The sequence below is a fragment of the Crocodylus siamensis genome, chromosome 4 (genome assembly GCF_052110815.1).
Source record: "Crocodylus siamensis isolate JL-2025a chromosome 4, ASM5211081v1, whole genome shotgun sequence".
Classification (NCBI taxonomy): domain Eukaryota; kingdom Metazoa; phylum Chordata; order Crocodylia; family Crocodylidae; genus Crocodylus; species Crocodylus siamensis.
This window is the reverse complement of record NC_143398.1, coordinates 163,453,124-164,010,223: the sequence shown is the minus strand read 5'-3', so window position 1 is coordinate 164,010,223 and position 557,100 is coordinate 163,453,124. Positions and strand designations below refer to the sequence as shown.

The 557,100-nt window shown below is 47.6% G+C and overlaps 15 protein-coding genes and 3 long non-coding RNA genes across 25 annotated transcripts; 11 read left to right on the top strand and 7 right to left on the bottom strand.

The window, feature by feature from the left end:
- Positions 1–55,773: 55,773 nt before the first annotated feature.
- On the bottom strand, positions 55,774–100,193 carry WNT9B (Wnt family member 9B). The gene is made up of 4 exons (XM_090044748.1): positions 100,021–100,193; positions 75,609–75,865; positions 72,465–72,730; positions 55,774–71,464 (listed from the first exon to the last, which is right to left on the bottom strand). Exons 1-4 carry the CDS (start codon positions 100,092–100,094, stop codon positions 70,988–70,990), a joined length of 1,074 nt encoding a protein of 357 aa, XP_089900874.1. The 5' UTR covers positions 100,095–100,193; the 3' UTR covers positions 55,774–70,987.
- A 28,839-nt stretch (positions 100,194–129,032) lies between these two features.
- WNT3 (Wnt family member 3) lies at positions 129,033–199,858 on the top strand. 2 transcript variants are annotated; one of them, XM_090044746.1, is made up of 5 exons: positions 129,033–129,249; positions 181,521–181,762; positions 192,602–192,867; positions 195,156–195,644; positions 196,849–199,858. In XM_090044746.1, the coding sequence occupies exons 1-4, from the start codon at positions 129,170–129,172 to the stop codon at positions 195,633–195,635; spliced, it is 1,068 nt and encodes a 355-aa protein (XP_089900872.1). In that variant the 5' UTR covers positions 129,033–129,169; the 3' UTR covers positions 195,636–195,644; positions 196,849–199,858. The 2 variants fall into 2 exon arrangements, with proteins under 2 accessions (XP_089900872.1, XP_089900873.1); XM_090044747.1 differs by lacking the exon at positions 129,033–129,249 and adding an exon at positions 129,400–129,419.
- A 1,770-nt stretch (positions 199,859–201,628) lies between these two features.
- Positions 201,629–318,799, bottom strand: NSF (N-ethylmaleimide sensitive factor, vesicle fusing ATPase). 2 transcript variants are annotated; one of them, XM_090044743.1, is made up of 22 exons: positions 318,729–318,784; positions 294,743–294,828; positions 294,341–294,381; positions 282,038–282,137; positions 281,273–281,312; positions 273,396–273,562; positions 272,024–272,131; positions 270,591–270,666; positions 266,299–266,454; positions 252,945–253,144; positions 246,585–246,750; positions 244,209–244,283; positions 238,750–238,937; positions 226,432–226,527; positions 224,919–225,075; positions 224,141–224,274; positions 222,963–223,029; positions 219,898–219,977; positions 209,132–209,266; positions 208,259–208,372; positions 203,905–203,960; positions 201,629–203,291 (listed from the first exon to the last, which is right to left on the bottom strand). In XM_090044743.1, the coding sequence occupies exons 6-22, from the start codon at positions 273,516–273,518 to the stop codon at positions 203,276–203,278; spliced, it is 1,947 nt and encodes a 648-aa protein (XP_089900869.1). In that variant the 5' UTR covers positions 273,519–273,562; positions 281,273–281,312; positions 282,038–282,137; positions 294,341–294,381; positions 294,743–294,828; positions 318,729–318,784; the 3' UTR covers positions 201,629–203,275. The 2 variants fall into 2 exon arrangements, with proteins under 2 accessions (XP_089900869.1, XP_089900870.1); XM_090044744.1 differs by lacking the exon at positions 294,341–294,381 and having other exon boundaries at positions 318,729–318,799.
- Positions 318,800–318,917: 118 nt separating this feature from the next.
- Positions 318,918–338,950, top strand: LOC149867091 (ADP-ribosylation factor 2). Of its 3 annotated transcripts, none has more exons than XM_090044741.1 (5): positions 318,918–319,162; positions 331,652–331,810; positions 334,123–334,233; positions 336,263–336,387; positions 337,349–338,950. In XM_090044741.1, the coding sequence occupies exons 2-5, from the start codon at positions 331,663–331,665 to the stop codon at positions 337,508–337,510; spliced, it is 546 nt and encodes a 181-aa protein (XP_089900867.1). In that variant the 5' UTR covers positions 318,918–319,162; positions 331,652–331,662; the 3' UTR covers positions 337,511–338,950. The 3 variants fall into 3 exon arrangements, with proteins under 3 accessions (XP_089900867.1, XP_089900866.1, XP_089900868.1); XM_090044740.1 differs by lacking the exon at positions 318,918–319,162 and adding an exon at positions 329,057–329,190; XM_090044742.1 differs by lacking the exon at positions 318,918–319,162 and adding an exon at positions 329,149–329,176.
- On the bottom strand, positions 319,180–328,943 carry LOC149867092 (uncharacterized). Its single transcript, XR_016441982.1, has 3 exons — positions 328,562–328,943; positions 327,796–327,903; positions 319,180–324,366 (listed from the first exon to the last, which is right to left on the bottom strand). It is a non-coding gene; the product is annotated as an uncharacterized LOC149867092 (long non-coding RNA).
- A 209-nt stretch (positions 338,951–339,159) lies between the features above and the next one.
- MEIOC (meiosis specific with coiled-coil domain) lies at positions 339,160–375,379 on the top strand. The gene is made up of 8 exons (XM_090044739.1): positions 339,160–348,162; positions 349,028–349,156; positions 353,159–353,316; positions 355,599–355,703; positions 358,203–360,063; positions 362,482–362,616; positions 365,162–365,342; positions 373,717–375,379. Exons 1-8 carry the CDS (start codon positions 348,157–348,159, stop codon positions 373,944–373,946), a joined length of 2,805 nt encoding a protein of 934 aa, XP_089900865.1. The 5' UTR covers positions 339,160–348,156; the 3' UTR covers positions 373,947–375,379.
- Positions 375,380–377,369: 1,990 nt separating this feature from the next.
- Positions 377,370–390,794, bottom strand: CCDC43 (coiled-coil domain containing 43). The gene is made up of 5 exons (XM_090044738.1): positions 390,533–390,794; positions 386,828–386,915; positions 381,466–381,601; positions 380,359–380,417; positions 377,370–378,968 (listed from the first exon to the last, which is right to left on the bottom strand). The coding sequence occupies exons 1-5, from the start codon at positions 390,773–390,775 to the stop codon at positions 378,781–378,783; spliced, it is 714 nt and encodes a 237-aa protein (XP_089900864.1). The 5' UTR covers positions 390,776–390,794; the 3' UTR covers positions 377,370–378,780.
- A 1,966-nt stretch (positions 390,795–392,760) lies between these two features.
- Positions 392,761–408,983, bottom strand: LOC149867088 (serine/threonine-protein kinase 17A-like). The gene is made up of 7 exons (XM_090044737.1): positions 408,598–408,983; positions 402,118–402,330; positions 396,951–397,095; positions 396,378–396,504; positions 395,974–396,022; positions 394,951–395,130; positions 392,761–394,573 (listed from the first exon to the last, which is right to left on the bottom strand). Exons 1-7 carry the CDS (start codon positions 408,690–408,692, stop codon positions 394,312–394,314), a joined length of 1,071 nt encoding a protein of 356 aa, XP_089900863.1. The 5' UTR covers positions 408,693–408,983; the 3' UTR covers positions 392,761–394,311.
- A 14,095-nt stretch (positions 408,984–423,078) lies between these two features.
- LOC149867087 (uncharacterized) lies at positions 423,079–428,773 on the top strand. Its single transcript, XR_016441611.1, has 3 exons — positions 423,079–423,296; positions 426,920–427,334; positions 427,577–428,773. It is a non-coding gene; the product is annotated as an uncharacterized LOC149867087 (long non-coding RNA).
- Positions 428,774–428,971: 198 nt separating this feature from the next.
- On the top strand, positions 428,972–437,141 carry NAGLU (N-acetyl-alpha-glucosaminidase). Its single transcript, XM_090044736.1, has 6 exons — positions 428,972–429,388; positions 432,148–432,295; positions 432,688–432,834; positions 433,199–433,284; positions 433,627–433,883; positions 434,342–437,141. The coding sequence occupies exons 1-6, from the start codon at positions 428,988–428,990 to the stop codon at positions 435,556–435,558; spliced, it is 2,256 nt and encodes a 751-aa protein (XP_089900862.1). The 5' UTR covers positions 428,972–428,987; the 3' UTR covers positions 435,559–437,141.
- Positions 437,142–438,536: 1,395 nt separating this feature from the next.
- HSD17B1 (hydroxysteroid 17-beta dehydrogenase 1) lies at positions 438,537–443,824 on the top strand. Its single transcript, XM_090041218.1, has 6 exons — positions 438,537–439,618; positions 440,304–440,465; positions 440,939–441,118; positions 441,518–441,611; positions 442,892–443,075; positions 443,551–443,824. Exons 1-6 carry the CDS (start codon positions 439,522–439,524, stop codon positions 443,719–443,721), a joined length of 888 nt encoding a protein of 295 aa, XP_089897344.1. The 5' UTR covers positions 438,537–439,521; the 3' UTR covers positions 443,722–443,824.
- A 12,787-nt stretch (positions 443,825–456,611) lies between these two features.
- Positions 456,612–460,295, top strand: LOC149867084 (uncharacterized). Its single transcript, XR_016441610.1, has 4 exons — positions 456,612–456,635; positions 457,219–457,366; positions 458,586–458,763; positions 460,026–460,295. It is a non-coding gene; the product is annotated as an uncharacterized LOC149867084 (long non-coding RNA).
- Positions 460,296–460,490: 195 nt separating this feature from the next.
- COASY (Coenzyme A synthase) lies at positions 460,491–472,444 on the top strand. Of its 2 annotated transcripts, none has more exons than XM_090044734.1 (10): positions 460,491–460,610; positions 461,492–462,160; positions 463,185–463,399; positions 465,059–465,190; positions 465,841–466,030; positions 467,318–467,382; positions 468,532–468,616; positions 469,225–469,322; positions 469,417–469,559; positions 471,796–472,444. In XM_090044734.1, exons 2-10 carry the CDS (start codon positions 461,497–461,499, stop codon positions 472,079–472,081), a joined length of 1,878 nt encoding a protein of 625 aa, XP_089900860.1. In that variant the 5' UTR covers positions 460,491–460,610; positions 461,492–461,496; the 3' UTR covers positions 472,082–472,444. The 2 variants fall into 2 exon arrangements, with proteins under 2 accessions (XP_089900860.1, XP_089900861.1); XM_090044735.1 differs by having other exon boundaries at positions 469,417–469,563; positions 471,796–471,986.
- Positions 472,445–477,251: 4,807 nt separating this feature from the next.
- On the top strand, positions 477,252–480,242 carry LOC149867082 (coenzyme Q-binding protein COQ10 homolog B, mitochondrial-like). The gene is made up of 5 exons (XM_090044733.1): positions 477,252–477,639; positions 477,875–478,033; positions 478,352–478,541; positions 479,339–479,440; positions 479,726–480,242. Exons 1-5 carry the CDS (start codon positions 477,578–477,580, stop codon positions 479,891–479,893), a joined length of 681 nt encoding a protein of 226 aa, XP_089900859.1. The 5' UTR covers positions 477,252–477,577; the 3' UTR covers positions 479,894–480,242.
- A 6,414-nt stretch (positions 480,243–486,656) lies between these two features.
- LOC149867081 (uncharacterized) lies at positions 486,657–497,003 on the bottom strand. 2 transcript variants are annotated; one of them, XM_090044731.1, is made up of 5 exons: positions 496,341–497,003; positions 496,071–496,177; positions 494,768–494,842; positions 489,899–490,135; positions 486,657–489,520 (listed from the first exon to the last, which is right to left on the bottom strand). In XM_090044731.1, the coding sequence occupies exons 2-5, from the start codon at positions 496,102–496,104 to the stop codon at positions 488,028–488,030; spliced, it is 1,839 nt and encodes a 612-aa protein (XP_089900857.1). In that variant the 5' UTR covers positions 496,105–496,177; positions 496,341–497,003; the 3' UTR covers positions 486,657–488,027. The 2 variants fall into 2 exon arrangements, with proteins under 2 accessions (XP_089900857.1, XP_089900858.1); XM_090044732.1 differs by having other exon boundaries at positions 496,761–497,003.
- Positions 497,004–503,697: 6,694 nt separating this feature from the next.
- On the top strand, positions 503,698–531,085 carry SMARCD2 (SWI/SNF related BAF chromatin remodeling complex subunit D2). The gene is made up of 13 exons (XM_090044730.1): positions 503,698–503,973; positions 518,007–518,191; positions 523,024–523,066; positions 523,867–523,989; positions 524,171–524,290; positions 525,064–525,159; positions 525,834–525,935; positions 526,404–526,565; positions 527,022–527,119; positions 527,638–527,773; positions 528,348–528,470; positions 528,823–528,924; positions 530,727–531,085. Exons 1-13 carry the CDS (start codon positions 503,809–503,811, stop codon positions 530,778–530,780), a joined length of 1,509 nt encoding a protein of 502 aa, XP_089900856.1. The 5' UTR covers positions 503,698–503,808; the 3' UTR covers positions 530,781–531,085.
- A 1,801-nt stretch (positions 531,086–532,886) lies between these two features.
- Positions 532,887–543,367, bottom strand: PSMC5 (proteasome 26S subunit, ATPase 5). The gene is made up of 12 exons (XM_090044728.1): positions 543,176–543,367; positions 541,551–541,622; positions 539,845–539,914; positions 539,322–539,419; positions 538,327–538,383; positions 537,868–538,098; positions 536,517–536,643; positions 535,651–535,841; positions 535,226–535,324; positions 534,799–534,909; positions 534,332–534,418; positions 532,887–533,033 (listed from the first exon to the last, which is right to left on the bottom strand). The coding sequence occupies exons 1-12, from the start codon at positions 543,212–543,214 to the stop codon at positions 532,980–532,982; spliced, it is 1,236 nt and encodes a 411-aa protein (XP_089900854.1). The 5' UTR covers positions 543,215–543,367; the 3' UTR covers positions 532,887–532,979.
- Positions 543,368–543,511: 144 nt separating this feature from the next.
- On the top strand, positions 543,512–556,883 carry FTSJ3 (FtsJ RNA 2'-O-methyltransferase 3). 2 transcript variants are annotated; one of them, XM_090044727.1, is made up of 22 exons: positions 543,512–543,719; positions 544,953–545,109; positions 545,444–545,549; positions 546,461–546,507; positions 546,789–546,868; positions 547,210–547,309; positions 547,850–548,044; positions 548,158–548,273; positions 549,465–549,569; positions 549,822–549,922; positions 550,014–550,094; positions 550,205–550,342; positions 551,001–551,136; positions 551,444–551,646; positions 552,164–552,281; positions 552,768–552,861; positions 553,281–553,443; positions 554,352–554,428; positions 554,564–554,666; positions 555,058–555,241; positions 555,324–555,418; positions 556,461–556,883. In XM_090044727.1, exons 2-22 carry the CDS (start codon positions 545,043–545,045, stop codon positions 556,648–556,650), a joined length of 2,499 nt encoding a protein of 832 aa, XP_089900853.1. In that variant the 5' UTR covers positions 543,512–543,719; positions 544,953–545,042; the 3' UTR covers positions 556,651–556,883. The 2 variants fall into 2 exon arrangements, 1 of the variants encoding a protein (XP_089900853.1); XR_016441980.1 differs by lacking the exon at positions 554,564–554,666 and having other exon boundaries at positions 556,461–556,506.
- Positions 556,884–557,100: the final 217 nt, after the last annotated feature.

The window sequence follows — 557,100 nt, the reverse complement described above, 5'->3', positions numbered from 1 at the left end:
AAAAGTACTGAGTGATTTGAGGGGCTCGATCTGAGTCATTTGGAAGGGGTGGAATTTCAGAAGTGCTCAGCAGTGTCTGAAAACCAGGTCCCTAAACTGTCTCCATATAATACCCCCAAAACTGAGTCCAGTTGAATATCTAGTTTCTTTGGAAATTTTATGGCTAGGAATATTCAGGAACCCTTTCTCATTCCACTCAATAAATAAGACTTATAAGGAGTAGTGTCGGAAAATTGATCCAGATAACCCAGGGCTGCTTTGGTCCTGACAAAGCAACAAGATTTCATGATGATATTAACTGGAAATTCAGGAAAACATGAAGATTATCTATCTAGCTATCTCTAGGTATCTCTATTTATAGATATAGATCTATATATATCTCACTGGCAGGAAACAGAAAGATTAAGGACCTGGTATCACACTGACCTTTTATTAATCTGCTGATGTCCACCAGCAGAGCTGGGGGCTTGTGGCATTCACTCCTGTGCCTTGCTACCTGAGTCTAACATCCTAAGCCCTCGAGAAGTAAGAATGTGAGGGATTGGTTTTATTTCTGAGGTCTAAAACGATGACCACAGAAGGTGGGGAAGGGGCTTTTTGGTGGAGAGACAAAGAGGAAGGATATTATCCGTAAGTAACAATCTTGATCTTTTGTTCTTCCATAGAAAACTAAAAACCTGCTGCAAATGTTATAGCCTCAGTGTTATGATCCTCATTTCACAAAATAGGAAACTGAGGCAAGGTGGGGGAGAGAGTCCTAGGTGGTCTCCTCCATTCCAGATAGCTCCTGTTATACTATCTCTCCCTGCCATCATACACGCTAGACTGGAAGGTCCATGAACTGTGGCATGTTTGTTATTAAAACACCCTGACACAAAGAGGCCCTGGGAGCCGTGCACACACAGAGGACATGAGTGCTTTTTCTGTCAATCTGGCCTGGACCAGGGATAGCACCTGTCTGGCAGTAACAGCCTGCCAAGATCCCCTTTCCAAATAGGCCCGAGGGCAGAAAATTCCTTCTGTGGATCAAGGTTGATAAACATCTATGATTTTTTAAATAAGATTTTATTTTATTTATATCCAATGTTTTCTATTAAAATTGGATTTTTATCTTGTAATTTAAGTGACAGGAAGTTTTACTTGAAAATAAACTTTTAAACTATGAAATCCAAATGTATTACAAAATGTAGTAAAGCCTAAACTTCCAATAATCTTTTACAATGTTTAAATAAAAATTAAATATGCTGACTCCATGGACCTCTTTCAAAATGCTTAAGTTGCAGGCTGCTTGCTTTTCTATACAAAGAGTCAAAGAGAAAATATTTAACTTCTGAGGTCCAGCTAAATATGGGACAATAGGTCACATACTCTGTTCAGGGTTTGATTCTGCTAGGAACCCAAAAGTTTGGTAGAGACTGGCAAAGTCATTAAAGGCATTGGGGCTTCCAGGAGACACCATCATGAATCTCATCAGTACTTTCTTGAAGCTCGCCTGGATGGTCTTATACTTCTACTTCATAGCTTCTCCCTATCTGGGTACTCAAATTTCTATACCTATTTATGTATCCAAAATATTTAAGGCTGTTTTATTTAATGTATGCTGTATTCACGTTTAAATTTCCATTACCATCCTAAAGGAGCTGTTTGAGATGGATCCTGAGCAAAAATGTAATCATCTGCTAAATAATCACTATGTCGTTCACCATTTTCTGCATTACTCAAAATGTAAGATAAATAAGAACATGCAATATTAAACTATATAATTGCTCTAATAAACATATCATTTTGGCATACCTCCCTAAGTACCAGAAAGTAGTAGTAGATTTCTGCAAAGTCTATGTATGCCTACATGTTGCAGTGCCTTTGTCTACCACCCCCGCAAATCCTGCAGTCCTTGTTCCGTATGCACTTGATCATTCTTCAGACAAATTCCCAGAGTAAGAGCAAAGGACTAAGTAAAACCCCAGTATGGTCCCGCAACAGTAGGGACATGGATGTTCAGTTCAACCTGTTAACACTGTCTCAAAGGATTCATTGTAAACAGAAACTCCCTGAGGCCCAGATGTTGCTTAGGAAAGTATGGATATGGGTGACTTTCAGGCTGTATTTTGAGTTCTTGAATGTGGCTAGAGCAGTGATTCTCAACCAGAGTGCCATGGCACCTGGGGGTGTCTTGAAATCCTTTCATGGGTCCCACAGGGTGACAAGCAACGTCAGCACTGCTAGGTGTGCAAACATGAATCATAAACCCAGAGATGGCAAATAAGAATCCATAGTGTTAAAAAAAATCCTTGCTGTGGTCTGAGTTCTTCTTTTATTTTTCTGGAGTCAAAAATGAGTAAAAACTAAGAGCTGAGATTTTCCAAGGAGGCCTTGAGACTATTTGGATGCCTTGAGAATAAAAAGGTTGAAAAGCACAGAAGTAGTGTGTCAAGGTGCCCAACAGCGTCCTAGCATTGCTCTGAATTTGTACCTGTCTTAGTGAATAGGTAAGATACCAGGAGGTGGCACTCAAGAACCCCTGTGGGTTATATGACACTACTGTGCTTGGCAAGGGACTTCCTTTGCATTGACAGTTGCCACCCAACATGTTGAGGTCTGCTGAAAATCCAGGCCTTGTTGTGGATTCAGTGGCATTCATCGAAACCTGGCTCTACAAGTATAACTTTGCTAGCTTATCACAATGTAGTAGGGGTATTTTGACTCCATTATCTTGAAAACTAGACCTACAGGCCCCAGTCAAGATTAGCACCTTAGTTATTCTAGACACTGTATATGTACCTAATAGAGACTCTAAATAGACAGGGCAGCAAGTGACTTACCTGAGGTCACTCAGCAAGTCAGTAGCACCTGCTTTCCCCCTCTGATTTCTGGGCCTGACTGTACCCGCAGCAGTGCACACACCTTCCAGGACACAGCTCCAGCCATCTGTTCCTTGCCAGATCTGAATTTTTCAAGATGTAATTTTTGTCCACTCTGGATAGTAGCAATGAATTACTGCCTGTGCTTTGCTTCCATCAGTTATCTCAGTATTGCTATCAGGATGATGGTAGTCACGCATTCACTGCCTGCTCTGATCAGAGCCCTGTCAGAACCGTCTGTCTCAGTGCTCTGAGGCTCCAGAACAGACGTCCAGGGTTATTCACACCACCTATCACAGCTGAAGGCAAAATGCTTCTGCCGATTTACACAACTAAGCACCCAGCTCCCTAGTGTCCTGCTCATCTGCTGTCTTCCTCCCTACAATGCTGCCTCTACTGTTTTCCAGCCTAGGGACAGAAGTTACACATAAACCGGATAAGTGATCAGAAACTGGTTTAAACCTGTAACAGAACAGAAGTTCAGTGCACATAAACCAGTTTCAAAATGGCTGAAATTAGTTTAAGATAAACCTGCTTGAATGTAGTATCAGACTTAACTGATTTGGGTCAAACCAGTTTATGTCTGTCCCAAACCCCTTCCTGGTTCAAGTTAAATCACAATCCCCCAGCATGCTTTCCAGCCCTGGTCTGGTCTGGGATGTGCTGTGCTGTCTGCTCCAGCAGAGAAGGGTTTGGGGGATGGGGAGGCAGGGACTGCCCCCCCTTCCCCCAAGGCAAACTCTGGTTGGGCCTGGGACCAGGGAGGGGGATTAAACTTCCCTTCCCCTGAGTACAGAGCTGTCCTGTCCTGCTAAAAACTTACTGCTTGCTGTGACTGTGGACTACAAATCCCAGAGGCACCTGGAAGCAGAAAATGAGGAACAACACTGCAGAGTCCTGTTGTTGTAATTCTGGACTGAAAATCCTAGAGACCTCAGGGACAGCAAGAAGAGGAAGCAAACACACAGCCCATGCTGGCTAGGTGCCAGAGAGCTTTGTTCTAGCGCCCCCTGGCTTCTGGGCTGATCCACTGCAGGTATGTGGCTGCATTTCCTGAATCAAAACCAAATGTGTGTTCAGTTGCTTCTCAATTTAATCTCTGAAGTTTCGACTAACCTGCAAAGACTGAAGTGATTCAGCCTCAGGCTTTCTGACTCTCTGTACTTAGCCCTAGTGTTAAACTGTTACATGGCAAAATTTAGAACTTCTTTGCACCAAAAGGCAAACAATGATATCCCCTTTTGGTCAGTTTCTACTAGTATTTACATAAGAACATTATTGAATTGCAGTTTTAAGCCAGACTTATGGTTGCCCATACAGCCTTAATTTTGCCTTCTTGTGCCTTTATCTTGTGCCATGAATGGGGCAGCAGAAAAGTGGGGGAAAGTATGTGGCCGCATAATTAAGGACCATATCTTAATCAACAGGCAGAACAAATATTTTTAATGTATTTTTCCATTTTTTTTAGTTAAAGGGGACAACTAATCCTTTTGTCTGGCGTGGTAATAACCTCCCCACCAGCAGTAGTGGGTTGTGAATTCTCAGCCTTCAGCACAGCCTGCTACCACCCAAGCTACAGGACTAGTATTTGCTAGTAATGTCATCCCAGGAGCTCCAGGCTGGAGTGTTAGAGGTGATAGAGAGGCACCCCGCTTGGCTGGCTCTCTCCCTCTTCCTTCTGGGAACTGGGGAAGCCCAAGTTCAGTGGAATTATATTTGAGGCTCAGCTGGTAAGATCCTGGCCCAGCTCTCTCTATCTCTGTTTTTCCCCTACAATAGAAATTGGAGAAGTTCCAGCTCTGGCAATCTCTTGCAAGTAGAAGTGGGAAAAAGACAAATAGGGCAGGTTGCAGGGGCCAGAAGAGGGCATGAAGGAGGTGGCCCAGCCCCACTGCTGTCTTCTGTGAGACACTAAGGTTGGGGTATGTGCCCTGGGGACACATGCTGAATCTGTGAGGTGGAAGCCCAGTCATCCTCCAGGTATTTTCAGCACAGTGATAGTGGAAATGGCCTCAGGAGGTTGGTGGGTTCTGGCAGGCTCCCAGCACTGGCCTGAGAAATGCAGGAAAAGGAAAATGGTGTTTTTGAAAACAATTTATATTTCAGCAAACATTAAACAGAATTTCATGGGATCAAGGAAAGGTCTGTGGGCAGCTTGTGGGCTTCCTTCCACTTAGCCCTTTACCACAGAGAAAAATAGGCAACCCTCACATGAGCACTGCTACCAGCTCACCATATAGGGATGCTTCACCTTTACCTTGCTCTTTTTTATTTGCAGATTTCCAAGTGCTTCGAAAAAAATCATGGAGGGGGGAGGGGTCAAATCCCTACCTGATATGTGGGAAACCTGAAGCACAGGGAAGACACCGGAGTTAAAGGCCTTGCTGTGAGCAGAACCAGCTCTCTTGAATCTTAGCCCTCTCTGCTGGTCTATGCTGCTCTCCACAGCTTGTTATCAAAGTGCTATATGGATGTCAAGGATTAGATAACAGCATTTTGGCACAATCTCCAGAGGATAAAGGAGCCAAATTACACCACCACACATGGAGCTCAGGGAATAATGGTGCCTTGGGGAGTTTCCAAGCAAGAAATGCATTAAAAAGAAAAAACCCAGAGTCAGAACTGATTAAGGAGCTCAAATTTTGGCTCTGAGCTTGCTTCAAGGCATAACAAAGACCCAAAACCTTCTTATTGCTATAAAGTGAATTCATAATTATGCCAGGTCAAAAGTTCAAAACTTGGAGACTGCTGCATATAAAAATGGTCACTTCTTGCCATTAGCAACTTTCAGAGACCATCTGAGATTGGGACATTTTCTGTACTGAAAAGATCTCTCTGGATAAGTGATTGCATGATACCCTGCGATAAAAAGCCTGACTTTAAGCCAGGTCTATTTTGACTGGGCTGCACTATGTTTTTGGTCTCGTTAGACAGTCTACGTGGTACTGGTGTGTCACTCACAGGAATCACACAGCACTGGGGATACTGACAGGACACTGTCATAAATCTCTCTTAACCTGGGAGTTGCCTGAATGGAGCAGTTCCATGGACCATCTAGTCCAGTACCCCAACTATGGAATTGGCCAGGCCTGGACGCCCCAAAGAAAGATACAAGAAACCCTGAGGAAGACACAGCCTAACCGCTAGGATTTAGATGCTGACTTGAGACCTGAAGCATGAGGACATATTCCAAAACTGGTATTCACATTAACTATTCCAACAGGATATTCTTGTTATCCATACAAATCTTCAGTGCTTTCTTGAATCTTGTTAAGCCCTTGGACTCCACGGTATTTTAAGGCAGTGAATCACACAGTCTAATTTCACACTTTGTGAAAAAAGTGCTTCATTGGTTTGGAATTTCTCATTGTTCAGTTTAATTGAATATCCTCCTAATCATGTGTTAGGAGACAGGGAGAACAGCAGCCCATGTTCATTGGCTGTTTTATGTGCTTTTATCATTTTATTAGTCTTCCAGCCTTCTGAATCGCTCTTCCTATGGAAGCTTTTCCAGGCCCCTGATCATTTTCATCAGCCTTCACTAACCCCTTTTAATCCTGCAAAATCCTCTTTGAGATGCAGTAAGCAGTTCAGCAAATGGTGTCCAGATGAGACTGTACCGTGGACTTATGCAATGCCATTTGAATATTTTCCACTATTTTCCATCCACTCTTCATGCACCCTAATATCTTACTAGTTTTTGTGACCATAACAGAATGATGAACAGGATGAGCAGAAGTTTCATCTAGCTGTTCGCTGTGATACCCGCTCCCTTTTCCTGCAGCTTGGAATGGAGGAGGGGTTGAGAGTGCAGAGATTAAGCAAGACAGCGCAGAAAGCCTTGAATTTTTCCCGTAATACTCAGCCATTTAATGACTAGTTTGATGACAAGCATGAAATCAAATAGACAAAGGAAATTCTCTGGTGTCTAGGAAGTCAGAGGATAATTAGGCTTTGCCTGGGAGACAGTCTGAGATATTACATTAGAGCCTGACAGAGATTCTGCTTAGCCTGTGTGGTTGTTTTAAGGCTGTGACTGCTTTGGTTGCCCTTGGAATCTGACTTGGCCGATTTTTTTCTGGTCAGACATTGCACAGATACCAGTTCTGTCCCTAACAGGTAGGTCCTGAGGTCCTCATTCAGATTCTACTATTGCCCTACCACAGCTGAACCCCAAGGGGAGTCCATGAGAGCTGTGGTCATTCTGCATCTTTACACATATTTAGGTGCCCACTTATAGATTTAGTCGCATGACTTCAAGCCTGCAAGACTGGGTTGAAAATATTGGCCTGAAAAAAAAAAGACTGAATTGGAGACTAAGAATCAGACACAAAAAAAGACTCCTCCAGAAGTTGAATGTGTCTGAGGAGCTTGAGGCTTCCCTAAAGTGGGAAGGTGGTAGATGGTGCACTACGAAAATTTACAACACGTTAGGTACTCTGAGCTAACTCTTCATAGGGACGCTGTAGTACACAAAAGTGTGAGACAAGTTAGCTTATTCTTCTTTGAAAAAAGTCTCTCATAACGGCAAACTTGGAACACATCAAAAATAGTGCAGAGTAGCTACTGGCTCTGTATTCTTAGGCAGTTGTAGATATATGCAGCAGGTATGGTATGATTAATTTAGCATTACAATAGGATTGACAAAAGGGACTTGGGAAACATCACTGGGACAGCAGGAAAGGGACAGGCCATGGTCATGAGTATTTGGACTTAGAGTGTTAAAAAACCTGTCCCAAACTGAATGCATTAAATAGGAGACTAAAGTAGGGGTGTCACACATATGGTCCACAGGCCTAATCTGTGGAGCACCATTATCCAGCTCCCAGTGTTGGCACTGGGTATGAGTGGACCCATGTCACCCATCTGGCCTACAGGGCCGGATAAGTTTGACACCCCTGGACTAAAGAATTCAAAGAGGAATGACAGGGCTCAGACAGAAGTGCAGCTCCCCACTGTAACTCATAGCATTATTCAGGAAGTGCCATAAATTACAGCAATCCCCAGACCCAACAGGACTGTTTGGTCCTGGGGGTTGGGAGATCCATCTGCAATTAGTAGTGATTGCAAGTCTACAGCTGCCCTCCCCTTCCCCCACTCCCAACCCTGGCACTGTCTTCAGAATGGGAGGGGGGAAGTGAGCATGGGGAGCTCAGTCTGGGGCTTTTTCAGCTGGCACTGGAGGTTGGGGCGGGTGGATTGCAGCCCCCGCCCTACCTCAAGGGAGCTCCACTTTACCTGCTCCACCTTCAGTGCTGGCTGAAAAAACCCCAGATGGACCTCCCTCTGCTCTCTTGCCCTTCTCCCATTCTGAAGACACCACCCAGAGCAGAGCTGGGTTGTGTCAGCCAAGCCCTGCCTCCACCATGCAGACACAAGTTAATGAAAGCACTCCATGTTGGAGCACCTTCATTTGAACCCTCATGTAATGAAGGTTCAGATTGTTGTGGGATCAGGCCCTTTTAAACTGGTCTGCAGCTGTGCTTTTCTTTAAGGGCATGGCTGTAGAGTGCTTTCAAGGGGCCGATCACATGACAAACATAACTTCTGTCTGTGCCTACAGAGTCAAGGACTGGTGGTATCTTCCAGGATGAAAGAGGAAGGCTGAGCTCTCAGTCATCACTCAGCCATCTGGCAGATCTATGCACATTGCGTATGCCCATCATTTTTTCCCCCCCAGAGTTCAGATCACAATAAACAGTTTGAGGCTTCACCTTTGCCATGGAATTGTAATGGGAAAAAGGGTTTACATTTCAAAATTCTCAGAGGCCAGGAAAGCCCCTTCCTATTTTAATTTGTGGAGAAAGAGGGTAAAGCTTGACAGGGTGGCTACAAGCCACCCCTAGCCCCAAGCTGATTGTTGCACCCTCTTCACCTGTACAGAGGAAGCCCAGTGAGGGTGAACTCTGTTCAGGAATGCTGCTCTTGAGTCTGTTAAGGCTACACTGTGCCTGACAGTGTGAGATTTGCAGAGATTCTCTGTGTCTTATGCATAGCCCGAAGCTATTCAGGATCTCAAAGCCCAAAACATACACACACAAAAGTTTAGCTTTTAATGGATGTTAAATGTTTGTAGAGACCTTTGACCTGCATTAATGCTGCAGATGACCACTCCAAGAGTTCTGTAATCAGTGACCACACATTAGGCTCAGCTGCTCACTTCAGTGAACCATAGCTGAGCAAGGCCTCAGCTGTTTTAGCAAAATCATTACTGCCCCAGTCAGTAGTTTTAAGGGGATTTTACAAGGACTGTCCTGCTTGGGGGGTGCAGCACAACTCTATTCCTTAGAGCACCAGGGAGCTCTCCAACCTGTCAAATGAGCTGTGCCTCACATTTTAGGCTGACATTCTGCCCAACAGCCAAAATGCTCAGGGAAACTATGCTGGATGGAGAGAAGAGTTTGTAAAAATGCCCTTGAACTGTAGGGGAAAGCAAAGGGAAATAGCTTGTGTCTTTAAATGCCCAAAGGAACTTAATAGATTTCAGCCCAGATCTTTGTCAACAGCTGAACCTGAGCCCAAAAGGGAAAGAGCACAGTCCAGCAGTTGTCGCCGTAGCTGGGAGTCTGGGCCCCTGGGTTCCACCACTGGCTCAGCCGCTGCTTTGGAGCATGTATCCCTTAATGACTTCACCTAAAAACTAAGGGCCCAAATTTCCACATTCTCAGAACCCACAGTCTGGGCCAACGTTTTCCTACAAGTTTAGCACCTAGTGAACTGAGCTCTGGAAGATCAGATCACCTACTTAGGCACCTGCATTGAGCTTTGAGCCATTCAGACTGTACAACTAACCACAAGAGTTTATTATCAGAGTTCTTTTTTTCAGCCTGGCAATCCATGGAGTCTGCTGTAGTTGACACATGGCAGTAAGATTCCTCTTCCAAAATGGCATTAGTATCAGTAACTATCACAACAAAAATGATGCTGTTTTCTTCATGCTAAGATCACAAAGCACTTTACAAAGGAAGACAGTATCATTATCCTAGATTTTAGTCAGAAACTGAGGCCCACAGTTAAAGTGGTGTAGTGGTTTGCCCAAAGAACATCCAGGTCCCAATACACTGTATTATCTAGATCAGAACTTCTCAAACTTTTTAGACTCAAGGCACCCCACTATAGATTGGATACACCACTTGAAAAATGTCAGCCCTTAGTTTTCATTCAATTTTCATTTCGATTCAGACAGTAGAGCAATTCACCTGTTGCAAAGCACTCGGGAAGATCACAGCAGATCAGAATGTTTTAACACTATGGATTCCTATTTGAAATCTCTTGAGTTTATTTTGTGAATCCTATTAGCATACCTACCTGTGCTAACACTGCATGGCACCCAGCATCATCCCTAAAAGGATCTCAAGGCACCCTTATTGAGAATCATTCACCAAAATGCCTCCACTGATACTGGCTAGGCTGGATCTCTCTGAGAATTGATGGAAATCCAGTTTCCAGGACTGTCAGTCTGATACCTTCCATTACAGTTATGCAAAGATTATTTTAGGAAAAGGAAGTGATGCGTGGCCAGAAATAGGGAAAATATTAGAAACAGAAAAAGCCACTGCTCCTTTCTTGAGGCATAAGCCTGAGTAAGTGCAACGTTCTGACCGGGTCCGCTTCATGCAACCCCCACTAAGATAACCGAGTAAAAGGGATAGAGCATACCCATGGCTCTTGTCAATGGTAAATAAGAAGACTGATTTGCACCTGCTTTCCTGGGATCTGCCCAGGAGGTTGGCAAGAAGATTGTGCTGAGTCTCCCAGCCCTGGCCCAGGGGTCTTTTTGTCTGCAGAGAAGACAGAGGATATGAACAGGCATATACAAACACATGGGTGTAAGTTCTCTAAGTGACAGGGAGGACTTGAACCTGAATCTCCCATATTGTGGGTGAAAGCCCTAGCTGTTGAAGAAAAGGTGGGGTGGGGACATTTGTTTTTCCTCAGGCTGCATTTCAGCAGGACCAATTCCTCCTCAGTTGAAAAAAAAGAACAAAACTCCCTAAGCGCCTAACTCAAACAGAGTTAAAGGCTGTGAATTCCAGATAGAGATGGGTCTCTTCCCACAGCCTACAGCTGGGGTACTTAAGACAGGGGTAGGATTTAAGCCCCTTTCCTCTCTTGGGCATTGCCTGTCATCTAGTGTAAGCATCTCCCCTCTCTACTTGCTCCTGTACGTTGCTAGCTCTTCCCATGTGTTGCATGGGAAACCTGGGCATCTAACCTGGGGCTGGGAACTTCATGAAGTGAGACGGTGCCTATGAAAATGCTGAGCAGTGCTCAACACTGCAGCACTCAGGTCCTTCATGTTACAGGTGCCCTGGGTGTCATGGGCCAGATTTACCAGAAAGCTCAAGAACAGATTTTCAAATGCCTGGCACCTGCAACTAGAGCTGGAGCTGGAGCTTTCAAGATGGTTCAGCTTCCATTTAAACATCTTAAAGGATCCCATTCACAATACCTAATATGAAAATGTGGCCCTAAGTAGTTCACTGGATGTTATACAAGGGGTGCATCTACACCTGCATTAATGTGCATTTGCTGCTGCACGTTACATATAGTAAGTACCTCTAATATGAGGTACTACACAAATGCACATTAGGCTTCCCTAATGCACAGCAGAAAAAGTGCATGCCTTTTTAGTGATGCTTTATGAGCAGTAGTGTGTTTCTCCTGCTTATTAGCATATTCATGAATGCCATCTGCCCCCGGAGGCAGGGAGGGCATGGTGAGCTCCTGTAGGCGGCAGCAGTGTCAGTGGTGGGAGCATGGTGGTGGCGAGCAGGGAGCTCCCGCAGGCAGCCACGGTGGTGTTGGCAGGGGGTGGCAAGCACCAACCAGTGATCGGCGACCACCCACAGATGCCACAGGCAGCGTCAGCAAGGGGAGGGGGGTGGTGAGTGGTGGGGGTGCACTGCCAAGCTCAGTGGGTGCATGTGCACCCACATACACCCCCTACACATTGCTTATATGAGCAACAAATAATTTTATTAGAATTGTAGACAGTTTCATTCTGCAAGGTCTCAATGTGGGCTGATTTGTCTTTTTTTCCCCAAAACTATCCATAGCATTTATCACTTTCATTTTAGAACTGGAATTCTAAATCAAACAAAGTTTATTTAGGAAAAAAATCTATTCTAATGAGATCTTATCCAGCAACTAGACTTACCAGAACTGAACAATCCAAATTAGGACTGATGGTAGGAGAGCAAAACGTACAACTGAATTAGATACAGGAAACAAAAGCTGGAAAAATTGTCTGTTGAAAAAGAAAACATGAGAAATACTGACATTTTGTCCAAAAATGCATTGTTAAAAATTTGCTTTCTCTTGTGAGAACAGAGCACAGGAGCGCAGACTACTTACTAACACAATCATCACCTGCAAATGTGCTTCAACCTTGAGTCAGAGGCACTCTCTTTAAAGATGCCAAAGCCCATTCAGATCCCCCAGACTATTAAATCTTTTGCCACTCTTGGGTCAGCTGATGAGTGTCCATTAGAACGAGTTATAATGGCATTTTTTGTGATAAGGAGATTTGCTCTTTAGCTCTTTAATATGATGGAGACCATCAGTTCATGTCATAAGCTTGTATCCAGTAAACTACTTTTGTTCATTACTGATCAGGACTGAATTTGAATTGGCAACCCCAATAATTCTGAATGCCGTTACCAAGCCCTTGAGTTTCTTACTGAGATTAATATACAGGACAATATTCACATGCAAGTGTTGAGAATCCCCTACTACTGCAGCATGTACATTTAATCTCATTGTTGCTAGAGATTTGATCTCTGCACACGAGGCATCATAAAGGCAGCCTATGCTCAGACAAAACAGGCTAGTAAAGGCATTGATGATCAGACGTAAAGTGCACCACTGCATCACAGTAACGAACTCCTACACTTGCATGCTTTAACCTGGCACTATTAGTAAGACTGAGCACTAGAGAAAGGCCCAAGAACAATGTTCAGAAACAAACATGGACCCCAGCTCTCCGGAGTTCAAAGAGGTTCACAGGTAGAGTTTTGTTATAGACCACTTGTTAATAAAAGCAGTGCATATTTTTTAAAAAGAAAGGAAAATGTTTGTCAAGGCATAAGACCCTCTTAAATTAACACTCAAGAATGGAGCAAGCCATGTTAAAAGAATAAGTTGTCAGTGCAGCGAAGGGTGAAATGCAATAGGAAACTGACTTGATAAAGGGATAATCCTGGTAAATGAATAACATTTTCCATGCACCGCTGCAAAATACATAATGCATAATTCATAAAAGCAGCCCTTGTAATGAATCTTTTCTCTAGGACTGGAAAACAGGGAATAAAGTTTCACAAGGGTAAAATTTTCATTAGAGCCTAAGTGACACTGGCACCTGAATGACTTACCACTCTTGAAAATGTTGCCCCTCATTAACAATGGCTAGGTAGTGAGGAGCTAGAAGAGGCGAAATGGGGAATCAGGCCTCCTACATTTCTTTCTAAGGGACAACTTTGTCTAGTTGTTAAAACAGAGACATTGGATCCAAGATTCCTGGGATCTCTTCCTAGCTGTAAAAACCTGGTCTAGTGGTTAGCACAGAGGACTGACTGGATGTTAGGACTCTGAGACCATGTCCAGATGAGCACAGCCGTTTGGTTCCCTGGGCACAAGTAGCAGCGGCATACCTTCAGCCGCAGCTACTTGTCACTAGGGAATGCCTGTGCCATGTGTGCTTTGGCACATGGCACGTTACTGCAGGGATGGTAGGGGAGGCTGGAGCCAGCATCGTGCTGGCCCCAGCAGCCTTGCCTTTGGGCCTTCCGGGGCTGCAGTGGGCTTTTTTTACTCCCTGCAGGAAAAAAAAGCAGAGCAGCGCATGCATGGGCAGAATACCCTCGCAGCGTGGAGAACATTTGGCTGTGCGGTATATGGTGCTGCTGACGTGTTTGCGGCATCCATCTGGATGCGCCCTAAGGTTCTGCTCCTGGCTCTAAAAAAGTTGTGCTTTCTGGTTACTGAAGAGAACAGGGCACTACTCCTGGATATCAGACTCTGGGCTAATAACTTCACCTGTCTGTGATGCCTTTTTTTCTTATCTGGTCAGTGGAGACTTCCTACTTCCGTTCCTAGAGGTGCTGCAAAAACTGTAATAATCACAGCTGTGAGCTCTCTACATGGTAGGTATCCCATAAAGAGGACAAATCCTACACCCAAGAAACTTTTGATAGAGACACCAAATGTGACCAAGGCCTGCCCTCAAAGTATTTTAAAAGAGCAACTGTTGGATAGGATGGGAGGGATGAAGAAAATCTTTTATAAACCCACATTTATGGTACTAAGCATATAATAGAGATATGACAAGTTTAGATGGCTCTAGCTTCTCTAGGTCAGTTTGCCAGCCATCCTAACTGGCAAGTTTTGTTGAATGGGGTAAGTTATGAGAGAGAGGGGGCTCCATCTTGTGAGGCCCCAGGAGGTGGTAGGGTTAGAGGTTTATGCTTTTGAGTGACCTGCCTCTTAACAGCTCCTCTCCTGGCTGCTACGTTGGTGGCGGAAGCAGCCAGAGCACTTCTGAGGTCAGATAGTGGAATTTTAGCTGGAGGCGCTTTGTGTCTCAAGAGACGCCGCTAGTTTGTTCGGCTGAGAGATCTAAAGTGGGGGCCGCTGCAGCAGAAACAGCACTTGCTTGGGCCAAGGACTGCGCCAGCACATTCACTCAGGCCCCCCGCCTCTCGCTTAATCTTTAATGCAGTTCCAACTGCCCTAGGCTGGACATCTCAGCGAGGCAGGCTTGATAGGAGTGATGATTAGCTTCCCCACCCTTCTGTGTTATGCTGGGTATTGGGAAATATATAGCTAATGGTCGACCCTTCATCTATCCCAGCAACATCCCTCAGGGCAGCAGGGGTCATTAGAAGTGGCTGTGAGGGGAGAGAGGGAGGCAGGGGCATGTGATACATCTCATTCTCCCGCTCAAAGGAACATGAAAGACATGCAGGCATGGCAGATCTAACCTGCCTGCTCTTGCTGGATCCCTCCTCCCTGGTCTCTGGTTTGGCGGCTAGGAGGACTCCAGCACACCTCTGAAAGAAGCAACTAGGCAGGGGTGAAATGCAACAGTCTCTTGCCTGCAGTTCCTTTAGGTCACACCTGTAATTTCTTCTTTCTGTTGCAACCTCCCTTAAAGAGATGATGTGTGGACTCCAACTGGCCAGAGTTCTACCCTGAGTCCAAATCCTGCCAGCTGGCCCACTCGCCCCTACTTACCCTGATCCCCACTCACTTGCCAAGCTTTCCCCAACATTACAACTTCTACAGGCTGCCCAGGCCTAAACATATCTTGCTGTATGCACAATCCTGACCACCCTGGTGACTGGCACCCCCAGAACTAAATACAGGCACAGCAATAGGAAATACAAATATTCCAATAGACAGTCCCAACCCACGTGATCCACATATTTGGGTGCAAACCTTATTAACCCTCAGGAAATTCAAGATCAAACTTCATTCCAGCCAGTATGGAAGGACTTGCCAGGGGACACCAACAGCAGAGGCAGGAGTTAACATGCTCACTCCCTACACCCGCATACACTTAATTCTGGCCCCCAGGTACAGGCAGTGCCCATCTGCAAGAAATTATGCATGGCTCAATTACTTCACAAGAATCAGATATTATGAATGACTAACCAACTGTGCCCGTTGCTCTTCTGTGTCCTGTTGCATCCCACAAAATTGCCTTCAATGCATTCTCACTGCTTTTTGCACTGTCAGAGTGTAGCTATAGGGAACAGATCATGGACTTGTTGCAGCAGGTTGTCAACACTACCATTTAGTTTTTGAGGGGTACAGTTGGACCCAAATGGACCAGGGAATTCTCATGTCAGCACAAAGTTGCCTATTCAAGTAGAGAAGCTCAGTGGCCTCTTCTTTCCATAGGAACAGCTAGCTGTCTGGGAGCTTGTGTGACCTGCATTATGGGGGTTATTTAGGGGGTAAGGCAAAGTCCTAGTCCAGATGGAATCCCTAGATCTAGGTCAGTAACATCTGGCCACTCTGAGGTAGATAAATGGTCAAGTTGATGCCAGGCATAGCTGTCTGGTGCTCACCTACACAGATGTTTAGCTTGACATCAGTGAGGAGGGAATTCAGCAGTTCCTTTCATGGTTCTGATGACTGGTCACTAGGATGCTCTGCAACATCTGTTTGGAAGGGCAGAGTGGCTTTCGCATTTGCTAAATATAGGTTATGGCATCATATTTGAGGAGGCAAAAGTCATGTCATGGGACAGGAGTGTGTTCCAAGCACTGAAACTCTGGTTCTTGGTTTTTAAAGACTTCAATGTAGTTACAGTTGACGTTCTGAAAGGGCATGAAGCAGCACTGGCAAACATAAACCTGAATTAAACAAAGTGCTTTTTCTGTTTCTATATGACTAATTCAGGTGCCAAAAATGCTCCAAGATATGCAACTCCATTTCTGGCCTTTGTAGAAGAGATGGAATTTGTGGATGCACCTGGAAATGACTTCCTCAGTTAAGAGCTCCATGTAAACAAATACACAAAGTGTCACAAGAAAGACCTATTTTAAGTCTAAGTCTTCAGTGTATCTGAGAAGAGGTCACTTGCAGAAGAGTCACTTCTGCAAGGATTGCAATTGACATTTCACTTCCTGTTGAGATTACCCAGTTCACTTCCTGTTGAGATTACCATTTCCTGTTTAATTACCCGGACATCTGCTGGGAGGAACAGTCAGACAGGACGGACCATTCCAGGAGGTTCCTGGCTGAGATACAGGACCTCCACTTAATTCAGGAGGTGCACAGTCCCACCAGAGGAAATGCCCTGTTGGACCTGGTCCTGGCCCCAGGCGATGACCTGGTAAGGGACCTCTAGGTTCTTGACCACCTGGGTGATAGCGATCATTGCTTGCTGGAATTCACCATCCAGCGCAGGGTGTCAAGGGCCATCAGCAAGGTAGTAGCCTTAGACTTTAGGAGGGCCAACTTCAACAAGTTGAGGAGACTAGTGGGAGAGGCGCTGGGGTCCTTGAGGGCAGGGGAACTCAGAGTCCAGGACGAGTGGTCGTTCCTTAAGAAAAGGATACTCAGGGCCCAAGGGGAGTCCATCCCAACAAGAAGGAAGGGGGGCAAGAGTGCCCAAAAGCCCCCCTGGGTCACCAAGGGCATCCGGGAAAGCTGGATTGCCAAAAAGGCGGTGTACACCTGGTGGAAGGGGGGTGATATCTCCAAAGAGGAGTGTATTTCCTCTGCTCGGGCCTGTAGGGGGGCTGTCAGGAAAGCTAAGGAGGACATAAAGCTCAGATTAGCGTCCAAGATCAAGGATAATAAAAAGTCCTTTTTCAAATATACAGGGAGGATGAAGAAGGCACCGGGTAATGTGGGGCCCCTCAAAATACACTGGGCAATCTGGTGATTGCGCCAGAGGAGAAAGCGGACCTCTTTAACCAATTCTTCCCCTCCATTTTCTTGTGCAGGGACCGGGACTTCCCCGCTGTGATGCAAGACAGACTCAAGGGGAATGCCTCCAGACCTCAGGTTGGGGAGGACCAAGTTAGAGAGCTTCTGGAGGGGCTGAACGTGTTCAAGTCAGCAGGTCCAGATGCTCTCCACCCCAGGGTGTTGAGGGAGCTGGGGTTATTGCAGGGCCCTTGGCATGGCTTTACGAGCACTCGTGGTGCTCGGGCCAGATGATTGGAAGATAGCTAATGTGGTCCCCATCTTCAAAAAAGGGAAGAGAGAGGACCTGGCCAACTATAGGCACGTCAGTCTTATCTCAATCCTAGGGAAACTCTTTGAGAAGATCCTCAAGGAGCACATCTGTGATGGGCCGGCTTCAGGGATGATGCTCAAGGGCAACCATCACCGTTTCATTAGGGGCAGGTCATGTCAGACCAACCTGATTGCCTTTTATGATCAGGTCACAAAGGCAATGGATGCAGGTGTCACCATGGATGTAGTCTTTCTAGACTTCAGCAAGGCCTTTGACACCATCTCCCACCCCATCCTCATTAAAAAACTACGCGACTGTGGCATTGATGCCTACACAGTTAGATGGATTGCAGATTGGCTCAAGGGTCATATTCAGAGGATGGTGGTGGACAGGTCATATTCGACCCGGGGGGAAGTGGGCAGCGGAGTCCCCCAGGGCTCAGTCCTTGGGCCTGCGCTGTTCAATTTCTTCATCAGCAATTTGGACAATGGGGTGAAAAGCAACCTGTTTAAATTCGCTGATGATACCAAAATTTGGGGTGAGGTGAGCACGCTAGTAGGGAGGGAAAGATTGCAGCAAGATCTGGATAGGTTACAGGAGTGGGCTAACATAAACAGGATGCGTTTCAATACTGACAAGTGCAGGGTGCTGCACTTGGGCAGTAGAAACCAGCAGCACACTTATAGAATAGGAAACTCCCTTCTAGAGAGCACGGAGGCAGAAAGGGATCTCGGAGTCATTATTGACTCCAAGATGAACATGGACCGACAATGCGAGGTCATGGTTGGCAGGGCTAACCGGAACTTGTCGTGCATCCACAGGTGCATCTCAGGTAGAGCCAAGGAGGTGATCCTCCCCCTCTACATGACACTGGTCAGGCCACAGCTGGAGTACTGCATCCAGTTCTGTGCGACCCACTTCCGGAGGGATGTGGACAACATTGAAAGGGTCCAGAAGAGGGCCACCTGCATGATCCGGGGACAACAGGGCAGACCCTACAATGAAAGATTGCGGGACCTAAACCTGTTCAGCCTTCACAAGTGAAGGCTGAGGGGGGACCTGGTGACTGTCTATAAACTCACTAGGGGGGACCAGAAGGGTTTAGGGGAGACACTGTTTCATAACAAGGAATAATGGACACAAGTTATTGGAGAGTAGGTTTAGATTAGACATCCGCAAGAACTACTTCACAGTTAGGGCGGCTAGGAGCTGGAACCAACTCCCAAGGGAAGTGGTGCTGGCTCCTATCCTGGGGGTCTCTAAGAAGAGGCTTGATGCCTACCTGGCTGGACTCATTTGAGTCCACTTTTTCTCCCGCCCAGGTAGGGGGTCGGACTTGAAGATCTACAAGGTCCCTTCCGACCCTTCTTCTATGATTCTATGATTCTGTGAGATGAATGTGCATGGGGATGTTGTCAAATGCTGTAGCTTCCCCAGTGGCAAAACTAGGGGTGAGCAAATGGGGCCCTAGCTGCCAATTTAGAGGAGACACCAGAATGGCAGCCCCCCAAGGAGTCTTTGCTTTGGCAGTAGCAGCTGAGTACAGGGCACCACACTTCTGCAGCAGCTTGGGACAGGCAGATAGCGATGTGGCACCAGCAGCTGCCAAAATCTATAAGCCCTGAGGCAAGTAAAACTGACCACCCTGCCCCACCTTCCCTGCAGAGTTTTGTCCGGGTCAAAATGTATTAGTTACAACCTCCAAGCTTCTTCATGTCGCAAGACTGGACAAAAAAAGCATGTCTATGTGGCTGCACTGGACCCAGAAAAGGTAGGACTGCTTCTTTGTCATTTGCAGTTCCCTCCTCTAACAGGAGAATAATAACAAGATACAAATTGAGATTTTTTGATGCCTTGAAATACTTTTAGGCACAAGGAAAATATTATCTGAGAAGTCTATCTTCAGTACACCACATCAACATGAAACTCATACTACAGGTCAGCATACAACCAACCAGGCTTCTTCAGTTACCCAAATTGCACAAGTTTGGCACACTTGCTGACTGACTTGTTAGAGATTATATAGTTGTACGTAGCAAAAATAATGAAGCCAGAACACATATGTAGTTACAGTCAGAGTTGGAACGTAATCAGACAGTCAGTACCTGCCACAGCAATAAATGCAGAAGCAGCTGTAACAATAGAAATAGCAGAACATGTGAACAATGTACAAAAATGAAGGTTAAACCAAGAAAGAGCATCACTGTATGAAGAAGGGCAAGAAATGTCTGTACTCTGCTAAAAACTCAAACAAAAAGTCAGCATAGGATGGCACAAGTACTCATTATAAGCAAATGCTTTTTGCAGAAACTTTTATGCAGTGCCAAGAGCAACGAGCACGTCAGAGGAGCAGTTTATCTGACCAACTGTGCTAGAGTTGTGAAGAGCAGAGGAAAGGAGGGGTTTGTATAAATAACATTTCAAGTGTCACCAACTCCTTCAGCTCAAATAACATTCAATGTCAAAATGACAGCAATTCTGTTGCTCTCCCCCCCAATGAGCTGTTAATCTCACTAAAAAAACTTGTATAAAATAAGCTACCAATCTGCTGAAAGTAACTGCAAGGTTACAATCTAGTAACCCATCAGTGGGGACTATGGTGCATCCACCCAAAGCCAAGGGGTGCAAACCTGTGTTAAGATTGTCTTCAATGGTGTTAGCAAAAGTTATGATTTGCATATTGTCAAACCAAAGTCCGCCTACACACAGCTTGAGTGTAGATGCAGTAGCACATTTCTATGCCAAGGGCCTGCCAGTGTCTTCCAAAAGCCTCCCTTGGTGCTTGTGTTAGATCTACCTTCTACTCCCTCCTTCTAGCCAATACACATAGCATGCTTCAGCACTTCAGCCCTATCTTATCACACTCTTCTTGATACCTGTCACATACATATAGTGCAGGGGCGGGCAAAATGTGGCCCGTGGGCCAGATGCAGCCTGCCAGGCCATTCAATCCGGACCGTGGGGCCTCTAAAAAATTTAGAAAATTAATATTTATCTGCCCCTGGCTTCCTGTCATGCAGCCCTCAATGTCTTGCCAAAACTCAGTAAGCTGCTCTCTGCCCAAAATAATTGCCCGCCCCTGATATAGTGCATGTTCAGAACGGGTGGTGAGAATACCAAGAGAATGCCCTCCTAAATGTGTGGCCTGACACTAACAACCTCCTGTTTACATGATGTAAAAGGGCAGAAAGACCACCCATTTAGTCATGGACCAGCACCAGTATGACATTGTGCTTTCCAGTAAGCTAGCTGATGAAAAATATCCACTAGGCTGGATCTGAAAGCCAGAAAAAAGATCAGATTCTTTAAGAACCTTTACCTCAAGCCACAGGACCACAATTCTCAGTGCCTCTTTTCTTTGAGAAGCTGAACTACACCTGCCTGGTCACCCATACCCCATGTCATTCCCCATTTGTATTTGTGCATTCAATGGTTCCTTCCCACATGCAGTACTTTGTCCATCGTTGAATAATTCCATCCTATTTTTAAAGACTTTTACTAATTTAATCAAGGTAATTTCAGATCCCAAATGTATCCTTTAAAGGTCCTGCAATGTCACCCAGGTGCCCTCTGGGAATTTTCTGAGTGCACTCAGTGTCATCCACCCATTAATATAGACCCATGACAGACAGACATGTGGGGAACCATACTTGATACCGCCTCCCAGTTTGATATATGTCACTCATGACTATTCCTTGAGCATGATTATCTAAACAAGTGTATATCCACCAGTTATACACTCACCTTATACAATAATAGTTTCATCTAAACAATATTGCCTTAGCTTACCTACCTGAGCACAATCATAGAATCATAGAATCAATGAGTCGGAAGGGACCTAGACAGATCATCTACTCTGACCCCCTGCCATGGGCAGGAAGGAGCACTGAGCGTGGCAGGGGTCATAAGACCCCAGCCAGGTGCCTATCTAGTCTCTTCTTGAAGATTTCCAGGGAAGGTGAGAGACAACTAAGAGCCTTATTATGTTGATGTACATATATCCTATATATTGCTCCATTCTCTCCATCTACAAAGACCAATATCCTGCCAGATAATCAAATGTGATTGATTAGGTATGATTTGCTTTTGACACATCTTTTTTCTGTTGTTGTTACTTATCACCACATTATCCTCTACATAGTTTTTCTCAACCTTTTTAGGCTCTTGGCACCCCTGGATCGATTCAAGGCACCCCTCAGAGAATGTTAGCTCTTAGTTTTCACTTGTTTTTCAAATATATAAAGTAATACAGCAATTCAGGTACAAAGAACTTAGAAAGACCAAAGCAATTGGTCTTTCTAATGACTGGAGTTACTGTGCAGTAATGACCCTGAATGGCTTTTAAGTGACACTGACTGCACAGTAGCTCGTTACTACTGCTCAGTAGTGTCGTGTCACACTTTGTGCCATGTGACACTACTGCGCAGTAGTAACAAGCTACTGTGTAGTCAGCATCTTGTGTAGGTATGGCAGCCGATATCTTTCTGGATTCTGCCCCTCTTTACCTTCTTTAGGAAAAAAAAATAGATTTTTGTGCTAATTTTCTGGCTGGTGTCCTACAGAAAGGAGAAGTGTTTCAGCTGAGGTACCATTGCATAATTTGGTTATTACTGTTTTTCATTTCTTTCAACCTCTTTAAAGGACCCTGGCTTGTAACAGAGCTGGATGATTTCTCCATAGGTACCATAGTACCTCAGAGTTTCTATGGCCCTGTTGACTCCTACGTTCTCCTTCTCTATTCTAGCACAGGTGTGTCAAACATAAGCCCAGTAGGGCAGATCTGTTTCATTTAGCCTCCTAGTAATCCAGCAGGTAGTCAGGGGTCATGGTCTGCTGCAAAATTCAGGGTCCCTAGACCCTGAAGGGCATGGACATCAGTGGCAGCCCCCCAGCTCTGTGCTGCCACCAAAACACAGCCCTGTGCCTCTGTCTGCCCCTGACCTGCACTGCAACCTGAACACAGCCCCACTGCAGTTGCTGCTGATTGCACAAATATAGTCTGTGACCCAAAGTGAGTTTGAAAGCCCTGATCTAGCATATGACCTCTCTGGAGAGCAATTCTTGGACAATATATACAGCCAGATGTTCTCTTCTTCATGTTCCTGCAACAGCACAGCCCAGAAGGATATATTGGAAGGGTCTGTGTGCAGAATAAACTGTTCTGAAAAGCTAAGGGATCACAACACTGGCTGTACAATGCACTCCTGATACTCTGGAAAGCCTTCTGATATCTGGATAATATATCCACTGCACTTTGTGAGGTGCTGAAGTTTTAATGAGCTCCACAAGGGGTACTATTAACTCAGAAAACAGAAGCACTGATTTCCTAAACTGAGGAAGAAGAACACCTGCTTCTAAGCTGTGAAAACAGGGCAGTTAACCAGGGTCTGTGCCTTATCTATTGGGGCTTGACACTTCTTTCGCCCAACTGATATCCCTGTTGAATACATAAACCGGGATGTCTGTTGGGTCCCTCATGGAGGGGTGGAGTGACCGCTTCCCAGCGGTTGTCCTGGCAACCAGCACCTGTTACTCTAGCTGCCCTGGTAATTGGCAGCTGGGCCTCCCCCTTCTTGCCATTCGGGGTCTCTACAAATGGGAGATCAGATTTTAGAAAGCTATCATGTGGTTGTCTCAGAAATGCAACTAGGTGTTATTAATTGCAAGTGAATGGACATGCCTATGGGATAGCAAGAGAGCAGTGGGAATTTAGATCTCTGTGCTTTAGTGGTTTCTATTGGCTACTGCTAAACATCTCCAGGTTTTCTGTATCACCCTTTGGAGGTATGTGCCCATCCCCATTCTCTGCATATAGAATCACAGAAATTAAGGTCTAGAAAGGATCTCAAAAGATCAGAGTCCAACCCCTCTGCTCTGAGCAGGAATAGTGCTGAGATCAAATGATCCCAGCAAGGTGTCTGTCCAGTCTCCTCTTAAAGACTTCCAAGGTTGGGGACTGCACCACCTCCTTGGGAAGTCTATTCCAGATTCTGGTCACCCTTACTGTAAAGAAGTTCTTCCTTACATTCAACCTGAAACCATCCTGTGACAGGAGTATTGCTACTGGAGCCTTTCTGTTGGCGACTTCGCCGTCCTGTTACGGGCCAACCACCTGCTTACTCATCTGCCACACCTTGATCTTAATTGATTGATGTAATTAGCAGGAGGCTGCCCACTTTATGTGCCCCGGTGCCAGGGGGTGCTATCTGCGGCTCCTTTTCCTCCCCTACACCACAGCCCAAGCCTCACAGATGGTACTGACGTGGTTTTGACCTGGGCCCTGTTGCGACTTGGCCCTCTCCTTTACCTCCTTGGGGCTTCTCGCTGCCCCCCCTTGCTCTGGGGCTTCTCGCTCCTCACTGCCGCCCTTGCTCTGGGGCTGGGGTCAATACACCCCAAATGCTGTGCCCTCTCTGGTGCCAGGGTCCCCACACTACCGTGGAGCTCCTATAAGGCTTCCTCCAACCCCTAATAGCCTCACGTGGTCCTCCAGTGCAAAACAGCGAACAGAAAAAACACAAAGCCCCTGGGCTATAACATAAAAAGCTAGACCGTCCAGCCAAACAACATTCAATCCCTACCAGGAAAACACTCCAACCCGCAGCAGCAAGCAGGGGCTGCTCATGCAGTCAGGGTTCTCCCCTCTGTCTGCACTGGCCAAGCTCCTCCTCCTTGGCTGCCAGAGGGGAACTGCCCTCCTGGCCTCCTGCCTGGGCTTGTATGGGCCAGGCCCTGCCCCTTCCTGTCAGCTGGCTCCCCAGCGGTTGTCCTGGCAACCAGCACCTGTTACTCTAGCTGCCCTGCTAATTGGCAACTGGGCCTCCCCCTTCTTGCCACTCGGGGTCTCTCCAAGCTATTTTCTGCTTTCAGGCGCAGGGCACCTGAGTGCTCTGCGACATATCCTCTAACAGTTTATGGCCATTGCTCCTTGTCCTCCCCTGGGGCACCCTAGTGAACAGGTTTTTTTCCCAGCTCCCGATACTCACCCCTTACATACTTACAGATGACCACCAAGTCCCGCCTGTCTTCTCTTTCCCAGGCTGAACAGTCCCTGATCCCTTAGTCTTTCCTCATAAGGTTTGTCCTCCAGGCCTTTAATCATTCTTGTGGCCTTTCTCTGGACCCTTTCAATATTCTCTATATCTTCTTTGAAGTGCAGTGCTCAGAACTGGACACTGTACTCCAGCTGCGGCCTCACCAGTGCCAAGTAGAAAGGAAGTATCACTTCCTTAGCCCTGCTTGCAATGCATCGGCCGCTAATGCATCCCAGTATGCTATTAGCTCTGCTGACTACAGCATTGTACTGGTGGCTCGTGTTCATCTTGTGATCAACCATAACCCCAAGGTCCCTTCAGCTATCATGCTGGCCAAAACTTCTCCTCCTAATCTATATTCATGTCACTGGTTACTTCTCCCCAGATGAAGCACTCTGCATTTTTCCTTATTAACTGCATCCGGTTCTGCTCCACCCACCTTTCCAGCTTGTCCAGGTCTGCTTGGATCCGCATCCTATCCCCTGTCGTGACCACTTTTCCCTATAATTTAGTATCATCTGCAAACTTGGCCAGCGTGCTTTCTACCTGCTCATCTAAATCATTGATAAAGATATTGAACAGTGCAGGGCCAAGAACCAAACCCCATGGGACACCACTGTCCATCTCCCGCCAAGATGATACAGCCCCGTCCACTAACACTCTCTGGATCTGACCCCTTAGCCAGTTCCCATCCCACCTGACTGTGGATTCTGCCAGCCCACAATCCACCAGTTTTTTTTATAAAAGCGTCAAAGGAGCCCATATCAAAGGCCTTTTAAAATCCAAATATAGGACATCAACCGTGTCTCCCACATCTGAATATATGACATCAACCGCACCTCCCACAACCGTAACATCACAATATAGTGGTGGTTCTCAATCTTTTTAGACTCAAGGCACCCATAGATAGACTTGATATACCCCCACAGAAAATGCCAGTTCTTGGTTTTCATTCTTTTTTGGCTACAGAAAAATAATATAGCAGTTTTCCTGTTGCAAAGAACTCAGAAAGACAACAACTATGGATCTCTATTTGAAATGTCTGGGTTTATCTTATGAATCATGCTTGTGGACCTAACAATACTAATATGGTATGGCACCATGCCACACCATATTAGTATTGTTAGGTCCACAAGCATGAATTAGTGGTGTTAGTTTCCACAAGCATGTCCACAAGGATTTCAGGGCACCCCAGGGAATCACTGGGATACAGCACCTAAACACATAAATCGGAATTACTCTTAGGTGTCTCCAAAGTTCCTTCATTGACTCTATGGAGTCATTTTGAATACTCAGGCAGGTGCTCAGAAGTTAGATGTCACAATCCTAAAATCAGTTGCATGCTGAGACAATTATTTTTATGAAACTTCAGGCCATGCCAGAAAACCAGTCCACAGCTATGAGCAATTTTTGACTGCCAGTCCCTCTCAGGCAGAGGCTGAAGCACATGAACTTCAATACACTCAATTGGTGTCTTCTCCTTCTCCCCCACTCCCAAGATACTGCTACATAAAAACACTTCTTTCTGTCTTAAGGAGATCCTTCTTTGCAATACAGGCATCACTAACCTTTCATGCCCTGCTTGCATTTTAGCTAATAGAAATTCACTTTCAGTTTGGCAACATTTTTGCAACTCATAAATGTCCACCAGATCTAAAACCATAACATCACAATTTTCTTTTCCAGTGTATCCAGCACAGACAGCTGAACCAGCCACCTCCTGGTTTTTACCACATCAGTTATAAGATTTCATCTTTGAAATTATGAACTTTCTCACCTGTGGCCAGACAATATTTTGAAAGAATGCTCCTTTTCAAGGACGCTGTATTTGCCACAGGATCTGCCAATCACAACCCTCTGCTGATATCATGAGATGCTAGTATCCTTTCTTTGGGAAACTTTTAGCTGCTCTGATGTCCTTTCTGCATCTCATCTGCGCTGTACAGCATACAAAGCAGACAGTTTTACATTCTGAAGATGATGGAAAGAAAAGAAACAGCCACTTCATTAGACACTTTCCCATAAGTAATGTATGTCTTGCTTTCCTGCTTAGGACAGTGTTTGCAATTAGACACCTATAGAGGCACTGTGGATTTACGGGTGTGTGTAGACAAAATGGGGGTTTACCTCACCCTAAATTGAAGCAGTGGTTTTTTAAAAACACTACTTCAATTTGGGGCGAAGTAAACTCCTCTGTCGTGTACACCCATGTTTTACCTGCCTCTCCGACAGTGGGGAGGGGAGGGTGAGCTGCTGGCAGGCAGAGCTGTCCCTGAGCTGGGGTGGGGTGGGGTGGGGAGGGGAAGCTGGTGCTTCCCTCCGCAGCAGTAACAGCCCCCACATCAGGCAGCACCCACCCACAGGCACCCAACTGGGGCGGTCCTGGGGGACACTGCAGCTGCAGAGGGAAGGACTGGGTCCCTGTACAACTCATGCAGGCAGGCAGGCTCCAGGGGAAAAAAAAAAGATCAGGCTCACTGCTTTTATTTTTTTTCTTTGGTGCCTGTCTTCCCAGGCTGCTGCCAGGCTGCCTTCATGGGCTTCCTGCACAGCCCCTGAGCTGCATGGAGCCTAGTGCTTCACTCTGCAGATATAGGGCAGCAAACTAAAACTCCTTAGAGGTGTTTCAGTTTGCTGCACCCCAAAGTCATGTAAGGTGCATTACACTGCCGAATGTGCTACAGTGGCTGGAATTAATGCACAATACGCTGCTGACATGTGCAAACACCAACACCATTAAAGTGGTGCAAAAGCATTTGACCCACTTTACAGTGTCATGCATATATGCCCCTCGTTTCATCACATTTCCCGTATTTCCAAGACCCCACCTGACAAGAACATCAGAAATAATGTGAAGGAAATACACCTCAGAAACATCCAGCTATGTCCAAGTGTGTCCTCACTACCTTTTTAGACATATCAGAAGAGACACCTGAGGCTCTAATGGCAACTAAAACAAAAAAAACCACTGACAAGGTTGGCAATTACCGCAAATCCCTAAAGACCTTATGAGTGAAGGAGTGTCATAGCTAGCAGATGTGTTCACTCAGAAGGCAGGATAACTTTGTATAGACTAACTAAATCAGAGATGAATATCATAAGCTTTTTTTAAGCAGAGGGCTTGCTTCATCAGATGCTGTGAAGGTACTGTAGGAAGCAAAGCTTCTACCCTGGCTTCTGCCTAACTTCAGACTAACACAGCTAACTACCTCTGTCAGATCTGCTCGCTGTCATACACCAAATAGGTAAGACCCCAAAAAGCTGGTGTGAGGAAGTTATCATTGCTATCCTCCTTGGACGTGAAAATCTGCCTGAGGTAGCTATTGACCTATATCACTCCTAACCACAATATAAAAGCCCATCAAGAGGACCTTCCAAGCTCAGCTCACCCCCTGGCTCAAAGGCACCCTGTCAAGAAACAGACCTGGTCAGAATTTCTGCCAAAGGAAACAAGAGAGTATAGCAGCATTGCTTGATGTCTCTTGTAGGAGGAGGTATGTTCTGCTGCTCCAGGTTTCCAGGGTCATCAAGCGCCTCCTCACCTTCACATCTTGATTTCTCCCTTCTAAGTGGTGGCAAGCACTATGAATACCTTGCTAGGCCAGCTGGAAAAGTAAGGGTCTGCCAAAAGGATCTGTATTGGCTTCATTACTCTTCAACTTTTATATGAACAACATGCTGCACACAGGGTCCTGAGGAATTGTGTTTATGATGACGTGGTCCTTGAAGCCCCAGGCAACACCCTCATCAATGTCAGCATCATTCTCCTGTCTCAGGATCTGAAGGTGGGGAGGCACTTGATGACTCTGGAAAGCTGGAGCAGCAGAACTTACCTCGTCCTACAAAAGACATCAAGCAATGCTGCTATAGTCTCTTGTTTCCTTTGGTAGCCTGCTTCAGCGTGGCTTGTAAAAGCTAGGATTTGAATGCAGAAATTCTGACCAGGTCTAGGGCCAGCCTGTTTCTTGACTTGAGCTTGGAAAGCCCTCTTGATGGACTTTTTTACTGTGGATATGAATGATATTGGGCAACAGCTGATGGCTACCTCAGGCAGATTTCCACTTCCAATAAGGATAGGAAGCCCTCCTAGTGAGGAGGACTTTAAACTAGGTTTGCCAGGGGATGGAGAACAATGCCCTGAAGTAAGTGGGGAAGCTGGAGACCTGGAGGAAGATCAAGCAGGAGGGGGCAACAGGAAGGTGCTTTCATATTTCCTGAAAAATTAGGGCAATCAACTAGTTACCTCAGGTACCTGCACACAAATGAATGGAGGCTGGGAAACAAGCAGGAAGAATTCTAAGTCCTTGCACAGTGACAAAACTATGACGTGACTGGAGCAACAGAGACTTGGTGAGATAGCTTGCATGACTGGAGCACTGTCATGGGTGGGTATTAACTCTTCAGGAAGGACAGGAAGGGAAGGAGAAGAGGATGAGTTACACTTTATGTAAAAGAGCCATATGATTGCTCAGAGCTCCGGTATGAAACAGGAGATAGGCCTGGGTTGAGGTCAGAGGGGAGAGCAACAAGGGCAATGTCACGGTGGAGGTCTGCTGTAGACCACCAGACCAGGAAGAGGTGGTGGATGAGGCTTTCTTCAAACAGCTAGCAGAAGTTTCCTGATCACAGGCCCTTGTTCTCATGGGGGACTTCTATCACCCTGACATTTGCTAGCAGGGCAACATAGCAGTGCGCGGGCAATGCAGAAAGTTTTTGGAGAGTGTTGGGAACAACTTCCTGGTGCAGGTGCTGGCGTGGCCAAATAGGGGCCATGCTCTTCTTGAGCAGCTGCTCATGAACAGGGAAGAATTGGTGAGGAATGTAATAGTGTATGTCAACTTGGGCAGCTGCAACCACAAGATGATCTGAGTTCAGGATCCTGAGGAAAGGAAGGATGGAGATCAGCAGAGTAAGGACTTTGGACTTCAGAAAAGCAGACTTTGACTTACTCAGGAAACTCGTGGGCAGGATCCCCTGGGAAGCCAGATTAAGGGGGACAGGAGTCTAGGAGAGCTTTACAGAAGCCTTACTGAGAGTGCAGGAACAAACCATCCCGATATGCAGGAAGGCAAGCATATATGGCAGAAGAGCAGCCCAGCGGTGGTGACATGTAGGGGGTGCACAGGGGTGCATGTGCACCCCCTGGGAGTGCTGGTGCACCCTGTGACAGGCTGCACTCCCTGCTTAGGCAACAGGCAGGGGGGCAGGCAGGAGCACCCGTGCCCCCCCTGCAAGCACTGGCCAGGGAGTGGAAGCATCAGATGAAGCACCACAGCCACTTCCGGGAATGCCACAGCTGTTTTCCAGTCAGCGCACTTGGCCATGGGGGGACCTCCCCCCCGGTTGCTGACTAGCCACTGTGGGGGACACATGCCCCCCTGACTAAGGTGGCACCAGCTGCCCATGCTTAGCAGGGAACTCTTTAGTACTAAATAACAAAAAGAAAGCTTATAAAAAGTGGAAACTTGGACAGATAACTGGGCAAAAACATAACAGCATTGCTCAGGCATGCAGGGATTAAGTCAGGAAGGCCAAAGTGCAATTGGAGTTGCAGCTAGTAAGGGATGTAAAGGATAACAAGGGAAGGGTTTCTACAAGTATGTCTGTAGCAAGAAGAGGATCAGGAAAAGTGTAAGTTCCTTACTGAATTCTGTGACAGAGGATGCAGAAAAGGCTGACGTGCAAAATGCCTTTTTTGCCTCAGTCTTCATCAGTAAGGTAAACTCCCAGACTACTGCACTGGGCAGTACAGTTTGGGGAGGGGGTGAGCAGCCCTCAGTCATGAAAGAGCACGTCAGGGACTGCTTAGAAAAGCTGGACATGTACAAGTCCATGAGGATGGATGAGATGCACCATGGGGTGCTGAGTTGGCTGATGTGATTGCAGATCCATTGGCCATCATTGAACACTCATGATGATCAGGAGAGGTCCTGGATGATTGGAAAAGGGCAGACATAGTGCCCATCTTTAGAAAGACAAAAAGGAGGATCCAGGAAACTACATGAAGTTCAACAAGAACAAGTACAAAGTCCTGCACTTAGGCGGGACAATTCTATGTACCGGTACAGGATGGGGGCTGACAGGCTGGGCAGCAGCTCTGCAGGAAAGGACCTGGGGGTTACAGTGGAAAATAAGCTGACTGAATATAAGCCAACAACATGCCCTTGTTACAAAGAAGGCTAACGGCATACTGGGCTGCATCAGTAGGAGTGTTGCCAGTAGGTCAAGGGAAGTGATTATTCCCCTCTATTCAGCAATGGTGAGGCCACATCTGAGTACTGTATCCAGTTTTGGGTGCCTGCTACAGAAAGGATGTGGACAAATTGGAGAGAGTCCAGCAGAGGGCAACAAAAATGGTGAGGGGGCTAGGGGACATTACTTATGAGGAGAGGCTGAGGGGACTGGACTTATTTAGTCTAGGGAGAGTAGAATGAGAGAGGATTTAATAGCAGCCTTCAACTGCCTGAAGGGGCATTCCAAGGAGGATGGAGCGAGACTGTTCTCAGTGGTGGCAGCTGACAGAACAAGGAGCAATGGTCTCAAGTTGCAGCAAGGGAAGTTTAGGTTAGATATTAGGAAGAATTTTCTCACTAGGAGGGTAGTAAAACACTGGAACAGGTTACCCAGAGAGGTTTTGGAGACTCTATCCTTGGAGATTTTTAAGACCCGGATAGATAAAGCTGTGGCTGAGATGATTTAGTTGGGGAGTTGGACTAGATGACCTCCTGAGGTTCCTTCCAACCCTCATTTTTTATGATCCTATGATTCTGTTTCCACTACTGGGAAGAATGTCCCTACAATGATGCCCCTCAAAAGCTGTGACAGCTCTTCACCTCTGCAACAAAGCTGCCAAATGCTACTGGATATCAGTTTGTGTGAACAGAAAGTGAAACACAAGACCAACCATAAGTACCCTAGCATGACCTCAGACCAGAGTTTGATCTTTAAAAGCCACTGAAAAAAATCCCACAAGGTCACAGCCAGGATCAGCCTCCTACAAAAGTTAGCAGGGATATCAAGAGGGTGGGGGATGCAATTCTAATATACACTGAACAACAGCACAAGTTGTAGTCTACTCACACTTATGCTCCTGTTTTGCCTGATAGGATCCAAGTGCTTAGATCTGCAACTCAGTGCTGCAGTGTGCATCAGAACTGAGATTCTTAATCAATGCCTATGGATTAGTTACCAACTCTGTCCTCTGTAGCACTACTGAACATTTGAAGAGAGGCACAAATGTGTTACATCTATGCTAGTGTGAAGGCTATTTCTAGTCCACCAATAAAATTAGACCTATAGAATCCACCCAACTCTCAGCGGACATCCTGCAAACCAAGGGTGGGCAAAATGTGGCCCGCAGGCCAGATGCAGCCTGCCAGGCCATTCTATCTGGCCCACGGGGCCCCTAAAAAATTCAGAAAATTAATATTTATCTGCCCCTGGCTGCCTGGCATGCAGCCGTCAATGGCTTGCCAAACCTCAGTAAGCGGCCCTCTGCCCAAAATAATTGCCCACACCTGCTCCAAACCCTTCTAGGATCAGGCATGTGCTCTCAAAGCACATGCCTGATCCTGTGTCACAGTAGAGGGCAGCAAGGTGGAACTTGGGTGAAAAATTGAGGACTATGGACCATAGTATATGCCACTTACGTCCTTGGTGCTTTGCTGGCAGCAATTCTTCAGCACTAGGAACTAAAGTGGGGTGTGCCATACTTTATACTGAGCTCACTACTATTGTCAGTTGCTGTAGTTCAGGTGGGCATCTGAGTGATCTGGACCCAGGTCTGACAGAGGCACCTCCCTGAGTCCAATGCTGAGCTCCAAGGAGTAGTAGTTTTGACATGCTCTGTACCTAGCGTTCCCCTGGCTGGTTGTAGGGGCTTGTCTATTGCATAACAAGGTGATCTGGACCACCCTTGGCAGGGGCCTTCACTGTTCGGCAAACTTAGATGCTTAGCTCTGTCCATAAGGGTCTTCCCACTGGAGTAAGGTGTCTCAATTTTGGGGACTGCTATGCCATGCCCATGTGGAGATGTCTTAGTTGCTGGATAGAATCTGGCCCCTTTTATCTGCATATTTCTTAATATGAGTGGGCTCAGCTCCTGTTTCTTGCATCTAGCTGCTTCCATATCCATAGCTGGATTTTTGTAAGAAATAAACTTTAACCCAATCATACGCTATAGATATAATGCAGAAATTATTATTACAATTATGGTTGTCTTTACTGGCTGTCCTAAAGTGTTGTTTAGCCTTGTTTTGTCACAGTTTTATGTGTTCTACCCCATGCAGTGGTTGCAGTTCACTGATGGATAAAGAGATCCCTACTTACAACCCTTGGAGATCTTTCTGGATAAAAGTGTATCAACCTGTAAATTGGTACTCATATTTCAGGTTGCAGCCTCTCCTCAACTTTTCTCTCCTCTTCTCTTTGGATCATGTGAACAGAGAAGTGACTTCTGCCCCTTCTCGCTGCTCCATCCCTCCCTCCCCACATCCCTGCCCTTTGTCAATCCTGAGGAACCCAATAAAGATTTCTGCAGGAATCTGCAGCAATACATTCCTTCTGCACCATCGTTTGTACTCTGGGCAAAGCTCTCTTCTTATGTAACTCTTCTGACAGAGTATGTAACCACAAGTATTTTAAGCTGAGATGAAGAAAGCAGTGGTCGGTAATCCAAACTGACAGCAACACGATTAATTGGTGGGGAGTGGAGGCTGCACAGAGCAGATTGCTCAGACATCTAAGAAATATCACAGTGTTTGAGAGACAACGGGATGGCTCTTGGCATTAAGGGGGGGCTATGAAGCCTCTCACCTTGAAAACATGGGGTCAGCCATCAAATTGTTTGAAGAAATGGGGTGAGACAGGACCACCTGGTTCTGAAGTACAAACCTTTCCCCTCAGTCTGGGGACTTTTAGAGCCTGCTCTACACTCTGCAGTTCAGACCTGTCTCTATCCATCATAAAGGGAAGAGCACAATTCCTAAAGAGGTCAGAACCAGGATTTTGAGTATTTAAAACCCACAACTGAGACCACATATTCATAAGAATTCATCCCCAACTTGCACTGCTATGCCATGCCCATGTGGAGATGTGCTTTCTTGAAAATTCTGGCTTTATGGGCCATTTGGAGACCTACCTGCAAAGGACTGGATTGTTCTCAGGCCAGTTTATATTCCCTATTGCAGATGCCATTGTTCACGTGTACAAAGAGAGGGGCAACAGCGTGCAACATTTCTTTCTTCCTTTCAGTTCCTTCTTGCCATTCCTTCCTCCACACTTGCCATTCTCTTAGAGGAAGCATTTCCTGGAAGCGGAGTTCTCTGTGATCCTAACTATAATCAGATAATAGCACCCTGTTCTGAAGAGCTATTGTAATATCCTTGTTGACACATTTATTTGAGCAAAATTAAGCATGAATCTCAGCAGCAGGTGACATATTTAACATTTTCGGGTTGCCCCCTACGTCTATGAATTCCCACTCCCTGCTCCCCAATATTAACCAATTCATTTATTGCTTGGAAGCCAAAGTCTTTTCTTCTAGGTTTTGGCGGGCTGCTTTTCCCTGACTTGGCATTGTACTAAATCCCTTATATAGTTTGCCCATGATTTGATACTGGGACACAGTCTTACTTGAGACATCACAAGACTGCCTTGTAGTTGCTTCTTCTGGTAGTGTGGTATTCATTAGTTTTTCATATGCCTGGTTTCTTTTTGGTTTTTTTCATTTTTTTGTTCATTTGTTTGTTTTTTGGCGGGGGTGGTGGTGTCTGTAACCTGGTGTATGTATTTCACTGACTTCTGCATCCATGTTTGTCTTGTGGCCAGAATGAATGTGTGTGTGGTTGTAATACATATTGATTCACTGCTATGTTGTATGAACAAGGATTTATCATTCAGCACTGTAGTTTGCTTCCAAGCACCTGATTTGTTGTAAGGAAACAGTCTGATCCTGTTATAACAGGATCAAAGTCCTGGGTATACCACTGGGAGCTCTATAGCTTTTAGTTGCAGTACGTTATAGCCTTACAGCCTTATCCAGTCTCTCTTCCTTTTTTTGGCCTAGTACCCTTTCCTGTGCCACTGGTTGTAGTAATACCAGAGCTATTGGCATAAAAGTAGGCATGTGTCTTGAACATCTTGCCATATATTTTCTTTGCTCTTTGTAGCTTTTTTAAATACAATCTTGACAATTTTATCTATTCCTTTTTATCTCTACATCCTGTGATGTGGAGATGCTGAAGCACTTCAAGGTCTTTCCTCTCAGCTTTCCATGCCAAAGAGTGGACCAGATAATGCTTAATATGTGGTGTGGTGGCCAAAGTATTGTGCTGGGAAGTCTGTGAGATGCAGGTTCAGACATCCTCTGGGTGAGAGGGGCCTACAAACCTGGGTCTTCATTTTCATGGATGAATGGCCTTATCACTCAGCTACTGGGCTAAAACATTGGGGGTTCTCCTCCTAAGTCTACCCCAGTAGTTATGGGTTTCTGGGTGGGTTATATTTTTGTGACTTAGATGAAGGTACACATCTAGAGAGTGAGTGTGCATACATACCCATATGCATGCCCAGTCAGTAGGTAGTTTGTTTGTACGTGTCAGAAGTCCCACAGACATGGTTAGAAAACTACTACTTTGTGCATCTAAGTGGAACAGAATTCCACCTTCACATATTTTAACCTGGGCCTTGCAGCTGCAAATAACACCTAGCAAAATGGCTACACGTGCATTAGCAATTGTCTCTGAGCCTGATGCCCTACCTATCCACCCACAACTGAGGATTAATGGAGTATAAATAACCAGATTAGTGAGAGGTTATGTATGAACCAAGTAGCTTTTCCCTTATTTGTAGTAGCTCCTAACCATCCCCTCCAAAAATCACAGTCCCAGTGTGCTAGAAGCTGTATACTCACTGAGCAAGAGACAGTTCCTGCCATTGCTTAAATGGAATCAGAATTGTAGTGATGCAGAAACATGAAAGGATATGCTCAAGGTCATGCAACAGATCAATGACAGAGCCAGGACTGAAGACCTAGCTCTCCCAATTCACACCTCAGTTCTTCCACCACTGAACCACTCTGCCTTCTGGAACTACTCATATCACTGATTAATGTACATGATTGTAACCATCATAAAAATTTTAAAAAGCCTTTGATCTGGTGTCCCATGACCTCCTCATGGAAAAATTGGCCAACTGTGGCCTTGGCTACACCACAGTCCAATGGCTGGGAAATTGGCTCCAAGGTTAGACCCAGAGAATAGTGGTTGATGGCAGCAAATCGTTATGGTGCTCCATGACCAGTAGCATCCCCCAAGGCGCTGTCCTTGCACTGGTTCTCTTTAACATCTTTATCAACGATGTAGACATTGGTGTCAGAAGCACACTGGCTAAGGTCACCAATGACACTAAACTTTGGGGCACCTGAGGACAGGCTAGTGATCCAGGCTGACTTGGATAAACTTGGTAAGTGGGCAGACACAAACCTGATGACATTCAATACCGATAAATGTAAGGTACTCCACCTCGGGGGAAAAAAACCTGCAGCATACTTACAGGCTCAGCAGTGCTACGCTGGCTAGCACCACTGCCAAAAGAGGCTTGGGAGTCATGATGACCACAAGATGAACATGAGCCACCAATGCAATGTTGCAGCTGGTAAAGCAAACAAAACCCTGGCTTGCATCTATAGATGCTTCTCAAGTAAATTTCAGGATGTCATCCTTCCATTGTACTCGGCCTTGGTGAGGCCACAGCTGGAGTACTGCGTCCAGTTCTGGGCTCTGTAATTCAAGAAGAATGTCGAGAAGCTGGAGAGAGTGCAGAGGAGATCCACGCGCATGATCAGAGGGCAGGAGAACAGGCCTTATGATGAGAGGCTGAGAGCCACGGGACTCTTCAGTTTGGAAGAGTGCAGGCTGAGAGGGGACCTGGTGGCTGCTTATAAGTACATAAGGGGTGTATATCAGGACCTGACAGAACATCTGTTCACCAGAGCACCCCAAGTAAAAACAATGGCCAACAGTCATAAACCCTTCCAAGACTGTTTCATGCTGGACATAAGAAAAACTGTCTTTACAGTCTGAGCCCCCAAGACCTGGAACAGACTCCCTCCAGAAGTAGTGCAGGCACCTACTCTGGATTCATTCAAGAAGCGCTTGGATGCTTATCTTGCTGGGATCCTTTGACCCTAGCTGACTTCCTGCCCCTGGGGCAGGGGCTGGACTTGATGATCTTTGAGGTCCCTTCCAGCCCTTACATCTAGGAAATCTATGAAATCAGCTGAAGCTCATTCTTGGCTTTTGACTGCTGGATGACCCCTCAACTAAGCTGCCAGCAAGCATGGGGAAAAGCAGTGAGATGGGAGAGTCACTGGGTCCCTGAGACCCTGATTTATTGAAACAATGTAAGACTTAGGTTGAAGGAGAGTATCCTTACGGAGTTCCTTCTCCAAAACAAAGGTGTGGGGACCTCAGTGACAGGTCATTCTACTGTACCCTACCACCAGGGTCGGCAAGGGAGCATGGTTTTTGGGGAAGTCAGTCTCAGCTTTAGAGAGGCAAAGCAAGTTTGCTTTGCAGGGTCTGTCTGTGCCCAGCAGCCTCTACAAAGGATCTCCCCTTGTGTTCACTACAGTCAAGTCCAATTTATTTTCTCCAGAAAGGGCACTACATCCCTAAACACCAAGACCTGCACAGTGGTTAAAGCCAACTGCTATTGCCCTCCTTGAGTTTTGCAGAATTATGTAGGGGGTCACACCTTGGAGAAGTGGTTTATGGATTCATAAATTATAAAGCCAGAAGGGATCATTTTGATTATCTAGATTGACCTCCTGATAATATAGGCATTTATATTTCACATAGAGATGTCTTCAAAATCATAACTTTTACCTGAGCAAAAATGGGTTTCCAAAACAAGCATCCAATCTCAATTTAAAGACTTCATGTATTAGAGATTCCCCTACAGCTCTAGAGAAGTCATTGTAACAGTTAATTTCCCACTCTATTAAAGTGTTTATTTATCCTCCGCCTAGCTTCAGATTCCAGCCAATGGCTCTGGTTATGTGGTTTTCTGATAGATAAAGGAATCCTTTAATGCCAGAGATCATCTTCCCATGTGAGTACTGACAAAGTGTGACCGACTCTTCTCTTAACCATCTCCTCCTTAATCTACATAGATCAAGCTTCTTACCTATAAGACAGGTTTTCCAGATCTGAAATCATTATTGTAGCTCTTTTCTAAGTCCTTTTCAGTTTGTCAACCTCCTTTATGAACTAGGCACATCAGAACTGGACACAACATTTCAATAATGAGCTCCTAGCATTGCTGTGACCGACATCACCCCCAACTGTGGTCTCCTGCATAGTCCACACCCCTAGGGTGCTGGCCTCTCCTTTGTGTCCTACAAACAGCTAGATGGGAACAGATACAGCTATTCCTGCCTCCGAACAAGAATATTGCACTGGGAGTTCATGTTCACTCGTTTGTCTGCTAAGACCTCTTAGCCATCATCAGAGGATGACCCCTATTACAGAACAGTCCTTGATCCTGTTCAGGAAACCTGAATTATTTGATCCTACATGTATGACCTTACATCTGGCTATATTAAAACACATGATATTGAAAGAAACTTACTATGTGAATCACACTTACTGGTGGATCCTTATAATTATTTATGGCCTCATCAATTTTTTTAGTCAACTACAAATTTAATCAGTTTCGATTTAATATTTTCCTGCAGCTCACTGATAGACATTGAATATTCTTTTGCTAACATCACACCGCACAAGGCACTCCAATTACTTTGAGATCCATCAGCGGTGTCTAATCCATGTAACATGAGATGCACTCATTCTGAACAGAACTCATTTTTCTCATCAGAAAATCTTATAATACTAAGTCAAATGAATTATTTGGGGGTCTAGAAAGCCTGGCACATGGTTCAGAACTAAAGCATTTTAACTTTTTTAGTTCATCCAAGATAAGGTTCAAAGGCAACTTGATCACAGTATACATGGAAGGAAAGATTTCTAATAGCAGATGGGTCTTTTTCTTAGTTGACAAAGACACATTGTAACCTAGTATCTTAAAGATGAAGCTAAACTAATTCAGACTAGAAACACAGTTAAACATTTTAAGCCAGAGAAATTAATCATTAGAGTAATAGTACTAGAAGTGTAGTGAATTCTCTATTGCTGGAAGACTAGAGGCTAAATTCTAGTTCACCCGCTAGCTGTTGGCAAAGTCCTGGCTTGCATGATCAGGGTTACAGAGGCATTCAGCTTTGCTTGTGGAGTTGTGTGGTTCTTCTATCATTTCAGTGAGGACCTAGTATGCAGCCTGTGCATCCCTAGAAGTAAATTCCACTTTGCACTGCAGAAACACCCAGCTCACTTATTCTTTTCAATGGATAGCACTCAGATGCTCCCAGAAAATTATCCTCAGTTACACTGGAGATGCATGGCTCTTCCTTCATCTCCCAAATTTTAACCAGTGGCTAGGTGCCTCTGATCACCACATGATAGCATAAAGGTCCTCATTCAATAGCATAGTGGTTAGAGCACCTGCCCAAAACCTGGAGACCTGGCTTCTCTCAGAGGTGAGAAAAAATCTGGCCTCCTGAGTTCTGCCCCTGGACCCTGTCCCCAATGTCACATTGCTTCAGAAAGCTGGTTGCCTCTCTCCAATACACCTCTGAAATTCTTAGCCTAGGAGCCAAGAGGGGGAGGCTAACACCTCAAGAACAAATCTAATACGATGTGCCACTGTCTGTCTTGAAGAAATCTCACCCAGCCCTGGGCTACCAGCCAGAGATGAAGCATCATGTTCAAACCTGACCCAGCTTTTTTCCACAGCCTGAGCAAGAGGAAACATGAGAAGTAAAGCTGGCAGCTCTGTTTTCTAATGTGCGTCACCCCCTGCCTTCAGCAATTCCTTGATCCCTTTGGCAGTAGGGGTGGGAGAGGAGTGCTTGACCCCCTACAACACCTGCATGGGTTGTAGCATTTGGTGCCTCTGGGCAAAAAAAGCAAATCTGAGAATTGCACAGCACAGAGAAGTGGAAAAGAGTTTAAGGCAAGTTTTTGAATAAGAACACAGGTTTTAGTTAACCCTAGGGTTTAAGGGGTTTCCCCCCCATTTTCTTTTCAAAATCAGGGCATGACAGTTGCAAAGCTAAGCCCCAGAAAGCTGGAGTAATGCGAGTTGCTCATATTTATTTATCCATCTCCTGTGCTACTGGGCTTGTCCAGGCAACTGGGCAGGAATTTATTGGCAAACAAGTTTTGCTCTCTGTTCATCCCCTTGCTTCCTGGTTCCTCTGTTAGTCCTCAGACCCCATAGCTGGACAAAAACTTCCTTCTTCCAGAAACACTCTTGCTGCTCTTCTGAATAGGGGGGTAACCCTATTGGCTTTCAAGAATTTGCAGAGGGAGTGAATAAGAAAGGACCTTAGCCAGTAATGTGAAAATAAGTGAGAGAGAAACAAAGAGAGGCTCTCTGAGTCTGACTTGTGAGTGGACTGATATAGACACAGTGCAAGGATGGAGTCCTTTCTGCTTCTCCTAGACTTCGAGACTGTCAGAGGGTTTTTCAGCCCTGGGTATAAATTGGAGAGTGTGCAGAGGCTGCTCTAATTTACATCCTCATTGCAACTATCCTTAAGCAGTTGTGCAGGAGTCAAAGTAGCTGGAGGGCAGGGCACTGCAGATGCATCTATGCCCTGCATCATTGCCATCTCCTACTCTTCTCCATCCCAGGCTATGGCTCCAAAGGACTTCTGTATTAGATGTTACTGGGGCACTGCAGGATTCCCTAAGTCTTTCTTACTCAAGGGGAAGACAACACAACATTGGGTAGAGAACCAGCAGAAAGGAACTATGTTAAAGCTTAGAATTTGCACCAAAAAGGAAAGGTGAGAGATGGAAACAGAGAGGAAAAGATAAGAGGTGATGGGTGAGATACAGAGAGACAGAAAAAGAGTAGAGCCCAGAAGAAGCAGAGATATGGTACGGAAGCAACTATAATCCATATGTTTATATATCAGAGACTCAGGACTGAGCCAGGTAGGCTCTACAATGCCTCTCCAGAGCATTGGGCAATGCAGAATTTGTTGGTAGGAATTTACTCTACGAAAATTGTCCTCTATGGGCCGATTCAGTAGCATCCAGCACGCTGCCATCCCACTAGCACAGAGAATTTAAGTCACCTACCCTTTCAAGAGCCAAAAGAGGAGTCCTGAGAAACTCCCAAGGACAAACACCTGTAAGAGCATGAGCAACAAGACGAGTGGAGTCCTGAGCCAGGTATTATGAGAAGGAGATGGAATGTAGTAGCTTTGTTAGGTAATGCTTTGGAAGGGGCTCAGGCATCTGCAATACCTCCAGGTAGTAAGTGGTCTATCAGGGTAGGACGCTATTGAAACATGAGAGCATACTGAAGCTCACATGCCTCTGTGAATGAGGCTGCACCTGGGACTAACACAAAATGTGTTCACATGAGAGGCATGCTAAGCTGGACCTAGGACCTAATATTAGGCTATCAGACAGATGCATGATCTGGGAGTTACATACAGAGATGGGCTACCTCAAACAAATAAAATCTGTATTGAGTGAGGTCAGACAGGCAAAGGCTTTCTTCAAGCACCAAGAGTGAGGAAAAGCATTTAAAAGGGGAAAGATGATTTTATATGTGGAGCACAATGGGCGTGTCTACACAAGATGCTTACTGCGCAGTAGTCTAATACATTGCACAGTAGTGTGCCAGTCAAAAATCATGCTAATACGCTACTGCACAGTGTTATGAAGCTACTGCATAATTAGCATCACAAAAAAACCGTGCACTGGCACTACTGTGCAGTAACTGGAGTTACTGTGCATTTAGTTAGTAATTCATTAAGCAAGTATTAAACTAAATGCACATTAACAAACATGTAGACATGGCCAGTATATGAAACTAGGAGTCCAAGCTGTCACTGAAGTCCTTTGTGATCTGGAGAAGGTCACTACTTAAATGCCCTCTGCCTTCTGGCAGGTCACTGGGAGGTAACAATGATGATGTACTTCCATTAGGACACCCTAGAGAAGGAAACAGAGTCCTGGATTACAGAAAATATCTGACCTGGCTTCTGCAGCCATAATCAAGAGTATGGGTTCAGCTTTTGGAAGAGAAAGAAATGACCATTCATGCTTAACAACTAACAGTGCCTTGGTCCCCCTGTTTTATCTGTTAATTAGGGTGTTTTTGATGTTTTGGGCACTGTGCCTGGTAGCTATGTGACAGGGTTGTTCCTGAAGTTTTTAAGAACAGATTAGACAAACTTGTCTAGGATGGTTTAGACAGGGATGACCCTGCCTTGAGTGGAGGTTGGATGAGGCGGCCTTTTGAGGTCTCTTTTACCCCCATTTTTCTGAGTCTATGAATAGATGCAAGGCCCCGTAGGTGGCAAGAGAACGCAGGCTGCAGTCCTGTGCTCAGTTAGGGTGCCTGTCCACATCCAGGATGCCTGCTCCGGCACATACTAATTAGAATGTGTCAGAGCCGACTCGTTTAAGTGTTCTAATTAGAACATTCCAGCAGCCTCCATTTAAAAATGGTGGTGGGGACACTTTAACTAAAGCTCATTGAACAAGCTTTAGTTAAAGCACCCCGCCACTGTTTTGAAGCACAGGACACTGACTACATGAGATGCTGCATGAATTTTAATTAAAGTAGCTCCTGAGGTGCTCTTATTAAACCCGCACCCGGAGAGCACATGTATAGACACCCTTAGGGAGCATTCTAGGCCTAATGCCTAGAAAGAAAAGGTTGAATCATTGGTACACTACCAGTGTAGTAGATCCTGTATGCATTGATCCCACTTGTGTCTGCTTCCATCTAACTGCTGCCTCTGATGAAACTGTTTTCCCATCAGCTTCATCAGTGATGGCTTGCCTGGATTCTGCACCATGTGTTGGTGACTGCATACTTGCATAAAAAGCTACTAGCCTTTTTCTCCAAGAAGGGCTTACTAACACAGCAAGTATTTGTCTAGGACTCAATTCTTTTGTTCAGTAAATGAGTTATGCACAATAATAAAGCAGTTCCTCTACCTCCTATGGGTGCCAGTTTCACATTTCATACAGCAAAAGCACTTTTGCCACCTGTTGGCCTCTTCATCAGTGAAGCCACTTAATGCCTTAATAACCACTTACTCTTTTTCTGCCTGGGTCTGATAACTTAACAAGCCTGGCTGACCCCACACTCCTGGCCCTTCAAGGGGAAGGCCACTGTACTATGTCCTCCCTCTTGCCTGTACTCCCATAGACTTCTGCCCAGCTCCACAACAAGTTCTATAGTCCTTTACCAAAAAAACCCTCCCTTCCTTCTTTCAAACTTCACTATTCCGATTCCCAACCTGCATTCTCTCTAGCTCTCTTTTCGGTCGGTTGATCTCCAAGTTGTCCCTCTGCCGACACATCTGGAGCTCACCTGGAATACTCCTGACAAGCATATGAAGACATCTTGCACAAATGCACTCCTAAGAGTGTCAGTGCTGGGATCTGCTTCAGGGAAGATAAGAGCAATAGAGGGGATGGGACAGCAGGGTGAAGCAGCCCCCTAGCTCCATTCTGGAAATCCTTGTTGGCAGCACCTGGAAATCATACCCTGCTTGCCCCCCCCCACATCCTTACAGTAGTGCAGTTCTACCTTCTTAATGAGCACTGCCTTAACAACCTTGTCCTCTGCTCCAACCCCTTTACAAGTGTCCAAGTCACTCCAACTCATCCTTCTGATTTACTTTTGCACTGTCAGGTAATGAAAGGCTCTTTCTCTTCTGCAAGAAGCTTACAGCATATTCCTAATCTATGGGATTCTAGTGTTATCAATAGCTCCTTAGCATCCAGACTAGATCCACACAGGGGATGTAGGAATCACGGTAGGAAGCATTGTAGCATACTATTTAGGGTTGAATCTTATGTCACTTGATATGCCCAAATGATAGATTTCTGCCTCATAACAGTCATTTTTGACATTTACACTTAGTCTGCAATCCTATTCTGTGTGCAGGGTAGATGCATATGCCTCTGCACAGCTACTAAATATGTATAATAGGCTGCACTCTGCCTGGGCAGGCAAGCAGTTCTGTATGCATGGACCTGAGCTTTAATCCTGAAATTGTGGTCTGACAAGAGAGGAGGCGAGTCCTCTATTTGAGCCCAATAATGGAGCAGTTAAGATACTTGCTGTGCAAGCAGGAAAACCAGGTTTTAGCCGCTTCTCATTTCCTGGGAGAGTGCCCTAAGCATTCAGGTATTGGGCTAAAACAAGGAAGGGCCCTCCTTGTCTGGCATCTAACCCCTACTTGTCAGGGGGTTTTGTGGGGTAGAATTCTGTGACTCATGCTTGCCCAGATTATGTGTATACTCAGCCATATACCTGACACCCAGAGCTCAGACATGTTCACTGCTCAGTAGCCATGTGGACACTTATACACCCACACTGCACAAAGAGTAAGACTGCACACTGTGTATGAGTATCAAAATTGGCAGTTACGTTACTGGTAAATTGCCATTTGGATGTATTGAGTGAAATGGGATTCTGCCCTTAACACCTAGTGAGATTCACAGCATCCAAGTAAGGAGCCCAGGCTCCCAGTGTTGTGCATGGAGAGCTAGGTGCCTCAGCGAAGGATCCCCAAAAATCCAGCATGCTGAGCAGGAAGGCACTTAAACAAGCCAATCTCCAAAACCTGGGAACTTACTCCGCAACTGAGGTAGGTACTTTTCTCTATTTGAATTCACAGCTGTGAACTGTCTCCTGGAGTTAGGTTTTTCAACTCTTTCTTTCAATGACCTCTGGTCCCAAAACCAAAGCATCAGTCCTGTCTTCCAAACCAAGGGAGGGGCAATGATAGTGGTCCCCTTTACTCCACTACCCCAGGGGTTAAAACACTATTTTATGATGGGATAGGTCTATGCTCTATTACTTTTTCTGCCTGACAAGACTTGAACCACATCTCCCATTGCAGGGCCCTAACCACCAGGCTATAGGGCACTGGGGGAGGGATGGAGGAGAACAAGTGTAATTGGCACCTATAAAACTTAACCTTCCCCACAAGACAAGCATTTAATTTGGGATATGTGCCTGACAGCCGGTAGTACTGATAAGAGAATCAAGAATAAGAAAACATCCATGAATGAGTTTCTTCTATAACTAGGCAACACTGGAAGTGATTGGATTTATGGCCATGAAAACTATTACAGAACAATGCACAAAGAGGAAAAGCAAATGGTTTATCCTCAGCTTCACTGAGCTATGTTTGCAAAGAGAAATAATGCCTATACATAGCAAGTTGGTGGAGGGGTGAAGATGAATTGAAGAACTGAACTCATCAATTCAATAGAAACCTCTCTGACTTGTAAGACCTTCTTATTTATGTAAGAATTGTAAGAATATCTTTACATATTATTTCTATATGCAAAGATAACATGTTAGTTAGTGCACTCAATCATAGAGTAGACCAAAACAGGTTGTAGTTCCATGTCTGTTCTCCTAATCTCTCCCATCATTTCTATCATATAATCCTTATAAAAAAAATCTCTCACCTGAACAGGAACTTGAAGGATGAGATTTGGAATAAGTTTTATGTAGGACACTGCTGGAATGGATGTGCTAACCTGTTGTAAGTCTAACAGGGAACAGATTTTTATGTCCTGGCGAGTGGTATAAAGGTAGCCAGTCCGGGGAAAGGGATTAGGGGTGAATACAGGGGCAGTGTAGTGGTGCAGTTGCACTCCTCTTTGATTCCTGTACCACCCCAAGTTTAAAACCAACAGCCTGGAAGTGGCAGCAGCATTTCTATTCAGACAGTAATGAGGGAGTCACTTGACTTTATGGCTCATTAAAACCTACCTGATTCCTTCTGAACCTTTCATGCCACAGGTGTTAATGCCCCTCTCTCCTTTTTAATGCTGTTGATGTTCCATTAATCAAATTATTCTTTCTCCTGCAATTTAGCAGACTGTTAACTGCTCCTGGTAATGTAGCTCCTATTTCACAGCTCTGCAGACTATAACTCTAGCTAAAAGCGTTATCTCAGATGTGGAAACATTAACGTGGGGGAACATTAATTCAGGCATGGAAATAACTTTCAGTGAAGTACTGTCTGTATTGTCAAGATGCTCAAGAAGACTGGATTTTGGTTTATGTATCTGACAGAGATGTACATGAATTCTGATGACTACAGAAGTAATGAAACACCATCTTTTGATTATTTTTGCCTAGTGTGTTTAATTTCTTTTATACATGATAGATGATATACCAAGTTAATGCACAGTACAATTAAGATATACTTGCTTTTTGTGTTGATTGTAACCTGAAGGTAGTCTTGGAACATGTCAACATTTCAGGCATGCATTTTCTCCTCAGTCAGCATCTACTTCGATGGCTTGGTGATGTGCAGAGAATGGATGATGGCTGTATACTCAAGGATCTCTTGTATGGAAAACTCTTTACAGAAAGAGGACCATTCAGGTGTCCTCATCTCCAATTCAGACATGTTTGCAAGAGAGATACAAGGGCAGTGAACATCAAGCCAAATGACTGGGAGAGGACTGCTGAGGATCAAAGCACTTCAAAACAGTCTATCCAGTGTGGAATGAAGGCTTTTGAGGAAAGAAGAGCCCAACATGCAGGGGAAAGAAGAAGCTGCAGAACCAAATTGAGGATTGCTCAATATAAACTTCACATGTGGTAGGAGTGGAAGGGACTGTCATTCAAGAATTGGGCTCTACAGCCATACTCGCAGATGTTCGCTGAGCTGATTCTCACTCAGTGCAATTCTATTGTCTCGCAAACCAGAAAGATGCCCAGCTGAACTGAATAATTATCTCTAGACCCCTAGCATATTAATAAAGCTTCTAGTTTCTTTGTAATTGGAGAAAAATGTATTGTTTTATATGTGATGATGCACCATACCATCTGCACACACTTCCCCGCCCCCTTTCCAAAATCCTCAATTTGCCCATGTTAACAATGATCCAATCAAGAAAGTGTCCACTAATGTGATGTCTTGGTCTGCATGTGGAGTGCTTGTATAGGTGCAAACCAATATTGTGAGCTAAACTGGGAGCAGAATAATTTTATAGGGGGAAGCAAAAAGTTAGATAAAACCAATGGAAGGCACAGTGCTGCAGAGATTGTCTACAGAAAGGTATTGACTTCCTGAAAAATGTTGCGAATAAGCTGAAAAAGGAAATAAGTGATCCTAAACCAAACAAACAAAAACTTCACAAGCTGGAAAGGGAGACTGGCTGCCTATAAGGAGTGAAATTACAGGATTCTGTCAAAGCAGAACCTTCACAAAATGCACGTAGTCAGGGGTTATATGCATTTGAAATGGTAGCTACGGAGGAACCAAGATTAGAGCTGTAGCTTCAGGAGGCACAGGCAGCTATACAAAGCTGTGCAACGGATAAGCCGAGACTGTAAAGTGGAGTGACTGGAGCTCCTGTAACCATTAGATTAGTCAATCACAGCAAGTTCTAGTAACAAGGCAAGTAAGGCACCTTCTCTTCAGAAACTGGCCAAAGGGACAGTGACAAACAATCCCGATTCACGTCCTCTGTGCTACGATCACAAGCATGATACTTGGCCCTGGAACCAAAGTGAAGAAAAAGTTCCTTTACTAGTTACAGCTCCAGTAGTTACAAAATCAACTCAAGGTGAATCCCAAGATACTAGTACAGTAGATATTCCAAGGAAGAGTCACATGGAACTGAGCTTTTACATTTTTCCAAATATTAGAAAGGGATAATGCTGCTCCATGTGACATGGGGAAGATTATGTAGGCAGGCGAGTCAGCATCATCTTTTGCAGCCACACCTACAGTAACTTAAAATGGGGGAGGGCATGACAGTTCATGCACATTGAAGGATATGCATGGGAAGGCTTAAAGGAAACTTTGACAGCTGCTTTCTTGAATAATCCCAAAGAAAAAAAAAGGCCTGAGGAAAAGCAACCATCCTTCAGGGACCGTAGATGGTATGCAAAGTGTCCTGTCCTGTGAAATCAGTGTAAGTGTACAAAGCAATTAGAGCCATGGAGGGGGAAGAGATCATCTAAAAATTGTGCCTCCCCATTAAGATCCACTGCCTCAGAAAATAAAAATTGAGAGTTAAAGTTGAACATGAATTTGAAATTGGTTAGATGAAAAACATGCAATGTTGACTAAAGATCTCAACAAGACATGTTAATCAAAAACACATTTAAAGTTGTAAAATCAAGGCAGCAGCAAGCTGATTGCTCTGTGTGGGATTATCAGAATAGTTAATACAAATTGAATTAAATTAATAAAACATTAGGTATTAATATATAAATATGCTCACCTACTAGGTAAGTATTTTGTTAACACCTTTGTGGATGCTTGAATGCCAGCACTGACTGATATTTTTTTTACAGTGGCACCTTAATGTAAAACAAAAAATTCAAGCCAAAAGTTTTATAAAGTGGTTTCTTTTGCACTGGGAGTTTTGGTGGTTGTTTTACATTGCTACAGTAACTTCCTTCAGCTTTTATTCATCCTTAAGACTCTGTTTCTTTTTCAACACTCAAAAATTATTTTTTCATTTCATGAAAGATCTAAGTTAGCAGTTGCCAACCCCATTGGAATAAATATGAGGAAAGCAGAAAGTTTGTTTCTCTTACACATTCAAGCAAGTTTTTAAAGTAAAGACTGTCCTCATTTCAGGTGAATTTCTCCATTTAAAGGTTATTTTTTTTATTTTGGGGGCCGAAAAAGTTAAACGCCATAATCACCTTACTTGGCATCTATAAATGCAATTGTTGGCACCATAAGTTTTGAGTTTTACACATGTATTGTAGAACATACTTATAGCATTCTGTTACATAGATGCTTGTATTTTATATCTCATGTGTCATATGTCGTGCACTTTGGGTAGGTGCTGCAATATACATTACATTTGCTCATATAATTATGCTTGAAATGGGAACTTTTCATTTTCATATTTTGTTAAGTCATGACAGTGCACTATTATGATCAATTCAGATTATCTGCAGAAAGCAAAAAGTCCTTTAACCTGCAACATACATGTTTGTATCCTAAAATATCAGTGCAAAAATTGTTACAAGTCATTCTCAGCAAGTTCACTATAAGTTTTTAGTAATAAGGAGTTGTTATAAGCTTATTTACTTTCCTGATACATTCTAAGGTATTTAAAATTATATTGATGTTTAGCATTCTCGCTCCCTTTTCCTTTTCTAATCCTTAAAAACAATGATTGTTTTTAAACAAGAAAAAAGGCAGTTGTTGGTATTTTTGCAAAACATAAAAAGGTGGGAAAAGAGCAAACATTTCTGCACTGAATTGTACATACCCTAGTTTCTGCAAGAAGTCCTAAAATTGACTATCAGACACTACGGAAGGACATCACTGTAAGAATGGCCTATGAAACTTATAATTAAATTGGCTAATGTTTGTACCTGAAAAACCTGTGGTAATAAATGACAAAGTACTATATTCTGTACCAATAGTTTGCAGTATTCTAAATAGCCTCAAATCTTAACCACCTAATACAAATGCAACAAAAATGTTCAGGGGAACAAAGCCCATAAAACTGAGTCATCTTTGTCATGTAAGAAAAGTCTTACAACACTGGGTCTCAATGTGGAAATAATTATTTAAATTTTAATAATAATCCAAATGATATTGGTGATTATTGTAATACATCTGCATTGCAAATTGCACCAAATGTATAAAGCTTTTGAAAAAAAAAAACAGGTTAAGAAATTGTACTGCAAGAATTGTACAACTTTTGGGGAAAAAAAAACAGGTTACATTTGATGCTGCTATCATAATCAAGTTTCAGGTTGCAGAGTATAAAAAGCATATACTAATTTTATTTTTAAATGTGTTAAGGACATTTAATAAAATTTGAGTAGTAGGTGGTGTTCTATTTGATTATGTATTTTTATATTCAAGCATAGATAAAACTTCCAAAATCCATGGTTTAAGCAAAATTAAAAAGGATACAAAGTGCTAAAACACTGATCAAATAACATTATGAAAAAAGGTGACCAAAAATAAGTCACTGATGTCAAGCATTCTCGTCAAATTGTGGCCAAGAGAAAAAAGACATATACGGGTGTGGTTCATTCATACGATAAAATCCAAGGACAAATCCAAATGAAAACACTAAATATGTATTGTATGCAAGATTAAATACATGGTTTTTCAATGTAATGAATGCTAGTGAAATTAACTGTAATAACAAAATGTAGGAGCTACAAAAGGAAATAATTTATGTAAACATGAATTTACATTGTGCAAACTGTAGTACACTATGTAACTATTCTACATCCAGTTGTGGTATGTGCAGTACAAGGTATAATTACCTTTGTCTGATCATCTCTGCTCTCGGATACAAAGCCTGTCAGCCAGCCTGCAAGCTTCAGAAGGACATACAAGTACATCAGGCTCTGCTGAGATGGCAAGAGGAATGATTATAAGAAATGTGGTAGATAGTGTTTGACCGTTCAGTCATCCTCCATTGGCAAGGGCACATCCTACATCTGACCGGCCAACTACGTTGCTGCAGCCTCATTGAGATGGGCATTGTAACCTGCACCACAAAATTTAACCCCTTCCCCACAAGGACAAGCATTTGATGTGAGGTATGTGCCTGGCAAATAGTATAGCTGCTAATAGAACCAAGAATGAAAACAAAATTTTGTGTGAGCTTCTTCTAACACAGAACTGGACTAAGCTGGATTTATGCTGTGAAAACTGCTACAGAACAATGCACAAAGAGGGAAAGCAAATGGTCTACCCACAGCTTCACTGAGCTGCAATATTGTCTACTCATAACCCATCTGTAATCTTGAAAGAAGGATGGAAACGATTTGAACAACTGAACTCGGGTAACTTCTATTCACCAAACCAGAGCGTGGTCTCTCTAGTCTCTCTCTAGAGATACATTGGTAAGAATTTTTTGTTTCTAAAATATCCATCATTGGGATTGTTCTGGTTATATTCATAAGAAACTGTTTTAAATAATACAATAAATCATAAATCACGATGGGATGCAGTTTGGTGTCTGGTTTCCCAGTCTCTGTCCTTTTAATCCCATCTCATAATCCCTATGATAAACTTTCAGACTAACAATTGGCTTTGGCATCCACAATGAGAACAGGAGCACAGTGCACCTGTCTGTTACTAAGAACGAAGAGTCACTGACCACACTGCCAGGCCTCAAATGCGTTTCTGTTGGGTCAAGCCCAGTATCTCCTAGCTCCTTGGAGAGTCCTGCGGAAGTTGCAAGAGGCAGCCTGTGGCTGGCAGTGGCCCTCCTGCCTGTGTCTGCCTCCACTGCTCTTGGGATTGCTGCTAGACTCCTGCTGCCATCAGGTGCACAGTGACGTTCCTCCTTTCTATTTTGTATTAAAGGGACACCTGCCAGATAAACCAGCCACTTCTTCAACTGACACCCTGCCTGGCTCCAGTGCTGTCTTGCTAAAGCTCACTAGACAAATCCAGCCAGACATCAGAGTTGTTGCTGCACCACCCACTTGGCCTGACGTTTGACTTCCACTAGCTCAGGCTTTCCACAGCGCCAGCGGCCAGCTGCTGCCCACATTTTCCACTAGACACGAGTGCTGCTTTTCTGGGGTGTAAGATGGAGGTTCTGTCTCAGCCCAGGAAAGACTCACTTTCATGCCCAACATTTCAGGACACAATTTTATTCTCTAGCATTAATCTTAGGTAAAATATCAACACCAAGCAACTTCTTTCTCCACTAGGGGGCTACAGTTTAACTTTCCAGCGGTTTTGTTCCTTGTCTGCAAGTACTGAAAGGACAGCACAGCTTCATAACCCACTACAAAAATCTCACCTTTCCAGTCAACAGGCCACCTTCTCCAAGTCACCTGCTGGGTTTAAGAACACTTGTTCCTGTCTCTGATGAGCATGATTACTGAACAGGGCAGGCCATCCCATTACAGCTGTTTGGTAGGGGATGCTTGGAGTAAGTGTTTGAGAGCCTTATCGTCACGAAAACAGCTCATGGTACAGCCTCCAATGATTTCGGTGATACCAATTCTGAGCCAGTTGTTTTCAATCTTTGTCCCCAACCTTGGCCCAGAACAAACCTTTGCTGAACACTTCTGCTTGTCTGCTTCTCTATAGCCCTAGCTGACAAAGTTGTTGGGAGCATGGCTGTTCTGAGTTGGTGGAGTGATTTGTCTGGTTAATGTCATAACAAAGAGATGGGGGAAGAGCTTGATAAGTCAAGCAGGGGCTTGAACCCTGCCAGGAAAATGAACAAGCCTGCACCAAGAAGCTACAGAGAGGGAGAAAAATAGCATCCTGAGAAGTCAGAGGCCTGGAAGGAAAAAGAAAAGGTGGGGTAGAACAGGGCCTGAGAGCATGGAAGTGTGCCCATCAGTCAGTCGATCTGTGTCAAACCACCCACAAAGGCCAAGAGATCACCAAAAACCAAACTCTCTGTGGGGTCAGTTGTATGTAATCCCATGTCTGTGGGTTCCATCAGGCGGGATGATCCCCAGCGTGGGGCCCATTTGATCTTGCAGGAATAACCAAGTGTATGGGGCCTGGGGAGAGGGGGGTGGGGGGGATGGGAATTGTGCCCTGGGCTGGGCTGGGCTGGGTTGAGTTGGCGTGATGAAGCTCCCTTGTGCTGCCTGCTCCAGTCACAGCAGGATTAAAATGTCATGGGAAACAGCTTCTGGCAAACGAGGCGAATAGGATGCCTGCTTATCTGTGCAGCCACGCTGAAAATCCCTCTTCCTGGACAGAGTGGGAGAGGCTATGGAGATGCTCAAGGCCATGTGCTCCTAAAAAGCTTGCTTGGAGGCATGCAGTGCTCAGGCAAATACTCTGTCATAGGGGCCTGCTAGCATGCCCTGGCCTACCTTGCCACTTCTCTTTTTTACTGTGCAGCAAGGTCCATGGCAAGTGCCATCAAGACACTGGCACAAGCTCGTAACCCTCAGTTTTCTGATCAAAGTGTTGTAAAAGCCTGTCTCTTCACATAGGCTGCCCAGTGGGTGAACTGAACAAGTCTAGATTGCTGGTCTCCTTTGCCCCTCTCCTACCACTTCTCACAGCAGCTCAGCCTGTCATTCCAGCTAACCCCATATCCCACTTCTCCCAGTACTGAATCAGCAATTTGTTCTGTTCTTCTGTCTCTTTGATACAAAATTGCACAGCTTGGGTTTAAAAACAGCCACAATGGCTAACTGTTAATTGTACTCCAGGCCCCAATGGTGCTGAAGGCTGTATTGTGCCAACTGCTGCCCAGGCATATTGAGAGACAGGCTCCACCCTGAAGGTGAAACAGGTATAGGGAAGGCTGGCTATGACATGGCAAGGCCATACAGATGATCAGAGGTAAGGCTTGAAGGTTCTGAGCCAGGTTTCCCAACACCCTCTACCCACTAAACCAGCTGCCTTCCAAAGCATGGCTAAATAACCTAGATGTTCTGTATCCCACCCTTTACAGAGTCAAATAATTACTAGTAAATTAGTCATATTACATCCTACCTGGGACACTGACCATATAAACTCACATATTATTTGTCTTGAATAGAAAGAATGCAACCACCAATATATCTACTTCCAGCCAGAACTTCAAAGACAGTCCATTCCCTCTTTCCCATGATTATGCCTGACCCATAGTATAAGTCTCTTCATGGACCAAAAAAATCCCTTCCTGATCCCTTTAAGTGATCGACCCAATCCACTGAAGCATGAAAGTGTGCATCCTCAGCATGGATTCCATAGCCACCTGCAAAATTGCTGCATTTAATACCATCCAGGTCTTTTAAACAGTATTTGAGGCTATGACTTCCTTCTTACCAACATTTCTTCTCTGGTCAAAGCATATAAGCCTGTTGCTGAAGATCAGTCTATTGAGTCCAGCCTTCCTTCTAGAAGTAAGCAGTTCACAGCAGTCTCCCAAGACAACAGAAAATGTGAGCAAGTAAGGCTTGTATAAATAGTCTAATTGGAATAGGCACAAGGGGCAAGAAAGTGTATATAACTGTGTGCATGTACACATGCATGCAAGGGAAATGAAGCATGCAGAAATAAGTAGCAATGGTGTGCATGTGTATGCATATGCATACATATATGTACATAAGTATATGCATGCAAAGGACAATATAAAGGTGCAGAAGAAAGAAGGCGATTAGGCATTGTATGTATCTGTATTTGTGAAAAAGGAATGTGAACAACATGGGGGGAAGAGTGCATGAGTGTGCACTGGACAGGGGAAAGTAGGGGATGAAGAAGGAAAGGGGAAATTTTGATATGTACCTGTGTGTGCAAAAAAGCTTCCAAAAAACCCCCAACAACTGATGCACACATGTGCTTGTGTAAAGAAATGCACTGATCAAGAAAGAAAAAGGAATGTATGTGTATGTGTAATAAAGCAGGGGAGTAAAAAATACAGCCTGTGGGCTGGTGTGGATCAGGCCCACAGAGAGTCTCTGTGCGGCAGAACCAGTGTGCAGGACCTATGCAGCGTGTGCCTCATACTGGCCCTGTGCGTATGCTGCATGTGGTGCTTGGGGATGGACAAGACGTGCACTGCATGCAGCACTGGGGCTGATCTGGGGCACACATTGCACACAGCATCCTGCCAAACCAGCCTTGCACACTGGCTCCAGAACTGGTCTAAATTGGTTCCACAGACTGGCCCCAAGCACCTGATGCAGCACATGCCCTCTGTCAGCTCCAGACCTGAGTCCCAGACAAGGGCCAGTGCATACTGCACCATTGCATGACATACACACACTGGACCAGCTCTGTGTGCTGGCTTCGGTGCTGGTCTGTGTATCTGATCTGGCATGCAGACCAGCCCCATGCCCCTCATCCAGCTCCCCAAGGCCAGGCAAGTTTTACACCCCTCGTATAAGGGCATAGGCAGATCGAGGATTTTGAAAAGGATTTGGAAACAAGAACTGGTGAATCTGTCCATAACATTATTTTATTAAGAACTATTCAAATGTTGCCACTTCATAACAATCATTAGAAATATCACATGGTTTCATTCATGTAGAGTTCCTTGCTGCTTGTTCAAGCATGAAATTTTTATATATAGAGACATTTCCAGACAAAGGATAATTAAAAAAAAAAGACATAAGACCATTGCAAAATGCCATTTAGGCATTTCAGGAATGGGCCACAGGAGCTTTAATCTCATGGACTGCCTGAATCTATTTTGAAATTGGGATGTAGACTCCTAAATTATAAAACTATTTTGCAAACAGTTGCCCAAAAGTACACTAAGACAGAATTAAGGTTGAAAGCACATATCAGTAGAGCTGTTTTAGAAATAAAAATTTTATCCCACAGGAAATTTGATTCTTAAAATTCATAGTTAGTCGGGTCGGAAGGGACATGAACAGATCATCAAGTCCAACCCCCTGCCATGGCAGGAAAGTACTGGGGTCAAACGACCCCAGCAAGGTGATTGTCAAGACTTATCTTAAACACCCGCAAGGTAGGAGCCAGCACCACCTCACTTGGAAGTTGGTTCCAGACCCTAGCCGCCCTGACTGTGAAGTAGCGCCTCCTGATGTCTAATCTGAATCTCCCCTCTGCCAGTTTGTGACCATTATTTCTGGTCAATACTGGCAGTGCTCGGGGGAACAGGGACTCCCCCCAATGCCTGCTGATCCCCCCTGACTAGTTTGTAACAGGCCACTAGATCCCCCCTCAGCTTTCTCTTGTGGAGGCTGAACAGGGTCAGGTCCCATAGCCTCTCCTGATACGGCCTGCCCTGCTGCCCCCGATCATGCGAGTGGCCCTCATCTGGACCCTCTCCACGTTGTCCACATCCCTCCTGAAGTGCGGCGCCCAGAACTGGACGCAGTACTCCAGCTGCAGCCTGACCAGTGTCGCATAGAGGGGGAGGATCACCTCCTTAGACCTGCTCGAGATGCATCTGTGGATGCATGACAAGGTGCGGTTAGCCTTCCTGACTGCATCCTCATGCTGCCGGCCCATGTTCATCTTGGCATCAATGGTGACTCCAAGATCCTTTTCTGCCTCTGCACTGATGAGAAGGGAGCTCCCCAGCCTGTAGGTACAGTGCTGGTTCTTCCTCCCTTCTCATCCGCCCACCCCTGTAACCTGTCTAGGTCTGATTGTAACCTATTCCTTCCTTCTAACGTGCCCACATCCCCTTCACATCTTAGTGTCATCAGCAAATTTGAACAGGGTGCTTTTTACCCCCTTGTCCAAGCCACTGATGAAGATGTTGAACAGTGCGGGCCCAGGGACCGAGCCCTGGGGGACCCCACTGCCCACGTCCCTCCAGGTCGAAAATTCGATTCAGTTGAACCTGAATCTGAAGATTCAATGCTGATTCAGACACAGACACAGCTTTAAATGTTTTTTCAGCACAGCGTGCGAATGCTGTAATGCCAGGGTGCATGGAGCGTCCCACAGGAGCACTCCCCCCGCAACATGCTTGGCAGCAAACCCAGAAGTGGACCGGAAGTACTTTTGATTAATTATAATTAATCTTAAAAATTAATTCCAAATGAGATTGGAAAATGGAAATATCAACACGTCACAGAACACATTTTAAAATGTTTTGAATCAGAAATCTTGCTTTGTTCCTTATACTGACGCAAAATTAAAGCTGCAGTTTCATTTTGAAATATAGATTATAAACAAAAGTTTTCATTTGGACCTTTCCTGCATGGCTTTTTTGCCATCAGAATGAACATTTTTCCATAAAATATCTGTTTAAGTTAAATGAAAAATTTGGACTGTAAAAATATTCTGTATGAAAATTTTTTATTATCTGTTGTTCTCAGATTAAAATAAATTTAAGAGAATAAAATTAAGAATAGGGTGCATGACCCAGAGGTAAGAAAGTCCAGAATTTGGGCACCCAAGTGATTTCTGCTCTGTCTTAGAGTGACAGAACATGCCTAACTCACATCAACAGCATTGAGGTCAATACAAAGCAGTACTGAAGGCCACTTTCACAGGAGAGCACAGCTACACAGAGAAATGGTTCCTACACCCTCATTTTTCACAATAATCTAGTGGTTAGAGCACTTGCATAGGATACTAGAGACCTGGGTTCTAGTGTGAAGGGATTCAAACCCATAGGTCCTCATTTGCAGGAGGGTGCCCTAAGCACAGGTTAGTGAATAGACTTAAGCGTCTTTAAGGTACAATCCCTTTTGGTTCTATCATAAGACATGGATCACGAGACAATGGAGGCACCTAATATGCAGCCATGTATCAGGCACTTAACTCTGAAGAAGAATGGGAGTTCAAACACACACTTATAATTAGCATTTCCTATTGGCTTACTCTATGCATTTGCCCCGGCAGTATGCAGTTGCTCTATATTGCCCTGCAGAGGTGATTACTTCTCCTTGTTTATAGTATATAGGTCCTAGGCACCTAAATCTGTAGATATGAACCTGATTCTCCCACATCCTGGACAAGCTGTAATCCTTCAGCTACTTAATAAATAGTATGGGAACTAATTCCCTCTTCTCAGCCATTTCTATTGGTTGGCTCAGGCAGCTCCTCACTCCATGTGATGGCATTTGTGGATCCAAAAAAAAAAAAAAAGCTAACTCTTCCAGGATATTTGTATAGAGATCCTAGATACCCAGGTTAGGGCTGTGGATTCCAGCAGGTGGCAAGAGTGCAAATTCAAAGAGGGATTGGAGTAGGCTGGTCACATTTTTGTCACACTTTAAATGCCGTCTTTATGTGCGATTCATCACAGTGATGGCTAAACGTTTACATGTAAGTGCATTAGTGCAGATTTCTGCATTCTAAATTTTAGGTGAAATTGGTCATATGTATTGAAATACATAGGTTTTGTGCATGCTCAAAACATCAGCCATTTTAGTCCAGATATATGCCCCTAAAGTAAGCCTGAGGCAAGCTGGAATTCAGTAAGGAGACATGAGCATCTATAAGGCATGCAGTTGACCTGATTTCCTAAATGTACTTTAAGTACACCTAGCCAGGCACAGCCTTCATGAACCCACTGTTCCCAGAAGTTTGACTGGCTCCTTAGTACTCAGCCATACTGTGAGCATGCATGTAAGTGCTCTGAAGATTTCTGGTACATTTACAAGCTGTTACGGTATGCTTTCAGATGGCCAATTTGGGGTGGCAATTCCAATGAAAGCATAGGCTGTTTTTTGCTCAAGGCAACTTGGTTTAACTACCTGTGTGAGAAATAACTCTTTGTGATTTGTAAGGAGAACATTTATATCTAAAATAGTGTATGTGCCCTTACATCTCTAATATGAACATCTCCTTGAAGCAGCCTGGCTACAAGAATAGTTTCTGCAAATTAACAGTGTACAGGGAGCACCTGCAATTCATGTCTGCAGGTGTCACTAAACCTAGAGACACACTAGCATTTCAGAAGCATTTTAAACTGTATGCAAATGTACCAAGGCACAAACTGCAGCACTCATCACAAATAATGAAGTAGGTATTGCTCACACCAAGAGATGGTTTGTATAGCCTTTGAGCAATATCTATATTGCTCGTATCCACTGGCCTTTGTAAGAGAGATAACCCCCTTGTGGCCACTTTTTTTTCCCCTTGAAAAAGAGAGAGTCCATGAGAAAAAAAAACGTAATAAAATATGGGAAAGGACATGAGAATTCTTGGAAAAGTAAGAAAGCACCAGAGATGCAAAAAAAATAAATGGAGATAGCTCAGGACTGTATGCACCACAATGTGATTTTGCATAATCTTATGCCCAATTCTACTAGAAGTGAATTTATGTGGCCATGCTTATGCAAGAGTTTATGCCACTGAATCCTAACCTACTCCCAACACACAGGTCAGGTCTGAGAGAGGAACTACGTGCTTGAGATGAAAACTGACAATATCCTGTGGTATGTGTGACGTTATCTCACAGCTCTCACACGGTCTTAGACTCAACATCATGTTCTGCTCCATCTTACTCAATACTCGAATTACTGTACAACTGGGACTCCCAACTGACGGAGTGGAGCTGCTGTGGCAGGTACTGGCCCAGGCTCCCCGAGCTGCTGGTGGAGGCTGCAGTCGGGGAGCTCGGCAGGACAGGCTGCTGGTGCCACAAGGGGCTCTCCTCCAGTGACACATCACCGCGGGTGCCAGGCTGAGGTGGGGGCTCAGGCAGGCTGCCTGTGCTGCTGTACACAGCATGGCTGCAGCCTGGGTCCCAGGGCGTGAGGATCTCTGTCAGTTGCCATATAAAGGGTGTGGACTTGCAGGCACTCCCCAGCTGACGGTTATGGTTGATGATGGTGGCACCCACCAGGCCTTGACCTTTACGCAGCACTGTTGTGCCAGTCGGTCACTCCTGTGCTCCCATATCGGCCTGATAGCCCCTCATACACATGGGTGTTGGAGTGCCTGTCCCACGTGGATTGGCACTGCACCTCCACCTTGCCCCACAGTGCCACAAAATCCCCAGTCTCCTCCACGGACCAGTTGCAGCCCTGGGTGGACAATGACAAGACCATCAGGGCTCCCACACCAGCTCTTTGGGCCTCGCTGCAGCTGTCCCTGTGCTGCTGGGCCTGGGCAGCTTCTTGCAGCGCCCAGCGCAGGGGCATGGCATGGGACCGGCAACTGCACAGTGAAGCCATGCCCCACAGCACCTGTAGGCTCTGGGCAGGCTGCTGAAAGTGGGCTGCAGGCAGCTGGAGTTGGCACCGGTGGTCAGGAGCTGCTTGCAGCTGGGTCTGGGTGCTGACAGTCCTGGCAGGAGCCTGGAGCAGCCTGCAGGCCTGGATGGCATGGGCCTGGCAGCTGCACGGCACTGCAGTACCGGGAAGCAGCATTGCAGTGAGCTGCAGCACTGGGGTGCAGGCAGGCAGGCTGGTGCAGCTGGCCTGCAGCCTGCCCAGGGGGACACATGGGGCCTGAAGTGCCCTCAGGCTGCCTGCATGTGCCCCAGGGCTCAAAAGCCTGAAAGTAGTTTAAGAGCCTGAGGCTGGGGCTACCACAGAGCTGGCCCAGCCCTTAGTCAGGAGAGGCTCCCAGTCCCAGAGCCCTGGGGCTAGCCACAGGCCAGCCACCTAGTGACAGGGCTGACCGGGAGCAAATCTGTAGCTACAGTAGCTACTTACAAGTAAATTTGCTTTTTGCATTTGCAGGTAGCAAATTTACTCACAAGTAATGTCATTTACTGTGGAGTAAGCATGCACACGTGTAGACATGTGCTTACTATGCAGTAAACTACACTACTGTGCAGTAAAGTGTCTCTTGTAGACACACCCAGTGAACTCCAAAATCTGTGAGTGGCAAAAAAGGAAGCAAACAAACAAAAACAAGCACACCCATCAGGAGGCATTTTGATGTGTTATCATAACTTTCACCTTGTGTTTCTACCAAGCATGGCATTGGCTAAAGTTATTTAAAACTCTGACATCAAGAAAATAAAAATAAGACATTTTTTCACATCTAAAAATGCATGAGATTTTTATGGATCAAAGACATAAGCAGAGTGGACATTAGTGCAATCTCTCTTCAAAATGTACAGTCATACAAATATATAAGTTAAAAAACTTAAACATTAAAGTTTATAAGAGAGTTGAGATTATATACAATTTAGCAGAGACTAAATTGCCAGTATATACAATTTAGAGAAGTGTACAGCCAAGACTATAATCCAATTTAAAAACTCCATAAAGCTTATTCCTTTATGGGAGTGTAAAAGGAATATAAATAACATAAATATTTCTTTACTTGCCCTAAAAGCTGTACATTTTGAGGTAAAAAAATATTGCGTTTCCCTCAGTATTAAACTGTTGTAAAGCTATATATACATATACATACATATACACACACACACACACACACATATATATTATACACACACACACACACACAAACTTCACGTCCATCAATTCATTACACTAACAGTACCACATTCATCTCCTCCACTCGTGGCATGGACTAGAGGGCACATGGTTAGGCAGAACATGGTTAAGCTCATCACGGCTCTCATAACTTGAGAAGGCCTAAACAAGGTGCCAGATACTGGTCTAATAGAATAGAACCTGTTTTAGGTAGGAATGGTCTTTTCCATTAAATATGTGCACAGTGTCTAACACATTGAGACCCCTGACCCCTCATCAGATGTCTACGGGCTTCTACAATATGACTGTTTCTGTGAATGACCTAGTTAAGCCATGTCTTCACAAATGACTTGAATCTGAAGAACAAGGAGATGGTGCTTCAGCAGATTTAAAGAATACAGCCAGGGCAGCATCTGCATCAGATTCTTGCTGCTCCCTGGTACTGAGCTGATAACTAGGCTTGTGTTTGGGAAGGAATCACTTCATACAAACCACTTGCGCTTGGTTGAGAGCTGATCAGAAAACTTCTCTGCCAGAAGTGGGGAGTGGAGAGAAGGAAATATTGCAATTTAGGAATGTGACTGTGGAGCCTCCCATCTCTGCTCTCAATGGAGCCAAATCCCCCACCACATTTCTTCTCCCCTGATAACCAGAAAATGGGAGGGTTACAGAGTATCTTTGAAGATGCAGTCCAGTCAAGGAGCCCACTCTACAGAGGAGGAGTAGGTAACAACCATACAGTAGCAAGGGTGGGGTGAGCAGGGCAACCACCCCAGGCACCAAAGCAAAGGGGCACCAACAGCTGCTGCCCAGCTGGGGTGGGGCACAGGACAGGGCCACAAGTGGCTCATTTGGGGTGGGGCATGGGGATGGAGGAAGGGCAGCTCCTGCCACTGCATGCACTCCTGGGCAAGCATGGGGGGGGCATGTGCCCCCCAGATCTCTGCACAGGGTGAGGGTCTGAAAGCATAGAGTTTTTCAGGCATTCAGGTTTTTTGATGGAAAAAATATATCAGTCTTACGTTAACAATAGACATTTTCCTTAAAATGTTTCACTTTATCAAAACCCAGCTTTCCCGTATAAGAAGTTGCACAGAAGGCATTCAAGCAACCCTCGTGTTGTTTTTGTTACTTCTTCATTCTCAGCAAAGATCACCCAAACCTCTGGGATCAGATGGATAACAAAACATGCAGGAGGAGCCTAAGGCAGTAGAAAGGAGAGCTTCAGGCACTGAGCAGATGATGGTCATCTCTCCCCCCCTTCGCCCTCCCCCACTCTGGTTATACAAAGACATCTAGTGCCAATACTTCTAAAAAGCAGATGTCAGTATAATTGGCCCAATTTGCATCAAACATGGGCAAGAAAACTCAGCTGGCCCAAGTGGAAAATAACAGAGAGAAGCAGCAAGAAAGTTCTGCCGCCTTTTTAGCCAGCTCAGCACAGATACCGCATACCATTTGTCAAGTGCCAATTCAAAATTGTACTTAGCCATGTGTTTCACAATAAGCACATACTAAACACTATTAATGTCAAATGGGGCTCATGCATGTGCATAAGTGCTTTGTGAATGGGGGGGTCGCAGGGAAGACACCTACCACTTCAACCTGGAAGAACGTGGGCAGTAGGGTTCCTCAGGCCCACACTGTTCAACATATTCATCAGTGACTTGGATGAGGGGGTAAAAAGCACCCTGTTCAAATTTGCTGATGACACTAAGATGTGGGGGGATGTGGACATGTTAGCAGGGAGCAATAGGCTACAATTGGACCTAGACAGGTTACAAGGGTGGGCGGATGAGAATAGGATGGGATTTAACACCAACAAGTGCAAAGTGATGCACCTGGGGAGGAACAACCGGCACCATACCTACAGGTTGGTATACTCCCTTCTTGTCAGTACAGAGGTGGAAAAGGATCTTGGAGTCATCACTGACTCCAAGATGAACATGGGCCGCAGCGTGGGGATGCAGTCAGGAAGGCCAACCGCACCTTGTCATGCATCCACAGATGCATCTCAAGCAGGTCCAAGGAAGTGATACTCCTCCTCTATGTGGCACTGGTCAGGCCACAGCTGGAGGACTGTGTCCAGTTCTGGGTGCCGCACTTCAGGAGGGATGTGGACAACGTGGAGAGGGTCCAGAGGAGGGCCACTCGCATGATCAGGGGGCAGCAGGGCAGGCCGTATCAGGAGAGGCTATGGGACCTGACCCTGTTCAGCCTCCACAAGAGAAGGCTGAGGGGGGATCTAGTAGCCTGTTACAAACTAGTCAGGGGGGATCAGCAGGCATTGGGGGGAGTCCCTGTTCCCCCGAGCACTGCCAGTATTGACCAGAAATAACGGTCACAAACTGGCAGAGGGGAGATTCAGATTAGACATCAGGAGGCGCTACTTCACAGTCAGGGCGGCTAGGGTCTGGAACCAACTTCCAAGTGAGGTGGTGCTGGCTTCTACCCTGGGGGTGTTTAAGAGGAGGTTAGATGAACATCTTGCTGGGGTTGTTTGACCCCAATAATCTTTCCTGCCATGGTAGGGGGTCGGACTAGATGATCTACTCAGGTCCCTTCCAACCCTAGAAACTACGAAACTATGAAACTTCCATAGGTACATAACAGTGCTTGGGTGAAGTGCTGCTACTGCTGGTGCCTGCTACAGCCAAACATCAGTACACCCTGTATATTAGCAAGCTGGTTAAAGCAGCAAGTCCAAACTTGAGGCTGTAAGTCCTACTTCCATGCAGCAATGATGGACTGGTAAAGTTCTTAATTTGTATGGGATACAGAGCTCTGGGAAGAAAGCCTCTCCTCTCACGGCTCCCTTCATTGTCTCTTACCCACAGCTCTGGGACTTCTATCACACAGCTCCTTCTTCTCCCGAATGGCTCGTTTTGCCTTCAAATCCCTCCCCCCCGACAGGGATTACATACAACTCATCACATACAACTCAGTAGAAAGAGTCGCTTTAACTTCAGTGGGAGTGGGATCAGTCTTCAAACTCTCACATTGTAGCAATGTTTCCTACCCTTCTCTCTTCACTCCCTTTCTTGCATTACTTGAACAACTGACCAAGGTATTATTTTGCATGCCATGGGACCAGATCCTGTTAAATCAAGAAGCAAAATGTTTAGGCTTCAACAGAAGCACTGTATGTTTAGGACCAACTAACCAACCTAAGTCCCAGGGGACAAGTGGAAGAAGAAAGACTCTTCGTGTACAAAAAGGAAAACCTATATGACTAGGCATTTATCTTAACAGCCTTATGGAAACTACTGGCAAGTAGGGTTTTGGAGAAAAAAATAGAACTGAGTTAAAATTTTGCCACTCCCAGAATCAGAGATTCACAGGGCTGGAAAAAATTCTACCATCCCTGACATTTTCCAGTGAAGGAGATTCTGCAATTTCCCCAGGTAGCTTGTTGCAACACATACCTGCTCTGACATTTAGGAAGCTTTTTTGAGGCTTAACCAGAATCCCTTTTTTTTTAAGTTTAGATGAATTACCTTTTTGTCCTGACCTCAGTCACTAGGAAGAACAATTGCTTGTTATCCTCTTTATGGCAGCTTTTCAAATATTTAAAAACTTATCGTGTCACCTTTTAATTTCCTTTTATCCATAATAAGTATCAGACCACAGTTGCAAAATTGTAGCATTTATCCATCTCTGTTGCTGGATCAGTATTTCTATACCTCAGTATCCATTAATTATTGAAAACTTTTATAGAGTCATTTATTATCAATTTTCCTAATTTGTTTGTGTTTTCTGGTTTCCAGACAAACAGCCACTGGCAGAGGCTGCTGGCCAAAGCTGAAAGTGCCCAGCTGGTTTTTTTGTGCTTTTTTTTAAAACTAGAAGCCCATCTCTCCCCCAAAGGGCTTCATCAGGTTTGGAAGCAAATCAGAGATTAAATAAACCACTTAGCCATTTTTTTGTCAAAGATATTTGGATATATAGTCTTACCTAATCTCAACCAAATAACAAACTGCAAGATTAAACTGATTCTTAACTTCACTCCACTTTGCTTGAGAAAGGGATCTGAAGAGCAGACAGCACCAAAGAAAGACAGGTCAGTGTTTAAACACAGATTTTTCTCTCTGCCAAGCATACCATGATTGGATGACACAGTGTAAGACACTAGAGAGCACCAAACCAGCAGTGCAGTGAATTTAGAATGAGGAAGGATCAGTTCATTTATTTATTTTGGGGAAGGGACCATCTTTGTTACATGTTTGTATGGCATCTAGTTGAGATGGGTCTTTGTCCAAGACTAGGGACTCCCTGATACTATAGCAATACAAACAATATCCTCCACAACCTCATTTTTTCCAGGCAAGTTGCATTGTCATATTAAGGACAGAGGAGCTTGTCAAACATTCCATGTGACAGTAATGAAACTGGAGTTGAGCACAGGCCCAACTAGGATAGTGGTAGGAGGGAGGTTTGACTGCATATATGATACTGTGCAATTCCCATCAGCTACCAGAGACTTTGGGTACCACTCAGAAAACACATCTAAAATCCTGAATCCCTACCTTCCATGTATTGAGCCAGCAGCCACAGCTGTCCTCCAGTGCTAATTGAGCAGGAGTGACACTTACAACTTGAAGGTTTATATCTGATGAGATAAGTCCAAAAAGAACACAGTTCTTTTCTCAATTCCTTGCAAATAAAAGCATCTCTTTCATTACTTGTTTCCTCAGAGACCCCTGGTTATCCAGGATGGCTTATTTTTCTTTGAGACAAATTCTGTTCTCCAAAGCAGAGTAAATCCAAAATAATTCATCTCATTTAAACCCCCCCCCCAACAACTTTACATTTATATTGGAGTAACCAAATTCAAAATATGTTTTTAAGTGTGCATGGCTTCTGCTGAGGTCAAAGCACAGCTGTGTAAAGCTCATGAAAATAAGTGCCAGAACTGTCAGCTCTAGTAGTCTGATCATATCCTTACATGGCTGTACCCACCTTTCTGCTTAAGGAATCCTTTTACAAGCTTTTTGTCATTTTTTCTAAAATCTACCTTACACAAACCACCTAACTTACCTCTGAAAATCTTCCACTTGTGGAGTGGAACAGTGTGAGGTTACATCACAGTTTAAGGCAGAATGAAGATTCCAGTTGGAAGTATACATATTTTTTCACTGCCTCAGACAAAACCAGGCATGTTTCCAGCCTGGGGGTACTGCTCCATTTATCTGGGACTTTCCAAATCGGAGAAAAAAAAATTCTTGCAGCACATGCTTACTTTATCTCTGGATGCTTAGAAGGGCCAGGCTATTAGAGTAGGCTAGCTGTATCACTTGTGCCCTCCCCTCCCCACCTCATCTTCCAATAACGGACAAAGTGGAGAAGAAACACTTAATGCCTCCTTTACATCAGTCTTCACAAGAAAGATCTACTGCCAAATAACAAGACCTAGGTAATTCAGCCGAGAATAGGGGAAGTAAAATTAGGATTATTAGAAAAGACTAGATGTTAAAATCAGTAGGATTTGATTACATTCAACCTAGGGTACTTAGAATTGGCCTAAGCAACTGAAAAGTCATTGACTATTAGCTCTGAGACCTCATGGAGGCCAGGTGAGGTTCCAGAAGATTGAGAATTACAGACCTGTCAGTCTAACTGTAAAATGTGGAAAGATCCTGGATTATATTATCAATTAATTTGCAAGCACCTAGATAATAAGTAACAGTCAACATAGATGTGTCAAGAGCAAATCATGTCTATTCAACCAAATTTTCTTCTGTGACAAGATGAATGTCATTACTGATAGCAGGGGAAACAGTGGATATAAAATGCCTTGATTTAGTAGGGCTTTTGACACAGGTTTTCATGGTATCTCATCAGCAAGCTAAGGGAATACAGTTTTAAAGAAACTACTGTGAAGGTCAGTGCATAAATGCTTGGACAATCAAACTCACTGACTAGCCATCAATGGATCAATGTCAAACTGAAGACTGTGTCAAGAAGGATTTCCCAGGGGTCTATCCTGGTCCTAGTACTATTCAGTATCTTCATTAATGATTTAGAGAATGGAATTGAGTGTATCAAGTGTACACTTAATAAAAAAAGTGGATGATGTCAGTTGTATATGTTGGCAGGCACTTTAGAAGACAGGGTTAGGACTCTGATCAATTGGGAAAATGTTCTAAAATAGACAGGATGAAGTTACTTAAGGATATGGACAAGCTACTACACTTAGGAAGGAACAATTAAATGCACTAATACAAACTAGTGTAATGACTGGCTAGGCAGAAAAAGATCAATGGATTACAGGAGATCATAAGCTGAATATATATCAACAAAAGAATACTTCCAAAAAAAAATCTAATAGGATAATGGGATATATTAACAGGTGTGTTGCCTCCAAGACAAACAATCTGAATCCATCTTTCCATTTGGTACTCTCAAGGCCTCATCCAGTAAACAGTGTCTAGCTTTGGCACCACAGTTCAAGACAATTGTGGACAAACTGGAAAGAGTCCAGAGAACAGCAACAAAAGTATCAGAGGTCTAGAAAACATAGCATACAAGGAAAGGTTGGAAGAATTGGGATTATTTGAGACTATAGGTGAATTTGATAACACTCTTCAAACACAAAAAGGAAGACCCAACACATAGAGGGGTCACGTGCCCCGTCTAAGATTGGCTGCCACTGGCTGGGGAATGGGGGGTGATGGCCTGTGCCCCCCCGAGAATGTGGGGGTGCCAAAAGAAGCACCAGCAGCACTTCTGGGTTTGCTGCTGGCACTTCTAATCGGGTGCTGGGGGATCCCCTCCCGGTCGGTGCTCAGCCCATGGTGCCTTCCCCACCCCCGCCTGGATCTGGAGGCACCAGGAGGCCTATGTCAAGAGGATGGTGCTCAATTGTTCTCTGTGCAAAAAACAGGGTAAGTAGTAAGGAGGTAAGTAGTAAACCGCAGTAAGGTTAGCTATTAGGAAGGATTTTTGAACTATGAGAATTATTAAGCACTGGAACCAATTATGTAGAAAGCTTGTTGATTCTTCATCACTAGATATTTTAAGTATTTTGTATTTTGAAGAGGAGCTCAGACTAGATGAGCTACCAGGCTGTCTTCTGACCCTTTCTGTCTTATCAATTCCCTCAGCTACAGGGAACTGGAAAGGTAGAACAGCAAGTTGGTCTGCTGCACATGGATCAAGCACACAGAGACAGTATATGCTTTATCTGTGGGGTCCACCAGTATCTGTGAGAAAGCAAGAGATGCTAAGCATCAGGATCCTCAGGTGCATTTCTGACTCTGGGAAGAGATTGTGATAGCACAGCCACACATCACACCCATCCTGTTTCACTTCTCTGACAGGATTGAACACAAGTGTATCTCCCCATGTGAGCTGAGGCACCAGCCCACTTCACACTGAAAAATCAAAGCCATAACTTCTCTTGGGGCCAGCTACTCCAGCATGACACTGAGCCACACTGTGTCAGCAGGGAGTAACAGAAGCAATTTTTCTTCTGAAAAGACTTTTTTGGCAAAGCAAGGACTTGACTTTGTTACTAGAACCTTATTGTTCTGCAGAGACCATATACAAATTCTGCTATCTGATCCATCAAGCAAGTGAATGATACTTGCCTGCAACAGCCTAAGACTTTGGTTTGCAGGATGAGTTGTGAAGTGAACAGAAGCATTAGAGCAGCAGTCAGTGGCAGAGCCAGGACTAAAGCTCCTGATTGCTCAGTTCATGCACCTTCCGCAAGGCCTCAGGACATTGTGACATCATTTCCTCCTCCTGGTTTTGTTTTCCACAAAAGAATTGCATAAGAAAGATTTCGCAATTATGAAACAAACTGACTGCCTGCAGCAGGATCCAGAGATCACACTACTTACGATAAATGCGTAAGAGCTTTCAAAGCTACAGTGCCATGTTGCCCCCATCGAAGCATATGGAAATGCCATATTGATGACAGGTACTCAGGTCTGTACATGCCATCAGTGCAGGGGCAGATTGGTACCATGGCACGAGGCAGAGCAGTATATCCATTACAGGCAATTTTAACCCTTCATGGTAAGCAGCTACTATTGCTTTCTAGTTTTTACCCACTGCTTGGTACTCAGATTTGTGGGAAGCCTTAAACTCCTAAAGGATCAACACTAACATACAATTAATGGTCTACTCATTACTAATTCCTGAGGTATTTAGGGTGGTAAAAAAATTAAGACCAATTATCCCTGATTGGCTCTAACATGTCTGGCATAAGCACTTTGATAGCATTTACACTTCAAATCATCATGAGCCAGATTATGGGATGAAAGGGATAAATCCATTATGAGAGCTGTAGTTTGCCAGAAGAATCACAGTGAACTCCAACTATCAATTAATAAAGACCAAGATCCGCTTTGAGCCAGCTGACTTCAACTTTTTTTAAAAGCAGGACCCAGCCCAAACAAACAGAGTATGTGCTGAATTTACAATCTCAAAGCCAGTGAGCTGAAAGGGAACTAGTGTTTGGGTGAATATTCTACCACCTTGTTAGGACCCAGATTAGTTCAGGCTCAGGTTCTGTTCAAGGCTTGGGATTACACTCATGGCCTCACCGGCTTTTCAAGAGAATTCAGCTGCCCACAAACACTGCCCAGTTCAGATCCCAGGGTCCAGTTCAGCTTTTAGTCCATAAGCCAGGCTCATACCCCACAATGAAGATTTGCGAGAGGGAAATATCTCTAATACTGTCACCCATACATGGTGCAGGTGTAGGAGAAAGAGATAAGGGTTTTCTTGCATTTGGCAGCTTACGGTAAATTCCAGTGAGCTCATTTTACGCCTCATGTTTTACCCCAGGTTGAAGCATTTCCATCTTCCATCATGTCACAAAGCTTAAGCACTCTTTGGAAAAAGCTGTGACAGCCTCAAATGAGAGTCTGGCTCCTCACTGTTCCCCCATTCATTCAGAGGGCTAGACAACAGTCAGCAGCACCCATACTTCTCCCAAATGACTTCCTTCAGTATCCGCCAGCAAGCAGTCATGCCTGTGAGCACAGCACTGGGTAAGTGGGTTTAACCAAAAAATCAGCAACCCTGAGCATCTAGCTGGGAGCAGAGAAGTCTTCTGGCTCTTGCTAGATAGCTATTGTGAGATATGTGAATGCATTGAATCTGTATGCATGAATTTTACATTACCTTCTGTTAAATCTGCTAATGCTGATGCATATAGAGTTTTACTTCATATTTACAATATATTCTGTGCCTGCCAGTCTGGCAGCACTCTCACACTTGTGGCTGGAGTCATTTATTTGTGAATGCCTTGGACAAACATAATAGCTACTGAATTTGCAAAGCAGTCTCTGTTATATGCTGTGATACCACAGGTATAAAGGCATTGATCTAGCAACAAAAACTGCCTTTTCTTTTGTACCTTTTAAAGAAACAAATGCTAACTGAGCCACTTACCCAGGTCCACTTGTGGAAGAGGCTTCCTGCAAGAGCTTAGAAGTACTAGCAGGTTTAAACTGCACCACTGAAATACTGACAAGTGTCCTTTTCCCCCCAGATCAAGTCAATGGAAGAGGCTACGATCTTGTAGGATGTGCCCGGTGTCTTTGTTTAAGCTCTGCAGTGTTGCACCTGACCTGCCAAAGGCTAAAGTGCATGTTGAAGAAAGTACCATGCACCTAGGTAGTACCAGTTTGGAGTATATGGCCATGGCTGGCTATTTAGGAGATAAGAGATATTCAGATCAGCGTCCACAGCAGGACACAGCATGAAAGGCAGAGAACAGCCCTGCTCCAGTGTTTGCTCCTGCAGAGGTGCAGAAGACATTGGGCATACTAGTACATGATGCTTCATATTTCATATCGTCACTCAAAGGCAGAGATTGCCTGGTAGTCATTTCCATCTTGAACCTTTTAGTTTACTGCTACAGCGGGTGTGCATGCACATCCACGTTCATTACTAAAATGTGCAGACAAACTTAGAAATAATTAGCTGACTATAACTCAGAGTTTGTCTGTGAGACCCAGATGAGGGAACTCATCAGCGCATGTCTAGAATCCAGAGCAGAGAGAACCCAGCTGGTTCCCAGGAAGTAGCATATTAAAAAACCCCTTCTTTTGCCAGAGTCATTTTGTCTCTGTTCAGCAACCTTGATGTTCCTATTATATCTGCGTCCACTACCTGGTCCATTTACTGCCTTTCTTCCTTGCTACTTTTCAGTTCCAAGGCCCCTCAGCTTTTATGGTTAGCCTCCCTAATGCGTTTATATACAAAATGTAGAGAGCGGTATTCATGCAGCTCCCATGGAGAACAAGGTTTAATTTAAAAAGAGACCCTTATTGCTTCAGTATCCCTGAAGTCTTACAACTCATTTCTCCCCAGCCTCTCTGCCTTTCTTCCTCATCTCTACCTGACACAGCTTCTGATATTGCATCCCTCATAGATGGAGCTATCCAGTACACCATGTGTAAGGGATTCTCAGCATGGAGAGAGCAGGAGCTAATACCAAGTGCCTTGCAGGAAGCTGTGCCTGCCTCTGACTCATTATTGCCTTTCATTTGTATACCTGAAAACACCCGACATTATTGCTTGCAGCTATAAACAACTTCTTCCTGCATACACTGTTGACACTCCACATAGCAGCACCACTGCACCTGGCAGTGGCAAGAGAAGGTGACCATCCGACTCTGAGTATTGTAGCCACGTCCACAGCACATGCTGTCACAGTTGGCCTCCCGAGAGCATGTCCTTCCAGCAGTGCCCAGTGAGTACTTGCTGGGCCGACAGAAGCTAGGCGAGTCCTCCACATACACCAAGTCAGTCGGGCGTGGAGAAGTAGGATTTTTGGAGGAGTGGCCATGTTTCTGTGGCCCCACGAGTTCAGAGTGCCCCACAGCATCATTGGTGGCACTAAAGACCTTGACAGCATCATCATAGCGAAGCTTGAGTAGCTTGCCAGTCTCATGGAATGGGGAAAGCTGCTTCCAGCAGGTTCGCACAGCACAGGAACCTGAGACACCATGACACTTGCATGTGGTTTTGAGACCATTTTTCACAGCCTGAGGAGGAAGAGAAACTCTAGTTACCAACTGCTGGGACCAGGGGTCAGTGTATGTAACACTGCAGACTCCACCTACAGCGTATCTCAAAGTGCTTCAGTGTCATTTTTCACATTTTACATGTAGGGAAACAAAGGTACATAAAAAAGGAAAGTACTAAAGTGGCTAGAGATCTTGAGAAAATGCCTTACATTGACAAACTTTAAAAATACAAATAGATTGAGCTCTAAGAGAAGATTGTGATGTAATTTGATTGCAGTGGCCAAATATATCTATGGGAAGAAAATGGTAGGGGCTAAAGAACTCTTCAGTCTAGGAGCGAAAGGCAGAAGAACCACCCAAATCCATTTTAGACACAAATTGTAAATAGCAAAGGCTGTTTGTTACAACAGAATAACTGTTGTAACAAACTACTTCAGAAATGGTGGACTCTCTCTACCTTAAGGTCTTCTAATCACAACTAGATGTCTTCAACCAAGCAAAGGGATAACTAGGAGGAATTCAATGGCCTGAAATATGCATTTAATCTGACCTAACAATCTGATGGTTTCTACTGACCCAGAACTCTAAGGTGATTTGCATAGTGTCACCCAGTAAGTTATCAACAAAGCTATGGTAGAAGCCAAGCATCCCATTTCTAGCTATGCACTAGCATGCCTTGCTATACTCAAAAGTCAGAAGGACCCTAATGGTACATAGTCATTGCATGGGACTACGGATGGACTGAAACAGTCACATGGCACAATATGGCCACTCAGGATATGACAGAAGTAGTAGTGGGTATAGAACACAACTTGTCTCCTTTGAAAATGCAAACTCCTGCCACCAGAGCTAAAGGAGAATCTTCTACTAGTTGTCAGTGGTATAGGGCCTATGACACATAGTAAGCAGTCCTGTCTATGCAGTAAAGGGCAATGAACAATCCACTCTCATCAAGGATGGGACTGAGGATGATTCAAGATGCTTGCATCTGACCCTGCTCTGTTCTGGGCAAGCTCACCTTGATTCCCACGTTGGTGTTGTGGATGTCTACCTTGGCCCGCAGGTCTTTGCCAATCTTCTTCTGACCTAGGAAGTTTTTGAGGAATTTGGTGCTGTATTTGAGATTGTCCCCACACACCCCCCACTGCCAAGCCTTGCGGTTCTCCAGGTCCGGAGAGTCATCACAGGTACAGCGCTCCATGCGCCCAGCACTGCATGCCCTGGCCAGGGAGTGGGTAAGAGCTGCAGAGGACACTGCATAGAGGAAGGCAGTTTCCTTGAAACCTGCATAAGAGAAACATTGAGAGGCTTGGAATGGTAAAGGTAAAGGTGTTGGTGTTCACCAGCATAGCTGACTTCCCCAGCTCCAGGCATGAAAAGAAACACTGGGCCCCCTTCTAAGGGGAGAAGGGAGTATATTACTTGTATTACCTCCATCTTGGTAGTAGGTAAACTAGTGGACAGATTAATCAGTGTGTTAAACTAGTAGCAGAAGGAGAGGGTACCAGAGGGTAAATAGCACAAATATACAAACAACTCATACATATCATACTTTATGATGAACATAAAGTGCCAACGATATTAAGAAATATAAAGAGAAGAGCATCACCCAATACCCACCCACCAATATAAAAGAGAAATCAGAAATGTTAAATTTGATATAACTGGTATTACTGAAGCATGAGTGGCATGTTAAAGTCAAGGAACACACCTTATTTAGTCAAATTTGCTGAAGAACAATCAATTCAGAATTTGTTCTATGGGATATTTAAAGATTTCTCAGACTGTGACAAGAAGTCAACATTTTTCAGGGAATGGAAAAAATGTTCTTTGAAAATGTTTCATTTGTTCTTTTTTTTCCTATGGGGCAAATGGAGGTTTTTGGCATTGTTTAATATAGGGCTATGACCATATAAGCTGTTATAGTACTCCACAATCCTATTTAGTGTAGCCTACTTTACTGCTCATTAAAGCACCACATAAAAAAGCACTATTACGCTAATGCGCAGTAAAATACGCTACTGTGCATTAAGCATCACCTTAAAAAAGTGTACAATTCTTACTGTGCATTAACACAGCCTAATGTGCATTTGTTTAGTATGTCACATTGGAGGTACTAAATTTAATGCACTTTAGGAAAAGTGCCTTAATGTACATGTAGACATGCCCAAAGAGTTTAATGGAAATTGGCTAAGAAGATCTGAGCCACTGATGTTGATACTTAACAAATCCTGGGGTACAGGGGAAGTTCTGAAAAAAAAACTAGGGGGAAAAAAACTACTGTTGAGTTTCAGGAAAATGAATTTTGAATTGATCTCAGAAAAAATCATGGAAAGGCTGATACAGACCAGTCAATGAAGAATTAAAGTTTGGCGCTATACTTCATACCAATCAATATGGCTTTATGTAAAATAGGTCTCAAACACATTTTGATATCCTAAAAAAGTCACTGTGTTGGAGTAATATATTCAGGACAGCAGTAAATTATTTCAGTCATGGAATCAAATCTAGCTGCTGAATGGTAATGTCAACCATATAAGAGGTACTTTGGGACATTTGTTGGCATAGGTCCCACTTCCTTAGGAAAATATATGTTTCCATTTTTCAGCTGGGTGGTTAAGATTCTAGCACAGGAAGCGGGAGGCCCAGGCTCTAGGCCCCCCTCACCCAGGTGGGGATTGTATCCACATATCTTACTTCCCAGCAAAGGGCCCTAACCAGTAGACCATGTGCTAAACAGAATTAAGAGCACCTCCATCTTTCCTGTTAAGGCTGACTCACTGGGCAGTCAAGAAGGGAGGATATGTGGGGACACGTGTCAGGACAGAGCTTGATCCAGTATGTTAAGGAGAATCTCTTCTGTATCTTAGAGAAACAGCCCAATCTTCACAGTCCATATACAAAGCATGTGTGTGAACATGCTAGTATGACTATAAGCCACCTTTATGATCTTTTGATTCTGGGCTCCTATAGTGGTGGTTGTGACATCTGGTGAGGCTTACAGAGCCCAGGCCAGGGTCTCTGAGTACAGCAATACTGTCTGCAAACTACTTCCTCCCCAATCTGCCATGTACCACACGCACAGGCTGCCTGTGGCATGTGTGCTGTAGGTTGGCCACTCCTGAGCTTCAGCATGTCTTTGAAAACATCAGATTTTGATTTTAAAAGACCCAAAATGACAGAGAACCCATCACAATCCCAAGTTAATTGTCCAAGTGGTTAGCTGCCCTCATTATAAAATGTCACTTTATTTCTACCTTGAATCTGTCCAGCTTTAAGCCTCCAGCCATTGGTTCTCTTTCTTCCTTTATCTGCTAGATTAAGGAGCCCTTACTTCCAGAAATCTTCATGCGTTAGGTGTGTATACACTGATCGAGTCACTATTTAAGCCTGTCTTGCAAACTAAGTAGTTTTTGAGTGCCTTTAGTATGGAAAGCCTGCCTTATCAGTGAGCTCTCCAATCATTCCTATAGAGCTGGTCTCTGAACTTTTCTGAATTTTCAGCATCCTATTTGATGTGTGAACACAAGAAGAGGAGGCAGTTCTACAAAAATGCCTCATAAAGGCATTGTGAGATGAGTATCACCTCCCAACTCTTCACCCTCCTCGTAATACCAACTCAGGGGAGAAGCTTGCAGTTTCTTCAGTCTCCAGCTCAAGAAAGCAAACTGATGCTGGCTCTCTCTCATAGAAGTGCCGCCCAGATTTCAATCTGTTTCACTCTTGAAATCAGAGATCACTGCCTGAGGTGGTAGGGCTACAAACACAGTATACTCAACACATTTCATTCCAGGGAGTCTGTTTACTATGTACTTAGATAATGGGTTAGGTGCTGAACATGCTACTACATAACCTCCCTGCTTAAGGTGAAGGTTCATGGTTTTAAGCCTTAATTTAAAGGATCTTTTACTTCTAGATGGCTGGTTCAAATCCAGACTCAGTCAGGAACAGCCACAAGCAGCTACCAGAAAGTTGTTTGGTTGCCTGTGCACAAAGTCTGTTCTTGGTCCCTCTCCCAAGGATCAGGTATTCACATTGCAACAGGTAGCACCTCCCCCAGTTTCCCAGGACAGAGAGGTTCTGCAAACTAAACTCAAATGCTCAATCAGGAGCTACTACACTGAAAATTATGTTCTACTACATGCCAGGGACTGGTCTGTACCTCGCTTCAGGAGACTGGTCCGTCCTTCCAAGCTGCAGTTCCAGCGCTCATTGCGAAACTGGTACTGGCACTCCATGATGCCAAGCCGGATGGCATCTCGCAAGGTCTCTGCCAGCCCAGGCTCCCGACGGCAAAGCCTCTTCTGTTTACGGGACAGCTTGAGCAAGTCACATTGCTTAAGATGCACCTTTCCTTGGGCAGGGTTTGTTGAGGGGCCCAGCAAAGGGAAGTGGGTCAGAGCTTCCTTTCCAGTAAGGCTGACAGAGGAGAGAAGAGACAGAGGAGAGTCAAAGGAGAAAAGATCCAAAGGATGGTCTTCAGAAAGCTACTGGCTAGGGGACTTTCTGACTCTGAGGATTGCCAGTGGCATATCTAGCCACTGATGCATTAGATTTCATACCCCACCCCAGCACTAATCAAAGCAGGGTGGCCAGGACTAAAGTTGCAGAGGAAACAGAAGATGCATAACTCTAAGCACCCCTACAGTCACCAGCTGTGGAACACCGATTGCAAATTTTCCACTTAGACCTGAAAGGGGATCAGTTTATACAATCTTATGCTTGGGATTCAAGTCTTAGTTTTTTAGCATTCCCAGTATTTTCACAGTCACATGCAGATGTTTATTTGTCTACAGTTTAACAGGCCAATTCATGCACAATGATACTGCAGGCTGCTACATGTCATGATTCATGAGAATGTACTTGCTCTCTGGCATGTTAATCACATTCCTTCAGACCTACCTATGCATTAAGTTCTACAGTGTCACTGTAAGTAGCTGTGACTGACAGGACAGAGGAGACACTATACACAGCAGGGTTAGGACTACTATAGCAGGCAACAATTTTCAAGGAATACTTTTTTTCAGCAAAAAACCCCCAGCAAATCAACCTGAAACAACTTGGAAAAACCTGAAATAGAACTGAAAAAGTAGAAATATTTACCTAACTTTTAAAAACTGAAATGTTTGAATATTTCATTTCAAAAAAATGTTTTGTTTCCAAACATATTTTAAGTAAAGGTTCTTAAAATAGTTTTTTTTTAAAAACCTTAACAGAAAAAATATGTTTAAATGAAACAAAGTGTTTAGACTGACTGAAAATGAAATCTATCCACAACCCAGTTTTCTAGAATTGGGAAAATTAGGTGTTCAAATAGCTCTAGTCAGGGCTGCTCTTAGCTGGGAATACCAGGGAGAATTGCGGGGCCTCACAGAAACTGCCCCAAAGGGCAGCAAGAGTAAGTGCTCCAGAGATTCTAGCTAGATAAATGAAAATCTCACAAGAAATGTTTTTTTCCCTGAACTGTCAGCCACAAGAAGTACTCCACCCCTCATTTATCTTTAGAAAATCCCCGGGAGCTATTACCCACCCTGTAAGTTTGCATCCAGTCTATGTAGACAAAGGCCCCTGCCACACATTACATACATTATGCAATTAACTGGTTAACTGCAATAAATTTAGACTGGCCACATGTACAAAGTAATTATCACACCATAAAAATGTCTGTACAGCTCTTAAGAGCCGATCAGTTACAAAATTAGTGCTTGACAATGGGCAACAACTAGAGAGCTGGTTTCTATCCAGCTTCAATTTGACCGTGGGGCAGGACCCTAACGGAAGAATCAGTTACTGCTTCCCTCCTGCCCCATCTCCTCCAACTATGGACAGGGCCTCTGTAATATCCTTTCATGATTCCATAGACTAGACCCACTCCAGGTGACTTCCAGATGTAGTGTCAGCTGCAAGAGCAACTGCTGGGCTAGGCAGTGACTCACCCGTGGGGACACATGGAATGTGTCTGGAGCCTAGCAAGCTGCTAGGCAGCTCCGGCAGCAGAGTTAGTGTGAAACTTGTACTCCATGGAAAGATCCTATCATTTCCCCTGCCCAAGCATGTAATGTTCCTTCTCATTCATGACTTAGAGCCAGCCAGAAAGAGATGCCAGTTAACCATTAAACCAGGCTGGGAAATTGGTAAATTTCCTGTCTGTCCACTCCAAGGGGCAAGGATTTTTGTGATTCCCTTTTTTTGGACCAACTGTATAGTTGGAAGAGCTGTTGGACAAGTGACCTGAGGAAGGCCACTTGATGCCCAAAAGCTTGCCCAGCTGCCTTCCCAGGTACACAGTTGATCTAATAAAAGGTATAACAGAAAATCCGTGTCTTGTGCACTTCCTGGACCACTCCAATATATTCTTTCCCAGTGGCAGTGCTGAGAGTAAGCATTCACTAGGTTCGTGTGAAGCATCTAGTATTCGCTTCGGATTCAGCCAATTTGGGGGACAGTGGTTTGATTCGGTGATTTGAATCACTGTCCCAATTCGATCTCCCCGAATCTGATTATGAGATTCGACTGCTGCCGAATGTTCAAATCACCCAGGCCCATCCCCCACCCACTCTCCCAGCCCAGCAATAGCTGCCCTGCCCAGCCCAGCTCCTGGCAGTTTGAAAAAAAGCCCCAACTCAGCAGGTGCTACCAGGCAGGAGGGAGATCCCCGATGCCCCGCACTGCCCCATGCCATGTGGGGGGGCTCTGCCACAAGCCCCCCTGACCTCCCCCCTGTTCCCCCAGTCCCCCCCCTCCCAATGGCTGCCCTGCCCACCCCAGCTCTGGCCCGTTAAAAAAACCCAAAAAACAAGAAAACCCCTGCACTCACCATTCCTGCCCAGCAGGAGCAATCCCCGCTGCCCTGTGCCACATGGGGGGCTCCGCACAAGCTCCCTGAAGCTCTGAGACCGCTGCAGGAGTGGTGAGACCCGGGGTTTTTCTTGTTTTTTTTTCTTAAAGGGCCAAAGCTGGGGTGGACAGGAGAGCCAAAGGGGGACTGGGGGAGCGTCAGGGGTTGGGGGGCTCATGGCAGAGCCTCCCATGCAGCGTGGGGCAGTGGGGAGCAACAGGGCTTGCTCCCCACCCACCTGGCAGCACCCAGTGAGTGGGGCTTTTTTTTAAAGCACCAGGAGCTGGGGTGGATGGTGCAGCCCTGGGGAGACTGGAGGAGCTGGCGGGGGTTGGGGAGGCTGGGGGAGCAGGCAGGGGATGAGGCCTGGCAGGGGTCCCCCCCCATGGTCTCCTCTCCCCTCCCTCACCTCCACTTACCAGCTCTGAGTCCGGTCGCAACTCCCTGCTGCAGCCACCGGGGACTGTCCAAATCATCGAAGCTCTCCAAATCTTTTCTGAATCAATTCAGAGACCTTCAAATTGGCTCAGACCTTTTAATTGGTCCCCTGATTCAATTCAGATTCGGAGATTTGGCCACTGAATCAGGCTAAATCTCCCCCGAATTGAATCAGCACCCAAACCTTCACACAGTCCTAATAGGTTGTAGCCATGTTGGTCTAAAGGCAAAAGAAGTCAGAACTCTTGTGGTAGAGGCGATATCTTTTATTAGACAAACTAGATCATTACAAAAATATTTCTTTATTCGGAAGCTTTTGGGCTCATGCACCCTTCCTCAGGCAAAGGAGAATGCAAAGATTGTAAAATTTGTCCCGGGTAGAAATGAAACTTCATATTCCACAGGGGAACTGGAGGATGGGGTAAGTTCTACTGGTGGGAAGTTCATTCTATGCAAATTAGGCTTGGATAAAGGTTGGAGTAGTCTATTTATCTCAAAGGTGTCTGACAGCAAGTAGGATGCTGAATTTTGCTTCTTTCTTGTGAACTTGTTTCATATTTTACAGGAGGATTAGTGATGGAATGTTTCTCTTGGGTAAGGAAGTTATGTTGTGGTCCTTTGCCTGAGGAAGGGCACGTGATCCTGGAAGCTTGCAAATAAAGAAGTTTTTTTGCAACCATCTAGTTGGTCTAATAAAAGATATCGCCTCTACCACAAGAGTTCTTACTACAATAGAGGACACATATTTATGGTCAGAAACAGCATAAGTCAAGAAGTCACAGTTGAATATTGGATAACTAACACCATGGAAGAACAGGCATGTTCTATGGCTGAAGGGCCTGAGTGTTAAGCTTGTAATAAAAAGCTGGAAGTTTAAATCTGGGTGTGCACAAGTGATTTTCAGTCTGATTTGCCAAACCACACCTGGAGTCGCAGCTAGCAAAAGATGTGAAATGTAACAAGAAAGGTTTCTACAAGTATGTCAGTAACAAAAGGAAGATCAGGAAAACTGTGGGTCCCTTACTGAATGGAGAAGGCAACCTAGTGACAGGGATGCAGAAAAGGCTGAAGTGCTCAATGCCTTTTTCACCTCAGTCTTTACAGGCAAGGTCAGCTCCCAGATTACTGCACCGAGCAGCACAGTTTGAGGAGGAGATGAGCAGCAAATAGTGGCAAAAGACCAGGTATGGGACTATAGAAAAGCTGGACATATACATAGCGCAGGACAGGATGTACCGAAGGGTGCTGAGGGAATTGGCTGATATGATTGCAGAGCTGCTGGCCATCATCTTTGAAAACTCATGGTGATCAGGAGAGGTCCTGGATGATTGGAAAAGAACAAACATAGTGCCCATCTTTAAGAAAGAGAAAAAGGAGGATCCAGGAAACTACAGACTGGTCAGCCTCATGGAAAAATCATGGAGCAGATCCTCAAGGAATTCATTTCTAAGCACTTGGAGGAGAAGAAGGTGATTAGGAACAGTCAGCATAGATTCACTAAGGGCAAGTCATGCCTGACCAACTGGATTGCCTTCTATGACAAGATGACTGGCTCCGTGCACGCGGGGAGACCAGTGGATGTGGTATACCTTGATTTTAGCAAGGCTTTTGACAGTCCCCCACAGCATTCTCACAGGCCATCAGGAAGTACGGGCTGGATGAATGGACTGTAAGGTGGATAGAAAACTGGCTGGAGCATCAGGCTCAGTCAATAGTAATCAATGGCTCAATGTCTAGTTGGCAGCCAGTATCAAGTGGAGTGCCCCAGAGGTCAGACCTGCGGCTGGTTTTGTTCAATCTCTTCAGCAACAACCTGGAAGATGGGATGCAATGCACCCTCAGCAAGTTTGCAGATGACACCAAGCTGGGGGGAGTAGTTGATACGCTGGAGGGTAGGGCTAGGATTCAGAGTGACCTAGACAAATTGGAGGATTGGGCCAAAAGACATCTCATGAGGCTCAACAAGGACAAGTGCAAAGTCCTGCACTTAGGATGGAACAATCCCAGGCACCAATACAGGCTGGGGGCTGACTGGCTGGGCAGCACCTCTGCAGAAAAGGACCTGGGGGTTACAGTGGACAATAAGCTAAATATAAGCCAGTAGTGTGCCCCCATTGCCAAGGAGACTAATGGCATACTGGGCTGCACTGGTAGGTGTTTGTTGTCAGCAGGTCAAGGGAAGTGATCATTCCCCTCTATTTAGCACTAGTGAGGCCACATCTGGAGTAATGTCTTCAGTTTTGGGCCCCCCACTACAGAAACGATGTGGACACATTGGAGAGAGTCCAGCGGACAGCAATGTAAATGGTGAGGAGGCTGAGGCACATGACTTCTCAGAAGAGGCCAAGAGAACTGGGTTTATTTAGTCTAGAGAAGAGAGGACTGAGAGGGGATTTCATAGCAGCTTTCAACTGCCTAAAGAGGGGTTTGAAAGAGGATGGAGCTAGACGGTTCTCAGTGACGAGAGATGACAGAAAAAGGAGCAATGGTATCAAGTTGCAGCAAGGGAACTTTAGGTTAGATATTAGGAAGCATTTTCTCACTAGGAGGGTAGTAAAGAACAGGAACAGGTTACCCAGAGAGATTGCTGACTCTCTATCCTTGAAGGGTTAACACCTGGCTAGACAAAGCCTTGGCTGGGGTGACCTAGTTGGGGATGGTTCTGCTTTGAGCAGGGAGTTGAACTAAATGTCCTTCTGAGGTCCCTTCCAACCCTACTTTTCTATGATTATATGAAGTCATTCAACCCTGTTTTTGTTGTTGAGCTGATGAATGGGAATAATAAACAATCAGAAACAACCCCCCCCCAAATAAACAAATAAAAATCCTCACAGAACCTTTGAAGTAGGGTGGTTTATTCTCATCATATTATTTTCACTGTATAAATGAAAAATACTGAGGCCGAGGGCATTAATAGATACTGCCAAATGAAGTGGATAAGCAGTGGCAGAATGTGTCCTCATCACATTTGGTCTACTTCACTGGGTGAAATATGTCACCCATTGTCCAGCATCAGACACTAGCCAGATCCTGAGGGACAACAGGAGATGTGTTGCCTGCCTACAGAGACATGCTTTGGAGATTCCTTGGGGTGCGTCTCTGTAAGAGGGGAAGGCTGGGTAGGCACTCCCAGGATGTGAGGGGCCCAATCCTGTGTGGGAATTCCCAGGGCACATAGACTCAGTCCCCTTGGGCAGCTGGAGAGTGCAGACAACTCCAGGGTGACCACACTCTCCCACCATAAACCTAACAGGTATCAGCTGCAAGAAAGCAGTGCAAATTGATACCACCTATGTTGCAGCTATGTTGTTATGGTATGACAAGGGGTATGGACATCTGTTTGCTTGGCCTTTGTGCCACCATGAACGTTTTTATGGCAGTGGTTTTTAAGACCCGGGTAGACAAAACCTTGGCTGGGATGATACAGTTGTAGGTGGTCCTGCTTTGAGCAGGAAGCTGGACTAAATGATTTCCTGAATCACTTTCAGCCCTCATTTTATATGATTCTACATCTTTTTCCACTCTAAGTGACTCACCTGAGGAGTCTATAGTGAAACAAGTAGTTTAGGTATCCTTTATCCATGGTTGCACATGTGCTTAGTGCAGCAGTTCTTGCTGTCCTACAACAAATCTCACAGAAGTGTTGACTGGACTTCATAGTTCACTGGACCATCCTTATCCAAGTTGACTGAACCATCCTTATCCATCCCCCAAGCCCCAGATTACCATGATTTTTTCAGGAAGAATATACGCCTCATGGATAAGTCTAATCAAACAGCCCCTCTCCTCCCCTGCCACCCCCCCCCGCCCCTGCCTAACCATCCCAATACCTCATGGCCCTTAGCTTATTCATCACTAGAAGCCACAAATGCAGTCCTCCAAAAGGTATGGAGGCCTCACCCTTCAACACTACTACCTAATGGTCTACACACCTACTCCAGCACTCTAATGCCAAGATAGCTTTAGAGCTCCACACCCAAGTACATTCAAAGTTCATAGATTCATAAATTCATAGATGTTTGGGTCAGAAGGGACCTTAGTTGATCATCGAGTCCAACCCCCTGCCCTGGGCAGGAAAGAGTGCTGCAGCCAGGTGCACGTCCAGCCTCCCCTTAAAGACCCCCAAGGTAAGGGAGAGCACCACCTCCCTCAGAAGCCCACTCCAGATTCTGGCAACTCTTACCATAAAGAAGTTCTTCCTGATGTCTAACTTAAATCTGCTTTCCATCAGTTTGTGGCCATTGTTCCTAGTAACTGCAAGAGGTGCCCTGGTAAACAGAGCATCATCTATTCCTTGCTACCCCGTTTGTAGGTGGCCACAAGATCATCTACACACCTACTCCAACACTCTAATAAAGATCATAGACATTAGGGCTGGAAGGGACCTCGGGAGATCATCGAGTCCAGCCCCCTGCCCAAAGGGCAGGAAGTCAGCTGGGGTCATAGGATCCCAGCAAGATAAGCATCCAATTTATTCTTGAAGGTGTTCAATGTAGGTGCTTGAACCACCTCTGCTGGCAGACTGTTCCAGACCTTGGGGGCTCGGACAGTAAAGAAATTCTTCCTTATGTCCAGCCTGAAACGGTCTTGCAGGAGTTTGTGACCGTTCGACCTAGTCATCCCTTGGGGCGCTCTGGTGAACAGACGTTCCCCCAGATCCTGGTGTTCACCCCTGATAAACTTCTAGGTGGCCATCAGATCACCCCTGAGCCTGCGCTTTTCCAGGCTAAAGAGTCCCGTGGCTCTCAGCCTGTCATCGTAAGATCTGTTTTCCTGACCTCTGATCATGCGCGTGGCTCTCCTCTGGACTCTCTCAAGCTTCTCCACATCCTTTTTGAATTGTGGAGCCCAAAACTGGATGCAGTACTCCAGCTGTGGCTTCACCAAGGCCGAGTACAAGGGGAGAATGACGTCCCGGGATTTGCTCGAGAAGCATCTATGGATGCAAGCCAGCATTTTGGTCGCTTTACTAGCCACAGCATCGCATTGCAGGCTCATGTTCATCTTGTGGTCAATGATGACCCCCAAGTCTCTTTCTTCTGTAGTGCTAACCAACGTAGCACTGCCGAGCCTATAAGGGTGCTGCAGGTTTTTCCTCCCCAGGTGGAGAACCTTGCATTTATCGGTGTTAAACACCATGAGGTTCTCGTCTGCCCATTTGCTGAGCTTGTCCAGGTCAGCCTGGATCACCCGCCTATCTTCTGGCGTGGATGCTTTGCCCCAAAGTTTGGTGTCATCAGTGAACTTGGCCAGTCCAGTCCTGACTCCAATGTCCACATCGTTAATGAAGATGTTGAACAGTACGGGTCCCAGGACAGAGCCTTGAGAGACCCCACTGGTCACAGGGCACCATGATGAGTGACTACCATCAATCACAACCCTCTGGGTCCGACCACGAAGCCAATTTCTCAGCCAGTGGATCGTGGTGGAGCCAAGGCCACAACTGGCCAGTTTGGCCAAGAGGCGATCGTGGGATACCAGATCAAAAGCTTTTTTGAAGTCAAGATATATGACATCAACCTCTTCTCCCTTGTCCAGGTGATAGGTCACCTGGTCATAGAAGGAAATGAGCTTTCCCTTGCAGAGGCTGAAGAGATCCAGTGGAAGTTCTTCCCATACCCACTACTCATCTTCTATATACTAAACTTTACTCAACTGTTCCATGTCTGGTCGACCAAAGAAGATGAATTCCTTATCAAATATTCGTGAGGCAGCAGCATTCCCTCTTATTGATTTTGGTAGGGGGCATATGCTTCCTTTTCTAGCTGGCCGGGCTCTTCCTTCTTCCATGGCATTAGGGAATACTTCTGCTTCCCTCTCAACAGGGTATGGAAGTTCAGCTCCCTGCCCCTCCGACCCCCCCTGCCCTGGGCAGCAGCAGCTGTAGCTCACAAGGCAATCATGAGACCACCAAGCAGAGAAAGAAGCCAGGAGAAAGTGTCCCCACATCATTGTTCCTGAAGTCACATGACACAAATAACTGCCATAGATATAGACCCACAGGCCTCACGAAGCAGGAGTTCAGGAGCTAGGAGGTGGGGACCACAAGATCATCTTCCCTTGCAGGCATGAGGGTGCAGAATGAACTCTTGATGACTGTGTGTTTGATCCCATCCAACAGGTGGCAACAGTGCCCAATACTGTGTGTTTACGTCCCAGTTCAGGGCAATACTAAAGCATACATGTAACTCTACTGAAGTCAGTGGCACCTGAACTCAGCCATGGAGTTTGGCATATGATCCAGTCTTTGCAGTACTGGGGCTTGACTCCATGCAAAGAAAGATTTCCTAATGCTTGAGGGCATGATGCAGAAAAAAAAGGCTATGCTTTATTTGCTTACTTTGTGTTTTTCTCTGTAAAAATATTTTAGGGTCTTAAACAGGAATAATCCCTTTCCCCAATTTTTTTGTTTTAACTGGAAGTTACAGGACAGGCTCACTGCATTGCTTATTAGTGTTGTCCAGCACTTCCCACTTTTTCTCTGAGCTGACATCTTCCATAGCAGGTTACCTGTCTCAGGCTGAATTGGTTAGAAAAATTTCTCAAAATGAGATCTGAAGAAAATAAGTGGTTTTGTCCATGTTAAAAACATTCTGACAACATCTTCTTTGAACAATTCTTGCCCCCCAGGCTGTGAAGAAGAGACCTGCAATTTGAAAGGGTAGCCTTTATGTCAGATAGGTACCTTTCTCAAGCCCCATAAAAATCAGTCAGATTTGGCCAAGGAATAAGTTTATGATGGCAGGGATCCTGGCTTTCTCTGATTTAAAAAAATCCCCAATTTTTGGTATTAAAAAAGTAACCCCAAATCCACATTTTTCTATGATTAAAATGAAGCACCACTAATGTATAGATGTATATATGGTGTTGTTTCATTTTAATCATGGAAAAATGTAGATCTAGGGTTACTAATTTAAACTGAAAATTGGTGATTTTTTTTTTTAAATCAGAAAAAACCAGGATCCCCAATGATGAGAAAAGTTGCAGTTTGGACATGATCCGGAGATACTTGCTGGCTAATAGTGCCAAAGAGTAAATCCTCATGGAGCATGTCTCAGTCCTCACAGTTCTACATGAGACTTCACTATATATGCACCATCCCCAGAGAGCAGCTATGACTGCTGCACCCAGGGCTATGGAGCCAACATGGTCTTTTCTTGCTGTTCCTGCTGTGAGGCAGGTTGGGCCCAAATGCTGGAGGAGATAGCAAGAACATTTTCTCCCGTGTTCTCAATCATTCCCTGCTGGCATCTCAAAAGCATGGAGGAAGAAACCACGTGATTAAGAATACAGAGGGGGCAACAGTTATATTAGGGAGAGGGAAAAGTGATCATGCAAATACTAGGACCCAGGGTAGCAGAGGGGCCAGAGAACAAAAAGATCTTGAACAAACTGAAGAAGTTGGATAGAAAGGGACAAACATGGGTGAGGAAAATGATCAGAAGTCTGTGCCTATGAGAAAGCGCTCCCTTCCAGAACCTGGAATGGAACCCCAATTTCTCATGACTCAACACTCCCCTGCTGTCCCCTGGCAAAGGACAGTCCACACAGCAGTAGGAGTTTGTCATCCTCTAAGTTACTGCATTATCTCAAGTAAAAGAAGTTTGTCCAGTCAAGATAAAGGTTTCAGCACTGCTGATAGCCTACGTGAGTGCCAGTATAATGCCATGTGGTAAAATTTAGGGTTTTACAAGTTTACTTTAAAGAAAATGAATGAAAGGAAATCACACATAAAACCACATTAAGAGGTTAGTAAGTGAATCAATAGGTGCTTCTACATGTGAATTAATGCATTTTTCCTAACGTCCATTAAATTTAGTATCTCCGGGTGCCTATACACGAGCGGAGTAATTGTGTCTGCTGGAGTGTGGGAATTACCACCTCCAGCAGCCTCCTGCATCCTGTGTATCAGCATCCCCATGCTTAAAAATGGTCATGAGGGTCAGGGCCAGATTAACCTTTTAGTGGCCCCTAGGCAAACAAACTCATGGACACCTACTTTTTTTCACTCAATAATTATAATATGTAAAATAAGCACAACTGGGCCCCTTCTTCACTTAGGGCCCTAGACATATGCCTGGTTTGCCTATGCATTAATTTGGTCCTGGTGGTGGTACTTCAACTACTTGGAACCCTGCTGCCATTAAAGGAACCCTGCTGCCATTTTGAAGTACGGGGACGCTGATGCATGAGCTGCTGAAACACTTTAATTACAGCAGTTCTTAAAGCTGCTCTAATTAAAGCACACCCCCACCCAGAGCACATATAAAAGTGCCCTCTAATACAGAGATACTAATGTGCTATTGCGCTAATGTGCAGTAGTGCTTTTTAGATAATGCTTAATGTGTATTAGCGTATTAGTATCTTTTTTTATCCACCGCTTTAATGCATGGTAGAATAGGCTACTGCACATTAAAGTACACATGCAGACATGCCCAATAAGAAGTTAAATGCCAGAGTTCAGATTGTCTTTGCAATATCAGTTTGACCACCATGTATATATTTTTAGTCTTTAATTACATGATCACATGCTACTTTTACCCACAGGACCCTGTCTCACTCAGTGCACAGTATGGACCTGCACTGGCAATAAAATCAGCACCATACAGTGAAGGAGGATGTTGCCTGTATCATTGGTAGCAGAAGTTAGAAAGTGCATAGCAAATGAGATGGGGATGCTACAGGAAGGACAGTTGCATGGGGTTAAAGTAGTGCAATGCTACTTTAGAAAACCATTCTACTCTTGCATGTGTCACAGAGTTCCTGTGTCATACTGAGTAAGTCACTCACAGCAAACTTTTCAGAATTCAAGAGGAGCTATGCACTGAATATATGAAGTGTTATGTAATGTTAGCATACCCTGAAAAAAAAGGATCATAGAAAGTAGGAATGAACCTCGTGTAGTCATCAAATCCAACCCCCTGCTCGAAGCAGAATCATCCCTGACTAACCCATCCCAGCCAAGTATTTGTCTAACCTGCTCATAAAAGCTTCCAAGGTGGAGATTGTACAACCTCTCTGGGTAGCCTATTCCAATGTTTAATTACCGTCCCAGTGAGAAAATTCTTTCTTATCTTTAACTTACAATTCCTTTGCTGCAATTTAAAACCATTGCCTCTTGTCCATGCAGCCACAAAGAATACTTTCTATCCTCTTTAAAACTGCCCTTCAGGCATTTGATAGTTTATCCACTACCCTCTCTGTCTTCTGTTCTTCATATAAATAATCCCAGTTTCAGCCTTTCCCCACAATTCATGTTTCACAGACCTCTGTTCATTTTTGCTGATGATGTCTCAAATGGGACACCCACAGAGCGACTATTTTGACTTCAGTCACAGGGACTGGTTCTCAGCCTTCTGCTATTTAACACTATACTAACTGACATGGAAGAAAACAACAATTACTAATAAACTGCAAATGACACAAAGATTTGGAGTATGGTGAAGAAGGAGAAGAATGGGTCATTAGCAGAGTAATCCCCATTTGCTAAACTGGGGATAATCAAATGATATGTGTTCTAATACAATCTGAGGTGTTATCTCCACAAACAAAAAATAATTAGACCATACTTATAAAATGGAAGACTATCTTAGGAAGAGGTAACCCTGAAAGACTGGGATAATGGTGAATAATCAACTAAACATGACCTTCTTCTAAGGTGTTGTGGCCAAAGCTAATGGTATCCTTGAATGTTAATGATGAAATCTCCACTAGGAGTAGGGAGGTTATTTTACTTCTGTCTTTGGTACTGGTGTGATAGCTGCTAGAACACTGTGTTCAGAGCCGATGTCCACAATTCCACAAGAAAATGCTAAGAGTTGGAGAGAAGGGAAGAGCACCTGAGAATGCTGAAAAGGTGGAAAGACTTCTCCTATACTGAAAGATTCAAGGAGCATTTAATTTACAAAAGGGTGACAACATGATTTGACCACTATGTAACAGTATAAATAACTGTGGAAAATCTATCTGTCTGACAAAGGTATAACTGTTTCCATTGGCGGAAGTTAGAGCTTGAAAAAATGCAGACTTATTACAGTGAGACAAGGTACCTGTTTACTTACTACAAAAGATCTTTTTTCCTTCATGCTGCCTTCCAAAAACAAGGTGCACATCTTATTCCAGGCCATGTTGTATACAAGAAAAAATATGGTAACAGTATTATCGTGAATTTGTGACCGCATAATATTTTTAAGTTAATACCATTTTTTTTTCAGCTTTTCTTCAGTTTGAACAGGAATTAAGTCAGGGAAGTTCTATGGTGTTTGTTACAGGAGGTCAGAGTAGATGGTCACTACTTTCATCAGCTAAAAGTAATCTGTCCCTTAGTACACTGCTTATAAAATAAGGAAAACACTACCTTTCAGGAGGCTGTTGGAATATATTAATTAATATTTGTGAATCAGTCTCATGCTATGGTGCTGGTTACCACACACAAAGCTCCTAAGAAAATTAATTGCATCATCAGAGCAGAGTTTGACTAGCGTGCAGGAAATAAGTCCTGTTTCCAAGACTATTTATTTATGTATTTTACATTAGACAGCCATTGGAGGTTTCCCACCTCCACACCAAGAGCCCTCATCAAATGCCAAGGTCAGGCTCCCTCTTACATTTCATCTCCCTGGCCCCATAACTCTTGCATTTTCTTTGCCCGGCAGTCCAGCTTCCACAGGAGGGTTGGCGGGTACCCAATCCACTCTGAAAGCTTGGTGATTATAACACATTCCTGGTAAGGGAGAGACATGGATTCAAATCTCTTGAGCCTAAGATAGGCATAGAAACCATGCCTCCCATTTCCTGGGTTAGTAATTTAACCGCTAAGCAGATTAAAGTGCAAAAGATGGGCTCCAATAGCACCACTACCAGCTGCAGTTCTGGGTGAAAGAACCACGCGTGCTGGCCTTAGTGCTCTTGGTGCAAGCTGTGCATGTTCTGTGGTGCCTAAGTAGAAAGTACCACTCTGGGGCTTGGGTAGAATTTGGACACCTCCGCAGCTCCAGTCTGCATCACAACAGGAGTGAGGTGCCCAAAATGTTTGGAATAGCTTGCTTTTGAGCATGCCAGGAGCCTATATCTAGGTAAGAAATCATCTTTTCAGACCAAAATGGAGGTGCTAATAGATTTTGCAGCCACTTGAGGCTGACTAGTAGGGATCTGGTCCTGTTTGCCCACACCAAGCAAGCCTGGGGCCCATATGATAGAAGAAATGCATCAGAAGCCAAATAGACTATGCAGTTAATCTGATAATCAAAGACACTTGGCACACCTGGTACTAAATAACAGCCTTGTTCATGCCAGTTATAGCACCAGCACCAGTTATTTGTATTACAACAGTGCCTGGCAGCCTCCACTGAAATTGGAGCTGCATTGTGTGGGCACATGTATATAGCAAAAGGAAGTCTCTATTCTTGACAGTTTACAATTAAAACCTCAGAAGGCAACAGAGATGCTGAACTGAAGCGATTTGCCCCAGGTCACGCAGTTGATGAGTAGCAGAGTTATGAACAGAGCCTAAGTCTTTGGTCTCCCAGGCCAGAAATCTACCCACTGCCTAAAAGTTATAGGAATTATTATGTGAACAGCAGTTTGCAGGTTCGGATCCTAACTGTATGTCATGAGGGAAAACATGAAATGGATCAAGATTATGATACAACCACATTCTCGCAAACAAAATTAAACATAAAACATGCAGGTATGTGCACACCGCCAAACTGTAGGAGTTGTTGTCAGATGATTTAGAGCTTTATTATCTAAGCACAGATCATACAGCAAAAAAAAAAAAAATGCAACCTTTGAATTAATGCACACCTGCTAGTAATTTTGAAAAACAATAAAGATCTCAAACCTTGTTTTCTCTCTGCTTTTTTTTTTGTCTAAGCACTTTGCTTAATTCATCATTTTCCTTTAATCTCTTTCCAGCAACTTTCCAGCTGCTCAAGAGATCTTTAAGGAGGGCCTACTCATGTGTAATCCTCAGCATCCTCCACTCCTGCAGAAGTCGGCATGCATAGAGGGTCCTTAATTTGTGGGATCATGCCACTAGGGTCTGGCCAGCCATAAGAGGGTCAGAGGTAGCTCAGAAAGGGTCATCAAACTTCAGTTTTCTGCAAAATGATCTCACAAGGATGTTTGGTCCCGATGAGATTTCTTACACATAGGAAACGGCTTGCCTCAAAGCTACTTCTGCCCAGCTATATGCAGTCAAGAGAAGGAAAGATGAGCACTGATTCCAGTTCCCTGACATGGGTTTGAGAAGAGACAGGTCCTATTTTTAAAACATGGGCTTAACAGAGTATATCAATGATGTCAGCTAAGGCACTAATCTGAGTCAGTGTTTCAAGGGGAAACTCCATGAAAGTAGCATCAATTTGCACATGAGCATCTGGTATGAATGTCAGGCAGAGTCAGTAATTATGATGCCAGTCTGAGTGGAAGCCAATGGAAACAGACATTTCCAGAATGGATCAGATCTACAATCCATCTAGTCCTCTTTCTGGGCTCTTACAGTCACCAGCACAAGACGCCTCAGGGAGTTCGCACATAAAATCACAGAATCATAGAAGTCGGGTAGGAAGGGACCTTGTAGATCTTCAAGTCCGACCACCTGCCTAGGCAGGAGAAAAACTGGGCTCAAATGAGTCCAGCCAGGTAGTCATCAAGCCTCCTCTTAAAGACCCCCAGGGTAGGAGCCAGCACCACTTCCCTAGGAAGTTGGTTCCAGATCCTAGCCACCCTGACCGTGAAGTAGTTCTTACAGATGTCTAATCTAAACCTACTCTCCAGCAACTTGTGGCCATTATTCCTTGTTATGTCAGAGGGCTCTAGGGGAAACAAGGTCTCTCCCAAACCCTCCTGGTCCCCCCTAGTGAGTTTATAGACAGTCACCAGGTGCTCCCTCAGCCCCCCTACATGTGAGGGGGGTTTAGTTCCCTGAAATTGAAATGGTGGGTTTGCAATTTCTGGGCATTTTAAGTGTAACCCACCATTTCAACTTAGGGGCTTCTGTCACTGTGAGGAAAAAAAAAGCAAGGAGGAGCTCGAACCTTTTTTCTTTTTCCTTAGGGAGCCTGTCTACCTGTCCCACAGCTGGGGAGTGAGCTGCCAGTGGCCCCTGCAGGGAGCCCTGGTCCTTTCCTTCACCACCATGGCACCCCCCAGGCAGCACCTGCCCACTAGCAGCCTGCCCTGCCCGGGGGCAGCCCCTGTGGAAGGAAGGTCCAGGGTCCCCCATAGCTTAGGGGCTGCTGGCAGCTTGTTCCCCAGTCGCAGGAGAGGCAGGAAGGCTCCGCAAGGAAAAAAAGGATCAGGATCATTGCTTCCATGCCCCAGCCTGCCTACGCCAGCTACTTCCAGACCATGCAGCCCCTGGGGTGCAGGGGGACCCGGTGCTTCCCTCCACAGTTGCAGCATCCCCTGGGGACACCCGGGCAGGGTGCTAGCTGTTGTGTAGGTGCTGCCCCAGCTCACAGGCAGCACCCGGCCCGATCCAACAGTGCACAGGGTGCGGGAAACCGGGGTGTGCTTGGGAAAGCTCGGGCTTGGTGGGCTGTCCCTGCTACCTTCCCGCTGCCTGGGACCACCCAGGAATGGTTGGATTGCCCCTGCAGCAGTGCAGGAAGGTGGCAGGAGTGTAGCTAGTTGGCTAGGAAACCTTGCTAAAATCAAGAAGGCAGCAGGGAGGCCAGAGAAGGCAGCTTGCCAAGCCTGAACTTCCCCAAGTACACCCAGGTTTTCAGCACCCCGTGCACCATCCCTGCCACTTTCTCCAGCCACCAGACATGTATGCATGCACAATTTTTTATCCAAAGTGGGACAATTTGCCCTGATCAAACTAAAATACATCCAAGGTGGTCTAAGTTGCCATGCTCAAATAAATTTTAACACAAAAAAAATTGTGCATATGTACATGGTGAAGCCATTATGTTAGACAAATGACAATTTCTAGTCACTTTTTGTCACGTGTACATGGCCCCACCAAGGAAGGTGCAAAAAATTTCTCAAGAAACATGTGGGATAATCTTCTCCCAGATTAGGTCTCCTCCTAATACCAGTAGATAGATTTGTTTAAATCATGAACATTGAGGCTTAATAGATCTTACAAATTTGTTAGTTCATGTTATTCTGGATGTTTGTGCTATTCAGGTAAGTGACCTTTTTTTTAGAATACTGCTGTGTTCTTAAATGCAGCAGGTTCCACAGGGAAATTGTGTCATGAAAAAAATAATTTCTTTTATCATCTCTATCTCTGCCACCTTTCAATCTGAAACTAAACTGTGATTCATAAGCTAGCATGATTCTGTAAGCTGCAGCCCAAGACAATTAGCTCAGAGTGCTCATGGCTCAATACGGCTCCACAAGGGCATAGGTGCAAACTCTTTGAGAGCAGCCACAGATCTAATATCTACGCACAACCTGTGCTCTAGAAGTTTTGCCCCTGAAGGTTTGCCCCATGTACACAGCATACACGGACACCTAGAAGAAAAGAGGTCAGAGCTGACCAGCAGTAGATCCAAGAGCAGGATGAGGGTATAAGCCCCTCACTTTGGCTGTGCCATGCATATGCAGCAAGCTCCTGCTGGAGAACCACATGAGCTCTGAGCTCACCGAGTGGGGTCTGCTTGCTAGAGGTCTTGCTTCATGCAGCTTGGGAGCCCAGGGGGTGAAAGCTGCTGCTGCTCACTCTTAGGCTCCCTGCTGAATTCAGCAGCAAGAGAAAGGAGGGGACAAGCAGTGGCAAAAACACTCACTTTGGGCTCAGGCTGAGCAAAAGCAAAGGCTCTGGGAAGATCCTTTGTTGGGAGCTTATGCATGATACAGCCAAAGGCAGGGGTGTGAGATCACACTACTGCAACCCCTCTGGATCCACCCATGGAGCTGACCACTCTGGAACAGGACCATATAATTTTAGGCGTAGGTATTTAAGTACTAAGGTGAAGGGACTGCAAGCCCTTACCTACAATATGGTACCTGCATACCACTTCCCTGGGGACACTAATTTCTTCAGAGTTTTCTCCTGTCTCTCTTCCTACCACTTCTCTGCCACCAGCTTGCTTCAGTCTCTTACAATGTCTGAAACCACACAGTTTATTTAGACCCCCCTTTCACCTGTTTTCTTGCTATGTTGCTCTTCCTTCTTCAGGCACAGTGTGGCACCTTTCATGAGAGTGTACTCTAGGCAAGTGTTTAGCTCTCTGGAAAAATCTGACACCATGAGCTGTGTCACTCTGGGAGGCAAAAAGAACCACAGCATTTGTCTGTATCCAGAAGCCTAAAGATATCAGTTATACCAAGAGCCACATCTCTCCCCAACCTGAGGGATACTGCAGACTCCAGCTCTTAATCTTAGCTGAAGAAAAAATCTTTCCCCAGCCCCTTTCCACATACTATTATGATGGTTTGGAGACATCTTACATTATTAGCCTGTAATCAACAATGGGCTTTTTACATCAGAGCTGTAGCAAAGGGCTCACCAGGAGAGCTACATTCCTCAGAAATCCTTCCAAGAACATTTAGAAACCTATGGCCAAAATCCCCACCCATTTAAGACTCCTATTAGTTTGATGCTGATGAGCCAATGGGAGACTGAATATCTGACAGGACAGAATGCGATACTACTCAGTGCTTCCTCTGTGCCAGGGGATATTCTTGAGAGAAGCTGCAAAGAAGAGGTGCGGCAGTTTCTGATGGACACTTGAGGCAGGGCAGATAAACTGATTAGTGTTCTGGATTTGCAGAATTGCATTCATCAGTTATCAATTATCAATACTGGGCAGCAAGCTCCTGCTGGAGAACCACAGAATTATCAATACTGAAAGGCTTTGGAACTTTTGATTACCAAGATGAATATGAAATCCAATTAAAACAACCAGTCCTCATACAGCAGTGATCCCTGGCAAGGAAAAAGGTTACAGAAAAATGTCCACATATTCTAACTTTTTTTGAAAATTCTCTCTTGCCAGTTAAGCTAATCAGGCTTCAAGGCTAAAAGTAGCCCAGCAGAAGTGGGGAAGCTGTCAACAAAGTGCAGTGAAGCACCCAAAACTATTCGATGTGTGGGTGACAAGGAGAGGCCCATGGCATCTGTTACAGACCATACTAAAATGTGAGGTGTGATGCCCCCATCTCAGAAGGGTATCATGCATTCATAACAGATTTTACAGCAGCAGTTCTAGTTGGTGGTTCTCTGGAATTCCCTGCCAGGGGAACTTGCCACTGGCAAATGAGATTGAATTACCAGCATACATTGCAAAAAGAAAAAACTTTAAATACGTGTTTGGATTTCCAGAGAGGGACAGGTCCGCAACGTTCTCTCTACATCGCCTGTGCCCTTCTCACCTGTTACCATTCTCTTCTAGCTCCCCACCCCCCAGTCCTTTCTCTCCTTCCTGATTCCAGCCCTTCCCTTCAAATCCTCTCAGCTCCCAGTTGCTTAGCTCCTTCCCACCGCCTTCCCCAGCTCTCTTGGGCAGTCCTCCATGTCTAGACCTCCTTTTGTCCCTCACAGTCTCCTGGCCAGTTGCGATTCACCCTGTCATTATAAACTCTTTTCAGACATTCTCAGATTTGTGCCCCCTGTGGTCTATATGAAGACTTAATTCCAACATCCCCACCCTCAGCTCCAAACAACCCATAGATTTCATAGACATCAGGGCTGGAAGGGACCTCGGAAGATCATTAAGTCCAGCCCCCTGCCCGAGGGGCAGGAAGTCAGCTGGGGTCATAGGATCCCAGCAAGATAAACATCCAAATGTCTCTTGAAGGCGTTCAGTTTAGTCTGTACTTCAGATCACTGCATCATTTCTGCCCCTCTGCCTTGAGCCTCAATAATGTGTCCCAATGGTTCTCAACCCCCCACCCCCATTGGCAACATGTAGGGGGAGCACATGCATGGGCAACTAGTGCCACCTTAGTCAAGGGAGGCATGTGCCTGCCCAGCATCTGGGGGGTTCCCCTTCAGCTGATCCTGCCGATGGGGGTCCCCTCATGACTGATCATGAGACAGCTGATCACTGCAGCCAATCCCTTGCAGAAATGGCTGCGGCTGCGGCTGCAGCTACTTCTGGGAGTGCCACAGCACTCCACTCCCCAGCCAGCACTTACAGGAGAGGCACCGGAGCTCCCGCCTGCCCCCTGCCTTTCGCCTAAGTGGCGAGCGCAGCCGACCAGGGGTGCACCAGCGCTCTCAAGGGGTGCATGTGCACCCCCTACCCATTGCCACTGTGCACATGCACCCCCTGAGATTGGCAGTGCACCCCATGAGATTGGCCACTGCCAACTCTGCCGGCAGCGCCTGCGGGCAGTCACTGCTTGCCACGCCCCCCACCACCACCAACACTGCCGCAGCCACCTGCAGAAGCTCCCTGCTTGCCACCACCATGTCCCCATCACCTGTGAGCAGTCACCATGCTCCCCTAGCCTTGGGAGACATGCAACATTCATACCGCCCCTCCAGTTCAGCGGTGTTTGAGCCCTTCCCCTTGGCTCTGAAGAGTCTCCCTCCTCTGCCTGTTGAGCAAGTCCTTATCCAGGAGGCTTCCCTTCTCAGTCTGTCTTGAACTCTGCTTTCTTAAAGGTGGCTGCCCTGCCAGCCCTTCCAGAAGGCTCTCTACTTTTTTGAAAGTCCTGCACCCTCCCTCTAAAGAAAGACTGTACCAAAGAAGGAGGTGAGTGGCTGAGAGCCCTCAGGCTGCCAGGACCGGACATGGGTACCAGGCCCATTAAAGGTCAACAGGCTCTCTGGAGGAACTGCATAGAAAGGGAGGAGGAGGGAAAAGTAAGACACTGCTGGTAGGAGGCAATTTTTAAAAAGTTGGGAGTATATGGAACTGCGAGATTAACAGGGAGGGGACTGTAAAGGGCATACTGTTTGAATAGGAGACAGGGGCACTATTGGGAGGAACAAGAGACCAGAGTGTGGGGAGAGGTAGCGTGCAAGGCCCAGTAGATGTAGAGGAAACTGGGATCTTCAGAAATTGCTGCTAGGAGATTCATAGCAGCTAAAGTTTGAGCCACTGCTAGTTTCTCTCAATAGGAAAGAAACAACTTCTCAATGTTTCCCCATGGATTTGACGAGTTTGAACTCAGTGCTCTCAGCCGCAGGAATGGCATACCTGAATATACATGCACTGTCCATGCCTCAAATTGCCACATTATTTGGGTCCTATACAATTTGTTTGTGCCCCACACAGCTTGATTCTCTTTCCCTAAAGGGAAAAAGGAAAGAAAAGCCTCTAGGAAATTAAAGATAAAAACCTAGTGTTAATATAACATTAAGATTGCAAGATCAGGAATTTAATGAGCAGGGAAATTCCAGCATGCTTTGCAAGAGGTAGCTTGCATATGGACATTATTTTCTATTCCTCCTTTAGTTGTTAAATGGAAAACTTAAATCTTTATTTTCTGGCACTGATCCTGCCAACTGCTCAATACAAGGAGATCCAATGCCTGTACAGAATCCCAACACCAGATTTCAAAGAGCCTAATAAAAGACCAAGTTCTTCCAAAATCTGTCCCTACTGCACAATAACAGATCTATTAAGAATACATTCCTTCATCTTAAGTTTCCTCCAAATATTCCTACTCAAGCAGCCTTTGATCACCCTGGGTAATTCTTCTCTTTTCATATACATGTTGACCAATAAGCCTCTTTCCCTGGTCCCTCTACAACGTTCACTGGGCTTCTCTAAATAACTGTTTCCATTGTCCTGGTACCAGATCATGTTCTACGTACAATCATCATCCAAGTGATCAACAGCACTACTGACTTGGGGTTTTGGAAACAAAGTTTAAGGAAGTGTTTACACCTAAGCTTTGCCGAGTACAGATGGACTGCTGAATGAGGACGCAAAGGTGCCTCCTCACTCCCCTTAAATAGCCATCTTGTATCTGTCCCAGATTAAAATCATTTTTGTTATATCTTTCCTATGTCTCTAATAGAGTTCCCTGACAATCACCCCTCTAGTCTGTTCCTGAAAAATATCAATATGCTTCCATGCTTTACTACTTTTTTCATAAAATATTCCAAAGCAATTCAGCCAGTGCTTATGTTTTAATTTTTCTTAGTTCTCTAAGCTTTTTCAGTTTTCAATTAAAAACTGGAAGTTAAAAAGGTGAGAGTTCTTATACAGCACGTCAGTGCAAAAGTCCTCAATGCCTTAAGGACAACATGTAACAAAGCAGGGAAATCCTAAGCTCAAATTCTGAGACGCCCAAACCACAAAGAGAATGGTTATATCAGACCCTCACTTTACATTTCATGGGAATAAAAAGGCGGCTAAGAAAGGCATTCTAATAACCAAAGGATCATTGTTATGAGATCAGGAATCATTTGAGTTACTTAAACAACTGAATTCAGCTAGAGTAATATTCAATATTTGTTTTGTGTTAAGGAAATGATAGCTGTGAAAGGAATACAAGAATATTTAGTTTTGCTTTGTATGGTCCACAGTTATACATCCTGTAACTAAAAAGCCAAACAGTACTCACTACTTCCCAGTTGTGTACAAGGTATATGTTTGCATCTGTTCTTAATTTCCAAAAATGACAGGCTATAAAGGATGTTCCCATTGTTGATATACACTTTAAGAATAAGAAAAGTCACACCAAAAATGTAGATTAGAAGTATAAACCTAAACTCCATCCTTGCTTTGTTAACAAAAGTTGTAGTCAAATGAGTTGGGACAAAGAGTGCACATTCTGTAAGCACTCAGGTTCATCATTTTATCCATGCGAGTAGTCTCTTCAATTGGACCACTCAGGTTTGTATTTGTAGGGTCAGAGCGGGCCAGATTCTCATCTGGTATGTGTTAGAATAGCTCTACTAGAGTGAATGGAGCTATCCTGATTCACACCAGCCAAGATCTAACTCAAGATCTTACAGGCAGTTCTAGCAGCCTTCTCATTTATTCATCTTCTTGCATCTCAAGAATATTTAATGCAACCACCTGCAATAAAAGTTATCATTATTATAAAAGAGCCTTAAATGTATACAGTGGCATCTTCTTCCACTTGGGGCAAGGGGTAACAAAAACATAGTTAACTTCTATGCACTATAAATATTTTGGTGAAATTAACAGGGCCCCTCACAGAGGTAACAGGGATACCTTTCTGAAGGGCCAAAGCATAGAAAGGGATGTTTCATTGCCCAAGTAATTTGTAAAGTTGTCTGGAAGGGGTTTTCCCAGGACAGGTCAGAGCAAGTTAGAGAAAAAAATCCATTTTCTTAGTCAAGAAATTCTGTTTTCTTCCAAGATACTAAATCCAACTTTGACATCTTTTTAAGAAAAAAAAAGTAATGTCTACATCTGAAGGAATGGCAAGATATTGGTCAGTTCTGGAGCTAACATCTGTACACACCTCTGATATGAGTACAGTTATCCCTATAGTGTGGCCCAGGCTGAAGTATCAAGTCCTGTTTGCCCTTGTCCCATGTCCTCCTTGTAGGGGGGTATAAGCCTCATCGTCAGACTGCTTATTCCAACAAGGACCAGCCCTCTTGACTTCAAGGGCAACCAAATTTCACTCACTCTCTCTGAACTCCATTTCAGTCACCTGCCTGCCCCCTAAGCCACACTCTGCATCTCAGCAGAGGAACAACTCCAGCTCTTGCCTTCACACCGCAGCACTTCAAACCACTAGTGCTTCATTTAAAAGCCACACTCTGAACACATTCATTTGGCAAGGAAAAGCAAAGGAAATCAACCACTTCTGTCTGAAACAGCATGTTGCCCCTCTGCTCTTGCCCTGCTCCTGTGGGAGAGGGGTGCAACAGCACCCCCTTCCCTGCCCACCCCCCAATCCCCTAGTGATCCCTTTCAGGATTTTTGCCTGAGGAAATTACAGTTTTTGACTTTTTCCCGCTCCCCCGCACAACCTGTCTTTGCTGGAAGGGAAGAAATGACCGTGCCGGGCAGCCCTGCGGGACTGGGAGGACCACAGCGTGCTCGGCGTTGTACTTATGCCCCGCTAGAACGTTCATACACCGCCCTAGAACGTTCATACACCGCCTTAGAACGTTCTGTGCTTTACAATTTGGGTCCTATACCCAAACTGAGCTAAGGAAGCCCGAGTCCTGCGCCCGGACGCCCCTTCTCTAGCGCCCGGAGACCAGCAGCCCCGTGCCTGCCCCCTGCCTCGCGGCGGGCTGTCGCGCACGCTCCGCCCGGGGTCGCGGATCTCCGGGGGCTGGAAGCAGAGAAGCGCCGGAGAAAGAGGAAGCGGGGAGCCGGCGGGAGGGAGGCACGGAGCCGAGCCGGGCCGGGCAGAGCCGCAGACACCGGGAGGGGGGGCCGGACGCGCTGACCCGAAGTAGGCAGACGCGGGCGGCAGCAGCAGCAGGCACAGGGCGGCCAGGCGCAGCGATGTCCGCGAGCTCATCCTGCGGCCGGCTCCGCTCCTCAGCTCGCTGCCCGGCGCCAGGGGCTTCGCGCCGCTTTAAGCCGGGCCGGGCTGGGGCGGGGCCCCTGGGAGACCGCGCTCCCCGGCCCCCTCCCCGCCTCGCCGCCGGGGTGCGGGCGGGAGGGGCTGCCCACCTGCTGCCGCGCCCTTCGGCGCCGGGGAGCCCCGCAGCCGCCCCGGACCTCTCCCACCAGCCCCAGGCAGCCCCGCAGCCGGCTGCAGCCCCGTCTGACAGCCCGCCGCGAGGCAGGGGCAGGCACGGGGCTGCTGGTCCCTGGCGCTAGAGAAGGGGCGTCCGGCCGCAGGACTCGGGCTTCCTCAGCTGGGGACTTAACTTGGCTGCAGCAGAGGCCGTTCTAGCGGGCTGCATGAACGTTCGGGGCGGTGTATGAACGTTCGGGGCGGTGTATGAACGTTCGGGGCGGTGTACGCGGTTCTAGGAGGGGTGTACGTACAGCTCCGAGCACGCTGGGGTCTTCCCCGCCCCGCAGTGCTGCCCGGCACGGTCGTTTCTTCCCTTCCAGCAACCGCAGGTTGGGGTGAGGAGCAGCGTGAAGGGGTCAAAGACTGCAAAGCCCCCACACATTGTAAATCCCCCAAGCAAAAGTCCAAAAAAGGATCTTCCGGCGCTATGGGGGGCAGGTGCTCTTTCCCCCTCCTCCGCTCAGGAGCAGGGAAAGAGCAGAGGGGCAACATGCTGTTTCAGGGGGCAGTGATTGCTTTGGTTTTTTTTGCCAGACCAATGTGTTCAGAGTGCGGGTTTTAAATGAAGCATTGTGGTTTCAAGCCTTGTGGTGTGAAGCTGGAGTTGTTCCTCCGCTGAGATGCAGAGTGTGATTTCTGGGACAGGCAGGTGACTGAAACGGAGTTCAGAGACTGTGAGTGAAATTTGGATGCTGCTGAAGTCAAGAGGGTCGATCCTTGCTGAAATAGGCAGTCTGGTGAGGCTTAAACCCACCTACCAGGAGGACACAACAAGTGCAGATAGGACTTGATACTTCAGCTTGGGCTATATCATAGAGAATAACTGTGCTCAAATCAGAGGTGTGTACAGATGTCAGCTCCAGAACTGACCAATCTCTTGTCACACCCAGGCCATACATCCAGTTTCCCAGAGAACACCCAAGTCCCCTGAGCTCATGTCCCCACCTCCGTCCCTGCTGTCCTTTGCCTGACCCCTACCTCTGCCCTACTGCAGCTGGACAGGGCTGCTCTGCTTATCCAGTAGCCCTGTACACATCTTCCTGAAGGCTGCAAAGAAAGTCCATCAGAGCTTCTGGTTCCTTCTTTGCTGCCAGCTCCTGGGGTTACGCTTGGCCAAGTCACTTTATCCTTCTGTGCTTCCTCCCTTCGGTGTCCTCAGCTAAGAAACACAGCCAGGCTTATCTGACAGGACCTCCTGTAGAACTAGGGGGTGTGGTGCACTCAGATGCAACCATAGACAAAGGTCTGCCCCAGCCTGGCAGCCCCTCATTATAGGTGAGCATAGTATGATTGGGTAGGAAAAGCCTCCAGGGCCAACCCCCTGCACATACATCAGGTGCGCTATTCCTAAACACCTGCTCAACCAATGCTCATTCAGCTTCTTCTTTAAAACTTCCAGTGAAGTACTGCAGATTCCACAGCTTCCCCAGGCATCCTGTTTCATCCTCCTACTGTTCCAACAGTAAGAAAGTTTGTTTTGTTTTTTTGTTCTTCCTGATTTAATCTAACTCTGCACTGCTGCAGTTCAAACCTAGGGCTAGAGCATGCTAGATTCTCTTGTAATGTGGGCTTGCGTTACATCTGACTGCCTTTGACTGCCCATCCTGGATAATCAGTACCCACTTACTAATGGTCAACTGGGAGTAGATTTTGGTATAAGTCTAGAGCAAGGCTTGAACTCACATCTCTAGAGCCATATCAAGGAAGACCTAAGGCCCCTGCCACAGGTTACATATATTACACAATTAGCTGGTTAACCCTGCAATAAATTTAGATCCATACATGCAAAATAATTATTATCCCATAAAATTGTCCACCCAGCTACAAAAAGAGCCAACCAGATACAAAGTTAGTGCTTGAAAATGTGTAAGAGCTTGATAGCTGTTTTCTATCCAGCTTTAATTTGAACATGTGCCAAGGCCCTTAATTTCTCTGCCACTGCAACTCCCCCAAAGAAGAAGCCTATGGAGAGCAGAAGGCGGGAAGCCTGAAAACTTAAAACTGGAAATATAAAAGCACAAGAACCGAAGAAGCAGACCAGGAGGCAGCTAGATACTTCATAACTTTGTAGCATGTTACATGCAAAGTCCTCAGGACATTTCAGTATTTATGTAGAACAGCACAAAATGTTCAGGGCTTAAAAGTCCTATTAGGAGACTGAGGGACTCTTGCAAAAGCACCTTTCATTAATGAGTGCACATGCAGCTAAGAAGAATCCCACTTAAAATGATTACCTTAGCAGTGATATTCTCTGTCCAGCATCATCATGGGGTACGGGTTTTATAAAACAGAAAGTCTGCAGAAGAAGAGCTTAGATCAAAGTAAAAATCTGTGAAGAAAAGATTGGTATATATCAATCTATAAACATACCATCTGGGGGTAGTCAACACACAAATACAAATGAGTGTCCTAAAACTGTCATGGACACACCCACACATTCACAGACAAGCATGCTGGCACATCTTAATAAAGACAAACATGCACTTCTGAACACATTCACATAGAGAGGGCATGTCTACACGTGCAATCTGTGGCTGAATAAACTCCAGTGCAGTTTGCTCTGGAATTCATTGCTCCTAGGCACTGTGTTTGCATGTGCACCTGGGACTGCAGCACCTTGAGCTGGGGCGGAGCAGCTCCAGCTAGCAGGAGGCCCTGAAGGTCAGCTTGCCAACCTAGGGCTGCTCTGACCTAACTCAACATGCTGCAGAGGGGCTTCAAGGGTACTTCAGTGAGGGGCCAGCAAGCAGTGTTTACATGTGTGTTGCAGCAGAATAAATAGCTTCACTGTAGCACAGTACTTGTGTCTGGCAGTACTATCCTACAGCAGAATTAATTAATTTACTCCATCCTAATAGCACCGCACGTGTAGACAGTGATGTTTTATTGTGCATCTAATTAGTCAACTGTGCAATAAATATCTTGTGTAGATGTGACCACATAAGCACATTTAAACACACAAAGTATGGATACTTTCATATGGACCAGTGGCTCTCAACCACTTTTGAGGCCCAAGACATCCCTCACTAGACTCAAGGCACCCTTTGAACATTTCTGCTCTTAATTTTTACTTGATTTTTTACTACAAAAAATAATAGACCAATTCTTTTGTTGCAGAGCTCAGAAAGACCACAATAGATCAGAACACTTAACTGTTTGAAATCTCTGGGTTTAGGCTGTAAATCATGCATGGATACCTAACAGTGTTAACATTGTGTGACACCCCACAGCACCCTTGGAAGATCTCAAGGCACCCCAGGGTGCTGCAACAGCCTGGCTGAGAATCCCTGATATTGACTCACCCATATAGACTCACACATACACTTAAACACAGTCATAAATATCCAGACTTGCTTCTCATGCACACAAGCCTAAATGTGCACATACGAGAAAGGAGGGCCAAATTTGTAGGAGTGCTCAGCACCCAGCAGCTCTCACTGGGGCAGATTTTTAATATACAATGTGCACCTAATGTACAGTGTTCTTTTGTAAAGAGGCCATAACATTGCAGTTATTACACAGAGGGGCATGTTCGTGCATGGCCATATGCACAGATATGCACACACAAATGCACATGTATAAAAACCATGTACCCAGTCAATATACAAGAAGTGGCTGTTCTGTCAAAGTGAAGTGTGTACTGTTCTGTTTTATACACATGTCTCTATCTGCCTGTGCATGTGATATGGATCACTTTGCAAACACAGAGAGCAAATAGTTGTACAAGTTATTAAACTGCAGGACTCCATCACAATATTTAAGGAAGGCACAAAAGTAACAGTTCCTAGCCAAATCTATAATCTTTACAAACCCTGCAGTGGCGCCTTCAAACGTCTTGATGGGAGGGGAGGATCAAATACTGTACTTAGACTGTGTTTACCTACACAACCATACCTCCATCTTCAGTCTCTGAATTGGGACTTGGGTTTCTTCCTGGTGTTCCCGAGTCCTCATAGCAGCATTGTTCACTAGAAAAGGACATCTCTGCCCATGCCCCTTGACCAAGATTGAGACGGGGGTAGAACCTGCCTTTAGAGGTCACAAGGACCTCTTCTCCTTGCCTGAAATCACCCTGATGGCAGTAGTTTAGTTGACATAGCGACCATATTCAATATTTATTCTTAGGTTGTGTCCAAAGGCTCCAGTCAGAAAGAAGACCTATTGTACTGGGCCCTGTCTGGATGGATTCACAGCTTAAGTTGTCAGTCTGGGTAGTGATTGCATTCTCAAACCAGCAGACCACTGAGGATATAAAGCTGCCTTAACAGTGATTATGGCTATTCTCCTGAAGGCTGAACAACCCATCTCACAGGCTGGCTGTCAAATGCCAACCTGGATGATCCTTGTTAGTTTCAGATAGGCTTCTTGTTAAACCACTCTGGGAGTGCACCTTTGGGTGCTTGCCACTTTAAGGGCTGGAGGCAGGCAGCCGGCAGGTGCCTGATTAGGGTGGCCATTTTGGGACCCAGTACTTTACTTATAGGTTGAAGCGGCAGTTTGCTGCTAGTGGCAGAGAGAAAAATATCAGTTGACTGACCTATGGCTCAGGAACATCTTGGAGGTAAGGGCAGGAGCTATGGGGGATAGTTTGGAGGCTCCTAGTCCTGGGCATGACCTAAAACTGGACCCTGCCAGTGGCACAGCAGCACCACTCAAATACCAGGACCACTCACTTCCCTGATGAAAGGTGGGTAGGGGCACCTTAATAAGCCCAGCCCCCACAACAGGTGGGTAACCCCATAGTAGGGCCTGAGAAGGTAGACCCATATAAGACAGAGTGGGCAAGCAGCATGAGAGCTTAGACAAAACCCTCGACTGGTCAATGCTGGGGCCAGGACCAGGATGGTCAAAAGGGCCAGAGTGCCCACTGTGAGGGATGCCCAGAGCTAGGGGTCCTGGGGTTCTGACTGGGCTGGAGGTGGGCCAGGGCTTGGGTGTGGTGCCCCTCTGGGACCTTTGGCCACACAAGAGAGAAGAAGGTCTAGGAAGCTGCCTGTCTTGAGTGATGGCAGTTCCCCCAGAAACTGGTGGTTGCCCCTGATAAAAGTTCCCTATGCTCTAAAACGTCTGTGTTTAGAGCAACCTATCCAACACACTTCTATAAGTCAATAAGAAACCTGGATGAAACGAATAAACATTAGTCTTTATTCCATTTGTCAACTGCTTATAAATAGACTTTGATAGTTAAAAATGTGTTTGAAATTGACCGGGAATGTTGTACAAACGCATTCCAGCCCACGGACTTGCTTGCACATTCTTTGATATGACTCAATCTTTGATTGTTCGATAGTTGCTATTTGTGATTAGGCCACATAAGCCAGACAGAACCACTGGGTGACTGAAGGGAGAAGAAGGTAATCAAGGCAGTATCAGCATTGCCAAGTGGAGTTGTGACCTACGGAGCTGCATGTGCAAGAATGGCTGCTTCCTCTGAAGCCAAGTTTCACGCCTCTGAACCTGCAGACCAAGAGTGTAAAGAGGGTAATGGATGCTACACAGGTGAATACAATGTTTTCATTCAAATATATGTTCCTGAATCTTTTTATTTGCAGTATCCACCTTTCTGTAGGTGATCTTAAAGCCAGAATTTTTGAAAGAGCTCTCCACCACTTGATGCCAAATTTTCAAGAACTTTGGGTGCTAATTGATCAAAAATCTGACAAGAGAGCTTTTGAAAAAACTGGCTATATAAACCATTTGTTGAGTCCACATCAGAGAGGAAACAACATCTATGGAGCAGTCGCATGAAGAAAGACTTTGAAGGGTAAAGAGCACAAAGGAATAGAAGCAAGTGACTTGGAGAAATCGGAGACAGAAAAGATCTTGTAACTTTGGACCACTGTCAAACTATCATTATTTCTGTCAGGCCCTCAGAGATCACTATGCCTCCTTTGCAGCAGCCTTATAACTGATAATGTTATAACAATTCATTGAGATCTGCAAGCTAGCTACCACTTACCATGGGCTCACTGACCACTAGTGGTCTGAACCAGTTTGGGAATGAGTGACTTAGAGGCCAGTTCTCACAAGGAGAAATACACTAAGTTTAGTCTTTATGGTTGCAAAGATAACTTTTTAAACACATTCTGAATGGAAACCTAAGCAGTGATGTCTGCCTCAGTTTGCAGGCAGCATGAAACAACAGCTCTGAGTGGAGAGAACTGACATTCAAAAGATGAATATTTGGCTCCAAGACTTCATTGTGGCAGAATGAATGTCAACACTGCTAACAATTTCCCTGTTGATGAAAGCTTGCTGTGCTGGACTTCTTTCTGAGTACTCTGTAGGCATGTATATATGAGCAAGAATGCCACCTCTGCTTTGGAATGACTTGCAGAAGACCTAGGATGGTTAATAGCTGCACTGGGGGTTGCACAAGTTGGAAGAAGCCATCTACACACAATACATAAGGCTTTGCTGTGACTGCTGCCATTGCTCCCCATACCTGCCACCCTGAGCAAATCGGACTGGGAGGGAGAGGGCTAGGGAAGGGGAACATGTTCCCCACCAGATATCGAGCAGTCAGTGTTAGGACTGAGACAGGGAACCCCATTGTGCCTCAAAAATACATAGTAAGGTAGCCTGGACAATAGGAGGGAAGAAGTTAATGTCCCTGAGAGAGGGATAAGGTGGGAGATTTTGCAATGGGAAGGGGAAGCCTCATGCAGCAAATGACCCTGAAAATGCCTTCTCTGCTACTGCTGCAATACTGTCCCTCTGATACCCGCACTCCTTTACTCTGGCACCAGGAAGTGCTGGAGGGAAGAGTAGCAAAGCCATGGTCAAGGTTGCATCCATTGAATTGTTTCAGAGAGGAAAAGAGGAGGAAGAGCTGCTAGTAATAATGCACGTTTGACTAGAGGAAAAAATGGAAACGCAGAGAAGAGAATGCAGGGAGCTTCGGATTTCCTGTGCAGTGGACTTTGCAGAGCAGAAATGTCCCAAAAAGAACACGGAAAGAAAACCAGTAGTTGTTTGCTTTAATTATCTCTCTGCTGTTCCTAGCCTTTTTGTGAAAACTGTACCTGGAGATTTCATTCTGACTTTTTTTCTTGCAAACTGCTTGGCATCAAGAGTTTCACCTCAGTATTTCCCTGCTTATGAATGTCTAAGGGAAAAAATACTTCGGCAATGATTTGACCTAAGCCAGTTCAAAAACATCAAGGATGTTCACTAAACACCTGTCTCTGTTTGCATCCGCAGCAGATTTGTCCCATTTCTGCAGCCCCACTTACTCTACTGTTGATATTGACTTCAGTGTCACCTCTTTGAAAGCACTGCACTGACTAATGACATTCTTTGCTAGGTCATGCCCTGTATCTTTTACACACAACAGACCATTTTCCGAGTAGCAATGGTCACAGTTAATCCAATATTGTTTCTCCATAGCTGACCACTCACTGCAGCTGCCACATTTGCTATATTGTTGTAATTCTTTGCAAGGCTCAGTATTATTATTATTTTTTTTAATTTTTATCTCTGATTTTTATATTTTTTTAATTGTTTAGATCTTATCTCACACTGAAATGCTGCCTTAAAATCCAGCAAACATGCAAGAAGGAGAGAGATATTAAAAGCCTAATCCTCTTTTGTGAGAGTGGGCTCTCTTTTTTGGAGTTCATAAAAGTAAATATTTTTTTCCTCATGTCTTCTTTGTGTAGGTGTTGGGAGTTAAGGCTTGCACAGTATGTTACAAAGCCTTGGGTATTAACAAGATGCTGTGGAGGGAGACCAGTAGCATATCAAAATTAATAAGTATAATGCTGATGGCAGAGAAACACTAGTGTACTTGTTGATCATCCAGGTTTATTTCTTAGTTTTTCAGTGTCTGAGGAAAATGTTAAATCAGAAGACAGCAACCTGAGCTAACACTGCATTAAGTTCTGTGAAATACTTGTAAGGTGTGAATGCCAGTCGTGTTCTGCTGTCCACAAAGGGGATACATCTTTGCTTGGAGACTCCTAAGCACTGGCTCAGCTCTTAAACCAATTTGATCGATTAAAACATTGATGATACTCCCTGTATCACCACATGGTGTCGCCCTTACCCCACCCTGTGATCCGCCGGGCTGCATTCAGTGCTTCCTACGAGAGTCTTACTCTTCCTGAGTGATGCTCCCATCCAAGAGCTTTGTAAAGCCCCAGTCGCTCTGAATCAGTTTTGTAAAAGGGCCGAGCCAGCCACTGCCTTCATCAAACAGCTCAAAACGGAGAAGTTTTAACTCCAGATCCAGACTTGGTGCCAGAGTGGAAACAAGCTCCTCCCTGTGGCCCTTTGGACTCGGTGCAGTGTGTAAATGGGTCGTGCCTGCAGGAGCAGCACTAGCTGGGGTGGTGTGCGCAGGCCAGCATGACACTGCATTCAGATACTGGCAATTCTTCGTGCTAATGGGAAGAAATGGGGATGGGAAGGGACTCAGTACAGCTGATTACAAACACCTTGTGTCAGGTTGGTGTCTTGCTAAGCCCCAACCCTTTACTCAGTGCAGGGAACTGGGGCCTGAACTGACAAGATTGCTACACAAGGGTCTGGGTTTTTAGGGCAATCATCCACAGATTTGCAGTTCTGCTCTGGAGCCTGGGGGTGGGGTTCTGTGCTCAAGGCATAAACTCCCCCCTTTCAATGCTTGGATAGGCAATGCTTGGACTGCCTAGGATGAAGAGTGGGCCTGGGGCAAGGGCCTTTTTAAGGAAGTCCTCGATCTTCCATACTGTTTTTCACCCCTGAATTGGTACAGAGCCCCCTATTGACCTTCAAGAGAAAAATAGGGGACATAAAGGTGCCCAGTTTCACATCAGTACAACACAGAAGACAAGCGGACTGTCCTCTATGATGGCCACCCTAGATCCACCTTTGTATGACTGATGAATAGAAGACTTTGTTCCATAACTTACGAACCCATTTCCAGTATCTCATTGTGTCTTTTGGTCTCTCTAACACCCCAATTCCATGTCACTGATTTGTGTTTGGCCATGACACACAGGCATGCATGTCTGCATTTTTCTTTTTCAAATCCTGAAGCAAAAGTGTGTGTGTGGGGGGGATTTGCCTTGTTCTAGGACACCTTTGCCAGAACAACCAGCTGGAAAAATGCAGCTGGGACCAAACTACAGTGGAGTTGCTGGATTGTATCATTTCTCACTTGGGGCTGTAAATAGCCACCCCCCGTGCCCTGACAAGTCACCGCTCTGACTGACGGGCTCTGCCAGTGACATGTGAGAGAGCCAAGACTTTAAAAATGCCCTGTGCAATCCTCAGGCTACCACTTGCCTCAACAATATAAGGGAAAAAGAGACCTACAGGAGCTTCCCTGGTCCCTGCTACCCTATGACATCTCTTCTGATCAAAATCGCCTCTGGTCTCTTAAACCAAGATGCCTGGCCTGGCTCAGAAGTTAGGCTAAGCAAGGTGGTCTCTACCATCAAGGAATGCACTTACACCCTAGCAAGGCAACCCTGGTATGAGATACTTAAACTCTGCCATGCTGAGTCACTCAGACACTACAAGACTATGCACTGCTTTGCCTGGAGCATTTTGTGGCCAAAGAAGTAATTCAGCTTCAAGGATGGCATCAACTTAGGCAATATGGGGTACATCTACACATGCCTATTAATGAACATCAATAGACTCTGGAGCTTATTGATCAGGAGTTTATTGCTCCTGGGCACATGTCTGCATGTTAAGCTGAGTCAGAGCAGCCCTGGCTGGCAGTGGGTCCATGGGGTCAGCCTGCCAACAAGGCTGCCAGCAAGACTGCTCCTTGTTCAACATGCTGCAGCACAAAAGTGCTGGGGCCCAAAAGTGCTTCAGCACAGGGCTAGCCAGAAGGCAGCCTCCATACTGAAGTACCCTTGTGCCAGCCAGGGCAATGTCTACACATGTCATGCTGGGTCATCTCAGCCACTCCAGTACTTGTACAAATCCAAGTACTATCCTGCAGTAAATTAATTTACTCCAGCCTAATAGGGGTGCATGTGTAGACACTCAGATGTTTAGTGTACAGCTAATTAGTTTAATGCACAGTAAATGTCTCATATAGATGCACCTGTGTACTTTCATATAACGCCCTGGTGAATTAATCCCTTCAGATTCCTTCAGCCCCTCCAGCCGAGTCTTAGGCATCCATATCCCTGGACTCTCTTAGTAAAGTTGCAGCACTTTCCGGTGCTCACTGATCTCCCCGTCCACATAGAAAAGACAGCCCCTACTATGAATCCAACCCTCCACCCTGGACTCACCAGGCCCATGCAACTGGCCCAGGCAGGTGATCTCCAGTAGAGGATTCTCCAAGAAACTACAGTTACTGGCATATTTGTGCATAGCACATTTGTCCACATTTATGCAAATGGCCCCGTTTTTTGTTTTCAACCAACCTTAGGTGCATTTCCTGACTTAAAGTCTTTTCTTCCTGTATTTAGTTTTGCTGCTAAGTACTGGGTTACATTCTTAGCCTTATGAATTCCACACTGAGCCCAGTAAAACTGATTAATCCGGAGGGCAGAACATGCAAATTAACTGGCTCTGGAACTTGCAACGCTTTGCATGTTTTTCAGGTTTTAATGTTTTCAGGTCTACACCTGGAATTCAGATACTGATACCTGATCTCCACTGACTTTTTTTTTTTCATGCTGTAGGCCACCAGGGGGATGCAGATGCTGCAGAGGTAGCAGCTTACCAATTGTCTGGTTTTGAATCTGTATTTCACCTCCTGATTTATACTGAAACTGTTTTAAATGAAAAGGTTTCTCTGCCCCAGCCCCTCACCTCCGCTATGTGGTGTGAGAAGGGTTGCCATTGTGCCAGATGAGCTAAGAAGTCTATGGAGCTCACCACCCTCCCCATCACCCACAAAGGAAAGAGCAGGCCACTTAAGAATTGTCTGCCAGCCTGCAGACAGAGTACTAAAAACCCATCTAACTTTTCAGGTCAGAGCTGTTCTAATTGATTTCATGTAAAACACATTTGTAAAGCTTTCACCCATAGTTAGTTGCTCAGGCTGAACATGGAAGAGGGCAAGGGAGGTAGAAAGGTGAACCCATGGGGTGGGAGTGGTTCTGCTGAGTGCACACATATGGTTCCTTGAGTCTGAGTTCTCCGGGTCTCATGCATGGTTAAATGTTCTAATATGCACTCCCACATGCAGTCTGACATAGTGTTTGCATATTGTTTCTCTTGGTCACCCACACATCTTCCATATATATAGATCTGCCTCTCCTCTCTCTACCATCTTGTACACAAATACAGTCTCAGTATCAAGTCTGTTGCCTGGGACATGTCTGAATATCCTAGTCTTTCCATGCCTTGTGGCTCTCTTGGCAGCTTGGGATGACACCTAGTGTGGACAACAGGAGCCTCAGATCACACAGGATGAAGATTACCATGCTCTTTGCTCTTATGCTGCCAATCTTAAAGGTAGTTTTGAAAGCTGCAGGCAAAGAACAACACATCGGGCATACTGTGCCCTCTTACTGGGGTGAATGCATCCAACCAAAGAAGCATTAGGGTTGTCTGTTTTCTGGGTATGCTCATCTTTTATCTAGCATTCAGGATCTACCCATCCCTCTTCATTTGTCTCTCTATTTCTATATCCATCTATCCTCATTTTTTCCATTTCTCTAATGCCCTACCCAAGTTCTACCTTTACAACTAGCTCCCCTTCATTTCTGTCTATAAATCTACACCACAGCAAGTGAGAGAAGACTCTAGCCTGCAGTGCATAAGATGACTGGAAACAAATGGATCACCAATCATTAGGTCCACCCTTCTGTGTCCAGTAGGTATATTGTGAAATATGCCTTGGGAGAAGTATGATTTCAGGAGAGATTTGACACTGGAAAAAGTACACTGGTGTTCCATAAAGTGGGGTAAGTCAGTGACATAGAGCTAGAGAATGTCCCAAACAACTTATACTACCGGTAACTTCAATTTTAGCTTTAAAATATACCATTTCTGATGCAAATACAGCTAAATGGAGGAATTCCATAGTTTGTAAATGAGAGAGGACAAACATCTGGTTAATAAGAACCTGGACAAAAGACAAGCATATTTGGGTCTGAACTGAAGGTGGTAGGAACTGATGTAGGTCTTATCATGAGTAACTGGGGAAGGGTTAAAAATTGCTTTTTGAAATTTAATTATATGAAGAATTAAAGATAAAGCAGCTGGAACTATATCCAACTTCATACCCTTCTGCATGTTTGGGCAGCTGAGTGTTCCTTTGCAGTAAGTGTTACCATTCTTTTAGTGGTCCAAAAGTTTGGATACACAATTAATTTCCTGGCTTTACACTTTTGGTTTCCTAATCTGATGCCTCAACTGCCTACACACATTCTCCATTCACTACTAAATGCAGGTCTCTGTTACCTACCTATGTGTCACTCTCTAATTCTTCCCGCTCACATTCTGAGTTTCTCAGGTGGCAGTGCTACAGGACAAGCAGCACCATTGGTCTGGATGGCATTTTATGGCACTAGGTAATACGATTTTTTATCATGGACCTGAACCTTCAAGGTAACAAGCACCCATAAGGACACAGCTGTTGGTACTCATCTCTTCTGAAAACGAGGTCAAGTATTTAGATGCCTAAATATGAATTTAGATGCCTTATTTTAGAATCCCAAGTCTCAAAATATAGTGCATAAATCACTGGGAAAATATAAGAACACTTCCTCCTTCCTGGCTTAGGAAAAGGGCATCTTGACCTAAGAGTATTCCACATGAAAACACATTTGCTATTAAAAAATGGCATCGCCTTTCCATGGCCACCTGGTGGCAATGTAGTCCAAAGGATGTCCCTAGGCAGTACATTTGGTATTGGAAGGCATTTCTCCAGTATATTTTGCAGTGAGTTAAAAAACGTACCTCCCAGGTTTTTCCTGTCTTGTTGCCTGGTTCAAATGTTCCTGCTCCATTTTGGCCTAAGTTACACTTTGGAGAGCACAGTAGAGTCCAAATGAACCCTCTCTTGCCCTACTGGGATGTGGGGGGGGGCTCCTGTTTTCAGAGCAGATGGTGGTTGAGCCATGATCCCTCTGCTGTGACTAGCAATGCTAATATGTGGCAGGCTGGGAGTGAGGTCTTTCCCCACTATCTGGAGGGTTATCTCCAGCCCTAGGAGTAGTTAGTTGTGGGCTGATGTGGCAGTCTCACCTGCATGTATGGTAGGACACCCATTATGTTGTATCCATACCTACAATGTATGGACGGGGTGGGGCACGTTAATATTATGGTTAACAAGGTCCCAGGTCAGGGTGATTGCAGGGGTGGAACTATGAAAAATTCCAAGTAGTCAAAACATATATATTTTTCTATTTAAAACAGCTTTGCATTTGGCAGTTTTCTGATCTATAGGTATATTTCGTTTTTAATTAAAAGCCTTAAAAATTGCTTGAGTGCAAGATAATGCATTTTTCTTCAAGTCAACTCAAAACTATGTCATAGACTCTTTCATATGCTGAGCAATGTGAGAACTTTCCATTTTGGATCAACCTGAAATTAAATTCCCATTCTTTTTTTTTTTTCTTTTTTGGTAATATCCAGTGAAGCAAAAAAAAACCCAACAAGAATTTTAACTATTTGCACAGTTATAAGAATATCTACCTGCTATTAACTGCACAGTTATAAGATTATCACTGTCTGCTGCTACTGTTGCAGAAGTGAAACTAAGGTGTGTTGTGGGTTCAACTCATCTTGATAAATCATGTAGGAATATGAAAGACAGTGTCCATGCCCTTGAGTATTGGGTGGAATGACTTTCTACTGCAAACCATTGCATTTAGAAGAGAATTGGAAACCAGGCCAATCTTCGCTGTGTTTTTCTTGGCTGTGTCTGGTTAATGGGCACTGTCCTTCTCAGCAGGGCCTGGCACGCTGGGTGTGTCTCAGAGCAAGCACCACTCAGAGCAGATTTGCCTGTGAGAGCAATGAGGGGCAGTGCCATAGCAAGAGTGGGGGCAGAGACAACTGCCTCAGACACCAACTTTGAGAGGAAGAAAGTGGGGGAAGCAGCTGCTCTGCTGGCAGCCATGTGTTTGCATTTGCCATCACGGCGACAACTAAGTTGCTACTTCTACTTCTCCCTAGGCACCTGGCCTAGGGTTGCCAACTCTGAATTAAGCTATTTCCAGAGATTTTCTTCCCCCCAACATGATGTCATGTCATTCATTTCATTTTCTTAAAGTATCTTATTAAAATCTCCTGGATTGCTTTCAATAGTCACTGGGAGACAGATGCCAATTTCAGCAGACTTCCAGCCAGCCTGGGAGGGTTGGCAATCCTGACTTGGTCATATCCCTGCACTGCTGGTGAGGGGAGTGCCAGGCTGGATCAGAACCTGAGCAACAAATGAGTCTGGCCCGGAAGCTGCCCCATTCTTTCTGGGGCCCAGCTGCCACTGACAGAGACTGTCTGCTTCTGAGCATTCTCCGGAGACCCTCTCCTGGGGACCCAGTGCAAATCCTGCAGCAGCAGAAAGTTCTTGCAGCAAGGGTCAAATTTGCTTTAACCATAATTCACGTTATCCCGAGCCGGCAGCACTATGTCTGCCCTCCACCAGCTGCAGATGTGCAGGGGAGTTCAGGGGATAAATAACCTGGTTTCATCTTTTGCTACAAAATGCCTTCTAATTTCTTTATTTTTGGGAGAGGCAAGACAACAATCAAATAATAATGAAGTCCCTGAATCAAGTAAGAATCCCCACCACTCTTAGCACCCTTTCCTTTCTCTTCCCTGCTTAGCAGCACCTCTCCTTCCCTACCATTCTCTCCCTCCAGATGCTCAATTCTACCTCCCCAAGGGTGGTGGGGTGGGGTGAATCTTCAGTTTCAGAAAGGAGGCATCTCAGTCAAGACGGAAATAACCTCCAATCCCAACCACTCTAGTGATCCAAATGGGTAGGGGAGATAAAGCCAAGGTACTGCCCAAATTCCCTGTTGGCCCATCTCATACTGCCTCTGTGCTAATCAGAACTGTCACGTGGCTGCCAAAGAAACATTTCTCCTATGCTGCAATGGCTAGAACTAGTGAAGCACTTGGGGATCTCTTGGTTATTGAAATATTGTTCATTATTACTACTACTACTACTATACAAACACTACACTAGATAATGTTACTTGGGTTGGAAAATCAAGTGCATAACACTTAGGGAAAGCTGATGAATAGTTTGCTGCACCTTAATTCTGTGCCTTGGACACTAATCCTGTGCACAGAAAGAGGCAGGGAACCAGCAGAAAGCTAGGATGCAATCATGTAGTTGAAAACTGCCTTAACGCACAAATAACAATTTCCTGGGCACGTGTAAATATTCTATTTCCTTTCTTTTGAGACCTTGTATGTATATCCTAAAAACTTATATCATGTTCTTTTAACATGGAAGGGAGAAGAGTAGAATTTCCTGTTTTTCTTTTAAAGAAATTAATAGAAACTAATAGTGTCATTATATGCAACTGTAAGTACTCCCCCATCATTTGTCAGCATCTGAACCCTGACCTCGAGTCCAACCTGCTACTTTTCAAGATACAGGATTGGTTATGCAAACTGGCAACAGAAAAAAGCTGTTATCTCTGATGGGAATGGGAGGCCAGTCCTGGTGTTGGATCTGGGGAATGCCTGGCCTGGTGCTCTCTCACTTTCCCACCACCTGCCCCAGAGCAATGTGGTAGATGAGGGGGGGCTATAGAGGAGGGTGGTCACCAGGTTAGCTCTTTTCCCCCAGCATATCTGTCCTCTGGCTTTGCGAGTGACTTGAGCCCAGGCTCAAACTGTCTAGTGATTTTGACAGGCTGCCAACATGTTCGTTACAACACAAGCTACAGAGAGAGAAGGCCATTTTTGTCATCATTTGTATCTTGAGCAGATCTGAATGAAACATTGTGGGGAAAAAAAGGGCACGTCTACAACCCAAGAGGAATCCTCTGGCTGACCAGCAAGGACCAGCTGCAAATACTGGCAGAAGGAGAGCTCCTCAAAGGAAACATTATAAGGATCCATTATTGCAGGAAATGTTAGGCAACTTGGTCTAGGGTCATTGCCAGCTCCCCAAATAAGAATTTATAGGAATATCTAAAGGAAAAGCCAGGTGGAGCTGGGGATAGCACAGTAGACTAGGTGTAAGGAGAGCTTGGATATGTCCCCAGCTCATCACTGGTCATGCACCATGGTGTGATCTTGGGTGAGTCACTGCTCTTCTCCACATCAATGTTTCTTCTCTTGCCATTTCTCTTGTCTATTTAGAGTAGAGGATCTTGGGGCAGAGATGGTACAGTTATATAGTATGTTACACAATACAGCCTGGTCTGTGTGGGGGTCTCTACCATAACAGAAATTATACATAACAACAGCCAAGGGTAGGGAACTATTTGGCTAAAATACAAGCCTTGGCTGGTATTCTATAGGATTTGAGCTGAGCAAAACTCCTCCTGAAGTCAGAGGAGGGAGTATGTAGCTAAGCCAGGAAGAATTAAGTCCTTTAGGGTTTATTTCCGGCAGCTGGCCAGACCAATCCACCACTCAACAGGCACAGATTTTCCCTGGAAGACCTAAGAGCCGCTGCAAGTGGGAAAGTGTCCCTCAGTACCTCACAGAAGCTCCCCCACCCTGCGTGGGATGCCTCTGAGCTGTTTTGTACAGAGGCAGCTGAGGCGAGAGAGGCACTTCTAGCTGTTTATCAGTGCTAAACATGTAAAAATGTCATGGCTATAGAGGAAGTGGGGGGGGTTGGAGAGGGTGCTTCGGGCAGGGGAACAATCGGCTGAAAGAGATAGCTGTCTGGGCTCCAGGGCTGGGTCCCGGTGGAGAAGGGGGTGCGGGAGCCTTGTCCTAGTTTTTTCTTTTTTTTTCCCTGAGATCAGAATGTATAATTACGGGAGGAGACAAGAGGGAAAATGAGCTGAAGCCTCCTAACTGCAGAGGCCGGTCCTTATGAGCAAAGGGCCACATGTCTCCTTTTATTACCGGCCATAATTCCCTCCTTGGCTCAAAGGCGGCTGTGAAAAGAGCAGGACTGGTTCAAACTTCCTTGTGGTCTCCGTGGCAACCAGCCCTGCAGGAGCCTTTTCTTCCTTTCCCCCTTTCCTCTTTTGTTGTTGTTGTTGTTGTGGTGTCATTAAAACTTCCCTCCCCAAGGCCCGGGATTGAATCCCTACTCGGCTGCCTCGGCCCCGCTGCCTGCCTCACCGCCAGTGCCGCAGCTGCCCTGCTGATATCTCCGCTGGCTGCGCCAGGGAGAGCGGGAACACAGGGGGACTTGCTGGCCCGGTGGGCACCCCCTCTCAGCCTCCTGCCTCCCACCCACCACCCCAAGGGCCTTCGCTCCCAGTCTGCCCTCCTGCGTGGCTTCAAGTGCTGCATGGTTTTTACAGGGCTAGAATGGAGGTGTCTGAACGCAGCCTCCTCCCACCCAAGAGTCACCCCAAACCCATCTGTGCAACTTACTCCGGTTATAACCAGCTCAGCGCAACCCATCTGCTGGGATAGGAACAACGTAAAGCTGTGGTCCCAGTACACCTAGATACCACAGGCCCAAGTCAGGAGCAAGCCTGCCTACCTTCCCCATGGTTGCACTGGCCTGGCCTGTGCCTTCTACCGTTTCCCTCGGGATACAGCCACTGTGGCCAAACTGCGGCTCACTGGCACGGTGCGTTCGGCTCTCCAGAAATTGGCTGAAGCCTCGCCCACATCTCCCCAAGGTGGCTCCGGGGGAGAGTGCAGCCCAGCACCTCCTGCCACTCTGGGTTTCCCCGCAGGGAGCGTGCCCCAAGCCTGCTCTCCTCCCTCCTTCGCTCTCTCTGGGACAGCTGGGGCAGGGGCTGCAGCTGCGCCGCTTACCCTGGGGTGCACTCCCCGCAGGGAAAGCCGAAGCGGGGGTCATCCCCACTCCTGGTTGCTCAGGACCCCTCTTCTCCCTCCCCCTCACTCTCCAGGTCTTGAACTTCGGTGAAGGATTGGATGCGGCTCCCAGAGTGAGTAACTCTGGCCACCTCTGTGATATAACATGGCAATTTGATTTCTCTCAGATTTCAATAGCCTTGCCTCTGAATTTGGCCCAACATCCCTTCATGACACAATGTTTAGGATTCCTGAACTGAGAACTCCTTTCTCAGAAGGGGTGTAGCTAGCGACCCATGCTCCCTGACCCTGCTATCCCCAGATGTGCAGACCAAAAGACCTTCTAGTCAAATATTCCAATGTAGCACAGCACATTGAGCTGGGAGCAAGCTGCACACATGGTTTTCTTGGAAACTGGGATTTCAGTGGCTGATTCTCCACTGCTCCTTGCTTGGGTCTGTGCCCACAGCATGCAATGTGCATACAAAGTGCTGCCAGCTCAGAACAGTAGTGGTTTCACACTCAGTTTGAATACAGAGGGCAATACAAGGTGCAAGGAAGAGTAGCATCTGGTCAATCATCCCTTGCATGTGGTGCATTCATGGGCAGAGCAGATAAAGCCAGCGAGAAACAACTAGCAGAAGTGAGTGCAACCTGCTATTTGTGCCTGATCCTGATCAATACTAAGTGGGCAAGCTCTGCAGAGCAGGATGCAGTGCCTTAGCTGCAACCCTGGCCTGTTGGCATCACTGGACTCAGGGGGAATTATGGGTGAACAGTATAAATGGATAATGCCAATACTAGATCAAGCCAGACTGGTTCTATACCCACAACTGTGGCAGAGCCACAGCTATGAAAAGAGTCTCTGAATGGGAGCAATGTGGTAGCATGACAGATGAGGGAACAGCAGTGGTAAACTCCTGCAGCTGAGCCTGAGTTACTTCTGCTGACCAAAAATGATCCTGTGTGGGGTTCATGGGCAGTGACTGGGGATACACAGCACTGGAGTAAGTGGATATAGCTTCTTTGGCTTCAGTGATTTTGTTGCAGATGACATCAGAGCTGCATTTGGCCCATGACTTCAAGTTACAACAGGCTCGGAAATTACACCCAGCAGCAAGAATACCAGCCACATTTCATCTTTTTATATTCTCCTGCCCCTAGGACATCCCCAGACTGGAGCCTTGGGAAAGGGAAAAAAGCCTTCTGCACTAGGGTCCTCCCTTGGTGTTGATCTCACTCTCCCTTCCCTCTAGAACAGTGATTTCCTCTAGATCTAGGGCTACATAAGCCCTCCATTTGACCTTTCCCAATAGCAAAGCCACACACACTTACAGCTGCTTCCATACATAAGTGAATTGTCTTTCCAATCACACATCTCTTGTGTCCTGAATTATTACTAATTATAACTTGATTACACAAAATCCCAAAAAGGTGAAAAGGCCACTTTAAGAACTCCCAGGACCTTCTCTGATGTCTCATGAGTCTGCCTGGGAGCTGTTCCAATATCTCAGTGATGGCCAGTACAAAACCTTAAAAGAGAAAGGCAGAGGTGGATTATAACTAATGCTATAACTGTTCTTCTGGGCTGTGCCCATTGGGCTGTTGGGCCTGATCAGTACTTGGATGGAAAGCTGGAGATAGTTGCAAGAAATGGCACTGGGGTTTCCCCACTGCTTCTCTATGCTGCCACAGTGTAGATAGCTCCTTCACCACCAAGTCCTTACTGAAGCCATGCGCCACTGGGGGGAAGATGACACTGTTGTTTCAGTTATTATCTTCCTATTATCGCATAAGATTGATCTCTCAACTCCTTGTTTTCATGGAAGTTATCACTAGAAGTGGATGCCAGTAGCAGTGTCCTAGTTATAGTATATTGTCATTATTCTTTTTAAAAAGTGCCTGGGAGTTTGTCTATGGGATAGTTCTGTAGTCTTGACCTACCCTGTTGCACAGCACCTGCAGAGCCTTTAGGTGGTGGATTTAGTGATTTCTATTCATCATGTGGTAATACCTCATCATGCAGTATACACCAGTCCTTGAACAGAAGTGGTCAAACAGCACCTAGACAATCCCTTTATATGCAGGACTCTCAGCCAAAACTCCAGTACCTGGTTCCTAGAGAGCAACTCTCAAAAAAAACAAAGACTCCAGTTAAATAGATGAAGCCAAAGATCAACATTTCCTGCTACTTGCCACAGCTGTCCGCGGTGAAAACTTCTACATAAAACTAACACCACACAGCATCTCTTCCAACAATGAACAGTGGGAGACAGTGAGGGGATGGATGAAGGGAAGTGAGGGAAGGGCACATGCACAACAACAGGCTATAAAGATATTAATTAAAAAAAAAAGATGTGTTGATAAAAATCCTTGCTAATCCCAGGTTTCCTATCATCATCACCACCATCTTTGCAATGGCTTTCCCCGTTTACACCAGTGTAGCAATTAATTTTAGTGGAACTACTACTAATTTACACCAATATAAGTGAGAGCAGAACCAGGCACTCAACCTTTGGCCTGGAAAGGAATTGCTTTGGTAAATGCCAAGCAGAAACACATCACAGCAGCCAGCAGATGGTGGAGCTCAATAGAGAGCATGTTACAGGTATTCCCCATATGGGACAGTTACCTTTCCCTACAGACAGCAGCCTGTAGCCTGGGAATGTGGATGCAGGCACCAGGCAGATTGGTGCAATGCAGACACTGGCTAAGAATGAATGGAACATAAATCACTGACAGATATGGGAATGGACCCAGCTAAGGCAGAGACCTGTTTATAGATCCTATGCAACTTCCACCTGTGTAATGGACAAGCATGTGAATCCATCAGTCTAATAGGAGAGGATACATTTGCCACCTCCCAGGAAACTAATGTGAGCTAGTGCATTCACACAGATTGCAGGTCAGCTGGCCAAGGAAACCATGTGTTATCTGTATCCCCGTGCTTCTGTATGTCTTTCCTATTCCTCTGTGGTGTTGTGATGTGGGTCAAGGGCTCAGTTGTATCTTGCTATATTCATGTGACCATGTAACCCCAGGTGGCGTGTGTGCGTGCGTGTGTGTGTGTGTCCTCTTACACACACACACACACACACACACACACACACACGGCAGGGCAGTGCTTCTGCTGAGTCAGCCTGAGTTCAGATGCTAAGAAGCTGCATTAATATTCCAGGTAACAGCAGCTGAATGTCAAGTCTAAGTAACTCCAGGCAAAATGGGGAGGAGAGGGGGAGCAGAGATTCTGCTAGGGCCAGAGAAGCTAAAGAGCTAAGGACATGGGACAAAGAAAGTCCTGCAGGAAAACCATGGGGACAGCTAAGACAGTAAGGATGCTGAGATGGAGGATTATCCTAAGCTGTTTTCAGGTTTGCAGTAAAGCTATGTTTCCGGAAAGGTCAGAGTTTTCTCTGTTGAGGAAGGGGTAAGGACTCAATTTGTTCACCTGCAGTTCAGAGGAGGATTGCTGTGGCTGATTAAAAATTCCCTGGATAAGGAATGCCTTAAGGACTAGAGCTACAAAAGGATTAACCACCATGAAAAGCAGCAAAGTCCAAATTGTAGATCTTGGAAATTCTAACTCTATCACCATCTCAACCTGGAAGCCCATGAAAACAGGAAAAAGAACAGGAAAAGCCCAACTGGCCCCTTAAATACCTCCAGTGTAGGCTTCGGCATGTCTCCAAGACAGGCATCTGGCTTCAGGAGGGAATTCAAGGAAATGGGGTTAGACAACTACAAAGGACAATTCAGAGAGTCTGGATGCTGCCTGGGGAGCTGCCTAGAGCTAGCTATCCTGTTCAAACAGGAGCAACCTCAAGAGAAGTGGATGATGCCCACACAACTGGTTCTATAGAAGGGCGGTTATGGCACTCGCCTGGAAAACAGATATGGATCTGAATCCCTTCAGGCTGAAGATGGCTTAGACTCAAGGTCTTCCACTTCCTGACTGAAAGCTCTAACTGGACAATTAAGGGTAAGGTGGGCTGCAGCTCTATAATAATAGTAATAACAATAACAACAATAGTTATTAGTAGTAGTAGTAGTAGTGAATATAAATATTGTGCTTGGTACTTCACTCTGGATTGCTTTTGTAACTTAGAGTATCTAAATCATGCCTAAATCCCACATAGGCATCTACCTAGTTCACTAGTTTGACTCTGGCCTTTAAATGGTTGCTCAAGGGCATGGCCATTGGTATCTTAGTTTTGACAGTGCTAAGTAGCTAGACACCTAGCTGACACCAAAGCCCAATGGGATTTACAAATTAGGTGTCCTGATGGTAGAGCCAAGCCACTGGTGAGTTCAGAGCACACCTACCAAACCAGCCTCTGCACAAAAGACAGCGGCAAGACCTTTTGCTCAAGTTGGTAGAACATTCACCCAGCAATTGGGAGACTCGGGTTCAACTCCTCCTGCTACTGGATGAGATTTGAACCCACATCCCCACCTTTGAAGAGAATGCCTGGACTACCAGATTCCAGGCTGATCTGAGGTAGGGCTCGCCTAATGTCCCAGGTTGAATGTGTTGCCTTTTGTCTATAATATCTGACTACTCAGGGATAAGAAACGGGAAACAAGCTGTCCTCCCCATCCCATCCAGGTGAGTGATGTAAACAGTGGATGGTCACTTTCTCAGGTCCATTGAATATTTAGCTATTCCATGCAAAGCAGAACTTCAACAGGAGGGACTGAGAGTGCCCCAACCCAGACTCCACTCTATCCTGTAGGCATTGTTCTGGGAAGTGGAGGTTTAAGTCCCTTCCATCAGAAGTGGAACAGAACGTGGATGTTGCATCATCTTAGCATGTGGTTTCATAACCAGTCTGCTGGTAAAGGGGAGTGCACCTCCTCATTCACCAGCTGCAGACTGTGAGAAGGGGCTTGTGTAGGTGGTTCACTTCAACCAAGACTCTGCGGCTGTGAATCCAAAGGGGAGAAAGGTGCCTCTCTGAAGCCTGTTATTTAGCTCAGTAACACAGGGCTGAATCTCCAGACCAAGCTTCAGCATTTCTGTTGGCCAGCTTCTCTTGGCAGCTTCCTGCCCAGCATGCTGGCTTTTGTGGATCCCATTCTGACATATCTCACTCTCTCCCTATGCATTGTACAGGGAACCAGGATGCCTCACTTGGGGCTGAGGCTTCCAAGAGACAGCAGGGAAATTTATAGTTGTTAGGTGCAGCGGTGAAGGCTGGAGCAGTAAAACCCTTATGTGCATCTAGCCCTCAGCTAGCTTTATGCCATAATTCTGTTGACAAAATGTAGGGCTCACTTGTTATAGATTCTCTTGCCTCCCCCAGCAAGTCAAGCTGAGCATTTGGTCCTGGCCCCTTTTCTTCAAGGGTCAGGATCTGATAACACTGGAATCGCTCATCTCATCAGAAATTTGCAGCACAATGCAATTTGGTTTCTCCTGGATTTAATTATGCAGTGTTCTGTCATGCAGGGCCTCTGGATCCTGCAACACTGGGAGCACTGATACGTGGGGTCCATGCTGCTCTGGTGCTATAGCCACGAGGGTGTCTGAGGAGAATGCAACTAAACACCTCTCTGGCAGGTAGACAATGATGTCAGACCCATCTCCTCCCCACCCACATCCTACCTCGTTCACCCCGTGCCCTGCTCAGTGCAGGGAAGCCACATAGTTCTCAGCATGACCTGGCCCCAGAGGCAGCCTCCACTAGCCCTTGCACAAAGCAGTGCTGAGCTACCATGTGAAGACCTGTACAGTCACACAGCCCTCTGCATTCTTGTCTTGCTAAAAATTGGGAAATTTGATGACTCTTCCAGACAGAGACAGCTCTTCCTCTGCTAGTTTTATCTCCTTCTTGCACTCAACAGCCTGTTTGAAGTTATTTGCATGGGTATTCAGTCAGATTATTTCCTGGGGTAATTCCACTGAAGGCAATTGAGTTGCACCAGACCTGGTTTTAGCTCCAGTGTCTAATGTTTGAAGCTGGTTAGCTAAAAGTACTGCAGAATGGAAACAAGCCCAGACAGACTCCACGACCCCATCACCTGCCCCAGGCAAATCCAGTGGCTGCTTCCACTTTGTCTCTCTCTGCTAGCAGGACTCTGAAGAATGATGAAGAAAAATTTAGAAGAGAGAAGGAAAGAGAGACAGGAAATTAGAGGCCAGAGCTACAGCACCTCACAGTGTGAGTGAAACCCATGTCCTAAATGGAGGTTTCACTAATTCATTGCTGGGCTTTTGTTGGACTGAATTAGAAGGAAGCACAGATGAATGCTGGGACACCAAACAGCCCTGCACTTTAAGACATTTCAGTGCTTGCTTCTATTCTGAAATTTGCAACTAGGTGTTAACCTTTTATACTGGCAAAGAAAAGATGATAACTTTTTATACCGGCAGAGAAAAGCTTTATACCAAGAGAAATCAGTTAGTTATCTGCTCACTAGCTTCCTTGAATAACCCCCCTGTCCGGACAACTTGAATTGGGTTATCAAACTACAGTGACCTATTTGGTCCAAAAGACTCCCAGGAAATGTGACTGACAGCCAATAACACCAATTGACCCCTTTAGTAATGTTTTCAAATCCTGCCCCTTTTAACACCTTTCATTCACCCTTCAGACTCCAATTTAAAAGAGGGATCCACAGCAGGAGGATCTACATTTCACATCTGATGGATCAAGTTGGCATGAAGTTTTCTATATGTTTATTTTAGCATTTAAAGAACAGATTCTCATCTCAATTGCACCAGGAAAAAAATCAGAGGTAGCAACACTGTTAAAGACCAGACAGAGAGATCGACAGAATTCTCAATAGATTCTGAGACTGGAATTTGATCCTAACTACAGTATTTGGAAGGTCCACATAAGTACATACAAGTGATGATGGGCAAAATTTTCAGGGAACTGACCACCGTAGCTGCTCTGGCTCTGCATGTTGAAGCAGGTGATCCAGCGGAAACACCACACATGACTATTTTAAAACCTGCACATCTGCACAAGTCTGCTAACAAACCTCAACTTAGTCATAAATCAAAGCACATTCCATGTGTCCTAACTGAAGACTGCCTTCCTGCAGAAGGAATTCCACTAAATAACACTGATTTCCTACAAAAAAGCCAAGTCAACCCCCAACCCTTGCTGTACCCCACCTCCCCAGGTATTCTTTCAGGAAAAGTGAAATTTTAAGACTTCAGGGTCTTAGTCTGGCACCACTGAAGTCAGTGGAAGTTTTGCTTGACGAAGGGTGTTTGTGCCCAAAAGCTTGCAAAGAAGAATTCTTACCAACTATTTGAGTTGGTCTAATAAAAGATACCAGATTTACCCAAAGAACCTTGTCTGCCTGTCCTTAGACCAACATGGCTACAACCTATACCCCTCAATCCTTAGCTCTCACTTTTAGTAGGATGGGTGGGAGGAAAAAGGAAAAACACATGGACAATCTTCAGTCACCATATTCATGTCTTAATTTCAAGACAATCGCAACCATAGCTTTCAAAAAAAGATGCTATGGCCTATGTGAAACACATATGGGACCGGATCAAAAACCCACACAAAAAAAAAAAATCAACAGAACGACTCCCAATGACTTCAGTGGACTTTGGGTCAAGTAAAAGATTTAAAAAATGACTTGGTTATTTTTCTTTCAAAAACTGTGCCTCTGGCACAGTCCCTGATGCGGGGACCAACAAATCTGAGCACAGCTGAGTACTCGGAAGGTTCTTCTCCTCAGGATATTATAGCCTCTTCCCCTGTACTTCAGTGATGATGAACTTGGTCCTCCACTACCAGTCTTTATGGTGTTCAGCACCTGGACTACTGGGGAGACAAAACAGTTTACTGGGAAAGCCTAACTGATAACAAATTCTCCTCTCCCTTTCTGACTGTTGAACATAATTCCCTGTCTAACTTGTTCAATTCTTCCTGGCCAGATCTTGTCATATCTGCCCAGAGGGAGATTGTCTTGATTAAACAGTGAGTAAGGTCTTTGGGATTTGAGCCCTAAATAATTGGGTTGTTTCCAGGAGATTGTCTCTAGGAGAAGCATTTCCTGGGATGCTAGAGTCTTTAAGGAAATGGGAATTTTATTCCTTGACGTACAAATGGCCAGATGCATTCTGTTTGGGTTGATTTTCATTCCTCTCTCCTGGTGTTATAGTCTAGAGTAGGGATCAGAATAGCCCAGTTTAAGTCACAGGTGAGTGGTTGTTAGGACCCAGCCACCACTTCTTGCCATTCAGCTGGAGTGTGGAACAGCAAAAGCACCCCTCTGCCAGAGCTCCAAGTGACTGACTGTGGTGCAGAGCAGGGAGAGCCCCCCATTTTCAAATGCTGTGGCAGCCGCCTGTCCTGTGAGCTGTAGGTTGCTGACCTCTGGTCTAGAGATTTCTGAAGCATCAGGATTCTCCACATCTGTAGATAGGAAAGTGAATGGTGAAACCAGTAAGTTGAGATGTAGAGAATCCTTCTTCTTAGATGCCTGGCTGGTGACACTCATGGTCCAACTGATGGTGAGATATGGGGTCAAAAAGAAAATTCCCCCAAGTCAGACTGGCTGGGACTTCAGGGAGTCAGGGGGGAGGGCTGATCTTCCTTTGCAGCATGGAGCACACAAGACCACCTGGACAGATGTTATCATGATCTCTCCTATTCCCTGCCTGTTACAAACAACAATTTAGAGTCCTGAACACTGAAATTCCTTATTTTAACCTAAGTTATTGGGCTCAGTACAGGTCAAATTTCATGGCCTGTGATAGTCCAGGCCAAATGACATGATATAAAAGTCCCTTTTGGCCTTCAACTGTATAAAAAGAATGGGCTGGTTGTAATATCTCCACTGACTGCAACCAACACAGCATGCCCCAGAAAGGAAACCTGCTCTGTGGTACTTTATATTGAGCCCATTGACAATTAGCATAAGGGACCTTACAGCAGATACAAAAATACACAAATACACTACAGTGTCCACCCATGCCCAGCACAGAGCCCCTGGCAGGAGGCCTCTCACTGACGTATAATGCCTGGTGAGATGACGGCTGTTCTTTTGATCTGGTAAAGCCCTCATATAGTTATACACTGTCCCTCAGGCAAGATCTATATTCCTAATTACCAAAATCATGGAATAAAAACTTCAGGACTTGGCTTAGTCCATGTCCATAGTTCTCTATGTACAGAAATATTTTTGGTGCCCATAGCGTTGGTACCTGGAGAGGCATTTACAGCTTTTAAAAGTGAGCAGATGCATTAAGTTGCCTGAGACCAGACCTCAAATTTCTGTTATTTCCACTCCCCCAGGCTTGATTTTATGTCTGCTGATCTGACTCCTTATATGCTTGAGCTTGTATAAACTGGATGGTTTATGTTAATTTGTATGAGCTAAAGATATCCTACTTCTTTTTTAAAAAAATACCTTACTGAGGGCCTGGATAGTTGCACATTTATATTTCTTTAAAGAGAGATCAGGGACTTACCACCTAAGAACATGTGTCCATTCATCCATTGCAACTGTTTCATCTGTCCAGACGGAAGCTGCAATAAGCAAAGCTATACCATAATCATTTACCCAAAAATGAAAGAGGGCCTAAATTATTATGGCTTAGTTTCCATTTACCATGGACAAAGCAAAAGCCAAAAACAAAATAGAAACAGCTGAGGTATGGTAAGATGTTTTGTGCCTGTTTGTCATTTGTGACCTCTACAATGCAACTGGCATGATAAGTAAGGATTAATGTTCTTCCATTGTATTCACATGTTATTTTTGCTAATACTTTGCCCTTCTGTGGCACCTCTCATCCAAAGATCTCAAACAAAGGAAGTTAATTTATGCACAACTGATGTACCAGTGAGGTAGGACATTATTCCTACTTCACAGATGGGTAAACAGAGGCACAGGGAGAGGAAGTAACTTTCCCCAAGTCACAGTAGACGAATGGTAGAGTTAGGAAAAGAAACAAACGGCACATCTACACTGCCTTCCACCTGTGCTAGAGAGCACTATAGTGAAGTACAGCATGCTGCTGAGTGCCCACTACACCCCAAAGTCATGTAGCCTTTGGTGCAGTGCTGGTCTCAGTGCTCCTCTGTCTTGGGAGTGTTAACTGGCATGTGCCAGGCACCATGCTAAGGGCAGCTACGTTGCATTTCTTCAGGTGCAGTGTATGGGGTGCGCAGGCCAGGCCTTACTGTGGCACTTCCTTGTGCAGTCCAGAGGCAGAGCAGATCTTCCCAAAAAGTCCAGACTTTCATCTCCTCTTCTTTAGCCATCACATTATATTCTTCCCCACTCAGGAGTCCTGACTCTGAAGCCTCCTTGCCCCAACCACTGCACTGTGCTGCCTTGATCTAAAGATTCAGACTGATTCAGTCCATGAAGTTAACTCACTTAAAAAAATGTAAAAGAGTACTCTGGCATGCCCTCACCACAACTCTGCTTGCCCACCGCAAGGGGTTAACATTTACCTTTGCTACCAACTAAAGAATCAAGTCATCTATCCCTTCCCCACCCAGGGATTAAGAGGAATCAGAAATATCCCCCTTCTTACCTTTCAAAGTGTTATCATGCCAATCCAGATGCAGGGGCTGCAGGGGCTGTGCGTCCTGGGCTCCTAAGTGAATTTTACCAAAAAATAAAAAAAATAAAATAAAAAAAAATCTAATTATCACAGCAAGGTCTCTTGTGAAAGGGTTTGTCTATGCCCTTCCCCAGTGAGGGCTAGGAACAAAGTTGTGGGGCCAGTGGGGGGGGGGGTGGGGGGGTTGGAATGATTGACAGCCCTGAACTATAGAATCATCCCTTACCTTAGGCCATGCAGTCTGATTGGCTGCCTGCTGACATCTTCAAGCCCTGCACTTTTTAATAGAAGCTTTTGGATGATCTACAGGGGGGTGGGGGGGGGAAGGCTTGGAGAGGTGCGTTTCTGACAAGCCAGAAAGTCATTCTGCACTTCAAGGGACTTTGTTCGACTATTTTTGTGGTGGGGGGGAATTCTTCATTTTCACCCTTAATGTTTTTCTGAAAACTTCACTCAGCTTTTTCCCTTGCACCAGCCTGGACTAATGGATTACCACCTGCTTGGATTAATTTTATATTTTCTCTTCAGTGGCACAAAGGTCTTAGCCGGTTACCCAATTTGGTGGTAAGATTCCCCTCCCCCCCCATTTTTTGTGATTAATTAATGAATTGATTAATTATTAGAGATGAGGTATATGGGGGGTTGTGTGTGTGTTCCCCTTCTCACTCTTCGCTCTCCACAGCTCGCCACGATTGTCTGCCTGATTCCAAATGCAATTTCTGCTGTTTTGACTGGTAATTAATTCAAAGTTTGGGATTCATTTTTAAAGGATATTACATAGTTTGCTGCTGGCACAAATTGAGATGTCTCTTAAAGTCTTCAGTCTCAGCCATTGTAATCATGTTTTTTAAAAATGTATACAGGGATATATTTTTAGTCAGTGTGCAATATCATTTTCATCTGTCAGAGGACTTTGCCTTTCATTTTTAGTTAGCTATCTCCTCCCCTTTCTTTAAAAAAAAAGATCAATCCATTATGATTTTTAACTCCATTTTCATTTTGACTGCTTTAGTTTTTGAGCTACTTTCTTTCCTTTTGTTGTATTCTGTCATGAATATTTAGTCTGGCAAATATTCTGGGGAACCAAATGGCACCTGTGAAAGTATTTGTTAATAAAACCCATGTAAGATTAATATTTTTAAGAGAAAATCACAGATACTAGATTTGTTTTCTTGTACCAACAGTAAAAGAAATCAGCTTTACCTTCCAATGTGGCTGATAACATGCCCTAAGCTATTCCACATTAAAAAAAACCATATTAACTGCACTGAATCAATAGCATTTTAGATCCCTACAAACAAAAATGTGACATACAAAAAGCAGGAGTCACTTGAAGACAGCAGATGCTGAATTGTTTCATACAATACTCCAGTCAATTTCTGTTTATCATCAGATCACTGGAACAAGACTCATAGGTCTCTGTACATGGCAGGTAGGAGGCTTTTATACCTAAGGGTCTATGAGGCAGGGGAGAAGAGTTGAAACTGGTTGCCTAAAATCATTTTACTGTTTTTCCCCTTCTGGAAAAAACACTTAAAATTATTATTATAATAATTATTATTTTGTGCAAACATAGAAATGAGAGGAAGTCAGTGGGAGCGAACTTGGAAATGGGCTGCCATGTCTGCAGAGTATTTTGAAGAAGGATTTGAGATGGATTTTCTTTTTTGGAAAAAGTCTGCTAATTATTGGGGAAATTAAGATGAAATATTTGTTATGGCTGGAGTGAAAGCCTGGCTAATACCACCACTAGGAGTATAATTCTTAATTCTTACAAACTGGGGAGACTCAAATGGCTAAATCTCAGCATTCGTCTTCCTGAAAAGTAAAATGTTTTCCTCACTCCGATCATAAGTGCTTAGTTTTAGGGCTTGAGCATAGGGCAAGAAGCACCCACCAAAACACAGACCTGTTGCTTAAATTCCTTTACACCTCTCTCCCCCTTGTTTAGTAAGCGGGTCACTGAAGCCCTGCTGCGTGGGCTTGGGGAGGGGGTGCCACCATTGGGAACACAGATCAAAGTTGCAAGGCTGTATGCAAAGACTACAACGTTCCTTTAGAAGCGGCATGGGCTGGCTGGACTTTGTTGCAACACCACCTCTGCTAGCGTCCATTTGGGTCTCAGCCTGAACGTGAACAACATAGCCAGTTAGCTCTCACTAAGTGGAATCAGGAAGTGGAGGAGATGAGTCCATGTTCGTTCTCACGTGGAGGTTCCCCTCCTCAAAATATCTCTTCTCCCTGTTCATAGGGAAACACACCACTTTGGTGTGCTGCTCTTCCCAGAAACTGCAGCAGGCTTCCCCTGGCAAGAAAGGATACAAAATAATGGACATGTTTTCTGGTCACTCAAGGAAGTAGCTGGGGCTTGGTGGACAGTGAGCATAGGAGGGGAGAGGGTTAAACAAACCAGCTGCATAAAAGTTGTCTCCAAGAAATCTGTACCTTGAATTGTCCAGTGTTCAAACTGCTGAAGGAATCTATTTCACTATCGTGGGGTGACTGTGCCTTAAGAAGGAAGTAGGAGGACATTGAATGACAAAGCTTTTTTAAGAGACTTTTTGGAGTGGAAGGGAACAAGCATCTGCAGCAGAGGCTACCTGGTTTCTTGTGGAGCCTCCCTGCTATGTCCATACTTTCTAAAGCAGGAGAAATTAGTTACAGCTCAAGTTCCAGAAATCAGGCTTCAGTTCAGTAAAGCCTTTGCACATACAGTAGTTTTAACTTTAAATACATGCTTAAGTCCCACTGGAGTCAGTGACACTTCAGGTACACACTTATTTTCTTTTTAGATCAACTCCTGACTCACTGTGCAATAGAGCTTAGCAGGAAGAACACCTTTTACAGACTGCCAATTTAACAATCCCTTCAAGTATCTCCATGGTTCCCATGACCTTTACCCATAGACCAGCCTCTGTGAGCAGAGTGCTGATTACCATGCCTTCAGGTAGGCTGCTCAATTTGGGATTCATAGGTCTATGCTATCAGATCAGGGCAACCAGACCAAGTATCTTCCTAGCACACAATGGAATACTTGACTCTTCAGTCTAAATTTCACTTTCATTTGCAGACATTTGACCCTGTTGGAGAACTTGGGTCAGAATGGTATACAGGAGACAAGTGTCATCCTGTTGTGGGGAGACTATTGCAACCAATGCTAGAGAAACACTGGGCAATGACAGAGAGTGCCAAGACTAGCAGAATCACTCCAAGGTCTCTAAAATGATCCTGATTTTTGTACAGCTCAATTAAAAGATCTGGGCAGGCTGGAAATGAACTAACCACATGGCAGGCAAGGGGTTGGGGACAGAAGGGAAAAAAAGTTCTGAGGGTGTTTTTGATTCATTTTATTTTATCAGCACAGTAAAATACAATCCCTCCCCTCCCTCCTTTCTCTTTTACTGTAACTGCCAGTGCCATAGTATTAGGCTGGTCATCACCACAGCACCTAGGCACCCAAAGATATCCTTTGTCCATTTTCTTAATATAAATTTGGCTTTGTACTTTCACCCTGTTTCCTGGAGATCAAGAAGTAACATGGGCTCATTAGTAGTGTTAGAAGGGTGACGTTAAGCCCAGATCTACCAGCTGCTTCACACAGATGGACCTATGCGCTTACTCACTGAAGAGAAAGAGGCTGCGGAGTAGAGATTCTGCTGTGCATTGCAGCTTGCCAGGAAAGAGCATTAGCTTGTCATACACACTTTGGCATGTAGCATCCAGACCTGGTAGCAGCAGCTGGACAACTGTGATGTAGAAAGTTTTGGAGCCATTACATTCCACCAATTGCCAGTCAGAAGTCTAATGTGGAGTTGTCCCAAGCCCAGCCTGGTGGGCACAAGTTCAAATCAAGTCCAGTATCAACGTCTGCTGGATAAATCTTTAAAAGCTTGAGCCTACTCTCTTACCTCAACAGACTTACTTTGCAGTCATTGGGTCTTCTCCTGCACTAATGGCTACAGAGCTAGATTGTAAGCCTCTCTTTCTAGTAATTAACACTAGAAAATCAGAATGGGGATGAACTCTGGTACTGCAAAGTTGAACCCACACCAAGTAGTGACTGTGATTCAGGCTCCATTTTATCTGAGACTGAGCAAGAGAAATTATTACAGTCCATGCTTATAATGTTCATTTTATATACAAGCCTTCCCAAAAGAAGCCCCAGTTCAGCAAGACTCTCACACACAGATGAAACGTTGAAGTGAATGGGAGTGCACATAGGCGAAAGTAATGTCCAGTTTGAATACTGCAAGTAATAAGAGGGTTGCACTAGATGACCTCCTGAGGTCCCTTCCAGTCATACTTTTCTATGAGTTTATAAAGAAGTGAACAGAAACCCACAATTTTGGCTTGTTCAAAATCTGGATCTACAAACTGCTTCTTGACCTCCTCTCTAAATAAAATATTTGATTATATACTCACTGGCCCTATTCCTTCCATGGTCTAGCTTCAAAAGTATGTTACAATTCAGTCCATCATGTCTAACTGAAAACAATTTCACTCACTAGACGCTGAATGGGCATGTCTACACGTGCATTTACACCAACTTAAATTTACTGCGCAGTAAATTACTGCTCAGTAAGCAGGAATAGGCCAGCATCTACACATGCAGGCGTTAAAGTGCATTAACACTGTGTGGAGGCTGACTTGGACTAATGTTAGTCCACAAACACAGTGTTAATGCACAGTAAGGCATCTATCTACATGTGTATTACTGTGCAGTAACTAATTCAGTGTAAATTTGATACCTGAATGATGGTCAGTGTAAGTCGTCATATATACTGCATAGTACAGGTATGCACGCATAGATGCGTGCCCATACTGCACAGTCATTTTGGTTACTGTGCAGTAAATGAGCACATGTAGATACACCCAATGTATAGCTGCTGGCATTCTCTGTAGTCTTGTAGTTCTCCTGCGATTTCAGTGGGGACAGTACACAGCTTAACTGCCCCAAGAGGTGAGTTCTACCTTGCCCTGAAAAAACACAAAGCTGTTCTATTCATTTCAATGAGAGGCATGTAGATATCTCCAGGGGTGGGTCTTTATTACTGAGGGGGTGTCTGGCTCTTTATTCATTCTGATGGATATTTAACATATGCCAACATGCCTCTCTCTATCTGCTTGAAATTCTATTTCTCCTGACTGCCTAAGACACCCGTCTTAGCAGAGTTTGGACTTGAGTAGATAGATATCTATATGGACAACACTATAACAATTCTCCTCCTCCTCCCAATGCCCCTCTAATGCCAAATGCACTATGTACACTGATGCATATCCAGAGTAATGCCCTTTTAAGTTATGCCACTATTTTGGATTGTATTTCAGTAACCAGCAGCTGGAATTGGCCCAATGGAGTTGCATCCATGAGAGAGGGCCTGCAGTGCCCCAGGTGACCTGAAAACAAACGGGTCTCCTCTTGTTGGTATGCTCTTCTGTGTAAGTTAGATGCATAGTAAGAGATTGCAGAAGCGAAGTCTGCTTTCAGGAGAGAATTAGGTGGTGTCCCACAAGGCAGGATGGGCTAGTGACAGCTGGCTGGAGAAGGGTGAGTATAGTACACTTTCTTCTTCTGAAATGGAAGTCTGAGATGTTGAGACTTGCTATCACTAATACAACAAAATGTCTTTGCCTCTCTCCAAGCACACACTGCACTTCTTCCTATTAGAGATTTTGTGTCCTGTCTGCCAAGAGGCCCTTCTTGTGTGAAGAGATATTGTAATGAGAACTGCCACAAGAAAGCCTTCCAGATAGTGCAGCCTTGACACCAGCAAGCACCACAGGTATGGAGTATCAGAGGTGGGGCACAGTGCCCTGGGGGAGAAACCTGCTCCCTGTCCCCACTGCACTGTGAGCAGTTTTTCCAATGATGCTGTAATACAAAATATACAAACAACACAGGAAACAAGGGCTCACTCCCTCCCCACCAGGGCAGCACTCACCCCTGCAAGCTGCTGTCAGGTTCCTTTTTGTCTGTTCAGTGACTTAGCCTCATAAGAAAGATACGCTTACTTGAGCTTGGCCTTTTGATAAGGATGCCATGTGTGATCTAGTAAGTCAGGATTCAAATCCCCTTTTGGGTAGGTGATTCTATAACCTGGGTGCCCTGCTTAGAGCACATGCCTTAACTGTTATACCCCTTTGCAAAATGTGGACGGCACTGTCCTTTCCCACGCCCCAGTCTCAATTTAGTGTCTGTCTATGGCCAAGCTAAATTGTAACAATGTAAAAAAGAGAGCCTGGAGATGTAGTGAATTGCTTCTGAGCATGCACAGTAGAGACAAAGTTAGTCATTTGCACCAAAAATGTACATGATTCAAGCTGTAATGCAAAGCTAAGTAAAATGCCATTGTGTGACTTAGATACCAAAAACTTAATTAAGGAATGCTTATGCATCTTCCTGCTGTATCCATGTAGGCACTGACAAGTCATCCGGGTGCTTTACAGCAAACTAGAGTGAAAGCAGAAGCATACAGAAATTACAAGGAAAGGCAGATAAAACCGTAAATCAGCTGCAAAATGAAGAGGATTTGGTTTAGCAGGTTTTGGCTTTGGAACATAAGGAAAGACCAGGCCATGGGTAACAGTGATTTCCCATAAGAAAGATGACAATAATGGCATGTTCCTGCCTCCTCAGGTGCTGTGAGGATCAATTCATTAAAGATTGTGAGGTGCCAAGACACTATTGTTATAGGGCCGCACATGTTCCTTAGGCAGCCGTATAACTGGATCCTGAAGTCCTGCCCACAAAAACACTGCAACAAGGCAGGACAGAATCCAGCACTTCATCTTTTGCTTAGAACTGTTACTAGTCAGTCTGAGAGGTTTTAGGGCCCAGTAAATGGACAGAAAGCTGATCATAAGTTGAAGACATGTGAAGGAGGAACTAAGCAGCTTAATCTATTTAATTTGTCTAAGAGATGGGTAAGCAGTCCCTTGATCTCAGTCCATAAGTGCCTGCAAGGCAAACAGATTTCTCCTAGCTGAAGGCTAACAGACCTAATCCAGCACGGCAGAATTGGATTCAACAGCTGCGGGTTCCAGTTTAACAAACTCAGAGCAGAAATAAGGTGCCTGTTTTTACAGTTGGAAGAGATCAGCTGGGATGTTGTGGGTTCTCCATCATTTGAGCTCTGTATTGTTTCATTAACCAGGGGAGGGAATAGACTAATTTTATCACTTCACAAGGATCGTTTTCTCCCCCTCGGCCTCCTCCTATCTGTGTCAATCTGAGTGAGAGAAAAAAAAATCCCAGATCACCCAGCACTTAGATCTGAGAATAAATGTATGTCTCCCAGTACACCACCCTTGTTTTTTTACCCTATTTTGTTTATTTTCCAATGCTTTGCAAAGCATTAATCTTCAAGTCTGATACACTTTTATTCTATAATACAACCTTTTCTATGCCCTGTACGGAAAAGAGCTGCTAGTCCTTACCACTCAGGTCTTCTGTGACTACTGCACTGGACATGAAAGCTCACTCGGGAAGTCTGAAAATGATCCCATTTGCATATAGCATGTTATGTATTAAGCAATGACTGAAGCTGGGGAAGGGTATTACAGAATAATTTTATATTATGCACATGTAAGTAGTAAGTAAGGTACCAGTAGGCCAGGAGCTGAAGAAAGATGTAACTGATCCAGCTGCCCTGTACTGACCTTCAGCTGACAAAAATCTATAAATAAGGTACCAAAATGCAATGCAGAGGGTGCCATGGGGGAAAAGCACAGGTAAGGAATGAGAGTGTCTCATCAGATCAGGGTCATCCCCTTCCCTCCCACCCACAACACGTGTTATGCTAACGTTAGAGAAAGGCAGATACATATTGGTAAAAGGATGGTCTTGCGGTTAAGCCACAAGTCTGGAGCTCAGAAGAGTAGGGTACAGTTCTGCCTGTGCATCGCCCTGGGCAAGTCAGCCACCTCTGAGACAGATGGGGATTTTTCAAATGGGAAAAGCAGTAGGTCCTTCTCCAGTTAGTTTTCTGCCTTGCCCACTTAGATGGCCAGCTCTGCTGGGCAAGGCCTTGCTCTTCTGCACATCTGTGAAACCTGCGTGTCTGAGGGCCACTAAAGACTGCCATAAAAAGCAAATTATACAAGATCTGGGAAATAATTATCTTTTTCTTCCCCCTCCCTATTAAAGCTTGCACATCAACATCTTTTTCCTTAGCAAAACGTCTTTCTTCCATTGCTTATGTATATCCATTGGTTTGTTGTTGTAGGCACTGATTTTGGTTTACTGCAGTAAACCAGTTTTCAAGAGCCCCTGTTGGTTAGAAAAGCTACAATTATTAGTGCAGCACAGGCACTGAAAGAAGAAGGAAAGGACAGCTGAAATGTTCTGTGGAGAAGCTTTATTCTTAACAGCATCCCTGTAAGGAATTTCCAGCCCTGGCCAGTAGCTACATCAGTGTCCCAGCTTCTACATGACCTCCCAGTGCCCTCATGCAGATAGTGCTACAATATATTTAAAAGATGAGGTCTCATCATCCAAACTCATGCACATGCCTGACTGGGGTGAGTCTAAGGTTCTAGATCAGTGGATGGCAACCTACATTCAACAGGCCAGATCCAGCCTGCCAAGCCATTTCATCAGGCCCAAGAATCCTGGATATCAGCACGGCAATTTGGAAGCAGTGCAGCAGTGTGGGGGGATTCAGTGGGAGCTGGTGGCAGAAGCAGAGTTGGAAGCACCAGCCTGCCTTAGACTGAGCTATGTTACATCAGCCCTTTGCTCCAAAAAGGTTGCTGATTCCTGACCTAGATAAATTGGTTCAGAGAAGCCAAATTCCAGTCATCAAAAACTCAAGAGGAAAACCCAATAATCCTGAAACAGCAAGGTGTAGGACAGTGCTCCGAGTCACAAGACCTGAGTGCGATTTCTGGCCCTGCTACTGACCTACTGTGTGACCTGGACACTGTTTCCTCTCTGCTGTTTTCCTGACTTGCCTATTCAGACAGTAAGGGCTATATTCAATACCTGCCTAAGTCTTGACAACACTTTGCTATTCAGTAGACATCTCATGCCTAAGCCCTATCAGGATTCACAAAATAGGCATTCTCCTGCTTAGATCACTTGCAGGGCCAGATCTGTGTTCTAGGGTAAACCCCAATATAATACGAATGTGCCCCATTCCCATTATCCAATGGCCCAGTGGTCAAGTTAGATTTTGGGAATACCTCCTAGGCATTTCCTGCTATCTCAGGAGTACTGAGAATACTGTGCTTAGGGGCATTACTCTCCTCACAGGTTGTTCAGGAAGTACATGAGATGATTGGCTCTGTGGATGCAGGGAGAGCAGTGGATGTGATATACCTTGACTTTAGCAAGGCTTTTGATGTGGTCTCCCACAGTATTCTCACAAACAGGCTAAGGAAATATGGACTGAATTAGTGGACTATACGGTGGATAGGAAATTGGCTAGATCTTTGGGCTCAAAAAGTGCATCTACATATTGCCGTACAGCAACATAGCAACACATTATATCACTGTATAGCGTGTTACAGCAATGTAGCAAACACATGGGTCTACACGTGATCGCCAGCTACATTACCATAGTGGTGCACTCCCCAGTTACAGCCTGCCACTCCAGCAATGTAACAGCAAAATCTAACTGTGTGTTGCATGCATGGCACAGTAACCACCTATACTGTGCTGTGCTTTCGTACTTACAAAAGGAAGTACTAAAGCACGGCGCCATAGTAACATTGCCATATGGCAATGTGTAGATGTGCCCAAAGGGTAGTAATCAATGGCTCGATGTCTAGTTGGTAGGCAGCATCAAGTAGAATGTCCCAGAGGCTGGTCCTGGCGCTGGTTTTGTTCAATACCTTCATCAATGTTCTGGAAGATGGGATGGACTGCACCCTCAGCAAGTTTACAGATGACATCAAGTTGGGGGGAGTAGTAGATATGCTGAAGGTTAAGGCTAGGACTCAGAGAGACCTAGACAAGTAGGAGGACTGAGCCAAAAGAACTCTCATGAAGTTCAATAAGGACAAGTACAAAGTCCTGCACTTAGGACAGAACAATCCCATGCACCGATATGGGTTGGGGACTGACTGGCTGAGCAGCAACTCTGCAGAAAAGGACCTGGGGGTTACAGTGGACAATAAGCTGAATATGAGCCAGCAACATGCCCTTGTTGGGAAGAAGGTTAATGGCATACTGAGCTGCATTAGTAAGAGCACTGCCAGCAGATCGAGGGAAGTGATTCTTCTCCATTTAGCACTGGTGAGACCACTTCTAGAGAACTGTGTTCTGTTTTGGGCCCGCCACTACAGAAAGGATGTGGACAAATTGGTGAGAATCCAGTGGAGGGCAACAAAAATGGTTATGGGGTCAGGGAACAGGACTTATACACAGGGACCTACTGAATTCGGGATGGCTGCCCCCCACAATTTTGTGGTCCAAGTCTGGCACTGGGTACCATTTTTGCAGCAGAGCACAGGAACCCACCTCCCATAACTCTGACTGGTGAAGGGGCCCTGGAAGTCCTGCCCCTCCCTGGAGCTTGACAGATGGGTGGGACTTCTGGGGTCCCTTAGTCAATCAAAGATGTGGGAGGGGAGGTGGGCCTGCCATGCTCTGCCGCAAAAATATACCCCCTCCACTTCTCTCCCTGTGCTTCAGTAAAAAAGGGCTTTCCACTCTTTTCTGTTTTTGCAGCTCTTTTTTTATTCCCTGCTCACTGCCAATTTTGTGCCTTTTCATGATCTCTGCATTTTTTCATGGGGACCCACCGAATTCATGGTTTCCATGAAAATCACAAAATTGCAAATTTGCTAAGTCCCTACTTATGAGAAAAGGCTGAGGGAACTGGACTTATTTAGTCTGGGGAAGAGAAGACCGGAGGGATTTAATAACCACCTTCAACTACCTGAATGATGGTTACAAAGAGGATGGAGCTAGACTGTTGTCAGTAGAAGCAGATGCCAGAACAAGGAGCAATGGTCTCAAGTTGCAGCAAGGGAAGTTTAGGTTAGACATTAGAAAAAACTCTCACGATAAGGGTAGTAAAACACTGGAACAGGTTACCCAGAGAGGTTGTGCATTCTCCATCTTTGGCGATTTTTAAGACCTGGCTAGACAAAGCTATGGCTGGGATGATCTACTTGGGGATGGTCCTACTTTCAGTACCATCCCCAGCTAGACTTGGACCTTCTCAGGTCCCTTCCAACCGTAATTTTCTATGATTCTGTGGGTGCTTATACACGTGCACTTAGTCTGATGGAGTGTGGTAATTACTGTTTCCCAGCAGACTCCAGTGTCATGTGTGTCAGTGTCCCTATGCTGAAAAATGGTGGCAGGGGTACTATAACTAAAGCTCTCTCAACAAGTTTTAGTTAAAGTGCCCCCACAACCAATTTTCAGCACAGGGTCACTGACACACGATGCTCTGGGCACTTTAATTAGAGTAGCCCTCAGAGCCATTCTAATTAAAGCGCCTCTTCCCCCCATCCCCTCCTCCCCCCCACTACCTCCTTAAGCATGTGTATAAATGCCCATGATTCCAAGGCTGGGTTGTAAATTCTCTTAGGTTGCAGGGGACTTATAAAGTTAATTAGAGTTGCAGTGCCTAGATCCTAGGTTACGAATTTGAGTTGCAGTGCCTAAACCCTCTCTTTCTCCCCGTGAGTATGAACAGTGCCAAGCGAAAGGTGGCTATCATCCTGCCTGGAGCACCTGTTACTGGAGCTGGAATAATAAACACTGATCATCCTGGGGAGATGGACAAGGAGATCTCCCAAACTAAATGCCCGACTTTACCTTCAATAAATGTACAGTGACAAGGAGGAATCAACTGCAGAAGTGACAGGTTCTTCCTGATCCTTCCAGGTCTCTCTGTATGTGAGAACCACATCAGCTGCATTAATACTTATAGTACATGGCTAGAGCATATTCAGGTACAGGACAGGGAGCTGAAGTCTATTTTGCCATGTTTACCACCAGCAGAGCTGCCAGCTCAGTCTCTGTTACAGAGCCTTTCCTTTTATTGAAGCAAAAGGCACAACAAGCAGCCTAGTAAATCTTCAGACCCCAGGTGGAAGACATAATAGGCACTTTTATGCATGCTCTGGGGGTGGGGGAGAGGGGTGGGATTTAATCCATATGGTTCCAAGATCTGCTCTAATTAAAGCGCCGCAGCATCTCGCGTATTAGCACCCCCATGCTTCAAAACAGTGGTGGAAGCACTTGAATTAAAGCTCATTCAACAAGCTTTAGTTAAAGGGCCCCCACTGCCATTTTGAAGCATGGGGACCATAGGCAGTGGAGGGGGAGGGGGGCAGTTAACGGGGCTTATCCCCCACTCCAAACGTGGGGCAGTGGTAGGGCCTCAAGGCAGCCTGGCAGAGGACTTCTGGCGGTTGCAGCAGGGGTGGGGAGGGAGTGGGGCTCGGGCTGGGGCTAGGGGAGGGGCAGGTGCTGCACAGCCGGTGAGGCGCAGGACTCAGCTGCAAGTGGCTCTTCCGGGGGGCGCGGCTCCTACTCCTACGCACACCCCAGGAGGCATGGCAGGTGTGTGTCCCTGGATCTGCATGGGACAGGGCAGGTTGCTACTGTGGGCTGAAGCGGGCAGCGATGGCACTGGGGCCACCCCAAAATTCACCATAATTTCCCCCGCCCAGCACAGGCACCACCCACCCCAAGCACAGCCAGCCCCTACACCCCAGGAACAGCCTGGCCCAGCCCCAGCTGCAGCAGCAGCCTGCCCTGCTCTGTGCAGATCCGGGGGCACACGCCTTCCATGAGCTCCCAGGACGCATGCAGTGGTGGGAACCACCATCCCCTCTCCATGCCCCCTGGATGAGCCTTGGGGCGGGTGCAGGGGTCCCTGGGGCTTTGTTCCCTCCAGCCCAGCAGTGCAGTCAAGGTTGGCCACACTCCAGCTCCTGGCTCTGGCCCCCCAGGCAGTGCAGGGCCAGGGCTGGGACTGGTGCAGGGAGGCAGCCAGGGCCGGTGTGGGGCTAGGGGGTGGCAGATTAATTTCTCCCTCCACCTATGGTGGGGATGCCAATACACAAAATGTGGCGGTTGGCTGGAGCATGGTAATTACCACATTCCAGCACACTTGATTAATCTGCAGGCTCTCCAGCGGACTTGATTAATGTACCAAGGGGCACATTCACACATTCATTAATGTACTTTAGGTAATGTGCATTAAATCTAGTACTTCAGCGCATCTATACACGTGCCGTGGGCACTTTAATTGCTACTCTTCAGCTGACTAAATTGTACCCTATTTTTCCTCTAAACCAAAGGTTCCAGAACTGCCTGTTAAGCAGCGGGGGTACTGTCTCTCACCCCATCCTCATTAAAAAATTAGACATCTGTGGTGTCAACACCTACACAGTCAGATGGGTGGCAAATTGGCTGGACGGCCGCACCCAGAGAGTGGTGGTGGATGAGTCATTTTCGACCTGGAGGGATGTGAGCAGTGGGGTTCCCCAGGGCTTGGTCCTCGGGCCTGCACTGTGCAATATCTTTATCGGTGATTTGGACGAGGGGGTGAAAAGCACCTTGTTCAAGTTCACAGATGACACTAAAATGTGGGGACAAGTGAGCATGCTAGAAGAGAGGGACAGGCTACAACTAGATCTCAACAGGTTACAGAGGCAGGCGGATGAGAAGAGGATACTGACAAGTGAAAGGTGATGCACCTGGGGAGGAAGAACCAGCAGCATACCTACAGGCTGGGGAACTCCCTTCTCGTCAGTGCAGAGGCAGAAAAGGATCTTGGAGTCACTATTGATGCCAAGATGAACATGTGTCGCCAATGTGGGGATGCGGTCGCAAAGGCTAACCGCACTTTGTCATGCATCCACAGATGCAGCGTGAGCAGGTCCGAGGAGGTGATCCTCCCCCTCTATGTGACACTGGTCAGGCCGCAGTTGGAGTACTGCATCCACTTCTGGGCACCACACTTCAGGAGGGATGTGGACAGCATCAAGAGGGTCCAGAGGAGGGCCACTCTACGAGGAGAAGCTAAGGGATCTGAACCTGTTCAGCCTCCACAAGAGAAGGCTGAGGGGGGATCTGGTGGTCACCTATTAACTTGCCAAGGGGGACCAGCAGGCAATGGGAGAGTCCCTTTTCCCCTGAGCACTACCAGTGGTAACAAGGAATAATGGCCATAAGTTGACGGAGAGTAGATTCAGACTAGATATCAGGAGGCACTACTTCGCAGTCAGGGCAGCTAGGATCTGGGAACCAACTTCCAAGAGAAGTGGTGCTTGCTCCTACCCTAGGGGTCTTCAAAAGGAGGCTAGACAGCTGCCTAGCTGGGGTCATTTGACCCCAGCATCCTTTCCTGCCATGGCAGGGGGTTGGACTAGATGATCTGCTTAGGTCCCTTCCGACCCTACCAACTATGAAACTATAAAACTATGAAGCACCTCTCCCAGACTAGCATTTACCTTGCACCAAGGTTCAATACCTATATCCTGTAACATGCAAAAAGCTGCTTTGGAAGAACATTAAGTGTGCAAAGTCAAGCACTTGCAAATTAGAAGACATTGCATTTACAGTTCCCAATGCTACCTTAATTCAGTCCCTTGTCTGGATATACCACACTATGGTCTTGAATTACATACTACATTTTTCACAGGATCCACTCACTGCATAGGATGCATGACATAACTTCATTCAAAGAAGAGGAGCATTATATTTCCTTTTCCAATTCAATGAGGCCATTTAGACCTTATTTATTAGGCACCACCTAAGCCTCTCTCTCAATACAAAACCACAGATTTCTCCACAGGCTTTTCTGCACTGCTTAGCCTGATCATGCCTGAATGAGGTAAGATGGTATCGTCAATCCAACTCAAAAGAACAGAAATGAGGCACAGACAGATTAAGGTCAAAGCTGTCAGAAGTCCACTAGCTTTGGGTGCCCAGCTTGAGATGCCAAGGGTACTCTATAGGATTTTACATGTTCAGGGCACAGCTCTTGTGGATTTTCCGTGGGGCTTTGAGTACTCAGCAGTTATGCAAATCTTCACAAAGCTCCCAGACGCACAGGCATTTAGTGGCCTCCTCTGAAAAGTTTGCTTTCAGTGGCTTGCCCAGCACCACACAGGAACTCAGTGGCAGGGGGAAGGAGAGAATCCAGCTCTTCAGGGCAGCATTCAACTGCACTAATCATAGACGCTTTCTTTTCCTTGATTACACAGCCTTATTTACTACAGACTGTCCAAGTTTTACAAGTGAGACAGAATTTCCATAGACACCACTGCCCATCCTGTGTGCTAAATGAGACAGATGACCTATGGGGTAAAGTTTGGGGTCTTAAATGAAGACTTTATATTAGTACAGAACCATGGGAGAGGTGAATTAAAAAAGGGATGGAAAAATCCAGGAAGAAAAGGAGGACAGATCAGAACTGCTAATTGTACATGAAGTACTATCACTTCGTTGCTGGGAAGGTGCAGAATCTTGAGGAATGTCATGATTTATGGGAGATCCATTCCAACACCCCTAAGAAAGCCAAGTGGCTTCAATTTAAGTGTTAGAACAAAAGGATCTAGATCCCAGAAGAACTGCCCTTTTAGTGCAGAGGAGCAGAGAGACGGCTTACAGAGCCATATTCACTACAGCAGCTACCAACCCCAAATTAAAAAAAAAGACAAGACTCCAAAAAAATCAGTTTTATTTTAAATATTAACTGGGCTCTTTATTTGCTTTGTGGATTCTGACATTCTAGGATTCATTTTGGTCACATTTTCAAGATTTTTTTCCTGCAAACATATGACTGCAAAAGTATGGTTTTTGGTGAAAGCCAGGATTCCCATATAATAGCTTGCCTGCAAAAACTGCAGCTTTATGTAAGACTTGAGCTATCACAAGTCTCCAATTACTGATACTGCAGCTTATAAAGAGAGGACAGTTGCTAGGGAAGGCAGGGCTGTGGGAAGAACAAGAACAAACATCTCTGAGACAGAACAATCTGGTATTGCTTGGTAAGATGAGCACAAACAAATGGTATGTGCTTTAGTATGGCCAAATGTACAATCATATATCTCACAACCCAGAATGTAGGTAGAACTTAGAGTTGGGGGGATGTCATCCCAGGAATTAATAACTCTGAAAAGGACTCATATGGAGGAGGGATCATACTGGTATAGGAGCCTCTACTGAGATGCTACAGCCCAAGGGGCTAATGGCAATCCTTGGGTGTATAAACAGGGGACTCCTCTGTAGAAGCAATAATGTTACAACACCTCTCCATTTGGTTACTGGGATACTGTGTGTGCACAGTTAGTTCTGATATTCACAGGTCAAGGAAGATGTTCATAAATTGGAGACGGCTAAGGGAAGAACTACACACATAATGAAAAGAGTGGAAAATATGTCTTATAGTTATAGGACAAGACCCCAGGAGCTCAGTCTGCTTAGCTAGTCAAAGGGCAGGTGAAGCAATAACTTAATTATTGCCTACATGTACCTACATAGAATCATAGGATCAATGAGTCCGAAGGGACCTAGGTAGATCATCTCGTCTGACCCCCTGCCATGGGCAGGAATGAGCACTGGGGGTGGCAGGGGTCATAAGACCCCAGCCAGGTGCCTATCCAGTCTCCTCGTGAAATCCAGTCTCCTCTTGAGACTGAATTTCTTGAGACTCCATTTCCTCTTGAGACATGGAGAACCTGTATTGATAAGAGGCTTTTCAGACCAGCAGACAAAGGCTCAAGATCCAGCAGCTGGAAATTGAAACTAGATGAACTCAAATATTGTATTAGTCCATGTCTGTCAGTGGGTGATAAAACCTATCTCTTGCAAGGGAGGGGCTTACCTCCTTGCTGGATCTTGGGCTGGGAACTATCTCCTGGCATTAAGACCCAAGCCTCATCTGCTACAAAAATGGCCACATCTTACACGAGACAGCAAAGGTGCGTCTACACAAGATGCTTACTGCACAGTAGCCTAATAACCCTGCGCAGTAGCATGATGGTCAAAAACCATGCTAATATGCTACTGTGCAGTGTTACTAGACTCCTGTATAGTAAGCATCACAAAATTTTGCACAGTAGCATAAGTTACTGAGCATTTAGTTAGTACTTGGTTAATCGAATACTAAATTTCATGTGTAATAACTAGGGCGCATTAATGAACATATAGACACTCCCTGACTATGCAGTTGTTACTGCACAATCATTTGGTACTTGTAAAAACAAGTACTAAACAACTGCACAGTAACCCAAGTTACTGAGCAATAGTGCCGACAAATGCCTTTTTAATGATGCTGCTGTGCAGTAGCATCATATCATGGTTTTTGCCATGCAACACTACTGCACAGTAGTATCAGGCTACCACACAGTCAGCGTCTCATGTAGACGTGACCAAAAGTGAAACAACTGGGGAATCAGAGCATGAATTTAAAACTCACCTTCCAGCACAAAGCCCTAACTGGTACATTATTAATCAAGTTGGAATCTCTCCTTTTGGTGTTTTTCTACTTTGTGACTATTATCAATTATTAAATGGTTATAGGACAAGGGAGTTGATCACTAGGTTACTCTGGGGAAAAACATGTAGGAGGCTGAGTCCCCTCAAAGTATGCTCTGCTCACTCCTATGTAACAAAGCTCCACACAAGGGGAAGCCTATTGTGGGAATTCACCTTCACATTTCCAGGTTACAGCATGAATTAGGCTCAGCAGTAGGGTGCTTGGTAAGGTGGTCAGCAGCTAAGCAGTGTTCCTAAGCATGTTAGTGATGCCTAAATGATGAGTTTAGGCATTTAAGTACCTTTATGCAACTGGGTCTAAGTGCCTGAGACACGATTAGAGTTTGGATACTAAGTTCTGTGTATCGTAGGTAAGAGCCCAACTTTCCAAAGGCAGCCTTCCCTTCTCCAGCAGGTACATCCTTGTTCATAAGTGAACACCCCTCCCAGGGAAATGGAGGTACAAATGCTCAGCTCTGACCCTATTTTATGGATGCAGAAACATGTTCGAAATTTACCCACCATCAGGAAGTTACAGGTTTCTAAGATGATGATAAAGTTTGGGTCAATACTAGTGTACCATGAAACCTATTCCTTTTTCTTTTACACAAACATAGCCACAGGGCCAAATTAAACTGTTTTTCTGAAAACCTGTAATTTACATTTATATTTTCCAGTTTTGCAATTAAAAAAGTTTGGGTTGTTTTTTTTTTTACCCAAAATAAGTTTTCATAATAAGGTGCATTTACACAAGACATTTACTGTGGAGTAGACTAATTAGGTCTGCAATAAACATCTCTCATCTATGCATGCAGTCCTGTTAAGTCACAGGACACTAATTAACTCTGCAGCAGGGTAGTACTTGTAAATACAAGAGTTAATACAAGTACTACCCTGCTGCTAGTACTTGTACTAGCCTGCTGTGGGGTTCTTGTGCACAGGAGTGCACATGCAGATGCTGACCTAGCTGGCTGGGACTTGAGGGTGCTTCAGCACTATTGTACCCCTGCCAGTCCCTCCACAGTGCATTGAACCTGGCTGAAGCAGCCCAGGTCTGGCAGGCTGACCCCCACGGGACCCTGGCCAGCTGGGACTGCTCCAACCCAGCTCAGTGTGCTGTGGTCCTGGGCGCACATTCAAATGGCGTGCCCGGAAGCAATAAACTCCAGTGCAATAAGTGCCAGAGTTTATTGCTTCTAATTAATTGTATGTGTAGATGCGCCTATAGACATTCTTTTGAGTTCTGGTTTTTAATAATAAAAAAAAAAATTAACGAAAACAGATTTTGGGGGCGAGGGAATTTTTAACAAAAAGGCAAAAAAGCCTGAAAACAAATCTTTTGAAGCTTTCTGAAAAAAACATTTGGCATTTTTTATCACTTCTGATGAATACTACACAACACTTAATGTGTTTATATTTTTGTGGGACATCTACCCCTTCTTATGTCTTTTCCCCTCATCTTGAGTTAAAGGAAGGTGTTTAACTTTATAAGAAGTAATTATGAGTTTCCACTTGCTTTGCAATTACTATAGACTACGGGGGACAGAACAGTGCATCATACAGGCAGGGAGAACTGGCGGGAACCATGCTAAAGAAAGCAAATGAAAACCTTTTTGTACATCCTTGCATTGTGGGAATATCAGAAAAGAACTGTGCCCTAGCTGGGAAAGAGTAGCGTAAATCCAGCAAGCTATGATGCCTTGCCAAGGCCCAGATACCCAGTGAGGGAAGGGACTAAATTTGCTAGAACGCCCTGGTTCCTCAAATGACCCTCTCCTTGCATTAAAGAGAAGCTCATACCATCAGGTAACAGAGCCATGGGACCAACTGTAACTCTCCCACGTTATTCAGAAGAAATGGCAGCTCTCAGATCTCTACAGTAAATTGTTTGGGATCATTTTGCAAAGCTAAATCGTCAATCTGAATTCATGTAGAAAATACACAAGGGGAAACAGTAACCTGCTCTCAAAGGCACAATTTGTCAAACTCTCACCACTGATAATATCCATGTGGCACTGCCACTTCAAAGCACTTTGCAAATATCAGCTTCTCACATAACTCATGAGAGCTCCTGTCAGCATGCTGAGGAAACCAAGGCAGAAGTGAAATGACTCACAGAATCTGCATCAGAGCCCAGAGTGGAGCTAACTTCTGTTATACCGGGAGGTGGCATTTCCCAAACTGTGGGGCATGCCCCCCTGGGTGGAGGGAGCAAGGGAAGGCTCCAAGGGGGGCACCAAAGCAGGACAGTGGCAACAGTCAGCAGTGAGGACGGTAGGAAGGGGTGCGAGGGGTGGCCGACTTCACTGAAGTGGGCATAAACCTCAAACATTTAGGAAATGCTGCAGTGAGGGATACAACTCAGGCAGGCAGAAATTCAGGTTTGCACCCTGCACAGTGCTGTAGCAAAGAGGGGGTGAGCAGGGCGAGCACCCCAGGCACCGAAGCCAAGGGGTGCCAATAGGCATTGCTCAGCCAGAGCGGAGCACAGGATGGAGCCGTGAGTTTAGGGGGCATGGGGACAGGGGATGGCCGGCTCCCACCGCTTCCTGCACTCCCGGGCAAGCATGGGGGCAGAGGGTGTGCCCCCCAAATCTGTGCATGGGGCAAGGGTGGGCTGCCGCTGTGGGCTTTGCCCCAGGTGCCAAACTTAGTTGCTACGGCACTAACCCTGCACATTGCTTTAGTGAGGTGACAAGATACAGCAGTTTAGTAGGTAGAAGAGGAGCTAGATTGTGAGAGATCTGCATTTGAGTCTGGTCTGCTAGCTGATGTTGCAAAAGTGAGTTCCCCTCTCTGTGCCTTTGTCCTCCCCCCTGCATTCTGTCTGCCTTTTCCATAGAGACTGTAAGCTCTTTGTGGCAGAGAGTATTTCTTTTTTTCCAGTGAAGTCCTGATCTCAGTAAAAGCCCTTAGAATAAAAACAGTAATTAACAGCAAGAAGCATATAGGCCAGTTTTATCCACAGTTTGGAAGCCCTGTTCTCTTGAAGATTTACCATAAGTGTCTAGTTGTGTTTCAGACTTTATGTATAGGTTTTGTCCTTTAAGGCCGATACTTACTTTCTAATAAATACACACAGCTCCTCTGAATTGCACGCTGTCTGTGCAAATGGAGCTGGGCCTTTCACTGAAAGTACTGAAAGAAACATTTGCCCTTCATTTCTGTAGGCCCTAAGCAGAGCAGTGCGAGTAGATCCTACTACATTATTTACACTAATATAAAATCAGTGGAAAATGTTTTCTCGTAAGGAAATATCCCGTGTAAATACTGGCAGCTCATGGGCTTTCCTCTCAATCTGTTCCATTGTCTCCTTGCTAGATTCACATCTCTTTGCTGCTTCCTTACCCCGGCTCTGTGGTCAAGGTTTGAATACCATCTGTAGCAGCAGCATCTCTGCTGCATGTTTCCATGAGCCCAGTTGACACCTGCAAAATGTCAGAGAGCTCAAATGTGAATTAATGCATTGTTTTGGGATCCTGCATGAGCCTAGTAAGGTACAAACCTCTGCAGCAGCTGGGCTGGCCTAACGCAGGCTAGTAGGAAAGTATTTGTCTAGGGTCAAGACTGGTAATAGCAGAGATGGAGGGAAAGGGGGTGGGGACCTATGCTGACAGCTTTGCTTTAGTCAGACTTGCATGGCAAGGAGAATTGACTGTCATGAACAAAGAGTCCAGTGGAACCGATGCTTAATATAAGAACAGCTGTTTGCCATTTCTTTGCCCTTTGAATAAGAACAGATACTATTAATGAAAGATGGCAATGACATTTGTTCAGTGTTGCATAATAAACTCCATTCAGACACTGAATTGCTGGAGAAAAAAAAATCTGTGCTCTGAAGGGAGCTGCGTGTAGCTGCTGGCTCAGAAGGTGGCAGCAGCCACAACAACCAAACACATTTGTCTGAAAAGACCAAGGCTGTCTTGTGGACTATCTTGTGACCCAAGAAGGATCCCTTTGTTAACAATACAAACCCTCCCTCCCAGCCTAAAGGCACAATCTGATCACGGGGCGCTTGTACACATTACGAGGCTAAGGCTCCAGGTACGCAGCCTGTCCAAGGGCTGGTCACTGCACTTAAAACAGGGAGTTTTTAATTTTTTACATTTTTTAATGAAGATTTAAGCACAGAAGTCAGGTTGAACAGTTTGGTGTCTGGAACTGCGGAGATTATCACAGTAGTTGCTTCCCATTCAGAGAACAGTGGCTTCCCTGTTGGCCAGCTTTCTTCCCTCTTCACTGTTCTCCTATTAATCCCCATTCTTTCCACCATACATCATTAATTTCTGCAAGGCACTGGATCAGATGTTGTTTAAACCTAGTCCATTACATTGGCTTTGCTTAAGAAGTCAGTTATGTTCTTAAAGAAAGATATTGAGTTAGCATGACAAGATATACCTTACATAAAACTGGGCACATCTACATGTGTGCTTTAATGCATATTAGCCTATTTTAATGTGCATGAAAGCATTACAAAAACTTGTGTGCTTTCATTATTGTGCATTAAAATAGGTGAATGCACCTTTTTCTAGTACCCCTAATGGACGTATTAAATTTAACGAGCATTAACAAAAGAATGTTTATGGACATATAGAGGTGCCTAGTACCAAGCGGCATTTTGCCCCAGGACATGGAGGTAAATGGAAAATTGATTCGTCTTTCCTTCAATATTGGTTTTAAAACCTTGTGTTGTGCTGAGGTCAAATTAAGAGGCCCCAAACAAAACTACTATCGCACAAGCACAATGCAGAGTAGCAGATCTTCTGCAGGAGAACCTTAAAAACCAAACTGACAGAGTTATAGAGATGGGAGTCTTAAGGAATGACATGATCGGTAGACTGGATCAATACATAAAAATGGAGTGGACAGGAAAGTAATCTTCACATATTTACCTTAGTAAACCCCTGAAAAAGGCTATCATTATATTTTACCATCAATTGAGGATCCTCTGCCCAGATTCAGAGGCCTTGCCTGTTTTCAACACCAACAATGGTTTCTGACAGGTAGAAATGGATAAAGAAAGCAGTTATTTGACAACCTGCTGGACTCGATTTTGCAAACACAGCTCTGAATACCATTTTGGCACACTTAAAGGTGCCAGACAAATGCACAGGTGTAACCCTACTAAGCTAGTGGCACGCCAGGGGGCTGATGTAATTGCAGATGGTATCTAGTGTCTGCTTGTACCACAAGGTTATGCATACACTATCTTAGCCATAAACCAAAGAGCATAACGTAGATATTAATAAAATAAACAGTTTGGTAAAATATACTAAAAGAGTTTAAAATAAAGAAATAAATCAGCATCAACAACCCTTCTCCCAAAATCAGACACTTTTAAAGTCACAATCTGTCTTTTCCCTTTTGTTAATTAATGTATGAAAACGCATACTAAAAAAAAATAATATATAGTAAATATTTTGGGGTGTTGGAGGAGGGATTGAGTGGGTATGGTCCAAAAAATCAAGAATGGGATTAACCATTTATTTTTCAGGAGACGTGACAAACTGCAAAAATAGTAAATAGCCCTTAGAATAAAAAGCTAATGCAAGTTTAATAAGATTTACATGTCTCCAGATTCTCCCTTCTTCCCTCCTTTCAAATAGGTAAACAGATAGAAAATAGCCATGCTTGTGCTCCTAAGACACGCTCAAAATACCCAGGAAGTTCTCTTAACTATTAGACAGTCTTAAAACAAGGAAACCAAGAAAGCATGATCCTTGCAAGATCTCGTTTAAAAATATCTCCCGTTTGCCAGGTCATATTCCAAGAAGCCCAGAGAACAGATAAAACAATGGATTTGTAAGAACCGGGAGAATTTTGAAATGCATTTTACCAAGCTGTTTTTCCCAGTATGACTTCAAAAGGAACTTCAAATTCATAGCCATAGTCAATAACTGATACAGAGGTTTAGAGTCTGGTTTTTGGTTAGGGCATTCCCCTACTCCCTTTCCTGGAATGTAATTTGGGAGCCTATGGTGTCTCCTTGAAAAAATGACATTTGCTTTCCATGATTTTAGCACATTTACAGTGCTTCTAAGACCAATTTCTGCACTGTGTAATATCCAGGCCCAGATTTTAGCTCTGAAAACTGCAGATGTTGAAAGCCATTTAGAAGGGGCCATGACATAATTTAGTCCAATTCCCCATCTATTACGTGCCATTGAGTTTCACCTGGAAATTCCTATCCTGAGCCCAAATAACTTGGAGTTAAACTAACACATCAGCTTCCAGGATTCTACGCTGTTGCATGCCACAAGCAGAAACCAGAAATGTCCCATCAATGCCCAGGAGCCCTGCAATGGTAGATAAGTTTAGAAGACCCTAGCAGGTGAACCATGCTATACATATGCTGCTGAGGAGATGGAAAAAGTACATTCCTCAAGGTCCCGAATCTAAGAACTAGTTGCTTTTGGGAACCAGTAAAACAAAAGGATGCACGCATAAGGCCTTTTACATCTTCTATTTGTTTATCACATTAGCTATTATATATATAAAACAAACACCCCAACAGGGAGGAACAAAGTGACCCGCTTGTGTCTGGTTTTGAATCCTCCTTTGAAAAGGGTCAGAAACCACATACCACACCCAGCTCAGAAATTAAGAGTTACAGGCAGGTGTCAGAGGCCAGATACCAAGCAGGACTACAGGACTTGACATCAAGAGAAGCTGGAACCTAGGTAGTTTACACTGTTGTCTGCCTTGCTGATTTTAAGGTTGTCAGCTTTTTTGCTGCCACAGAGACAACTTGTTCTTAGCCGGAGGGTGTGAGTCCAAGGAATCGAAAGCACCTTTGGTTGTAGCTTTAAAAATATGCTTTTCATGTTCAGCAAAGACCTAGTACTTTGTTTGATGTGTATTGTAGTAGTGTGGGTAGACCTCAATTAAGGCCAGGGAGCCATTGCACCAGGTGCTGCTCAGGGGCACAGTGAGTAGAGACACTTTTGAAAAGGCTTCTGCCCTGATAAGTCTGAACAGAGAAAGGATAAGAAGAGTTTGCCCAAGAATACAGAAGAAGTCAGGTCTCCTGGCCTCCTTCCTCTTCTACAATCTTGCTTTAATTTTCTGCTGGCCCAGGAGCACCAGTACAACAGCGAAGGGTCTAACCTTTGCAACCCAGCAGCATGAACAGAGCTGCGTTTTGTGCTGGGCCATCAGGCCAAACACAGCCATCTTCTTGAGGACAGAGCTGCTTGTCTGAGGAACCTGGTGCTGCAAGAAGGAGCCAGACTGGTGGGAGTGTGAGGGGACAACAGGAGGCTGGGTGCTATCTGCTTACAGGTCTGTCTCACAGTGAGAATGATCATGTAACCACCGCCTGCACATGCAGTGATCACGAATCAATTAAACCAATGCCCCATGGGTAGTACATGAGGTAACCTTGCTGTGCTGACTCCCAGAGGCAGCTGGGGGAAGATGTTGGACCTTGTAAACCATTATTACTTCTTAAATAATGTTCAAGTATGAAAACATGTTTAAAATGGAGTTCTCTCTTAAACCAGCAGGAAAGCCACCCAAGGGTGACTATTTGGCATACAGAACATTTAGTTTGGTGACAGTGGGAGTGTTAGCTGTGCAAAACACCCTTTTCTTGTGCCTCTCACAGTCCCACCGTTGGTGAGGATGTTACAGTGGTGTTTTCAGCTTGATCTGCAAGCTTTACAATGTGACTTCTTTTCCTGCTAGAAGTATCATTGGCATCTAATGATACACATCTACCTTTCCCATATGGTCTCCCACAATAAGGAAATACTTTGCAATCCAAGAATCTCTTTGTATTTGTGTTAGTGATAGTGGAAAGGATGTACTCACTGCTTTCAATTGTTGTAGCTGCTAGTTTGCTACTGCCGTGAATTTCTGCTGACTCTAGCAACGTGTGCACTCTGGCTTCATTATTTATTGGCACCTACAGTAATTGTCAGCAAGTGGGTTGGATTTACGTGATTTGGGAAACCTGGTACAGCATGCTTGCATATTGGGCTTTAGTTCCAGGTTGATTCTGTTCTGATGTATTGAGTTTGGGCCTTTCGTAGCCTATACCTTTTTAAGGCAAAAAGTATTCTGAAGTATCTAAGACAGTTTGCATACTGCTTTCATCGTCTTATAGCTGAAATTGCTCTAGTTTAAGAAGCGCTTACCCCTGGAAGTGTTCAGCAAAGCCCCTCTGCCTTGCTTTGTGTCTGTCCATTGGCCATGAAGAAGCTCTGCTGTCACGGAAACCCTGTGCATTTTGGTAGAAAATTTTTTTGTTTGTTTGGTCTTTAAAACCAGGGTACTATGTTAGAAATTCTTGGTAGTTTGCCTATTAATTGACTACTTGCATGTAGCCAGGTTGCTACTGTAACAATGTTTTTAATAGTCCTACCTCCTAAGGTAACTGCTTTAAGACAAGGCCCTGGTCATTGCTTTGCACAACCGTGCTGCCATATTGTCAGCTGTGTGGATGTTGTGGTATCCTCTGCCCTTTTTCCACCAGCCAGTACAGGTAATGTCGTGAGCTAAAAACTGGCTGAACACTATTATGAGAGATCAGGGAGAAAAAATGCATCATCCCAAATCTTGCAGTCTGAAGGAGGATGTACTAAACTGTAAGACCACAGATCAAAAATGATCAAGTACATAGGCACTTAAAAGATGGATACTGAGGTGCTTAAAATGTAACTTTGAGGTTCCTGTCCCTGGAGTGGAACTCCTAACCCTGAGTTGGGTGCCTGGGTTCCTTGTACAGGACACCAAAAGAGTTAGGCACCTCAAGAATAGTATCCAAAAAGCCTATACATTGAGCAAATGGCTCCCTAGATTGTGCATGCAGACGTGCAGCTCCCTGCTGTAACTTGGAATAGTTTACAGGCGGCGTTCTGAGTTAAGCGATTCTCCCAGACGAAACAGAAGTTCACTGCTGGTTCCAGGGGGGAGAGGAATCTAGCAGCTGGCAGCTGCCTCTCCCCTCTCCCAGTCTGCCCCTGCTTCAGAATGGGAGTGTGGAAAGGGAGCAGAGGAAGCTCTTTCATGCAATGAGGGTTCAGCTTTTCTGCCAATTGGCCGTTTTTTAAGCTGTCTGCAGCTGTTTAGTCACAGCTGTAAACCACTCTCTGTGGCCAGATCTGGTGAAAATTGTCACTTTCGCACCCGGGGTAGCTAGCTAGCAAGGAAACACTGAGCAAAGGCATTAGTTCTAAATCCAGCCCCTAGGGGGCTGCAGGGTGCACCTATGTTTTCACATGGTCCATCCCCATAATGATAGGTGTCTGTGCCCTTTCTTTCAAAGCATTAATCAGACCCTTGACTGGAGCCTATTTTAGACCAGTGTTTCTCAGTCTGTGGGTTGCAAGAATATATGAAAGGATTGTGAACAAACTTTAAAAATGGATTCTTTTTTAAAGGAGAAAAACATGGGAAACTGTGGGTTTCCCCTTGCAGGCTGGAAGAGTTCCAGCCTGCAAGGAGCTGCTTGGGGCCTCCCCTGCCCCACACACTCCATGCCCCATACACAAGGGGGGGGCTGGGGTCTGCAGGTGTGGGGCAGCAGGTTGGGAGTGAGGGACATTGCTCAGGGCCAGGGGGCCATTTTCTACTTGAACTATTTACTGGGTCTAGACTGGCTTTTGATGTTTACAAATGGGTCCTGGTACAAAAAAAGGTTGGGAACCATTGCTCTAAGCTGGTAGTCCTCCTCCCATCCTGGGGCACTGTTATATGTGACTACACTGCTTACAGGACACATCTGCTCCAAGAGCCAGGAATCCTGATGCCAAGAGTCCTCTGCCGTCTCACAAATATTCACAAAACTCTGGTGCAACTCTAGGCTTGTCTGGCCTACACCATTTAGGTCAAGCTGCTTCTCTTGAGTTAGCCTGGCTCAAATCAGAGAGAAGCCGAATTGCAAAACAAAACTGGAGGTGCACTGAGTACTTGGATTACCTACTGCGATGCCACGCTAATGTGAGCTGCAGATGCAAGCTACACTACATTGCTGCTACTCAACCTGACAGTATTCAAGCTTTAGCACGCATGCCTGGGCCAGCTAACTGGAGCTTAAAGTACTACTGAATTCAGGCCTAGAGACTTGTGTATAAGTGGGATTTGGGCTGGGGCAACACTTGAATTATACATCAAGCAGAGGCTTCAGTGAAGGCAAACATAAAGTTGGGAAGTGCATGGTGCTGGTTCATATGCTGCTCCCCCTGTAGCGGAAGGGGGAAAGAAACTGCTTGTGGCTTTAAACCTTCTGGATTCCAACTCTGTTGTAATCCTTAACAGGGGAACAAGGCAGTTCCTGGCTACAAGAACAATTTGCAGCAGCCTGCCTGTGATTCAAGAAGACCCAATGGCTTTAGATTGGGGATTGAGACTTGTGCAGAAGGGACTGGGGTAGTGCCTGCGGCATCAGGGACTGGAGTTGATGACCCAGGAAGTCCCCTCCGTTCCTGGGTGCGAGGACTTCGCTGGTATGATTTCCCATCAGAGAAGGTTTGTCTTGGAAACTAATTTGGACACTGGATTCAATACCTGTTTTGCTGTTGTGTTTATAGCTTGGATTTTGGTTCATGTTATGTTCTCACCAGGTTGGGCTTCGTGACTCAGCATGTCACTAGTGAGCCTTTCATCTGTATGTCTCTAGTTTGAATCCTGCCCAGCTGTATTAATAGCTGTTCCCCTCTAGCAGGCATATGGTTGGATCCCTGCTTTGTTTCCTGCATCACAAATGTGACCACGATACATAATGAGAGAGCTCCTCCTATTTCAGAGAGATGTGGCCATAAGGGGGGGAGGAGGGTTAGACCTAATAATTTTCCCTTCCCGTACATTCTGCAGTGGACTGCTCTGAACAGTTTGCCTCTTTCTCCTCCCTGTTAGTAGGGACTTTGGTTTCATGCTTCAGCATCCTGTCTATGTATTTGGGAAAGTGTGAGGGTTGAAGTAGGAAAAATTTGATTTTTAATTTTTCCTATTCTTGTGAAAGCCTGGCAGAGCTGCCTGGAAGCCAGTGGAAAAGGGCGGGGGGTGGGGGCAGGAGCTGGCACTGACTGGTGGGATGGACACAGCCGCACGCTGTATGTATGCAAATCCCCAGTTAGCAGCTCTGCCAAGTCTCGCTGGTTTGGGGTTAGCAAAGTTTCCAGCTGAACTGCAGAGGCGGCATCTCGCCCTTCTTAGGAAAATGGTGAAAATCTCACTGGGAACCCTGATTTACACATGCAAATTATATGCATTTATGTAAATTGAAGACCGAATAATATTATCACTGGCCCTATAGAATGGGTTCCCTCCCATAGCAAATCACTTGATTGTGTTTTCTAAACGCAGAGTGACATTGCTTTGAACAAGCCATCTGAACATAACATTTATTTTTTTTATACGTTTCTGCACAAAAGAGCCCTGATTTGCCCCCTGCCCCATACACACCCTTGTCAGCAACTTTATTCAGCTTGCTTCCATGAAGAAGTGAAGCAGACTCCACAGCTGAGGCCCTGCCCCCACCCTCACCCTTCCAACAAGTAAGTCAGAACCTACTCATGTGCAGTACCCAGACAAAGGGGAGCAAACAGATGCCAAAACACTTTCAAGACTACAACAGGGCCCTGAGTCACCCCAACTTCAGCTACTCTCCTGAGATGGGCTCCTGTCAGGAAAACAGTGTTGCTGCAGCAACCATAATCCATTCACCAGTAGCTAGGGATCATGTAATAGATGCAACAGCAGATTTGTTTGTTCAGTGGCACAATCGCACAATGAGAAATTGCAAGTCTACAGCAATTGTAATCTGTTACTAAATACTCAGTGGCAGCACCTCACCTTGGTGGGCATTCCTCGGGCATACTGCCATTGACTTCAGTGGGATTTTAGTTTGAGTGCATGCAGGGATCAAGATCTTGCCTGCTATTGCTTTGGGGCAGCTACCAAGTTCACCCTGCTCATCCTAGAGTGTCTGGTCACCTCTCCCCTCAAGCCATGTTTCTTTTGGGGAAGCCCTTGTTGTTAGAAACACATTTTCTAGCAGTGATTTAAGTGACCAAACAAACCTGCCATGACCTTGGAATGGGTCTGTCCTAGGCCCTCCATGGCTTAATCATCTATTATCTAGGCTCTTTAAGAGGCAATTTTGCAATGATCTGAGCATGTAAGATCAAAGCAAAGTTAGGCTGGTGCTACTTTTTGAGTACAAGTTCCTCGTGATCCAAGATCTTTGCTCCAGCTGGAAAAGGGAGTCCTTATACATGTAAGCTTTTGTAGGGTGTTTGGCTCTGGACAGCTCAACAATGACACACTCATTAACTGGGTTAGGAAGCATCATTAACATTCAGGGTTTATAGTTCTTCCATAGGGACTGGTACTAGACTCAGCATTTAAGATTTTTCAGCAATAAACTGGAAGTGAACAGAATGTTACTGCTAACTAAACCTTTGCTGATGATCCTAAGATTGGAGGAACAGCCATTACTGCTGGGGACAGAGCAGTGGTACAGAATGATCTGGGTCACCTGGTACACTAGGCCCATTCAAACAAAATGTGTTAATTATATATAGCCAAATGAAAATTCCTGTGTGTAGGAACAAAGAATTTCTTGTCATATTTATAGAATGGGGGCTTTTTAGTGGACAAGCAGCTCTCACTATAATGCTGTAGTGAAAATTGGTCAATGTGATACCTGGATATGTGAATGGGGCACGCACTATAGAAGTAAGTACATGCCTTGACCTCTCACTACTGCTGAGAAAACTGCATACACTTCTGGCATCAACATCTTGAAAAGGATGTTGGAAAAATCAGAAGGCAGTAAGGACCTGCAAAAAGAATTTGAGATGGAGAATTTACCTGATAGTGAGTGTAAGGCTTTAAAGCAAAATGGGTTTGAGTTCTTATCCAAAGGATTGATGTATAACTCTACAATTGCTATAATGTTGCTTTAAGTGCAATTTTCTTCATATGAAGAAAATATCTGGTATCAAAAGGTACTCTGATTTAGTGGAGAAAGGCATACATACAAGACCCAATTTTTCTGGCTTCAGCCTCTGGCCATTCAAATGAGAAATTAAGGGAAAAAAATCAAACAGAAGAGGGTGGCAGAGCACTGAAACAAGGGAGGACAGAAGTGGTGGATTCTTCACCTCTTGATGTCTTGATATCTAGACTGGACACCTTTCTTGAAGAGATGACTTAGTCAAAAACAAATAACTAGGCAACTGGGTAAGATAATGTGGTCAAAGTGAACAATACTAGTAACAATGTTAGTAGCAACAGAATTCATCTGAAGAAGACTGAGGGCAGTGGATGGGCAATTCTGGCTGACTCAAAAGAGAGGCCCAGAGCTTCACGAACCATGAAGAACTGCTGCTTCTTGTAAAGTAGATGGGGACTGAGGTTGGTGGGACAACTCACCCTTCACCCTCAGGGGCCCAGTAGAGAATAAGAGGGCTTCTGTAACCAGACAGGCAATACTTACCATTACTAATCCACACAATTCTTGAAACTGGATTTTATTGCTAGTTGCAAACATGCAAATTGGTTTATTATCTAATTTAAATAAAAGTCACCAGAACTATTTGAAACTTGGCAGCCCTGTGCCAGCTGCTGTCTAAAATAATAGGCAGGATGCTGCTACAGGTGGAGCTGCTCTGTCACCTTGTTGGTCATGCAGATGATGGCACCTGCAGCTTTTGCCTGTAGGTAGCTTGTTGCCTCCTCTGCCATGGAGCAAGACCCTGCCTTCTGTGCTCTAGGTGACTGTAGGGAACTGGCTGAACATGGAAGACAGGGAATGTGGGCAGCAGGGAACTGGCTGAACGTGGAGGAAGATGCAGACAGACAGGTGCCTGCCCTTTTCAGCTTGGGGAGCATAGAAAAGCAGTTCCACACGTGGATACACACCCAACCTAGAGGCAGCAGAAATCAACTAGTGTCTACTGTGAGTAGTGAACAAATAGGTAGGCAACTAGGCATGTAAGACTGAATTTTGAACTAACTATTGTGTTCACTAAAGGAGACAAACAGGATACTACAAACAAATGCTGTTGGTATGTGTGAATCAAACAGAATGTGTTTGCTGTAAGTGGTCACTGAGCAGGCTGCAGCCATGGCCCAATTAAAATAATGGGCATGCTAGATTTTTTTTTAAATTGCTTTACAAAACAGTTGTGTACGTTTCCTCCCCACTGCTGATCTCTCTGTGTTTATCAATGCTGGACTGAATTTACCATTGCATTGCCCACTCACCTAACTTGGTTGGAGCCCTCTGAAGCTCTTTGTCCTTCTTTGGACTTGACTAACCTAAACAACACTTATTGGAACATTTTGCTATCTTATTATTCATCCTGCTTTGCAGATAACTAAACTAAACACCAGGCCTTGAGGCACCCACTGCTCACCTTTGTCCATGACAGGAGACCTGAAAGGAATGCTTAGATTTTCCAGGGAGCAGCAGTGCTCCAAATGGTTCCTCTGGAGACCGTATTGAGCTTGTGGCTGCAGCACTGGGTGAGGGAGGTGCTTACTGCTGGAGCTACCAACTTTCACGTGAGATATAACAATAAAGTCCTTGTCATACATCATAAAACATCTTGCAGGGTTTACTACAAAAGCTAGGAATAGAAACAGCAGTCCTAGCCTTTGGCCCATATGTAGTATGTGGAATAGGTCATTCAGAAAGAACTCTGCCATCCAGGAGAGTGAGGTCTGGAAGACAGCCTCTGTAAATTAATCCCGAGGGGCACCTCTTGCAAATGAAGTCTGAAGGGCAATCTCAACATTACTTATTTAATTCATTTATTCTTGCAAGACCCCTTGGAGACAGGGCAGTGCTAGTTATGCGGATGAATAATTGAGACCACAGCAAAAGTATTCCCTCCTTCGGCACAGACCTCCTGCATTAGAGTCTAGATTCACGTTTCATCCTCTCACTTTGATCCATTTTGGGGTGTACCTGTCTTTGGACAGTGAGGAAAAGAAATGAGGACAGTGTTCAAGAGATCTCATGAAGACCTGTGAGTGGAGCTCTCCTCTGGTGGACAAGAGCACGGAGGGACACAGCACACTCTGGACAGGCAAAAGCAAGATGTCAAGAGGTGGCCCTCGCTGTAGGGTAGAGGAAGGAAGTGGACCTAGGTAGTGCCAGGATGGGGGCAGGGGCAGTTCCACTGGAGTCTGTGGAATGTGAATTTCTCCACTGTACTCCAATGTGCTGAGCTCCCAACCTAGAGCTCCAGGCTGATCTGATAAGACATGACAGGACTCCTGAAAAATGTTGAAGCCTGTTCTCTTTGTGGCACAGAAAATGCGCTTGAATCAGATGAAGGAAGGGGTGGAAATTAGCGAAGGAGATAAAGAAAAAATAAACTCGGGGACAGAGCAGCTTGCCTTTTCAGAGACATGGGTGCCCTTTACAGTGACATGGGTGTCAATGTCCTGCATGCCTTCAGACAAACGTCTGTCATCACTCTTATCCCCAGTACCCCACCACTGCCACTGTAGCACCAGGCTTGCCACTTCCAAGCTTCCCCATGGAAAGATTCAAAATACTTTTCTAAACAGTGATAATGAGGGTGCGATGACTTGCTCCAAGTCAGCCAGCTCTGGGAGCAGAAGTTGGTGGTCTTCAGTCCCATGCCCTGCGAGGCATTAGTTCCTGCATTCAGCAACAGGTGCTGTAGGGGAAGCAGGCAGTCACACTGCTTGGCCAAATTCCAGGGAGGCACTTTAGGTACCTCCAAGGCAGGTGTTGCAATTAGGCACCTGGCCCCAGGAAGGGGATTCAAAAACAGTGCTAGGCACCTTGGCTCTCTTTCCTGTCAATGGAGAAAGCTGATCGCTTCCAATGCACAATTCAGAGAGCACCACCACTAAGCAGGAAGCTTCCTAGAGCCAGCAAATAGGAAGAACAAGGGACAAAGGTGGGCTTTCAACACCTTCACATGGGATCCAGAGCATCAAGTACTCTTCTATGGGTAGTTCACAGAGGTCTGGAACCAAAGCTTGTTCAGCTTGTTATGCAGTCCCTGTCCTCAGGTGAGGCTTATGCTGTGAGCTAGACCCAAATGCTCCCAAAGTTTGGACAAAGCTTGGACCTGGGCCTCTCCATCCCAATCATGGTCTGAGTATGGGCTTTGCTGGTGTGTACTTAATGCTCTAATTTAGGGGTGGCCCACCAGTGCCACGGGCAGCCTTGGTGTGTGCCACGAGGCAGATCAGGGAGGGAGCAGGGGGAGCACAGTGGCAGATAGGGCAGGGAGCAGAAAGCCAAGTAGCAGATTGGCCAAGGAGCACAGGGGAAGGAATTAGAAAGCAGAGCAGCGGATCAGGCAGGGGAAGGGGAGGGCACTTGGAAAGGGTGCAGGGCTAATTTGTGGCATGCCTGCCAAAAAGCCTGGCCCCTACTGCTCTAGATCATCCTGCAACAGCAAAGACAATATGTGTTGCATCCTGCTTTAATTGGAATGAAAAACAATCCCTTCCCAAAGGGTTGTGTGAAAGACAGGCATGACCTCCATTCCCATGCTCAGATTGCTGGGTGTTGGCTGTATCTGGGACACACCATGTCATGGGGATGGTCTGAGGAGCAGACAGGGTAAATGTGGTGTCAGTAAATCTATCCTTGGCTTGCAATCCATGCAGAAGCACTAGTGCAGGTTAGCAAACACCTCATGGGTACTAGCTCTCTGTGAAGAGAATTTGACTTGGCTGGATGTACCATGCTGAGGGGAAACCTACATGCTTTCCCCAAGCGCTAAAATGAACCTCACCTTACTGCCCAGGGCAGACTTCCTCTTCTGACAACAACAGTTTGGCAGCAGAGCCAGGGAAAGTGTGGCTATCCAGAAAAGATCATCCACCCCAACTCCACCCGGGAGGCCCCAGGGCCCTGCTCAGCCCCTGGGGGATAATTCTTCTGTGGAACAGCACCTCGTGCCTAGTTTGTTACGTAAGGAAGGGCCTTTCATGCCCTGAGCGCTGCAGCCAGGTTGCTTCATTGCTGGGTCTGAGCAGGTTGTGCTGGGGCTTCACAACTGAATTTCCCTTCAAACCAACAGGAAATGTTCCTGCTTCTCAGCCACATCCCCAAGTAAGGGTAGGGGGATTTTGCAGGGGAGAGCTGCAGAGTTGTGCACAGAAGTTCATTCACTATGGGCACAGCAAGATCCCCAACACCCAAAATGGGGGTTGGAGGTACATTCCCCAGCATTCAGATAGAGGTGGGCTCAATGTCCACACATTAACAACTAAAAATTACACTGCCTCCCTGGCCTTGCAACCCCTCTGCCCTCACAATGGGAGGGGACCGTTCCAGCCATTATGGCACATGCAAAGATGGGGAGGAGAATGATGTTGACTTCAGCTAGAGGAGCCAACCATGATCAAACTCCACAGCCTTTGTAGAAACTGCTGCCCAGCTAATCATACGTCTCCCAGCCCCATATCAATTCTGCAGCCCCTACCTTCCACCTGTCCGTTAACACCCCCTCAAAGCATACATTTTTTTGTTTAAAGAAAATTTTCATGTTCCAAACCAAATCAGCCAAATCAAGTCCAAATCTGTGAGTCAGTCCAGAACCATAGGTGGACCTACAGCCAGCAAACATCCTCCACCCCCACCAGGGGCTTCAGATACTTCCAAAGTCTTTTGGTGGGCATCCTACATGCAGGCCCAAGCCTGGAGGCTTGGGGTTCAGATGTCCCTAAGTTTCGCCTGCCCTCAGCCATATGGCCGCAGAAGCAAGCTAGGGAGGAGCCTCCTATTTCCACAAAGTGAGCTTTAAGCCCTAACACCGTGGTGGGTACTAAACCACACCAGAAAGACATACACACACGGTGTCTGTTCTTCCTGAACCTTTACTGGAGGCAGCTCCAGCAGGTTCTCCTTCCACTTTTCCCCTTTGGGTTGCAAAGAGGGGGTGAGGGCAGAGAGGAAAAGTGAAGAGCTGAGCTACTTCTCACAAGAAATCAGGAAGGAGAGGGGCCACCTTGAGCTGGTGGGCTTTTCCTGCTCCCCGCTCCTGCCCTGTGAAATTTGTATCTGCTCTGCTCAAACACTTCTCTCAGCTTCTGAAGTGGAGGAGAGAGTGAGGGACAGGGCTCTGCCTTCTTTTGCAGCAGTTACAGTTGGTTATTCTTCCCCAGGAGGTGAAATCAAGCAGGCAGACAATCAGTCAGAAAGGACATTTCACTTGACTGGTTATAGGCTTCCCGAGCCCTGGTGGGGTGGCATGCAGCAAGAGCCAAAACCTCAGTGCTCAGAAGAAATGGCAGAGCTGTCCACGGTGGTATTTAGCAGGGGGCTTGAGGGATAATCTGCATTCACAACAGCTCAAGCTGTCAGGGGCTCACACAAATGGTAAGACTGGCATTGGGAGCCCAGTAGCAGAGGCTGGCCCAAAAAGGTGCCTTTGGAACCACTGTGTGCCACCAATGCCTGTCTCACATAGGGCAGGTACACACCAGCCAGCTTGACACTACCACCCTCTGAGGAGGAGCTCAGAAGGCTAATACAGCCCCAGAACAAGGCATGGACAAGTTTTCCACACCACCTTCTCCTTTGCATGAAGGATGTGGGCACCTGTAGTTCATTTCTAAATTGAATTTGAGCTTACACCCTGCTGACCCATCCTGCCCCACCAGAGGGGCTGAAAGACTCTAAATGGGATCTCCTCTATGGGCACAGACTGGTAATGTTAAGTGTCCATTTACCAATAAGCGGCTTCAGTGTGATGCCAGGGGCAGCAACACTTGCTGGGGCATTGCCGTAGCCCCAGAGCCGTGTAACGGTAGCTGCAGCCGTTTTGCTGCGACTGCGAAGTGCATTGTCACTGAACGCAGCCACGACTGCTCTCCAGCACCACCTAGTGGCCTTTGGGACACACATTAACACCCGGACAGATGCCCTGGCGCCCGCAGGGCTGCAGCAGGGACAGGTCAAGACCCAGCTCACCAGAAGATTTCAGCACCCTGCTCCTGTGACTCTTCAGTTATGCCATGCGCAGTGGAGTGGTTTTGACAGGATAGGCTGAGATGAGCCCACCCCAGAATACTCCACAGCTGACGACAATCTCCAGCAGATATGGTTCAGGTCCCTCAAGCCCATGTGAGGGCTCTGATGCCTTCACTGTAAGAGGCGGGTAGGGGGGAGCAGGAAGTGTAGTACCACTACTCTTTTGTGCAAGGCCCAGTGTGGTAGGTGTTACTCTGAGACTGCCTGCGTGCTGGCCTGGGGTTAGCCGTGTAGTTGGGGCACTGCTGTAAACCCAGAACATAGTAACAGCCTTTGCAGTAGCCATGCTGCTCCGCCAGCCTGCATTCTTCACTGACCCAGACATGGCGGGGTTGGTCTGTGAATCCCATAGGCATGTGCATGTGAGCTAGGCAGACTGCTGTTCAGACCTGTCAAGAGGTAGGTGGCTCTGATCATGCAACAAATATTTCAGCCCTTAGGAGATTTTCCTTACTAACTCCCTAGGCATATTGGGACTGTAAGCACCTCTATAGAATTACGTGGCAGCTGAGTGGAGGCTTTACCAATTTAAATTTGGGGGCTGAGCCCTTAAAGCTCCAGCAGACTCAATTAAATGACTCTGCTCCAATGTGCTGTTACAAACCGCAAGTGTATAGGCACCCTTAATGTACAGGCACCCTTAGTGTATAGGTACCCTTAGTGCCTAACTCCCATTGATTTCAGTGAGAATGAGGCAGCTAATGGGATTTTCCAAAGTCCCTAAGCTACTATCTGCTACTTCAGGTGTGTCAATACCTTTTCAGTATCTGGCCTTTGGTGTGTCCTCAGTTTTCGAAAGTGCTTTTTCTTTGTCCCTTCTCTTAGGTTTCTCCCATTGGTCTGAAACTAGTCCCTGGCACTAAAAAGCATCCATGCCATAGTTTCTTAAAAGTCCAGGTCCCCACATCTTACTTTCATAGCCAGCGTAGCAATAACAACAATTAACAATCGACATTAGCCTAATGCTGAATGTCAAACACAGATATGCAGCCTATTACCAGTGCTCAGTTAGTCTGAGGTGCCTTTTACTGTCATACAAAACATCAGTGGTCAGTGGCAGTCAGTCTACAAGTTCTGGTTATGTGGCATATCATGTAGCTCATGCTGTCTCAGTCTGCTAGGCTAACTGCCTATCTAAAACCACATTGGGCAAAATGGCTCCTTTGCTCCCTCTCTTCTGGATCTTGGGAGAGGTGTTGCCTATGTCCTTCTGGAATGACAATCTCAAATACTTGCCAGGCTGCATTTTGCGACATCCTGCTCTTTGGCACCATTGTTTCCTATCACCGATATATCCTAGAAACTGGTGACACTTCTTAGGAACCAAAAAATAAATAAAATCATATAGGTGTTTTGCCTTACCCATCTGCCTATATGCAGTTCTCCTGATTCTGACATTTGACTGTAATAGCACAGGCATTCTTGTTTAGAGTTTTACTCTAATTTCAAAATAACATCAGCTGGTGGAAACTTGTGCTTCATGGGTGCTGGTCTGTAACAAAGTATTGCTAAATACAGAAGAACACTCTGATTCTGCACTTTTCTAATGAATGTTATAGGGCTGATGACATTTTCCACCAATCTGTTAAACTGGGGATAAAGGGGGACTTTTCAGTTACATGTCTAACCCAGCCTGCTCAAAGGTGGCCTACACAGGAAGTGAAACAAGGTGTGAGGACATGGTACACTTGTTACTGGCTCTGCCCTACAAGGGGACACTTAAAACAAAATAAGATGTTTCTAACTGATCAGCATTATGCAACACCAGCAACACAACACAACAGCTGATCACAGTTGGCATTTGCCTGAGCCTCTTAAACATACAGTTAGTTTCCTATAGAAGGAAATGCCATGACTCCTTCCTGCATCTTTCCCGTTGTAAAGATGTGCTGGCAGAAGGAGGCAGTGTAGAGAGCCTGAGGAGCCACAGGACCCTGAGCAAGAATCACCTAGAGCCCAGAGTGGATGACGTGTCCTGGTCTGTCACTTTGGGATGATGTCAGAGGGGCATCTGGACTATGTCTTTGTGATTAAGGGCTTAGGAGTGATTCTGAATGACTTCCAGCTTTCCCAAATGTTGAGGAAAGGTTCTCCATGCTATGTGAAGGAGGGAAATAAAGGTATTAGTGGTAGCCTCATGACTGATTTCACGGTGGGGGAGAATTGCACAACTAAGGTGAAGGGAGCTTTGCACACAGCTGCCATGTTTTGTGCCACTCCAGGTGCATCTTTATGCAGATGATATCATGAATGAGTTCGCTGGCTTTACAAAAGTTCTGTAGATCTAGTGCTCGTGTTGCTGTGGTCCATGAAGCCCTCTGAATACCTGCAGAATGGCAGTAGGCCAGGTTTTCAACTCACCCCTGCTGTGGGAGAAATCTGGAGCAGCAGTTCCCCACCCATGGCTCAGACCCTTCTCGCAGCCACAGGAGATATAAAAGTTACACCTGTTGTTGAGAGGGAGAGCAAGGGCTGGCGCTGCTCACAGCATTGCCCATGGGCCATGAGGGTTGGGGAGCTCTGTGCTAGAGGCAGCACAGGGAGTTCAGTCTCGCTAGTCCAGGAAGTTCTTGTGTAACCCCCAGTACCAAGGCTGTTACAACAGAGTTCACTCAAGCCATCTGTGTAGGGTAGGGTGGCCACTGACACATCTCCAGAATAGAGGACATCCCCTTGGTGAAAAGTGGGACCTTTGGCCAATCAGCAGTGAGGGGTGGGGCCACTGGGCCCCTTGGTCAATCAGTAGCAAGGGGTGAGGCCACAAGAAAAAGGCCACCTCCCTCCCTCCCTGGCTGGCTCCGAACCCTGCTCCTCCTGGCTGTGCACCACCCCACCTTTAGGCATAGCCAATAGAATTGTAAGAACAAATGATTGACACGTATTCCACCAATGAACTGAAAACCAGGACTTTTTGCAATCCGTTCTTCATTCAGAAATGGAAAGGGGACAAAGGGTTTAAAAACAGGATGGTCTGGTATAAAATAGGACCAATGGTCACCCTAGTCCAGGGGCCACCAAAGGTCCATTCAGGGGCAACGACTGTGAATCCAGGCCAGCCCTTTGTCGGCCTCTCATTACACCTTTAAGTTTCTTTCTGGAAAGACAATTGTAATAAATCCAGTCCTTACCTCTCTAGAGCTGACCAGGGCTCGCCCCTCTCTGCTATACACAGGCAAAATCTCCCAGGTACAGCATCAGTCTGCAAACAAAGTCTGTATAGTGTGCTCCATCCTATTCTGAAAGGGGCGGCTTCTTTTCACCAAAATGCAACACTAAGCCCATAGTAAGAAACCCCAGCTGTGTTCACTGCTAATGAAAATAGTTCCAACCATGATTTCAGGCTCCTGATGCTATCTTAAATTAATGTTGTCTTAACCTGAATCATGGGTTGGAGCCCACAGCTTTCAGCCTTGTGCTATAAGGGTAACTGATGGGTGGAAGGCTTGCAGTAGTGGTTCTCCACCTGTTTAGACTCGAGGCACCCCTTCTTAAGTTCTGTGAATTGAACAACACCCCACCTCAACAACTAGGCATTTATTACAGTACTTACCTCTTTGCAGAAGGTCCAGACAGTGTGTGATCCTGCACTTACCTGCTTTTCTCCTCACACTTCACTTACCTCCTCACACTCCCTGCTGGATCTCACCCCAGCACTCAGATAAGGGGCAGGAAGATGGCCCCAAAGTTACTGGGGGTTCCCCATCCAGAGCCTCCTTCCTGGTGAGATAGATGGTCAGTTTAGCTAGGGCCAGGAGGAGGCTGATCAAGAGGTTCGGGGACTTGGTCAGGGTCTTGGAGTCAGGGTACTGGACTAGATGGCATCCAAAACAGTCCCTTCCTGTGAGGCAATTACCTTGTGTTTTTATTTCTTTGACTGAAGTCTAACTCCACTGCACCCAGCTGCCTTCTCCAGGCCTCCACCTGAGGCACAATGTCACGTATTTCCGTATGGATTATACACTGAGTTGAGCCCTATTGTCACTGAGCTTGTGGGGATCCTGAGCTGAGAGTATAAGCTCTTTCTAATGAGGTAGTCAAGGGAAACAGCACAGCATGGTTAAAGATGCATGTAACACATCTACATTTGCCCTTTAGATGAGGAGCTTCTTCAGAGGAGGAAAGGATGAACAATGTGAGAAATACTACAAAGCCTCCAGGGACAGGGTGCTGCTATTGTGCAGAGATGGCATCCAAAGACTTCCTGTGCTTATTGGCCTACAGACTGTCCTGGCTCACAGTGGAGTATAAGATCATGGGGAGAGGGAGTAAATCCTGCCGGGGAGGTGGAGGGAGGTGTAAATGAATTCCTTCTTAAGCATCAAGATCTTTCATTTCTCCTCCAAGCCAAGGAGATAACCTCTGCTCTAACATACACACAGTAGGTACAGGCCCCTGTCCCATCCCCGCCCCCTCCCACACACACCCCATCAGCCTGGACGAACTCTAGAGGTGGTCAGAAAATTGTAGGATTAATCAGTAAACATTTTTTAGAAAGGTAGACAGAACATTTAATTCCTTTTCAAACATTTTTAATGTGAATTTTTTTCAATTTTCTGACAGGAAAAGCCATACCCCTTTGCTTCTAATCTACAGGGCAAGTTTTATGGGATAAGTACATTTATCCAGTAGCACATGAAGTGAGTGCACAGGGTGGCAGGAATGGAGGGGGGAGGGGTGGCTGGACAGCTTTTGCATGGCAATACACCACTGTCCATCTACAGACAAGCTCTGAAAAGCACTACCACACACCATGTCAGCCAAATCTCCCCTCTGCCCTTTCATTCTCATTCTCCCCTCATTTTCACAACCCTGGAAAACTCTAAACACAACAAACCTTTGGATAAAAGGCCATTTTTTGTTCAAATTTGGTTGGAAAAATCTAGGACCCAATGTTGGCTCTGATTCCAGTGGAGTCCAAGCCTACTACTCCCATAATAGCAATGCCTCTTAACGATACTGGTGTTGCTCACCTGACTCCATGTTAACAGCCAGGGGAAGGACATGACGGATCCAAAATAAATCATCCTTCCCCTGATGGTGTTTATTTCTTCTGACTGGGCATTGCACATAATTAAAAGATGACAGCAATATCACCAGGAACTGGCTCACCTAGTTCTGCCTCTGGACAGGATTGTTTCTTTTTCACACGATTCTCAGTGTTTTGCTTAGTCCGGTTTTCAATGTCCCCAGCAATACAGTTTTCACACTGCCCCTCAGGAGAATATCCTGTCCAGTAGGTCTCATTGGAAGACAGCCGTTCCTTATTTTCCAGCTAACATCCCCTTTCTTAATTTCAGTGCAGTCTGCACTGGGCCAGTCCTGAGTTCTTTAATATGGTCATAGGCAATGCATGGGGGGGGGCACATGCCCCACCTGAGATTGGCCCTTGCTGGCCAGGGAGTTGGGGTCCCAAGAGAAGTGCTGGCCAGTGCTTTCCCTCCCCACCATGAGATTGGCGCTGGCCGAGGAGTGGGGATGCCAAGAGAAGCACCAACAGCTTCTGGTTTTGCTGCCGGCACTTCTGGGGTTGGTGATCAACTGCTGGGAGACACCCCCCTGCCACCAGTCAGCAGTTGGCTGCTGGTGCCCCCCTCCCCCGACTCAGGAGGCACCAGTCACCCATGAATATGGTTTTATATTGGGCAGATTTATCATTCTCAGGGACCTTTCACTCAGTTCCACAAGGAGAAGAGGATGGTCTTGAAGACAAATGTTACAGAAAGGGAGTAGCAGGGAGGGAATTTGACCTATTTAGGGCAGCGGAAGGAGATGGGACCATGACATACAGAGGAAAAAAGGGAGAGAAAAGATCAGCAATGCCTCAGCTGCAAAATTAAAAAAAGTCAAGCCTGCCTTACAGGGCCACACTGGAATGCAGGAAAAGAGCATAGAGGAGGATACCATGAAGAGACTGTGCTCAAAGTGTTATTACACTCATTTCAAGGCAGGTGGTTTACCTCACTGCAATTTCCCACTTCAACAACTATGTTCCTTTTCAACTGGGTCTGTCCAAACTTTGAATGCTCCTTGGGAAGTCCACGTATTAGTGATGCTAGTGATACAAGGCTAGTGCAAGGCTTCTCTTCTCCACTGGTAAAGGAACAAGCCAGCATCAGACTGTCGGGGTACCTGAGCATGTGAGCTGAAGGCCTGAGAGCTCTGACAGGAAGACTGGTATGGAGATCAAAAGAGGTGCTTGCAAACAGACCCATGAGCCATCCTACCACCCTGTGGCCCATGTGCAAGATGGCTGCTGCCTTGTAGTCTGTGCCATAATGGCAGTGGGGAGGGTCGATGGGAGATAATTTCCAGTAATAGTTTTAGAAGCTAAACTGAGGTGGGCATGGCCAGTTCTGAAGGCTGCCCACCCCCACCCCTTGTCATCCTGCAGTGTTGCCTAGTCACCCCAGAACAATATTGGAATTAATTTACTTATCCCATGCAACTGGCTCTATAAGATGGGAACAAAAGGAGTCACTGGCCCGGCAGAGAATGTCAGTTCTTTCAAAGTGATTTAGAGGATTAAATAGCTAGGAGAATAGGGATTTCCCTCACACTGTGCCATCATCCTTTACATGCCCATGTGCACACATGCTCACTGCCTCCCACCCCCTGTGCAGAGATACTTTACATGGACACATCATGTGCATTGTCCCTTCCTCTCATCCCTCATCCTCCCACTCTCCACACACTTCTGTCCTCTCACATTCAGGAATGCACAAAAATGAGAGCAGCTCTTCCAGCCTCTGTCTGTGGCATTTCTGATGTCTGCAGTCTATCTAGGCTACGATTCTAGACCACACACAATGTTCGGGTGCTGCATCTGGCCCAGGTGAGAGAGTATCTGTCAGCTTCCTGCAGGGGAAGCTGGGGAATGGCTATTTTAACTCATGTCATGTCAAAGTGTGGCTGGAGGCAGAGTGCTGGCCTTGGGAAAAGCTCAAAAGCAGGTCAACATGCGCTCTGTCTGAGGCATCCCTGCAGGCACTAGAATTCTTGCTGTGTTTTGTCTTTCAAGAGCTGGAGACTGTCTCTGCCAGTGGAGCCTATAGATCCTTGGGAGATAGCTGCCCTTTCAGTGTATTTCTCCCTTACTGGGTGCCCAGGCCTGCCTCAGTGCAGAAACCAGTACAGAGCTGGTCTGAGAATTCAAGGTACTGGACCTGGCTTTGAATAGACTCCATTGTTCTTCATGCACAACACCCCAAACACTGACTCCATTAGCTCAGTGAGATCAGAGCAAAGATTCACAAGCTGGGGAGTGTAACTGCCAGGGATTTCTGGCTTAAATGGGGAGCCAAAGGGCTAAGGGGGTAGGAGATGTGTACACAGCTGTAAGAGTAGGCTCCTTCACAAACTTGGAGGGACATTAAGTCTCAAGTTATATAGGCAAAGCTTAGTTTGAGAGTAGGGCTAGGGAGAGAGGTCCTACCTTTCTACCCCACCACTTTTTAGTTGGACCTTTGACTGCCCCAGTGACACAGGTGGTTGGGGAGATAAAGCTAAGTGGCCCAACTCAAGAAAGTGGGCTCCTGGCTTTCTTTTTAGGGCTACTGAGCCTACACAAAAGAAGACTGCAAATTGTGGGAGCCATAACCACTTGGCAGCTCTCTGAGTTACTTCCAAGACAGTGCCTTATTGCTTACACCACTGATTCTCAAGCAGGGTGCCATGGCATGCCGGGGTACCTTGAGATCCTTTTGGGGGTGTTGCGGGTTGTTGCTCAAGGTCGGCACTGTTAGATGTGCAAATATGATTCCCAAGATAAAACCAGATATTTCAAATAGGTATCCATGGAGTTAAAAACATTCTGCCCTGCTATGCTCTTTCTGAGTTCTTCAAAACAGAATAATTGCTTTATTATGTTTCTGAAATTAAAAATAGCCCAAACCCTAAGAGCTAGCATTTTCTGACGGGTGCTTTGAGTCTAACAAGGTAGAGAACCACTGCATTAGACCATGCTGCCTGCTCAAAGATATTAGTTGGTTCCCACAGCTCTCAGCATCATATTAAAAGCCAGGGACTTCAGAGAGAAGGCTGAAATGCCACTTAACTTGCAGAGTGTGTGGCAGCTACCACAACGCCTAAGGGACTGGTGCAGAGCAGGAGAAGGTAGAGTCTAAAGACAAAGCAATGGAAAGCTATTGAAGAGAATGGGGCAGAAGCTGTTACAGGGAGCACAGGAGAGGGAAGAAAAAAAGGCTTGTCTTATCTAGAAAGTATAGATGGCCTTGGCCTGGAAGAGAAGGGAGACCAGAACAGTCATTGAGCCTATAAGTGTTTTGGACCCAGATACATCTATTTATGTAGTATCAATGTGTTTAGTGTCTCTTGGGTGATATGCCAAGACTTGAATTGGGGACCTCCAAAACTAAAAGTAGGAGCTGCTGCTACAGCTGGAGCTAAAGAGTCAGAAGCCCTGTAGCCAGATTGTAACAACTCCCTTATGCTGAGGGGTAGACACAAAGGGAGATGCATAGCATGCACCAGTGGGTCAATGTTGGCATGATGAAGCCAGGACTGGTTGGCATCTAGTAGTGTAGAGTGGTGGTGAACTGAAATAGGCTCCCTACTGGGGCCCTTAGCAATGCTTAGGTACAACAACCTAGGGAAAATGAGCAAAGCACCATTACACTGAAGGGCAGACCCACTGGGCTCTGAGAAAGGAGCCTCCTTCAACATTTCATGTGTTCCCTGTGCATTGGCAGAGAGCAAAACTCCTGCCTGTGACTGCCATGAGCTTCTAGTGTAGGAGTGGGCAAAATACAGTCCACAAGCTGGATCCGGCCCACTGTGGACTAACTCCCTTTCCTGGAAGCCCCTGTGGCAGTGGCTCCTCTGGCTGCTGCCGCTGGACCAAACCCTGCTGCCTGTGCACCCCAACCCAACCACCCCCCACACACTGCCAGGGGCAGGACACATGCAGGCAGGGCATATGGCCAGGTGGCTGGTATGGGGCCACTGCTGGGAGCAAGATAGGCAGGTGAGGCTGGGGAGACCTCCAGATTTTGGGGTGGTAACAGCATGGAGTCAGTGCCAGGGCGAGGGCAAAGCCACAATCTGCGGCCCACATGCCCCTGCAATGGGTGTGGGTTCCACAGGAATGGGGGTGCAAGGAGCGGGTCACAGTTTCTACCCTGGACCCATGCTGTCACCACCCCAAGATCCCAGCCCCAGCCCCAGACAGCTGCCTGTGTGTCTCCCGGCCCATCTGCATGGAAACCCTGGGATTTTGGGGTGGTGACACCATGGAATGGGTGCAATGCCATGATCTGCTGCCCACATACTCCCGCCTGCGGAACCTGCACCCATTGCAGGGGTGTGAGGGCAGCATGCTGTAACCACCTCAAGATCCTGGGGTCTTTCCAGCCTTGCCTGCCCATATCACTTCCGGCTACGGCCTCATTCCAGCCACCTGGCTATGTGCCCTGCCCACACAGGCCCTGCCCCTGGCAGTGGGTGTGGTGGGGTGGTTGGGCTGGGGTGCCCAGGCAGCAGGGCTGGGTCCAGCAGTGGCAGGCAAAGGAGCCACCAGGGCTGCTGGGAAATGGAGTCCAGCCATGGGCTGGATCCACCATTTTGCCCACCCCTCTTCTAGTGCTATTGAATCTGCAGACTGCAGACCTAGATCCCAGGTCTCATCTCCTTTCCTCTGTTACAGTGGAAATAAAATCATTTCAGTTAACTTGATCCTTGACATTGCCAGTCACCTTTACAACCCTTCCAACATGGCATACTTCTATCCTGTGTTCCTTCCTTCTGTTGCTGTTCGCTTTCAAGAAATGTCAAGGCTAGTAGATTTTCACATCTTTTTAAGGTGAGAAAGGACCATTATGATGATCTAGTTCAGTGGGAACCAACTTTTTTGGCAGGTATGTCACAAATTAGCCCTGCACCCTCCCCAAGCGCCACTCTAATCCCTTTCCCCTACCTGATATGCTGCTCTGCTTTCTGCTCCCTACCCCATGCTCTTTGACTGACCTGGCTTCTGCTTATTGCATCCTACCCTGTGCCCCTGCCTAATCTGCTGCTCTGCTTTCTGCTCCTTGCCTCATCTGCTACTGTTTCCTGTCCCCTCCCTGATCTGCTGCATGCCGCACAGAGATGCATGCCACAGGTTGGCCATCCCTGATCTAGTCTGAGCTCCTGGATAACCCAGGAGAATTTCACCAAGTTATTTCTTCATCCAAGTTAATTCAAGCTTCTACCAAGTTTCTGCTCCTGGTTTCATACTTACTGTCACATGGATTTATGGAAAACAGGTCTTGTTGAGCAAACCTGATTTCATTCATAGATGAAATTATAAATTTGATTGATAAAAGTAACTCTGTGGATGTAAACTCTTGTAAGGTGTTTGGCTTAGTAACGTATGATGTTCTGATTAAAAATAAATAACACCATACAAGGTCACGGTCAAGAAAATTACACATTAAATGGACTAGGAACTGATATAGCCCAGAAGCAATTGTCAAAGGGAAATAATCTTCAGTGGGTAGGTTTAGGCTTGATGGTCATATTTTTATCAATGACTTACAATAAAATGACTGTTGATAAAATTTACATCTGACACAAATCTTGGAGGATTGCTAAATAATGATGAGGTCATGGCAGTCATAAATCGCAGTCTGGATCACTAGGAAAACTGGACACATTCAAACAAAATGCCCACTCAGTTAGACTGTAAGAATGAGGAATTCAGGCCATGTCTATGGTAATGTAGAATAGTGGCTAATAGTGACCCTGAAGAGGATTTTGTTGGTTGTAGTGGATAAGCAAGCTCAACATAATGCCCAGGGCAATGTTATGGCCAAAAAACAAATGCATTCTTAGGTGTGTACACAGCTGAGTACTGAATAGGAGCAGGGAGGCAGTTTTGCCTTTCTGTGTGTCACTGATGAGACTGACATTGGAATACAGATCTGATACCCATGTTTTTAAAGTAATAGTGAAAAACTGGAGCGAGGTCAGAAAAGAGCTCCCCAAATTATTCAAGAGCTAGACAACATGCCTTATAATGGCAGACATAAAGAACTCAATCCATTTAGTTTATCAAAAGAAAGGCTGAGCACCAGTGCAATTATAGTGTACAGATAAATTCCTTCATGAAAATATCATGTACTAAAAGGCTCTTTAAACAGGAAGAGAAAAGCGTAACAAGAAACAGTGTCTGGAAGCTGAATCCAAATGAGTTCATGTGAGAAATTAGACACAAATATATCATGGTGAGAGTGACAAGAACCCCTATAGCAAGCTCTGGAGGAAAGTAGTGATTCTCAGTTATGTCACCAAATTGAGACAGGGTGCTTTTCTGGAAGAGATGCTTCAGTCAAATGCAAGTTCATGGACTCAGCGCAGGGCTCACTGGTGAAACATTATGGTTTGTAGTATCAGGTTAAATGATCTAATGGTCCCTTACGGCCTTCAGCTGTAGGAATCTATAAATTCCCATTTCCCCTTGGTGAAAGCAGACAGTAGAATTTATCGGTGTCATCTCTGAAAAAACGGTAAGGACAGTTTTCCTTAGGAAATGACTCGAGCAGTAATACAATTGCCTTTGACCACAGCTGAGCTTGGTGCTATGCTTTGCACAAATCTTCCTGCCCCCATCTTGTCTCTGTTATTAGACTCAGGCAGTTCATTAAGCAGCTCTTTCTGGACTGCATGGAGCTCTTTGGTATTTTGTATGTCACAAGTACTTCCCTTGGTAGTTATTCTTTTAGATGTTGAATTGACTGAAGTCATTGACTTCATTGCTCACCCTTAGCAAGCAATGTGGCTTGGCAAGATTTGTCCTTAAATCCATGTTACCACCCAGAGACCACCCCATTTTCCTCAAGGTGTTTACTAGGCCTGTACAAAGCAGCAAGTATTTGGTTTGGATTCAGATTTGGCCCATTCAGGGAACAGTGATTCGATTTGGTGATTCAAATCACTGTCCCAGTTCGATTTGGCCGAATCTGTTTCAGAGATTCGGCACCGATTTGAAGATTTGGCCATAGACTATAATGGGGAATTACTAAAATACCTATAATTTAGTCATTTTTTTGCAGATTCGGATGAGAACAGCAAGGATGGTAGCCCCTTCTGAGGGCATGAGCCTGCTATGTTTCATGGGGATAGGTGCAGGAGTTGCTGTGAAAGTCCACCTCAAAATGTTTTCCCCCCTCTCAGCTTTTTCCACATATGGAAGATCACCCTGTCCCCCTCCTTCTTCTCAGTTCCTGTTTGCTGCAAGTCTTCTGAATCTCCGTATTGCTCCAAATCGATTCAGAGGCTTCTGATTTGATTCAGACCTTTTAATGGGTCTCCCGATTCAATTTGGATTTGAAAATTTGGCTGCCGAATCAGGCCGAATCTCCTCTGAATCAAATTGGCTACCGAAGCTTTGCACAGCCCTAGTGTTTACATATTGACTGTTATCATTTGCTCTAGTAACTTCCTACATATTCCCCAGGCCCTTCCTTTTTACCTTTTTAAAGGTGAGCACTAAGTTAGCTCATACCCCCTTCCTTTGGGCCCTTACCTGTCACTCAGGACTTCACTAGTGGCTCAGAGATTCTTCAGCAAGTTCTTTCAGTACTTTGGGATTAATTTATTTGGGCTTAAATTCATTCACATTTGTCAAAAGTTCTTTTATAATCTGCATCCATTTCTCTTTTTTGTTTATATTAATTTTGTTAGCTGTCTGGTTGCAGTTTATTTTGACTGTGAAGACTGAGGCAAAGTAGTTACTGACGAGCTCTGTCTTCCTTAAGTCTCCCATTAATAGTCCACCTTCACCAATAAGCAGAAGATCCACAATTTCCTTGGTCTTTCTTTCCCATCAGACATATTGGTAGAGCTCCTTGTCGTCTTCAGCATCCCTTGTCAGTTGTATCACATTTTTCACCTTTTTTGGATGTTGGTATTGTTATACTTCCTTCCTTCCATTACCTGTGTGTTTCTCCTTTGATTCTGCTAAGACATTCTTGTGCAGCCATACTGCCCTCCTGTAACGTCTTACCTATATCCCTTTTCTTGTAGAGACTCCAATACTAGAGTCCAAAGGAACTGCCAGCCCTCCTAGACTCCTTCAGTCTCCCTATTAGTGGGACCTCACCTGCTGTTTCTCTGAGCTGATCGAATCTGCTATATTCTGAAGTCCAGTGCCCTTGTTTTACTGTTTCACAAATTCTGTCATATCATGATTGCTTCCGCCCTCATTTCTGATTACATTCATGTTTGCACCCAGTTCTTCCTTCTTGGTTGGAAAGAGATGCAGGATACAGGATCCTCTAATTGTGTTTTCAGCCTTCTGAGATAGGACGTTGTCTTCTACATAACAACAGTGTTCTTTCCTTTGCTCTGCGGAGAACCTGGGAGACAGCAGGTCATCCAATCTCTGTCCCAGCAGTAGTTGGTACCTGTAAAGCGCCCTGGGCAGCTGATGTTCTGTGAGGTATTGCAAAGCAATCCAAGAAGCTGTGCTGCAGCTCTTTTGCTCCTCATTGGAAGATGAGGGTCTCAGAGCACAAGAAGCAGCATGAAAAGGTCCTTCCACTTAGCTTCCTACCCCTGTAGTCCAGCACTGGAATTGCATGGCCCAGCCATATCAACTCATGCAAAACAAGGAAGTAGTTAGAAAAATATCAAAGTACAGAATAAAAATAGCTGGATTTCCTGAGAACATTATGCCATATCTGGGTGCCAGCTGTGTCTAGGAAGGGGCCTTGGGTTCTGGATGCACATGTATTAAAGCAGCAAAATTAGAAAGTGAGCTCATTTTTTCTTCATGCTGGTGTCAGTGCTGGGATTTCCAAAAAGCAGCATGGCATTACAATGGGACAGGATTTTTTGGTGAGAGTGCTCAACTGACACAGTCCGGTGGGTGGAGAATTGGCTGGAGGGTCGCACCCAGAGAGTTGTGGTGGATGGGTCGGTTTCGACCTGGAAGAGTGTGGGCAGTGGGGTCCCGCAGGGCTCGGTGCTTGGACCGATACTCTTTAATGTCTTCATCAGCGACTTGGACGAGGGGGTGAAATGTACTCTGTCCAAGTTTGCAGATGACACTAAGCTATGGGGCGAAGTGGACACGCCGGAGGGCAGGGAACAGCTGCATGCAGACCTGGACAGGTTAGACAAGTGGGCAGAAAACAACAGAATGCAGTTCAACAAGGAGAAATGCAAAGTGCTGCATCTAGGGAGGAAAAATGTCCAGCACACCTACAGCCTAGGAAATGACCTGCTGGGTGGCACGGAAGTGGAAAGGGATCTTGGAGTCCTAGTAGACTCCAAGATGAACATGAGTCGGCAGTGTGATGAAACCATCAGAAAAGCCAATGGCACTTTATCGTGCATCAGCAGATGCATGACAAATAAGTCCAAGGAGGTGATACTTCCCCTCTATCGGGCGCTGGTCAGACCGCAGCTGGAGTACTGCGTGCAATTCTGGGCGCCGCACTTCAAGAAAGATGCGGATAACCTGGAGAGGGTCCAGAGAAGGGCCACTCGTATGGTTAAGGGCCTGCAGGCCAAGCCTATGAGGAGAGATTAGAGAAACTGGACCTTTTCAGCCTCCGCAAGAGAAGGTTGAGAGGCGACCTGGTGGCTGCCTATAAGTTCGTCAGGGGGGCACAGAAGGGAATTGGTGAGTATTTATTCACCAAGGCGCCCCCGGGGGTTACAAGAAATAATGGCCACAAGCTGGAGGAGAGCAGATTTAGATTAGATATTAGGAGGAACTTCTTCACAGTTCGAGTGGCCAAGCTCTGGAACGGGCTCCCAAGGGAGGTGGTGCTCTCCCCTACCCTGGGGGTATTCAAGAGAAGGTTGGATGTGTATCTAGCTGGGGTAATGTAGGCCCAGCACTCTTTCCTGCTTATGCAGGGGGTCGGACTCGATGATCTATTGAGGTCCCTTCCGACCCTAGCATCTATGAATCTATGAATCTATGACCTGACCAGCACTATTAGACCCTCCGTACTGGCTGTCAGGCCAGAGAGTTTGGAGTGGCATGAGCCAGATGTGTCAGGACATGTCACATAGGCTGTGGTTCCCAAGGTTAAGGGACAGATGTGTTGGTACCAGAGCTAGGCGCTTGTCCAAATGGTGCTTTCAGGGCTTGGGCAAGAATACCCTGAAGCTGTGCACCCTGCCCAGGCCCTGAAAGCTTGCATTGCTCAAAGCTCCCACTGGCTCCATCACCACCTGCTTCCTCGAGGTCTCTTTCCTGCAACAGGAAGGTGATGGAAGGGCAGGAGCTGGGCACACAGGGAATATGTAGAATGCACTGTGCTGCTGCCCTCTTCCCTGTGGAAGAAGGCACACTCATCTCTCAGCACTACACTCACCCATATGGAGAAACCCAGGGCTCAGACTGGAAAGGCCCTGTTCTGGCCAGGACATTTCCCTGCTAAGTCTATCAGCAGGTGTCACCCAGTAGAGACTGGACAGTGCACATTTGATGTATAGCAGGGTCACTAGTTGTGACCCTGCCCTGGAATGGTGGTTTTGCTGTCATGAGTGAAGTGATTCCTACACATGGTCTCAACAGGAAGGTGCCACCCCTGCCTAGCCAGATCTTGATTCTTGCCAGGAGCTCCTTCTTCACCTGGTGCCATTCTCCTAGAAGTACTCCCCAGCCAGGCTCCCCCAGGACCTCCAATCTCAACACACAGAGCCTGTGAAAGGAGAAGGCTGCTCCTCTGGGAGTTCTCATAAAGGGAAGAGGTCCTCTGGCTGCTCCTGGTTCCTCTGGGGACAATGCATCATGACATCTTACTTTCATGCCATGCCTAAATGACTACAATCTATTTGGCCAATTAGGGCTTGGAAGCAGGACTCCCGAGTTCTACTGCTCCCTCTGTTGCTGATTGCATTGCCATTGCTGGCAACATGGTGTTGGCAACCAGACCCCTCAGCTATGACTGAAACCTCACTGTGCTGGGCTTTGTATAGGCACTCAGTGAGGACAGGTCCCTATGCTGAAATTTATGTTCAAAGTAGAAAAAGAAGGATATTACCCCCGCCCCCAGGTCACATGGTGTGTCAGTGGCAGAGCTGAGTGGTAGAACACAGGGTTCCTGAGTGCTTTCCCTACTAGATCCCATTGCCACTGCTGATTTCCCTGGCAGAGTGCCAGGTCTCTCCTCTCTGTGCCCTCTAGCTGGGCTCTGCTGCTGAATTTAACATCTGTGCTGCTACAGCTCCTTTTGTTTCAGAGTCTCCAAGCACTTTGCAAACCAGTGGCATTAACTATGGAAGTCACCCTGCATGATTATCTCATCCCTGGCTAGGGAGAAGGATCCTCAGTAAAGACATGGAGAGTGGAAGGACCTGGGCCAGGGAGGGCAACTCCAGCTAAATTTCTCCCATTGTGGCACAGTCTCACAAATGCCCCTACCTGTTGTCTGTTTTCCCTCCCAGGTCCCTTGCTTTAGGCCAGCAGTACACCTCGCTGGGATCCCAGCCGATCCTGTGCGGCTCCATCCCAGGCCTGGTCCCCAAGCAGCTCCGCTTCTGCCGGAACTACATCGAGATCATGCCCAGCGTGGCTGAGGGGGTGAAGCTGGGCATCCAGGAATGTCAGCACCAGTTCCGGGGCCGGCGCTGGAACTGCACCACCATTGATGACAGCTTGGCCATCTTTGGGCCAGTTCTGGATAAAGGTAAGGGAGTCAGGGCCTGGGTCAACGAACAGGAAGTTGTTGGGGTTGGGGGGAAGAGGGGTGATATTTGTCTCTTAGGGGGGTCTAGAGGATCCAACCAAGGTCCACTCCAGGCACCGGGCCTTGACCCAAAGTGTGTGATGGTGTGGCAAGGTAAAACCAAGGGAAAAGCAAGCACATAGAAGTTCCCTGCTACCCAATGGAATCAGCCACCCTGTGTTAGGTCCTCAGGCCCCCTAGACAATGCCTGGGGAAAGGAGATCCACAAAAGCCAGAGCTATGTCAGTGGACCTGTGACAAATGCTGAATAAAGGGATAAGGCCTAAGCTCTGCCCTTCAAGGTGTTTGGACTTAAGGTAGAGGAACGTGCCAGTTCCTATTTCAGATGCTTACAAAAACAGTGTCCAGAAGATAAGTCTGCTGCTGCTGTTACTCTCTGAGGGAGTTTTCCTTGATAAGAGAGAGCTACTGAGATCAGAACACCCCATCTCCAAGGGTGGGAGCCAGAGGCCCTGTGGAGGGCTGTCTCCTGCCAAGGGGTCAGAGTGCACATGGGAAAGCTCACTCTCCAAGCAGACATGCTGCAGCATCCTTCAAGACTGGACCTTGTGTCCAAAGGGGAGAGGCTTAGCTTGGGCAGACAGCACCAGACTGAGTCCTCGGGAAGTATCAAGCATCTCTGTGAAACCTACTTTGGTGGGGAGGGAAGAGAGATGGAGAAGGCCTGTGCCACCCTGCCCCCAAACCTCACTTCTTTCTCTGGGGCTTAGGAACATTCAACCCATCAAGTGACAGCCAGGGGAAACTGAAGCCTGGCAGGAACCAGCAGCAGTGGCTTCAGCCTTGTTTCGTCCTGAGGTGCCACTCCCTGCACACCATGTGTCCCAGGGACTTCGTAGTTTCATAGTTAGTAGGGTCGGAAGGGACCTGAGCAGATAATCGAGTCCAATCCCCTGCCAGGGCAGGAAAGAGTACTGGGGTCAAACAACCCCAGCAAGGTGTTCATCCAGCCTCCTCTTAAAGACCCCCAGGGTAGGAGCCAGCACCACTTCTCTTGGAAGTTGGTTCCAGATCCTAGCCGCCCTGACTGTGAAGTAGCGCCTCCTGATGTCTGGCCTAAATTTACCCTTTGCCAGCTTGTGACCATTATTTCTTGTCACTCCTGGTAGTGCTCGGGGAAACAGGGACTTCCCCAATGCCTGCTGATCCCCTCTGACTAGTTTGTAACAGGCTACTAGATCCCCCCTCAGCCTTCTCTTGTGGAGGCTGAACAAGTTCAGGTCCCGTAGCCTCTCCCCGTAGGGCCTGCCCTGCTGCCCCCGATCATGCGAGTGGCTCTCCTCTGGACCCTCTCCATGCTGTCCACATCCCTCCTGAAGTGTGGTGCCCAGAACTAGATGCAGTACTCCAGCTGTGGCCTGACCAGTGCTGCATAGAGGGGGAGGATCACCTCCTTGGACCTGCTTGAGATGCATCTGTGGATGCATGACAAGGTGCGGTTGGCCTTCCTGACCCCAACACTGCCGGCCCATGTTCATCTTGGCATAAGTGATGACTCCAAGATCCTTTTCTGCCTCTGCACTGATGAGAAGGGAGTTCCCCAGCCTGTAGGTCTGGTGCTGATTGCTCCTCCCCAGGTGCAGCACCTTGCACTTGTCAGTGTTGAATCCTATCCTGTTCTCATCCGCCCACCCCTGTAACCTGTCTAGGTCCAATTTCAGCCTATTCCTCCCTTCTAGCATGCCCACATCCCCCCACATCTTGGCGTCATCAGCAAATTTGAACAGGGTGCTTTCTACCCCCTCGTCCAAGTCACTGATGAAGATGTTGAACAGTGCGGGCCCGAGGACCAAGCCCTGGGGGACCCCACTGCCCACATCCCTCCAGGTCGAAAATGACCCATCCACCACCACTCTCTGGGTGCAGCTCTCCAGTCAGTTGGCGACCCATTTGACTGTGTGGGTGTCAACACCACTGTCTCCCAGTTTCTTAATGAGAACGGGGTGAGAGACAGTGTCGAAGGCCTTCCTAAAGTCCAGAAAGACTATGTCCACTGCTACCCCTGCATCTAAGGATTTGGTGACCTGGTTGTAGAAGGCCACCAGGTTGGTCTGACAGGACCTGCCTCTAATGAATGCATGTTGGTTGCCCCTAAGCATAATCTCCCCTGCTGGCCCCTCGTGGACATGTGCCAGAATAATTTTCTCAAAAAGCTTGCCCAGGGTTGAGGTAAGACTAACTGGCCTATAGTTCCCTGGGTCCTCCTTCCTCCCCTTTTTTAAGATGGGAACCACATTGGGCCTCTTCCAGTCCTCTGGCACCACACCAGAGCACCACGAGTGCTCGTAAAGCCGTGCCAGAGGTCCCGCAATGACCTCAGCCAATTCCCTCAGTACTCTGGGGTGCAGATCATCCGGACCAGCTGATATGCATACATCCAGTCCTTCCAGAAGTTCCCTGACTAGATCTCCCTGACCCTTGGCCTAGGTGCATCTCCCCTGGGGCCTAAGGGGGGCCCAGAGGGGGGCCCAGAGGGGTGTGGCTGTTCTGGTCTCTGCTCAGGAAAATGGAGGTAAAGAAATAATTAAGTATGTTGGCTTTGTCATATGGTGTAATGACCAAATTTCCTAGCGTGTCCTGCAGGGGCTCCATGTTACCTGGTACGTTCTTTTTGTCCCCTGTGTATTTAAAAAAGGATTTCTTCTTGTCCTTGATCCGGGAAGCTAGTCCCAGTTCCATCTCTGCCTTGGCCTTCCTGACTACCCCCCTGCAGCCCCGAGCAACTGCAGTATAATCCTCCCTGGTGATGGCCCCTCCCTGCCATTGGGTGTGCGCCTCTCTTTTAGCTAGGACTTGGCAGAGTAGAGAAGCACATTAAATGTTCCTGAGGCAGCTCCAGTCTCCTCCACCTGGCCAAGAAACTGAAGGCCGCAGTATCACTTTGGTCCCTTGCTTTTGATGGGGCTCCCCAGCCCTCCAGTGCAGCACTTGTCCCTAGCTGTGCTCAGGTGCTGTGGGCAGCATCCTGCAAGTCCCTGTCCAAATGCAGCAGAGTATAGACCCCTCTGATATTTTTATTTAATCTCACTTCTCTGCTTGGGACTCTTGTAGTGCTAGGGCTATAGCGAGCCCCTATTCACAAGGAACAAGGACCAGATGCCACCAAAGTCTTGCTTCTGAGAAGACACGGTATGGGAGCATGGGGCTGGGAGTCACTCCCCTTCCTAAGTCTTCCACTGACTTGCTGCACAACCTTGGGCTGGGGGCCCTTCTCTGCCCAGCACCTGGGTGTCTGCACCTGTGAGCTAAGAAGAGTTAGTGCTTCTGAGAGGAAGCTGTAGAGGCGTTAGGGGTACTTATGAAAGGAACCAGAGCAAGGTGAAGAGAACCAGCAGCAACCAGATTGGAGGACAACCTCTCCCAGTGGCCCTGGCCCCCTCACCTCTGGGATTTTACATGCTGCGGGCCAGACTCAATAGTGCTCAGCCACCAACCTGTTCCCAACATGCTAAGCTCTCTGGAAAATCAGCTTCGCTCCCCTCCCTGCCCCTTACAGAACAGCTGGATTTTTCACTCTTTGTCCTTCTGGGGCATCCACACTCATACACCCACATATTCATGCACACACACACTTCCTTTAGCCCAGGGGGTCCAGTTACCTCAAGGCAGCTGCAGCCTGAGGCACCTATAGGAGGTGCCCAGCTCCTGTTAGCAAGATGACAGTGGGTTCAGACTGTACGGTGGAAGAGAGCTGGAAGTGGGCTGGCCATAGGCCCTTGCTGGGCTAGGCAGAAGGGCGCAGAGTCTGTGGCACGAGCTGTGAAAAGGCAGACAGCACCGAGATAACCCGTGGCTTTTCTCAGCCATGATGCTTGTGGTCATTTGCATCTAAACAGAGGTGTGTGGGATCAGGGGGCAGCCTTAATATAAACTCCAGAGACTTAAGGGGAGGGGGAGGGAAGAGAGAGAGGGAGAGAGCAAAATAAGCTTATACTGATGAGAAAGAGCTAAGCTTCCTCCCCTACTGTGAGGCAGGGGGAGTGATACCGTCCCAGCGCTGCAGTCGTTTCAAATTGCTGCACCATTCACACGCCCTTTAGCCATTCTGATCCGGGTGGGGGCTGGGGGAGAGCCATCAATAGGGATTTCCCAGCCCGGCTGGCGGGATTGGAGGGTGACGGCAGGACAGGGGAACACTGCCCCGTTGCTACGAGGTGCTCTTGGGGAATGCCAGCTCTCTGTGCCGTGGGTACGCTGGCCGGCGGAAACATTCCACATTATGCTGGTAATATAGTGTGACACTGAGGGAACAATGGCAAATTGAGCGTCCCAGCAGGTAACGGGCCTGGCTGGGAGACAGTCGCAGTGGTGCACTGTCAAGATCTCTCTAATCCTCCCTCCCTGGCCCCTCCCCTGGTTCTGGGAACTTTGCTCGCTCATTTCATTGCTGGGAAATTCTCCCAACTCCTTGTGCAGGCCTAGTGGAGGTTTTCAAGTCTTTTCGTTTGTATTTCCAGGCCCTTCTCCCGCCCTGGGAACCTCTGTTGTCTTCCCCACCAACCTGTGGCTACCAAATCTCAGCTGATAGCCCTTGAGCACAGCTCCTGGCAAAACAGCTGCTAAGGTAGACAGAAATAACCCTGATTAAACATGGCTGTAGCCAGAACTTCTTCTAGCTCGTGTACACAGAACGCAGGCTGGGAGCTTGGTGCTCCTCCAACATGGGTTTTCTGTTCACACCAACACAAAATGGCAGACCTAGGAAAAAGGCAGGCATGCAGCATACAGGCCATCCCCTTTGGTAGAAAGCTCAGGCTACCAATCAATGCTCAGTCCCACAGACTGTCCCCACATTTGGAGCATAAAGTGGAGAACACAGCTTCTCCCTAAAAGGATGGCTGCATAACCCAGGAATTGCCAGTCTACAGCACATGTGCCTCAAGTGGCATGAGCAGGCTCTGCATGTGGCTTGCAGCAGACAGGGAAGAGACAGGCAGCACACTGGCAAATAGGGCAGGGAGCAGAAAGCCGAGCAGCAGATTGGACAGGGAGCACAAGGCAAGGAGAAGAAAGCAAAGCAGTCAACTGGGCTGTGGGAAAGGGATTGGGGTGGCATGCAGGTAGGATTCATGGCTAATATGTGGCACACCAGTCAAAAAGCTGGCCACCACTGATATAACCAACACACAACAAAACAGCACTTCCTCAGAGACTACAGACTCTCTTGTCTACAGAAAAGAAAACTGAAAATAAAACTCTGTGCAATTGTGCTATCTGGCAACTCTTGCCATAACAGTACTCTGGTTAGAGCCCATTCATCCACGGGGACAGATACTCAGGTCACTTAAAAGCTGGGTTTCTTTTTCTGTGCATTCAGCATGCTCTACAGCATGCTACAGTACTCTTCAACTCTCACAGCCACACTGCGAACTGAGACACCATCATCCTCACTTCATAGTGGGGAAGAGTAGGGCATAAGTTGGTGACTCCATTTCCCTGAGTGTCCCTGAGGTCAGTAGACAGCTGCGGAGTTGAGGATAGAACTGAGGAGTTTGACATGCAAATCCAGTGCTCGGTCCTCAGAGACTGAGCTTTGCAACTTAAAAAAAAACAAAACCTTGGAAAAATTGGGGGGGAAGTAAAGGTACACACCAACATCAACTTAACTCCGCCCTCTTTGAGCAATAATCCAGTGCGCCCTTGTCTATTTGCTATCCAGCACAGATGGACCACTCCCACGTACTCTACACTCAACCACTTGACCTATTACATGGAAACAGCACCCTCACATACATCTAGCCTGTGCTTTCACTTACCCATCCAACCCACTCCTGGTGGTCCCATGGCAGGCAGATTTCCATGCACTGCAATAGCCTATGGACCTCACAACCATGATGAGAGCTGTCAGGCCTCTCCCGGCACACATGCACTGTTTTCCTTTGAGTATGAGGTCAGGGGCCAGAGGATAGAGGTTAGACCTCCACGTCTCATTGTAATCACAGCTCTGCCAAGCACTGTCACCAAAGCCCTCCACCATTAAGTACTGTAGCACCTAACGCAGCGAATGCACTGGACCATTGCCAGCTCTGGAGGAACAGGGTTAAGGTTGGTATGAGTTCAGTGGGAGGCAGGTATTATACTTAAATACCTGTATAAACCAGATGTGTATCCTGTTGAGGTGTTCCCACCCAGAAAAAGGAGAGTTCACAGAGTATCTCTGCCAGCTCTGCTGATCACCCTTGCCTGGACCCTTGTGCTTCTCTTGCAGCTTAGCATCCCGACATCTCCTTTTTCTGTGATTCCTGGCCCATACCCATCATGCTGCAAGCACTTCTGGGCAAACTCCCATAAATGGTAGTGTCCCTTCTGTCTCTGGGTGATCAATGTTTTCTTACTTTGCTGATTGTACTGACGATTCCTTCCAGCCAGGGCTGGATCCAGGAGGGATGCATTGGTACAGCTGCACCCCTTCCTTGCCCCTCCCCCCTCCACCTTTTGATTCCCGGTCCATCCAAAGTTTAAATCCAATTGCCTGGCATTGGCAACAGCATCTCTGTTCAGACAGCAGCAAGAGAGTCATTTGACTTCATGGCTCATTGCAACTTACCTGATTCCTTCTAAACTCTTAATTCTGCAGGTGTTAATGACCCTCTCTCCTTTTTATTGTTGATGGTCCACTAATCAAGCCATCCTTTCTCATGCATTTCTTCTATTTGTTAGCAGCTCCTATTTCACAGCTCTGCAGACTATTTTTTTTAATTCTAGTTAAAAACATTAACTCAGGTGTAGAAATAACTTTCTGTGAGGCATTGGCTGCACTGTCAAGGTGTTCAAGAAGGCTATATTTTGTTTGATGAATCTAAAAGAGATGCACATTGAATTCTAATGACTACAGGACTAATGAAACAATGTATTTTGATAATTTTTGCCTAGTTGTGGTTTTTATGCATGATATGACATAGCAAGTTAATATCTTTATTGGAATGTGCATATTTGTTTTTGCTTTGATCTTAAACTGAATAATATAGCCCTAGACCCTTAGTACTTCACCATGTGCACCCCCTTCTTGATAATCCTAGATCTGCCCATACTTCCATCTGTGCTAAGTATCCCTCTGCTAAGGGATCAACAAACACTTCTCTCATTTCTGACCTATTCGGCAATTTTACCAGGGAGGGTAAGCTCATGCCCAAACATCACATGTGGTGTGTACCTTGGGACATCACACACTAGTCCTGTCAGTTATCAGGACAGGGAAGTAAGCTATCCCAGTTTTGCTGATGTCTGTTAGAGATGCCAATTCAGTTGACAGTGTACAATTGGGATGTTTCTCCAGGCTGTCTGACTGTCGGTGATAAGGTGTAGTGTCGGTCTTATTTACCTCCAGGATGTCACACATCTCTTGGAATATGCAGGACTAAAAAGCTGAACTTCTGAGACCTCCGCAGGAGAGGAGGAATACTGTACTGATAGACAAGCTTCTTTTGCGCATTAGCAACCATCTAGTGTTTTATGATCAGGGAGTGGATGAATCCCTGCCTACCTGAAGAAGAACTTCTAGAACATCATTCAAGAGAGGGTAACTGCAGTGTGCCGATGTAGAATGACCTGGTCCTTGACACGCCTGCACCAACCAGGCCAACAGTATCCAAGACTGAACGCTTTTGGCAAGCTTCTCTAATGCCAGTGCCCCTGCCACGTGATGACTTCTGGGTGTCAGGAACTGACCCTCAGGATCACTGGTTAAGTGCATTGACCCATATACACCAGAGCTTTCAAGTATGCTTGCTCCTGGTGGAATTCAGATGTGGATTTTCTGTTGAGAGGTGCCTAGGTCTGCCGGGACCTGTTCCAGAAGATCTAGAAATCCCTCCTGCCTTCCAGTGCCTCAGACAGGAAACCACTGGGTCTGTGGTTTGTGTCTCTTTCAAACTTTTGGCTCCTTCTGTCCTGAAGTGGGGCTTCTCCTCCATCACTGATGACCCTGTCTTCTGGGGTAAAGGCTTTTGTTAAGCTGGTATTTTTCTATTTCTGGTCTCCTGGTTGATGTTGTCCAGGCTTGGGTTCCTGTTCAGGGCATCAGCTTAGTGTTCTGCCTCTCTGGTATCTAATCCAGTAGTGTAGCTGAATCAGCTGTTCAAAGCTACTGGGCCAGTACTGGGCTACTAGCTAGCTAATTTCCATGAATCCTTATGGATTCATAGAAATTATGGAACCTTCTGAATGAATGATCTACCCAGGAAATGATGGCATCTGGAGAAGGTCGCCACTACCAGCAGCTCTTTCTTAGTTGTGGAGTAATCCGTCTCTGTTTCATTCAAGGTTTTGCTCTCATATACATTTACTCCTTTTTATCTCCACATGTTTGAGCCAAGACAGCACTATGCCAGCTTCAGTGGCCCTAATATCTACAGTGAATGGTAGCTGCGGACATCAGAAGGCCAGGACGCAAGCCACTACTTTAGCTCCAGAAATCTTCTTGGTGTAGGCAGAAGATAATACAAGTGTTGCCCAGACACTAAAGAAATACCTCAGTGAGGAGGATGTAGGAGGTGGGCAAAAGGGAGGAAGTCAAATGACTAATGGGAATCCAGGCATATATATGGAAGTTAGTACATCTGAGGTGGAAGCAAAACCTAAAATTGCTCAATGCACTCAAGTCTGGGAGACCAGATAATCTGTTTCGGAGGTCTGAATGAGCTGGCACATGAAAGAGCAGGTTTAAAAGGAGCAATTTTTGATAAATTCCTCAAGTTAGATATGGCACCATACGATTGGAGAAGAGTAAAGGTAGTGCCTACATTTAAGAAGGGTCAAAAGTGATTGTGGCTCAGTCTGCCCTCAATGCTAGGCAAGGCTTTAGAACAAAGGAAAAAATACTTGAAGACATGGACTGAAGGGGAACAGGTATGATATACAACATGAAGTCCATGACCTCATGAATCGTGAGATAAAGAATAGAGCATTCCAGACTAACCTGATCTCTCACTTTGATAAAATAAACTGATTTTCTAGACAAGAGAAATGAGGTGGATTGCTAGTCTATATGGACTTCAACAAAGCATCTAATACAGCGGTACATGGGAGGATGAGTATATTATACAGGAGGAACCGGATTACCTTGAGAATTGGAGTAGGAAATAGGGGGTGACATTTAGTAGTATAAAGTGCATGGAGATAGCATTACATTCTTACCCACAGTGGCATCCCAGAAATCCCTTGGCATAATCTCCCCTTGACTGTGCAGAAACATTTTTTAAGACTTAGGTCAGCCTCGTGCTGGGTGAGGAAAAATTAGTCCTTTTTGTGAAACAACAAGCTTTACCTTAGCAACAAACAGGAACTGGCTGACCTCTGGAAGCTGAAGCCTCCTGTGCAGTTGTTGAGTTTTGTTTCATGGATGTGACTAGCTTAACAACATTGTGAGAGCCTTGTAGCTAAGAGAGACTCTGTCTGGGGTTACACAGGAATTCCATGTGTATTTCTGAACCATGGAGGGGAGATGAGACAGTGAAGGTGACTTGCCCAAGGCCATAGCTGAACTTCTTGTCCCCACACTGTTCCCTCCAAGTGACACTGTCATCTCCATTCTCTAGCACTACAGAGCACTGACATCTCAAGTTTTCTAGGGAGCAAGAGAGCCAGTAGTCTTGCCCTTGGATGTCATCATCACACAGCAGTAGCAAGACAACCCCTCTGCCCCTCCTCACTGATCTCACTTGGCTTGATTCAGATTCAGAGATGTCTCATTAGCATTTCACCACAGGTATTCAGCAGTTTAAACATCATTGCACTAGGTTTAGTTTGTTCTCTGGCTTTTGCATAAACCTTTTGCATTCCCTTAGTATCTGGAAGCATTCATGGAAGCAAAGCAGTGGGAGTTTTACCTTAAAGCCTTTTCAGAGCCCAGAAGATTGCTTCTCCTTGGCCTTCTACCTAGAACATGCACTTTCTCCAAGTACCTACTTGTATTCTGTTTCAGGGAAGATATTTTCTCATCAGCTCCTTTACTTCAGGATCCCACTTTATCAATGAGATGTCCAAGACTTAAATATGAAAGACCACTTCTTAAAACAAACCAAGTGCCCATGAGCCCAACAACTCTCCATTTGAGCCTCCAATGTAACACAGAATCTTAGCGTTTGGACTGTGATGCTGGGTTTATATAATTTCTGGATGAAATCCAGTCTTTCTGCAAGGCATCTAGGCTTGATTTAAAGACTCTGAAGGACAGAGAATTCCTAAGTCACATGTTTTCTAATGACCAACAGCCATTATTGCTAAAAATGTGGGGCTGATTCCTAGTCTGGTTTTGCTTAGACTTTGGTTTCAGATGTTAGATTTTGTTCTGCCTCCATCTGAGGGATTAAAGAGCCCCTGTTGTCAGAAATCAGTTCCCTGTCTAGGACCCTACAAACTCTGATCAAGTCACCGCTTAAATGGATCCAAGAGAAGCTGAACAGACTGAGCTCTTTTCTTTTTCCCGTGGACAGCGGATTTCTGGATCACAATTGTTCTTGTGACTTTCTTCTGAACTTTTCAAATATGTGAACTTCAACTGGGAAGTGTGAACTCCAGACCTGGAGTCTTCGTGGGGTTGTCTCACCCACTGATATTTCCCTCTGCATATATCCAAAGCACCAGTCTGTTCCCTAGCACCAAGCCATGCTAATCTGGGGGGAAGTAGGGGAGTGGGAACAGGATTTAATTTTCCATTACAGGTGAAAAACACAACCCCCTTTCTAACAGGATCCACAGGCTTTGGGATTGGGTCTGGGGCAGGGAAATGGCTGTATATTGTCCTACCAGATAATCCTGTGGGCTCTTTCCTGTTCCCAGCCACACGAGAATCTGCCTTTGTCCATGCCATTGCTTCAGCTGGTGTGGCTTTTGCTGTCACCCGCTCCTGTGCTGAGGGCACCTCCACCATCTGCGGGTGTGACTCGCACCACAAGGGACCTCCGGGTGAGGGCTGGAAATGGGGTGGTTGCAGTGAAGATGCTGACTTCGGCGTGCTGGTCTCCCGGGAGTTTGCAGATGCCCGAGAGAACCGTCCAGATGCCCGATCTGCCATGAACAGACACAACAATGAAGCGGGCAGAACGGTGAGTGCCTTTCCCCCAGCTCCCACGTGACAAACCAGAGCAGACTGTAGTTCTTTGTACACCTGATGGCCTGATCCAGCTGCTACAACATTTCAGAGAATGGGAACACTGCCTTCCTGGGGGTTGGATCAGGGCCTGGCTCATTAATGGGCACTGGAGAGCTCTGCATGCAGCCCCGGATTAGCAATAAGCATCCCTGAACATGGACCCACTGCTGCTCTCTATTCAGGCACATCCAGATTGAGACAAAGAAGCAGAGTAATATGTTTGGCACAACTGGCTATGCTAACCCTATTCTCTTCCGTCAGTTAAGAGAGACTGGGTGACTCTCCTTGCAAGACAGTGTCAGCCATATCCCCATGTAATGACCAAGGGATTATTAACTCCTGAGTCAGCAAGGGAAAAATAACTTGAAGAGCACAATGATTTGCATCCCCAGCATTTCCCAGTTGGGAATGACCAGCCAGCAGGCCAGGCTTGTAGCGCTGCAGGTGGCAAGGCTGGAAGTGGTAGAGAGAAGTCCGCATGACTCCTCTCTGTGCTAGCTGGAGCACACAACTCCTTGCTTGCAAGAGATTTCACAAACTCAGTTTCAACCTATCCTCAAGCTGTAGTCACCAGAGCCCTCCCTCATTTCAAATCATCAGACTTAGACTCAAGGACACAGAACTTGTTGAAACTGAGTTTGTGAAATCTCTTGCAAGCAAGGAGTTGCGTCCAAAAAGGTAGTGCAGTGGTTCTTAACCTTTTTGGACCTGAGGCACCTCCATAATGTTTGTGACTTGAGTGGCACCTCATTTCAAAAACAAATATTATATGTTACAGTACTGGCTGGGCAACAGCAGGTGGGGGATCATTCAGGTAGGGACAAGCATGAGCCTGGCTTATCTCCTCACACCTTGTGCACCCTTCAAAGGATCTGGCCACACCCTGGGCTCCTGGTTGAGAACCACTGCATTAGTGAATACAGAAATCCACTATTGGTTATGCTTTGTTCCCAAATGTTTTCAAAATTGTTTACTACACAATGCAGGATGTTGCTCCAGTGCAGGTTTTAATGATCCAGCCACAGAAGACAGAAATGCCTGCAAGGAGAGGCGCTTGGATTAATTTAATTCATGCTTTCACTTGTTATCTTCTCCTTTACAAGAAACTGGCAGAACCTTCCTAAACCAAAGGCCTCACAACTTTAACAGAAACCAGTGATTTTCTGATCCACACTGAGGTGACTGTTTTGGAGCCAATCTTGAAAATGTATTGCAGAGTCTCATAACTAGAAACAGAAGTCCATAACCCTTTTTGATCCAACAGCAGATCCAGGAAGCAAAGCAGGCTCTGTGTGTAGGAAGGCTGGGAACTGCAGGAGCCTCATCATGTAATCTTAAACTGCTTTGTGACTTAGTTTTCCCATCTGTGCAAGGGGGATAAAATTGACAAACTCACTGGAGTTACAGACCTTTAGTGCATATTAAGCACTTGTGTTTCCAAAATGGGAAAATGTTTTTGCCTTTCACCCTTCACTTATCAAAATTAAGAGTTAGCTCATGTGGGTTATTTCTGCCAAATCTAAAATAGGTTTTTAGTACTAAAAATGTTAATAGTATGAGTCAAAGATGGAGTTCCTCCTGTCTTCCCACACAGGGATCAATTTGAAAGTTTCAACCCAAAATGATTTGCACAAGGACACACAGTAAGCTTGCTGCAGAGCTGGGACTCAGACTCCTACCTCCTTGTCTGCCCCTTATTAGCAAGGCCAAGATCCAACTTGGTGCAGCTAAATTCTATGATGGGCTAAGTGTACAGGGGTGGGGTGAGATGGCACGGGGTGGGGAGGGGAGGAAAGGGGGAGGAGGGGAGGTTAGAAATCTGTCTGCAGTTCTCAAACCTTACTCATATTATAGGATCATAGGAAAGTAGGACTGGAAGGGGCATCACAAGATCATCTAGTCCAGCCCGTGCTCAAGGCAGGATCATCCTTGACTAGACCAGCCCAGTCAAATGTCTGCTCAACCTGTTCTTGAAAACTTCCAAGAATGGAGATTCCACAGTTTCTCTAGGTAGCCTGTCTCAATGCTCAACCACCCTCACAGTAAAAAGGTCCCTCCTAATTGGCAACCTAAGTTTTCTCTGCAGCAGTTTGAGGCCACTGCTTTTTGTCTTGTCCCCTATCACCACAGAGCAAAGCTCATATCCATCCTCAGGTCTAAATGCATGCAGTCACAAAAGGGAGAACACAAAACCAGGTCAGTGAGGGTTAGTTTGTGTGATTGTCTGCTTTTTCTGGACAGACTATCCTGGATCACATGCACCTAAAGTGCAAGTGTCATGGCCTCTCAGGAAGCTGTGAGGTTAAGACCTGCTGGTGGGCACAGCCAGATTTTCGGGCTATTGGTGACTACCTGAAGGATAAGTACGACAGTGCCTCAGAGATGGTGGTGGAGAAACACCGGGAGTCCCGGGGCTGGGTGGAAACGCTGCGTGCCAAGTATGCCCTTTTCAAGCCTCCAACAGAGCGGGACCTGGTTTACTATGAGAACTCTCCCAACTTTTGTGAGCCCAACCCAGAGACTGGCTCATTTGGGACACGGGACAGAACATGCAATGTCACTTCTCATGGGATCGATGGCTGTGACTTGCTGTGCTGTGGACGTGGTCACAACACCAGGACTGAGAAGCGGAAAGAGAAGTGCCACTGCATCTTCCACTGGTGCTGCTACGTGAGCTGCCAGGAATGCATCCGGGTCTATGATGTTCATACCTGCAAGTAAACACCACAGGTAGGTGGCCAGCTGAAAGGAGCTTGTGCCAGAGCAATGGGGCACTGGGGTCTTTCTCCATATAGCACCCTCACGCTTCAAAGGATGTCATAGAAAAACATAAAGCACCTGGCTAGTTATAGCAGAAAGAAACATTCCCTTCAAAACTGACACTAACCACAAATCTAGTTCTGCAGAGGAAAGATCAGTATGCCTTCCAGGCTAGTACCAGACAAGTTAGCGCTGAGACCAGTCACATCCACCTAGATCTACTGCCTAGATCTATGGACTTTTACTAGTTCTGCTCTGTCTGTCATGACAGACAGCATACTCTAGAGATGGGAAGGGGGCTGGTCTGAATCAACAGGAAATGTATTTGCAGAGAAGTGTAAAGATGGTGCTGTACACTGAACACCCACTCAGTGCAGTTAAAACACAAGCAGATGCACATGCAAGCAGTTTAACACATGCTAAGTGCCCCATGGCATGACAGAGTTGTTCCCTTTCAGGTGAGGGTTATCTCCTAACATGCACAAACTTTAATAAGCCACTACATTTCAATGACGTGTAACTTTTGCAAGTGAACATGTAACACCACCATAGCAGGTGCCCACTTGAATATAATCATAATATTCCAACGATTTCCAATGGTTGAAAGTGAACGTGTGAGAAGGGCCCAAGTCTAGGGTGTTTGGAGTCGAGACAGCAATGCATTGGGACAATGGCACAGTCTTCCAGATATAAGTGCCTGATGATCTTATCACACAGCTATGGGGTCTGGATTTGCCTTTTATTACTGCCTAGTATTAAAGCAGGAATGGATTTAACCAAATACAAGGGGAAAAAATGTAGGCTTCTGCTTTATGGATCCGTAACTCCTCTGCTGCTCTCAGGTCAGGGTATTCCTGGCAAAGGAATTTGATTGAACTAGCTCCTCCTTTCTCCGGCTTCTGCACATTCAAATCGGTATAGATGCTTAGGCTGTGCTAAGAGGCCCAAGGAGATGGGTCAGCACCATTTGCCTTGCCTGGATATTCCATATGGCAGAAGCAAATGATCTAAAAACATACAGATTCTGTAAAGCAGCAAATAGGTGGCTCAGGGTTCTCTTCAGCTGGTATCCTTTGAATCCCACGCAGTCACTATAGAAAAACAGCTTCTGTTTGAAGTGAGCATGTGAACAACAACTGTTGGCTTATTAATTTTTTTCCCCTTCACCTTAAAGGTTCCTAGAAGCAGGTGAAGCAAATGACTAAGATTCACCTTAATTCCATTGGGAAGAACAGACTCCAGAGCCAAGGCTTGTGCTCATGGTACCAGACAGAGGACAAATGGACTAAAAACCAGAGCATATGTGGTAAAACCGTGACCCATTAAATGGGAACTTTTCCCTTAACCCCTTTGGGATTCTTTCCATGCTATAGCTGATATATGTTATTCTTAAGAAGGGGTTACTCTATTTCCAGGTTGTCCAAGGTCTGATCTGTATAAATTCATCCCTTTTCTTTGCACATATTTAAAAACAAACAAACAAAAAACAAAAGTTCTTAAAATAACAGTACTACTACCCATTCTACCTGGGCTCCTGCCAGCCATCTTCTACTAACAGAGCAATGGGTAATGGTTATCCTACCCCAGTCTGTTATTCAACATACCACATGTTCTCTAATGCTGGGATCTAAAAGACTGGGTAGCAGTAACTATGGAATGGGGGCTCCCTTTGGCCTAAAATTCCTCTTTGGTACTCATCTCACATCAAACTATCATAACCAATCCACAACTTTATCCAGCAAAAGGAAAGAATTATAAACACTTAATGTTGATTTAGGGCAGCTGATGCACAATTGATTGCTAGGACCAGAGGTGCAGTGATAGACCTGTCGTCTTCTTTCTATTAGACTAGCGTAGAGCATGGAAACATTAGTAATTCATTCACATGAGGGCTTCAGCCCAGATGCTAGCACATCTATAACCTTATAGATAGCTTTGAGATGCATGCGTGACTACATGCATGTTCCATGACATATTACTGCTGGAGACTATTTCAACAACTTTGCAGAAGCCAAGGCATGCAGATAAGGTGTTACCGGCACATGGAGTAGCTAGATAGAATGGATCAGAGAATTCCTCTGACCTTCCCTTGGACCATATTGCCATGAATCTGAACTAAAACCCTAGGTATCCACAGTACATTAAACCTTGACATTAGAAAGCTTACCTCCTGTTACAGCTATAGGAGCCTGGTAGATTGATTACTCCTGTAATCAAGAAATGGATGATGAGGCGCTAAGATTTAGCCAGGTTGTACCTCCCTGGTAGAACTGCTTTTGCTCCACCTTTCGTTTTTCAATCTGATGCTTGGCAAATTGACGAACTTCAACCTTGACAAATTGTCCCAGAAACTATTTTAAAAAAATCTCATTTTAATGCTGAAATGTCCCCTTCTCCACCAATTTCTTTCCCTTGTGTGAAAAAAGTAGTACATTATCTGATTCAGGGCAGCGCAGAAGGGAAGAAATCCAGTTCTCACAGAACATAGTAGATGGACACAGTAGATGGCCCACTCATTTCAATTTTGTGACTGGCCAGAAAATCAGACCAAAATCTTTTCTGCTCCTCCTTTAAAAAATCTGCTGCTGACAAAAAACTAGTGGGGCTCCTGCAGATGTCCTCAAAAGTGACGGTAAGGAGGTGCTTCCCAGTGAAGAGCTCACTGATCCCTCTTATAAGTTATATAATTAGCCTTTAACAGCCTGATGCTTTTCAAGGACTTGTCTGCTCAGGGACATTTTCTGACACAGAAGAGGATTTAGAGCAGGCTGTATATTCCACTACAGCTAAGCTATCTATCTATCTAAAATAAACATCATTTTATTTCAGAAGAGCGTTCCAAATGGGAATATATACTGGAATAGCTATAGTGGAACAGATATAGCTATGCTGGAAAATTCCCTTGTAGATGAGAACAAAGCCACAGGAGTCCAACAACAGTACTTTCTACCTTAAAAGAAAGAAAAAAATTACAGGAGTGTTATAAAAATAATCCTCCATATTTTGGAAATAAACAGCCTTATAATGTGCATTCTATTTAAAAGTTATACGTTATAATCTTGTGTCTGGGGAGACTTCAAGTACCCAACTTTAAGGAAAAGTCTTTTCTTTTTGTTTTAATCAAGAAAAAGGTATTTAATAACACATTTATTACCTTGTAATCATTTTCACTGTAGCCAGATATTCTAGCACTGAATGAAAAATCCTTCCCATCAACCTGCTGTATCCAAAGTTTTGTACAAAATTGTAGAAGTTGTTGATTTTTTTTATTTTATATTCAGAAAATTTCTCTTTTTATAAGCCTTATTTATTACACAATGTATATACCTTGGAGTTAACTAAGAGTATATATTATATAAATATATATATTTGGAGAAAAATATATTTCAACTTGCAGTTTTTTTCTGTGTAAGACATTAAAGAGAAGGTAAATGATCTTAAACTGATTGACTTTGAGAGCCTGTGTGATTTACTGGTTATGGAGCCTTTGTGTTCTTTAAGGCCAGTGCTAAATTGTATCTGCAGGAGAAGCCAACTCTTTAGATAGGCAGCTGCATGAAAACATCACCCCATCAATTAAGACCTATAAAGTGATGCTAAAGAGAACAATCTATCATGGTGGTAGACCTTACTGAGATCCCCTCAACTCTGTCTCTATGGTGAAATTTCACAGATAAAGACCTGTAAGTAAGATAAATTGATCTTATTTAGTAACTTCAAGTGTCAAACAGATTAAACCTGCGCAGCAATTAAGTGTATAGACTGCTCAAATTCATAGGGCACCTATACACGTGATGAAGCTCTGTTCCAATGCATGCTAATTAATAGAGTCTGCTGGAGTGTGCTAATTAGTGTGCCAGCAGCCTCTGCATAACATTTATTCAGCACCCCTGCTTTTTAAAATGGTGGTGGGGGTACTGTAACTGAAGCTCGAACAAGCCGTTTTGAAGCGCGAGAAGCTGAATACGTGATACTGCAGACACTTTAATTACAGCAGCTCTCAGAGCCACTCTAATTAAAGCAAACCCCTTGCACCCCAGCGCACATGTATAGATGCCCATAGAGCTTAAGGTCAGCAGGACCCATTAAATCACTATTTTGAGCTCCTTTGTATCTGAAGCCAGAGAATTTTACTTGTTTACCCTTGTTGGTGAGCTCCTTACTTGTATTTGACTTAAAGCATATTTTCAGGGGAGAGGGGGGTGGGAAGGAGAGAGAATGCATGAGCGAGAGCCTACCTTTTGCCTTTGGTGGTTTGCTCCTGAGGTTCAGCAGCTTCAAAGTTAAACATTTTCCCTGATTTCTCATGTGACTTTCTCTGGTTTTTGACTTCCAGCCATTAGCCCCCGTTTTGCCTTTCTCTGCTTGACTAAAGAACCCTTGAATTCTAAAGAACCCGTTCATCTTTTCTCTGTAATGAAGCAGCCTATTGATCTTCTTTTGGATAAACTACAGACTGACATCTAAGGCCAGGTACAGACACTACACTTTTACCAGTATAAGTGATTGGAAACCAGTTCATACCCTTAACAGAAGCTCAGCACACAAAACCAGTCTAAACTCATAACAGAAGATCACCGCACAGAAACTGGTTTAAAAATGGCAGAACCCAGTCTAAGATTTGCACCCCCAGCAAAAAGGTGAATGTGCATGCTGTTCGCTATCTAAACTCCGCCTAATTTTTGCAAGCCTTTCCTGCACCCCGTCCCATTTTTCAACATCTTTTTCCAATGATGACACTCAAAGTAGATATAGTATTCCAGTATCATTTTCACCATAGTCCTATGCAAAGGCAAAATCATCCCCTGCCCCCAACCCTGATTCACCCATTTGTACTTTCAACAACTGTGTGAGCCCTTTTTACCACAGAATTGTACTGGGAGCCCACATCAAGTTATTTGTCCACTTCAATCCCTTAAGCCTTTCAGTATCATGTTCTCTTGAGTACGTTCCTTCATTCTGTAAAGACAGCCTGCATCCATTTTTCCTAGCTGCATCTGTTGCTATATGACTGTATGGATTATTTACCATTTTGCAAATCTGGGCATCATCTGCAAGTTATCAGTAGCGATTATATATTTATATTCAGATCATGGGTGAAAACATTAAATAGCATCTGGCCTAGGACTGGTCCCTCTAGAACCACTGCACACTCTAACAGGCCATGATGATTCCTCATTTACAAGTACTGTTTGAGATCTGTCAGTTATCCAGTTCTTAATCCATTTAACATGTGCTTCAATGCTATTGTATAATGCTATTTTTCTAAAATCAGAATGTCATGCAGTATTAAGTCAAACACCTTACAAAATTTTAAGCCTATTATATCTATGCAGTTGCCTATATCAACCATACTTGTAATCTCAAAGAATGAAATCAGGTTTGTTTGACAAGACCTATTTTCCATGAAACCATGCTGACTGGCATTAATTATATTCCTGTCCTTTACTACTTTATCAACTGAATCCTCTATCAGCTTTTTTCTTAATTTGCATGAGATGTCAGGCTAACCAGCTTATATTAGGCAGGTCTTCCTGCTTCTGTCTTTTGAACACTGCTACAACTTTAGCACTTCTCCAGTCTTTTGGACTCCCCCCACCCCTATTCAAAGATTTACTAAATACTAAGTTTTGGGGGGGGGGGGGAGGGGGGAAAACAGTGATTTTTCTCAGCCAACTCTTTTGGGACTCTTGTATGCAAGGAAGCAGGGCCTGCTGCAGTTAAAAATATTTACTGCTAGGACATATTGTTTGACATCCTTCTTAGTACTGGCAAGTACTTCTTCACCATTACATGTGTCCAGTTTTTGACACAGGCCCACTCCTCCACCAAAAGACAGTTCAATCTACCAAGTCTTTCCAGGTATTTGTGCCTTTTATTGCATCCATTAATTTGCATTTAAATCATATATTTACGCTTCTCAATACAGCTTTGGACAAAAGAAACACAATAAAAATGTTTACATCATTTATTCTGAGACATAAGTTAATGTGTGCTGCTTTCACCAACGCTGGGGGAAGAAGGGAACAAATGAAAGTTGCAAGATCATACACAAGGGGTAGAGGGTATACTGGCCACTGGAACTCACAAGTCACCATAATACAACACGGCTGACTGAGGGAAAATAAATCAAGAACAGAGGCTAAAATACACAACCAGGTTCTCCGACTCTGCTCTAAATACACAGCAGGGTCTAGAGAATGGTTTGCCTTCAACCATGGGGTCAAAGGACATTCCCAGAGAAGGAGGGTGCTCTGAACCTCTTTGGGTGTTTGAGTTGCTGGCTCTTGGCAGCATGCCTAGGCAACTCAGGAAGCCACACTGGCTTTAAGTTCCTGAAAATGGCTTTGATTGCTTGCCTCACCCAGCTGAGGATGAAGAAAATGCAGCAGCATGCTCCACATACCTCAGTACAAAATAAGCTGAGCTAAATTTAACAAGAGAAGAACATTCTCACTCAGTTCTCAGCAAAACGCATCTGGGGCTCATCTTGGCCAGGTGCTATATAGCCAAGGTTGGTACATTCCTTTATTTCAGTACAAGAATGGAAACTTGCGAATGCACTGGCAACACATTTCCTGCAGCATATACAAAGCTCAGTAAGGAGAGCCTGGAACCCTGCTTTGCAAGGGAAGAAAGACAGCATGACTGTTTTCAGCCCTAGCAGCTCACCAGGAAAGCAGAATTTGAATATACTAATTAATACCAGTGCTAGTCACAAATACTGCAATCAATTATTTTTAATAAAATTTTGAAACTCAATTGATGTTAAGATTCTAAAGATTTCTACACTGAAAAAAATTCTTTCAAGCTTTGTAAGTATTGGATATTTTTAAATTTGTGCATCTACTCACAGCAGGGCCCCTGCTTTGATCAATGTATATCACTGCCCCCTCCAGTCACTACTGGTGGCAGCAGGAGACTCTCCTACTGGGCCACAAAAGTACAATGTCAAGAGGAAAAGGGATGTAACCTCTAGGATATCACCGAGCCTTGCCTTGCACTTGGGAATTATCACAGAAAAGCCAATCCTAGTTCTTTGTTTGCCCAAAACAACTGTTTAATGTTATGGTATTGTCTATGTGGATTGATAGTCAATCTCATTAGAGCATACAAGACAACTATACAGAAAAGCATTTACTGTCAGAATGGGGATATCACAAAGTAGCATTTCAATACACCCACAGACTTTACCGAAGTAGGTCAAAAGTAGGTCTTATTTTCCTATAGGAACAGTATCAGATTATGATATTAACGTAATGCTGGACATAAATGAGTTTTAGCTCCAAGACTTAAAGGGCTGATAGGGCATTTCTCCCATGCTAAACCAGAGTGAGAATGCACCCTAGCCTGCACAGAAACAAAAGCACAGAATTCTAAAAGGAGACTGAACCTTCCACAAAACATCAAAATATTTAAGACACTGAGTAAAAGAGGACATTGTATTGCACTAAACATGCAAACTGCAAGTGGGTTTTTTGAAGGTGGGTGAGCGTTTTGCTTTATCCAGCATGTTGTACAAATGAACAAAGATCCCAGTGTGTATTCTCTTGCTTGGTCACTTCCACAGCCACTGATCTCTGCATATGGTCCATCTTCACTCAGCCAAGTAGATTACTATAAAACAGATCAAAACCATTTGAAAGAGATATCTGAAGCAGCTCAGGTGCACACTGAAACACCTAGAGTATACATGGCTGACAGTCCTGCAAGCTTCTACCCTTCAGCACAGAGACTGCATTGTGTGCATTTGAGTAGGCTTTTGAGAAGTCAGGGTGTCAACACTGGGCTTAGCCATATTTCCAGTTATTTCATGACAGGACACTTCCTCTGCATAAGGTGAGGAAAGGGAGACAATATTGTGGCCAACAGGTAGCAGCCCAACATTAGATGGACACATGGGGGTTACAGCTGATTTTCTATAATTTAAAAAACACAAACAAACAAACAAACAACCCAAGTCACAGTCCTAATCTCCAATCAGCAAGCAAGCCAAGAAACCGAGGTAATAAAAAAAAAAAGATAGGATTAAAATGTATTTAGACGTCTTTACCAGCACTAGGAAATCACTTGTATTATAGAAGGTGGAGCAAGTTCTAAAAGGAAATTTCAGAAAACATCTCATTGATGTTCAAGAGCCCAACACTTGCCTCAGATGCATACAAATATCCATGCATCTGAGGATGGAATGGCATTTAAAATTCTCTTTTAAAATATGGCCACTACTTACGCCCCTTCTTCTCTCAGGAGTGCCAGAAATTTTCTCGCACGGTACTCTGGATCCATCTACACACAAAACAAAGGCAGCCTGCAATTAGTAGGGAGGCACTCTCTTATACAGTATACAGAGTCAAATACTATTCAGTGTCCTTATGTTTCATTCCAGATCTTTGACAGTAATTTCTAATAAAGTCTACAGATAAATCAGATTAGTGGAATGGTAAATAATTATAAGGCCAACTTATTTATATAGAGGAATTTGCATCATTTAGCAATTTAGACTCACTTGAGCACGCATTTCAATTCAACTATAGTCTAAGCTGCATATAATCAGGCTCATTTGGCAGCCATGAAATGCTCAACATGAGCACTGGGTACCATAAGGCTGAATGCTTTTTTCTCAGGTATATGTCTGCTCCTGCAGCCAACTTGCAGACTCTGGGGACAAATGTCTTGATTGTCTGCCAGTGGTCCGAAGAATAAAATAAACCTTAATGAGGTATAAACAGCTTGGCACAAGCTTAGTGCCCCCCTTTAAGTAACAAGGAAAGTAGCCGTAATAAGGTATGAACAACTGAGCCACACTGATCCAGTACAAATAACCTGGAACACTATGGATTGGATTAAGCTGGTGCCCTTTATATATAGAAATTGATGCGATTTTCCCAAATATCTTATTCCATTTGCATGATTTAAATAGTAGGCCATGTCACTCATGGGTCTTAAGGGGCCTAGATTTTAACTGCAAAGCTATAATCCAGGAACCAAGTATGTACGTCACAATTTTAGGACAAAGACGTATCTGGGAGAGTAGTGACTTGGAAAAGGCATTAAAGATCATTTTAGAAACCAAACAACTGCACAGTACAATTAAGGGGCTAAGGAGGCAAACATAACCCCTACCTCTAAAATGAGGTGGGGGTAAAAAGCTGGTATTGACACCATACATGGTACTAGCAAGAAAAAAAACTATGGAGTTTCCTGTGTCCAAAAGCAAGTTGACAAGCTGAAAAAAAACAGGAAAGGAAGGAGCTACCAGAATGTTTCAAGCACTGGTAACCTCCTGGTTCAAGTTAACTCACAGTCCTCCAGCATCCCAGGATGCTTTGCATCCCTGGGCTATGCTGCCTGCTCCAGTGGAACAGGGACTGCCTTGCCTTGCTGCTCCTTAGCCTACTTCCTGCCTGTGTCCATCAGGGGACAGGGAAACAGACCCCCAGACCTCTGTAACTAGAATTTACACAGCACATGTGATGGGGAAGGAAAGCCCCTGTGGTGGGGCCTTTTCAGACCCTCAGCAGCCCTCCCCCTTCCCAGCAACTGATTGCTTTGACAGCTGCCACAGGAGGGAGGGAAAAGTCCTTTGGGCCTGGTGCCTACCCATGCAGCCCTGCATGGGGACACCAAGGTGCCCCTGTCTTGGGGGGCTTCCCCCCACCCCAGCCCAGGTTTTCCCCAGCCTGGGGCAGCCTACAGGAGTGGAGGGGAATTCTTCCCCTCCCAAACCCCAGAGTTGCTTACCTTGCAAGTCTCAGGCAGCCTCAGAGCAGAGGGAAATTCTTCTGCTCCTCCCGAGATGGTTTTGCCTGATCTGCTCTGAGTCTGAAGCAGAACTAATGCAGGGGAGCAGAGGAACTTCCCTCTGCTCCCTGGGCTATCCACAAGACTCACAGGAACTAAGGCAAGCAGCTCTGGGGTTTGGGAGGGGATGAACTCCCCTCAGCTGCCTGGGGCTGCCCCAGGCTCAGGGACCCTGGGGTGGGGTGGGGGGAAGCCCTCATGATGGGCTGTACAGGTAGGTACCCCGTTGGGAGGACTTCTCTCTCTCTCCTGGGGCAGTGGCTGGAGCAAATTAGCAGCTGGGAAGGTGGGGGGTGGAATTCCCTTCAGCTCCCCAGGGCTGCCTGGGGGCTGGGGACCCCAGGCTGGGGAAACCCCCTGACTGGTAAGGCTCTCTGAAGGTGGGCCAGCACTCAGGCAGGGGGCTACCTAACTTCCTGTGAGGGGACAACAGGGGGTCAGGGACACACGGCTGGGCTGGCAGTGGCCAGCAGCCTGGGAGATGTGCTCTAGCACCCCTGTTTATTGGCCTGGGTCAGTGCAGGCCTCCCTCCACCTTTCCCAATTGAAAACTGAATGTTAGTTCAGTTGATTAGCCGTTCAACCTACGCGAGGAAGCTGTAGATTGAATTGATTCAGCCTCAGGCTTTTTGACTGCCTGGACTTAGCCCTTGAGATGAAGAACTGCAATCTACTGAACATACTATATCGGGGTGGGCAATTATTTCAGGTGGAGGGCTGCTTACTGAGTTTTGGCAAGCCATCTAGGGCCGCATGACAGGCAGCCCAGAAATATTAACTTTCTAAATATTTTAGGGGCCCCATGAGCCAAATAGAATAGCCTGGTGGGCTGCATTTTGCCCACCCCTGTACTAGAGAGACTTATGAGGTGATTTGATCAGTCTATGAATACCTACAAAGGTAAATGACTTCCAATAGACCACACAAATCGAGCAGAAGAACGGCATAACTAGAGCAAGTGACTGGAAAATGAAGCCAAACCATTTCAGACTATGGGGAAGGTGCACATTTTTTCAGCAGTGAGGTTAACCCACCAATGTAACCAATTATCAAGGAACATGAGAGATTCTCCAGCACTTAAGAGTTCCTAAACTGGGATTAGATTCTTTGTAGAAGTGCTACACTCACACCAAGCTCAGAGGCTTCCCTTCACTTATAAGCAATGGAATGTCCATGGAGGAGACCAGATAAGATCATCATTATGGTGCTTAATATTTATGATCATGACCAATCTCTAATCTCTTGTGAACATATGAAAGATTTGCTGTATTTAGAACAACGAAGTGCATCAGAGGAGACGGAACAGCTCAGACTTGCAATGGAGTATATACATGAAGTGATCAGAACCCAACATACAACACTTCTGACTTCCCTTACAGTTGGTCCATCAGGTTTTGGAATCATCTACAGAATGAGCAATTCATTAATAATAACAAAAATAAGTTGAAATGCTTGAACATGTACTTGGATTGCGACAAACAAACCTGACTTTTGAAACATTCCAGGACAGCAGCCTGCTTACTAATGATAACCTGACCCTCCAGCAACACAGCTTACCATCTTGGCATGCAGCTGGCAGAAAAACTGGGTGCAATTTTATTTCCACCTTTACCTCAGTCTCAGAATGGCCCTTGAGCTGCACATCTTTCACCCTGGAGCATTAAGAGCACCAGTGTTCAGGGAAAAGTCTAATAAAAGAAATAAATAACTATTCTGAAAAGAGAAATAGGGAACTGTATTGCCAAGGGTATTTTGCAACGTGAAACTGGCTGCAACTGAGCCAGTCAATCCCTGCAGGTCTGCACTCATTAAATACATTTAGTGTATGTGAGAAATGACTTACTGACTTGCCTGTAGGTATGGAATTAAGAGTCAAGGGAAAGAGAGGAAAAAGTAATCTAGATAAATGACTTTATTCCCTTAGGTGACATCCAGTCAGAGCAGATCCTTAGTGCTATGCAAGTTTTAACAGACTTGAGAATAGTGAACAGAAAGGATACATGACTTATACGGTACTAAAAGTACATGCCTCTTTGCTTATGCTCAGCCTCTCTTAGGAATTGTTAAAAAATAGTTCACTCACCTGCACCAAATCCATCTGATGTGAAAGAAGAGAAGCTGGGGGAAGGGCTCACATGGAAAAAGGTGATGACACCTCAGCCACTGAGGATTAGACGCAAACGCTACACCCTCTCTCTTTTTAATTTTGGTCTATTCTACACATACTGTCGAACATGAGCTTGATGACTGGCTTGCAGGCACAGGAGATAAAGGGTGTGGGGGGGAGGGAGTGTTAAGCACCACATATTTGTACTCTATGCAATTATTTCCTTTTAAGTGCTGGAAGTGGAAAATAAAGAGAAGAGCAGCTGAACGGTCTGACAGATTTATTTTCTTTCAGGGAAAGAGCCTATACACCTGCATAAGCACCTTTTTCATGACCCCCACCCCAAATTATCATTATCTGCAATCTTAAATGCATTGCTCATGCAGTAGAGAAGGCAGTTCATGAAAGGCAAAGTTCCAGTTTCTCTAGTTGGCATATGCTCCTCTTCTTTGAACTACAATTTTCCATAACCTATGAGCCATTTTTTTGTTTTTTAAAGACCTCAAGTCAATTGAGTTCAGGTGATCTCTCTGTTGACTGGAGCTGAACACTGTTATAAGGGAATCTGAAATGTGACATTCAAAGCACAACTGATCCAGATACAGTAAAAGCCTGTAGAAACCCTTAAGAATGTTCTATTCATATCAGTATACCTTGCAAGCAAAAAATCTCTTACTTGTAGTGACATCTCAATCAACATTAGCAGCTTCTTGATGCCAATCCAGACTTTCTTCCCTTTGACCTGTTGTGCAATTGTGCTGCGTTCTTTCTCTTTGAAGCTCCCCAGAAGCTGAAAATAAAATCACAAGGCAGCTAGAAGCATTAGAAAGGCAGTGAAGAGGTAAAAAAAATATTCCTTAGCTTAGTCTTGAAAAGAGGTAAGGACTAATGCCTCGATGTGGGATATTAAATGGTACACTTCCCTGCACGCTTCCCTTTCACAGCATAACTGTTTGAACTAACAGGATAAACAGCTGATCTTTGACTGATTTGATTTCTGAATATTATTTACTATACTAGTTTTCCCTATGCAGTGTTATGTGCTTGAGCAAACTTGAAAAACTTGTATAGAACCAACCACACACACACTCGCCTACCTCTGTTCAATGAAAATAGAAGTGCTAATGATTTCACTTGCCTATGTGAAGTATAAATTTTGCAAGGCTGTGCTATAGCTCTGGATGCAAGGTTATTGGTAGCACCATCAATAACTACCACAAACTATGGTCCTATGCAGCATGGGTCCAGAACCCACCTTGGGCTCAAATCTGTGAGCAGCTCATTTGTAGAATGCTGCACACCCCTCATTTGCTATAATTCAAGTTAATGGAAGTTCAGTGCCTCACAAAATTGAATTCACTACATTTAACAAAACCTGGTATTGTGCCATTATATCAAAGTCAGCAAATGCAGATCTGCTGCACTGTCCCTTACAGCCAGCTTTTAGAGTTCATTAAGTCCTCTGCTGCATGGAGTTATTCACACCACCAGCTGGGAGGACTTTCAGGTAATCTCTTAGCTTGTCTGTCATTCATGAGCTTCTCCTCACCTCCAAGGCTTCCATCAGTTGTTCCCCTGTCTCGATGTTAGGTACATGGATGGTGGTGCTGAAAGCATCCAGCATCTCCATTTCCTGCAGGACATCTTTGCGGCTGGTGGTTCCAATGATTAGAAGTTTACGACCCTGTCCATAAAAACAGGAAGAAAATCTGAGAACAGGAAGAAGCACAGGAATCAGCGTTGGGGTATTTAGGCACAATTCAAGGAAAACAAACTCCTTTTTAGGGCAAATGAAAAAATATTGTTTGAGATGAGGAGAAAAATCATATTTAGCACTTAAATTCCTCAGCATACCTTTTTACAAAACCAGGCACAAGGCCAGTGGAAATTAGTTAGGCTATGGAAAGTATACTGTTTCATGACTGTCACTTCAGGGGCCTTCTGACAAGTGGAGCCCCATCTATGATCCATTGTATCTCAGTTTTTTTCTGCTATAATGGCCTTCAGTGACAGAGGGGCTGGACACAATACACATTTATACCGGTGTAACCAGAAAACCAACATGACAGGCAGTCCTACCCATGTAGTCAACTAGAATCCTATGAAGTTGTTCCAGGAAAAAAAAAAAAAAAATCAAGGGTAAAACTACACCAGTGTAAGTCGCTTTAGTGCACTTGTAGAGCATTTGCTCCTATTATGGGTTTACTTAATACAAACAGGTTCCCCCCACCACCCAGCAGCCACGCTCTGTAACAGGGCCCAAGGCAAAAGCTACCCTGGGTGAGTTGGTCACATGTCCACTCTGAACAGTGGCAGAGTTTATACAAAAGCAACGTAAAATGACAAGTCTGCAATGTATTCAGGCTCTGGTTGCTATTTAAAGTTCAGAATTAACTCCCACTGAGCAGAGCTGGGAGATGCATGTTTTTCAGAGCAACAGCTTCTACCTCCAGATCACAGGGCTTTTATTTGCTGTCCAGAGAATACTTCTAATGGTCACTCTGTGATCAGGGTAGGACAGTGATGGAGACCACAAGTGCCATATCTATATGGTAGAAGCACATCTCAAACCTAGGCAGGGCAAGACTATATTTTAATATCCATTAAATGATCAGCCCTAGGGCTTGCCTCAACCAGCTAACATATCAGAATTACAACTTTTCCATTCCATGTCAGATTAGCTTGTTAACTAAAAAAATCTTAAAATTTTATTCTTAAAAATATACCCTGCAAAGTAAGTTGAGAGACATGCACATTCCACAGACTTTTTATTAACAAGAGGAGTCACGCATATGAATGTTCCCAGAGAACTATAAGGTTTATAAACAGTGTCAGCACACCAGGCTATCCAAATAAGTTTGGTTAATTGGGGACTTGGTTTTAAGTATTTAGCCTGTTCCACTCATCAACTAACTAAAGAGCCATACCTAGAATTAAGGGACATATTCATCTGTGAGCATCTCAGGACTGAAGCAAGAATCCTTCTCCCCACAGCTTGGTGTTACATTGCTATGTACCTGCAGACTCAAGGATCGCTTCAGAGCAAAATTCAAACACTTATAGACTGTGAACAACTCTTAAAACCATTCATTTTAATAATATTTCTAGTTACCAACAGAATTACTTAAGGTAGAATTTGGCTGGCAGGCAAGAGAGAGTATGTACTTAGTGGACAAGCAATCTTGAGAACCATAGGGCTGAATTTCAGATACCAAGCAACGGCAACCTGCCATTAGCCATTAGCAAGTTGGTTATATCCCTGAATTCCAGTGGTAGCTAACACACACACACACACACACACACACACACACGGAGAGCTTATAATGTATACATATATACCCGCACACCTATATATCATATATACCCGCACATCTATATATATAAAAAACAGCTTATACAGAACATGGAGGAAAACTGGTCATAAAGGTGTAACCACTAAGAATGGTCATTCCAGCTAGTCAAAAGTTTAATCAATCTCAGGATGTATTATAATTCATATTATTTTGGACATGGCTGTTAGATACACCCCCTTCAACTTTCCTGCCTCCTCCATACTTTTCCTTTAATATTTAAAAAACTCGGAAAACATGAAACATAGCAAAGTGTCATATTCAGCTATCACTAGTTCTAGCCCAAAACAAACAAGGACCTTGAACCCTGAAGAAGGTTAAAGAGGTACTAATTACTGCCATAGACTTGTCAATAATATACCTGTTGGTACAGTCATATTTTGAGGCCCAGGCTTTCTTTCAATGCCTCTTGCAAGCATATGGATAAATCTACTATGAGATGGCGATATGACAACGCATAATTTCAATAACCATCTCATGAATGCCAGTATGAACACACTGCTGGGACATACATACATACATCTCTTAACCAGTTCCTCCCCTTTTCATCACTTCTGCTTCAGTTAAATTCAGAGATTACAAGCTCTTTGCAGAAGCATCTGTGTTCTCCAAAATACCCAGTACACAATTAGGCAATGTCCTTCAGCAGCTTTTGTGAACTGCTTGTTTTCAAATGGTTCACACAAAGTGTTCATTATTATACATGTCTCTGTTGTAGCACAGCCTAGCTGTGACAAGCAGCAACAGCAAGGTGCACCCAGGCTCTCTTTTAGGCTCTGCTTTCAATTTCCTGTACATCCCTGGACAAGCTTCTCTTGGAGTCTTAGTCTAGCTCCAAAAGGTGAGTTCATTTTATGAAGGTTTTTTCAGAACCTCCGAGGAAAGGATGAAAACCATTATAATCTGAACACATCTCCACTGAAGAGAGAGGTCTTTTCACACCAAACAGACTTATTTTTCTACCAACTACTATTTTACTTAATTCATTTTCATATTTTAACAGATTAGATTCCTCCCCTGGCTGATGAAAGATTGGGAAATATAGAGACTTGTAACTAACTGAGGAGCTAATTTCAGCTTTGCTTTTAGTGTTGTTAAACAAGAGTAAAACAGTACAAGGAAGGTCATGACCCAGGGCAAACACGTCTCGACTTGTAAGATATGATCTTCAGAAGTGCACAAAGGCATTACCATACGGTTATTCATATGCATTTTTTTTTTTTAAAGATTACTTATCTAGAGCTTTCAGTAAGAAAATGTATTTCATTTACATCTGTAAAACAAGTTTAATCCCCAGCTAAAATAGGTCCTACATGTGCAGACTAAAAACATAAGGAATGTCCAACAGCATTTAAGTGGGACTGAATCTACAAGAGGCAGCACAGGTAAAAAAAAATTAAAGTGAGAAAGACCGGCCAGCAAATCAGTCAGGTGTTTATCCTTCAGCTAAAGCACTTAGAGAGAGACTGAAAAGAATAAAAGCAACTAAGAGACATCTAAGCCCTTTGCTACACAAAGACAAGACTAATCCTTGCCCCTTTTGTGGGTCTCAGTTCTAATAAAACAGATTTTAAACAAAGGCCTGGAAGCTGTATGATGCATTCAGTCTTAAAAAGGAAACTTAAAATCACCCCCCACCACGAACCACAAAACATAATATTCAAATGATGCAGAGGGCCCCTGATGCTGTCCCAAGATGGCAGTTTCAGAGTCAAGACTGAACATGTGTCCTCAACTCGCTCAAAACATGCAAAACATGCTTGGAATAGAAGTAGGGCAGGAACACAGACTCAATCAAAATCTACAATACTGGGGGGAGGGGGTGGAGAGGGATGGAGGCCACAGACAGAATTTTCATCTAAACTTAGACTTTCATTGTCTGTATTAAACCTTAGCCTTTGTATGCACAGATCCAGACTCCTGGACGCCATCTGAGCAACTGCAAAAACCTTCCAGATCAGTAGATCATGAGACTAACTGAATTCAGGCAAGAGATTCATCAGAGGTCTAGCTCAAAAGTAGTATGTGACAGAGGTAAATCAGTTATGGAAATTAAAAGTTAGTTGCTGTAACTGTAGCACGCAAATTAAAAAAAAATAAGAGACAGGAAAAAGTCAAAGAAAGCAGACACTTTTTAGGAAAAAAATTGTTTAATCCAAAACTCAAAATTTCAACGAAAGTTTAAAAAGTTTCAAGACAATATAGAGCATTACTAAGTACAGTTTAAGACATCTCATCACTTAGAAGGCTTGTAGTCCGAAAACCTCAGTCCTTTTCCTAGCTCTGCCTCTGGATGACTTTGGGTATGCCTTTTTGCCCTATTTTCTCTTTGCCTCAAATGGCCCATCAATATAATAGAGATAATACTTAGCTAGATTTGTAAAGCACTTTGAGACCCAAGATGAAAAGGGGTAATTATTTTCAAAATTATTTGTTTCTTCAGAAGAAATGGAGATTTTTCAGTGTTCATCACGCTATTTTGCTGACTTCAATGGAATTCTATGTAAGTTACATGGGGGCTCTGCTATACACAAGGATTATTTACATTCTCAAGAGAACAAAACAGGGCTCCAAAGTATGTAACAAATTCAACAAAACCTACCATTCCCAGGATTCCCAGGCCCAACAGAGGAGTTGTAGCTACATTACAGCTGGGAAACAGTAGAGAGGAAAACAAGCTAGGGCATTTTAAGCTTCTAGGCTGGATATTGAATAAAGACTATTTGCTCTTGTTTGGTCCTTACAGCTTTTTAATATGGATTAAGGGATGACTGTAATCCTTCCAATGATAGGGACTAGGGAGGTCACATAGTAAGGTAGACCCTGCTTTCAGGTGCACAGATATAAACCCAGAATAATTCAACTAAGAGTTACTCTAAATGTGCACCAATAAAAGTGCATCAATATAAGCGTAAAAAGGATTGAATTTTTTCTCCTTTTAAAAAATGTAGTGTCCCACATACTCACACTCAGCAATGCTGATGCATCAATATGCTGCATGGGGACTGCACCAAACAAGGAGTATGTTCCCCCACCCAGTATAATTTTCATAAAGCTGCAAAAAACAGAAGTCCCAAAAAGAAGTGAGGCTGGGGGGCCTTTGGGGGTACTGGAAGAGCATCTGCAAGGGTGCCCAAGAGCATCTCCTTAAGCCGGACATTTCATAACACTGAACAAATTGTACGTCCAGCTTAGCAAGGGGATGCTGCGATGGTCTTTCACCCTCTGAGCCGATTGTTAGCTTTTCATAGGAACCAGCAGGGAAGCACATGTGAAACCTCTGTGAGGCTGGTGAGCGTCCCCATGCCTTGTGTGACTCTGCATGTAGATGAAGCAGCCTCTTAGGCTTTCAGAGCTGCTGCTGCTTAGTTCTCAGAGAAGTCCTTTTCTCCGGCTTGGCTCCCTGCTGAGACAGCCCCTTTCAATCTTTCTATCCCCCCCAGTCTCTTCTCCTGCACAACACAGGGAAACTTGATTGAAATAAAGACCCAAGAGAACATGGTTTATTTTCTTCTCTTCAATCCATTTTAGAAAAGCTTTTTAATTAGTGTTAAAAAGATGCTAAACTAAATGCAATGTTTTTCCGTCTTCCTGAACTAGTAATAGATCCCACTTTTAAGACACTGCTCAAAAAACAAACAAAACCCCCCAAACCTATGAATCATGGAATGCAACAGGGAGTTTAAAGCAAACTTGGAGCCGATTATAGTTCTTTAAAATCTTTTTAAAATTTTTGTGAAGTAAATGTAAAAGTGAACAAGCCAGAAAGCTCAGTAACCCAAAGGCAAGTGTCTGACTTGCATTTTCAGTCCCACATGAGAAGTGCAAAGACTAAATACAGTCACAATGGGGAAAGGGGGAGTCTGGGAGGCAGCTTTCATAAGCCAATTTAACAGAGAGCCATGCATCTTGGTGCATAATAATACAGCGGCCCAGAAATGCCCCTCTTCCATACTCACTTTACCCATAATAGTTGTGGGAAGCTGTTTGCAGATTAAGAGTACATACCGTGAGTGATGTGACAACACTGTGTGAATATGTAATCTTGGCATATATAACAACTCATCACTACAAATATGTACTGCTGAGACATTATGCCTGTCTCCCACACCCTATGTTTGTGGTTTCAACTGCTTTGTGGTTCCTATAGCTCTAGAGCTGTGTCAAACTATACTATGCATATTTCATGTCTTTTTGACATAGAAATAAAGTGAAAAGACCTGTTTGACAGCGGTGCATGAGATGAATGTTGCCTCTTCAGCTATTCAATAGCAATTCTCATCAGTGCTTTGGATGTGCCTGGTAAGGGTCAGGGCATTCCCATATTTATTAGGGCTGAGTCTGAACCTCAGTTCTGCAGAGGCTTACGTACTTGCTGGCTTCACTTAATGCACATAAGCAGTTCCACTGCTGCTGCTTACAAATTAACCATGTACTTCAGTCTGCAAAATCATAACCAAACAGTGAAAGCAGTAGCTAGTTCAGAATAATTATTAATTGTGGAACTACTGATCACATAATATTGCCTGTTAATTATTTCCTCTCTCAAATTCCCACTTCTCTTGCCTGAACTTTGTTCCATAGGAAAGTTCTGAGACACTCTCCATCCCTTTGTTTCCCCAAATCAAAGTCCCACATTACAAACATCATCCTTCAGAGAAGAGGTACCCATCATGGTGTGGGGGAAGGATGTCCCTCTCCTGCCCTAGTTTGTGTCTGAAAAAAAGAAGAAAAACGAAAAATTCTCCACTCCATGCACCATAGCAGGTGTGTGAAGAATACGCAAAGCATCAGAAACATGCTACAGATCATCTCTACAATATGCATGATCAAACCAAAGACCTTCACCCTCAACAGTACCTGAAATATCAGAGTAACAATCCCTAGGAGCAAATATAAAGGTCAGAGACCCAAGCACTACATCTTGGCCTATGAGACCTACTGTGCTAACAGGAGTTCACCTAGCAGTGAATCATAAGCAGTGTACATGCATACAAATCCAAATATATTTTTTGTCTTCCTCCAGTAAACCATGGGCTGTTAGTATTAACTTCCATTACTAATTCCACATTAATAACTATAGTATAAATTAAGAGATATTAGCAACAGTAGTTGCAAGGACAGTTCTTTTTTAATCCAGTTAGCATTAATGCATCAGGGACCTGGCTATCATTCTTTCTATGAGATCTTTAATGGTAATGAAGCTTCTTGCGGAAGTGGAAATGCATTCAGTTTATCTAGGAACACAAATCTTATATACCCATTTCTTCTGATTTTAAGTTGTTACTTTCATAGCCATGTTAGAAAATTATGAAAGGTATAACACTTATGGCATTATGAAAAGACCCTAAAACAATAAATTGGCAAGAAACCAGTTTCCAACTATAAGGAAGCCTGGATGCAGTATCAAGTACATAACTCCTTAGCTCAGAACCAAGGTAAGAAATGCTAACGTCAGGATAATTCCATACAATTTAATAGTAAATAGATATTTTAAAAAAAATCTCTCCAAATGCTAGAAAGAACTGAAACAATCCATCTTCTCATTGGATGCTATATATTTTAATAATTTAAATAAATTATTTTCTTAGCAATTTATACAGATAAGAAAAGGTCTCTATCCAAAGCAGCTTACCAAAGGCATTGAAGGTTACAGGCGTACAGATGGGATAGAGTGGGGAAAAAAAGGGGGTGGGGTTGCTTTCTATGTTAAGAGACAAAATATACATCTTCTATAATCAAGACAGAATCAGAGGAGGGCTAAACCAAGGTACTGTGGGTAAGGATAAGGGGGGCAGGGGGGAAAGGGATTTGGCAGTGGAGGTCTACTATAGACCACCACACCAAGAGGATGAGCTAGAACTGGAGTTCTCCAGACAGCTCTCAGAGGCTGTACAGTCAAGAGCTATGGTTGTCATGGGTGACCTAAACTACCCTGACATCTGCTGGGAGGAGCAGTCAGTTGAATCTAACCGCTCACATAGGTTCTTAACATGCATAAAGGACTTCCAGCTAACGCAGGAGGTATACGATCTGACTAAAGGAAAAGCCTTGTTGGACTTGGTGTTAGCTACAGGGGATAACCTGGTGGGGAATCTGCAGGTACAAGGTAACCTAGGGGATAGTGACCATCAATTGGTTGAATTCACTATCCGGTGAAGGGTGGGTAAACTAACCAGCAGGGGTGAAGTACTAGACTTCAGAAAAGCTAACTTTAGTGCGCTCAGGAGGCGTTAAAGCTCAAGAACATTGGTGAAATGGGGGTCCAGGAAGAGTGGCTGTTCCTCAATAGAGCAATTCTATGGGCACAGAAGGAGACAACCCCACTGCGCATAAGAGGGTGTAAAGGAGCCAAAGAGCTCTCAAGGCTGAACAGGTAAGTCCAGGAAAGCTTAAGAGGAAAGAAAGAGGTATACAGGCTGTGGAAATCGGGTAGCTACCAAGGAGAAGTATACCTCCCTGACTCGCACTTGCAGGGAATCAGCTAGGAAAGCCAAAGCAGGATTAGAACTTAAGCTGGCAATAAAAATGTACGGACGACAAAAAGTCCTTCTTCAGGTATATAGGGAGCAAAAGGAAGGTGTAGAGTAGCACAGGACTCCTACAGGACAAAACAGGGCTATTGGTGACAGAGAGAGGGGACAAAGAAGAGCTCTTCAACGAGTTCTTTGCATTTCTATTCCTAGACACAGACCAAGACAAATCTCCCAGTTGGATCACAGACAGACACAGGAGGGACACCAGCCCACCAACTGTTAGCACAGACTTAGTGAAAGGGCACTTGGAAGAACTGGATGCATTCAAATCAGTGGGCTCAGATGAACTTCATCCAAGGGTGCTGAAAGAATTGGCTAGTATCATAGCAGAGCTGCTGGCACGGCTGTTTGAGCACTCATGGTGCTCCAGTCAGCTCCCAGAGGACTGGAAAAGGGCCAGTGTGGTCCCTATTTTCAAGAAGGGGAGGAGGAAGGAATCAAGAAACTACAGGCCATTTAGTCTCGCTTCTATCCTGGGGAAAACTCTGGAAAAAATCATTAAGGATCACATAAGGAGCCCACCAGGGGAAATGATGCTAAAAGGAAATCAGCATGGATTCATTGCAGGTAGATCCTGCCTGACTAACCTTCTTTCTTTTTATGACCAGGTCACAAAACACTGAGACACAGGAGTCAAGGTAGATGTCATCTACCTAGACTTTAAGAAGGCCTTTGATATGGCATCTCATTCTGTTCTCGTAAATAAACTGACATGTTGTGATGCAGATGATTACATGGTCAGCTGGGTGGCAAATTGGCTTAGGGGATGCACCCAAAGAGTAGTGGTGGACGGGTCGATATCGACCTGGAAAGATGTGGGCAGTGGAGTCCCACACGGCTCAGTCCTTGGACTGGTGCTATTCAATGTCTTCATCAGTGACTTGGACGAGGGTGTGAAGAGCACCTTGTCCAAGTTTGCAGATGATATCAAATCATGGGGCAAAGTTAAAACACCAGAGGGTAGGGAACAGATCCAGGAGGATCTGGACAGATTGGAAAAAATGGGCAGAACAAAATAAGGATGCCACTCAACGAAGACAAGTGCAAAGTGCTGCACCTGGGCAAAAAGAATGACCAACACACTTACGGACTGGGGGATGACCTTCTCAGCAGTGGAGTCACAGTTGACTCCAAGATGAACAAGAGTTGTCAATGTGATGAAGCGATCATCAAGGCTAACCGCACTTTATCATGCATTAGCGGATGCATGACAAACAGGTCCAGGGAGGTGATGCTTCCCCTCTATGCAGCACTCATCAGGCCACAGCTGGAGTACTGTGTCCAGTTTTGGGTGCCACACTTCAAGAGGGATGCAGAGAACCTTGAGAGGGTTCAGAGGAGGGCTATTCGTAAAGGCTTGCCTGCAGGCCTCTGACCATACAAGGAGAGACTGTGGGACCTGGATCTCTTCAGCCTTTGCAAGAGAAGGCTGAAAGGTGATCTTGTGGCTGCCTATAAATTCATCAGGGGAGGGCAGCAGGGAATAGGAGATGCTCTGTTTACTAGGGCACCCTCTGGAGTAACTAGCAACAATGGCCACAAATTGATGGACAGCAGATTTAGGCTGGACATTAGAAAGAACTTCTTCACAGTAAGGGTTGCCAGAATCTGGAATGGGCTTCCGAGGGAGGTAATGCCCTCTCCTACCCTGGGGGTCTTCAAGAGGAGACTGGACAAGCACCTAGCTGGGGTCATCTGACCCCAGTGCTCTTTCCTGCACAGGGAAGGGGGTCAGACTTGATGACCTACTGTGGTCCCTTCCGACCCTAACATCTATGAATAGCCAGAAAGAGTGCTAGAGAACAGAAGAAATGCTTTCTTCCTGCAATACACACCAAATAAAGGTGGCAGTTACAAGGTCATTAACATTTCTTCATGTCAGGAAATGCAAGTACAAGGACCCTTTGAAACCAAGTTGTAACTAGGAATGATCTGTCAGCCTTTAGTACCATTCTCTACTGCAGCCCTTCCCAACCCCTATCTGCATTAGTCTGTGGGGATTTCAACTGAAGCACACAAGCTCTAAAAATCCATGCTCAATCAAGAAACCTTAAATACAATTAAGAAAACTGTCTTTTTTCTGTTTAAATGAGAAAATAAAGAATGGTAAAATTAGACTGGAGGAGGGGCGCAGGTTGGGGGGAGCGGGGCTTACGTCTTTGGGGAAAATCAGTGACCAAAGAGAGTTTTCATCTTCATCCTGTAAACTTGACACGTTCAAACTGCTGCTTTCTTAGGGCGGTTTAGTGTTTTGGGGTTATATTGGAAATATTTCAATATTCAATGGTCAACTCAGAGACCAATATCTTTATTCAAGCAACAGTACTTGGACACACCTTCAGCAATGGTCTGTCAGCAAAGTATGAAAACCTCTACTGCAAAAGGAGTCCTAACAAAAGAGAATGCTCTGTTACTACCAAAACACTTACGTGAGGAGGAGCCTTTTTTAGCAATACAAGAAGGGCCTGCAACACCAAGTTGGAGAACCGTGGTCCAATTGGAACATAATCTGAAATGAAAAAAGCACCGATTTAAAAAAAAATATTTTTCTTTTTTATAGATTATGGACATATGCACATCTAAACTTCTAGGGTGCCTATACATGATCAGAGAGGCTGCCCCAACACTAATTCCAGTGCAGCACAGTGGACTTGATTAAGTCTGCTGGAGCGTGGCAGCTACCGCACTCCAGCAGCCTCCTGCTTCTCGTGTATCAGCATCCCTGCACTTCAAAATGGTGGGGGGGAGTACTTTATCTAAAGCTTGTTTAATAATATTCATCTAAAGTGCCCCCATCACCATTTTGAAGCATGTGGATGCTGATATACAAGACACTTTGGACATTTTAATTAGAGCAGCTCTCAGGGCCGTTTTAATTAAAAGCACCACCCCTCCCAGCATGTGCATCAATGCCCCTAGATTTTACAGTAAACATCAAGAATCGAACTTTTCCCAAATAAGAGCTGGGAAAAAAGTTATTGGTCTTAAAAGCATTTTCCCCTCATGCACCAGTTTTACAACTAGGGAAATCCTTTCAACATCATTTTAGAAGATGAGGTGCTACTACTGCTAGAAATTAGATTTCAGATGCCTACCTTTCCTAATTCAGCCATCAATAAAATCATGTCTTAATCAAGTGGGACAAACTTCAGTAAAAAGGGGAGGTATATTTAAGTTTATATTGTGCTCAGATTGACTGAATTGAAATTCCAAATTTTCTTCTTAAATGACAGCAGGTGATTTAAGGAAAACCTTCATACTCAGCCTTTGAGTCCAATGAAACAACAGAAAAAAAGATTTTTAAAATTTGTGTTTCCCAAATGGCAAAGACACAAAACACAATGTGATTAAGCTTCCTTATGGATAAGTAGCCTCTCTTTCAAAACACAACTGCTACTCCAGAGTTTTAACATAGTGCCTGAGTGCCCCAAGTGCAGTGGAACAAGGGCAGAGCAGTGCCACTGGCTGCACTGCTGCCAGCATGGCAGTGGATGGCCTGGCAGTGCAGCCACTTCTATTTTTCTGGTCCACCCCCATCTGGGATAACATCCGGGACTGGTACCCTGATGCAATGTGCCCACCCTCACCCTTTTTTTTTTTTTTTTAATGTTACTGTGCTATCTAGAATGGCTCAGGAACTGTCCTAGAGAACGCATAGCTAAAAAATAGTTTGACATCTTGTGGGCAAACTAGTCAGAAGACAAAGTGGAGCCCAAATCTAATTCACTTAGATGAGCTATGCTTATGCCACAGAAGCACATTAACCAAGTTTTTCAAATTCCATAGGTTTATTATAAATATGGATACTGGGAAAATCCAGTTGTACAAAACACAAGCATTTAAAAAAAAGAACTAACAGTACTGAAAAGACACTATTAACAGGTAGCTAGAGTCAAGTGTCTAAACTCCTGTGAAGGCTACAGTTCAGACATACACTCTTATGCTTATCAATTTCCATCGGCTGCCCCTGAGCCAGTAGTTCTTAACCTTTTTAGACTTGAAGCACCCCTCCAAAACTTTTCAGAATGTAGCAGCACCCCATTACAAAAGCTAATAAAATATACTTAGTGTTGTAACATTAGCATTATAATGAGGGGTGCATTATAATACATCAGCCCATATTGCATCAGCACTGATGAAAGGAAAATTTACATTATTGGAAACCTGCTTTTTTTTGGCTGATGTGGCCAAGTGTTGCCAATAAATGCTGTGTGCATGCATACAGTCAGCCCAACAGCTTGGAGATCAGCATCTTGCTAGTAAGTCTGTTGGGAGGGAAGAGGTGTATGTGTGGGGAGGAAATTGAAGCCCCCGTGGTGAGAGATGGAGTCAGACTGGGGCTGTGGCAGGTACTGCCCAGCTGGGACAGGGCAGGGAGTGAGACGGAGCTGTGTGCAACTTGTCTGGGGTGTGGGGGGAAGCAGCTCCTGCTGCTGCATGCACCTCTGGGGGAGGCACGTGCCCCCTGGATCCGTCTGCAAGGTAAGAAGAGGCTGCCGATGCAGGATGGGGCTAGGGGTGGTGTTGGGTTCTTCTCTGTGAGCAGGATGGGCTGGGGCTGTACTTAGCAAGCGGCAGCAGTACTGGGAGGGGGCTAAGGGGTGGGCTTCAGCCACCCCAGAATCAGCCGTAGCCCCTCTGTAACCTCCCTCCTAGCACCACTGTTACCCACCCCAAGTGCAGCCCCAGCCCAGCCCTCCCGCCGGAAAAAGCCTGGCACCAGCCTTGGCTCCAGCCTGCCCACGCCCTAGGCACAGATCCGGGGGGCACATGCTCCCCATTTCTCCCCCAGGGGTGCGCACAGAGGCAGGAGCTGCCCCCCACCGCCCTGTGCTCGCCCAGTGCTCCTACAGCAATAGTTCCTGGCCACTAATGGGATTTGGGAACTACTGGGCAAAGTTCTTTTTTAGTAACCCCAAGGCAATTCTCCCTTCCCTGGTGCTGTAAGCTCTTCCCAGTTTAGCCCTGATGTGTCTCCTGAAAACCAAAAAGCACATGAAAGTTTTACCCATGGTAGTGACAGCTTGCAGATGGATGCTTCTGCCACAAGGTAGAACTACTGTTGATTTTCAAGAGTTTTGATTTTCAAGAGGTCATCAGAATCAAACCAGAAAGAGCTGCTGCAGAAGCAGCACATTTGTCTGTATAATCTAATGTGTTAATGCACCTTTCTGTAGTCACGCTGAAAAGCAACAGCAGCAATATGATGCCCTGATTCAAAACCACTGCTCTAGGCATCTCCAAGCTTTCAGAACTGCCCTTTGGAGGTGCTTAATGCTCCTCATTCTCTATAAAAAGAAGCTGAAAGCTTGCACCCAAACTTCTCTTTAGTGTCTGTGGAGTCTCTACATTCTAGGATCCTAGGTGCCCAACCAGGTCATTCTGAAATCACCCACCTGGACCAGGTGCTCTTAAAGTTAGGTGGGGCCACATATAAGTCAAAGTGCTTGCCATGGCTTTTTGAATCAGCTTCATAGCCAACTCTCAGACTTACCTAAAAGTCTTTCAATGTCATCTACCACCACACAGCTGAGCTGGGATTTGTATGCATCATCAAAAATCTATATAAAAAAATATATTTTATTGGCACAAATCTCAACTATAAGAATATAGCATTTGTGATGACTCATTTTACTAATTTTAAATTAGCACCAGGATTACATATGCAAAAACATCACTTTTGTAGTAAAAACAAAAATGTTTAATCGTATGTCTCCAAAAGAAACTGGACTTTATTCACTAAATAAATAAATATTTACTTGAGGCCAAAAAATCATAGCCAGTTAAGGTTGGTGATGGTGGTGCTGGAGTTGTACCGCATTTCAGTTGCTCCATTATAGCTGTTCACATGTCAGCTTAAACCCCCTATAAGTAGCAGCCCACCTGGGGCAAGCCTAGTTTTGAAAGATAGGTAAAATTATTTGGGTTTAAGCTTCTACTCACCCCATGGTAGGAGCAGGCATGTGAAATACCACAGAGAAGCTGACACCCTGCCTTTTAACCCATCAATTGTACATATATATGTTGAATTGGCATTTAATATTTTGCCATCTCTCAAAATCTCTCCAAAGCTCATTTTAGCTCACTTACACCAGCAGAAAGTTACTGCATTTGTTTATAAGCAAGCAATATGCAAGATGAACAGCAATATTTTCCATTACATTTCACAACAGAATAGCACAATAAAGCAGACAGCTGTACAAAAATGATAAGTGATATATCACTTCTTTCCCTCAATACAAATCTTTCTTCATTCAGTTTTATCTAAGAAACAAAACTGACCTTATTCTTATATATAAAAATTGGAAGATGGAGAGATTTAAAATAGGAAACTGGCATCTCAAACGGACTCAACCAGTGATGTCTGATCAATCAAACTACTTTGCAAACATAAAGGAACACTTTGTATACATTTAAATTATGAATTGAAAGATGAGTTGGTGTCCACAAATTTAAGTACTATCCTCTTTTCTGGCAACACCTGCATTGTGCAAGTCTCTCAGTTCACAAACGGAGCTGTTGGATCAATGCCTGCATCAACAGCCACACAGCCTTCTGAACAAATAATGAGGCAGGGGATTTATATTCAGTGCAGAGAGCACAACCTCTCAATCTCATGTTGGAGAGCCTGGGAATCAGATTCAAGTCAATTACAGTAATACCCATAAATACCTTCTTTATAGCTTGGCACTTAGCAGTTTCAGAAAAGCCAATCATCTTATCAGGAGAACAGATCTTGATAAAGGGGAAGTTGGATTCTTCTGAAATTTTTGCTGCTAAGGCAGTCTTCCCACTGTGTGGGGGACCTGTACAAAAGGAAGAGAAATTAGTGAAAAACAGAACCAATAGTTGCTTAGGTATTAAATGAATTTTATTGAACTGTTTTCATGCTCTTGTTCATTTGACTTCTGTGAATGCTGTAGCAAAAAAGCTGGCTGGTGGAACTCCACATAACTATGGAAAAAAATTGCAAACAGCTGCACCAAAATCCTAAATTAATATGGTATCATGAACATACCATACATTATGAGCTCAATTCAAATGAATCAATAATGTAATTTAAGGTACTGGTCAAGAACAGCAAACTGAAAAAAATAAGCAATAAATAAAAAATTATTCTTGGGAACTGTTCAGAGAAGCTGCAAGTAAAACACAAAACAAACACAAACCAAATAAGGTAACTATAACCCGTTTAGGAAGAAAACAATAAAGGGGTCAGAGAGTATTAGTTATGAGCATTTACACCATTTTGATGTTCCTGTAATGTTGTCTCTCAAAACTACAGAAGTCAATTTTATTATCCAAAGCAACATTTATCCATCTAATCACATTTTCAAGTAGTAATCATGTTTTTCATTTTGATTAGTGGTTTTTAGTTTCATGTCTGGGTATCTAGTACAATTACGGTATTCACAATTACAGAACCATACATTAATTTCTCTAAATTTACCTTCCAAAAGAACGCTAACCAATGGAGTTCGGTCACTGTTTTTGGTTTGTTGGACAAGCAATTCCCCATCTTCCAAAACCCTTGTTACAGGGTCACCCCACTTGATAATACCATTCATAATATAACTTGCATAATCTTCCTGGTTGGTTCCAAAAGCCTATATTTGGAGAGAAGAAGAAATTATCATCAGGGGTAAGAATCAATGGAAAAACAGGGCAGAGGCCACTAGACATTAGGGGTGTGCAAAGTGGGCCATATTCAGTTCGGATTCATCCAGAATTGTGGACAGTACTTTGATTCATTGATTCAGATCACTGTCCCCGATTTGATTTGGTCATATCCAAATCTGAAGATTCGATGCTGATTTGAAGAATCAATGATTCGGACAGATACAGCTTTAAAAGTTTTTTCTACATACCTTGAGGTAGCAGGCATGGCTCTTGATTGTTGCGATACTGGGGCACATGGAATGTCCCCCAGGAGCACAGGGGGCCCTCCATGTATTTGGCAGCAAATCTGGAAGTGGACCAGAAGTACTTCCTGTCCACTTCCAGGTCTGCCGGGGAGCAAACCTTTGCACAGCCCTACTAGACATCAGTAGAGTGACAGGCAATATAGTGGACACTTTCAATAATGATTAAGATACCTCAGTTATTAAGATCATCAGTATCAGTATTAAGACATTTCAAACATCTCAGCTAAGTAAGGAGTTAAAACACTAGACATGACAAGGACAGAGCAGGATGTTTTAAAGGATTTTACTACACTAAAAGCTCTGGTAACCAGCACCTTACAAGCCAGCATGCTCCGTTAACCGGCATTCCAGCTTGTAAGGTAAAGTGAAACCAGAAGTGCCCACTGTGGCACTTCCAGTTTCTCCAAGCCCCTGTGGCCCAAGGCAATGCAGCTTGTGCTGCTGAGCCCCCACAGCCTGGGGGCATAACAGGCTGTGCAGGGCCCGCCTGCTGTCCCACAGGGCCCACAAGGCCTGCAGGAGGATTGGTGATGCCCCAGATGCAGCAGGAGAAGCGGGGACCGAACAGGCAAGGATGCCTGTTTGGGCCACTCAATTAACTGGCATATTTTGTTATTCGGTATCCCCCATTCCTGGGGGATGCCGGATAACAGAGCTTTTACTGTATAAGTTATGGAGTATTCTGTATATAGTAATCTCTGGAATCTGATCACCAGTTGTATTATAAGATTATGAATAGGGGTGGACTGATAGAGATTTTGGGGGCCAATACCGATAGACGACTTTTAAGGAGGCATATTGGCCAATACTGATCCGACTTCCGATACAGCTGCACACGTCTAGTAAGTAAGTCCGTTGTGATGGAAGGGTGGGGGAGGGAAGGGCTGTTTGACAGGGTTGAATTTATGATGCCATCATAATGATCCCAAAGTCCAAGCTGTGGCTATACACCATTAAATGTAGTAGTTATATGAGGGATCAGCTATTCTAGTCCTGCACTCTCCACTTTATTTTATGGGTTAGGCAGTAAGTACTTACTGGCTTTATATCATTCTCTAGAGAGGCAAAGAAGTCTCCTCTTGTCACTTGCAGACATTCTGCCTTCTCCATATCTACCTCAACTTTGGTGCTGGCCTAATATAGACAAAAGAAAATACGTTAAAAGAACAGCAACAGATCACAGGTTACACTTTGTTCCAGACATCCATCAGCCTCCATTATTCAGAGGATTTGACGCACATGCCATACACCAAAAAACACAATATGAAAATATTCTACATTAGTACTCAACATCTGTTTGGCACAGGCTGCTACCGATTTTCACTTCCAAAGTGAATCACAACTCTACTTGCTCTTAAAGCCCATATCAGACCATTTAGCAGCAGTAGTCTTATTTTACTAGTTGGGAAACTAAAGGCACATAGTTCAGAAGACTGAACCTGTAAGATGTTCATCTCACAAGAAGATAGCCTAGTGTGTTACCCAAAGATACAGAGATAGTTAATGCTCAAACTGGAAAAACAAATCAGGAATAGAACAGGATAAAATATATTTCAGCAAACAACATTTGCTGAAAAATGTAGTTTTGGTTCCAAAGCTATTTGCAGTTTCAAGTTAAATTCTCTTTTGGCTGAAACATATTTTGGGCACTAGATTCCACAACTCTCCAAAGCCATCAATGGCAATGTACCCTCTATTTGATACCTCTATGGTTAGAGCATTCATTTGGGTTGGAAGACATGTAAGCTCAAATCCATCCTCTGCTTGAGATCTGCACCCATCTCCCCCATTATTCATGGGGATGCCACAGCCAGACCATCTACGAAGGTAGGGTCTTTTTCAATCTCTCCTGTTAATACTATTCTGTTTTACTGGAAACACCCCACCTCCCACATAAGCATCCTAGTTTTCCTCTGGTCTCGATGACTTAAAGTGAATCCACAAAGGAGGATTAAGGGAACACCTCTGGAGAGCACAAAACAGCCCAATAGTTGATACATTCTTCTGGGAAGTGGGCACCCTGGGCTCCAGTCTTTGCTTCTTGAATGTTATATACTTTTCCCATACACATTCACTGGACTAAAACCAAACCAAAACAAAAAAATCCTAGGAGCAGAAACTGGACCTCAGGTCTCCACTCTTCCAGTTAGATGATGCGAGTATTACCTTACACAGTCATGTACCTTCTTGCTTGTTCTTTAGACCCCATGAATTATGCGCACTTGGTTGCCCAGCTTCTCTCTCAGGCTAGATATCAGGAGGCACTACTTCACTGTCAGGGCGGCTAGGATCTGGAACCAACTTCCAAGAGATGTGGTGCTGGCTCCTACCCTGGGGGTCTTTAAGAGGAAGCTAGATGAACATGCTGGGGTGATTTGACTCCAGTACTCTTTCCTGTCATAGCAGAGGGTCAGACTTGATCTGCTCAGGTCGCTTCTGACCCTACCAACTATGAAACTATAACAAGAAGAGTAAAAAGTAACCCCTCACCCCCAACTTTTCTCTAATCTGGTGGTTTAGATACTATCCTAAGAAGAAGGAAATATGGATTTCATTCTCCTTGGCTTGAAGAAGGCCTAAACCCCAGCTATCTGTCCTGGGTGAGTGCTCTGCCCAGTAGACTCTTATACAAAGGCAGCCACCATGCCACCCCTACTTTCAGCCACATTTTAAAAGAACAATTTTCAGTTATTTGCTTTCGAAAAATACTTGCAGGAATTTACCTTCAAGAGGGGGTTCTGGGCTCTGGATCCTGAGGCTCCTTCTTTAGACACTTGATTCTGTTGCTTAAAGCCCAAGAGGGATGGGGTTTAAAACACCCATCTGCTTAGTTTTCCTACTGGCTAGCTCTGAGCTGTTCCCCCAGTCAGGATACAGGCTGTATAGATCACCCTTCCAGATGCCTGACTCTCCTCACATGCTACAAAGGGAGCCTAGGCACTTAGCTCTGGGTTTTAGATTCTACTCTGGGCACAGGTGGAATAGGAATCACTCATCTAAAATTTAGGCATTATAGTACACAACCTGTAGATGCTCCAGTCTATTTTTGGTCAGGCCCTGGAGCTCTTAGATCCTAGCTTGGTGCTCCGGTCATGCCGCTCCCTCCTCAACAGTAGTATTTACATGGGAATCTTAAAATTTTAGATTTCTATTTGTTTCTCCTATATATACACACACATATATATGGCTTTGCTAATTCCTAAGAGCCTATTATCTTGCTCTTGGATCAAACTGCCTTCTGGAAACTGACACTATCAATATGGTTTAGAAGAGCCAATAAGTGGAAAATTTCACATCCAGGCCTTTCCAAGAAGAATTGCCATTTCAAGGTGACAAATGACTCCCTTTCCTTCAACCTCAATTCACTGCCCTCTAAATAGGCAACCTTTAGAAATGGGTGATGAAGAGTGTATATTTCTGACTGGTAGGGACACAAGAGGCTTCTCTCATCATTTGAGAACGGATGCTTATATGCAACAAAAAGCAAAAATGGTGCTGATAGGTCACACTGTGTTGCCAACACTACTGTTAGTACATTTTAAGCTTCTGTCAAATCATTTTCAGGAAAACTCTTTCATAGGCTGCAGAATGTTTTCATCAAACAGTGAAATGCAAAGCTCCTTCATTTATGAGGATTAGCTCGTAGGTTTACAGTACTTTGAAACCTCGATCGCCCTGGGCATCAATCAGGAATTATAAATGGATTTGGGGTGATTTCTCACACCTTAAGACCATATAGATAAAAGATTCAGTTTTTGCCACTGGCACTACTGCCACAGTTATTTTCAGATCCTGAGCCGTGGTTTGCAGACACAAAGAGAAGGATTAAGTACAAAAGCAGGCAGAAGTGAACAGATCTGCAAAAGAAAATGTATTTAATGGTAAAGTGATAGAATAGTAGCCAACTCTGAGAGAACAAGTGGCATAACAATGACTCCTTTTCACTCACTGTTAATAAGTAACAATTCATGATCCATCCAAGTGTTGCCTTGACAGACTTTATGAAACTTTCTCTATTACCCCATAAGGTGCATATTATTTCCTTTGAAATTTAAACAAAATTTCTCCTTATTTTTAAACCAGGCATAACTTGCAATGAAAGTGACTTCATGTCTTACTGCATCTTGCATTAATGTCTCCAGGGTCATTAAATGCTCCAATGCAGCTGGATCACTCAAGAAATTAGTATTTGGAATTCAAAAATTTTCACTTTGGCCAATGCAATCTCAGATACCCAACTAATCCACCAGACTGGGACCTCCGAAAGAAGCACTGATTCATGGGGTAAGTACAGGGTACCTGTAGGTGAGAGTAAATAATTGGTTTCTGTGCAAGTGCCCAGAGACACTCTGGACACATCTCATAATTCAAGTTGTTCACTCCCTCATTGACTCTCTCAGCACAGAGAACAATGGATTCTGGGGTCTGAACTTCCCTATGACACAGATGGCACCGTAGACCACAGCTGAGTATTAGGGGGCAAATTTTACACACCTCTCCCCACATACAGGGCTTGTAGAATATTACAGATTCCAGAAAGGCATATCTGGCTCCATTAATAAGAAAAATATATATATTTAAGCTTAACCAACAATGGTACTGTACACTGAATGGACAAAAATAAGGAAGGCCCATTCTTGGTATTATAAAAGTCTAAGGATGATTATTCTTGCATGTGGCCCTGAAAGCAGCAAAAGCAATTAGATTACTCTACCATCTTACTTTGTAGCCTAATAACATTTTGTATGAAGAAATTAAGCAAGACTGACAAGTTAGACTGCTGCAATGAGATGAACATAATGCAAGATAACATATCAAACACTGGTTGCAGAGATTTTAAAGGGGCTGCAAACCTTTAGCACTGAAAAATATTAATAGCAAAAAAAATTTCATGGTTTTTTTCACCTGATCCAACTTGGGGGGGGAGCCTTCCCGGTCTTCCAGCCCACTGTGCCAGGTCCCCACCAGCTCACACTGCCCCCAGTGGCCTCAGCTGCACCCCTGTGCTGCTCCCCTGGGCCAACTTGGCCCTTCCCAGAGGGTCCCTGACAGCCACAGGAGCCTCCAGAATGCAAAAGTGGCTGCAGGCCCAATTCTCTTTTCCTCTGGGCCCGATGAAAGCCTTCAGCCTGGTGCAGCCCCGGCACTGCGCACCTTGCCCCAGTGGGAGCAGCAGTGGGAGCAGCTGGACAAGCTGCAGCTTCTTCTGCAGTCGCCTATAGCCCCTGCTCCAAGCACTGCCAGAGCGGGGACTATGGGTGGCTGTGGGAGCAGCCCAGCACTGCCAGCCTTGCCGTGGGAGAAGCAGCCAAACAAGCTGTGGCTTCTCCCGTGGCTGCCCATAGCCCCTGGAGCACAACCCGGCACTGCCCGCCTCTCCACGGGGCAGAAGTGGGGGAGCAGTTGGACGAGCTGCAGCTGCGCTTCTGGGGCTATGGGAGGCCGTGGGAAAAGACGCAGCTCATCCGGCTACTCCCCTGATGCTCACCCCACAGTGAGGCGGGCAATGCTGGGCTATGCTCCAGGTGCTATGGGTAGCCCCACCTCGCCATGGGAGGAGCAGCCAGATGAGCCACCACTTCTTCCATGGCTGGCCACAGCCCCGTGAGCACAGCCACGGCTTGTCCGGCTGCTCCCCTGCTACTCCCCGTGCCAAGGCAAGGCTGCCCACAGCCCCCGGAGCTCAGCCCTGCGCTGCCCACCTCGCCACGGGGGCAGCAGGGGAGAAGCAGCTGGATGAGCTGCAGCTTCTCCCATGGCTGCCCATAGCACTTGCTCCCAGCACCACCAAAAACCCAGCACAGCCCCAGCACTGCCCACCTGGCACTGGCAGGAACAGTCAGATGAGTCACAGCTTCTCCTGCACCCACCCATAACCCCAGCTCCCAGAGCCTGGTGCAGCCCTGGCTGGGCAGCACTTGCCCCAGCCTGTCCCAGCCCCAGTCCCTCTCTCACCACAGGGGCCTTGATCTGCTTCCCCATGCCCCTTCCCTTTCCTGTTCCCTTTCACCATGACAGATGCTATATCCAGTTGAAACCCATGCCAGAACTTTGAAACTAGGTGCCAATTTACAAATGTTGCAACTGCTGTTCATTGTAACTTGAACAATCATAAGTCTAGGACTCCCTGTATTTATAGTACATGCATTGAGGGAATTGCAGTTGCCTGAATTAGATTCCTACAATTCACCTAACCGGGATCATTGAAAAAATGGCACAGCATGGAGAAAAAATCATTAGCTCAGGTACAGGTACATGAGCATCCTCACTGATTTCAGCCACAGTTGTGGGTGCTCAATAAGTCTGGGGGGAAAAAAAGATTAAAAAACTTAAAACCTTCACATTGTCTTCACTGGGAGCTCCAGGCAATTTACTTGTCCAGGAGAAAGAAGAGAGATTTCAGCATTCATTTTGCTTTCAATAATGGTAACAGAGCACATAGTTCTTTTTACTAGTCTAATCTTGAACCTTTACACTGGCTTTACCATGCTCCTTAAGCCTTTCAGGCAATTTGTAGCAAGTCTTGATCTTATTACAATGAGTCCCTAACTGTTTCTAGAGAAACTAGAGGAGGAAGAACTCGAAGACTAGAGCTGTTGGAAAAAGGTTTAACTAGGTTTTAACCATCTCTGAACAAAAGGTGAACTTCTCAAAGTAAACTGGGCAGAAGACTTAACAGCAACTTAGGAACGGTCCACCTCTAGGATATGAACCTAATAAAGTGATAACAAATGAACAGGAGTATAGGTTGTAGCCATGTTGGTCTAAGGACATAGGCAAACATAACAAAAGAACAGGTCTTTAAAAATGGCTGTCTGCCTGAATGCACATTTATACTCCAACTCCACCTACTAAAACTAAGCTTAAGAACCTTTTGACAGAGGAGATGCAGACGCCCAAAACAAATTGTGGAGGCTCACTATTGGGTTAGAAATAGAAGCCTGGCACTGAAGTCATGATTTGAAAACTTCATCAGAAACAGCTAAAAATGGCATAGAGGTCTGAACTAAACTAATTTAGCTCTAGGAAAAAATGACTTTGTGTTAGCTATATTTTGGTGAGTGATATTTAAGTTAAACATACCTTGTCCAAAAAAAGGGGAAAGAGAACTGGATGTTGAACTATGTTTGCTTTACTGATCTAAAAAAGAGAAGCAGTGCTTGATACTATTAAAGCTCTGATTAGTTTGACATGCTGGGGGACTAAAGTTTGCAGTGGTTAGAGGAATTTATTAGATAATCAAATTCAGTGGTTCTTAACCTAATTAAACTCAAGGCACCTCTCATTAGATTGAAGGCACACCTCAGAAAATATCAGCTTAGTTTTCACGCCTTTTTTGACTACTTAAATGTAATAGAGCAATTCTTCTGTTGCAAAGAACTCAGGAAGATCATAACAGGTCAGAGTGTTTTTGATACTATGGATTCTTATTTGAAATTTCTGGATTCACAAGCTTAAACATATGTAGATGTTTGCACATGTAACAAAGCTAATATTGTGTGGCACCCCTAAAAGGATCTCATGGCACCCTGGTTGAAAAATCACTGATCTAATGTAAGAAGTCTTTTCCATCCCTAACATTTAATCTCAAAATACTTTGCAGCCATAGAGAAAAGCATACATAGTTGAAGAATCTAAATACACTCTTTTTTTTTTTTAAAAAGTTACAAGTTTTTGTAACTAGAAAAAACTGCCTGATGTGCGTCTTCTATACTAAAATGGAAGACAATACATTATCATAATCTTTGTACTTAAAAGATAAAATAGACTTTTATTCACCTTGTATTTTCCCTCTACAAGTGGCAAGCATATATGGAATTAAGAAAGGCTCTCATTTGCATTATATTTGCACCAGTTTTGGACGATGAAGTGAAGGAGCCATGTCTTTCAGCCTACACCTGTATGAGCTAATTAATCCACATTTCAACACTGTCAAATAGTGCTTTTTACATTTTGATTCATCTCCTAACTTGACATTTCGTGGTTCTTATCTCTTCTGTCCAGTTAAAGATGCAACGACCTTAATAAGTGATGAACACTGGAAAAGCAAGAACTCATTTCATTATAAACTTAGTCAATATCTCAGATCTTGACATACACCAAGATGGCGTATTAGTGTGCTTCTGCTCTGAAAAAGAGAGTCTAGCAAAAAATGACTCCACTCTGTACAAGATAGCTACTGATTTTAAAGACTTCAGTAACATTTTAAACAGACTTATTTTGTTTTTATAGATATAAGGGAGAAAATGCTGGATTATACTTCTTGTGCATCATCACAAGTCCTTACTTAGTTATCCCAGTTATATCTCTGCAAACTCACAGAAGACGCATGGACTACATGAGTTCCATGGAGAACTCAAGTTGGTTGATGATCCACAAGAAGGAAAGAAGCCAGTGGGACTAGTCCAAAGCAGTAGAAGAAAGTTGCACATGTGCATTGACACTTTCTTCTCCCTAGAAGGAGGGGTGGGGAATACAATCAGGGAATTACTAGTGCACAGATATGAAACAATAACAGGATAAAGAGTGATAAACAAATTATGCCAAGTTAAAAAGAGACTGGGGCAAGGGAGTGAGGGGACGTGACTTACTGTGCATCAGCTAATCCATTGCAAGTTTTATGCATCTACTCTATTCCACCAGGAATATATACCAGGGCAATTTACTCTTATAGACACAAACTGCCAAATTACTACAGTTTAGCTTTTGCCTTTGGTAGGAAGGAGTGGAATCGCAAAATAATGATCATAGACCAATATCTCAAAACACCCCAGTTAAATTGGAGTAAGTAACCATTCTTTTTTCAACTATGAATCTGTCTGGACCCTGCTGCAGATGACTGACAAGCTGTGTTGTTGCAGTACTGTGGGACAAGGAACATCAGCTGAACAGTAACTGTAATGCTGTTCTGCCAGCCTTCGCCGTTAAGTTCAAAAAATGTTTGACATGGGTCAAAGGGTTACTCCTTGTCACTGGCTACAGGTTTTGCAAGCTGGCATATTTATGAAGCAGGAAGAGGATGTCACTTGAGCTATGGCAAAATAACCCTTGTCTTTATTGGGAGAAGAATAGCAGCCATCTGCTTATACTACAATATACATTGTATTACCTATTTAGATATTTTGGGGGGCAAGAGGACTTGGCATTTAGAACAGACAGCCATGGAGACCATATGAATTGTTTTGTCCTCTCAACAAGGGAACAGAGTCTCCAGAAGCATTCAATGTATTCAATTTCTCTCCCAGAAGAGAGTTTTTGGAAAAAAGACAACCTAATTGACTGTGTTACATGCAAATTAATAAGATGAGATCACTTAGGGGTGAATTTAGAATTACATTTTAAACACACCACCCCTGTCTTTGTCTTCATTAAATGGTGTGCAGAGATGGTAAGCCGTATGTACTTGGAGCTTACATTCTGTCTCCTAGCTGAGACGACAGCAACTGGGAAGATCATGTTCAGAAAAACAGAAAATAAAGAACAGCCTGAAAGAGGGTCAAAGTGAAGCCCATAAGTCTCATAGATTGTAAGGCCGGAAGGGACCTTGGAAGATCATTGGGTTCAGCCCCCTGCACCAAGCAGGAAAGATAACTGAGGGTCAGGTGACCCCAGCAAGGTGACCATCTAGTCTCCTCTCAAGAGGATGATATCAAGGTTCCAGACAGGGACAGGTTCACAACCAAGAATGCTGTGAGGTAGACCTTAACAGAGCTTAAAAAAAGGGGGAAAAAAAAAAAGAATAGGAAAGTTTTAAATGCTGCAATTATTTTACCTTCTATATAGCAATTTGCACAGGGTCCATGTTATGCTAAACCATTCTTACCTAGAGCCTCTGCAATTTTGAAAAAAAGTCTCTCTGGTAGAGGTCTTATTCTAATATAATAAAGGACTTAGTTTGTCAGTCCATAACGCTCCGGGCCAACTGTGCATGCACTGCCGAGAGGGCCAGCGGTGACTGGCTGTGAGGCCCCGGAACTTTATGGACAGAGGGGGCGAGGGAGCCAGACCAGGAGGGACAGGTGGTGGCAGGGCAGGGGACACACTTCTGTGCTGGCGGGTCATGACACTCTGTCCCTGCCTGCCCTCCCCCGCCATTCTTGACAGGGAATTGGCTAGTTCTCTTTATAAAAGGAACCCTTGGACTCAGCTAAATAAGCCACTGTCCATGGTACTTAACCTAGCCAACGTCCAGTCTCTAGAAACAAAACAACTTTGCATCTGGGTCAGAGCGTCTGACTGTGGGTGCTTTGAAATTAAATATGGATACTCTATGACCTGAACTGGTGGCTGAATGGACTTCCATAGAAGGTCTATCACCCAGAACTGCCCGTGTCACTTACGAACTACAAGGATGATCATGCATTTCTTATCTGACTCTGGATAACACAAAAAAAACTGGCTGAAAAACACACAGGAGGCTGTGACAGAAAAGCATCTGATAACCACCCCAGGTTCCTGCCCTATCAAGGAAAGTCTGGCATTTTTCTTGTCGCTGAATAGATCTTGCCCCCAGGCCTTCAAAATGCAACACTAGCTCCCTAATGGTCCTCTGCAGGAATCCCTTGGGATTGGTAACAGACTGATCGCTGAAATCTGCCCAATTACTGAAGCCATTCAGAAGGCAGATAACTCTTGCTATCAACACACAGTAACTTCAATATTTACCGAGTCTGACGGCTTACAGTGAAAGGTAATGGAACCAGGAACCTCTCTTCTCATCTGTTTAGTTCAAACAGCAATACTGTCCATTACAATATGCATCAAGGAATGTGAGAACAAGCAGCAATACCCTACAGGCTAGTATAATGACTCTGAGTTGCAGGATATTTACCAGTACATGAATTCTTATGTCACCTTCGTTTTCAGAGGGCTTGCTCCTTTTAATCTTCAGGCAAGTCGGGTAAATTCTCCAATCTATCCCTTATATATCCATAATTAAGGCCCACGTCAGGGAGAAGCTGAAAACAGTACTCCTTCTCAAATACACTTGGGTTCCAGCCACCAGTTCTGCAAAGGGTTGAGGTAGTGATCTCAAGACCTTCCTGTTCATGCACCGTCAGAGGTGTAGGGTTTGCAGGAGAAGTCTAGCAGATGCTATCACATATAGAAGCCAATTTGCGTGGCTTTCCCTGTCTTACTGTGGTTTCAACATCCAGAGATCCATATGCTGGGGAAAAAGTCTGGGAAACCCCAAGATAAGTCATTAACAGAAGGGGCAGTACCACTGCATCACCAGGCAATAAGGATGATTCCTTAGACAGAGATTGTTGCTGGCCTTCTGCCTGCTCTTGGAGGCTGACACGTAGCTGTGGACTGGGTGGCCTGGCCTATGAAGAACTGGGGAGCAGAATCACTTGACATGTGGGAGAGGTGGTGTTCTGAGACGCGAGTCAATAGCCACTACTATGAGGGTAAGGGTAATGGTCAGGTTTGAGAAGGCTAGCTCTTGGTATTGAAGCTGTCAGTGATGTTACTGGTACCTTCCACAGAGTTCTCTCTTCCAACCCCACAACAGGATGTTTGCTTGATGGAACCCAGCTAGCACTGACTTCTTTGGTTTCCAGGGCCCAACAGCACTTCCTGTAGGTCAGAAGTGACAAGTACAGACTTCTTTGGCAGATGAAGCTTCAACAGTATGTCCCTAGACAGAATGCCTTTGAAGAAATTGGCTAGCACACAGACCACCCTTCAAAGGTATAATTCTCCCCCAAACAGAACAGACATCAGTTGCATCCACCTGCAAGGTAGATAAGGCTATTATAGGACAGGAAGTCTATATGAAACCTGCCTGCTTGGTGCATGGTTTGTCACAAGTGTCATAGAATCCCTCAACCCCTCAAGGGAGTTTAGCAGGGCAGGGAACCAGTTGTGAGAGAAGTCTATTCTTCCTCTTATTTCAAAGTGTCCAAATCAAAGGACTGGGTGGCATGAAGGTTCTTCACAATTTTTGCAACAACAGTCTTAAGCTCTAAAGAGGATATCTGACACCTGCTAGCTCCACCCTGATAAAAAGGACTCTGTTATCTTATACACCTACCATGGGATCCAAACAGGCCCTAAAGAACTTCCATTAGTGTCATGAGCTACCCAAACATACAAGCCCATGTGTCTCCAAAACAGCGTCATCAAGTTTAAATAGTTTCCTTGCATTCTTTTTATGAACATGCTGATGAATCAGACATTAAATTAAGGGTGTGATGGAACCTGATGCATGATCCTAACAAGCCCTAAATGTTAGAGGCTTCTAGTAAGAGAGGAACAGTGGAAAAAACTTGGTAATACTCTGTTCACTCTTTCAACATTGACTCTGTCAGTGTGTGACATAGAAGACTGGGCAAGATGGACCTATGGTCTGACCCAATAAATGGTAGACCCAATAAATGGTAGCTACATTCTTAAGTTATGTAATTATGCTTCCTGCTACACCACATGTGCATGGTAGCAGGCATGACTCTGGGATCCCAAATCGGATCCCATTGTGCCATATTGCCAGTGCAGGGGGAACCCCGAATAACGAACCCAGGCTCCCCCTACACCAGAAAGTAGCAAGCTTATCCCTGATGCGCTCCTCCAGCTGGGAGCATCTGTCAACTGACTGGGCTCCCAGCCAGAGGGCCACATAGAGCCAAAGGTTCCATACTCTCCACCAGCTGGGAGTCACAATCGGCTGATGGGCATTAGCAGCTAGGGGAGCACATAAAGCCATGGCCAAAGGCTCCATGCACTTCTCAAATTGGGAGCTCTGATCAGCTGAGGGAGCCCTCAGCCAGGGGCGGACATAGGAGCCAAAGGCTCCAACGTTCTCCTGGCTGGGACCCTCCAATCAATTGACCAGTGCTCCCAGCCTTTGGAGCACATAGGAGTCTTGAACGGCTCCAGCATACTGCAGAGACTGGGAGCACTGGCCACTTGTTTAATTAAAGGTGCAATAGGAACCAGCCACAAAGTTAGTACACATATTTTGTGCAATAATTTTGTGGCTTATTCTTCATTTTATTGTGCCATTACTTGAATGAATGTCTGGTCAGGTCACTACTTATGACATGATTAACCAATTCATCACATATTAAGTATAACATCTGTCAGCGTTCTCAGATTTATAAGTAAGCCAGTTCTCTTGCACATTCATACAGGGTTACATGTGGGGCATTTAAAGGACATGTGCAGGGGATGGAAAAACAGACATTTTGTCCACATAAGAGTTATGAGCTTGCAGCTTGTAATTCATGCAAGATACCCAAATTCTGAAGTACCTGAAGACTTCATCATACATTCAGAAGAAAACATATCATAGAAGTGAACAAACTGCACAGCCATTACTGCCATTTGATGCCTGTATGGGAAATCATGACTAACCTTTATGTGTCTGTTCATAGCAGTGGACTGTGCAGCTCGCACAAGACCCTCTAATTCAGCACCACTGAAATTTTTGGTCTCTACAGCCAGTTCTGTAATATCTACATCTACAGCCAGAAGTTGATGGTCCCGCATTCTTGAGGTATGGATATGAAGAATCTGAGTCCGGCCCTTCTCGTCTGGTAAACCTGGGATATACAGAGAGAGAGCATGTCAGGCCTTGAACTATGATCATACTATTGCCTCGATGCTCTGTCTTGAGGATAAAGTAAGACTGGGAGCCCTCTCCTTTCTTTAGAGTCCCTGCATACAGGGCTGCTCATCAGCATGGACAGCCTGTTCTCACAGGGTAGAGTACTTTATAGCATCTTTCATTTGAGAACTCAAGGAACATCAATCATTAAAGTCTCCAGCAGCTTACAGTTATTGCCATTTTACAGATGGCACCCAAGGATTAAGTGTCTTGCCCAAAAATCATGAAGCAAGTGATTTGCAGAGTGGATTCTTGTGTTTTATTCCTGCCTCCCACACTGGCTTTGTTCCTACTACTTTGGGAGGCTTTTTCAGACCCCCACTGTTCTGATGATTAGAAATGTTGTAATTTCCAGCTTAAAGTTACTTAGACAGTTTATACTCAGTTATTCTTATATCAATATTATTATTTTTTTTTTAGCTTAAATAGCACTTTTCCTGCCAAGATTGACAATCATTAACACATTTATATGTAGCAATTAGGGATACACTGATAGAGAATATTTGAGCAGATACTGATGGCTGATTTTTAGCGAGCCATATCAGCTGATACCAACCCAATTCCAATATGCAGCCGGGCAGCATGGAAAGCAGCGACTGGCTGGTAAGTCTACTGTGGGGGGAGGGAAGGGCCATGTGGGGGGCAGATTGAGACCCCCCACAGTGAGGGAAGCAGTAGGGTTTGGGCTGGAGCAGGGGCAGGGACTGCCCTGTCAGGGTGAAGCATGGGATAGAGGCATGAGTAGCTTGTACAGGAGACATGGAGAGGGCATGGGGTGGGTGGGTAGGTGTGTACCCCTGGATCTGAGCAGGGTGGGGAGGGGTGGGCTGGGCCAGGCCACAGCAGCACTGGGAGGGGGATATGTGGAGGACCTGCAGCCACCACAAAATTCACTATAGCCCCCTCCTCCTCTATAGCCCCCCCCCCCGTGCTACCACCACCTACCCCAAGCTCAGCCTGGCCCAGCCCCCACCCCAGCCTCAGCCCACAGACTGCCCCATGCGGATCTGGCGTACATGCCCCCCCAGGGCACGTACAATGGTGGGATCTGACATCCCCTCCCTGAGCCCCTCAGATAAGCCACTTGCGGCTCTGTCCCCTCCCCACCCCACCCCAACTGTGCAGCTCTTACCCCTGCTCCTGCCCCAGCCCCACTCCCTCCCTCACCACAGGGGTCTCAATCTGTCCCCCACCATGCCCCTTCCCTCCCCTCTCACCATTTTCCCCACAACCAGCCAGACCCAGATGCTCTGCATGCTGCCAGGCTGTGCTCCTCACCACTTGCATGCTCCACTGCAGCTGAGCCCATGCACAGGGTATTTACCAGTGGCATTATCAGCCACATCAACCTAAAAAAGCTGATTTCCAATACAGTTAATTTTTCTCATATCAGTCCCAATCCAATATGGGACCAATGTATCAATGCACCTCTAGTAGCAATCGCATCCAAATTAAAACTTCATTTTACTAACAAAGGCAAGCTCTTTCTAGTCTCCTCAGAGTATACTCTCTTTATTAGGCTTGTGCAAAGTGGCTACAATTCGCTTTAGATTGGCCAGTTTGGGGGACAGTGATTCAATTCGGTGATTTGAATCACTGTCCTGAATCGATTGGGAGATTCAGCTGCTCTTGAATCTCTGAATCAGCTAGGCCCATCCCCCCCAGCCCGGCAATGGCTGCCCTGACCGCCCAAGCTCCCAGCATTTATTTAAAGAAAGCCCCGACTCAGTGGGTGCTGTCGGGCAGGGGGCAGTGATCCCTGCTGCCCCTCACTGCCCCACGCTGCAGGGGGGCTCTGCCAGAGAACCCCAATCCTTCCCCTGTCTCAACACTGCCCCCGCCTCGGTGGTTGTCCCACCTGCCGCGGCTCCAGCCCTTTAAGAAAAAAGTCTACTGCATTTGCTTTGTCTAGAAAAAATAGTTATCTTAAATGACGTTAATAGGTTAGGTACAAAATACCTTTGGTAAATGCATACTGTATCTTATCGCATTTTCCATTTGTTTCCAGGTATTTATTTATTCTTTTCAACTAAATTTGTTCTATAATCTTGCATGCAACTAAAGTCAAGTTAATGCCTAGATTTTTTTAAAAACACTTCTTAAATAAAAGGTGCAACGTTTGCTATTCTCCAGTCATGCGATACAACCACCATTTACTTACATTTATTAAGAAGTCTTTGCTACTGGACTTGGGCTTCCATGTGTCAGTTCTTTCAGAATTCTGAGGTAGAAATAATAGATTCTCCCCAATTTAAGCATGTTAGCATATTCAAGTTTTGCTTCCACCTTGAATATGGTAATATATATTTCCATATCACTATTTTCATTGGCCATCCTGCCTTAGTGCCCATATTTAACAACAATGTTTTACTGAATATCTAAGGCAACGTATATATTTAGTTTTGGGTCATGCATACATTTTCTTTAATGTATGCCTGTCCTCATTGCACAATGGCCTTGCTTTTTCCCTTGATCTTTCTGCTCATCTATGCAGCTGAAGAACATTTTGTAATTTGTTTTGGTATCCTGTGCAGAAGTCTAGCATTTTTTCTCTTTGTCCCTACATTTTCTGACCCTTACGACAGCTTTCTAGCATTTTTTCTCCAAAGCTTATCAGTCCTTTTTTCATTCCTTGTAAATCCTCTAACTCAGTGATAGGCAAACCCCTGGCATGGGTGCCAGAGCATGGCACAAAGGCATTTTGATTGGCACATGTGCCTTGGGGTAGATTGTGGGGAAGGGCATGCAGCCACAAGGACTGGACCCCTTGCAGCTCCCCCGCTATCTGCTCCTGGCATACCAACATCTTACAAGTCAAGGTTGTAGGTGTTTTTGGCACTTTGCCCAAAAACACCGCCAACCCTTGCTCTAACTATTCCCAATACATTTTTTGAAGTGGTCATTCATGAAGCCTTTTCTGCACATTTTTAACAGTAGCTAGGGACACAAGCTCCGAAATGATATTTGCACCTTTGATTTAAAGACAAATTGCCAACTTCCTTCACAAGGGCGACGCGTAGGGGGTGCATGTGCACCCCCTGCATGTGGCAGTGCACCCTCTGCAAAAAGGCACCGCTGACAAGGTTGGCAGCACCTGCTGGCAGCCACCACTTGCCACAACCACCAGTGGTGCTGGCGGCATCTGCAGGCAGTCCACGATTGCCCCTGGCTGCCACTGGCAGAGCACGTGGGTGGTCGCCAACCCCTGGTCAACACCCCCTGCCCTCCTACCACACTCCGGCTGACAGTGGCAGAGGCATCTATGGGAGCTCCCCATTCATGACCGCCAGGACCCCACTGCTGATGCAGCCATGCCCTACCAGTCGCCAGGGGCACATGCCGTTCATGGTCCTTCACATTCAAGTCCTCAGGTTCTTCAGTCCCTTGGCTTGCCATAAGTTTGTCTGTCCCCCAGCACACTGACACCGGGGAGTGCACCAGACAGTGCACATTAGATTAACTGGAATACTTGATTAACCAGCATCCCCCATTCCCAGAGGATGCCAGATAACAGAGCTTTTACTGTACATACATATACACGCACACACACACAACATATATATAACAGCATATGGCCAAGACAAGATCCTTGTGGTACCAGAGACAGACTCCCTATTTAAATAATGTTTTTAAACTTATTTAATTTCCTTGTAAATCAACATCACACATACCATGTTTCTTTTATACTGCTCTTGTGTCTTAAACCATGTTGTAGGGTAAAGCGCAACATTCTTTACAAAGGTTTATTACATGGTTATTACCTTAAACCAATGACATTTTCAGATCTCATCAAAACAAATATCAAAAGTCAGACAAAAACAATTTTCCATGCACACACTGATTTATTATATTGCCCACCTTTTATTCTTTGTTAAATGAATCCCATATCAGCTGTTCTCATTTTGTCTGGGATCAATATCAGGCTAAGAGGTCTATAATGTTCCAGGTGATCTCATTTACTCCTTTTATACACTGACACAAAAATTAGCTTTATTCCAGAACTTCTCTGGTGTCCAAAACTTATTGAAAAACCAATATCAACAGGCCATTAATATTAACAGCAGCTCTTCAGCCCACTTTTCAAAAACTAAGATGCAAGCTGTTCAATTATCCTGCTGGCTACAAAATAGTTAGCTTTAGTATCTGCCTAAAATCTTCCTTAGTAACTACTGGAATAAAATACATCTTACCATTTGATACGAATATAACCACTAGCTCTTCCCCCAACTACAGAAAAATAGTTATTAAGTACTTCTGTCTTTTTTGCATTATTGAAAACTCAACCATTTTTTTACATTATTAGGGGTTTTTTGGTCTTCTGAAAGGTGCAAAGAACAAGGTCTTACATACCCACATCACTCCCACTTCTTGATAGAAAATTGGTGTCAAGCCACTTTTTTCTTACCAGTAATAAAAGTTTAAAAAAAAGTTGTCAAAAGTTCTCCAAAGTCTAGTGGACCCTTGCACTAGCATAGTTAAGGCATGCCTGTCTCTATTACTAATGGCACTCAAAGGATTGACAAAAGGATACCCAGCAGCATAGCCAGCTGACATTGACCTCTTAACTCAGTGGTTCTCAACTTTTGACCCAAAGCACCCCTCCGAAAGTGCCAGTTCTTTGGATTCATTCATTTTTTGACTACAGAAAAAAGAGCAATTCTTCTGCTGCAACACATTCATAAAGACTACAGCAGGTCAGAATGTTTTTTTGACACTATGGATTCCCATTTGAAACTTGAGTTCAATCTTGTGAATCATGTGTAGGTGTATGCACACCTATCAGTACTAACATTGTGCAGCACCCTGTGGCACTCTTAAAACAAATCTCATGGCACCCTAGGGTGGGGTGCTGCAACACCCTGGCTGAGAATCACTTCTCTAGCTGAATTGCACAGTGGACTGGTGGCAGTCTTTGGAACAAGCCCAAAATAGGGCTTGAATTCAAGCTTCTGGAGGTACAGTAAAGCTCCTTAACAGCTCTGCCACCATACCTCCCTATCAGCATCAACACCACACCATTTTCAGGAGAGATATTTATGACCGAGCATATATGCAAATTGACAAATTAAATAATCTTCATAAAACAGAGCTGCCAAATTTTGTGCAGCAGTGTTCTAGTCATGAGCTAGTGATTTCTAATTCAAGCCCCATTTTGCAGCAGTAAGTCAATTTGATGTCATATACTGAGCCATAGCAAACTGCTTACCAATCTCCATTTTCACTTCCAATCTCCCAGGTCTCAGCAGTGCCTCATCAATCAGGTCTGGTCTGTTAGTCATTCCTAAAAACAAAATTGGAAACAAAAAAAAAAATAAAATCACGAACAGAATGTAAGCTCACTAAGTTTCTACTCAACAACAGAATATCAAACATATTTTGTACAGCTAGAGGGAGAAAATACAGACAAAAAATACCTCAGCACTTCTGGAGGCCTATGTAACATCACGGTGGGTCTCTGGCAACAGCAGTCAAACTTAACTTTGGATATAAACAGAAGTTCCTTCTCTGCTTGAATTAAAATGTACTGCTCTTATAGCTGAGGCTATGGAAGGTTTATCAGCCCCTGCAAATACCATGCATAGGTACAGAGTAGAGGTGTGCAAAGCAGGCAGTATTTGATTCAGATTCAGCCCGATTCTGGGAGAGTGACAATTCGTCGATTCGGGTCACTATCCCAATTCGATTTAGCTGAATCTGAAGATTCAATTCTGATTTGGAGAATCAGCAATTCGGTCATAGACACTGCCTTATACTTTTTTACTACATACCTCGAGGTACCAGGCATGACTCGTGAATGCCGAGATGGTGGGGCGGATGGCATGTCCCACAGGAGCACTGCCCTCCCCATCCCCCCATGTGCTTGGCGGCAGACCCAGAAGCAAACTGGAAGTACTTCTGGTCCACTTCTGGGTCTGTCACTGAGCACACAAGGGACCCTCCTGCACTCCCATGGGACGCTCCATCTGCCCCACCATCTCAGCGTTCACGAGCTGTACCTGGTACTTTGAGGTATGTAAGAAAACAAAACATATAAAGCTGTGTCTATGGCTGAATCATCAAATGTCTCCGAATCAAATCAAAGGCTTTCGATTCCATTCTGAGAGATTAACAGGTCTCCTGGTTCGATTTGGATTTGGAGATCTGGCCACTTGAATTTCCTCTGAATTGAATCAGTGACCAAAGCTTTGCACAGACCTAGTACAGAACACTGCACTGAAAGGTCACACACTCTACAAAAGCCACATAAAGGCAACACCTTTCTACAAGGTGAAATGGCAGAAAATACAAACATTTACTCAATTTCTCCTGGGGGAAACATGCCCCCTCCAGGAGAAAGATCTTTCAGGTGTCAACATGGAAGATCTCCCTTGTGAGAGAAACTCTCTCCCATGAAAATGAACACTAGTACTCTCCTCTCTCAGCCTGGTCTCAGAGGAGAGAGAAGCAGCAGGACAATGCACTGAGCCTCTTTCCAGACTGAGGACTGCCCAGTTTGGGAAAGGGGCTGGGGTCTTTCCCCTACTGCTCCCCTTCTTTTCTGGACTGGTCTGGGAGGGGAGCAGCTGCTGCTGCTGTCCCCTCATTCTTTCCAAAACCAAGGACTGCAAGCTGGGAGGCTCATGGAGGTTCTTCCCAAGCTTGGCTCCCAGCCCCATCAGTTTCCCTTTGCCAGCCACGTCACCCAGGTGGGCAGCAGGGATAGTGATTTCAAAGCTGGTGGGATCAGAAACCAGCCTCTGCAAGCCTGCTTCTCCATGCCTCCAGCTTCACGCTGCCATTCCTGCTGCCCGCTTCGGCAATGCACAATACAATTTAAAAGCCTGCAGTGCTGGGAACTGGAGCCAGGGAAGCCTTCCCCAGGACAATGGGGCAATGCTTCCTACGCTTCCCCAAAACAAGGACTTCCTAGTCTGAGGAGTGGGCTGGGGGCTCTGCCCCACTGCATCTTCTAAACTGGTTTGATAGGGAAGTGGAGCAGAGGGAAAGACTCCCGATGCATTCCCTAAATCTGCATGCCCCAGGGCCAGGGATGCATAGGAAGCCTTTTACCCATGCCTCCACTTCTCCCTCCTGGTAAGAGGGGAATTTTACAACTTCCATTAGAGCTGGTGAGAAAAGGTACACTTTCACTGCCTGCAGACATGGGGGGGAAAAAAGAAATATGCTTTACTTTAAATTTGGTGCGCTCCCTCGCTGAGCCCAGCACATGCCCAGAAGAGACAGTGCTTTAGTTGGATGTGGCTCTACAACACCTGTATAAAGTAGGTGCATTGAATCAGCTGTTAGATAAAAGCACCAAAAACCCCCACTGAAGCGCCTGATCTATACAGATGCTGCAGAGTTGGGTCTACGTAACATGCTGTTCCTTCCGGTAAAGTGTTTCTTTTTTTTCTTCCATGTCTGCAAAGCAGGCCTAGTGACCTACATTTCCAAATCAAGGATGAAATGCTGCTCTTCCGCTACTGAAAACTTCCTTAGCATACCACTTAATCTCCAAAACAAACCTTTAAACATCCAGGTCTCATGTCTCTTACACACCCTGCTCTTTTACAAATTGGCATCAAACTTGATATTTTCATACCAATGACCAGGATGTTATTCAGCTGCTCCACGCCATCAATTTTAGACAAGAGCTGGTTAACAACAGTATCATGGACTCCAGTGCTGCCTGCCATGCTCCCCCTCTGCTTGCAGATGGCATCAATCTCATCAAAGATTATGATGTGCAGACCACTGTTTGCTCCAAGCTGTTGGAAAGACAAAAAAAAAGCAGTGCTAAAATCTGATAATTCATTCCTAAAAAGACTCCAACTAAACAGTGAATGTGCTACCTTGAGTTCCTGCTACTCAAATGGGGACATTTCATCAGTGAGCAGCATGTGGTCAGCAGATCTCTTAGGTCTACTTCTTATCCTACCAGAACAAAACATTCTAGGGGCCTGTCTGAACTAGGATTTAAGTAGTGTTATTAACTACACCTTAGCCAGCATGTGCTGACACATACATTTCAAGACTAGGTGAGGCTGCCCCTAACATAATTGAGCTAATTTAGGCTTAACTTGGCCATGTGAGGAGGGGCTAGTCACAGTGTATGCTATATCTACATCAGGCTTTTAAAGTGTTATAGGACATGCTAGTTAATGAGAGAGAAACATGTCTAGACAATGCCCAGAATACCAGAAGCCCTTTAAGAGCAGCATACATTTTTTTGCCACTTGGCTTCTCCTAATATACTTCCATATTTCTAAAAAGGCACAACTGTCATCTTGGTTTGCTCATATCACAAAAGCATCATAAACTTGCACTTTTAAGATTGCAGATGCTAGATATAGATATGATCTCATATTCTGCACAAAGAGTGGGACTACAACCCTCCCTGGAGCTGCTTATGTGTAAATACCTCAGTCAGTATATATTCTGTAGTAAGAACAAAAAGTCAAAAGTTATTTTGATGGCTTAAATGCAGATAGGTAACCTGTATATTTTTATGAGCAAAAATAATATTTTAATAGAGTCTGCTCTCCTGGATTGAGCATTTATTTAGATACAAAAATCAAATGCTTACCAAAAGAAGACTACCATTTTAAAACCTTCTACATATTACAGCTTGAGCTATAAAGCAAAACTCAGGTTCAAAAGATGTCACTAGCAGAAATGTATACAAACTTTATTACAGTCTATAATTGTGCTGGGAAGAGATTCAAAGCTTGACCAATTGTAACTGTATTCTGGAGTTTTAGCCATGATTACAAGATGCATGCCATAATTGGCTCAGCAACTGGCTGACCTACACACAACCTGATAGCATTTCTTTGTTTGCCTGTAGCATAACAATTTTTAAAGTGCTGACATAATAAATCTCCCCCCCCCCACGAAAAAACAAAAAAACCCCAAAAAAACCAACACCCCCCCGCCCCCAATCACAACCTAGGAATGCTCTAGGTATCAATTTTTCTTGCAGGTGAGGCCACCAGATAAACCTCATTCAAAAGAAAATCAGAGCCCCATGACTACCTGGTGCTGCAGGCAGCGTAATCACTCTCTGCCTTCCCCTGATACTGCCTGCACAGAGCAGAGGGGGACAGAGGACTAGAGAAGGTAAACAGCATTGATCAGAGGGATAGCTGATGGAAATGGAAAAGACAGGGTCCTCAAGAGGCCTGGGAGCAAGCTCTCATTGTGGGGGAAGAGAGGCCCAGAGGGAGGCAGACCAAGAGGGGTGGAGGTGGGAGAGATTAATAAATTTTAAGGCTAGAGGGACCATTAGGATGCTCTGGATGCTCTGGTCTGACCTCTTGTGTAAAAGGTTACAGAATTTTTGTCTGAACCACAGACATGTTTTAGAAAAACACCCGGGGGGGGGAAGAGGAGGGACAGGAAGGTGCAGGATGGCATGGGTGCCAAGGTATATAGTTGACAGCCCAAGACGTCGTAAGTTCAAGGCCAAAGCACAAGCATTCTTGGTATTTAGCAAAATTCACAGATTTTGTTGGAATCTGATGTACTGTACCTTGTCACAAGGATGTGGGAAAGGAAAGAAATGGACTGAGTAGAGGTTAGGGCATTAGTTATGAGCTTGAGACTGTTTTACTTAAGAAACTGCCTCTCCTTCTCCCATATTAATAGTGCTGTTGTCTGTCAGGAGGGACACTGGAGTTGGATCCTCCTTGCCATGAAAGAGGGAGGCTAGCTGACTATTATCAGCATGGGCTTGCTCTTACCATGGAATTTGCTCTTGGCTCTTCAATTAAAACTAGCTTTAATCTGATGACCTTCCAAGGACCACTGCAAAACGTGTGCGTTTGGGAGGGGCTTTAGACAACTGAGTTCAAGATCCTGAGGAAAGGAAGGAAGGAGAGCAGCTGAGTACAGACCCTGGACTACAGAAACACAGACTTCAACTTATTCCAGGAACTCATGGGCAGAATCCCCTGGGGGAACAGTCTGAAGGGGAGAGGAGCCCAGGACAGTTGGTTGTACTTTAACGAAACCTTACTGAGGGCACAGGAACAAACCATCCTGATTTGCAGGAAGATGAGCAATATGGCAGAAGACCAACTTGGAAAAACAACTAGGGAGGAGTATAAGAATATTGCTCAGGAATGCAAGAATGAAGTCAGGAAGGCCAGAGCATAGTTGGAACTGCAGCTAGCAGGGGACATGAAGGGTAACAAGAAGGGTTTCTACAAGTATGTCAGCAACAAGAGGAGGATCAGGGATGATTGGAGAAAAGGGCAAATATAGTGCCCATGTTTAAGAAAGGGAGGAAGGAGAATCCAGGGAACTATAGACCAGTCAGCCTCACCTCAACTCCTGGAAAAATCATGGAGCAGGTCCTCAGGGAATCAGTTTCTATGCACTTGTAGGTGAAGGTGATTAGGAACAGTCAGCATGGACTCACTAAAGGCAAGTCATGCCTAATCAACCTGACTGTCTTCTATGATGATGACTGGCTCTGTGGATGTGGGTTGAACAGTGGATGTGATATAGCTTGGCTTCAGCAAGGCTTTTGATACAGTCTCCCACAACACGAGTTCACATGCAAGCTAAGGAAATATAGGCTGGATGAACAGACTGTAAAGTGGACCAAAACCTGGCTGGACTGATACTCAGAGGATCAGGCTCAATTCTAGCTGGCAGCCAGTATCAAGTGGAGTGCCCTAAGGGTTGGTCATGGGGCTGGTTTTGTTCAATATTTTCATCACTGATCTGGAAGATGAGATGGGGTGCAACCTCAGCAAGTTCACAGATGACACCAAGCTGCAGGAGTAGTAGGACTAGGATTCAGAGAGACCTCAACAAACTAGAGGACTGAACCAAAATAAATCTCATGAGGTTCAATAAGGCTGGACTCTGCACTTGTCACTTAGGACAAAACAATCCTATGTACCACTACAGGCTGGGGACCAACTGCCTAAGCAGCAGCTTTGCAGGACCAGGGGTTACAGTGGAGCAGAAGCTGAATATAAACCAACAATGTGCACTTGTTGCCAACAAGGCTGAAGGCATACCAGGTTGCATTAATAAGAGCATGGCCAGCAGATCAAGTGAAGTGATTGTGTGACTATTAGACACTGGCAAGGCCACATCTGGAGTACTGTGTTCAGTTTTGGGCCCTCCACTACAGAAAGGATGGGGACAAATTGGGGAGAGTCCAGCAGAGGACAATGAAAATGGTGAGGGGGCTAGGGCATGTGACTTGAGGAGAGGCTGAGGAAACTGGGTTTATTTAGTCTGGAGAAGAGAAGACTGAGGGGGAGATTTAATAGCAGCCTTTAACCATCTGAAGGGGGGGGGGTCCAAAGAGGGTGGAGTGAGACTGTTTTCAGTGGTGCCAGATAACAGAACAAGGAGCAATGGTCTCAAGTTGCAGCAAGGGAAATTTAGGTTAGATATTAAGACAAATTCTCACAAGGAGGGTAGTGAAGTGTTGGACCATGTTACCCAGAGAGGTTGTGGAGACTCCATCCTAGGAAGTTTTTAAGGCCTAGCTAGACAAAGCCTTGGCTGGGGTGATCTAGTTGGGGATGGTCCTACCTGAGCAGGGGGTTGGACTAGATGACCTTCTGAGGTCACTGCCAACCCTAATTTTCCAACTCTATGATCCCATTTATTTAACAAATTGCCAGTGATGGAGAACCCACTATGACTCTTGGTATATTGTTCTAATGGTAAAAAGAAACTGTCCCTTTTCCACATCATTTTCTCTTCCCTCTGGTTCCAGCTGCCATATCTTATCTGAGACTGAAAAGCTTCCGTTGTCACCCTTTAAAAGCTTCTTTGATAATTAGCCTAAGCTCCTCAGGACTCATTAGGCATGTTTTTCAAGCCTTTCACCATCTTTGGGCCTCTGCTCTGGTTCCTCTTCAGTTTACTAGCCTCCTCCTTGAACCACAGGCACCAGACGTGGACCTTATTTCAGCAGTGTTTACGTCATTGCTTTGGAGTGGTAGTGGTGAGAAGTTGGGACCCAGACAGGGGAAATTGATGGACAGACATGCAGAAGCTCTAACCCAGAATTGGGGGGGAATGAAAATTGGTAAGAGAAAACAGTGTGCAGGAAAGACGAAGCTTGGAAGAGGAAACACAGGGCCCCAGATATGGGGGAGGGAAGAGGCACACAGACAGCTTTCATAATATATGTAGAGAGGACAGAACATCTACCATGGGTGGGTGGAAGAGGCTGCAACAAGTCCCCCTAGACTAGAGAGGACAATGGACAATGGCATATAGGGAGCTTGTGGAGGAATACAAGCAGGCCCCAGTGTCTACAATGCATTCATCCTACAGAAGTGTGCAACCCTCAGGAGTATCATGCTACATCTTCCAAAGCATGTTTTCAAATACAAGCAATAGAAGGATCATTCACTTCAGGACTCAAAGCCTAACCAGGTATGACTGGGAAAAAACACAGTACAGAATACTTGTTCAGCACAGACTTAACGTTGTCATGCAGTTTTTCTTCTCTCCAAAATTCTTCCTCAAAAAGAATTGTTTCCCGTGTCTGCTGTCCACAATGTGAACACTGTGCGAATACACTGTCACCTTGGCAATCTTCCCCAGGCACAAGTCATTACAATACTGACCTTTCCAAGACCTTCCTAATCTCACAACCTGTCATCAGGACAAGCTCCCCCAGCCAAACTAGGGTCTATTTCATCAGGTGTGTTACCTCAAAGGAGTAGTAGTCCACAGATGTTACTTTTATTACAAGAGCAGGAGGGAAGGAGCTCTGTGGAGATGGACCAGCTCTAATTAACACACTTCCCAGAACCGCACAGCTGAAATTGAGCAACAAGCCTCTTAAAGTGCAAATTCTTACCACGTTTCATTAAAAAGTATGTCTAGAAACACTGGATCTAGAAAATCTTTTCTGTATAAGAGGCTATTTGCTACCATCTACCATAAAAGGCTATACTAAATTTGGCTGAGGAGCATCACAGGTACAACACTTTCCTAGTAGCAGGTACAAACAACCAAGAGCCACCTAACAGCTTATTCCTTCTGCTCAGCACATAAGAAACAGTATTTTGACCTTTAATTTTCAGATGGCTAGAAAAAAGGCCTAACCTTTAGTACTGACTGCATCTTTAACCACCATAGAGAAATATTAATTTACACCCTTGTCCCCAACACTACCACTGGCGGGGGGGGAAAAAAATCACTGTACCTAACCTAGTTTTGCAATATTGTTTCTACTTGCTAGTTTGTTTTAAGCAATGATAATTAACGACAGACTGAGATATCCTATAATCCTGGGACCAAGGAAATGTGAATTTTAGGCATTTAAGCTTATTCCACACTTATGCCTTTATCTTGTGCCTGCTGAAGTCAGGGGTAAAACTCCTACCGACTTCAATGGCAGAGGATTAGAAGCCTGAGGGTAACATTTAGCACCCATTTCCTTGCTCACATCCTATTCGGAGCAGCTGCCACACTCTATAATGCAAAACAGTCAGAGAAAACGTCATCCAAAAGTAGCATAAAAAAAGGCTCGTAAAACACTTTGAAATGCTCCCAGGTTCACAAGGACACTGCCAATCAAGGGATCAACAGCTTCTTTTCTCTAAACAAGCACTTCTATTCTACTTGGAACTCCTCTACTGGACAACGGCAACGTAGTTGTAGCTGTCTCTTCACCGCCCCCCCGATCATTTGGCCTAAAAGATGACGACATAAGTTACGGCAGCTGATAAGGGAAACTGCTATACCTTTAGCACAGAGAAGAAGCCTGAAAATAATTAGCCTGGAGATTACATTATTTTGCTAACAGAGAAAACTACTGCCCTGCTGTCATAATGATTCAGTGGGTAAGTGTGACCACAGATGGATCAGTGAATCGCACTAAATGCTCAAGACAATAAATTTCTAATTCTAAACCTCCTCTTTAGTTATTCTTCACATGCATGTATGTTGACAGTGATATTTATTCTTGCATTACCCTCCTTTGTTCCTCTTCTGCATCAGCGAAGAGCTTGCGGATGTTGGCCTCTGACTCGCCTACGTATTTGTTAAGGATTTCTGGACCATTGACCACTTTTGGTTCTCTGGCATTCAGCATCTTGCCAATCTGTCTTGCCATGAGTGTTTTACCACAGCCTGGTGGTCCATATAACAGGATACCTTTCACATGCTTGCAACCTAAAACAGAAACAAGCTTATTAAATTAGAGGCAAACTGAAAGATATAAACAAATGTACCAGTGACTAGGGAATCGCCACACCCAATCCAGTGTTCTACATGGGTCCTGTAACAAATGTGTTTTTGACCCAGTATAATATATCTCATCAATAAAATGGAACTGGGAGTATAGAACCATCAGCCTGGATCAAACCCATGCTACTGTTTTCAGAAGAAGCAAAAACCCTACGGCAGAGGTTCCCAACCACTGGGCCGTGGCCAGGTACCAGGCATTGAGGGGTTGGCTGCCGGGTCATGACAACTCAGACCCCCCTCTGTCCACCCGGACAAGAGGCTTCTGCAGCTGGCAGTCACATAAAAGGTTAAAGCTGGGCACTGGGGCAGCCTCAGAAGGGATGCAGCAGGCTCTGTGTGCCCAGTCCCACTCCCACCAGTCAGCAGTATAAAAGAGGTTGGGAACCACTACCCTGCAGTACCAATACCCAGCATAATCTTTCTGTCATGAAGGTTTGACTTTAAAAAACTTAACAGACAACTTAGAACATGAATCATTAATTTATATACATTTCAAATTCTGGTTAGTGACAATGTGACAACTCTGGAGAGCTATATAAATTTCCAAAGCCCCTTCTAAAATTTTGCCAAATTCTTGGCCTGAACAATATACCATGGCAATTTGGGAAGATCCAGGATCGTGCAAGGTAGTGCAGCAACACCCGCTCCGGCAGTCTGAAAGGTGTGCAATGAGCTCTCTTAGCTCACCAGCATGTCAGTGTAGCATCCGCCCAAGTTCTACCTGTGCTAATCTGCTCTGAGCCCACCAGCTAGTTGGCACAGACTCAGGTGAGAGCCCCTGCTTTTATACAGCTCTGAAGCCCAAGGGGTGAATGCTCCCACTCTGCCCTCTCTTCCTCCCCAGCCGACTGAATTCAGTGGTAAGGGAAAAGATGGGATGAGAGCCTGGTCCAACTAGCTGCTGAGCTCAAAGCTCTGGCAGGAGCTATTCCGACACGCTAATGAACTCAGAGCTAACTGCACACCCACCACACTGCCAAAGGGAGGTGAGACCAAGCTACCACTCCCTCTCCTCATCCTCAGGGAATTGTATTTGCATGGTAATGATTTCCACAGCTTAATTATGCATTAGCTGAAAAATATCACATCAGTCCTAGTCAAGTTTGCAGAGGAACAAGCCAGTTGTGCCAAGCAAATGTAGATCACTACGTAGGATCAACTCATTTAAACAAGTCCCACTTCAATACAATTAAACGCAAAATCAAACTTCTTTTACTGATGATTCTCTCACCCCCATAAAAAAGTCAGTGCTTTCACATTCTTGCTATACTCAGCAAGCAGGTCTCCAGGACATATTGCTGAAGGAGGAAAAAACCCGAAGGACCTAACCTTCCCATGATGAAGCAAGCTCCTGCAAGGTCCTATATGATGAATGAATTAGACTGACAAGCCTAGAACAATCTATAAACAGGAAAACTCTTTTGCATGGTTGATTTGAGCTCAGGAATTCCTATGCAAACAGGTAGGGAGATTCACTAGACTCAGTTCTATTTTATTCCGCTGCACCCAGACAATCCCACATACATTCTGGACAGGGGGACAGAGAAAGGATGGAAGCCCTAATTGTTGGAATCTACCTTCAATAAAATGAAGTAATTTGGTTTGGATTTCCAGTGGCAAATTAAGATGCCAAAAGGTGTGTAGGGTACAGGTGGGGGGAGGGGGAGAAGGGGGAAAACAGGAGAGACTTGAACCTGTTTAAGAGCTATGCTCGTCTCCCAGTAGATTAGATCAGATCAGTCTAAGAAGCCTGGATGTTTAATTGTTTGGTGAAGAAAAAAAACATTACTCGCTGGAACCAGCTTAGTGTCAGATGTTGCTCACTTCGTAAATCATCTCTATTTTTAGAGATTAGATTCCTCTTATCAAATATTGGACTTTCTGTATTAGTCCTGTTTTACATAATTATGTAACGTCTGAATTAAAACTCTTGCAGTGTTCGATTTACCGGTTTAATAGAGGAAAAAAAGGAAATGGTCTTAAGGCCTGGAACCCAAAGACAGGTTCAGCTTCTAGAACCATGGGTATGAGCAGAGTGAGCTTGAGCAAGTCAAATCGCCAGGAGTTTAGATGCAGATAACAATACGTTCCCTTCCTGCTCTTTGTTTGGTCTGAGTTACATTTCAAATTCTTCAGGAGACAGTATTTCACGCTACATATAGCACCTAACACAATAGGACTTTTGCATTCATACTTGTAATGGTAGCAACGTATGTTAAAGTACATAAAAATCTATAATGGTAAAGAAGCCAGTTAATTTTACTCTTTGCCCTATTACTAAGCAATTTCATCTCTCTTATAACAACATACTATTATTACACTGCTGTTTCATTTCCCTGCTCCTCTGGCACTATGATGGATACTTAAACATGTTAATTTCAATTTGAATAACTATACTTTGCAAGGTATTCTGACATGTATGTTTCTCCACTTCCCTTTCTCTTACACCTCTCTGATGTTCGCACATTATGAATGCACAAACATTTAATAAAACAACAAGTATACTGTTTCAATGGAGCAACACTAGCAATGCTTAGAATTTTGCCTTGTAAAGTATTCTGAAACTAAGTGAAACATTGCCTAACACAGCAAAGCTGACATTTTCTGCTGAGAAAACAATGAAAGCTTTACCACAAGAAAGGTATTATTAGAGAGACCTGTGTGAAAGAATTTGTTAGTCAACTTTCAAGCATCCCAAAGTCAAAAACAAAAACAAAATAATGGCAGTAAAGACCAATTTTACACAAGAATGAGCACAGCAATGATAAATTAGAAGCAATCCCTGTCAAATTAGTGTCAAGAAAGGGATTGTTAGCACATTTTGTGGGGGGAACATGATCTCTTATGTAGCCAAAAAGTGCAAGGTAGGATTTGAATGATGAGTGATGCTCTGGAGGGGAATCCCAAGCACAGAAACCAGTTGACGCTTAGACAGCCCTACCATGCTCAGTCAAGAAAGGCTAACAAAAAGCTACTGACAAGTCAAGGCACATGTAACACAAACAAGTTTGGGAATCTCTTGCAACAGGCAGGCCAGCTATACTGAATGCATACATTTTCACATAGAACACCTGCATAAAGGGCCACGATGAGGAGACAAGCTACTAAGACTGAATTGTACTCCTTCATTTTGCAACACTTTACTTTCTGTAAAATTACAGTATACATGTTAAAATGGCAAAGCGTGTAGTGAAGGGATTGGGATCACTGAATCAATGACAGAAAAGTGGCAGTGCATTCAGCCACTCACTAAACCCAGATTAGAAGGGTAATGTTTGTAACAAGGCAATTCAGGGATATTCTGTTCTGGGACAAACAGAGACACAACTTATCTGGAAGGTCTGTTCCTAACCTAAAAATACAGCACCACTATTCCTGGTCCTGCAAATCCCAGCTCCAATACTAACTTCTTGGCAAGTGACTTAATATTCCCTATCTCTGCTTTTCCTCCACCTGAAAATTGAGGCTAATGCTAATCCTCTGCTTCACAGGGATGTCAAGGGCTAGGTACAGACAGTCAAAAAGCCTGAGGCCAAATCAGTTCAATCTTTGCAGGTTAGTCTAAGATGCACAGATTAAATTGAGACAGAAGTGAACAGACATTTACCTTTGATTCAAGAAACAGAGCCACATGTCTGCAGTGTCTTAGGCCAGAAGCCAGGGGTTCGCTAGAGCATGTTCTCTGGCTGCATGTTCACTTCCTCTTCCTGCTGCCCCTGAGGTCTCTGGAATTTGCAGTCCAGAATTACAACAGCAGGACACTGCAGGGTTGTTCATCACTTCTTCCTGCTTCCAGGTGCCTCTGGGATTTGTAGTCCACAGTTGCAGCCAGAAGTAAGTTTGAGCAGGGGAAGGGGTGATTAACCCCTCTCACTGGCCCCAGACCTCAACCGGGGTTTGCCTGGGGGAGGGCGGTCTCCCCCACTCCCATAGACTGGGCTATATACCCAGCTGGGCTTTGCCCCCACAACCATTGTCAGCCAGCCCTCACTGCTCAGGCTAGGGGGCCAAGGGGTGGGGCCAGCCCTGCTCTCTGAAGCAGACAGCACAGCCTAGCCCAGGGCTGGAAAGCATGCTGGGTGACTCTGATTTAACGTGAACCAGGAAGGCGCCTGGAACAGAAGTTTCATAAACTGGTTTGACCTAAATCAGTTAAGTCTGATACTACATTCAACCAGCTTCATCTTAAACCAGTTTCAGACATTTTGAAACTGGTTTACGTGCACTGAACTTCTGTTCCGTTACAGGTTGAAACCAGTTTCTGATCACGTAAACCAGTCTGTGTGCAACTTCTGCCTGTAGAGGCTAAAGCAAAGAGTTCCTTTCAAATAGGAAGTTACATACTGTTACGATCAGACAATTTTCTTGCACAGCTACATCAACCTGGCCAAATATTAAAACAAACAGGCCTTAGTTAAAATAGACAGGTGATGACAAACTAAAAATACTACATCCCAAATCACACTGCAATTCCATGCACCCAGGAGGAGTTTTGATTAAGTTTTATCTTCACTCTGCAGACTGTACCAGCATGACCAAATGTCAATACTATTATGAGGATCTTATGAACTCAGATTATTTGCAGACAAGCATTTCCAACTCACCAGGCTAAGTATTAGGACTATCATTTGGTTTAAGGTCATTTATGTAATAGGATACTGGATTATCTCACAATTTAATTACCTATTCAGTCTCTAACAATACATATGTAGATCCAAACGGCAAAATAGGCAAGAAAAAAAAAAAAAAAGACATCAACAGGTAATAAAATTAGGAGACACTGATGAAGATTCAAAGAGACAATGGCAGGCCATTTGTGATAGAAACACAAATGGAAACTCTGACCAGAGTTCCAGGTTAGCAAAAATTAAACTAACTCTAATAGCCATGAATTTATTTCTCCTAATGCACTGCCTTCCTTGAAACATCAACACAAAATTGCCTAAATGTATAAGGGATTTTCCTATTTAGCACTGTAATTCCCCCTTGACTTAAAATCAAAGCATTCTGGTGTGATCATATCATTCAGGTGCACCTAAGAGAAACCAACATCTGTAGAAACGTACCAGCCCTGAATACAGCAGGAGTGATATTTATCTTTATACATTAATCTTCAAGCAGGTTAGGGTATGATTATGGTTCCAAGCCTTCACCTGCCACACATGGAAGAGAAATTTTCCATTAACACACAGTTGGATGGAATTTCCCCTTCCCCTCATCAAATAAGCTTTCCATTATTCCTACCTAGATACACTACCTCTAGTTAACCTCTGTGGGATTTAAGTACTATTGACAAGAAGTTACACTGAAGAAACTTGCTCCTGCTTCTTACTCCAAAGGCTGGAGTGTGCATAGACCTATTGCTCACCTACCAGAATTTTTTTAATAGATTTTAAAGACCAGGTGCTTGACATAACAAATCACATGCTACTACAAAGAAAAAGCCCATCCACAAATATCAGTATGGTCTTACTAAGGCATTAAAAACCACCTCTCTCAGCTTTTCTTCATTATGCATTGTATAGCCATGAAGGGAAGGTTTTTATTTTGTTTTCTTTTTCTTTTTTTTTAATGCACATATATTACATACAGAAGGCTCCAACTAGATTTATGGCAATGGTAGGACATTTATCAGTTTTGTTCAGATGGAATGCGATAAAAATGAGAATAAATCACCCCTAAGTATGAGCTTCCAACATACACACAAAGTGCCTTTGGCTACACAATCAAAAAACATAATCCAAAATGAGATTTGTGATGGCAAGTTCACAGTGGATGCAAAACAAACTAATCTACCCATTAGCCACCACTGCAGTAGCAAAAGAGCAACTACCTCATCTTTTAACAGCCTGATAATAAATATGTAGCCAAATATCTAATTTAATATTAAGTATGATCACTGATGAGCTTACATTTATTTGTAATTCTTGTGCATCTGGCTGTTAATACCCACAAGGCTCACTAGCAATTTTCTGCAGCCTTTAGTATTAAAAGCTAGATGGTACTTCTTTACTCGAAAGCCAAGTGCCTGGAAATGCAACGAACTTTTAAAAAAATAACAAACAAATGAACACCAATGGGTTGCTGGCTGCCCTAACAGTACCACTGTGTGCCCACACAAACAGAGCAGGGCAACTACCTGCAACCAAGGGTCTCTTTGCAGGAGTTGAGGGGGAGTTTTATTCTGTGATTACAGCTGTATTACAGCTCTATTCAACTGAAGAAATGTGGTTAACACCCCAGGTACTTCCTTCTCCTACCTGCTTGGGGCCCAATTCATGAATTTCCCATTACATGAAACTACAGAGCAACTCTTTTGCCCTAATGAAGAATCTTCACCCTGGAAAACCTATGCTTTTTAATTGCTTCTTCTACTTCAGGAAGCATCAATTCTACCTCCTGCACCTTTCAAGCCAGTCTCCCTAGGTCTAATAACTTGGACAATTTAAGGATCACTTTACTCTTAGCCCACTAGTGAAGGGGTTCAATCCTCTCTTGATTTTTATAGGGTCAGGGGCATACTACACAGGACATTCAGTATAATCATTTCATCAGCTTTCCCCTGGTTAACATTTTTATCTCCCAAATTAAAAGATTGTGGCTGCCACTCCATCCCATGTATGCTTACTAAATCCATGTAACAGAGGTTAAGCAATTGCCATAATTACATGAAATCTGCAGTTTACAACTAAGTGCAAGAATAACCTGCAATCAAGCCAGCAGAATATTTACTTAAACAGCAATTTCTCTGTAGTAAGAACAGGCCTTATCTCTGGCTCCATAAAGTGCAATGCAAACATATAGTGTGACGTTTCATTATTGAAGTCAATGGTAAAGTTAGCAATAAACCATGGAGTCCTGGCTTCCAATTCACTGCACTAACCACTAATAACACTCTCTTCTGAAAAGGAAGGTCTGGTAATCTGCACTGGTGGCGCAACATTTAAAAGGAGGCTATGGCTAGAACTGATAATGGTTTCAAGAACTATGAAAAGCTCCATTCCTACATAGAGAAAAATTACATGCAAGCTACAGTAAAAGAACAGGATTATGATTACAATGTCAAATATTCAAAAGCAGCTTATAAAATCTAAACTTAGCCTGCTTGTGCATATGCACTATGAGACCATGTTTACCCACATCATTGAAGGCTACTTTTTCACAGGACCCCTGCCTCATCTAGTGCACAGAATGGATTGTGACCACTGGATGACCAACTACTCAAAATGCTGTTTTCTCCCTATTGTGCAAGGCGTGGTGCCAGGCCTTATTTACAAACCCTGCTTTCAAGACAGAATTGTTCATTTCCTCAGGGGCTTCGCCATGGTGCTCATGAGCTTTACTAACATAAATGAATTTATTCTGACAACACTCTGTGAAGTAAGTGGATTTTCTCCTCACTTTACAGATGAAAGCTGAGGCACAGATATTAAGGTCAAAAGTATCCTCTAATTTGGAGCATCTAATTTGATCCCCCTGGGACTCAATTTTACACACTATTTTGCATCATAGAGCATTTCACATCTGCAAAACAAATTCCAAGTTTCCTCAGGTCTCTCCATTTCTCTGCTCACAGCCTGTGTGTTGTTCTCATCCAAACATGATGTCCTAGCATTCCCCAGGTCCTAGTCCTAAGTGTCTTTGCCCTGCCATTCCCAGTTCTGTCCTACTTTCTACCTCCTTGTCAGACCTGTCTCCTTTGCCCCAACCCAGTGGTTCCTAGCCCCGGTTCCCCATCTTAATCCCAACCAGTCCCACTTTCTGAGTTCCTTTTCCCCATCGTGCTCCCCTGACTTACAACACTGGGGCCCTAATCCATGCCTGGGGCTCCTAAATGGTACCACAGTAATAATAGATACTAATGGAAACCTTCAGGTACACCACGCATGATGCAACGTTGGTAACACCCTTAGCAATTCACACTGAAAGTTCCTCATCATTCAGTTTACCCATATAAAAATTAGATTCTGTTTTGGAAGACAAACTGCATGCTTTTAAACCCATACTTCCAGGCAATAATCACAGGACTACTTTAGCAGAGGTTCTTAATGCCAGAAGTAGTTGTGACAAAATGTGTCTCCTAAGTTTTCAGCTCTCATACACCAGATTTCAAAGTGATCTGTATGGCCTGTCTTTTACAGATCTGGGTGACTACTGATAATTTATATGGTCCATCTCTAAACATTCTTTGGAAGTTACGGAAACCACACATTACAAGCAATTCTTAAAGAGTCAATACAGTCTCTATGCAGTTAGAGTAGAGAATGGCATATTTATTGCCTTCTGAACACAAGGCAATGTGCATGCACTCCACAGCAAATAGAAAAGGGCAACTTCTGCAGTTGTAGATAGCAAGCAATTGCTTTCTTTTCCTTTCCTAATAAATTATATGTTAACCTGAACAGATGTCACATTGACATTTGAGATCTGAAACATAGCTGAAGAGCAAGTTATGACTAATATGGGGGGGAGAGTGTCAGAAAGCTTTGTTTTTTCAAATTTAAGATAAGCTCTTTAGCCCTAGGGTTCATCTGAGAGAACAGGAAAGTTCTGCTGGGAGTCTTAACCTTCCCTTCCCAGCAAAATACCTCTTTGTGTAGTATGTGTGTAAACATGCAGAGGCAAGGGTCTATGTATTTATACAAACATGGCAATCTCTAACTCATTGCCAGTGGTATTCAATACACTAGTACTCATTCAAAGAAAAACCATTTTAGTAACATGGTTTGCTTAATACAGGAAGAAAAAGAAAGGCCCAAACATGAGAATCATAATAGGGTTGGGAGGGATTTTCCAGGACCACTTAGTCCAAGCCTTTACACAGCATAGGATGTACTATTCCTAAACCATTTCAGACAGATGCCCAGTCAAGCTTCTCCTGAAAACCTCCACTGAAGGCGATTCTACAGTTTCTTTAGGCACCTTGTTCCACTGTCTTACCATTCTTACACTTGGAAAATTTTTCCTAAAATTTAATCCAAATTTACTTTGCTGTAGATTAAATCCACTGCCTTATGTCCTGCCCTCTATAGCAGAGGAGAACAGTTTTTCTCCCCGCTTTTTGGCAGCCTTTCAAAGGAGAGCAGATTGTGCCTAGAGGCTATCCAATTTCTAGACATAGCCAAAGTTCTTGACCTCTGAATTATACTGCTGCCATCTCAGCATTACATTTGCAGAGTCAATTTTTGCATGCAATAAGAGTGTCTTGCATTTAAAGGCATCTCAAGCCAATAAGAACACTGGAGAAATATAATCCTATTGTGGTGTTTTATTGGTTAATGTGCTGTCATTCAATATTCTGTTGAAGGAACTGTAGGTGTAGCTGCATCAAAACCAGGAAGAGGAATTGAAATTTCATAGATTTCATAGACATTCGGGCTAGAAGGGACCCCGGAGGATCACTGAGTCTAGCTCCCTGCCCCAGGGGCAGGAAGTCAGCAGGGATCATAGGATCCCAGCAAGATAAGCACCCAAATGTGTCTTGAAGGTGTTCAAAGTGCGTGCTTGAACCGCCTCCGACGGTAGTCTATTCCAAACCTCAGGGGCTTGGACAGTAAAGAAGTTCTTCCTTATGTCCAGCCTGAATCAGTCATGGCAGAATTTGTGACGATTCGATCTTGTCATCCCATGGGGCGCTCTGGTGAACAGACGTTCCTCCAGATCCTGATAAGCACCCCTCAAACTTATAGGTAGCCACCAGATCACCCCTGACCCTGCATGTTTCCAGGCTGAAGAATCCCATGGCTCTCAGCCTCTCATCATAAGGTCTGTTTTCCTGACCTCCGATCATGCGCATGGCTTTCCTCTGCACCCTCTCAAGCTTATCCACATCCTTTTTGAATTGCGGAGCCCAAAACTGGACACAGTACTCCAGCTGTGGCCTCACCAAGGCCGAGTATAACGGGAGAATGGCATCCCGGGATTTGCTTGAGAACCATCTATGGATGCAAGCCAGTGTTTTGCTCGCTTTACTAGCCACAGCATCACATCGAAGGCTCACGTTCATCTTGTGGTCAATCATGACCCCCAAGTCCCTTTCATCTGTAGTACTAACCAGTGTAGCACTGCCAAGCCTATAAGCATGCCATGGGTTTTTCCTCCCAAGGTGGAGAACCTTACATTTTTCAGTGTTGAACACCATCAGGTTCTCATCCACCCATTTCATTAGCCTATCAAAATCTGCCAGGATTACCCTCCTGTCCTCAGGTGTGGATGCTTTACCCCAGAGTTTGGTCAGTCTGCTTCTGACTCCAGTGTCTACATCACTGATGAAGATGTTAAACAGTATAGGCCCTAGGACAGAACCTTCAGGGACCCCACTGGTCACAGGACACCATGATGATTGGCTTCCGTCAACCACCACCCTCTGGGTCTTACCGTGAAGCCAGTTCCTCAGCCAGTGGATCGTGGTGAGGTCAAGGCTGCAGTTAGCCAGTTTCGCCAAGAGGTGATCATGGGATACCAGATCGAAGGCTTTTTTGAAGTCAAGATATATGACATCAATCTCTTCCCCCTTGTCCAGGTGATAGGTCACTTGGTTGTAAAAGGAAATGAGACTGGTCATGCAAGACCTACCTGCAACAAACCCATGCTGGGTTTATCCATCAGGATATTGCCGTCAGCTAGTCTGTTAAAGATGGCCTCTTTGATAATCTTTTCCAAGACCTTCCCCAGGACAGAGGTCAGGCTGATGGATCTGTAGTTTGCTGGATCTACTTTCCTTCCATCCTTGAAGATAGGCACAACATTGGCCTTCTTCCAGTCTTCAGGCACTTCACCAGAGCACCAGGAGTTCTCAAAGATCCATGCTAGGGGCTGAGCTATGCTGCTTCCCAGCTCCTTGAGTACCCTGGGGTGTAAACCATCAGGGCCAGCTGACTTGAAGGTATCCAGCCTGTCAAGGTGTTCCTTCATGAGGTCAGCCTCGCTGGAGGGTAAGGAATCCTCCTCACCCACAGTGGGCAGGGGCATCCCATGGGACTGGTGAAAAACTGATGCGAAGTACCCATTTAGCAAGTTTGCTTTTTCCCGGGCATCGGTTCTCAGTTGTCCCATCTGGTTTAGCAGGGGTCCAATGTTGCCCTTGCTTTTCCTCCAGCTCCCCACATATCTAAAAAAAGGACTTTTTATTGTCCCTGATATTTGTAGCTAGCTGGAGTTCCATCGCAGTCTTGGCTTTCCTAGTTTGCACCGTGCAGTTCTGGACCAGAGCAGAGTATTCCTCCTTGGTGGTGGTTCCAGTCCTCCATCCTTGGTAGGTCTTCCTTTTAAGATGCAGGAGGTCCACTAGTTCCCTGGAGAGCCAAGGGGGCTGCTGTGCCCTTTTGCTGCCTTTCCTCCGAGAAAGGGTAGACTTTGCTTGCGCATCCAGGATTGCAACCACTCATCCTGAACTCCCCTCTCCTTCGGGTCGTGGCCCTTTAGGGGCTCACTGACAAGCCTCCTTAGCTTGTCAAAGTCCTCATGCAATCTCTTTTAAACTCAACTGAGGAAATATTTCAATGCCTGAATCTTCTTTGGCCACAGAAACACTATTGGCCAAGTGATGATGCATCATTGCTGTGAAGATAATGCATCATGGCTATTTCAAATGTAAAGATTCAGGTGATGAAAGCCAGCATCTATCATTTTTCTTCATTCCATTAAGACCTTAACCTTTATTTGATGAACAGGTGCCTCAACTCCATGTTTGCACCACTTTCAGTAAGAAGAAAAAAGATGAGCTCAAGGTAACAGACCAGGTTTTCCTCCCTCTACCCTCAATCCCCTTATTGTACCACTCCCATCCTCCACTCTGTAGCAGAGCAATGACAATACTCTCCTAGAGCTATGTATGTTAGCAGGGCCAAGACCTTCACATTGAAGAACAGGAATAAAATGACATATCCAACAGAGGCAGAAGGAGAATTCAGCAAATTCTGGCTACTGTCCCGTATAAAGTAAAAAGGTAAAGGGGAAAACACCTGATCAGACACTAACCTTGGTTCAGTCTTCAGTATCTTAAAGGTTTTCCTCATCTCACTCTGCATCAGAGGGATATCACTGTACATTCAATCTAGTAATATTACTGCTCAATATCCTAACTGGACATCAGGTAAACTCTTGAATGGATATGAAAGAAAACCTGACAGCTCAGCTACTATGGCAACTTCCTGCTTCTCCCACTGAAACTAAACCAGAAAGTTCACAATCTCACGAGCGCTAGAAATAAAGACAGGTCAGGCAGTGGCAGATGAACACATAAGTGTGTATCTGAAAGACAGGCATCAACATGGGCTATGACAGATCCAGAATTTAAAACAGTCCAGAAATATAATGAAGTGAGCCAAAGCTAAACATGGCACCAGCATCAGCGGCAGCTATGGCTGACAAAACTGGAATCTTACAGTACAAGCTTGCTTTCCTGCTATAGCAGCAGCTACCTCCGAAATCAGGAGTGAAGTGATATGCCAGACATGTTTGTTCACCAAGAGCGTAGCCAGCCAGCCACCCTTCCTGCCCCCGAAACAATGCTATACTTGGGTTTAGTAGATTCTATAAATTCTAACAGGCATTACATCCTGCGTGGTTTATTCAGACAGGACAAAACTAGTCAGGCATATGAGAATGTAGTTTTGCAATAAGATCAATAATGGGGAATGTGAAAGGATATCATGTTCAAGTCAAACTTGAGAAAAATAAAGATAGACTATTGTGTCTGATCTGAGCAAAGAGTCCACTGCTGATAAGTCAAGGCTGAAAGTGTCAGTATGAATAAGTTCCCTGTCCGCTTGGAGGGAAAAAAAAAAAAAGATTATATGGACTCTAACAAAAATATCTACACAAAACTAAGTATCCTACAGTGTTGAACATTTCAGTTACTTTTACTCTGCACTGTTTAGTCAGTTAAATAAATAAAGCACCACAGAGGTTTGAAAACAGTGGGAAGAATATGATTTCCTATTTCACCAGGTTCCCTTAGCTAAATAAATTGATTAATACACAGAGTTATCATATAGGTAGTTGGTATCTGATCCATTTGAAGCAGAACTAGGCCTGAATACCTATCATATAGGTATGTTTCTTGGTACTATACTCACCCATCTGCTCCACTATCTCAGGTGGAAAAACTCGAGAAGCAAATGCTCTTCGGAAGATGTCTGAAAACTCTTTGTCAAGGCCTCCTATTCCCATCTTCTCAAAATTCCAGTCAGGATTGATAATTGACTGGCGGTTCTCCCTGGTCTTGGATTTACCTTAATAGAAAAAGAAAACAGTTCATAGATTGGGTACCACAGAATTGCAGCCAAAATTAGATATGCTGGAAGAAACACCGGCATAGATTTTATAGTCTACACACAATACTGTTACAAACACCATTGTGATAAACTCCACAAGTTTATTAAAATAAATATATACAGAACCTTTACTCTCCTCACTAGAAGTTGGCTTGTTTTTTAAAACACACACATTAGGCAGTTGCCTTCAATAGAAGAAAATGATTATATTAAGCACAAACGCTATAATAAAAACACAACTGAGATGCCACCAATCAAAAGAAGTAGTTCCATTTCAAGCTCAATCCATTCAGTTTGCAAAAAGCATTGCAACAGATATTACATGGAACACTGCACTCAAACCTTTACTCTCCACACTGATTTTCTGGCGATTTTGGTTTGCTTTGTTAACATCCATTGTGAAACTACCTAGAAGTAGCAATCCTAGAATTCAAGGAGGCATCTTGTATGGTACAAATCATGTGGACTTCAAATCAGAGACAGAGCCAAATACAGAGACCATAAAAATAAAGGCATGGGTACTGGAAACACCATCTCACCCCTTAAATTAGGCTAGCATATTGGAGGGAAAAATCCAGCATTAGGAGTGAGTCTTAATTGGTGCCATCGTTAATCTCTATGGTTCCTCACTATTTAAAACACAGAAAAATAATGTTATAGTCCTCTGATCAGGAAAAACAGGGAATTATAAGCCTAGTATGGGGCTGCAAAAAATTAATAGTGAACATTAATTCTTTGATTCCTTGGAATTACTGTATACATACTCTCCCTTTACATCTAACTAGCAGTTAGGAACACAGATTTTGCCCAAATTACTGGCTGCATTAGTTATTCTTAGTCTATCCTGCCCCCTTCTGGCCTAATTTGACATTTATTACAGAAATATATTCAAAAATTAAAAAGCTAGATGGACATGTTTTGATTTTGTAATGATAAAACTCATTAATTTACTTGAAACACTTTTGCTAGAAAACAGGAATAAAACTGAAATTAACAAATGAAGAGAACTGGATTAATTCAAAATAGAGAGCAAAGGCAGTTCAAACTTTAAAAAAAATAGCGCTTAGTTGCCAGTTACCCTTAATGCACACATTTGTTGTAGTTTTATGCCCTACTTTTTAACAATAATATAATAATATAGTTATCCATAACATACTGGAAAGTGCTTATCAAAAGGATCATACTATATTAAACGATTAACACTGTGTGATACACCAGTGAAGAAAAATGATGACACTTGGATTTGACAGGGAAGTACAGTGAGGCACAAAGTTGTCCAAGGTACATACAGATATTCAGGGAGGTTAGATCAAGTTAAAAATGGCCACCTGATCCAAGGTACGTTGGGATGGAGGAGGGGAAGAAATCAGTTGGTGGGGAAGAGAAAAGGAAGGTAGGTGGCATCTGAAGGGCAGTTGCTGGGGTCCAAGAGGGTTCGACAGGATCAAAGGACTCACAGGGTCCAGGGGGACTTGGGAGGTGTGCTTTCCTCCCCATGCTCCACGACGAGGAGATGTTTTAGCCTCCCAAGCCTCCCCACCCCCAGATGAACAACTGCTCCCCTCCAGCAAACCATCTTCCCTCACCCCTCAATTTACTTGCTCAGCTCCCAGCACAAGATTGGCACCAGGAGAGGCTTGAAGAATGGGGTATTCAGCAGGATAGGTGGTCGAGGCAGGGAGACATGCTGGCTATTTCAGAGTGGGGGGAGCAGGGGAGCTACAAATAGGCTGGTGACACAGAGGCAGGTAGGAAAAGCACAGCTCCTGGGCTGAGCCCAGTGGCTGGGCTTTGTCAGCCCTGGGAAATGTACAGAAGTTCAGGACAGTTAGATTGGTCTAAAAATGGCCAACTTGATCCAAGTTAGGTACACCTTGGAGGTAGAGTTAACTTAGATTGGCTTGGCCATTTTTAAAGACTAAATTTAACTGTCCTGAACTTTTGTACAGTTCACACTTGGATCCACCTAACTAGTGTAAGGTCCACACCTGAGCAAACTAAGTTAGACTGGGTGGCCATTTTTAAAGTGTGATGATCTAACCTCAGACTGGGTCAAAAATCTCAAATCCTAATTCCTTCTCTAATGGATCATACAAACACATGCCTGAGAGTTGAGAGAACCTGTTCATCAATGATCATGAACAGTAGACTAGTAAAACATGACTGCTTCCTCTGTTGCAGTCAGTTGTATAATTTTTAGGCATCTCCTTTTAACTCTCCTATGGAATTGTACACTATGAATTCTTTTTAATGGATGGCTTTTATTTATTTTTCCCCATTCTACATATGTAGTAAATCTGTGCAAATTCAATTCAGCCCCTTTATGATTCTGTGTTTTATTACATGATCATATGCAATTCTTTAAAAGGACCCCAGCCTTATTTAATACAAAAGACAAACAGAGTTCAGAGAATGAATCAAATTTGTGTAGTTTATGAAGCAGATGACACATGGTATCTAATTTCTGGAGTCTCACACTGACCGAAAAAGACACATTGGGCAGCTGCTGCACTTTTAGTGAGTAATATCTACCTTGTGCTCTGAACTAGGAAGGGGCTTGTAGAAAAAAAACCCAAACAAACCCAGAATGACTGTGTGATTAAAAACTACATCATAAAACATAGGCACAAAGGAGTCGAATTCAGGTTGTATGAAAGATGATATTTTGCAAGTGTTTAGTTAGTTTCTTAACTGCCAATAGAATTTCAAGTTTTACACAGAACTTTTTCTAAGAAATTTTATATTTAAAAGACTCATTATATTTTAAAAGATAAGACTCAACATCTTTACTGTGAAAATGACAACCACAATTATAGCAGACAGACAAATCTTCTGCCATCATCTTCACCTTGATCAGACGTCAGCAATATTTTGCAGTGGAGCTCCAACCACAGGCTGCTTCCAACCTGGCCTATGCTGCCAGGGCTGGGACCAGTCTCCACCTCCTACCCCTGCACCTCCTTTTCCCCCTTCCACTTACAATTCCACTGCCTGTAGCTGTTACCATGCAGGCAAAGCCCCCCACTGCCAAAACACTGCTGAAGCGCTCTGGTTTCCAGGGCCAGATAAGATGGCTCTGTTTGGGATCTGGATCATAGGCTTTAGGTTGCCAATCCCCTGGTCTAGACTGAATTTTTAAAAGCTGAGAGATCCAGAAAATAAAAAGGAATCAGAACTCGTGGTACAGGTGATATCTTTTATTAGACCAACTAGATTTTTGCAAAAAAATAAAATAAAATAATAATAATAGTAATAATAATCATCTTTAATTGCAAGCCTGGATACCTCAGAGATCCGAGATGCTTTTACAAAGATACATTTCCCCATCACATTGAGTTTGTAGTTTGAAGTTGATGGGAATTGTTCTCCTAAGTGAAGTAGATATTAAATTTACAAAAGCCTTCAAACTATGATTTCAGGCTGTTGCTTTTGACAATTTTGGCTAGTGTGTATAAAAAAGGTCACCTTAAGAGACCGCTAACAATGAAAAAGTTGTTGACTCAGAAGTAAATTTTGCTTCTAAGTGACAAAAGATTTTGTGCGTCTAAGACTTTTTCATAAAAATACAACTTCAGCCTCTTGTTCTGCAATATAAAATTTAACTGAGACATCCTATTAGCCATGCCTTTGGAAAACAATAGCATTTACAATTCGGTTCATTTAATTTTTATTCTAAACTTGTAACTGTACGATTTTTCAAATCTGATTATATATACCCTCAATTTGATTGAAATTTTAATTGAAAAATAAAGTGATGATACTTTCATTTAAAACTGTATTATTCTGCTTCTGAATAAGTTCAACTCCACATTATTAAAAAAAATTCAGAGTCAATGAATACCTGCAGAAGCCACTAATCAGGCGTAGTGGGGTTAGAAGACCAAATAGAGCAATGAAGCTGAATAGCCTTTTACTGTTTAGAGTCTCAGACCCACCTTTTTATACCGCATGTGTTACAGACTCCTTGGTGAGCACGGTATAAAGGCCTACATGACTACTCTAGCGAGTAAATAGTCAGTAAATATTAGCTTTCCGTGCAACAATGGAGCAATGGGTGTTACACTGCCTTCAAGCTTGAGTACAAAAGAACTTACCAATCAGATTGAGAGAGGAGTTTTCAGCCTTTTCAAATGCAACTTGACTGTTCCCAATAACCAGACCCACTTCAATCTGTATATAGGGACAAACACAAACTGTTAAACTTCAATGTTAGTCTTGACTTTAGATTCTTCTGTGGATGGTCACTACTGACTTCCCCAAAAGAGATGGGAAGCACTGCAAAACAAGCTCCATTTTGAAGGACTTTGCTGTCAAATGAATGTGAATAGTCAGATTAGAGCCATTAGATCCATCTCTCACTATTAAGTGACAACTTGTAATGATAAGCTTTCTTATACCCAAAACAGTCCTGATAATAAAAAAGAACTATAACGCTGGTTTCTTTTTTTAAAAGCTCTGACACAAGCGACATTGTCATATGATCAGCCACAGAAAGCGCTCTACATCTGTGCCTTTACAGAACTGCACAGCTTCAAAGTGCTTTAAAAAGGGCCTGATCCCAATCCATCTGCCCAACTCTCCAGTACTTGCTGGGCAACCCCCAGACTGATATCCCTCCTCTCCCTTACCTCCCCGCCATTCTGAAGACAGCACTGGTGCTGGGAGTGGGGAGGGGCAGACCTAGGGGAGAGCAGCTGCAGACTCGCAGCCACTCTAAAAACTGCAGCTCGATCCCCCAGCCCCCAACAGCAAATACCTGTTGGGCCCGGGGGACTCATAGGGCCTCCTGTGAAGTGCCATGAGTTACAGCAGGGAGTTGCACTTCTGTTTGCACCCTCAATGAGTTTAGTTCAGCAGAGCTCATCTGTCCTGCAAAGAGTAAAGTTGGTTCTCTGCTATGAAATGTAGTTGCCAACACTTCAAATTCAACATGCAACTCTGAAAGCATGTGTATTAATGTTTTATTACTGCACAGAGCCCAATACAGTTGGAGAATCAAACCCTCACCTTCCTGCCAGCAGAAAAATGAGAAGATTCTATGAATTAGTAGGGAAGACCTTCCTTTAATAGGGAAGATGAATTTGACTAAGAAAACAAGCAAATCCCAAATAGATTGTTTAAGTTATTGATATACTAAACTTTTTATCTTAGTTTTAGAGGAATACAAAAATCCACAAAGCAAGCTTTACAAACTGAGAAAGTTCAGAATTAAAGGTTTGATCTAATAAAATTTACATATATTAAAACATGGACTTGCACAATAAGCCAGCAGCATACACAAGTAACCAAGCTCTGCCCTAGAGCAATATGTAATTATGATAAACTCATGATATTTGTACTTCCCAGATTAAACTGATGTTTAAAATACCTTTTGTTTTATTTTTCTTCTTACCATGTAGTTGTTTGTGTGGCTTAACTGTGCATTTGCACTCCAAACAAATTGACAGCATAAGGCTGGTAAGTGCAAGAGGAGAATATAATGCATTTCCTTAGAGTTAGTTTCTACCATAAGTCCCACTATCCCTACCTTCTGTTTTTTGCCTGTGCTGGGCTCGCCTCTCAGGATGCTGGGATCCATGGCTTCGATATCCTTTACTAAAAGGCTAAAAAGCTTATCGTTAAAATTGAACACAAGCTGTGAAAAGAAAAGGGGGGAGAGAAAGAAAACAAAGATTTACCTTGTTGAAAAGGAATCACACATTTTGATGGTTTCGAGGGGGAGAAATGGGATTCTGAGTGAAGTTGTCAGTAAGCTTAGCATCCCCAGAGCATTCCCATGTGGGTCCTTCCGATTATCTCCTACGTCCAGGACCTTGCCTTCTGGCCAGGTTCTCTTAGCGTCTCACCCCTTCCAGGGCAAAGATGTCTCTCTCAAAATAAACAGTATGCTTCACTACAAACTGAAGAGCTGCTGCCCTCTTGGAGACCTCCCTTTGGTTTTGACCCCTCCAACCAACCGTCTCAGATCATGAAAATAGCTCAGCTCTTCATTCTAGTTTTCAAATGTTCTTTTCCCTTACTTGCTCTTCCTCTCCCCACCCCCTTATGTAGTGTTTTCTCTCAGGAGAAGTCTTCTGCCCTTTCCCTACAACAACCTTGTCTTTTTGTACTACCTCTTTTCATATTCTGCAAACTAGGCAAAGACCCCATCCCAGCTGTGCAAAGTGAGGGTAGTTTAACTCTAAGGCTTACTTTCCAGGTTTCTGTCAATGACTGCTTGCACTCCATTACAAAGGAAAAGTTTATCAACCTCACAAAGAGAAAATGATTTAGTCCATTCCTGTCCTTAAAAGTTTAAGAAAACTAGAATCTTACTCTACAACACAAAACAGCATGTTGCCTTTTGCAGTTTCATTCGACAATGAAACTGTCTCAGAGTCAAAATAGCATTCTGAACAAAAACACTTCAAGGAAGTCACGGCAGGAGACCGACTGGGGGAAAAATAAACCACATTAATAAGGAAATAACTGATGAGGAAGCAGAAACCTGATTCAATTAAAGCAGCTTGCCCAGCATAACAAAAGGGATCCATTCACTTATATCTGGCCTGACTTTGACTCAAAAAAATCTATGACTGAGTTAGGAATATAGTCCAGATCTCCCAAAATTGCTAAAAAAAACACCCTTAAACTTTCCTTTAGGAGAAAACCATGAAAAGGACAGGTTTTGCAACACTGTGTTCATATTCTCCAATGCAGACACTGAAGCACTGACACTTTATCATTATAGACAGTCTCTGTGCAAAACAGCCTCTTGCTCTAAACAAGCGATGGGAATGCTCCACAAACAGTTTACTTATGAAATATTAAGGGAATGCTTAATACTGCACATACCAGTGAGTTTGTCAGCAAGAGAACAAGGGAATGGGAGTGGCTGAAACCATGAACAAACATCACACCTGTTGTCCTACTGAGAATGCCTGGTTGTTGAACTGTTGGATAAACTCAGCTGCCATCTTGTCTGAGTCATATGGATTAGAGTCAATACTCTTCTTCTGGAGAAAGTCTATCTCAATCGTCATTGTGCCAATGCAGTGCTTGGCCTTGTCAAAGTTGTGTGGGGATACTTGGAAAAAAGAAAAAAGAAAAAAGAAAAAGCTTCAGCATTATCAGAGTTGCATTGGGATCCTGTTAAGTACCTAATATGCTGTAGAATTGGTGATAAACTCACCCAATTATATACGAGATTAATACTAAAACAGTGGCCTACTTGGCTGGCAAGTGCGATTCCCAAGTCACTTTACTTGAGGCTTTAAAAATCCATACTACCATAAAAATGTTTCTAGTACACAAACAGTTCACTGTTGCTTCTGACAATAGAACCTCATTGATCTCACATTATAAAGCCAGGTGAAAGAAGAGAACCACAACAAATGGGCCATAACTCTGAAAAAGCATTACTCTATATTTAAAATCTGCATTAGAGTCTCCCCCAAATACCTACTGTATGTGATGGTGAAGCTCTTCTTACTGCTACATCAGCATTAGAATGTGCTGCTCAATGCCAATGTATAACGTATGATTCTGTGGTAAGTTTATACCTTAAAAAAGTGCTTCTTGATTGGCATTAAAAAAAATAGTCCAAAATTAAGAACTGAACATGCTAAACCTACACAAGAAAGGACTGTGTGAAAGGTCTGCCTCATGCCCAGTGCCCTCTAGGGGAAGACAAGTTTTGTCTTCACAGAGGGATAGAAGAATTAGATTTTTCTTATACAGGTCACATGCACTTTTCCTCAAGTGTTCTGCACTAACTAGGAGGCGGGGTGTGGGTGTGTATCCTGTGTATTATGAATCTTTGACTGAGAAGGCAGATTTAGGGTACATACTAGTATGACCTTATTCCATCACTCTGAAAAGTTTGAGCTTTGCTGGATCTCCATTCTGGAGGAACACAAGATACCCCGGGGCACCCTTAACATAAAGAAGCTGTGTCACTAAATAAAGTGAGAGAGACAAACCAAGCGACCTTCCCAGAGTTGGAGTCTGTTTGCCAGAGCAGCTATAAATTCCTGAAGCTGACATAAAAAGTAGGGCTGTGCGACATTTCAGCAGACATCTCGTTTTGGAGGCATTTCAGGCTGTTGCGGCACCCAAAACACCAAATCCAAATTGAAACAGAAGACTCCACAATGTTTCAGAAATGGTTTGGAGAATTTCAGGAGTTTCAGAGCCGGGCTTGCAGGGAAACAAAAACTAAGAAGAGGGAGGAGAAAAAGGTGAGGAAGGACTGCTCTAATATTGACATCTAGCTCCCAGTTCGATTCCCCAGCTCTCTGATCATTTCCCCAGCTCTTCCCAGGGGGCATGGGCAGGTTAGGGCCAGCAGCAGCTGCTTGGTGCAGCCTGCACTGAGAAGACTGCAGTGCTGCTGCTAGTCCCAGCCTGCAGTGGCAACCTGCTGAAACTGGCACCCAGTTAAGAGTGCCCATGCTCCCGTCCTGCTCCCCGCTGGGGCCCCAAGCCCTGCCCAGCTGGGTAGGACTGTGCAAAGCTTGCAGACCGTTTGGAACAGATTTGGAGGAGATTCGGCCAAAACGAAACAGGACAGTGATCCAAAACACCAAAACAAATCACTGTCCTCCAAAACAATCAAATCCGAAACTGAATTGAAACAGCAGTTAGGCACAGCCCTAGTAAAAAAGTATGTCCATACCTCCTTTCAAGTTAGCCTGTGCATAGAAACAAGCCCCACTTGTACACACCCAGGTCCACAAATGAGCCAAAGATGGTTCAGAATCAGGCTTGGCACACCTTGGGATAGGGAGCCTCAGCACAGTACTGAAGCATACACTCAGGCTCACTCCCAAGCCATCTACGCAAGCTAATTTGCAAACTTGGTGCACACACGTGGGCAGGGCTTGTTCATCACTGGAGTGCCCAGACTCACTCTGAAGTTGGTATAAATATACCCTAGCTCCCTGCTCTAAATCACCAGGTTGCCCCTACATACTTTACAGTGGCAAAGATCGCATTAGGGCTGCCAAATGTCTTCTAAGGTAAGAATGCAAAAGGCATCTATAAAAACTGAATTAATCTGTCAGTTTTTAAAACAGTAGACAGAAGCATGCTCTTCTCTAGTTAAAAGATTAAACATGATTTATAAACATACAATTTAACATATTCATGGAGGTAATCAGGGAAAAAGAGAGTCAATAACATCACCTTAGTTTTAGAAATGCTCTTCCTTCCTTGCATTTAGATTAGCTTTGCAACAAGTAAGGAAGAAAAACAGTACAGGCAATGGGACACTCTTTCTACTTACAGACTTCTTCACATACTAATGGACTAAGGATTATGTATATCTATATACAAAATATTTTTGTAAGGAAAAAGTGTCAAGCTGAAAAAAGAGTTAAGTGTTCAAAAGTTGAGAGGTCAGAAGTTAGTCTGACCCTGCTGCAAACAAAAACAAGGAATGTCTTGATCCTCTCACCACAGGAGGCCTGTGAAGAACCAGATATATCTATAAAATTCTTCGTTTTGGAACTGAAGTCAGTTTTAAAAACTAAGTATCTTGGCGATATGGTAGCAAGCTGAGTACTTTTAATGTATTCAAACTGTAAAATTAAACACATCATACAGAAACAAGCATGGCAAACTAATGTGCTACTCAGTGGAGGTAAGAGAGAGATTGCGATATATTGCAGACTGTGTGTAGTACAGACAGAATTATCCAGGCAATCAAATTAGTTACCATATTAAGCTTTTACTTGATAATCATTATGCAGTTTGCATATTCATGTACCCAAATTTGAAAAAGATTCTTTGCCAGCAAGCACTGAAAAAAATTATGCAATGGGTGTGGGATTTGACTAATGCTGTAACATGGAACAAGAGACTAATCTTTTAGCATGTCCCAAATTACAGGTAAGCTAGAGAGGGTTATTATAGCTCCTCATTTACATTATACCTATTTGTTTAATTTCTTAAAATGGTGGTAGAAGGTGGGGATGGAGGCTGTGTAACTGAGCACCTCCAAATCCTTAAAATTTTAAGTATTTGAATTGTGTGAAGGCACTAGGAAAGGCACTCACCGTCTTGGAGAGAACACTCAAGGAGAGCACTCAGTTACTGGTGTTCCAGTGCCCAAACTCATTAAAGAATTTGAGACTGCAGGAAGCATTAGGTGGTTGCTTGGTTGGAAGGATTTTCTCTTATCTTAGGCAGGCCATTGGTCAAATTGAGATACTTGTTTCACATATGCATTCAAAAGCTTTTGAAAGACCTTAGGGCAGGCTGGAGGGATAAAAGGTTCCCTTCCTCCCCTTTCCTCCTACTACTTTTGGTAGGAGCTTGAGTTACTCCTTCAGTGTGTCAGAAAAGCCAAAGCACTGCTCATCCAAGAAAATGAGCTCATGAATTCATAATAACCTTAGATCAGTATTATAGAAGTGATGGATGCCATTAACACTACATCATAGGATGCCTTCCGGAAAAATTCTAGCTATTCTGAATTATAGACTCATAGATGTTAGGGTCAGAAGGGACCTCAATAGATCACTGAGTCTGATCGCCTGCCTAGGCGGGAAAGAGTGCTGGGTTCAGATGACCCTAGCCAGATGCCTATCTAACCTCCTCTTGAAGTCCCCCAGGGTAGGGGAGAGCACCACCTTCCTTGGGAGCCCATTCCAGATTTTGGCCACTAACTGTGAAGAAGTTCTTCCTAATTTCCAGTCTAAATCTGCTCTCTGCTAACTTAGGGCCATTATTTCTCGTAACTCCCAGGGGCGCCTTGGTGAGTAGAGCCTCACCAATTCCCTTCTGCGTTCCCATGATGAATTTATAGGCAGCCACAAGGTCGCCTCTCAACCTTCTCTTGCAGGGGCTGAAGAGGTCCAGGTGCCCTAGTCTCTCCTTGTAGGGCTTGGCCTGCAAGCCCTTAACCATACCAGTGGCCCTTCTCTGGACTCTCTCCAGGTTATCCACATCCCTCTTAAAGCGTAGTACCCAAAACTGGACGCAGTATTCCAACTGCGGTCTGACCAGCGTCCGATAGAGGGGAAGTATCACCTCCTCAGTTCTGTTTTTCATGCATCTGCTGATGCACAATAAAGTGGCGTTAACTTTGTCACATTGACAACTCATGTTCATCTTGGAGTCCACTAGGACTCCAAGATCCCTTTCTGCTTCCATGATGCCGAGCAGGTCATTTCCTAGGCAGTAGGTGTGCTGGACATTTTTCCTCCCTAGGTGCAGCACTTTGCATTTCTCCTTGTTAAATCGCATTCTATTGTTTTCTGCCCATTTGTCCAACTTGTCCAAGCGTGCCTGTAGTTGTTCCCTGCCCTCCGGTGTGTCCACTTCTCCCCACAGTTTTGTATCATCCGCAAACTTGGACAGAGTACACTTCACACCCTCATCTAAGTCACTGATGAAGACATTGAAGAATATCGGTCCAAGGACCAAGCCCTGTGGGACCTCACTGCCCACATCCTTCCAGGTCCTGTCCACCACCACTCTCTGGGTATGATCCTCTAGCCAATTTGCCACTCACCAGACTGTGTAACCATCCAAGTCACACCCTCTTAATTTGTTCACCAGTATGGGGTGGGATACCGTACTGAAGGCCTTCCTGAAGCCTAAGTAAATAACATCTACCCTTACTCCTGTGTCCAGGTGCTTTGTAACCTGGTCATAAAAAGGGACTAGAATTAGTAGGAGCAAGACTGCTTAGAAAGCAGAATATTTTTAACTGACAGAATTATGAAGGGTATGAAATATCTGTTACCAAATATCTGTTTTTAAGGCACTTAAGGGTTTTTTTTTTTTAATTATTATTATTTCTTAATTTTCCAAGTTCATTATACAGTATAGGACTACACAACAAATGTGTAATCCCAATCTTACATTCCACAATTGATCTCCCTTAGAGAGCATCCATGGCATGCCGAGTTGCTGGCAATTATTGTAACCAATACTTGATAGCAATCATTGCTAATGCTTCCAGTGCCGACACCACAGCTGATGTTAACACTAAGTATTAAAATAAGAAAAGACAGGAGAGAAAAAAGAAGATAGCAAGAGGCAGATGAAGGAAAAACAGACTGAGAGAAAAAGAGGAGGCCAGAGACATTATACAAAGGAGGTTTGTATTAGGAGAGAGAAAAGAGACAGAGACACAGAAACACAGCATCTCAGCACAACAGCTTCAGTTAAACACAAGCAGGAGACCCACAGAGGTAAAGCGGCTAGACACGCATAGTAGCACAGCTGAATTGAAAGACAATAATCAGTATTAACTCGTATGTAATTCCCAGAGAGGAGCAACTAAGGAACTCCTCAGTCTTGTTCATTAAGTTGACCTGTATTTGAAAACTGATTTCTACTACTGTTAATAGTCACAAAAGCACCAAAAACATGGATTAACTGTTCCTCTAACTTCAAATTTTTGCTTCACAAAAACATTGCCTTATCACACCCACAAGCAAGAACAAAAGCAAAGGCAAGGATTAGTTCAGACCTCCACGCTAAGTGGCAGCAAACGCCAAGCCACTAATGGCTCTGAAGAGTTTAGAGTAAAGACTAGATGAGCACATGGGCAGAGAATGGGTGAACGGGATTTAAAGTAGGATCCTTCACATAACATGGGATTTAGCTACATGCTGGTAGGCATGAGTAACCTGACAGCCAATAGCAGTATTCTCCTGTATAAGATCACTTTCTCATATTAAGACAGCTATGATATAATTTACTCCTTACACCTCCTTGTTAGTGATGATTAAGTCCTTGTACTTCACAAAAGTTTCATAGTTTCTAGGGTCGGAAGGGACCTGAGCAGATCATCTAGTCGGACCCCCTGCCATGGCAGGAAAGAGTACTGGGGTCAAACAACCCCAGCAAGATGTTCATCTAACCTCCTCTTAAAAACCCCCAGGTTAGGAGCCTGCACCACTTCTCTCGGAAGTTGGTTCCAGACCCTAGCCTCCCTGATCGTGAAGTAGCACCTCCTGATATCTAACCTAAACCTACCCTCTGCCAGCTTGTGACCGTTATTCCTGATCACTCCTGGCGGTGCTTGGGGGAACAGTGACTTCCCCAATGCCTGCTGATCCCCTCTGACTAGTTTAAAACAGGCCACAAGATCCCCCCTCAGCCTTCTCTTTTGGAGGCTGAACAGGTTCAGGTCCCGTAGCCTCTCCTCATATGGCCTGCCCTGTTGTCCCCTGATCATACGAGTGGCCCTCCTCTAGACCCTCTCCATGCTGTCCACATCCCTCTTGAAGCGTGGCGCCCAGAACTGGACGCAATACTCCAACTGCGGCCTGACCAGTGCCGCATAGAGGGGGAGGATCACCTCTTTGGACCTGCTCGAGATGCATCTGTGGATGCATGCCAAGGTGTGGTTGGCCTTCCTAACTGCCTCCCCACACTGCTGGCTCATGTTTATCTTGGACTCGATGACCCCCAGATCCTTTTCCGCCTCCGTGCTGACAAGAGGGGAGTTCCCTAACCTGTATATATGGCGCCGGTTGTTCCACCCGAGGTGCATCACCTTGCACTTGTCTGTGCTGAGTTATACAAACCCTTCTGGAAAACAGAAGATTCGTTGTGAACCTTTGCAGCAGAATCTTTGGTGCCAGTAATGTATCTTCCAGGTTGGCTGATCTCATACAGCAAGCTTTAAACTAGCATCACCGGGGGAGGGGGCCACAGGAAGACGAGGAGTCACCACCCGAGCAAGACAGGTGACAAATGCAAGGAGTGCCCAGGTAAAAAACAGGGGTCCAAACAGTTTCCCAAATCGGGGGGTGGCACACACAGCTAGGTAAGGCCTTAAATGCCTATATACCAATGCTTGTAGTATGGGGAATAACAGGAGGAACTCGCCCTCAGAATAGCCAGTTCAGACCCAGACATAATAGGGCTTACAGAAATCTGGTGGGATTCATCCCATGACTGGGCAGTTAGCATTAGAGGCTACAGGCTTTACAGGTAGGATAGAGAAGGAATGTATCGGTCTTCCATAAGATAGTGTTTTAGTGTTTAGATTCTTCACCACTTGCCCAATAACCATTCTACCTTTGCAGGAGGTAGCATGGCCCCCTGTATTTATATGCAGGCAACTCAACACTGGTACTTTGGCCTGATGAAAAGATGATGAATAGTCATTTGCATACAAGTTCAAAGCCCAAGTCAGTATATTCCCACAAATGGAGATACTAAATGTGAATTTAGCATCAGCTAACACACTGTTGGAAAACAAGAATGTGTATAAATGCCCAATGGTTCTCAACCTTTTCAGATTCAAGTCAGCCCTCAGAAAATGCCAGCTCTTACATGGCATTCATTTTTTTTTTTTTAATACAGAAAAATAACAGAGCAATTCTTCTATTACATAAACTTGGAAAGACCATGGCAGGTCAGAATGGTTTTAACACTATGCATTCCTGTTGCAAGCCCTTGGTTCATCCTGTGAATTATGTCTGTACACTTAACACTGAACATTGTGTGGCTTCAGCAGCCTGGTTAAAAATCATAGGCCTAAAGAAACCTAAGTGAAACAAACAGCAGATTATTACATGGATTTGCTGTACTCATCTTCTAACACACCATACTGGCATGTGGAAAGAAAACATCCAAATCTCATGACAGCTAGATATTGGAAGTCCACAGCCATAAGATCAACACTTCAGCCTGGCAGGAAGCAAAGTTACTTTCAATCAGACAACAGAAGGGCTGACAATTCCAGCCCAGTTTCACTTTAGTTTGGAAACAATGAAAGAGTTGTTTTTGATCGGTATGTGTTAATTTTACATTGAGGTGTTTGACCTACCATCTATATCTTGTCCAATGGAGAGTCCAGCCCATTTTCGCTGTAAAAAAAAATAAATAAAAACTTTAGACAGACAGCTATTTACCAGAACTACAGCTATTTGCACACAAGAACAGCTCACTTCCTCATTGGAGCTGTTAGGAAGCATAGGCACTTCAGCATAGATTGAATAGCAAAGCAGCTGCAATAAGATATAACAAAATACTGACAATGAAAAGGAAATTAAAAAAAAAGCAATAGTGACAAAAATATTTGAAATCATCATTTTCCTTTCTCTGATGTCTTTGTTTGAAAAATATTACGTCCATCTACTTCAAAATCAATGGTCAGCCCCAACAAAATAGCTGCAATGGCTATTGGGGACAACTCTCATCAAGTCCAACCTTCTTCATGTTGCTATCTAAAAGACCCACAGAAATAACTCTTACCTCACTGTCAAAACAGAGATAGTGACTAAACAAAGTGCTGAGAAGTCAATAACCTACTTTTAAGAAATTAAACTGAAGCAAATTACTATTATTCATTTTGTTTCTATTTTAATTATATCTTAAAAAAGAGAAAATAAGTAGTGAAGAACTAATGGGAGATGTATTGATGTTCTCAAGGGTCTTCCCTAAAATCCTAACTAAGCTCTGTCTGCATAGATATTTCGTTTCTTATCGGAATTGTTAACTTGAACGATCGGACATTATAGAAATGGTCTCCTCACATTTAAAACTCATTTTGCTTGTTCCCTAGTAATTAATAAGTGAAACCACATAATACCTGGGGCAAGCTGAATGCAATGCTCCCTGGAACAACAGATGAATGAGTTCTCAGTGTGAACACATATCGGTGGTTTGGAGAAGTCCTCACGATTACGTGTCTAAAAGAGAGAAATCAGCATTTTACTTCAATATATAAAGCACCATACATAACTGTAGCATTCAGATATATAATTACATTCTAGTGCTACAATGGGAAAAATTGAAGGGTTTTGTAAATAGGCAGATGCTTGTCAAGAGTCTTAGTGGAGTTAAGAAATCAGAATTCATGGGAGAGGTGATATCTTTTATTAGACCAACTAGATTTTTGCATAGTGGAGTTAATTTAATTTAACAGCATTAATGTCTTTAATGAAGTGTCACGTGGATATAGAAGCTTATCCACATGCACCAAAAGGCATCCCTTCCATTTAAACACCCCACCCTGCCAATTACCACAAGAGTTAGGTCTGACCTAAAACCCTAGATCCAGACATGCCCAAACCCAAATAAGGTCAGTTTTGCAACTCAAACCTTTAAACACATCTGTGCACTAATAATTTCACTGATATCCAAATAAATAAATTTACTTTAGACTTCTTCCATTCAAAATACACTGAACATTTGCAGAACAGTATTTGATACTTCTACTGTGACTAAATGCAAGACTGAAATGGGAGGAATAGACCATGACTGGTCCCCAAGTCTTTGCTGTACACTACTTATATACTAAATCTGAGGAGATAAAATTCCACAGTAAAAGTCATCATAACAGTGTAACTGTTTACTAGGCCATTGGCAACAATACTGAGAAAATGACATGCTGTGGGGGCACCATCGTATTATGTTATCCCTGTCACTGGAAGAAATGTGTATCTGTGGATTTCCTGCGACACGGTTGTGCTAGAGGGTTTCAAAGGCAACAGGTAAAACAAAATGGACATAAACAAGCAGTTAAAATGAGACAGCAGTAGCCTGCAAGCACGTTAGCCTGCAGCTCTCAATGAACATGCTACAGGGAGCAAAGTGTTCACTGGAAAAAAAAACACAACAAAGCAAACAACCCCCCCTGCTTTTTGAAGATCCTTCCTGACCATTTCATAAAGCGCTGTGGTTTTGTCATCAGTTTGGAGGGTGATCAGCCACACACACAGGCAAACTTCTCCAATATCATTTATTTCACGACAACATGTTTTTAGAGTAAATTTTTCACTGTTTAACCTTTCACATGCTGTGTCTTTTTTATGCATCATGCATAATTTAATAAGACCTTTAAAAAAAAAAGTAATTTCAGGTACTGCTGCATTTAATGAAACTATGGGACACCTGTTCCTCAGGGGCAAGTCATGACCCTTGTCACAGGGCGGGGTCCCAGGGGCGGCCGTGATCTCTCCTGGCACCCCCTACCGTGCCAAGTTGGCGATCAAGCACCCTCGTTCTTGCCCGCCACGTCTTTGAAGGTATTTTGTTTTATAAGGGAGGCTGCCTTCTGTCCCCCTTGACACGGTGCTCTTAGTTATCCTGGCCCCTATTCCATATAGATTGATTTGGTGCACCCAGCCTTATGGGCTATGCGTGGCTCCTACTACCCCTTATACCACTCCCCAAGCCTCTCAGATGTACCAGACGTTGTTGAGTCAGTTACTATTGCCCACGCCCTTGCGGACACTCTCCGGGCTTGTCTTCCACTCGTGGCCCTCCCTGGGGCTTAACGCAATCCTCTAGCCCTCCCTGGGGCTTCTCTCGGTACAATCGCCCTCCATGGGCTCTTATTCCTGTACACCCTCTCTGGGGCTTCTATTCTTGTGTGCCCACCCTGGGGCTTAACACGAGCACCCTCTGGGCTTCTTACCGGTGCCCACACTAGTGCTCCTCCCAATTGGGGCTCAGGTGGCCTTAGCCATACCTGGCCCCTAGACCCCCTTCTTGGTCTATGATCCCTTTGCGGCTCAGGTGGCCTCAGTCTTACCTGGCCCTCAATCCAGACTGCTGTGCCCTCTCTGGCACCAGGAACCCCCACGCTACTGGGGCGCTCCTATGAGGCCTCCTCCAACCCCTTATAGCCTCACCCGGTCCTCCAGTGGAATACCAAACAAACAAACGAAATAACACAAGGCAACCGGCTATAACTCAAACGAAGCCTCCTGGCTAAAATGCGACCTAAACCATCCGGTAGCTTATCCTCTCAAATCCCTACCAGGGTTTCCTCCACCCGTTCTCCTCACACGGGAGCCGTTTCTGACCATCGGGTTTCTCTCACTGCCTGCTCCAACTTCTTTGGCTGCCAGAGGGGAACTGCCTGCTTGGCCTCAGCCTAGGCTGTTTATATAGGCCAGGCCCTGCCCCCTTCCCATCAGCTGACCGACTGCAGTTGCCCCAGCAACCAGCACCTGTCCTTCTCTCTAGGAGCAGGGCACTTCAATGCCCTGCAACACACCTTCCCCCTTAAGTTCGAGTCCCACTAGGGACAGGGCACAGAAGTGCCCTGTGACACCCCTATACTTCAGCTCCCTGTGCAATGTATGATGAGAGGTAAGCACTCAAAGCGGGGTCTAAAACTACTCAAGTTGAATAGGGTGTGACCTTCAGCAACCCAGAGCTGGGCTGGATACAATACAAACTTTATAGTGTAGGCAACCACTGCTCCTCTAGATCATGGTATACGTGTAAGAGGTCTAGTCAGGTGCCTGATGAACCCACTTGTAGAGAGTCTTGCAGCCATCATACCAAAACCTTTGACGCACATGCCCAGGCAAGAGTATGGAGGAGTGGAAGCTGCCCAAGACCAACTATCCCCCCTCTAGACCAGTGCTTCCCAACACATGGGTTACAAGAATATATGAAAGGGTCGCAAACAAAACTTTAAAAGTGGATTATCCTAAAGAAGAAAAATGTTGTAACTCTGGCTCTTCCCTTGCAGGCTGGCAGAGTTCCAGCCTGCAAGGGAGTGCTTGCCCATCTCCTGTGCGCCCCACACACCCACCCCCTGCCCCACACACTGGGAGGCTGGAACCTGGGGGCAGCAGGTCGGGAGCATGGGGCATGAACACAACCGAGTTGGGACTGGCCACTGATGTTTACAAACGGGTCCTGTGTTATCTGTCAGCTCTGTGTTCCTGAGGGAACCCTGGCACCCAGCTTGCTGGACTTACAGAGGACTTTTGCTTCCTCCACACCTCACCTAACCAGAGCTAAGCAGAAGAAAAGCTTAATAGGCATCTTGGGCCATACATTCTCCCATCCCAGTATGAAAGGCCTATTTAAACTTGATTTACTAAAATTCGGTTGCCGGGTTAGTGAATGCTGAGGCAAGAGACTGAGTCAGAGGGGGTCTGGGCAACATTTGAACAATGGTTCATCACAACATCCAGCCCGTTGGAGCCCTGACCACAATTTCCTACATTTCCCAGGATGACTGGTAGAAGGCCTCCCCACTAAGTTTATGAACACTTCAAGTAATCAGTCCCCTTAAGTATGTTCCATGTGCCCTTGGGATTTAACTGTTTTTAAAAAGAGGCCAAATCAAGGCACCAGTAAAAGACTACAGTAAGATCTGAAAGTCATGCTAAGCTGAGGTTTATTCACAACAGGTAAAATACAAAACACTGATGCTGACTTCACAGTGCAAGCATAGCTAGGCCATCTCAGAATAAATAATGTGGTATCCCTTCCAGTTTACCTTCTATATTCATAATCATTTCAAGATGGCTTCTAAAAATCTGGTTACTCCTTAAAACTTTATGCTTTTCCTGGTTGTTAATCAGTTTCTTGAGATGTTTCAAACCAGATACCTTTTTCAGTGACAAGGGGTTAATTCATTTAAATTGAAACTTTTTATATAAACAGAATTTTCCCGGTCAATTACAGCTTGGGACCCTCTTGATTTACACAGTTAAAAAAATGCTTTGAAGAGGCTGGACTAAGGGTATAAGAAAGCTGTAAAACAGCACACAGTGTGCTTCAGAAGGAAAATATCTCTCCGGCACCATCCGCTTTTACTCTCGAGAAGCTGGGATAAACAGATAGTCTCTCTCTTCTCGTCACCTGTTTAACATTCAACGATCATGCTAGGAACTTTGCCTGTCAACAAACCACTCAAGTACCTTGGAATGGTTTGATCCCAGATCTTGCTCTCTTCCTTTCTCTCTAGAGCATAGCTAATAAAATTCAGGTTCAGAAAGCTAAGTTTGAGCTAGGTTTCCCCAAATACTCAACCAAACCAGGGTAATATTGTAATTGTTTTTGTTTGTTTTTCCTTGCATGCCTATTATCACTAGTACCATCATAAATTCTATATACTTAGCAATAAATTTTATAGTCAAACTGGTGGTAACCAGATGTATTTTTCCTTCTCTACTTCACCCTTCCCACTTGCTCTGCAGCAACACTTCTTTTACCTAAGCCAAAGATCCCTGTAAAGCCCAAAAATATTGTGGGGTCCGTTCATCAAGAGGCTACCACTACTAGGACAGTTACAGCAAAAGATTGGGACGTGCCGTGTTGAGGCACATAAGGGGATCAGCTTGTATAGGCTGATTGACCCAGTTTGGCTTAGACGTGCCCTAATGAACTGAATGCTGACCCACAAGGGTGTCAGCTAGACCCCAGCCCGATTCAGAGGTATTTTGTTCACCTGTGTGCTTGTGTCTGACTGCATTTTATTGTTGCCCTGATGAAATGATCCCTGGCATATGAAGGTGTCAGCTTGTACATGCTAATCAACCTGACTGGGTCAGGCATGTCACGTTAATCTGTGTATGTGTGTGTATACATGAATGACTGATTTGGTGGCTGGAGGAACCCAGCCCCACTGAAACTGAGTCCTGCAAGATAGCTCCACTGGAGGTGAGGACTTGCAGAAGGGAGAGATAGTTTCATATAAAAACACAAGTAACACAAGCAGCACATTGATAGAATTACAGAGACCCCAGAAACACACCCCTAATAAATGAACGCACCCAAAGTGATGAACAAATCTGGTAAAGCCTGGTAGAAAAAAGATTGAGAACCATTGCTTTAGGCCACTGAGAATCCAAAGGCCAGACTGAGTCCAGACATTCAGTGTCTCAGTGGTTGTAGCTTCTGCCAGAGACCAACAGATAAGAACTGCTGCTGACTGCCTAATGCCTCAGCAAGGACACATTTGTCAGTGTGATGTCCCTTAGCCTTTCTCCAATCCAGGAGCACTCACAAGGTAGTGGGGACTAGGGTTTTGAGGCACCCTATACTTGCTTTACTCTGGGTTGCAATACTGTGGTATTTTATAAGAGCTACACCACCACGAGTAGCTCCACCATGTTGCCACCAGGCCCTCCAGTTGCATGCAGCTTACCGTCATACCCAGGGCCAACTGAATTTATAGACATCACCCAGCTGGCATAAATGCTACTATCAAACCTAGCACTGTGACCTTCCAATATCATTTCAATAAAGCTTAACTGCATGGTTTTCAACAAAGATATTGAGATTTACTGCACTAGGCAGCACAGTTTGTAGGGAGAAGCCCTCTGTGGTGAAAGAACAGGTTAGGGATTACCTAGAAAAGCTGGATGTGCACAACTCCATGGGGCCAGCTGGGTTGCATCCAAGGGTGCTGAGGGAGTTGGCTGGTATGACTGCAGAGCCACTGATGACTCTGAAACTCATGCTAAGGTCAGGCTGGGCTTTAACACAAAAGTTAAAATACAGAATACTGATGCTAACTGCATAATGCAAGAGGATGTGAGTTCATGGCTGGGCCATCTGAGAAGGAATAATGAAGCATCTCTTCCAGTTTATCTTGCTATATTCAGGATGATTTCAGGCAGGCTCACAGTTATCTGGTGTGTAACCATGTGAAATGTCTATCCTTGATTAATTAGTATGGTAAGTATTTCTTTTGCAATTAAGTCATGTTTATGTGTAGGAAGAGACATTCTCCATATGTGATAGATGTCTCCTCCTGATTTAGTTCAAGGATATGTATGTTTTTCCTGGTTGTTAATCAGTTTCTTAATATGTTCCAAACTGAATAACCTCTTGTCACTGAAGAAGGTAACTCATTCAAATTAGAAATTTCTGATAACCAGTAATGAGCAGGTTTTTCCTGTCAATTACAACTTGGGACTCTCTCTTGATTTACACAACAAAAAGAATGCTTTGAAGATGCTAAACTAAGGGTATAAAAAGGCAGTAAAACAGCAAACAGCACACGCACTTCAAGAGTGAGAAATCAATTTGACACCAGGTGCTGATGTGTCCAACTTACTCAAGAAGTTGAAGAGAAACAGATGGCCTCTTCGTTGCCTGTTTGGTGAGAAATCATCATCTTATAGCTAATGACTGGACTTTAATTTGGTTTGGGCTCACTTGACTTGATTTTGAATACTTGTAGTAAATAAAGCCTTTCTGTCACTCAAACGAGGTGTCATGTCAATCCCTGAGCCAGTCTGGAATCCTAGGCTTTTATTTGCTAACAGCCACTGGCCATCCTCTTTGAGAACTCATGGCAATCAGGAAAAGGGCAAACAGTACCCATACTTAAGAAAGGGAAAACAGAGGATCAAGGGAACTACAGACCAGTCAGCCTCATCTCAGTTCCTAGAAATTTAATGGTGCAGATCCTCATGGAATCCATTTCGAAGCACTTGGAGAAGAAAAAGGTGATTAGGAACAGTCAGCATGGATTCACCAGGGACAAGTCATGCCTGACCAGTCTGACTGCCTTCTATGAGATGACTGGATGTGGGGTGACTGGTGGATGTGGTATACCTTGATTTTAGCAAGACTTTTGATACAGGTCTCCCACGACACTCCCTTAGCTTGCCTGCGAGAATATGGGCTGGATAAATGGACTGTAAGGTAGATAGAAAACTGGCTGGAGCATCTGGCTTAGAGTAGTAATCAATGGCTTGATGTCTAGTTGGCAGCTGGTATCAAGTGGAGTACCCTAGGGGTCAGTTCTGGGGCCAGCTTTGTTCACCATCTACATCAATTACCAGGAAGATGGCATTGAGTGAACCTCAATAAGTTTGCAGATGACATCAAGCTGGGGGGGAGTAATAGATATGCTGGAGGGTAGGGCTAAGATTCAGAGTAACACAGACAAATTGGAGGATTGAGCCAAAAGGAATCTCATGAGGTTCAACAAGGACAAGTGAAAAGTCCTGCACTTAGGATGGAACAATCCCATGTACCAGTACAGGCTGGGGACCAACTGGCTAAACAGCAGGTCTGCAGAAAAGCATCTGGGGGTTACAATGGAGAAGCTGAATATGAGCCAACAGTGTGCCCTTGCTGTAAAGAAGCCTAATGGCATACTAGGCTGAGTTAGTAAAAGCGCTGCCACCCGATTGAAGGAAGTGATTGTTTCCCTCTATTTGGAACTGGTAAAGCCACATCTGGAGTATGCATCCAGTTTTGAGGCCCCCATTAAAGAAAGGACATGGATAAATTGGAGAGTGTCCAGCAAAGGGTAACAAAAATGGTGAGGGGGCTGGGGTGTATGATTTACGAGGACAGGCTGAGGGAACTGGGCTTATTTAGTCCAGAGAAGAGAGGACTGAGAGGGGATTTAATAGCAGCTTTCAGCTACCTGAAGGGGATTCGAAAGAGGATGGAGCTAGACTGTTGTCAGTGGTGAGAGATGACAGAACAAGGAGAAATATTCTCAAGTTGCAGCAAGGGAAGTTTAAGTTAGATATTAGGAAGAATTTTCTAGTAAAACACTGGAACACATTATTCATAGAGGTGGTGCAAGCTCCATCTTCAGATGTTTTCAAAACCTGCCTATACAAAGTTTTGGCTAGGATGACATAGTGGGGACAGTCTTGCTTTGAGCAGGAGGCTGGACTAGATGACCTCATGAGGTCTCTTCAAACCCTAACTTCCTGTGATAGCTGTTCAACTTAAATGAATGCCTGAAAACTACAGTGGCTGTAATGGCACTATACTCCTGCCTCCAAGAGGAATATACCTCGTAGTTTGTGGATACCACACAGAATGTGTTAAGTCACCAAATCAATTAGCCATTCTCTGAGGCATCGTTGCAAAAAGTTTTTACATGACCCAATTTAGAGAGACAACACCATTGCTGCTGGTGAGCACCTGCTTTCAAAGATCGATTTCTGCCAGGTACCCCCAAGCAACGATATAGCTAAATGGCAAAAAGTGGGACTGATAATCCATGAACTTTCCACATATCCAGCAATAAAGAATGAGCACTATGACATCTTAACTTACACTAGCTGCAGCTTAGCAGGAAACGTGTGTACACTATTATCAAATGATCAAACCTCTGTCAGACATTAAGCAGTGCAATCATTATTTAATATGTTAGAAAAAAATGGCCTATTTTGCTTCTGTACTAAACCATTCAAATAGCTTAGATGTACATTGCTAACTAACTTTACAAACTACTTTTGCTCATTGAACAGACTGACTTCCAAATTGGACCATCTAGTAAAAGACAGATATTAAGTTTGACATAAAATATTGAAGATGGCTATAGGAGGGTCTTAGAAAAAAGATCTCTGCTGTATCTGGTGTTCTATCAGATGCCTATGATATAATTTATTCCTTACACCTCCTCGTTAGTGATGATTAAGTCCTTGTACCTCACAAAAGTTATATAAATCCTTCTGGAAAACAGAAGATTCACTGCAAACCTTTGCAGCAGAATCTTTGGTGCCAATAATGTATTGGTCTTCCATTAGATAGTGTTTTAGTGTTTAGATTCTTCACCACTTGCCCAATAACCATTCTACCTTTGCATGCCCCCTTGTATTTATATGCAGGCAACTCAACACCGGTACTTTGGCCTGATGAAAAGATAATGAATAGTAATTTGCATACAAGTTCAAAGCCTAAGTCAGTATATTCCCACAAATGGAGATGCTCAATGTAAATTTAGCATCAGCTAGCGTGGGAAAAGCTAGGGATACACCAAAAGAAATTTTTTGGGCCAATACTAGTGGCCAATTTTTAGTGAGCTATATTGGCCGATACTGATCCCATTCTGATATGTGGCCAGGCAGCATGGAGAGCTGCATCTGGCTGGTAAATCTGTTGCGGGGGAAGAGGTGAAAGTGGAGGAAAGGGGCGTGGGAAGGGGCAGATGGAGGCCCTTGCATTGAAGGAGGGAGTGAGCCTGGGGCAGGGGCAGAGCTGCAAGTGGTTCATCTGGTTGGGGGAGTAAGGGGTGCAGCAGTTTCTGCTCCTGTGCACACCCCAGGAAGGCATGGGGAATATGTGATCCCAGATAAATTATATAAGCAGCTTTCTGTGTCTGAGAAAAACAAAATTGAAATGAATGTTTTTGGAAAGACAGAATGAAGAAACTTTTTTTTTTCTAGTTATGGCTGCACAGAGCAGGAACAGAGCCTAATCTTCAGCTTGCTCACTCTCCCCTTCTTGCTCAAAAAGCTGTAACCCTAGCTATGATTGACTTCCTTGGATGGTTCTATGAATTTTAAGAGAGCTAAAACAGTATGCAGGGCTGTGAAGTAGGAGAGAGACCCAAGCAGCTAGTAGACAGCAAAACTGTCAGAAGGAAGTGATTAGTGAAACACCAAGATGATTAAAGAGGAGAGAGAATCGTTAACACCTGTGAATTGAAGAACAGTGAGCCATTAAGTCAAATGACTCCTTCAGTTACCTGAACAGAAATGTTGCCACTGCTGTTTGGTAGAGCAGGAATGAAAGTGGGGTGCTTCTATTTTGGGGTGGGGGGGAAATCAGCTTCCCCAATTTTGGAGGGGTTGATGTTTTGGGAAAAGGTGCATGTATGCTAGGTGAGTAAATATAGCATTCCCTGCCTGGACACTTCTTTACCACGCTGCTGTCCTCAGCACTATGGAGTTGACTGCCTACTTTTTGTATGCAATGTTTGTTTCCAGAGTGCTTTGGGATCAATGAGAATCTAAACATACTATAGAAATTTAAGATACAATGATTTTTTTCATAGCTCAGTGGTTCTGAGCCTTTCTGAACTTGAGCCACCCCTCAATGTCAATTGAGTGGCACCCAATTTCAGAAACTACATTTATACATTGCACTACTTACCTCTTTACACGGGGACTAAAGAGATGTAGGATTGTCCAGGCAGGGAAAAACCTGAGCTTGGTTTACCTGCATAGTTTATCTGCTTATCTCCTCACACCTCATAGCACCCTTCAAAGGATCATGTTGAACCCTAGAGTGCCCTAGCTTGCTGATTTAGAATCATGCCATGGCTTCTTTGCCTAACAAGGTATTAAGTTGCATGCAGCCCACTTCAGGATGTGCTGCTGCTCATACCTTCTCTTTAGTCAGTCAAGGACCAGGTAATATGGAAAGCATTAATTCATAAAACAAATAAGACAACTGATTGTATGCAGCTTTATGGCAGAACTACAGATAACACAGATGGGCTCACTCATATTTTCTGCATTGCAAATAAGTTATTATGCTCTTTGACTCTGGTCTAGTATTGTAACAATTCTTCTGCATTCCAGGCTTATAGCTTAAGAGCAATTTCTAGTTGTTAACAACAAATTAGTGCTGGTTCCCATGCAAGCTTTAATTCTTGAAAACAAACAAACCTGTTAGGTTGAGTGATAAATTTATACAGCAGCACACCCAGCACTTTTATGATTACATTACACTAATTTGTAATCACTATTCTCTGTACTTTCATACATGCAGCATATAAGTTATCTACACAGTACCATAATGAAGACAGTTGACTCCTACAGGTCTAGAATTTAGGTTCTTCCATTACCTCATTTGGGAAAGTTTAGCAAAGATGCTAATTTTTAAGCATGCAAAAAAAATGTCACTTATTAATAAAAAAAATCCATTTTGAGGAAAGGTTAAGATAACTGTGAAAGTGACCCAGTCTTATTTATTTGTGCAAATACAATGTATGCAAACAACCTATTGGCAAATACCTGCCTTTTGCATGGCCTTACTCATCTTAGTATCTAAACACTTAAAGTATTATTTGTAGTGAGTCCCCCATTTTACAGATAGGGAATTGAGGCAGAAGGTAAGGGCAATATTCACAAACAAAAAAAGAACACATGCAGGATTTCATCACCCAAACCAGAATGCAATTCATAGGAACCCCATCTAACTCCTTTAGGGGCACACTTCTTAACCAGAAAGTCTGGCTGGATATTTACACTTCTACTACTGCATTTTGCTCCATTACTAACTGCTATTTGGGGGTGTTTTTCTCCAATCTATTTTAAACATTCATAAGGAGGAGGAAAGAAGCCAGTGTCTACAGCAAGCTAGCCTCCTACACAGCAGCTTCAAAAGTATGCTGGCTCACCTATTGTTATATACAATAGCTAGCTTTCTAACCTGAATGGCTATATACTCTCCCCAAGGACAGGCAGAAATCCTTCCATTTTACCATGTTCAGATTCACTTGGTGAATCTCCTGTACAAGACTATACTTGGATGCCTATATACAAGAACTTGAGAGAAACAATCAGAATGGTCTAGTTTCATATTCCAAGCACAAGGCAAAAGGCTTTTGAATCTGAACAAAGGAGACTTCAATTTTATACTGCCAAGATAAGTGTACATTTAAGCATGTCACATGATTAACTGTTCTCTCCCCCTTGCTTTACACATTATCTCAAAGGCAGCAGGCCAATTATTTTTAAAAAGTCTTGAAAAAAAATTACTTCAAGGCTTTGTCACAAGGAATATCTATTCCATACAGTTAATTGTTGATTTATCAAATGTCTTCATTTGAATTGAGACACTACATTGCAAGTACACTGTTCAAAACCATGTCCAAAGACCACTGAGGAATGCAGGAGCCAAAAATGATGCTCAGTTTCAGGAGGGAAAGAATTTTGCCATCCTACCAGTGCCACCTCCTCTCTTCTATCAGATCAGGTACAGATCATAACTGGTGGGCTGGGACAGCTCCCTGAGTTACAGGAGCTCTCCATGGTAGCTGATGTTGGAAGAGTTAAATGGATCTCAGGTCAGAAGCTGAAAAGCCTTAAAATATGCGTTTTTCCTCTGAAACAGAAAGGTGAAGAAACACCATCCTACACATTTTCACTATGCACAGACCCACACACAGCAAGATGAAAAATCCTTTTAATACTTAAAATGCATCCCTAAGGACCCATCTGTCATCATACAGAGAGCTGAGAGGAGTTTCCAGCTTGTACTGTTTTCAGATGACCATACCACCCTAGCAAAAAAAAATGCTGCGTAAGATGGAAGTAGGGTGCTCCTTTCCTAGATATTCAGAACAGCAGCAGGTGGTCATGGTTAAAAAAAGAAGCCTTAAATAGACAGCTTTATCAGTATGATGTTGAAGCAGCAGTAGGAGGCTTACCTGAAAGGAGCCCTGCCAGCATTTGCTCTCAGACAGAAATTCTATTAAGGAAAAAAAAACAGTACAGCAATCTGTCTTGGATACTAGGCTATAGGACTAGTCTATCCCATATTTTGTATACTAATACTGAACTGAAAAGCACTCTCTTTGCTTATGTCTAAAGATAAATTTAGGAAAAAGCCACTCCCTCATTTTTAACCTCTGAAGATAATGCAGTGTAAGACTGTGCTAACTAGCTAAACCTATGCTTGTTCTGAAAACAGAGATGCCTATCCTTATTCATCAAGCCCTTGCACATCTAGATTCTGGGTACAAGTCCATTTTGTAACTGTTACTGATAGTGTTCAGGCTAAAGCATCACTCTCTGGGACTTCTTAAAAAAGAGTGATAGTGGATACTTACTGGCCAGACTGGAAGTCCTTCTCATTCACCACAGCACAGTTAGTTAAGGACAATTCATCTGTGGGACATCTTGCGGCTTGCATAGTCTATTGGAAAAAATAAAAGGAGGGGAGGAATCACTAACCAGGCAAAGAATGCAAGCAACACATTTTGTCATACATGTTTCATACTTCACTAAAGAGATGGGAAGCAAACTGTCCACTTGAGATCATAATAGCACTGATCATGCCAAGGAGATGCACAGTTTGCTGTCAGGAGCAAAATGCACCTTCTTATACCACTGATTTCTAAAAACACTTGCAACAGTTTTTCTCTAAAGCATAAACTAATCAGACATCTATGCCCTGTAACCTCTGGATAAGATGAAAGCAGCAACTTCTACATACGACTTTCCTAAAATCACCTGGAAAATAATAAGTCTTCTTGCTAACACTAGGCACAGAAAACATGTTGCACCATATTCCATATATAAATTCTGAAGATAACTCAAAGTGCTGGCAGAAAAACAGTCTGACTGTGCAGTGGAAGATGGGTCAGATGCTGTACTATTTGCTGCCCTGAAACAACTAGCTCCAATCCCTTTCCAGGCTTTTAATAGCAGACCTTTGACAATTGCTTTCCATTTGCTACTTCTGGAGCCAATTATTAAGCAGTTAAAAAGAATACAATTGAATTACAAAGTAGAACAAAGGGCTGAAAAACTGCTACACACTTAACTAGTTTATGCACATAAATTAGACATATGAGCAACGTTTTTTATAATGTATGCAATAAGCTTACAAGAGACCCATATTATGCTATACAGTAAGCAAGTTATGCTGCTTTCTGATATGCATGTAAATGAAGTTGATAAAAGTTACTAAATTTAAGGATTCCCTATAAACACTTTATATTATAAAATGTGAAGACTGTACATAAGGAAACACAAGTAAAGTTACCCTATCTTTAACCCTCTCTCTCAAACTGTCCAGTTTTCCATAAACTTTCCAAATACTTCTCTTCTGGAACAAGTTAAGGGACCTATACATGCCCAGTTGGACAAAGTTGCAGAGAAGATAAAAGACAGGTAGTTAAATCGTAACTAGAAAGAAAGGACTCTTGATTCCATAACGTTATGCTGCAGCTTCACAATCCCAAGGAAATAATGGCTAATCAGTTCCATATATACAGAACACAAAAAGACCTTGCTAGGCAGGCAAAACACATTTCACTAATAAGCATGTTTTAACATCCAGGGATTGAAAAACCCACCCTGTGCATTTTATTTAACCCTAATGCACAAGTTACAAGTTAAATCAGATACTACACTTGATCTATTACATAACTCCTCTAATCTACACAGCATGTACAGACCTGGATAAACCTACATAATCTTGTCCTTCTTAGACAGTAAGCACTTTAGGGCAAGAAAACAAATGGTATTATAAAAGTGTTGCTGCCTAGGGTCTAGGGGCCACTGAGAAGATTAAGGGGGACAACACCATTTGAAGACATCCTAAAAGAGGGATCTGATCAAAAAGAACACCAAAGTGGATGGACTCATCTGTTGTGGGTAATACATCCAGCACAGAAAGCACAAAGCTGAGAACAGAAGGTGGAATGCAGGAGAAAAAAAAGAGAAGCAAGACGAATGAGGCTGACGGGTGAGGTCATATAATGCCTTGTAATGACAAAGAACAACATGAATTTGACAGAGAAACAGGAAGCCAATGAATGAATTTAAAAACGGGGCATGGAGGGGTTGGGGTGGGGGGAAGAGGGAAAGTGAGCAGAGAGAAACCACGGCAACTTTGGAAAGTAGATTTTAAAACAAATAGGAGCAGAGGCAGTAAAAAACAAAAAGACACCTGTAATGATGTGCCTCATTCAAGGTAAAAAAAGTTTCAAATTGAGGGAGGAAGGAGGCACAGGCAGGGATAAATCATAAAGGATGAGGAAGTAGCAAGAGGACATGCCTAGAACAATGGATGAGGAGGAAGAGATTTGTCAAATATGATACTGAGGTTACAGGCCTAGAAGTCTTTACCTTGTATATATAAATAGTAACTTTATATGTTAAAACAAGAGGACCAGGATTATTTATTTGGTTGCTTGAAGATGTTAAAAAACACACTTTACTGTAAGAAGCAGCCCATTACTCCATCTGGCTCTGCAGTGTCTCTTAAGATCGGGCACTTCAGCAAGGCTTTTCAAATCAGCCAATTCAATCAGCTATTAGACAATAGTGTTGAAAAAGCCCCACGAAAGTGCCCACTAACGCACCTGATCTTTACAGAAGTCAGGCAAGCTGGCTTGAAGTAACACACCGTCTCTTCTGGGCATGCATGGAACTCAGCATGGGAAGGTGTCAAGTTTAAGCACCATTTGGGGGGGTTATGTCTGCAAGCACATTTTAATTATTTTTGGAGGGGTAGGGAAGGGAAAAGTGAAGCAAAGTGTGAAAGAACATGTTTAAAAGCCACAGAAAAACAAAACTGCTAAAACAATCCTATACAAATGCCTTCATAGGTGTTGTATAGAAAACTGAAGTTTGACTGCACTGCCAACATGAATCCACTGATGGAATGGAGCACTTGCATGGACACAAAGAAAAAAAACAAAACAAAAAGGAAAGAGAACCCTCAGTCCCCCATCCTTTTCAGCTGCTTTAATAAAAGAGTAAATTTAATAATTTCAAAAAAGTTACCACTTCAATTGGACTTCTACTTCCATGGTTGTTTTCCGTATTATCATCCTGAACTGAGCACTCTGCACTTCCACAGAATCTCTACATTAAAAATCATCATACATCAAAAATGCTACATCAAAAAAACTTCCCGCCCCATCCCTTCCTATGAAAGACTGGATCATTAAATTTTCAGACCAACATTCAAAAAATGGTTTACAAAATAATTCATTTCAGGAGGATCCCACAGCCCTATATTTAGGTTATTGGAAATATAATCTTTAATAATCAGCTTTAAAAAAAAAGCAGGCCCATCAGATTTAATAGAAAATAAGAAGTGCAGAGACAGAATCAACCTTTTTTCTCTTAAGGAACTATTCAGATATAGCAGAGACTTTTGAAACATGTCATTTCTCCTTCTGATCATTTGCATGTCAGCAAAATCTTGTCAACTTCCAAAAAAATCAACATGACTATTCTAAAAGGTCATGCTCCCACCACAATAGTATATACTGCACAGGGTAGCAACAGCAGCAAGGAATAAGAGGAAGGGTAGAATAGGAGCATCTGTGTTCATTATACTTCTATATCCATTTATATTAATGGAGTTACTCTAGAAAAACAGCTGTGAAAGATGAGAATTAGGCTCATCTGAAGGGAATCTCTGGAAGGGAACATGCATCTCTTACTTGTAAAAAGAAGACATTTGATATGGAGTCACAAACAGAAAATAAGCATGAAACGCCACATTACCATTTTTAAATAGTTGGTTTGCAGACTCAAGCTATAGCCTAAGTTGCCAATCTAAACAGGAGCTGTTAATTTATAACAATGCTGGATCACATTTAGGCAGAAGTACCACCCATCTTTATAGGTAACCAAATAAGCATGCTCTGTTTTCTTTCATCCAGTGCTCCTACATTGGATCAAAATCTTTTTCCACTGGAACTGGCAACTACAGAATCACCATGCGAGTTGGTCAACACATAAGGGTTGGTGGACGCGTTGGTCCTTTATATTCACTAGCTTAAAAATCATTCTCCTTCTAAATGGCATTTCTCTAGTTCAAAGCTCAAACTTGAACTGCAACATCAGAACAAATAGCACTGTCACTGTTCTTGCATGATGTGACCTTTTGCCCCAAGCAGGCTTCCTGTGATGAGTCACTGTTTTGCTCCATTTTTCCCCTTTGGCCTTTCTGGAGTAACTGGGGGCAAGCAGGAGAAAATGGTCTCTGCACATTTATAAGCAGGGATGCTTTGTCACCCAGAATTCTCAATGTTAGGAAAAATTAAAAAAGAACCAGGCTGAGTCAGGTAAAACTAAAATTCTCAAAGTACATATGCCCACACATTATTTAACATTAATTCACTTTAGCACAGAAGTAAATAGTGTTTTATGGCTTAAAGGCTGTCCCTTGACGCAAGTAAAAATTGCAAATTAGAATTGTTTTTCATCTTGAAGAAAACTGAATATGTCTGCTGGTACCAAAAGGTGGCATTTGATTCAATTTAGAATTTTTCAGCACCAAGAATACACTGCAGCATACTTGGAAAAAGAAATCAAATCTACCTTGTAAGAACAATCCTCAGGTTGTCGATGCCTTGCTTGAAACAAGTTCACTACTTCAGCATTGTTGCTTTGGCTTCTGTGAATCATACTTACTGTTCTGGCAAACAAAACTGCAGCTAAAAATATTTGATAGGCAATACCTGCCCCAGGAGTTCTGAATTAAGGAACCAGTTATGACACTGACCCTCAAACACATTTTTAATCCCAAGTGACAGACTGCTACCTACACATAATAGTAAGAATCTAGTATATGGAAGTCAAATCTTTGAACTTTGCACACCCCTTGTGTTTATATAGAGATACATAAATGTAGTGGTACAGCTCTATAAAGCAATACAGGTATCCCTTTCTGCAATATTTTGTATAATAAAAGGTTTCTTGATACATCTGTATTTACTTGCCTAGCTGTCTTCCACACTGACACATACCAAACCATCCAGTGTTCCAGTTGTAGCCAGACATTTTGGCAACCACTGCAGGTCTTGTGAAAAGCACCCCCCCCCCCAAGCATTATTACTTCCATTTAATTTGGCACCTCTGTGCGAGGGTACCTGGTGTTAGTGCACTACCCTTACTATGATACTGGCAAGAGGGGCAACTGCATTTGAGCTAAGAATGGATATGGACAACAGTACAGTGACACAGCAGAGAGGTCAGCACAAGTTGGCTATACAGGTATTTGCTTAGGGCCCTGGGCAGGTTTGCAGCCCAAATTAAACCTTGAGCACCCAACCAGACTCAGGGCATGAGCTGCAGCAATGCCTATGACAGAAATGGAGACATTCTTATGAGGGATTCCTCATCCCCCAGCTCCCTGCAGGTGTAGCTGATCAACCTGCTCAGGTCTGTCAGATGACGAGTCTCCCAAAACAAGACAGAGGAGGTTCTCTAAAGGATGGCTGGAATCCAATGTCTAGATGGGTCTCTACTTTGAGGTTTTTCCAGCTGCCAGCCTCCCTCCATCCCACTACGGCTATGTCCCAGCTGCAATTACACATGAACATACTTCATTATGACCTACTTATGTTCACCTTCCAGTTTGCAATAAGACTATAGGTTATAATAATACTTCCTATGCTGCACAGTAGGAAGTGTTCCTCCCTACCTTATGATGTATCACTCGAAATCTTAACACTAGCATCAGCTCATTACTGAAGGTGTGAAGAACTATGAAAATATAACGGCAGGGGGATCACTGATGCTGAAAATAAATTTTACACTTATGTAACACTTTTCATTCTGGAAACAAGTATCTGGACAAGCCATTCATTATAGCATGGCTTGGAATTAGCCATCTCTGGGACCACAGCAGCAATTAACCTGTACAAAGTCATATTGTACAACAGTAGGAAAGGGGACACTTCATGTAGAGTTTTCATACAGACTCAAAGGCAATTTTACAAAAATTACTTTAGTGTCCAACAGAACAAACAAAGTTCTATAGCAAATAAATAATTCAGATCCTAACGGTTGTATGGATTCCAATTTCTCTACCACAGAAGAGTAACATTCTAAATTAACTCAATAGTACTACAAGGTCCAGTATTTCAAGACAGACTTAAGCCACAAAACCATCTCTTTCCAGCTATTTTCACATATAGCTCATACATAATAGACTGGGAACAAATTTTTAAAGTCAGAAAAAGTATCCTGAGCAAAAAGTATGGCATATCAATGAAGCAGAATGAATCGAGTCTGAAGGGAGATCCTTAGGACATCCTTTGGATTTTATTCAGCAAGAATAAAGTTAAAGTAAACCCAAAATAATGAAACGAAATATGAAATTTAAGTCCTAGTAAAACAGAGAACTGGAAGGCACTAAATGATTTATTGGAGATGATGTTTTCCAGTTCCGAAGTCTACAAGAAGATATATTAATTATTCATAGCAGGATGCCACTAAATTATTAGTTTTTACTGAATAGGAAATAAACGCACTGCTTTTGTATTAAAAGCAAAGATGCTCTTCATTTGACACAGGAAAGATTAACTTCCTAATCCTACAGAGCAGGTCACAAAATAGCACTTAAAGCTGGGAGATTTTGTTCCTTGCACTGAGAACTGAATACTAAAATGTGGACTAGGCTTCTTATAGTATACATTTAATTTAGGCAGAAGATAGGGCAATATGGCACCTTACAGACTAGCTGATTCAGAGAAGCATGAGCTTTTGTAGGAAACAACCTACTTTGTCATGAGGTACTAATGGACAAGCAGAAAGAAAAGACAGATATAAGGGAAAGGGAGGGAGAGGGGAAACTGCTAAGGTAATGGATGGGTTGATTAGATCAATTGAGGTGAACAAGGCAGTTAGCAACTGGAAGGACATTGAAGTAAACGACTAGTTCAAATTACTGGATAAGAATCCAGTCCATATTGAGACCATGGTTAATACAATCCAGTCTGCAGATAACTTCTCCTGATTGGTGGCAAGGGGCGGAGCCACATGACTGACAGCCCTTGCAGGCAATCGGCTGCAAGGGGCAGAGTACTGCCATCTTGCCATGCTGGCAGCCCCTTTCCCTTCCCCCTTTGTCCTGCACCGTGGGCTGCATGACCAGGCTACAGCAACCATAAGGACTGCTAGCTCCCTAAATGGAGCCAGAATTTTATTTTCAGTGAGGTTTTTTTTTTCCTGGGAGCCCACCAAAAGCGCAGACCCCAAGCTTTTTTTGCAGGGCCTGCCCAAAAACCACAGTTTCCACAAAAATCGCAGTGTTGGCAGGTCCCCAGCAATATTAGATATCTGATGCAGTAGAATGGCTCTGTTCAGCACAAGTTATGCTGCATACACTAGCCAGTTCTGAAAATATTTCAGGGATGTGTGTCCCCTGGGTAAAACATTTCTTTTTTGAAGTATTTCCAAATGTTTCACTTAATGTTTCAATTGTCATATCTGTCAACACCCAGAAGGATCTTCAGGATTTTAACACATCCCTTGAGGTTTGTTTAACAGCTAAAGAGACTTTTGAGTGATGGTCTACAGATACTGAACAGTTAATGGATTATGAGTTATACATCTAATCCTACCTTCTCAGTAAAGAATTAAGAGAATTTTAAAACCAATTTGCTTTGCCTACTGGAAGCCCTGTCCAGCCCTAAACAATGTTACTGCAGGGATAAAAATTTGTATGCACAAGACATTTACAGTGGTCCCATCTTGGACAATTATGATGTATTCCTGAACACTATGCCACCATTACACATTATCCCCTACCACATCACATCTTTCATTTAAACACCAGAACTGTCTTTCATTATTAAAGCAGTTTATTCAAAGAACAGTTTTTCTGTGTAGATTTCAGTAAAATAATTTATTGCCTGTCATAATTCCTCAAGCTTTATGGCAGGGGCAGGTAAAATACAGCCCACAGGCTAGATTTGCTCCCTCAAGTGATTCCATGTGGCCCACAGCAGGTCTCTTGGCCCTGCCTGGCCCAGGTGCAGTGGGCACCATGGTGCATGCAGCTGGTGTCTCTGCCCCTGGGTGCAGAAGTGCCACCTGGCACAACCCACCAGGCTACAGGGCTAAGCAGCAGGGCAGGGGCAGCACAGTGCGTAAGCCAGACTTGGCTTCTTGGCAGCCCCTGCTGCCACCTGGGAACAGGTGTACACCCCACCACTGCCACCAGCCCAAGCCCCAGCCCCACTGCCTGGGCACCCTGGGCTTGTTCACCCCACATCCACTGCCAGAGATGCTGAATGGAGTGGACAGGCAGGATCTCCATGGAGACAGACCCAGAACCCCCACAAGCAGGATAAGCTTATCCAGGCAGATGGGATGGGGCTGCAGGTGGGTGGGATGTGGCATCCAGGAGCAGGACAGGCAGTAAGGGTGGGGCCGGGATCACAGCAGGACCGGGGCCCAGGTTAGAGCCGTGATCTGCTCCCCACATGTCCCCAACATGGACATAGGTTCCCTGCAGAACTGGTGCCTGTTGCAGGGACGTGTGAGGTGCAAAAATCACAGCTCTGCCCCAGCCCCACCCACCCCACTTTCAGACATTGCTGTACAAAGTAAACAGCTGTGAAAGGGCTGAGGCTAGATCCTCTTCTCTCCATCCAAGAGCTCAGCAAAACTCCTTAAGTAGCCTCCAGCCCAAATAATTGCCCACCCATGTTTTATGGGCATCACTTGTTGACATTTTAAATGAATTACTTTACTATTTCTTCAAAGCTAAAAATACAGATTTTAAACAAATTCTGCATATAAACCTGCATATAAAAAGGTGAAAAAAGTGGTATTGCAGAATCAAGCAAGGGCTACAAACCAATTCCCTGGGTTCACCATTCCAGAGGTTCTACAACTCTCACAGTCAAGAGCCAAGCAAAAAAAAAAAAAAACCCTGTAGGATACTAACTTGAAAAAACTCCTAAAAAGTTCCAGGTAACAAACAACTGAAGATGCTCAAAGCCTTGAGCTACTTTTATCTGCTTACTCCTGCTCCCCATGCTCTGATAAACTTTATATTTCCTGTGTACAAGGTCCGCTTTATTCTTATACTACAAACAAAATGTTGTAAAGGAAACAAGTGTACTATGATATTGTTGTTCTGCATGTATATTAGTACAATAATCATGCTTCAGGTATTGATGTTGGTAAAATAAGGGCTAACTTGAGATCTAGTATAAAGGATACAAGTGCATGGAAGAAAGGCTAACAAAACTGCCTGCTTGCTCTGAATTAAGTCCTAGTGTGTATGGACTTGCATATTCATCACATTGGGATCCCTTGTTCTTAGGCAGGTACCAAAGTGGACACACCTACAATGTTACATTTTACTAACTGGCCTAGATGTTGTTTGTTCTTAAATTTATGTTGTTCAGCCCCTGCCAAGCACTATAAGGGGGCACTAACCTTTCTGGCAGGGATATCACAAGTTAGCCCTGATCTCCTTCCTCTGCCTGATCTCCTGCTCTGCTTTCTGCTTCCTGCCCTGTGCTCCCTGCCTCATCTCCTGCTTCCTGTCCTATCTGTTACTGATCTGCTGTGCCACATACTTAGGCTGCATATGCAACTTATGGCACTCGTGCCGCATATTGGCCCCATCTGCAATATATTATTACACATTTCATCTTTAATCAATTCTTCTGCTTACAACATAATCACGTCTCAGCACAGACCCTAAATTCAGGTTCATAAACACTCAGATGTCATCTTGCATTGTCTCACAACTCTTGCTCATCCTCTCAGGGAGTCTATCACAGAGGTATCAAGCATATAGCCCACAGACTGGATCTGGCCTGCTGATCCAGGTCGTCTGGCCTGCAGATTTTTGCCCTGGCTCTAGTGGTGGGGCACTGGCTGCTGCTGCAGGAAGCCCTAGGGAGAGCAGCACCAAGCAGAACTGCAGGCAGAAGTCCTGTCACCATAGCTAGATATGAGGGAAGAGTCCTGGCTCAGAGGGCTCTGACTGCAGTGGCAGAGCTTCTGGCTATAGTGTCACAGGAGCTGCCTGCACCCTGGCTCTCCCCACTGGACATTCCAGCACCTATTCAGAGCTCTGGCTCTGGCTACAATGGCAGGGTTTCCCTACTGTGCTTCTTGAGCTGCCAGCACCCTGGCTCTGGGATGTAGGCTGACACCATGGGAACCCACAATGCTGCCCAAGGTGACAGTGCCCAGCTGTCACCAAGGCGCTGGCTCTCCCTGTGGAAAGGCCTACACCCCATGGCCAGAGACCTAGCTCCAGCCACAGTAGAGAGGCTGCTGCCAACAGTTCTGGTGGAGCTCCTGGTGACCCTGCAGAAGACAGGGCTTTGACTCCTGCCACGAGAAGGCTCACCACTGCAGCTAGAGGTGGAACTCTGGCCACGATGCTGCTTAGGTTGGCAGCACCTTAGCTTGCACCAAGGCAGTGTGCTGCAACAAGAAACCCTGCCACCATGACCAAAACCTGGTCAGCTAAGGCTCTGGCCACAGTGGCGGAAGTTTTGCCTGTAGCGTGGCCAAGGCTGCCAGCACCCCACCTCTTACCAGGGCGTGGCCTTGTGCCATAGAAAGCTCTGCCACCATGGCCACAGCCCCAAAACGTAAGAGCTAGGATGCCACCCACAGGCACCTGAAAGAGGGAATGTGGCCCTCCAAACAGTTTGAAGTTGGCACCCCTGCTCTATTACACTAACAAAATGCTGTAATGATCAAGAAGCCTGTTAAATCTTATTCTAAAGCTATTCTTGTTTAATAAATTTGCATCAATGAAAAGCACCATTGTCACTGTTTGTTTTTTCATAAACTTGATATTTATAAGATCAGTATTTCTATAGCACCATTAAAACATGCATGCCACTTTACACATGCAAACTGAACACCATACCTGCACTAGGCAGTTTTCAATACAGAATAAACAGGACAAGCAGCCAATAGCATGCATTTTCATTAAATCACCAGGCTTTGGGGAGGTTAGAGAAGATACCATCTGTGCAGTTTTCTTAAAAGTGCTAATCCTAAAGGCAGGCTCTCTCTATCCTAATGGTTCATGCATAGAATTATCATGTAAATACAAAGTCTTTGTAGAACCCTTAGAAAACATTAAAAAGCTCTTTTTAAAAAGTTTCCTTAACTTAGAGTAGTAAAAGTATCTGGAATTACTTTCAAGTTTTGAATGTTAAGGAATTTAAGTGATCTTCATAGTCTGGTGCTGAACTAGAAATCCTGGTTTTTGTTCCTAACCTTAATTCACAAATATAACATCCTCTTCATGAAAAAGTTAGTGGTGTTCTAAACAAGAAGTCTGACATCTGGTTTACAAAAATTTATGCAAAATGCATACAAATCTGAAAATAACTCCAGAACAGATGATCTAGCTGCACCAGCTGTTACACTGTACATAGGAAAATCCTGGCTACAGGGATTGCACTGTCATCCCAAGGCATCTACTATAGAAATGTCTCAGAGGGAGAGGGCTGAAAACACTGCATTGAGAACAACAATCTCAATCTTAGTTGGAGTTGTGCAATGTTTCTAAAATATATTTCAAAGTGAGACTATTATCCCTGAGAATGGGTTGGTCTGAGGAATACCATCAGAAAGTAAGTTTCAAGAAGTCAAACCTAACCAATTATTACAGAAGTATTTTTTTGTATTTTTTCCATTACAAGCATTTCTAAGGGCATTCAAATGTTTGCCATAAATAAATAAATAATAAAAAAAGATGCAGGGGAATTTTTTGCCAGTAGCTGGATGTACTGCCATACAGAACAATACTCAGTGGTACTAGGCAATCAGCCAGCAAGGCCATTCTCTAGCACAGGGTTGGGCAATTATTTCAGCTAGTGGGCCACTTAATGAGTTTTGGTGAGCTGTTGAAGGCTGCACACAAAATCTTTCAAAATATATCATTTTAACAATATGGCACACATCCAGGAGGGCCTTGCAGGGGAATGCATGCTCAGGGGCAACCAACATGGGTTCATCAGTGGCAGGTCTTGTCAGACCAACCTGGTGGCCTTTTACGATCAGGTCACCAAATCATTAGACGCAGGGGTTGCTGTGGATGTAGTCTTTCTGGACTTCCGGAAGGCTTTCGACACTGTCTCTCACCCTGTCCTCATCAAAAAGCTGGGAGACTGTGGTGTCGATGCCCACACGGTCAAATGGGTCACCAACTGGTTGGAGGGCCGCACCCAGAGGGTGGTAGTGGATGGGTTCTTCTCGACCTGGAAGGACGTGGGCAGTGGGGTTCCGCAGGGCTCGGTCCTCGGGCCCGCACTGTTCAACATCTTCATCAGTGACTTGGATGAGGGGGTAGAAAGCACCCTGTTCAAGTTTGCTGATGACACTAAGATGTGGGGGGATGTGGGTGCACTAGAAGGGTGCAATAGGCTACAAGCTGACCTTGACAGGTTGCAACGGTGGGCGGATGAGAATAGGATGGGGTTTAACACTGATAAGTGCAAGGTGTTGCACATGGGGAGGAACAACCGGCACCACACTTACAGGTTGGGGAACTCCCCTCTTGCCAGCACGGAGATGGAAAAGGATCTTGGAGTCGTCATTGACTCCACGATGAACATGGGCCAGCAGTGTGGGGAGGCAGTCAAGAAGGCCAACCGTACCCTGTCATGCATCCACAGATGCATCTCGAGCAGGTCCAGGGAGGTGATCCTCCCCCTCTATGCGGCACTGGTCAGGCCGCAGCTGGAGTACTGCGTCCAGTTCTGGGCGCCACACTTCAAGAGGGACGTGGACGATATGGAAAGAGTCCAGAGGAGGGCCACTCGTATGATCAGGGGTCAGCAGGGCAGGCCTTATGAGGAGAGGCTACGGGACCTGAACCTGTTTAGCCTCCACAAGAGAAGGTTAAGGGGGGACATTGTGGCCTGCTACAAACTGGTCAGGGGGGACCAGCAGGTATTGGGGGAGTCCCTGTTCCCCCGTGTGCTGCCAGGAGTGACCAGGAATAACGGTCACAAGCTGGCGGAGGGTAGGTTTAGATTAGATATTAGGAGGCGCTACTTCACAGTCAGGGCAGCTAGGGCCTGGAACCGGCTTCCAGGGGAAGTGGTGCAGACTCCTAGCCTGGGGATTTTTAAAAGGAAGTTAGATGAGCACCTTGCCGGGGTCATCTGACCCCGGTGCTCTTTCCTGCCAAGGCAGGGGGTCGGACTAGATGATCTACCTAGGTCCCTTCCGACTCTAACTACTATGAAACTATGAAACAAATTTTAGATAAAACACAAGTCATATACTAAAAATCAAACATGTACTATAATATTTTAAAATGTTATTTTAAAAAAGAATTTTTGTACTGATATTTTTTTTGAGTAGCGTATACAGGGGCAATTGCATAATAGCTCAGAATAAGTCTTACTCTTATATATTGTGGAGGGGGAGGTGGTGCTGCCTGTGCAGACATGAGGTGCTGCCCATGCACTAGGTCCCAGGAGGCAGCTAGGGGTGAGGAAGAGAAGAAGGTAGCAGGGGGTGTGTGCAGCAGTTTGCCCAGGCAATGCGGTGCAAGTGCCGTCCATACCCACCCCATCAGATCTGCAGGGGCCCCCACAGCACTCCACATGGAGCTGAACCCCAACCGCTCCCACCCAGGGCAGACTGCACTCACCCCATGCCCAAGGGCACCACCCTGGGCCTGGCCAGTGCACACAGCTTCCCAGCAGGGCTGCTCCTGCTGCTGCCCAGGTACTTCTTGGCTCACCTTCCTCCTCCTGTCCCTGCTGCGCTGCTCTGGGTACCACATGCCCCTCACTCCCAAGCCACAGCCCCCCAGGCACCACCCCCAGCCCCAGCTGCCAACCCTGCCCCACTCCCTCCCTCACCATAGCCACCTCCACCTCAGTCTGCGTCCTCTCCCCAGCTCCTCCCCATGTTGCCTATGCCCTTCCCCTCAGACTTAACCTGAAGATAGCTGGAGGAGCTGCTCTCCACCACTGCCTGGCTGTATTGCTGGCCATATGCATGTGTGCGTGCGTACACCTGTACATGGCACCCCCTGCATCCTATTTCTCCCAGCCCCAAGCAGCACTTCATAGGCTGCAACTCTGCCAGCGCACAAGGGGAACCCCATAGTTTCCTGCATTTTTCTCCTTTAAAGGAAAAAATATGTGATTTTCCATGGGAAACAGAAAACCCAGATCCCTGATGATGAGAGGACTGGCTCTGTAGATGTAGGAAGAGCAGTGATCGTTATATACCTTGACTTGTGGGGAGACGACATCAAAAGCCTTGCTATATTCTTGCAAGCAAGCTAAGGAAGTATGGGTTTAATGAAAGAACTGTAAGGTGGATAGAAAATGGGCTGGATCATCAGGCTCAGAGGGTAGTAGTCAATGGCTCAATGTCTAGTTAGCAACCAGCATTAAGTAGAGTGCCCCAGGGGTCAGTCCTGGGGGCAGTTTTATTCAAGATCAACAACCTGGAAGATGGGACGGAGCATAACTTCAGCAAGTTCACAGATGACACCAAGATGAGGGGAGTAGTGAATATGCCGGAGGGTAAGGCCAGGATTCAAACAGACCTCAACAAATTAGAGGATTGGACCATATGAAGTTCAATAAGGATACGTGCAAAGTCCTCCACTTAGGACCTAACAATCCAACACACCGCTACAGGCTGGGGACTGACTAGCTAAGCAATAGCTCTGCAGAAGAGGGCCTGGGGTTACAGTGGACAAGCAGCTAAATATGAGCTGGTGTGCCCTTGTTGCAAAGAAGGTTAACAGCATTCCAAGCTACATTAGTAGGAGTGTTGTCAGCAGATCAAGGGAAGTGATTATCTGACTGACACTGGTAAGGCCACATCTGGAGTACTGTGTTCAGTTTTGGGCCCCCCACTACAGAAAGAATGTGGACAAGTCCAGTGGAGGGCAACAAAAATGATTTGGGGGATGGGGTACATGACTTCTGAGGAGAGGCTGAGAGAACTAGGCTTATTTAGTCTGGAAAAGAAGGGACTGAGGGGGGATTTAATAGCAGCCTTCAACTGCCTGAAGGGGGGTTCCAAAGAGGATGGAGCCTAGACTGTTCTCAGTGGTGGCAGATGACAGAAATAGGAGCAATGGTCTCAAATTGTATCAAGGGAAGTTTAGGTTAGATATTAGGAAGAACTTTCTCACTAGGAAGGTAGTAAAGGACTGGAATAGGTTATACATAGAGGTTGTGGAGTTTCCATCCTTGGAAGTTTTTAAGGCCTAGCTAAACAAAGCCTTGGCTGGGGTGATCTAGTTGGGGATGGTCCTGCTTTGAGCAGGGGGTTGGACTAGATGACTTCTTGAGGTCCCTTCCAACCCAAATTTTCTATGATTATATGAAGGCTGTTATGAAGTCAGAATGCAGTCAAGATTGCAGAAAAATCCAGATATAGCCTAAATTCTAAAAGGAATGCTTTGCCTCAGCCTTTAATGAGGACACAGATGCTGACCATGGGAACAAAGAAAGATGGGCAAGGTGAATAATGGTAGAGAAATGGAATTACCATAGCTGAGGTAGAAGCCAACCTCAAAGAGCTAAATACATTCAAGCCAGGAGGACGGGATAATCCCTATCACAAAAAGAACCAGCATTCAAATCAGAAGTCTGATAATTTTTTTTTAAATCCTTGCTACCAGTTCAGAGACATTACCATATGATTTCAAGAAAACAGATACTGTGATTGTTATTCAAGAAGAGAGAACAAGTGATCCTGGAAAATATAGGCTTAGCCAAACCTAAAGCTTTGCATACACCCAAGAAAAAATTTGAAGGAAAGAATAATTAAAGACATGAATACAAATGAAAACGGGATAAAATACATTGGCTTACTAAAGGTAGATCACAGCTAGATCTACCTCTCAAGACAGCTGTTTTTCTAGAGAGAAATCTAATTGTAATAGCTCTGATATGGCATCACAAACTTCACTGAAATCCAGATCAAGTGCAAATTATTAGTGAAATTGAAGGAGATGGAGTCTACCTCAGGAGTTGAGGAGGAAGATAAAGACCTCAGTGTCCTACTTAAATTACAGGATGACTAAGAATCACTAATATGATGTACCTGGTAAAAATGACAAATTTGCAGGCTGTTATTAGGAAAAGTTATCTCCACTAGACAGAAGGGAAGTTTTAACACCATTGTATAAGGCAGTGGTTGTCAACTGGGGATACATGTACCCCTAGGGGTACTTAAAAAGGTCACAGGGGGCACACAGAAGTGATGTGGCCAATAATGTGGCTGATAAATGTCACATGCGTGCATCCAGCCACAGCACAGCATGCAGGGGCCAGAAGTGCAGCCGGGTCTGGCTGGTAAGTCTGTTGTAAGGGAAGGGGTATTGGGTGGGGGGCAGAAGAAGGGCAGATTAAGGCCCCAGCAGTAGGGGAGGGAGTGGGGCTGGGGCTGGGGCTGTCCAGCTGGGGTGGGGAGCAGAACTGAGCCACACGGTGGGGGGATGGCTCCTGCCACTACACGCATCACCGGGAGGGCACGGGGGGGTGCCCCTGGATCTGCATGCTGGGAAAGGCAGGCTGGGGCTAGGGCAATGCTGGGCTGTTTCTGGCGGGGGTGTTGGGCTAGGCTGCACTTGGGGCGGGCAATGGCAGCACTGGGGGGGGCAGCTACAGCAAATTCTGGCATGGGACAGAGCCGCAACTCATCAGGGGCCAGTTCCCACCACTATGCACTGCTCATCCAGGAAGGTACAAGGGGGGGGGGCACGTGCCTCCAGATGTGCAAGGGCAGGCAGCTGCAGTGTTGGGAAGGGGGCTATGGGGCAGCTATTGCAATTTTTGGGGTGGCTGCAGCACCCCTCCCATACTGTCGCCACCACCTATCTGGCACCGTCCTGGCTGCAGCCCATCCTGCCCATGCCCCACACAGATCTGGGGGCACATGCCCCCTCCCATGCCCTTCCAGGGTGCACACATCAGCAGAAGCCACTACCCCCCTCCCCTCCCCTGGACTAGCTGTGGTTCCATCCCACGCCCGCCCCACCCCGGCTGGGCAGCACCTGTCCCAACCCCAGCCCCACTCCCTCCCTTACCATAGGGGCCTTGATCTGCTCCCCCACACCCCTTTCCTCCCTGCTTCCCCTTCCACCACAACAGACTTACCAGCTGCATGCAGCTGTATCAGAAATTGTACCCGTATCAGCAGATATGCCTCCTTAAAAATTGGCTATCAGTATTGGTCCCAAAAAATCTCTATCGGTGCACCCCAATGGTAAGTGCTCCAGAAAGCAAGAAACATCCAGAAACAGCCATTTTCATCCTGACACAGGATTGTGACAGAAGGAAGATCTTAAATCGTTTCAAACCCTGAAGATCATAGGCAGAGGCATAGCCTCAAACTGGGAAAGGCTTTAAAGGTGTGGCCCGTTCCAGAACAACCTGTTTGACAAATGCAGTACCTGTCTCCAAAGGACTTCAATCAGGAGTAAGGCTCATTGCAATCCATTTGGGTACTTGCCTGCTACCAAAAAGAAAAGTTTTCCTGTTTTTTGTGGGGAATGTTTTCCCATTACACTGGAATGTTCCATAGCAGTCTGTTACCAAGAGCAGAAAAAGATAAGCAGGGAGATGTGTTGTATCAGTAACTGGCAAGCACAGAGTGCAGAACCTCCTTCCTAACAGCAGGAAATGATAAAGTGCAAAAATTTAAATGGTAAAACTTAATGAAGGTACAAAACACAGTCAGGTACCCTCCTATATCTGGTTCACTATGACTCTTCCAACTACCAGGTTTCCATGATTAAATAACATTCTCTCAAAAACTCAAAGAAGAAAAGTGGCTTCTCCCTTAGTATTTGAAGTGCAATGATTTATCCACCTAATAACTGAAGCCTTGCCAGGAGCAGGTACTTTGCAGACGAGTAGTAATTTCTGAACTGGGTATTACATTCAGTGTTAATTTTAGAGCTCTCCTGACACCAGCAGTATGTCAGATTAATTTTTAGATGTTTTACAAATGGGTGAAAAGAAATGGAAAAAATATTTCCTGTAACTAAGTTTGATTTTTAGAATAAAGACTGCTTTACTACTTAGCAAACTTTGGCATCCTGTGTGCAGCACTACTGCCCCCTGATAAGGCCTTACCTACAAAAAGCTCCTTGCCAAACTAAAGTTTGTCATCCTGCTTACATTCTAAAGATGGACTTCAAGTGCATTCCTGAAAAATGATCAGAAGAATGTTCAGTACAAGGTGTTTAGTCCACAATTTAGTCCCAAGGAGAAGCTCTTATTGGAGCAGAGAAAGGAGTTGTAAAATTTCTTGGAATAGCCTTATACCCAAGCTAGAAGACAACCTAACGCCTGCCTCCCAGATCTTCATGAGCCAAAAGCATCTATCACCAAGATATCAAATGATCACTGAAGAGAGACCCTGAAAGGAGACCCACATTGTTTGGCACAGCAGAAAGTGTAATGCATGAATGGTCACTATGAGATGATTCCCAAATACGCTCTTTATAGATACTAGTTAAGCTCCTGCTGAAGGCAGGGATACCATTGACATGAAGGAGCCATTTTGTTTCTCAAAACCCCATGGCAAGGTAAGACTTGACTTGCATGTGTCTTGCCAAAAGGTGAAAGGAAAATGGCCCAGAACAAAACATATCTTGCTGCCTGCTTGTTCATCAGTATTTCAGCTGCTCTCCCTCTCATCTATGGTTGGCTCCTGAAGAGCAGAAAACAATGGATAGGTCAATGGATAGGTCAGTCCTCAGGGTGAGTAGGTCTGTTCACCTAAGGCATTTGCATCTTTTTCCACCAGTCTCCCTATTCCTTTTGTCTAGGTCAGGGGTTCCCAAACCCCAGGCCATGGCCTGGTGCTGGGCCACGAAGGGTTAGCTGCCAGACCAGAAGTGACCGCAGACTGGCAAACAGCAGACTGGCAGCGACCGGCATATGGCAGACTCAGCTTTTATACCTAGTATAAAAAAGGGTTGGCTACCTGCCCACAGTATGTCAGTCACTGCTGGTCTGTGGCTTGCTGGTCCACGGCTTGCTGGTCCTCAGCACAAAAAGGCTGAGAACCCCTGGTCTGGGTGATGTTTCTCCCAGCTCACCAGTTTATGTCAGTGGGGAAGGTCCACCAGATCTCATAGGGTTTGTGAGATCTCATGGGAAGAGGCAGCCAATTTAGCACACAGTCAGGTTCATAAGAGTCTATGAATGGACATGTCATGATTTTTTAAAATCTAGTACAAAATCTAGTTTGGATTTAAATGTTCCTCCTGTGGCACTTACAACCATGAACTTCAGTGTGAAATCCAAGAAGTGAAATTGAATTGAAATGGATCAGACCCTATATTCACTGTCAAAAATAATGTAAAAATATAAAAACCATGGAACATCAATATGTTTGTTAACATTTAGTGCATTAAAATGCAACTTTAAAAAGTTGAGGGAGAGAGAGAACACAAAAGTTGAGTCAGCAGCATACCTGGGACAGTCTTGCATGAGACATGCATACAGTTTATTCAGAACAATCTCTTAAGGCTGAAGATCTTACATGGGCACCCCTTGGACCACGGGTGGGCAAAATGCGGCCTGCCAGCTGGATGCAGCCTCCCAGGCCATTCTATCTGGCCCACAGGGCCCCTAAAAAATTTAGAAAATTAATATTTATCTGCCCCTGGCTGCCTATCATGCTTGCAAAACTCAGTAGGTGGCCCTCTGCCCAAAATAATTGCCCACGCCTGCCTTGGACCAATGTAGATGCAAGTGTTAAGATGACACCACCTTTTAATGCTGAAGTATAAAGCTCCCTCCTATTTTAAGCCAATTCAACTATTATACTAAGTTTACTACCAAGAAAAATAAATGACCTCAAAACAGAAAATGGATGAATATCACATCAGCAGAGGAAAAGCTAAATTAGTCCAAAAGTGAGAGTGTTCTTTCTTATGGATGTCTAATGGCACCTTGTATCTAAAGATTTTGATTCCATGTTAAAGAGGAATGGGGAGGGAGGCAGAGACCAAAGACTAACAAACAGTGAAACATCCTAGCCATTTCAGTGCTTCTACTAAGTTACTTCAACACAGCGAGTGTGTAGAGGGGTTTCGCTGTTCCTTGGAGCCCCAGATATAGAGGACAAGGGGCATAACATTGTGTGCCAACAGCATCCCGGTATTGTAAAGCACTGAGATATCATCTCTGCCATATAGAATTTGCCAAGCTTGGCAATTTCTATTACTATTTGCCAGTTTACTCTCTGAATGCCTGCAATGCATTTTGTTCAAATCACACGGCCCTCTCTAGCAGTATAAAAGGAAGCAATATCTCCTAGGAACCCAACTGAAAAAATCATTGGTGATGACAACTCAGGCAAACCTAGACCTTTAGAAATGAAAAGGCTACGCAGCCATTGTTCTACATTACACCATTTTAGTCTAAACTATTAAAATTCACTTTGTGACTCTCAAATATTTTTGAGCCCCAAATGACAGAACAAAATAAACTAGAACTAGGCTGCTCTAGATTGCAGATGCAACATATTTCAAAATGCTGAAGCCTTGTCATTGGTGTCCACAGGTTCCTGTACAGTATCCCCAAAACAGGCTTTGGGAGGGAACTCACAAGTGAATTTCAGGTGACAGGCTTGTAATGAATTATCACCATCATATCACATGATAGCAATTCCAGCATTACACAAGTGTCTCTGTAAAGCCCACAATCACCCTATAATAGCTTGCGAATGTTATCTCCCCCTGACAAAATACAGATTTGAAGGTGGTTTGGGCATGATATAAATAATCTTTAATATCTATACATTTAAAGTTAAATGTTGGATTTCAAGGTAGTAAGAGCATCTACTTATTACAAAAGCCATGGAGTAAAGCAGAGGTGGAAATAAAAAGCCTCCATTATTTGGCCCCTCTGTATTTCAGAACTCTGACCCTCAGTACAAAACCAAAGTAAAACTACTCTCTGCATGAAGATATTCAAATACTTTCTTTCATGGGGAGGAGGGACAGAGGATTAACTCTTCTTTACTCCCCCTCAGAGTCAAGGTCACAAACCATCTGAGCAGCCCAGCCATGAATGGAGTAACAGGAAGAATGCTCCAAACTAAATCCGAGTAGTTTCTTTCTAGAGCAGTATTTTAAAAGTCATTTGCTAATATTAACACTTAATTATTTTAATTTTTTAATAATTCAGGAAGGCAAACCCAAGAGCTTTAAAATTCTGAAGTGAGGCATTTCCCCCATCACTGCTATTCAAGATAGCAGCAAATACAGAAATTGTTACATGGAACCATGTAGCTTCTGAATGATCCACACCATTTCACTATCCCCTGCTCTTATGCTGCTATCCAACTCCTACTAAATAGAGTCTTGGCACCAAATTTGATGCATCTTTCTTAAATCTAGGAAAATCCACTACAGCTGTAGACATGAATTTAAACACCATTACAGCATCATATTTTCAAATAATTATGAATTTTAATATCAATTAATATTACATTTTGGTATGTTAGAAAATACTGAAATATATATTTCTATTTACTAGATCAGGGTGGCCAACCTGAAGCATGAGTGCCACACAGCAACATGGGCAGTCTCTGCATATGCCAGAGAAGGAGGGCAGGAAGCAAAAAGCAGAGCAGGAGATCAGGTACAGAGAAGGGAGCAGAAAGAAGAGCAGTAAATTAGACAGAGGAAGGGGATCACAGTGGCACTCAGGGAGTGTTTTGGGCTAATCAGTGGCATGCAACTCAAAAAGGCAGACCCCCACTTTCACTAGGTAATGAACTTTTGAGTCATGTCAAGAAGCTACCTCAGGGTGGTAACTGAAATTTAATCATGCTGAGACCCATGTTGGCATCTCCTGGACTGTTACCTCAGACATTAGGACCTGGACTCTTTGTCAGTCTTTTGCATCCAGTACCCTACAGAATCACTCTTAATATTGCAGTTGTGCCATGTTCATAATACCTGACCTCCCTCAGAAGTCAGATGTTCTCTTCCCCCAGTTCTTTAATATAGAAAAGCATGCAGCCTGTGACTCAAAGCTTCTGCTAGAGGATTATTTATTGTAATGTTTTAGGCAGTTGTAAATTGTTTAGGCCTTACCATCTCATATTATATTCAAGTTTCATTTTAAACATCTTTATTTTTAATAATAAAATCTTTAAATAGCAACAACATTCATTTTAATAAGTCAACCCTGGCCCAAATACGTGTATGCTGCAGACTGCACCAAAACATGATACCCAAGGTAGCTTTACCTAATTGAAAAAGCAGAGTAAATTAGCTCATGAAAATGCTGCTGCAGGTAACCTGCTTCCAGCATTCAAGCTGACTCAAGCAAAAACATCTGTTACCTCTGTACTATTCTGCAGGCTGCAACACAGCAGCAGAGAGAGCACAAAAAAAAAATCTCTGTATTTTTGGCTATAGGTGCAACAGCAGCCACAAGAAGCAGATCAAATCCAACTCAACTTCAACAGCCTGGACTTGAGTATGCTTAGCATTTACTGAATCTTCAGCAAATTTTCTGCTGAGCTCTAACAAGTCTTTTCTGAGCATGTGCAGAGGGTTTTTCCTCAGAGGCCTCATCAGACAAGCTTACACGGAGGGAAGCTAAAAAGCACATCCCCTGATATTAGTCACCTCTTACCAAATTTCAAACCCTTGCACTAAGGCATGGAGGCACTACAGAAACATGCTTGGTTTTTTTCCCCCCTGACTGCATTCTCTGAAATAACCTAACTGATCTTAGCTGAAAATTCCAAAAAACAAACAAAAAAGTGTTCAGCTTGAGGCAGCCTCTTAGCTAGACTATTTCAGCCTAAACACTTCAAGTTTGGTGAGTTGCAATGCACTTAAACCAACGGTATCAGGAAAAATGCTTGGAAACTAACTGCAGGCAACACCATTCAACTTTTAAAAAGTTCAAAGATAATGCCACAATGCAGTTATATGAACATTAAACAATCAATATATGTTTATGACCAAAATAACTTTTTCCCTTAAAAAAGGGCTACTTTCCTCACAGTCAGGCTTCTTAGATTTCATGAGCATTTATTCTCCATTTTGATTATGTTGTGAACACAATGGAACTCCTATATTAGCTATACAGTATTATTTGAAGGCACCCATCATTTGACTAGTTGCATTTTGACACTAGAATAGCATGCTCTTAAGGAGATGGAAGGGTTATTAGGTTTTAAGCATGAGACTTGGTGCTTTAGCTCCACTAGTCCTTAAAATGAGACTTGCTCAAGCGGCACTCAATGCTGGACAAGATTAGTTGGTGCAGTTAAGCCTTTATTTTTTTAAAAATATTAGCCACTCTGCTTCTAGAAAAAGAAAAAAAATCCTACAAGCACTCTCCTTTACTCACTATCACAAACCTGGAGATTCATTCTACCTAACTTCACCTAGAAAAGCCAGCAGCACAACCAGATGTGTTCTCATTCAGTTAAAAACACTGCACCATGCAACCATTTCATCGTCATCCTTCGCAGCATCGGGCCAGATTGCTGCATGTGAGTTCCCCCTTCTGCTGTAAAAAGAGTACCATTTCTAGCAAATTCCAAAAAAATGTGAAGGGACAGGTGATGGATCAGAGGAAAATCCAGATAACATCTGACACAGGGTGGTAAAAATAAAACATGGAAGAGTTTACATGGGTAGCAAAACAGGGCTATGTGTCATATCATCATGTTCTGACATGAAAGACTAGCGCATATTCAGTGATCTCTCAGGGGTGGGGGAGGAAAAGGAAAGAGGGGGAGACCCAAATAGATGAAGCCAGCTGTTCCAGGGGTTTTCGTTGCTGTTGTTTTTATTGTGGTTCCAGCACTGGAAGCAAAAATAAGGCCGGCGTCCTTCTACACAGCATGGGCCCACTCACACTCAGCGGTGAATGAGAGGGGCCACTTGGAAAACACTAGCTCTTAATTTTCACTGGTTTAGAAAAGGAGAGAGGGAGGGACACTGTTTTGGGTCTGGGCACTGGTGACACCCCCGAGCCCCAGAAACCTGTGGGCATCGGGGGTGCGCACCTGACAGTGGGGCCCGGTGGCCCCAGGGGCTGCGGCACCGGGGGGGAGTCACGGCGGGGCGGCCACAACATCTGAATCCCGCGGGGCCCACTGGACGCCTGCGGGCCACGCGTGCAGCCGGTCCGGCTCCGGGCGAGGGCTGCGTCGCCTCCAGGGACCCCGCCCGCCCGCGGGCAGAGGCAGGGGTAGGGGCGGAGCGGGCGGGAAGGACACGCCGCTGCCCCGGGGGAGATGGGACGCCGCGAGGCAGGCAGGGGTGCGGGCGGGGGGCGCTGCGGTCCTGCCCCGTCGCACCAGCTCACTCACCCGTCCCGCCATCTTGAACCGGCGCGTCCGGCTCCTAGCACCGACTGACAGACAGCTGGCGCTGCTACCTGCTCTGCTACGCCACGACGCAGCGCGAGGGGCGTGGGCAGCGATCACCCCGCCCCCGGTTGGACGTCACGCGCTGCCTGAGTGGCTGAGTTGTGCCGCGGTGCTTCCCCCGCTGCGCTTCCGCGCGCGCCGGCCATGGGCGTTTGCGCTGTGGGCCCTCGGGGCACAGGGATTTCAGGGACAGCCGCATGCCTGGGGGAAGGGGCATTCACCCCATCCTGCTCCGCGGGCCTGAGAAGGGGCACATCGCTTCATGGCTGGACGGGACCTTGTAGATCACCGGATCCAGCCCCCTGCACTAGGCAGGAAAAGACAACTGGGGCCCAGCGACGTGACTGCCCAGTCTCCTTGTGAAGATTTCTAGGGTAGGTGCCTGCACAGGGTCTGTCTGTGGGGCAGACCCCCCATGCCAGAACCAGCGCATGCCCTGAACCGCCCCATCCTACCACCAGCCCCAGAGAGGTTTGGAGCCAGATGAGTTTGATACCCTTGGTCTATGCCATGTCCTGCAGGCTGTGCCTTGGGCCTGTTCAGGGTCCCCAGGGCAGGCTGGATGGTAGGGCTCTGCCAGCTGGATCTGACCCAGGAGCTGAATGCATATTTGACAACAGAGATGTGGGGTGGAAAATTTTCCAGTGCTTTATTTTTTCCATGAGAGATTTTTCATTTCTAAAAATTCATTGTTTCACAAAATTCATTAGTAACAATAAATAGATGCCAATGCAATATTAGGCAAGCATGGCAGTTTCAAAGTTGTAATTAATGCTTTTCAGGTGTTTATCCCTAGGAAGTGTAATGAGAGAGTATATACGTTTTATTGATTTATAAACAAGAGACTAAGTACACTCCCAGAATAATCCAAACCAAAAATCAAGTTATGAATTCACCTAATTGGCTGTGCAGATCAAATCAAAACCAAATGAACACACCACTAATCTCAGGGCCACCCTGTCCTATCCTGCAAAACCTGAGACCACAGTGGGTCCCACAGCCATGGGGCTCCCTGGATCTGGCTGCTTACTACCTTCCACCCCCCATTGCCGACACTGCCACCACCACCGCTGGCTTCACATCCAGCTGCTTGCCAGCCTCCCCCACTGCTGCAGCCAGCAGCTTCTTCACATCAGGGGTGCCCAAAACTATTTGTTGCAGGAAGCCCCAAAAAATTGTGGGCCGGCCCTGGCTAAGTTGGTTTCTATTTCTCAAAATCTCTTGCTTCTGGAGAATTGGTCAGAAATGCAGTTAATGAAGAAGATGCAGCGTGATGATAAATTGCCTTTGCCCATAGACTCATTAGTAAAAACATCCTTTAGCAAAAGACAATATGGTTCAAGTAGTTCTGATTCAGATTTGCCTCAACCTGATTCTGAAATGGAACTAATAAGTAGTGCAAGTGATTCTCCAGATAGTAACAGTGAAACTGGAGGTGCCACAATGACCTCAGTGGAAGAGAGTTAAACTCTGTTGAAGTAGATGAGTGGGCAACCATGGCATATCATGGACAGTTCTTTGGGTGTGCTAAAATTAGTGTCTCGGCAGTTTTCAGTGCCTTTGTTTTTTGTCTTAAATTTAAACAAACAGAGTAAGGGAAGTACATGCTATTATGTGTTTTTTACAAGTATTCCAATAAAAATAATTTCTTTCTACATAATGCTTTGAATTTGTTAGGATATAACATGTAAACCACATTAAGTGTGCTGTACTTAAAATTTTTCTTAATCGTATATTTCAGTTCAAATACTTGTGGCTATTGGGACATAAAATTAACATGGGGAACTTTTTTAGGTGTGTTTACTAAATATAAGTCAAATAAACATGCTAAATCAGATCATGCTCTATTTAGGGCATTCCAGAAAATTTTCCAATTCAAAATGTTCTGGAAAACCCACATCTCTTGCTAATGCACCCTTGACATATGCTAAAGTTTGACACCCTTGCTATATGCTAATACAATGTTAATGTGTGTGGTATTTATAACACCAGTCTGCAGAATTAATACATCACCACACAATTGGATTACATATCATAGGACCTAAAAATTGTGCAAGAAACTAGATGATAAAATAATCTATTGTTTCTGTTATCCTGATACCCCCTGCCCACTTTTCTGTCCATCTGTCTGTCTGATGTATATGACCATTTAGACCAGGCTTGTTCAACATGAAGCCCGTGGGCTGCTATGCGGCCCTCCAAGCTGTTTTCTGAGACCTGAGGTGCTGCAACAGGAAACAAAAGTAAACACTGTACTTTTGTTTCAGGGGGGTGATGTGATACTGCTTCCTGTGAGGTCTTTGAATATGGCTTGCCAGCCCACTGAGTGATAAAAAGTTCATGATCCGGCCCCACAATCAAAAAAGTTGGACACCTCTGATTTAGACTGTAATCCTTTTGAGCAGGGATATGTGTTTTCATTAGCATGCTGGTGTCACAGCCATGATGAAGATTTTTTGTTTTGCTGCAAGGCAAGTCAGATCAAATATGTTAAGGTTGCAAAACCAGACATACAGAAATTAAGAAATACAAAAATTAAAGCTGACTGTGCAATATTTAATGGCATATTCACATGCTGTTCTGTAAAAGGAACCCACATCTGTCAGTGCATGAGATGAATGATACTTGCTGACGGAGCAGCCATCCAATTTTTGTTTTATTTTCACTGTTCTGGGTGTATGGCTTTTGGCCTTATTTATTGCATTCTATTCAAATCCTTCTCATAAGAATGCAATATTCTGAAAGATAAGCTAATAAAATATGATCTAATGAAGCTACTATTAAGTAGGTACATAACTGATTGGACAGGCAGCCATCAATAGCTCAATGTCAAACTAGAAAGAGGTAGTAAAGAGGGATTCCCAGAGGGTCTTTCCTGGATCTAGTGCTCTTCAATATCCTTATTTGCATCTGACACCACTTTAGAAGACAGGAAGAGGATTCAAAAGGATCTTGACAAATTAAAAAAAAACTAATGTCAAATAAGGCAAGCTTAAAAATACTTGGGAAAGGAACACTGAAATGCACAAATACAAAATGCGGAATGTATGAGTGAGCACAATACTGCAGAAGAGGATTTCTGGGGGTTATAAGGCTGTTTGGACTCAGCAAAGTCATATTGTTACAAACAAACAAAAATGGTAATAGCATATTGATACAAATTTAAAAGCCTTAAATTATTGCAGATTTTTTAAACTTCTAATTTTTTTCAGCCTGACAAACACAAGGGCAACACAATGAGTAGAGGTAAAGGAAGCTTTTGTCACCCTGTCATGACACAAAAAAACCGCTTCCTCTGCTCCAGTCCTCAGTGAACTGCACAACTTTACTTCTGTGCCCCAGTGATATATGACACGCAGAGATAACCTCTGTCCTAGGAGTCCTTTCTTTATAATATTATTTGGTATAACTTTCCCTAGTGCAAGTTTACCTGTTAATGGGAACATTTTTTCCCAGTATGCCTTTTTAAAACTGGTCTTTTCATCTCTATGGTTACCATTTTGCAGCTACTTGCTGCTGTTTCTTGTCCTTGAGCTGATAAATCCTTAGTTCCTCTGGTGTTTTTCTCTAGTTACCCCCTCTTGCTTGTGAGAAGTTGGCATAATGATAAGTTAAAATTTAGTAACGTTGACAAGAGAAAGCAGGTAAAGACCTAGTAACAGTAAGAAGGAAATATCAAGGACAGGAGGGAAAATAACTGATTTGGCATCCCAGCTTTATTCTAAAAACAACTTTGGAGGAAAACAGCTTTGGCGGAAAAGCATCAGTTTAGATTCCTTTTAAAAGCAGGGAGGAATGGACCCTGGTGGATTTCCAGGGGCGGGGAGTGTCCACATGTGGCCAGTGGGGCACTCCACAGCAAAGGCACAATCACCTGCTCTACTCAGGTATGGTAATGAGAACTTCAAGTCATTTGCTAGGAGCATGTGGGTATCCATCAGAACCTGGCTTGAGGTGATCTGCAGTACAATCTTTGTTCATTAGGGGCTTGTGTTGCGTATCTTTATATAGTCTGGTTTCTACAAATAGCTACTTGTGCGATTCATTTTTTATATATGAGTGTGCCCCAGGCAGTTGCATAAAATTTTGCAGGATAGGAACCCAAGACAAACATATTTTAAGTGAAAAATTACTCTGCTTTGCAGTTTGCTTAGGTGTAGGACACATGAGATGACACTACTAAACCAGTGGCAGCATAGAGAATGAAGTAGTCTTAAAAGGGAGATTTTGCAGGTGAAATGGCAGTACTGCATTAAAGCAGTTTAGGACTCCCCTGCTTTTTAACAAATGGAATTTCACTGATTCCTGTCATCCACCCTAATGTCTATCTGTCTACTCTAGTCATTTATGCTAATTGCTGGGATATAAAAGGCAGCCTGAGTTTGGGGAGGAGTCTATGAAATAGCAAGATGACCTTTAGCTTTAAGTAAAGGATCTATGGAGTGAGACCAGCTGAAAGGTGGAAAAATTGAGCAAAAGCCTCTCTCTGGTTCCAGGCAGAGGACTGCAGGAGCAGAAAAGACCTGCACAAGGTTTATACAGTAGACCCTGAGTGGGTTGGGAAGGAAGTTCTCTGAACCAATCTTTTGTCCAGACACTTTTCTAGTTATAACCACACCATACAATTGCTGTACTCCATACAGTTTCTTTCTGTGTTGTATTTCACAACATGGAGTGACTTAGAAATAAGGATCATCAGATAATTCCTGCAGTATTTTGTATCTAAATGCAATTCTGCAACTATCAAACGTGACTCAGAAGCAGAGTGGTACCCACACTTAACTGCAGCATTTTTCTTAGAGAGATCACTGCTCTATACTTGATTCATGGCATATAGATAGAGTGGAACCTGGTTATATTTTGCATCCAGCAACAGTGCTGAAGCACTTATTATCTACCCTCCCAGCTCTTATGCATACATCTATAAGCAAGTAAAACCTGAGCTGACAGGCTCTTTTGGAGGCATGGAACCAAGCTAATGTATAACTGTGCCATGCTCCCTAGCAAGTTATTTTTCTGTGTGGGTGTAGCACAGGCTTGAGTCCTAATAGCCCTTCACTGTCATTCCTAGGTTTTTCTAACCCTTGGATCCATCATGTCACTTTCCACTCCCCACTCCCCTGTTTTGCATCATGTGCTATAAGCTGATTCATAACTATTTGTTTGGCATTTTAACCCTTCATTTCCCATCCAGCCTGCTTCAATTTCTATACTGCTTGGTCCAGCCCTGAAAACAACGAGGTGCTTTGCATGCAGAAAGCTACTAACTGGCTGGTGTGATTCTGGACAATCACTGGTCAGAATATTCCAGATAATAGAATTTCACCCAGGGCTATCCAGATGAGCTAATTTAAAAAGCCTAGTAGAGACAGGTGTCAAATCAACTACCATGCAGTGCAAGAAGCATATCAAACACCTCAAAAAGAAACACCAGCATTCAAGGGCAGGAAGGGTAGATTGTTGATGAAGTTTGTTGTTGAAGCTTAGCCCAGCAGCAGTTAATGGTTGCCTTAATTTTCACCCCCTCCTGGAAGCTGAGGCTTGAATGTTTTTCCGTAGTGAAGATGCTCCAGTTGGTCTGTAAGATCCCAGACAAAATCAAATACAAAGTAACTGTTAAATACAATCAGATTGTTTATTTTTTAGACCCAGCAAGCTGTCATGTCTATGTTCCATAAGCCTGGGAAATAGATTTTCCAAAGCAACCTGACTTGGGGTGTCTAGCCTGAGATAGTCATCACAGCTTCATGCCTGCTGCAGTCAGTAGTGCTCAATACTTTTAAAACACCCTGGTGCAAGTTGGTCACCCAAAACCAGAGGCCACTTTTTCAAATTAAATTATCAAATTATCCCCACCCCTCTTACTTGTGCAACCTTATCATTGGCCCCTGTAATGAGTGCAGGCTTTGCTTGAGGGTGGACAAAAGTGGAGCAGTGGCATAGTAATACCCACCTGTCCAGAGTGTCCCCACATCCATGCCTCCATCCCCAGTGGCTGCTGTTGGAGGTGGGCATGCAGATGGAGGGGACTATTAAGCCTTGGCATTGGAAGAACAACATGTATTGTTCACTCATAGATCTGTGTCCATTCTGCAGTGGTTTCCTGTGAGCTCCCCTGCACTTAACAGGTCTTTAAGTTATCTGCTGATACCTCATTCCTGCAGGGCCACTCACAGGTTAACAGGAAACAGAACAGTCCCAAAGGTAGCTTTTTTTTTTTTTTTTTTTTTTTTTTTTTTTTTACAGAGGGGCTGATTACTTCACCCTCCCTTCCACACTGGTGTCCACTAGCATTGATTGCTTGTTGAAGGGATGGTGATGGCCCATTAAGTCCTGTTTAGGTTCCACAGAGATGAGCAGACACCAGAGGGTGGTCTTCGTTGGATGTCAAGGGCTAGCAGGGGGCGAGGAAGTTGCTGGAAAAAATGTCCCTCTTCTGTTTGGTTTAGGGATTGGATCGGGGTCAGTGGGGGGGCATGGTCCTCTTCCTGCAATCTCTTGAACATATATCAACAACCTTTACAGCACCAGGACGTTGGCCACCATAGTCCATCTGCTTTATCTGTGGCAAATTAAGACGTTATGCCTGTGTTGTATCAGGGTTGATGGTAGTTGTATAAAGAGTTTAGATTATAGATTTGTATGAGATGGTTGGATGGAGATGATCCTGCATTAGGCAGGGGGCTGGACTAGGTGACCTCTGGAAGTAAGTCTCTTCTACCCTACTTCTCAATGATTCTACAATTTGTTTTGCCCTGCATCCCTGGTTCTCACCTGCAGGACGAAGAGGTTTAAAATAACTGTCCGATGTGACCACAGGCTTTTTATGGAGCAATGCACTGTCTTCTAGTGGTGACAGTATTGAGGGTAGGCTTGGAGGGGGAGGGCAGTGTAGGCATGGATGCTTGTAGTGTTCTCACCTTTATGCCATGAGCTCAAAGCATGCATTCAGCCAGTATGTTGCAGTGTTGGGGGAGCAAGGACTCTCCTGAGGGTGAGGGAGAGAAGCCCAAACTATGCACTAGGCTAGAGTCTCATTGATAATTGTTTTGATCTCTTGCAAGTCATGGGGAGCAAGATACTCATACCACTCTCTCAAGTAACTGTTGAATGTGAACATCACATTCAAAGGGATGCTTCTCATCTCTGCACACTGGTCATAGCTTGCTTGCTTCTTCCACCCTGGAAGTCACCTAAAAGCACCATCTGATCCAGAAGGAGCAGAGCATAAGTAGAAGGTCTGCCTCCTGCCCCAGTGAGCATCTCCTTTCTCCACTGTTTGGTCACTGTAATGCCTCGTGTAGGCGTTGTGAGTACAACACCACCCCCTAGGTCAGGGTCCTCCAACTCGCCTGCCACTATGAAGAGAAGGAGTGGGTTCAGTGGTGTTCTCTTCCCCTATAGGCCTGAAGACAGGGTACTCACAAGTGTGCTGCAGTGTTCCTTAGGGCTCTGCCTCCCCTACACCCTGTCCACTCGCCAACCACTTGGATACTCCACTTGTTGCCCCTATGATCTATGTTGGCCCCTTAACTATGGGGTCCAGGGTTGGCTTCAGTAGTCTGGCCCATTGCTGGGATGTTGATAAACCTGGAGTCTCACTCCCTGGTCTCAAGGGTCTAAGCCAGAGGTGTCTGGCATCCTCCACAAAGGAGGACACCTCTGGAATGATTTAATGCTGAGGGTCTGGGGATCGCCCATCCCCAGCCTGATGCCAGACACTGCTCCCTCTCCTTTGCTGTGGGGCAGTGTCTACTGTGCTGCCACAGCCAGCACGCTCCCAGCTGGCTTCCTTTACTCTCCTACCGGCTTCCGGCAAGGTTTTTAAATTTCCTGCGGTGGCCGTGTCAGCTGCTGCAATCAGCTGGCCACCGCCCCACCCGGGAAGCAGCTGCTTGAAGAGCTAGTCGCACAGCTCCTGCTCTGCCCCCACCCATCCAGATGGTAAGTTTCCTAGAGTGCTCTCTCCCCCTCTCCAGGAATGCCGGGGTTTGTCCCCAGCATTCTTGGCACCTATGGGGGCTTCTCACCACTTTAGTCAACTTTACCAGAGTCACATCAGGGAAAAAGGGGGCATCCTGCAATGATAGGACAGAAGTTCTAGGGATTTAATTTCATCTGCCATGTGGTAAAGCAGCAGTCCCCATACCTGCTGAGACTACATACCCCTAGCTTAGACACTGGGGTCTGGACAGTACAGCATGTCTGTTAGTACCTCACTTAGGAAAACACACTGTCCCCCTCAAACTTTAAGCTCCAAAGCATGCATCCAGGGGACAGACCCTGGGAATAATAAGGGAGAAGGCTGTGGGGAAGACTTTAGGTAGATAAGATGGGAAAGGGAGGTAAAAACAAAATGTTTCAATCAAAAAAAATTCCCTTGGAAAAGAAAGAGATAAACTTACAGACAGAATTTAAATTCACAGAGGAGGTACTAACTAATCAGGTAAAACCTTAAAATACAAAAAACTAATTCAACAGGTAGCAGCTTATACTATTCCTGTGATGTCTAATAAACTCCTGAATGTCAAGCTGCAGCACAAGGGCAAATTTATAATGCACTAATTTGAAAGCATCTCTCCGACAAGGAAAATCATTCTGCTTTGCCTCTATCCCTAATCATCTCTCATAATACAGAGGTTTCTCATCTGTGAGCAGAATGAAGGCTATTAATATTACAGTAAAAGACTCTGTAGACAGCGTTGTGCAGTGCAAGGGAAAAGGCTTATGTGCTGTCCTCAAATACAGCACATTAAATAAGAAAATAGATACTACAAAGAACAATGAGAGGGGTCCAGAGCGGAAATCGTATGATCATTAGCAGCCTCAGCAAAGAGGAAACAACTGAATGGATACTGCTGACTGAGCTCCATTCTGAAGCCTAGAGAAGTCCCTTCAGGTTCAGGTCAAGGTACACGGTGTAGGGAGCAGCTTTCCAGTTCCTGTCCTGTGGAGTAATTGAATGTCATCCTCTACTGAATCAGTAAAGAGCTGCAAAGCAAGTTACCTGTGAACTGTGCTGGACTGATTTATCCGCAGGTACAGAGAAAGACGACATTTTTCTGAGGAAATGGGATGTATTTCCTCGGTCATCCATTTTTCTCCATCGTCTCTGCTGAGAAGACACACAGGGATGTCAGTCCTAATGCAGTTTTAAGATCAGACCTCTGGCAACCGGACAGAAACGTTGACATTAGTTTTGCATGGGCCCCTGAGCAGGTATCAGACAGATGGACTTGGGGAGGCTTCTTAGGGCCACACCTCACTGGAAAGCTGAACTGTGGGGCAGAGGCAGTGCCTAGTCCAAAATGTTATGAGTTTGCTAGTCCTGCCCCAAGGCACTTCAGGTGACCCAGGAAGCATTTTCTGTCTTGAATCCTGCATAATTGGTTTCATTCCCAAGCTCCATTACAGTTTATCGCAAATAACTTTCATGGGTTATGACTCAATACTTCAGTTTATAGTAGGGATTTCCAAAAAATCTTTAGTGCCTCCCTCTGAGACCAGGAGCTTCTTTCACTAAGGAATCAACATTACTAAGGAACTAAGAAATCTTAGACAAGATTTGGCCTGCCCCAGCCAGGGACAGCTCGCAGTCAGCAATCTACAGGGGCGGGGGAGGGATACACCCAGGGGTGCTGCAGGACTCAGAGCAACCACTTCGGTGGTTCTCAATCTCTCTAGGCTCAAGATGCCCTCCATAACTTCCTGTGAGTAGAGCAGTGCCCATTCCAAAAGTAAATGCGCGACAGCGCGTGAGGCAGAGAAATTACCAGGCAGGGACAGCCCTAGCTGGCCCTCATCTGCTTAGCGCCTCACACCTCGCTCCTCTCCACACACTCCGCGCAGGTTCCCTGAAGGAGCTCAGGGCGGCCCGGCCTGCCGCAGGCCCCCGCTGTGGACCCGAGCGGCTTCTACCAAGCAGTGCCCGGGCCGGAGACGCAGGCAGCGCACCTGGCCCAGTGTCGACTGGACAGGACACGTAACCACACCCGCAACCCGTAGCTAGCACTAAGGCTCTAATTATAGAACACCCGGCGGCGCGTTCCTTAAGTACGGCTAGTGCCGGGCCCCGCTCAGGGATTGGCCAGCCGGCTCAGGCCGCGGCCGCCATTGGATGACCCGCCCACGCTGTCGCACGTCCATTGGTCAGGCCTGCCGGGACAGAGGGTTATAAACTTGAGGGCTGGCGGCAGCGTCATGTGGGGGGTGTTTGTGCTTTCTTTTGGGTGCTAGGCCGCGCTGTTCTTGGACCCATTGTTGCTTCATTGGCTGGCGTGGCCGGGAGCGCCTCTCCTGATTGGCGGGGTGGGGGGAAGTAGGTGGGTCTGGTACCGCCCTGCGGACGCCATAGAGTGGGAGTGGGAGCGGGAGCTGTGCTGCTGAGGGTGAGAATCGCCAGGTGAGCGGGGTTGGGGCGCCTTGAGGTTTGCATGGCTGTTTTTTCTACGTGGCCCTAGGGGCCGCGGTCGGGTTGTCGTGCGGGGGCAGCCTGCGGAGGGGGGGTGTCTGAAGGCCAGCCCCCGGGAGGGGGGCTCTGGCTGCCCAGAGCTGTATCTGCCCCCGCACACTGGGAAGCAGGGTCCCCGCCCCAGGAAAAAAAACGGGGGGTTTGAGGGTAGCTGCACCTTCTGGGCTCTTGGTGTTGGAGGGGTGCAAGCTTTTGTGAGCCCCAGCTTGCTTCACTTGGAAGACTGGCTTCCTCTATTCCACAGCCCCTTCTGGTGTCCCTGTACACTGTGAGCCCCTGGGCTGGCTGTATCAGGTGGCTGCAGGTGCTGTTCTCTCCTCCCTGCTGGGCTCCTGAAATGCTCTGGCCTGCTCTCCACCATATGCCTCTGTTGCTGTGTAAGATGCATGTCTCTCAACATCTTGTGCACATTGTCATAATAGACATAGGATTCTCCTTGTGTGGCAGCAGATTGCCAGTGTGTGGGCCCTAGGAAGATGCAAGGAAGTGGAGAAGTCTTTTCCCCTCAGCAATGGTGGCCCTAGGGTTGTTGGGGCTCTGGGCAGGAGTCATTTGGGGCCCCTTAGAGGCTTAATTTTTGATGACCTATAAGCAGGTTTGACACTTTCAATTTAACTTTGCCCTATCCCTGAAATTGCAATAAAATTATCTTAATACAATATTAATAATACAAATATTCAGTGTAACTTATTTTTATAAAATGTGGGGCTGCAGGTGGTTGCCTGGCTTGCCCTCCCCTAAGGCTGCTGCTGCCCTCAGCTTCTTATGGTTTTGCATGTGTTGGGGTCTCTCTCACCGTTGACTACTTCCTTGTTGGCAAACAAAGCCTATGTTTGGTTTCTGAGAGTGTTCCTATAAGGAAAAGGCAGTGCCACTTGGGCTAGGCAGCAGGGCTGTAGCTAATAACACTGGCACTGGCTTTGTTGCAAGGCTTTGGGCATATGCTTAGTCTATACTTCCATTCTCTTTTTTGTTTTTGGTGGGGGGAGTCAGGGGAGAATGGGAGGAAGGGATTAGCTATTTTTTTGCACCATGGCAGCAGCTTGCCTGCTTAGTACTGGGGTTGCTTGCTCAACTCTGAAAACATGAAATGGATACTCCACAAACTGGGTAGTGTCAGAATTAACTGTAGATGGGAGAAATAGTGTTACTTAATAAAATTTCTTGGGTTTGATTTGCCTTAAGGTATAGTTCCCAGAAACATTTTTGTGGGCGGTGGAAAGGGGAGGCAAATATCCAGCTCTGCAAGGATTGCAAGACTGCTATGCTTGGGTCATGAGGATTTTGTGACCGTTTCCAAACACTTCAGTGCTATACTGTCTACTTCAGGACATGTAGCCAGTGGAAACTATGCTATGGTATTAGCAGTTCTGGAATAGATGAACTTGCAGCACTTTAAAAGTTTTTAATGGTGACTGTCAGTTGTCACTAGAAGCCTTTTAAAATGATGGGAGATACTTGGATCTGGGGCTGCAAAATTTATACTTTGGACAGGGTTGCATCCTTTAGGAGTGTTTTATAGTGGGAGCTGAAAAATGCTATGCAGTAGAACATTAGTTAAGTACTTGCTGCTTGCAATGTAAGCAGTGGGCAATAAAATGGGTACTAGTGTTGCCTTATGCAGTTAAGCAAATTAGATGTTAACCTGGTATGTATGCAGGTGGGGTATATTCTTTGCTTTAGAAATACTGCTGGTTCCTGACTAGTGAAAACATTAATGCCTTTAGTTGTCACATCAAGCTGCTTTGCCCAACTTACAGTGGCTTTTCACTTCTAATTAAACTGTCAGTATTTGATTAGCACTCAAACTACTTCAGTCACTTTTGGTCTTGATTGCTTTAAAACAGCTGGTAACAGTTGTCTGAATAAATAAATAGTGAGGAAACATGGCTCCCTGGACCCCAAACTTCTAGGGGAGAAAAGGAGGGGAATCTTGCATATTTCAATGATCACTGAAAGTATCCTGATGGTGTTCTAAAGCAGTGGTTCTCAACCTTTTTTTGGACCAGGACCCATTTGTAAATGTCAATGGCCACTCCTGCCCCCCACACCCAGGCCACCAGTGTGTGGGTCAGAGAGTGGGTGTGTCTTGGGGGAGAGGGGACAAGCAGCCCCTTGCAGGCTGGAACTCTGTCAGCCACCAGGGGAAGAGTCATGATTTCCCACTTTTTCTCCTTTTTAGGGAGAATCCATTTTTAAAGTTTGTACACAACTCTCAAAGTCTTGTTACCCATGGGTTGAGAAATGCTGTTCTAAAGAATATTCTGAAAATCTTATATTTAAATAAGAATATAGCTTCTTCTTTTCACTGCAAGGAATGCTACTAAGCTTTTTGCATGCTTGCATGATTGATGAGGGGGATTTTAAATAAGTATGTCTCTCTTTTTTGCAGACATTGCTGCAATGGGGAACATCTTTGAAAAATTGTTCAAAAACCTCTTTGGAAAGAAAGAAATGCGAATTCTAATGGTAGGCTTGGATGCAGCAGGGAAAACCACCATCCTTTACAAGCTTAAGCTGGGGGAGATTGTGACCACTATTCCAACAATAGGTAGGTTTTACAAATGATTTGGTTCACAGTGGACTCTAATGCTAGCTCTAATTTCTCTGCTTTATGTTCACAGCTCATGCTAGTGCCAGTGATTATGTGAGTGGAGGAGCCTGGTCAGGGAATAGAGTTTTAACTTTATTTTACATTCCTGGTAGTAAAATGATTAGTGGCCACTTCATTCTAATGCAAAATATTAATAGAGGTGGGTTTTGACTGATGATGGGTTGAGACAGTGAAATGTAACTCACTTAAGGCCAGAGTTTGTGTTTTTGGGGGGTTTTTTATAAATAGGAGAAACCTGTGTTAAGCTAGTTCTTCTATTCCTGAACTAACTGTAAAAATCTCCAAGTGAGAAGGTTGAATTAGTGCCTTGAATTTCTAAGTTAGAGGTGAAGAGCATAATATTTCAACAGTAAATTACTAATAATAAGAGTTGGGTTTAAGAGTATTCATGTGGCCAGGTAGAACACATTCCTTAGCTCAACTATAAACGGCATCACTGTAGCTCTAATCATGCAACTGTTTCAATTAAGATGCTGATAAATGGGTCTAGATGCAGTGCAATAGGGTTATTCTGAAGGCCACTGCTATAGCAGAAAGTGTTTATCTACTAGAATGCCCATTGGAGCTTTTAAGTTACCACTTGTACATTAGTAACAAAACTGCTGTGCTTCCTAATGCCATCCCAAAAGGCTTCTGCTTAATGTTTGAAATGCTGAGGGGATACAGCAGGTGTAGGCCAGATGTGGCCCACCAGGCCATTCTATCCAGCCTGTGGGGCCCCTAAAAATTTAGATTGATGTTTCTGTCCTGGGCTGCCTGTCATGCAGCCCTCAATGGCTTGCCAAAACTCAGTCAGTGGCCCTCCACCTGAAGTAATTGCCTGCCCCTGGGATACAGTCTTCAACAGGGAGTTCCCATCACATAGTAAATGCAAGGCTGTTACTTTCTCAAGTCTTTCTTGGGTGATGCTGTGGAGGCTTTACCAGTGTCTGTAATCTGAATACCCTTTCTCAGAACTCGGATGCTCTGTTATACTGTGCATGCAGAAACCTCTGATTTTATTTTTTCCTAAAAGCCTTTACACTAATGTTGCATGGAGCTCCTGGCTTGTTTGATACAGCTGCTTCAAATTAACATGGAACCAAATATTGGAGGTTCTTCAAAACGTGTTTAATGCTAAACACTCTATCTTGCCTGTTCACAAACTTTCTTGTGGACTTAGTTGCCCAGAAAACTTAGTGCTGGGCTGATGCAACTCATTCACTTCTGCAGTTCTTCTTGTCTGAAGCTCCTCAGATTAATACAAACTGTTTCATCTGCAAAGTGCTAGTGAGGCAGAAAACTGCAACCTTTCAAAAGTACAAAGCAGCAGTACTGTTCTGTGTAGAGCAGTAAATTACTGGTGAAGATGCAGGCATCATCGAGCAATTCCCTGGCCGGTGTTGGGTAGCCTGAACCATGTAATCTGATGTTTGCTGACGTAAAGGAGATGAGAAACCTGGAATACCAGATGTAACTAAACTGCAGAAAACACTAAAAAGTAGTGTATAGTACTGTATAGTAACTTAATTCTGATGTAGCCAAGATTCCTTCCTAACCACTTTGATTTGTTCATATGATCTGCCTCTATCTATTCAGAATATGCTTCAGTTAAGTGATGGTGCTGTAGAAAGGGGGTGGGGGCAGTGGGGAAAAAGCTGCTGCTTCTACAGCATGAAGTTGTCCTATTTTGTGCTGTGAACTTCTATTCCCCTCTTTCCCTTCCCCACCCTCCCAGCTAAAAACAGGCAGGCTTGGCTTGGATTAGCACCTAAACAGGAAACCATTTAAGTATTCTTGGGTGCTACAGGAATTGACCTTCCCTCAACATCTGTATTGAGCCATCACTCTCCAGATAGTAGGGAGTATTACAGCAGGTCCAGTCTGCTGTATTAAATAGTCCAGAGTGGCTGTGACTTTCTGCAGATCCACAATGCCACTGAAAGGGCATTGGGTATGAACTTCAGAGTTGGGCTGCATTCCAAACTGGAAAGATGGTTCTTTTATACCTCAGATTTCAGTTCCAATAGTACATGCATTTCCTTATCTATAACTGAGTATAGCTGCATATGACTAAACTATCATATTCTACTTTAAATAATTGTATTTGAATAAAGAGTGTGGCCTCCTTCTCAAGTTTATCACTTTTTAAAAGGTCTCTTTCTGCCTTGGATTAAGGCTATGCGAGGGAAAACGTGTAGTCTACTCTATTAGATGGTGGCCCTGGTGACTGGTTCCATGAACTCAGGATGCTAACATTTTTGTTTCAGGTTTCAATGTCGAGACAGTTGAATACAAAAATATAAGTTTCACAGTCTGGGATGTTGGTGGCCAGGACAAAATCAGACCGCTCTGGCGCCACTACTTCCAGAACACTCAAGGTAAGTACTTGCCCCCCTAGTTGTGTGCATGTTCCTTCAGGTAGGCAAATGCCCTATATAAGTATTGTTTACCTTTAGTATGTATCCTTGTTTGCAGCATAATTTCTGACTGAGCATTCTGTGGAAGACAAGTAGAGTAGTCTGTAGAAAGATCACTGAGCATCCATCTGATGGCAGGACCTCTCTAGTTTTGGTTTTCAGTACTGCTGACTTAGTCTCACTGAGGCTTGTCCCTGCATCTGGCACAAAGTGTCACTGCATTGACCCTTCTTCTGTAGCAGGAGCTGTGGCACAGCTAGTGTTCAGGGGGTTAATGTCCCTTGTAGGATCACTTGAGATGCTTGGCCAGTAAGCTGTACTACAGACCATTGTGCTAGTGCAGGAACACATGCCTGACACAGAAATGTTGTTACTGCTCTTCACATTGAAATGCCCAAGTTCAGAGGTCCAGGAATCCTGCTGCTTCCACAACTAGACCTGTGCAAACCAAGCTTCTTTGAAGGTACTGAGGTGCTCTGTAGAAAGGAAGACATGCTTGCGTGTGTGTTTTGTTCCCTTGGCACTCTGGACCCCAGGTCTGTTAATACGTGTCCAGATGCTGTTCTCTTTTAGTAGAACTTGAAGTGGTATCTGGTCACAGTGATGGCACACCAGTAGAACACAAAGGCCAGTGATGACCTAGACTGGGGGAGCAGCTGGCAAACCAGTTGCCTCAATTGGGCAGGGTGTGTATGCCTGAAAGCCATGCTTCAAAGCATGGAAAAAATTGCCCTTGACTTTTTTTGGGGGGGCCTAATGTCCTGACAGCAACTGTTTTGATGTTGAAAGGTTTCATACTCTGTTTACAGCTTGGTTTTTTTTGCGGGGGGGGGGGGACATCTTTGGGGGGGGGCGGTGTTTTTTGCATGAACTAACATGTATTCATGGCCTAAAAGTTCAGTGTATGCTCTGTACAGCAAAATGGTCTGTTAGAGGCTGCAAGGCATTTTGTCCCATTGTCAACTTAATCTCCAAATTCTGGGAACTTGGTAGGTAAAGTGGTTTCTTGTAGCAATCAAGGCTATCGGGAAAGGATAGATGAAAAATATATCGCTAACATGGCAATGGGGAGAAAAACTGTGGATGTTTTGGACATGTGTTGGCTAAAGGCTACACTCTGTGGCTTGGCAGAGGACAGCAGGACATGCAGGAAGTAGACTATATAGAATGGTGTGGTGGGGGGGGATCTAGATTTGTTACTTGATGGTGCAGTGATGAGCAAAGTACAGTATGGAGAATGACTGACTAGTTCCTACATCTTACTAGACCAAGGGTGGCCAAAATATGGCTCACCCAGGGATTTTTTTTAATCTGGCCTGCAGCAGGTCCCTTGATCCAGGCACAGGGGGCAGCCCAGGCTGTGGCACATGTGGCCAGTCCTGCTGCCCTAGGCATATAGCTTGGCAGGGGTTGTGCAGTGGCCAGACTCCACTTCCCATCAGCTCACTGCCTGGCTGCTGCCAGTCTACTCCATTCCCACTGTTGGGGTAGGTGGTCTCTCCACAGAGACTAGCCTAGGACCCCTATGGGCAGGGCATGTTTGGCTGGTTGTATGGAATGGGGCCATGAGTAAGTAGGGAGTAGCAGCCAGGGCCAGGATCTCAGGGCAGTGACAGCATGGGGCTGGGGCCAGGATCACAAAGCAGTGACTGGGGCTGGGGCAATGTCTGGGCCAGAAGTGGCCCCCCACTTCCCCTGTAGCAGCTCACCAAAACTGCTTCAGTAGCACTCCAGCCCAAGTAATTGTTCACCTCCTTACCAGGCTGAGAGAGTGTATACCATCTTAATGTTCATTTTGTTTGTATGCTTATCTTGACTTAGACTTGGGAGGTTTGCCTTATGAAAGGTCAAGTAATTGTTTTGGTTACATGTCCAGAGCTTAATGTGTGGTGTTTTGTTTTGTTTTTTTCATTCCTTCTACTGAAGTAGATCAAAATGACCCAATTATTGCTGAACACTGATGGCTCATGTCCTCTGACTTCCTAACTAGGCTTAATCTTTGTTGTGGACAGCAATGACAGGGAGAGGGTAAATGAAGCACGAGAAGAACTCACCAGAATGTTAGCAGAAGATGAGTTGCGGGATGCTGTGTTACTAGTGTTTGTCAACAAACAGGTAAGGTACCATCTTGTCTTGGCCTCTTCCAGGCTCTTATGGACCTTGCTATCTGAACCTAACCAGTCAAACCTTTCCAGATGAGCCTTCCGATAGCCTGTTAACAGGCTTTTCTTAAAGTTAATGTAGCTGACAATTGAAGCCAGTGCTATACTAAGCTTATCACAAGGACTGCCCTATGGTTGGGTGCTACCCAGAGACTATGGGCAAGCCCCCTGCCCCCTCCCCTGCCAATTGCACATGTTTTGGAAGGATACAGCTTTGTAAGGCATCCCAGGAAGAGTGCTGTTTGGGTGGAGCAAGTAAAACATTCTAAACTCTTTCTTCTCATGGTCATGTTGGATAAATTGACTTTGCATCATAGCTGGTGAAATTTTATAGTTTCAATTGCAAAGTTGACCTAATGTCAGTCTGCACTGTTGCTGAATGCAGCTGTCTAGATTCTTTCTGGTATCTTTTTCTAATATGCTTGTAAACTGTACCAGCTTCTAGTATTTTGCCTGAAAGACTTGCTCTTCCTTCTGCTCCTCCCTCCCTTCCCACTACTTCTTGCAATGGACAGGTTGGTGAATACTATGTGCTTTGCCACAAGAAACTTTAAATACAAACATGCATCCAAATATGGATTTCTAGACCACTTTAAAAGAACCCCAACTTATTTATTATAACTATGCTACTCTCCCTTCTGATTATCCCCAAAAGCTTTTAAATGAAAGTTGTTAAGCTTTAGACACAGTTACTAGTTCAACTATAGCCTCTATTGCCTTTCTTGTCTCATGCTCCCTGAACAGTCCTGCATTGCAGCTTTTCCTCTAGTAGCTTCCTCAGCACTTCTACTGGGTTGGAGATCTCTGTAGCTTGACATGGGGCAGTCTCCTATTGAAACATTCTTGCCTGTTTCACTTTAAAGAACTAATTGTGTCCCTTGTTACAAGACTGTCTGATCTGAATTTCCCCACAGGATCTTCCTAATGCTATGAATGCTGCAGAGATCACAGACAAACTTGGCTTGCATTCCCTTCGTCAGAGAAACTGGTACATCCAAGCAACGTGTGCCACCAGTGGAGATGGGCTTTATGAGGGTTTGGATTGGCTCTCCAACCAGCTCAAAAACCAGAAATGATCCGTTTGTGGCGTATCTTAGCAAAGTGAGCCCTGCTCTGCTGTTTGCAAGAGTGCATGTACGGATGTATGCATGGATCTGAAAATGGGAGCAGCTTTTCTCACACTGTGCCTTAAACATGCTATAAAATGAAACCAACTGTATTGTATTTTAAACACTACCTTCCATAGCAATGTAGCATTCTTCCACCAGCAAGGGGAAACTTGAAGGATATCATGGTACTTGATCAGAAAAAGGAACTTGGTCAGTTGGAGGGGGGGAAAAACCTGTTGTGTAAAATCTGAATTCTAGTTTAATAGTGTTGTGTGTGCTACACCTCCCTCTGTGTAGCCTGTTTGTAGCACAGTTTGATTCCTTTCAGTCACTTTTGAGGAGAAACATAGCTTTTAATAGCCCTGACTAACATCCTAGAACTGTATAAACCAGCATGCTACTTGCTGTTGCACACCCTGAGCAAAAGTATTCTTGTAGTGTAAGATGTTTCCTTGAGGTTGATCACCACTCCCAGACCATTTTGTGTTCTCTAGTGGAGCTGGTCTAACCTGTTCTCCCATATATAACATACCTCATTGTCAATGTTAGGGGTTGTTTGGACCAAAGCTTCATCAACCCCATCCACAGATTGATCTTTCTATAGCTAATCCATTTGCCATCCCAGTAGAAAAGTTGGTTGGGCAATGAGCACTTTAAAGGGGCTGCTATAAGATGGCCAGAACGAAGCTTGAGGGGGAGCCAAGTGACTGGTGTAACTTTTCAGTGTTTTAATCACTACCCTTGAAATGAGACCTCCAAAAGCATTGCCTCCCACTCTTTCTTTATACAGATATCCCAGACTAGCAGGATATTTGCTACTTAAAGATGATTTTATCTTGCACAAGTCAATTTTGTTTGATTACGATCATCCAAAATGTTATGCTGGGGAACCCTATTAATTTGTCTGCATTTCAGCCTTTTGGTTTCCAGGGGGTGGAAGTGAAGCAATTTTGGGGATTAGGACAGACCAGTTAGCTGCACCTGGTAGGCAGGTGCATGTGGACACTAACACTACAGTTTTCATTACTGGAATCCATTCACTGTTGTCAAACTGCATACATTTTGCCAAGTTCTGCAGTCCTGTGTCTGACAACTTCTCTATTGACTTTCTTTTAGTTGGTTCATCTCACCTGAAATCTCCACTTGGGTCCATGTGGAATAGAGACACTAATGTGGAAGGAAAGGGTAGTGAACTTTGTTCAATGTCTGTGCAAAGCATCATTGCACACAATGTGAAGCTTAATGTTTTGCCTCTTAAAGGCTTATTTTTAATATTTGTGACCACTTGGGGAGGGGGAAAGTTCATTTAAAAGTCATAACTTGTGTGTCAAAATTTAAGCTTTAAACATATGAATCCAGAGTGGGGAGGAATATAAAGCATGAATCTAATAAAAGCCAAATCCTGTATCTGAATTTTTTTAACAATGTTGTGCACTTCAGAGATCCTACTAATAATAAAGAAAATCTATCCTGAAATGAGAAATGATCTTATTGCAGGTAGACCAAGATCAGTGCAACCTATTATTCTCCAGCCACTTCACACTGGAGATACCAGTGAACTTCAGTGGTACAGGATCTATACTAATCAAGGGATTCCTACTCTCTCCTGAACCTAACTCAAGATTGTTTGAATTTTTGATATGGGTTTGCTCTGGCAACAGGAACACTGTTGTAGCAGTACTGCAATAGAAATAGCAATGGAATAACTTGGTATGCTCCCTTGGCACCTTATGCACAAGGTGAGCTTGCTGTAGAGAGAAGGCACCAAGCCTCAGCCCCACAGCTGCAGGCTTCCCTAGAAGAAGGTTCTCCAAAAAAAGGAAATGTGGATTTGAGTGGTGGTTTTTTATGGATGTGGTTGTTTTAGTTCCCCTCCCCCCCCATCTTTTCCATTAGAAAACTTGTTGCCACAAACTCTTGTTACCCACTGTAACATGGATCCTTGTAATGGCATGCTGTTCAGTATTTTGTAGTGATGCATATTAACCTTGATGTGTGTTCCTCCCTCTTGTGTAGACAAGCCTTAAAGTATCAGCTGCTTCCCACAGATGCATAAAGAAGCTGCTCTAGTCCTCTTCCACAAGAGGAAGTCCAGATCCAAACAAATTGAGAGGAAAGGGGTCTCCCTAATGCAGGAAGTGACTTTTTTTTTTTTTTTTTCCCCCCAGTGTCCATTCTTTACATAGGCTTTGCATTGTTGGAGCTGGTTCCTTTTTAGTTGCATTCCCCCCCCCCCATACAAATAAAAATCCTATGGTATTCATGCCTCTTGCATAATTCCTGGACCATTATGGCTGTGTTGCTCTACTCTACCACTAACAAAAATAACTGTCATCATCTGATGCAGGCACCTTGCATTCTGGGCAGCTTCTTAGAGGTTTCTAATGGAAAGAAGCTTTCTGTAATTCATAATGGCTTTAAATTTGTCACAATCCCCCATGTAGTACTGAACTGCTACAAGATAATCTGCTGCTGCTGGTTAACGGAGTTGTACCTTGAGTTCAAGTGGGAGTAGTTACTAGTGAAATTTAGTATGATCTGTGTTCAGTCATGGCTGTACTTTATTGCTGTTCACTTGACTGCACAGTATTTTGTGGTAGAGAGAAACACCAGTGTGGAAATACCTAGGCTAGCTTGGATACTAGATGCATTTAGCTGCACTAGTGTGGAACTCTGCACAGATTAATTTTCATTGCTGCTTAGATTAGACCTACTCAAGAAAAAAGTAGTTGCCTTCTGTCTAAGAAAATGCTGAAGATGCCTTTAGAAATATGCATACTTTTTATATACCCAAGAACTAATGCTGCAACTTTGTTTAGGACAAAAAAAAAAAAACAAAACACCACACAACCCAGAAGGAGTTAACTTTGATACAAAAAGTGGCCATGTGGCTCAAACAAGGTTGTCTGACTATGGCAGCACAAATAATATCTAAAGCCAGAAATTAAGTTTTGTATGGTGCTAGCACCATACACACAATGCAACATTGCAAATATATTGGTGCAGGTAATAAACCTTAATGGCACTGCAGAAACCTGGCTGCATCTACACAAGAGGCTGACCGTGTAGTAGCTTGTTGCTACTGTGCAGTCAGCATCACCTGGAAGCTGTTTGGCAATGTTACTGCCCAATGACTCCTCTGGTTACTGTGTGGTCACTTAATACTTGTTTACATTGGCATCCCCAAAGTGTTCAGATCTCAAGCTCAATATGAAATAGCTGATGTAGGCTTTCTCTTTTTTCTAAGAACAGTACATTTGGCTTTCAGTAAGTTTAGAATATTCAAGTAGAGTCAAACAGCTGTAAAAATATTTGTTTTCAAGTGATGGCTTACATTCTTGGGGGGGATTAGATGTGTCTATTTGGGAAGAATGTTGAGAACTATCCAACTAATTTTTACCTTTTGGGACCCCCCCCCGGAAAAGTATATGGTCTCATGGCAAAAAAAAAGCTGAATTTATAAGGAAGAGTACAGTTGTGAGAAGGCAGACTGTCTGTAGTGATATTTGTATTGTAAAGCAGCAATTTACTGTAGTAAGCTCACAGAAATAAGGTGCAGATGATGCTCCTATCAACTAGTTTCAAATTATAGAGTAAACCTTGGAAACAGGAGCTGAGCAATGAAAAGGTCTGAAGAAATCAGTTGTAGACAGATACCTAAATCAAGTCAGGATTAAGGCAAACTGATTTTTCTCCTATTTTTGTTTTGTTTTTTTTGTTTTTTTAACATTAAAAACCTTGCTTTTCAAAATGGCTACATTTTAAATTTAGGTATAAATAAAAGGGATTGCAGTAGGAGTATTCATGTATCTGCATTCTGTAAAAGGCCGTTCCAGTCCTTTATTTATAGACGCTGTTAATCCTCCATGCTTGTCTACATTACAAGCCTTCTGTCGACGGAGGTTCTGCAGACATGGCTACCGTCACAGGAAAACTGCTAGAGTGCGCATGCACCTACAGGGCTTCCCATAGCTCCATGTAGCTCTACTATAGCAGCTATTAAAGGGGCCTCAGCTGCTAGCAGAAAGCTTGGTCACACCTATTTGTGCTCTCTGGCAGCTTCCCAGGAGTGACAAGCCTTCTGTTATTCTCAAAGCAGGTGTCACTCTCAGAGCTTCCCTAGGGTAGCAGAATACTTTGTCTACTTGTAGTGTGGATTCGACCAGTTTTGCTGGAAAAACCTCAAGGGTGTCATCATATCAGTCCTATGCAGTGATAAACTGATTGTTTTTAGTAATTGCAAAGACAGGATTGGTTGTAACAGCATATCAGGGAGTAATGTAATGGGTCAGCATAGAAATGGTAATATTCACACTGAGCAGTCTGTTCAGCATCAACACATAGTGCAACAAGTATAAATTAATCTGGATGCAGTTGCATTCACTGTAAGAGCATGTGATAGACCATACTAATTGTACGGTGTAGAGGTTTCCATGACATTAGGCTTAATCATGTCATGAGAGGCACTGACTGCTGTTAAGACCAGAGACTTATAAGAAATCTGATCTCTCCATGCTGATTTCAAACGATACTGACAGCAATCCAGGCCAGTGAGGGGAAAAAACAAAATTTTTTCACAATTTGTTAGTCTTCCAACTATCTGAACAGCAGCAGAAACTCATGGAAGTACTTCCCATAGAGCACAGTAGATACAGAGAACCTGCAAACTTGTTTGGGATACAGTATACAAGATGGCTTCTGAAGTTTCATAGATTTCATAGACATGAGGGCTGGAAGGGACCTCGGGAGATCTTTGAGTCCAGCCCCCTGCCCAAAGGGCAGGAAGTCAGCTGGGGTCATAGGATCCCACCAAGATAAGCATCCAATTTACTCTTGAAGGTGTTCAATGTGGGTGCTTGAACCACCTCCGCTGGCAGACTGTTCCAGACCTTGGGGGTTTGGACAGTAAAGAAATTCTTCCTTATGCCCAGCCTGAAACCGTCTTGCAGGAGTTTGTGACCGTTTGACCTTGTCACCCCTTGGGGCGCTCTAGTGAACAAACGTTCCCCCAGATCCTGGTGGTCACCCCTGATAAACTTACAGGTGGCCATCAGATCACCCCTGAGCCTGCGCTTTTCCAGGCTAAAGAGTCCCATGTGTCTCAGCCTGTCATCGTAAGGTCTGTTTTCCTGACCTCTGATCATGCGCATGGCTCTCCTCTGGACTCTCTCAAGCTTCTCCACATCCTTTTTGAATTGTGGAGCCCAAAACTGGACGCAGTACTCCAGCTGCGGCCTCACCAAGGCCGAGTACAAGGGGAGAATGACGTCCCGGGATTTGCTCGAGAAGCATCTATGGATGCAAGCCAGTGTTTTGGTCACTTTATTAGCCGCAGCATCGCATTGCAGGCTCATGTTCATCTTGTGGTCAATGATGAGCCCCAAGTCTCTTTCTTCTGTAGTGCTATCCAACGTAGCACTGCCGAGCCTATAAGGATGCTGCAGGTTTTTCCTCCCATGGTGGAGAACCTTGCATTTTTCGGTGTTAAAACACCATCCGGTTCTCGTCTGCGCATTTGCTGAGCTTGTCCAGGTCAGCCTGGATCACCCGCCTATCTTCTGGCGTGGATGCTTTGCCCCAAAGTTTGGTGTCATCGGCGAACTTGGCCAGTCCACTCCTGACTCCAATGTTCACATCATTAATGAAGATGTTGAACAGGATGGGTCCAAGGACAGAGCCTTGAGGGACCCCACTGGTCACAGGGCACCACAGTGAGTGACTGCCATCGATTACAACCCTCTGGGTCCGACCACGGAGCCAATTACCCAGCCAGCGGATTGTGGTGGAGCCAAGGCCGCAACTGGCCAGTTTGGCCGAGAGGTGATCGTGGGATACCAGATCAAAAGCTTTTTTGAAGTCAAGATATATGACATCAATCTCTTCTCCCTCGTCCAGGTGTTAGGTCACCTGGTTGTAGAAGGAAATGAGATTGGTCAAACAAGACCTACCCACAACAAACCCGTGCTGGCTGTCCCTTAGAATGTTAGCCTGGGCCAGTCCATCAAGGATGGCCTCCTTAATAAACTTTTCTAAGATCTTCCCCAGGATAGAAGTCAGGCTAATGGGCCTGTAGTTAGCCGGATCCACTCTCCTCCCTTTCTTGAAGATCGGCACCACATTGGCCTTCTTCCAGTCTTCAGGCACTACACCAGAGTGCCAGGAGTTTTCAAAGATCTGTGCCAGGGGCTGGGCTATGACGCTCGCCAGCTCCTTGAGTACCCTGGGATGCAGGTTGTCAGGGCCGGCTGACTTGAAGGTATCCAACTTCTCAAGATGTTCCTTCACGATGTCAGCATTTATGGAGGGTAGGGGATCCCCATCACCCGGATCTCCCTGTCCCATGGGCGTCCCATGGGACTGATGAAAGACTGACACAAAGTACCTATTTAATAGGTTGGCTTTTTCCTGGGTGTCAGTTGTCAGTTGCCCCATCCGGTTTAGCAGGGGTCCAACGTTGCCCTTGCTTTTCCTCCGGCTCCCCACATATCTAAAAAAGGACTTTTTGTTGTCCTTGATGTTTGAAGCTAGTTGGAGTTCAGTTGCAGCCTTGGCTTTCCTGGTTTGCTCCCTGCAGGACTGGACCAGTGCAGAATAATTCTCCTTGGAGGTGAATCCCGTCCTCCATCCTTTGTAGGCTTTTCTTTTTAGCCGCAGGAGGTCCGCTAGGTCCCTGGAGAGCCAGGAGGGCTGCTGTGCCTTCTTGCTGCCTTTCCTCTGTGTTGGAATAGATTTAGCTTGTGCATTGAGGTTCTCAGCTGTGTTAATACATCAGAAATAATTTGATGTGAATCATCTTGAAACAGATTAGCTCTTGTCTCATTTCACATTTGCATAGCAAGAGTACATTCGAGACATAGAGTCAACACTGAAAAGGGTTGCATAAACAATTTTTATAGCCTTTCAAATTCAAAAGATCAAAACCATGATCTTTTCATTGTGTTGCTTGACCTACCTAAATCTCTTGACACTGCAAATTGTGAGGAACCCTGGAAACTTATTTATACCTTTAAGTACTGCACAAACTTAATTTTTGTTGCATGTGCTGTTCATAGTGGGGTGATGGCCTGAGTAGCATAAAACAAGTTTTCTGACCTATTTCCAGTCACAAATGGCACAAACAATGTTACATGCTCCCATACACTTTTCCATCCTGTCCTTACCTGCGCTGGTGTGGCATTTTGTGACACTGCCAGAGGCTTACTTTTTAGTTGGGAAGTTGCTGAATTTGCAGTGTTTCTATGCTTGCAAATGAGTGCTAAATTTGTTCATTAGAAAGCTTTTTTTTGGTGTTAGCTGTTAAGCACACAAGTCACTCTCATTCCATCAATCACTTTGCTTGTGTAGCCAAGCACGGTTTGTTTTGTGATCCACCTAAAGAAAACTGAAGTACTGCACACATCTGTTTATTACAATTAACAACACTTCTTGATTTCAGGAGAGGATTTAATACATAGGGAGCATGGTGTAACAATATACTATAAATGGTGAAGAGACGAGATACCCACTGCATAGTCAAAGCCAGCTCTGCCTTTGGAATATTGACACACCACCTTTGGAATGGGAGCAGTATTAAACTAATGAATAGTGGATGGTCATGCTCCTTTATGGTTGTGACATGGACTAGAAACTGCTACTGTGTTAGAAGGCTTGCTGAATTCCATATGTGCTGCCTTCAATCTATCTGCAAGATGAAACACTAAAGCAAGATTCTCAACCCCAAAGTCCTTAATTGTGGTCATTTTTATAGCATTGACAGCATGCTTAAAAAAGTTGAGCCATGATGGTCTAGGTACAGATCTTTCATTCTCATTGCTGACCTGAAGATATTTAAGACTTTTTTTTATGGCAAAGCATCTGATGAAGTGAGCTCAGGCTTGTGAAAGCTTATGAATCTCTGATTTAGTTAGCCTGTAAGGTACATCTCTGCCCTGCCTTCCAGCTAAAGACACTCATTCTAATGGTAGTCAGTACAAATGGTATAAAATGCACTCTGACAGTCAACTTGAAAGCACATGAAAGTCCATCCTCTGCTTTCTCCTTCACCAAAGAAAATACTGAATAGCAAAGGGAAGTTTAACTGAGAGGAGAAAAGCAGAACAAGAACAGATGCTTAGAAACTAAAGCCAGACAAATTCAAATTATACATTTGACATTATACATGTATATGTTTAAGAGTGACGGTCATTAATCATTGGAAAAAACTACTGAAGGAAGTTGTGGATTTTCTGTCCATCAATATCTTCAGATCAAGAACTAATGTCTTTCTGGAACATAATGCTTTAATTAAACATTTTATTGGGCTCAAAGAGGATAAACTGGATGTAATCAAAGGACATGTAATACTCCCAAGGTCAGATTAAAGGAAGTAATGGTCTGTTGTTCTTAATGGTTCTGACCCTAAACTCTGAATCTGACTGTCTAACTTTGCATTTGGTGCTACTGAAGTGTATGTTGTTCAAATTAACCCATGTACACAGGTGAGCTAAGTTAATCTGTATAATTAAGTACTTGTATAAAGAGAAAGCACTTCAGCAGGCGAAACAGATATTTACCCTGGAATTTTCCATAGCCTGGTGGCTAGGGCACGCTCTTAAGTTTATGGGAGCCCTCTGTTGAAGTTTCTCTTTGAAGTACTTGGGGTACAGACTTGAAAATAGGTGTGTCATGTCCCAGGTGCCCTGACCACAAGGATTTTAAGTATAATGGGGCAGGCCGGTCTTACTCAGAGACTGTTGAGCTGGCCTGAGGTGTTTAACTCCAAGAGAGAGTTTAAGCTTGGCGAATCCTAAGAACACAGGCACCTCCTTCAGTTCCTTTGAGTTAAGCCTCAGACTACTTTTAAGCCGCGAGACCAGTGTTGCCACATGTGTCAGATACGGTTTTGTCATAATAGCCCTGGTTTAAATAATATTGTATGCCTTTTTCCCTGTATACAAACTAGTTATGGAAGAAGGTGTTGATTATGTTTGGATGTAGAGCTGAGGAGACCTATTAAAAGGTAATGGGCCATCTAGCAACAAAGAGCTAATCTGCGTACGCTGACGCATCACTTGGACTCCAGCCAGGCACCTGAGGGGGCTCCCTGCTGTGTCTTGTGTCAGCAGGATGCCCAGAAGAAGGTTCTGAAGGAGAGCTGCCCAAAGACAAGGGACTAAGACAGATAGCTGCCAGAGGCTTGAGACAGAAGAGCTGGGGCTGCCTTTGCTGATAGCAACTGTTTGGAGGAGAAGGACTTTGCCTATTGAAACCCTGTGGACCAATAAGCGTTCTTTTGTTTTCAAAAGACCACTGCTTTGCTGAGCATGATGGCTGATGTGCTTCACCCCCAAAGAGTATATGTCCCTCCAGGAGCTATGGCAGAAGATAGCTCTCTGAAGGGGGACCATGAATAATTAAGAGCAGAAACCAAAGGTCCAGGTCTCAGAGTCCAAAAAGCCAGTGGCTTCAGGGGCTGGCTACTCTGAGAGAAGCAGGTGGGCTGGGGAACCTGTGATGCCACACACATGTTAACGATACTTGCATGGCCCACCTGACCTTTTACATGCAGGGTGGGTAACGGCAACAACGAAAATGTAGGATAATGAAGGACGGGTGCTGACTTCAAAGATGGAATGGCTCCCACCAGTGCTTCTCAACCTTTTTTGGACCAGGACCCATCTGTGAACACCAATGGCCAGTCTGGACCCAGTGCTCTTCACTCCTGACCAGTGCATGGGGCATGGGGGCAGCCCCTCGCAAGCTGGAAAGCTGCCAGCTTGTCAGGGAAAAGCCGTTTCCCCCTTTAACGGGGAATCCATTTTTCAAGCTTGTTCAGGACCCTTTCATATGTTCTTGCGACCCACGGGTTGAAAAAGTGGTCTGAGCAATGGCCCCGCTTCACGTGTCCTTAATGGCCCTTGTGTCACCCCTCCCCGCAGGCTCGCTCTGCCAGTCACTCCTGCCAGGGCTGGGGGGGCGGCCCCTGCAGGGGTAACAAGCGGTCAGGCAGGGAAGCCCGGCCCAGGCAGCAGCGCTCAGCCAATCGCCGTCTGGCTTCCCCGAGCCCTTCTGTGCAGAGGACCAATGGATGCCGCCGCCCGTTGCGAGCGGGAAGAGGCTGAAAACGCTCCAACAGCCTCCCGCGCGTCTCCGGGTAAACACAGCACTTCTCCCCTCCTCATTGGTCGGCAGGCGGCCCAATCAGAGGGGAGCGGTCGCAAGGGGGCGGAGGAGCAGGCCGGCGCTCCGAACGCGTGCTGGCTGACCTGCTCCGCGAGGCGGCTCCTCATTGGAGGACAACTGGGCGCTGCGCGCGCCTCCCGCCTTCTCGCGGGCAGACGAGGCGTTGGGGCGAGGGCGCGAGGGAGAGGAGGGGCGGCTCCTCATTGGTGGGGAGCGCGGGAGGGCGGCCAATCGTGTGGCGCGAGGCAGCCGCGGCAGGCGCTCGAGGTTAGCCCGTGTCGTCCCCTCCCCCCGGCGCGGGGCGAGGCGGTAACTGCCGCTCGGCACCTCAGTGTAGCTGAGGGGAGGTGGTCATGGCGGTGGCGTTGTGCCTACAGCGGCTCTGCCTCGCCCGCTAGCCGACCACGTTGCCTGCGGGGCGACCCCTGCGCCAGTCCCGCTAGGGGCCGCCCATGGAGGTGAGCGTCCCGTGGAGCGGCGTGGTGGCTGCTGGGGCTTTGGGCTGTGACCTTGGGGCCACCCAGGCTCCTCTATGGCTCGGGGGTAGGGTCCGCTGACACCTGCTGCCTGGGAAATGGCTCGTGATGGGGCTTCCCGCAGGCTCCAGCCTGGGCTCCCTGGGGCCTCCGGTAGCTGTTGCAGTCTGGAGGAGGCAGCGTTGCCACGTCTTAAATACGGTATTATCATGTTGGAAGCTTGAAATTATCGTATTGGCTGAAAAACTATTGTACACTGAAAAATATGGAATAAATAAAATGTAAATAAGCCTTATTGACTTGATATGGATCACTATAACCCACCAGCGAACAAGGGGGTTCCCAAAGTTAAAGCGTTTCTTTATTTCGATGCAAGTGGCTGTAAGAAACTACTGACAGCAAACCCAAAGGTCAGTTAAGGCTCCCTGGGAGTGACTTTGGTTTTGGCTTGCTGCATCAGTTAGTTGCCTCAAAACGTGTACGTTTTGGACACTTACTATTATTGTACATTGTACAAGGATTGAAACTATGGTACGACTGATAATTTTCATAGGCCTGGCAACACTGCTGTGAGCTGCGCAGCTCCCTGGTTGGTCGATTTGGAACTGAGGTGGGGAAAGAAGGAGAGCAAAAGCTGCCTTTGCGAACTGCATTTTAACCTCCTGTGCAAAACTGAGGGGAAGGAGTCATTAGGACTCGGTATATAAAAGGGTTTTAGCTTCAGTGGGTGGGATGGCTGTGTAATTAGCCGCATGGAATCTGCAGGGTCATGTGGGGGGTGAGGGGAGATCACTTCTACCTGAGTCCACATGTAATTAAATCTTCTACCCGGACCTTGTCTTCGTAGCCTAGAGTTGCATTCAGGAGCACCAGTGGCTGTTGGAGCACTGCAGAGACCAGCAGCAGGCTGACTGATGTATTCAGCAGCGTTAATATGACAGGCTCTGGCTCATTTTATGACTGCTACAAATCACAGGTTTGCTTAACTGTTTCTAAGTTAATACATGTATCTGTATATATTTACAGGTATGTTTTTCTTTCTTTCTTTCTTTCTTTCTTTTTTAAGTAAAACAGAAATCCAACCAAGAATGTTATATTTAATCCAGCTGTCTGTACAGCAACCCGTGCAAAAGTTTTGTATGTTTTTGCTTTGAAATAAATATTTATTTAAAAAGCTGGTACTCCGATGTGGATGGATGACTTTTTCATTTCTTCCCAACACTAGTGAAGGAAACTGACTACTGTTTTCAACTTCTTCATTCTTCTGTTTCTGCTCTTTCCTTACTGGAAAGAAAGGGATCCACTACTGTGTCCAATATTTGCTTTCTTTGACCAACCAAAATTATTTTCTGTATCACTGCAATGACATGAATTCTCAAATAGGTGCATTAATTTGAAAACTGTCAGAATAACAGGAAGGTGCTTCACGATAATGGGATACTCCCCTCGAAGGTTGTTGACATTAGGCCTATACAAATATTAAGATTAAATGGTACCCCATGGCCCTACTCAGAGTGGTAGGAATTTGTATAAACATAAAGATGTGGTCCCTACCTCTTAGGCGAGTTAAGAGTAGAGGAAGGCATAGTCAAGTATCTTCCAAAAAAAAATCCTATTATGATGAATAGACACTGTCACTACTGGGCTCTTGCCTTACAGATATTTTCATATGTAGATTTTGAGGAGGAATTAAATGGAGGAAAGAGAAGCAAGCGGATGTTCATACTGAGCATTCTGTATGCATGGAGAAGGATGAAAGAAAGCTTTTATGTTTGCATGGGGAAATGACATGAATAAAGGTGGATTAAAAAGTGTTAATATTAGTTGAGATTGTGAGGTAATGGAGAAAAATAAGGACTTCTGCTTGTGTGTAATAAGGTCAAGATGACATGGCTTTCAAAAAAAAGTCAGAAAAATGAAGATTTAGGAGTAGTTGAAAGAAGTATCTTAAGAGAAGAAAGATGGATCTAATCTAAAGATAACAGTTTAAACTGTACGAGGCCACTTAAATGTAAAATGCTAAATACAAAAGATGGGATGACAGATTCTGAAAGATGAATATATGAGGACTTGGCAGGTGATAGTAAAGGAACAATCAGAAGTGGGAGAACAAGGAGAGGCTAGTTGTGAATGTAGATAAAGAATCAAATGTCAAGGAGGATGTGATCAAAAATAGCTGAGTTGAGAATTATGCAGATGAGTAGAGGCCTGCATTGAGACCAGAGAGAACAAAATTACTTTCATCCAAGTTCTGATGAATTTGGGAGGGTAAGATCCAGAAGAGATGGGAGACTAAAATGGTGTTAGAAGAGAGGAGCTAGAGCAGGGGTGGGGAAAAAGCATCCCACCAGGCCATTCTATCCACCCTGCGGGGCCCCTAAAAAAAACCTAGAAAATTAATATTTATCTGCCCCCAGCTGCCTGTCATGCAGCCCTTGATGGCTTGCCAGAACTCAGTAAGCATCCCTCCATCCAAAATAATTTACCTCAAGTTCAGGGACAGACAGTGTTGCAAATTATGCTTCTGTGAGTTTTAGAAGTGAAGCAAAATAAGGTCATTGGAAGGGCTGGGCAGTTGATGTCAAAAGTGGAGTGGAATAAATTTAACCATCTCAAAGAGAGCGCTCCATTCTGCTTTCCCTTCAGGTATCTTTTTAGACATATTTACACGATAGGCTAGATTTTGCAAGTGCTGTAGCACCTAACTTCTTGATACCCAGGTGCCAAGAAGTCAGAACCCCCAAGCAAGATACTTAGGCTTCTGTAAACAATCCATGCTGTTAGGCACCTAAGGATGGGAGTCTAAGAAACCACCACAGGGAGACGGGGAGGGGAGGAGAGGAGCCATTTAGCATTTCTTCCTGGATAATTAAAGGGAAAATGCTGCTAAATTCTGTTTAACAGATGGATGTCTTTCCACCTGCATCTAAGCCAGGGGTGGGTAAAATACTGCCTGGGGGGCCAGGTGTGGTCTGCCAGGCCACTCTATCTGGCCCGCGGGGCCCTTAAAAAATTTAGAAAATTAAAATTTATCTGCCCTGGGCTGCCTGTCATGTGGCCCATGACGGCTTGCCAAAACTCAGTAAGTGGCCCTCTGCCCAAAATAATTGCCTGCCCCTGATTTAAGCCAAGTCACTTTCTCCCTACAAACAAATGAGTAAACAGTTCCAGTCACCACCTACCTAAAATCCCATTGATTACAGATGTGGGAGGTGTTCGTTTACATTTCTCTTCTACTTGTTTTAAAGAAGGGTATGGAACTAATGTCTCCAACCACCCCAAAGTAGCCCATTCATTGAGCTGTAAAGTATTTTGGCTGGGACTTTAGTCTCTTCCCTCTCCCTTTCAAGGTGTTCAATTTTGTTAAAATAGTTGTTTATCTAGAGAAAAGAAAATGATTATTGTCTAGTAGATGCAGCATTCTCATGGAAATTTGGAGACATGGGTTCAGTCCCTGGTCACTTCAGGCTGAGGAGTTTTCATTTCTGAACTGGTTATTTCTGTATCTCAAGTTAGATCTTTAACTGCTGAGCTGTTGGGTTTAAACAGTGGTGTAGATATCACCTTACCATGTTTCATTTGTGGCCTGATTTTTTTTTTTTTTTTAGACCTCAAAAGAGGTGAGGCCCAAATCCTCAGAAGTTCTTAGGTGCCAGATGCCTCTTAAATTCAGTATGAGCTAGGATTAGATCCTCAGTAGCATTCGGCTGTTAAGCATTCTTGTTTTACAGTAAACAAACTGAGGCAGGAGGCTGTTATAAAAAAGATTTGCCCAGCATGTGTCTCAGCAAACCAGTAGCAGAGGTAAGAATAAAGCCCATGTTCTGAGTCTGTCCTTTGATATAGCCACTAAGTTGTACTGTTTTGTAAGTTTATATGTGAAAAGATTCTGTGGTATTTTAAGCTTCAAACTTGCCCTATCTTCAAAAATAGTGCAAGAGTGATGTAGCCTTGATGGTCCTGAAATTCTGCGAGAGTCAACAAGGATTTTTTATGATGATGATATCTTATTGAACTACCTGTGTAGGAGAGTTAGACAGGCTTTCAAATAAAGACATTTTTCATAAGGCTCTTCTGCCTGGCTCTTCTGGTCAGACCTGATGAAAAATGTCATGCATTTGAAAGCTTGTCTAACTCTCTTATGTAGTTGGTACAATAAAATATTGAAAGAAATTCAGTAAAAGATATTTATTGAAAGAAATTCTTGCCTCTTTTTAAAAAATATTTTACAAAACTTGTTCATATTTTCATGTATTAAAATTTTGGGGAAAATCAATTTGTTTCTTTGGAAGACTTGTCTCTTGTAACATCTGGAATATTGAAACATCCTTCTATCATAGGAGAAATGAAAACTGAAACTGTCTAAACAATAGCAACTGGGTTTTTGGTTGTAGCTGTATTGATCTAGGGACGTAGGCAGACAAGGCTTCTTTGAGTAGACGTGATATCTTTTATTAGACCAACTGAGAAGTTTGAAAAAAGTTCTTTTCAAGCTTTCGGGCACAATCACCCTTCTTCCGGCATAGGGAGTCTCTGCTGTTCTGAGCCTTCAAGGAGCGAAGGGTGTTTGTGCCCAAAAGCTTGCTAAGAACTTTTTTCCAGCTACTCAGTTGGTCTAATAAAAGAGATCACATCTCAAAAAACCTTGCCTAAACAATAGCAAGGCTTCCATTTCCTGTAATTCATAGAAATTAATCTTGTTTGTAAAATTCTCAGTTTTAATCATGTAAGTTGTAGTGGTGCCTAGATGCTGGGCTAACAAAGAGTTAATTTTATACTCCTATGCACGGGTGGGCCAGACAGTGACCAGTAGGAACACTTAATATCTTAATTCTATAGGAAAATGTCCTGTTGTTGTTTTTGGTATCAGTAAACTGTGCTTGCTACTTGCACTGGCCAACAGGCAGCCTAGACATGGCAATTTGATGTCTTTTTTTAGGGGCACTGACGAATTGTTTTTATTGCATTTAAAATGCAGAATGAAGACAGTGTAGATCTGCCTCCAGCCTACAGTTCTTCACTTTCTACAGCATCAGAATATCCAGCTTCTGTGGATCCTTCTCTCTTATATGCACCATGGTCTACGTATGGAGATGATAAACAATCTTCTGTTTCTCAGATTAGTGTAAAGAACAGGTACACTAAACAGGTTACTTTGACAGAATGAGATATCGCATGTTAAAAGGAATATTTTCTCATTTGTACTTGAGACAAAGTTTCCAAAAGCACCTAAATGGCAAAAAGCCAAATTTGAAAAAGTATTTAGGCACATAAAGATGAAAATGGGCACTTTTGAAAATCCTATTAGCTGCATATTTAGGGGTGGAAATGTGTTTGAAGACCATCTTAGTTTTGAGGAAAATAGTGCGTCTCCTTGCTGTTTTGGGGGTGTACTTTTTAAATTCTTTAGAAACTATTTGTACACTTTTGAAGAATGTACTTATATTTTTTCCTATTCCAAAATATATAGTTGCTTCCTCTGATTAGACTGCTTTAAATTTTGCTTGTGACTTCCCTACAGTTGTTTAGAAAATTGGTTATTGTACTAGCTCTGTAGGTAATTTTTTTCATTGTTGACTACATTTTCTTAATGGAATATAAATATTATAAGAAGCTTTTTTTTTTAAATCCAGCATTGTGCCACTGAAATGCTAAAAGAAATCAAGCTCAAGCTGTAGCTGCATAGTTACTAACTGAAGGATACATATTGTGTCATCTATAGGATTTTATGCATATCCATTTATACCTGTTATTTAATAGATTAGCCAAATACATCTTATAGTTGGAACATTTAAGGCTTGTGAGGGAGTGTCACAGGAGCACCAAGGTGTCCTGTGCCTTGGAAGCAAAAGGAACTGAGCTGCCAATCAGCCAGGCAGCTCAGGTGCCGGTTGCCAGGGCAACCAGGGGGGTCAGGTGGCCAGAAGGGGGCAGGGCCAGGCCTTTATAAACAGCCCAGGTTGGAGCCTGACTAGCAGTTCCCTTCTGGCTGCCACAGGAGCGGGAGTTCTGCGGCTGAGCTGAGCGGTTGGAGTCAGCGGTTGCTGCCTTGTTGTGCTGGCTGGCTGCGATAATGCGGGGAACCACGATACTCTAAAGTGAGGTGGGGTTACAAGCCCCAGACGGGCTTGGAGTTTGTTATGAGCAGGAGGCTCTATTGTTTGGGTTGCAGCCATCGGGCTTGAGTTTATGTTACAATTAAAACCGGAGGACCGGGTGAGGCTGTAGGGGAGTGAGGAGGCCTCAGGGGAGCTCCCCAGCAACTTGGGGGTCCCCAGTGCCCAGTAGAGGCACAGTGCCAGCAGGGCGCTACAGTTGCGCTGGAGAGGCCCAGTGTGGGCCAGAGAGAGGCGTGGTGGTTGCCTAGAAGGCAGAAGACCCAGAGAAGGGTCAAGGGGGCCAGGCACGGCTGCGGCCACCTGAGCCCCAAGAGCGCGAGGCGCGCGGTGTCGGCCCCAGAGAGGGCAAGGCCCCAGAGCGGGGCCGAGAAGGAGTGCGCGGTGTCGGCCCCAGAGAGGGCAAGGCCCCAGAGTGGGGCCGAGAAGGAGAGAGAGCGAGCAGGCGAGGAACGCTGGCTAGGGCGGCAGTAGCGAGCCAGGCCCAAGGGCACCGGTATTAGGGCGGCAGTAGCGAGCCAGGCCCAAGGGCACCGGTAGTCGGGCGCTGGTAGCGAGCCGGACCCAGGGGGCGCCAGCGATAGTCGGACGCCGGTGAGATAGGAGCCTGGCCCAAAGGGGCGCCAGGCAGGCGAGGAGCCCAGGGTGCCCGAGAGAGAGGGCACCAGAGGGGCGAGGGACCGTACAACGTCCCACGGGACAGCTGCGAGGCTTGGGGCGTGCTGAAGGGGAGGTTTGGAGGCGCATAGCCCTTAAGGTGGGGCGCATAGAGGCACCCCATTCGGAGTAGGGGCAGGAACATCAGAACCGTTAACTAGGGGAACAGAAGCAGCCTCCCATTTAACCGTTTAAGATCAAAGTCGTGGCGGGCGAGATTCTGAGGATGCTGAGTCCACCCTAACGTGGCGGTAGGGGGCGCTAGGGAGTTCACGGCCACTCCTAGGCCCCACGCCCTCACAGGGAGAAACTGGGAAAATACTTTTACAAGTGCAAGGCAAGATAGATGTTGAGAGGATCAGTTATTTTCCTTTTAAATGTAAAGATGCTTGACAGGTGCTAGATAACTTCAAACAAGAAGTCAGCATGAATTTGAAGGAGCTCAACAAATTTCAGTAGAGCAGGTACTATGCTGTCAGACTCTGGTGTGCATAGCAAAAATAAGGGTTCAATTGATTTAAAACCAACTTCAGAATAAATTATAAAGACTAGAAAGTGAGGAGTACTGTTTGAGTTATACTTAAGATTTTACCCTGGCATTTTAAAATAAATTGTATATTGATTAGATTTTCTTTTTTATTTCAGGATTCAGACTGAAAGAAATGAATATGGTAGTGAAACAGATTTATATGGACTTGTATCTAACATCTTGGAAGAGCAAGATAAATCACAGCCATATTTTGCTGAGGGGTTAGTATACTGTATATATTCCTGCAGAAGCATTTATTTTCCTTCTAAGTTTCTTTGTTTATTTAACCATTTCAGCATATACTGATGGCAAAAGTCTTTAGCTCTTAAACCCATTTCCAGTTTTACTAAGTAGATAGTGATGTGAAAAGTTCTGACTAGACCAGTGGTACTCATCTTTGTCCTGGTGGGCCAAATGATTGGCATAGGTCTGGTCTGCAGGCTAGATCAGACCCTGCCCCCCCAGAATCAGACCAGCATGCCTGGATCCAGATCACACTGCTTCTGCCTGGTCCTGTATATAAGAATCAAGACCCTGTGCCACCTCCACCTGGACCCATATGCAGGGATTGGGGCCCACACCACCCTGTGCAGCAGATCTAGCATGCAGGGCCATAGCCTGTGGAGCTTCTCACAGACTGTGGGGAGCCCTGTGGGCTGGATGAGAAGACACAGTGGGCTGGATCTGGCCTGCATTGTTGACTAGTGGTTCTCAACATCGGACTTGAGGCAACCCTTGGAAGAAGCCAGCTCTTTGTTTTTGCTTGTTTCTTGACTACAGAAAAGTAATACAGCAATTCTGTTTCAGATGATTTGGAAAGACCACAACAGATCAGAACGTTTTTGACATTGTATGGATTCCTGTTTGAAATCTCTGGCCTTATCTTGCAAATCACATATAGATGTTTCCACACTTAATAGTGCTCATATTTTATGGCACCTATGTAAAAATTAAAAAAACAGTCAGAGGAGCTCAAGGTGCTGCAAGACTCTGGTTGAGAATAATTGCACTGGATTTTAACTTATATTCTGACAAGTACTGTAAATAGTACTGTATTAGCTAGTACTCTAGAAATGAGTAAACATATTATAGCCACATTCTCTGGTTAATTTTCTGCAGCAGGATTGATTTAGATCAATGGTGTTAAACATAGGGTCCACAAGCTGTATCTGGCTTGCAGAACTGCGGCATCTGGTCTGGTCAGCTACTGGAAGTTGGGGGCGTGGCCAGTAAGGGGTGGGACCACCCGCAGAATTTGAGGCCCTTAGAGGCAGAGGAATGAACGAGGGTTCAGCTGATACAGTCCTGCTTATCTTACTGCTGCTGCCACAACCAGTCCCTCTGTTCCCACTGCCAGCCCATCTAGCCATGCTGCAGTTAGTTGCCTTTGCCCCAGGCCAGATCCAATCAATGAGAAGCCACATGATCTGGATCCCAGCACAAACTGGGTTTGACACCCTGATTTAAATAGTAGGTTTGATTTGTTTTGTTCTGTTTTTTGTTTACTTGTTTGTTTTTTGTTTTTCCCCTCACCCCATGCCTTCCCCCAGTTAATTGAAACCCATAAACAAACAACAGGGGTTTTTTTATTTTGCTTTTCTTTCAGTAGTTCATTTAATATTTTGTGATGCATCTGTCATTTTTTCCATTCCTTAAAACAAATACTTTGGGCTACATGCACAAAATTTTTGTACTCTTTCTAAACTTAGAAGAGGCTTTTATGACTCTTATATGGTCCTCGTTACCATGGTCTCCGAGTACTGCATAATCTTTAGCTATTTTATCCTAATATTCTACACTATAGGTGTTATGCCTACTTCACAGAGAGGAAACTGGTACAGGAGGATTAGGTTTAGAAAAGTATTTGGGTATCTAGTGCTTGTTGATTTCCATGGAAGTTAATCGCCAATATACTTCTGCTGATCTGGGCCTAAGTGACTTGCCTTAAGTTACATAGGACTTCTGTGATGGAGCACAAGATTGAGCCCAATGGTGTTTTTCCAAATTAAGAGAAATACAATGGTCATGGAAATCATAGCCTGTTGAAAATATTTCTCTTCTGAGCAGTTCAGATTGCAAAGCATCAGGGTTCTACTGCAACATTTCCAGATAGCAGTGCTGAGGGAGATTCCTAAGCCCCCTGCAGAGATGAGATTTTGTGAATTATCTAGGGATATACAAAGCCAAAGCAAATAGGTGTGCAGGACCACTGAGATGTTCCAACTATTTTAAGTGGCTTTTATTTTAAATAGTGTTGGTTCTGCAGTTAACTATGTGACTCAGTTGATGAAGTTCATCTGATCTAAGAGGTGGTGCCCTTTGAAGTGAAAGTTGAAGCAAGGGGCTGAGTGACTTATGTTTTATTTGGCAACTCATTGTGAATTAAGCAGGTTGTGAACCAGTGAGAGAGAAAATCCAGATAATTTATATATACAAATTGCTGCATAAGTAGGAGACAATACTTTAAAGGCATTGTGGTCTGTGGAAGGGATATGGAGGGTTTTTTTGCAAGTCAAAAGTCAATGAAAACTAGTTAAAGGGAATTGCAAACAAAAGTAGAAAGGAGAATGGTGGAAATGATAGTATATTGGGATGTCTATCATGTAAGGAAACTGGTGGGTTAAAGGGAAGAAGAGTGATCATCCAAGTTCTTTTTCTGCTTCCTGTGGGAGGAAAACCAAAGACAGATTTGTAAATATATGCATGTTTCCTTTTTCTAGGACCTGCACCTCCAGTTTAAAATCAGTATGGCCTGTGAACACCACAAGACTTGCAGACCACCATGATTTGTTGTCAGAAAGTAAAAGGCCTGTAGTTGCAGCCATGTCTCAACATGTTTTTTATAGTGGTGAATCCACATCCGCTGCTGAGAAACAATACTTGCATAGTAGTAATCTTGCATCACAACAGAAAACAGATGAACTTTATCATGGATTTCCTAGCTTAGACCTTGAAGAGCAGTGGTTGTACCCTTCTAGGAATGATCATGTCAGCTGTTACAACATGCAGACTAATGAGAATGCTAAGACACCATTATTCCAAAACTATCCATATAACAAAAGTTCTTATACACTACAAACTGGATTTTCAGAAGCAATAAAAGAATCAGGAGCAGATCCATATTCTTATGGAAGAGAGAAGGTATGTTCCAAAGGACCTGAGGCACAGTTGCAACAGAAGCGGGCAGAAATGTTTCTTTCACAATTTAATAGATACAGTGAAAACACAGACTACTGTAGGTACCCCGAATATTCTAATCCTAAAGCAAAACATAATAAGAATACAAACTTTAATGTCCAGGATGGTAAGAAATTAGCCAATGGAATATCTGAACCACCAGGTATGGACACAGATACCTACACTAAGCCATTTCAAGTGAAGCCAGCAATTCAGAAAAAAATGGAAGATACTATTCCAGATCAGCAGAACTTCACATTTTCAAAGACTGCGGGGCTCTTGTCAGAACAGCAATTTGGAAATGAGCCTACGTTTATGACTGATTTTGGGTTAAAATCAGAGTATGGTTTAAAATCGCATATAGCTTGTCCAGGAAGTAGTGAGTTTGTAAACGCCACAGAAAAGCAACAGTTTTCCAAATCTGATCCTCAAAGTTCTGATTATTTTAAAACACTTAGCTTATTATCACACTCAGCAACTACATCAGTAGGCACCAATGTAAGGCCAACTTGGATGAGTATTCAAACTAAACCCAATACTTCTGTATCATACCAGAATACAGGTCCTTTGAAGTTGAATCATTTACCTGCTGCTGCAAAAGGTTCCAGTCATTCTAATGATTTTCCTCAATTATCATCTTTAAATTTAAATAATAATTTGTTTCAGAAATACTGCCAGGATAATTCATCAGTGTTTTCTAGTTTTGATTTTGGTTACAGTGCTACAGAACGAATTCAGTCTGCTAATTATATGGAAGGACTAACTAAGGTTGGAGAAGAGAGTCTCTTTGAATCAGTTACTGACAAGAAAATAAAGCAGTCAAATGGATTTTGTGAGAACTACTCACCTCAACAGTATGGGATCATTGAAAATGTGAACAAACACAATTTCCAAACTAAGTTGCAGGTTGGACATTATGATTCCGAGGAAGGACAGAAACACTTGGATGGATTGTCACAGAACACCTACCAAGATCTGTTGGAATCTCAGGGTCACTTTAATAGTCATAGACAAGGAAGTGGAGATAGTAATGCTGTTAGTAACCGTGTGAATCGTGCACCAGCTTCATGCTTTTCAAACAATTTTATGATGGGTGATTTAAGACAGAATTCTAACTTTCAGCAACTTGGTTCGAATGGGTTTCCCTTGAGATCCGCTCATCCATTTAGTCATTCTGTTGTTCCTCTGATAGATTCCTATGATTTATTTTCTTATGATGATTTAAGTCATCTATATCCTTATTTTAATGATATGATGTATGGTGATGGTTCTTTCTCTGGTTTTGTACCAACATTTGGATTTCAAAGACCAATTAAAACTCGTAGTGGACCTGCCAGTGAACTTCATATTAGGTTGGAAGAATGTTATGAACAATGGAGAGCTTTGGAAAAAGAAAGAAAAAAGGTAACAAATATTTATGCAAAATCTCCAGTATACTTTGTCATGAGTCTAGTTTAGAAATGACAGTTTATTCCCCTAAGGCAGCAAGTCTAAATCTTGACAGGTTTTTGGGTTTTTTTGGTTGTTTTAATTTTTATTTTTTTAAGGTTTGAGAGTAAATTACTTTATGGGGATTTAGGGAAAAGAATACTTTCATGATATAGAATGAGAATGGGAGGTGAAAGGATAACCTTTGATTCCAGAGATATCATGCACTGGTTCTGGGTGCAGTTTAGGCTGCATTTGCAACAGAGTTCAACTCACCAAAATTGTAGCTTATTCTGTGAGTATAAAATGAATTTCTGGAGAAATTGCAAGTAAATCTATTATCTAATTTAGGAATTAGAATGAGTTTTAAAATGATCCTTTAATGCATAGGTGTAGTCCTTTTTAAATTTAATAATGATCCTAGTAGTAGATTCTTTAAAATTCCCTTGTAATTAAAATTCAGTGGAATCATATGCTATATATCTAATATCTGAAGAACTTTTTAGGATCAATAATATATCTGTTATTTTTCATAAACTTACTCGCCTATTAATAAAAAGTTTGTTCTTTAGCCTCTTCTACAGAAAACTGAAGAACTACTTTATTCAAAATGGCTGCCATTTCTAGTACTTCTCAATGGGACAATGGCTTGGCCACTGACTATCCCCCACCAAATATGACAGCTTTTGGCTCCTGACAACATAGTTGGCTATACCCTATTTGGGAACAATGGGACTGGCCATTCTGAAAGTGTAGTTCTCAAAATTTTCTGAAGAAGAATTTGCCCTTCTCTGTTTAAAAAAACTATCGGTTTGAAATATACTGGCAAAAGTTATCATGAATTACTTTTGCAACAGATGTGCTGAACAAGGAGGATGGTAGAAAAAGGGATATTTATATCTATTTCCTTTAGAAAATTCAGGAGAGAGAGAAATGAGTGTATGTGCATAGAAAATAAAAGGGAATTTAAAGATCATGAAGGAGGGGAACAGTAAGGTTTGCGCTTAAGGTGTTTTTGTGGTATTCCAGTTAAACAAAGCAGCTGTAATCTCATTTTACATGGCCAGTGTACTGTGGTTATTTTAGGATACTTCAGATAGATAGATAGAAAAAAGTTCCTGTATGCTGTGAATTTGATGATGAAAGATCATATTTCATATTTTCAAATATTCTTTTAACAGTTTAAAAAATAATTAAATGATCATTTGATAGTATTCTTAATTTTTATCATTATTATTCATGTGCAAAAGAACTTTAGACAAATACTGTATTAAAATTGAATTAAGGTTGAGGTGCATATAATTCATTATAAGGTAAAATACAATGCCAGGATAATTTTACTCAGGAAATTAAAGAGGTAAATTTTAAACTGAAGTCATGATCATGTTAAGGTGTGAATCATGTACACAGATGGTTTCAGCTGCTAAGTATTTAACATTAGGTTTTGATTATTTTCATTCTCTTAATTCTGAACATAAATAAAACGCTATATTTATAATTTAGTGGTTGTTTTGTGGTGTGCCTACAAGGAAAACACTTAAATGTTTTAACTCTGCATGTTCAGATCTTAACAGATTTCTTTTGACTTAAGTTTTCTGGTGTTACAATACTTGATTTGGCATTAAAGACAACTTACATGTAATGTATTTTGATCTTAACTTTACAGTATTTAATCTGTTCTTGGTTTTTGGCTGCAAATTAATGACCATTAAAACATACATGAATTAGCCTTATTCAAGAAATCAGAAAATGTAATTATTAAAAATGGTTGCTTAATACTGTGGTGTGGTGCAGTGTTGTGGCATCATTAGTGCTCTATGTTCATGTTTCAGGATAAAAGCTGTAGCGTAAGTCCTTATTTTAAATAACAGTTACTTTGAGTGAACAGAGTCATTTCAGTTTAAGAATGCAGAAGATTATCATATAAGGGGGTAAACTGGTATTTGACTCCCCCTACTGAAATTTGTGAGGAATGACACATGAGGCTTAACTCGCTTGAACATGCCGTTTGTGTGAACAAAAATGCACTGCACCAAAAAAAAGCTGTCCATGATAAACTTTTCAGGCTCTCTACATTAATGCCCATGTTGTCTCCGTAGCCCCTTAGAGAGCTAGTGATCTGGTAGTAACTTTTTTTGAGACTGGTAGACTGAATACTATCCAGATTAACGTTTTGCTACCCAAATGATTTCTATAACTTCTAATTGTTTTAGCATGTATATATTCAGAATTATTAGGAAGAGCAGCTTCTTGGAGTTTGTTTGTTTGTTTGTTTGTTTGAATGTGTTAATAATCTGATTTGTTCTTGCTTCTTGCAGGAAAAATTAGAAAATGCACTTCATTTAACTTGACCAAAAAAACCGGTCACATTCTGTTTTTGCATTTCTTTGTCAGACTGAATCTGCTCTTGCCAAGAACTACCCAGGAAAAAAGGTTTCTAGTACTAACAACACACCAATTCCAAGGCTTACATCAAACCCTTCAAGAGTTGATCGCTTAATTGTGGATCAGCTACGTGAACAAGCCAGAGTGAGTTTTAAAATCACTTAAAAAAAAAAAAAAAGTATATTCATAGAACTTTGTTATTAATGGAAGAAATGTATACTGTATACAATTAAGTAAAGTTAGAAAGGATAGTCTAAAGCAGAGATGGCTATCTGCAGTACGTGTGCCACAAATGGCAACAGACAGTCTGTGTGGCACATGGCAGATTGGGGAGGGGGACAAGCAGCACAGCAGTGGATAGATTGGGGAGTGCAGAGCAGAAAGAGTGGCAGAACAGACAAGGGAAAGAGACTGTAGTGGCACTTGGGGAGGGGTACATGGCTAATTTGTTGCAAACCTGCCAAAAAGTTGGCCCCTGCTGTTCTTTTCTAAAACAAACACGAGCTATAACATTTACAGAAAATATGATCTTTAAGAATCTGCTATACTTGTATTTTCCAGTTCTTTAGAACTATTTTGGCTGGCCTGTGAAACAGACACTTTATATCACAACTATTAGGCTTCACTCAAGTTCTTTACAATTAATTTAAACTTTTTAAGCTACTTAATTAAATTGTTCAGATGTCCTTTAATGCCTTAAGGCTAGATCAACAAAAGGACCTAAGCATTTAATTGCCACTTAGGCACGTAATTCCAAAATTCAGATACAACTTCCACCTGGCTGCCACCTAACTTTGGAGGCTTTTACATTTCCTAAGCACTTAATTTTTCATCAGCAGAGTTCTTAAGAACCTAAATGGCAGTTATGGGTAATATAAGTTGCACAGTAGTCCTTGAAAGTTCTGAGCAGCTGAGCAACTAATTTGCACCCACATCCCATCAGGATCTGTAAATTAGGTACTCTTTTACCTAGGTGCCTTATTCAGAACTTTGAATGCCATTAGGAGGCAGAGTGCTTAAAACTTATGTATTGCAGATTTGGCCTTATTGTAAAAAGTTATGAATGGGAAAAGACCTGTAAATAGGTTTAGGTGCCCAGGTGCAATTGTGTTCCATCCTGTTCAGGTCCCTGAAAAAAATGTTAATACACCTATGTTTGGAATATGCTGTTAAGTCACAAAAAGCAGCAATGAGGAGGAGGACTGATCCACCTCTTGCAGTTAACTGTTTCTCTGAAATTTGAGCAGCATGGAATAGAATCGTGTCTGGGTATCTAATAGATAGAATAGAATGGGGCCTTTGTTTTTGACTCCCTTCCCATCCTTACAAGTGTAATACTTTGTCGCTTCCATGAATCCCTTCAATTCAGGTCACTTTTGATTCACCATCTTCAGTTATAGAAAAGCCCAGGTACTTCAATATTGAAGTATTTAACTTTGATAATAAAACTTAAATTCTTTTTCCTGTACTGATCTGGTCCCCATGGTAGGCAGTATCACACAGAATATTTTACGTTAAGTCTTACGTATCTTATTACAAGAATGGTAAACCTTCTTTTGAATGTTTTTCTTCTATTTGGTACTTGCTGTTCTGCCCATCCATCAAGGAGGGGCTGTGAGAGAAAATGCTTTGGGACCCCTGCAAAGGAATTGGGCGCATCCCTTTCCACCATTATTAGTGGAAAAAGTAGAGCTATTCAAGGGAATAGCTCTAAAAATCTAAATGTATAGCAAAGCATTTCAGTTATGGTGTGCGCACGTGTGTATGTTTAAGTCTACTCTCTTCTAACATGGTTCTTAGAACCTAGGGTTACAAGTTTGCTGGAAGGAGATGCTGGCATTTACTTTACGGCAGGGTCAGCAGCCTTTGGGCCACATCCTGCCTGGGAGGTGCTTGGATCTGGCTTGTGTAGCATAGGGAATCAGCAGCATGCAGCTTGGCCTTGTGTCCTCCTTTGTGCCCCATACCATGCCACTGATCCCTGCCTGTATAATTCCTGCCAGCCTCTTTGCCTCCTGTGGCATGTGCTGCCCACTGCCGCCATCAAATTTGGCCCTCCCCACTACCATTTGAGACTAGGTATCAAGTGGCATGTGGTGGAAGTGGCAGAAGGCAGCTTGGGTGCTGTGGGGAGGGGACTGCAGCAGTGGCTAGGGTACAGGTGGAAGCCTGCTGTTCTAAAAAGTTGCCAACCTGTGGGTTGGGGATATCATAATACTGTGTCTGCTAAAAATCTGAAAGGAAGGCAAAGATCCAAATGTTCAAAGGTGACTGGTGATTTCAGATTCTTGACTTTGCTACCTTTTGTTCTTTCCAAAGGTGCCTGACTTTTCATAGAGCAGATGATCAGCATTTTCTGAATTCAGCTAGTTTTTAGAGAAGCTTCAAGTTATATACTCAAACACTGAGGCACCCATAATCACTAGATTAATTTTGTGAATCTTAAACTAAACACTTGGATACTGGGGTGTTGTAATGATCACAGAACTAAGCATTGTTTATCTTTGCCAAATGAGAAACCAACATTACTGACAAGGATTTCGCCTGTTTCCAAAACTTAACTTTTTTGGAGGATATGTTATAGCAAGGTGTTGCTTGTTTAGTACTAATCTGGTCAGTTCAATTTTCACCTACATTTTAGATAAGTAAAATATATGAGCTATTGTAACAGATATAAAATGTTCATTAGGTTGTGACTTTACTGGGAAAAATGGAACGTCTTCGCAGTTCTCCCCTTCATGCTAACATTTCTACTGCTCTTGATAAACATCTGGAGATAATTCATATAGTGCAGTCACGTAGAAAGGATGAAATTGTAAATGCTTCAAATCGGCAAAGGCAAGGAGCTCCCAAATGCCAAGATGACAGAGGTATACATATACTTTTCCATGGTAGAATAATTCTTAACATTTGTTTTTATTTGATTTGGTTTTTTTTGTGAGTAGACTTTTTGATTTGTTTCAAGCTTTGGGCTTAGCCTGGGGAAGGGCAAAAAACTGGTTGAATATTTCCATGGTTTAAGTTGATATCTTTTTGGTTGGGAATATACAGTAAGCCTTTTGAATATTAAGCAAACAGATTTAATCTGTTCAACTGTTCACTTCATCAGTAAACTAGAGAAGTAGTTGAAAATGAGTTATTACTAGTGTAGTTGAGGAATAAAGATGTAATTATTTCTTTTCACTCTGTGCCTCTGTCTCCTTATTCCCTTTCTTTTCCTGAATAACTATGATTTAAGAACTACTGCCATGTTCACTGGCCATTAAATCAAGAGAGTGGGAAATACCAAACCAGGTCAGGAGGACATAGCCATAATCAATACATTCTATATCTTAGGCCCAAATCCACAAAAAGGGATTAGGGCATGTTGCTGTGTGGTGTAATGGTCCTCAGCCTTTTTCAACTCGAGGCACCCTCTCGAACTTATAGGCTGTACAGGAGGGACAGGACAGGGAGGAAAGGTGCGGGTGTGTGGCGCTCTACATTAAGGAGGAATACACATCCTCACCAGGTAGCACAAAGTCAGAGGACGGCTCATGGATGTGCTCTGGGTTAGAATACAAGGCAGTCAAGAGGAAAGAGACTTAATGGTGGGGGTCTACTACAGACCACCCAACCAAGGGGAAGAGCTAGACCAGGAATTGTTAAATCAGCTCACGTAGTAGTTAAGTCAGAGGACGTGGTCATGGGGGACCTGAACTTTCCAGACATCTGCTGGGAAGAGCAGTCAGCCAGGTCTGACCGCTCACGTAGGTTCCTAGACCAAATGCAGGACTTCCATCTAACCCAGGAGGTGCACAGCCCCACCAGGGGAGACACCTTGTTGGACCTGGTGCTGGCCATGGGTGACAACCTGGTGAGGGGGCTGAGGGTGCTCGACTACCTGGGCAACAGTGATCATCGCCTGCTGGAATTCACCATCCAGTGCAAGGTGGCAAAGGCCTGCAGCAAGGCAGCAGCCCTAGATTTCAGGAGGGTGGACTTCAATGAGCTAAGGAGAATATTCAGGGAAGCACTGAGGTCCCGGAGGGAAGGGCGAGTCAGGTGTCCAAGAAGAGTAGGAGACGATCCTCCAAGCCCAAAGGGAGGTAATCCCAACACGGATCAAAGGGAGCAGGCAGGCACAAAAGCCCCCATTGCTCACCAGAAGCATCCGGGAATATCTCCTAGCTAAAAGGGAGGTCTACACCCAATGGAAGGGAGGGGCTGTCACCAGGAAGGATTATATTGCAGTTGCTCAGGGATGCAGGGGGGCAGTCAGGAAGGCCAAGGCAGAGAGGGAACTGGGACTAGCTTCCCGAATCAAGGACAACAAGAAGTCCTTTTTTTAAATACACAGGGGGAAAAAGAAGGTACTGGGTAACATGGGGCCCCTGCAAGACACACTAGGAAATTTGGTCATCACACCAGACGACAAAACTAACATGTTTAACGACTTCTTTGCCTCCATTTTCCTGAGCAGGAACCAGATCAGCCCCCCACTGGGCCCCCCCTCGGGCCCCAGGGGAGGCGCACCTAGGCCAAGGGTCAGGGAGGATCTAGTCAGGGAACTTCTGGAGGGACTGGATGTATTTAAATCAGCTGGTCCGGATGATATCCACGCCAGAGTGATGAGGGAATTAGCTGAGGTCATTGTGGGACCCCTGGCACAGCTTTACAAGCACTCGTGGTGCTCTGGTGTGGTGCCAGAGGGCTGGAAGAGGGCCAATGTGGTTCCCATCTTCAAAAAAGGGAGGAAGGAGGATCTGGGAAACTATAGGCCAGTTAGTCTTACCTCAATCCTGGGGAAGCTTTTTGAGAGAATTGTTCTGGCACGTGTCCACGAGGGGCCAGAAGGGGAGATTATGCTTAGGGGCAACCAACACGGGTTCATTAGCAGCAGGTCCTGTCAGACCAACCTGGTGGCCTTCTACAACCATGTCACCAAATCCTTAGATGCAGGGGTAGCAGTGGACATAGTTTTTCTGGACTTTTGGAAGGCCTTTGACACTGTCTCTCACTCCGTTCTCATTAAGAAACTGGGGGACTGTGGTGTCAACACCTACGCAGTCAAATGGGTCACCATCGGGCTGGAGGGCCGCACCCAGAGAGTGGTAGTGGATGGGTCATTTTCAGCCTGGAGGAATGTGGGCAGTGGGGTTCCGCAGGGCTTGGTCCTTGGGCCCATACGGTTCAACATTTTCATCAGTGACTTGGACGAGGGGGTAAATAGCAGCACCCTGTTCAAATTTGCTGATGACACCAAGATGTGGGGGGATGTGGGCACGTTAGAAGGAAGGAATAGGCTACAATCGGACCTAGACGGGTTACAAGGGTGGACGGATGAGAACAGGATGGGATTCAACACTGACAAGTGCAAGGTGATGCACCTGGGGAGGAAGAACCAGCACCGTACCTACAGGCTGGGGAACTCCCTTCTCATAAGTGCAGAGGCAGAAAAGGATCTTGGAGTCATCATTGATGCCAAGATGAATATGGGCAGGCAGTGTGGGGATTCACTCAGGAAGGCCAACTGCACCTTGTCATGCATCCATAGATGCATCTCAAGCAGGTCCAGGGAGGTGATCCTCCCCCTCTATGTGGCACTGGTCAGGCTGCAGCTGGAGTACTGCATCCGGTTTTGGGTGCCGCACTTCAAGAGTGATGTGGACGACATGGAGAGGGATCCAGGGGAGGGCCACTCGCATGATCAGGGGGCAGCAGGGCAGGCCCTATGAAGAGAGACTATGGGACCTGAACCTGTTCAGCCTCCACAAGAGAAGGCTGATAGGGGATGTAGTGGCGTGTTACAAACTAGTCAGAGGGGATCAGCAGGCACTGGGGGAGTCCCTGTTCCCCTGAGCACTACCAGGAGTGACTAGAAATAATGGTCACAGGCTGGCAGAGGGTAAATTAGATTAGACATCAGGAGGCGCTACTTCACAGTCAGGGCGGCTAAGATCTGGAACCAGCTTCCAAGCAAAGTGGTGCTGGCTCCTACCCTGGGGGTCTTTAAGACAAGGCTAGACAATCACCTTGCTGGGGTCGTTTGACCCCAGTACTCTTTCCTGCCATGGCAGGGGGTCGGACTTGATGATCTGCTGAGGTCCCTTCTGACCCTACTAACTATGAAACTGTGAAACTTATGTGAATTGAGTGGAACCCAATTTCAAAAACTAATTTATATATTAAAATATTTACCTCCTTGCAGAGGGCCTGGGCAGTAGGGGTTGGGGAGCCTGCATTTATCTGCTTATCTCCTCACACCTCAAGATGACTTTCAGAAGATCTGGAGACATCCCAAAGTGTCTTGGTACCCTGGTTAGGATTCACTGGCTTAGTGGAATTAACAGCTGTGAGACATACTTCTACAAATGGAATCTTTGGAAATCAGCAAACCAAGCAGGGAACTGCCCATATTAGTCATCATTGGCAGCCATTGGTCTTGTGAGACCATAGAGATTGCACCTTTGGTTTACTGAGTACCACCACAGCTTCTTGAGTGGCTGAGGAGTCCAGTGCATGACAAGCAGACCCTCCGGCAAGTTGCATGTACAAACTTGGTTGAGCTTGCACTTACATGCTGAGTAGTGCCTTATCTTGCCTGCCTCTGATGCATCTTCTCTGTCTCATTGTTGACCCTCTCCATCTTGAAATGACGTAGGCCCTGCTTCCTGGCAGTTTTCCATTCACAGCAGTCTGAAGCAATTAATTCCCAGCATTGGTCACTGATGTGCAGCTTGCAAATTGTTTTTCTTGCAGACATCAACAAAATAGTGCGGGCTGTCCAAGTTGACATTTGCCAGTGATCAGCTCACCATAGAGCAGGGGTGGGTAAAATGGCTGATCTGGTCAGCAGCCAGACCCCATTTCTTAGCAGTCCCTGCCTGTATGGCTTGGGCCATTCTCTATAGAGAACCCCAGAGGCACCTGCATGGGAAAGCTCAGGTTAGGGTTGCCATGGAGACTAGCTGCAGATGTGCTGGCAGTGTGTGCAGCAGAGCAGTACAGGGAGCTACTCCAGAGCTGCTGGGAACTTGTGATGGGGGCAGCTTGCTTCAGAGCTAGGGAAGAGCCATGATCTGTAGCCTGCATGATCCAGCTAGAGGCACATGGGCAGGGGATTGTGGCTCTGCTCTGCTCCTTGCAGCGGTGACAGGCTGGTCTGGAGTCAGGGCAAAGCCTCAATTCCCTTCTTGCACACCCCTGCCCAGACAAATGTGGCTGGTCTCCATGGCAACCCCAATCTGAGCTTTCCCACGCAGGTGTGGCTGGGGTCTCCATGGACACCGGCCCAGGCCATACAGGTGTCTGTGGAGACTGGCCCAAGCCATGCAGTCAGGAAATGGAGCCCACAGCCAGTCAGATCCAGGCCATGGGCCAGACCTTGCCCGTCCCTGCCATGGAATGTGTCCTTGGGGATTCAGCCGTTGCTTATACGATTCACATGTCCTAACCGTTGGAAGAATCTGTCTTAGGAGCACAAACCTACCGGGTATTTGGCCCGTTCCAGAATAGCAAACTTGGAGATTTTTGTTACACTACATTATGCCAGGTATGTGGCGGAGACACGAAAAATGGAAACTTGTTTTCTTTCTTCATTGGCTTAAGGAGTCCACATTTTGCTGCCATACAGTAGACAGCTAAGTGCCGTAGATGGACATTGTTGTCCATCGAGTGAATGCTCTGTTTTTCCAAACTCTCTTGAAGTTTAGCCATGGTTTTGCTTGCCTTTCTGATGCATGTGTTAATTTAGGTTTCCAAGCCAAAATTTTGCAAGACGGTAGAGCCCAAGTAAGTGAATTTTCCAACCACTTCTAGGCTTTCATCATTTATTCTGACTTCAGGAGGGCAGTCAGCTTGCTGACCCATGACTACTGTCTTCAAGAAAAATGATCCATGAGACTTTCTAGTCCTGCTTTTGAATAACTAACAATTGCTGCATTGTTGGCAAAGAGGATTTCACAGACAAGAACTTTTCGGGTTTTTGAGAAATACGAGTGAGATAGCTAGTACATCCTTTCACTTTGGATTTGTAGCTTCAAACTTTCTTTTGGAGTTAGATGTTTATGGGTGGTGATACTGTGCACGGTCTTCCCTGAATATAGGTCTATGCTTCTGTAAGCAGATTTTAAAAAGGGTTATTTCATAGACATTAGACAGTAGGGCTGGAAAGGACCTTGGAAGATCATCGAGTCCAGCCTCCAAGGGCATCCTAGGTTTCTGGCTCTACTAGAGATGCAGAAGTGTGTGTGGTGTGTGTGTGTGTGTGTGTGTGTGTGTGTGTGTTCAGTATTCATAGCAACCAGCATGCTCCACAGAGGTCAGAGAAAAGGAAGTATAGAAAGGAAGCATGTTTAGCGCCCTATGTCCTTTCTGGACTAGGCAGCAGTTAAGCATAGCCTTGCAGGTTTCACATGTGTGCTCCTGGGTTTCAGTGACATAAAGCCTCATGTAGAAATGGGTATTTAAATTCATTTCTACTTAAGTGGATATAAATTCCTGCACTGTGGTTTAATATCATGTATGATCTGAAAGTTTTTCACAATGGCAGCAAAGACCCATCCCAGTCCTGAGCAGTCAGGGTTTAACTAGTGAGGAAGGATGTAGCCCTTTGTTTTGCTACTATGTTGTTTCATGTCTTTTTTCACATTTTGTGGTTACATTTATTATGGATCCCCTTCCCTCCTTCCCTCCATTCCCAGGGGAGGGCGGGGGGAAATGGCCACAAGTGTTCTCTCACAAAAGCCAAATATGTTGAGATATAAAATAAATGGATGTGGGTCAGATTATAAACTATCTCTTGGTGTGAAATACACCCATCTCATTACCTGTGATCCAAGTTGTATTTCTGTGTACCTTTCTTGAAGGCACACACCAAATAATTCTGAAATGTTTGGTGTCTTTTTTTAGTTATAATTCTGAAGATTAAGTTTGTTACTTCCCAGCATACTGTTTAATTTGCAGAAATAATTCTAGTTTCATAGATTGCTCCAAGGAGATGTCCATGTTGGAAATGTAAGAACATGTGCACTGTTGTAGAGATTTTCCTTTAAAAATCCAACTGCAGAGAGTTGTATCTAGACAGAGGAGCAAAAACTGGTTCCCCTACATAGCAAAACAAAATTTAGTGTTAATAAAAAAAGTCTGTGGTTTCCTCAGAATTCCTACACCCAACCAGACACCAGAAAATACATCTTAAATCTTGTAAGTGTACCACAAGGCTTGAACACTTTTTAATTATATTACAGTTGAATGTTAAAGGACTAATCAGACTCCCAAAAACATTAAGTTCATATGTGGTGTGGCTGATTGGCTAGGTACGTTGTAAATATGCTTAGGAGCCAAAATAGTTGGATGCCTCATGTGCCTCCCTGCCTCTTGATTTCAGTCTGCCGTAGGCTTATCGTGCAGATATTAAACAAAATGCACAGGATTTGTGTATTCTTTAATGCTTATATTTCCCTAAGCTCTGGAATACACATGGGTGTTTTGAAGTATATTGGTGTTCACATGTATATAAACATTTAGGCAGCACTTTGTCAAATTGTACATAAATTCTGCTTTAATAGATATAGCTCTGTGCCCAAGGCCCAGAGCTAAAGAGAGACTTGTACATCAAGCCCCAATAATGGAATTGACAACTCGGAGTTGGACATGAAGACTCTTTATACAGTGCATGAGAAGAGTAAAGTGCCTTTAGAATTAGATCCACAGAAACTGAATGTGCTGAATGAGGAACTGTTTAAACTAGCTAATAAGGAAATTCTGAGGACAGAAGTGTATTTTAAATTCAGACCCTCTCTGGGGCTTAGGCAACTTTCTCAGTGCTACTGGGAGGCATAGCCTTGAACAGGTGTCAGCAACCTGTGGTGCACATGCTAAAAGCATGGCATGTGAGATCATTTTGCTTGCCATGGCACAGCCAGTCCAGGCTCTGGGCAGCTGCCACTGGCTGTGGAGTCCTGGCTGCTCACAGCAGGCAGTGGGGAGGCTAAGCCCTGCTGCGAGCAGCCCAGGTTCCATGGCAGGTAGCAGCTGCCCAGAGTCCATGGCAGCAGGGGTGATTACACACATGCCTTGGGAGGAGCGCCAGGGTTGCACTGCCCCAGGCTCCTTCCCTACTGTGTATCCTGAGGTGCACATATAGCTGCCACTGCCATGGACGCTGGCCAGGTCTCTGGAGCCTGGTACAGCTGTTTGCAGCCTCCTGGCTGTCTACCGTAGCTGGCCAGGGTTCTGGGCAGCTGCAGCAGGTGGTGGGCAGGTTATAAACAGCTGCATCGGGGTCTGGAGCCCCAGAACCAGCTCCATGGCAGCAGCGACTGCATGTGCACCTTGGGGTGCATGGCTGGGAAGAGGCCAGGGGAGCACAACCGTAGTCTCTCCCCCGCTATCCTCCCAGGTCATGTGTGCACCTGCAATGAGGATCGGGCCCCTCATAGCTCCCTTGCTGTTTGCCTGTGGCGCACCAAGTCGTGGGTTGAGTTTGGGGTGTTTTTGGTATTCTGGCCAAAAAAGTGGCCAACCTCTGAAGGTAGCCATCCATGCATTTTCTTTTGAAAAGGGAACTGGGAGTTCAGTAACAGTTGAATGTAAAATGCAGACCTTGAAACAGGAGTTTGAATCCAGGATCCTCCTGCCAGGTGGATGCCACTAGGCTAGGTAGTCATGCTCACACTTTCTCTGGGCCTTTGAATTTTGTGCAAAACAGAACTTCTTCAAGAGGAAAACATATCCTTGCCACAGATTAGCCAATGGCCTGTTGGTTTAGGCCATGCTAGGAGGCAGGAAGAGAGTGCCTGGTGTGGGGAAAGGGGTGAGTGGACAAGAGGTGCAGGAAGGAGGAACCCACACATTGCTGCTGCTGTCCTCAGCTGAGGCTGGCACCCTGTACCGTTGCTCCCTGCAGCCACCCCTTTGTCCATCAGGTCCAGTAAAATAAGAGAAGCCCCACACACCCAGGTAAGCCAGGAATAGTGGCAGCAGGGGGCAGGTCCCCTCCTCCTTCCTGCACTTGCTTCCTGCCCTCCCCCCACCCCATGTCTCCTGCTGGCCCATGGACTCCGTACTCTGCCACATCCCCCACCACAGTCTGAGGTGTGGTGTGCTGCACCTTCCCCTTTTACTAAGCCCTAGATCTACCCCTGATCATGAGTGAAAGCAGTGCAGAGCTTTGAGTGTTTTTCAGGACATCATCTGAATCCAAGCAAACAGTTTCTCAAATGATTTTTTTATACATGTAACACCTTTTTCTTCCCACAGATGTCTTTGCGCTTGCTCTGGCAATTAAAGATATGAGTGCAGCAACACGCAAAGCACGTACCACCCTTTGGTGTGCACTTCAGATGACCTTGCCAAAAACTACAACTACATCTGGACAGTTAGATGTGGAGAAAGCTTTTCAGGAGATGGTACAGTCTGAAGATAAAGCATGTGAAAATATGAATAGCAGCAACCTCATAAACCAAAGGACTGAAACAAACACCCACTAATGAAATATCAGTGTAGGTAAAACCTGTATTTCATATTTAAACGAACCTTTACAGCTTAAACTAACCAGTTTTCCTCCAGATTTAAAGTTGATACTTTCAAGAAGCAAGTTCAGCTTCTCAAGACTCTAATTGCTAATTACCAGACAACACACAGAGGTATCAGAAAATGTTAATAGCTGTTGCAAAACATTGACTGGACAGAGTTAACTTACCAGTTTAAGTACTTTGATTATTTTTAGCAGCCAAAATGTTACTTGGCTCATTCTGCAGTGCAGGTAAGCACCAATGGGAACTTCTTCAATATAAGTTTATTTTAGGTTTGTGTTAGTGAGTACATTCTTAAATAATGAATCTTAGGGCTGTGACCAACAGTGGCTGCAGTCTAATAACACACAAGTGTGATTGTGATGTAAAAATGTTTTCCTTATCAAACTAATACCTGGAGGCAGGAGGAAAACAATGCAAAAGATACCCAATATTAATGTACAAATTACATATTTAAAAGGCATATTTATAAATTTGAAATTTTAGAATCTAAATTTATGAAATGCACTAGATTCTCCTAAATTAGTGATATTCCGAAACTGCTGTTATGAAACCATGCGATTTAGTGAGCGTAAAACTTGTTCAAATCATTCATGCATACTGTCTAAAAAAACTACCTGTTTTAAAGTATTTAAGTGTAATCAAAACATTACACGGTATGAATCCTGAGAAGCTGCACAGAAGCTGAAATAATGAGTATTGTTCTAATACCCTTGATTTAGTACTTTTTAAAAAGGGTATCACGAGTTTATGAAAAGTATTTTTCTTTTCTTTTTTTTTTAAAGTTACTCTTTGGCTAGTTTGGTTTGAGATCAGTTGGCATATATTTTGTTACACTTATTAGTTTTCTTCTGTATTTTTTGAGAGCTATTGAATGCTTGGGTTTTTCTGCATTTCTTATCTCTTAATATCTTTGAATAATTTATTCATTAATGTGAAATGTTGATATTATGTGGCTGAGGAGATCTTGGGGTTTTAACAATTCTAGCATGAAGTTGAACTATAATGTGTGGATTAAATTTATTGAACTACCCTTGGCTAGGTATGCTGATATTTTAAAAGCCTGTTCTTCCTGGTTTTAGAGATCCTGTTCTGCAAAAAGTGTAATCACACCACATAAATTGTCTTTAGATGATGTGAGAGAGAAACTGATTGCAAATGCAGGAGAAACTGTAGTGGAACCATATTGATCATTGATATGACTTGCAGTATTGCCATAATGAATTGCATAGGGGCAGAAAAGCAATACATCATCATACCACAATAGTCAATGCACAAGAGTGTTTAAGTTTGACATAAAATATGTTGGATGTTACAACAAAGAATACTGTACTGAATTTAGTCTGTCTAGTAAGAAATAAAAAAGCTTTTGTTGGGAACAGTGTTGCATTTTTATGTGCATTTAAGCAGCCTAACTTTTCTAAATATGAACACTTAATTTGCAATTGAATTAGCTTAAATATTAATATTTAAAGAATGATAGCACTGTAACTTGATTACATCTCTTAGAACAGGGGCAGACAAACTATGGCTTGCAGGCTGGATTTGGCCCACTTGGCAATTTCATCCAGCCTGCGGATACCCACCGACTAACTGTTCCCCACCCAGCTCTTCCACCCATGAGGGTGGGATGGGAGCAAGGTGCCCACATATACAACCCCCCCCCCCGCCCCACCATACTCTATTGCACCTTACTCCCACTTTTATGCCCAGAATGGCCCGGTCCAGTGGGTGCACAGCTTCTGGGCAGTGCTGTTGCTGCCACTGCTGCAGCCACTGGGGGACCTGCTCAGCTTCTTCAGCAGCCGACTCACTCTAAGCAGCAGGAGTGGGGGGGCAGGAGGAAGCTGCAGCTGGGTGGAAGTGTAGAGCATGAGGCTGGAGCTGGTAGCAGTATGGAACCTAAACCCAAGGGGGGTGGTAGGAGCCCAAAGCTCAGATGGGCAAGGGGAGTGGGGCACCTCCCTGCCCATCCGACCTTTGCGCTCCCGCCACCCATGGCGCAGAGGCCCCACTAGCAGCAGGTGCTGCCACTGGTAGCGCACAACTAGCCAGCACTGCACATGGGGGTGAGAAGCCCAGCCAGGCTGGTCCAACTCTATTCCACAGAGCTCTCTGCAGTGCACGTGCAGCTCCCACACTTGTGTACCACCAGGGGAAGCCCTGCACAATGGAGCTGGCTGCCTTTGCCACTCCCTGACGTGCAGGTCCTGGGACTTTGTGGGGAAGCAGGAGCACCCCCTGACTTGGGAGGCACCAGTTGCTCATGCTTCACACTAACACAGCTAATTACCTATCTCCATCATAGTTAGGACATCTCTATTGGGCTAAGATATTTTTACTTAGAAGTGCTTTGATTCTAAGAGTTTGTCACTTTTATAAAAAATAAGCCAAAACTTGCCTGCTGACTGGATATTACCAATTACTGCTCTCAATGACCAGTGGAGCAGTTGCTGAACCTAATCCTACTTAAACCATGTCAAGGCCCTACTGGAAAGTGCAAGAATCACTGGATTCCCTCCCAAGAGTGGCAGTGGCTTGATGCCTGGCAAAGAACAAGACGTGTGGAGTTTAAATGCTGCAATTTCACAGGATAAACCAACTTGCTGCAGTTTAGGTCTAGTCATGCACAACTAAAAGACATGCAAGAGTTCAGGAGCAGAGCTAGCCTCATTCTCCCTGGGTGCATTTACACGTACTATTAAGGGGACAAAAACTCCAGCACAGTTTGCACTGGAGTCAGCTGCTCCTGGGTAGGGTCTACACATGTGCCTGGGACTGCAGCACTTTGAGCTGGGGCAGAGTAGTTCTGGGCTGGCAGGAGTCCAGGGGGCTAGCTTTTGGCAGCAGTGTCGGGGCTGGCAGGGGCACAAGCGTGCTAGAGTGCATGGGTTGGCAGGAGGCAACCCCCATGCATAAGCGCCCTCATGCCCCAGGCAGCCTCTGTCAACACCTACATGTGCATTTTAGCACATGCAATTACTCTGACTTGGATAGTATTGTCACTGATGGAGTTAGTTAATTTACTGCACCCTAATACCAGAGCATGTGTAGACTGTGATGCAATCTGTATGGAGCTAATTAGTCAACTGCAGTAAAGCACATGTGCACTGCATGATACTGCACTGACTATGCAGAGATGAGTGGAGAATTCACAAACATGCTGCAAAAACTCACCCATGATGCTATCAAATTCAGAGGCGTGACAGGTAGTCTTATATAAAACAATTATTTTAATTACACTTTTGCACACCTTTGAACAGATGCACATTTTTCTGTTTTGTTTTTTAAGGCTTATATTTTAGAACTTGGAAAAAGCCTGAAGAAAACATTTTGAGGAAAAAGTGTGTGTAATACAGAAGATGTTAATGCTGTTTGTTGCAGTGCTCTGGGGAGCATGCCCAGGAAAAAAAAGATAGAACACTCCTTATTTTTGGCCCAAACACTTTTATTATCTGAATCAAAAGGTAAAGCAATCCAGTATTTGCACTCTCAACAGCTTGCTGAATAGAATGCACTGATCTTCAGTAGATTTGTGTGGAAATCACTCAGATTCAGTAGCTGCCTGGTGTCAGAAAAGTCTTGCATGTGCATTATGCTCCAACCTAGCAGAAAGCGTACACTACCATTAAATGTGGATGATGCACACATTAATTGTTCATCCCAAGCCACTGTGAAGAGCAATGGAGGTAAACAGAACTTGGGAAGACTAGTGTTTCTTTTTGCAGAGGCCTAGTAGTCTGAAAGGAAAGGCCATAAGAGCACAGATCACTAGCCATCCATTTGTTCAGGTGTATCTGCTAACATTTCTCTGCTCCAAGGCTGCATCTGCACCAAGATGTTTCTGCTGGTGCAGCTACACCAGTAGTACTGAGTACAGACCAGGTGCTTGCAGGCTACCATCACTTAGAATATATATTATATATTACATTGTCCCTTTCTGTTCCAACCACCCTGGAGAGGTTAGAAAAAAATCCTTAAGTGTAAACAAAATCCATGAAACAATTTCATACACAATAAAACCTACACTACCTATCTCAGTCCCAGAAAGATCTCTGTTCTTCAGGCTACTGGGGTCAAGCCTTGACGTTTCTATTGCAACTCTGCACAATATACAGAGTACTATGGCACTACCCCAGGACAGAGGAACCCCTTGTGAAATAGCAGCAAGTTAGTGTTTCTTGGCCCTATATTTCATAGGGCTCTTACAGAATTAAGGTGAATATCTACCAGCTCTGCATAAATATTACCCACTAACTCAACCATGATAAAAAAAAAACTTAGGTTTTATTTACTTTCCAAGAAAAACATGGTTTGCCTCAGTTAAGCCAAATTTTGCAAGGCTACATCAAGTTCATGTTCAGCCCACAGAAGCTTGCCTTCAGCTGCACCTCAGAAACCAGGGCTTTGCTTACACTTCAAGTAAAGTAACATGCCATTGCTGCAGGTCTGAGGGCAGTGCAAAGCTGCAGACATTTTGGAAGCCCCTCCTACACCTCATTCCAAGTAAAATGAATGATTTGAAGAGAGAAGGTAGTCACTTCACAGTTCTTTGGTACAGACATTGGCCACAACAATCTACTGGCACATTTCACACCACACGCACATGGCACATTTTCAGTTGAAAAATTGTTTGCAATTTCTTTTTGCTGTGTAAACAAAAGAGGAAATGCTTCCAAAGACCTGCTTGCCAGCTGCCTGCCCCGAGCTGCTGTTGCCATTTTAGAACACACACAATATGCAGAATTCATTTTTATCCTCTGAAAAAGTCCAATGGGAAAAACCACAGCTATCGCTTCCTTTCTCCCTTCTGTGTCCTTTTCTTTTCCTTCTCTTTCCGTTCCTGCTTAGCTAGCTTGTCCTTCTCTCGCTGGAGCCTGTCTTGCTCCTTCTTCTTCTGGCACTCATCTCGCAGTAGCTCTCTCTCCAGCTTCCTTGCGTTCATAACATCCTCCATATTTGTGTTCCGAAACAAAGCTGGATGCAAGTTAAGGAGGACAAAAGATGCAGTCTGCCAGGGGCATGCTGATTTCTTATTTCCTAAAATGAGTGTTAGGTGTGTGTTAACTGTGGCTGTAACAACCTAAGACTATAGACACTGCCCAATGAAATGGATCAGCTGTGCTGAGATGTGTCCCAACACAGCTGATGCACTTCACTGGGTGAAACAGAAGTCAGCTGTGGTCCCACATGGTTGGCTCCCTTCTGCTCCCAGAAGCCTGATCCTATGGGACAACACTTGGGACACACATCTGCAAGTGGAGACCCCCAGCTTTTCCTCCTTGCAGAGGCATGCCAGAGGATTTCAACTTGAGGCATACCTCTAAAAACAGGGAAAGCTGAACAGGGGCTCCCAAGGCTTCAGGGCCCTGATCCTGTGCAGCCCAGGAACCCTCCATGCCCCCTGAAGCAGACTCTGTACTACATCCCAGTGCCATCTAGTCCTGCTCCTAGCAGAAAGGTACAGCCCCTTTTTTACTGGCCAGAGAAGCAGACATGAGCCCAACTTAATCAGGTAAGAAGCTGGCACATTGTGCTAAAGGGAGCAGAGATAGACCAGACACAACACTGAGGGGTGAGGGCAGAGGAGGAAACAACCCCAGCAAGACCAGAGAAGTAGGAGTCTGTACTTAATCTCCTTCCTAGGGCATCTCACAAATTATGCATATCCAGGCCCAACCCCACTAACCCCCTCAACCTCTGGTGGTCTGGTGCAGCCAGTGACAGGAGAAAAGCAAGATCACAGCAGGCATGCCTCTTGAGGCAGCAGGAAAGGGACCCACCAGATGTCCTGGGACATGTGCCTATACTGCCCTTCACAGAAAGGCTCGGGTCCCTGCCTTGACAGCGGCCTGAACACAGGACAGCTTTTGCAGAGCTCTCCCTAGTGCAGTTCCAGGGGTGCACAAATTGCCTGCACAATGCAGGAAAAAATCCCAACAAGTTTTAGGTAAATTCTCCACAAATTTCAGGTTAAATTTATGGTTAGAGCTGCCACTTGCCCCAGTAACTGAGCTGGCTCTCCAGCTGTGACACAGCTACCTGGAATTTGATAACATGGATTAGAGCTGTAATTCCATTTGTCTCTCCACACAGCCAGTCAGTCATATGAATCTCCTCTTTCCTTTCTGAGACCCTGGGGAAGACACTCAGGGTTGTTTAGAGTTGGCCCAAACCTATTCATGGAAAGCAGAAGATGTAACTGTACCTTCAACAGGAAGCCCCAGCATAATGCAGGAGACAAATGAAAAATACTACACATGCAGTTTAAAAACAGTAGCAAAAGCCAGTACAGGGAGGGGAAAATGGAATTTCTGGCAGAACTCATCTCTTGACAGATAAGCAAGCTAAGGTTTTAAAAGGATACATTTGTCTGACCCAATGGGCAATGCTGCTGCGATGGAGCCATTCTGTTCATCCTCTCCAGTGCAAGAGTTAAGGAAATGTGGAGGCTATTACAAAACCTTTGTTCCACTAGTCTCTCCTCCTGTGATCTCAAAATACGTCCAGTAGTTCTACCCGCACCCAGGGGAGAGGCCAGAAATTGATCAAGAGATTTGCTCAAGGTCATCCAGAGCGAGTAATGCATGTCTGGAGTCCCAGTCCACTTCACCTGCTCAGTTTCCCAGGCAAACTACCCAACATTGATGCAAAGCCTGTCCTCCAACAATGTAAAGAGGGAACTGCAAACCTGCCCCATGTAAACACCAATAAGACTGGTGTAAGAGATTTTCCTCCAGAAAGTTGTTGCATACCACACTTCAGCTATTACCAGTGCCTTCGTGTTAGGCTACTGTGGCCAGCACATGCTGTTGTTGCCTGGAACTGCTTCCAAGGACAGATCCCACAAGCTGTCTCTGCCTATGGCCTAGTCTGCTTTGCTGATGGGTCCTGAAGTTTGAGGGGGGCAGTGCTAAAAAAAAGGCAGCAGCTGGCACTCCACAGCCAGACTCCTTTTGGAGAGTGCTAGTTCACTGCAGAGTAAGGACAGATCTCTGCCCACTGTCAGCAATGCAGCTCTGGAAAGCTGGCTAGATGCATTATAGAGATGGACTTATTTGTTCTTAAAGCACATCCCTTCAAAGTACTAGGTACCAACTGCTGCCAAAGGCAAGATACCAGAGGTAATGGGCCAACAGTCTGGAAACAGGATGTTGGACTGAAAGAACCAGTGAGTGAAACAAGTCTGACAGTTTTTTAACAGCCTCCTATAGCCAACAGTTTGGAGCCATCCCTGCCTTGACTTTGCTTTGCTTATAGAGAAAGCTTGGCAGTAACAGCGACACTGCCTCAGGGTACAACTACTGCCAATCCAACTATAAATAAGAAAGGTGAGTTGCATGGCCCCAGAGCATGAACTAAAATGCAAAAGGGCAAGAAAACCTTGGAGGAGATGCAAGTTATTGTCCACAAAGCAACCCGAGAGGTTGGCTAGCACCTTCTAAGTAGAGTGCTTGCTATAGGAAAAGGATATTCTTCCTCATCTGTTACATTGGCATACTGAGCTAGGAGAGCAGCTTTCCTCTGTTTTTCTTCCTGGGAAACTTCCTTCGGCTTCACCACAATCTGGGCCTGCTTTTCAATCATACTGGCAATTGCCTGGATCTCATCTGGCAAGGAAAGAAATCAGGGCATTAATGTGAGCCTCAACAACAGCTAGGAGCTTGCAGTTCTCACCTATCTAGACAGATGTGATAGGCCTTTGTTCAAGCAACACTGGCTTGTATGTCTGCAAAATCTTTAAAGCAGCTTCACTGTAATTGCATCTATAGCAAAACTGATAAGCAGCCACCTCAGGGGATGAACATACCAGTAGCACCTGACTAAGGGATTAAAAAGAAAGGAGTTTTGCCAAACAAAACCTCCCTCATACTCTCCTTCCTTGGACCTCTGGCATTTACCTAAGGCAAAGAGTTCAGCCCTTACCAAAGCTGTAACACAGCGAGGGGTGCAAAATACTAGGCATCTTGTTCAGAAGAACCAGGAGCAGTGCTGTTCCCCTCCCTCCCATATCAAACCTGTAGCCTGAAGGAGTCTATATTATTGCAGAGCTGTTACTTAGTGTCCAAGCCACTGGCTGCTGGAGGGGGTCAATTTGATCCTCACTACAGCAGTTTAACCTGCCATCTTTGACTTGTAAGAAGGCATTTCCACTTTCTGTACATGTGAAAGATCATACAGCATTTTTCCATGCAATAAGAGGCAAGGTCTCTGTCCCCATGCTGAAACAAGTATTTTCCTTATTCCATAACAGCACTGATTTTAGCCTCAGTGAAGGAACACAACTCATGGGACTACTAACATAGTAGAAGGCAATGCCAGGCTCTCACATAAAGTATGGGTCCATTCAGCATAAATAAAGCCTATGGCAAAGATAAAGGGACTCCCATTTCTCTACCATATTTGCTTACATACCATATATCCCCAAATAATACATTCACCTTGTTTTGGGAAGGGAAAAAAATAATTTTCCAGAATCCATAGGCTCAACATGGCAGAGTGTTGGCCCTAGGCAGGAAGGGCAGGGCCCACTCCTCAGCATCATTCAATATTTGGCTGCAGTTTTCAAAATACAGTTCTAGTACTCATTGGCCATAATAGGGTTAAAACCTTGAAGGGTGCACTTTTTCCCTTCTGTCCCAGAAGACAAGCACAACCTAGAGCAGCCATTACATGCTTAAATTCCTTTGCAGAAAATCAACTTTCCTATTTAAGATGCATCCCAATTTTGGAAGGCTGATTTAAAAAAAAAAAAAAAAAAAGCATATGGGGTATGTGAGTAAATACAGTAATAACTAGGGGTGCATCGATAGAGATTTTTTGGGCTGATACTGATGGCTGATTTTTAAGGAGCCATGTTGGTCAATACTGATCAGATTCTGATATGCAGCTGGGCAGCTTGGAGACCAGTGTTGGGTTAGTAAGTCAGGAGTGGGGGGTACAGATCAAGGCCCCCACAGTGAGGGAGGGAGTGGGGCTGGGACAGGCGCTGCTCAGCTGGGGCAGGGTGTGCAATGGAGCCACAAGTAGTTCATCTGTAGGGTGGGCTGGGCTGGGCTGCTGCTACAGGGTGGGGCAGTCCCAGGCTCTTCCTGGAAGGGGCTGGGCTGGACTGTGCTCAGGGTGGGCAGCAGTGGTGCTGGGAGAAGGGCTATGGGGTGGGCTATGGCCACCCCAAAATTTGTCATAGCCCCCCTCCCAGCACTGCTGCCTGCCCCAAGCGCAGCCCTGCTCAACCCCCTGCCAGGAAGAGCCAGGCATAACCCCCGGCCCCAACAACAGCCTGCCCTGCCCCACTTGCAGATCTGGAGGCACGTGCCCCTGTGCCTAGAGTGCCAGGGTGCATGCAGCAGTGGGAGCTGCCCCACCTCCACTTCACCCCCCAGATGAGCCACTCACAGCTCTGTCCCGCACCCTGCCCCCCAGCCAAGCAGCATCTGCCCCTGTCCCACTCCCTCCTTCACCATGGGGGCTTAATCTACCTCCCCACCATGCCCCTTCCCCCACATCACACTTACCAGCCCAATGCTGCTCTCCGAGCTGCTGGGCTGTGTTCCTAGCTGCATGCATGCTGCAGCTGCGCACATGCATGGGGCATTTATCAATCATATCAGGCAAAAAAAAAAAAAAAAAAGGTTTCCGATACTGTCAATTTTCCCTATATCAGTCCCTATCTGATATGAGACAGATGTATCAGTGCACTTCTAGCAATATCACTCCAGTCAATGAAAATCTATTCCTCTAAGCCTCTCCTTAGAAACTGTAGACAAATTTCACCAAAAAGTCAGGTTTGTAAACAATCTCTTTGCCTGTTGCACAACCACCAAGTTAGATTAAGTCGGGGCAATTATTTCGGGCAGAGGGCTGCACACCGAGTTTTGGCAAGTGATTGAGGGCCACATGACAGGCAGCCAGAGGCAAATAAATATTAATTTTCTAAGTTTTTTAGGGTCCCCGCAGGCTGGATAAAATGGGTTGACGGGCTGCATCTGGGCCGCAGGCAGCATTTTGCCCACCCCTGGATTAAGTGATGCTGGAGTGAGCAAACAGGGCAGTTTGCAAGCAGTTCATGAGGGGGCAAGAGGAAGAAGAGGAAGGAGTCAGGCACCAGATCCTGCTCCTGGACCATAAGTGAGCTTGGTCTGTCTGTGTGTTTGGTAGGCATTCATTTGGTTGTTTTTGGGACACGTGATTTGAGCCGGAGACCTGCATGGGTCTGATTTTAAAGGCCTGCTTCCAACCCGCACCTGAAATTATACAGCCAGACCTGAACCCGCAACCCACACTAGCAACAAAGTTAAAAAAGCTGCTGATAGATTGGGGGGGTGGGGGTGGTGGAAATAAAATCACTGTGCTTTCCCAGAAGCAGCAGCGTGTTTGTCTGACCCCATTCTGCAGTGTCCATATAGACTGGGTACTTCACTGAGGCTTTATGGTGCTTTTATCTATCTAATAGCTGACTGAATCAGCTATTAGATAAAAGCACCAAAAAAGCCCCACTATGACACCTGACCTATACAGATGCTGCAGAGCCAGGTCAAACTAATCCACTGCTGCTTCCAGGAAAGTATGTGTTTTTCTTTTTAATGTCTGTCAGAAGTGTTTTTAACTTTAACAGAGTTCAGGTCGGGTCAGTTTGTGGGTAAGGAGTTGTTGCAGGTCTGGTTATATAATGTTGGGTGTGGGTCAGAAGTGGGCCTTTAAAACCAGACCCACGCAGGTCTCAGGCTCAAAGCACAAGGCCCAAAAACAACCAAAGTGACACTCAAACACAGCAGCTGCTGACAGACGTGAAAAGAAAAACAAAACACACTTTACCAAAAGCAGTGCGTCAGTGTTCAAAAGGCGACACACCCCGATCTATCTTTTGTTTGATCTCCTTCATAGCTGTTCTTCCTTCTTTGTTCGATCTCATCCACACTGCCACTTCCAGTAAAGTGCATTTTGTTTCAGGTCTGTCAGCAGCTAGTGGGGAGGCTTATATTCCAACCCAAGCCTAACTGAAAAAAATTTTCTTCAGACCCGCTTCCAAACTGCAAAATAAGTAGTTCACACTCCCACCCAAACCAACCCAGGTCACCTGCAGGTACTGACCCAATGCAGGGCTCTACTTTGAGCAGTTGGTGGGTACTGCTTGCTGAGTGATTGCTTATGTGAAATAATTTGTTTTAAATATAAACAAACACCACATTATTTACGCTAAAAAATTCTCTATTTGGACAGCGAAAAATAACAATTAATCAACTATTTACACCTAGCTTCAATGTCAATCTCTTAGCATCAAAACAGGATTTGCTTGTCTCAAGAATATTAGCATTTATACTTTTTTTTTTTTTTTTAAAGTGTGGAAACATTCCTAGGAGGTGTTAGGTTTCAAGAGATCTAGTTTCTATACCATTTGGATTTGGAATTAAAATTAGATTTGGGGCCAGGTGCAAGTTAATTGTGCCCCTTTAAACCTCAGGAGTCCTCTATTATCACAGCAGTTACCCCAAGCAACACAGCCCAACATTACTGTCACGCTGTTACAAGGACTTGCAGCAACAGGACGCAAGTTTTGAGGTCACTAAAAGCTCTAACAACCCAAAAGGTAAATACTGATCAAAATGTGATTACATCCTTTCAGGAGATACACGTAACTTCCTTGCAGTGTGGTAGGAGCCTAGCAATCCCATCCTTTAGGGCAGGGGTAGGCACGGGTGCCAGAGTGTGACACGTGGAGGCATTCTGCTTGGGACGGGTCCCCTGGGGCAGACTGAGGGGAAGGGGCCAGGGCTATGCTGCCACAATAAGGATCGGGCCCCTTGCAGCTCCCCTGCCATCCAGCTCTGGCATGCCAACATCTTACAAGTTGAGGTTATGGGTGTTTTGGGGACTCTGCCCAAAAACGCTGTCAATCCTGCTCTAGGGGTTTTACTGATTGCCTGAAGGAGCCGGAAAGTTCCACACACATCCCTCTCTGAGCTTAAGTTGTAGATGGACTGTCTTCTTTGGACCACTTGCTAGAGCTGGCAGTTGGGGAAATGGCAGAATGTCCTGACTGCGGTGCACTGCTATTGCTGCTATTATTTGGAAAGCTTAGGGGGTTCTGGTTAGAGGGTCTTGCTTTCCCACTGAGGATCACAGTGACTGCCAAATTAAGGGTCAGGAAGGAATTTTCCCCTTAAGTCAGATTAGCAAGGATAGGATGGGGGGATTGCCTTCCTCCAAGTCTAAGGAGAGGATATGTATGCTATAGAATCTTCTGAGCATCTGTTAAAAAAACCAAGCTTCTTTCCCATCATTGCAGTGGCAGGGCACTGGCTATTTCCTCATTTTCCCCATCTTTATATACAGCATAATATAGGGCATCCCTTGTTTCATGCCTTGCAGTTGGGAGTGAGAGTTTGAAGCAGTGCTTTTGGGGGATTCCTTGCAAGGGACTGCCTGAAAACATAAAGAACAGGATTGTAGGCCCAGGAGTCCATTCCAGCAAGACAGCCCTATCAAAAACTTAAGTGTAGACCAAGACTTAATTTTTTTGTGAGGAGAGATTTCTTTTTCTGTCAGAAGTTATGAACTCCCCAAGGATCATGAATTCTCATACCAGCTGTGCACTAGTGAAAGAAGACCAGAAGCAAAACTAACCAACTGGGGCTCATGTTTCAAGATAAGTTGTAAATAAGGAGCTGCATATGTGAAAAATAGTCTGTGAAAGTGTTAACAATTGTAGGGTTTTCCCAAGAGTATTTACTTTTGGTAAAACACAAAATTTCAATCTTAATAGTGTTCTCAAGTTGCAGATAGTATTTGGCTATGGGCATGCCCTCCCCCCTTCCAAAAAAAATCAGTTCTACCTTCTTTTTTCTCTTTGTCTTCAACGATCTGAGATTCAGACCATTTCTTGACTATTTCTTTGCAAGCATCTTGTAATAGGTCTTCTTCCTAGCACGGAAAGAGAGAACTCAGTTTTAGAAAAGGTACATCTGCCTTAAAATCAGCATCACTCAAAATATGGAAGATGCCAACCCCAAATAATCTTAATGCAAAGAGTCAAGCCTGAAAGATGTAGCTTGTGAAGGGAGACCTCTCATTAAGCATGTGCTTAAGTTGCTTGCTGAGTTGAAACCAAAGCATGTCTATCTGGACTACACACTTTCAAAAAAAAGTTTAAATTCTTTTAGCCAGTTCACCTTCCTCACTTTCAGGCAGTGTTATTCACCTGATCCCTACATGAGTGTCAGTAGAGATTATGAAACAGCCCCTCAGTGGCTTTGCAGCATTATGGGAGATTGTGTCTGTGTACTTTTCTCATCTTAGTGTGAAACAGAGATGACTTGCTACAGCTGAACCTCTGGGCCAGCCAACCTCTACTCTAGTCCAAACAGTGCTGAAGAAAGACATCCTGATATATTGGATGAGCAAGATATATATTCATAAGCAAGATCATACAAAAGTAGCCAAAGGCCATATACAAGTTCATCTAACTAAAAGTAATATTTTAGACCCCAAACAAGCTGGATTCAGACTAATAAATGGAACTGAAACTGCACTGGTGGCACTGATGTACTGTCTCCTCCTGTCAGTAGACAGGATGGGGCAGATGTCATCTCATCCTCTTTAACTGTTCTGCAACATTCAAGACCACTAACCATGAGACACTGCCGTCCTGAGTGAAAGAGAAAGCAAGGGTGCCAAGAATATACTACAATGATTTGAACTCTTCTGGTAGCATTAGGCAAGGGAGAAGGACACACCACTACACCTCTCATCTTGGAGTCTCAGACCCATTCAACATTCACTTGCAAGCCACCTGTTTAGATGATAGGACTCAAGGGCCAATAAATTACAGTATCTTAGTTCTCTCATTCACCACGTATGACCACACTGCCTCTAAACTGACCCAAAACCTGAATAAGGAACAGCCAAGGGAAGCTGACCCCAGGCAAGGTAGAGACAATGCTGGTGGCAGAAAAACATATACCGACAACCCTGCAGTCATGGTACAGTTTCTTTCAATTCAAAGTGCACATACACAATTGGTCATTTATTTTGGAAGTACCTTTGGACTTCTCACTGACATGAAGATCTCCCATAGCAGCACATGTCACTATGCTCTTCAATTGGCTAGGAACTACTTATGCCGGTGGACAATGAGCTGGCTTTGTTACACAAACCTTTGTCATTTCTCAGTCAACCTGCAAAAATTCAGCCCTTAGGAAATTTCAGCTAGCACAGGCAGCTAACATACCTTCTCAGCACAGGGGACACCACAGGTTGGCAGACCTGTCTCCCACACTACCCAGCTTTTTGCAGTACTTATCATCAAAAAGTTCTCCATGATCTGGGCTCAAGGTACCTAAAAGACCACCTTAAAGTACTGGGGTAGAAATCTTGACTAGACACAGAAGAGAATAGAAACATTTAACCACTTCTGCTACTTGGCTGTGCAGATACATGTAGGATCCCCAAAAGCCTTCCAAGTTATGAATCTGTGTAACAGAAGCCCTCTGGCTGAGGGCTAATATAAATTTCCCACTATTTTCTAATTCTCCTCCCAAGCCTCAGACTCATCTGTCAACTTCTTGTCATCACAATGCCAATGGATGCTCAGAAAGCTCAGCAGCTATTCTAATACACCTCATAAAACAAAGAGGTATACAGTTAAGTTTCACCAACATATTGGAAAGATCATAGCCTGTACCACCTCACTCTCTCTCCCTCTACAGCTTCACAGACCTTAAACAAGAAAGCACAGCAGGATGGTACACAGCTTAGAGACTAACTGGTTAGAGGCATATGCTTTTGCAGATAATAGCCAGACGGTTGCCTGCAAAACCTAATTATGTCTCTGAACCAGTTACTCTTTCAGGTGCCACCCTACCCTGCTTATGATTCAGACCTACACAGCAAACTGTCTCTTCTTGAGCAGGAAAAGCAAGGAAAGCCCTCTATCATTCCAAGAGAGCTCCCTGGGGATAGCTGAGCAATTACCTAATCAACATTCAAAACTGTGTCAGCAGGGAAAGAAAGATAAGCAAACAATCCAAATTACTCCCTGCCTCATTGTTGAGGCTGCCAACTAAACCAAGAGAAAGAAGAAATGGGAAGCAATCAGCATGAATATCACAGAAACTCAGCTAATACAGAGAACCAGCCAGCTGCCTGCACCTGCTTCTCCATGCTTTTGTCCAGGGCCTCCCCCTAAAATGCAAGTCTAGGGACCAGGGAATAATTAGCAAAATAGGAAACCGTCACCAAAATTCACTGCTTATTTCTTCACTTGGGCCATCGACACATGAACAGGAACTGTCCCTAAAGGGAGGAAGAAAAGGAAGGGAAAACATTGTCCTCTCAGTGTACAAACGCTTGAACAGATGTAAATCTGTTTTAACACAGGAGATGTTACCCTGGTTTCAATCCAGGGTGGCTCCTTCCTGGCATGGCTGTTCATTCCTGTGAAGCTGCCCCAAAACACTTACCTCCTACTTTTGCTTCACAGTCCCTAGTCTCAGGGAAATTTCATCAGTGTAACCATGTCCTCAGAAACCCTCTGCAGGAACAACTCACCTGCCTCATTCACTAACTGCCCTAAAGGACAGAAGCAAGGGCCTCTGGGCATTCTAATTTATTGGACTAACTGTGTCAGTGGGAGAACATTAGACAAACTTTTGGGTAAACTGCCTTTCTTCAGGGCCTGAGGTCCTGGCTGAAGTTCTGTCCAACAGCTCTTGCAACTGCAAAGCTGCTCCAATAAAAACTATCCCTGAAAAGAAACCAAAACCCTTGCTTCTCACTTACTCCCTGGCTCTCTCTGAATCATAAGTTACAAGAAATCCTCCAGCCCCGATGCAGAGACTAGACCAGCATGTCCCTCGAACACTCACAGAGACTAGGGGCACCTCAGTGCACTGCGGATCTTGACAACACATTTGCCTTGTACCATGAGGAGGCCCAGCACCAACCTACCCATTCTCTAGATTAACTTTTCTGTCCTTTGTCCCCATGGGTTTGTCTCCTCTTTGCCTCTCTTAGCCCTGCCGCCCTCCCTTCTTCATCTTTTGTATCTGAATTACACTCTCAAGGTCTGCATCCCTCCAGAACAGCTGCTGATCTGAGCTCTTACTCCCGAAGGCTAATGCATCTCCCATTCAATTAATCCAGCAACGCTCAACCAGCAGACCAGCCGGCCCCAGTGTGCGCCGGGCAGAGCCCCATCTAGCCAGATGGAGGACGGCCGCCTGGTCCCGACACAGCAGGGCAGGGGAAAGGGGCTCGACCAGCCCCGCATAGGGGGAGAAGGGACCATGACCCGGGTGCGGACCAGGCCGCCCCACTTGGGGAGCCGGCCACAGGAGGGGGCGACGGTGCTACTTGCTCGCCGAAGTGCCGCAGCCGGGCGGGCCTCGAGCCCGGTGCAAGGGGCCCCAGGCTTCGCCTGGGCTCCCGGGGGGGGGGCTGCAGCGCGGCCCGGGCAGCTCGCGGGGCTTTGTGACACCGCGGGCCCCGCTCGGGGTCTCCGTGACATGAGGGTCCCGTGCGCCTGGCCCGGCGGCGCTCACCAGGCAGGCGGCCAGCACCCCGCGCAGCGCATCCAGCCGTTCCTCGTCGCTGTCCTCCTCCCGCAGCAGCCCCTCAATATAGGCGCCGTACACGGCCCGGTCCAGCCCCAGTGCCTCCAGCCGCCCCGACAGCCACGGCCTGAAGCCGCCGCCCGGCTCATCCCCCGCGCTGGGCGCCGCCATTTTGGAGCGCAGTGGCCTAGAGGCGGGCGGGCCTCGCTGCCGGGGCGCCCCTCTGCGCATGCGTGGGGAGCCCGGCCCCGCCCTCCTCCGCTTGCGCGCTGGGCAACGGGAGCTGCTTCGGGACAAAACTGCCATCCGCGCGTTCTCCCCCTCCAGCAGTTCTGCCCCGCGCCCGGCTCCTCCCGGGCTGCCCCGGGGAGGGGCTGCCGCAGAGCCGGGGCCCAGCCCCTCGGCCCGTGGGGGCAGCAGCAGGGAAGGGCCCAGCCTTGCTAGCAGGGCGCCGGGCGGCCGCCAGGTGGCAGCAGAGGTTGCGAGCAGGGCCTGTCCCGCCGGGCGTCTCGGAGCTGCGGCTAAGGCGGGTGCGGGCTCTTCAAGCTGCCAGCCGCGGGGGCAGGCGGGGCCCCGAGAGCAGCTCCAGGGGCTGCTGTGCAGAGCGGGGCGGCTGGGGGGAGCAGGGAGGCGAAGCCCGGGGACAGGGAGGGGGCCGGCTTCTGCGCTCTGCACGTGGAGCTGGGACAGGCCTGGCCATGGCCTTGGCATAGCACTGCTGCACGTGGCCGTATGAGCTGCTCCCTTGGCACGCACAGGGGGCAGCTCATGCCATGCTGGCGGCCGATGCTCTGCTTCCAGAGCAGAGGAGGCCTCGCTTCTTGTTTCCAAAGGGCCCTGTGTGGAAACAGCTGGGCCCAGGCCTGACCCGAGGGCAGCTGCAGTGCTGGGAGTGCGATGCCCTGCCCAAAGCCCACCACCAGCGCCACCTGTCTGTATGGCACATGGCCGTCAAAGTTGGTGCAGACCTTGGCACCTGCCTGTGAGATGCCTTTGCCGTGCTGGGGGCTGTGCCCAGCCATGTGCACGTGCAAGGTATGGCTGGGGGCTGTTGGGCTCCTCATGCCCAGGCTCCTGTCGGGTGCACACATGCTGGCTCGGTGCTTAGCTCATGTCAGCAAGTGCCAAGTGTGTGCAGGGGCCTGGGGAGGACCGAGCAAAGTGTCTTCTCACTGCAGCTGAAGCGAGAGCAGAGACCCATGCCTCTGGCCACAGCAAGAGCACTTACCCGCAATGCTCTTGGGAAGGCAGTTCAGCCAGGGGCCTGCTAACACCTGAGCAGCCTCTGGAGAAGGGAGATGGATGCCCCAGCCTAGGCAAAGGGGAGGGATGCCCTTGCCCCATCCTTCTGCTGCAGGTGCCATCAAAGCTCCCAGCCCTGGAGTCCCAGGTCAGGGGCATGCAGCTGGTCACATCTATGGTGTAGAGGTAGGCCCCATCCAGGCTGGATTGGGGCCTCAGCAACAGGATGGCCCCGAAGTTCAGGCAGCAAAGAAAAGGGCTCTGACACCTAAGTGTTCCTCTTTGCCCTGAGTATCTCTGGGTAAGTCAGGTTTCCTCTCCCATTTGTGCTGTTGGGCAACAGCTTTGTCCCGCCCCGGTTGGCCATGAGACCAAGCTGTTGTAGTGGGACCATGCCGGCACCTTGGCTTGACCCCTTGCTCTGAAATGGGTGTGTGTTGTCTCTTGCTGCTGGGGAGTGGGCAGAGCAGGGTGCGCCCAGCCAGCCAGCCTGGCATCTGCACAGGATCTACCCAAGAGATTGGGGCCAAGCTGATTTCCATCCTTCCCACGCATTGCTACATGAGCCACATTTGCAAACCATGCTTGTTCCTGCCCCGGTAGGCACCGGTGCAGCTGGTGGGTGTTCCCTCTGCAGAGCAGGTGCAGTTAGGTCATGGCCCTGGTGCCCAGCACATAGGCAGTGCCCAGGGGTCCCAGTGCCTTACTGACGCCTGGGAGCCAACAACTGTCTGTCCTGCCCTCCCTGCATGGAGCTCATTGTGCACAGCAGAGCCGTGCTAGCCTGACACACAAGTAGGTTCGGGGGAAAGTCCTGCTTGGGGCCAGCTGGGAGTCAGGGGTCTTGGTAGGGACTGAAGCCAGGCCCAGCTGGTCAGGCCCTGGGCATGGGGCTGGGGAGCGGTAACTGCTCAGACTGGGAGGGACTATGCAGCAGGTACCCACAGGAGCAGAACAAGAGCCTTTGCATAGATCAACATTAATCCTTTATTTAAAAAAAAATCCAGCAACCACGTAACACATGGCAACAGACAGCAGCGCATTCCCTGCTGGGATCATCACTCCCCTGTGACAACAGCTCCCTGGGGTCCCTCTGCTTCAAATACCTACATGGGGCAGAAATGGCCATGGCTGGGAATCCCCCTTCCCCCTGGCCATTCTTGTCATGTCCAGCCAAGGGCACTGGGAGGTTGTAGGAGACATGGGGCCTTTTGAGCCACTGATTTTCCTGTGCTTGAATCATGTATGTTGCAGAGCAGATGGACCCAGGACACCAGACGATGAATGGGAGATGGGGGCACACCAATCCCTGGGCCCTGTACCAACCCCCTGCCAGCCCCACTGCTTCTACCCTCTATCCGAAAAACTGCCCCACTCCTGGCAATTCCCCCTCACACCCCAGAAGTATCTGAGGCAGCGGCCTCAATGGGGAGGGCAGGAAGGAAGCAATGCTGATCCCCCAGCTGATTAATTTCCCTGGTATGAGGGCACCCTGCATAACAACAGTGCGGTGCAGGTAGCAGCATCCCTGGAAGCTGGAGACTGCCCATGCCCATTGGCACTGAGTGGGAGCATGTGAGCCTTCACCCTCTAGCCCTCCCCTTCCCTCACCCAGCAGGGCTATTAAATAATCAGCTAATTAAAGCTGTTCAGAAACCACTTACAAAGCACAGCGTCATCCCCCAATGAAGCCTATTTGCAGGGCTGGGCTGGGCCCCAGCGCACCCCCAAAAGGTGCAGTTACTGCCTGCGTTGGTTGTAGGCCCAGCTCCCCCCTGGCAGTGCTTCCTTGCTCCAGGGAGATGGGGCTCCATGGTGGGCTGGCGGGGGTTCCACCAGCAATCCAGAGGGCACAGCCCTGCCAGGATATGGTGCTCCTTGTGCAGCTGCCAGGCCTGCCTGGGGACACTGAGCTCCAGGACCTGCTTCTGTAGACTCAGTTCCAGCCTGAGTCCTGTGACCAGGAGCGCTCCCTCAGTCAGAGCATCCCCCTTTGCAGAAGCCCAAAATCTTTTAGGGGTGCCGCAGAGGTATCAGGGGGCAGCTTCTTCCTGCAATTGCTGCCTAAGTGAGGGAGAGGGGTTGGCTACTGGGAACATGACACCCCAACAAGGAAGTCCTGACCAGTAGCAGGGCATCTGCCTCCCTCCACATGCACAGCAGACATCGGCAACCCTCCCATACTCTCTGGAGCACTGGAAGCAGCCACTGCCCTGCTTGGGGGCTCCATCCCCCCACAAACCTATTTACACAAGAGTCTCAGCTCCATGCACAGTAGCACAGGTGCCTCCAGCAGCTGGGCATCCAGCTGGCTCCTGAGAGACCCTAAGGCAGAGCTACTCCCCTCCTGGGGTTGGTCAGCAAGCAGGAGACCCCCACTCTGGGGCATCCACCCCTTTGGAGTCCAGGGGCTGCCTGACTCCAGGGCAGGCACCATAGGCCTGAAGCACCCAGCAGGCCTGGGGCAGCAGCAAGTCCAGCGCATGATCCTTTGAGGCAGCAGGCAAGGGCGCATGGTACATGTCTCAGCACACCAGCTCCTGGGCAATCTCTTGCAGCGCTGGGAATGTCTTTCCCCCACCAGCCAGCTCTGTCTCCTGCGGCTGCCGACAGGGGCGGCGCACCGTGTAGGAAGTCACCAGCACTAGCTCCTGGGCCTCGTCTGGGCTGCTGTCTTCACTCCCCGCCACCAGCTCCGATTCTGCCAGCAGTGGGGATGACAGCTCCAAAGTTGGTGATGGTGACAGCCAGGGGTGCTGGAGACACTGCTCAGCTTGGGCTCGTTTCCTGCAGGGAGAAGGATGGGGCTAGTGTCTGCAGCCCAGGTGTCCCCACAGTGCCCCCAGCGTTACCCACAGGATACATCCCCCAGCTGAGGACAGCCACCTCTGCCCCTGCAGAGAACGCAGCTAACCCCTGCCCCATGCACTCTGATGTACAGGGCAGCAGGGTGACACCCAAGCAACAAGCAAATTCCTCCCAAGTGCTCCCCCCTCTACCACCATCAAGCACGTCACTGAGTAGCCCTACAGTCATCGCAAGTCCAAATCTGGACAATCCCCTTGTCACAGCCCACCACAAGATGGGGTCTCAGCTGGCAGCTTCTGCCCAGGGACTCCACGTGCCAGGGCCATTGGGACAGGTGAGGAGGCAACAGCAGGTACCTGGGGTTCTTAATGAGCAGGGACTGAATGAATTCGATGGCCAGGTCAGAGATGCCCTCGAAGACATCAGGTGGGTACTCCACGTTCACCTGGGAGATGTTCAAGAAGGTCTCTTGCTTGGTGTCGCCCAGGAAGGGCGACTCACCTGTCAGCATGACGTAGGTCAGGACACCAATGCTCCTGTGGAGGGGAGGAGTTGGTCGTGAGAAGCCAGTGGAGAGACTGGCAGTGGAGACAACATCATCAGGAAGTCGGTGGTCTCTGCTCCCACTACTAACCTGTTCTGGTTGGGTCAGGGCTGGGAGATAAAGCTACCCTGGAAGGCAAGGCCAAAGGCCTGAAACTCACCGCCTCCTGCAATTACCTGCTGGGCCCTGCCCAAGGCTGACCCTGGAGACCGGGGGCCTATAAGGTCCTTGGGTCAAGCTCCTTGCCCCCAAGTGCTCCCCCTTCAACAAGCTGAGCTTTTGCCCCTGAGAGGCTGAGAGGTTGCATGATCATGAGGGATACCCAGGCCTCTACATTGTGCCACATTTACCTTCCCCTGCTATTCACAACAGGGCCCCAACCCTGGCTGAAATGGGTGTATGTTGGCCACACACACCCCACAAGGCAACTCCCCCACATTATGGGTATCCCTGCTGAGAGAAGGAAACACCATGCACCCACTTCCAGGGGGACTCTGCTGGGCTGGTGCCATCTGTGGGAGAGAATATCTATGGGGGGTGGGATGTGGGCAGATTCCTGCATCTCCAGTGCTCCTGCCAGTGGATGTGCCCAGGGGTCCCTCATGCCAGGGTGAACAAGATCTCAGCACTGCCCCCACTGTGGCAATGCATGACACTACTTCCTCCCAATCCAGGGAGCATGCAACTGGGGCAAGGGTGATGTGACTCAGTTCAGAGTGCCGAACTGCGGGCACCCAGCTCCTTCCCCCAACATGAAAGAAGGACAAACAGACACCTCAGCCCCGGCCTGTCTGCAGCAGCTCAGAGCTAGCCAAGAGAGGGCAGAGCAACCTACCACATGTCGGTGGCTGTGCTGATAGGCTCATAGTTCAGGATCTCGGGGGCTACAAAGGGAAATACAGGGGAATTAAGGACTGTACAGCTGGCTTGAAACTCCTCCAGTACCTCCCAGGATTCAGAGCCGCACACGTGCCAGCTGCTCCTGCCAGTGTGCTAGCAGATCAGTACCTCTGGGCAGGGGAGGGGGAGGTTGTGTGCTGCATGCCATCCAGTGAATAGGCTGCAGAGGCAGAGAGAGGACCCAGGGACTGCTCCCCTTCGCCACTGGAAGGAGGGGTGTATGTGGGGGAATCCTGGGACATGAGGCTCAGAACCCAGGTGCTCAGGACAGACTGGCTGAGCCAGGCCTGCAGTCCCCCACCCCCAGGGTGGCTGCTCTGTGCCCAATGCACCACTTACCCACGTACTCTGGGGTGCCCAAAATCTCGCGCACTTCCTGCACAGCATCCACTTGCCGGGATAGGCCGAAGTCCACAATGCGGATGTCACCTAAGGGGCTGCTGCAGGTAAGCAGGATGTTCTGGGGCTACAGGGGCAGGAAGGATTCAGAGCTTGAGTGAGGAGGGAACAGGACGTGACCAGTGCTCTCCCAAGAGGGACATCAGGCAATTTTGATCTGGGCAGAGAGAGATAGCCACAGACAGGCACTGATCTCTGGGACCAGAGGGCACCTATACATAAGCATGGAGGCTGCTCTGATGTGCTGGAATTACACAGACTCAATTAAGTGAGTCTGCTGGAATGTGGCAATTACCATGCTCCAGCAGCCTCCTGCGTCTCATGTATCAGCATCCCCACACTTAAAAAATGTATCACCGCCCCCCCGACACCCCCAGAGCACATGTAAACATGCCCAGAAATACCCAGCTTGGCAGCGAGGCTCTGGACCACAAGGTCAGGATTGGCACCAGCCCCACAGAAAGCAGGAATAACCACCAGGTCCTGCCACCCCCACCCCAATGAGGATGGTACCTTCAGGTCCAGGTGGACGACATTGTTCCTGTGCAAGTAGGAGACACCACTCAGGATCTGCCGTACCAGCCGAATGACATCTTTCTCAGTGAAGGCCTCATCTTGCTCTGCCACGCACTGGTGGAAGATCTCTCCTCCATCCGCGCTACAACACAGATGGGAGGGGGCAGATGAAGGGCTGTTGGAACCAGGACCTGCAGCCAACACCTCTGCTATGACTCTCAGCCCCCACTCCTCTGCTCCAACCCACTAAACATCATCCCCCTCCTAGAATCAAGGCTAGAACGCAGGCTTTTCCCTCCCCAGAGTGGGTGCAGGGCATGTTTCCCATTAGCATCACCCTCCCTAAGTTGCCCATCAGACCCTGGCACACTCCTTTCCTGGATGCACAAGCACAGCTCAGCCAGGATAAGGCTGCCCACAAGACAGCCAGGTATTGACCTATGTGTGGGTAGTTTCCCAGTTCTCGGAGCTGATAAGCACCACTGCAGCCTGCTCCATACCCATTGGGTAGGGTGACCATGCCTGGGCACAGGGCATGTGGAGGGAAGAGGGTTACAGGCCCCTCTCCTGTAGGACCCACCCACTTCCCATTGCCCCCTGGGCCAGTGCTGTGTGATTTGGTGTCCTGGCTTGAACTCCAGCACTGGAGCCAGCTGATCCTATTACTCACCCACAAGGGTGGGGCTGTTATGTAACCATGTAAACAGTGCCAGCGGCAGGAGGGGCAAGGCCATGCATGCCACCCACCAGCACCCTGTGCGTCCCGTCACCCCAACTACCAGGTCAGCCCTGGGCAGGAGGTGGGCCATGGAGATGCACCAGACACACCACTGGCATATCATAGGGTTGGTGGGGGATGCATGTGTGCAGGGATCCCTGCTTCACATACACCCCCCAACCCCAACCACCAGCTAGGGCTCTGGCTGGGCTGTAGTGGAAGCTGCAAACTGGGGGCAGGGGGAGAATTCAAATTCAGGCCTAAACAGGGAGCCACCCAGAACTGAAAGTGCTCTGATCCCTGACAGGGTTTAACACTAGGGCAGAAGGTGTCTCTACACCAAACGGGGGTGTAGCTTCTCCAGCCTCACTGTTGTGGGGTCACAGAACTACAGGCCCCAGCAGGATGGAGAAGGCCCGTCTGTAAGCCCCAGGAGGGTGGGGCAGTGGCTCAAGCTGGACCTGTGCTCTGATACCCAGTGAAGGCCCAGGAAGGAGGGCCCAGTGATGTGATTGCATGTCTGCCCACTGCCCTCCTGTCTGCCCAGTCTCAGAGTGCCCCACAGACAGGCCGCCATGTTTCCTTTGTCAGCATCTCCAAGGTGACCAAAGGAAATCAAGGAGACAGACTCCACCCTGACCCCACTTCTGTATCTGCCATTAGGAGGCAATAACAGGTGCCACCCACATAGCCAAGCAGAGGCTGAGGCCATGGCCTGTTGCTGGGTTGGATGCCAGGCAGCACAACCGGTAGATCCTGAATGTTCAGAAGGAAACAAAGAGCAGGGAAAGGTGTTTTTGAAGCTGCTGAATGGAGAAGCCTCCCTTCTCCCCCAGCATGAGGCACCCTTGCTTTGGTGGGATCATTGCAGCTCACAGAATCACCAGGCTGAGGAAATGCCAGGCAGGAGGGCAGTAGTTGTGCAGACTCCTGGTCGGTGCCTCCCACCAGAACTCAGTGAATGGAGAAAGTCCAGAAAAGGCCACCATGAGCCAGTGTCCTCGCAGCTGCTGCTCATCCTAGCTTTCTCAGACAGCTACTGGTCAGGACCTGGCACCCATGTGGACTGAACCCCAGACTCCCTTTCTCATGGTGGCTGGTGTCTTGGCAGATGTGGCACTTCCCCAGCAACAAGCAAAGCCCAGCTGCCATCAGCTGGGACTACAGCCTTCCCCCACCCCTGCCTCCTACAGCCACAGGCAGGAGCCAGCAGGGCAGGGCAAGTGTAGGCTGGAGTGGGGGGCTTGCTTCCACAAATATTAGCATGCTTGCAGGGTAAAAGGGGAAATGGAGGTTGCACTGCAGCCGGGCAAGATGGCACAGGGCACTTTGATGCCTGTAACTTAGGTCATGTCATTTCCAACATCTAGTTAAATGGCCTGCCACTGGCAGGTCACCAGAATGACCCAGGACTAGTCAGATATAGAGACATAGATGGGCCCTCCCCTGAAGAGTGCAGCTTGCCCCATCTCTTCTCCTTCTGCCCCAGGTGCCTGGGGTCTCTGTGCAGAGGCCTGAGGAGGGATCCTGTCCCACCCTGTGCTGCACTTGTTCTCTGAATCCAGCACTTTGCCTTGCAGGGCTGTCGATCTGGCACGTCTCACCTGCTTGGGAGCAGACTCTACCGTGCTGGGGAACGTGAGGTGCAGCTGCCACCAGGCACACCTCTGCAGTGAGTCCTGCTAGCGCTCTGGCAAAGCAAACACAGCCAGGAGGGGCTTTGGGCTACAGCACTACACTTGGCTCCAGGCTGCCCCCAAGGCAGCTGCAGGGGGACCCCAGGTAGGGGCCAGCCTCATGCTCTGGCTAATCATGGGGAGGGGCCACTCCTGGCTCTGCTCAAACCTACGTGGGAGAGGGCATGTCCTGTCCTGTGCCAAAATGGCCCACACTGCCTCTGATGCTGGTGTCTTTCCAGGAATCTCCTGTAAAGCCAGACCAATAGCCAACACAAGAAAGACCCAGCCAATGCAGAGCAGTGTTCAGCTCACCAGCCAAGGCAATGGATAACCAAGGTTCCCAGCCCTGCCACAGACACCCTGGGTAACCCTGACCAATCACTTCCTGGGGGCCTCAGATTATGTCTGTGTTGCAGTCACAGAGCCTCTCTGCACAGATCAGTCTGCACTGTGTCCTGTGCTGATGGCTAGATTGCGTCTGATATTCAGTTACAGCCAGCTTGGAGACCTCTCCAAAGCACTACAGTCACAGTGACTTCAGTGTAGACCAGCCCTTAGCTCCTTGGCTGCACCACAGGTAACAGCACTGCCCTAGTGCCCAAACTAACTGTCTTCAATCATGTCTGAGGTGTTTGAGCACTGAGGGGCTGGATTCCCTACACATGCTGCTCTGTGTAGGCAAGGCCCCACTGCTGGGAGATGCTCCTACTCCTCTCTGCAACCAATGAGTTTTCTCCTGCATAGCAGGAGGAGGGACCTTGCCCTGAGTCAACTGTGGAGTGCCAAGACTTGTCCTTGCAAATCCTCAGCTTGGGCCACTCTGCTGTAGGCAAACCTAATCCTCTCCTGCCACCACAACGCAGGGAAAAAACATGCACGCAGAACATGGGCCAACAGACTGGGAGTCACGATGCCTGGCTTCTACTGACCTGCTGTGCAAGCCCCACTGCATGCCTTCTCCTCTCTACACCTGTGGTCTACCCTGCCCCTCATCTGCTTATTTAAGTGGTTAACTCCAGCAGCTGGGACTGTCATAGATACTACATGAGGGCTCTGATTTGAGTGGCCCCTTCTGAATGCAGCTGTAGGTAGGAGTGAGAGCAAGACTGAGCACTCAGATCAGATGGCATTTACTTGGAGATGAGTTGCACATCTTGTTTTCAGTCCCTGTGGTTGCAGTACAGGCCCAGCCACCTTGCAGTTCAGGCTCCAAACCACAGGCCACTTCCGGGAGCTCAGTACTGCGTCTCCAAGAGGATGTCACCCACGCATATTTCCCCACCTGGCTTAGCATCATGCGTATGCCAAGGGGCCTATCTGGGGCCATCCAGCCAGGGGTTGTGTCCTGGTCTGGGGGCCTTGCGCATCTGGTGATGGATTCGCCACCCCACCCTTGATCTGCAGGACCTGGTTGCTGAGGCTGGGGGGGCAGCTCTTGGAAGTGACCCAGAGCAGGTTGTTTCACCCCCATCCCCAAATCTCACGCAGTGCCCACCTGGCCCAGCCACCCATCTGGGTGCTGTGTAATTAGATGGCACAGTATTTATACCCATGTGCATGCCTGAGGGTATCATTAGCCTCCAAGGCACTCATTATGCCTCACAAACACCTGGTGCTGCACTGGCAACAGCTGGCTCAGCAGCCCAGCCCCTCCTGGGCAGCTCCCACAAGTTCCAGGGCCACTGAGGAAGCTGGCAGGGATGCAGGGGCAACCACTATGGTCTCCAGCAGCCCTGGGTCCCTGTATCAAACTAATCCTGTCAGGGAGTGGCCTGTCAGTCCAGGCAGGCATCCCATCTAGCACCAATGCCCAAGAGCTGGGGTGAGTTTTCCTCTTTTCACAGCGGAGAACTTCCTGGGCAAGGAGGATGAAGGGGATGGAAGAGGAGAGGAGCAGGTCCCTCCAGGTACCCTGTCAGTGGTATGGGCTCTGTCCCCTATGTCAAGACTCTGGTCCCAGGTGCAGGAGAGAGCCAGCTCCCCCTCTACAGACAGCACCTCCCAGAGACAGCCATGCGGTGCCTCTGTGCATCACTCTTCCCCTGTGGTCAGGCCCTCAGCCCATCAGCACCCTAGCGGAGGAGAGGGGGTCAGTCCCCGCAATGTGACACCGTCCCTGCGTCACTGTCCCCAGTGTCACCTGGTTCTCTTTCCTGTTAATTGTGCACAGCCAGGTTCTTGCAGAGGCCCCAGCCAGGAAGTCACACTCCTAGGGGACCCAGACAGGGTGCTGTGGTGGAGCTGTGTGGGGAGGATGTGGCCCAGAGCTTCAGCAGCTGCCCGGAAAGGTTGCTGAGAAGTAGAGCTGACACCACTTCTCAGACATGGTCTGGTTAAGTCACTTCCTGCCGTGTGCACAGTGCTCTCAGGAGAACTCCTTCCTTAGGCAGCAGGACTGCAAGCACGGGTGCTAAGCAGTGTTAGGCAGCTCCCAGTATGCTGAGGTAGCCACCTCTGGCCAGCTGTTCCCCTAGGCTCACTCACATACTACTGTGGCATGGCTCAGCCCTGCTGCCACCCTCTAGCTACCATACAAATGGGCCTGGGCTGCAGCCTTCATCCCTCACAGCCAGAGTGCCAATGTGGTGCCCCAGGCACCAGCCTGAGTGTAAGGAGGCAAAGGCAAGAGAAGGCAGTTGGGTGCACAGAGCACACAGGAGATGTCCCAAGCTGCTTGCTCCCCTCATTTTACTCCCACAACCCAGCTCCCCACCCTGACAGCGCTGAGCCCCGTCTGAGCCATGGGGCTCCTGGCCCCAAGACTCACCACTCAAGAACCAGCACGATCTCGGCGGCCGTCTCATAGACCTCGTGCAGATCCACCACGTGGGGGCTGGGGGCAGCCATCTCCAGCACGGCAACCTCATGCAGGATGTCTGGTCGGCAGTCCTCACCCTTGCGCCGCTTTCGCAGGAACTTGGCTGCAAACTCCTTGCCCGTGGCCTTCTCCTGGCACTTCTTCACCACCGCAAACTTCCCCCTGCGGAGAGCAGCCATGAGGCACCTAATCATAGACCTGCGCCCCTCCGATGCCCCTTCCCTCCTTGCATGGCTTGGCCCACCCCTCTCACATAGCCTCTCACTTCTGGCCCACCCTATCCCATCCTCTCCACCACCTGCCATTTCTGCCTCCTCTCACATGCTCTCACGGTAGCTGCCCTTGCACAAAAGGGGCCCAGCCTGCTCCATGGCCTGGAGACCCACTATACCCTGCACTCGTATGTGGATGGTGCCTCCCAGACCCTCGCACCTGGGAGGGGGTGGTCCATTGGCTGAACCTTAGAGTCCTGGTCCGTAGACAGTGCTCCCCACCTCCTCAGGCTGTAGTGCCTGCTCCTGTTCTATGCAAGGGGGACACTACTCTTCCTACCCTGCACCCCAGCAGGAAATAGGCCCAGGCCATCAGCTGTGCATTCACCACAGGAAGCTGTTGAAGACAGCAATACAGGAGCAGCCTGATATTAAGCCAGAGCCTGGAACACAGAGAGGAAGAAGGAGCCTTCACCCACCCTTGCACCCAGCCTGTAGAGCCATGGCCTGGGCCCAGACAGTGCTACTTTGCCTCAGACTGATGCAGGAGCCCAGAGAGAGAGCATTGAGAGCTTGAGTTGGGCTTTTGGCAGGGCAGTCATTTGCCCTCCCAGCACCACTATTTGCTGCTAGGAAGGGGATCTGGGAGCTGCACAGCCCAGCAGCTGAACCCCCCTATACTGCACAGGCAGTACCCCTAAAGCACCCCATTATACATACAACAGGTCCAGCAATGAAACCCGTGACCCCTGGCCCCTCAACCTATCTTTTATTCAGGCCTTGCCCAGCAGGCGTGATCCCAGAGCTGCCACGCTTTTGGCATCTACTGTGAGCACTGGCCCCTGCCAGAAGAAGCGTCCCACAGAGGCTCACCAGGGAGAAGCAGCCACGTTGTGGGAGCAGCTGTGGGGAGAGGGGGAGCTCTGTCCCTGCAGGCAGAAGGGTCACCCAGCAGCAGGAAGCCGACATTCCTGAACACAACGTTCCCTAAGCCAGCGGCTCTGCAGCCTCGTGCTGCTGTTTCCAGGAACCTCCATCTCCTAATGGAAACCATCTGTCCTGAGCAGCAGGCTCTGCTCCTGGGGAGATGGTAGCCTGAAGCAGAGACAATCACAGGACCACAGCATGCCAGGCACCAGAATCCCAGTCCCTGGGCACCTGCTCATCCATGCTGTGCCTGCTACACTCCAGCTAGAGCCCAGGCAGCAGCCAGTGGGGAGGTGCTGAGACCTCCCTGTGCTTTAAGTCACAGGCTGGTGCATGCCACACAAAAGGTCAGGGCTGGCCCAAACTCCCCAGCTGCTCCAAGAGAGAGCAGCCAAGCCTCTGGTGACTATTCTGTATTGTGGGGACACAGCACTCCAGCCACATTTACCTCCGCAGCCCTGGTCTGTCTGGGTCTTCCCCACCTCCACTGCCCCACAGCTTGGGCTTGGACAAATCCAAGAACTCAAGCAAAATGCATTAAGACCCCAGCAGGTTCCAGCTAAAGCCATGGGCTGGGCTGAGAGCTACAGAAACCTTTCTCCAGCTCTGCTCGTGACAATGTGTCCTGACCTGTAGGCCTAGGCTAAGCCAGCCTTGGCACCCCTTTCTCAGCCACACCCCAACCTCAGCAGGATGTCTCTGATTTGAGTGGGGTCAGCCTTATTTGGGTAGGGTCAGCCTTATTCAGAGGTCAGCCAGCCTGAGACCATGAGGGCACCTGGAGTATTTGGCAGCCAGCAACCTGGTCTCTGTGCTGCTGAACTGGGCTGGCAGTGGGGGCTGGAAATTCTGCACAGGCTGCAGCTCTGTGGAAAGCCTATCCTCAGTTCAGCTGTTACTATCGCAGGCTGGAATGCCCCTGCCAGTTCCCCTCCCCACAGAGGCTCACCCACCAGCCTGGTGCTGACGCCAGCTGGAGCTGTGGTGTGGATTTAGGCCCTACCCTCTGAGCAAAACCCATCCCTGCAGCCTGGTGAGGTGGCAGCCAAGATCTGCAAAGAGTCTGCAGCTGTCCTTCAGACCAGACAGCACAGAGCTGGGCAGGGGCTGCTGGAGCCGAAGCCCCAGGCTTGGGTTGGCAAGGGGAGCTGCAGGAACAGGTGCGCTAGCTCTGGGCATGGCAGCCCCTTGGGAACCCTCTGTCAGGCCCTTGCTCCAGCCACTGCCCCCTTCCCAGGGTCTCAGCATATTGCTTCCCAGCCCCTCCAGCCTGTGCCCACCCACAATCTGCCTCCTGATGTGTCCCAGGGACAGGCACTGAGAGGGACAGAAAGCCTGTTTTTTGCCTTAATGGTGAGGAAATTGGAAGCATTTTGCTGCATAGGGCTGTTTCCAGCCAGCACTCTGAGCAAAGAAGGGGCTCATCACCCTCCACTACTGCCCACATGCTTCATTGCTGAAAATGGGCACCAGGACAGCACGAGGGGCTCAGCTTCCACTGGCACTAACCTAAGCCTCATGACCCAGCCACCCTCCAGCTGCTATGGGCAAAGCCCTGGCGAGCAAAGGCTTTGCAGAGCAGCTGAGCCCAAGCCCCACCTCCATTCTGCATTCCCACACTGTGGTGTGGTCCCCAGGGTGCCCTGTGCTAATCTGAGCGGCCAAAGCAGGCTCTGCCTGAATAATGTCTCCTCCTGCAGGAAATGAGACACTGACTTCCACGCTGTGTGCTCCCGAAGGAGGGGTCCTAAGGGCACTGCAGGGTAGGGTCCCACCCTGGAGCAAGCATGAGCCAGGTGCCCGAAAGGAGGTTCCCATGCCCTGTTTCACTCAGTGCCCAGGGCAGGGCCTCCAGGAAACACCAGTATCAGAGAGTACCGGGTCTGGGCCAATGCCCAGAAAGCTCCTTGGAGTAACAGTATGATCAGACAGTGCCAGGGGGCTGAGTGGGAGCAACACCACTCATCTGGGCCCATGCTGATTTGTCACATAGTCCACTGGACTCCCAGGAGATGCCTTATGTCTCCTGGGCCCAAGAACTGGGGACAGAGCACTTCCATTGGGCACATTCAGTCTGGTAAGCAAGCCTGTGAAGAAGAGACCCAGCCCTGGAGTAGCCCCAGGAGGGGATGCGAGGGGCACTGTGGGCCAGGACCGAGGAGCAGCAGCGCAGCCATCAAAGAAGTTTGCCCAAGATAAGCCCTGGTACAGAAAGAGGTGAGAGCACCAGGCCCAGCAGACTCTTCAGGTGACATTTCTTGGGGCCTGAATATGGGGACAGCAAATGGGCCAACGTGCCTTGGACTGTGAGCAATGAGACACAGTAAAATGCCAGGGCGTTGACCACAGTCAAGGCCAGTGGGCTCCCAACACAAAAATAACCTCCTTATAAAAGATCCTAGTGCAGACATCTGGCCCCAGACAGTCCAACAGACACGTGCAACTAAATATAGCAGGGATGGACAAGGGACTTCAGTGTCATCACAGAAAAATCCAGGGATGCTTTTAAAATGCCAGCAATCGGATAAATAAAGGGAACGACCCAATGCTCAGGGCTGCTTGAGCTATTTACAGGGGACAGTTCACCTGCTGAGAGAGGAGATCCAAAGATCTCTCAGTGACTCAGTTAGACAGATCTGTGTGGAGTGACACATACCGAGAACCAGCAGGGCTCCAAGCTGCTGAGCCAACTGGAAAGAGTGGCCTCTTTCTTTTTTCACAGGAAATCAGTAGCTAAAGCCTCAGTTTGCTCCATCTGAAGTGTAGAGAAGCAAAACGGCAGGAGCCCTCACTGCCAGCCCCACGCCCCTCTACCTTATAGCGGGAAGGCCGAAGACAGTGGGACAAATGTAAACTAGAACCCAATATGGCTCTTGGAAACCAGGTCCAATATTGCCCCCAAATTCAAGTACTGGTGAAAGTAAAAGCATTTGGCCAAGTACAACCCCTGGGGAAAGTCTCTGGGGGTGATGTAGAGCAGGTGGGGCCATGTCTGGGTCAGTGCACATGAGAGAGAAAAACTAGCCTCCCAAAGCTCTGCACCTGCATACATAACCCTTCTCCAGCACCATAATTAGACTCCTGGTGGCCCCGGGTCAACTTTCAGTATCAGGCCCCCCTTCGCCAGAGATAATGATGATAATAATGATAACCAGACAAAAAAAATGGACATTTTCAGTCCCACTTTTTGTCTGGGCCCTGGGCAGCTGCCCAGTTTGCCTATGCCTGTGTCCACCCCTGCACTTCTCCTGGACCCTGCAGCTTGGCCTAGGCATCTTTGATGGTTCTCTGAAAAGGGGAACTAGTCACGAATCAGTGACAAAAGGGAGGAGAGTCAGAGACGTGACAGGGATAGGCCACTTTCTGTGTCACCCTCTACCCCCACTAGGTTATATCAAGGCCCTGAAGAAGTTTATAATGGTGATCTTTTTGCATCAGAGGGGGGTGACTGTGCCCTCCCCCACTCCCCCAGGCAAGCTGCCTCTGTGCGCCCTCCGTGGTGCTGGCAATAGCCGGAGAAGGAGAGAGCCAGATTGCAGCTCTAAGCCTGGCATTGTGGGATCAGGTGAGGATATTGCCACTGTGAGAGAGAGATGACCCTCACTTAGGTCTTGGGATACAGGGAAAGGTCCCTACTACACGTTACCCACAGGTAAAAAAGACACGGGACCGTACTGAGAACCCAAGGAAGGAACTTCTTAGAAGAGAAACATCCTGCCACAACTCAATGCACAGCGACTCTCCAACAGCAGCCTTGAGGCTGCCTCCCAACACGTGTGGGCATAGGGTTCTGTCTGCCTAGATCAGAGGTGGCAGCACCACAGAATGGGGTCTCATCCCTAAGCACTTGCATCTACCCCCCTGGCTGCTCCTCCTCACCCCAGTTGTCCCACTCCAGAGCCTGCCCCTTTGAGTACAGCTGCATTGTAGGCTGTTTCAGAGCCGAGTGCACTGCATCTATCCCCCCCTTCTTGCTCTCACTGGATGTTTGCAGCTCAGCTACCGACTTCCGACACTCGGAGAAGGGATGTTTCTGTGCTGTCGACTCTGGCAGCCTCCCCAGTGGGTGCTGCCAAGAAGAGTTGAGCTGACTTGCTCCCAGCCAGGCTGTTTGCTAATTAACTCGGCTGCAGAGGGGCTGGCGATGTAGAACTCACCTCTCTGGCTGCGCTGCCTGAAAGAGAGGCATGGAGCTGCACGCACCCCATTCACATGGAACAACATGCGCGCACGCACACGCATGCCCATGCACACACACGCTGCCTCACACACAGATCCTGAACCTATGTTTCCACATACCCCAACCCCATTTGTCAACGCATACACAAGACCTCCAATCCATGTACCCACAGAGCACTACACCCATCCCCATTTACCCTGAAGGTGTGCACACACACACACTGCCTCATGCACACCAACCCTGAAACTCCACACACACAGAGCAGCGTACACCCCAAACGTATTCACGCCAAGCAACAAGCGTACACAAATCCTGAATATATTCACACACTCCCAGCCCCACTCGTACAAACTGTGCGTGCATGCATATACGCGCACACACATATACACGCGCACACACACACTAAGCCTAACCCTTGTTTCCATACCCCAAATCCATTCACACGGAGCAACACACACACATAACACCTCGCACACACAAACCCTAAATGTTTCTACGCACAGAACAATGCATCCTCTGAGCCCATTCACCCAGAATGGCAGAGAAAAACACCTGCAGGGATACATGCACACACGACACACACAGGTACAAACCCTAAATTGTTCGCTGGGAGTGACACACACACCAAAGCTCTTTACACTGAGCCTACCACACATACGCACACTCATGTGCAGACACACAAACCCCGAGCTATTTCACTAAGGTAACACACCACCCAAGTCATTCACCCAGGACCCTCCTCTCTCCCCACTGCTGCAACCCCCCGGACTTTATTCACCCGCTGCTCATACAAATGTGTGCCCACAACCGGGCGCCAATTTCACTCGCACCCAGATTCATAGCTGTGCGGGACTGGCAGGGACCCTGTAGATCATCGGGTCCAGTCCCCTTGCACTAGGCAGGAAAAGACAACTGTGGTCAAGTGACCCCAGGGAGGCGATGCCCCAGGCCAGTCAGGAATAGAGGGGTCCTGCTGCCTGCCAGCCTCGGAGCGGCACAGCTGGGGGGGCACACAGGCCCCTGTGTGAGAGAAGAAGAGAGGGGGCAAAGGGTGGGGGTACGGTACCCCGCCCTGCCCACCAGCAGCTCCCGCGTCCCCGCTGCGCTCACCTGCCCAGCTCCTTGCCCATCAGGCTGTAGCTGTCGGTGAAGGGGTCCGTGCGGATGCGGGTCTGCGCCTGGGTGATCATGCCCTGGCGGCTCATCCTGGTCCTGGCAGGAGATGCCCCGAGGGATGGCGCCCGGGGGACTGGTCCAGCGGCGGGGGATGCTGGCAGGAGGCGCCCGCGTGGTGGGGGAGCCGCCGGGCGGGATCCGAGCCGGGCTGCGGGCAGCTGGCTGTGCGCAGCGGGAGCGCACTCCGCCGCCGAGCCCGCCGCGGGGAGGCGGAGCTCCGCCCCTGCCCCTGCCCCGGCCCGGCTCCTCCCCCGGCCCCTCCGCCGGGCTGGGGCAGCCCGGGGCCGGGCTCCGTGCCCAGGGCAGCCCCTTTGTTCACTAATGTAAACCCTCGTTGTTTGCCCCGGGTTTTTTGGCCCCCCCAGCCATAAGCCCGCCTCCGCTGGTCGTGTTACAGCAGACCCGACAACAACAAACTCTCCCCGCCTGCTCTGGGCCCCCAGCCAGACGCCCCCCAGGGCTCGGGCCTGGCTGTGCTGGGCGCGCGCAGGCCCCGGGGCAAGAGGAAGCTGAAGGTGCAGGGAGATGTCACCCAGCCGCACAGAGCTGTGTCCCAAGTCCCCTCATCTTTCCTCGCAGGGGCTGCTTGCACCTCCTGTTCTGTTACTGACAGGAAGGAGCTGGGCGCCAAGGGCCAGGTTGGGTCTGTATCCTTCCTCCCTCCCAGGACTGCCAGGGCACCCCCTGAGTGGGTGCTGCCACAAGCTCCTGCTGAGGCTGCCAAGTGCAGTCCCACGGGTCTGGCGCTGCCCCTCACACAACAGCAGCCTGGTGGGGCGCCCCTGGGCTCCTCTGTGTTCACTGGCCCAGGCAGAAGCTGGCATGTGGCACCGCATGTGGCACCACATTCAGGATCCCTGAAGATCCTGCTTAATGACAGGGCCCCAGCATGTTGTCACCAGCACAACTGCAGAGCTGCCAGGATCACAGAGCCAGAAAGCCCTGGGGCAGGAGGCAGCTTTTCAGTTGAGGTGTAAGGAGAGGGGTGGGCTCAGCATGTGAGAAATCGGGGCAGGACTGCCCACTGCCAGGCAGCTTCTAAGTGCTGGACCCACGCAGTGCCAGGCAGCAGAGACCTTGCCTCCAACACTGGGACCCTGGGTACGCTCAGGCCTAGTGGGCTACAGCAGACCCTAGGTGTAGGGGCTGGAGACAGCCAGGGATATCCAGGACTGAATGCTGGAGAACGTGCCCCACAGCAAGAGGTGTTAGGAGCACTGTCTATTTGGCTCACAGTGTCTCCATGGTGACATGCGGAGGAAATGCCAGATATACAATGGCCATTTAGTGAACCCCATAAGGTCAGGCCTAGAACCAGCATCTCGAAGCTGAAGACAGGCAAAGGCAAGCCGGAAATGAGGCAGAGTTTTTTACAGGGAAGCTGGTTCACCAGGGAAACAAGCACTCAGCGGGTTGTAGAGCAGGGTTCAGGCTGAACTCCTGTGCTCCTCGGTGCCAGGACATAGTAGCTAGGCTTTGCCCACCCTCGTGGCCCTGAAGCCCAACACTTCAGGTGCACGGCACCTTGGCAGAGCTGGGGGAGCTGCCCGAGAGGAGGTCAGGCTGCTCCAGACAAAGAAGCCCCAGCTGGAGGAAGCCACTGTCTCTGCTTTTCCTCTCCTTTGAAGGAAACCTGCCAGAGGACTCTCGGGGGGCAGGCAGTGGGACTGGCTGAGACCTTTCAAGGAAATGCCAGCCATCAGCCCTTAGTCACTGTCCTGACTCACTCCAGGCCGTGAATAATCACTTTGACAGCTCTGAGGCACCTGTCACGCCAAAGGCTTCATGGCCATCTCCTCCCCTTTACCAGCATGAGGCTCCCAGCTCTGGGGAAGCAGGAGGAGAGTTGCTGGAGAGGAAGGGAAGCAGAACACCCAGGCCCAGGGGAGGCAGCAGAAACACTCGTGCAAGCAGACACCCAGAGACATCTGCTGTCAGGCTCTTGCTGGTGGCTGAGAGAGACCACATGCCCACACGGCATCCTTCTTGTAGGAATCCCCTGCTGCCCAGAGCCCCTGCCTCTCACTCAGGCTCCCTCCCTCCCATCCATGGAGGCAGCAGCCCCAGCCCCAGCCTCTGTGCTCTGGCTGGGCCCCAAATCACCCAGTCTTTGGGGGTTCCTGTCAGCACAGCTTTCCCAGTGCCCCCAAGGGCTGCCCTCCATGGACTGATGAGCCCAGTGCTAACTAGGGGCCCCACTGACATCAGCCCAGAATGGGAAGGGGGGGAAATGCAACAAAGAGGGGGATTGGAGCTGGGGTGGGGGAGGGGGCCGGCAAAGCAAACTTCCCCATGAATAGCCCGATTGAGAGGCTTTCTTACACCCAGCACAGATAAGGGCTTGTGACCAGAATTCCATCCGTGCAGGAGACGGGAGCGACATGGGGAATCCTGATGAGCTGCCTCTCTCTGCAGCCCACACTGGCTTTCGGCTGCCCAGCCCAAGAGGGCGTCTGGCTGTCCAGACACTCATGCACAGACCAGACAGCAGCTGGAGACTGCCCCCCGCCCACCCCATGAACACAGCATCCCCTCCCCTTGGCCATGGGGGCACTCACAGCCCACAGCGCTGTGCCTGTGCCAGGGCTCTGTTCCCTCAGGGGAGGCTGACTCGAAGGTGCTTTATAAAGTTCATTTTGTGCCAGTACCAGAGTGCTGGACCCAGGGATGGGAACCTTTTCACCTAGCAGGAGGGCACACTGCTGGTCTTAGTCCAGTCCCTTGCTCCTACTTTTGAGGGAGAATTTGTAGTCAAGGAGGATCAGTGGCTGGCAGAGAGCATGGCACTTGATGAGGGCCACAGCTCCACGGTGATGGGTAGGGAGAAGAAGGAGCCTGGGGGTGATGGGTTTCTGGGTTTGGATGGGGGGCTGTGCCCCACACACTCACTGAGTACAGTTCTCCTGGGGTTTTGCGAAGGATGAGCTGCCGCGGCTGCAAACAGACCTGCCTGTCTGGACTCGCCGGCAAGCGGGGAAGGGAACGATACAGCCCCACGGCTCATTTCACACAGCGTAGGGCGCCAACACCTCCCCCCAGCCCCCGCCAACCTGTCATGCAGCGCAGGGCTGGGCAGGAGATAGCTGTCGGAGGGGGAGTGCCCCTTGCTCCTTCTGGGCCTGAACTCCCGCAGACAGTGCTGAACTGAGGGTCACTGCCCCTTGGCCTGAGCTCATAGGAACAGTGCAGATGGGGAAGACAGCTGTAAGGTGGGGGGGATCTCTGTTTTGCTCAGCACTCCAGCGGCACAAACTGCTTTGTGGCAGCCAAGATACCACATCCCTGATGAAGGGGCTGACTGTATCCATAAGGAGTCTTCAGTTCTGCTGAGCTTCCTGAAGTCAGCTCCAGTGGGGACAAGAGCGCTGCTGGCACCTTAAGGAGACCCAGCCAAAGGGGTCACTCTGAGTCGCACCAGTCAGGGCAACCAGGTGATCAAGCCGCTGCTGTCCATCTCCTATTCTCCTTAAATCACTGTGCCAGCTGCTTTGGGTTTAATGCTTATTAGTCTGGGGCTTGCAGAGCTCAGCTCTGTTTTCTGGGCACAGGGAGCCAGCAACACCCAGGTCTTATTAAATGCTGCCTGATGACTTCACCAACAGGGTGACGCCTCAGAGATGTCTGGCTATAACATAGGTGCAGCAGTAAAGGCAGCACAGTACTGGCATTTCCTCAGGTAGCCAGCCCTGGAGTTCCCCCCGCAGTCACCTTATAGGGGGTCATTGTCCTAAAATGCAGCTGCTGGACAGCTGTAGGGCAACATCAGCAACCTGCCATAGGTAAGAGTACATGAGCCGCAGCATGGTGTAAGGTGGAGGCTGCTGGGTTGCCTAGAGTGGAGATGCCCAGGCTGGGATCCAATTGGGACACTGAGATGCAGGCCAGGACAGTTCATCTGCATGGGGATCAATGCTCTTCTTACACCTATGGAAGACAGGCACAGAGTAGGGCAAAGGCCACCTGCGATCATACCCTGAGCCAGTAGCAGAACCAGGGTTGAACCCAGGAGTCCTGGGTCCTGCCCACCCTGATTCAAACACTGGAATCCCCTCTCCCCTCAAAAGCAAAGCCCAGGGCATCTATAAACTGAATTCTCCAGGGCCCAACAAAGCCAGAGGATGAGGCTGCTGTGCTGGTGCTGACCTGGCCCTGGGCAATAAGCCATCCATGTGGGGTGGCCTGACACAGCCACAACAGGGCATCTCATATGTAGCACCTTCCCATGGTGGAAGAGGAGTCTGTAGGGGTCTCCTGCCCTAGCTCCCCCATCCCATCCTGCAGCAGTCCCTGGCCCCCCAGACTGGGGTAGATGAAAGTCCACCTGGCAGGGGTGAGCCCCAAGGGGATAGTGCCCATCCTAAGAAGAGATAGGTAGCAGAGGGCAGAGGGGAGCAGCTCTGCCAAGGGGCTAGATGTTACCCGAGTGCAAACAGCCCCCGATAGCCTACAGGCGCTGGAGAGTCCAGCCTGGGTCTAGGCCAAGTCCCTGAACAATGTGGAGGAATGGGAGGGGCCAAGGCCTGGCCCAACAACTGGGGAGCAGTCCTTAGCTCAGGACTTGGGTTGGGCAGGGGACCCTAAAGCTAAGTCCTGGCTCAGCCCTGAAGGGAGGACCAGGCCAGGAGCTGCTCTGGGTCTGTGCTGCCCTGGAGAGAGCAGACGAGTTCCATGGGGACATCTGCAGCGTGACCCCCAGCACCCCCTGATCCCCAACCCCTGCCCACAAGCCAGCTGCAGCCTGGGCCTGAGAGGCTGCTTCATATAAACAGGAAACCTCAGCTGAGTCCCCTCCATTCAAAAATATGAGAAGTATGTGGCCCGGGGGCTGGGGCCATGGGGCTGGGCGGGCTTGGCCATGAGCCAGCAGCCGCTGGGTGGGGGTGGGGATGGGGATGGGGGCAGCTGGGTGCTGGTGCTCAGGGCAATGCAGCCACAGCACACTGTAATCCTCATGTCTCCCCTCCTACAACCCCTGGCAGCCCCATGACAGGTGTGAGGGCCTCCTCCACTGTATCCCCCCCTGGAGACACCCCCCTGTACCTTGAAAGCAGGCCCTGTCTCTCCCTGTAGCTCTTGCTCTCTATGCAGTGCAGGAGGGGAGAAACTTCCCTGGTCTGCTCTGTCTGCTCCCTGCATCCCCAGCAAACCTGGATCTGGACACACAGGAATCAGGGTGCCCCGAGAGTGGGGATTGGGGCAAGGTGTCGAGTGACCAGCTGGGCAGGGTGTCTGCACGGTGGAGATGTGCAGCAAGCTGAATCTGGCCTGCTTGTTCCTTCCCCAAGGAATAAGGACTGTGAAATCAGAACCTGCCAGGAGAAATCCAGTCCCAGGGACAGGCCTGTAGCCCAGAGAGGTGTCCTGATGCCCTCTCAACTGCAGGGTGGGTTTCCTGGTGCCCCCTCCCCCAAAATGGCCCACGGGTGCTCCTGGCTCCCCTTGTGATGTGCTGGGTTTGACTCATCAACACTCCCTCTGGTTAAGGAAGAGAGGGGCACTTTGAATGAAGGAACAAAACACCCTCTCTCTTTACCCCCTGCCCCAGGTAACTTAGTGCTCAGGGACAGGATGGCTGAGGTTGTGCTTCCCACCAGAGGGGTTGCACTCACATGGACTCAGTGGAGGCCACTGGTGCCATTTGGGTTCAGCATGTCACACTGGGGCTGACACAGGACTCCTCTTACTCACAAACCTGAGGGGGGGAGGGGAATCAGACCCCATATGTCCCTGGAGCTGCAGATCCTTGTCCCAAGCAAGAGTCGGTCCAATTCAGACCAGAACCCAGGTCACCAGGCCTCAGCGGTATCTGTCCCCATACAGCAGGAGCCGGCAGGCTCAGAGCTGGGCCTGGATTCCCCTGGCGATGCTCAGGCATTTCCTGCCTGGCTCGCTCACCCCAAATCCCATTAAAATCTTTCCACTTGGAATTCTTTCATGTTTTATTGTGTGAGCGCAGGCTGGGGGGTGGGGGGGACAGTGCTACAGTCACTGGCTCCTGCCTGTCCCAAGTCTGGAATAGACTCCCTGCAGAGGTGGTGCAGGTACCTACTCTGGACTTATTCAAAAAATGTTTGGATGCTTATCTTGCTGGGGTCCCTTGACCCTGTCTGACTTCCTGCCCCTGGGGCAGGGGGCTGGACTTGATGATCTTTGAGGTCCCTTTGAGCCCAAACTTCTATGAAATCTATGAAAGCACAGCAGTCCCACTCATACCCCAGTCCCTCACTACCCCCCATCTCCATCCCAGCCCTGGCTATGCCACATCACCTTCCCCCAGAAGAGCCACTGCTCCAAAACCTAGCTGGCCAAGTGGAACCAAGTCTACAGATGCCACCCCTGGGAGAGCTCCACTGCACAGCCCAGACACCCAACTCCTGCACCTTCCATGGGCACCCAAACATGGGGCGCAGAGGAGTGGTGTGGAATGGGATGGGCTCCCCCAGGTCTCATTCAGGCTCCAGTTGCCCTGGAGTGAGTCCCTTCTTACTGTGATAGGGGCCCCCAGACCAACCCCTGGAGCCTCACTGGAGGAACTCCATCCCCAGTGGAAACCAGCCAGGATGGTAGCAGGGAGAGGAGGGCAGAGCCAGGCAGGCTGTTGGGGAGTGTGTTCATGTAGCTGAAAGCTAGGAGGGTGTGCTTGTCCAGTCTGACCTCCCAGGGGGGCTCATGCCAGAGCCCCCTCCACCCAGCCCTCACTTCTGGCTGAGCACCAGCATCTCTAGATGCAATTCAGGCCTCCAGGTGCTGTGAAAGCTACCTTACCTTTCTAGGTCTGCTGTTCTGCAGGCTCATGCCCTTCTGTGTTAGACCTCAGCTTCAGCCTGGCTTGTCCCCTGCTGGTGTTCTGGCTCTACCTACTATAGCCAAGAGCCATCTGCCCTCAGTTTGGGCTGGATGAATGTGGTCAGTGTGAGGGACTGGCAGGACAGGGAGCAAGTTGCTGGGCCACCTGGGAACCAGACACAGAGCTTGGAGGCTGATTGGAGCTATGGGACCTCCTCTCCGCACCAACAGCCCTTCTGCACAAGGAACTCCAGTGTCCCCCAGCCTGCGTGCCTCTGCCAAGGGCTTCTGGGGACACTATCAACTGCTTGGCCTCTGCTCCAGTTACTGTGAGGGGCTGCTGAGTGCCTGGAAGGCACATGATGGATACACTGTACCTCTAAGAGCTGGACTGAGCCCTGCATCCAGCTCATTGATGGGGCTGGGGTTGGGGCTCACTCCTAGGGGCAGGAGGTAGAGGCTTGGCTGGTCTGGGAGGGAACATGTGCTGAGTATGTGATGTGGTGCCAGCCTGATATCTGTGACTCCCCGCAGCCCCTTCCCCATTTCCATAGCTGGGTACCCAGAGCTCTACTGAAATAGGGGCCCTCTGCAAAGGGTTGTCCACAGAGAAGGGCCTGGCTTCCATGGTACAATCAGGGGGCAGGGGGCTGGTATGGCCTATGGCTGGAAGCAGCTGTAGGGATTCTGCTCCTGGCTTCTTTCCCTTTTGCCTGCCACAGACATCATGTCTCTTGGCAGCCCCAGTGCCAGCACCAGAGTGAGCCTGCTTTCCAGCTCCTGCCAGCAGCTTCCTCCCAGCCATGCCCCCACTGGTGGACAGTGCCCTGCTGTGCTATGAGGCAGGCAGCCAGGCTCTTCCCACAAAGGGCTGCAGGTAAGGAGCCACCTGTCTGGATAGAGACTTGGAGGATGGGGAGGTGTCTGAGGGAGGGAGACTGGGCAGGTGCCTGACCCCTGCCAGCCCCACAGGGCAATCTCCTCAGGGACTGCCACAGCCCTGGCCAGGGGAACCCCCTCACCCCATGACAGCACAACCAGGTGCAGCAGCTCTGAGCCTGCCAGGTCAAGAATCCCTCAGTCTGAGCCCAAATCCCTGTGGCATCTGGCTAGAAACAGGAGTGGGGGCAGGGGCAGGCACTGCAGACAGCTGTCAGGGGACAAAGCCCCTCTTCTCATGCTAATGGTGCTGGCTGTAAACCAGGGAGAGGCCTGGGCCATGAGTGACTGCAGGGGCTGGCAACCAGCAAAGAGGTGTCTCCCCAGCCCTGATAGGGGGCCTGCCAAGGGGACCACTGTGTCTCCAGCCCAGGTGCCAGCTCCTGGATTCTCCCAGCATCTCAGCCATCACCAGAGGCCTGGAGAGATGTAGGATCTCAGGGCCACCCTATGCCCTGACCCCATACATGGGCATGGGCCTGACACCAAACTCCTAGAGCACAGAGCCTGAGGACAGGGTGGTGCCTTGGGCACTTATGGCCTCCTCTACTGTCCTGCTCCCATCCAAGGGATCCCAAAGGTTTTCTCAGGAGCAGGGGGCATCCCAGGTTGAGGACAAGCTCCTGCATCATCCCTGGAGCTGGGGGAGTGAGGATGGGCAGCAGGCTCAGGGTAGCACCAGGGGAAGCAGAACAGGGAACCAAACAGAGGCCATCACACACCGCCTCTGTGTAGACACAGGAGCATAGACCAGGGAGGGTGCAGGGAGCCAGGACTCCTGGGGCACTTTTACACATGCTGCTCCAGGGATGGTGGGGAGGCGATGCTTTAATTAGACTGGCTCTGGGAGACGCTTAAATTAAAGTGCTGCAGCATCTTCTATATCACTGACCCCATTGAACAAACTTTAGTTCAAGTGGCCCTGCCACTATTTTGAAGCATGGGGAAACAGTTACACAAGACGGGGGAGACTGCTGGAGTGATGCCAAGCTGATGCACTGCCTCATGGTGTCCGACACCATCCGCTGGTCCTGCGACATCTACGTGGAGCACATCACGGGCCATCACCAGTACACCGACCCCTCCAGACGAGCCGCCGGCGGACCGGACCTGGAGGACACCGCTGCCTGAACTGCCCCCCTCCCCGCTTCACTTTGCATCGAGAGGATTTCACCGCCATGGACGACCCCGCCCCACCCGAAGAGGACCCCCGCGATCGGACTTTATGGACTGAGACACTTTCTCCAAGCCACTTCCTCCAACACTGAGGACCACTGTAACGGGTATGTGTGTATCTATCTCCTTTCCCTCTCAGCGTCGCGACCCCCCCATCCCCTTCACCCTTCCCACATCCCCCCACCCCCAGGCTTAGTTGGCTGACATTGTATGGTATGTAACCTAGTCGCGTTCCCCTCCTCTCCCCCATCCCTCAATTGTTAGTCCCTCGCTCGGGCACTTTGTATTTCCATCTCAGCTTTGTCATCTTTTTTCTGGATTCCCCATCCAAAACATCTACTAATAAAATTACTGTGCTCCAGCAGACTCAGTTAATCGAGTTTTCTCTGACCTGCTGTAATTACAGAGCGTTGGAGCAGCCTCTGTGCTCGTGTACAGGCACCCCTGGGTTCTAGCTCAGCTCTGGAAGAGGGGTGGGGAGGGGGTGACAGCAGATCAGGTTGGAAGGCAGAAATATTTGGGGTCTCTCTGTCTGTGTTCCTGGCTTACAGTTCGATCTCAGGGGAAATGCTTGCCCCTCTCTGCCTCAGTTTCCCCATCCCTGTGGCAAGGGCGGTGTGCTGATGTTCCTTGCCTCCCAAGGTTGGGAGACCTCAGCATCAGCCTCTGTAGCACTGGGCCAGGGTGGGGGGTCTGTGGCCCCCGGTCTTCCTCCCTCATGCCATTGTTCCAGGCCCTGCCCCTGTACAAAGCAAAGGCTCTGAAGGTCTGAGCACCAAGCCTCCCCTCTCCCTGCCAGGCACCCCTTGCTGGGGTGTAACCAGGCTCCTGCTGGGCTTTGTTCCTTCAGCTTGGATCCCCAAGGCTGCTGCTGTCTTAACTTAGTGCTGCAGCAGGCTGGCTGTGTCCCAGGGCCTGTCCTGAGGTGCATCCCATGGTTCCTTTTCAATGTCAGGAAATTCCAGGTGGGATTGAGCCCATCAGTTAGCTTCTGTCACCGTCCTGGGCTGCAGCTGGGGGGGAAAAGGCTGGTGGTGGGGGATTGCTTTGGGTTATGGAACAGGGACTGACCTTACTGCACTGGGGGGCAGAGGCTGGGAGGGAGGGCTGCAGGGGCAGCCAGGGCCTATCCCCTACATTCCTGCTGCCCCAGCTGTCCCCATGGGCCCCACCCACCATGGGGGGTCCTCCTTGGCAGATTTGGTAATTTGCAGCTGGCACAGGGGGCAGGGGCGGTTCTCCACTGGGGGTGGATGGGGAGGAGACAGGGAAGGGCACACTGCTGGACCACATTTGCTGGAGAATCTCATCGGTCTCCAGCCCAGTTGCCTGGTCTGGCGGGACCGTCAGAGGGCAGGAGGCAGGTGCATGGCCTTGCCCCCTCAGGGTGCTACACAGCCAGCCTGGGCTGTGGGACTCACCTGGCCAGGCTCCAGAGCTCACAGCCTCAGCCCCTCTAGGCTGCCATGGTCCTGTGCTCATTTCAAACACCACGAGCAGCCTGAGGTGCTGGTGCAGCCTGTGCTGGGACAAGTGGCCCTTGCATCTCTTACCCACAGCACCTTGGTAAAGGCCTCAAGATGGTGGGGCAGGGGCATCCTCCCTGCAGCCTTCATGGGAAAGTGGGGGGAAGGGTTTCCTAGACTGCTGAGAACTATCAATGAAACTCAAGAATCCTGCCCAGCCCCATATCTCTATGTTAGCTCATGCTCCCCACCCTACTTTCCTGGGCGACCCTCAGGTCTGAGGGGCATTGGCAGGTGGGGTTAACTGAGTCAGGAAGAGGCAGCTAGCTCCGAGCAAAATGATCACAGGGCAGTAAAGGCGCTGGGGTGGAGCTGCAGTGCTCTGCTACAGGCGCTGGGGTCCCACTGCTGCAGCAGAGGGAGCTGGGGGCTGCCAGGGAGCTTCTGTCCACAGGCCAGGGCCCCACAAATACTGATAACCCAAGACGCCCGCCCCCCCCCCCCGGTTTTTGTTTCCAGTGGCCACTGGGAAAGGGGCCAAAACTGATAAGAGCCTGGACAGGAGCAGCCTGAGGGAGTGGGTGGTACAAAGGTTATGGGAACAAGGCTGCCTGGCTCTGAGGTCAGCCCTTCCCCAGAGCTGCCAAGAGCCTCCCACCTCAATAGCAAAAGCTATCCCCCACCTCTCCCACCCATCACACTGCCATCCCCCTCTGAATGCTGCAGGCCACCAAGTCCCCCCTCACTTCTCAAAGGGCACAGGGTGGGTGATGTGCACTGTGTGGGGCAGAAGGGGCTGTGAGGCAGGAGCATCTGGGGCAGGGGTTGCTGTCAGCATGGAGGCCACTCCCCCAGCGTGCTCCATGCTGGTAACCCAGTGAACGGGCTGCCCCCCTGGGAGCAGGCTTAATGCTCTGGTGACCGTTGGCTGGGTCTCTCAAACCACGGAGGGACCCTCAGGTGTAACAGAAACAAAGGAAGACCTCAGCTGGGTCTGTCATGTAGGTGCATGCAGGCAGCACAGGGCTGGCATCACAGGGCCTACGGGTCAGGAAAGAAGGGCACTGGCACAGCTGGGAGGAGCCCAGGGCTGGGCTCACAGAGGCCTGTGAATGAGGACTGAGGGGCACTGGCAGAGCTGTGGCATGGAAAAACAGAGGGTATGCAGAAATCCTGCCCATCACAGAGTGAGGTCCACCCCAGGCTTAGCCCCTCAGGGCCTTGAAGAGATGCCCTTGTCCTGAGCTCCAAGCTGCACTTCCCGCCCATGGCTGGTAAATCCATCCTCTGCTGGCCCCAACTGAGGAAAGTGTGCCCTGCTGGTGCTCGTGCCTGCCCTGCCTTTCGCTCTGTGTCCCTGGCCTGCCTGGCAGGCGCCCAGCTCCCCACCCTGCCCTGTGTGCGGGTGCAGCTCCGTGCCTCGCACTAGCACTGGAGAATTGTTACATCAGAAGAATCCATAAATTACAGTGTTATTCGCACTCGTTACCTGGCAGCCCTGCCCCAGCCTGTCTCAGCCAGGGCCTGCCTAGACTCGCCTCCTTACCACAGCCTCTTTGCTGATGGTGCAGGGATCTGGTCATTAGTCCTAGAGATGGGTATTCTCGAGGGCATCCCTAGAGCAGGGTGGCCTCCCCTTGCCCTTGAATTTCAGCCCTGGCAAGACCAGAGCTCAGGTCCTGGGGCCCGGTGAGACCCTGCCTTCTCAGAGAAGGCTACTGGCAAGAGGGTGGTTGGTTGCAGAGGGTGTTGTTGGGATGTGGGCTCCTCTCTCCAGGGGACTGAAACCTCCCCCTTCCTTCTCCAGCTCACACCCTGTGTGTTGGAGCAGGATAGACATGGACCCTGAGGTTGCAGGCCCTGTTTGGCCCTGGAGCTGCCTGGGCAACAGGTCGCTGAGGGGAGAGGGCAGGTTCCCACAAGGCCTGTGTTACAGCCCTGGAGGGAAGAAGGCTTTGCATTCAGGACTTTGCTGCAGTTCAGCAGAGTTAGACTTAGGCCCCTTCCTTGGGGGGCATACCCCATTGCCCAGACCCAAGCCCAGTGCACCTGAGGCCCAGCAGTTGTGCCAGGTGTGTGGGCCTAGGTGTGCGCTGTAGGTTCTCCAGGAGCCCCTCAGCCTGCTTCCTGCTGCCATCTGCCCCAGACACAAATGCACTTTGGGCATCCTCCCAGCCTTTGTGGGAATAAGCCAGAGAGGGGAATGATTATGTAACAGCATTAACCCTACTTGTGTCAAAGAACTTTTGGCCCTGCAGGGGTGCCCTGTCCTGCTCAGCACCTCCTTCAGTAGGAACACCAGTTTCCATACCACAAATTTTAGCTCTATTTTATAGAAGGGCAAGCTGAGGCACAGAGAATTGAGCAGGGCTGAGATGGGAACAGAAGTTCCCTGTTTGGACTCACAGAAGTCCCAAGAGCAGGGAACAGATGCTGACAGCTGTGGGCACCTCTTTTTTTTGTTTCCTGCTGGGAACTGAACCCACCCTGGTTCTCCCTGCTTCCAGTTTCCTACCCCAGAGGCCAGAGGTGCTGGCAGCCAGCTGGCTTCTGCTGAGGGAGGGGGGAATCACCCAGGCTAAATTCGCCTTCCCACCTATTGTTCACAGAAAAGATGGAAAACAGCCAAAATAAACAGGGAAGTGGGCAGGAGGCAGCTCTGGGTGGAGCTGGTCAGGGCTTTTATGCATGGGGGACGTGCATGGATTTACCACCCCTCAGTCCCCACTCTGGGCTATGGGGATTGGGGGGGCAGGGGGAGGCAGACAGAACTACCTGCTGCAAAGGCCATCTTGCTGCTCCTGGCTTAGTTGCAGCTACCCCAGCCTGGCTTGAAGGAGTTGGAGAGGGGCTGCGCTGCAGCCAGCTCACTTTGAGATGTGCCTCACCCCCAGTATGTGCTTCTTTAGGTGGGAGCCAGCCTCTTAGAAGGCAGGAATAGTTGTGTTCATGCTCCAAGCCCTGCACTCAGGCACCTTCCCCAGTATGCACTGAATCTGCATGCCCAGCATGCTAGGCACCTGGCCTGCAACTCACCCTCTGAACCTTGTGCATGAGGTACCAGGCACCAGGGGCTAGCCCACAACTCCCCCATGCACTGACATCTGGCCTGCACCCACACGCTGGTACCCAGCCTGATGTCCTCTAGGCACTATGGGGCTCCCCTAGAAACCACCGGCATCTTATAATAGAAACAACAGATACGTTATGTAACCCAATTTCCTGCTGGGCACTACGAAGGGCCTCCTCTCTGCCACGCACGGGCTGCACAACGGGACAGAGCTCACGTGGCCCTGTTCAAAACAACCCACTCTGCACAAGCCCAGAGAACTCTGGTGTTCCCATCCCTGGGCACTGGTGCCATTCCCTGGACCTGCTGCTCCTCCTGCTGGCTGGTCTGGGCACATGTTTCCAGAGAGGGATTTGCCACTAAGAGATGGGATAGGTGCAGCATCACTCCTTTTTCCCTTCCAGTCACATGGAGACCTTCTGCAGTAAAGCAGGGCCTCCCTTGGCAGCAGGGGTGTGTGAGGGGTTGAAGACCCTTCAAGGCTGTAGCAATGGGCTCTGCAGGGCTCCTTGTAGCCAGGGAGCCAGAAGTGACAATGCAAATACCGTGGAGGCTGCCCATTTGACTAGCTGAACACCAGTGGAACATCCCCTGGTTTCAACCTCTCTGAGACACCAATTTGAGGAGAGGAGAGAGAGGCTGGAGGCCCAGAAGTGACTGCTGGGTGCATGTTCCTGCCTTGTGACACCTTCCCTTTGGACACCTGCAGCTGCTCCTGAGGCCAGTGCAAGCTGTGGGTGCTTCATCATCCTTGCATGTTAGAGCCCCATGTTGGACTCTGGCCACCCATAAACTGGAGGGCACATTGGAGGCAGTGATTCCAAGGGAGCTGGGGCAGAAAACACACTCTGCCTGGGTGGCCCTTCCCCTAGGCTGGGCTTTTCCTCTGCTGTTGTGCAGCCTTCCAGCAGGGGGCACCTGAACCCCATGAAAAGTCCATGCAATGAGGAGTAATATTTCCAGGATCAAGGTTGCCAGGGCTGTTTGGGGCCCACAGGGCTAGTGTGTCCTTGGCCCAAGGAAGGCCTGTGGAAGTAGTGACTGCAAGGTGCCCATTACAAGACCTCTGAGAGCAGAGCAAGGCCCAATTCTGCCTGATCTACCACTGCCGGGCTAGCACTGTGCCTACGGTCACTGGGGCATGTCAGCGCACTGTTCTGACCTGAAGCAGCTGAACAGAAGGGCATCAAGGACAGGTTTGGGCACTAGCCAGCTCTTTTGTCGTCTGACCTACTGCACTCTTTCTCTGCTTGAGGGCTTGAAAAGACTCTGGTGCATTATGGGATAGTGGTGGAGGGACCATAACAGCTGGTGGTTTTACCCCAATGGCTCCTTCCTGTCTCCGCCGACACTGACATTGTGTGGGTTGAGTCATATTTGACTCCACCTGGCTGGTCTGGGTCTGACCCCATGTTGCTGCAGGAAACATTTGCTAGAGCAAGGAGACAGCCACTGTTTGGTACCTGGTTTGCTATTCCTGGAGCATGAACGAGCCCTTGCCTCAGAGAGACAAATCCCTGGAGATACTGGAGCCCAGTGGAGGTGGAAAACAGCCAAAATAAACAGGGAAGTAGGCAGGAGGCAGCTTTGGGTGGAGCCAGTCTTGGCCTTGATGCACTGGGGAAGTGTGTGGATTTACCACCCCTCAGTGGTAAAACAGGGCCCAGGGGACTGGACAGGCTGAGAGGGGCAGGCCCAGGAGGGATGGCCCATGGGTTATCCCCAGGGGATGGGAAGCCCTGCAGAGCTGCTGAGGTCAGTGGGGCTGCTCAAGGGGTGAACCAGCAGTGGGGCTCTGTGCCTTCCATCAGCATCAAGGAGCAGCAGGAGGCAAGCACTGGGCCTGGCAGCTGGGGACCTGGGAAAACAGAAGCTTGCTGTCCCAGCTGGCTTGGGAAGCAGGAGAACATCATTGTGTGGATGCAGCTGATGACATCCTGCTTTGAATTTGTATTTCTGGAAGGCACCTTTGGCCCTTGTGGCAACTTGGAGGGGAGGGGCAGGCTAGAAGCACTGAGCACATTGCAGCCTGCCCTTCCCACGACTTCCTTGCCTTCCCTGGGGACTTCTGGCCCTGGATTCTAGCAGGAGTTTACATTCGGATATCCAGTCTCAGCTCACTCCTGGACAGGCTCCACAGGCCACTCAAGGGGCTAGAAGGGACATCTATCTAGGCATCTCCTATGGACTGAGACCCCTGAGGAAGGTATGGATTTCATAGATTTCATAGACATTAGGGCTGGAAGGGACCTCGGAAGATCATCGAGTCCAGCCCCCTGCCCAAAGGGCAGGAAGTTAGCTGGGGTCATAGGATCCCAGCAAGATAAGCATCCAATTTACTCTTGAAGGTGTTCAATGTAGGTGCTTGAACTACCTCTGATGACAGGCTGTTCCAGACCTTGGGGGCTCGGACAGTAAAGAAATTCTTCCTTAAGAATGCCAGGATGGGTTCCCAGATCACTGCACTGTGCTTGTACAAGTGGCTCTCAACCTTTTTAAATTTGAGGTATTCCTCATTAGACTCAAGGCACCCTTTGGAAAATGCCAGCTCTTAGTTTTCAATTGTTTTTTTTTTTTACTATAGAAAAATAATAGACCTATTCTTCTGTTGCAAAAGAACTCAGAAAGACCACAGCAGGGCAGCATATTTTTAACACATTCCTGTTTGAAATCTCTGGTTTGATCTCATGAATGTGTTTGCACATCCAACAATGCTGACATTGTGAGGTGTCCCATGCCACCCTTGAAAGGATCTTAACATACCCCAAGGTGCCACAGCACCCTGGCTGCGAATCACTGGCTTATACCAACGCAGAGAGCACAGTCTACTCCATGTGACTGGTTTGGTGAGATCCTGGCTTCAGGACTCTGCAACCTGCTCTATACTCCCTCGTGCCTCTTACTGGTTCTCTGGAGAGGGTGCAGTCACTTCCTAGCAGCCAGGACAGCTCACCAGCATGTGCAGTTCTTCTGCAGTCAGTGCAGTCTGCTGCCTATGACTGTAACTGGGAGCAGTTCCTGCCTTTGGTCCTGTGGGAGGGCAGGGCAGGGCATACACATACCCGCATACTCTTTCCACCACACTGTAGCTATCTCTCCTGGGGGAATTCCAGCAAGTACAAACAGATGGAAAATCAAGCGAAACAAGGAACAGAAGCCTTTGCTGATAGAAATACATGGGAGCCCTGAAGCCCTAAAGCACTGGCCCCTGCTGCTGAGCATGATGAAGTTGTGTCAGGGTTGATGGAAGTCTTATGTTGAGTTTAGATTATGGATTGCAGAGGATGGTTTGGATAGGGATGATCTTGCCTCAGGCAGGGGTTTGAACTAAATGACCTCTGGAGGTCCCTTCCAGCCCTACTTCTCTATGATTCTAACGAGGGTAGGGCTAACAAAGCATATTTTGATGACTTTTTTGCCTATTTTTGTGCTTTTTATACATCATATATGATATAGTAAATTAACACGCATCCCAACAAAGTTATGTTTGCTTTTGCTTCAATCTTTAACAGAATAATACAGCCCTGGGCCCCCAGCTTATTAGTAAAGCCCCTGGTTGCTTTTTGACTGGAGCATGGTGACACGACACTTCACCACCTGCACTTTACTGAAATGTGCATTACTTTGCTGTATCATTCATTATGCCTAAAAAAATGCAAGAAACTAGGCAAAAAGTAGTAAAAATGTGGTTGCATTAGTCCCATTGTCATTAGAATGAAATGGATGCCTTTTTCAGATTCGTAAAACAAAATCTAGCCTTCCTGAGCATCCTGACAGCGCATCCAGTGCCTCACTGAAAGCTATTTCTGCACCTACCTTGACATTCACTCCAGTTCAGGTTTCCACACCAGAGTTCATGTTTCTAGCTAGAGTTAAAAACTGTCTGTAGGGCTGGGAACTAGGAGCTATATCAGCAAGAGCTGTGAATTGCAGAATTGCAGGAGAAAGGTCATTGGTGACAACAGCAACCCCTTGATTCAAGGATGATCTCTACCATGGCTCATTGGTGGGTCTTAAAGTGACTTAAGTGACCAATCCTTGAGTCACTGACCTGTACACAGAGGTCGCGGGTCTTTCCACAGAGGAGAGTAGGCTGCAGGCTGGGATTCCTTTCCGTTTCCTTACTCCACACTATTCTCTGCTTCGTGGGCAAGACATTTTACCTTGAAATGGGCTGCAGCTTGGTTTAGGTGGCAGCTGGTGCTTGAGGGTTGCTGAAGCCATGCTGGTCACCCTAGCTTAGGCCAGTGTGGTGGCAACTGGGGAGATAGGTGAGCTTGACCAGGGGAGCACTGAGCCCATGAGCATGAGATACCACTGAAGGGCAATTATTGCTTCTTGGCCTCTTGAAAGCTCAGCTCAAGCATAGTCTCTGTTTACTTGGCAAAGGAAACACCATGATCACAAAGACGATTTTCCTAGCCGCACTGGGAAGACTGCTGTCCTGGCATGGGGATAGCACCTGCCAAGGTAATATATAGGACACCTCCCACTTAGCTGCTGAAATGGGAAGGTCTTGGCTTTAAGCCCACTTTATGGAAATGGGAGACTCCTCCCTGGCTTACCCCTGGGACCTTATGGCTGAGGGCAAGCAAAACTTGAGGGCATCTGAATCTCAAGGCTCTGGACTTGGGCCTGCAAGTAGGGTGCCTGCCAAAGGTTTTGGAAACATCTGAAGCCCCAGGTGGGGGTGGAGGAAGTTTGCTGGTAGTAGGGCCACTTATGGTTCTGGACTAACTCTGGGATTTGGAATTTGTTTTAGCTAATTTGGCTTGGAATATGGAAAGTTTAAATAATAAATAAATATATTGCTTCTCAGCTTTTTTACTCAGATCAGGTACATCCATCGCTTCTTGGTCTTTTGGCTCAGATCAAGTGCTCATCATGGGAACACTTGGCACCTGGGACCCCAGCAACAAGAGCATCCTGCATGCCTGCCGCGTCTCCCACCACTACGCCAAGCTGATGCAATGATGCGACATCATCCACTGGCCCCACAACATCTATGTGGAACACATCACATACTCCGACCCCACCAGATGAACCACCGCCGAACCGGACCCAGAGGGGACTGCCTGAACCTCCCCCCACCAGACGGACCTTCACTTTCAAGAAGATTCTTCAGTAATGGATGACCCTGCTCCACCCGAAGAGGACCCCCGCAATGAGACTTTATATGGACTGGGACACTTTCTTCAAACCACTTACTCAACCGTTGTGGGCCATTGTAACAGGTTTGTGTGTATCTATCTCCTTTCTCTCTCAGCGCCGCGACCCCCACCCCTTCCCCGGGCTTAATTGGCTAACATTGTATTTCCTGTAACCTAGTTGCTTTCCCCTCCCTACCCCCATCCCTCTATTGTTAGTCCCTTGCTCGGGTAATCTGTATTTCCCTACTGGCTTTCTCATCTTTTTTTGGATTCACAATCTTAAATATCTACTAATAAAAGTCAACCTGTTCTGGGTTTGCAAGCAGGAGAAGTACGCCCCACTGGCCGACAACCTGAGGGGCCGCAGCTACGATGTGACAATTGACATGCTCATCATGGGACTGCTCAGAGCCTGGGACCCCAGCAATGAGAGCGTCCTGCGTGCTTGCATCTCCCGCTGCTATGCCAAGCTGATGCACTGCCTCATGGTGTCTGACACCATCTGCTGGTCCCACGACATCGAGCACATCACGGGCCACCGCCAGTATACTGACCCCGCCAGACGGACTGCCATAGCTTCCCAATAGGAGGATCTCACCTACCTGCTTTATTTTTATGGAGATGGGGGATTTCTCCCTACCCTGCTCCTTTGATCTTTGGGCTAAGGGCAAGTGAGACTTGCCTTTGGAAGTATCTGAACTTCAAGGCCTGGGGTTGGGGCCTGCCATGGATTTGGGAATGTCTGAAGCCCCAGGCTGAAGAGTGGGACAGAGATTTGCCAGTCGTAGCTAGTGTTGTCAGGTCTGTTTGGATGCCTGCCACAATACAAACGTGCCCACATGCTTGTGTATATCAGTTACTGCTAAGCTACAGTGCACAGACTTGACATCAGGAAGGCAAAAACACATTACTATTACATTTTAAATACCCACTAGACTACTATATAAAAATCAGATTCAACATTTAATAGTTATTTTAATGAATGCCCTATCATTCATCTCCCAGGTGAGATCCCTTGAGGGAACACCACATGGACTTGAACTCTTGCTCAGCTGACAGAATTTGAAACTGATTTGGCCCAAGACATGATTTAAAAAAAAAAAAAGGTATCTGAGACCACATTAGCCAGAACTAACTTCATATCCAAGAGTCCAGAACCGTAAGTGGCCCTACAACCGGCAAACATCCTGCAACCGCACCTGGGGCTTCAGGTGTTTCCAAACCCTTTGGCAGGCATCCTACTTGCAGGCCCAAGCCTGGAGGCTTGGGGTTCAGATGCCCCGAGTTTTGCTTGCCCTCAGTCAAGCCCAAGCAAGCAAGGGAGGAGACTCCCATTTCCATAACGCGGGCTTAAAGCTGCTGCACCTCGGCGGGGACTGGACCACGCCAGTAGAGCAGATCTGCAGGGTGCAGTTCAGGAAAACTGTCTTCTTGGACACAGATACATGGGATTTCCCCTGCCAGGTTAAGAAGCTTGATCTGATCCTCCAAGAGGCCTGAGACATGAAATTAAAAAAAAATTAAAAAATGGCAGAGCAGAGATGGGCTTTACAGGAGACAAGGGCCTCGGGCTCCAGCAGCAGGGGCGCTGCGGGCGGAGATGGGGACGAAGGGCTGCGAGGGCGGCCGAGCACCGGGCCAGGCTGCCTACAGACAGCTCCGGCGCCAGAGCGGGCGGGGCGGCCGCGGGCGGGGCGGGGCGGGGCGGGGCGGGGCCGGGGCAGAGCGGGCCCGGCCATGGCGCTCTGCGCGCTGCTGGTGCTGGTGCTGCTGGCGCCGGCGGGCCGGGCTGAGGCGCCGTGGCAGCGGCCGCGGGCGAGCGAGGCGCGGCAGGCTGCGGCCGTGCGGGAGCTGCTGCGGCGGGTGCTGGGGCCGCGCGCCGCCGCCGCCATCGGCGTGTCGGTGAACCGGTCGCTGGGCGCGGCGGGCGGCGGCGACTGCTACCGCCTCAGCTCCCCGCCCGGCGGCCCCGAGCGCCTGCACGTAGCCGGCTCCAGCGGGGTGGCGGCGGCCGCCGGCGCCTACCGCTACCTGCGCGACTTCTGCGGCGCCCACGTGGCCTGGGGCGGCGCGCAGCTGCGCCTGCCCGACCCGCTGCCCCGCCTGCCTGGCCCAGTCCGCGGCGCCAGCCCCCACAGGTAACGCGCCGGGCCTCGCGGCACGCGCGGGCACACGTGCGGGGGCGCGCGGAGGTGCTCACGCAGGCCCTCACGCGGCTGCGCGCCTGCACGCAGGTGGTTCACATGCGCACGCACAGGTGCTCACATGGGTAGGCACGCAGGTGCGTGTGCACACACATAGGTCTGCATGTGCCGGGACACGCACAGGAGCACGTGTGCACACAGGTGCTCACATGGGTACGCACACAGGGATGTGCGTACACACAGGTCCTCACACGGGTGCACACGCACACACACGGGTACTCATGAGTATGCGTGTGCATGCGCAGGTCTTCCTGTGGATACACGCACAGACACATGGGTGGTTATGCAGGTGCTCACAGGCACACAGGTACTCACATGGGCCCATGTGTGCATGCATGGGTCCTCACAGAGGTATGCGCGCACGCATGGGTACTTGTATAGGTATGCACATGCATGTACACATGTACGTGCACACGGGTACACACACGTGCACACAGGTACACACACAGGAGCTCCTGGGTTTGATAGTTCTGAGGGTCAAGCTGCTTGCTCAAGTGCATGGCTGTAGTTGGTGCATGCGGAGGCCGGGCCACGGGGACATGTCTCACCATGCACAGTCCAGACAGGGTGGCTGGGGCAATCACTGCTCTCCTCAGGTGCATGGCTATGTGGCCAGGCACCTGGGGACCATCCTGGCGGGTTCAGCTGACTGGAGCCAGCCCCTCCTGCAGGCAGGACTAGCCACCAGGGACAGGTAGTTAGAGCCCGGATCCATGGGCACTTCCACCTGCTGCTGCTGGTCTGTCGTGCTTGTGGTCACTCTTCACCTTCCTCTGGCTCGGTTTCTAAGGCAAGGTGGTGATGGTGGGGAGATGTCGCTGGTGCTTTTGGTTGCTGGGGCCAGTTCTAGCGTAGGGAGCAAAGAGAAGCCCCTGGGTGCAGTCTCTAGCCCAGCTTCCCTGCACTGCTGTTGCCCTGAGGTAGGTGTTTGGAGGTGCTACGTGTTTTTTTCTCCCTGGTTTACTGAGGGCACAACTCTGCATCCCACTGTTGTGCCCCTGTGGGCGACAGGCCTCCTTGGGACTCTGAGATGGTGTTCCCTGTCAGATTCTCCCCACCATTGAAGTCTCCTCAGGAAAAGGGGAAAACCAGCAGTTGCCTGTTCCTTCCTCCAAGGCCCTGGGACTGAGGACACATGGGGCGGGGGCGGGGGCGGTTTAAAAGCGGGCTTCCAAGAGCTCCATCCAGTGCAGCCCTACCCCTATGCAGGTGTGGAGGAGGCTTGGATTGGGTTTTTCTTTGCCTATCTTCTGCTTGTCCACCAGGGCTCAAGAGTTTTTTCTGCAGCTGGGAGCCTCTCCCTTCACTGCAGGCACACTTGCCCTCTGAAACCCAATCTTACATGGCCCTTGGGTCCAATGGGCGTTTGCCAGTGGTGTGAGGCAACAAACTCAGTGGAGCTTACACCATGTGTGTACTTGGACACATCTTATTGAGCAATTGGGGAGAGAATGACTGGGATTTGGAGATGGGGGAGTTTTGTCCTGATTTAGACTGCTAATGTCACTTCCTTGCCATAGCCATTCTGCTGTGCTTCCCTTGGAGTGTTTTGGGCTGATGCAGAAGAGGGTTTTGTCATGGGAAGGGCCCTGTTTTGCAGTAGAGCCATGTTCAGCTGCTGGGAGCTGCCTGGGAAAGCATCAGCCTCCATGAGGGACTGGAGCAGCTCCAGCGGCATGCAGTATTGTCTCTGCACTGTCCATATGGACCAGTGCTCCCTGTGTGTGTGCTGCCATGTCCCCAGTCGAGTCAGTCTCACTCCAGCATCCCTCTGACAATTAGCTTTGACCCTGGGACTTGTTAGAGGATCTGTCCCCCGCATGTAAGTTTGCAAAGGTCCTGGAAGGATGTGGAGGTTGAAAAACGTGACCAGTTTTGCCACGTGGAGGGAAGGAAGGCTCCAGGAGCTGAGGGGTAACACATACGGTCCCTTGGAAACCGAGTATCTCCCCTCCAAAGACATATAAGTCTGGCCCTGGTGCTTGGCTGGTCATCTGGTGTAGCTGGTTCTCCCTGTCAACCTGAAGGCACAGAGCCAGACAACAGGTTGCATTTGCTGCTGTCCTAACTCCAAAGGACACGCTCAGGGAGTTGCAGGGATGGGCCCAGCCTTTTTTGTTTTTGTATGACAGAGCAGCGTGTGATAGTTGGTTGCTGAGGTCAGTGAGAAACTTCCCCCGCAGTGCCAGCACAGCAGAAGATGAAAGGGGAGTGATCTGCTTTGCAAGGCACTTCTTCTTTGGCCTTGGCACTTCCTCCTCCTGCCCTTGCTCACTGCTTGCACTTCACTAGCCTTGGACAATGACCATTGCTACTTATGTAAGGGGAGGTACAGCCTTGGGGAAGCAGCTGATTTAGCCTCCCAGTTAGGCTGTGCGTTAGCTGCTACCATTGGGGTGGGAGGGTGGAATCAGCCCAGAACTGTCCTGACTGAAATGTTAAACATAAGGGATCGGGGATGGTATGGGAGACTTCACACCTGTGGGCTAAGTAAGTCTCCAGCCCCAGTGGGGCCAGTGCTGCCTGGGGATGCATCTTTGTCATTTCGCGCCTCTGTTACAGGGAGGTCCCCATGTCCTGGTATCCCTTGTTGCTGCCCTAACTGGCTTGGCTTTGCAGAGAGATCTTGGAGGGGATTTTTACCAGGTGCTCGGCATGTTTGCTAATGTGCCTCCATTCCTCTGCCCTCCCAGGTTTCGCTACTACCAAAATGTTTGCACTCAGAGCTACTCGTACGTGTGGTGGGACTGGGCTCGTTGGGAGAGGGAGATCGACTGGATGGCGCTCAGTGGCATCAACCTGGCACTGGCATTCACTGGGCAGGAGGCTATTTGGCAGAGGGTTGAGTATTTGCTTTGTGTCTTGAGGGAGGCCATGGGGTGGGGGCCTTGCTTGTGCTTCTTGGGAGGCTTTGATTCCTCAGTGACTGGAATTGCATCTGGAGGCGTGTCAATTGCTTCTGGAGGATAGCGGGTATGCCACTATCCTGGGTGGCCAAGGCTGCTGCCTCCCGTTCCTGACAGGAATGTGCTGCATTGCTGTTGCTGAGCATGGAGCACATCCAAGCTAACACACCTTGACACAGCCACACCTCGGTATTGGCAGCCTCTGGGCCACCCAGGAGGAGCCACAGAGGCTGAGGCTAACCCTGTCCTCTCACTGGAGCCCAAAGGTAGGCAGCTAGAAGCGCTGACTTAGCTCTCTGCGTGCTTCCCTCCTCCCCTCTGCTCCAGGTGTACCTGTCCTTGGGCCTGAACCAGTCAGAGATAGATGAGTACTTCACCGGGCCAGCCTTCCTGGCATGGAACCGCATGGGGAACCTGCACAAGTGGGCAGGGCCGTTGCCTCATGCCTGGAACCTAAAGCAGCTCTACTTACAGGTACCTGGTCTGGACTGTTGCGGGGAGTGGGGGAAGGGGTGACAGTCAGGTAGACCAATGCACACATGTCCATCGTGATGCATTCCCCTGCAAGGCCCAAGCATGCTGCTCTCTGCTTCAGCCAGGGAGAGCTGCCAGAGAGCCCAAGGGTCTGCTGCTTCTCTCTGAGCTGAGAGTGCACCCTGGCCTATACTACATTTCCCCTTGGCCTGTGTCTGAGAGTTGTGGGACTCCAGCAATGACTGCATGCACTGGCACATGCATAACCCAGCAACGGGGTAGCCCAGCCCTCTCCAAGTGTTCTTGAACAGCATCGGCCTTCCTGTTTGAGCCACGTGATGCCGTTGTTCCTCCTCTCTCCCAGTACAGGATCCTAGAGAGGATGCGGTCATTGGGGATGATCCCAGTGCTGCCAGCCTTTGCGGGGCATGTGCCCCAGGGCATCTTGAGGTACGTGCCATGTGTACATGCTTCTGGGTGGGGCTTAAAGGGCACTGTTTAGCCCTGGCTTAATTGATGCTTCTTGATGAGTATCTCCCTGCTCCTCAGTGCATATAAGCAACTCTGAGCTATGACGTGACCTTGTGTGTCAGGAAACAACAGATATACTCCCTGCCTTCCCAGAGACCCCGGTAAAGCCTCTATAGGCTGGTCTTCTGGGTGGGCCTGGCTCTGTCTCTCTTCCATCTGTCTGTGGCAGTCTCTGGGGAAGTCTATGGGCCTGGTGCATGGTGGGGATGCACAGGGCCCCAGTCCCTGCTCTTACTTCATGGCTGCTTCTCTGCACTACAGGGTTTTCCCTCGAGTAAATGTCACTAGGCTTGGCAGCTGGGGCAACTTTGACTGCTCGTACTCGTGCTCCTACCTCCTGGACCCCCAGGACCCCATGTTCCAAGTGATTGGGACCCTCTTCTTGAAGGAGTTGATCAAGGAATTTGGCACAGATCACATCTACAGTGCTGACACCTTCAATGAGATGAGGCCCCTTTCCTCTGATCCTGCCTACCTGTCAGGGATCAGCGCTGCTGTCTTCATATCTATGACTGGAGGTAGGAGAAAGGCAGGGAGACACAGGCTAGGGTGGGATTTCTGCTGAGAACCAAGGGAAGTGGTGGGCAAGGGAGGAGAGACCTACCACTTTACAGTCTGTTGCTAGGTCAGGGCTCTCACCTGGGATGTGAGATCTAAGGTTCAAGGCCCTGGTCCAAATGGGGTAGAGCAGGAACTTGAAATGGGCTCTCCCATTCCCCTGCATCCCTGGTGAATGCCATAGCCACTGCCTTCTGTCTGTAGTGTGTGTGTATGTGTGTGGGGAGTAAAAGCAAAAAGTGTGAGGAAGAGGTCACAGCCATGCCCCAAAATGGAGTCGAGAGATTCCTTCCCTCACCAGCTCCATATGCAGATACTGTAATGCAGTGATGTGTATGGGGAAGGGGAGGGGCTGTTTTCAGGAGCAGGGGGCTTTGGCATCACTGTGTCCTTGACTGATCGCTCTGTCTGTCCCCAGCTGACCCTCGTGCCCTGTGGCTCATGCAGGGCTGGCTGTTCCACCACCAGCCAGATTTTTGGCAGCCGGCACAGGTACGGGCCCTGCTGCAGGGCGTGCCCCTGGGTCGCATGATTGTGTTGGACCTTGCCGCTGAGTCGGCGCCTGTGTACCTGTGGACAGAGTCCTTCTACGGGCAGCCCTTCATCTGGTGCATGCTTCACAACTTTGGTGGCAACCATGGCCTCTTTGGTGCAGTGGAGAGCGTCAACCATGGCCCTTCTGATGCCCGGCACTTCCCCAACTCCACCATGGTGGGCACTGGCCTGACCCCAGAGGGTATTGAGCAGAATGATGTGATGTACGAGCTGATGAATGAGCTGGGCTGGCGCTGGGAGCCACTCGACCTTCCGCTGTGGATCGCGAACTATGCTGAGCGGCGCTATGGTGCCAAGAACGCAAGGGCCATTGGTGCCTGGCAGCTGCTTCTACACAGCGTCTACAACTGCTCAGGGCCCTGCGTGAACCACAACCACAGTCCCCTGGTGCACCGCCCATCCCTGCGCATGAACACGGAGCTGTGGTACAACAAGAGTGACGTCTATGAGGCCTGGCACCTGCTGGTGGGTGCTGCAGAGGAGCTGGGTGCCAGCCCCCTTTTCCGCTATGACCTGGTGGATGTGACCCGCCAGGCCATGCAGCAGTTGGTGGGTGATTACTACCTGGAGATCAAGCAGGCCTTCCAAAGCCACTCGCTGCCAGACCTGCTCACTGCCGGAGGCGTGCTGGTCTATGACCTGCTCCCGGAGTTGGACAGCCTCCTGTCCAGCGACAGCCACTTCCTGCTGGGCCGCTGGCTAGAGGAGGCTCAGGCCATGGCCACCAGTGACAAGGAAGCTGAGCTGTATGACTTGAATGCCCGCAACCAACTGACACTGTGGGGGCCCACTGGCAATATCCTGGACTATGCCAACAAGGAGTTTGGGGGGCTGGTGCTGGATTACTATGGTGTGCGCTGGAGCCTCTTTGTCTCAGCCCTGGTGGAGAGTCTCAACACTGGCACCCCCTTCCACCAAGACCAGTTCAACCAGGCTGTCTTCCAGGTGGAGAGGGGCTTCATCTACAATGGGAAGCGCTATTCCTCCAAGCCAGTTGGGGACACACTGGAGATTGTCCGGAAGATCTTCCTCAAATACTACCCTGGCTGCATGCAGAGGATCCGCATGGGGGCTGCATGAAGGGGCCCTGTGTCAGAGGCGCCTGCCTGCGGGGCCAGTCTAGGCCATGGGGGAAGCAGGGAGAGGGGGCATCCATGCAGGGCACAGGTCTCTGCCTCTGCCTGGTCTTTTGCATCCCAGAGATGCAGGAATGAAGGCTCAAGGTCTCCCTCACCCTCAGCCCCTGCCAAGGCTTGGATGAAGGCCAGGAGCCTGAAGGGAGAGGTCAAGCAAGGGGCTCACACTGCATGTGCAGACTCCTCCCTGTGGGCAGGGATGGAACCAGGAGGCAGCAGTACTGGGCTGGGAGTCCCTGCCCATCCCTGCCATGCAGCTGATGGTAAAAGTTGCTCCTAGGCGATGTACTGCAACATCTGATTCTGCACTGGCCCCCAGGGAGCTGGGTACTTGGATGGGGCCAGTCCCTGGTAGCCATTTGCAGTGTTTCAGGGAGGTGGGTAGAAGGGAGATTGTGGCTGGGTTGGGGCAATATGAGGGATTCTGGATCAGTCGTGCAGACTGCCATGCATGGCAGGAGGCTCTCTCTCCCCTGAGAGAACTGCCTGCTGGATGGGTGGGGGTGGGGGATGCACAGAAGAGGTGGGATTGTACATGTTGTGGCTTCTTTAACTACCACAGGGCCAAGCGAACATGGGCAGGGCCCTCCCTGCAGGCAAAGCCTGCTGTGCGCAAAGCACTTTGCCTGCCTCTGCCAGCTGCTCCTTATTTGCAAGCAAGAGGGGAGGTTCTTCCCGGAGATCCTGGGAAATAATTGCTTTGGAGCTGAGCAGGTGGCAGCATGGGAACCCAGCCGAGGCCAGAGGAGGGGCAGATCTCTCAACCTCAGCAGTGGGGAGGGACGAGCAAAGTAATGTAAGCCTGCTCTGAAATGCGCCTGGCTCTTCTGGGGGCCATGGCAGGGACACAGCACTGCTCAACTCCCAGGGTTTCCTGCAGCTCTCACCCTCTGCCCAGGCCAGCGCACCTTCATGTTGGCTGCCTCCACCAGCTAGCTCACAGAGGTCACCTTCAACCTCCTGTAGCCCCAGAGAGCCTCTGCTAGGCCCAGGGCTGCTCCCCTCCCTGCATACCTGAGCAGTGGCAGAGCCATAGTGGGACAGCTGACTGCCTCCACAGGGCTCTCCCCATTGCTGCTGGCCCTACCCTGGGCTTGTATTGCCCTGGCCAGGTTGCCATTGTTACCTCCCCTCTCTGTGCCAACCCACTTCACAGGACTCAGTGCCTTCAAATTAAAGCAAAGGGACACTTTACAAATATTTTTTTACTGGGATAGTATTTTTATACACTGAAGAACCGCTCCCAACACCTCTCCATCTCAAGGTTCCCCCAGGCCTTGCCCCTCATGGACTAGCTTGAGATGCCGCTGAGCTCAGGCTCTCTCTGCTGACTGGTTCCTCTCCTGTCTGCCAGAGCAAACCTTACTGAGGGCTGGGGCTGCAGGGGGGTGGGGTGCATGTTAGCCTAACATTTATTATACAGCTGTATAAAAGTGCTTGGAACTGGCAGCACTTTCCTGAGGTCCTCAATATGCCTGAAGGACATAATGATTAAAGGCCTGGAATCTGATAGCTGTGTGTGCGCGTGTGTGTTGGGGTAAGTGTGTGTGGGGGGTGGAGGGTAAATGCTCTCCTGCTCCCATGGTAAGGGAAGCAGCTTCAAAAACTAGGGGTCTCACGGTAGAGGGATGCCATCTCCCAGCCCTCCACATGTCCAGGAGCAGAGTGGGAAGGGTGGGTGTGGTGACTCACTCCCTCCTGCCAGCAGGGCACATCTGTGGGAACCGTTACCGCTGGAATTGATAGCTGCAAGCCAGCCACAATACTGTGCATGCCAGAGACTGGTGGGACAGGGGCAGCCTCTCCCTCCTCCACACGCTTGCTTACAGGCTGGCGTGGCATCATGGGACCCAGCTCTGCTCCTGAAGCCCTTTAGTGGAGTTTCCTGGGTAAGGTAGCAGAATACCATTCAAGCTGCATGGAAGTAGAATCTTAAATGAACATGCGGCTCTGAGCACTCTGCTTGGCACCCTTTCCCTTGTGCTGTCAAAGGCTCAGGCAAAGCTTAGGGCATAGGCAGGGCCCTGGGAGAGCTGGCTCCATTCCTTGCTCTGCCACAGCCTCTCTGGGTGTCTTGGGCAAGTCACTTCATCTTGAGTTGGCCAGTCTGTCCTGAATAACAGTTCCCGGGGTGGGGGGTGGAATCTTACCTGGGTGCTGGGATATAGCACCAGTTTGGCACCCAGGAAAGGTCCTGTGTTTGTTTTGGCTCATAGGGCAGGATCAGACAGCTCAGCAGGTTTCTTGCTAGCCTTACTCCAAAGAGCCACATAAGGCTGTTTGGAGGCTGAAAGAGCTGAGTCAGGGGTCTAGTCTGGGGAAGGGGAGTGAGGGCAGAGGCTCTGCAGATTTCATAGATTTCATAGACATTAGGGCTGGAAGGGACCTCGGGAGATCATCGAGTCCAGCCCCCTGGCCAAAGGGCAGGAAGTCAGCTGGGGTCATAGGATCCCAGCAAGATAAGCATCCAATTTACTTTTGAAGGTGTTCAATGTAGGTGCTTGAACCACCTCCGCTGGCAGACTGTTCCAGACCTTGGGGGCTCGGACAGTAAAGAAATTCTTCCTTATGTCCAGCCTGAAACGGTCTTGCAGGAGTTTGTGACCATTCGACCTCGTCATCCCTTGGGGCGCGCTGGTGAACAGACGTTCCCCCAGGTCCTGGTGTTTACCCCTGATAAACTTATAGGTGGCCATCAGATCACCCCTGAGCCTGCGCTTTTCCAGGCTAAAGAGTCCCGTGGCTTTCAGCCTGTCATCGTAAGATCTGTTTTCCTGACCTCTGATCATGCGCGTGGCTCTCCTCTGGACTCTCTCAAGCTTCTCCACATCCTTTTTGAATTGTGGAGCCCAAAACTGGACGCAGTACTCCAGCTGCGGCCTCACCAAGGCCGAGTACAAGGGGAGAATGACGTCCCGGGATTTGGTTGATGACGGGATGTTGTAGGGGTCTGGGGGAAGGGGGTGGTATTGTGCTATGTTCAGGGATGAAGCCAGTGTGTGTGAGAGCCCATTCTCAGGAGTAACTCCAGGCTGTATCCCCCAGGCCCGATGCATGAAGGGAGATTCTCTGAAGGCCCTGGCAGTTTCCTCACTAAGGTTTCTTGCAGACTCCGGCATGGCAGGAGCTGAAATCATTTTGGGCAGAATTGGTCCAAGAACCCATGGTTCTTATGGCAAGCATGAAGCCTTAGAGGCTTAGATCCTGCTTGTTAAGGGGTCCCAGGCACTACTGCCATGTGTTATACCCCTGCCAGGGAAGCAGTACTGCTTGCCAGTGGTTTGGGGCTCAAGGTCCTGGGGTCGGCACCTGGCTGTGCTCCAGGATTGATCAGGGGTCTTGGGTGAGACATGTTATCCCTGCACCTCTGCTTACCCTTGGAAAAGTAGGAACAGCACCTCCCTCCCTCTCCCTGCGACACACACACAGAGTGGTGAGACCTGCCTAGTATCCATAAGACTCTGGGAAAGGAGCTAGGTATGAGCTAGTTGCTCTTCCCTGCTGGCAGGGACTTGGGGCCATGGCTTGATCATGGAGTCCATGTTTTGGCAACAGGGGTGCTGTTCTTCCCCCTGCCAATGACTCATTCCAGTCCCAAATCCTGCCCCAGTGCCCACCCTCGACTCCCTCACCCTCTTCTCCTCCCTGCTCCCACAGAATCTAGGCATCCAGTCCCCTATCAGCTTGTACCTGGGTCACCTTGGCTGAGGTTTATCTTGGGGGCTGAGAGCCTGAAGGCAAAACAGAGAATCCATCAAGGGCAGAGGAGGCATGTGGAAGAGCCTTGAGATAAGGCACCAGACAAAATAAGAGAGTACAGCTGGTGCTGGGAGGGGAAGCTTGCTCCAAGGCTCTTTAAACTCTGTAAGCTGCAGAAGTGTCTGAAGCGCCATCCAAGATCTGCGCCATGGAAAAGACCGTGGTACTCATCACCGGCTGCTCTTCAGGGATCGGCCTGGGGTTAGCCGTGCGCTTGGCTTCCGACAGCTCCCAGAGGTTTAAAGGTAACAGGCAACCTAGGGTTTAGCAGCCTGCATGTCCATCTTGGGCTAGTGATAGTGTCCTGGGGTCCTTGGGTTGCATGTGTGTTCCTGTGTGGAAGGAACAGGCCTGTAGGACCCCAGGCCAGAGGAGGGGTGGCTGTGGGTTTGAGATGGGGACACTCCTTGGGTGTGCTGCAGGGAGGGGCCTGCCTAGGCATGGGTGGCACAGCATCTTTGAAACCAGTGATTCTCAACCAGGGAAAACACCATACCGAGCCTCTCAGGCCATTGGTTGGGCAGTTGCTGCCCCTGTTCTGTGCAGATGAGTACCCTGCTTTGATCACTCCTGTGGGCTGCAACCCAGGGGCTGGAGGAGTTGTTGCTTGTTCTATTCCCTCGTGGCTCTGGAGGGAAGCAATGCCTCGCGGCCAGCACACTGGTGGGGCAGGCCATCGCCTAGACTGCCTGTCTGAGCAGGAGCACTGGTATCTCCTCTGTGGGAGGGGGCATTTGGGAGGTGTCCTTGCTCCTGGCATCCCTACACCAGCCCAGGGCTTGGGAACAGTTTCCATAGGGAGGACATTTCATGGCCTCAGCTGGGGGGTCCCCTAGGGACAAGGAATTCCCCTCATCCCCCTGCTGCTCCCTGTGCTGTGGGGGTGGGATCATGAACACCCCCCACAACTGGATTCTCGCTCTCTCTTAGTCTTTGCTACCATGCGTGACCTGGCCAAAAAGGAGCGGCTGCTGGAGTGCGTGCGGGGTTGCCACAGGGATACCCTGGAGATCCTGCAGCTGGATGTCACCAACCCGGCCTCACTGGCCTCAGCTATTCAGCGGGTGCCAGAGCAGCGTGTGGATGTGCTGGGTGAGCCCTGCCCTGCTGGGCCCCTGCTTCCACCAGTGGCAGCCTCGCTGCTGCTCCCTCCATGTCTTCTTACTTCCTGATCCTGCATCCAACCGCAGGGAAGGGGGCCCTTTCAAAAATGGAGGAGTTTCAGCTTCCTGGTCAGACGGGCACGGCACCAGGGGGGATGCAGCCGAGTCCTCTTTTAGGTGCCAGACCAGCTGTGCATGTGTCCTTCAGGCAGCAGCTCTGGAGGGTTTCCACCCCAGCCCCCTGGGCTCAGCAGGAAGGGGCGTCTGTAGGAGAAAGGAACAAGAAATTTCCAGCCAGAAATTTGGGAATAAGGGCTGCGAAAGGAGAGCCCTAAAGGCTCAGCCCACATCAGTCATGACATTTTGGGGCCAGACCATGGGATGTGTGGGTGGGTAATGGGGGCACTGAATTAATGGATGCCCTGGTAACAGCAGGTCTGTGTGGTGTTTCTCTTGCCCCAGTGTGCAATGCAGGAGTGGGGCTGATGGGTCCCTTGGAGACCTGCTCCCAAGAAGCCATAAAAGCTGTTTTTGATGTGAATCTGTTTGGGACCATCAACACCATCCAGGCTTTCTTGCCTGGCATGAAGTGCCGCAAGGCTGGCAAGATCATCATCACCAGCAGTGTGGGGGCTCTGCAAGGTGAGGAGCCCTGTGGGGGGGATAGGATCCCAGCCCAGGCTGCATAGCCCTGTTTCTAAAGCTTGCTGTGCCCTCCACTGCCCAGAACTAGGCATACTTCATCAGGCCCAGGGGAAGTCCAACCCTGCCTGCCCCTGACCTCCCAGGGAAGCTCCAGTCTTCCTGCTTCACCTGCTCCTTGGACTTGGGTCTGTCACAACAGGCTGGTCCCAGGGGGCAAGATGCAGCTGCTGCTGCTGCACTGGAGAGGGAGGGAGAAACCTTGGGGGATTTAGTGGGGACCCAGAATTCCTCCTCACCCAACATGCGCTGTCCAGGGTGAGGATGGAAATGACATGCCTGGACCATCGGGTGCCCTGCAGTGTGACCCCTGCTGGTGGTCTTCTCTCCCTGTCCTAGGGGTGCCGTTCAACGCCGTGTACTGCGCCAGCAAGTTTGCTGTGGAAGGTCTGTGCGAGAGCCTGGCTATTGTCCTGCAGGAGTTCAACATCTAGTGAGTGCCAGGATGTGCAGGGACTTGCTGTGCCAGGGCCTCTAGCAGGGTGTGATCTTTCATGGGCCTTGTTAACGTAACCCTTCTGCTGGGCAACACTGGCAGTAAAAAGAGCCAGGTTCAGTTACACAGGGATGTGTGTGTGTGGTTTTTTTTAAAGAGAAGCGCACAAAGTTAATAGCACTGACTTACCTCCCCACCCCGAAGCCTGGGGAAACTAAGCCGCATTATCTGGGTACCCCACAGAGGCTCCAGGGGGTACAGAATACCTGTAGGAAAATTAGAGATCCAACAGTCCATTAAAACCCTTGCCCCTTCTCCCCTCTCCCTCAGAGAGGCTGACCAGACTGAGTTCATTACCCCGCTCCCTGCCTGGCATTTTTTCTGTTTGAAAACGTGGACCCAAGAGGTGGGCTCGAGTATTCCAGCCCTGGTCTCACTAATGTAAGGCAAAGCCACCCTCCAGCCTATGGTGTGGACATGCCAGGGATATCAGGAGGCATTGGAGCCTCCAGAGAGGGACAGAGACAGGCAGGAATGATGACCAAGGAGCTAGAGAAACTTTTGTACAAGGAGAGAGAAAACAGGCTGGAGCTTTTCAGCTTAGAGGGAGGATATTGTTGAGGTCTATCATGAATGGTGTGAAGAACGTGAATGGGGACTGGCTGTTTACTGTTGCTCACAATACTAGGACAGGGGACATGTGATGAATGATGGAACAAGTTTAAGACAAACAACATTTTTTTTTTCACACAGCATGTAATTGTGGAACCCTTTATGGTGGAGACAAATCATTTGACTGGGTTCAAAAGGGGATTGGGCAAATTTGTGAAAGATGGGTCTATCCACTGGTTTCAAGCCTGATAGGGTGCAGCCTCAAAATCAGGACTTCCTAGACCTCTGAATGCTGGAAGTTGGAGGGAGAGAAGGGTAAAAGATAGATTAGTCCAGATAGGCCCTGCATAAATATTCCTCCCCTTGGTATCTGCTCAGTGCCCTGTGAGATGCAGTGCACTGGGCTGGATGCACCTGTCGTCTGACTGTGTGGCATCTCTTACATATTTTAGCACTTCTGCAGGGCTGTTGCTTTAAGATGTGCCACTTGCAGTATATGCCACGTGCCTCTACCCCTCAGCTGAAATGCAGCACTCTGCCTGTTATCTGTGTGGGGAAGCCTGTTTCAGGGGTGTCTGTTGAGTGGGATTGGGCTCTGTTTGTGGTGCTGGTGATGGGCTGGCTATAGTTGCAGCCCTGTTTTCTGCCGCTCTCTCTTTCTGCAGCATCACTCTGATCGAATGTGGCCCTGTCAACACAAGCTTCCTGTCCAACATGCAGAGTATGGACCCTGAGGGCCATGAGCTGCAAGGCCTGGACCCCAAAACGTATGCCCTGTACCGCCAGTACTCCCAGCACTGCCAGAGTCTCTTCCAGGATGCTGCTCAGGACACCGACGAGGTCCTGCAGGTCACTCTTGGCTTCTTGCTACTTTTCTGCCCAGGCACCTGGATTGGGTGGGACAAGGGGCTGGAATTAACCCTGGAACTAGAAGCTGGAAGAGCCCTGTGAGAGCAGCTGACTGGCTTGGGGAAAGTGGTTTGTCTCTGTTATTTAGGAGAAACTGCTCTTTTTAGAGCCTATCTCTAGCCTCGTGTCCCTGGGGAGATGGGGGTGCCTGGTTGGCTCGAGCTTCCTCTGCCCTGCCTACACAGGTGATTGAGGAAGCAGAGGCATGCATGAAGTCTGCACCCCAGGCCTCTCTGGCACAGGAGCTCTGTGTGGGGGCTGCTCAAGGGGGCACTGCAGTGTGCAGAGCTCCACACCAGTCATTGACAGCATAGCAAGACCAGTGCCCCAAAGGAAGGTTGACAGCCCCTGGCAGGCACCATGCCTCACCTGAGAGCCAGCTCCTCCTGACCTGCACCTCTTCATCCTTTGCCAGGTGTTCCTGGATGCCATCTGCACCCCCAACCCACCCCTGCGCTGCTTCACCACCCAGTTCTTCATGCCACTCACCAGGCTCAAGCTCTTGAGCCCCGATGGCTCTGAGTATGTCCAAGCCATGCACAAGTTCGTGTTCTCCACCAGCAAGCCCCAGGAGGACCAGGCCTAAGGGGGAAGCAGCATGGACACCTTGGGCAAGTGATCCTGGCTCAACATGATGCCCTTCTCTTTTGGATGCCCCCATTGCTCTGGGTTTGTACCAGGGGCTCTGCTCTTCCCTGGAGGTAGAATGGCTTAAATAAATCCATCTCCTCTTCACCTGGCTCTTGGCTCTGTCCATCTTGCTGGCAGCCCCAGTGCAGAGGCCAAGCACTTATGGAGGTTAAACTGCACAGGGAGTTTGCTGCAGGAAGGTCAAGGCAGAGTGGGATGGGGGCAGAGGGGGCCTTGTTTGAGTTTTGCCTGCCCCACAGGAATCCCCCTTAGTTGCTAAAATCTTTGCAAAGCAGAGCTGTGAAAGCTACACTGAAGCAACAGAATGGAGCATGGGGTGGGCAGGTGGCCAGGGCCCAGCAGGGTCAGGGAGACTTTATCTGGGTGGAGGGCCGGGTGCTCCTCTACTGTGTGTGCCAGGCATGAGGAAGGACACAGAGCGGGGCTGGTGATGGCTCTGGCTGCTCCCTCAGGCAATGATCATTAGCAACATTTCATCATGCACACGGTTGCTTGGTCTTTCCAGAACCAGCAGCTTATCCTTCCCAGAACCAGCAGCTCACCTATCACCCAGTTAGCTGCGTGGGGAAATCCCAGTGCAAAACCAAGGCACAGAGCCCAGCGTGGGCAGCTGCTTACAGCCTCTAAGCATGAGGTGCGCGTCCTACCTTCATGAGCCAGGCCGCTTGCTGGAGTGAACTGGGGACCTGCTCTGCTGGTGGGGTGTTCAGCACTGGACATGGGCTGTGAGATCCTCCAGGAGCTGGTTAGAGCTTTGTGGCCCTTAGTAGCCATGGCAAGGTCCTGCCCTGGATGGGAGACTTCTAAACATGGTCCTTGGCCTCCCTGCATTATGGGGAGCACAGGAGTCTCAGCGGCAGCAGAGGAAGCTCTAGTTCATGTGGCCCTGGGCTGGGACTGCATGCTCAGCCCTTCCTTACCACGTTGAGCTGCCGCCTGTGGGAGGTACGAGGGGAGAACTGTCCCTGGCCAGGCTCAGAACTACACTGTCACACACTCCTGCACCACTCCCCTGCTGTCCTCCTACCTTTTGCTTCTCTCTCTTTGGCCTCTGTGCATCTTTCCTCCTGGCCGTCCTCCCCCTACCAGTGCCCAGCCCCTCCCAGTTCTATCCTACAGCTGGCATGTCAGCAGTTAATTCATGCCCTGAGGTGCCGGGGGAATTCTAGTCATGAATGCCCCATGAAAGAGGCTGGGGGCAGAGGAAGGGGTTCTCCCTTCAATAAGTGCCTCTTTGAGGATGCCTTTGGACTTCTGGTTATGCTCAGGACAAGTGCAAAAACATTTCTTCTCAGGCATGAGGGCTGACAGCTCAGAGCCTCCCTTTTTCTTTTTTGGCATTAAAGAAACAGACATGTGAGCCTCTGGTTCTGATACGAGCCCCAACTGGTTCTGCACCCTTCCCTGTTTTGCAGCTACAAAGAAGGTAGATGTGGTTTTGGACTGCATCAATGGGAGAACACAGTGATAGTGCCATGACTTGGTGCTCTTTAGGCCACATCTTAAGTACTGTGTGCAGTCCTGGGCTCTGCATTTAAAAAGGATGTGGAGAAGTTAGAGAGGGCCCAAAGTGGGTGAGTAAAAGGATAAAAGGTCGTGGAAGGCAAGCTATATAAGGAGAAGTTGAGAGAAATAAGGAAGTTCAGCTCATATAAAAGGTGATTAAGAGGGGACATAATAGCAATCTTCAAATATCTGAAAAGCTGCCCCAAAGATGGAGAACAGCCTTTTTCCCTCTCTGCAGAAGGTTGGATAGCAATGGCTTGAAATTGCAGCAATGTAGGTTTAGACTTCTTTACTGTTAAAATAGTGAGGCAGTGGAATAGCCTGCCTAGGGAAGGTGTAGAATCCCCTTCACTGGAGATGTTCAAGAAGAGGTTGGATAAGCATTGGTCAGGGATGATTTAGGAGTAGCAATGCCGAGATGTGCTGTGAAGAGAAACATATAGAAGCCCAGGAGACCCTCACACATTTAGAAATAATGAGATAAAGTCCTGCAGTACAGAGCAGGTGGGAACTGGAGAGGACCATGCTCGGCAACAGGAAAATTGTGCAGAGCTTCAAAACTAGCTTGGTCCTGAAACAAGATTAAAGAGCTGGGACAAGTTTATGAGAGGACAGAGGGACATATAAGGAAGTTTTGGCTCTCCAGGCAGGGTGTGAGATGTGTGGGGCTGTGTTTGCGGTCCCCAGGTTGCAGTGCAGAGCAGAAGGTGTTTAGTTTTCCTAGGCTTCTGGGCTTTGCTTGTTGCCACATGGGGCTGGCAAGGATTTTTTTTTCTCCTTCCTGTTAGCTATTAGTGTCTGGAGAGAGCTTTGTTTTTGTCTTTCTCAGAAGCACTGGGTTTTAGCTGAAGCCAAGGCCAAGGTATACAGATGCTTTTTCTAGAACTTAAACCCAGCAGTTTCCTGGCTGAAGGGTTTTGCTCCTCTGGCCAGGGTCACGCCATTCACCACATTTGGGATCAGGGAGGAATTTTATCCCACGATCAGACTGACATGGACTGCAGCATGGAACGTAACAGCGAGCACGGCCCTATTTCTTGGATCTCTCAAAAGTATTGTAACAAACTGACAAGTGCGAGGTGATGCACCTGGGGAGGAAGAACCAGCACCAACCTACAGGCTGGGGAGCTCCCTTCTCATCAGTACAGAGGCAGAAAAGGATCTTGGAGTCATCATTGATGCCAAGATGAACATGGGCCGGCAGTGTGAGGATGCAGTCAGGAAGACCAACCGCACCTTGTCATGCATCCACAGATGCATCTCAAGCAGGTCCAAGGAGGTGATCTTCCCCCTCTATGAGGCACTGGTCAGGCCGCAGCTGGAGTATTGCGTCCAGTTCTGGGTGCCGGACTTCAAGAGTGATGTGGTCAGCATCAAGGGGGTCCAGAGGAGGGCCATTCGCATGATCGGGGGCAGTAGGGCAGGCCCTACGGGGAGAGGCTACGGGACCTGAACCTGTTCAGCCTCCACAAGAGAAGGCTGAGGTGGAATCTCGTGGCCTGTTACAAACTAGTCAGAGGGGACCAGCAGGCACTTGGGAAGTCCCTGTTCCCCTGAGCGCTACCAGGAGTGACTAGGAATAACGATCACAAGCTGGCAGGGGGAGATTCAGTTTAGACATCAGGAGGCGCTACTTCACGGTCAGGGTGGCTAGGACCAACTTCCAAGAGAAGTGGTGCTGGCTCCTACCCTGGGGGTCTTTAAGAGGAGGCTAGATGTACACCTTGCTGGGGTTGTTTGACCCCAGTACTCTTTCCTGCCATGGCAGGGGTCAGACTTGACGATCTGCTCAGGTCCCTTCCGACCCTACAAACTATGAAACTATCTCCATCCTTGCAGTGGCAGGACTTTGACAGTGCCCTCTTCCACCTGGTTTTTCTGTGGCAAGTTACAATACACTTGATATTTTGGGCACTGTGCCTGGTAGTTGTGTATGAGGGGTGTTCACAAAGTTTTCAGGAGCTGCTTAGATGGACGCTTGGCTGCAATGCTTGAGTTAGAGACAATTCTGCCTTGAGCAGGGGGATGGACTAGATGCCCTCCTGGGGTCCCTTCTAGCCCTACTTTCTATGATTCCCTGCTGGGGGCTCTCCTTGAGGCCTGCTAGCAACATAGAACTGTGTGCAGAAAGAGACCTCCAGAGTCACCTAGCCCAATCCTTGCCATCAGAAGCACATAGGGTGTATAGTACTGGTCATTAGCCTACTGTACCTTAGTTACTAGCTTTTAAGGCAGCTTGGCTGCTCAGGGTTTCTCTCCTGGGTTGCCCCAGAATTTACCCAGCCATTTCCTCCTCCCTGGCAGTGAACTCTTGCTACATGATGCTAATGGCAATGCAGCAGGTGGGGGAGGCCTTCGAGTAGCCTGTTGTGAGTGATGGAGCTGGGGTTCAGCTGAGGCAGCAGCTGGTCAGGTTAGAGGCACATTGTGCTTGGCAGCAGGTTGTGATGAAGTTAGCTTCATGTAGGCTCAAGGGAGTACCCCAGTGCATCGGACATGGCAGAGAAGGGTCAGAGTAGCTTGGGCTAGTAGGCTGAGGGGTGTCTGAGGATGCCCAAGACTGTCTGCAAACTACCTGAGCTGCTCCTTTCTGACAGCTGGGCGTCCTGCTCCCTCTCCTCAGGGAAGTTCACTACATGCCTCCCTCACACATGGCTTCTGCAGTGCCAGTTACAGGATGCGCTGCCAACAACTGATTCATTAACTTCCAGCCAAGTTACAACCCTTTCCCGCAAGGAAGCAGCACAGGTGAAGACTCAGGGCTAGGCGGCACTCTGCAGATCATGCCGTGGGGCTCAGCTGAGCAGACAAGACAGGACATGCAAAGCATCAGCGTGGATGCCACAGCCAGCACTGAACAGCCAGCAGATAGCACCAGGCCCAGCTCTTCTGGCATTGTCCCATCCATGCCAGCTGCTGGCACAGTTTCACCCATACATTTTTCAGGGGTGAGGGAGCAGCTCCAGAGCTGGGTGGGGGGGATAGCAAGCTTCAGGAGGATCAGAAAGAAGGTGAGGGCTTGACAGCCATTCCCCCTGGGGATCATGAGTCATTATTGACCACAAGATGAACATGAGCCTTCAATGTGATGCTGCAGCTAGTAAAGCAACCAAAACGCTGGCTTGCATCCATAGATGCTTCTCAAGCAAATCCCAGGACGTCATTCTCCTGTTGTACTCAGCTTTGGTGAGGCCACAGCTGGAGTACTGTGTCCAGTTTTGGGCCCCACAATTCAAAAAAGGATGTGGAGAAGCTTGAGAGAGTCCAGAGAAGAGCCACATGCTTGATCAGAGGTCAGGAAAACAGACCTTACAATGACAGGCTGAGAGCTATGGGGCTCTTTAACCTGGAAAATCGCAGGCTCGGGGTGACCTGATGGCCACCTATAAGTTTATCAGGGGTGACCATCAGTATCTGGGGGAACATTTGTTCACCAGAGCGCCCCAAGGGATGACAAAGTGGAATGGTCATAAACTAGTGCAAGACCATTTCAGGCTGGACATAAGGAAGAATCTCTTTACTGTCTGAGCCCCCAAGGTCTGGAACAGCCTGCCACTGGAGATGGTTCCAGCACCTACATTGAACACCTTCAAGAGTAACTTGGATGCTTATCTTGCTGGGATCCTATGACCCCAGCTGACTTCCTGCCCTTTGGGCGGCGGGCTGGACTCGATGATCTTCCGAGGTCCCTTCCAGCCCTAATGTCTATGAAATCTATGGGGAAGTGTCCACAGGCCAGTTGGCTGTTGGCACTAGAAGTCAATGATAGCACTGAGTGTTCCTTTGAGGTGATCCTACTTGTTTGCAAGTTGTGCACACAGAGTCCTGCTTCTGTGTGCATGGCAGGAGTGGTTTCTTGTCTCAGGATTCAAGGCTTCTGTCTCCTGGCAATAGTGTTCTCAAAAGCACTCGCTTCTGCATGTTCTCTCTTCCTAGTTCTTGTGACAAGAGCGTGGATGGATTGAGAATTTTGAAAACAGGAGTGCAGATGGTGCAGTGCACCATCACATAGAAAACACAAATTTTTCTCCAGTTAAAAATGAATGACAAGATTTACTAATTTGCTATGGACCTAAGGCTGTACTCCTCAGTTTGAACTTGAAGCAAAAGCAAATACAAATTTGTTGGAATTAGTTAAACACAAGCTGCAGGGCTGTAAAATGAGAGTTTCACTACCAGGAGCAGCTAAGAGACAGCGGAATGGCAGAAGAAAGGTTAGCTTGATTGGTGGAACATCAAGACCATTAAAAAGGATAGAGGGGGGTTAACACCTGTGGAATGAAGGGTTTGGAAAGGATCAGGCAGATAAGAATGAGCCATGAAGTCAACTGACTCCCTCAGCACTGCCCGACTAGAAATGTTGCTGCCCCCTCCCAGGTAGTTGGTTTTAAAGTTTGTGGGCAGCAGGAATCAGAGGTGGATGTTACTGTGCCACTACACCTCTTTGGATCTGTCCCGGAACAAGAGTGTTGAGCTGTCTGCAGCTTTCCCCATGTCACCATGGTGTTCCTGCCTGCATGCACTCACTGCTTCATACTATTCGCATCCAGCCCCAAGTGAAGGCCTTAGGCTTGCTTAGCTTATCTCCTACAGGCAACCTGTGCTTTGAGTGCTCACTTTTCCTGTCATTTGATCATGTTCCATAACAGAGCTTAATTATTTACTCAAATTTATCCTCAGCAGTTCTTGTCCCCCAGGCTTGACCCAGCCTCCTTCCTGCAGGATGGTGTTTATAGGGTAAGACCAGGAGGAGTTGGTCTGAGGTCTGGAACAACCCAGCCACAGCCCCTTCCCTCTACTGGAGGGAGAAGGTAGAGCCGGGGTTTGTAGAAGTGGCTGTCCCAGGGGTCCAACCAGCTAAGGGTGTGAAACCAAACCTGGAGGCAGGGACTAGGTGGGTGGCACCTGGTCCACAGCAGTGTCACTTCCCTTCATGCACTGGGGACCTCTTGAATCACCTGTGTGTGCACAAGGGGTGGGGGGACAGGTTGGGGACATGTATGTCTCCTGGAGAGGAGTGGAAGCTGTGCAACCTAGGGACAAGCCCGTGGAGGCCCTGCCCTTGCTGTGAGCAGGGAAATGAGCATGATGACAGGGGTCCCTTAACAGCAGGGGAAAGGAGCAACTAGCAGAGCATTTTCTCTGCACTGCCTCTGCGTGGGAACTCCCCTTCCCACCCTCCCAGCCAAAGATGGCCTCAAGGCACACATCACAACCCATTTGTCTCCAGGCGGTTTTGGGGAGACAGCTGCTCTTTGAAGAGTAAGTTTTGAGAGAAATGTCTGAGAGGATGCCTTGGTGTGGCTGTACCCACAGCACCTTGAGCTGGGGGTTGGGCCATGACTCTCAAAGGACAGAGGTGGTCTAGTCTCCCTGGATTCTATGCTCTGTCTCTTGGCAAGCTTTTCCCATGGTCCCAGCATCCCTGCATACCACCAGTTCTGTGTAGCATGTGACTCTCTGCTTGGAAAGAAGGAAGCAGATGCAGGGAGCACTTCTCTGGAGAAGTACTATGGAGTCCTGCTAGCAGGGTATTTGGCCTTATATCCATTGTCCTGCCACTAACAGAAGATGCTGCTGTATTCTACAGGCATGGGAATGCAGGAGCTGGGGGGCTGGAGGAGCTCAGGAAGCTTTCCTTCCCTCTTGCTTGTTCAGGGCAAGGTCACTGCCAGTGTAAATGGGGCTTGGATAGAATGGCCCTTGAGGACTCATCATAATGCCTTTACATTCGTGCTGGGCTGGAGGCACTTGGCTAACAGGGCCAGCTAGTGCTATAGACTTGGTGAATTCCCAAAGGCTTCGAGGGGCCTGTGAGGTATTTTGTGGAAGAGTTTTATACCTTAAGCCGTGGCACAATCTGTGGGCAAGGCAAGAGCCCCCAAGGGCACACTTGCCTGCCTGTACACTAATGCCAGGAGCCTGGGCAACAAGCAGGACGAGCTCGTCCTCCTGCTCAGTGCAAAGAAATATGATGTCATTGGGATAACGGAGACCTGGTGGGACTCCACCCATGACTGGACCACGGGTATAGAGGGCTATACCCTGTACAGGAGGGATCATGTTGACAAAAGGAGCGGGGGTGTAGCTCTCTATGTCAAGGAAAGGTACATGTCCCTGCAAGCTGATGTTGGCGACCAGCATGGACAGCTAGAGACCCTCTGGGTCAAAATTCGTGGGGAATATGGCACAGGGGACACAACAGTGGGAGTCTACTACAGACCTCCCACTCAAAGTCCTGAGCTTGACCAGGAGTTCGCCCGGGAACTGACTGAGGCCGCTTGCTCCAGGACCTTGGTTGTCATGGGTGACTTCAATTACCCGGACATCTCCTGGGAAGATCACTCAGCAAAATCCTAGCGGTCGCAAAGCTTTCTCTCGTGCGTGGATGACCTCTACCTGACTCAAGAAGTCTATGGGCCAATGAGAGGCAAAGCGCTGCTCGACCTGGTACTGGCTATGGGGGACGACCTAATCGGCGACCTAGTGATCGATGGGAAGCTGGGTGACAGCGACCACGAGCTGATCACCTTCACCATCCGCCGTAAAGCTGGCAAGTCAGTCAGCAACACAGAAGTCCTTGACTTCAGAAAAGCCGACTTTGACAAGCTGAAGAGGCTTGTCGGTCAGGCCCTCAGGGACCGTGACCCCAGGGAGATGGGAGCTCAAGAAGAGTGGTTGCTTCTCAAGGAAGCGATCCTCAGTGCACAAGCTAAATCTATCCCAACACGGAGGAAAGGCAGCAAGAAGGCACAGCAGCCCCCCTGGCTCTCCAGAGACCTAGTGGACCTACTGTGGCTAAAAAGGAAAGCCTACAAAGGATGGAGGACGGGATTCACCTCCAAGGAGGATTACTCCGCACTGGTCCGGTCCTGCAGGGAGCAAACCAGGAAAGCCAAGGCTGCAACTGAACTCCAACTAGCTTCAGGCATCAAGGACAACAAAAAGTCCTTTTTCAGATATGTGGGGAGCCGGAGGAAAAGCAAGGGCAATGTTGGACCCCTGCTAAACCAGATGGGGCAACTGACAACTGATGCCCAGGAAAAAGCCAACCTATTAAATAGGTACTTTGCGTCAGTCTTTCATCAGTCACATGGGACGCCCATGCCTGTTATGGGACAGGGAAATCTGGGTGAGGGGGATCCCCTACCCTCCATCAATGCTGACCTCGTGAAGGAACACCTTGAGAAGCTGGATACCTTCAAGTCAGCCGGCCCTGACAATCTGCACCCCAGGGTACTCAAGGAGCTGGTGAGCGTCATAGCCCAGCCCCTGGCACGGATCTTTGAAAACTCCTGGCGCTCTGGTGTAGTGCCTGAAGACTGGAAGAAGGCCAATGTGGTGCCGATCTTCAAAAAAGGGAGGAGAGTGGATCCGGCTAACTACAGGCCCATTAGCCTGACTTCTATCCTGGGGAAGATCTTAGAAAAGTTTATTAAGGAGGCCATCCTTGAGGGACTGGCCCAGGCTAACATCCTAAGGGATAGCCAGCACGGGTTTGTTGCGGGTAGGTCTTGTTTGACCAATCTCATTTCCTTCTATGACCAGGTGACCTATCACCTGGACAAGGGAGAAGAGGTTGATGTCATATATCTTGACTTCAAAAAAGCTTTTGATCTGGTATCCCACGATCACCTCTTGGCCAAACTGGCCAGTTGTGGCCTTGGCTCCACCATGATCCGCTGGCTGGGAAATTGGCTCCGTGGTCAGACCCAGAGAGTTGTGATTGATGGCAGTCACTCATTGTGGTGCCCTGTGACCAGTGGGGTCCCTCAAGGCTCTGTCCTGGGACCCATACTGTTCAACATCTTCATTAACGATGTGGACATTGGAGTCAGGACTGGACTGGCCAAGTTCGCCGATGACACCAAACTTTGGGGCAAAGCATCCATGCCAGAGGACAGGCGGGTGATCCAGGCTGACCTGGACAAGCTCAGCAAATGGGCAGACGAGAACCTGATGGTGTTTAACACCGAAAAATGCAAGGTTCTCCACCTTGGGAGGAAAAACCTGCAGCACCCTTATAGGCTCGGCAGTGCTACGTTGGATAGCACTACAGAAGAAAGAGACTTGGGGGTCATCATTGACCACAAGATGAACATGAGCCTGCAATGCGATGCTGCGGCTAGTAAAGCGACCAAAACACTGGCTTGCATCCATAGATGCTTCTCGAGCAAATCCCGGGACGTCATTCTCCCCTTGTACTCGGCCTTGGTGAGGCCGCAGCTGGAGTACTGCGTCCAGTTTTGGGCTCCACAATTCAAAAAGGATGTGGAGAAGCTTGAGAGAGTCCAGAGGAGAGCCACGTGCATGATCAGAGGTCAGGAAAACAGATCTTACGATGACAGGCTGAGAGCCATGGGACTCTTTAGCCTGGAAAAGCGCAGGCTCAGGGGTGATCTGGTGGCCACCTATAAGTTTATCAGGGGTGAACACCAGGATCTGGGGGAACGTTTGTTCACCAGAGCGCCCCAAGGGATGATGAGGTCGAACAGTCACAAACTCCTGCAAGACGGTTTCAGGCTGGACATAAGGAAGAATTTCTTTACTGTCCGAGCCCCCAAGGTCTGGAACAGCCTGCCAGCGGAGGTGGTTCAAGCACCTACATTGAACACCTTCAAGAGTAAATTGGATGCTTATCTTGCTGGGATCCTATGACCCCAGCTGACTTCCTGCCCTTTGGGCAGGGGGCTGGACTCAATGATCTCCCGAGGTCCCTTCCAGCCCTGATGTCTATGAAATCTATGAAATCTATGGCTTCTTTTCCATTTGTCTCTTGACCAGTGTGCAGTCCCCACCCCCAGTGGATTCTGGTGCCTATGTAATGAAAGCCAGCTGAGTGCATGCCAGGAATGGAAAATATGAAGAGAGTGCTGCAGTCATGCGGGGGGACCTGGCCCTTGCCCCTTCCACAGTGACTCGGTCTTTCCGTCAGCAGGACCAAGAGAATCACAGCCACTCTGCTGCTCTGACCATCCCTGCACTCACTGTCCAAGATGGGTTCAGCTGTGCTGTTCTGGGGATTTGGGCCACAGCTCCCCATCATGCCCTGCACCTTTTGCGCACAAGCAAAACCTACGTTTTCCTGCAGGAGCTTCGTCTTTAGCTGGGCCAGGGAAAAGTCACGTTTCGTGGGTAATTCATTCCTTCATGCTCTGGAGGTGATTAGCATCCTGAATGAATTAATATAGAGGCTGGCCCTGAGCCAGCAATGTGATCAGCAGCCCTAGGAGAGACAGAGTCTCTACCTCTCTTGTGATAGCCCCTTTGCATCCTGTGTCACCCCAGGCCAGGCAGATGAGGAAGTGCTTCTGGCACAGCATGTTCCCATTGCCTAATTAGGTGGCTGGTAGGTCTCTCCAATTCCCACAGGGTTGTTCAGATACAGGAGGGCCAGAAACTCCCATGGGAAAGGGGAGTGCCAGCCACACCTTCTGTGTAGTGCCAGGAGCTGCTGTCTCTGTTTCCCTGGCCAAGCAGGCATTAGTCTCTGGCAATGAGTTTGCTCTGCTACTGTGTTGGCTTAGCTTCCTGTTCCCCTCTCCTTGGACACTCTGCAAACACACCCACTGGATATAGGAGGGAGACAGGCTCCTCTTTGCAGTATGGAGGAGGGCAAACAGTCACAGAGCAGGTGAAGACCTGCTCTGAAGCCTGCTGTCATTAATGGTGGTCCTTTCCCTGACTTCGGTGGGCTCTTCATCAGTTGACTGGTCTACAGCCCTTGGTGGGAAGAGAACAAAGTCCTGTTTGGGTTTCTCTCACCGCTTTCCAACTGCTAGTCCCCACTTCCCTGCCAGACGAGAAAGAAAATCCAGGAGCCCTGGCCCAACCTGCCTGCTCTGTCCTTTGTGTGGAAGCACAGCTCCTTGATCCCAGCACGACTCCTCATGACACGTGTCAAACTGGGCTGTGCCAGAGACCAAGGCTTAGCACAGATTGGGCTACAGGAGCAAAACGATGAGTGGGCAAACAGGGCACAAGCCAGGGGTGCTGCCTAAGGGAGGCACTGGACTGGAACAAAGGGGTACCTTACCCTCCTGTCCCCCTAACCCCTAGCTCTCCACAGCCTGCACCTTCCCTACAATAGCTTTGGCTCCAGCTCGGGCCATGGGCAGGACAGAGAAGTGATGCTGGTTCAGAAGGAGCAGCCAGTGGCTGATTCCTGCAGGGGGAAATGTCATTTCTTTTTTTGGCCACCAAAACCAGGTGGGTTTTTGGCTGCTCAACATGCATGTCAGTGGCAAATGTGACACTTCCCCCAGCAGGAGGAATTCTCTAGCTGTGCCCCTGTACCACTCACTGCAATGCTTTCCCTGCTACAGGAAAGGTGCAGGGTGTGTGGAGGTGCACTGATGGCCTAAGACTGTGAAACTAACCCTCACCCAGGATGGAAGGCGCAGCTTGGATCTCCCCATATCCTGCTCTCCATGGCAGGAACATTGCTCTGACCTGCCCTAACATGAGCATGTAGCAACTGGGGCAGTTACAAACCTTACACAAGCAAACCAGGCCACCACATCAGCACCCCTTGTGGGGAGAAGAGGAGAGACCCAGCCACATGTGATGGACATGATTCATGTTGCTCAGTGCATGACAGGATGGTGCACAGATTCTGTGGTGTGGAGCCCAGCAAAAGAACTGGGTGAAACAGAATAGATGCACCAGTGGGATGGGGAGGGGGATTGTGGGTCAGGGGTCCAAGTGCATCAAGAGTGTGGGGGTGGTTGTACACAAAACCTCTCTGGTGGAACCCTGCACTTTGTTAGCACCGGGTACAACAGCAGAGGCAAGTCCAACCATAGGCAACAGGGGTAGGGCAGTCACACTGAAGTGCTTGGGTCCTTGACCACTCACTCCTGCTGTCAAAGCAAACAGGTGAAACCAGCTGCATCCACCGCTCAGGGTGCCTAATGCCTAGCTGCCCAGCACAGTGCAGTCACGTTGCCCACAATGACTCCATCTCCAAAGCCTAGGCTCACCAACTCTGAGACAGCGGAGTGAGTCTGCCACGTCAAGGGGTTCTGCACCTCATGTGTCCCAGGACTGCCTGTCTCCACGAGGGATCCTTTGAGCAACTTCGGTGCTGCCTGAGCACGGAAGATAAACCTGGTGACCTCCATTCCCTATGTCTTTCCGAGGGCTGACACCATTCACTTGGCAAATACACGTCCACCCACCACCTCCCTGAGGAAGGGGGCGGGGGCTTTGCAAGTTGCTGTGTCTCTTCCCCCTTTCCCTGCCTACCCACCCCAGGGGCATAGGGCTGTATATAAGGAGGGAAAGGCTGCCTGCTAGATGCTGCGCTTGGTACTGAGGACAGCAGGAGCAGAGAAAGCAGAGGTAAGAAACTTCCGTCGGCTTTGTGTTTGTCTCAGGGTGGAATCAAACCTACTGAAGGGGAAGGTATGGAGGAATCCAATCACTGGATTTATAATAATAAACATTGCCAGCTAGAGGGGTCTTCCAGACTTCCCTTGCCTATTGGATAGGACACACGATGACTATTCCCTTGGCATAAAATCCCGCGAAATAACACAATAACTCAGCCTACCTCTGCAGCAACAGGTCTGAAAAAGCAAATCACTTCCCTGGAAGGGTGGCCAGGGTTGTGGGTTACCCAGGATGTCTGGAAGGAGTTCAGCACCAGGAATGCCCAAGCGTGTTACAGAAGGAATGGGCAGGCAGGTAAGGTGCCGGGAGGAGAACAAACACACACATAGTAGATCAGTGGCTGGTGCATTTGAAGCGCGGCGTAGAAATTAACTCCTTTGCTCTCACATGCAGGCAAGTGTTTGCAGGGCAGGTTTCCTCAGTCTAATTACCATATCCACCATGTACCCACAGATGCCTTAGGATGCTGTGGCTCCAGCTTTTGGCTGGGATCCCCAGGGGTCATGACATGTAATGTCCTTTTTCCTTGCAGCTGGCAGAGGCTACTTCCAGAGATGGACCTGATGCTTCGAGTCACCCTCTTAAGCCTCCTGTGCCTGCTGGCAGAGGCCCGGCCTTCGAACAAACCCCAGCAGAATGAGAGGTGGACCACGCTGGAAGTGCTGGAGAACAGAGAGCTGGTGAGGAGTGGGGGGCTGGGCCAGAAGGCCCCCTCTTTGCATTTTGGGGCCAAACTGTTTTGCACACTGCTTTCTCAGGACAGCAGAGGCAGAAGCTGATCTGGGCTACACACAGCACCCAGGAGCTGCCATTTACAGAGAGGCAGGGGTTGAAAGTGGCTCTTGAGGGGTAAACACGTCTCTTGCCTGAAGCTTTTAGATTTGAGGGAAGGGGGGAGGCTCTTCTCCATTACAAGGGCCCAGGATCAAAGGAAATTAGGGAAGCAGTGAGTGGCCTTAAGGCTGCTGCATCAATAGTGTAGCCCTTGAGAATGGCCACTTGACTTTCTCTGCTGCCTCTGGAGGTGCCTGTTGTGCAGAAGGTTTATTTTCAAGTGCCCATTAGGGGCTTGATAATGAGCAGAGAAGTGTCTAAAACAACACGTGAGTACCAGATAAATTTCTCAGCCACTGATAACTGAGGCCTCTTGGTCTCCTTGTCTCCCGCCCATGGGAGGCATAACTGATGTTTGAGAACAGACAGATTACCCTCCCATGGGAACGCCAACTCAGGGGAGGCCCACAGTCATTGGACTGACCCATAGCAGGGAAGCAAGGCAGCCAGGTACCACCCTGCTGCTAGGGACAGCAACAGCATTTTGGCTTGAAGAACAAAACTCCTCCCTTGACATGGAGTGTCAACCAGGGGGGACACGATGGTACTCCATGTACCTTGAGAACCCTCTGAGCCTGCTTCCCATGTCCCCATGCCTCTGGTTCCCTTCATTGGCAGAGCAAGTAGAGCTGAGGGCAGGGCCTCAAAGCACTGGCAGGGCCAGGAATGGGTCAAACCCTCTGAAGGAATGAAAGCTCAGACCAGCCACAAACCTGCGAGGTTCTCCCCACTTGCTGCTGTTCCTGGACTGAGGGGAACATTGACACAATGACCCAAGCTAAAGCCTAAAGGCTGCCGGACAACAAAGGGGTCTTGTCCCTAAAGTGCAGCACTCCTGGTACACAGCAGTGAAGGAAAGGGCCTGGGCCAACAGCGCTTTGTCACCAGGCAGACCATAGACTTTGCCAGTGATTTCCAGGTCTGTGCTGTTTGCTCCCTTGCCAAACAAGGGCTGCAGGGGCTAGGCGTCGTGCCAGCAGCAGGCAGGATGAAGCCTGTGCTAGCAGCTATCAGGGCTGCTTCTAGGTTGGGCCCCAGCTGACTCCAAAATGGTTCCCTCCACAGTTTCTAAGTGCCCTGCAGAACTATCTCAGCAGCAAAGGGATCCACGTGGAGAGGACTGGACCAGCCTTCATCCTGCCACCAAGGAACCATGAGCACAGGAACTATAGGAGGCAGGAGGAGGAACAGCTGGAGACTGCTGCTGAAATGGGTGTGCACTACTAGGCTGAGCCAACAGCAGGTAATTGCTTTATTCCCCCCCACTTTTTTAATGGTGACTTGGAGGGCAAGATGCAGAAAATGCTGAGGGTTGAAAGTGCTGCTTAGCTATGGGACCTTGCCACACAAGTGCCGGCTTAACCAACAGAACCTTTATTTCCAGGCTGGAATCCAAGCACAGCAGGTTTGAGATCTCAGCCATGAGCAGCTGGGACCCTGGGAAATGTCTCCTCTGCTCCTTGTGCTCCAGGGGGTGGGCAGGGGGATGACTCTGATCCCGCTTCTAAAGAGGGGGCTGGCAGGGGAGATACCGTAGTATCAGTGCAGGTGGTTTCCTGCTGTGATTAGAAAGGAAGATTTGCTTCTTTCTGATCTCTGAATGTCTACATGTAGTAAAAGATGGAGACCTGTCCTTGCACTGCAGGCAGCTACACACCTATTTTATGGAGATGGGGGATTTCCCCTTAGCTTGCTCCTTTGGCTTGTTGCTTAAGGGCAACCAACACTTGGGGGCTTCTGAACCCCAAGACTTCTGGGCTTGGGCCTGCACGTAGGATGCCTGCTATGGCTTTGGAAGTATCTGAAGTCCCAGGCTGATAAGTCTGGGAAGAGGATACTTGCGGTGGTAGTGCCACCTGGATTTGCATGACTGAGTTCTGCTCAGTCGATAGATTTCAGAATTGATTTGGCTGAGTCAACCTAGGACATGAAATTTAAAAAAAATAAGAAAAAGAGGGGGCTGCAAGGAGCCCTTAGGAGGAAAGCTCCAGGGAAGGGTTGGGCATCCTCACTGTTGTGAACAGTCTTCTCTGCTTCCCAACCTTTAGCTGACAATGCCAGTGCTGTAACAAGGGGGGTGAGTGGGGCAACTGCTCCAGGCGCTGAAGCAGGTGCTGCCCAGCTGGGGTGGAGCACGGGATGGAGCCATAAGCAGCTTGTTTGGGGGGTTGCAGGGACAAGGGTAGGGTGGCTACTGCTGCTGTATGCATTCCAGACCAAGCACAGGGGGCATTCCCCCTGGATGTGTGCGGGGCGAGGGCGGGCTGCTGCTGTGGGCTTTGCCCTGGGTGCCAAACTATTGCGCTCTCCAAGCTCAAGCAGCCTGGTTGTAGGAAGCAAATGGGACATGCCGGCTGCCCATGGTCTACACATTTGTCATGGGGCATGAGGCCCCATGTGTATGACTGGGGCAGCAGGAGACCGGACAGTCCCGTTCCCACGTGTGTGTTGTGGCCTCTCTGCCTCCTTCCCCGCCGGCTCAGCGCACTTGTCTTTCCCATTCAGGTGGAACCTTATCATGACAACCCCCAGCCGTGGCCATGGAGGATCCCGTGCAGACTCAGCCTGCTGCTCTACAGCCATTGACGCGCAGACACGGACACAGTCACATGCATGGGCGTGCACATACATGTACAGACACATACCCACATGCGCTCACGCATCGCAACACGCACAGACGTGTGCACACGTGCCCCCTCAGACGGATAGGCGCACCCGTGCACGCACCCCGCGCCGTGGCCGCGACCCGGGTCAATAAACGCCCCTCGTCGCAGCTCCACGTGTCCGCGTCCCTGTTCAGGGGCTTAAAATACACTCCCAAACCCTGCCCCCACCCGCTCACGTCACTGCCTCTGTTCCTCGCCGGCTCCGCCCGCGCCCCTCGGCCTAATCCCCGCCCGGGGCCTCCTCTCGCGAGAGCTGCCCGGCGTTAGTTGACTACACGTCGGCTGCTGCCGTGGGTGGAGGGAGGGGAGTTGCTGCTCCTCCTCTCTGCGGGGTGATGAACTTCCGGCAGATGACGGAGCGCTTCCGGGTCAGGGTTTCAGGGGAGCCGAGCGGAGGCGGTGGCCGCCTCGGGCCTGGCGCTCGGTGAGTGACCGTTGGCCGCGCGCTGACGTCACCCTCCCCCCCACCGTGGTGGGGCCCGGCGGTGCGGTTTCTCCTCCCGCTGCCACCGGCGGCTCCTCCCGCCTGCGTGTGCCCCGGGCAGGGCTGGGGAAGGACTCCGCCATGTCGGCTGTGCCCCCCGCGGGCACCGTGACTGGGCGGGCGGGCGGGCGGGAATCGCGTGACATGCCCAGGCACGTCCCAGAGGAGGTTCCGCTTGGCCCGACCCACTGCTCTGTGGGCTCGGCCCATCCGGCCGCGGCTGCCCGAGGTCCGTGTGCCACAAGGCACATACTGCTGTTTGCCTGTAGCCCAAGTTGAGCAGCAGCCAAGAGCCGGTGTGGCCCCAGGATGCTGCTGGCTGGAAAGGGCCGGAGCTGATGCCCACCTGGGTCAGAGGCATAAACTGTCATAGGCGACAGCCGACTTCTGTGATTCCCGACTGGGCTGCAGCACCCTGGGCTGCCTGGAGGCCCTTTCCTGGCTGCTGCGGCACTGTTGGGTTCACAGACATGATTCATGGGAGATTTTAGGAATCCATAGCTTTAAAAAGCTGCCTGGCCATGGTCTTCCCAAGCTCTTTGCAGCAGAAGACTTGCTGTGTTCTTTTTCTGTAGTCAGAGAACAAGTGCAGACAGAGAGCTGGCATTGCTGGAGGGCTGCCTTGAGTCTAAAAAGGTTGAGACCCTCTGACCTACTTCATCAGGTGCTGTGTCAGGCTCGTAGCCCCTGATGAAGTTGGCTGTCACCTCTGAACACCTGTGCTCCTGAGCTAGTTAGCTGCCAGGCTGCCCTGCCTTCTGCCTGGCATCAGACTGATGCAGCTAACTGCCTCTCCCTGCCTGTCCGTGTGTCTGTTCCAGGCAGCATGTCTGTCTTCCGCTCGGGCCTGCTGGTGCTCACAGCCCCACTGTCTGCCTTGTCCCCACGTCTTGCGCCCATCCTGGCCTCAGCCTCCCGGATTGTGGAGGACACGCTCTACATTCATCTGCAGCCAGGGCTCAGTCTGACAGGCTCATCACAACCCAAGTCCACCTATGTGCCAGCCACGCATGAAGTCTACAACCTCATCAACAAGCTGTATGCGGATGCTGACGCTCACGGCCACTTGGACGTGCGGGTCCTGTTGACCAACATCCGCAACCAGAGCCTTGTGCCACAGTCTCTGTCCTCGGTGCAGAATCTCTCCCACCCACCTGAGGTGGTCCTGACTGATTTTCAGACCAGCGATGGGGGCCAGTACAACCCCGTGAAGCAGCAGCTGGAGCGTTATGCCACCAGCTGTTACAGCTGCCGGCCCAATCTTATCTCTGTGCTGCTGTACCCAGACTATGAGCCGGGCACAGGAGAGGGGGAGCAGCCCTTGCAGAAACCAGACTGGGATGGCATGTCCCTGCACAGCTACAGTGACATTGTTGTAGGAGGCACTTTTGATAGGCTACATAATGCCCACAAGATCCTTTTGAGCACGTGCTGCATGCTGGCTGAGAACCGGCTTCTTCTGGGCATCTCTGACAAGAATCTCCTGGAAAGTGAGTGAAGTGTAAAACTGGAGTTGCCCTGATCGGTTATCCTCTTACCTTTGCTCCTGTATTCCCTCTGATTCTCCTAAGCTGCAGCAGCACAGCAGGAAGGCATTTGTATGGCCTGTGAGAACAGTGTGTTGTCAAGCATGATGGTGGGGGGAGGGGCCTGCTAAAGTGGTTTGTGTAGATGGCAGGAGGGGGAAATTCCTGAGGGACCCTGAAAGAGAAAGCAAAGGGAAGTTAGGCTTTGTCAGTGGGAATGGAAGAGATGCTTCAGTGCTGGGGGCTTGGTAGTAATTAAGAAGCCTTGCTTATTAATGAGACAGGAGAGCACTTCACAGTTTGTAACCTTTATAAGGAGACTTTTCCAAGCCCTGTGGGAGGGGGGAGGACTAGTAATGTGCCTGTGGGTTTATGTCCTTAGCCTTTCCTCTGCAGCACTGCATTGGCCTTGTGCCTGAGAATTTGAAATGAGCTAGAGCTCATAAGGGAGAATTGTCAGGCTGCTTCTCCATTTGACTTGGGCAGTGGGAATGTAGCAGCATCTGCATTGAAAAGATGCTGAGATCTTGGGGCTGTTGTGTTGGAGAGGAGAAGGATTGTTATCTTCCTTGCATCTCTTGAATATACCTTGCTGCCTGGTTTGTTTATGATAGGTATGTTGTCCTTTTTCTCAAGCCATCCACTGTTAAATTTTCCTTGCTAAGCAGAGTGAAGCTGAGTCACTTTGTCCTGGTGGCTGCTTTGTGCAGAGGTGACATTCCTCTGATAGGGTACCCAAGGAGTTGTACCGTCATCATGTCCCCAGGGTGATGCTTTTCTCTGATGCAGGGGAGCCTCCACTGTGGGAAGGTTGCTGATGTGATGTCCCAGCAGTGCAGGAGGAAACTCGGGTTGTTCCAGGGTTGCTAATGCTTTCTGTGCCATTCTTCCTGGCCCTCCTCTTCCATCCTTGTTTTCTGCTAACTCCTGGCATGGGGGTTTCTGCTCTGTTGAGCTAATTCTCTTTGGTGTTTCCTGTGCCTTCCAGATAAGCCGCTAAAGGAGCTAATCCAACCCTATGTGAAGCGAGTGGAGAAGCTCTGTGAGTTCCTGGTGGACATCAAGCCCTCTTTGCGTTATGACACTGTGCCTCTGCTAGATCCCTATGGCCCTTCGATAACGGACCCTGGCCTGAAGTGTATAGTAGTCAGTGAGGAAACTCGCAAGGGAGGGGTGGCCGTGAACAAGAAGAGACTGGAAAATGTAATGCCCTTACAGCTGACTTCGAATACATCCCTGCCTCACTCGGTTGTTTGCTCCTGGCACCTGTGAATAAATCTGGTAGCACTGAACATAGGGCCCTAGGAATGCAAGGTGTAGTGGGGCATACTGGACAGCTCTCACTGCACTGTAGTCCTGACCTGCAAGCCCATCCCTTTTATCCCAGTTATGAGATCCACCCTGCAGAGCCTTGCCAGTGCCCCCCAGCCCCAATCTGCAAGGTCTGCCCTGGGCTCTCCACATGTGCACCTCTTGCTGTGCACTATCAATGTGATTGCTTAGTGATACCTGCTGGGGGGATGACTTGCCCACCTGAAGTACGTTGGGTGGGGAGGATGCAGAGGGTTCAGAGAACAGTGAACTCTCCAAAGAGAAGGCTCTGAATGGAGAGTGCAGGGGATGGTTGGATTGAACAGAGCAATGCAGTGTGTTGGGTCCTATACCCCTCCTTTCCCACACAGTGATCCCCACGCCATGATGAGGAAGCCTCCTTTTGTGGGGTATGCTGGCAGCCATGGCCAGGGCTTATCTGTACCACTTTGCTGGGACTCTTGTGGCCTTCTGCAGAAACATTCCCCTCCCTTGGGATCTTTGAAGTTTGCTGATGAATGCCTGGGTCACAGCAGCGAGTGTAAAAGCCATGTCTTTCTGCCCACACCGCCTCTGGGCCAGAGGAAGATGCCTTCTTTTCCCTCTGCTCCTGCATTTTTAACTGTACCCTGGGAGGGAATGATCCAGCTCATGTCTGGGCTGGAGACCTGCCTGGGGTGATTCTGACTGGGCAGCCCACAGTGAATTCCTGTAGTGGCAGATGCTGTGTTCTGCTCTGTGGTGCATGCAGTTGGCCTTTGGCTCCAGTGCAGTGCTGCAGGCCTGCTGTTGAGGAGGTGGGTCCCGTACATTTGTGACTTTGAGCTGGGGTTTATTTTTTTAAGTTGGGGTTTGATTGGACTTTGCAGCCTCAGTGCTGGGAGCTTGTAGCAGGCTAGGCTTCCTTGCCTCCAGCAGGGCATGCTCCTCATGCAAAAGAAAAATGACCCTCTCTCTGCATGCTGGAAGGTGAGGGTTTAAGTGGCACCCCCAGTGGCACCTTAGCAGCTTTGACAGCCCTTAACCTAAGAGGTTAGGCTCTGTTTCCTGGCTCATGGACAGACCAGTGTTCTAGCCTAGTAGCATGTCTGTACTTAGCACTGGCTGCTCTTGCCTGAATCTCCAGAACACCAATTGCAGATTAGCCTGCTTGTCCAGGCTACAGTTACTGGTTGGTCCGGGCCCTGCAGGATGTTAGAGAAGTTCTCTCCTGGTGGAGAGAAGTTCTTAATTCCTTGAGAATCAGCCCTGGCCTGGTAGGTGTCTTCCTACCTGGCTGTAGGGTCTTCCTACCATCACCATCTCCCCATCCTCACTGGGCGGCAGCAGGTGAAGTTGCAGTTACGCCAGTCCCATTATTCAATATGAGGCCATGACCTCCTGCCCGGCTCTGACTTTGGCACTGCTTGCCAACAGATTAATTCCTGGGCTGCAACAGATCAATTCCACAGTGGGCTGCATAGATGCTGCCATGGCTTTGCCTTCTTTTGGGGAGTGGGTGCTGGTGGCTCTCAACCCTCTCATGGCAGTGTGGTGCCTGTTCTGTCCCAGGGGCTCCCTGAGCTGGTTCTCCACGAGATCCCATTGGTTAAAGATCTCCAGCATAGTGAAAATGAAGAAGAAAAGATCAGCTCTTCCAGCCTCCGGCACAGGCTGCTCGGGACACTGCTGCAGCCCCCACAGGTATGAGGTTGGTAACTAGAGGAACTGCCTTGTCACAAGACCTCTGGGGCTGTGGGTTTATCATGGCCTTTTTCCTGGTGGAAGAAATCAGTCTATTGGACCTCGAGGGTTGGGTGAAGAAGATGATGAAAGTGCCACATGTCTTATGCCATGTAAGGGCAGGAATGTGAGCAGGAACACAGGGACAGGATCAGGGAACACCAGGTGGTCAATCCTGGACAGGACCAGCGGCTTTGGGAAGATCTTAGAGGGGTCTGTAGATACTATATATAAGTTGTTGAGATGCTTTCTAGAATGAAGATGAGAGACTGTACTTGGATGCCAGGATGATTTGTTGACAGCCTCTTCCCCTTGGACTACCAAGCTAGAAGGAAAGGGATCTGGTGGACCCTGGGTTTGGTGGCCCTTTCAACCACAGGGAAGACATTTTAGAGGGCAGTGACAGGCTGTCCTGTGTTAGTATCATCTTGTTGGAGAAAGGAGAGCCCCTGAGCCAAATTAATTCCATGTCTGTGATCATGTTTCATGGAGGAGCTTCCAACCGGTCCCTCCATCTCCAGGGCTTGTACAGGGTTCATGTGCAGGCCCTCTCCTTTCCCCAGCTTTTCGTGCCCCCACTGGAATCTCTGACTTTTCTTTTCCTTCCTTAGAAAGACTTGGACCTCCCTTCTTGCCCGTATGTGATTGGCCTGACTGGAGGCACAGGAAGTGGAAAGAGTTCCATTGCCAGGCACCTGGAGCACCTTGGAGCCTACCTGGTTGATGTTGACAGGCTGGGCCATGAGGCATATGCCCCAGGAGGCCCTGCCTATGAGCAGGTGGTGGAGGCATTTGGAGCAGGTACAGCTAGCGACCTTGCAGGGAGCCGTAGGGCAAAGGGAGTGGGTTGCTACCTCCACACTTTGTCTGTCCTTCTGGCTTGGCCCTTGTCCCAGAACCAGCATTTCCTTGGGGAACGTGTCCATGAGGGGCTGATGACAGGGAGTGAAGGCTGGTTGGAATGCACCTTGTGTAGTGCATTAATGTTTCAGCTCTGCCTTGTGCCCAGGGGTTTTGCTAATGTATGCTTCCCCCTGCTGGAGAATGGCTGCTTGTGAAGCAGTAGAGTGCCTAGCTGTCTAGAGGGAGATTTTGGCTGTTGCTTAACTTGGCAGCAGAAGATGGGTCTGAACTGAACAAACAGTTGTTTGCCACTGCTGCATCGCAGAGAGGAACTATTCTATACATGTTGGGTTGGGAGCCCCTAAGCTGTTTGGGGGTGGAGGGGTGGGGGCAGGAAGACTCTGCAAAACAAAGGTACCCAGACCTTGTTGATCTAAGAAGTGTTTGGGAAGGCTGCCTGTGGTGACATAAAACAGTGTCTTTGTCTTCAATACACAGGACCCAGGGTGCCATGGGGTCAAGCAGAAGCTACTGTGTGTATAGTGAAATGTAAAATGCTGGGACATGTAGCCTTGCTAGACCTGGCTTCTGTGTAAAAGGTGGTGGTTGTACTGTGTGCTATGTGGCACTAAGCCTTGCAGGCAGCACATGAGCTGATCTTCTACTTCAGAGGGGTTCTGCAAGGGGAACTGGGGAAATGCTGATTTGTAGGGAAGCCTAATAGGTTGTTCATAAACATAACTCTGGTCTTTTTCATGAGACAGACAGGTCTTGTCTGCTTTGGCAGAGGCCTTGGTGATTGGGTGTCTAGCAACATGACATCTGAGCAGATCACTGGGAGTTTATAGGGTTTCTGTTTGATTCCTTTTAAACTCTGCTGCCTAATGAGCAGGTGGGAGAAAGGAATTCTCTTTTAAAGGGTGAGACCTCTTCTTTTTCCAGCTGAGACTTAAAGGTTCTCCTGCTGGAGCAAGAAAAGACCTGATTTCCCTTACGAATGTCAGAGTACACTGGGAAAAGCAATCTGTCCTTTGATGCATGTGCAAAAAAACCATGAAAGGCCCCTCCCTGGCACTTACAGCCTCCTTCCCAGTCTTTTGGAAGCATCTCTTTGAGAGAACCCCAAGTGGAGATGCCTTCCTTCCCTTGCACTGAAGCATGTCCCCTGGGGCTGGGCTGTTTGGGGGGATCTGAACTGTGTCCTTTTTTGTTTTTGTAGAAACCTGCTGCCTTTTTGTTTTCCAGACCTATTGAATGAAGATGGAACGATTAACAGGAAAATCCTTGGGGCAAAAGTGTTTGGGAACCAGGTAAAACCAGCTCAGCTGAATGTCAATATTTAACCACTGAGGGCTCTTCTCCTTTGGCCCCAGCTTGTTGTTTCCTGCTTTGGCAGTGCTGACACATGGATGCCTGTTGTTCTCTCTGACCTGGCTCTCAAGTGTGTTTTTTATCTATTGCTGGAAACCAGCAATACCAGGGCACCCTTCAGGATCACTAGAAACAATGGCCATAAACTGAAGGAGAGTAGATTTAGATAGGACATCAGGAAGAAATTCTTTACGATGAGGGTTGCCGACATATGGAGTGGGCTTCCAAGGGAGGTGTTGCTTTCTACTACTTTGGAGGTGTTCTAAAGAAGATTACGTTCTTCATTAGCTGGCTGGGGTCACCTGACCCTAGTGCTCTCTCCTGCCCAGAGCAGGGTGTCGGACTTGATGATCTAATAAGTCCCTTCTGACCCTAGAAATCTGTGAAATCTATGAACCAGCAGCCTTTCCCTGCTGCCCAGGGAGTCATATGCCTTCCCTTTCCTCTTTGCCAGGGTGGGACCCATTTGTTGGGCTTTCCACATGCTGACTCTGGGAGCACATATCTGTGGTTGGTCTGAGCACTGGCTTGGTGTGACAGTGCTGTGTGGCCCAGACTTGCCCCTAGCAGGAGCAGGCAGTGCAGTGGTAAGACATGGTTCATTGCTCTACTCTCCTCTCTCTTGGGCTCCTACTCTTCCTACATAGTTCAGCAGTGAGAATCCCACTTGGAACCCACTGAGCTGGGTGTGGTAGGGATCAGTCTCCAGGATTCCTTCCTCTCTGAGTCTGGGTATCACATGACTGCTGGTCTGCTTGGGACTGACAGAACCTCTGAGTTCCACTGCTCTCTGCTGGCTGGGAAAGGCTTTTCTTCATTAGCTGTGGCTGTGACTGAGATACTGCTATGAATAGTGGAGCCACCCGAGAGCAGGAGATAGAGAGGGTCATGCCTTCTTTCCCAAGTGTGCCCCTCTCCTCCATTCAGGGGCATACAAGTCATCTGGAAACCCTGGGGCCTCTGCAGGAGGAGGCAGATTAGGGGTGCCCTCCACAGCAGCCCCTGCATTTCACATGTGGGGTTACCCAGGTAATCTGTCATTGTCTTTAAATGCAATTAACTGAAGTCCCATCATGTCCCTTTCCTAGGAACAGCTGAAGTCTCTCACAGACATTGTGTGGCCTGTGATCGCCCAGATGGTGAAGAAGCAGATCAATGAGGCAGTTGTTCAAGGTGACCAGGAGTGTCTGCTTTTAACAAAAACAGAGGGGTGGGACATCATGTCACACTGCCACACAGTACACACCAGAGCCATAGCTTGCCTCAGGCCCCAGTTGGCAGCTGCCCAGACTTCTTATCAGCTTTGTGCTGTTCAATTTTCCCAACTCAAATGTTTATGCTTTGCTGGGAGCCATGTCTGCCCCTCAGCACTGCAGTGTGTCTCAGCCTTTTGGTTGGAATGGGGCTGTCTGCTTTCAGGCCTGGACTACAAGTTTTTGATTAAAGAGTTGGGATGCCCCACCATATCCCTCACTCCAGAAGGCCTCAGCTGGTTCTTAACCCAGATTTGAAGCAGTGATAAAGCACCATGTGAAGCCCCAGGGAGAAGTACCCCAGAATATACTGCTAGCTTGAGAGGCATTTCTCTCCCAACTTGCCCAGTGAAGGTGTTTCTATCAAGTTTGGAATATGTAAGCACCTCCCAGTGTGCACCTCCCAGCCTTCTCTTCTGCACGGAGTTCTCTTGCTTGGTGGTAAAGTGATTCTCTGTCGCCAGTCTGCCAGAACCCATGAGGTAGCTGGCATGAGCAGCCCCTAATGGCAGCTGCCTTTTCTCATAGGTAAGGCCGTGTGTGTGTTGGATGCTGCTGTGCTGCTGGAGGCTGGCTGGTCAGACATGGTCCATGAAGTGTGGACAGCCATCATCCCAGAGACGGAGGTAGGTGATGCCCCGCCTCACCCATTTGGGGTTAGTGACTGACTTCTGGCTTCTGCATGTGCAAATGACTCTCTTCTTCTCTTGATCTTCCCAGGCTCTGAGTCGCATCATGGCTAGGGATGGGCTGAGTGAGGAGGCAGCTCGGAGCAGACTGCAAAGCCAGCTGACTAACAGCCAGAGGGTAGAGCAGTCGCATGTTGTGCTGTGTACTCTGTGGGAGCCTGAAGTCACCCACAGGCAGGTGGGACCCATGGGACTATATTGTCTTGGTGGGAGGTGGCCAGTGGTATCCTGCAGGGTTCAGTTTTTGGCCCCGAGATGTTCAACATCTTTATCAGCAATTTAGATGAGGATGTGGAAAGCACACTGGCCAAGTTCGTGGACAATACTAAGTTACAGGGGAAAGCGGTTACGCTAGGGCAGGAGTTCTCAATCCCTGGGCTGCGGCCCAGTACTGGCAAACCATGGCTCCTTTTGCCCTCGGCAGTGCAGGGTTTGGCCCACCCTCTAGCTGGGGTGTGGTGGTATTTTTACTTGTCTTCAGGTCAGAAATTCCAGCTGCAGTAGTCTGTGACTGTTGGGCTGCGGTTTGCCAGGCTACGGTCACTTCTGGGCCGTGGTTTGCTGGGATGTGGCATAAAAACTTTGGGAACCCCTGTGTTATGGGATAGGATGTGGATCCAAGTGGATCTGGACAAGCTAGAAAGGTGGGTGGAGCAGAACTGGATGCAGTTCAGTAAGGATAAATGCAGAGTGCTTTGTCTGGGGAGAAGTAACCACCGAAGTGAATATAGGTTAGGAAGAGATGTCCTGGCTAGCATGCTGGCTGAAAGGCACCTTGGGGTTATGGTTGATCACAGGATGAACATGAGCCACCAGTGTGACACTGTAATCAACAGAGCTAATAATATACTGGGATGCATTAGCCTTTGAGTTGCAAGCAGGGCTAAGGAAGTGATACTTCCTCTCTACTTGGCGCTGGTGAGACCTCAGCTGGAGTACTGTGTCCAGTTCTGGGCACCACGCTTCAAAAAGACATGGAGAATCTTGAAAGGGTCCAGAGAATAGCCACAAAAAAGATTAAGAGCCCAAATCTTATGAGGAGAGATTAAGGGATCTGGGACTGTTCAGCCTGGGGAAGAGAAGACTGAGGTGGGACTTAGTGGCCATTTGTAAGTATGTAAGGGATGAATATTGGGAACTGAGAGAAAAGCTGTTCCCTAAGGTGCCCCAGGGGAGGACAAAGAGCAGTGGCCATAAACTGTTAGAGGATGATTTCAGGTTGGATGTAAGGAAGAACTTTTTGGTAAGGGTGACCAGAATCTGGAATAGACTTCCCGAGGAGGTGGTACAGTCTCCAACCTTGGAAGTCTTCAAGAGGAGACTAGACAGAAACCTTGCTGGGATCACTTGATCTTCCTGCCCAGAGCAAGGGGGGTTGGACTTGATCTTTAGAGGTCCCTTCCAGCCCTTAATTTCTCTGATTGTATTATTAATGACTGTGTCTAGCTAGTGAATGGCTGCCTGGAAGTGTAGGTCAGCTGAAATTTACCTAATCAGAGGGCAGGAGGGTCTTGGGGTCCAATTCCATTGCCAGAGACACAGCTCTGGCAAGCCTTGAGTGCCCTGCAGTGAGAGCCAGCATGGAGGATGTAGGTGTTGTAGCATAGACCAGTGGTTCCTAACCTTCTTTATACTGCAGACTAGCAGAGTGCACACAGCAGCAGGAGCTGCCCCCCAGATGAGCAGTTCGTGGCTCTGTCAAGTGCCTTACCTGGGCTGTGCAGCACCTGCCTCAGCCTCACTTCCTCCCTCACCCCAGGGGCCATGACCCGGCAGCCAACCCTTCCTTCGTGGCCCAATACTGGGCCATGACCCACTGGTTGGGAACCTCTGGTGTAGACAACCCAGCCAGGGTAGGACTTGGCTTGCCTCATGAAGCCTTGGACAAGCCAAGCCTGTTGACACTGCCATAACAGCTGCAATCAGTTTGAGCGTTAATGTGGGGATAGGCTTCCCTGGCGTGTAGGAGCAGCCAAGTGATTCATGTCTTTGCCCATGGATGGAAGTGACAAGGAGCCAGAGGTTCCTTGTGTCACTCCCTCAGGCAGCATCTGTGCTGTTCTCTTCTCCCTTCCGAGCAGGGGGTGAGACATTCTGAGTTCCTTGGAAGGCAGTGCATTTGGGTAGGTAGCTAGTTGCTGCTGTACTGCGATGGAAATAGGTGACAGTGGAATAAAATGGCCAGGGATAGCCACACACAAATCCTACTAGTGCCACTGTCCTGGGGTGACCTGAAAGTCCCTAACCATAGCTTGAAAGGCACTGGCCCTCCCTGTCCTGAGAGTTTCACTCCTGCTCAGTGAGAGGACACCTCCCTCCTCACATGGCTGGAATCAGTGCTGTCTGTAGGGCTGGTCTGGCCCCTGCCACTGTATTGCTCACTTGCTTTCCTGTGTCTGCTCTCTGGCAGGTGGAGAAGGCCTGGGCCCTGCTGCAGCAGCGCATCCCCCCTGATTAGAGTCCTGCACCTCCTTACTCTTGTCTTACCTTGGTGCACAGTCGGACTGGCAAGAACTGCACTGGTGGGACCCATGGGACCTATGGCTATGCATCTGGCACTGGGTCCTTGCATCACCTGCCCTCAGCAAGCAGGGCATGGTTTGGATCCTGCTGGGGTGGTTACAGCTGCTCACTGGGTATTCTCTGCACTGAGAGGGTGCAGGGCTATGGGCATGGACTGTTCTGCCTGTTGTTGAAGGTTAGGACCAAGGGGCAGCAGGGCATGGGAGGGGTCACTTTGAGTTGGTAATATGGGCCAGTGAGGCAGGAGCAGCTCTTCTCTGATGAGGCAAGTGGCCTCTGCACCTGCTGAGTACACAGAACAGGTTTGTGCCAAGCTGGTGTTCCTGTCACCATCCTAGGCTGTGCCCCACAGTGAACCCCAGTAGCAAGCCCAGCTCTGCTCCCTGCTACCTGATTTGGAGCTGGTATGGTCAATGAGCACACCTGCCTTCTCACTACCATCAAGAGTGCGCTATGCTGTCCTGCCTTGCAGGCTGCATGGTGCTGGATGTCTTGTTACCTGTATGTGTGTGATGGTTAAAGGTCAGTTTCTTGTAGTATCTGTCTCTGTGTGGTGATTGTTTTCCCCTGCCATGCTGGCTTCCTCCATGTTGCACCCTAAGTCTGAAGCTCTGCCCTGTGGCAGCATGCATCTAAGGTTAAGCAGTTCTGTCACCAGAGAGGAGCCCAGGGGCTTGTGATGGGTGCTGTTAGAGAGGGCTCTGGTATCCTCTCCTCTGCCACCCACAGTGCAGCCCAGGTTCCCTGCACTAACTGCAGGATCCAGATCTGGCCCAGGACAGGGTCTGGGAACTACCGGGACCTTAGAGAGCTTTGCCCTTTTGTTGGCTGGTGCCATTGTCTGGCTGGCACGTGCCAGGGCTGGGTGATGCCAGCCCAAGGCAGCTGAGAGGGATTGCACAAACACCCTGTGCAGAGCTCTTATTACATACCAGGGGTGTGGGTCCAGATTGTGTTATCTTGAAGGTGTCCTGAGACTCCTTGTCTGGACTGTTTTCTCCTCCCTGTATCCATGGCTGCAGTGATATGAGATTGAATGCCTTACTGTGTACCCACCCCATGGATCTGTGTAGCAAGAGCTTTAATGAAAGAATAGGATCTGATTTGCTGGAGGGATCCAGCCTCTGCTGTGTTCTAGCAGCTCTGCCCAAGCCTTAGATAGGATGTGGGTGCTTGGCTTGGGCCATGAGGTGTGGAGCTTTTATGGCAGCTTGCTCTGAGCTTTCCATACCTGTGCCAGACCTTCTGTGTCCAGAGCCTGCCTTAAGCACCTGAGTGCATTTGAGAAGTGCCCAGGTGCCTAGTGCTTTTGTTCACATCTCAGCAGACAGCCCCAAAACACTGGTGCAGGATCCAGATATGACTGCTGTGTGCCCAGCTAGAAATAATAACTTGTATTGAAATGACTGTACAATAAAGCTTGCCATGGTGCCAGGCAGCCAGCAGGAGGAGCAGCTCTGGCCAAGAGGTCTAAGGGCCTCAAGTCACATAGGCCCTCTCCCTAGGGAGCTAATACTTTGATTTAAAATTGTGTGTATCACTCCTAGCACCTTTGATTCCTCCCCTTTCCTTTGTATTCTTTGCCATGTCCTTTGGGATGGGAACAAATATTGCTGGTTCCAGATGGCCCAGAGGAAATGCTTACTCAATTAAGCCTCTGTTGGGGAATCTGAGGCACTGTAAGTCTTCTATGGGTGGGAAGCTTATACTGGTATGAGCTAAGAGCTATCCAGCTTATTTGGCCCTGTGGGATCCAGATTTCATGGCTTCTCATGGGCCAGATGACCCATCTCTGGTGGCAGCTCAGTAGTGTGGCTGCTGGAACCACTGTGTTGGCATGGCTCTGGAACCAGGGGATAAACACTGCTGTTCATCTCCCTTTCCTCTGCCACTGATTTGAGTCACTGGTGGCAGGGATTGGGGTACAGGGGTGAGCAGCAGGGGCATTCACCCTCCGGGTTCTGGAGCCATGCTAATGCAGCAGCTCTTGCAGCTGTGCTAAGAAACCCTGTAGACCAGAATTGAATCCCTTGCAGGTCACATGTAATCCATGGGCCATCAGCTGGGCAACCATTTGGAGTCACACTGGTGTAGTTAGACTGGTGGCAGGGTTCCCTGCAGGGGTTTTCTGGAATGAGTGGCTTTTTTATTTTTACCTCTTCTATAGTGCCTTAGTCTAAACAGAAACAGTTGCTTGCTTCATCCCTGCAGGCTTTTACTGTCATGGATGCTTGGTTTAGCTCAAGGGCCAGCGGCAAACAGCCTCCAGGCTGGATCTGGCCCACGAAGAGGTTGGATCCAGGCCCATGAAGGTCTGACTTAGCATGAGGAAATGAGAGGCACCCAGGTGCCCAGAGCAGTCCTTACAGGTGGAACATGGCCATTGTACTGCTCTGCAGCCCTTCCTGCTGGTCTCCCTGCCAGAGTAGTTGCAGCAAGGGTAAGCACAGGCAGCTTGGGCTGCTCTAGGACTGGTGGGGATATGGAGCCTGTCAGGAAGCTGGGTCAGGAGCTCTGCCCCACAGCTGCAAAATGTTGTTAATCCTTATTTAGCTGATCCGGTGATAAAGGCAAAATGTCTCTGCATCACCCCTTACTGAATGGGCATGGGGGCTGCTCTTGACAGAGTTCTCTCCTTCTCAGCCTAGAAATCTCCCTGGCTGAGTCTGCTTCAGCGAGCCTCCTTTCCCTGCTGTTCCTCAGTCCCATGATAGGAATTGTCACAGCAGCCACCTAATCGGAGAATGTGGTTTCCATTTCTGCTATCCCCAAGAGGGACTGGGCTCATGCAAGCAAGTGTGGCCCTGTTTGTCTTTGGTCCTGTGAGGATTCATTTGATGCACCCAGGAGAAAACACTGGTCTGAGTGACACTGCTTCAGCTTACCCTTGAGGCCCTTTCACACCTCCAAGGAGAAAATTCTGTTCCCCCTCAGCTGCTGGAAGCCATTTGATTGGGTGAACCCAGCCCCACAGGGTGCATACCATGGAGACCTCAGATGGAATCTGAGGATCTTGGGTTTCGCATTCTCTTGTGCCAGAAATGGAGTCTTCCCAAGCCAGTGGTCTCTGGGGGCAAAGTGCTATTGGACAGACAGGCAAAAGGCTGGAGGATAAGCTGTAAGAACTGGAACGTTCCTTAGCACATGGAGGAAGAGAAATTACATCCCAAACTGAATGATTCAGACCAGCTGGTCTGGAGTGGTGTCTATGCTGGGATGGGATGTTTGTCCTCTATCCTGCATATTCCCAGTGTGAGTTGCCTCCCAGAGTAGGAGCAGCCAGAGTTTGCAGAATGACTTGTATAACCAAGCCCTGACCTGGTGCTACCATGGCCATGCTGTACCTGTAAGGCCTGCAAAAAATTCTGCTGGGCCTGCTGGTCTGACTTCCTGAATGCTAGGGTAAGCCAGGCAGGTGTGTTAGTGCTGTCACCTACACCCACTCTCATGAAACATGGGGGTGAGTGAGGACTTTACTTCTGGGGCTACAGCAATAGCAGGAAACAGTTGTACAATTGAATGCGTGGATTCAGTCTGGCTGGAGCCCTCCAGGAAGAAAACAAGTCATTGTACTCTTTTCCTGGCTGTCTGAATTAACTCTGGGCTTGCATAACAGCAACCGGACATGCATAGACCCAGAAAGATTAGACAGCTGTGTGTCCCACACTGCTTGCTGCTGTGGGCTGGAGCCCAAAGTCCCCAAAGCTGAGCGCAGCAGAGGCTGCTTTGATTAAGCAAGAGTGATCAAAGAGCTTTATTGCTTTTATGTTCCAGTGTGCCTGATTGGCCAGGGCACCTCTTCTCCCCATCCCTCCCTTCCTTCTGCAAGATGGCAGACTTGTGCTCCAGCTTTCTTGGACTTACTTGCCCTCTTCCTTCCTTTCCATCTCTCTGTGACAGCTACTGTATTGCCCTCACTAGATGTATTGGGCCTGGCATTCTCTAGCTGGCTGTAGTGCCCCCTGGGCTGTTGGGCAGAGGGGCCTTTCAGCTCCCAGCTGGTGGCACCTGCATGTTGGTGCCTTGCTGTGCCAACAGGGTGATCTGGGTGGCTGCTCTTCCAAGAAGCGCAGGAGCCAGCTGTCTCTCTCCCTCCTCCAGAAGCTAATGTGAGAGACAGATTGCACTTTTGAAAGAGCCACCTGGATACTACTTGAAGATTTGCTGCAGTACAAAAATAAAATCCCCACATATTGCATGCCATTAGATATGACATATCACTCTCCCTGAAACCTACACAGAAAATGCTCAAACAATTGCAACCCATACTAGAAGGAGACCCAATTCTTAAAGACATCTTTCCAGAACCACTGATTCTAGCTTTTAAACAAACACTGAACCTCACTAACCTCATCACCAGATGCAATCTCCCTATGACCCAAACCACACCAACTGGATCTAGACCATGCCAGGACAAGAAATGCAAAACCTGCTAACATCTCCACCACCCCCACTATAACTATGCCCCACATAGCAGAACCATCACCATTCCTGGATCTTACAGCTGCTCCTCCAGAAATGTTATAGATCTCATCTAGTGCATCAAATGCCCTGATGGAAAATATTTTGGAGAAACCAAACAACACCTGTGCACCAGAATGGACGTACACCGAAAATCTATCAATGACAAGAATGCCTAACTAACTGTGGGGGCACAGTCCTCACAAGACAATCACTCCTTCTCCCATCTCTCAGTTCTAATCCTCAAAAGGAACTTACAAAACCCCTTTCATAGACAAGCTACGAACTTCGCTTCATAAATCTACTGGATACAAAGAATCATGGACTCAATATAGACGTTGATTTTTATGACACTACAATCTGCCTGACATCTGATTCACCAGGTACCTGCCTGACCTGATCTTTTACATTTTCCTTTTCAGGCCCCGCCCTGCTTTTTTGTCTCTTGTCTTCCTAATTTCTACCTATTTCCTTTTTCACAGACAGCCTCTTCTCTACCTTGAATTACCACCACTATAGTGTCTTCCTTACCTTTGGCTTTCTTTCCCCACCCTGCTTTTTTTACTCCCTCCCCCACTTCCCTGCTTTACCTTTTGTCTTTCTAATTTCTACCTATTTACATACTCACTGACATCCTGCTACACTTTTAGTTTCTCTCATTTCTTGGAGCCTCAGAACAGCAGCGACTCCCTATGCCTGAAGAAGGGTGACTGCGCCCAAAACGCTTGCTAAGATCTTTTTTCCGACTACTCAGTTGGTCTAATAAAAGATACCACATCTACTCAAAGAACCCTGCCTGCCAAATTGGATCAGACCTGGGGGGAGGCTGGAGAAGGCCCAGGTGAGTTCCCTTCGGGTGCCCAAATCCGGCAGAGCCTGGCTTGGGACTCTGAGTTTGAGGCTTATGACCGGTGAGGCCCAGGGGGCCGTGGCAAGGGCTGGGCAGCAGAGGGACATCTCCCGCAGTGCCAGGCCGGGGTGGCTTCCAGCTCCCCACCACCCCTTGCCCCTGCCCCTGTCCCAGTGGGGCTGCTGTGCCTGCCAGGGGGCAAGCCGGGCCGGATGCAGTACCTTTTGTCCCACTGGCCTGGGTGGGACACTCCTCCATGACATCACTGGGAGTGTCACGTGGGCGGGAACATCCCCTCCACTGACGTCAGGGGCAGAGTTAGGAGGATGCCGGCACTCGGGGCGGGCAGAGCCAAGCCATGGCTGGGAGCACTCGGCGGGGCGCCACGCTGGGCTGGGCGCTGTTGGGGGATGGGGGCAGGTAAGGGGGAGCCGTGATGGTGGGGGCAGGGGACCAGCAAAGCTCAGGGGTGTCTGCGTGGGTCTTGGTCCCCAGTGTGGCTGGCGGGTGGGAGCCATGGGGAGCCGAGATTGGAGTGGTGCTGAGCCCTGGGGCTGGGGCTCCCCCTTCCCATCCCAGGGCACCTGCAGGGCGATGGGGTGGCAAGGCCGGCAGGGGCTCCCTCTCTCACAGGCTCCCGACTTCTGTCTTTCAGGTGCCTGAGCTCCTGCGGTGTGCTGGCGGTGCGCACCCCCAAGCAGTGTCCCCCAGCTCCAGGTCCCACCCTGAGCCAGCAGGCAAGGCCCTTTCTGCACCTGGCAGCCCCTCTGCTGGGCAACAAGCGGATGGAGTACTCAGAGGCGCGCATTGTGGGGTGAGTGCAGGGGGGCCCAGGACCTCTTATGTCCTGAAGGGAGCTCAGGGTGGGAGCACCAGCCCCCTGAGAGCTCTGGAGTGGGCAGGGGGCAGCTTAGGGTCACCAGCCCCCCATGGGACCCTCCAAACCCTTCCCCGCCCAAGGAACAGGCTGTTTCCTGGTAACCCCACTTAGCTGGTGGAGAGCAGCTGGATGACCTGTTGCAAGGAAGAGCTGGAGCAAGCAGGCGGTTGCCCCCCACTCCCAGTAAGGTGTACGAGCTGCAGCGATCCCCTCGTCGTCCTTGCTGATGCCCCCTTCCTCTCCCTGTGGCAGGTACTCGATGAAGCAGATGTACAACGTGGTGGCCAATGTTGAGAGCTACCAGCTCTTCGTGCCATGGTGCAACAGCTCCAGGGTCCTGTCCCACCGTAAAGGGCTCATGAGGGCAGAGCTGGAAGTTGGTTTTTCACCCCTGGTGGAGCGCTACATCTCTGAAATCTCCCTTAAACCCCATCAGATCCGGGTAAGGGGCTGGCAGGGGCTGCAGCTGGGATTTTCCCAAGGGAGGGCAGGAAGGGGTGGTGCAGAAACTGCTGGGTGGTCAGCCTGAGATCTGGTGCCTGGGTTGGAGGCACTGAGCTTCCATGGACCCTAGCAGATGTCTGTGGGAGGATCAGCTGTTTAGCACCTTGGCAGATCACTCTGAGGCATATCAAGTGGGGGGCACCTAGGTAGGTGCAGCAGAACACTGGCCATGGGTTCCCAGGCACTGAGGATGCATGGTTGTTAAACCTTCGGGCAGCTGTGGAGATGGGGTCCACACAGCTTTCAGATAGCCTTTGTGTAGATGCCCCCATCTCCTATCATGGGGTTCCAGAATGCCAGCATCAGCTCAAAAGACTGCTCTGGTATCTGGTCCAGTTTGGGGAAGCTCTGGGCTAATAATATAGGGCTCCCACCCCCTTGGGAGCTGATGTGTTTGTATTCCCCCAAAGCAGGCTGATGCAGCTGCTATTCATCGTGGGCCACCTGGCCTGCACCTGGATGCTCCAGGTGTTTAGTTGGGCAGTGCCCTCTTCACTTGCTCTCACTTTCAGAGCTTCCTGTGAGCATTTACAGTTGCTAAGACTTAATCATGAGTGAGCAGGGAGACAGCGGGCACTGGTTGCCAGCATCAGTGCAATCTCTGTGCCACTGGTGCCAGGTGTTCCTCAGGGTTGGCTGTGATGGAGCAGCAGGAGCCCTTCTAAGGTGACTCCTGGCAGCTGCAGCCAGGCCCAAGCCAACTGAAACTGAGGCAGGTGGCTCCCTCTTCCGCAGGCTGTGTGCAGTGATGGCCGGATGTTCAACCACCTGGAGACGCTGTGGCAGTTTGGGCCAGGGCGGCCAGGGCAGCCAGATACCTGCACGTTAGACTTCTCGGTAAGTGTCCCTGCTGGGCTCACCCTTTGATGATGCTGGATGGAGTGGGAGGGTGCTGGCTGGGCTCTCCCTCCGGCTTCTTGCCACGGGTTGCTTCATGCAGTCCAGGAAGCATGCTCGGCTTTCAACCTCCACCCCCAAATGATTATGATGAGGGGACCCTATAGCCTGCTAGCAGCTCCTCTGGAGAGAGTCAAGGGTGGCCAAAGCCTGTCGCATCTCAAGACTGGGGCAACCCTGAGCCCTAAGCCAGCCCCATTGTGAGGCTCTGCATCTCTCCTCCAGGTCTCTTTTGAGTTCAAGTCTATTCTACATTCCCGGCTGGCCACCCTGTTCTTCGATGAGGTGGTGAAGCAGATGGTGACAGCTTTCGAGGCCCAGGCAAAGAAGCTGTTTGGTCCGCAGGCTGAGGTCCTGCCACGACAGCGCCTCCAGGCAGCTCGCTGCGGATGACTGTGACAGGACCTGGAGCTGACCCTGCAGCCCCCCTCCGATGGAGGTGCCCTTCTGAGCTCATTAGAAGACTCTGTCTTCATTTTGCTCTGTCCACATTTTTGCCTGGACGCAGTTAGTCACCCTCCCTGGGGACTTGTTCTATTTATGTCTATTTAACCCCTGCCCTGGAGATTAAATTATTTTTGTAATCCTGGTGGTTTCTATTTAATGCTGCTGTTGGCACAAGGACCAAAATGCCCATTGCCTGAGTGCATTTCCGTGCTGGAATCTCAGGAGGAGGCAGGCCCAAGGACTCGAATGGAAAGGCTCTATTTTTAATGGTGTCAATAAAAACTTTTGAATGGAATCTTGTTGTCTGGAGCATTTGTCCCCCCTCCCAGCCCCCGCTTCCTCTTACAGAGCCTTACCACTTCTCAGCAGCCTCTGAACTTCTGGGAAATGAAGCAACAGCTCACTGCTGAGCTCACAGGGAAGTGAAACTGGGCCAAGAAGGGGGCAGGGAAGTCTAATCCTGGCTTCCTGCCCATCTCACTCTTACGCACCAAAACACCAAGTGGTAGATGGGGCGGGGGGACTGTGGAAGACACAGGTGTCCTGGCAGCAGCTCCCCGGAGAAAGTGGATGCACCCAGCTGTGGCACTGCGGCTGTGCTGGAGTACAGGCTTCCTTATGCACATCTCCAATCTACTCTGGGATAAAGCAGGGCCCCATGGCCCCTGCACAGCACAGAGCTAGGATCTGGTATTGCTGTGGTGCCAGAGCTATGCTGTGCATCCCAGTGAGGGCAAGGCCGGAAGCTGAATGAAAGGCCAATGCCTACTGCCTAGGGGTGAATGAGATTAAGACACATCCCTCTCCCCTGCCCCCTCACCCCTACCCGCCTCCAGAATCAGCCAGACCTGGCTGGGAGTTTTCCACTGCCTGCAGAACCTTGGGTGGGTGAGGACTGGACGGGGAGGGGTCTCCCTGTAGCTGCAGAGCTACAAGCAGGAAGCTATTAATCCCCAGGCACCTGAGTGATGCCAAGGGCCAAGACTTGTCAGCCAAGCTGCAGAGTGTGGCTAAGCAAAAGGACTCAGCCTGTTTCTGAGTGACTGTAACATGAACCTTTGCAGGTGTGACAACTAGCTTGATCAGCAAAGTAAAAGAAGACTTCAACATGTCTAACTAAACCAGTAATGAGTAACTGTTAAACAGATCACAAGGCCCAAAAGGAGACATTATAAGGGAAGATTGTACGTTAAATAATCCAAATATACTATGTCATAGCTTTATCTTAAAATATTACTAGTAATGATAGATGTAACCAAGTGAATTAGATGCTATTTTGCTATAATAGATATTGTCTAAGCATCTTCATAAAAATATTTGTAAAAATGAAACAGCCATCAAAGAAGATCATAAACTAAGGTAAAGAAGAAACAGGACAGTGCTGAACAGCATTCCACAATGGGGAAGAAAAGGAGATAAAAAAACCCTCTCTTTTACTTGCTGGAGGATATAAATCCCAACTAACTGACACCTTCCAGGTCCATGAAAGATCTGGTTTGGTTCAGTTCCAAAAGTTTCAGTGAAACAAAGATATTTAAATAAAACCAACCAGAGATCATTCATTAGAATATTAGAACCAGCCATTTAGAAATATGGGGTATTGGCTGGAGGAAAATTTGGAGAACTCAGCAAATTCAAGAAGACGAATGCCAACCTGCATGGCACTCTCCTCTACTGATATAGGTGAGAGTCTATGTTGTGCTGTCACAGGTAGCCAGATAGACTTTGGGATAAATGTTTGGTTTTCTGTTTTGAAACACAAGCAAATAAAAAGTCCATCTGTTTCTGTCTCTCTTATCAGTAGCCAGCCCACAGGGTTACCAGCAATCTGGGTAACAACTTTGGAAGTGGGAGAACATCTGTTCACCAGGGCACCCTAAGCCCTAAGGCAAGACAAGGTCTAATGGTCACAAATTCCGGGAAGACTGGTTTAGACTGGACGTAAGGGAAAACTTCTTTACTGTCTGATTTCCCAAAGTCTGGAATGGACTCCCTGCAGAAGTGGTGCAAGCACCTACTCTGGACACCTTTAAGGCATGTTTGGATGCTTATCTTGCTGGGATCATTTGACCCCAGGAGACTTCCTGCCCCTTGGGTGGGGAGCTGGACCCAATGATCTTGCAAGATCCTTTATACCCCTAATGTCTATGAAATCTATGAAACATCCAGACCAGGGCAGCTCCCAAGTGCTTGTGTGCTGGTCCTTGCATGTGAATGCACCTGCTGATCTTTAACTGGGTCTTGTGTCCTGGCTCAGAAGGGAGCCTATGGTCCAGCCTCTGGCACCAGGACCCAACACACAACCTGGCACCACCTTTGAGGTTTGTGCTCATTGCAGGGGCCAGGTGGCTTCTGCCTTTGTGTTTGGGAAGTGCCTGGTGCATTTCCCTGGTGGTTGCAGGGGGAAGGGAGAGGGGCACTGAGCTTCTTGTTTGGTGGAGGGGAGCAGAGGGCAGCACATGTTTTCAGCACCCCTTGTGGCCAGGCTTGGTCTTGGGGCCTGGAGCCTTCCCACAGCCACCCAGAGCGCTTGCAGTCTGCCCCACCCCACAGTACGGGAGCAGCAAGACACCACAGAGACCCTACACTTGGGCCTCAGGGCAGGGCTCTGTCCTCTTACTCCAAGCACATGTCCTCACATGTGGGTACTGTGGAGCTAGGTGCCGAAATTATAGCCAGGGCTTGGGGGCTGGTGCCACAGAGCCGGGACCTAGTGCCTTGCATAATACCATGTGGCCTGTGTCATGCTAGTGTCCACCAGGGTGAGGCTCAGTGCCTCTTGGCCTTTGATGCATCACTAGGTGCTTAAGATGGCAGAAACCACTGCATTTGCCTTACAGGGCATGAGTGTTTTGGTGCACTTGGCAACTCTCCCCAAGAAGCAAAGGGGTTCTCACCCCAAGGGGCAGAAGAGCCAGTGCATTGCTGGAGCCCTGAAGCATCTCTCCATGGCCTGGTCTGCCTTTGGGGTGAGTGGTAGGAGCCCACTAGGCTCCAGGTCTCCCTCTTCCCAGGCCCTGGGCATGGAGGTGGGGACCACGGGCTTTTGCTTTGCCCTTTACATCTTGGGAGAGCCTTATGGTACAGCCCCTGGCAGGGCCCCAGCTGGCTTTTATACTTGACAGCACAGGACAAAGGACCTCTGGTCCCTGCTGCTAGGTGCCCTTAGGCCACAGCCAGCAAGGCATGCTGGGGTCACGTCAGCAGTGGACTTTGTGCCAGTTACAGCTGCCAGAGCTGCAAAAGTCCGCACTGATGGCATGGGTCAGTTCTTATCTCCAAGCCACTTACGTCAACAGTGGGAATTGGCTTGGCAGCCTGTGTAAATGATCCAGTTTGATGCCCTGGGCTGGCAGGGGCCAGGGGGCTGGGAGAGGAGCTGGAGGGGCCCCCTGGACATGGAGAACACCAGGCAGCTGGGGCCCATCTATATCTCTTGCTACCACCTGCGCTGTAGGCTTGGGACCTTCCCCACCTCTTGCCCTGCAGAGGTTGGGGCAGAGGCTGCTGTGAAGTCCTGTACTCCTTGCTCACAGCCCAGAACAGTTTACTCTTCCCTTTCTGCTGGAACATCCCCTACCAGGTCAGGGACCAGACTAAAACAAGTTCAGAGCACTGCACCCTGCATGCATGATCCTGGACCTGTAAGTGGCAGGGGGCAGCAGCATCTGCTTCTCAGGGTCTCTGCGGGTGTTAGGGGCTCCTGGTTCATGAGCCCTGTTGCTAGAACTGCCCAGGGGCCTCTTCCAAGGCAGCTGCAGACATGGCACAGGCAAGAAGAAACCTGCCTGCTCCTGACAGTAGAGTTGAGCAGCATCAGCCTTGCACCACAGCTGATGCAACAGGCTCTTGGCCAGTGACGCAGCTTCTGCACTGGATCAACATTTCTCAAATGTCCCAGCAGCCCGGGGCGGGGGGGGGGAGGGGAGAATTGGGGGAAAGAGTGTGCATCTTGCTGCCCAACTGCAACTCCTCATGGGCTCCACTGAAACTCCTGAGCTGGCAGTGCAGGTTGGTGCCCTTGCCTGCCTTGGGGTCTGATTGGCCACCCTGGCTGGCTGCAGAACTGTCCAGTGGCCATGGCTGTCAGGGGCCTCAGCCTCTTCCCCTGCAGCTGCAGCTGTCAGGAGCTAGAGGCAGGCCAGAGCAGCAGGAAGACAGCTGGCAGCTTGGCTCTTGGCTGTGGAGAGGCCCCGGGGCAGATACTTCAGTATCCCATGTTGGGCATACGTGGAGGGCATTGTGTTCCCTGCTCTGGCTGCTGCCTCAGTGGCCATCACGGCAGCTCCACCTAAGGTCACATGGGTGGTGTCCATGGCATGGTTTCCCTGCGGTGTTTGAGAGCTGGGTGCCATGGACCACTCTGAAACCTGTCTCAGGAGCTTTTAGCAGTAACCTCCCAGCAGGGCTCTCCATGCTTTTACAACCAGGTCACAAAGTCCTTGGATGTGGGTGTTGAGGTAGACGTCGTGTACCTGGACTTCAAGAAGGCTTTTGACACTGTTTATCACCCCATAAAAACACTAGGCAACTGTGGCATTGATGCCTACACAGTTAGATGGGTGACAAATTGGCTTGATGGTCGCACCCAGAGTGTGGTGGTGGACGGGTCATTTTCAACCTCCTGGGCGCTGCACTTCAGGAGGGATGTGGACAGCATCAAGAGGGTCCAGAGGAGGAGCCATTCGCATGATCAGGGGGCAGCAGGGCAGGCCCTATGAGAAGAGGCTATGGGACCTGAACCTGTTCAGCCTCCACAAGAGAAGGCTGAGAGGGGACCTGGTGGCCATCTATAAACTTACTGGGGGGACCAGCAGGGAATGGGAGAGACCCTGATCCCCTGAGCGCCTTCCAGAGTAACAAGGTATAATGGTCATAAGTTGTTTGAGAGTCGATTCAGCCTAGACATCAGGAGACACTACTTCACAGTCACGGTGGCCAGGAGCTGGAACCAACTTCCAAGGGAAGTGATGCTGGCTTCTTCCTTGGGGGTCTTTCAGAGAAGGCTAGACAATTGCCTAGCTGGGGTCATATGAGCCCAGTATTCTCTCCTGCCCAGGGCAAGGGGTTGGACTTGAAGATCGTCTTAGGTCCCTTCTGACCCTACATCTATGTATCTATGAACCTATGACCCTTTTTATACCAAAAATTCATTATATGTGAGGTAAATTCACTCTTATGCAATAGGTGTGGTGGAAGCTTGCGGTCAGCTGCTTTGTGCAGTGCATTGTACAGCATAAAGCGAGAGAAATCTGCAAAGCACTTGACAAGGGACATTTACAATAGTGTTTCCTTCCTTGTGGAATAAACTCCATTGTTTTGAACCATCATCCAAGAAAGATCTGTCCCTTGCATAGATAAGCTTTCCCTGTGTTGGTAGAGAAAGTCAGGGTGCCTGAATATGGAGTTGTTAACCCCTTCATCCAAGAGCCTTACTCCATCTTTTACATCCTGAGCGCAGCCCATGAAGCACCATGAAGATAAGGACAGAGACCTTGAAAATGTTATGTTCATATTGCAGACATGTGCAGGACAGGGGCACAATGCTTGTTGCCAAATAACCAGTCAGCTTTAGTTAGGACCAAATCGGTGTGCATTAGCTCAAGTACAGCACCTAGCAGGTCCTAATGTTACCATCTGCTAGTGGTTTCCCCGCTGTCCTTACTGGAAGCTCTGGCAGAGCTGAGGGCCTACAAAATTCTTGGCCTTTAGTAACCTAAAGACTCAGGACCTTGTTACACTTGTTACTTCAGGTGGCTTCTGCAGCTCTTAACTCCTGGACTGGCTGGATGTTAACACATTTTAAGTGGCTTAAAGCACTATGTATTCAGCATAATGTTGCCCCACACCAGGGCAGGATTATCTCCAATCTGCCTAATTTTGTTATTTTAGTAACTTGTGGCCACTCTGCAGTTTTTCTGCCCAAGTTGAAGTCCTCCAGCATCCCAGGAGGCAGTGGACTCAGTGTGACTCCTGCCACTGCTTGGTCTGCTGGGAGCAGAACCAGCTGGGCCAGAGTGGGAAGCGTGTTGCTCGGACCTGGCTCTGCTCCCTGCCAGACCTGGCTGGCTCTGCTCCCCATGGGGAGTGGAGCCACATCCAGGCAATGTAGTGCCCTCCTTTGCTCAGATCCAACTGGCTCTGCTCCTGACAGGCAATGGAGCCAGGTATGAGCCATGCTGTTCTCTCTCCTGTTCGGATCTGGCTGGCTCTGCTCCCAGGGAAATAGAGCCAGTCAAAGCAGGGGTGGGAGGCATGACCATGGCTTCCAGGAGCTGGGGCTGCAGCACTTGCTCTGCCCAGAGAGCAGGGAGCCTGTCTTCCCCTAGCTCCTTGTCCTACTTGTGCTCACCAAGCTGCTAGTGGCAAGTCACAGCTGTGCAGGGAAGGGGCAATCAGCAGGGTTTTTTTGCCTTAACATGCAACTGCTCCATTAAGCTGAACAGCACTAGGTTGATAAAATTTGCTTGGCTTACAGCATAGTCTGACAAGGCCCTCAAACAGATATGCCTCCTCTTCCTCTGTTTAAGGTTCCTTTGTACCTGTGATATACGAGTCCAGGCTGGAGATTTGGTAAACAAAGTTCTACTTTATTACTCCTAATTCAAAGCAAGAATAATTTTTTTTAAAAATCACGTTTCCCCCCTCCCCTCATCTCCATGTCCACAGACCATCACATCTTCACCCTTACTGAGTCTACAGCTGCTTCCAAATCCCACCCTCCCCTCCCCCTACAAACAAAACAAGGCTTTGAAGGTAACAAAGGGGCCAGCAGCCAGGGGACACTAGTCCAGTCTCAAGGTCAAAGGAATCTGTGTGTGTCTGCTCCGTGGAAAGACTGGAGTTTGCTTGGAGCTTTCAGGGAGCCTTGGACTTTCTCTGGCTGCTAGCAGCTGCTTTTAGCAGGATGAGGTTTCTGCACCTCCAGTGGTCATTCCTAGATCTTAGTGAAGGCTTTTATTGCCCTCCGGATGTCCATGTTTGGAGGTGGGAAACCAATTCAAGTTGCTCCCAGGCAGGTCTCTGTGACAAAGCAGCTGGCTGGACCCTGAGGCTCAGCCTCTCAGTCCAGACTAACCTTTGCTTTTGTTTTCACCTGCTGAATTGTCTCACCTATAGCTTGGACCAGGCTGTCATCTTAGGATCTGGGCTCCGACCCACTGGTTGGTGTCTAACTCTATCACCTGAACCTCCATGGAAATCAACGGAAATTGAAGTGCCTAAATATTTCTGTGGGTCTGGGTCCTGCTGATCCCCTCCTATTTGCTCCCAGATTGCCCATAGCAATTCTTTCTAGTTCACAGAAGGCTTCATTGGAGGCTACCAAGACATTCACTCTGTCTCTCACCACTGCAGCAAATTCAGTTCTCAGCCTTGGCTGACTAGTCCCAAAAAGCAATGTTTCTGCCACCTCTCCCACTTGTATATTGTGTCACTAGTGATCAGTTTGTTAGCCTCAATCTTGCCCTGTGGGGAAGAGGGTTTTGAAGCCAGGATCCAGCTGAGCAAGAGTTTCTAAATGAACTCTGCTCTCACCGAGGTAGCAACAGAAACAGCCAGGTGGTTCAGAGCTGAATGTGGACTGGGTATTGGTGCCAATTGTAGGTGGAAATTTGGTCCTCTGCTTTTCAGCATCGCTGGGCTTGCTGGGTAAGGAAGTCTGGGCAGTGGAGGCAAGGCGCATGGAGAAGGGGGACAGATGGGCATGAAGTAGAGTCGGCCAAGCCTCAGAAAGCAGTAAAATGGCTGATGGAAAGATAGAGTGGACCAAGGGAGGGAGGCATTGAGGGTGGACTGAAGAAGGAAAACCTCAGGTCACTTCAACCTCAGAAGCAGTTGTGGGGAGGGGAAGGAGGAGCTGAAGACAGAGATACAGGGCTGGAGGTGGCTGGCATGGACTTGCTCAAGAGGGAGGCCAGGTTTAGCAGGGCTGAGAGAGGCAGGGTAGGGGCAGCACAGGGTGAAGGCAGAGGCAGGACTGGGTGGGCTTGTGAGGCAGAAGTGAAGAGCCCAGCAAGCGAGGTAGGGGAGACCACACTAGTGACCAAGGCCTCAGAGGCCACAGACACCATGGACTATATTAACTGGAGGTCAGGGAAAAAGCACTGGAAGCCGAGGACTTAGATACGGCCCACGACAAATCCTGGGACACAATGGGCAGTGGCGAGGTGCCTGCTGTGGGGCCATGGTGGGGTGGGCTGCATGCAGACTCAGTGGCAGTGGCGGGGCAGGGCAGGAGGGGGGGGGGCCAGTGCTCCCGCACGTGGGTTCTCTGGTGGCGGGTGAGATGGGAGCGGCGGCTGAAGCCCTTCCCACAGGCCGAGCAGGCGTAGGGGCGCTCGCCTGTGTGGGAGCGCTGGTGGATGACCAACTCAGAGCGCTGGATGAAACCCTTGCCACAGACAGCACAGCCAAAGGGGCGCTGGCCCAGGTGGGCACGTCGGTGCTTGGCCAGGTTGGAGCTGACGCTGAAGCGCCGGCCACATTGGGGGCAGCGGTAAGGGCGCTCACCCGTGTGCCGGCGGCGGTGGATGGTGAGGTCTGAGCGCTGTAGGAAGCGCTTTCCACAGTCTGCGCACTGGTGTGGTCGCTCCCCGGTGTGGATGCGCCGGTGCTTGCTCAGGGCTGAGCGCTGCGTGAAGCCCTTCCCACATTCCAGGCATGGGTATGACCGCCGTCCGCTTGGGGCACGGGGTGCCACCACCACTGCTGCCATAGCCAGGCCCGGTGCTTCTACTGCCAGGTCGGTGCCCTGCTGAGGCTTCTCAGGGAGATGGGCTCTGCGGGGCCGGGCAGGGTGGGTGACCCAGATGCAGCGTCTGCCACAGCAGGAGCATGGAGAGGGCCTCTCCCCAGTGTGGGTGTGTGGGTGTCTCTGGAGGTGGGAGCCCCGGGCAGGGCCCTTCCCGCAGGCCACACATGGATGGGGGTGGAGTCTCTGAGGCCGCAGGCCAGTGGTCCCGCTGCAGCGTCTCCCGCTGCCTGAGGACCCAGGGGGAGGCTGCCCCCCACCTGGTGGGGCTCCCTGGGGCTGGAGGAGGGCAGGGTTCACACCACTGTGCCTCCTGCTGTCCAGGCACTCTGAGAGGCCTTCCCCCCAAAGCGTCCGCAGCTGGGATGGGGGCTCCACCTCCTGGAGGAGGTGCTTCCCATGCTCCGGGCAGGGATGGGGGCTCTCTGTCAGGCGGGGGCTCTGGGGCTGGAGGGATAAACCTTGCATGAAGTTCTTTTCATGTTCGCTGCATGGGAGGGGTCTCTGCAAGTCACAGCTGCAGTTCTCTAGGCCGTCCTCACTGGCGTCTGGCCTGTGCTTCTCCACCTGTGTTCTCTCATGGACCCTGGTGTCCTTAGCTTTCTTGCAACCTCCCCCATGTATGGCCCTGCCCCGTGCCTTAGCTAGAGGGTCCTTCTGGAGCCCTTCGGAGCTCTGCAGGCACGCAGGGGCTGCTTTCTGCTCAGGGCCCTCAGGAACTTTTCCACTGGGGCTTTCAGGGAATGCCCCGGGGCCTTCCCCTTTCTTTGCATGTTCTTCCACAGGGGCCGTCCCCTCCTTTGCATTCAGCATTCTGCCACCTGCTTGAACAGAGAGACAACTTGAAGTGTCATGGCACTGGAGAAAAAGGCTTTGAAGGGGCGGGGACAGGGGGAGGCGAAGCCCAGTGGCTTCAGACAAGACCACAGTCAGGAGCTGGGCCTCCTGATGCCCTTCCCTAGAGTGTGGCAAGGTGAGTTACTGACATCCCTCCATAACCAACCCTCCCAATTACCAGCCTGGAAATAGGTACCCTTCACCCCATTACACAGACAGGGACAAGCAACAGTGGAGACATTTGCGTGCTATGCCAGAGGCAGCTGGGATTCAATCCCACTGTGCCCTCACGCTGCTTCTCCTAGGACCCTTCTCCACCAACCCTCCTTCCCTGTGTCGCTCCTGTTCCCCTCACTCCACACCTCCATGTCTGGAGCGCTTTGCGGCTCTTCTGCACCGCTTGGCTTTCTCCTCTTGCTTCTGTTCCTTCACCAGCTCCCGCAGCATCTTCTCCACTTGCCTCCGGCCAACAGTTTGCAGGATTGCCCGCAGCTGCTTACGGAAGTCTGGGAAGACAGCCCCTCCTCCCTGGCCAGAGGTGGCTGCTGCTTGAACCAGGGTTGGCTCCAGCTGCCTCTGTCTTGGCTCCATGTTGACAACTGTACAGTCAGAAGGGAGGTCAAGAGGCTTCAGTGGACAGGGGGCCCTGTGTGCTTGTAACATTAGAAACCCTGTAAGCCCTCAACAAAATAGGGTCTGCTCCTATTGTATAAGCTGGGCCAAATCATCCCAGAGAGACCCTTGCCTCACATAACAGTAAGTAGCTGTAATGGCTATTCCAGTGGGAAAGCACCTGTTTGGCTTGGATACACCAGAAAATCCAGGAACCAAGACGAGCATGCAGGAGCAAAGCAGAAAGCTGGCATATAGTGTGACAACTGCTGCATGATTGTATCATGGCCTCGGACATTAGCATGATGATGAGGAGATGCCAACATCATTATGAAATAGGGGGCGAGGGGGATACAGGAAAAAATACACCCCTACTCACCACATCCAGGGGGCACAGGGCAAGGGCTAAATATCTGTCCCTGGAGAGTGGTACAGGATGGAGAGGAATGGCTCTTTCCTGACCCCATTGCTCCCCGACCAGGGCAAGGGAGGGTGAATTGGGGTGATCTTATAGTGCTGAGGCCACAGTCCGCAGCATCCTGAGACTGCTATGAATTACACCTGAATCACATCAACCCCAGGAGGAGAAGAAGAATTTTAATTCTGGAGTCACATCAACCCCATAACCTAGAATCCAGGTAAGTTAAAAACACCTTTTATCTCAACTTCACCTATGCTGCACCTTCAGCATCTAAAAACCAGCCAAAAAAAGTGTTCCACTGCACCAGGCACTGTACAAACATGGAGTAGCAGCCAGTTCCTGCCCCAAAGAGTTTACAATCTAAACAGACAAGACATAGGGAGGAAAAAAGGTAGTGTAATCATGAGATGGCACTAAGTTAGAGCCATGATTAATTTGAGGGCATTGGGTTTAGTCAGGATGGGGTCATCTATATGGAAAGGGAAAGGAAAGGGGCCACTGAAAGGCAGGTAGGGGAAGGGTGGAGTGGAGCTGAGGGAGAGAGCTGGAACAGGCAGTGTTCACTCTCCCAGGAGAAACTCTCCTAGGAATGATTTAATCCTGTTTGTTCCCAGATTATTTTTCTCCTAGAGCAGTCATTTTTTCTTTGGGAGAAAAAGCTTGAACATCTGCATAATTGTGGTTTCTCCTGGGAGAGCAGAGACTCTCTCAGGAAAAAAAGAATGTCTGTATGTGGCCAGTTTCCCAGCAGGGGGCACAAGAAGTCCCCTAAAACTGTAAGTTCTCTGTCAGTGTGTCCACAAGAGGCCAGACAGGGCTAGGGAAACGCACTCTACCCCCTCACTGTTTATACAGCACATGATAAAAAAGTGTCTAGTGATGGCTTTGAGTGATGCTGGGGGGTGACCACTGCTGTTCTCAGGAACATGCCTCACCCAGGACCAACATTAGGCAGGCCATGGGCGTACAAACAAAAGCAGCTGCCTGACAGTTTTTCAGCATGCAGCATAAGCAGAGTGGGTTTCAATGGGGGATCCCTACTATGGTCTGACTCAGGGTAGACAAATGCTGGATGGCCTAATACCTGTCTCAGGTGATTCTGCTTCTTTGTTATCCAACTCCCTCTCACTGGGTGCTGGCTATAGCCAAGGCTGGGAATTTTGACTGGGGTATGCCAGTCATAGCAAATGAGGGTTGGAACAGACCTCTGGGGGTCATCTAGTCCAACCACCTGCTCAAAACAGAAGTATCTCCAGCTATATCATCCCAGCCAAGGCTTTGTGTAGCTGGGTCTTAAAAACCTCCAAGGATGGAGACTCCACAACTTCTCTGGAAAATGTGTTCCAGTGCTTTACTTCCCTTGCTACAACTTAAGACCTTTGCTCCTTGTTCTGCCACTGACAGCAGAATAGCTCCCACCTCTTGAAAACACTCTTTAGATTACTGAAAACTATTAAATTCTCCCTTGGTCTTCTCTTCTCCAGACTAAATAAGCCCCATTCCCTCAGCCTCCTGTTCTCCAACCCCCTAACCAGTTTTGTTGTCCTCCGCTGCACTCTCTCCAATTTGTCCACATCCCTTCTGTAGTGGGGGGTCCAAAATTGGACACAGTACTCCACAGGTACCTTTACCAGTCCTGAATAGAATGGAATAATTACTTCCCTCAATCAGCCGGCAACATTCCTACTAATGCAGCCTAGTATGCTGTTAGCCTTCTTCACAACAGAGACACACTGTTGGCTCATATTCAGCTTACTGCCTACTGTAATCCTCCAGTCCTTTTCTGCAGAGCTGCTGCTTAACTAGTCAGTCCTCAGCCTGTAACAGTGCATGGGATTGTTCCATCTAAGTACAGGACTTTGCACTCGTCCTTATTGAACTTCAAGATATTTCTTTTAGTCCAATACTCCAATTTGTTGAGGTCTCTCTGAATCCTAGTCCTACCCTCCAGTATATCTACTAATCCCCGCAGCTTGGTGTCATCTGCAAACTTGCTATCCATCTTCCAGATAACTGATGAAAATATTGCCCCTGCTGGGACCAAAGCTGGAGGACCTAAAGGGTTTTGCCCCTCTGCTCAGGGTCTGACCGATTACTGTATTTGGGGCCAGGGAGGAATTTTACCCCATTGTCACCTTAGTGTGGATTATGGTGGTTTTTGCCTTCCTCTGTAGTGGGAGGCATGGTCCCCTACCTAGAACCTCTTGAGACAATATTGACATTTCATAGAAGCAGAACACTGGCTGTCATGCTTCCCCTGCTTTACCTATGGCAGTTTAGGGGTTAGGTCTGTGTTGTGTTAGGTAGGGGTGATGGTAGACTTAAGTAGAGGTCAGGTTATGGTCCATATAGAGATGATCCTGCCTCAGGCAGGGGGTTGGACTAGATGACTTCTGGAGGTCCCTTCCATCCCTAATTCTTTATGATATAGATTTGCAAAGGATAGCACTCAGAAGTTAACTAAAGCCAGAAGCCAGATGCTGTTGCATAGTTAGTCAGCCCCCTGGAGTGGATGAATCACACTCAAGTTTTTAATTACGTGATTATGGACTATTGTGTCCAGAGATCCCTGCCTCTATTGTTGCCCAGTGCCCAGGGAATGAATTACGGTATTGCCTCTGAGACCCTGCAGTGCAATCTAGGAGCTGGGAGGGGATGGAGCATACTCAGCGTAGATGGACTCTTTGCAGACATTAGCAATCAAACTAACTCTAATAGGTCTGTCTCGAATGTGGCTGGACTAGAGCAAGAAGAAGGGTATTTGCAACACACAGGCCCCATATCCACAGTAAGCTCCACTTCACTATCAATTACAATTAGCAGGGAAACATAAGCCGTGTGGTGGGGGGTGGATGGGGGAGAATCAGGATCAGAAGGGTACTAGTATCAGGCTAAGGTAAGAAACGCTGGCAACAGCTTTTCTACGGTACAAGGTATATGTAGTCAAGTTTGTGGAGCATTTAGAGATAGTTCCTCTGGGACCTTTGAAAGGCTCTGGGGTGTCCAAGAGGAAATGGAGGCTGAGGCTATAAAAGAGACATTGTCTTTGGAGCAGGATCAGCTACACTGGAATGTGTCCCAGCACAAGTGATCTGCTTCACTGTCACCTAGAAGTCTTGCTAGGGTCATTAACCATCAGGGTTATGTCTCTGCTGCTTCCAGGTCTTCAGGGGCCTGATCCTGTAGGACAACAGCACTAGGTGCTGCTCCCCAACTTGATGCGCATAGTTGCAATCAGGCAGGTCCTCACTTGCAGATGCAGGCCATAGGAATCCCCTGCAGGGGAATTTCCTGGCATGCAATAGGCAAAGCAGCACAAGTGTGATGTCTGTTTGGATCGTAAGAGATTGCAGCCCTGGTCAGGAAGAGAGTCATGGACCATTATGCCAGGCTAGGTTTGATGCTTGCCTCAAACAATTACAGCACCTTTGGGAAGGTCTCTCCCCCAGGCCCTGGGAGTTTCTAGACCTAGCTATGTTTGGAGAAAGCTACAAGACTCCTTGTAACTGATTAACTCCTCCCTCCTCAGAGGGCACGGAGCATGGAAATGTGGAGCCATTAGCCTACTGACCTCCTCCTGGCCCTTTCAAGAACAGATCTTCCAGGCTAGCCCAGCAGCAGGTGTCAAAGGCAGGCTGGTAATAGTGGAAGTAACTATCACAACTGCTAACAGGAACTAACAGCAGGTGAGGGCCAGGGTTGTCAGAGCCACAAAGCTGACGGAAGCCTGAAGGGCAGGCCCAGGGAGGACCTTCTGGGTGAATCTGGTTCCCTCTTGGTATTGTAATGGATGTGGCTGGGGGCAGCAGGGGACAGATGTCTCAAGCTGCCTGATTCTGCCATAGGCGCAAGAGAACACAAAGTAATACTGCCATTCCCAGAGAATCTGCCAGAGGCTGACTATGCTCAGGAAGCAGAACAAATCCAGCCCTAGCAGGAAAGCTGCAGCCCCCACACAATCCTCCCCCATTGAAAGAGCCACTCTGTAGCTCTAAGGCAACAGCCAGCATGGAGCAAGCCACAATCCCTTGCTCCTGCCCTGCTCCATCCCATTGCCCAGGCTCCAACCACAGTGTGGAAAGAGACACACAGCAAAGACTCTCTCCTTCCTGCTTGCCGATTTTGACCGTATACAAAGACATGCAGTCCCCATGCACTCCTGCAGAAGCTGCAGCCTTCCTTCCCCACAATAACTTACCAAAGGGTAGGCCTCGTCGACGATGGGCTTCTGCAAAGGCCGCAATCTGGGGCCAGTTGATGGCAATTTCTTCCGCTGACAGAAAACAGAAGTGGGGGGGTTGTGAGACACTGCACATACGAGATCAGCCTGACTTTGACTCGCTATCCAACCCTTCCTGACAAACTACGAAATTAAGGGCAAAACCCTCTTGTGTTGGAGTCAGTTTCCCTGTGCAACATCTCAGATACCTGCTTTGAGACAGAAAACACAAAGAACAACGTTCTGGCCTGAAGACAAAAGAAAAACCAGAGCAAATATTCAGCCCGGATCAGGTGGTGGTGGCGGGAGGGCGGGGGCCCTCAGGGACATTTAAAACATTGAGCAGTGGAAGTTTTGGGCTACTTGCAGCCCAAGGTCCAAGATGTTTGCCCATATGACTGAGGAAAGTGGAAACATCCCTTCCAGAGGAAGTCTTTGGCCTGGATTTTCAGAGAGCATTTTCCTTGCTTATGAGTGCAATGAGCAGTCTCCTTGGGGAATGCAGTTGTCGTGTGTTTCTCTGAAGCACAGCACCCACCTGTGACACTAGAAATAACGTGTCTAGTAGGTGCTATAAGAAAACATCTTGGTCCCAAGCCCGGTCCCTCTCTTTGCAGCATGTTTGTGGGGGACAGGGGCTGATTGAGGGTGGGAACAGAAGTCTGAACAGATGGTAGAAACAGTCTGGAGAAGTTTAGAGAAAGTCTAGTGCCTACTGGTAGGTGAACTGTGTCCCTGGCAGGGGACTGGGTGGAGGGGAAAGAGGAAGGGACATAGGCATTAGGGGACCCGATGACTTGGGCAGAGGAATAAACCACTTGCTCATGTCTATACTCCCAAATAGAGATGAAAGATGCTGGAAGCAGGTGCTCCTCTTCAGGAGAGGAGTTGTTACTCCCCTGTAGATTCAGGCTAGACATCAGGAGGCGCTACTTCACAGTCAGGGCGGCTAGGATCTGGAACCAACTTCCAAGCCAAGTGGTGCTGGCTCCTACCCTGGGTGTTGCTGGGGTCATCTAACCCCAGTACTCTTTCCTGCCCAGGGCAGGGGTCGGACTTGAGGATCTGCCAGGTCCCTTCTGACCCTACCTACTATGAAACTGCTCCTGCCCTCCTGACAGCCCCAAGAGGAGCCATTAGCACAGTTGCCTTATTTCTGAGTTTGCTTCTCTGTGGCAGAAGAGATCTAGAAGGGCAGACTGCTCAAAAAAGCCAAGGGACCAGGCAGGAGCCCGAAGCCAGCCCCAGGGACCCTGTGATCCCATGGACCCGCAGGCCTTACCCAGCGAGATCACAGACTCGTAACTCTCCTGCATCCTGTCCCAGCAGTGACACCCTCCAAGTAGGTGCCTGGCGTGCTCCTGGGTGCCCAGAGAAATTCAGCAGCACCTGAAACCAAAAACTGTCTGTCAGCCTCGCTGCTCCGTGGACGACCCACCACCGGGTCACCCGGGCCCCAGGCTGGCACCTGCCTTCCAGTCACGCCTACGCCAAGCAGGTCAGTCATGGGAAGCCCCGAGTTGGCCCCAGTCACTCCAAACTCGCTCCTTACCCCCAGGCTGCCTTGCAACCCTCCTCCTCGATGCGACTGTGGATCCCGCGTGGCAGACGTGTCCGAATCAGGGGGCAAAGCCACTGAGAGCCCTGGCTGCGCCAACAGGCCGGGACCGCCGCATCCTCCCGTGCCGTCGCCCCTCACCTGAGAGCTGCGTGCTCGGGGCTGCGCCCCCTCCCCGGCAGCACCGCAGGGGTCCCAGGAAGGGGGCTCATGCCCTCCCTGCCCTGAGGCCGAGGTCTCTCCTGGCCCCTGGGAGGTCTGGGGTGCCTCCTGCCTCCTCCCGAGCCGCAAAGCCTTGCCCGTCGCCCCTTCCAGGGCACCAGGGCCAGCAGGCGGGGGCACACCCCAGCGGGCTGCGAATGGGACCCGGGGCCAGGGGCCCCGGCAGCCCCGCGCGGGCCCGGCCCCACTTACCGGCAGGCTCCGAGCGGCCGCCGGGCCCTGCGCGGCAGCACCGGGACGCAGCGGCCGCGGCGCAGGAAGCGCCGAGCCGGAGCCACCTAGTGGCCGCGGCCCCGGGACCCTCCGTCCTGCGCGGGGGGGCCCGGCCCCACGCCCCGGCATCCGGGGGGAGGCGGCTGCGGAGCCGGAGCCGGGGATCAGGAGCGGGCTCTGCCCGCAGCCCGGCCCCTCCGCACCCGGGGCCGCTGGTGACCTGCCCGGCCGCGGGCGGGGGCGGCGGTACAGCGGGCCGGGCCGGCGTGCTGGCAGGGGGCACGCCAGGTGCCGGGTCCGCGACGGCCGCTTTCCTGCGGCGCTCCCCCGGAGACCTGCCCTTCTGGCCTGGTTTGGTGCCCGCCGAGGGCTTGGGGCTTGAAGGCCACTTGGTGGACATGGCTTGTTCCTGCCGCCATATGGCTGAGGGCAGGTGAAACCTGGGGGCGCCCGACCCCCGAGCTGATGCCTGCCAGGGACTCTGGAAACAGCTGAAGCCCTTGGTGGGGGTGGAGGGTGTTTGCCCGTTGTAGGGCCACTTGTGAGTCGGGACTGACTCATGCAGTTGGTTTGATTTGACTGGGAACACGAAACGTTTCTTTCTTTTTTAAAGGGCTGTGGGCTGCCAGCCACAGGGTGCACCTTGCCCAGCCGGGCCTGTGACTCTTAGACCCAGGGTCCCCCAGCTGCAGACACTGTGTCCCCGCAGTGTGTCTCCTGGTGCCTGGACCCTGCTGGGTCCCAGCTGCCAGTGCTGGGTGTGCGTGCAACCCCTGGGGTAGGGAGAATTGCCGCAGAAGTCTCCCTGACTCGAGGTGGGGTTCATGCACCCTTGGCACTGGGAGATTGCGGCAGCTGCGTCTCCCAGTCCTGGGGGTGCATGGGGTGCTGCTGTGGCTGGGAGCCTTTCAGCCGAGGGGCTCCCAGCAGCAAGAGCTTGCTTCTTGCTGACGTGGGGGGAGCCTGGGATTGGGCTCCCCCTGCACTGGCAATAAGGCATGATGGGATCTAATACAGTGTGCCTCCTGCCATCCATCCATGGCATGGCAGGAGGTGCGATTCACACAACCACATTTCCTGCCACGCCACACATGCATGACAGGAGGCACAATTGTGCGATTGTACATTAGATCCCGTCACTGGGGCCAGGGCCATGCATTAGATCCCATTGCGCCTTTACTTGAACATGTGGAAGGGGGCTAATTATCACACAATTCACTGGTTAATCTGGCAATGCATTTAGACTGGCCACGTGCACAGTAATTAGCACAGGATAAAAATGACTCTCCAGCTATAAAAAGAGCCACCCAGCTGTAAAAATCAGTGCTTGACAATGTGAAACAACTCTAGGGCTGGTTTCTATCTTACTTTCATTCAAATGTGCCAGCAAGGCCCAGAGATGAGAAAACAAGACAGGAGCCTGAGTGCACGTAGGGCCTGATTCTCTTCACTCACATGTCCAGTCCTCTGGCATCAGGTGAGACTTGGGCAGAAAAAAACCAAACAGGAGGGCATTGCAAACGGACAAGCACTAGGCAACCTGTCTTAGTAGAGCAGCCTGCAGGGTTCACAGATTTACAGAAGTTTAGGGCTGGAAGGGACCTCATGAGATCATCGGGTCCAGCCCCCTGCTCTGGGCAGGAAGGACTGCTGGGGTCAAATAACCCCAACAAGGTGTTCATCCAGTCTCCTTTTGAAGATCTCCAGGGTCAGTGCTTGCATCACCCCCAACTGGGTTAAGCACCTTCCTTTCCAGTTACAGAACACCTGGGCATTCACCTAGCCTGTGTGAAACTGTACATGACTGTGTGGTTGAAGACTCAAGGATGTGCCTACATTGCCAAGGCAGCAGCTTGAAGGTTGTTCCTTCAGCTTCAGCACTAACTGATCACTTGGCTGCTGTGAGAGCATCAGCATTAATGTTACCAACAGGTAGCTTTTGGCATTGGATTTCCTATGTTTTTCATAGGAATCAATAGGAAGTGTAATCAAGGATCAGACCTGGAATCTCCAGGGCTTTTTAGCTAAGGTGATTGGGAAAAGATTTCACCTAGTGACTCTGGCTAGATCCCACTGGAGCCCTGTCAGATAATTCACTTGCCTCTAATGAAAGCTGCCAAGAGACCTCAGTCCCCCTGGAATGAGGCCTCCTGAGAACTGAGCGAAATGGGCTCCCTAATCTGCATTAAAACCTAGAGCTTTGGCTTTAACATGTGATTAGGCACCTTCACATTACTCGATGCTATCTGAGCATGCGGCAATCCTGTCCTGATTAAACAGTAGTCACAGTACTAACTTGTAACTGGTATCATAAACCCTTTCAAACTTTATTTAATACAGTGTCATATCATTCCCCAGGCTTGACACAGTAACTTGTCACTGTTGGTCTTGCTTAACCAAACCCATTTAATATAGGTAGTGTTAAATGTGGTATGCTTCTTCATTATGTATCATGTGTTAACTTGTATAATTCCTCACAAAATGCTGCTATTTTACTTGTTTGAATAACTTCAGCTATCTCAGGGGTGCTAAACTCACCCTGGTCCCAGGTCAATCTGGACTGTGGGGCTCCTTGCAGGCCACATCTCAGAGGGGAATGAGGTGAGTGTTCGTTGTAGGAAATTAACACAGCTGTTGCTTGCACCCCTTGCTGATGTGAGCCCAATGGGGCTCCATGTCCCAGACTGGCAGCAGGACCATGAATTCCTGGGATGCTGTTTGTTCAGGGAGTGCTGAACAGCTGATGTCTTCTACAGAGCACACCCACTGGGACAGGATGACTTCCTGCAGGGCACAACCCAGTGGCACAATATTCCTTCCCCTTCTCTGGATCTCTAGTGCCACTGATCCAGGAGTTAAAATATCATGAGAATTTAACCAAAGTCACAAAAAAAAAAAAATCTTTATTTCCCCCCTCTACCATTTCTTCCCCTCTCTTACTAAATCTAACAGTGTAATTGTTATAAGGGGGAGCCCCCATTCCCAGCCCAAGCGTGCAATTGGTTCAGGTTACAAATTCAACCTTAGAGGTTGGTGCCTGGTGGATGGGGGTGGAAGGCTTGGGATTCCCTAAAACCACCGATTGAGGCCTCTGTGTCCTTTCGGAGTTTCTCTTTGTTTTCTTTGTAACTGCATTGTGGAACTCATTACCATCAGATGATGTAGAGGCTGTCAGTTTAGCCAGATTCAAGAAAGGAATGCGACAAGTTCTTGGAGGAAAGGTGCACCAGTAGCTATTGAGCACAGAAGTTAGGGGTACAGCCTCTGAATCAGAACTGCCTAGACCTTAAACGCTGGAGGCTGCAAGTGAGAGAACAGTGGCAAAAAATCCTGGTCATCCCCAGTTCACTCTCCCTTTCACCATCTACTCTTGGCTACTGCCTGACGCACAATACTGGGCAAGATGGACCTATGGTTTACCCGGTAAATGGCAGCTCTTATGTAGAGGGCTTATAGGAATCTGTGCAGTGGGGAACGGACAGGGGACTGGTTACATTGACACTGTAAGTCTTATCCAGTCCCTTTATTAGACGCTGGCCACTTTCCAGTCTCAGGAAACAAGCAGTTTTACAAATGGAAGATGCTAGGAGCCCTATTTCCTGCTGCCTATTGATCAGCACAGGGATTGTCATTTTATGCATTTCATTCAGGGATGCATCATTCAAACAGGGCCCAGTTCTGACCAGGGGCCTGCAGGCAGTCCCACAATACAAATACTAACAATACTTCCATTCCCTGGCTGTGGAGGGTGACCACAGCTGCAACACCATCTCAGCTCATTCCCCCAAACCTTAGTGAACTGACACACACAAGACACCTTGCATAGCAGTAATGATCTACTGTGTCCTTGCTGGACACTCGCTCTCCTCTCAGAGGTAGACAGGCAGGCTTATTTGCTTCTCAGCCCGGACACACAGCTGGGTGGTGAAGGGCTTCATTCACTGGGTTCCTTTCATGAGTCAAGAGGAGCAGGAGAAACCAAACAGGGAGCAAGCTGACTGCGTATGGGTGGATATTCCTTACCTCGTGGGGCACCTCCAGGGGCATGGAGGTATACGTGGATCTAGAAGGATGAGACAGTGTGAAGAGCAGAAGCAACAGAGCAGGTGGTAGCCATAAATAGCAGAGGGCTGGGACTTCCCTGTGTTCTGCTGCTGCCAGGGTGCCTCAGGGGGTGTGACTGGCAAGAAGCACTGCACAGTGAAGTAATCAACAGTGGCAATAACAAGCAATTATAGTGATTGTTATCATCTTCATTTGCTGCTCTTATTCTAATGAGGGCCACAAGGAGCATGAATTAATAGCCATAAGGCAGTTAAAATACATGTGAGACTCAGATGCTAATTTTAATAATGATAATGCTAGTAATGAACAGTTAATAAGTCTAATCTGAATGATAACAATAACACCCACCCCTGCATGAGTCCCTGCAGAGGCTAAAGCAACCAGGCTGGCCTCTAGTAGGACAAAGGTGAACAGGACCCATGTCCTAGGGGAGACATGGGGTGGCACTGGCTTAGGTTGCTCCAGTGGGGGCCAACCTTTTTGACAGGTGCTAGAGGTTACCCTGACACCCTCCCAAAGTACCACTCCGATTCCCTCCATCTTCCTGCTCTGCTGCTCTGCTTTCTGCTTCCCATCTTGTGCTCCCTGCCTGAACTGCCGCTGTTTTCTGCAGTCTGTTGTTGCTCTGCCTGCCTTTCCCTGATCTGCTGTGTGCCATGTACACAGGCTACCTGTGCCACTTGCAGTACATGTGCTGCAAGTTGGCCACCCCTGGCCATCTACCCTCAAGTGAAGGTCTAACTCAGCATCTCCTGGACTCTTACCTCCCATCCTCGCTGTGGCAGTAGGGACCCACAGGCTGCTGTACTGAGTACCAAAAGAGATGAGAGAGCAGCACATGGTTCTAATGACTAGTGTGGGCAACACAGCCCCACAGCTCAGGGCATCCATTGATTGCAAGCCAGATCCTCTTCTCTCACAACATACAAACTAATTGGATAAGTAGCACTGTGAATTTGCCCTGTGTACTAAAGAGTTGGGGGCAGGGATGGACCATCAGCCTTCAGAGACTACAGAACTTGGATGCAAAGTCTGTGTGTGGAGCCCTCAGAAATGCCAACTCAAGTGAACCTGGAGTCTCGGTGATTCCATGACTTCCACCCAAACCTGCAGTTCTCCAGGAACATCGTGGAGACTGGTAGCATGACTTGGCTCCTGAATGGGCTCGGAGAAGAAAACAAAGCAGACCTCAATTGCTCCCACCTTTTTGCTTTCCTTTGGAAAGTCTCCTGAGGTGCGGGGTGAGGAAGTTTGGACATTTTTAAAAGGGAGATGTTGAACCCCTCACATCTCCTCGTTTTGTGGTATTTTTAGAAGAACAATGACACTGTAGTTAGGCAACTAACCTAGTACTTAGGAGGCCTGGATTCAAGTTCCTGGCCTGCCACAGACTGTTTGCATGACCCCAAGCAAGTTGCCTAGCCTTCCTGTCCCTCAGTTCCCTTTCTGCACAATGGGAACAAGTGTCTGAGTCTCCCTCACAGGGGTTTTGGGAAGACAAGTGCACTAAATTTTCTGGATAGAATGGGGCATAGCTATATCCCAGTCTATATAATATAATATAATATAATATAATATAATATAATATAATTATATATATTTAAACAATAGTAGTAATAAAGATGTTCAGATAGATACTGGGAACATGAGTGCTGGAAAGAGATGGCGTTCGGTGAGGCTTTAGTTACTTGGTCAGGCTCAGACAGGCTGGGTGTTCTTCCTGTGGTCACTGAGGAGAGTGGGGTGGCAAGAGCAAGGAAGGAGAAGAAGACAGGTCTGTGTGGTGCAGCCTCATGACTGCCAGTCCTAACTGGTTGCTGGATGGATGGTTCCCTCCAGTGGGTAGACTTGCTTTGCTCAAGGAGACTGAGCAAATGAAGTAGGTGGCAGAAGACAAGATGCTCCTGTTATAAGGCCACAGTGTGGTAAAATCACAGAAAAGCTTCCTCTCCGCAGTGCAGCCACTGAATGAAACACTGATAGACACAGGAATGAAAGCGCGACAGTCACAACTAGTGACAGCCCTGGAGGGACTTAGGATGAACATCAACATGGCCCAACATCTCCCTGCAGGCACCAAGCTCTGTTGGCTGGCATAGGAAGCCTGAACCGCCTGCGAACAGGGTCAAGTTACCAGGCCTATTTGTCATCCTTCAGGGGTGTGGGCCAGGCCCAAAATGCCACCTTTTAGCATGCCAGATAGCACTCGAAGACCCTCAAAAGCATCCAAGGAGTCAGCAGACACTGCCCAGTGATACTCTGCTCCGGGACAGGAGCGAAGTCGGGCGAGGAAAGCAGCCCTGCTAAAGTTACCAGGCAGTTGGAGGCGAGGGGGGGATTTTTTTTTTAATAATATATTTCGTGTTCCAGGTCAAATTGCCCGGATCTGCTCCAAGTCACCTGGATTGGGCAGAACGCAGTCCTCCCAAAACCGCATGGCAGAACTCAGTCCCCCTCATCACCATCCTCCTCCCGGCCCCCCACCCCGGCGGGCGTCCTCCCTGCCCCAGCGCCTGGACTCGGGCGCCCAGGGGCTACAGGCCAGCGCCCTCCTCGCCCGACTCTCGAGTCCGAGACCTCAGCCCACCAGAGGCCGAGAAGCGAGACTGCAAATACCAGGCGCCAACGAGGAGGAAACTTCCAGGCTCGAGAAGGCCGGGCCGGGCGCTGAGCGCTCCAGGGCCGCGCCTGGGCGCAGGCGAGCGGGCCGCGGACTGAGGCCACACGGGGGCGAAAGAGGGCTGAGGCGAGGAGCGCCCTGGGCGGTGACGACACAGGTGGAGCCGGGCGCCTGGGGGCGGGGCTCGCTGACGCGAAGGTCGAGGGGCGGGGCTCCCGGGGCAGGCCGGGGGCGTGGTGCCCCGCGGGGGCGGGGCGTGTCGACGCGCGGTGTCTCCGGCCCTGGGCGCCGCCGCCGCCGCCCGTGGGGAGCCGCGCGGAGCACGAGCAGTGGGGCGGGGCCATGGCGATGTCCGGCCGCGGCGCCTTCCCGCTGAGCCCCCTACCCCCCGGCGGCGCCGCTCCCCCCCCACCCGGCCCCGGGCCCGGCCTCCTGCGGGGGCCCAGCCCGGCCCCCGCGCCCGCCGCCCCTGGCTACCGCCCCCTGGGCCCCGCCGCCCAGTACCAGGTCAGTGCGCGTCTGGCGTGGGGGGTGCGCGCCCACCCCCGGCGGGTACTTGGCGAAGCCCCGCAACAGCTATGGGCCCCCCCCGGCTCAGGCCCCTCTGTCAGGACCCCCCCGCCAGCCCCGCCCCGCCCCCACATGTCAGCCGCCCGGCCTGCGCCCTGCCCCCGGCACCCTGGGGAGACGCTGGGAGACCACGTGTGTGGGGAGTGGGTGCCCGCGAGCAGCCCCCTGGGGGCAGCGCCCTTGAGCGCCACGGGCCGCCACTTGGGGACTTGCTCTTGCAGGGGTGGAGAGCTGCTGTCAGCCTGGTGGTGGGTAGTTGATGGGCTGGTTCAATGCCCAGGAGCCTTTGTGGGTTTTTACACTGCTGAGTCCAGGGGCCTGATGCCTTTGCGCCCTGAGCTAGGCACGACGCTGCAGGTTGGGGCACGGCTGGCAGGAGGGCTCCTGTTCAGCTGCCGCACCCTAAAACGTCTCAGAAACCTGAGCCAGTGCCACTCCAAAAGCCCAGGTGTGGGGCTATGCGTGTCTGCTGCCGATGCTTGGCTTAAAAAAGCACAGGTGCCAGCTTGATCAGTAGGTTGCTTTGCACGAAGCATGTTGTTCTAATTTAAGTGACAAAGGCCTGGATCTGGCAACAGAGTCTTCTTCCAAAAAATGTGTTGCACGCCTCGTTCCAGATGGAAAAAGCAGCTCATAAACATACTTTCCTGCCTGTTCATCCAGAAGTAGCCAGGGGCTAATTGAAAGTAGAGCAGGCTTTGTAACTCAGTGCTAACATGGACCAGGTGGGCCCCTGTTATGGCGGCTTAATTCCAAGTTGCCTCATCCAGCTTCTGTCCTTCCACACGCAATCAGCTGGCAGAAATAGAGAATCATGATATCAAGACTGATCTATAACTCTGCTCTCAGGCCCAGAAGCTTGTGGGTGGAGATCCCTTAGGAGTGGAGGCTATCATCACTATTACAGAAATTATTCTTTCTAGTTGAAACTGTTGTTGCAACTAGACACGGGGAGAGATTTGTCTGTGCTGTCCTCGGAGAGCGTGCCAGGGGACTCCCAGCAGAGTGCCCCTGCTCTCAAGGATTCCTGTGTCTGAGGACTTGCGCTCACCTTCTTTCTAAATTTGGCTGAGATCCTTTGTAAATGTCTCCGTGGATGTGTGGGTGGGGTGTTTCCTTGCAGGAGATGTCAGCTTGAGAGGGGATCTCCATTTTGGAGTGGATGAAATGGAGACGGTAACTTCTAACTTGAAAAGTAACTGAGCAGAAGCTTAGTGGCTTCCTTAGAAGCTGGAGTTTCTAAAGGTCCTCCTGGCGCTGGAGACTGCGTTATGTGTCTGGAGCTGATAAAGCTCCTCAGCAGAGGCAGGGTAGTTGCTTTCACTGGGTTCAAGGGGGTGTGTGTATGTGGGAATTTCCCTCCAGAGTTGGGCCTCCAGTAATATCTCCTCAAGATGGCAAGTCTGCTCATGGTGATATGGGATCTGGGGCATCAGTCAAGAATTTAATTCAATAGAAATCTTCTTGAATGTGATCAGTAAATTAAAAAAAAAAGAAAAAAGTCCAGATACTGTTGCAGATCTGTTCCCAGTTCACCCTTTGCATTAGCCATCTTTTCATTGTTCTCCATTGCTTTTATTGCTTGAAGTCCAGGGAAGCGCTGTTAGTAGCTGAATGTTAATGCACACGTGCTGTGTCAATGTCAGCAGCCCACAGTGATTGCCTGGATCTGCCCTAAACACCCAAAAGGAACTGTTGTGCACGGCTCCCTATCTGCACAGCAGCAAGATTCACTTGGAGGTCACGGGACTCGCCTTCTGTTTGGGTGAAAACAAACCCACTCGGGAGATAATTGAGCACAGATCACTTCAAGCGAAGGTGGTGTGTTCTACTTAACATTTTCCGTTTCCTCTCTTCTTCTTGTTCCTTTTATAACAGCTCTCAAGTCAATATTTATATATATGTTTTGCCATTGTGACATTACCAGAGGACAGGTTGACTGGGAATGGAAAAGGAGAGGAGGTTCCCACTTAGACCTTGTATACAGCCTCACCGTTGGCCCTAGGGGTGGAACTGGCCAAAGCAGAGCTGCTGGAGAGCCAATGAAGCAGTCCTCTGCTGTCTAGCACTTGCAATATGAGGAGTATAAATGTTTTAATTGATGCTCTTACTTTCTTCTTCCCCCTCCCCTGCAAAGTTATTCAGGTTGCCAGACTCCTGCATGCTGGCAGGATTAGCTTTGAACAAGCTGAAGCATTGCTTGCAGCCTTCTCTACCAGGCAAGGCTTGAAATGGAGGAGAGTGATAATTCAGCAGACTCTCCAGCTAGCTGCTCTGGCTCATCTCTATTCCCAAGCCTCTAGCCTTTCTTATTAGTTTGTAACTTTAAAATTAAAAATCCGGACACCTTAAATCTAGAGACTTTCTGCCTTACAAACTCTGTTAAAGCTGAGTGGGGAAATAATTTGAGTCACCTCAAAATACTAAAAGGTGAGGAAATGGAAGTCAAGACAATATGCCCTATACCAATTTCTGAGCATTAGCTCATTATGGATGTGGTCATAACTAGACTCAGAGACTTGGTGGCTAGGAGGGACCACTACTGTCTGGTCAGCCCTACGCCCCCTTCGTAGACTTAGAAACTGGGTTAATATATATCATAAATATTCAAAATGACAAGGTGTCCCCCACCTCCTTTGGTACTTTCAGTTCCATTGTAATAGGCATGTCCCTTTCAGTAATATTTTACCTTCCACATTACTGTAACCTTAGTATCTTCACGCACTGTACAGCTTTGTGTCTGCCTGTCTGATGGGAGGCTGTGCAGAAGTCTTGAGATTCTTATCAAGCTGCTGCATTCAGCAAAGGTTTGCAGTTTACGGGAGATGGAGTAGAGCAAGATGGAGGTAGATTAACAAAGGTGTGGTTGAGGGCTTGGGCTGAGATAGCAGAAGGTGGCAGGAGGAGGATAGAGACCTGAGCTGTTTTGGGGGGTGGAAGGGAACCTCTCTCTGCTGTGGCTGTTTGTAACCAGCATAGTCGAGTCTTTTTGCTTTATAAATGCTGTACCAAGAGAAAACGTCTCCTCCCTCATCCTCCAAGATATGTTCTTCCCAGAAGTAAATGACAGGGGTGCAGCGCCCTGCAAAGCTGCTGCCTTTTGTTATGTCAGTCCTCTAGGGGTACACAAGCCATATTGATTCAGATTCAGACCTATTCTGCTCTATTACGCCTTGCTGTGGTGGGGAACTTAATCTGTGGTTAGGCACAAAAGGACACAATACCCCTCAATGACTCGAGTCTGTGCTAGTGAGTGCTATGGGGCTCTTTAATTGGTGGATTATTAACATGATATGTTAATCCTTCTCCATCCTTGTGTGTCTGTTGGCTATTCTTACTAACTGTTCCAGCAGGGAGCTTAAGCGGCCAGCTCCCTTCAGTATTAGGAGACTTTGTCTGTATTAATCCCTCATGCATCAGTGGCATTAGAGCCTTTTGGCCTGATGGCTAGTAACTGGTGTTTCTGGACTAGCAAGACCCTGGTTCTTTGCATGGTGGCAGAGGGGTTGTGTAGGAGGATCAGGAAGCTGACGATGAGTTGAGCTTTGTTAGGGTTCTTGGCACTGTGTACATGCAAGGAGACCTGGTCACTGCCCTGGAAGTGCCTGCCAGCTAGCTCAGTCACGCGGGTATCCAGAGGCGCTCCAAGCATTGAGGTCCCTTGCAGAGGACACTTGAAGGCCTGAGGGTAAACACATTTCAGGGAAAGACTTGAAAAGGAGGGCAGCTGTTAGATCCCAGTGAAGAAGGATCCTGTCCTTGATGTATGAGAAGGCACAGGAGGCACGTGGAAGACAGGATCCAAAGTGGGAGTCTGTAGAGGAGCGGGGAACAGTGAGCAGAAAAAGCAGAGAACGTGGGCAGACAGCTATGTGGTCTTGCAATGAAGGAGATGCTGCATGCATTTGTTGCATATTCACCAGGACACTCGGGGAGGGGTGTGGATGAAGAAGAAGTGTGGTTTGAGTAGCTGGTGAGAAAAAGGAATATAGTTTTTGCATTCTTACTGTGCTGCTTCCCTGCCTGGCATAGGAGTACAGCCCTTTTAGACTAAGTCTTGGGATGGAACGTGCCAACCTAATCTTGCAGGAACCTGGGTGCTGTCTGTTTCTTGGATGCAAAGTACATGATGCTCTAATTTGATTAGAATTGGGGCCTCCCTTGTTTTTCAAGTCCCTGAGACTAGGGCTGAGCTTTAGCCAATTCACTGTGTTAAAATGGCTGTATATGCATGAGGGATCAGCTAGTTCAGCGATACACAGTGGCTGCTGGTCCTGCTTTTAGTATAGGGCCTATAGGAAACTGCCTTTGGCTGCTCTTAGAAATTATCCTTTACTGATGTTCTTTCTGCTGGGGTGCAAGTTGATGAACAGAAAGCTACATTATTTTCATGATCTGTTAGAAATGGCTGGATTGGTTTTTATTGGATGGGTGAGAGAGCTGCCAATGAAGCCTTGAAACCAGTCAGTTCAGTACTGCAGTAGTACCTTAGAGCTTCATTGTGCTGCCTGCTCTCTATACACAGAATCAGGTAGTCTCTGCTGCGAAGAACATAAAGTCTGTAATGGGTAACATGCATGCCAGCAGAGGAGTTCAGAGATAGTTTACCTGATCATTTCCCATCACAATTCACGGGAGTTCTGATATGAATCTGCCGCAGGCCACTTGCCTGTGGACTATTTTAGTGGGGACCAACTTTTTTGCCAGGGGTGCCATAAATTAGCCCCATAACCTCCCTGAGTGCCACTCTGATCCTTTTCTCTTGTCTAGTCTGTTGCTCTGCTTGCTTCCTGTACTGTGCTCCCTGCCTGATCCAGCGCTCTACTTTCCACTCCCTGCCCTGTTGGCCACTGCGCTGCCTGTCCCTTCCCCAGTCTGCCGTGTGCCACATGCCATGGCTGCCTAGGCTACTTGTGGTACCTGTGCCACACGTTGGCTGCCCCTGGGCTATTGTTATGCAGTTTGCTGTGCATGGTATGGTTGAGTTGGGCCTTGACGAGAGACTTGAAGTCGTATGAGTTGTGACTTTATGCAGTGTGGTGGTGAGGGGTTGTGTGAGGAAAGCAAGGTGGGAGAAAGTGCAAAGGGGTTTTCTGGAGGCAGCGGGGGTTTGCCATGCCAGAGGAGCAGAGGGGAGGGCTGCAGGGCAAGGAACCAGGAGTAGGTTTGGTGGGGGGAGCCATAATATGAATGGCCCTAATGGTAAAGCTGGAGAGAAGGCTGGGTGTGGTGCATCCAGTGGAGGGATTGGAGCTAAATGTCCTGGGCGAAATGCCAGGTTGCAAAGATCAGCTCTGGGAGAGGCTGGGGGAGTGGCGGGTGCGGGAAAGGGGGCTGCAGGAGTCCAAAAGGGCTTGGACTGGAGTTCAGGAGAGCTCAGTTCTTTAACCCAGCAGTGTGGATGTGCTCTTGTGTGAGCTGTATAAACCCAGCAGGAGTCCTGGTGTTTTGAAGGGTGGATAATATCAGGATTATACACCTGAGTTATACGTGCTTTGTGACTTGAATCCTCATGGGGAGAAAGGAAGGAGAGAGGGAGAGACAGCAGCTGAGCTCCTAACCCTGCCCATTCCCCACAGGAGGGTGCAGGAGTGTGCGATAATAGTTACTCAGATGTACAATGTTTCTGGGACCTGCCACCTGAGACCTGTTGTCACTCTTGTCTCTCTCCAGCAACCCTCGCCGTATGGGCTCTTTGGCTTCTCTCTTGCTTTCAGTCCATTTTTGCTAGCCAGGGTCTGGAGAGGGCAGCACCCTCCCTGCCCTGCCTGTCTGAGGTGCGACGGCCATCTGATTTTCCTATGATTTTCAAAGAAACATTTCTGATCCTGCTAGCTCTAACCTGTCGAGTGGAAAGCCAGGTTTCCTGGCACTCTCCTTCACGTGGGAACGTTGGGCCTTTGCTCCTGATTTCATTTTGCCTTAATGCTTACACTGCAGATTGAATCCCAGTCACTGTTTCTGTCTATGGACTCCTTCCTCCTCCTTTCCCTCCCCTTGTTTTCTGGGGCTTGTTTGCAGTGGTTTCACTGGTTAATGTGTTGTCTTCTGCTTCTTCTGTCTCTGCTTTCTGCTTCCTTCCTCCTGCTTGCAGGCCAGCTTGTGAAGGGTGTGCTCTCATCGGGTTGGGTGATGTTTTGTGCACAGGATGGCATGGGGCCAGCCTGCTGCTCCTGTCCTGTTCAGGAGCAGGTGCAGAGCAACTCGAGTATAACCTGTGTATCAGGTTACAAGGAGCACTGGGGCATCATGGTAGGGAAGTTGCTGGGGGGACCAGGATGTCTGAAATAAAGAGAAAAATGAGCTTTGAGGTGTGAGCCCTCCTGTTTCTGTCCCTTCCTTTAGCCTCTCCCTGGTCTCTCACTGAGGCCTTGTGTTAGCAGAGACCAGCAGAGCTGCCATCATAGGTCCTGGCATGACCACTGCTTTTTTCCCAGGTCCTATCGAGATAGCCAGACTCTGACCTATAATTTATGTAGCTTCACAAGCTGTTCTCTCTGAACCCAAGTATCTCAGCAGGTGCATGAGGTATTGTCAGGATGTGACTAAATTCTGTCCGGTGTTTCCTGCTGTTGCTTTATGTCCCTGCTCAGGCCATCGCTGTATTTACCTTGGGGGGTAGCCTGACTTTTGATGTTCCCTGTTTATTAAAATGCTGCTCATGTCCAAGAATTTGAGGCTTGTCCCTGCAGAAGCCTGTGGTTGTGGTCCAGTTAGGAGTGAGCACCTTCACTGCTGGACAACACAACAGTTTAATAACGCTGTGTTTCTCTAGTGCCTTCTGGCTGAGGATCACAGTGTGCTCCATAAACATCAGCAGACCGAGCTTCCCAATGTCTTCTTCCTCAGGCCTGGGAAACTGAGGCAGAGAGAGCCCAGGTGTTGGGGTGCAGTGTGGGGATTTTGCCCTTCAGCAGAGTAAAATGCCAGGTAAGCCTGCAGCTTCCAGTCTCCAAGGGATACCCAAGATAAGCCTGGAAGCGGAGCTGAAATCCTGTTTGAACAGAGTTTGTTTTGCCTATGTCGTAATGGCAAATGTGGCTGTTCAGGCTTGTGGGGATTCTGGAGGAACATGAAGGAAGGGCCTTCACCTGGCTCTTGTCCAGGCCTTGCTTCCAAAGCCCCAGGCAAGAGCATGTGCGGCTTTTGCTCCCGAAAAAATTTTAGCGTGTACAAAGTTTGAGCATGCTTTTCTGGCTTGAAAAGTAGAACATGCACCAGGAAAGCCCCATTCACTCTTTGTTTTTCAAGGCTTCACAAGGAGCAGTTGTAGGAACACAGAGGTTGGCTACAGCAATGGCTGCCTGCAGAACTGTGAAATGCAAAGCACAGCCAGGACTGTAGCATGGTCTGTAGTAGGAACACCATGGGCCCTGCCCCCAGGTCACCAGCCTGTCTGTGTTTCAGTCCCAGATTAATTTCTTTTTACTGCTTCCAACCATGTGCCCTGCACCCTGCCTGCTGCAGCGGTATGCTTTAAGTGGGGAACTCAGAGTTGGTTGTAGAGGTGCCATTCCTTGTTTTCAGTAGAGAAATGAGGACCTCTTGATGATTATTCTTGCATTAGGGCTGCGCCTTGAAAGATGCTAGTCTGTAGAGACAAGCCATTCAATTGGGACAAAGGAGTGGAGAGCTGGAGGGACGGTCCATCAGTTGCTTTCTGAATTGCCATTTGTTTCTCTTAACAATGTGCAACTCAGCTCTTTTGGCTTGGCTCCTTTCTGATGATCCATAATTACAGTTAGTCCTCCCAGTGTTTGTCCTGCTGTCAGCCTCTCAGAGCCTGGACCTGGCCTTTGCTTGAGAAGGGAGCCTTGGCAAATGCGTAGGTTCCTGTCATGTGAATGAGCATGCACGAGGAAACCTTCCAAACTCATGTTACACGCGATTGAAGCGGACTCCAGATACAGCTCTTAAAATGAATGAGGCCTGGGCATTGACCTGGGATGAACTGTTAAGCTGCAGCCAGTCCCATCCGTTCATTCAGCTTTGGCAGGGGAAAAGAAGCAAATGCTGGCTGTTCAGCATCTAAATGGCTCTGCTCATTTCTCCACTGGGAGTCCTGGATGTGATCCAGCATGTTCCATAGGATGTGACTTACGAGCTCTGCCTTTTGTTCCCCCCATTGCCTGGAGCAGTGTGGGAAGTTCTGGGTGGCAGGGTCAGAGATGGAGGGCTGTAGGAGGCAGCAGGAATGGGGCAGTGGTGCCAGCTATGTTCTGTTGCAGTGGGTGAATGAGGGTGGAAACTGCCGCCCACTTTGAAATCCAAGAGATTATCACTTGCCTGGGCAAATTTCCTTCACTGAATCTCATCCAGTAACTTTGCCTGCATCTTAGCCTGAGAGGGATCATGTTACTATACAAAGACCCTGAAGGGTCTTTGACCAGTTTTGCAGGTCACTTCTGTGCCAAGTGAGTTCCTAGGTGTTTAAACTGCACCCCGTTTGCACAAAATGGATTTGAGAGCAGCTGCCTTTGGGAAGGTGCATAAGGTTGATGGAAGCCTCAGCAGAATGAGGCCGGATCAATGTCAGGTTTTTGGACCCACCCTTGGAATTGGTTGGTTTGTTTGTACGTGTGTGAGTGCATGTGCATGTGCATGCCAGATGCAGGCACACACACCATGCACCCCCCCCCCACCGGGGTCTTTCCCAACAAGGGCTCAGAACAGTTTAGAGAAGAGAGCAAACCAGCTTCTAAAACAAACTGAATGAGAGAAACAAAATAGGAGGAACAAAATAACTGTAAAAGGTAATAGAGTATTAAAAGACTCTATATAGCAACCCCCCCTAAACCAGGGGTGGGTGCCAAACTTGCCTGCATCCCTGGACTGTGGGGTTTCTCCTTGCTGGATGCGGACTTGGGAGCCAAGTGACAGCAGCCGTGAGGGTGGTGCTCTGGGGGTTAATGCAGGAATTGCTTGCTCCCCCTCCCTAAATGTATGCCCATCAGGGTTGTGCCATTGGGAATTCAGTGGCAAGCCCCACTTCTGGGAGCTCTGCAAGCCAGGTTCAGCTTGTGGACTGTATGTTTGACATCCCTGCATTGTACAATATCTCAGCTTAGCCTGGTCTGCTGAATGGCTGACCAGAAAGGAGGGTCTTACAGCGCTTCTGGAAGATGTCCAGGCTTGGGTTCTGGTGGGCCGCAAGGGGTGGGTTGAGCTCCAGAGCCAAGGGGCAGCGACTGAGTACAGCCTCCCTTGTGTTTTTGCCAGGCAAGCTGACTTCAGACAGGCTCTGCATTAATCCCTGATGGGATCTCCTCTTCCTGCTGTCTCCCACTGAAGCTTTAGCAGTCTGACCAAATAACCCAGGAGGGCAGCCACCAGTATATGATGGATGGGTTGGTGACCCTTGAGGATTTGTTCCTGAAGAAAGTATTGGGATGTGGGAGTTGGGAACTGGGCATCCTGCACAGTTTTGCTTGCTGACAGAGCTTTGCCCAGGCCAGACTCAGACAGTACCCCCTTCCATGCCCTTGATCCATCTTGTTTTCTGTTTGTTCAGGCTCCAAAGGCCTGGGATAAAACAACATGTGCCAGTGCTGGTGGAATGACCTCAGCAAAATAGCAGTCCCAAGCTGAGGTACTTTTGATCAAGAGAAAACAAGGATCTCCTATCACTCCCATGCTTCTCAAGGTGGCACTCCTATGCTGACAGCATCATTCTGCAGCTCTTGATCCCTGTGTTAAAATAGTACAAAGTCCATCTACCTCCATTGACTCTGAACCTTGGGTTGTGAGGAACTGAATACCATTGCAGATTGTAAAACTTGCCATTGTGTCACTGTCTGCGAGTCACCTACTTGACACCTTAAACTGTGTGACACGCACTCCTGCTCCAGAGAGCTCCTAGCCCAGGTCAGTTAACCTCTTAACACATCAAAATACATTCAACTTGCCATTGTTGTCTGGTCCTGGGTTCTAGTGGAGGTAGGATAAAAGCTAGCTGGTTCAGTCTAATAATATTTCATGTTGGTGCTTCCCATTCTGGGAAGTAATCTTCTCCACAGAGTCCAACAAACTTCTTGGGTTATAGAAGAGGATCCCCAGTCAACTTCCCTGCTGCTTGGATCCACTGCTTTAACTCAGGCTGAGAAACACCAGGGTAGTAGGGGGTTCCAGGAAAGTTCCTCATCTTCCTCCCATGGCAGCTGTAGGACCTTCTCATCTGCAGAGTGACTCCCTAATGACATTGTGGGGCTCTGTGCTGTTTTCCCGTGATGGTTCCATATCTTCTGTACTGTTGAGAAAGAAAAAGATGTCTTGCTGACTGCAAATGTCCCATGTTTGGCCTCCAATCTCCTGGCTTGTCTGTAGTTAGGAAGTCTACCCATAAGTCCACTGATGTAGTTATCCTGAGGGGAAACCTTGCCAGGCTGCACTAGCTACTGCAGCATTTAAACCACTGCTTCTTTGGTCTGTAAGTGACTCCAGGGCGAGCCTTGGTGTTGCACCCGTGCGACTTTCTTTGGAACGGGCTGGCCCTGGCGATCTGGACTCCTGCCTTTGGTTTTCCTTATAGCAAAGGTCCTGCAAGCTGTGTTGGGCTCTGAGCCACTCCTGTGCAGCCCCGTCTATCTTTGGTGGGCTTGCACAATTGTAATGGAGCAGAGCAAAGGAAACATCTGTGCAGTTGCTCAAGAGGCAGTACTCCAGCCTTGCTGTCCTTGGCTGTTCCTCCAGGTGGAAGAGGCATCAAGCTGATTTGTGTTGCCAGTGTCTGCCCATCTGATCTCAACGGGCATATGGGGTGGTGGAGGGGATGTGCCTGGCAAATGAGAAGATATGGTCTTTAGGGCTTAGTGCACGCTACGACTAGGACCCTAGCCCAAGCTTCTCCAAATTTCACTTCTACGTTGATCAAAAGTGTGTACGAGCAGCTCTGTAGAACCGTTACGGTGGTTCTTCTCCACCAGAGCAGCAAGGGGGGAAATGAGGAAGGCACACTTCTGGAGGGCCATGGGGGTATGTGTTTTGGGAAAAGGAGAGAAGGGACTGAGAGACAGCAGTTATGCAAGGGGAGGACTGGGAATATTTGAGGAATGTTTCTCTTTTGGGGAGGGAACCTGATATATGTGGGGGTAGAAAAGCTGCGAGCCACAAAAGTAAATGCATAAAATGTCCCCAGAAAGTTTTTCATTTTCATGACCAGGTAAATGAGGGCAGATTGATGCACGTGGCATTGTTTGAAATGCTTGTTAGCCAGCCCTGGAATATCCTGTAACTAGAAGGACCTACTCGAGATACAATTATTTAGGAGGCTGTACCAGCAAGAGGCTGGCTCCTTATTGCAGCAGCAGCATCAGTTCTGGCACTTCTGATGTTTCTGTGACCAACTTAGAGAAAAGTTAGGTGTGCTTAGGTAGAGAGTTGGGAAGGGTTTCCTGTTAGGTTAGTGCTTTTGGTGGGACCTGGGGTCTCAGGATGTTGTCTGTGAGCATCAGAGCCTCTTGCTCTTAGGTTGGCAACGTGAATTCAGCCCAGCTGAATAAGAATTAAGAACTGCTTTCTTTTAAGGGCTGCGAGGCTCCTTTGGAGATGAAGTTGGTGGGTCTCTGCTTCAGCTTCCCCTTCACAAATGACCACTTTGTGCTAACAGGCCTTTTGAGGGGAGTCTGTCATCAGTTGCATGAGCCATGGAAACGATGTCCTGGCCTGCTCCCAGAGCAGTGTGTGAGGGAGGTTTGCCTTGCTGCTGGCTTGGAAAAAGACCAGGCCCGCTAAACTGATGCCACTTGCCTGCATTGAATGCATCTGTTTTTTTCAGGTGAAATTTCAGGTTATACACAAGCTCATTAAGGTCACATAATGTCACCTGCAGCAGCACAAAGTGTGGCAAAGATGGATGCCCCAGGCGATAAGATCTTTAAAACAGGCAGCTGGAACAGAGGGCTGTAGGACAGTCATCTCTCCCTCTGCAGCCTGCAGGTTTCCTTCTCTCATTTTACTGCATTTGCCATGCCTGGGTAGAGCAGGCTGAGCTGAAATCCCATTTGGAGGTCTTGACTCAAGCACTGAGTATGCCAATTGTCCCCAGGCAACAAAGGCCTCAGCTTCTTCAGTCTGAGCACCTGCAAAGTGCTGCCACTGTTTGTGACAAGCCTCTCGAGTCTCTCTCTTGTGAACCCTCCTCCCAAGCAGGCCAAGCTCAGTAGACAAAGGTTCCTTCTTTCTGGGAGCAACTTGTTTGTAGTGGTCCTCAATGGTCCAAGTCTGCCTTAAGATGTTGGGCGCAAGAGGAAGGAATGGTGAACAATGGGCGCTGCCTCAGCATGTCCACAAGTGCTGGCAGCGATGAAATGTTGCCCTGCTGGCTCGGTGACTTTCCCAGCCACTCTAGCTTCTTGGCACTGAGAAGCCCTTTTTTGATCCCACAAAGCAGGCAACTAAGCCAATACTGGAGCAAACTAAGGACTGCAGAAGGGCTCCCCAGCCAGGGACTGCTCTGGCAATATGTCAGATGGCAAAGGGCAGTGTGCAGCCTAGGAAATGAGAAACTGACTGCAGGTCTCTATTCAGTGCAGCCCTGCTGTCTGCAGAGACTGTGGGAATTAGCATGGAAGGCTTCATTTCCCCCATTAATGGCCAGCAAGGACAATCCCTGGACTTCCAGGTGAAGAGCATGCCGCAAAATATATGGCCTGTGCGGCTGTTTTGGAAAGCAAGGCGGCGGGGGAAGGGGTTAGGCTTGCAGTCATGGACTTCAGTCCCTGGAGACCAGAGGTCACAGGGTCAAACTCCTCTCCAGATGCATTGTCAGTACTTGTCTGATGTAGACTACCTCCTTTGCCTAGATGGGACCTTTGCGTCTCAGTGAGATTCCCTCCTCTCCCAGCGGTCGTGTGGGTCAGTAGTGCCATTGGGGACACTGGATTTTCTCAGCCTCAGCCTCTCCCTAATGGTTATGGACTCTTCTCTGAGCTACCCACACCTCATTTGTAGAAGTGATATCAATAAAAAGCTGATTTAAATGGGAGGTGGATTTCTGATGCCTGCACGTGTGCCCTACGTCAGGCTGAAACCTGAGGATCAAACCAGCACACGGGTGCTGTGCTGTCGGGGCACTGTGCCAGCATGGAGCCAACAGTGGCCTAGTTCATTGTGGATATCTGCCTGGTCCTAGTGCTGTAGGATCCATGTGGCAGGGAGTTGGTTCCTACAGCACAGTTACTCTTATGGGTCCCTCTCGCTAAGAGCCTTAGCAGCGAGAGCCCAAGTGGTGGGAGCTCTGTGCTCTGTCCCAGCGTCTCCCCCTCCCCGAGAGGGAAGTGAAACCTGCCTGGACTCTCTGAAGGGGATTCCCCGAGCACTGGCAGCAGGCAGCAGCCTGTTCAGGTCCGTTAGTGTGGGGGGTGGAGGCTGCCTGCGGTTTGCACTTCTGCATTTTTCTGTTGTTTCCCTGCTTGTCTGTTTTGCAGTAACCCAGGCTGCCAGTTGGCGCACTGGCCCTACCCTTGCTGCTCTGCCAGTGGGCCCCTCCCTGCCCTGCACCCAACAGTGCTGCTTCTGGTGCTCCATGTCCCCACCCTGTGCTGCAGCTCACTGAGTGACCGTTCCCTGTGCCCCTTCTCCTTGCCCCCTTGCAACTCAGCAAGTCACGATGCTCTGTGCCCAGCCTGGGGGAGAGGGTGCATGTCTGCACAGCGCCCATGCTAAACTGTATACTTCCTGGTGCGGGCAAGCCTGTAGTTACTCTGTGAATGGCAGTAACAGAGGGAGGCTATAATTTGGGTTCCCTGTTACCAGTGGTACTTGCTCCCCAGGCCTGTCTGATCAGGGCTCCTCCTCCTCCCCTGCCAGGAGAGCTTCTCAGACGCAGGTTGCCCGGCCAGTGCTGTCACTGAAGCAGGTGTGCAGTTCATTCCCCGGGCTGCATTGGTCACGGGCCTTTTTAAGGTGCTTGCTGGAGCTCTGGCCCCTGCTTTCCTGAGGTCACGCCTTGTTCTGTCTCTCTCTCCCACCAGCGCCCTGGGATGCCGCCAGGTGCCCGGATGCCGATGACAGGGCTGCAGGTGGGGCCGCCTTCAGGACCGCCGTATGGATCAGCCAGTCCCATGAGACCAGGCCTGCCGCAGTCGATGATGGACCCCTTCCGGAAACGCCTGCTTGCGCCACAGTCACAGCCACCACTGGCGAGCCAGAGGCGAGGGTAAGGATGTGATCGTTACCCTTCTGGGTAGGGCATGATGTGAGTGAAGGCAGCTCCTCCCCTGGGATCACACAAGTGGAGAGAGAACCTGTCACAGCTAGGCTTAGTGCAGTGGAGTAGGGTTGGGCTCCTGCATCCTGCTCCCAGCCCTATTATGATCCTGGGCAAGTCACTGGGCTTTCTGCTATCTCCCTTTTACCCATGTTCAAAAGAGGTGGCTGGTGCCTGGGCAGAGGAGCTGATTTCCATGGCTGAGTGGCCAGCATGCAGTATGTTGGAGTCTCTCAAGATAGCGCTGGGGGGAGGCGGCCTGAGCAGGGATTGATTAGATCTCGGCTCTCCTGCTCTCTGCTCCATTTCCAGTTAATCAGCGCAAGGGAAGGATGTTCAGTGGTGCCGAGGATTTCTAGTCCCTGATTCTGGACTGGCTAGGGGCCTCGCTCTCTCTCTCCCTTTGAGTGGCACCCCTGGCTGCTTGTCTTTGGCAGAAGCGAACGTGGATTTGGAGATGGGCTGTATCTCTGTCCCCCCTGATATTTTGTTGTTGTTGTAAAAATCTCTCTCTCTTTATATAAAGTTATATATATATCAACGCTCTATCCATTACACCACAAAAGGATTAAACCTTTCCCATTACAGAAATCCGTACCAGCAAAAAGCCTGCTGGCCACCCGAACCTGTTACAATATCCGTAAATGCGTGCAATGCACACAAAACAAACTAAGTCCATGCAGGTCCCTCAGACCAGCCCTTCCTTCCTTTCTACCCTTGCCCCACTTCCAGGGTCACATAATTGGTTCAAACGCCCTCTGTTGTTGTTGTTCCAGCTTCTGCTGGAGGACCCGCTGCTGCTGTCGCTGTCCTCTGATCCGCTTGCCTGTTCCTCTTCTTCACTTCTGGGTGGGGGTTGTATGATCCTGTGCCAGATGTCCCTATGCCAGGTGACATTTGCTGTATCTTCTCTGTCCTCTGCTGCCAATTTCTGGTAGTAGATCCAGAGTTTGCTCAGTGCCATTTTCATGCAGCCCACTACCTCTGCGTCTGTCTGTCTGTACAGCAGGAGGTTCCTGGCCTTCCACAGGGCGCTCCTGATGCAGAACGCAAACTGGTCAAAACGGGGCAACAGTCTCCCCTGATGTTTGGCAAGGTGCCCATACAGCGCTGCTTCACTGTTTAGCTGGTTGACACTGGTCACTGCTTTGCACAGCTGTTTTACCTTTTTCCATACTTCCTTAGCGTAGAGCCAGAGGAGATGCTCAGTTATTTCTGTGGCCCCGTGGCAGCTGGGCCACAGGCAGCTGAGTCTCCCCAACTGCCCCTCTCTCTGTCTCTGGGCCCTCACTGGCAGAGCTCAGTGGGCTATGAGCCAGTTCAGGTCCCTGTGATCTTTGTGCAGCTCTTTGTGGTGGATGCGCTCCCACGTGGCCTGGCATGTGTTGCCTGGGAGCAGGTCCACGGGAGACGTGAAATCAATTACTGTCACTGTCTCTTGGATCTTCCTGTGGTTTCTCACGTTCGCTGGGCCTGCATTCTGCAGACCATACACGTTGTGGCACTGGTTCAGGGTCTCATAGAACCACAGGGCTCTCATAATCCACGGTCTATGGTTGGTCAGGGTGAATACCCCCCAGTGTCTAAGGATGTGCCCTGCAAAGTACCTCACAAAGCAAGCGGTTTTGGCCTCTGCGTCCGTCACCAGTTTGCAGATCATGCTTGCATACTTGGCCCACAGGAATAGGAGGATGTATGGCGTGTCCCTGCCCCTGGCCCTCTTGTCCTTGTACAGGGTCTTCCGGGAGACCTTTTTCCATCTGGAGCCCCAGAAGAAAACACACACGGCCCTACTGGATCCTGTGGTATGCAGCTCTTGGAGGCTTCCTCCCCCACTTTGGTCTTCCCTGCAAACCAAACTGGGGGGGATGTGTGCTGTGCTGGCAGTTCCCGAGTTGTTTATGGTGCTGCTAATCCCTTTGCTCTGTTTCTGTTTGCACTGGGGTTTGTTGACTGCTCTGGGCTGTTTTCCCAGGGCAGGATCTCCTGGGCCTAGTGGATGCTTGGGTCCTTTCCCTGCCAGACCTGGACAGTGGAGCCCAGTTAATTTGATGCCTGCTTGCAGGTATATTGCCCCCAGCCCTGCAGCTGGCCCTGTTGAGCCACACCCTTGGTTTTGCATTCCCTTAGCAGAGCCGAGGGGTAATGGAGGCCAGAGGTTCCCGGCACTCTGTGTGCTGCCACGGAGCTTGCTTCTTGGCCACAGGCTTTGTGGGGCGGGGGGGGGAGGGGAGAGGCTTGCTCAGGGGAATCGCTGGGCCTGTGCGTCTGCGCGACATTCCTGGGCAGAGCTGGAATTCTGATCACTGGGGAAGGGGAGGGAGGTGGCTGGCCTGTGCCGAGTGAGGGATCCCTCCCCTGGAGCAAGACATGATCCTGCAGGGCTTCCAACTTCACTCCATCCATAGCTTTAGTTGTGGTATGACTGGGTCTTGTGCTGAACTGGTATAGCTCCCTTCTCAGCCACCTGAGGGCTGTTGGGCAAACCTGCACCTTCAGCCACAAGCCAACATGTTCTTGGCCTGGGTTCCAGCTGTCTTTTCAATGGAATAGAAGAAACCCCACCTCCAAAGACCTGTGAGTGTTGGTCAGTGCCCTGCCCCCTTTTCCAGAGAAACATTTAAGCTTGCATGAGCAGTAGTTTCAGACCTTTGGCCTCCCAGGTTCCTGTGTGAGCTGCCCTCAGTGACCATTGGCACAGTCTTGGGATGGCAGGGCATGAGTGCTAGAAGCTTTTAGGGGTACCATGGTGTCCACAACAGCCACTTGAGTGCATGAACAACACATGCCCCCAGCGACTGGGGGGGCACAGCAGCAGTGGGAGCGCAGCTGTGGTAAGTGTGGAGCTCCCACAGAAACCACTGGCAGTGAGCGCCGACCAGGGGTGGGCAACCACCCACAGATGCTGCTGGCAGCGTTGGCAGCAGCCAGCGGCGATCACTGTCTGCCTGCAGATGCTACCGGCAGTGGCAGGGGGTGGTGAGATCACTGACTGCCTGTAGACACTGTCGGTGGTGGAGGGCAGGGGGATGAGTGACGACTGGCCACAGGCGCCACTTACAGTATTGGCGGTGCCTTTTCATAGGGGGTGCACCGCCATGCTTAGGGGGTGCACATGCGCTTGCGTGCACCTCCTATGTGTTGCCAGTGCTTGAGTGCCAACTGCTTTAGGAGAAGCCTCCAGCTTTGCTAGGACGACACAAGATACTGGAGTCCTTCCACAGCGCTCCTGCAGTGCATGCAGAAGGGATCTTTGTGTGGACAGACCAAGTTCTTTGGGTAGTGAAGGTCTCAGTCTCTGCTCCAAGACAGCCCTCTGTTGCTTCTGCCCTGATAGACCCAGTCTGTCTGAAGTCTCTCATGGGCTACATGCCAGGTGCAGCGATGTGGGGGAGTATCTGGGAGGGCCGTGGACAAGACGCTTCTCAGGGAGAAGGGATGGTTTCTCCTCCTCTCTAGCTGTTCTGTCTCAAATGCAGCACAGCTTTGAAACTATGGAGCTGGTCTGGTTTGTTCCCTTGCTGTCAGCCAGGGATGAATTTGCAGGAGGATTTGGGGAAGGCAAGGAGGCTGCCAGCATTCTCAAGAGTTGCCATGACCCTTACTTAGGTCTTTGGGTGGTTTTGTGCCTGCACCACACACTGCAAGCTGGAGTCACCATGTGTGCAAGTGTGACAGTACAGAAAGGAGTCACAGGCCTCCAGTGCCAGGGACCACTTGCTTTTGCAGACCACATGTGCAGCAGCCTGGTGCAGATGAGGTGAGCATGAGCATGGGGTGAGTTGAGAGATGAGGCTGATCCAGGCAGTTCTGCAGCTCCTGCAGTTATCCTGTAGTTCTTGTCTTAGCCTCACCCATGCTGTGACTGTTGCCTGCCCTGGCAGGCCTGAGAGATCTCTGAGCAAGGGGTTTTGTTTGGGGATGGGGCATTGTGGCTCAGACTTCATACCTGGAATCACAGCTGGGAGTTGGGATATTGACCTTGCCAGGACTGTTAAATTACAACAGTCCCAGAACAGGATTTGCTGCTCTAAGAACTGTTTTCCATTGGGTCCTTGCAGCTGGAAATGGTAAAGCACAAGGGTGGACATTATCAGGTGGGGAAACTGAGGCACAACAGGGTAGGAAGCATCTTTCCCAAGGTCACAGGAGAAGTTAGCATGACCACAGAAGAGAACCTATGAATCCTCACTATCCTGGTTTCTAAGATACACTGCCTGCCCTCCTGGTAGACACTCTGGGCTGGGTCCTAAGCTCTTATGTATTATTTGTGTCTGGAGTAGGGGTGAGGACCTCCTGGTCACAGTCCCATGTAGGTGACTTGTCTACCTAATGCACAGCATCTCCTGGTGTCTGGGGTCCAGGACTGGTTACCATCTGGATATACAGACATTCTCCCCCCCACCCCCCAAGAGAAACTCTCCTGGGAGTAGTTTAACCCTCAGTATTCCCAGGTTACTTTTCTCCTGGAGTGGCCATTTTTTACTGTGGGAGAAAAAGCATGAATATCTGTATGCTTGTGGTTTCTCTTGGGAAAGCAGCAACACCCTGGAGAAACTGGATGTCTGTGTGAGGCCCTACTGATCAGCAAATTAGGGAAAGCTTCTCTGTTCAATTGGCCTGTAAAGTGCCTGGCAGGTCCCAGCTCCACAGGCTGGACCAGCATCTGAGCCTGGGCAGTAAGGCAGGTTCCTTACTCTTCAGACAGGCAGCAGGATACACGTTATCTCATGTCCCCATGGTTCTCACTCAGCTCCTACTGGCCTGTGTGCTTTTTGCAGGGTGAAAAGGAGGAAGATGGCTGACAAAGTCTTACCACAGAGGGTAAGTGCTACCTTCCTGATGATGAACCAGGCAAAGAGTGTGGGCGCCATCCCCAGGCTAGGGTGCACTGATGTCAGTGGACAGGGCACTAAGAAAGGGATGAAAAGGGACCACCTCCCTCCCCTGGGTAGGAGTAGAAACATCCCTGGGGTCTAGAGCCCTTCTCAGTGATGTTGGGGATGAGGGGAGACGAGATCCTTTATGTAGCTAGTGGGGGCAGATGATCCCCCTGGCTCCTCCCCTGCATGGAAGGGGAAGAAGTGATGGTGCCTTGGATTCTAGGGGACCTCTGGAGCAGTGCTCTTGTGCGGAGCCTTTGACTTTCATGATGTGCCATGTCACAGCCCTAGAGGTGAGGTTGCTCATCCTTGAGCTGGCTGCTTAGTAGTCACCACCCAGGACTGTGCTGGCAGCAGGGAGTTCTTGGCTCCTAATCACCCTCACAGAGGAGGCTGCAGCAGGAAGAGTGGGAAGGGGCTGCACCCTCATGTTCTGGGACTCACCCGGGAAGAAGGGAAAGAGAAGGAACGAAAGGCCAGGCCTTCAGCTGCAGGGTTTGAGCATGAAAGCAGTGTTCTCTGCAAGGGACAGCTTTGCAGTGCTCTAGGATCCACACTTTGCCAGGTGGGGTGAGCTGGGCTTCCCTTTGCCAGGGACCATCTGGTGAATTCAAGGTGCAGAGTTTAGTCATTTGTGATTGGGGGGATGTGTGTGGAAATGGTAGAAATGGTGCAGGACTTAGTGTGATGGATGCCCCTGGTGGGGTGGGGGTGCTCTGTAACTGGTTCTCTGTCTGGTAGATCCGGGAGCTTGTCCCAGAATCTCAGGCCTACATGGACCTCCTGGCCTTTGAGCGCAAGCTGGACCAGACCATTGCCAGGAAAAGGATGGAAATCCAGGAGGCCATCAAAAAGCCCCTGACGGTATGAGGCATCATCCCTGGGAAGGAAGCTGTTGCCCGGACGGCCCCAGTTGGCTTGGGAGGGCAGAGGTGCTCAGCATCCAGGACTCTCAAGAGCAGGGAAGCCTGGTTGGGGCATTGCCAGCTTGCTGCCAGATCTGAGTGTCCCTGTATTTCTTTCTCTCTCTCTCTTTCCTTCACAGCAAAAGCGGAAGCTGCGTATTTACATCTCCAACACCTTCAGCCCGGCCAAGGAAGAGGGGGATGGCGGGGAGCGTGTGGCCTCCTGGGAGCTGCGTGTGGAAGGCAAACTCCTGGAGGATGTAAGGATGTGGGCAGAGATGCCCTTGCATGCACCTGTGTTTGTACTCCATGCTGTCTGGTGCTACCCAGTGGGGCCATGGCAACAAGTTTCTTTTCTCCAGCTGAGCACATGGAGGAGCTGTGCTGTGCCCACTTCTGCTCACTCACCACCCATCCCTACTTCATGCAGGTGGCCAGCTCATACCCCTGTCCCAGCCCATGGTTTACCTTTGCTAGCTGGAGAGCAAAGCTAGTATTACATGGACTCTGTCTGTGTTGGTGGACTCTGTCTGTGTTGGCTCATATGCTCTTGTTCCTACAGCCCTCTGTGCTGGGCTGCGAGGTTGTGTAGAATTACTGCACAGCCCCTGGTCTCAAATGCCAGCAGGCTCCTGCACTATCCCAAAGTGGGACCCGGAGCACTTTGCCTGGCTGTATAGTCTCCCTCCCTCATATGTCATCAAAGTATTCCCTAGCCAACAACCCAAGGAGGCCTCCAGTGTCATTGAGTTCCTCCCTGCCTCTCCCTGTACCCCGAGAGTCCCTTGAGCTTGCCCAGGCCTGGCATGTGTCTGTACTATGGCGCCCCACAGCACCAACAGGTCTGCTGAGCCGAGCCCACGAGAATTCGCCAAGCAGCTGGGTTCAGTGCCACCTGCAGGTCATGCCTCTGCGCTGTGGGTGGGGCTCTGTCACGGGGTTTCTGTGCTCCTGCCTGCCTGGCACTACACCCCCAGGGCCACTGGGGCTGGAAAGGGGGTGACTGAGGCCCACACTGGCTTGTGTCTTTCAGCCAAGCAAGCAGAAGAGAAAGTTTTCCTCCTTTTTCAAGAGCCTTGTCATTGAGCTGGACAAGGAGCTCTATGGACCAGACAACCATCTGGTGGAGGTGAGGTGTCTCAGCAGGTGGGGCTGAGGCAGTGGCTTGTCCCATGAACCTCCTGAAGTGGGTCTCTGCTCTGCAACCTCAGGGATCCCTGGGGCTGGTCCTGTGGGTGGCTCAGGAGAGTAGTGGAGCTGTGGATTGGGATATAAGCTCAGCTGAATCTTCCCTGCAGGTGCTTGGCCCCTGGCTTTCATTATGCACTAGCAGGTCTTGCTGGGGATAGTTCAGTGTGAGAATGGGAGGCAGCTTATATGGGTGCGGGCCATATTGGATCCTCACTGCAAGGACTTGCCAATGCTCCCTCCAGGCTCCATGATGGCTTTGTTTTGTTTCTCTGTGTTGGTTGTTGGCTGTGGCCAAGGGTGGTGGCAGTGGCATGGCTCTTCTCCCCCTTACCCCCCCACCTGGGAGACTCCCAGCAGCAAAGGGTGGTAGCTCTGCCACTGTCTATCAGAGTGACCCCCCTCTGTTTAAGCCTTTTATTCCCAAGATTGACAGAGGGAGCAGAAGAAGGGTTGGGGAACAGTTTTGGCACCAGTGCACTCTTAGCTGCTTCCCCCCCACCTTCAGGGTGAGGCTTCAAATTGCTGACGGGGCTCACAAAGTGTAAATAACTGGGGTGAAGTGCCCTCTTGTGGGCATGGTGGCAACCGGCTTTGTCTTGTCGGTTCCTGCAGTGGCACAGGATGCCCACAACCCAGGAGACCGATGGCTTCCAGGTCAAACGCCCTGGCGATGTCAATGTGAAATGCACCCTGCTGCTTATGCTGGACCACCAGGTAAGGCTCCATGGGAGTCAAGGATGCAGGGTGCTGCCTCCCTTCTCTCTCCTCCCCTTCCCAGCACTGTAGGAGGGGGCGGGGAGTGGGGTGGCTTTGTTGGCCTGACTCAAGGGAGGATGATCATGGGAAAAGTCCTTTCCCTTCAGCAACAGATAGTGGCCTGGTGCTGCTGGGTATTGAGCCTAGGAGAAAGCAGAGCAGCAGACAGTCAGCCCTCAGTATCTCCTGGCTACTTGTCTTGGAGCTGGAAGGGAAGGGGGCCTCAGCAAAGGTGCACAGTACACCTGCCATGTGGGGCAGGCAGAGAGTTCCTCTTCCTTAGTTTGTGCAGGATTTCTCTGTGGTCTACCCAGGGACGCACATGTACCAGGTCCCGCAGAAGAAATCCCAGTAGATTCAAGGCCCCTGTGAGGAAGGGGAGTGCTGGCCCCACAGGCATTTCTAATGGGGACGCTGTCATTGCAGCCACCGCAGTACAAACTGGACCCTCGCCTGGCTCGCCTGCTGGGCGTCCACACCCAGACCCGGGCCAACATCATGCAGGCGCTGTGGCTCTACATCAAACACAACAAGCTGCAGGACAGTCATGAGAAGGAGTATATCAACTGCAACCGCTACTTCCGCCAGGTTAGCCCCTGCCCCCTTGTTTGTTCCTGCTGCCATGCTGCTGGGCAAGGCTGCTGTCTTTGTTAGTATGGGTGCCTTGGTCCCTGATGTGCTGGGAAAGCCTGGCACCTTCCTGGCTCCCTGCAGGGCCTAGTATGGGACAAGGGGCAAGGGCCTTTCTGAGACATGCCCACTGGTGCTGCAGCATGGCTCTGGGGCCAAGATTGTCAAGGGGCTGGCTGCCCCTTACACCAGCTGCTCCTCCACATGTCCCATTCCTCATCAGCAGTTCTGACAGCATTTCTACCAGCCACGAGATGGGTCACTAATCCTTGGCTTGTATTGGCAGCTATTCCCATCCCCCACAAGCCCATCCTGCTGCCTGCTAGGCAGTACCTCTGAGCCCTACTCCTTTGGGTGCTTCCAAAGGATCCCTTGCCCCAGACGCTGCCAACGCTCTGGTTTGTTCCCGGCTAGATCTTCAACTGCATCCGCATGCGATTCTCCGAGATCCCCATGAAGCTGGCAGGGCTGCTGCAACATCCCGATCCCATCATCATCAACCACACCATCAGGTGCGGCACAGCTGGGCATCCTCATTGGGCTCTGGCAGGGAGGCTGCCACTGGAGCAGGAACAGGAGCTCAGCTTTGGGGCCTTCATCCTTTCCCACCCCCAGCTCTAGAAATGCTTTCCTGAGGAGCCTGACAGAAAGCAGTTTGTTCCTGGGCTGTGCTTTTTCTATGCGCTGTGGCTGGACAGGCCCTAAACCCAGGGTGCAGGAGTAGACAGGGTTGGATGGCTCTGGACCTGGAGGCAGAAACCTATGAAATCTGGTTCAGGAAAATTGGGCTTCTCACCTCAAGGGTGCAGGTCCCAAGGGCAGTGGGAGCTGACATTGCCCACAGTGGTGACCCACAGAATGTGGAACAAGTTGGGGCATCTTGCTGCGATATCAGTGAGGCTGAGGTTCGTGAGGAAACTGGTTTTCCCTCTGGGGTAGGTGGGGATTGGGGGCTGCCTGTGACCATCTGCCCAGCTCCATGGCTGGCTGTCCCAGGCATCCCCCAATGACTTGGTCTGTGCCTCACCAGTGTGGATCCGAATGACCAGAAGAAGACTGCCTGCTACGACATAGACGTTGAGGTTGATGACCCTCTGAAAGCCCAGATGAGCAACTTCCTGGCCTCCACCACCAACCAGCAGGAAATTGCCTCCCTGGATGCCAAGGTTTGGGGTGTCTTTGTGCTGCCCAGCTCTTGCCCTGCCAATCAGGGAGACAAAATCCTGCTAGGGCAGACGGTGCCAGTGCCCTCTCCCTGCCTTAGTAGCTGGGATCCTGGCACACTGGCTGAGCTGTTAGTCAAATGCCAACTCTTTCCCAAAGGTACTGTGTATTCTAGTACCTCTGAGCCTGGGGTGTAGGGGAGAAAGGCTGGGCAGGGGGTGACTGCCAGGGATGCTCACAGGGGCTGATGTCAATGTACCCCTCCAGAAAAAGGAGCCAGTAGGGTGCCCCATGGTCTGTGCATGTTTCTCTGTGTTGTGCCCACTAACATCAGTCTAGTTTCAGGCTGGCAGGCTAAGCCCTATGAGGCAGCTGGTAGCTGGCTTCCTCCTGCTGCCAAACCCCAGGCCAGCCCAGCTAGAAGAGGGCTGCTCCTTCCCCTGGGACATCCTCTCCCCCATGCTATGGAAGGACCAGATTTGGCACCCTAAGATGGTCCTGACTCTGTCTGACCAGAACCAGCCCTGCCCCAGGTCTTTGCTAGCCAGCTCCATCTAACTCAGCTACTCTTGGTAGATCCACGAGACCATAGAATCCATTAACCAGCTGAAGACGCAGAGAGATTTCATGCTGAGCTTCAGCAACAACCCACAGGACTTCATTCAGGAATGGATCAAATCCCAAAGGAGGGATCTCAAGGTGAATTTGGGGCCCTGGTAAGAGGTGGGCTAGGGAGAGTTGGGGGCTGCACCAGCTTGTGCGGCAGGGCCCTAGACACACAAGCTCCAGAAGGGACTGGTGCAGTGTGAACAGCTGGCAGGGCTGGGGCATGCCCAGAGCAGCTCTTTGTGGCCACTGTGGAGCTGCAGATCCTGAACTCATAGCACAGTGCCAAGTCCAGCAGCAGCTGGTGCAGGACTTGCCTTGGGAGCATCCCTGCAGGTGGTGCTGCCCTGCCAGGATTGGAGGGGGGTTTTGCTTGGGATGGGAGCTGGGATTTGTGAAAGCAGGAATCTGCTTCCCACTGACTCTCCCCACGCTGCTGTGCTAGATCATTACAGATGTGATTGGGAACCCGGAGGAGGAGAGACGAGCGGAGTTCTACCAGCAGCCCTGGGCACAGGAAGCTGTGGGCCGGCACATCTTTGCCAAGGTGAGAAACCCTGTGGGGCTGGCCACTGACCAACTGGCTGGGCCGCCTTTTTTCCCTCCCCCCAGGTGAGTCCCAGAACATGGGGGTGCAGCCCCTTCCCACTCTGTGCCTGCTGCAGCCTCCTGTGTGAGGGTGATTAGGAGCCAGGAACTCCCTGCTGCCTGCACAGTCCTGGGTGGTGACTGCTTTGGAATGGAGCCAGCTTGGGGGGGTTTGGAACCCAGTGTTGAACCCTGATAAAATACCTCCTTTGTAGACCAGGAGAAATGTATTAGATCACAGTAATCTGGACCTAGGACAGGACTTGCAGTACTGCTTGGGAAACTGATGAGCTGGGTATTGGTGCACTGATGGGAAAGCACTGGCTGAGGAGATTATGGGTGATGCTGAAGGGAGGTGATCAGAGCAGCTCCTTCAGGTTTGATGTTGAAACCTGACTTTATAATTTTGGCCACAAAAGTTGGTGGTGCTCAGGTTTCAACAGCTTGCTCCTATGTGAAATGGCTGTGGAGAGGGCACTTCCAGTAGGAATAGGGAAGTCTGAGTGCACTTTTGAGACCTCACCTGGAACTATGGAAGTTCTGGTTGTGCTCCAGATAGATGGATAGAAACTGGAACAGGTGCAGAGAAGGGCCCCGAGGACCAGTGGGGAAGCAGAGAGCCTGTCTCAAGAGAAGAGGCTCAAAGAGCTGGGTTTGTTTAGCTTTACAAAAAAGCAAGGGCTGAGGTGTAGGGATGCAGTCATCCTCTTTTATCACATTTGTGGGGGCTGAACTCCAGGGACAGAGAGGAGCTGTTGACAAGTGGGACTGAGGGACTTGTTTAGGTTGGAAGCAGGAGGGAGGTGTCCATCCATCTGGAACAGCCTCCCAACAGAAGTAAATGGGGATCAGGCCAACCTATCAGGTTTTTAAGATGAAGCTTGATCTGTTTTTGGACAGGATTATAATGGTGTGTTGCCTGCAGTCATAGGGGATGGGACTCAGTGATCCAGGAGGGCCCTGCCAGGCTTATGTCTGGGAGTTTTGGCTTGCTTCCTAAAAAAACAACATTTCCCCCTTCCTAAGCAGCCCACTTCTTCCCAAAACCAACACCGTCCCCAAGCACAGCTGATTGAGGGGGCTTCCATCCCTGGCTGCCCCTCAGGCTGGAAGGGTAGACAGCTCTAGGATCTCTGTGGCTGTTCTTAGCTTCCCTGTCTGCAGGGTGTGGGATCTAGGTTATACTCACTCGGTGGCTGTGGAACTGACTTCAGCCACACGGGTTTGGCCCAGCTGCAGGTACAGCTATTCAACCCATGCTGTGAGGGCCAGGGGGATGGAGTGGGCAATGCAAGGCTCTGGGCATCAGGCCATCTAGCATCTCTGGCAAGGCTGGGATTGTCCCCTTCTCCTTCCCAGCAACTGGAATTTTTTCAGTTATCTTCACTGAGTCCCTTCTGCCCAAACCTTTCAGGGTGTTGATTGTGGACTTGGGTGAGGCTCAAGCCATCTCTTAGTCAGGACAGAAGACTCCTGGAAGTAGAGAGAGAGCAGGGGTAGACAGCCTTTCTGGCTGGGGGTCAGGCTGGTGGTTGGGCACTAGGACCTCAGTGCTGCTGGTGCTTGTCCCTGCAGAACTGGGAGAGTGTCCACAGCTGAAGCCCTGCATCTGTGAGCCCAATCTACCCCACAGGCTGTAGGTTGCTGATCTGTCCCAATGTGGCAGAGTACATGCCCCTCTAGCACTTGGCAGGCACATGGAGGTGTTTCCCCAGGCCCCAGCCAGCCTGACCAACCTCATGCTACCCTCTTCTCTTTCAGGTGCAGCAGCGTAGACAGGAACTGGAACAAGTGCTGGGGATTCGTCTCACCTAGTGGGCTGGCTGTGGCTCAGGGGCTGTCCTCTTCCCCTCTCTTCCAACACCTGAGCCTTACGGTACTTCTTACTGGAATCAAATACAGCACTTGCACAAAGCCTGCGACCGGGGGCTGAGCCACTAGCACCCCGAGAGGCTCTCCAGCACCACAGGGCCCCCTCTTGGGCAGGAAGCTGTAGCCAAAGGCAGAAAGGGGTGTGTTTGGGTCCTGTGGGACCCACGCAGGCTCTGCCTTGTCTCTCTTAGCCATTCTTTATTTCAGCCCCCCTTGCATTGATATTGCTAGCTTTCTGCAGTGTGCTGTTTGCTCCTCCCCCCAGTGTTCAGTGCAGTCTTCTGTCCAAACAGCATTGCAGGCTCACTCCCTTCCCCAGGGAAGGAGGCTTGGAGCTCTCCCAGCTTGGGTCTGAGCCCTGGCGGAGCTGTTGAATGATGGGTACAAGCTGTCCCGGCTGTGCGTCTCTAGTGACTAGTTCCAAACACTCTGGCTACAGAGCTTGCTCTGTGCAACACTGCCACCAGCAGCCCAGTCTGCTCTGGTACTAGCTGGGAGAGGGCACCGTTTGCTTTCTGCAATTCCCTCCCCCAGCTGCTCCCATGTCCTGCAGAGGCATGAGCCTGCCTGTCATTCCTCAACCAAAGTTTTGTCCATTCCAAAAGGCCGGCCTGTCTGGCCCCCATGGTTTTGCACTATTTTTGTGAACAGGTTTTATAAAAAGGAAGCCTTTTGTACAGCGGGTTTGTATTTGATTAATATATTAGAGTTCCTCTCTAGTACTGCACTCAAGTGGAGATCTATGCAGTGGGGTCCCTTTTTGTTCTTGGGAAGGGTTTGCTCAGGCCCCTTGTAGACGCCTTTTTGTAGATAACTGAGCTTTTTGGCCTGAGTCTTTGACAATCAGTTGCATTATTCCCCCCTGCCCCCTTGCTGTTTTACCTATTGCAACCTGTCTTTGTGATCTATATGAGGTATGTCATGGGGGAGGTGCTGCTACGCCCTCAGGAGTCTGAGCAATGGCAGGGGGAAGCAGTGCTGGTTTCAGCCCTGTGTGCTGCTCCTGGGCCCTTTAGAGCAGGAGCAGTCTATACCCATCAAACACCGATGACAGTGGCCATGGCAGTAAGTGTCATCTTTCCTGTGGCTGCATGTTGGGAAGCCAGAGCCATGGCTCTGGGGTAGTTCACTGGGCAAGGGTAATCAGGACACATGGAAGGGGTGCCAGTGTGAACCAGACTTTCCCAAGTGCCTTACCGACTCTAGCCAAAGCCACGGGCATATTTGGCCCTAGGGCTTCCTGCCTTTGCACTATGACTCCTTGCTGGAGAGCATGGCCTCTCTGTTTCCTGTGCTGTAGCTAGTGTGATGGGTGCAAGCAGTGTAGCCCTGCCCTTCATTGCAGAGTAGAGGTAGGCAGAAGATGGGGTGTTTACATGCTCACCATTGGGAAGGCTCAGGGGTGCCCGCTCTTGCTGTTGTGTAACCATGTGTCTGTTTGAATATTTTCTAATAAAAACACTTTGCAGCAGTTGGTGTCTGGTGGTGTCCTGCATGTCCATAACCAGCAGCTGGGCTCTGGGTGGGGAGTACAACTACTTCCTTGAATAAGAACCTAGCAGCGTCCTGCAGGCAGAAGAGCCAGTGCAAGCAGCAGGCTGTTCTGATCTGTAACCCTGCTGGCTTGCAACAGGAGTCAGTCCTCCAAGCTCCTGTGCAGGCCTGAGGGTGCCATAACATCCTTTGGATAAGACTTAGTCAGCACTTTGGGGCCTGCAGCCAATCCTGCCCAGGGCCTGTTTGTGTGGCAGGCTTCAAAATGTTAGCACTGTTGTGTGTTCCCTAGGCACATGTGGAAACAACTAGAAAAATTGAAACAAAACAAAATTGAGGTACCATCACTACCAAGGGGAAAAGCCCGTGACCAGCCACTTGTTTCCTCAACCACAGATGTCAGTTAGCAAATGGACCGTGCTGGTGTGTTCCAAAGCTACCAAGAACTGTCACATGGGTGTAATTTAAGGCTACAAGGGAGGTTTCTTGCTGACAGGATCAGTGTCCTACTGTAATCCTAATCCTTGCTAGCTTCTACAGTCTGCAACGTACAACTTGGACACCACAGAGGTTTATTAATGAAATTGAGCAAGAAACAAACCAGGAAAGCAGCAACAACACCTTTGGGCCAACAGGGCTCAGTCCTCTTCACTTCCACAGCTTTTTGATAGACATGTTCTTTTCGCTGTCCTTCTGCATCACCTGGGAGCAAGGAGGCAAAGGTTAGATCTCACTGGTTGTCTCCAAGCTTACTAAGGGAGGTCACACTCCCTTTAGCTACATGAGAAGACAGGCCTCTTTCCCTGGAGCTTGTGCATTCCTTGCTGCAGTAGCTCTCATGATTTGGGCTACACTACCTACACATCACAATCCAATGAGCCTTTTTACTGCCTCCACGCATTCAAAGCCAGGGAAGCAGATGGACTTTAGAGCAAGGAACCAAGTTATCCCACAAGGCTTCACCTGTTCTCACATTTCACAGAGAAGTTGCAGCTCTGTGGACCCAATCCCTACTTGGGAGATGAGTAGCATTATCCAACTGAACCTGGAGCCCTGTTAGACCATTTGGGCACTTTCATGTCCCATTCCCAAATGCTAGCTCATGGGCTGAAGCAAAAAGGCTAGAGCTCTGGGTATGACTACCTAGCTGACATCTTAACAGCCTGTGGGGTAATGGCATAGGGTGAAGTAGGGGTGTACAGATAGAGATTTTTGGGGCCAACAGCAATAGTTGATAAAAAGGGGGCATATGGACAGATACTAATTCGACTTCTGATACACAGCTCTTCAGCTTGGAGAGTAGCATTCAGTTGATTAAGGGGCAGATCAAGGCCCCAGCAGTGAGGGAGGGAATGGGGTTAGGGCTGACCAGCCAGGGCACACAGATGGGCATTTATTGGACAAATTAAAAAGAAAACCCAACCAAACAAAAACAACCAAAAAACCTAATCTGCATTAGGCAGATTTACGATACAGAAATTTTTCTTTGTATCGATGCCAGTCCAATATTGGATCAATGTATCAGTGGACCTCTAATGCGAAGACACTTCTCTAAGGCTTGCTGTAGTCATTTCATTGTGGGTGTCCCTATTCTAGCCCAGCATGCAGGTACATTAACACTACTGCCTCCATCCAATGGGGCATGTTTATCAGCTTCCTTTGAGTGCGTGTTCCCTCTTGCTCCTCTCCTTTCCCTGCAAGGAGAACAGTCTTGATCTCTGGCAATTTTACAGGAACCCAATCAATTTTGTCATCCACCTATAAACTGCCACCTTTCAGAGATGGGGGGAGGGGGAAGGGGTAGCTGTATGCACGTGCACGTGTCCATCCAACACTGGATTGTTTTAATAAAATGGGTCAGCAGTAAGCCGCCCATGAGGTGCCAACTGGCTATAGGTTGAGTTCTTACTGCATCACAGACTTGTATGTTCTGTTCTTTCAAAGCAGTCTGACACTGGCCTAGCAAAGCCACACAGGAAGGAACAATAGGAGGGGCTTACCTTGGCTACAGCCATTTCAAAGTCTTCCTGTGTAACATGCACCCTTCTCTCCCTCAGTGCATACATACCAGCTTCTGTGCACACACCCTGCAAAAGGACAAGAGAGAATCACTCCCTGTTCTGTACTGCTCCCTGCAGCTGCTGTCTTCACCCACACTGCAGCTAGTTGTCCTGAGCAGAATGGTTCTCAGCTGGATTGTCAGCTGGTGACATATCCCATGCATCTGATGGACATCCCCCGGCTGCAGGCACTTCCTGACTTGAGAGGTTAACTCAAAACTTGATAGCAGGGTTCAAACCAAACCTGCTGCAGGAGTCAGGCTGGTAACATTCTCATTGCAAGGAGCTCAGGGAGACCCTGTGCATTCAGGAGAAACTGCTGCTCCACTCGATGTGCCCATCCCAACCAATGCCTGTGTCAGAAGCCCTTTCCCCACTCCAGACAACTCTGGCCCTGCTGCACTCACCTTCACCTCAGCACCAGAGGCTCCTGGCATCAGCTCTGCAATTTTACGGAGGTTTATACCCCGCGTTAGGTTCATTTTCCGAGAGTGGATCTTCAGAATGTCTAGGCGAGCCTGCGGGAAAGAGGGCCCGGCCATGGGTGAGGGCCAGCAGGGGCACGGACTGCTCCAGGGAGCATGGCCATCAGGCCAGCCCAGTCACTCAGCTGGACTCTAGCTTGAGGGCTTCCCCAGACACCCTTCAGGGTTGACACTACAGAAGCTGACCACAGGCCTTGTCCACAGCCCCTAGAGGAAAGCCCCAGCTGCAGGCTGACAGGGCCCCAGGCCCCGGATGGAGGAAAACCAATAGGCCTGGCCCTAGGAACAAAGGGAATGAGGCTGCAATCAGTTGCATTGTGTCTGCCTCCCAGGGCCAGCTCCACCTTACCTCTTCATTTGGAGGAGGGAACTCAATCTTCCTGTCAATGCGGCCAGGGCGCAGCAGTGCAGAGTCCAGGATGTCTATCCGGTTAGTGGCCATAATGACCTACAAGGGAAGAAGTGGTTACTGATGCTGCCAGGGTCCTAACTTGACCTCTACCTGGGAGCCTCATCCTGCGAACCAGCTATATCAGGCCCCTGGTGCCACTTAGTCATCACTACCCTCAGTTCACACCCAGTCAGGATGCATCCTGTTTCCTACTCATCCTGAGCAAATTAATGGGAACTGGAAAGGGAAATGGAAGCCTGTACTTGCCTCTGGCACAGGCTGGGGAGCTGAAGTGCAGCCAGGGGAAGCAACTTGCCCAACATCACACAGTGGCAGAGATGCTGAGAGCCTCCCTCCCTCCCCAGTGCTGCCCTGTCACTCACTTTGATGTTCTTGGTGGCTTCGAAGCCATCAAGCTGGTTAAGGAGCTCCAGCATGGTGCGCTGCACCTCGCTGTCACCCCCAGATCCACCTTCCAGGCGAGAGGAGCCAATGGAGTCGATCTCATCCATGAAGATGATGGAAGGAGCGTGCTCTCTGGCCATCACAAAGAGCTCCCGCACCATGCGTGCACCTGGGGACGAGAGAGGCCCCTCAACACTCTGCACCAGGACAGGACATGGCTAGGTAGCAGATACTCCAAGGCAGGGATTCCCAAAGTTTTTATGCTGCAGCCTGGCAAACCACGGCTCAGCAGTCACAGCTGACCATGGCCAGAATTGGTCTGGAAGACAGGTAAGAATACCCCCATCCCTGGGGGGGATCTGGGCCAAATTCTGTACTGCTGCAGGCCCTGCAGAAGCAGCTGTGGTTTGCCGGTCCACAGCCACTTCTGGTCCAGCAGCCGACCCATGGCCCAGGGATTGAGAACCCCTGCTCTAAGGGATGGAGCTATGAACCTAGAGAGCTCCTGGCCAGCATCAGTAGCACCCTTTACAACGAAGCCAGCCAGTGAGCCCAATCTAGGGAGTATTCACTGCAGTACGAGGGACAAGGATACTATCTTTCCATCCATTAGCTAGGCACAGGCCCTTGTGGGAGGCATTCAAATGAGCCACAATCATGCATATGATCATGGGCTCACTTGGCTCAGTGGAATGGCAACACAAGCCCCAAGGAGGCCATGCAGTGCCAGAGCTCATGTACTTGCCAGGGCCTAGCATGGACATGCTCTTAGGTGTTGACTTTGTCTCTGTCCCTACTGCAACCTCCTCCCCACTGCAGTCACCCTGCCTTCCTTCACACCTACCCTCGCCGATGAACTTCTGTACCAGCTCAGAGCCTGAGACACGGATGAAGGTGCAGTCAGTGTGGTGAGCTACAGCCCGGGCAAGCAAGGTCTTTCCAGTGCCAGGAGGGCCATACAGCAACACGCCCTGCAACAGCCATCATCGGGTGGTCAGAGGGTGCTCTCCCTCTAGGCAGGAGCAGCAAGTCTAGTGGCATGGCTTGGGGTGCAGGCACAGATGACAGCACTTGGTGCCACCTAGTGGACAACTAACTTAAAAACACCCAGGTTCGGGCAGGGCAGGGTGCTTCACCTGCAGTGCACCATGGCCACTGCAAATAAATAAGGGAGCAAAGTGAAGCAACCAGAGCTGTCCTAGTGGAGCTCTCCATGTGCTGCCAGGTGAGAGGGACCCCTGAAAAGCTGTCAGTGATTCTTGTGCCTGCAGACAGGGGTACTGCTCATGGCCCAGGGGCAGGGCTCTGCATGGCAACATCCCCTCCCTGCCCCTCCAGCAAGGCTTACTCAGCCACACTGAACTGACCCCTCGGGGCAGACAGCAGCAGAAGGAACAGAGCAGCCGCACGCTTCACTGAGGAGTTACTGGCCACGTAAGAGGTGAGGCAAGAGCACATACCACTGTCCCTCTTGGCACTGCCCTTGCTGCAGCAGCCAGCGTAAGCCCATCCCAGGTTCCCAGGGCAGAGGTGACGGGCTGTCTCACTGTGGGGAGCCTAGGGTTTCTGGCCATCACTTCCGCTGGTACCACTGTTGCAGGGAAAGGCCCTGGTGCCCCATAATGCACATGCCAGCGTCTGTGCAGACGCTCAGGGGCACTCAGTACCTTGTGCATGAAACCCACCTCCTTTTTGATATGGGTTCCCAAGGCCTCATATCCTGCTCCCTGCCTCTTAAGGCAGGGCATGGCTAGAGAGCCCAGCTTATGTCACATGAGTGGGAGTGTGTGTGGTGGGGGTAGCCTTGCTGCCCCAAGCTGCAGATGCTGACAACCCCATCGATCTCATCCTGGATCAGCAGCTCTCAAGCAAGCAACTGGAATAAGCCTCCTTCTCTGGGGCAGAAGGAATCATGGATTGGCAGGCAGTCTACTGTGCACAGTGGAGAGGACTAAGAGGCTGCAGTGCTCCTACTGTTCCCTTGCCCCTTCCCAGTCTAGCCCAGAAGCCTGGTTAGCCACACATGGGTGGCTGAGGAGAGGCAGGGCCACATCATCACTGCTCAGTTTTGGAAGGCAGCCCCCAGTAAGCAGAACTCCCTGCTTCCTCCACAGCTGGCACTGCACACACACTGACACCTGGGGAACACAGGGGACCCAGAGCCTGCCCACACTTCCTGCATGAACAGCACTTGCCTTGGGCTGGGCAATTCCCAGGGCCTCAAAAAGCTCTGGATGCTTGACAGGCAGCTCAATCACTTCCTTGATTTCCTTGATCTGCTTGTCCAAGCCTCCGATCATCTCGTAGGTGGAATCAGGGACCTTCTCGACCATCATGAGGGACACAAGGGGGTCCACCTTGTTAGGCAGAATCTTGTGGAGCGTGTAGCTGTCATTCCGCAGTGCCACGCGGCAGTTGGGGGTCACCTTTGGAGAAGAGGACAGGAGCTAAGGCCTAAAAGCAGAACCCACCCCCCCAGCAAGCTGCTGGATGGGGCTGCAGCAAACAGAGCTGCATGAAGTGCACAAGAACGGCGCAGCCTCCTGTGCAGCATGCTGGCAGGTTAGGGACTGCAGTACAAAGGAGAGTGGCTGCTGCCGTGCCATACAACCCCAGACCTGCAGGGCTCCCATCATGCGGGTCTCAATACTTACATCATTGATGTCGATGTTTTTATCAACGTCTACCACAAATTTCCCTTCCGGGTGGACCTGAAACAGATGAGTCACTGGCTGAGTGCAGCTGAGGCCTCTGGGCAGTTTCCTCCCCAAAGGGCAAGGCCCTAGGGTGGGACCCAAAAGACAAAGATTTTTAGCAAGTTCAGGGCAAGATTAGTCCAGGTACAGGCCTTCACTGCCCACTCACGGGCTCTTCCCACACAACCACAACCTGCAAGGCAGCTCTAGGGGCAGAGGTTGATCATAACTCAGACAGCTCTCAGGAAGTCCTGGTCTGACCTTTCTTTGGGGACTTTGCAGTCTGATGCCAGAGGGATGACTGCAGCAAGGCCCCGTGAAGCTCCGAGGAGCCCTGCTCCTGGATACCCATTTTCTAACACCTTTCCCATCTCATGGTGACCTCCCAACCCTCAGGCCTCCAGCCCTGCTCCCAGGAGATGATTTCTCAGTTTAGGAGAACCCTCTGGTAGGAAGTTATCAGAAATCTGAGCCAACCCCTTAGTTTCATCCTGTTCTTCCAAGCTATACCTCCACAGGCCACCTTGAGGAGCTTCCCTCTCCCCTGGGAGTCAGCACTCACAGATAGCTGTCACCCTCTTCCCCATGGCTCTTCTTGCCATGGGATGGAGGGACAGATTTGCTGCTCTAGCCACTACATTACTACTGGATTTGCAGTGCACCAGCATCCCCCAGTCTGCCTCACCTTCCCCTGCAGACCCTTTCTGGAGGCGAACCCCAGTGGTCATGTGTTTCCCCAGAGCAAGCCCACCAGCTTCCTAAGATGTGCCCAGGGAAAGCCAACAGCTGTGCTGTAGGACCATGGTGCCCTGCTGGGCCCACTCTACAGCAGTGTGTAGGTCAAGAGTGCAGTCCCCTGCCCCAGGAACCCAGGCCTCCATGTAATTACACTGGGGCCCAAGGCCAGCAGTAGGCACCAATCAGCCCCAGGAAGCAGCATCCCAGTTCTGTACCTTCACAAGCACTTTCTTTTTGTCCATGGCTCTCACCACCTCGCCAACGTAGGAGCCCTGCTCCTGTAGCAGCTGCAGCTCCTCCCGCAGCAGGCGCACTGCAATGGAATAAGAGATTTTAATACTGTATGAAGGGCTGGCAGGGCTTCACTGGTTCTTAACTGGGACCATACAGAGGACAGGCCTTCCAGGGCAGGGGTTCTCCAGCCACTGTTACTGCCTACCCAGCTGCAGCCATGCTCTGCTGCCAGTGTGGGCTAGCATAGAACCTCAGCCAACACATTCCTTTGTGGCTGGATGAGACAGTCTATGGGGTGGAGGGGAGCATCTGTGCTGCAGTGGAAATAAAGAGGCCGCAAAGCTTGGATGCCAACAGACCAAGACAGCCGGGGAGGGTCCATACCTACAGAGCACGCAACAACTCTGTGTTGGGTCTCAGTTCACCAGGGATTCCACTTTCAATATTATCAAGTGGGAGGCAGCTCCCCAGTAGCTGGAAGGGGAAGGTCAAATAAACCCATACCTTTGGCATTCAGTTCATTCCTTTGCGCTTGCAGACGGCGGAGATTCTGGCTCTTCTCATTCACAATCAGCTTTGGAGAGGAAGGACAAGGTATAAGCCCTTACCAGCCCACAAGGGTCAGCCCTGCCCAAGTGCCTCCACTAGAGCACAGCAGCTCAGATGATATGTCAACTGAAGCTGCCAGCAGAAGCCTGTGTGAGACCAGTCTGGGCACAAATAGCACCCTCTTTTTGTCCATGGCTCTCACCACCTCGCCAATGTAGGAGCCCTGCTACATTAAAGAGGAAGTTAAAGGGGTCCTTCTCAGGGTGGATTTGATTTAAATCAAATCGACTTAAATCACTGAGAAGGAAGCCTCATTTTAATTATTGTTTTCTACAAAAAGTGCCTGTGAAGTCATTAGGAGGTGAACTATCTCCAATTCACTAGATCATAGATATTTGGGGGATATTTTTGCCACATTGTATTAGGAGGACATCAAATGAGGTCTGCAGCCATGTTATTAGCTTGGGGCTTTCTTCACTTTCTTCTAGATTTCTTCTCATCTTTGATTCCTTGTCTCTTTTGCAGCCTGGCAAGCCTGCTGTCACGATAGGTCATACCATTCTACCATACCATTACCTCACTAGATCTCAAATCAGTGGAGAGGCTATACTCAGAAACTTATCCCTCAAGGCTTCTAGAATATTCTGCTCAAAATGTTTCTCTTTTGTTTCTACTGCCCCTTCCTTCTTGCATTTATCTCCAGACTCCTCTGCCTTGCCCAGATCTACTCCACCCCCAACAATCTTCTATTCATTTTACTTCTTGAAAATTTGCACTTTTAGGGAGAGGCAAGGGCTTGACTCTGTGTACACAAACCTGCAGAGAAACAATAGGGCTGATGGGTAAGTAATCAGGTCTGTTCTCTCTCATCTCCATATACTGCTGTTAACAAGGATGTTATCGCACAATCAAAGGCCAAGACAGTAAGCCTTACAAAGAGAGGCTGAGGGACATGGGACTCTACAGCCTGGAGAAGGAAGGCCCAGGGGGAACTTGGCAGCAGCCTGTAAGTATATAAGAGGTGTACACCAGGATCTGGGAGAACAATTAAAACATTGATTTTTACCCACCCTAGGTCCTTCTCAAGGGGAAACTCCTCAGGTCTAGCACAATGGCTTTTGCACTCTCTGCCCAGCTCTTGCCAGAGCCTTGTCCTAGAAACCAGCCTGGCACAACAGCTGGGAAGGACTCACCCTAACTTGCAGGCCACAGCCCTTCATGTGCAAGCCACTGGCTTTGGAGGTTTTGGGAGGTCACATCATTGGGGCAGGGACACCTCCGCCAAACAATTCATGGGCACTTGGCTAGGGCCCTTGGATTTGGCCACTTACTACCCGCCCCAACAGCCTGAGGTTGTGCTGCTTTGCACTGAACTAGACTACCTTCCTGGACAGCAGGTCAGCTCACTTCAAAGGGTTATTGCTAAGTGGAAACTCCTCCCCCAGGGAGGGGTTCCTGGTGATGCTGCTGGCCAGCAGCACTCCAATCCTATCCTGGCAGGATTGAGATAGGGAGTGGTCCTGAGCCTCCAGCCCCACTGGCAGGGGGGAAAGGGGCAGGAGCTGGGCTAGTTGGAAGTGCTATACAAAAAGAGCAGAGGGACAGCAGGGTCCCTGCTGCAGAAAACATGACCTAGTGAAAACACAACCCCTGCAGCTCACCTGCAGCTCCTCAATCTTTGACAAGTAGTACTGGCGGAGGCCTGTCCCTCCTTTGCCTTCATCCATCTCCATCTGCCAAGAAAACGTGACAGAACATGCATGTCAGCCCAGGAAAGCATCTCAGACAGCCCGACAGAAAAAGGCCAGACTCATGGCAGGAAGCGGAGAGGTTTGTTCCAAAAAAAGCTGTGCCTGGAGGTGGCAGGTCCCACCACACAGTAACACACCCGTGGGACAGATACAGTCTCCGAAACCCTCCCCCAACTGTTCCTCTGCTCCTTGTATGCCCAGGCGCCCCCTTTCAATCAGGGCATCCCACCTATGGCCAAGTGAGGACCCAATGGCCCTGCCAGCATGTCCATGGGGCAGGGGAAGAGAGCAGAGCCCATTAATACCAGGGTGCTCTGCACCTCCTCCAGGGGACCGTTTTGTCCCTGGCACAGGAGCATGGGAGGAAGCAAGGCAGGAAGAAGAGTAGCCCCTAGGCCCGGCGTTGAACTGGGAAGGGGTTTGGAGCAAGGTGGAAGATGAGGAAAAGGGGAAAAGCAGGATGAAGGGAGCATCAGGGGCTTGGGGGAAAGGGAGCTTCAGGGCTTCACAGAGTGACAGCTGGAGCAGGGCACCAGGGCCCCATTCCCTGGCAGGGGCAATCAACAGTCTCAGTGCCATGGGGATGGAGTTTGCTGCCACAAAGGGGCTACACATCCTCACAGGGACACGTCCCATTGTCAAAATGTAGTGCTGAACAAGCCAGGCTTGAAGGCATCATATGCCACAGTGGTTCTCAACCTTGTTAGATTCCAGGCACCCCTGGGAAAACGCCAGCTTGCTTTTCACCCATTTTTGGCAACAGGCAAATAATTGAGCAATCTTTCTACTGGAAAGTGCTCAGAAAGAGCGCAAAAGGGAGGACATGGTTTCCTATGGGAAATCTTCAGGTTTATCTTGTCAGTCCCCTTCACACACCTAACAGTGCCTCCTGGTTGTACCCCGACCACATTCCAAGGCCCCCCAGGGTGGCGCAGCACTCAGCTGACAATCACTGCCATCACATCAGGGCAGTGCAACCCCTGGCCCACGGAGTCGCACCATGCGGCCTGCTGGGCTCCCCACTGTGCAGGGGTGGCACTGACAGTGTTAAACGCAGCTCCCCAGCAGCCAAATTGACAGACCCGTGGACAGGCCAGCCCGGTGTGCTGGACCGGATGAGTGCATCTGGGCGGGGAGGGGACGGGGTTGAGCACTGCTGCCCTGAGAGGACGTGGGGCTGTTCAGCCCCACTGACCAGGAAGGGAAGGCAGGGCCGGGTGCCCTGAATTGTGCCATGACTGTCCCGTCTGCCAGCCGGGGCGTGCCGAGCGCTCTACGAGTGTAACACGTCTGTCGGGCCCAAGCGCGCTATAAACGTGCCGGCTGCCGGGGCCCGAGCGCTATAAGCGGGACGTCTTCCCGGGAGCCCCGTGGGACTGGCACGGGGCGGGCCGGGGGCCTCGCAGTACTACCCCTCACTCCGGCCGCCCTGACTCAGCACCGCGAGGCCGGCCCCGCAGCAGCCCGCTCCTCCCTGGCCTCGGGCGCAGGACGCGGCGGCCCCCGCGGTCCGGCTTGGCCCCGCACGGCCTCACCTGCTCGGGCCCGTCCACCGCCATCTTCTCGGCCGGCATCGAAGCAGCTCACTGGGGCGGCAATGAAGGCCCGAGCACCTGCCCACACCAGAAATGGCCACTGCCCTCACTTCCCTTGCCGTTGGTGCGCACGCACAAAGGGCGAAACTTCCAGCTACACCATTTCCTGTCCGCGAGTAGAGTGGCGCCGGAAAGAAAATACTGAGTGACGCGCTCTCAGGACACGCATGCGCAGTGGGACAGCTTTGTTGTTGATGGCTCGTCCTGTGCGCACCGCCCCTTTCAGCCGCCATCTTGGTAGGGTCCGCTATGAGGCCTGGACGGAAAGGCAACCTCCCACTGAGAACCTTAGCCCGCTTTCTGCGTACAGGATGTGCTCTCAGTGCGCCTCCCGCGCGCGAGGTCGAAGCCGGTTAGCGACTGAGCGCCACTCTCAAGATGGCGGAGGGAGAAATTTGTACCGGAAGCGGAAGTGCATCTGATCGCCGGCCTGGCGGCGGAAGCGCGGGGCGCGCACGTGGAAGCCGGAGCTGTCTGGGAGCTGGTGAGTGGGACTGGGGCTGGTCGGTCGGGCTCTGAATTTCCCAGTCTCCTGCAGGGTCTAGACTGTCCCAGCCCCGCTTCCTTGAGGCCTGCCCGCCTGGTACGGCGTGGCCGGGTGGGCTGCCCTAGCTGGGGTCCTGATGCAAGGGGAGGAAGCAGGGAGTGAAGCCGCCGCCCCGCCTTTGAGGTTGCCTGGCAGCTCCCCTGCGATGTCTCCCCTTGGGCTGTGGGGGAAGAGTCGAGGGGCAGGGGGGCGGGCGGGGAGCAGCTGGGGGTAGAGGCAAATCATAAGCAGAGGGGTAAGGAGAGGCGTTTGTAAGGGAAAGATTTAGTGCTAGAGATGCCATGTCCATGTTCTCCGGCTCCAGCAGGCCAGGTTGGCTCTGTCCCGAGGTTTGCTCTGCTGCTCTGAGCCTGGCTTGCTTTCCTTTCTGTTCTGGCCAGTTGGCATCTAGTCCTGACTGGGGTGTTTGGATAGGGGCTGTGGCCTTGAGGTCCTTTCATGGTTGCCCTGGGTGGCAAAGTTAGCACTGTTAGATGCATAAATGTGATTCACAGGGTAAACCCAAGCATTTTAAGCAGGAACCCATGAGTTAAAACCATTCTGTCCCATTGAAGGTGTTCCCAGTTCTTTGCAACAGAATAATTGTTCCAGTATTACTTTGTAGTGTAAAAAAAAAAAAAAAGAGTGAACACTGAGAGGTGGCAATTTTTGAGGGGACCTTTAGTTTAATGAGAGGTGCCTTCTGTCTAATGACTGCAATACAGGCAGCAGATGGCACCAAGTGGGGTTGGAGTTTTTTTCTTTACTTTGGCAGCTGGGATGATGTGGTACCAACTGTCTTCAGCCGCTACTGCTGTAGGGGACTGGCAGACTCGGCATGGGGTTTTCCTTAGAGTTGATGGTAACACTTGAAAGAGACCTGTGTGTATCCTGTTAATGAGTTGTATGATGGTTTTCTGTAGTCCTGCTAGAAGGTTTAGAGCACCTGAAGGTTTCTCATGGTGTGGTTAGGGGGTTGGGTCTAGCTTCAGGGGCAGGATGTGGGGCTGAGGGTAGAGTAATGTGATCATTCCCTCTCTAATATGTAGTTCAGGCCTGTGCTCCCTTCCCCCCAGCCCAGATGAGGTGTTGCAGTGATTGTCCTGCTTCTGAGGACTTTGGGGCACTCAAAGTCAATACGGGGCTATTTTACCTGTCTTCAGCCTGTTGCTGCCTTTCCTTTCTCTGCAGAAGACATTTCCATTGCTTCCTGGCACTGGTCACAGGGATCACCCTGCATCCCTGAGGTGAGCCCCGGCGCAAACTCATTCACCTACCAGCATGGGCAAGAAAGGCAAAGTTGGGAAGAGCCGACGGGACAAGTTCTACCACCTGGCAAAGGAAACTGGTGAGTGGGGATGAGAAGCTGGCCCCGTCTGTCTGTGGAGTTGTTCTGGTGGATCTCCCTTGGCATAACTACCCACCAGGACCTCTGCGTTTCCTTGGTGGTAGGCCAGGTCGGGCCGCGGCCCCCTGTCTGCTTGCCCAAGTCACTGTTACTTCTGTGTTGGCCATCCTTTTGTACTCGTTGTGCCTGCAGTGTGGTGGCTGCTTCAGAGTAAGTAATGGGCACTGATTGGCCTCTCCTACTCCTTTTTGCTGCAGAGTGTCTGTTTGGGATATCCCAGGCTCTTGGGAGGGCTCTGATATTTTTTTTTCCCCCCCACCCCTTTTTCCTTTAGGGTTTCGCTCCCGATCCTCTTTCAAGCTGATTCAGCTCAACCGGAAGTTCCAATTCCTGCAGAAAGCCCGGGCACTGGTGGACTTGTGTGCAGCCCCTGGGGGATGGTGAGTTAGAGGGCCCTCCTGCTTGCCATTGGATTGTGAGATACAGGAGTGTCCTGGCTAGCTGGTGGGAGCTACAGCCAGCTTGCTCGCATCCAAGCCCCAGGCTGATCAGGGCCCTGGAAAAACCCAGAGCCTGGCCCACATGGTTCTTGGTTCAAGCTGTCTGTGCTCAGATTGATTTGTAGCCCTGACTTCCTCAGAGTCTGGGCAACCAAGTCATGAGCTGAAATTGAGTGGCTCGTGTTCTCTAGGCAGGGACAAGCCTTGTCCATTCCCTACAGTTAGGGGACTTCCCTGGCAAGTCTTAGCTCAGTACTGCCTCTGGCTCAGGCTACAAGGGTGCTGGAGATGTCATGCTCAGGATGCCTCAGCAAGCTTCTCAGAGAGGTCAGCTCCAAGAGCAGTTAGTCGCTGGCAAGCTGTAGGCTGTTTGGAATCCTAGCCTGCTGGGAGGCACTGGTTCTGATGGCCCCTGTGCACTCTGCTCAGTGTCCCCAAAGGGGAGGCCTTGTTTCCCTGTGGCTCTGTGTGTGTGCAGCCCCTCTGGAACAACTTGTCTTCAGCCAAAGTAGTATGGCTTGGGCTGGCATCACCTTGCAGTGAACAGCGGGTCCCTGCTGGGATCTATTCTCTGTCCTGGACATTTTGTCCCATGCCAGTTAGGAAAGGGTGACACTTGGGGGCCCCTCCCCACTTATGCCCTTCTTGGCCACTGGGAATGCAGCTCTGTATCCTTTTCTGAGAGATGCGTGCTCAGACAGGCCCTCCTGGGTGGGATCACAGGGTGTGTGCTTGGTGCTGAAGTTAATTGCATGCAGCTCATCTCCTTTGAGATGGAGGATGAGAAGAGCCTTCATGCAGAAGGTTATGGTACAAGAGTGAGGCTTTCTGACCCTTTCTGCTCTCCACAGGCTGCAGGTGGCCTCCAAATTTATGCCGGTTTCCAGTCTTATTATCGGTGAGTGAGGTGGGGGAGCCTGTGTACTGGCTTGTGGGGGAAGGCAGGGGCAAGATGTCTGTGGGGAGCAGGCTGAGGAGACAAGGGGTGTCTTTGGGGGCTGCTAGGAAAGGAACACTGCTGTTCCTAATGATCAAAGGGGTGCGTATTGGCTGGGACTGGTTGTTGCTGTACCCTCAGAGGTATATGGAAGGGAGAGCTGTGGTGGACTGGGATGCCTCTCTGGGAACAGGACTGGGTTTCAGCAAGTACTGATCTCCTTGGCACTCTCTTGTTACTAGGGGTGGATCTGGTTCCCATCAAGCCCATCCCCAATGTGGTGACGCTGCAGGAGGACATAACTACGGAGAAATGCCGTCAGGTAACAGTTCTGCCTGCTGGGCCAGCTGTAACCCAGTGGTGTGATGGTTTAGCATGACTCACCCAGCTTGGCACTGCATATGGGTGGGGGAAAGACATCTCACACACGTGCTCCAAGGGCCTATCTGGGACAGGAATCTGCAGACGCAACCTGGACTCCCCTAGCTGGGGAGTAGGGATTTATCAGTGCCTGGGTTTAGGATGTGCAGAGAGGTAGGACTCTTGGCCTCTGGGTGCTGCATAGGGAGCAGGGTGACGTGGTGTGCTGGAGCTTGGGACTCCAGGATGCTCCAAGTGGGAGTCGTGACAAGCCAGGCTCATCATGCTCTCTCACCTCCTTAGGTCTTGCGCAAGGAGCTGAAGACATGGAAGGTAGATGTGGTACTTAACGATGGGGCCCCCAACGTGGGGGCGAGCTGGGTGCACGATGCTTACTCTCAAGGTATGTCCCTCCTCCCAGGCTCCTCTGTCCTGGACAGGGCTCTTCTCTGCCCCTTGAGCTCAGTGGCAGCCCTTATCTCCACAGGGGCCAGGGATTTAGTCCACTCTAAATATGCACCCTTGAGCTGCAGTCAGTGGTTCTGGCCCTGCTCAGTGGCTTGGTTCAGAGGGATTGGGCAACCCACCCTGTGCTGCACAGTATTGTGGGCCATGTGTCCTCAGACAGTGAACTGGTAGGAGGTCTTTGCTCCCATGGGCATGTTACAGGTCTCCAACTATGACAAAGCTATGTGACCCAGGTGTGCCACCTCCCCCTGCCCTGTTCAAGCCCCGAGTGAAATCCTGGCCCAAGCTGGCCTCCCTGCCCTGATGCATCCCTGGGTTACCACAGCACTGGTTGCCGTTGGCACCAAAATCTAGTCGGAGCCCCTTTCACAGGGCAGAGGCTGCCCTATCTCTGAGTTTGGGGAACGTGGAGAGTGGAGGCTTTGGGTACTAGGTGAAGAGCTGACTCCTGCCCTCTCTCCCTTCCACACTTCAGCCAATCTGACACTCATGGCCCTGAAGCTCGCCTGTGAATTCCTCTGCAAAGGTGGCTGGTTCATCACCAAGGTTTTCCGCTCCCGTGACTACCAGCCCCTGCTCTGGATCTTCCAGCAGTTCTTCCACAAAGTGCAGGCCACCAAACCACAGGCCTCCCGCAATGAGTCGGCTGAGATCTTTGTTGTCTGCCAAGGTGAGCAGGGGGGAGGGGGAAGGGGACTGGGGGCAGGTGTGAGGGGTAAGGGTGCTTGATGGAAATGGGCAGGAGGTATGTGCTGACGTCTCTGATCCTCCACTGTCTCCAAGGATACCTGGCCCCAGATAAAATTGACAGCAAATTTTTCGATCCAAAATATGCCTTCAAGGAAGTTGAAGTTCAGGCCAAGTCTGTGAGTGAGCTGGTGACCAAGAAGAAGCCAAAGGTATGAGAGTATCCCTGGCTAGGGGGGAATGGAGGGTATGGGGCCCTCTGGGGCAGGACAAGCAACCCCCAGGGCTGAGGAGAGAGGTTCGTATCCTGGGGTGTGTCTGTGGGTCTTGTAACAATTCATATCCTAGTAAAATGAGACTGTTAACAGACAAGAGCTTGAAAAACTCTTAGGATTGCAAAGAAGTTGGGTGCTGTGCTTGTATCGCACATGGAGGTGAAGGCTTTTCCAGTCCACTAACACAGGAGAATATTAAATATAATTTGCCAGAGATTAATACTTTCAGATTGGCAGGTTCTACTAACCCTCCCCTCTTGTGTTATTTTTACTGCCTCTTGGCTTGCTAGGGAGATTTTGAGGGAGTGTCAAGGCTGCGCTGCTTTCAGAAAGGAGGGGCAGAACCATGTGGGTAGTTACACGCTGGTTGACCTAGCACCAGCCTGTGGCAAGGCAAGGAAAAGCTGAGGCAGGGCTCAGTTAACAGGATGAGAAGAGGCATGTAACAATGGCAGTTGAGAGAAGGTTTGAAAAATGGATGTGTTCAAACCAACATGACCTCATCCTTTGAGATTACAAGTTTGGCTGATTAAAGGTACCTATAGATGTCATAGATTTTCAGGGTCCGAAGGGACCTCAGTAGATCATTGAGTCTGACCCCTTACCCTCAACCTGGGGAGGAAAAAGTGCTGCAGCCAGGTGCATGTCCAGTCTGCTCTTACAGACCTCCAAGGTAGGGGAGAGCACCACCTCACTTGGAAGCCCATTCTGGATTCTAGATGTGATGTGCACAGGTCTTTGCCCAGTGGCTGACTTATGACTGCTTGACATCTCGAAATCCCGGCACCCTGCAGGATCAATAAAGCATCTGCTGAATCCTAAGAAGTTGCTGCTGCCAGGGCATCCTTGCTGCATGGGCTTTACTGGAATCAGCACTAGGTCCCTGGCATTGATCAGCTTGGTCAATAGTTTGGAGGGAAGTAAAAAACAAAAAAAAATTGTTGATACTAAGGCCTGCAGATGCACAAATAGATGGCTCATTAAGCAATATCTAGGGCCAAGTTGTCCTAGAGAGTAGCTTGTCCTCTCTACAGTGCATGGGAACTTGGTGTAATGGTTCTCTCTGGCCTGAAAATCTGGGAACCCATGGCTCTGCCTCTCAACATCCTCTCTTCCTTTCTCTTGCAGGCAGAGGGCTATGCTGAGGGTGACACAACACTCTACCACCGCTTCACACTGATGGATTTTCTCAAGGCCCCCAACCCTGTGGATTTTCTCTCCAAGGCCAATGAGGTGTGTACCCTGGCCAGGTTGGGTAGGGCTGGCCCCTGTGGAAGCAGAGCAGGGTGAGGTTGCCATCTTGTCCAGGAAGCAAATGAGGTGTGAGGAGGAGTCAGCAGGATTTGGCACCCCTTTGCTTGCCCCTGGTGACGTGGTTCACAGTAGTCATGACTCACTGATGGGCCCCTAGCCCTGACCTCAGGGTTGAAGGGAGGAGACTTGTCAGGAGGCAGCAGCTGTCACTTTCTTTGGTCTCCTGTGCAGATCACACTGGAGGATGGTGAGCTGGAGCGGCATAGTGCCACCACTGAGGAGCTACGCCAGTGCTGCCGTGACATCCGTGTGCTAGGGCGCAAGGAGCTCAGGTACGTGAGGTGGGGGCACTCATGGGCTGCATGTGGTGGATTCTACTCTTGTGTAGGGCAGGGAGATCTCACTGTGTCTCCTTCTGCCCAGGGCCCTGCTGAACTGGAGAACAAAGCTCCGGCGATTTCTGGCCAAAAAGCTGAAGGAGCAGGCCAAGGAGCTGGACATCAGGTAGGAGGAGAGGCAGGGCAATTGAGCTGCAGTGGGGAAGGACCCAGGGAGGAGGACTGACCCCAGAGTGCAGTGCAGAGGCAGGCTGAGTGACTTCTATCTTCTGGCAGTTTGAGCTCTGGTGAGGAAGATGAGGAGGAGGAAGCCAAGAAGCCAGCAAAAGCGGGGGCTGATGACGTAAATGAGGAAGAGGAGTTGGAGCTGAAATTGGCTGAGATGAAGGCAGAGGAGTTGGCTGAACTGAAGAGGTGAGTGCTATCCATTCCAATGGTGGTAGGGCAGTGACAGCTGAGGCCTAGCCAGTTGTCTTCATGTGACATGAAGCTCTGTCTGTGGTCCCAGGGCAGAGATGACAGCTTTTTGCCTTGTTGCTTTTTGTACCTGGGGTGGGGCCTTTGTGGCGTGGGAGCATGGAGGATGGGATGGATGTGGGTTTTCAGGGGAGGGGGGTTCCCAGTGTTGTAGGTAGGTGAGATGCTTGTTATCAGCTAGGCCAGGCAAGGGGTTTCAGATGGGGAACCCTGCAGAGCCCCAGTGCTGTGGCTAAGAACTCTAGCCGGGGCAGTCAGGAGCCCTGTCCCCATGGGTAGTCAGAAGTAACTTTTTGAGGTGCCTTTGGGGTTCCTGGGTGGCACAAACCCGTAGGGTGGATGTTGATGCTCCATTGTTGCTCCCAAATAGGCTTCTTGGTGAGTGCTGAGAGCTATGCAGATTGGGCGAATTCTGGGGCAGGATTGCAGGGATGATTTGCCTGATGGAGGGACAGCTGGGGGTGTCTCTTCAGTGAGCAGCTTGGGCTGGTGGTGCTTACAACCCTGCTGCAGTTTGTGGAGAAGCCTGGAGTTCCAGAGTGAGTCATGAATGTAACCTCGTGCCCCCACCATCTCTATCTGATTGCTTATCCAGGAAGAAAAAGAAGATCCTGAAGGAGCAGCGGAAACAGCGTGAGCGTGTCGAGCTGAAGATGGACCTTCCTGGTGTCTCCATTGCAGATGAGGGCGAGACTGGCATGTTCTCACTCAAAACCATTGGGAAGACAAAGGTGGGGACCCTGGCAGTGGAGAGCCAGGAGAGCTGGGTCTGGCTAGCTTTCTGCACAGCATGACTGGGAACATCTGTCCTGGGTGGGGTTCATCCAAGGGGCATCTTCAGAGCTGAAGGCCTGGTGTGGGGAAGGGAGGGAAGATGTTTGGGTTGTGGTTTGCTGGGGAAAGTGGGGGCCTGGAATGATGGAAGAGACTTGAGGATGTTAGTGGGGCTGGCAAAGGCATGGCTGGAATTGAGGTGGACTGTGGCTGAGGCAGGGATGGGGGAGCTCTGAGGCAACCGGCTCATTCCTTGTTTTTCAGCTGCTGAATGAGGTAGCAAAAGGGGACATGGCATCAGCGGATGTCTTCCTGGAGACTCAGCACGGGGAGGAGGACGACGTATGCATCTCAGAGCAGGATGAGGCTGATGCCATGTCTCTGGCCAGTGACCTGGACTCAGATGACCTGGCAGAGGTTGAGGAGCAGCAGAAGCAGCTGGAGAAGGCCAAGCAGAAGCCAAAGAGGTGAGGGCTATGGCGAGGGGGAGGGAAGGACTTGCGTGCATTGCTTATTGGTGGAGACCAATGTGGGGATCCCAGCAGCAGCAGTCAAGGGTGCCCAGGCTGGGTGCTGGGGTTGAGTCCCAGGATGCGGCTTCATGATTGTGTTCAGGGGCAGGTTGCACTTGATTTGCCATAAAGGTAATGGATCACAGTGCCTGTGCTATGGCGTACTGGAAACGTTGAACATGCAGAGTTATCTTGCAAGTCCATAGGCCCCCAGCACCACAGGTGCCCTTAAGGGGCCTGGTAAGATCACCTGCTGGAGGGATGGGCCTGTCCCATTTTCCCAGAGGCCTCAGCATGAGGGCTGGCCAGCTCATGCCTGAACTCTAGAAGCCAGACCCTGAGGACACCTGTTCTCACTTTCCTGTGAGGTCCTAGAGCTCCTGGTACTGGGTGCTGGACTGGGGAGTGCCCAGCCCAGCGCTGCCTCTCCTGGGCCTGCTGTGGTGACCTCATTGGACTGTCTGTATTACAGGGAGACGTTTGATGTGGGGGAGGAGGAGGAGGAGGAGGAGAAGAAGAACCCCCTGCTGGTGCCCCTCGAAACGAAGTCTGTGCTAGAGGAGAGGCAGACCAGTCTGTGGTTTGGGAAGGTGGGTCCCTATGCTGGCTCAGGTGGGTGAGGCTTGGGAAGAGGTGGGGGTTCCAGTCCTCCCTCACTTTCCTTAACAAAAGCCAGAGCTTCAGGTGTGTCTCTAGCCCTGCTGCACACATCCAGGCCAGAGGGACCCTTGCTGGCTGGAATCAAGGGCTATGTTATGCTTCAAGGCAGCACAGAGGAGGGGGCCATGGTATGTGGGGAATGTAGGAGTCTCTTCCAGTCCCCCCAGACCTGCCTGCCCTGGGCAGACCTGCCTGCCCTGCACTCAGTGCTGTTGGTACCAGGGAGTCCTCCCACTTGTTGCTCCTACACTACTGCTTCAGGAGCCTGTATGTGGCGGGGGCTGGTGAAAATAGCCAGAGCAGCATGGTTTGTACCCCCTCTCTGCCCAACTGCATGCTCCTTCCCTCCGTGTATCTTACCACACCCACCTGGCACCCTCAACTCTGCCCTGCCACCAACCTCTTCCTGTTTGCAGGATGCCTTTGCTGGCATTGATGAGGATGAGGACGAGGATCTGGAGATCAAGCAGTCACAGACACTGGCCAAGAGGAAGAGGGAGCCCCTGCCAGGTGCGTAGGAGGGCAGGGTCTTTGTGTATGGGACCCACAGTTCCCAGGAAGAGGGCCCTGGGTGTTCGGGGGAAGTTGAGACATCCCTCCTCATCTGGGTGTGGAGCTGGGCAGGCAACTGTGCTCCCAACCCTGCCGTAGTAGGTGAAGAACAAGTGTTCATGTGGGAGTCAGTTGTACCACTGGTACATACTTTTCCCAGCAACAGGGCACAGGGCTCTACTGGGTGCTGGGCTATGTAGCTGTCAGCCTGCCCTCAGCCTGTCCAGACTGAGGAAAAGCAGGAGTGTAGTTGTTTGCAAGCAGCAGCACCCATCTTTGGGCCCCAGGGTAGAACAAGTCCCTAGCTGGGCCTTTTCTGTTTCCTAGTTCCTTCTCAGCCATTTTATTTTTGGTTCCCCCTGCTCCTTGTCACTTAGACAAAAAGACTGAAAAGAGGAAGGAAAAGAAGAAGCCGCCTCGGGAAGGAGATACAGTGAAGACCAGGCCTGGGCCTGACACAGGGTCTAACCTTGGTGAAGCCCAGGATGGTGGGGAGAGCAGCTCTGAGGATGACAATGACAGCAGCAGCCATGAGGAAAGGTGAATAGTAGAATCACAGAGAAATAGGGCTGGAAGTCTAGTCTAGCTCCCTCCCTGAGGCAGGATCATCCCTATCCAAACAGTCAACTGACACAACGCAAGACATCCCCCTGCTTTACCTGCGGGTGTTCAAAGCAGCCAATGTTCTGCCACTGTAAAAGTTGCTAATATGCACTGAAAAGACCCTAGGTAAAGGGCTGTGCCCTGCACTACAGAGGAAGGCAAAAAGCCCCACACAGTTTGTACCAGACTGATGATCATGGGGTAAAATTCCTTTCTGACCCCAAGTATTGGTGATTGGTCTGACTCTGAGCAGAGGAGCAAGATTGTTTAGTCAGGAGCCTCCAGGTTTAAGTCCTACCGGGAGCACTGGCACAGCCCAGTCAAAATCCCCAGCTTTGGCTGCAGCCAACACCCAGTGCTTCTGAGGAAGGCTTAAAAACCCCCTGACACACAGGGGAGGGAGGGGAAAATTCCCTTCCAGTCCCCTGAAACAACCAAGAAAGCCCAGAAGCATGGGGAAATACCCGTTGTAGAACGTAGGCAAAGCTACACCTAGGTCATCCCTGACCAATGTTTTTCTAGCCCTTTCTTGAACACCTCCACTGATGGAGAGTCCACAGCTTCCCATGGCAGTCTATTCTACTGCCTTCCTGTTCTAACAGTGAAGAACTTTTGGAAGAATGAAGAGCAGGCCAGTTTCTGTCTTAGGGGAGGAGGGCTGACCTGCTGTGGGGGAGAGGCAAACTGTGGTTATGCCCAACCATGGCAAGCATATATGTGCATGTGGGCAGCTACATGTGCTGTCCCTTCACCCTAGACCCACTGTGTTAGGCCTGAGCTGTGCTACCTTGCCCTGTTGGTTGCTGCATGTAAGTAATGGCTCCCCTCTCTTTTCCCCTCTATAGCCTGCCACCACAGGTGGGAAGGAAGCAAGTGCAGGCTGCCCCAGGTGGCATCGAGGTGGTGCCTATTGAGGATCCAGGTAAGGGGTGGCAGGGGAAGGGCTGTGGGTTCTGGTGAGGCCCATGGCTCTTGAGGCTCTGGATATCTGGGGGCATAGGTGGGGTTGGGGGAAGGGATGGCAGTTTAGCCCTAACTTGCCCATGTCCCTCTTCAGTGAAGAGAGCACGGGTCCTGGATGCAGAGGGGCTCACTCTGGGATCTGTCATTGCCACATCCAAGAAGGCCAGGCGGAATCTGATTGATGATTCCTTCAACAGGTACCTGGGGTAGCAGTGATGTCACTCAGACCAAGAAGGGAGGGGGGCAGGAGTTCTGCCCCGATGGAGACCATCAATTTGTGGTCACTCACCCTTAAGGAAAGAGGGTCTGCTGCGGGAGTGGGGGTTTGTTTTTTTGGGCCCCAGTCTCTCCTGGCTGTATATGGGTGAGCTGTGTTCATAGGGCAACTTCAGGGAGAGGAGGAGACTTGTGTCTTCTGTTCTTTGGTAACCTGGGTCATTCTGTGAGAGGAACCCCTCCTTTGGAGTATTGTTAGGTTGGTCTCTGTCCTGCGGTACACGTGGAGGGGGTGCAGAGAGGGCAGTCCCCTCATGGACAAGGAGTCCTTCCCAGTCCCAGGGTGAAGGAACGTGGCTTCACTTGCCCCAGGTACACCTTTAATGAAGAGGAGGGGGAGCTGCCGGATTGGTTTGTGGAGGAGGAGCTTCAGCACCGCCGGAAGCAGCTACCCCTGGATCGGCAGACAGTGGAAGAGTACCGGCAGCGCTGGCGCCAGATTAACGCTCGCCCCATTAAGAAGGTGGCAGAGGCCAAGGCCCGGAAGAAGCGGCGGGTAAGAGAACCAGTGGCTTCATGCAAGAAGTGCTCCCCCCTGTCTTCTGCCTGCCCTGCTGATCTCTCCCCATCTCCCCCAGATGCTGAAGAAGATGGAGCAGATGAAGAAGAAGGCAGAGGCTGTTGTGAGCACGGTAGATATCTCGGAGCGTGAGAAGATGGCCCAGTTGCGTCGGTGAGTCACAGCACGTGGGGGTGATCTTGCTCACTGTAACCGTTACAGGGGCAAGGCCGTCAGGTGATACCGGAGGGCTGGGCCCATGTGCCTGGGCATAGCATGGTCATAGAGCTGGAGTTCAGGATTTCAGTGCTGTTGTTCACCAGCAGAACCATGATGGGAGACTTGGGCACGTAGGACTTGGGCCACTGAGTCCAGTTCATAGGCAACCCCACTGAAGGATTCCCTAAAATTTAAACAGTGATAAACAGTTACAAGACACAACACTAGGAACATCTCCTCCCCCCAAAATTGTCATAGGAAAAAGGAGAGGAGGCCAGGGTACTGCCAGTGGATGAGTAGTTGGTTAGTATTTGCTTAGAGGATTTTAGGAAGAGGACCATGATCCATACTACAGAGCAAGTCTGTAGTGTGTCAGTTTGGTTTAGAAGGAAGGTTTCTTCCTGACCCTAAATTTGAGAGTCAGTATAACTCTGAGCAGAAGTGCTGGCAAGAGTATCAGGACACCCCAATCCTCAAAATCTTCAGCCTTGGATTGTTGTACCCCACCTCCTTCCTAGGCTTATCTCTGGTGCTGGCAAAACTTGGGCAGCCTAAGGCTGCCCAGGTAGCAGCAGCCAGGGGAAGGCAGAAAGGCTGTGGGGATTGAAATGGATGGGTCTTTGTCAAGGCCTGGTTGTGGGTCCAGATGGAGTGGGAGGAGACCTAGAAGCAGGGGAGGGGGAGAAACAAAGGAGTGAAGAACAGAGGCTAGAGGGCGAGAGGAAAAGACTGAACTTTGTCCTGAGGGCTAGAGCCTGGTGCTGGAGGTAGAGCAACTCTATTCCCTTAGATGCAGTTCCAGTCATGCACCACTTAGGGCAGGGAGTCCAAGTTTCGGAACTGCTTCCAGTGTCCATAAGCAAGCCCGCACCTGCCATGGATCTGGTTCCACTCTTTGCCTTTCTCTGTTGGCAGGAGAACAGCTCTGGGTTGGGACAAGGGCAGGTTGGCAAGAGGGTGAGACTCTGCTCTGACCCCTCTTTCTCTCCTCCGGCAGCATCTATAAGAAGGCTGGGCTCGGGAAGGAGAAACGCAAGGTCACATATGTGGTGGCCAAGAAAGGAGTTGGCCGACGCGTGAGCCGCCCTGCGGGAGTCAAAGGTCACTTCAAGGTCGTGGACACTCGCATGAAGAAGGACATGAGGGCTCAGAAACGCAAGGAGCAGAAGAAAAGGCACCACAAGTAATGTGGCCAACTCAAGACTTGGCTTGGGAGCACTGGGCAAGGCCGGCTCCTGTCAGCACTAGACGCTGTGCTGGGCTGGTGATTGTGGGACCACCCATGTGCCAGGCCAGGCCCTGACTACATGATGCTGGACAGTGTCTGGGTCTGTCTCTGTTGCAGTCCAGGTGCTTGTGACCACAAGGAGGACATGGTCAGCTGTAAGATGTGCTCTGTTTAATCAGTGCCTTAACATAGGAGGTAGCTTCCTGTCTAAACCAGGTCACCCTGGGGCAAGCGGCTTTAGTTGTGGTATTGCCCAAGGCCTTTCTTACACTTGCTGCAGGTGATTGGCTAGCCCTGGCCACGTGGTTTTACTGCCATGTTGACACCAGAGCTGTAAATTCTGGGCAGGCCGTGGCCTGAGGCCCACCTCCCTTCCCCACCCTCTCTTTCTCATTGCGGAGGCTGGTTG

Bases quoted from the DNA above. Each gene is read 5' to 3' on its own strand.
- WNT9B (XM_090044748.1), bottom strand. From the start codon at position 100,094: ATGAGCTCGCGGACATCGCTGCGCCTGGCCGCCCTGTGCCTGCTGCTG. The intron at 75,866-100,020 runs GTCAGCGCGTCC...CTCCTCTGTCAG, and splicing joins CCCGCGTCTGCCTACTTCGG to CCTTACTGGAAAGGAAGCTC. The intron at 72,731-75,608 runs GTACAGACCAGT...TCTCTTATGCAG, and splicing joins GACCAGTCTCCTGAAGCGAG to GTTTCAAGGAAACTGCCTTC.
- WNT3 (XM_090044746.1), top strand. From the start codon at position 129,170: ATGGATTACCACCTGCTTGGATTAATTTTATATTTTCTCTTCAGTGGC. The intron at 129,250-181,520 runs GTAAGATTCCCC...TTTCCCTCCCAG, and splicing joins GCCGGTTACCCAATTTGGTG to GTCCCTTGCTTTAGGCCAGC. The intron at 192,868-195,155 runs GTGAGTGCCTTT...TTTTCTGGACAG, and splicing joins ACAATGAAGCGGGCAGAACG to ACTATCCTGGATCACATGCA.
- NSF (XM_090044744.1), bottom strand. The intron at 244,284-246,584 runs GTATGAAAATAT...TTTTGTTTTTAG, and splicing joins GAATAACATCCTGGTCATTG to GAATGACTAACAGACCAGAC. The intron at 208,373-209,131 runs GTGAGGAGAAGC...TTTTATTTTCAG, and splicing joins AACTGATGGAAGCCTTGGAG to CTTCTGGGGAGCTTCAAAGA.
- LOC149867091 (XM_090044741.1), top strand. From the start codon at position 331,663: ATGGGGAACATCTTTGAAAAATTGTTCAAAAACCTCTTTGGAAAGAAA. The intron at 334,234-336,262 runs GTAAGTACTTGC...CTTCCTAACTAG, and splicing joins CTACTTCCAGAACACTCAAG to GCTTAATCTTTGTTGTGGAC. The intron at 336,388-337,348 runs GTAAGGTACCAT...ATTTCCCCACAG, and splicing joins TAGTGTTTGTCAACAAACAG to GATCTTCCTAATGCTATGAA.
- MEIOC (XM_090044739.1), top strand. The intron at 355,704-358,202 runs GTTAGTATACTG...TCCTTTTTCTAG, and splicing joins CAGCCATATTTTGCTGAGGG to GACCTGCACCTCCAGTTTAA. The intron at 365,343-373,716 runs GTATACATATAC...TTCTTCCCACAG, and splicing joins CAAATGCCAAGATGACAGAG to ATGTCTTTGCGCTTGCTCTG.
- CCDC43 (XM_090044738.1), bottom strand. From the start codon at position 390,775: ATGCGCAGAGGGGCGCCCCGGCAGCGAGGCCCGCCCGCCTCTAGGCCA. The intron at 386,916-390,532 runs GTGAGCGCCGCC...TTTCCGTGCTAG, and splicing joins GGGTGCTGGCCGCCTGCCTG to GAAGAAGACCTATTACAAGA. The intron at 378,969-380,358 runs GTATCCTTTTAA...ACTTGCATCCAG, and splicing joins GCCCATTGGGTCAGACAAAT to CTTTGTTTCGGAACACAAAT.
- LOC149867088 (XM_090044737.1), bottom strand. From the start codon at position 408,692: ATGAGCCGCCAGGGCATGATCACCCAGGCGCAGACCCGCATCCGCACG. The intron at 402,331-408,597 runs GTGAGCGCAGCG...TGCTCTCCGCAG, and splicing joins ATGGGCAAGGAGCTGGGCAG to GGGGAAGTTTGCGGTGGTGA. The intron at 394,574-394,950 runs GTACCTGCTGTT...TTCTCCCTGCAG, and splicing joins CTGCTCATTAAGAACCCCAG to GAAACGAGCCCAAGCTGAGC.
- NAGLU (XM_090044736.1), top strand. From the start codon at position 428,988: ATGGCGCTCTGCGCGCTGCTGGTGCTGGTGCTGCTGGCGCCGGCGGGC. The intron at 432,835-433,198 runs GTACCTGGTCTG...CCTCTCTCCCAG, and splicing joins TAAAGCAGCTCTACTTACAG to TACAGGATCCTAGAGAGGAT. The intron at 433,884-434,341 runs GTAGGAGAAAGG...GTCTGTCCCCAG, and splicing joins CTTCATATCTATGACTGGAG to CTGACCCTCGTGCCCTGTGG.
- HSD17B1 (XM_090041218.1), top strand. From the start codon at position 439,522: ATGGAAAAGACCGTGGTACTCATCACCGGCTGCTCTTCAGGGATCGGC. The intron at 439,619-440,303 runs GTAACAGGCAAC...GCTCTCTCTTAG, and splicing joins CAGCTCCCAGAGGTTTAAAG to TCTTTGCTACCATGCGTGAC. The intron at 440,466-440,938 runs GTGAGCCCTGCC...CTCTTGCCCCAG, and splicing joins GCAGCGTGTGGATGTGCTGG to TGTGCAATGCAGGAGTGGGG.
- COASY (XM_090044734.1), top strand. From the start codon at position 461,497: ATGTCTGTCTTCCGCTCGGGCCTGCTGGTGCTCACAGCCCCACTGTCT. The intron at 469,323-469,416 runs GTAGGTGATGCC...TGATCTTCCCAG, and splicing joins CCATCATCCCAGAGACGGAG to GCTCTGAGTCGCATCATGGC. The intron at 469,560-471,795 runs GCAGGTGGGACC...GCTCTCTGGCAG, and splicing joins GAGCCTGAAGTCACCCACAG to GTGGAGAAGGCCTGGGCCCT.
- LOC149867082 (XM_090044733.1), top strand. From the start codon at position 477,578: ATGGCTGGGAGCACTCGGCGGGGCGCCACGCTGGGCTGGGCGCTGTTG. The intron at 478,034-478,351 runs GTGAGTGCAGGG...TCCCTGTGGCAG, and splicing joins TCAGAGGCGCGCATTGTGGG to GTACTCGATGAAGCAGATGT. The intron at 479,441-479,725 runs GTAAGTGTCCCT...TCTCTCCTCCAG, and splicing joins CCTGCACGTTAGACTTCTCG to GTCTCTTTTGAGTTCAAGTC.
- LOC149867081 (XM_090044731.1), bottom strand. From the start codon at position 496,104: ATGCAGGAGAGTTACGAGTCTGTGATCTCGCTGG. The intron at 494,843-496,070 runs GTAAGGCCTGCG...GTTTTCTGTCAG, and splicing joins CGAGTCTGTGATCTCGCTGG to CGGAAGAAATTGCCATCAAC. The intron at 490,136-494,767 runs GTAAGTTATTGT...CTGACTGTACAG, and splicing joins TCGACGAGGCCTACCCTTTG to TTGTCAACATGGAGCCAAGA.
- SMARCD2 (XM_090044730.1), top strand. From the start codon at position 503,809: ATGGCGATGTCCGGCCGCGGCGCCTTCCCGCTGAGCCCCCTACCCCCC. The intron at 523,067-523,866 runs GTAAGTGCTACC...TCTGTCTGGTAG, and splicing joins ACAAAGTCTTACCACAGAGG to ATCCGGGAGCTTGTCCCAGA. The intron at 527,120-527,637 runs GTGCGGCACAGC...GTGCCTCACCAG, and splicing joins ATCATCAACCACACCATCAG to TGTGGATCCGAATGACCAGA.
- PSMC5 (XM_090044728.1), bottom strand. From the start codon at position 543,214: ATGCCGGCCGAGAAGATGGCGGTGGACGGGCCCGAGCAG. The intron at 535,842-536,516 runs GTAGGTGTGAAG...TCTCGTCCCCAG, and splicing joins ACAGAAGTTCATCGGCGAGG to GTGCACGCATGGTGCGGGAG. The intron at 535,325-535,650 runs GTGAGTGACAGG...CTTCCCTTGTAG, and splicing joins AAGCCACCAAGAACATCAAA to GTCATTATGGCCACTAACCG.
- FTSJ3 (XM_090044727.1), top strand. From the start codon at position 545,043: ATGGGCAAGAAAGGCAAAGTTGGGAAGAGCCGACGGGACAAGTTCTAC. The intron at 545,110-545,443 runs GTGAGTGGGGAT...TTTTTCCTTTAG, and splicing joins CCACCTGGCAAAGGAAACTG to GGTTTCGCTCCCGATCCTCT. The intron at 551,647-552,163 runs GTGAGGGCTATG...TCTGTATTACAG, and splicing joins GCCAAGCAGAAGCCAAAGAG to GGAGACGTTTGATGTGGGGG.